This window comes from Aquila chrysaetos, chromosome 5, assembly GCF_900496995.4.
Source record: "Aquila chrysaetos chrysaetos chromosome 5, bAquChr1.4, whole genome shotgun sequence".
Classification (NCBI taxonomy): domain Eukaryota; kingdom Metazoa; phylum Chordata; class Aves; order Accipitriformes; family Accipitridae; genus Aquila; species Aquila chrysaetos.
In genome coordinates this window covers 18,714,822-19,291,537 of record NC_044008.1, presented here as the reverse complement: position 1 = coordinate 19,291,537, position 576,716 = coordinate 18,714,822, and the positions used below count along the sequence as shown (strand labels likewise).

The 576,716-nt window shown below is 37.6% G+C and overlaps 1 protein-coding gene across 7 annotated transcripts; it reads right to left on the bottom strand.

Annotated features, from left to right (window-relative positions):
- Positions 1–110,845: 110,845 nt before the first annotated feature.
- TAFA5 (TAFA chemokine like family member 5) lies at positions 110,846–547,311 on the bottom strand. Of its 7 annotated transcripts, none has more exons than XR_003923573.2 (7): positions 546,722–547,311; positions 440,357–440,443; positions 309,565–309,714; positions 191,453–191,580; positions 187,028–187,147; positions 114,426–114,518; positions 110,846–113,129 (listed from the first exon to the last, which is right to left on the bottom strand). XR_003923573.2 is itself a non-coding variant. In XM_030015550.2 (5 exons), the coding sequence occupies exons 1-5, from the start codon at positions 546,831–546,833 to the stop codon at positions 113,121–113,123; spliced, it is 486 nt and encodes a 161-aa protein (XP_029871410.1). In that variant the 5' UTR covers positions 546,834–547,311; the 3' UTR covers positions 110,846–113,120. The 7 variants fall into 7 exon arrangements, 1 of the variants encoding a protein (XP_029871410.1); XR_003923577.1 differs by lacking the exons at positions 440,357–440,443; positions 546,722–547,311 and adding exons at positions 382,176–382,196; positions 430,413–430,880; XR_003923574.2 differs by lacking the exon at positions 114,426–114,518.
- Between the last annotated feature and the right edge of the window lie 29,405 nt (positions 547,312–576,716).

Here is a 576,716-nt window from a genome sequence, read left to right as displayed (position 1 = left end):
GCCTTAGTTTAGCTACAAATGCAGGGAATGGCAAGTACCTGTGTGCCACTGCTCCAGCTGAGACACTTAACTTGAAACCACTGTGACTGACAAGAGGTGAAACTATCAGGGCAAAACCCTCCAAAAGATTCACCCAGCCCTGAAATCCGTCACTGCCACAAGCTAATGCATTGGCCAATGGCTTAATTTTGTTAAGTTCATGAGCAACAGAAGCCATTGCCTTGAATCTTTTCAGTGACTTTACTGGATGTTAGATTAGACTCTTTAGGAGCTGAAAGGTTGATAATTTCAGCTGTCATAAGTTTTAGTAATGCCTTAAGAAGAGTCAAAATGTTAATAGCAGCTGGAGTTTTTTAGGCATTTTTTGGTTTTCAAAACATTTTATTTTCTTGAAATGTCCACTAAAAGACCTAGGAGGCTATTTTTTTCTCTCTATTGCATCTGGTTGCACTTCAAATTAATTTCTCCTTTAAAGGAAAAGGTTTCTGAAAAATAAATCATATTTCATGAAATAAACCCTGATATCACTCATTTATATCACTTAGCAAAGTCATATGCAATTGGATGCACTGGACCTGAGAGGAAAAATCTAGTCAATGTCAATGATTTCCTTTTCATCATCAGGCTGCAATAATTTTCCAAGTTTCTGTAAATACAAAACTGTCTTGCACTTCCTCATGTAGTGTCCATGTATTATCTTCAAAGATTAAGAACAAAATGTCCTGAAACTGTCAGTAATCTACACAGAGTACTATCACCATCTACAGGTGTATTTCATATGATCACATGATGGGTCAGTGACCAGGTTGGACAGTTATAGCACAATTTACATAAATATTGTCACCTAATGTAACTTCTCTGAATTCCTTGAATATTTGAAAGTTCATTGAGGTTACATGTAAGCAATAAATTAACAAATCTACTTCGAATCTCTAAAATCTCAGGGATTAATTATTTTATTTTTTATTGTGATTTTTATTTTAATTTTTTTAATAACAAAGGAACAGTAAAGCAAGCTGCTGTTGCAAAACAGGTGAAAACACAAGGTAAAAAATAATGTGAAGCTTCTTTTGAGATTGGTGTGATAATAATTGCATTCACACAAGTTTAGTTTTGGGAATCCTTTCAGTCCTTACAATTCACTTTCCTTAATGAGTTAGTGCATTCAGTCTTCAAGGTTCCAGATCTCAATGCTCTGTCATTAGCGCTGCTTCCTTGCACATGTAAAGGGGCTGAACACACAAATCATTTGTAGCAGGCTACAAGACTATTGACATATGCATTAATTGTTACCCATGACAGAATGGGCCCTAGTGGGGGTGATCCACAGTAGGCAGAACACTACAGCACTGAATAACATAAACCTCACTAAATTGAAAATAGTGCTAGAATTCAAACCAATTTAATGCAATAAAATACAGCTGTGCTATAGACTGTGCATAGGCCATCTTTTGGAAAACTCATCTTCAACAAATGAAATTACAGTGATCATGCTTTTTATTTAACCTTTGATCTGTCAATATTCATACTATGGCTCAATGACATATGTCCAAAATAGATGTTAAGCTCTGACTTGCCGGGAACACCTGAAGGAAGTTGAAAACTGTATGTTGCTTTTTGCAATATATGTAACAGCTATTAAAGTGCTTTTTCAAACTGTGTGAATACTAAAACTGTATTTCAGGGTCGTTTCTTACAGGCTACAGAACCTAAAAAATGGGAATGCCTCACTGTGGAGAGAGAGAGAGGAAGGAACACACAATTTTTCTCTTCTCTATCAGAAATGTTCCTGTCTACCCGTGACAACTATATGCATTATGGAGAAATCCATAGCACATGACCTAGCCCCAAATGTTGCAGTTAAATAGAATTCAGTATTATATTCCCATGATTGACCTTAACAGAAGGTACATCCATGGGTATGCAGTATGACACTGATGGTAGTGCTAGGGAATGAGGAGTCTTAAAAAGATTTGTTAAGATGATTTGGTCATGCTTGTCAAATCTCAGGCATCTACGACTCATTTCATTCTTTTTATATTTTTACATTGAATACTAGGATGTTTTATATTGAATGCCAGGATGGAAGACTGAATACAAATTTACCCTTGTGGAAGATGGCACAGCCCTGTGGAGGTTGGCAATGTCTACTGAACAATGAATATGTATGTGTAATTGGTGCACACTTCGCCTCACCTTGCTGTCAGCTCTTCTCCAATGCTGGTCGAGTGTGACTACAAAACCTGTCCTAAAATTTTGCAGAACTAATATGTGTCCAGGCACAATATTACATGGAAACCCAAAAACTAAGAAGAATTGTAATCCTTTGGAACATTGTCATGAGGAACACATCTTTGGTAATTCATATGATGATAGGAACCTTTTGTTTTGGCGGTTAATTTGTGTGATAGTAGGCATTCAATATCTCCCAAGTTACTGGCTGTTGAAACAGAAATTCTTCCACACATCAATGTTTTTAGATGCTATCAGATATTAACAGTTTAATAAAACAAGGTAAAAAAAAAAAAAGTTGAATCTGCTTAGTATGAGCTTTAGTATAAGCTGTAGTATATTAATTCAACAGAAGTTTCATCCAACAGAAAAAAAATCCTGCCACATATAAGCAGTATAGGGGAAGATATGACTATGCTCATACAGAAATGATTTTCACATACTTATATTTAACATTCATTAGCTTTCCCCATGAGCCTGTCTTTATTACAGCAAGATAGATCATAAACAGACACTCTTTCAGCCTTACTCAAAAATCATAAAAATTTGTTTTAATCAAAATCAGCCTTCCATAACTACAGAAGGAATATGAATGAGTGTGGTGGGTTAAACTTGGCCGGCTGCCAGGTGCCCACCCAGCCGTTCTCTCACTCTCCCTCTGCAGCAGGACAGGAGAAGAAAAAAAGGTGAAAAAGCTCATGGGTTGAGATAAGGACAGGGAGATCACTCACAAATTACTGTCACAGACAAAACAGACTTAACTGGGGTAAATACATTAAATTTATTGTCAATTAAAAATAGAGTAGGATAGTGAGAAAAAAAGACAAAAATAAAAACATCTACTCCCAACCTGCTCTTCTGCCCCAACTCAACTTCATTCCTAACTCTTTTACTCCCTCCTCCCAAGTGGTGCAGGAAGGTGGGGAATGGGGGTTGTAATCACTTCATAACCCTTCATCTCTGCCACTTCTTCCTCCTCACACTCTTCACTTGCTCCAGTGTGTGGTCCCCACCCACAGGCTACTGTCCCTCATGAACTTCTTCAACGTGGATCTTTCCCATGGGCTGCAGTTCTTCACAAACTGCTCCAGCGTGGGGTCTTTCCACTGTGCAGTTCTTCAGAAACAGTGTAGGTACCCCATGGGGCCATGGCTCCTGCAAGAAAACCTGCTCCTGTGTGGGGTCCTCCATGGGCTGCAGGGGACAACCTGCTTCATCATGGTCTTCACCACGGTTGGAGGAGAATCTCTGCTCCAGCATCTGGAGCACCTTCTCCCCTCCTTCTTCACTGACCTTGGTGTCTGCAGGGCTGTTTCTCTCACTTTTTTTCTCACTCCTCCCTCTCACAGCTGCTGCACAGCATTTTTTACCCTTTCTTAAATGTTTTATCAGAAGGGCCACCAGCTTGGCTGATGGGCTCAGCTATCTCCATTTGTGGGTTCATTCTGGAACTGGGTGGAACCAGATGTGTCCAGCATGGGCAACCCCTGGCTTCCTCCCACAGAGACCACTCCTGCAGCACACCCTGTTACCAAAACCTTGCCATGACAACCCAATACAATGGGTTTAACAGTTAAAGACAATATGATGCATTTGACTGAAGCCTGTATGAACTTCTACAAGCTTTTCCATACTGCAAGTTTAGAACTTTGATGTAAAGCATCAGCAAAACTAGCAGTAGCAACAGCAGCAGCCAATTTTTCTGTGGAGAAGATCGTCTAAGATGTTATTAGTAAAATCAAAATTATTATTTGGAAAGTATTTCCTTTATTTATTTTCTTTAGAAAGAAGAAAAACATAAAGCAGGACACAACAAAATGATGTAAATTGCTTGTGTTGTATTAGCTAGGATCATGCACCACATCTTGTAGGCTTTTACTTCCCTTGAAGCAATAAAAAAAAAATACAGAAAACTCATTGTCAAAAAAAGCCACAACCAGAAATGTAAATAAAAATATCTAAGCTACAAATAAAGAACGAAAGCCTGTCTTACACACCATGCAATGAATATAAAAGAATCATCCACTTAATATAAATGCTTTTTTAATAATAGAGTGTTCAGCATCTTTGGGCACTCTTTGGAGTAGTTGTTTAAAGATAAAAGGTCGTAAAGAAGACGGATGTTTTGTCAGATTTCACAGGAACACAGATACACAACCGATATCTATCTGAATACTAAAGAAATACTCAAAACTGTTGCTTACATTTCTGCTTTCCTTCAGTAATTCAGACTCCTGGTGTTGCCCCTAGCAAACAATGACTTGCCTGAGGTAATTTCAATACAATCTATATGGATGTAAATGCACCATCCCTTACTACAAAAAAATACTCATATGACTTAAGATCATATCGTTGTAAAACAAATTATATATGAAGAATGACTTATTGAATTCACAACAAAGAGGCTATTGTTCAGTTTTCCAGTCACCCAGAGCAGCCATATGATTTTAATAAAAAATTTAGCAGATATTTACTTTAGATTAAGAAAAAGCCACAACAAAATTTCCATCAGAAACATGTATGTACTCTGGAACTGCCAGGTTCTGAGGTGCTTTGAGAGCAAAAAGGCCATTACTTGCTGAAGCAACAAATTCTGTGTTTGTTTTTGAGTCAGTGAGAATAAAGGCTGACTTCCATGCTGCAATTTTAGTTGCAAAATGACAGTACTCCATGAAATTTTACAAATACTCTGAAATTTTCCCCCTAAAAAATAAACCAGACATAGAAACCTGCCTTCTCTTTCTTGAAGAATTAAAATTCAAGGTAGAGGATCTGAAAGTGCTGTTGAACAAATATTTGGGTAATATTGGACAGTATGAAACCATACCTACAGATTTTTTTTTTTGGCTATGCAGATATAAGGCCACTTCTGTAAACCTAGTGAAACCTCCCTGGATTCTACCTGTGCAAATCTCATTAGCCAGGTGTCTGCCTTCAACAGATGGTAGGAGAGAATTTTACATACAGCCTCCAATGCTGTCCTTCTCATGCAAGCATCAAATGTAGTAAAGAATCACACTCAAAGGACGAGAGAAAAAAGTTACTGTCAAAGCTGTCATTCTCAAACTAAAGAAAATCACAAAGGGTATGAAGTGAAAAATCTGTGTAGCAGATATTGCATACAGCTGCCTCCAACAGAAAATTAGTGGTAGACATAGAAGCAAAGAGATTATAATTATGACATAAGTTTCACTGGTTTAGACTCAGTTGCAACTACATTTTTTTTCTCTTTCTGCTTTATAATTCTTCCTTGACAAAGAGATAATGGGAGACAGGATAAGACAGAGAGAGAGAAAAAATATATTCCTACTGTATTTCTTGCACTTCTTAATTTCTCTTCCTTCACTTCTGGCTATTTGGGGTAGGTATTCAGCTGGTGATATGCCCCAGTTTCATTAAGGTCAGAGATCAACGATACCTTATACCAGCTTTGAAACTGCCCTGTGATATAGTATGTCATGTAAAACATAGCAGCTTAACTTAGTCATTTCTTTCTCCATTTTAGCAATTGTATGGGCACTGAGTAATCCAAGCAATATTTAGCTGCTTACAGCCATGTATTGTATTCTTTCTCCAGCTGCTCATCTTCCAGATGAGAAATGTTTTTTTGAAATGTTTCATAAAGGTAAAATATTTTTAAGAAAAATGATCTGGTACTAGAGAGATCAAGGAGAAAATGGAGAAAAAATCCTACCTGAAAATATTTTCATTGATGAAATTAACAATAAATAAGCATCACTACATTTCTCACAACACACTTTAATGCTTGTTGGTTTTCAGAGGGATGAGAAAGTTTGTGTGTTTGATATGAATTTAAGTGTGATGCCTTTGTCAAAGAACTGCACAGGTGATAAGATCCCATGGCCAATAGTGTCTGGGAAAGGTCATGTGACACATAAAGTCAAGTATTGTTTCTAAAGCAGACATTATTTTAAAGGATTGTAGTATTCACTCAGCCATTCTCCCTAACGGCAGAATCTATTTCAATGGTAGGAGCTTCAGTTCAGGGAGCTAGGCCATATGAAAGCAAGCAACTCAAAGAATCCTGTCTTTTAAATCTGTGCAAGATATAATTCTTATATGTTACCATATAAAATGGTGGAAGATGCTACTATGAAAGCTAAGTGATTTATTACATTGATACAGAGCTCAGGTGAACATATTTCTTCCTTTTTCATTGATGCCATTAAGAAGTATTGCTTCATTTATCTTATATATTCTACCTTCATTTATCTTATATATTTTACCTTCAACACTGGTTAGCAGGCTGCAATACAAACTTTTAAAAGAAACTTTTGATACTCAAATAATGAGATTCCTTTGTACAAAATACAGTTCAGGAGACTTTGGAACATCCTTCTTTTCACTCCTTTGGTAGGGACAACATTAAAAATAAATTAGTGAACAATCTTGAAAGAACAGAAACATTAAGCCCCATTTTACTAACTGTCCTCCCTTTTTATATGTAAACAAACCTAAAACCTTTTTATATGTAAACAAACTTAAAATGTTCTTAGTTGTCAGGCATGTGATAGCAGATGAATATACTTCATACTTCAATGTCTATGCCATTGAATGATGAATTATGTTAGTTCTTGACTCATACAGTGAATAAATCAACCAGGGGATTAGTAATACAATTAAGCCATGGGGAAAAAAAATAATATCAAGAACATCAGAATGAGAGATAACAGGGTACATTGGAGAAAAGTATCACAAACACATTTTTAAATATGAGAAAATGAATCATTCTTCCCTTGCCTTTCCCAGAGGAGCTGCAGCCAAGCTCCTCGAGGTAAAACTTCAAAACTCAGCAGAGATTGGGTTACATAAAACAAGTGTTTACCAGGCTGGAAGACATTCTCTGTGCAAATTGCTATGAACGGCTTTCAATGAAGTTGCAATAGTAGCATACATGGGAGACCTATGGAGCTGAGAAATCCAAGGAAAAAAAAAAAAAAGAAAAATACATATTAGCTAATGTAAAGTCTAGTAACTGAAGCAAAATAAATTTTAAGATCTGCCTTCTTTTTCTAGTTTTCTCACTGGACTCACTATAAGCTATGCAAATTAATTAAAATCTAATTGTTTCTACCATTGAAGACAAAGTCCCAAAAGCCAAAAATGTCTTTTCAATCAAAAAAAGTTTCTCCAGCCATCCTTCTGTGTTGCTTCTGACATTTTAGCAATCCTAACTGTTACTGTGCTTCTAGGTACTCCTGACAGTTCCAACCAATAGCAGTCTGTATGTCTAATAAAATGTTTCTGCTTTATTACAGTTATCACACAATTAAGCCATAGCTCTTCTCTGTCATTTTTTTTAAATTGAGCTCAAGATGCCACCTCCAAAGAACACTTCCATTGTGACTTATAATAATGTGACATCTCTACCTAGACTGAGATCTGGAGATCACCTTGAGCTCATTTGTCTGGTCAGTCTAATCTCCTTTGTCTTTTAAAGATTACCATTCTAAAATATCAGAGCAACTCAAACACATGGAGGTTTCTTGTTTGCCTCTTTTCATAATCAGCTTGCCTGTATCATCCTTGTTGATCACTAAAACGTCTAAAATACAATCACTGTCTTTGGTTCATTTACTTGGTCCTGCACTGAAGCACTAGCTCTTACCTAGTATGACTGTTTTAAATACTGTGCCTAGCTCCTCAAGACTGGCTCAAATACATCTTTATTTTGACTGCTGCCTTTGACAGAGGCATCTAGTTGTCTGAGAGCCAGCTCTTAAGTCTTCCCACTCCAGAAAAGGTCCAAGAGTGCATCTAGATTCCTAGATGTGCCTGTTGCCTGACCGAGTGTTGTGGTTTAACCCCAGCCAGCAGCTAAGCACCACACAGCTGCTAAATCACTCCCCTCCTCAGCTGGACAGGGGAGAGAAAATGTAGCAAAAGACTCGTGGGTCAAGATAAGGACAGGGAGAGGTCACTCAACCAATTACCGTCACAGGCAAAACAGACTCGACTTGGGGAAAATTAACTTAATTTATTACCAATCAAACCAGAGTAGGGTAATGAGAAATAAAACCAAATCTTAAAACACCTTTCCCCCACCCCTCCCTTCTTCCTGGTCACAGCTTCACTCCCAAATTCTCTACCTGCCCCCCTCAGCGGCACAGAGGGACAGGGAATTGGGGTTATGATCAGTTCATCACATGTTGTCTCTGCCGCTCCTTCCTCCTCAGGGGCAGGGGCAGGACTTCTCACACTCTTCTGCTGCTCCAGCGTGGGGTCCCTCCATGAACTTCTCCAACATGGGCCCTTCCCATGGGCTGCAGTTCTTCACAAACTGTTCCAGTGTGGGTCCCTTCCCTGGGCTGCAGTGCTTCAGGCACAGACTGCTCCAGCATGGGTCCCCTGCAGGGTCACAAGTCCTGCCAGAAGACCTGCTCCAGCATGGGCTCCTCTCTCCACGGGGTCACAGGTCCTGCCAGGAGCCTGCTCTAGTGCGGGCTTCCCATGGGGTCACAGCCTCCTTCGGGCACCCACCTGCTCCGGCATGGGGTCCTCCATGGGCTGCAGGTGGATATCTGCTCCCCCGTGGACCTCCCTGGGCTGCAGGGGGACAGCCTGCCTCACCATGGTCTTCCCCACAGGCTGCAGGGGAGTCTCTGCTCTGGCACCTGGAACACCTTCTCCCCCTCCTTCTTCACTGACCTTGGCGTCTGCAGGGCTGTTTCTCTCACATGTTCTCACTCCTCTCTCCAGCTGCAGTTTCTGTGCAACTTTTTTTTTTCCTTCTTAAATCTGTTATCACAGAGGAGCTGCCACCGTTGCTGACTGGCTCGGCTTTGGCCAGCAGTGGGTCCATCTTGGAGCCGGCTGGCATTGGCTCTGTTGGACATGGGGGAAGCTTCTGGCAGCTTCTCACAGAATTCACCCCTGTAGTCCCCCAGCTACCAAAACCTTGCCACGCAGACCCAATAAAATCATGTTATGTATGTACTTTCTACAGAAGGAAACTAGCAGAGGAGGGACTTGCGTCACAGTGTAGCAAGGTGACACAATGGGCTGTGTCTAGGTACCTCTGAACATTTCTACAGGCAATCAGAGCCAGTGAATTTATTGCTTTGCATGAATTGTAGAGGGAGTACCTAAGAAATACTAGATACTTTCACCCATCTAGGACCAAAATTAGTTAACCTTTTTTTTCATGATAAGTAACTAGTTAAATAGGCCTGACTGGAATTTTGTTTCCTTCTACTAGCTAATGGTTAACATACTTGGTAAGGGAGCCCTACATTCTATATCTGCCTTACCTTGACTTGACTTAAACAAACGTTCAGTTTCTTTCTGAAGTTGGACTCTCCTTTATGAAAACTGTCTATATTTTATAAGATTGCCAATAAATAAAAACAATAAGAACTCTGGGAACAGGGACCAGCATCCCATTCTACATGCTGCAGCCTCATAGGGCTTACATGGCCAAGCTACAGCAGAAGTGTAGAATATTTCTACCCAGCACACACCATAGCACTGTGGTTTGTGTTCCTTGTTAGGATGTTAAAGCTATTTTTCAATATCACTTCAAGTTAAGGGAGGACCCAAAACAGCCTTTTCACTCCCTGAGTGGCTGTCATAGTTTCTCAGGAACCCATGACTCCTAGTAGCAATCCATGTGGGAGTTTAATATAAAAGGTAAGCACCAGCCCAATGACTAGTTGAAACATTAAAGAGCATTACTAATAGAATAGATTCAGAGACATAGGCAAAATATTGTCCCTGGGGGCTGGAGAGATGGGATTTGACAGGAATCCCAGTCTTGTTCCACTGTCCCTGAGCAAGGGAGCAGGGCAGGCTGGGGAGAGAGAAAGCCCAGACACCAGATCATCAGGCAAGTTTGTGGTGATGAGGTGGACCAGAGGTCAAGCCAGGAACATGGGTCAGGATCTGGCCTGGTGAGGGTACCCAGGGGTAGACTCAGCTCTGGGATGGCCAGGCAGGGCTGTGGGCATGGGGACAGGCCATTTCTGAAGTCCATCACTGTTTTTAATTGCAGGTTTCTGGTATCTTCTCCTCCTAGAATTGTATCAGGTGATTCTTCAGTTATAAATAACTTTCTTTACTGATGAAGTATCTAGATTGATGTACTACCCACAGCTTCTATATACAATTCACTTCAATATCTGCATAACACTCTACACTTAGCCTGTGTTACTACCATAGCTGTCCTCGCTGTATTCCCTTATAGAAAAGCAAGCAAAACTCCACAAAAATCAGCACTTCACCTTCAAACTGCTATCTGCTCATGTTTGCTTCCTTTGCTGATGGCTCTCCCTTGCTTGCTAGGGTCTGGGGATCACTGATCATGTGGCTTTTCCCCACCATTAGGCTCAGATTTTAGCCAGGAAGAGGAGCAGACCTGAAAGCGATCAGAAACATGTTCACAGGAACAAGTAAGCTCAATACATAGAAAAAAACCTACAGACTTCTTAGGTGTTGATATATATATTAAGAAGTGGAAGAAAAATAAGAGCTTATGGCTAAATGGGCTACAGTATCTTCATTTTACAGTCCCTTGTGCATATGTGTGCTCCTGGTTACACAGCCCATTTAGACTAATGCCGTTGGTCAAGGCCACTCTCAGTGGGGTTCAGTCTTGCCTTGCTGCAAACCAAGCAAAGCCACTGGACAGAAGAAATATAGTTTTATTGCTACCTCAGCCTGAGATACAGTCATGAAGAAGTCAAGGAGTTCTCATTGGCTTTCCATAAGTGTTAAATAGGATAAGGAACTCAGCTGAGCAGGAGCAGGGTTACAGAATCTGATCTTCTGTGTTCTCTGTACTTGCGAGAAAAAGAGGAAAATAAAATATTATAGAATTAGATTAGCACAGGAAAAAATTCTTGGCTTTCAAATTCTAGTTAAACAAGTGTTCCCCTTAACTGAGGAATGAGTTCTGTTCTATAGTGACTTCTAAATGTCATGCATCAAGAAGCTTTTATTTTATTAATGAAGCACAGCTTGGTTACCAGATTGATCTTTCATATACAATATATTTAAAAAATAGACATTGTCATACATTGGCAAAGAATTCAGGTGTTTGAAGTAGAAGTAACATTAATTTCCCAAATCCCAAAGACAAAATTTAGATTGAAGTGTAGGCCAAAGAATATCTATTGGAAAATTAATTAAAAGAAATCTGACATTTCATTATTACAGACAAAACTAAGGACAGCAGTTGTATAAAATATGGTAGAAATATCCCCCACATCATGAATTTAATGAAGATCTGGGACTACATAGATGAGTAACCTCTACACTGCCACTATTGAGGAACTGTGCCTGTGCTGCAGTTGACTGCAGGGTTGTCTAAAAGACTGCAGTCTGTCTAAAAGAGAGCTAGGAAAATAGTATTAAAAAACACATATCACCTATTAGGTTTTTAAATCTATATTACTAAAAATACATTTTAATTCCCCAGTTCAGAGCAATTGATTGTACTTATTACTTCTAAATCACTCAAAGTTTGCTAAGGGCTTTAATTCAGATGGTATTTAAGCCCATTTCTTTTCTGATGACTGTACAATAGTTTACCTGACCAATTAAAAGTCCTAAGTGCTCACAAAGTTACTCCCAAAGTTATTTCTAGTGACATTGTAGGAATTACATATGAATAAATAAAAAGTCACAGGAAATATTTTCAGAAATAGGTCAGGACAAAGACATGTATTTTTTGAAACTAGTTATTTTGTGTAAATGTACATTTTATATAATCTTACATAACTTAATTTTCTTGAGACATACATACAGTCTTCTTGTCTTCGTTACACATACCCTCATAGATAATATAAAGAAGAATCTTTCCTTTTTTATTATGATTTGCCTTTTCTAGAAATTATTTTCTTTTTTGGGTTCTTCAGGGAAACTTGAAAAAGTTTGAAAAAATGAGCATCAAGTGGGTGCACACTTTGCAAGGATCCTACTGAGCAAACACAGAGAGCAGAGTACATACAGGTACATCATACTTGCATTCATGCTCTAATACTTGGACATCCAGCTTTAAGGTTTGGGGGATTCTAAGGCTGTAGTCTCTATTCTGTTCATTATATAATGTAGGAAATTAATGTAGTAAAACTCTGTAAGGAAGGGAAAGCAGTATTGATTTTAAACAAAACTCATTTTAGTCACCTGGTACCATTTTTTCATAGAATTCATTCACTTATACTCTCCCACTCAGATATGCTAACAAGAATCAAGATGCATAGAATCATAGAATATCTCAAGTTGGAAAGGGCCCATAAGGATCATTGAGTCCAACTCTCTGCTCCTCACAGGACTACCTAAAAGTAAACTATATGAGTAAGAGTGTCATCCAGGCTCTCCTTGATCTCTGACAGGCTCGGTGCCATGACCACTTCCCAGGGGAGCCTGTTCCAGTGACTGACCACCCTTTCAGTTAAGAACCTTTTCCTGATGTCCAATCTGAACTTCCCTGACACAGCTTCATTCCATTTCCTCATGTCCTATTGCTGATCACCAGAGAGGAGATCAGCACCTCCCCCTCTGCTGCTCCCCGTGAGGAAGTTGTAGACTGCCATGAGGTCACCCCTCAGCCTTCTCTTCTCCAAGCTGAACAAACCAAGTGACCTCAGCTGCTCCTTGTAAGTCTTGCCCTTGAGATCCTTCACCCTCTTAGTCGCCCTCCTCTGGACACACTCTGATAGTTTGATGTCGTTCTTCTATTGAGGTGCCCACAACTGCACACAGCACTGAAGGTGGGGCTGCACCAGTGCAGTGTAGAGTGGGACAGTCACCTCCCTCGACCAGATAGCTATGCTGTGCCTGATGTACCCCAGGACCTGGTTGGCCCTTTTTGCTGCCAGGCACACTGTTGACTCGTACTCAACTTGTCATCAACCCAAACCCCCAGATCTCTTTCTCCAGGGCTGCTCTCCAGCCTCTCATCCCCCAGTGTGTACATATAATCAGGATTACCCCGTCCCAGGTGGAGAATCCTGCATTTACCCTTGTTAAATTTCATACAGTTGGTGATTGCCCAGCTCTCCAGTCTATCCAGATCTCTCTGTAAGGCCTCTCTACTGTCAAGGGAGTGCACAGCTTCTCCTAGTTTAGTATCATAGGTAAACTTACTTAATGTACTTTCAGTTCCTGTGTCCAGATCATTTATAAAAACATTGAAGAGCACTGGCACTAAAATTGAGCCCTAGGGAAACCCACTGGTGACTGGCTGCCAGCCTGATGTAACTCTATTTACTAGAACCCTTTGAGCTGGACCTGTCAGCCAGTTGCTCATCCAATGCATTATGGACTCATCTAGCTGTGTGCTGGACATTTTGTCCAGAAGGATACTGTGAGAGACAGTATCAAAACTTTGCTAAAATCCAAAACCACCACATCTACTGGCTTCCTCTGATGAACTGGATGGGTGACCTTGTCATAAAAGGAAATTAAGTTGGTTAAGCAGGACTTGCCCCTTGTGAACCCATGCTGGCTGTGACCAATGACTGCATTGCCTCTCAAGTGTTTTTCAATAACTCTCAGAACAACCTTCTCCATAATTTTTCCAGGCACTGAAGTGAGACTGACAGGCCTGTAATTACCAGGGTCTTCCTTCTTACTCTTCTTGAAAATTGCGACAACATTTGCCAGCTTCTAGTCATCTGGGACCTCTCCAGACTCCCAAGACCATTGAAAAATAACGGAGAAAGGTCCCACAATAACACCAGCCAACTCTTTCAGTACCCTGGACAAATCCCATGAGGCCCCCATAGATGTATGTGCATCCAGCTGCAGCAGCAAGTCTCAAACAAGTTCAGAGTTGGCTGGGAGTTTACCATCCTCCCAGTCACGGTCTTCCAACACAGGGCTCCAGGGGTCCCAGGGCCTGTCATCAATGTTGAAGACAGAGATGAAGAAGGTATTGCATGTCTCTGCTTTGTCTACATCCCTATTTGTGAGGTGACCAACCTCATCAAGTAACAAACCAATGTTATCTCTGATCCTCCTTTTGCTGTTAACATATTTTAAAAAGCTCTTTTTGTTGTCCTTCACAGTGCTGGCCAGCTTGAACTCTAATCGAGCTTTGGCCACATGAATTTTCTCCCTACAGTGGCAAACAGCATCTCTGTAGTCCTCCCATGTTTTCTGTCCTTGCTTCCAATGTCCATACATTTTATTTTTCTGCCTAAGTTCTAGAAGAAGATCCCTGCTCAGCCAAGCCAGCCTTCTGCCCTGCTTGCTTGACTTCAGACACTGGAATTGCCTGCTCCTGTGCTCTTAGATAGCTCTTAAAAAGTGACCAGCATTTATACACCCCAATACCTTCAAAGGCAGATTCCCAGGAGACCTTACTAACTAGCTCCTTCAGCAGCCTGAAGTCTGCTCTCCCCATATCCAGGGTTGAAGTCTTGCTGGCAGTTTTTCTCCTCTCACCAATGATTTGAAACTCAACTACTTCATGGTCACTGTGACCAAGACAGTCACCAATCACCACTTTACCCACAAGTCCTTCTCTGTTTACAAACAACAAATCTAGGAAGACGCCTTTCCTAGTAGGGTCCCTTAATACCTGCACCAAGAAGTTATCTTAAGCTTGAGAAATGGGCCCATGTGAACCTCATGAGGTCTTGCACCTGGGTCGGGGCAACCCCCAGTATAAATACAGCTGGGAGATGAAGGGATTGAGAACAGCCCTGTAGAGAAGTACTTAGGGGTACTGGTGGATGAAAAGCTGGTTATGAGCTGGCAATGTGCACTTGCAGCCCAGAAGGCCAACCATATGCTGGCCTGCATCAAAAGAAGCGTGACCAGCAGGTTGAGGGAGGTGATTCTGCCCCTCTACTCCGCTCTGGTGAGACCGCACCTGGAGTACTGTGTTCAGCTCTGGAGCTCTCAGCACAGGAAAGACATGGATCAGCACAGGAAAGACATGGACCTGTTGGAGCAGGCCCAGAGGAGAGCCACAAAAATAATCAGAGTGATGGAACACCTTTCCTATGAGGACAGGCTGAGAGAGTTGGGCTTATTCAGTCTGGAGAAGAGAAGGCTCTGGGTAGACTTTATTATGGCCTTTCAGTACTTAAAGGGGGCTTAAAAGAAAGATGGGGACAAACTTTTTAGCAGGGGCTGTTGCAATAGGACAAGGGGTAAGGTTTTAAACTAAAAGAGGGTAGATTTAGACTAGCTGTGAGGAAGAAAATTTTTACGATGAGAGCGGTGAAACACTGGAAGATGTTGCCCAGAGAGGTGGTAGATGCCCCATCCCTGGAAACATTCAAGGTCGGGTTGGATGGGGCACTGAGCAACCTGGTCTAGTTGCAGGGGAGTTGGACTAGATGATCTTTGAAGTTCCCTTCCAACCCAAACTATTCTATGCTTCTATGGTTCTACCTTCAATGTGCTTCAGGAATCTTCTGGACCTGTTTGTGTCCTGTTTGTGTCCACTGTCTGATATTACCAGCTGATGTCCAGGCAGTTAAAATCACCCATAAGGACAAGGACAGCTGATCTATAGGTATCCCTTAATTCCTTGTAGAATAATTCATCAGTGTTGTCATCCTGGCTGGGTGGTCAATAGTAGACTACCACAACAACATCTGCTTTACTTGCTTTCCCCTTTATCCTTACCCAGAGGCTCTCAACCATGTTGTCACCAACTGTCAGCACCATAGAATCCAAACTCTCCCCCCCCACCACCCCCTAGATGATCTGACTAGGATTACTTATGCGTGGCACAAAGGGAAAGGGGCACTAGCAATCAAGTTCTCAGTGTCTCTTGGGTTTCTCTTGATCAACAATGACTACTTGGGGTTTGGACAGTTCTTTTGCACCTTGCACATATAAAAATATTTAAAACATTCATATTTAACATTCATTTTGAAAATATTCTAGGTGTACGTTCATATTCTAGGTGGAGTCAAAATCTACAACATCTTCTAGGTCATACTCATGTAAGGACAAACCATAAGACTGGAATATTACCCTACAAGACCTCTAGTGCAAAATTCAGTACAAGTTGCTCCATTTGTTTTATCCACATAAAAGACAGTAATTTCAGTTATTATGCTTCTATTCCCACCACTCACCTTTCCCTTAATGTCTTCAGAAAATGCAGTAATAGTTCTGTTGACTACCTTAACTTTACCACATTTCTGACAGTTAAGAACAAGACAGACAGCTTTTATCAGTTCTGTAGAGGATCATGAGGTAAAATAGCCACATATGTGTTACCATGGCCAAATCAGAGCCTCTGACAGAGATTTCCAAAGGGAGTAAGTGGGGTGAGTATTAAGGCTGATCTTTTCTGAACTTTACACACTGGCATTTCCAGGTTGTTTCACCTCCTGTCCTAAAATCTTAAGGCACATTATTACTTTCACATTCTAACTGCACTGAGAACAATTCGTCAGTTTGCCTTTGATATGACTGTTTTCTGGGACAGAGAGCAGATTGGTCAAAGTTAATCATGTAACTGAGAGCTTTACTGAATCAGAGCTCTAGGCTTACTTTCCTTTTGCATCAGAAAATTCATGGATTTAAATTCATTTTCCACTGAGAAAACTTCTGTTTCCATTATGTGGGAATTCAAATAGTTAATTATTAATAAAACAATAAAGCTGCCACTGCCTGTTACAACTATTTGTTTCCAAGTTCTGTAGTACATGAACATGAGTAGCAGCTGGGTTTTTTTCAGCCAGAGGTGAGTGGAAAACAGAAAAAAAGATATTTCCACTCCTCTTTATGAAAAACAGCCTGAATGTTTATAGAGTTACATCTCTCACTGTGGAAATTTAAGATATTGGCTCACCGTAAATATGGAAAAGCTCCAGAAGTTAACATGCTCTTTGGAGGTGAACCCGTCAAGCCGAGCTCCTTGGTATTGATTGTGACATTATCTTGTCAGCACGAACATCCAATATCCAACTTAGGCAATATTTCTCATTAAGTTGCATAGGCTATGAACAGCATAAACTTAAACAAATGTGCAGTGTCAGAGGACAGGCAAAGTGCAGCACCTAGTTTTAATAAACTGAAAACAATCCATCTGCCAATCTCTTCTAATTTTACCTCTGACTCAGTTTATGCTTTATTCCATACAGCATCCCTCTTTTTAGCATTACCCTAGCTTCTGCTTTTGTAATCTTTTTTTTTTTTTTTCCCCAAGTGAGTGGCTTCATAGAGGGTTTGATACTGCTTCATTGATTTCAGCAGTAATATTCTCATTGACAGCAATGGTCCAGTATCAAGCTCATCTCTAGCAAAGTAAAATTTTTATTGCCACTGCTCTAAACTGTTAAGAGTTGAATACTCTTCTCTAGCTGTATATTTCATATATTAATTCTTCACTAAACTTGCAGATTTTAAAGCGAGAAGAAATCAGCATAATCAGCTAATCTAGTATTTTGCATAGTGTAGAGCATATAATTTCACCTCGTTCTTGTGATGCATTCATTACTTTCAACTATACCACCTCTTTCCAAAAGTCATGTTCTCTTGAATGAATGACATCATATAAGGCAGAAGCTGTCACAATCTTTGATAAGTTGTTCCAATGGCTCATTAAATCACTAAACAGTTACATTTCAATTTTCAGTATGTTTCGTTTATGATGAAGTCACCTCTTAAACTTCTCTCATATAAACCAAAAAGCATGTCTGTTAAGGCACACTGTCAAGCCTTGAATACTTTCATATCTCTTTTCTGAAGCTGTTCCAATATGTCATTTTTGCTCTAAGAGCTTCACACAGTCAGTATTCAGGTAATGACCTCACTAATGTAATGTACTGTGGTAATATAATCTCCCTCTTTCTACTCAATAGTCTCTTGCTTATTGAGACTCAATAGTATCAAGGTATTGCCTGCCATGGGAAGTTCAACGTGCTTTCTGATCACTCACTTTTCAAAAATATTTGCGTTTTCCTATGATTTTTGGTTGGTTTTACATTTAACTGTCTTAAAGGGCAAGTGAGTTTGGTTGCTGAGTAGAATAGAGTTGTCTGTATGACAGCCCATATTTGTGTCATTCATTCACTCCACCAGTAATGACTTTGTATTTTCTTCTACAGACCTTCCAGCTATTTGAGTGATGTCTCAGAAGTTTCTGAAACTATGTAAAACAGGTGTTTTTTTCAGTTTAGTGGATACAGAAAAAAACCAAACGTCCACTAACATGTCTTGTTACAGAACAATCTCCAATTTCCTTTAAGAGGACTCCACCTAGAAAACAAAGAAACAAACAAAGAAAAACAGAGATACTGTGGAAACAGTTAAGAGGTAAAAAGACCAAGTGCAGGAAGTTGTGATTACACTCTTTTTTTTTTAGTATCTTAGATTCAGAGTCTCTGTGGTCAAATGGAGTGTGTATGTTTCAAAAAATTATTGTCTCTTGAATTTTGTATCTAACTTTGGTAAAAAAGATACCAGATTATACCTTGCAGAAAGCAGGACCTGATCCATTTTACTTATTAGTTTTGAGGTATTAAACAGAACCAAATTTCAGGAACCCTGTGTATTCCTTGTACCAAGTTAAACTGCCTTTTCAAACACACAGTAGATTAGGCATTTAATCATGGTTTACCTAAGAAAGTCAGAGCCATAGGATTATTTTCAAAACCTTAGCTAAATTCCCCAAAGCCTAGAAGACTATATTCAGTATGTGTATATAAAGTGAGCACAGTGTCTCTGTGACTGTAAAAGATATGAAAGAAAAATGAAATTTAGAGAAATTCAGATAAATTAGAAGTTGGAAATAGGAAGAAAAAAAGATGAGTAGAAGCAAAATGATAGAAGGGAAAAACTCTAGAAAATAGAGAAGAAGCAGTTTTGAATTATAACATTAGGAATGAGGGAATATCTCTATGGTTTTGTGAAAAAGGTAGACATTGTAGCTGCATGAGATTTAAACTGTAAAAGGCTTTCCATTGTAATGGAAAATAACAAGGTTGCTAAATAACAGTATGATAGATGTTGTTAAATCAGCAGGTCCAGATAATTTTGCCTCCAAGTGTTGTAAAGCATCAGCTGAGGAGATCTCTTGATCATCAGTGATGATTTTCAATCAGTCTTGGAGCACTGGAGCATTTCCAAAGAGCTGGGATGAAGCTAATGTTATGCCAATATTTTAAAAGTATAAATGGGACATCTAATTATAGGCCTGTCATCCTGACATTGATCCCAGACAAATTATGGAACAAGAGATATGGGATTTGATGAATAACCTATTAAAAGAGGATAATATAATTAATGGCAATCAGCATGGGCTTATAGGAAAGACACACTTTTGAACTTGTTTATAAGCTGATCAGGAAAAGCTATCATTGGACTGATAAGGATGATGCTGATGGTTTTGTTTTACTTCTATAGGTCATTTAGTTTCATACTGAATATGCTGATTAACAAAGAAGAAATTGCAAACACTAACATTATACCTATTAAACTGAATAAAAGCTTCTAACATGTAGGTTTTAATATACAACTGTATATAAAGAACCATCAATGAACATGTGGGTTTTTTAATAAAATGCCGGAGGGAGTATTTTTGGCCTTATTTGCAGCCTCAGTAAAACACAGCATTATTACTGAAAAAATTGTGGATAACACAGCAACTGGAGGAGCGGTAAATGAGGAAAAAGATAGTTTGCTGACACGCAGTTGGCATCCACCAGACATCAGGGATACAACAATTTATTTTATTATAGACAAAGAAAATGATGTATCTAGGGGACAACAGTGTAAAGAACACTTAGGGAATGGGAACTCGATCCTGAGAATTAAAACTCTGAAACCTTGGGGATGATAAGCAGTAACATACTACAGCTGGAAAAGCCTAATGTAATCCTGACCTGTGCAGCATTCAGGCTATCTCTCTTGGCATATGAAGTCTATCTCTGTACTCTTCAATTAAAGAAGGACACCGATATATTGAAAAAAAAATATAAAGAAACGTTACAAAATCATTAAAACATAATAAATCTTACACCTAAACTTAAGGTACTGTTTTAAATTTTCTGATGCAGCAGTTTCTTTTACCTCTTTTAGCATAAAGAGCATAGCAACAATGCTGGTAGCAAGAAGTCAGCATTCGTGACTATCCCCAAGGAGTTCAATCTGCTTAAGAATTACAGAATTTGAAGGATTCATTTGACCATAAGCTGTTTGTACTTACATTCAGAACAGAAATATGGCTGTGGAAAAATGTGATAACCAGAATCCATTCACCAGAGAGTGAAGCTTCATTTATTCCTCCTCCCCCCCCAAAATCAGACACTAATTCTAACAGAAAGTGTAGTTAAATCATTAGCTGTGAGCCTGTTTGACTGCAGTCATTTCCCCTACTAATTGACTTTCACAAGTCAGCACTGATACATTATTCCCACAGACTTTGCTCTTGCTGTGTTCATGGGTACTATTGAATTCACCAGCATTTATGAGATTTATGGTTGATTCTCCATCCACAAAAGAGTTCTAATTGAGATTAAATTATTTTTCCAAAAATTAGTTCAAAGAAGAATTAATTCAGGAAAATGTTGTGCCTTATGTTACAGGAGAGATCAAATGAAATTATGACCTCCCATCACTTATGATTTAGCAGCCTCCTGAACCAACGACCTCTGATTGGACTGAGAGATCTCTAACTTTTCTTAGAGCATGCCAGTTCTGACAGAAGACAAAGAAATAGCTTTAAAGAAGGTAAGAAAGCAGGTAGAAAGTTCACAGATTTGCAAGATACCAACAGTCTAATCTTACTGATGTCCTCAAGTTAGGTAATTTGCCCCAAAATGCACAAGACAGCATTATGTGTCTGTTGGCTTGAACACTCAGGGGAGTAAGAGAATGCATACAGTTCTCTCATGTTTCTGCATGGTTAGAGACATACATTCAAATTCTCTGTTACACACCCATCCCATAAAGGTGTATAACAATAGACAGGAATAGATGGAATTCCATAAATTATTTCCCTGCCCTGGTTACCATCTTACTCACCAAAAATGGCAAAAAAACCCTTACCAAAAATCTACAGAATAATCTGTAGCCAGCAGCAAAAGAAGTAGCACAGATGATTTCTTTGGGCAACAGAAAGTAAGATTGCAATGTGTAAAGTCATAGTTTGCTTCTCAGTTTAGCTAGTTTTCATTCAGCTTGCAACAAATTTGCCTTTCTTTGGAACAGAACAGAGGAACAATTTACATTCCAAATGTTTGTTTTGATTTCTAGAGAATACTACATATTTTGGTATTTTGAGAAATAAAGAATATGTATTTTTTTTTTAAGACTAGAAAGTCATGCTTTGAAATGCTTCAGTTTCACCTGGCTGTTTATACAGCAACCTATTTTGAACTTCTACTGCTTCGCTAAGACTTCTAGCCTACACTAAAATACACAATAATTTGACAGCATTCCCACCCCATTCTAAGGAACTTCTGTGAATCAAAATTGAGATAACCATAGAATTTTACTTTACTGGATGTTGTCTGTATCAGTTTCCACTGAATCCAACATGATACTAACTAGAGCTCTCAAGCAGCAATGTCAAGGAGACATGATTCCATAATGCTGACTAATTCAGGACTCTTCTGCATAGCAAACAAAAGAGTAGTTGAAGAAATAGCTGCTTCTTTCAGTGCTCAGTGTTCAGCTGCTGTCGTTTGATTGTGAAAACAATAGCAATCTAACTTCTAAACTGAAGAAATCTTGAAAAATAAAGATATTTTGAAAATCAAGCTTAGTACAAAACTTTGAGTTGGCTTTGCAGCTCCAATGCTACTGTATGATATTAACAATTTAAAGCAAAGTGAAGCCCATACAAATATCTAGAGGCTTTCCAAGTAAGGAATGATATTTTTTAAACAGAGTAATTAATAAAATTATTATTTTATTAAATACTGCATAAAACTCCTTAATTACTGCTTTTGAAATCTGGTAGAGCAGTTTTTCCCCAAAGAGCAGAAACGCATATAAGGATACAAATTTCCAAAGATGCAATGCCAGAGTTAAATTTTCACTGGAGAGTGAATATATAACAAGCTAAAAATGTTTTATCCTGCTGTTAACTGATTGACAAAAAGCAGCAAAATCACTGTGAATGTAACAAATTACCTGGTTCCTAGGTATTTCACAGACATGCACTGCCAAGGTACTGGAGTGTGAAATTAGTGAAGCACTTATGCAATACACAGGCATTCCAAATACGATTATATCTAAAAGATGATCCTAGTAATGATAACTTGAAGCTCAGACTGAAACAATTACTTATTTGCATCAGGTGATAAAGGTAACAAATTTAATGCTAAAGGTCTCTATTCTGACCCCTCCAGGCTAACAGCAACTGTGTGGATATAGCCAATGTAGCCATTCACCGGTGTGGAAACAGCTCATTTTCTGTTGAGAAGGCTGAGGCTGGGATGGGATTTTTTTTCTTTTTTTTAATTTTAAGCCTTATCTCAGTTCTGTGTGGTGAATGTATGGCTAAAGGAATGTCAGTATGGCACACAGTCAGAACACTAAGCCATGGAATATTTTTGTAGAATAGAATAGAATAGAATAGAATAGAATAGAATAGTTCAATTGGAAGGGACCCACCATGATCATCTAGTCCAACTACAATATTTTGGTCACATATTTTACAGGCCTAAAGCCTGTTATTATGCTGATATGTTGACTGCAAAATTATGAGGTGGGTCAATATTATGCATGCTCTAAAATGACACAGTAAAAATTATGAGATGGGAAAAAAACATCTAAGGCTAAGGCTAGGTACTGATCAAAAAGTGTCTGGATACTTAGTCAGGGTCAGCTGCTCATGAATGTAGACAGATTGTGCTCATATTTCAACTCAATGAAATGTCAATGGTGATTAGTGGTAAACCAAAAACCAGTGGCATTTCTTACAGGAAGAACTTCAGTTAAGCTTATTTTTCTTTTTCTTTTTTAAGGGGATCATTCTGGAAGATGCAGGTTCTCCACCTTATCAGCAAGACCACAGTCAAAAATAACTTGATCTTTGCAGACTACCCAGTGAAATTATCTTCTCATCAGGCTAGGAAAATCAGTCTATCTATACCCATCCTAGGAGGCTTGCATCATGGGCCAAGCTTTTGGCTTAGATTGAATTCCCCTGTGTTCAGGAAACAATAGTAGTTACCTCCATCCCTTCAGCATGCCAGGGTTGCTAGGACAACCTTCTTCTTGCTATGTCCCCACTTACATGTGCCCAGAACCAGAAGGAATAAAGTCTGTGAGAAGGCTGAGATACCAGGTAGTAATGAGTAAGCTCTAGGTAGTTTAGATTGGGCAGCCTGGTTGTTCTAAATGAACTGAAGGAGTCCCATTGACCAGCAGTTGAAAACCTCTCTACCTATGGAAACAGCATCCATAATGCTGCCCACTTTATTGGCCAGTCCATCAGGACCTTAAATGAGAAGATAATAAGGTCCCAGATCTGTCACATGTAAAAATTCTTGATTTTTTTTTTCTTCTTACTGACGTTTGGAAAAGAGGTGAATTCTTTCTTTTTCCTATTTCACTAATGTTATACACAAAGAAGTACATGTAACAATGCCTTGAATAAAACTTATATGGAGAAGAGAATAGGATGAATTGAGACATAGATTAAAAAAACAAACAAACAAACAAACAGTTGAGGTGTGAAGATAGTGAAGATATATGTTGAATTGTGCAAAAGTGTTTGGACCTTTACTACAAGCTCTCGTATATCTCTAATCAGCTTTTACAAGAGTGTGTTTTCAGCATGAACTGACAGTTCCCTGTGTAGTTGAACACACCATCAACCATTCCTAGAGCTCCAGCAGACAAAGTCTGAGCTTTAAAAGCATCCCCTTCTCTTGAAAACTATAAATTATGACATGGCACAAGCCCAGTATTTAGACTTGTTTTTATACAGCCAGCTGAGTTGAAATCATCTCTTATTCTGTCACTGAAGCCAATTTGTACAGAGCTTCTCAACTGCTGATGTTTGAAAGAAAAAAACAAAAACATTTCTTTGAATGTGGGCCAGAAAATACCTTGTTCTTCAGGCAACTGCAATCACAAATACATGAAGGTGGTTGTCCTAGACATCTTTAACTTTCTACTGTTTTTCATTGATGTCCTCAAGCAAGAATTCTTAATTTCATTTTTGAACATATTACCTACTGAATTATAAATCTAGAAACACTGACAACTAGCCTGAAGTAAATTAATTTTAATATAATCTGAAACTTTTATTTGGATCTTATCTTCCTCCTATGGCAGTATAATCACCAAGATAATTTGCATGATTAGCTGGAAAACTCTTTCTTAATACTAAACATGCATGCATGAAAACCCATGCTGATTTATTTTCTTATGTATTTCAAAATGAAACTGAACACAGTGCTTTCTTGTTGAACCTAAGATTCAGGAGTCTACAGAATAAGTACATTTTAAAAAAATATTTGAGGGAGCAGATGGCTCAAGTATTCCTATTGAGACAATAGCTTTCATCTTTCCTCAAAATCTTAATATTAAACATCAGGGGAATCAGTCATGGTCTCATTCTAACAACTTCTTTTATCCTGAGCCACAGAATTAATATCTGAGAGGGTAAGAAATTATTTCATTTTAAGGTGACCATTAGCTAATACAGTTTTTGCCAGTGTTACATACCATTTTGTAGATAATCAGTCCTTTTCAGCTTCCAGTGTGATGGAGACAATATTCATGGACACTGATATTTTCTGTAAGAATTTGTTGTAGGAATAATACCAGCACCACTTATTATGCAACTTAGTCAAGCAATTTTTGTTTCTTTGTAATGGGTTATGCACCCTGTCTGAATTTCTCTCACACCACCTTAGCCATTTCTAAGGAGATTACTTTTTCCCTCAGATTGAAAAACATGCTGGTGAAATTTTCCTTTGAATGTCCTCATGTCTATAAATTCCACAGCAGCAAATTCAATTTTGCAAGGTATGATACATATGTCAAGAATCTGCCCTCTTCGTTAAAATTTTTCTTAAATTAATCTGAGCTTTGAAAAAGCTAGCTGTTCCCACAGACCCTCACTGAGCTTGCCCAAGCTCTTCTAGCACCTCAAGCTGACCAGAGTGATTATTCATAATGCTACTACATAAAATAAGAATATTAAACTTCTATCACAACATCTTTGTATAGTAGACTTGTTCTTCCCTTTCCCCACATCTCAGTTCCTCCTGGTTCAACCAGAGTTGTCATGGGAAAACCATTTTCCCTCTAATACTGCTTCTGTCTAGTCTGAGCTGAGTTCCACCTCTTTTGTGAAACTGAAATGAGAAAACCTGTGTTTTCTGGATTTGCAGTGACATATATCTCTGCTGCATCCAAATAGCACTGAAGAGGGAGCCACCCAAATCAGAGAGAGATGTGATTCTCATAGGATAGTAGAGGGGAGTAGCCCAGGAAGAAAATATGTAGCCCGAGACTATCAAGAAGCAAGGGAGGGGAGTCTGGCTGAGCAAAGCTATTAGATCTTGAGAAATGGATACTAAAGATGGGGACTGAGGAGTTAGGGGGCTTGCTTGGGAGCATGATGGAACTGAGTAAAGAGGTGGGAAAAGACTGGACCTAACCTTGCAAGATGACTGCAAGGAGGGTGGTGAAAGAGGACATAAGATGGAGACCAGGGACCACTCTTACAAGGAATAGTATGAGAAGGAACTGGAAGTGGCTGAATAAAAAACTGGGATGAAAAGAAAGAGAAATGGGATTAGGTGATAAACTTAAGTATAAGAGAGGACTTAAGAATAAGAGAGGAATCTAGTGGAGACAGAAAACATTAAAGTGGTGATTAGAGCTTGATCAGGAGGGATAGAGAAGGGACACTAAGAAGGAAAATTTAAAAAGTGCATGAATAAAGAGCAGAGCAAAAACTGATGGGAGAATCTTGAAAGAATATTTGTATCAGAAGCCCATTTTAGAACAGGAACAATACAGGAAAACAAACACACACAAAACAAACAAACAAACAAACAAAAAAAGAGCAGAATGGTCACATGGAGAAATGTCAGAAAAAAATTATCACCACTAGCAGAACATGCCTCTTCCCTATTTGTCTGCCAGTTGGAAATATATGTTCAATACCTGTACATAAGGGTAGTGAAGGGTGCAATAATTTTCATTTATAAAATATTATAGAGGAAAGGTAAATAAAGGGAAGTAGTATTAGTATGAGCAATTAATTCTTATCATTCAGTTTGCAAAATGGACAAAGATTCATGGCCTTCATGACATGTCACTGAAACCTTCTCTTTTCACCCATGTAATAGCTCAAACCAGGGATTTTGCTTTGCTCTATTATCCACACCAGAAGAGGTCCAGCTGATCGAACTGAAGGTCTTTCTCATCCAGTTGAAGACTTGGGTGGAAATGTATCATATATTGGAAATTTTTCATTTCTTCAGCTTGCTTTTACAAGAATTAGGAAGTTGTGTGCAAAAATCCACAATACATTTACAAAGGCAACATTCAGATTCCCAGATTTGCTCACTGATCTGACATAGGAGGTGTAATAATTTGTCACAAGGCATTAAACAAGGCAGAAGCAATGAAAGAAAATGTTCTCTGAAAAAAAAAGACTTGTAGGTCAGGTGCTGGACTTCCCCTCAGGAGATCAGTGTTCATTTCCTGATTCAATAACAGATTTGTTATATAACACTGAGCAGATCTGTGTTTCTGCCTTCCATTTACAGAGTAAAGATAATGGTATTTAACAGACTCTCTAACCACAACATCCCCAAACTGCTATGACTTGCTGAAGCTTTCTGAAAATCATATTTTCACAGCTTTGTCTGTACAACCTCTCTTAGGAAGATGCTGAAGCATAGGAATAAGCAGGCATTTCCTTTCCCACCAAAAATTTTCTACCCCTGTGATCAGCTAACCTGAAGCGTGTTTTTTTACTGTCCAACTACTGTCACTGTATTGTCCTTGCATTGGCCTGGTAGCCCATAGTCAAACGCTAAGCATGTTATCACTTTAAGAAGTCATTCAGCTTATGTATTGCCTTGTTTATTCTTGCATCTACCAAGAATCTCACCTTTTCTGTTTCGGTAAATTCTAACTTCATGGAAAAGCAGAGTTGTTAGCAAATCCCCGTAGATACAACCTTAGAAACAATTTGAAGCTGAACACATAGTTAAAAGCTTGATAGCAAAATGTGGACAAAATGCTATTGGGTGCTCAGCACCCAGTTCACCTTCCCTTTTGTGCCCCCCCTCTCCCAGTCATTCATAAGAAAACTGAGTTCTTGTTAATTATGTATTGTGTCATGTGACAGAATAACATGACATATGAGGCTATGACCAGAAAGAAGGAACTAACAGTAAGTGATATCTTAAAGCATAGAAGTAATTTTTGAAAAAAATTGCTTCTAAAGAAAATAATTTTTTTTTAAAGTTGCTAAAGCAATACTGTGGAAATACCATCTCTACACTAAATTGTCCCAGTTGGGTGTCTAATGTGTTAGTTTTGGAAAAGTGATGCTCAAGTGACACTATAAATTTCACACAAATCTTCTAGCTATTTACCAAGTGATTAAAACCAAATATATTATGGCTGTATTATGGATTTTTTTTTTTCTGGAATCTTAAAAATGCTGCTTCAGACATGCCCTTTTGCTGCTATCAATACTGATAATGTTTTATTCACATTTGGCAACTTATTTCTTAATTTTTCCTAAGATTCACATCATAATTTTGCTTATAAAAATGTTTTGAAGCTGTATTCACTTTAATAATTTAACAATAATACTGTTTATGTAATGTTTGAAATGCCAATTTCAAATAGATTTTAGACTTTTTGTATTGCAGATTTTGATTATGGAGTTTTCTGAGGTAGGGAGCTGAAACTTTTTCACTCAGGCTATTTTATATTCATAAATTAATTTATTTTGATAGAAAAATTTTCATTGAAGGCTGAACTCACAATGTCACATAATTATGTTGGATCCCTTCCTTCCTTTAGTTGGATAAGCTCTCCAAAATTAACAAAGAAAGTTTGAATGCAATTCTTTTCTCCTGTCTCAGACACATGGCTTTAGGTGAGAGGACTTTTCTTTGCTAAATACCTATCATCTTCCTCATTTGAGTTTAGGCCTTATGTGAGGTGAAGCAGACTCCATTCTGAATGTTTTGAGTCAGAAACTGCAGCCAGAAATTGTGAATCCGTAGTGATGGCTGCTTTTCTAAGTACTCTGTCTCTGAGGTACTCTTTCCCTTACTTGAGGACATGGATGGGGACATCTATTGTCAAATAATCTAAACAAATTAACAATTCATACAATGGGACTTTGTTTATATTTGTGTATGTCAAATGCCTTGAGGAATCTGCCTTCTGTTGCCTGTTCCAAATCTAATTCAGGGAAATGTGAGGCTTCCTATTTAATTCCAAAGCATAACCATCAAGCTGCTGTTTTCAGGTGGCACACAGCATCTCTCTTCTGAACTGACTATTAGCCTTAATATGCCACTCATGTATTTTACTCGGAAACATGGAAGACATTTTTTCCTGTTCCCAGAATGCTAATAATAATTTCCCAGTACTAAACCAACCCATTCAGTTTCTTCTCTAGTAATTTCCCTCTTTACTCACTCTTTTGGAATGTCGACATGAAAAAAAAATTAAAATCAGAGGATACATTGTTATAAGCATCTTAAGAAACAACACAACTACTGAGCTTGTTAGAAATGCATTGCCTTTAAGAGAGGTTTGTCTTGCTACACTGTTGTCATTTCTTTATGTCTGAATTAGTCATTCTTAAATCCTAATCTTAATTTAGGCCAATAATATACTCACAGGTATGACATTCTGTAAGTGTTTGCACTTGCTGCACATTGACATTGCATTGAATGGACAAGAAGAATAAATTATACATGCAGGATTAAGTGACAAACAATAGGGAGGAATATATAAGTTTCTGTGTATAACAATAGCTGCAAGGGATAGGCAGGATTTTCAAAGTTGTGTAGCACTTTCAGCAAATTTTACTGAAAGTCTCTAAAGCTGATCAGAGGTAAGGATGCCTTGAGGATTACAGTTCAAATAATCTGTGTTAAGAATTGATACAATTGAGAATTCTAGTTTGAACCTTCTTCTAATTAAAACTGCTAGGTAAACATCTGTGTGGATGGGGAGTGTCCTTGTTGTTCTGCTGAAGTGTCACAGGTACTCTGAACTTTTCTTCATGGATCGTTTTTTCTAATTTTCTCAGGCTTTCAAAAAGCTGCATATTGCATTGCAATATTGGTCTCTACTGCATTAGAAGAAAGGCATTAACAAAAACAATAAAATGCTTGTACACTGAAAGTCTAAGCTTCAAATAGAAGAATTTGTAAAAAGAATCTGGACCCAACCAAGTTAATTAAAGTTTTAAATGATCCCTCTTTTGGTGGCAAAAAAGTGTTAAAACCAGGCTACTCCACCCTAAACAGTGCATAAGTATTTTTTTCTTGTAGGAGCGCTGACACACTGCACTCCTTGTTAACCTGGTCCTTCCTAAGTCAGTGGGGTACAGCTTGATGTATAATCACAAGATGGAGTGTGGGGCAGAGAAGTCTACTATGCTGGAGGTCGCTGAGAAGCCATCGTTACTACTCACTACTGTCAGCAAAGGAAGTATGTGTTGAGGTGCCTGATCAGCAGTGAAGGGAGAATTTTACTTCTTTCCCCTCCCCTCCGAGTCAGGGTGATTTTATATTCTCAACATATCTGAATAAAGCCAGTATCCAGAAAAACACCCTTGGAATTCTTCCTGCTGAGTGCAAAGGATAAAGCTTAGCGCTTTACTCTGTGCCCAAGTGTGGCTTACAATCACACTTGAGCTAGAGTGCAAGCCTTGTGCACTGCACAAAGGCTTATAGTGTCAGGAAGTTTGCACAAAATCCGGAAATTAATCTGAAGGATCCACATGTCAGAGCTGAAAATGCTACTGCATGATAAACTACTATTTCTATTCCTTTCAAACAAATTAAAAAAGTATGTAATGTTATTAAAAAAAAATAGTTCCAAGTTGCAAGCCACAGAGATATTAAAAAAAATCTAGGTAGATATCAGGAAAAATGTTCCCCCTTTATGTCAATTTGTTGCAACAGAAAGTAAATACATACTTTCTTCCTTTTAAAAAAATGCCTTAGATATAACAGTATTTGGGTCAAATGATCTATGGATTTATTATTTCTCTTTGAAAAGTAATTTCAGGGCCACATTAACTGTCCATCTGTTATATTGTGTGCCAGAAACACCCAAGCAAAATTCACCTGTTGTGCTTTGCAATATTCCAGAACTTTCTTAATTAGAAGTGGATCAGAAATGAAATATTTTAAATTTATTAGGGCTGATCAGAGAATTAAAATCTGCTATAGAAAAATTATTGGTTTGCAATTTACTCAGTAACTGTACAAAATTGAGATCTTTCACTTTTTCATAAAGAAATTCATATAAAAATAGGTAGATTAATAAATGCACAGTCAAGCTTCTGCTCTGGCTGCTCTAACTGAAGCTATCAGATAGTTGAGGATTTAGGCTTTATCTGTAATTCTCATTTGTTTGACCAGAAAATACTTTCTTAATAAAAAAAACCAACCAAACCAAACCAAACCAAAACAAACCCTTAGATTTGATATGTTCCCACCAACTTTTTCAGTTTTGATTAATAGATGTATTTCGACAAAATTTGTTTCATTACAAATTCCAGCCTGTTCTTTCTCCAGCATTCTCAAATTTTAGTGGTTTGGATAAAACTGGACACAGATCTAAATAATTTCCATTTCAAAACCTAATCCACATAAACCAGTGTTGGCCAGAGTGGAAATAAAAGCAAGATACAGTCTCTCTAGTGCAGCTGTGATCATAATAGGCTTAATCACATCAGAAGGTTGAACTCAGGATTGTACTTCTTGATTTCTAGAATTGCTGCACAGTCTAGAAACTGAAACTGAAACTTAATTATAAACCACTGCCACACATTCATAGAGATAAGACAGATGAAACTAATAACAGCTATTGTTGCTTGATAGCCTGTTAAAGAAATTGCATCTGCCATCGTGATTTGGCCATTGCCTCTTCTCTGAGTGAGAGAACAGTAGATTTGTTTTATTTGTATTATATCCCACTTTTAAAATAGAGATTAAATCCCATTGATTTTAATAAAATAACACCTCTGAATGGAAATGTATTTTATATCACCCTGTATCATTTACATGATATTAAGAGGTAAAAAGAGATATAATTCAAATACGATATGATTTAAAAAAAAAAAAAAGAAATCACTTAGCAAGCAAAAATCACTTAGCAAGCAAAAATCACTTCTCACAGATGAGAATTTAATGAAGTAAATGTACAGGTCCATATCAGTTACGGTTAACTTTTCTTGGCAGAAAAAGATATAGAAGTATAGTTAGCCCTGAGCCTGAAACACATTTTCATTCAAACATGAGCACAGGAAGCTTGAAATAATGCACAAATCTCAGGGGGTCAGCCATAGACTGTTTGTTTCCAATTCTCCCACCCAAGTGATTCCAGGTTTTCTTTCAACATAGTGGCATGTGTGGCATGTTCTTTATTTTTAGTGGAGATTTTGTCAAGTCCTTGCAATAAATAGATTCATACAACTGTTTCTTTTAACGTAATGGAACACTGTGCTCAGAGAACAAGCTTTCATCCTTGAATACCTTACTTTAATGAACTCTTTCTTCACCATATGGTAACTAAGAGATAAAATCACTTAAATTTTGAAAAATATGGACTCTGGTACATATTCTAATACTTTCAACTGTATTTAAAACTAGGTCTGTCACTGCAATGCCTACTATGCTGGGTATTCGCTCACTTTAGTGAAGTATGAGAAAAATGGATATTTTATTGAATACTAATAGTTATTAAAGACTATTATAAACATATAAAACCCATCTTATAAGATTGAGAAAACTCAGAAAGATTTAAAATTAGCTTATGTGCTGTTTGTTATCCAGTTCTTCTGCAAAAGATGTATATTCTAAGAACATGTAGTTGAGCTGAAGTACATAAAAAATTATACTAGGCTCAAAGTTTCAGAACTCAGGGTATGTTCCTATAATAAACTGTTTGGAATGAGGAAAGCCTTGGTAAGATGTTTGATAACATTCATGGTTATGGTCAAGATTTTGATCAGCACAATGAACAGAAGAGTGACACAACATGGGGAAATTGTTTATAGAAGCTAATGCCAGCTTGTGTGCAGGGTTGGGGTAGTTACCAGTGAAAGCTGGTGTCTTAACTGCAGGGCATATGAAATAGTAGCATAAGCTTAGCCTTAAATTTCAGTGTCATTTATAGTTCTTCAAGGTTGTGGTAACACACAGTTTATGGATGAAATGGTGCAGAATTTGGATGTAGGCAGAAAGGACAATACATTCCATATAGTGAAGAATGACTCAGAGACAAAGGATATTGCTAGCAGGACAATGACAGGCATAAAGGAAAACAAACAAACAAACAAACAAACAACAAAAAAAACAGATTTGTAAAGTGAGATTATGTAGTGAACTTCTTTCTTTCTATGATCAGTGTCTGAATGTTCTACTCTAAAGATTTTGAATGTCCCATATGAAGCAAGGCTACCTCTGACTTCACCTATTGCGGTAGAAAAATACAATGGACTCTTGTTTTGGCAGTTGCAGATAAAAATACTTTCCAGAATAAATACCTCTTATGGGCATGATTGGAATTTCGGCTGCATACATTAATCTCCATCTGTTATGGTACGCCTGTGCACACACATTTGACGATGACTTCAGGAGGGCTAAGAGCCATCCAGGAATCATTTTAAAGGAGAATTTGCAGAATATAGCTAGTACTATTTCTTATCTAAGGAACTTCTAGTTAGTGACAACAATGACCAATAAACCTTTCACACCTGTTCACATTTATATTCCAAATCAGAGCGGGATCTGATTGCCTGGATTTGATGATACCACGGTTGTATACAAACTCCAAAGTCTACCCACCATGAATTTCAAAGCCAGTATAAAAAAAGAATACAAATTCATTTTTGGGTTTGAAAAATGTACAATTCCAGTTTAAATAGATTGCACTTCTGCTCATTTGCACATGCACTGAATCTTTCCTTTAGGTAAAAAATAATTACTATCAAGTATGAAAAATCTCAACATGGGAGAAAAAAAAAATCAATAAATACAAATTCTACAGACTTAAAACTGTTGAGAATATGTATCAAACACTTATTAATGTGTTTCTCAGAGATGTACACAAATAGGCAGTTGAATCTAATAATTCTGTGGCTCTTGAAAGCACACTGAAGGAGATGAAGATGTAAGAACAGATTCTGAAGGTGCATATTCCGGGTTAATATCAAGTCACTCCTAGTGAGCAGAGATAAAGCAATGTAAGTAAGATTCAAATAATGCAAACGTTGTTCAGCACCTTTTAAATTTTAACAATACCTCACAATAGTTCACAAGTAACAGTAGTCAGTTTGGTTTCCAAAGTGATGTTAAAAATTTCAACTTCAATTCCACAGTCAGAGTAAGAACGAAAAACTTAAATCTTAAAAACTGTGGTCCCATCTCTGAAACTACATGCTTATCACAGCTCTGAATGAAGCCAGGGGAAAAAAAATATGACTCTGTAAGAGATGATTGCTTGGGTTTTTTGTCAGTTAAGGACAGAAAAATAAGTTAGTCTTACAGACATTGATGTGTTAGAAACAGTATTGCAATACACAATTTGTCTTGATGAAACTGTAACTATTACAAAAGATCATGAAATCTTTCTTACTTGATATGACGGTTCTCAGTCATGTTCATGTGGGTCTCCAGTAGATGGTGTACATAATTTAATGTCAATTCAACATTTACTGCTGAAGCTGTGGTCGAACACTTGACACCTATCCAATTTAGCCCACTGCAATATCTGTATTAGGTCTACTTCCTACTATCATTAACAGGGTTAACCACACCAGTAACACTCATATAGTGTTCTTACAGTGCTTGGTGTTGACCTTATAAATTTAACTGTAATAGGTCAAGATCCTGAAGATAATATATACCTGCAAAAAAATGTATCTTTGCTACCTATCAGGTATTAATATATTAAATTATTACCATTATGATTTCCTATACCTTTTATTTGCAATTATGTATGAGATTTCAATTATTATTTAAGACCCTCTATGCCATTGGAATTTATAATGAAATTATGAGATTTAGAGGTAAAATATTATTCATATACATTCCATGAATAACTGTAAATGAACAAAATTGCTAGCATATAGGTAATATAATTTTTCTTATATTGTTCTACTTTAATTTTCCCCTTGATTAAATTTTGTGCAGGTTGTATTCTAAGCTCTGTGATGAGAAGGTATCAGTTCACATCTAAGTAGTTCATGGAGAATTATAAAACAGAGTGCCGAGATAATTAAATACGTATTAAGTGGATTAGTTGGTCACATCCCAAAGCTCTTATAGGGCTTTTCAGTGGGAAAGAATGCAAAATGACTACAAAACCTGATGGCACATTTTCAGTCATGGTTTTAGCTGTCTTTGTGAGAATGAGCTTTTACTTTCTGCCATGTTTTGTACTTGCCATCTTACAACAATTACCAAAGGGTAATGACCATATTCTAATTATTTGCTATTTTCAATATTAGTTTACATGGAGAAGAAAGGGTCTAGAATGCAAATTTGACTCCTTGTATTTCCCAGATGGATTTCATAAAATGTGTTAAATACAGAACCTTCCAATTTCTTTTTTTCTACACTTGTAGAAAATATGAGTGTCATAGGATGGGCATGTCTGCACTATTCTGTGGGGCACACCACAAAAACCCCCCAGATATAGCTGCTGATGGGCTGGTTGAGGCACATATTGTAGTTGCCGAAATGCAAGTTCAAGTCCTGAAGGTCAAATAGCTTCTTTTAACAACCCACATACCAAAAGAACATCAGTGAACAGTTGTGATTTTCATCCTTAAGTGAAATCCCCTGTCTGCCAGTAAACAAAAGGCAACATCACAATTGATTTCAATGGGAATGGGATTCCACCCAATGCCTTATTGTGGGGCTGCAAAATTTAATTTTAAATTTTGAAGCAATAGAGAATTTACTCTATGCATTGGAAACTTGTTCAACTAATTACTGGCTTACAGAGTGTAAAATTTGCAGTTTTTTCCATGTGATTTTATCTACATTGTCAATATATTCCCAAAGTTCATAATTCTGTGTCTTGTTATGATATGGTGAGAAGAACAAACTGAAGTATTCCAAATTCATTAATTTTAGATAGTGCATAAATTGAGATAAAAATTGGGATCAAATGTTGAGTTTCTGATTTTTTCTTTTCTTTTCATAATAGAGTAAAAGAGACTTCCAGGTTTTCAAAGAAGCAAAGACAGTGTTACAGAGATGTAGATCCCAAGAAGGTATCTGGGCATGTAATTTCATTTTTCATTCATCAAAAATATGGAACCTAAGCACCTTTAAATTCTGCATATTTGCTATTCGTAGGAATTCAGATAATGACCATTGTTCAGTGAAAAAAAAATTGTTCCTATTTCACACTAAACTGCTGTTTATTTTTTAACAGTTATTTAATTAGAATTAATATTTACAGCAGGATCAAAAGTTTTCAATTTAAGTGATGTCTCAGAACACAAAAAATACTTTTCAAGAAGTAAAAATACGGATGTGAGAAGACATTGGACAAATACAGGAATTGTTCTTTTAAAGACAGTGACCAGACTTCTTTAAGTGACAATCACAAGGACTACAGATAGAAAGGTTTCCTCCTTCCACTTTGGAAATTCGAATTATTCAGCATCCTGCCTACTGGCAGAGTTCCACTGCTAGCCATGTGATGCGACCCTGGCATGGCAGTCTGAAGTAGAAACTCGATTTCAAAGTCGAAAGCTATAAGCAGCTACAAGCTGCTCTAAAGTATCCCTTTAAAAAGGTTTGGCATCCTTTTTTTTGTAGCTGTGTTCCAATTTTCCCTTTTTTGTATTTGGCCTGAGGAAAGGTACTTAAGCAAACACATGGGAACTGTTTCATTGCAGAGATTTAAATGTGTGTTAATTAATCAAAAGTCTATATAATAATCCTTCACAGTGAATCTGTACAGAAAATTTTTGTCTTCTCTTGGAATTTCCAGTGTTAAAAATCTGATGAATTAGCTTTTAATTTAATCTCTAATTCCCTGGAAATCATATGTCTTTGGCTTATGAGCCTCATCCTTTCCTGAGTCCCCTCTCATGAATAACACTGTGACATTTTTCTTCTAAGTGTTGCGCATATTTTGCAATACCTTTTCATGTCAGACCACAACTTCCTGGCAAATGCTCCCATTTTGTTTCAGGTATTGATCTCTGCTGGATTTTGCTTAGGATCTCTGAAGAGAAATCTTCCTTTGTGACTGAATTTAAATTCTCAATAACGAAATGTTAAACTTCCCCAAGGTATTTCACTGGGGATTCTTTTCTTTAGTAACACCCCTGGCTGCAGCTTATGAATTACAGACACATCCTGAATTTTGAAAATATTATGAAAAGAATTTTACTTTAATAGGCCAAAGGCTTGTGGATATCTTAATGTTTTATGTTTTTCTTTAAAAATGTAAAAAGAGACAGGCCAGATCCATAATTAGCAGACAATAGATAGCAATGTAAATTCAGCAGATAATTATAATTAGTTATTTACTTCCATGCTTTCCAGGCTTTAGTCAGCAAAAATTACCTGCTAGTAACAAGCTTATGCTGCATTAACATAGCTCTGTGTAATACAACAAACTACATATCTTTGTGACCAATGTTGAATCAAGGAGATTCCAGTCCATTCTAATTTTATATGGTCATTACTTTAAAAGTGATTTTCTTAAAGTAAGTGTGCATTTATCTGAATAAGAAGTATAAAATGTTTTGTCAGAATAACCTTTTTTCAGAAAATATAAAAGATTGTATCAGAAAAACACTTGTTTAAAGTGGTACATATGTGCTACAAAATAATTTTGAACTTTGTCTTTAAATATGGGAGCATCTAGGTAGAAGGAAAGTCAAACAACAAAGAAAACATATCTGAGTTCATGACTGTCAAATCAGGAAATGCTGGAATGAACTGTTTGTACACACATACACATTGCCTTGCAAAAACTGTATCAGTTAGAAGGTCCTTAAAACTGGGAGGAAAACTGAGAGATAAGAGGATCTTTTGAAAGAGCAGGACCCTGTCTCCCTGTATTGAAAAGAAAGGAAAGCAAATGTTAGAAAAGTACTGGGACAGAGAATGGAGAAGATGCAGAAAAAACAAGAGTCATAGCAAAGGAAATGTTTATGTTACCCTACACAGTACAGCTCTTTTGTCACCAGTTCTCTGAGGTATCTTCTTTTCACTAGTGTTTTAAACAAACTCTCTTCAGGCTGAGAAAATTAGTAAGCTGAATATAAAGTTTTCCACTGAAGTGACTTTATGCAAATGTGTCATTAATGCGGTCTCCAGGATCTTGTCAGCCCAATCTGTTTCTATCTTAGCATTAACTTCATAACATATGTTTGCATCTATTTTATGATACTGGTAACACTTCTCTCATGTGAACCAGGAATTGGCCCCAAAACTTTTGAGTAGTAGCAGCTTGCTATACAATACAGGAAGCTGTTGTGCAGATCCTTTAAAAATGATTTAAAACATTCCCAAAACATCGCTTAAATAAATTGCTCTTTTAAAGGATTATAGAATAAATGGATAAATTGGTTCTAGCCATTACACATTCTGATGTATTGCTTCATGCTAGCCTATACTGCAATGTGTCACTTCTGGTGACTTTCCTACTTTGTTTCCTTAGCATTTCAGATATGACATGCTGTTACTGTGACTAATGCAATCTTACAGGACCTAAAGAAACTTGCATGCCAGGAATTAGCAAGAAGGAGTACCACTGCTTTGTTTTGCACACTTTTATTTCTTTAAAACAATGAAGAATGTCTTTTTCTTAATAACAGAGACAATACTTGTTACTTTCTACTAGCTACTTTTTAAAATAACCAAGGGCTACAAAAAACGAACAACTATTCTAAATATTATACACATGAAAATACTTTTCTGATTCTACAGTCTTTTGAAAAAAATCTCCTTCTTAAACTGATAAAAGCAGAGATCTGTACATAGTCAACAGCAAGTTGATATTCTCTCCTGCTCTGAATAAGCATGAAAATTCAAACCCCAAAAGCTTCCTTTTTGGCATTTTTAAACTTCCACAGCTGGCCTTACACTTCACAGTTTGAAACATTGTCTGAATGATTCCAAATTCATTTTTGAGAGTACCTGGTTGCAACTTAGGAATTCTCAACTGCTGTCCACTATAAAAGGCATTAACAGCCCACTGAGCAGGGACTGGAATTCTGGACTTACTCTTAAGCGGTTTCGTGAGTTTTTGAATGAAATGTAGTTTTGCTTCTGCAAAGATGAAGAACAGGGTTGGGCCAGTTATGCCATAGAAAGGATGTAGTGGCTCGTAGTCGCCTCATCACAGCTGGAGGGAGCAGAAGGAAAAAAGAGAGAACTGTGACAGCTTCAGATAGGAGCGTCTTCTCACTCGCTAGCAGTAGCTGTTGTCCCAGCTTCTCTCTTTGGAGCTGGCAGCAAAGGGAGCCCAGCTTTCCACAGCTCTGGCACAGTGGGGAATGCAATGGTGCAATGACTGGTTTTCTGAATCCAGCAAGAAGCTGGCTTGGAAAATTGTACAATTAGAACCTGCTCTGCCTTCTTGCTAAGTTATCATTCATAACAAATCCACTTTAGCTATGCTTCCACTTCCTTCTTTTTTCCCTAGTCTCATGAATCATATACTTTTATTTGTACAGTGATGCAGCTTTGTTATATAATTAGCCTATAGCAAGTGGTCATGGCGAGATATGGATCTGAAACCATTGGACTGAAATGGATATTTTACCTTGATCACCAATTTCTTGCATGATTCATAAAACATATAAAAAGTTGGCAGGACTTCCTCTTTTTCTGATTATGTTTTGAAAGAAGGTAGTGGCCCATGGGCAGTAATAGCTATAGATGCTTAAATACAGAGAAGTCTAGTCTCTTCTTTTTAATTAGATGAAGATATCTACCTGCAGGTAAGTCAGAGGCCTAAGCCTGAAAAGCAATGGGATTTCAGGTACCAACTTTGTGGTCCTCCTTATTTCCTAAATCCCTAATCAACACATGAGTATCTTGAAGTATCTAATTTCTCTAGAAATTCTCTGTGTACTCTGTGTACTGCAGAGGCTTTCCCACTCACATATTTGACTTTTACTCAAAAAAAAAAAAAAAAAAAAAGAGGACCTAATATACAATATTCAACCAAGAAGCAGCCCAAGATTAACTGAGGGAAAAATTCCATCTCTAATCCCATTGCAGGATGACAGTGCAAGCTAATGAGGAAGTTGTTCCACCTTATCCTCTTTCCACCTACAAATTTGCATCTGGATACTGAAACATTTGATATGTTGGGGCTAAAATTTCATCTTGAATTTTGCTTATTGACCTGTCTGCGGTGGATTTCATTCTTTTTCCCTACAGGTTTTCAATGTTGGTATTGTTGCTGCTGTGACTGATACTGTTTTTTCACTGCTGAAATATAAAACAGATATTCTCCAAGTCTAAACAAAATAGTCACGCGGGACATCACTATAAGGGGCATAACTAGACCCTTGGGAGAACGGGAAGAGAAAATCATTCTCCCAGAAGATTCTTCTTCTGAAGTTATAGCTGTGGGGAAAGAAGATAACAACCAATATAACAACCAAGTCCAAGAGTTCAAGAAGAAAGGAGAAGGAAATGAGGTAAAGAGACTCAGTAAAGGTACTCCTTAAGGAACAAATGAAAGACTATGTCAGAGATCAGAGAAGAAAAAGAAATTACTGTTACTCTTTTCTTTATCAACACCAGAAGCCTAAATACATTTTCATTCTCTATATTAAGATATTTAGTGTAGATCCTTGGATGAGCAGAGGTGCACAGGGTTACTTCAAGGTTTTCTGTTAAATTAATACTTTTAAAAGGTGGGGTTTTTTTTCCTAAACTTGAGTTTCAGTTAAAAACACTTATAGGAAATACATGTCAGAAACTGTTTCTGACAATTATTTTGTCATAAAAGATCATTGAAACAGAAGTGTGTTGGATACATGTTTATATTTAAAACTGTATTAGTTTAACAAACTGTATAAAGTGTACTCATTTAAGTGTTTTTATCTTTCATCTGTAAATGCTGGTAAGGCTTCTAGTGCTGTTCAAGCATTTGCACATATGAGAAAAAATGAGTTCATTTGAAAGATTTGTCAAAGGAGTTGCTTGAAAACCTTTCTAGAACCTCTTCCTCCTCTGTTTATGATAGTCCTCCTCCTACATCATTAACTGCAGGATGATTCTGCTTTATATAAGATAATACTAGTTCAAATTTGTTTCATAAAGAGACATCTTCAGTAGCACTCCCTCCTTATGTTTCTTCTGCTCTGTCTTCTTGTATTGTACGATTTACATGTGTGTTGTCCTCTGAAGTGGCTTTAGTCTGGTTGGAAATAACATGTGAGGCTATATGGAAAGGGTATCTGGTCAAAGGTGCCATAAACAAGAATGCACAGAGACAAATCTCGCCACACATGATAAGGGGGGGCGGTTGTGATAGGAGCAAACGTGGCCAGTCACACAAATCAGTAAGGGTATATGGAGAGAGAAAAGGTTTATTTTATTCAGTTGGAAGGATAAGGAATGGGAGGGAGACAACACACAGAGACATAAAACCTCACCAATTAACATTAACAAGGACAACAGGAAACAAACCTGGTCATTAAGACTAATTGATGGGCTATCAGGAAACTGCAGGCAAACCAGGACATTGCAACCAATAAAGATATGAACCTGAGGGCCCAGGGTGTTGGAGGAGGTCGGCGGGCCTATGTCAACTGGTGAGGCAATGTGCAGGGTAAGGGGAAGCAGGGAGGAACGAAGTGGGGGTAGACAGAAGAGGGTATAAAAGGGATGGGCTACGTGTAAAACGGGGCCAGTCAGTGCACTTGTCTGGCTGAGCCCTGTGTCTGATCACCACAGTCTATCCTATCTTCTCATATACTCTTCCTGAACCTTTTCTTAACTGTCTCTCTGTGTAATCTCACTCTCTATCTTGTGTGTATGTGTGCGGTGCAAGGACTATGTGTCAGCTGCTGCTGCAACCTGTATGTGTGTGAGTGGAATTTGGTGCCAACTACTGGAGTCAGACTGGGGGTGTGGGTGCCCTGACCTGTGGTGTCAGCTACAGCAGCGAGTGGAGTCTCAGCATTTTTGTGACTGGAGTGAGTGGGTGTCTTTAACCTCCAGCCATGCAGTGGGAACGGTGTGTGTCCCAAAAACCAGCTACTGGGAGGGCCAGCATGAGTGAGGGGCTCAGTGCTGGTGACTAAAGTGGGACCACAGGACACAGCCCATGTGCCATGTGCTGGCTGCTGGGGCTCTGACCATCTTTATCTTCCCCAGACCGGGTGTGCATGGGGTATGTGTGCATATTAGCTGGCAAACCTCAATCTGGACCAGCTGGCAAGCAGGGGGACCTTGGGTCGGGGCAGGAGTATTAGGTGGGTGGAGGGTCCGTGCTGGTATCTGGGGGACCCCCGATTGAGAGGTGCCTGTGGGATGCGTGTGTGAGTGCTGCATGCGTGCAGCCAGCACCGAGCTGGACCGGCCAGTGAAGAGGGGACCCGTGGGTGGGTAAGGGGGCCGGGAGGCGGGCAGGGGTGCCGGGTGGGCAGAGGGGCCTTGCCAGTACTCGAGGGAACCACGAATGTGTGTGTGCTTGTGAACCTGGAGAGTGTCGTGTGTGCTCCTGCGCTAGTGACCGGTCTCCGCCAGCCCAAGAGGAGGACGAGACATGGCTGGCTGTGCTTGTGTTTTACGTGAGCCCTCTGTGAAGGTGCTGCTGAAGGTAGAGCCTTGTCTGTAGCAGTCTCTGTGACCAACAGAGTCAGTGTCCTGCTTGTGTGTCCATGTGTGTCTGTGTCTGTCTCTAGGACACGTGCATAGCTTTGCTACTGGTTGTACCTGCAAACGGGAAAGCAGCAGGTGTGTCACTCAGCCTGGGCAGAGACCTCGGGTCCTCAGGGTGGGCTCCAGCAGCCGGGCAGGAGGCAGCTCTCTGGGTCAGAGCAGCTGAAGCAGGTGGACACACTCTTAACGTCACTTAACATAATATACACACTGTAATGCAGAATTTCTTTATTAAATTTTGAAACAAGAGAATTCCACACCCTTTAATTGAGTGCAGTTTTCAGTTGAAAAAACTGTATGTTGTTAATGCATATTTGTCAAGGATGCTAAAATACTTACCAATTAGTTTTTATTAAAAAGGTACTTATTAAGATAAAAAAAGGTCTTAACCTTATGTACAAAGCTAAAAATGTCATTTTAGCCTTTTCTCTTGGTTTGTCTCTCAGATAATGGTTAAAAGAGCACAGTATGGATGAGCTGTTTGGATGTGTCATAATGATCTATTTTTCTTCAAATTTCTGCCTCTGTTATGAAAATATAAAATGGTAGACCCTTTGTGGATAAAAGGTTATTAACATCTCCAGTCATGACAGTCAGTCTGTAGTAACTTGTAAGTCAATGACCTTGTTATTTGTAAAGCTTTCAGACCGAGAAGCCAAACTAATGTCCAGATTCTGATTCAAAATCACTAGTAAATCAAACGGTGCATATCCTTTTCATATTTGATTTCTTTCGCCATATGTAAATGAAAGGCAAATAAAATGAAGGCAAAAATATTTCTACATATTTAAATAGGTTCTGTACAATAATAGGTTTATGACTCTAATTTCAGTGCCAAGTTAAGATTGTCCTTTGTCTTTTTTGTTAGACTTAATTAAGACAGTATCTGTCAAATTTGATTTTGAAATCATGGAAATCCACTGGATAAATAATTTTCATGTAACTTCCAATACTTAGAGCAAAGACCACTTGTATAGTATTTTTGAAGACAGCTTAGCTTTGTGTAGGAACTGAAAGTTCACTTTATGGAATCAAGGAGAATTTCATTGGCAAGCTGCCATTTTTTCCCTAGCTACAATCTATGACAAAATTTCTTTCCAAAATTCCATTGGGCTATAACAAATGTGCATGATTTGGTGTCTCTTGTAGAGCATCTAGAGGAGCATTTCCAAATGCTGCAAAGGTAAGGACATAATGGAAATGCATACCACTAAGCCAATATAACATTCTCACACATTAGGAGCCAGAGCCCCTGTGATCAGTTGAAAGGCCTCAGGAGTGCAGAAAGGAGCAAAGATGTTTCTAAGTCACATTTCACCTTTCTGGATCTTGCAACTCATTACAGCTCCCCAGAAAGATTTTGCCAGAGACTGCAGTGTGATCCCCCTTTCTCTTCAGAGACTTCTCTGTAACAAATATCTAAATTAGAAGCTAGTTAGAAATCAGTATAAATGATGCTCACTAGGTGGATCTAGACTACCAGAAAACAAATTTCTTAGTTCTCCAATCACTTGTCAGCTCCTCCCCTGCATCAAAACAGAAGGTGGGTGTTCTGAAATTTCCAAGATCTTTAGAGACTCTCCAATGAAATATATACAGTGGATGTTGCACAAAGGGAGTCACAAGAAAGAAGCAGGACTCCCAAGAACTCTTCAACTCAGGCATGAATTCATAAGCTAATGCCAACTAATGACATGCGCTAGTTGGTGTGGAATCACATTTTAAAATCAGCACGGTGAACAGGGAGCTGAGCCAGTGCAAAAAAAGCATTTCAGGGATAATGTGATCAATAAATTTCAGTCTGTGTCAGGAGTCTCATTACCATATTCCAGATGTAGTGAAAAGGACATAAAGGGCACCAATAAAAAGGTCAGAGTACAGTGCATAGCTATAATTGAGTATACTACTTACAAAGAACAGCTACGGGATTGTGTACTGCCCTTAATGAAACAGTAAGGGAGACTAACTGTAGGCATTTTTAATTTAAAAAAATTAAAAGGACAATCTTTTGTCATATTTTTTCCTAGAAAATGAAAAGCAACAATTTACAGCAATACTTAACAAAACCAACCAACCAACCAACCAACCAAACAAGAAGCAACCCCCCCAATAAAATTCTAACTCACAGCAAGAGCTGATATCTGATCACGTGTCTAGATATGGGTTCAGATCTGAGATCTTCATCACCCAAGTATTATTTCTGTTAAGGTCTAATTCTAAGTATCAAAATAGAAGAGTCAATGAACTGTGTTAGATTGGTGTTAACATCTGCTTAAGTTCTGTAACAGCACCATTGTTTTTAACAAATTAGAAACAGTATAGTGCTCCTCATTCTAAGAATAATACAGTTTGGATTTATGTAGCAGTTTACAGGTTCTTTTGTCTTTACCACTCCTGAAATCAAAATGAAAGCTGCAGTTCAAGAGAAAAGTTATAGGGAAGAGAAAGAGACTGGTCATATAAGCATTCTCTGGCTACAGATTAGATGGACTTATTTGTGTTGAAAGGAAGTCATTCAGTGAGAGTTTCTGGCTCTTAATGCATCTCTATGTACTTAACATGAGAAGTCAGTATCACTCTTTGTAACAGCTAATTGAGGATACAGAAGGGAAGAGATATGTGTTTGCATGCATTCAGCATAGCTGGTAGACTCCCAGGCACTTGTGTCCATACCTGCTGCTCTAGAAGCATGCCAACATAAACACGATCTGCAAAATCTCATCCCAAAATGTATTACGACCTGTGTAACTGTAATCTTTTTCTAAACTAACCATAGAACTCAGAAGAAACTGACAGGAATTTAAGGAAAAAATTTAAAGCTTTCACTCTATGTAATACCTATGGATCAAACCCCAAGGCACTAAGCCATATTGTTCAGACATTGTATAGCATTGTGCCTTAACAAATAACTCAATTTTTTCCTATGATATTTCAATGGCTGAGGTAACAACATTCCAAAATCTACAATTAGGATGTCTAGTCGATCCCATGAATTCCAGGTGCTGACAGATGTTAGTGACTGAATGATTTCTGCTTGCCGTGGAAACATACTCCTATGAAATATTTATTTTAAATTGTTAATTAAGTTTTAAGGTATAATGGATCAAGAATGGCACCTATGTATTGAATATCTGCAGTGGAATTGTCTATATATTATTTTAAATTAATTCTCATTTATGTCTAAAGCAGCCATTTTGGTCTATTTCATTAGTATTAGGATAATAAGATCACAGGATAATTCATCTTGGAAGGGATATCAGGAGATCTGTAGTCCAACTTTCTGGTTGAAAGAGGGTCAACAATAAAGTAAGACCAGGTCCCTCAGGGATTTACCCAACCTATTCTTGAAAACCTCCAAGGATGGAGTCTGTACAATCTCCCTGAGCAACCTTTTCCAGTGCTCTCTCTTATCATAATTTTTTTTCCTTATACCAGGTATTTCCTTTCCAGGTATTACTGGATGGTGGCTGATTTTTGCATCAGAATATAACATTATTTCTGCTTCTTCAAGCAAATGCAAGAAAGCAAGATAAGAATCACAACTTCGACTTAAGAGTGAGCTAACACTTAGGGATACATCCAAAACCACCCATAAGGAATTTGAAGTTCAACTCTAATGAAATCCAAATAAGTAAATTCAAAATTACATTCCACAAAATCTCTGCCTAATAACACAGTCTATATGTTTTTTAGCTCTGGTCACTAAACTTATCCAGATGTCTACAGAACATTCTTAGAATTGCTGTCACCTTGGCTGATCAAAGCATCTTTATGCCTACCACACAACAAAGTCTCACCTGCTTTGGTCTCTGGTATGACTCTGTGATGAGAACACTACTTTTTGAGGGACACTTTAACTTCAGTTATTGGTTTAATGACTTCCTTTGCACTGGATCTTGTGTCTGTGTAAAGGAAAATGCACAGGAATCACATGGAGCAGGGAGAGGATCCCAACACTTCTTCCTCTCATAGGAATGCGTCACCACTAGGCTGCAAAATCCTGCTTTTCTTTTATTGTTTTTATTCATCCCATGAATTTTACAGTGTCAGAGTTCAAGGCACTCTCCAGAAAAATGCGATATGAGAGGTTAAGCTCAACTGAATCTCAGTTGAAGAGTTCATAAAAAACATATACATTCTAGGCACAAGATTATGGCACAAAAATTAGTGGCATCTCCACCCTGTCTGCTGGTTCTACAGGAGAGGGATCTAGTTGAACCTTTGCAACAGACTGACTGAAATACCTATATGCTAAAATAATTTTTCTGTTCTGAAACCAGGTCTTACCTGAATGCCTAACTTAATATTTCATCTTGGTACATAAGCAAAGAAAAAAGATGTATTTATGATACATATTTTAGCTATAGCCTTCTTTCTCTTTAGTGTTTTCTACAGTCAGACTCTCAGATTCCTCTCATTTGGGTCACTGGCTCTCGTGGTTCCCACTTTCCAGCATGTAGTAGAGGTAACACAAGAAATCAGTCAGGTTAGTGAATTCCTAACATAAAAATTTTGTATATCCAAGGTCTAATCTCTCAGTACTGGTTTGTAGGTTCCTTGTAGTTCCTGTAAATATTGATAATGAATTGGTTAATGCAAGCAGAGACAGGCTTAACAAAATATGTAGAATTTATTAATTATAGACCTTTAAATATACAGCTAAATTCAACCCTGATTACATCAATAGTGTAGATGAGCAATTTGCCTTCTTCATAGTGATTCTTCCAGGCAACGCATATTCAAGAACACAGCAGAGTTTCTTCTCTAAAACAGAAGCAGCATGCTCACATGTCCTATCTGGCTATACTTTCGTGCTGATAGTATATATGCTCACTGGTATGGGAGACTGGCTACAGCCCAATAGGCTGTTCTTCCCTGTTTAGGTATAATGTATACAAATAATGAAATATTTGTAAATTTGCCTAGCATGACTCTTAAAGCACTCCCCTTTGCTATAGGAAACCTTAATCCTGCTGAATGTGTCACAAGAGAAGAGACTTGCATAAGCATAAAAACACAGAAAAAAATCTACAAGAAGCTCTTCACTTTTCAGAGGACTTGTAGCCACTTGTAACCCTCTCACAAGTAGCAGGAATTCATATTCACCATTTGCCTCAGGGAGAGTCCTTTAACTGTGGTTCATGTTCAAGGAGATGTGGTTTCTACTGTATCCTCACATGCAAGCAGATTGAGTCCTTTCAATCTGATAGTAGAAAGGAAACATATTGTGCCTTCCTCTCCATCCTACTCAGACTATAACAAATTGTAATGGTATCCTCCTTGTGTTTCATGAGAGGAGATAGAGTAACCCATACCTAGCCAGCTACAGCTATTCCTATGTCCTATGGTATCTCATACGTTAACATGAAGCTGACAGACACAACTCAGGACTTACAGGAGACTAGCAGCCTTTTGAAGCAGCAGCTGGAAGCCAGGAGGGGGACTCTAGGCCATTCACCTGACTAACAAACAACAGTGTGGATGGGAGAGGGGACTCTGAACACTTAAAAGTTTATTGCTAGATCTGCAATTCATCTAGCAATATGAACGTAGCAACTGATCCTTATGTCCTTTTACAAATTAACTTTCATCTCCCACAGCAGAGTCAGGTAGCACTCCATGATCTCTGCATTTTCTCCCACCTTTCTTTACACTGGGAAGGAAGACTTGGAGGAAGGATTGAACAGGCAGGTCTCCATGCAGCCCACAACTTTCTTCAGACAGGAGTTATATGGCTGTAACTGCATAAAAAAGTGAGCTAAAGACTCTGATCACCTTTTTATCCTGGAGGATGGCACCATATCTGAAGACATAATCTCTTTCTTTCTATTTTTCTGAGTATGGCAGCGTATCCAACAAGGGAATGATGCAGTCTCTTTTAGGAAGGATCCAAATCAGTCAGAATTACGAGGGGCATATGATTTGCCCTCTCCTATCTTCACCAGAGTTTAATTCACTGCCATTGCATAAGCAAAGTGAGAGTCAGATGAATGAGGCTGGAAAGGTGGTTAAATTGTTTGAATTTCTGGCCTAAAATACTTCCTATCACACACATTTTCTTTTATCTTTCAGGATGTCTTTCTTTTTACACTCATTACTTTGGCATTCTGAAGGGCAATGCTCATTTTAAAATATGTATAGACCTCATTTAAAATAAATGAATCTAAAACCCTTTGGGGCAAAACCATGTTTGGTGTATCTCAGCTAACTTCAGTGGAGTTACACCAAGGTTGAATCCAGGCTTATGTCCTCTCGTTTGTTATGAGCTTAGAGAAAAACAGAGACTCCTTTAAAAATATGGGTTATTTTACATTCTCTCCCTCACTGTCTAGTTTTGTTTTACGGCCTTAATAAAAACTTATGTTACTGGGATTTCATGCATTTATCTTAATGTTTGATAACATTTTTGAGCAGTGTGATAAAATCAACTGAAATTAATGTAATTGTTTCCAGCCAGATTCAATAAATGATTACCAGCATCTCTAGTTCAGCTACATAATATGCTTTAAATATCCAGTGTACTGAAGGAAATTTAACTACCGCTGACTCAGTGTCCTTTTACATTTGTATAAGGAGAACAATCAAAAGAGTAAATAAAGAAAAAAAAGAATTTGCAAATTTCTGTTCATCATAGAATTATCATTAAGAATATTGCAGAGCTCTATAGAAATATATGAAAAATCTAATCTGGAATCTTTTGTCATGATGTATTTACAATTAGAGAAAATTTTATTAACACATTATATGAAACAATGTGGTATCACAGTAATTTTTTTTTAATTGAAAAACATCTCCGATATCCTAAAATAACTAGCCTTTCTGATATGATATGTTCATGACTGTCTTCATACTCTTCTACACCCTTATTTTTATATTCTGCTTGACTGAAAATGTATGCAATGGCTTCACGTGCTGAAAAGAACACAAAGAGAAAGACCTCGAGTCCTCATTATTTATCTGGATTTGATCAAGGAAAGCAAGGAGTAACCATAACCTACTTGTATCCAGAAGAATTTTAAATACATATCCATGTAAATCCTTCTGTTGTTAAATTTCAAAATAAAAAATTTGATTGGTATATCATTGAGTTATGGACATTTTGGCTTACACAGATATTTCTAGAAATTTTTGTCTAGAAAATATGCTATGAAACACAGGCACAAAGTATGAAAGATGCTAGCATTTTTTACATTATCACAGCTGACTCATGGGACTTTAAGTAGTATGTTCCACTATTTTTTAAGTTACCAAGCTATGGATAGGCATGGTATCTCTGATACCCTGAGAGGACAGACTGAGAAGAAAGACTGAGATCATAACATTCAACTGTATCATCACTAGGGATGGAGGAAGTCACTGCTATAACATATGGTAGAAAAGCAAAATACCTACCTTCTTCCCACTGAAAATATAACTGTTTATAGGCTCAGACACAGTCAAGATTTGGAAAATACTTTTGAATTTTCTCTGCAAACATAACTGTTTAAAGCTTGTTGGGGATATGGGATTATAATTAATTCTTCTCAAGGCTGCAAATAAAGTGATTCACTGAGTTTATTACATGTGGCTCAACAAACCATGAGTTTTAAATATATATAGATCACACTCTATCTACTTGAAAATAAACATTGCCATTACACAGTAAACATGAAGTGCAGAATTGTTTTTCTAACATTCTCATTTCCTAGAACAAAAGATATCTTTTTTGCTCAGTCTTTAACTTTAGAAAATGTTTCCTATCCAATATCAGAAAGACATACTTATTTAACTTTCTGACTTTATGTTCCAGCAGTAGATTTCAATGTGCATCTCTCTGATGTTCACTTTTACTTGTCCACAAACCCAGCTGAGGCATATCAAAGACATAGAAATCCACATCTCTTGTGTAACATGCGTGTCCAGAAGCTCAACTATCCCTTGCTGTTTAATCTGAAGTGATTATAAACAGGAAATTCACTGTTAGTCTGACATGCTCATCACATCCCTTTTTTTTTCCTGAATAGAAAAAATTCATTTCTCTGCAGAGTAGTGGCATAGCACCACTACACTGCTCACAGTGCTCTAAATTCCTGAGCTTTGTACCATTGCTCTTCAAAGAGATATATATCAAATTTAGTATTGCAGCATTGGTAAACAGTTAACAGTCTTGAGTGTCTGTCATTTCTAGAATGAGATACTAGGTCTTGTTTATGTTCTCAGCATGCTTTGTCTATTTTAATTCTTCTCCTACTCTGGCTATTTTTTGTTGACTTGTGCTTGTGCCAAGCATATTTTTTTTCTATTCATGTGAAGACCCGCGCTGTTACGGTTACTGTGACAATCCCAGTAAAATCCAGGACCTAAAGGAATCAGAACACTTGTTCTTGTTGAAAAATGCAGTAACCACTAAAGTATAGGGATATGACCAATATTTTTAAAATAATCGATTTAAAGAACAGTGACCAGATTCACTCAGGGGGATGCAGGGAACCTCAGTAACTCTGAACATCCAAGCTTAAATAAGTCCTCAGGCTGCACAGTGATTGAGTGCCCAATGGGAATTCAAAGCACCTGGGAAACCAGACTCTCTCCAGGAGATCTAAACTGTAGATCTTTATTTTTATATGCCCAGAACTCTAAGTGTTCCTTTAGTGATAATACAAATATTCCCTATACATATCGCCATAAAAATGACATTGTTTACTTCAGTAGAATTTTTTTTTCCAAAATAAATACTTCAGAAAGTGGTTTAATATAATTTGATTTTTTTTTTTAAATCTTTGTAGATATCTACCATTTAGTACCAGCTTTTTGTGAACTATGTTTGACTCTGGCCTTGATTTTTTTTATTCCTTATTAGAGTTTCACATCCTCATCTGAACTGTGTCAGACAGAAAGCTGAATTGTAGGTACCACACAAAATGGACACAATCTCAGCTGCTGCTCTGCAAAGCAGCTAACACAATTCAGATTGCTGAATATATAGAGTAATGGTCATTAATAATAACACACAATAATGTTCCAAATGCACAATGTATATATCTGAAGAAAATAATGTTGTTTCATTTACCTTTTGGACTCTGACCTTTTTTGCAACCAGGAGAAAAGATGAGGAGAGGAAAATAAGGTAACAAAATTGCTTCATGAGAAAATGTAAAAGTTACTGATGGTCCTAATGAATACAAATTTACTACCAGATCTAGAAACTAGTACAACCAGGAGGTTTAGAGGAATTATTTTTTTCTTTCAAGTAAATTAACATTTCATTCAGAGATTACATTCTCAGAGGCCTTACATATTTATTAAAACAGCTGAACATTTTCACTCAGGTGTAGAATACAAGAGCTTTAAAGCAACACAAATACTTTATTCTTTATTATTTTTCTTCACTGATTCCCCCCCCCCCCCCCCCCCCCCCCCCCCGCCCCCAGTATTCAAACACTCTAATGGTTATTTGCCCTCCTTCAAGGAAAAACTTCCAAAGTACCGCAGACCCAGTAGAGTTCTTTCTGCATCCATTCAAGACCTTGGCATGCTTCCCTGTGCTCTTCTAGCCTCAACCCTAAGGGCAGCCAAAGGCAAAAGTATTTTCAGCAGACTAAGAAACACTGTAAACTTCAGGGATTTCTGGATGACAGATTTTAAACTGTAACCAAAGTAGAGGTGTGATTAAAAATAACAAGAGCTAAAACCTGTCTCTGAATTATAAAGGAAAATGTGCAATTTAGGTTTCCTCAACATCATAACTGAGGACTGAATAATTTCTAAGTTATTCACAAAAGTTAAAAGCAGGATCAATCTATTATGCCATTTGTTCCATGTCCCTAATAATACAGTAAAACTCTCTACATTACATTTTGATATCAATTTTTGCAGTCAGGATTCAGATGTTTTGAAACTGTCCTTGCTGTGTATAAGGTGCTGATGTCAAATGCCTGTGCACCTCTTGGCTGTTAAGGATTTTAATTTCTTAAATTCTGAAGAGAGTTTCATCATTTCATCATTCCTAAAGAAGAGTCTATAATCACAACAATAAAAATAACAACTGCTTCTATAGCTAGCTCAGTCTAATTAACAAAGCTGCTTTTAGACAGATTATGGCATTAAAGTCATGTAAGGTAGTGAATAGTCTCAGCTGAAACTTGTGGAATTAGGAATTAATTTGGTGTAAAGGAATATTTATAGTTACAAAATTGGAATCTATTCTGCACAAAGACTTAAGAGCATCTGGGAAATTCTGCCACACATCTTGAGAGTAAGTGTGGTAACTGAACAAGTTACATGCAAATTTATAATAAATTTGCTTATTCCAGGCAAAATCACTGACAGATATTAAAAAATGAGGAACCTTATTGTGAATATAAATGAAAAACTGTTTGTATTTTATTCAGAGCTCTTTATTTCCTATCTTTGCACATGAGAACCTTAACCTTCTTCAGCAACTCTTCTACCCAGGATTAGACCTGGAGAGTCCTTGCTTTTCTTGGGTCAAAAGACTTTGCCACAGCAACTCACAAAATAGTTTTCATATCTCACTTCACCTCCAAAATCATCTGATTAGTTAAGGTTAAGATTAACAGGTCCTTCCAAACACTTACTTCTCATTCAAGCCAAAGAGGCTCCTTTTTTTTTTTTTTTACTTAGAGTATAATAGCTTTCTGTTACCAATTTCTTGCATCCAAGTTACGCAGAGTAGGTTACTTGAATTCCCACCAGTCTTTTCCATTCAAAACCATGTTATGGATTAAAGGAACATATTGGAAATTCAAAATCGAGAATATATCTTTAGTGTAATCAAAAGCTAACGGATGAACCAAAGAATTATTGCTACTCCAGTTACAATGATGTTAACAATTATAGTTCAAATTATATGCAGTTAAAATGATAAGTACATGAACTACCTTTTCTGGTGTAGTGCTTATCTATTCACTGCCCCTCTGAGTCCTAAGCAGGGACTTCAATTTGGGTACACAAAGTGGGGGTTTGTGGAGGGAATCCTCAGTCTGTTGAGACTATGACGCTGATCTTGGTGGTTTCCTCCTCTTTGCTCTAGGACTTGCTTGAGGACATTTTTCTGTTTGCTAATATACTTTATACCTTGCTCATTCTTCATTGGTCTGCAAGTCTACATAGACCTGAATTTGTTATCTGTGGTGTGTTTCACTTATGTTGGATACTTGCTCTTTGTTCCGTTACTCCCTAAAATTTTTTTTACCCATCTCTCACCACAGCATTCCTATGACAAGAGGTAGTTGTTCACTGATAAATTGTTTATAGTCCTGGGGCCTCCCATATTTTCCTGTGCCTGTATTTTCAAGGCAGTTAAACACAGGCATCATGTCACCAAGTAATCTCATCGGGTCTCCAGCAGCCACTGCAGAAGGGTACACACTCATGTACAACTTGTGTCATATCTGCCAGAGTTAAGAGTGTCTAAAATGGAACTGCAGGTTTAAGTTTAGGCAACTAAATCTCTTCTGAAATTCCTACAACTTTTGTGAAAATCTGTAGCTGAATCAAGCTGAAAAGAAAAATACAGTAACTCCCCAACTGACAAAAAGCTATAGGATGGACTCAATGCTTATATGTCCAGTTTGGCATGTTTGTCACAGTCTGGTCAATCACCACCCATGTGGGTCAGAATCAGCTATAAGAGGTGCAGACTTTTACTCAGCTGTTAATATTAGGTCACAGAAAGGAGATGAAGATACAGCAGAGGAGTTAAGGATGCTGAGAAGGAAGGGCAGAACAGGTATATAGACAGGAATTGAATGCATCACAGGAAGAAGAAGGGAGAAGAACTTGGGACTGTGGGGAGGTACTGCAGGAAATGCCTTATGGATGCTACAGACACAGGCAACAAAAAGTTATAGGAAATCAGGCTTCATTTGTTCTGCTACTAATTAAACACTTGTCATCATTTCTTTTAAGATGATGTTGTGTGGGGATTTCTTTTTCTGTCTTCTGCTTCTGAAATTCCTGGTTACTTATGTAATAATATAATTTGCCTTGCACATGTCAGAGGGATGACTCTGGTCCCTGCCTTATCCCTCTGACAGCCTTGCAGGATGTTTTGTTCCTACATCTATTCACGCCAATACTCTAGAATTAGACCTGTTCCTCCAAATCAGTCCTGTCCCCTCAGACCACCATTCCTTTTCCTTCCATCAGTTAAGCTGTCCAGTTCTCACATTTTCCCAGCTTTACTACCTACTTCACGGATTCCACTTTCATATGTAGGTCCTATGTCAATCACGTTTACATCAGCTGGATAGTAACAGATGCACTTCTGCTCCCCACCAAGTTTTTCATCTTATCTCCTACAATCAGGGGCAGAAGGAGTGACCATTTACAGCAGGACCTTCATCTCTGATCCAGGACCAAACAAGGAAGAAGCAATTTCGAAGCCTTGTGATCACCTTTTCCTCTTCCTAGGGAAGAGTTGCAAGGATGGAGAAGGAACAAACAGAAGGAGGAGATATCCTTGCAATAAAAGGACAAACAAAGGATTTGCCTGGATAATCTTGTTCTTTCTCTATCTCCTTTCCCATCTGATTTAGGAAACAAAACTTTCATTCTTTATACCGCCCAAGGAGACAGGCCTGTGATAAAAGTCTTTTTCTCCTTAAGAAAACTTACTGGACTGGAGGAACTTCCTATGTCACTGAAAAATTCTTTTCAGTCCTTGACAAAATCTTATTATTAAAATTTTCGTACTGTTGATTGGAAGCATTGTCATGATTAGGCATATATTATATTATAAGTAGCTTTCTTACACATTTCATTTTATGCACTAGGCAACAATAACTTGTAGATTCAGCTGTTCTTGTTATAATTACTCTAAGCCTCCAATCTCAACCAGATAATTTTAAAACATACCATGTTACCTTTCAAGACACTAAGGACTTTCTGACACACAAATAACTGCAGCAGTTGTAGTTCACACATTTTGGCTTTGGGTTTTGTTTTTGCTTTTTGAACAGGTTTCTGGACATATCTATTTCAAAGTAATAATAATTCCTATGCTAAGTTTGTGAGTATTTCAACTGAATATATTTGTTATAGATTAAGATTTTGGAGTTAGAAAGTTAGGGAGTTAGAAACTGTGATGACAGTGATGCTAAGACCAAAAGATCAGGTCCATGGAGCTGATGCGGTATTGTTTGCAACAATGGTTCACAAGGTGAGCAGGCTTGAAAGCTCTTTGACAAAGAAGTCAGGACTATGAAGTGGAATTGTCATCTTTCTCCATCTTCCTCAGTTATGTCAGATACATTTATACTACTCAACCGTCCACCCCAAAGGGGGCTCTCATTTGCTCCTGATGCTGCTGATGTTGTATGGTTTTTCTTCCAGTCATTGTGGATTTGGCAAGTCCTGCCTATTTGTAGTCCCTTATGCTTACCTTGTTCTTTGTTCTCTAACTTGAAAGACCCGTGATTTGGATGCCTCCTAGGAGCAACAACACAAGTCTTTGTTTGCCCCTTAGGCTGTCACATTGCATACATATTTGTGCAAAATGTCTATACATTTTATTTGGCTATGCCATCACAATATTACAAGGTACTTATATACTGTTGTTGGTCACATTATTGTAGTACACTTATAATTGAGTCTGAGGCAAAATAATATTAAATATATCCTGATCAATGCACTTTTATCCTATAGGTGTCACAGATGTCTGCTTCAGCTGTATAACTGTCATTACAGTATTTTTGTTAGGTAGTCATATTTATCAACTTTGAGACCTATGAATTTCCTGGAGTATAAATGATTTATATGACACCTTGGCCAGGTGAAAGAAGAAAATAATTATAAAACTGCAATGCAAGAACCAGAACAACTATAAGTACAAATATTGGAAAAGAGAAAGAAAGGAAAATAGCAAGCAATTAAATTCTGAGCAAATTTGGGAGAGGAAAACTATGCAATTTAAGTAAAGGGCAATGAAGAAATAATAACAAAGGAACTACCCACTATACATCTGCCAGAGATAACAAATATCAGGGTTTGTGCAACTTTCAAGCAATACCATCCTTGGAAGTCTGTTCTGACTTATGATCAACAGATTAATTTGAAAACCAAGGCTTTTTTTTTTTTTTTTTAATAATAGTCAACCATCTTCCATTTAATACACATTAAAAATTATCTGAATCTTCTTGTGTATGGAAGTTGGTCATTCTTACATATTAATGTATCAAAATGATGTAATCGAAGACCTGTGGTCAGCACAAACTGGCAGCCAAGTTGCCACATCTGTCTACAGTAGAGCACAAAGGAAATTCTCATCTCCCATGGGAGCTCCTGTGTGTTGCATTGTGCTTTATGCACAATGGCTGGGCTTCATCTTGACTAGTTGAAGATATCTACAATGTAGACTTCTGTGACTGAGCTAATTGCCTTAAAAATTTTTAAGTCAGTACTTTTTGTTCACAGAGGAAATGTTTTTACGGTGTCATTCAGCTAATGAGATGAGGCATACCCATGACATGCTATTTTCTTTCTATTGACTATGAAGGGAACTGGGGATAACTAGGTCAGATACCTGTATTCAGCAGGACACCCAACCTGGTGCCTAATTCACGAAAACAGCAGAAACTCCCCCAACTGAAAGGATGTAGTCTGCATCTCTATCCATTTGCCTGTGTAGCTGAGTAATAAGATTCCAACATCTCCATGTTTAACTTGCAAAATGTAACAATGCAGCAGGTAGTAAATGGCTGAAAATCCAGACCCATTAAAATCAGTCGGACATTTAGCATAGCACCAATTCTGGCCCTGCATTCCTTGTCTTCAGAACCAGAAAAAAAGGCAGATATGTTTCTTTCCTGGGGAAGTAACTGTGGTGGAGTTAGTTGACTCTTTTCTGCCTTTCTGATAAAGTCAAAGCCAAATGTAATCTTGCCTTCCTTTTTTCAGATCAGCTTGGTAAGCTACATTTGCTTACATTACTTACCTTGTCATTTAGAAACAGGTGTTACTAAAATAGCATCAGTCTATAATTTATGTCTATTTTAAAGTTTAACCTCTATCCTAAATTTATCTCATATTTGATCTTTCCTATGAAAATATATCTGAGTTTAATAGCGTGGGAGTATATTTCTTTTAAAATGCTGTCTTTGCATTTTTCCTAAATGCTACTTGGAAAGACTCCCATTAATTTCAGTAGATTTGGTTTAGGGCCTTTGTTAAGGAAAAACATTCTATTTTAAGAATTCTATGTTGCCAATTACAATATTTCCATATAGAAAATAATTTTCAATTTATTTTTGAATTCAGCATATCACACAAAGGTACTGCAAACATAACAAATACACAGAGATTTATAGAAATTGGAAAACCTTTTAAAGTCAATATGCCAAGAATAAGTAATAGGAGACGGTTATATAAATTACATCAATATGAAAGTTGATGTGATTTAAAGTAAGAAGTAAAAATAGATGTCTGAGATAAGAGTGATTGAAAAGCTGATGTAAAACTGATGTGAATTAAGCCTAGAAATTGCAGCAGACAGGGAAAATAAAGCAATTCAAAAAACTGATGCAGTTTTAAGTGAACAATGGAAATGCTGAGCTCAAATAAGATCGATGTAAAACTTGAAGAGATTTAAAATGTGAAGCAGAGAGGTAGAACAGGTCCAACTGAAACACCTATGTGATTTAAAGAGAAGACTGGAAGCAAGGACCTGGAGTAGAATTAACTGAAAAACTGATGTAGTTTGAAGAGAGAAATAGAAATAGACAGCTGAATTATGACTGATAAATTTCAAGAAGGAAGACACAGTATTAGGTCACTTGTTATGTCCTTGTCAATGTCCAGGATAAATCCTGCATTAAACCCATGCCAACTCCCAAATCTAAATGCCAAATGCTTTTATAAGAATTTTCTTGGATTTCATTATCTTTTAGATGGAATTTTTTTTTGGACCTGAAGTTTTCTGTGAAGACTTATATGTTTACGCCTTATTCTTCTGCAGTTTCAAATCCTAAGATTTTGACCTGAGCATCTGTCCCTTTTTATGACTTAAATATGGCTTTCATACCTACCTCCTGGTCCATGTTCACCTCTGTTTCTCAGCATCCAAAGATTTTAGAATATTATGAGACATTGCAGAAACATGCTGGTTTCTTTTTTTTTTTTTTCCATTCAGTGGTTTTCACAGACCTTGAGTGTTACCTTTTTGTGTTTAGTGAATGGGGATATGAATCACGAGTGAATCCAACCTTGGCACTAATAGTGACAGCTCCATGGTTCTGGACAAGACACTTCATGTTTCTTCATCAATTCTTTTTGTAAAACTATGATATAAACACTTCTCTGTCTGTGGGCTGTCTCAGTGAATAATCAAATTCATGGGTGTTCAGACCACTATTCATGCCAGCTTTTTGGCACAGAAAAACTCAAGAATGATGCTGGTGCCATGGGGAGAGTGTAAACTCAGGGAGTGAACAAGGACGATCTGGGAGTGATTACGCTGGGGCTGGGCAATAAGTAAATTTAAGTATAAGGCATGACTCCCATTATTGGATCAAACCCTAAAATACCTTAGCAAGGACAGTGGGAGTGATGTGATTTAAACATTAATTAAACCTATTATTGTTAGAAGTGTGTGTATTGACATTCTATTTGGTCTGCAGTAACATTAGAATTTTTGGACCAAAATATTACTCTATAGTTATATCTTTTTCTTCTCTGCTGTACTGTCAGGTGAAGATCTAGTGAATCTCTTTCTTAGGCTGTCCCATTCCCAGTTGCACTTCACAGCACAAGTTTCTATAGTTTTCCATGGAGAATGAAGCTGTAAAAGAAATTAGGAGGGAGGTAACACTGAAAAAGAATATTCACTCATTCCAGATATTTAACTGAAAAGCCTAGGGATGAAGTTTCATAATTAATTTTCCTTAGCCATGAAGCTGACTTAAATTTGGGGAAGAAAAAATATTTTCCACTCATCCATTTATTTGTTTGGTCCTATGAAACAGATTATGAAAACAAAGCTGTTGAGGAATTTAGATAAATTCTATAAATCAGTGTTGTCAAATGAGTAATTTACTAATGTAGCTGACAGTCCAAGTGATAACTGCTTATAAATTCAAACTTCTAGCTCTTCTCATGCAAATACTGCTGTATACCCTTAAGTGTGTGGGTTATCCCATTAACTTAGGGGGACAACAGCTATGTTTTAAATTCATGAATATATAGAACTGTTTGCAGCAATGGGGCCAGATAAGTAGAGAGCACACTAAAGCTGAAAGTAATAAAGTAGTAGTATATCACATTTTTGTCTGCCAGTGGGAAACATCTCTGTGAATATATAGATAAGTTATTACTAAATCAAAATTTAAATTCTATTTATCCTTGGTCCGATTTTGGTACTGCTTTGAAGATGTTGAAGTAGTAAAATGATGATTAGCCTTTGATATTCATCCAAGCATAAGTTAAGATTCATGACTAGGGCAGTGGAGAAAAGATTTAATCAGCATCCAATCTGCTTACTTGCAGATATATTTTTGTTGCTAGTACTTTTTGATGGCACTCTGCCTCTCACTTGGTTCTACTTAGAATCCAGATATTCAAGACAAACAAGTTATAAAGTTAGGCCTTACTTCTGAGCCCTACTGTTTGAGATCAGTTAAACTGTTCAATATCTACGCATATATATGTGTGTGTATGTGTGTATATGTGTATCTCTTTGGCAGAGAGTAGATTACCCAGCCACTGTCTTAGATTGCTGTTTCCAGATAGATCAAGTAAAGAAATTCAAATTGAGTGTACATGAGACTTCATTTCTCCATTTTCTTCAAGGTAGATAGGCACTGGATTGAAACGCAAAAGACCTCCATCCTAATCCCAGCTATACTACTAGGCTGCTCTGCTGCTCCTCCTAAAGTCACTAAAATATGCTAAAACTTTAAAGGAAAATACGACAAGTATGCAAGCCTTCCCTGAGACTATGGGTTCCTTTCTTCTCTACACCATCATGATTCAATAAGGGGAATGAGTGGATGGCATGTTTGCTTGATTCTTCTTTTGGAAGGGCTGGTTTTCACTTTCATGGTAAAGACTGGAGATTAGACACTGCATATTTAAGTAGTGCACAGAGGTCTAAATGGATTCACTGCTAGCAAAAGCAATACTGATGACTTCTATTAGCACATTAGTGTCCATGTTATTCATACTCTGGATCTCTCTGGTCCCATAAGCCTATCCTTGACTTTGGGATGCCAGGATAAAGCCAACAAGGTAGTGAGGGATCTTGCAGCACAGGTTCCAGTTGGTCTTTTTGATCTTGGATTGCTGGAACTCTTCTTATAACTGTTCTATGACACACCAAAACAAAAAAAGGGGGGAAAAAAACCCAAATCCACCAAAACCTTCTAGAGTTGATACAGTAAATCTTCTATATATCAGAGATGAAATAATTTTTCCTGAGATCAGCACCAACCACTCATGGCATACTCCAAGGGGAAGTTACTGTCATCAAATAGATTTCAGCTATCATATAAAGCCTTAATAATAGCTGAAGGTCCTTCCAAAGCTCACTGAACTCAAGGCCAATGTTGCCTTTGCCTGTACTGTAAAAGGGTAAGAATTAAACAGCAGGGAAGTGACATGACAGAAGACAATAAAGACAAATTCAAGATAAAACTGAATGAAAGGAAAGCGAAAGCAGATAATTGAATTAATAAGGAAAATAGCTCAATGAACAAGAAGATAATGCAAGGAATGAGAACTGAATTATGTGAGATACATAACCAATAGAATGTACAATACAAAAATTAGCTATAAGCAGTAAAGGGAAAATTGCCTTTTAAACAGAAATTTGAAAAGGGCAACAAAAGTAGAAGGTGAAGGATACAATTGACTAAACTCTGTTTAAAAATCTTCCATGTCTTCATTATCATTCCTGTTTCCCTCACCCCCCTAATTTTTTTGTCTCTTTCACAAATCTGGTGCTTAATTTTTTCCTGCAGTGATCACAGACAATGTCTAAAATTGTCTTAAAAGAACCATTTACTGTTTGTTTCAAAAGCCAGTCAAAGCTCTGTATGTCTACTTGTTACGGCTAGCAAAATTTGCAGATACCATATTTGCTATTATAATGGCCACAGTTCCCTCCTGATTTTGCCATCAGAAACAAGAACACAGCCATTACATACATTTGCTCTAAAAATAAAGCAATCCTTTACTCACTACCTGCCTCTCAGGGACTGCAGTCACATGGCATGCACAGCCGTTAGAGAAGAAAACACACTGTCAGAGAGGTGTCTTCTATCACACTATTGCAGAAAGTCTTCTAAGTCAGTTGAAAGATGTAGGAAAGGAGCCCCACCAATGATCTATACTGAGAGGTAGGCAAGTAGGAGGGGAGATAATGTCACTGACTAGACACTTATAAAATAGAATACCTTTCCCTAGTGTGTATTCATTTGCACTTTCAGAGGAAACACAAATGCTTTTGAGAGGAAAAAACATAGCATTTGTTATCATTTTTACTTTGACTAACACAGTGCCTTTGAGTTCCACTCAGAGCCAAGGACCTCACTGTGATAAATGCATTAGATGGATAACAATGTTCAGTGCTTCTCTATGGGTGTTTTGTATTGCTGGTAAATCTAAATAATAACTAAATAAAAAATTTGGATAGCTGACCTTGGGCAAATTACACTCTCCTTATGTTTTAGTGACACATCTGCAAAACATGGATAATAATACCCTTTTTCATCAACTTTATGTAATATGTAAGTACTTAGGAACACTGCTTGTCTCACTATCTAATACACTATACACTGATATCCTACTCTTGGTCACAGTGTGAAGATGCTTTTGTAATACAAATAAAAATAATGGTTCTCTGTTCCATTTATTTTTGCCAAAAGCTGAATAAAACTTATAAGATTCCGCAGAGATCAGATAAAGTAAATGTATCTCCTTAATATATTGTACAGTATCTGTATCCGAGGGCATGCTATATCAGCTGTTCTATAAGGACACCCAAGTCTTGTTCAGACAACCAAACTTTCATTGATTTCAAAGCGATTTAAGCACCCCAACACCTTGCAGGGTGCTTGCTATATTATAGGTCCATCTGACCCACAGTATCTATTTCTAGATGGTATGAGAGCTTGCTAGAGGCCCAATATGCTATCATAATAATGATAATTTAAAGGCAAATTGATTACTCCCAAACTTTTTCTTGTCACTTAGTGAGAAAAGAATAGTTAATTAGCATGAGCCCTTCCCCAAAAGCTGTCTGTAAAAATAACCTTACCATTTTTATACCAAGTCTATGAAAATACTTGAATTTGCTTTTAAATTAATTTTCCTGTACTGAATGATCACTGATACTGGAAGTCATCACTTAAAAAAGCAACTGCACTCAGCAAGACAGAATAGCACTTTATACAGAAAAAAAGTGAAGAGTCAAAGGCTCAGCTCTTGGACTTAGAGATGTTATCTGCTGAAACCGTTGGAGCTATACAGATTTATACTAATGAAAGAACCTTTCAACCTCACTGCCCCTGCAGCTCTAGGCTTTGTCAGTCTCTGAACCCTAACCCGAATCACAGAGGTGGGCTGATCCTGAGCTCACAGGTGCCATCGCTTATCCAGAGGAGAGAACTGTGAGCGGAGGAAATGTTGTGCAGCCCTGCTGTTATTTTTGCATGCTTTTTTCAGTCCCGCTGCTCTTTGCAGCGGGACTGAAAGGTTCTTTAGTTAGCCCCCAAAAGTTCTAGGCTTTTGGATTTTTCATTTTTCTTCGTAACAGACCATGTTGTTTCAGTGTGAGCGCATGAAGTCCCTGCAAGACACTCAGTCCTTGGACAAAAGTCAAATGGAAGCAGAGGTTCAAACATGGATTTTTCTGATCTATGACAAAAGATTCCATGAAACAGACAAGAGATTGTTTAATTCAAGATATGACTCATCTTTAAGCTTGATTACTTGGGTTTTTTCTTTTTTTTTCCCCCAGATTTTTTTGTCTCATTCTCTGTGCACATCTTATAATGTACTGGATCCATGGTATCCATGAGGTATCCATGACCTTCCTTAGAAGTAAAAAAAACCACTAGACTTCTGAAACATAAATATAAAGAAAACATTGGGACTCAGTTTAAATTTGGTAAACAATTTTCAAATCCAATTTACTTGCTTTGACTGGACATTATAAGTCATCAACTACTGGTGGATTGATAGCTTATGATTAGTTAAGACAACAGCCAAAAATCTGAAACCAAATTTTTAAGAATACAATTACATCATGTAGCTCAGAATAGATAGGTCCTAAGCCAGTTTAGATTGTGGTATCCTGCTTGTCTGACTCTTAGCTAAGAACTTACATTTTCCAGAGATTGAATACTAAGATACAGACAGGTTGCACACTTAATGATATTCAGCTGGCCTTTCACCAACTTCTTCCAAGAGATATTTATTATGTTATAAAACACCTTTTTATTTTATTCACCCGTTCTTGGTGAATAGCTAATTTCCTTATTGTGAAAGATTGGTTAATAATACATCTACGGCATTATGCTATTATGCATCTGTCTGTCTTTCTTGATTTAGAAGTAAGAGGGTGACCTCCCAATGTAGCTAATTTAATCTGCAAAAATAACCTTGCAAATTGACTTGCCAGAAACTAATATTAGATGAAATCTTTGTTCTATTGAACCTGACTGTCATTAGTGATTCCCCATAAAAGGCTTAATCTACAATTGTAAAAAATCTCTACTAATGTTGTCAGGTTTCATAAAATATCTATTTTATTAAAGAATTAGTGATGCTTATTCTGGTGGATTTGCAATATTTGGGTAGAAAGCCTGGATCTGATTCAAATTCAGATCACCTTTTGTATTAAAGTTTGGTAGAGCTGAAAAAGTGCTGCAGTAGCTACTGTGGGTATAAGTCAAGACTATATGGTTTTAAGAAAATGTTAATTCTTCTAGGAAGGTGAAACATTTTGTTTCCTATGAAAAGCAAGAGTTAGATGATTGAAACCTTTTTCAGCAGTCCCCATTAATGTGACTACAATTTTCTTTTTACCTAAATAACAGTACTAATTATTTTAGATGCCCTATATCACCATATACCAAGGGCAAATCTTTACAACAAAACAAGTATGTGATGGTACTGCACACTGTAGGTAGTTCTGAGAATTTCAGTATTAAAACAGCAAATCAATTTGAAATAGATTTAAAAGCCAAATATATTTAAGTTGGCTAAATACTCAGTTGAAAATTCTTTGTGCATATCTGGAAAAATCTCTAAAATCATACAAAGCTAACTGAGGACAAATAGGGAGAAGATTCTCTAATGCCTCGGCTGCACAACGTTTGAAGTGGTCTCCCACCAGAAAGAGTGAAATGCTAACACCTGATCATTTAAAACTAAAATGCATAGATCAAAGTTCTAGAGAAAAATCAAGCTTTGGCTGAGTGCAAAATAGATGTGATTCACTGCTTTCTATTGTGACTTCTCTATCATTCTTTTTATCTACAGATAATGTTATGAATTGCATGGGGACAAAGAATAGGTTTTAACAATTCAAATGTAATATAGTCTATTACACTAGTGAACAGAGCATTCTTTGAACTAACCAATGAACATAAGTCGTAATGTGTATAGTCAGTGAATAAGCACATATTTTTCACTAGGTCAAGAACAGAGCTGAAAGACAGGTTTAGGAAATAAGCAAAGTCTCTTTGAACACCACTTCACAAATTGGTGAACATGAATTCAGCTTAATGTCCAAAACTAGAGGTTAGAACTCTTCCTTCTAATGGTCCATTAAGATACACATATACATGAAGAATACAAAGGTTTATATTTATCTGAGTTATACGTGTGTATGTATATTGTTTTATACCACATCTACATTTGTAATGCTGTCAATATATGATTATACAGAAATATACAATCCATAAAATACATGTAGTTGGCTACTTGTGCAAATAGCTGTGTAAATACCAACTAATTGCATAGATGTATTTATTCATATCTGTGTACAAAATACAACCAGGTACTACTGCCTGTGATATAGCTGCTTAGAATTACAATAACTTTTTAAACATTTAAATCCTCAAAACCTATTCAGAAAAGCCCGATTTTGAACATTGTGCTTATAACAATGGATCAAATCATGCTATCTTTTTTTTTTCAAATTAAGTGAGTCAATTAAAGGTGATGCCTATTTTTAAATTAACTGCCAGCACGGTGTAGAATAAAGTAACTATTTTAATAGAGAAGAGGGCATGGGAGCAGGCTTCTGATGCAGTGTTGATATTAGAATGTGAATATTGTATAGACAGCAATTCCAAATAGGCAATAATAATTACCCATTTGAATTGCACTGTTTGCTTTGCAACATATTAAATAAATAAACATGTTAATGGGCCAAATAGCTTGTGTCTATATGAAAAAAGGTCAACTGTCACAGTGTGTACTAGCACTTCCATTGTTTCTTACACGCTTGGCTTGAGCTTGGGCTATAGTATTGTAAAACATCAGGGCAATATTTGATCAGCTTTTAGAAAACTCATGTTTTCCTAGTCAAAAAAGCCACTGCAGGAACATCAAAATTCCTCTTGACAGTACCATTTCACGACGTAGTACAATCAAAGGAAAGCAATTTGCATCCTTACAGCATGTCTGTCTGCATCAGGATAGTCAATACATTTCTCAGGTATTATGAAAATTTCCACTCTACAGTTAAAAATTACTGGTTAAGAAAAAAGCTTTCTCAGGGAATGATGTGAGTCTGAGCATGAAATGAACTACAAAAGGAACCTGGGAGCCCGCCATTTTGCTATTGCTGCTTGCATGGTCACTCATCCCAGCCGGCTTTGTTCCTCTAGCAGGCTGCAGCTAGGGCATTGGGAGAAAGGCACCCATTTGCTGTGTTTGAGCTGCTGCACTCTGAGTCACCGAAATCCTCCAGAAAGTAGAGGCAAGAGGGAAGCTGTTCACGTATGGAAAACAACAAGGTAGGGCAAGCAGATGAAAATGTAATGATGGAACCCGAGGCACACAAAGATGGAGCTTTCTGAGATGAACCAGAGGGCAGGCTTAGCAGTCAGGGGTTGAGATGTGATTATGTAGAGTTTGTTTCAAAGCAGACACAGCTGGAAATTGCTGGATCAAAGCAAGCCACAAGGCTTAGAAATGTTACATTCAAAATCTTGTTATGGGCAAAAGGGAACACACCAGATATACGGAACTAGGAATTTATTGTCAGTAGAATTAATGTTTTAACAGTCTAAACGTCCAAATTATCATATTGGAACAGAAAGACTTTATTATAATACAATTAGAATTGTATGTAAACAACCTAATATCTACTACTGTTCTTGGTTTATATTCACCTTTCCATTCTCCCTCTGGATCTTAAGTTTGAAAGCTTCTGTTTTCCTCAAATAGCACTGGGTGTATGTAAGCGGATGACACATGGTATGTCATTAATATCCTAAGAGCTTCACTGCGAGGGATATGATGTTCATGGTGGAGGTCCCCTCCACTGAGCCTTGGCAGTCCTGCTCAGGCAATTTTCGTATTCTTCCTTACCCCATGCTGCTGCCTTCTGGCTGCGCCCAGCGGAGCGTGAGCGTGTCCCCACAGCCTGCCCGGGCTCAGCCCCTCCAGGGGCTCTTGTCTGTTGGGCAGCGACCCCCTGGGTTTGGCGGCCCCTTCCCAGGGAGGCACTGGCAGAGCTCAGGCTCAGGCAGGGGAGGCAACAGGCACTTGGCCCCGAGGCAGGAGCTGGAACCAGCCCAGCCCAGCGCCGGCCACGGTGAGCCCAGGGGCCGGCCCTGAGACCTGCGCTCGCAGCTCTCGGCAGAGCCTGTGTTTTCTTACTAGGATTGCCAAACCCTATTGGTCAGGCTTTACAAAGTGCATTTCTTAAGCTTCAATTTCAAACTCTAGAAGTGTAAAAGGATATTCACTGTGTCTCTCTACAATCAAATATGCATATGCATATGTTTTATTTTGTAAATAGTTAACTGGAATTAGGAAAAAAAAAATGAAGTTACAGAAATGGACAGAAACAAAAGCCCAGCACAGATACAGTCTGAGTAATATGTAAAGTTGCAGGGGAATAAAGAAACATTGTGCCTTCCCATATACATACATACACATACAACAAGGAGAGGAGTGTAGGACCTCCCAATATCATGAGTTATATGAAGTGATGAAAGCAGAGGGTGCACACATGCTTATCTGATAATTTGTTGCCCTGATCTGAAAATAATAGAACTAAGTCATGCTTGATGATCTGGCTGGCTATATAATCACTTAGAGAAAAGTATGCAGAAAGAAAATATCTTGCACCCTCAAGAGGAAAGAAGAAAATTTTTCTCAACTTGCAAGCCCAGTGTAACTTCAAGAACTATGCCTTTCAAAGGTATAGACTAGTTTGCAGATTGATTTTAAGACAGGAGAAAGTAATTTCCATAACAAAGTACTGTCTACTTTCTGGCATTGCAGCTTGAGCTGTTGAACTCAAATTATAAGGATCAAATTACAGTTCATCCCACAGTTGTATTTACAGCATAGCTGGGAATCAGGGCTGTGTCAGTGCTCACACCCGGTGCACTCCGATCATTAATTCCCTGGGTTGTTCAGCATCCCCTCAGCTAGTCATTTGCATAGATGGGCTGACATGATATGGTGGACCAGTTTGAAAGACTGGAGTATTTTGAGACAAGGTAACTGACTGACTTAACCCCTCGCCACCTTCACATTACATATTTGACTAAATCATGTTACATCGCACCATCATGAACATTTTCCTGGGTGGCTCCTGCAATGTGTAGGCTGACAAATATTTCAATGTGTAGATTAAAATCCTGGGCAGAACTTGGCACTCCTGGAGACTCCACTAGGTGGTTCCTGCTACAGAATTGATCAAACTGTGCATAAAAGATACTTTTAAATAGGTAGTAGAAACTGTTCCTCAGGTGCAGATATGGCCAAATGGAACAGTCTTTTGTACATAATTAAGACAGGAGATGTTTTGTACCTAGTTTAAGACAATCTGCAGCAATGGATCATGAACGTGCTGGAATGGTCACACAGGGCTCCATGGACCCGCTGAATTGTTAGAACTGAGCAGAACAGCAGTGTGGGGGTTCTCACCAGATCCAGCTGAAAATGCTGCTGCAAGGACCCTTGCAACAGAAATTCCTGTCACCAAACAGTCTGTCATCAATCATCCTGACTAAGAGATTTGATGCCCCACACAAAGCATTATGCCAGGATTTCAATAATTTTTGATGGTTTTTTTGAGGAACATTTATGGGTTCATGAGTGTCTTTGCAGCAGCATGCTAAATATATATTCAAATGAAAGACAGGACCACATGGTTTGCAAATAAACACATACACACTATTCATTTGAATGAGGGTGTGGTGGATTCTCCTTGGCTGGCTGCCAGGTGCCACAAAGTTGCTCTCTCATTCCTCTCTCCTTAGCAGGGCTGGGAGAGAAAATAAGATGAAAAACTCATGGGTCAAGATAAAGGCAGTTAAATAAAAAAATAAAAAGCAAACAAAAATCCCAAACCCTATGTGCCTAAATAATGAATGCCCTCCCCTCTCCTTTCTCTTAGCTGTTGTTGCTGAGCATGGTGTCACATGGTCTGGAATATCCCTTGGGTCAGTTGGGGTCAGCTGTCCCAGCTGTGTCCCCTCCCAACCTCTTGTGCAGCCCCAGCCTACTGGCCTTTGGCGGGGGGGGGGATGGGAAAGGGATGTTGGAGATACAGTCCTGATGCTGTGTGAGCACTGCTTAGCAATAGTCAGAACACTGGTGTGTTATCAACACCTTTCTACCTATAGATAGCAGCACAGCACTGTATTGGCTGCTATGGGGAAATTGTTCTCCAGCCAAACACAATACAGAGGGTCATGAAGCCATATGACTTCACCTTTAATTGAATGAAATAAAAGCAACAGCTTTATGTTAAATGTCTATTTCCAAGTACTTAAATATTGAAGTTATGAAAAGCATGAACATGCAACCATTCTTTCCTGATGATTTTATATTATTGTCCCAATTTCACTTTTTAAAAATCTTCATGGTTTTATAAACATTGGAAAAGAACCAAACTTTTATATTCCATTGTTCTACTTATATTTCAGCCACAACTTGGCAGTCTACCTTGTGCTTCTTTTCTTGCCTTCATATGCATATTTAGCATTCCTATGTAAATAACTTTATATACACAAGAAGTTCCAATGTGTTCAGAAGACCTCTGTAGATGTACAAAGTCACTGAAGCATTTCTTTGCAGCCTTAAGAAAATACTTTTTTTTTCTTCTATAAATGACAGCAACACATCTGGAAATATATTTATTAAAGTAAGGGGCTTGGGGTGGAAAGTTTGAGGCGAGGTGACGTCTGAAGCAACCAGGTTCTAGATGGTTTTCAAGTTGATCACATCCTGTTAAATTTGATAGTTTTCCTTCTGGAAAATTGGATGGAAAAAAATCATGACCTGTTCTTCTAAAACTTTGAAGCTCCCTTGCACTCTATATGAATTACAGAGACCAGAGACAAAGACCAAGGACGTTCTTTAGAGATCAGGCATTGCCCATACAGAGTCATTGCCCTAGACTCCTTCCCTGCCCCAAGTTGCTCATATGCACAAACTTAAATAAGGTGGAAATTTTTAGGATCATTTACCCAGACACTTGGTAAGAAAGGTAGATGCAAAACCACACTTCACCACAGCATGGTTGATTCTGCAAGGGAAACTCATAATGATTTACTAAGTCTTCATGCTATACAGGCCTGAGCTTCAAAATGTACCCAGTGTTCATTTTTTTGAGAGATTAGTAACATAATACAGCTACACATCAACATAAAAATAGTCCTACCCACATCCCATTAAACTCAGAAGAAATGTGCACAAAAGGAAAAATAAAATTATAATTAGGGAAGACAATAAAGGAGGAAGAAGTTTGAGCAAGATCATCAAAACATCTTTAAGAGGCAGGAAGAAACCTAAAGCTTTTTCAGAAACCAGCAAACAAACTGTAACAACTGCCAGTCCTTTGGTCTATCAAGTAATGAACAAAGCAATCAAAGCAAGGCAAAATTAAATGTAGTTTTCTACACCCATATTTACTAGGAAGGGCAATGAGGAAATTTCCTGACTCAAAGATAATTTTTGTAAGAAATTAATGCATGGACTTAACAAAGGCTGATGCCTCTAAGAAAGATGTTATTGAGCAACTCAAAAAAACTCAAGGGCAGTAAATCACTGGGACCAGATGGTGCTGATGCAAGAATTCTGAAGGAATTGAAGTGTGAAATAGCAGAGGTAGCAATGAAGATATGCAATATATCCTTAATAAACCACACACTGTTCTCAAAGATTGGGAAGTTGTTACCTTAGCTTAAAAATAAAATAAAAAAGCCATATAAGATCCTCGGCATTACAGACCAGCGAGTCTTATATCTGCTCTAAGGAAACTGGTTACAGATTTAATTAAAAGAGTGATACAGCATTCATGCAATTATAGCCCAACAGGGTATGGCCTCTGTAAGGGCAAACCTTTCAAACCTCCTAGAATTTTTAAATGACAGTGGGGAAAAAAATGGTGCTCTTTAACTGACCAGACTAATAATGTTTTATAGGTTCTGCACATTACCAAACACATGGGGATCACAGTATACAATCTAATAGATACAAGTGCAGAAAAGGTACTTCATTTTACCTTCCCAGAGTCACGGTGTCATGAGAGGCAACTGGGTCCTTCTGAAGTGCTGAAAAGATAATTACCGTCTGAAATGAAGATAATCTCACTCACCTGCTCCTGAACACCCTAATCTCAGGAGAAAGTATTCTCTGATGACCTTTCCAAAGTCACACAAGTAAATTCTATTGACTTCCTACTGATATATTTCTGTACTTGCTTTTACAGCAACTGTAAGGAAGGTGGTCATGAAAATTTAACTTTGAATAAACAGACACCTACTTGGAAAGGCTGAAAAACATTGCTTATGGGGAACTACTATCATTTTTTTTATGGCCTCTTTTTTCATTGCTAGAATTCTCATTCTCTGCCTCACAGCTTGAAAGAAGGTAACTGCTAGAGGTCCTGAGGTAGGAAGCATTCATCATTAATCTTCCCATTACTTCATCTTTCTTCCCATCCTTCATACCTAATTAGAACTGTGCAGAGAGGGGTAATTCCATTTCATGAAAGATTTTATATTGTGAAAATTCTTTAATCCAGAATTGAAACAAAACCCCAAAATACCATATCTTCTTGGTGAATGAAAACAGAGGCCTATCTCAAACAGTGGAAGATCTGGGTCACCTAAAATTGTATATCCCAGAAACCCTAGAATCCATGCTTCTGGGTTCAATCCACATGGCTCAGGATTAGCCAACATGCAAAATTGCTTGGTGTTACAGTACTGGGGAGCTGTGGGCTCCTCAGCCCAATTCTAATCAAAGTGGCTGGCAACTGCATCAGCCAAGTTATCTCCCTCAGCCAACATATCTCTAAGAAAAAAGTCAACAGGGCACACCGTAACACTATGCAGATACATTAGCACAAATCCCAAAGCAATATATTCAAAGCTATATTGAATTCAGCTCAAGATCTTGCTCACTCAGCACCAGAGCATGGCTCTCGGCACCTTGCAGCACCACGCTTGCAGAACTGCACACCTAGGAAGCCAAAACTGCTGATGGATTGCGCAGGTAAATTACCAGGAGCCTAAGCAAGATTCCCAAAAGATGCAAGCCATATATTTAGGACTGATTTACAAAGCTTACAAGGTTCCGTCAGATTATTTTTTATAGATTTCCTAAATTCCAACAAAATAGTGTGCTTGGGCTAATATGCTGCCCAATTAGTATGTATCATGCCAATTACCTGAGGTTTTGGTTCAATCTATTTCTGTACGGCTGAGCCCTCATTGAGCTTCCACCTCGCTGCCCCTTTATCACATTCTTTTTAAAATAAATACTACATCATAGACTGTGGAGTTTTATTTTATACACCCTATAGTGCAATGAGTTGTTCTTCAGGCAATACTTCGATACAAATGTTAAATAACAGTAACAACGATTTCATGCAAAATACAATTATATCAGAAAAGACTTGGGTTCTTACTTGAAAGAGTATAATACATTTGCCTGTTGTATGACAGCCTCATTTTTTCACTCTTGTAAAATAGTTACCTAGTACAAATGGTCAATATGTTTTCACATTCTTATTAGCCTCTTTTGTAAATCAGTAGTACATTTATAAATGTTTATTCTTGACATACTGAATGTTTTAGCTTCAAAACAAATTATTTTTCAACATGGTATAAACAGAACAGAGAACTTAGTTATGAAGGCTGTTGAGTTTCGCAATAATAACACATCTGTCTTCATAACACTTTTCTGACTGTACAATACTTTTTTGTAATGCAAATATCAGAGTAATGCAAACATAATGCTAAGCTTAATTGCCTTATGAAATCTTTATTCATTTTTCAACATGCATTTTACTCATCTATTCATTAACAGATAGTTTGCTATGTGGAAATAATATTTTTAATATGTAATGCAATTTATAGAGTATAAAAGTGCTTACAGTACAGAGCTGTTATATAGGTCATTGACCTATATGGAAATTAATGAAGAAAGCTTCTTAACTTATGAGTGCCAGTGAAAAAATGAGACATGCCAACAATACAAATAGATCATGTTTACTATGTAAATCTCCTCTATATAAATCAAATCTCAGACAAAAATCAATAAATTTAACCTTTTTTTTTTTTTTTTTTTTTCCTAGCAAGCACTCTGTTACAGGTATCAAAACCAAAACCAAGCAAACAAGAAAACATTCTTTAGGTATTATCCACTATCACTTAAGCTAACATTCAAAAACTAAGATCTACTGATCACTAACCTTCTAAAACAATACTTGCATGTAAATTCAAATGTAATTAAAACCAATACCAGTTCTCAGCTCTAAGGCCAAATTAATTATGTCTTAATACTAAGACATATTAAGACATTTCTTTCTCCATTTAAATATAAATGTGAAAAACATGAAAGAAGTGATATAACATAGAATCATAGAATCATAGAATGGTTTGGGTTGGAAGGGACCTTTAAAGACCAGCTAGTTCCAACCTCCCTGCCATAAGCATGGATATCTTTTACTAGAACAGGTTGCTCAAAGCCCCTGACCTTGAACACTTCCAGGGATGGGGCATCCACAGCTTCTCTGGGCAACTGGTGCCAGTGTCTCACCACCCTCATCATAAAGAATTTCTTCCTGACATCTAATCTAAGCCTACCCTCCTGCAGTTTAAAACCATTGCCTCTTGTCCTGTCACTGCAGGCCCTGGTAAAAAGACTCTTTCCATCTTCCTTATAAACCCCCTTTTAGTACTGAAAGGCTGCAATAAGGTCCCGCCCTGGAGCCTTCTCTTCTCCAGGCTGAACAACCCCAACTGTCTCAGCCTTTCTTCATAGGACAGGTGTTGCATGCCTCTGATAACTTTTGTGACCCTCCTCCAGACCCACTCAAACAGGTCCATACCTCTCTTGTGCTGGGGACCCCAGAGCTGGACACAGTACTCCAGGTGGGGTCTCACCAGAGCAGAGTAGAGGGGCAGAATCACCTCCCTTGACCTGCTGGCCACACTTCTTTTTGTGCAGTACAGGATACAGTTGGTTTTCTGGGCTGCAAGTGCATATTGCCAGCTTATGTCCAATTTTTTGTCCACTAGTATCCCCAAGTCCTTCTCCATAGGGCTTCTCTCAATCCATTAACCCCCAGTCCCTATGGATATTTGGGATTGCCCCCACCCAGGTGCAGGACTTTGGCATTGCTGGAACTTTAAGAGGTTCACATGGGTCCACTCCTCAAGCCTGTCAAGGTCCTTCTGGATGGCATCCCTTCCCTCAAGCGAATCAACTGCACCACTCAGCTTGGTATCATCTGCAAACTTGCTGAGAGCGCACTCAATCCCACTGTCTATGTCATTAATAAAGATATTGAATAATACCGATCCCAGTATGGACCCCTGGGGGACACCACTCATTCCTAATTTTCATTTGGACATAGAGCTGTTGACTGCAACTCTGTTGCAGCTGTTGACTGATTCTTTGGATGCAGCCATCCAGCCAATTCCTTATCCATCGAATAGTCCATCCATCAAACCCATATCTCTCCCATTTAGAGACAAGAGTGTTGTGGGGGACTGTGTCAAAGGCCTTACAGAAGTCAAGGTAGAGGACATCCATAGCTCTTCGCTCACCCACTAATGTGGTCAGTCTACTATAGAAGGCCACCAGATTAGTCAGGCACAATTTGCCCTGTGTGAAGCTATGCTGGCTCGCTCTAATCACATCTCTGGTATCCATATGCCTTGACATAGCTTCCATGAGGATCTCTTCCATGATCTTACTGGGCACACAGGTGAGGCTGACTGGATGGTAGCTCCCAGGATCCTCCTTTTTAGCCTTTTTATATATACTATAAATTCTCTAAAATTTCTGAAATATGAATTGGTATAATTTTCAAGTTTTTGAAACATTAAACATACACATAAATACTACTAGTGTTTCATTATATACTTTTTGACATAGGTGTTGTGGAAAGTAATGTATACATTTTTACAAACATATTTAAGATTTCAAGTGATGAATAGTCCACTAACATCCACCAGCTATTCCACTGCTTGTTACTGTGTGTTGTTTGTTGAGCGTACATTATTATGCCTTCTGCTTTTAGTTATTGTTACTTTCATGCACTTGAAATAAGTAATCTGATTCCATAAGACATCTATAGTGTGTTGGGATTTTTATTTTTCTTTTCCAGCTTTCTCTAGTGCTTTAAATACTTGTAAGTCTGTGATCATGTAATTTCTTAAACTACTTTATGAAGGTTAGCTGGCTAAGCCCTTCTCCTCAAAGCTCTGAAATGGGGTTTCCAAGACTTGTGTCATTCTTATAGCTCTTTTCTAAATCCTGTCTTTTTTTTCTATATCCTATAGAAGAGTGGAAGTAAGGAGTAAGGAAGTAAGGATTATCAGGTGATACACTGTAAGCATTGCACGAGCTGAAAATCTACATCTGCAGCTGTATGAAGAATCCTTTAACATCTCCAAACATTCCCAGTCTTGTCACCTCTGTATTCACACTTGGTATCACCATAGAGTTGTACCACATCACTCTCAAAATGTATGTTTAATTTAGCTGTTTATTATGACTGCTTTTACAGCATCATTTGCTTTAAGGTAATCACCTTCTTTCAAGTGTAATGCAAATTTTAAGTTTCTACCTGTGTGATTCAACCATTTAGCATACTCTGGAACTGACTTGTACGTGTCAGGTACCATTCCAATAATGCTAGTATGTTCTTCAGAGCTGTCGTGGCTTAACCCCAGCCAGCAACTAAGCACCGCGCAGCTGCTCACTCGCTCCCCCCCCACCCAGTGGGATGGGGGAGAAAATCGGGAAAAAGAAGCAAAACCCACGGGTTGAGATAAGAACAGTTTAATAGAACAGAAAAGAAGAAACGAATAATGATAATGATAACACTAATAAAATGTCAACAGCAATAATGAAAGGATTGGAATGTACAAATGATGCGCAGTGCAATTGCTCACCACCCGCCGACCAATGCCCAGCTAGTCCCCCAGTGGCGATTCCCCGCCCCCACTTCCCAGTTCCTATACTGGATGGGACGTCCCATGGTATGGAATACCCCTTTGGCCACTTTGGGTCAGCTGCCCTGGCTGTGTCCTGTGCCAACTTCTTGTGCCCCTCCAGCTTTCTCACTGGCTGGGCATGAGAAGCTGAAAAATCCTTGACTTTAGTCTAAACACTACTTAGCAACAACTGAAAACATCAGTGTGTTATCAACATTCTTCACATACTGAACTCAAAACATAGCACTGTACCAGCTACTAGGAAGACAGATAACTCTATCCCAGCTGAAACTAGGACAAGAGCACCAGACTATAATGATCTTCTCAGCTTTATTAAAAACCAGCCGTATTAAAGATCTTATTTTCTTTTAGAATTGTTAGCAGTAAGCTATTTAATCCTAGAGATCTAAAAAAAAAAATCATTTTTTATTTAGCAGTTTTCCTAATCATTGCTGATATAGAAAATATGGCTGTTTCACTGAAACTATGAATTTTTCATCAAACTCTCCTGCAGGTACAGTAAGAAAACGTTTGTTGAACATCTTATGCCATCTTTCTATGTCACTGTTAATCTTCTACAACCTTTACTTAAAGAAAACTAAATTGAAAACAACAAAAATCTGCAACACCACAGCATTACATTTTCCCACGTTCAATAGTAGCATTACTTTTTCTGTATTCACTTATGCACTGTGTTCTATGGCCCTGGTTAAATTCCTAAATGCATTTCTTTTATTGGCACAGTCACCTCTACTTGTGGTCTATATAAGTATTTCCAAAGTCAGTGGAGAAACAGATAACACCTGAGTAATACAGACTCCTAGTCCACTATTGGCTCTGCCAGCAGAACTCATGAAAAGTTGTCAATATGATGAGGACCCAACTACATAAAAATTCAGGGCTGTGCCAAGGACAGGGAAAGAAGAATGGTGTGGTAAATTTCTGGTACAGGAGAGGTACCAAAAGAAGTAAAATACTTGTCATTGTGGTTGGTGCTGTCACAAACGAAGAACTACTGAAGGTCTACAGGTGCCTGGATGCAAAAAAAGGGCAAGAAAAAGAAAAGGGATAGAATAGCGTGTAGATGGCTCCAGGAACTTTAATCCCAAGCTTTAGGATTACATTGTTATCCTCTGTTCTCTTTGTTATACTGGGTATTGGTTCATTTGGTTATGTTAAATTCAAAATGTTAGGAGACAGTTGAAAGCAAGCAGATTATCACCCACTGTTTCCAGAAGGCATAACTACATAAAATCTTCTGGCAGCTTTGTAAGCAAGAAGAAACTGATCACGATTGGCCATTTCAGCACTGAATTCATGCATATTTCCCTCAATATTCGCAGTTCCCTTTCCTAATGGGAGCTGACAGAATGTAAATGAGCTTCTAAAGGAACCAGCAAAAGTGGCAATTTTTCTCATTTAATCTTCAGATGAGCTGTCTGTCTCCCAGCTGCTGAGCTTCATTAGAATTCTGAAACTAATTTCACCTATCAACACATGATTATTGGTTTGAGTGAGGTTTTTGGGATACTCTGAGTAAAAATCACTCTACAATGCAGAGTTGGCTCAATAAAAAAAGAAAAGAATAGAATAAAACTGGCAGGCTTCAGAACAGTCAGTTCTTACCCTGAAGAAAACTTATATCTATCTTTGGAGTCTGGTAAAAGTTCGTCCTATACAGATCAGCCATGTAACAAAAATGTGATATGTAGGAAAGCTAGAAAGAGATTACACTTTATTTATTAGCATAAAACAAGTTAGAAAAGATTAATATTTTTGCCCAATGACAAAAGCCAGTACCCAGAAACAACTGTTGTGAATCCCCAAACCAAAGAGTATATATAGGATTTAAATTATAAAAAAGTAGAATATACTGCAAAACAATAGAACCACTTATTGATTCTGCTATACAAAGTGAGCTAGTTTTAAATATTAACATTGGACAAATATCATCTTCCCCATATCTTTCCTTCAGTTATGTTATGCTCATCTCCAATATTTATTATTCTGTCACTTGTTCTTAATCAAGCAATCAGCTATGTCTCTTTCGAGATCTATGAAGACTACTGATGTCATCACAGCTTTGTCATCCAACTGTATGTATAGAAAGAAAAAAAAAATTAGTTTTGTACATTATAATTTGTCCAGGAAATTACATATGTCTGCAGGAGATGGCTTTAGTTGTTGCCATGACTGTGTCCTTGGCACTGGGCAATTGTGTTGTGCTGTGATTGCCTCCACATTTATTACCAACAAATCTGTTCTCTGTCATTCGTTTACCCCTGTATTTTGTCTTTATGAATCAGTGCATGTTCATAATGAGATGCACTTCATTTCTCTCACTGCTTTCATTTGGGAACTCAAGTTTTCACTAATCTTGCAAACTACCCCCTGCTCTCTTAAAGTGCAGTCCATTTCTCACAATAATTCAGCTTCAATCTAGTTATCAGTTGCATCACAAATAATTTGTCTCTGCTGGTCCATCTGTTATCTGTACAGCTTACATGATTTAGTTTTATTATGTAGGGCTAAAAGAATGGCTAATAGTCTCAACTGGAAGCTTGTTTCTGTTAAAGAAAATGCCATTCCCCTGTGATATTACTGAATGCATCACAGCAGTCTTGAAATTTCTAAGTGACTTTGCCTAGCATTTTACATTCCCTTTCTTTCTCCCAAAAGAGCATTGCTCTCAGCTTGCAACACAACATTTTGATTGTTTCCAACTCTGATTTCTCTACACTACTTCCCACTTTAACTTAATGCAATTTTACACCAGGAACCTCTGACATGGGCGTTAAGGGGCCGCAGAGGCACTGAGCAGAGAGAATGATGTTTACTTCCTATCCCTCAGTCTCATGGCATGGGGCGGTTTGCAAAAAAGTAAATGTATCACAACAGAGATTAGCATAACCTGATACAATGGCTACTGGACATATGGTACAAAAGAAAAGAAATAAGCTAACATTAAAAAAGAAAACCTGTTGTTGAAGGTCAGATGGCTATTTTCTTTCTACAAATCAAGATGTCCCAGGAAATAAACAGAACTTCTTGAATAGAGGAGGACTTGGTGCCAAAATAGCTTTCTAATTCCTTTTCACTTCTATGGCCAGTGGAGCACAAGGATTTCTCAAAAAAAAAAAAATTAAAAAATATTAAAGAATAAGGAATAATCATACAGATTCATACAAATGTCACTTGTGTTTACTAATTTAAACTCAACAGTCACTTTCTAATCAAGCACTTATATAGAATGAAAAGTAAACTTTCAGCTAGTTTTAATTCTGGTATATATATATCTCACAGAATGAAACGTGACAAACTGTATGCCATATCATATGTGTACATTCACATCATAGGTTTAAAAAGGACATTCACATTATACAGCTGCTAAATAGTCTGAAATATACTAGAAGTTATATAAATGCAATACCCTACAGTTTGTCTGAAGAACTTGTAACTGTATCAGAGATCCTTACCACTTCTCCAAGTTAAGAATTGTTTGTTACACAACTGTACTTTATGAATGTGTTACTACTTCACAGGATGTTCTGCAGGATAACCACAGAAAGTCATTATTATTCCATACATAGCAAGTGACTTTAACAGGACCGTTTTTCATTTCCCATATTCATGCATTTGGTGTAGCTAATAACCCATAAAGCACCTTTACAGTCAATTTAACCTGCATTAAAATTATATTTGTCAACCATACAACAAACTCCACTTGCTGCAGTTGTTTCAACAGGTTGTCACTATACTAATACATTACAGTAAAGTCAATGGTAAAAGGGTTGACATATCATAGAAGTAAGTGAATGTTAACAATGTATTATCTGTGCAACCATAGTCTCTTTCCTGAAGAATGGTCTAAACTCTGCCTTCTTTTTGTTATTGTTTGCTGTAATTAATTTTTGCAGTTACTAAACCCTGGTTTCCTACTTCTCCCAGGTTCTTACTTTATGGTGCTTGGTGTTTCCCCTAAAATTGTGCTGCATGCAGAGGAAGAGCAAAATACAGGTCTGAGGTAGATCATGAGGAGGGGTAATATATGGGAAATGGAAAAGGTAAATAAGGCTAAAGGAAATAATGCCAGTAATGATGCACCAAAAATCCAAAACAGTCTATGGAAGAGTAATTTATTGTGTCAAAACTGTTATAATTTGGTGGATTAACTGTTATAATTTGGTGGTACCTTTTTTAACTATGGTACTGTAGTACTATATTGTATTTGCATTATAATGAGATCCAGGAATGGCCAGCCTTCTGCTTGAATGTGACACAAAAACCAGCAGCCTTTTCCTTTCAAACTAGGTTTGTCAATGTTCCCTCACAAACTCAGACAAATCAATTCCTACCCTCAGGAGCACTCATTTTGATCACATGCTGTAGAAACAAGTGTGTTTAGAGCACTTTTCACAGTATCTGCCTGTACGCTCTATAAGGGTCTTGGTATCTCATTGCACATTTACTGGAATAAACACATTCTTAGAGTGATGAAACTGTTCTTTGCAAAAGATTTCATAACTAGCTAGAACATGTGGACATTTTGTGGGTTTTGTTTTGGTTTGGTTTTTTTTTCTTTTTCTTGCTTTCTTTTTAGGTCAATTTTCTATTTTGATGATAATTTTTCAACAGATTCAGTTCAGAGGCTCTCACTAACTGGATTTCTGTTCCTGGTTGATAACTCACTGATGATTCTTAATCTCATAATGAAGAAAACAGGTCCTGGGAACAGATACTGTCACACAAGTTATTAATATGGGTACTGTGTCTTGAATAAAAAAAATCCATAACAATTCACTAAAAGGTAACAATTAAAATAGGAAAATTAGCACTTCATTAAATATCGGTGAAATGAAACCCACCCTGAACTGCATAAGCAGCTGAAGATTAGACAGCCATGAGGAGTATATAGTATTTGTATCACAATGATACAAATTCCATTTTTCAGTTCCAAGAACAAACTCTTACCTTCTCATATGATTTCAGTTACCTGATTGATCATTCTTCTTGTCTGATATATAAAATATTTTAGAGAAATCCACAGTTTCAAGGGATCTGTATGGGAGAAGCAGCACTTTGACAAAAAGTCACACACCTTCAGGGACCACTGCTATTTGCCTGAAATCAGTGAGATGACTTCCATTGTTTCTAAAGCTGTCAGATCAATCCTAGAAAGGTCTAAACAGACAAAACAGGAAAAGTACAGCTGAGGTTATAAAGCTACATTTAAGTGAGTCTAAGTTGTTTTTCTTATTCTCCTTATCTTTCCTGTCTCATGCAAGCTATTTTGCTAGAGAGAATAAACATGGATTTGGGATATTCAAGGAAAGATGAGGAAACAGGTGTTGTGGCATTCCACTTGCTGTTACAAAAGGACGTTCAGAAAGAGCATGAGTCATTGATACATTCTGTACTCTGTGAAGTGGCTGGTATTAAAAAAAAGTCAGAAGTGGAATAACCTTATTTCAGACTTCTTTCCCCCTTGTCATCTTTACACACACAGCATACATTATACTAGACTGCTAGCCATGGTAAAACTCCGTTTACATAAATGTGCTTCATGAATTGAACTTGTATTTTTTCCACCCTTTTCTCTGGGTTTCTAGAACTCTTAATGTGGAGCTGAAGCTTTTTCATAGTTATAAATGTCATTCACAGTGGTAGGTTATACTTATTCATTTGCTTAATTAGTTCATTTATCAAATGGATGTGTTCCATTGTAGAGAAGCCTGATTAAAAGCCTGTCTTTTCTGCTGGTTGGTTGGACTCCAGCTCGGCTGTGAGCTGATTTCACGAAAAACAGCCAAAAAGTTTATAGAATGAAGACATGAGCCTGATCAGTCTCCAGTTCCTCCTGTTGTGTTCACAAGAACATTAATAACAAGTAATTTTTCTGAAATTACAGAAAATGAGGAATTTTCTTTCATTTGTCTGCTGAGGGCAGAGTTAAAATTGGTCTCATTATAATTATTATTTATATTGCAGTGGTTTCATTGTGCATGCTACAAATGTGTAATATAGACTCTTTCAAAGACCTTACATTCTGAAGACAGGAAACAAAGGGTGAAACAAGAAATGGAGACAGAGAAAGGTGAAGCGACTGCTTAGAGACCATGCAGCAAGTCAAAACAAAACCAAAATTAGAACAAGTCTGTGTCTTTCAGTTCACGTTGTCTCCAAAATCCCCAGTAAAAGTACATAAATTCTCTGAAATAAGTTCTCTAAATGTTGAATATCAGTTTTCTTGCTGTCAATTGAGTGAACATCTGCTGTTTTCTTGGCAACAGTTCCAGCCATTTTGAGGCGCATAATATGTTTTGTTCCTTTGCAGGATTCATCATCATACTTCACACAAATAAATATAATTTAAACCACGCTAACATAGAGCACATATTACAATATGTTGCATGTAAGGGTTGACTAGAATGGGCACAGGAACAGATCAAACTTTACATGTGTGTTTGTAATATTTTGTGTACAGTTCTGTTGAAAACAATGAACATTGAAGGAAGTCAAAGAACTATGTTTATGCTGTGAAACGCAAGAGTGAAACAGTACCCACAAGGTGAGGAGTTCTCTCATAATTGCTGCATTTAGTAGACTTTGAATAAATAAATTTTCGTCAAAGAGTCTGAGTGTTTTCAACAAGATAGGAAAGATTGCTCAGGGAACTTGTTTGTTGTTATAAGGCTGATGGTTGGATCTTGCTTATCGATGTGTCTTTTCCAAAGATACGCAGCAAATTATAGCCTAAAGCAGTGGCAGAGCAAAACCAGTACCAGCAGATCAGCTGCAATGCAAACAGAACATGGTTACTGGGAATGACTAGCAGCAAACAAGGTTATTGGAAGCAATTACTGGAGAACTATGTCATGGAGACTGGTGAGGTGTCTGGTTCCTCGGACCTAAGAGAATAGTTGACATAAGTGGCTAATGGTGAATGGCTATCAGGACTCAGTAATATTGGTGAGGCCACTCTACACAGCATTCTAGATTTGGCCTGTTATTGTAGGGCCCTGAGAACTCACCACACCCTTAAGTATAAAGAGCAAGTGGCATGAAACATGAGAAGAACGTAGTAAGAAACTTCTCCAGAACTTCATACAGCCATAATAATCTACTTTAGTTTAACAACTTTGTGCTTTATATGAAATTTACAGTGACATTTGAGCACCATTTTTCGAAAAATAACACACTAGACACCCAACTGAGGCTAAATAAAAGTCTCAGTCCTAAACACAGTCTTGGTGATTTAGAGCCCAAACATGGGGTTTACTGAAATTCATCACAGTATTTGAACTCATTGAGCAAAGAAACTTCAGAGGTTCTTGGCTTTAAGTCCCTGTTTTAGTTGTATATCAACCCCATATCAAGGTAAGATCGTAGTCTTCCCATGATATTTGCCATCCCAGATCTTCATTTTCATGGGAAAGAAATGTGGAAATATAGAACAGAAGGAGGGGGAGCAGGGTTGAGCTGGTTCCTGGTCAGGACCCAGAAGAGATCAGATACTGCATGGTATGTATGCAGGTGCAGAGAGCAGCAAGTCTTTATCCCACTGATTCTCTTGCCAAATTAGGGGCCCAATGAGCATGAATATCAAGGCTATAGCTAAGTGCTTTAAAGTTACCTTTCACTAAGTGTTAAAAATGTGAGTTTGGGTTTTGGTGGTTGGTTTGGTCATTTTTTGGTTTGTTTTTTCTTTTCATTGTGGTATACCTCCTAATAAATAGGCACAAGGTCCTATTTATATACATTTAATCAGGATGCTTTTGGCATAACCACACCACAAAATGCAGATATAACAGTAGAGGAAGGTGAAAGAGAGATGAGAAACAGCTTACGGTAAAAGCCTCTGAAATCACTTTAACTTTGATGATAATTTTAGCTAATTTTACCCATCTACAAATCAGTCATGTAATCTAAACTAATCTTCACAGTTCCAGCCACAGAGAAGGGAAGGTTAGACTTCTGATTCATTGTGCATTTCTTATACTTACCTTCAATATTTTAAGACAGAACGAAATATTTTCAAACACTTTTTCCCTGTCATTGACTAGATGCAATCTACATGTCTATGTGCCTATGGGAGAGCAAATACAGCTTTAGAAAGATACTTCCCTCAGGTTGATGTTCTCTGAAAATAGAAGAAGCATCCTGTTGTCCTTGTTGCTCAGTTAATGATTTATAATCAATCATCAGTATGTATTAAGGTAATGTATAGCTCAGCTTCCTTCTTGATTAGCCATAGAAGTTGTTAAACTTTGAAGTACTAGAAAGAGGAGTAAGATAACTAAAAGCAGAATAAATACTATAACCCTTGAAAATACCTTCGGTTTAGTAGAACACAGACTCTTAAACAAATACCACAGCACAGCACAAAGCATCACATGTACAGAATTTATGAACTCCAAATATCCTTGCATCTTTGCTAAGGCTGCTGAGACAGCTGTGCACAAGGATGACCCAAACAGGTGAATTCCTTTGTTATTCTAACCAGAGCAGAATATTTCTTCTCTTATCTTCCCATCTCTTCCAAATCACAGTGTAATTATTTCCCTTCATATTTTCAGTTATCGTCTTCATCAGGTTTCTTCAGCTTATCCTCCACTGCATTTGGCTAAATTCACAAATGTCTTGTTTTCATCAGTTTCCTTATAAGTCCTTAGTTTTATTACTCTTCAGTGTCAAATTCAGTTTTGTATTTCTCCTGTTGTGATTCTGCTAAAAACCCCTACATTGCTACGTTGTTCCCTGCTGTTCATCAATTTCAGTCAAGTGATTTCTTTTCAAAGCTAATCAAAAAATCATTTGGTATTAGCTAATTATAGAAATAAAATGTTTCTATATATATAAAGACAGAGAACAAGAGATGCATATACAGTTCTAATTATTTTAATTAATTCCTTAGTCTGCTAGGTCTTTAATTATACAAGCACATCTTCTTGTAAGCCTAAGGCCAAAATGCTTGTTTGCCTCTTACTTGCTTTCAGTAGCATAGCCAACAAGATGGACACCAATGTGAATCAGGTCATCCACTTAGATAAACATTTTTTTTAAAAAACACCTATAAATAACAAGCCAGGTAACATGAAGGTGGTCTGACTGTTAAGATACTCAGCATATGACAGAGGACTACTAAGAGCAAAAACATGCATCATCATCCCAAATGATTTCCATAAACATCATGTTATGAGCTAAACACCTTTAAAAAACCCTGTCTTTCTGAAGATATTTTACTTTCTGTAAGTGCATATTTATTAGACTGCAAAGAATGAACAACTAAGCACACAGTCCAGTGGCATGGGCTATTATCAACTGTTCATACAAATAGGACTTGCATGAAAGACTGAAGAAGAGCCACTACAGAATTGCCACTAGGCTGGTAATCAGCATAATTGAATGCAGATGCCCCTTCTGTTCAGTCTGGGAGACCCACACTCACCTACAAGACTGTTCATGGACAGTATGCACAGAACACTTGCAATGACAGTTTGATCAACAGTCACTAGTAAGTTTGAACTGACAGCCAAATAAATGTCTTTAATCTTCATAAGTCCTAAATCAAAATTAAAATTATTTATGAGACTGGTGGAATATATTGTTTCTAGTAATGTAGAGCAGCTCTGTAAACTTTGGTTAAAAAGATCAAACAACAGAGGTTGCACCAAGGACAAAGCAGGACAAAGCATCAGCAATAAAAGAGCAGTGGTTTGTACTAAGAATGGTGATGTGAAGGTGTGAGACACCGAATTCAATGAAAGTCTTTAAGTTGTGAAAGAAGAACAAGATTAAGTGCAAGGAGAAAAGGGAATGAGACAAAGCCCCATAGAACAAAAGTGATGAAACATGAAAACTCCATTGTAATGAGAGGTTACAATATAAAGGTTGTATAATATACTACTATCCTCAACTTTGTAGCAGACCTATTTAAATGAGAGAAACATGTATAATTGTTAGAAAATATTGTTTTCTTTATGACCATGTGTGATTCTTATTAATTTCAAATAGATCTAAGCCAGTGCTGTTAGATTTTATATATTATATTTACTTAACTATTGTTTATAAATGTTCATGTTGTTTATACTCATTAGGATTCAAACATAAAAGCTGTCAACAAATCAACATGAAGACCATACTCTATAAAATGTAGCAAGGTTGCAAAGTATCTCACAAACATCTCTTTATGTACCTTTAATGAAGAAAGAACGTGGAGAGTGTGCATATATCCATTTAGTTTGCACATATATACTGTTTTGAACAAATAACTACGTTTTCTGTATAAGCCTTCTAACTATACCGAGTACAAAGCATTTTCAATACTCTTCAGATCTCTGAATTCTATGATACACATAGACCATAATGACTGCATAACTGTAAATCAAGAACTGCCTTAATAGTAAAATAAGATTTTTTCCCAGACTACTGAAAAGACTGAGATACTTCTAATGGATTTGGATAACTTTTGTGTTGTATCGAGGTAGTATTTATAATGTTTCATGCATCTTTGGCATTTCTTCAAGGCAGTGTCTCCCTTTAACAACTCTGACATAGGTTTTTAAGGCACTTGGAAAAGGACATTTCATGATTTACTTCAAGAATCCTGGCTTTAAGATCAGTGTACTTGAAAGGTACTGCTTTGCGGTGCAAATTAGAATACCTCTGAAGCTCATCCAGCTTATGCCAAGCATTAACTTGAGCCCATCAGCTCTCAGAAAATGTGTAATAAGGCTAACTATGGTGTTAACTCCCTTATCCAGGCGAAACGAGCTATGTCTGTGCAAGAAAGCATGTTTGCACACCCCATTATGTAGTTTCACGTCATGTTCCAGACATATCTCAGTAGTTCACTGTTTAAGAATTCGCTTCTCATTGCTTCATACAGCTGATTACACATATACACACTATGCTGTTGAGTATACAGTGCAAGGGACTGTTTGTTAACAAATATTTTGTGCCACAGATGAGGTTGCATATAATTACAAAGACACAGATCTTCTTTTCTTTTTGTTATCTTTTGAATACCTGTTATAAAACACATAGTGAAACATTTTTACTCTCAAAAATATTTTCAGTAACAATTTGGGTTAACTTTATTTCTAGAGTCTAATATTTTTGGTCTCTACATTTGGCCCTTGTCAAATAATCATTTGAAGAATGTAGGCTCACACCCTTTGTTACACCAAGTCTTTCTTTTCATACCTCCATATCTGTGAGAATAGTTGAGGATGTATTCATCCTTTAATTTTTCTCAGTAGCAGCTTAATATGGGTATATAGCTTTCAAGACCAGAGCAGACACCTTTTCATGGAGCTATACTAACCCATGAGATAGCTTAGAGCTAAATCTGAGAGGCCTTAACATTGCACCACTCTGGTATGGCCTTCTTTTTCTTGGGGCTGCTCTCAAAGGGTGGAATGAAATTCATAGGAACAACTCTATCCTACAACAGCAAACATATCTTTCACAGAAATACCTAAAGGAGATTATGGTGGAGTAATCATGTATACATTAAATCACTTGTTGCATTACCATGTGATATTGAATTACTTAACTGCAGAAAGCAGTGTAGAACTGATACACCTGTTTGAACAGAGTGTGAGTTTCCCTAATGAAGTGCCATGTTCCAATCTAGCCTGTGGATTTGACTCCCTAAATAAAGATGGGAATGTGTGACCAAAGTCTGGACCAAATCTTAATTTTGCTCACAATCAGGCTGTCGGTCTACAAGTACACCTCAATGCATTGGGAGCATCAGAGAGGAACTGACCACAACCCCTCCACCCAGGTTGTGCTGCTTGATGGGTGAGCTGAGGAGGTAGAGGAGTCGGGAATGAAGGAGTGAAGTGAACCTTGGAAAAAGGAAGGTGTTGCTTTAATTTTGTCTTTGTTTCTCACCATCCAAATCTATTTTAAAAGGCAATGAATTAAATTCATTTTCCCCAAGTCAAGTCTGTTTTGCACATGACAGAAGTTGGTAAGTTATCTACCTGTCTTTATCTTGACCCATGAGCTTGTAATATTTTCTCCCCCTGTCCTGTTGAGGAAGGGGACTGAGAGAGCAGCTGGGTGGGCATCTGGCATCTGGCCAAGGTCAATCCACCACAGTCAATAACAGAAAAAAATCACAAACATAAGAATCCCATTCCCACTTTTCCAAAGAAATGCTTTTTGTACTTCCCAGGGAGAACATGTCCCAAAGGAGAACTGAAATCAGTTCAGAAAAAATGAGACAAATTATTTTCATGCCAAGTCCCACATCAGTGAACAGGAGCCTTCAGAGTTCTTCAGATCTTTTAGGTCAGCAGCTTTTAATATTACAAATTCTTATTAAACAAATTGATAAGATGTTACTATATTTCCCTGACTGCAGTTAAGAATTCAAGCTGACTATTTATAAAAGTTAATATTTGAAACCATATCACAGTAGAATTAGACAGGCTTGAAAGGCACCATCATACACACAGATTTTCAAGAAAATGTTTTAAAGATAAAGCTTCATCACTGGATGAATTATATTCACCTTTTCCCAATTTATTTCCATGGGGCTCAGCACAGATCTTCTAAATATGAATGAAGGTTAGAAAGATTTTACCTCTTTGCCTTTACATGGTGTAAGCTTACAATGAAAGAAAAAAAAAAAATCTCTGATTCTAGTCATACTCTAGTTATACTCGCTGTGGAAAAAAACCTTGAAGACCAGAAAACGTTTAACACTCCTGGGAACTGACTTCAGAAGTTAATCTAACTCCACCTAGTGCTAAACGAAGAAATCACTACTTTCTTAGTTCTGTTTTAAAATAACATGGGCACTGGAAAATGAGACAAGTGAAAGACTTATGAAGAACTAGAATTTTAATTTATTTTTAAAGTGACATTTTAAGATGTAGTCTGTTTACTGCCACAAAACAACATCACTGTGCTGTTAAATGGAAATTAAATAAGCTAATAAATAGAAGAGTAGATAAGAAATAGTGGGAAAAAATTAACATTCAGTTTTGAATTGTCAGTTGAATATCTATGTCATTTAGTGTTGATCTTCAGTTTAACAGTGACTTTTTAGTCTACTACTTTTCCAAAATTTTCCAAAACTTTTAGCCCACATAATGATTCAGAATGTTTTCTGTCTTTTGAACAATTGTAGCTCTTTAAAATTAATGAATATTAGTAGAGAGGCAAATTTGAAATATGGCATATCCTACAAAACCAGACATATATTCTTCAAAGACCATTTATATGATTTTAGATTTAAAGAAATGAAAAAAAAAACCAACCACACAACAAAACAACAAGGTGCTCTGCTAAACGACATAGTTGAAGAAAAAACTTCTGGAAAAATAATTAAACATCTCCATAAAATTCAGGAAGTATATGAGAAGAGTAATCAATACAGAGATATAAATGGCAAAAATTTTGAAATCATTTGTCAATGTACCTCATAAAACACCAGTGAAAACCAACAGAATCTTTGGGGGGTGGAGGGAGGGATTTTGCATTCAGACACTTGTATTTTGAATATTTGTGACTGATAACTCATTTGGATGTTGCTTCTTTTCCTGCTCCCAAACTGTTGGTCAGCAACTCATGATTGTTTCACTTCAGTTTATTTTTGCTTAATTTTTTTTGCAGAATGACTGCTGCTATTGCTTGATCTCTTGCTTGTTCACATGTTACTCTTGATTCTAAATTAAAAGCTGCTTTGATTGCCCACGCAACAAGTCAGCATGACAACAGATAGCCAAACCCAAACACTTTGCACATTGTGCAGTACTCAGTTACAGAAAATGAAATATCCAAGAAAATAGTGAAGTTTACTTGGTTGGTTTGGAGTATTTATATATATATAATTTTACCTGTTATTTTATACTATAAGAAAAAAAAGCGCCAATTCTCTCAACAATATGTAGCAGATTTTGGAACCATCATTCCGTATCCATCTACTCTAGTTTACGTATATGGAGAATGTAAGTTCTTTTTTAATGTTTTTGTCAACTGGTATATCAGCAAACAGTACAATGAGTAGTCTTCAGAAGGAAGTAAGTATTCAGAGGAAAAGTCAATCATCATGAGATAATGATGGGCCAACTCCTTACAGAAGTTCATAAGGTTATTTGAAATGTTTTCATTAGTTGAGAGTGATAGAAAACACCTTTATTTCAGTGGTATATGAATAATCCATTGTATGAGAACAATCTCTGCAATTATGTCACCACTTTGTAATAGAGCGTGTCGAATTCTTAATCCTGGTATTGTAAGTGAATATAGTGGGTACCTCACTGAAAGAGAATCAACAGGCTTGAATAGCTTAAAAAAATGCTGAACTTTCATTGAATTCAACAGCTCGAAAGGAAATTCATACTGTTTATAGAGCACATCAGAGGCTCAGAGGTCTATATTGTCATGGTACCAATGGTTACCCAAGAACACTGCACATTCTCCACAAGCCTATAAACGTGTAAGAGATGTTTAAGAGCCATTTTATTGTTCCTGATTTAGTCTTCAAGAAGTAGTGAAGCAAATTTCAGAGACACTATTGTTTTCCACTAAAGAGACTCAATATTTTCTAAAATACTGTAATTTCAGCATACAGTGGTATTTACACTTTCATTTACACAAACATATGCACTTTAGGTCAAGGTGGACCACAGATGCAGATGTGAAATAAGAACCAATTCGAAAGGCCTTCAAAATAGGCCCTGGGATTTGGTTTGGAGTTCAGCCTGCTTTATACACAGCACATTTTTCACATAAACCCATTTTATATATCAAAAAGAACAGACAAATATATTTTTTTCTTCCTACCACCATTTTCTATGCTAAAGAATGGATAACTGACAATTGTGACAGAGGCAATATGTTTTCATGGTTATTTTGTTATATTGCTATGAGCATAAAGCTTGGCTGTACTTCCCAGTTTAAAGGAATGTGAAAGAATGAATGACTGCTTTTATGCAGGGGTGTTTTGTTGTTTACTGTGTACCTCTTCCATAAAAAAGTCCTGTGTGGATCAAAGGAAAGCAGTGGTTCAACTATTATCAACACTAACAAGAAAGAAAAATATTGGGGTTGGGGGTGACAATGTATACACAGTTAATAAAGCTAATATTTTGAAATATGGATCTCCTTAATAGATTTCACCCTGACATGCTGGGAAAAAAACCACAAGTAATTAAACAACTTTATAGGGCAGAAATATTATAATTATTATTATAATAATATTAATAATAATAATAATGGATTAGTCATTATGTAAGCAAAATATTCTACAAAGCTTGTCATGTTCATATGCTATTTCAAATGCCATGTCTTTAGCAAGGAAATGCACTGCAGCATATTTGTTTTGAATTGTTTATTTGTAGAAATTGCTGTATTATTCCTTAACACAGTACCTCAGCTCGATATTTAATACATGGTATTTGTTTCCCTTTAAGAGTGGGACTGATAAAAACTTACATGATGGGGATTAGATACATTTCCTTCACCAAATTTTCCATTCCAGGAGAATGAATGCCATTACAGCTGGAGTGGGAATTAATCACATCAAAATAAACTGCTTAAACCATAATCACAAGCACTCTAGTATTTATATATGCAACCAGTGAAGAGATGCAGACACTATAAGGGAGAATTCAATTCACCAGTGATCTGAATCGTTCTCTGTAAGTGTCTGTCTTTTTCCATTTCCTACACAGGAACTGAGGATACCTCAATTCAGTGATGATGATGCCCAGTTTCAGCATGTGGGCAGTTAAGGGTTTCTGCAGTCTGAGCTCATTCTGAACAAACACAGGTGAAGGCAGGCAATGAAGAAAGAAAAAAGAAAAAAAAAGGAAAAAAGAAGGTATATAACAAGCAAAAGTCGGAATGCCGTTGGGCTTAAAAAAAAAATGAGATGAACGAGGTCTGGATTCATTCCACTTAACTTCGGATAGCCTGCTAGGTTAGGAGCATCAGTCACTCTAGGTTCCCTCTACAGAAAAACAAATTAGAGATATGAACCTTCAGAGGGCAATTTATCCCACCTAAGAACCAAGCCATCTCTGGTGGTATGTCTTACACTGTTAACTATAGGGAAAACCTATGCTGCCTTTGCTCCCAGCTAGGGTGTTTCAGTTTTATTCCTGTAGGTGTACTTGAGCTTAAATAAGAGAGGGGCAAAGTGGCAAGAAAGTAGTAAGACATGGAAACTGATAGCTGGGAAATGAGCAAAAGTTAAAGTGCATGAAGGAGAAATGATAAAGCACAAGTTAATCGCCATGGAAGAGAAAAATCACATAAAGAAAACAAGGACTGAAGAAATAGGAAGAAATCACAAGGAAGTCAGAACGAGAAAAAGGCTTTTCTTTTTATTTAGAAGTTTAAATGAACAGGGCTGGCACTAATAGCGTGAATTAAGAGGCCATACTGCATTTATTAATTTTTATATTATTTTTATGTTGTGGTAGGCTGGAATAGCTCTAGCCAATTGGCAAATATCTATGTCTATGCATCACAAGTGGTTTGATGAGATAAAAAGCTGATAATGGTTTGAAGTTTGCTGGCACTTACAATATTTCAAACATCCCAAATTATGTCCGAAAAAATTACATCCATACAGGCAGGCAAAAATTCTCTAAGCCCCTTTGGTAAATTCCCAGACCCTACTGAGAATCAATGTTAAGATTTTCATGGATAACCTTTGTGCAATATGTATATACACTCACTTTAAGAGATGGGGTGGAAAGTGTGCAGAAAATGAAAAAGCATCTTTAATTTTTAAGCCATCTACAAAAATTGGTTAACAACGTAATCCAGTGTTTATTATTTGTTGAGCAAGGTACATCTTGTTAACTAAAAGGCTAAAATACTCCAGTTCTCTTGTTGAACAGGATGCTATCTTTGACTTGGGAGTTGTGCAGCTACTAAACACACTTAATTTACACAGGCTATTTAAGATGTTAAATGAACCATAAAGGGCAGATGACAGAGACAAATAATCCTTTTCCCTGAAAGTGCAGAGTTTCAGGGCCTGGGTCTCCCCTTCACACTGATGCAGTGTGTGACACTGCAGGACCTGGCTATCACTTTCTATAAATGGCTTAACCTTCAGCTTTGTGTGGTCTGTCTAGTACTATACCCTGTCAATTAAAGAAAATCAATATCTGGCACTTCAATGCTGAAAACATGGAGCCCCCTTTGGAGGTAAATAATTAGTTCAGAAATGCTTCAGGCAATAATTAACCAAACTAGACTTATTAAGAACACTTCCCTACAGCATTTTTCCATTTCAGAGGTGTTTAATATCTATCACATAACTTTTAAATGATTTAGATTTAATCATTTTGGCTTTTAACAATGTTATAATTAACATTGTTTGACTGGTTACACAATAAATTATTCTCAAATCACAACACCTTATTGAACCTTTAGACCTCATGTTCATTTATTTCAGTCTACAAAGAGAGAAGCACATGAATTATTTGATTCAGAAGCCTCTGATTTACATTGCTATTCTATACTCATGGAGAGGCGTGATTGTTTTATATGTTTCTGTCTGAATCAGAGATTATGGATTTGATTCTACAACACATCTGCACAAAGAACTCCCATTTAAGCTACTGAGCATGAGAATGAAATGCTAACAGCCTTGGCTGTCCGTGGGTTTTTTTTTCCATTGCCTCTAGAAGGAATAGGAAGGTGTGGAAGGTTTGTATGATGAAGTCCAATTATGTGTCCAACATATTTCAAGTTTACCTTATCTGACTCAATGACAGTAGAAAAATGTCATTCGTATTGGCAAGCTACATTATGGCTAAACAGCTGGCTGGAAAGAGAGAGTGGAAAGAGGAAAAGGTAATTTTTGTCAGACTATATGTTCATATTTTTCATGACCAGCTGTGGAATTATTATCCAGCTGAGGTCTTAGCAATTGCTCAATTTTGAAAGCCTTAGTATTCCTGCTGAGGTCAGCAAAGCTTCTAAAGTTCTCAAACCCATGTAAATGCTTTGCAGGATCTGGGCCTTCACCTATGGTTCTGTTGCTGTTATGACACTGGAAAGTTAACATGATGAAGGCAAAAAAGATATTACATATTTCTGGGTTTGGTGGTCCTGTGATATCCTTATACTCAGTGGACTGAACTATGGTCCTGCCACCATTCTTATGCAAGTAATTTACAAGAGCAGAACAAGAGATTTTCACAGGGGCTTGTGTGTGTCTGTGCGCATGCATGCACATGTGTGCTTACTGCTGATTAGAAATCCATCCTTCATCTTTACAAATTTTATAGAAAATATTTTTTACTAGAACATTTACACTAACAAAAGGAAAGAACAATCCTATATCCCAGTTTTGTAACTAAACAAATTAGCCATCTTCAGCCCCTCTGAAATCAGTGGAAGGAACTACAGAAAATCTGTATAGAATATTATCCTTTTTTCTCCTTTAATTGAACTGCTTGATGGATAAAATTAGTATTGTAGGTAATCTATCTCTTCCAGTGCCTCATGAATTTCATGAGCATAAAAGTACACTTCATCTTACAAGCTTTAAAAAACCCCAACTCTATAGAAATTAACAGTCCTAGATTACTTTCTATATTTTATATAATCTATGTCATCCATTTAACAATGTAAATGTGGCTAGTCAGGAAAATCAAACATAAAATCATAATGATTTACCCTATCAAGCAAAGAGCATACTTACAGGAATTGAGACACCCTAAACTAAGGCAGAGAAGAATTGTCCTACTTTTATTCACCTACCAATCTTGAAATGCAGAAGTACAAATGATGCAAGTTAGATATCTGGCTTAATTTACACACTTAAGCTTCCTCTACAGTCTCTACAAAGGGAGTCAGTTCTCTGGCCACTGGCACATATCCTACACTAGAATATGTACCTTACCTTCTGGAGTTGATCTACTGGCTGTAAAAGGGTTATAAGCAGCTTATAGTAGGGGCAAATTGTGGCCTAATTTTAGTAGTATAGAATGTAAGCAGCTACATAGCTAGTTGTTTAAGCTCTCATTACACTCAACAGAGATCAAGCTAGTAATTTGTAGACAATTCACTGGGCCAAATGTTGGTGTCTCCCTTAGGATAAGGTAAATTGTTCTCAGGACACTATTAACTGCGCTTACAAGATCTCCACTAACTATATGGGAAGCCCTGAAAAACGCTCACCTGTGCTTGAGGCAGTTAAAGCTGAGGCAAGAAAAATCCTACTCAAGATGCCTAACTTATAAGTATATAAATTTAGATTAGATGAACTTTACCCATTATTTTTTTCACACTAGACCTTTCTCTACCCATTATCATGAAATTTCTATGACTGTGCCCTATCACATGGCTCCTATTTCCACTTAGTTCTTTCAGTCCTTTATCACTGACCTCACATACATCAACGCTCACATTATATTAAGTGTGAATGTATTATTTTCCTTACATGTATTTAAATTCTAAAGGTTAATTCAGTTATAATACTTTAGGCTACATCCATCAGAGGTCTAATGAAACACAATCTATTCCACACTAGTATTATTTGAGTGATGTTTATTTATTTGCAGCAGTTGAGGTCTAATAGGAGTAAAAATTCTAAAAATGCCAAAATTTATTTATTTATTATAAAAATTCTGCCAAGGAAGTAAAGTATTCATTTAGCCAGTATGTTTTATACATGTTTGGGAAAAAAACCATAATGTGAGTATATACTTGTCCTCTCTAAGATGATGGGTTTGAGTTCAGCATAAGAGTAGAAAATATTAAAGAGAAAACATGCAGTCTCCTAAAATTATTGTAAAAACACTGTATGGATGATAACGTAAGCTTCCAAACAAGTTGCTATAAGATTTTTGTTGAAGTCCAAGGTTACAAGAAAATAAAGTTGAATGGTGCATTTTATTATTTCACACCCGTTACAACCTCACGGGTAAATGGTACCCTTACTGTGAAAACAGATTGATTAATTTTCCATATACTCCCATATTTTTATATCCTTTCATTGATCTTCAACTTATTTGTGTTCTTTTGCCTTTCATGGATTGTTTACCACAGAAAGTCTGAAGCACCATTGCTAGTGCTATTCCTGTGTTCACCGTGGACCTGACTCGTTTACTATTACAAGCATTTAACTCCATTTTTAGCAAGTCAAGGCAAGTCTGAATAGAAGAATGAAATCCTAGCCCTTTTGAAATCACCGAAAGAAATATCATTTTTGTTTGTGTTAAAACAATATCCATCTGATGTCTTAGAAGGCTTAGGTGCAGTCAGCCATCTTCTACAATATTGGGTTGTTTTCCGTATGTTGTTTCAATTTCTTTGCAAAAATGCTGCCCTCCAGGGACATAGGGACACTCTTAGTTCTTAGTAAACATTGTACCTCATTCTAAAAATGCTGTGTTGTCTTGAAAAAAGTGAAGAGCCAAACACTGAGGGAAAAGAACCACTGACAGAGTCTAGAAGTAGGATGTCATGCAAACTGGAGGAACAACATGAAGAAAGGCAAATGGGGAACAATAACTTTAATGTAGATAATATTTCTTATATCTGTACGACCACAAGTCATCCTTAATAACAGCTTAGCATGAAATAATCATACAAGCCTCTGCACAATTGGGGAAAGAGCTCAGCCTAACAAAAGCAACCATTAGCATGAAGGAAAGGTTGATTACCACTGTCAAGACTGTCAACTGCAAGTTTTTGGAACAATAAAGATTACATTGCTGTGTTCTCAGTAAATTGCCTGCTGTATCACAGGAAGATTTCCACTAGAGTTTCCCCAGATTTACTGTGAAACTACATTCATGGAAATTTATTATAACACTGACAGCTTTTAGATACCTTCAACAGAAGAACATCCAACAAGTATTTAACCTCTGAACTGGCAAACATTTTTGCAGGTAATCAGGTGATGTTTCTATGCTTAAAATCAAAGATGTATTTTGTTCAAAGATATCACAGAGTTAGTATTTGAGATCCATTTATATTTTCTGTCACTTTTTGAATATGCTGTCTGGTAACCACATATTAATTGAGGGGCTTTCAGAGAATTTAGAGCGTCCTGTATCACAACTGACCTTGTCTATAACAGTGGAAAAGCAACAGAGCACATGTATGAGATCAAAGTATTGGCAGTTTCTCTGACACGTTAGCAGTGATGAGGAAAGCAGATGGAAAAAACGTATTAGGTATTGATCCCTTTCTCATTCCTGCATACCCTTTAATTAGATTTAGATTGTAAACAATGCTATTGTATCTTGTGGCTGTATGCATTAAATAGTGGCCTGAACAATGTCTATGTATATTTTGAAGTATGAGCCAAATTGAGTGCTTGGGATTTATATGTATTAGAAATATATGCCTGTAGTGATGTGGCAAAGTTTCTTAAAAATTACGGGTTTTTTTAGTAGAACGGACTTTTAAATGCATTAGCGGGAAATGTACTAATCTCTAAGAAAGGGAAGCAAAGAAAATCATATAAGGATGCATTGTTAAAGGTTATGTTCCAAGTATGCAGACAATGCAAACTAACAGGGGCAGCAATACGTCATGCTTTCTGTCCTTTTGTTACGCCATGGCTGTCACTGTAGCTACATCTGCACCTGCCAAGCTGGTACCAAGCAAATGAGTAAATATGTCTTTCCATTTTACACATACAATGGTACATCGCAAAATTATCCTTCATGTGGCCAATGTGAGTCCAACAGAGCTTATCAGCTTAGATCCATTGTCATACAGGGGTAGCTCTCTGATTTCAGAACCAGCTCCCTGCTACAGCAAAGCATATTGACATATTACTGATCCCAGGCTCCCATGTTTTGCCAGAACAGCAGCAGCCCCAAGCAGACAGCTGAGTAGTATGCATAATTCCCCTGCACACTTTGAATTCTGGAGGGGCTTATTAGCAAGGGCTCTGTGTTGTAAGAATTTAATTAAGCTAGTCAGGGTGCTATGCTAATTCCTGATATACAGGTGATCCTAGCTATCAGGTATTAAGATAGACTGGATTCAGGAGTTTGGTGCAGAAAGACACAAGAATTCCACAGAGACAAATCCTGTTTGAAAGTAGTAATACTATCTTTGTTTTTCCTTTCTATGGATCATTGAACTTCTTCCTGTTTATATTGCAGATTAATGTCTTTCAGAGAAAAGAAATCCCTTCACTAGTGGAGATCTGACTATATTACCAGGTAAGTCTTTGTCCTCAAGTTGGCTGTTGAGTACATTGCAGTCAAAAGCTAACACAACATTCTATCGCACAAGAGAGTGAAAGATGATGCCGTAAGCAGGCTCTGAAACACCACATAAACAAAAGTGAGTTGGATCAAGTCTCTGCTCTGTGAAAAACAGTAACCTAAGTTAAGTCAACTTGTTCCCTTGTCTGCACCTTTCTGTCTTATCTCCCATCACTGGATTAGTCAGCCTGACATGTTTTTGTTCTGTTAATCTAAAAAGACCAATGTTGTTTAAAACAAATACATAAAAATTTACCCTTGAAATGAAATTTAATGTTACGTGTAATTAAAGTTACTGATTTGGAATTTTCCAATCTGTTAGGTAGTGGTGTAGAGTAGTGAAGTATACTCTTCTCAGTGGTGCCCAGTAGAACAAAGAGGCAAATTGAAATACAGGAAATGCCACTTTAACACAAAAAAATATTTTTTAGTTGTTTTTTTTTTTTTTTACTGTGAGAGTGATCAAACACTGGAATAAATTGCTGATAGAGGTTGTGGAGTTTCCATCTTTGGAAACACTCAAAACCTGACTGATCAAGGTCCTGAGAAACCTGCTGTAGTTGACCTTGTGTGGTGCAGCGATATTGGACTAGACAACCTCCAGAGGTCCCTGCCAACCTCAGTTATTCTGTGAAAGGACATACATGTTAGTGAATAAGTCAGGCGATTTTTAAGATATACTAATATTTGCTTTCCCTTGGAAGAACATTGCATGAATATGCTGCTGCCACATTTTCCAGTATTTCCTACTAGAGCATAAAAACTGACTGTTCATTTTTTTTTAAAAGTGGGTTGCACTCCACCACAGTGGGCTGGATCAGAAAGCCCAGCATGCCACACATATGAGTTACAGAGATTCCTGCTCAAGGCCATCTAGTTAAAAAAAAACCCCAAGTTTCATGAGAAAGAAACAAAATCCAGATTTTTTTCCTTATAAAACACTATTCATTGCACTCACATCTAATCCACCCAATATGCAATCTACTTATCTGTTCCTTCCTCCCAAAGCAAGACCAAACCTGTTTTATGAAGGGACTGGGGGGGGGGGGGGGGGGTGGCGCAGGGAGAGAGGTGGAGAAGAAGGTAAGAGGTTCATCTCCCAGTGATTTTTGTTATGGACTACCTATTGCTATTGACTTCACATGGAATGTATACAGCAATGGGAAGCAGTATTAAACTTTAAAATAAACTCAATGAGATGGTCTGGATGGAATAGCTAAATGAAGTGACTAGCCTTCAGCAAATATGGGCAAACGAAAAGTCATGGATTACAGCTCTGTATCAGGAAGTGCAATACGGTTTTTCTATTGACTGCAATCTACAGTCAAAGAACTTCTAAATTCTATGTCTCAGATACCTGGAGTTGGCTGTATAAGGGGGAAAATACCTTTTCAAAGGCTCTTGCTTTTCCTTATTTAATCCAGTGAAAATACAATTATCCCCAGAGACAGGAGATGAAACAGACTTGGGAAAAGGGAATTTTGCTCAGTCCAAATAAGATTGTTAAGGAAATAAAACTAGACTCCATTGGCTTCACTAATTTAATTATTTCCTGATTTCCTTCAGGCCTCAGCACCTCTGTTAAGAAACTGTATCACAGTTTTGTACACTGATGTCTGCAGTATGGAAATTAATTTTTTATTTTTTTTTAAGTTGTTACTTAAGTGGCATTGAGGACCAGTGGAGTTTTCTTCTGAAGACAGTTGCTATTAAAATGTACTAGATTATAGGCTAAATCCCCTGTATTGCAGTTAATGAAGAAAGCTGTGAGGGGAAAAAAAAAGAAAAAACAATTAAAAGAAAAAAAGAAAACACCCAAACACAGTCACAGAAGGTAAGAGAGCATGTGGTTTTGAGCAGCTTTTTGGATGAAATTGTCCAGTGGAACCACTGGGAGGGAACCTCCAGATTGTCTGGAAATACCCAAATGAGAGAATTTCCCTGCTGGATGCACTCTGCTGGACATGCACGTTGTTGCTGCTATATCTGCAGAGCACACCACCAGGAGCATTAGATTGTTCCAGTTATGCAGTAAAGAAACACTAATTTCTCCCCATAGCTGTCCTTTTTTCTCCTCCAGGTGCATTCCTCTGCTTTTTCTTACTTCACACTCTCACAATGAAACACTTATAGCAAGACATACTGCATCGTGTGTCCCCGCCCAGGCGCTGGCAGCGGGGCTGCGGGGCGGGCGGCCTCTGTGAGGAGCGGCCGGGGCTGCCCCGTGCCGGACACAGCCGGTTCCAGCCGGATCCAACCCGCCCGCCCCAGAGCACTGCTCAGCCCCGCGGCCAAGGTGGCATTGCCTCTGGGAAAACATATTTAAGAAAGGGCAAAACGCTTCACGGCAGTGAGTGAGGAAAAAAATCGTGAGAAACAGCCCTGCAGACGTCAAGGTCAATGAAGAAGAAGGTGCTGCAGGCTCCAGAGCTGAGATTCCCCTGCAGCTTGTGGAGGAGACCATGGTGGAGCAGCTATTGCCCTGCAGCCCATGGAGAGACCATGCTCCATGCTGGAGCAGATATCCACACTGCAGTCTGTGGAAGATGACATGTTAGAGCAGGTCAATATCATCTGAAGGAACTGTGGCCTGTGGAAGACCCGCACAGGAGCAGGTTTCTCCTCAAGAAGCAGCCCATTGGGAGGACCCACACTGGAGCAAGGAAAAGTGTGAGGAGGAAGCAGCGGCAGAGAGGAACTGTTCTGGACCGACCGAACCCGCCCATTCCCCAGCACCCTTGCACCACTTGAGGATGGGAGGTAGAGGAGTTGGGAATGAAGGAGTGAAGTTGAACCTTGGGAAAAAGAGGAGAGGGAAGGTGTTCTTTTGTCTTTTTTCCTTACTATCCAAACCTATTTTAACTGCTGATACATTGAACTATTTCTCTCCAAGTTCAGTGTGTTTTGCCCATGACATTTATTGGTAAGTTACCTTCTTGTGTCTGTCTTATTTTCTCCCCCTGTCCTGTTGAGGAGCAGGAGTGAGAGACAGGGTGCATAGGCACCTGGCTGCAGGCCAACATCAGCCCACCACATAAATAAAATGCAAATAAGATTACTTTCAATACAAAGAGCAGCAATATTTTGGTAGACATTGACAACACAGACACAAAGACATTCTCTCTGTGAAGAGTGCAGCCTATGAGTGTATGTATAGTACAGGAAGAATCTTACTAAAATCTCACTAATTTTGTTAATAGTAGCACAGAAGATGTGAAGACGAAGTTTCTCTTGCAAAGACCAACATCCCCACAGGGCCAGAACAACCCCCACATATGGCAGGCTAAATATTTCTCCCTCTACCATCTAAGCTGTATGAACTACCTCTCTGGACTTGTTTACCCATATTGCTACTATAGCTCCTGATTGTGACAGAGGCATCATCTATGAGACCAAGACAGACAATAAGCTCAAACCAGACACAAAGCCCTTCACTATGTATATATAAATAATATATATTTAAGATAAAATTATTTAATTAATTAAATATTTAAGACAAAGTTATACCTTACCCACGCCCAGATTATCCCATAGTTTCTCCTTATTAATTATCCATTTCCACATAATTTTAACCCAAGAAAGAGGTCCTAATCAGAGACTTGAAATAGGAAATACTAATGGTCTTGCAGTGCATATGACACATACCTAATATCTTGTCACATTTTCAAGTAGCAGAGAGGTCAAGTTATCTCATTACGTAAGGGAATTTTGATGTTCTCAACTGCTGCTCTGAGGTGAGCATTTCATTACTTGCACACTTTTAACTCACACCCATTTAAGCCTTACTAATGGGATCAGAGAGATAGGATGATTCATGACAGTAGGTATATTCTCCTGTAGATTTTTGCAGAACTTCCATTAGTATTAAAGGGAGTTACACACCAGAGGACCAAAATCTATTAATACAAATAGTGTCTTCCACAAACAGTCTTCTAAACAGCAATTTGGGTGTCCTAAAGCTCTCTAGTCATTCAAGAGAAATGACTCTGATGTCAACACTTTAGCAGCAGAGAATCATCCATTCCCCTATAAGCACTCACAAGAGACTCTCAAGCAAGGCCTTTTTTTGTTTTAGCTAGTGGAAATGTTTTCCATTCTTGAGCCTATTAACTTGTAACAATAGAAATAACAGGAGCTGAGACAGGTGTAGAAAGTTTAATTCTCTTCTTGTGAGCTTCAAATTTAAAAAGGGAGTTCAAAAAAATCATGATAAAAAAGGGTATTAAAATTCATGAATGCCAGTATAATATAATTTTGATCTGCACAGTTTTTCAGGGATTGTTGTCAGTTTCTATTCCACTGTTAGCCATCATTAACAGCAAATATGACAGATACACTAATGAAATCGATTTGGTCATGTTACCAATTTAATTCAAAAATGTAACCCCATTTTATTACCATGTAAGTTATAAAGGCTTATAGGCTAATGTCATCTGTCACTGTAAGAGTTCTCTGCTGGACTTCTTAATAACTAAGTGTAGGTTTATTTTAATTTTATTTTTTACATTTTGAATTAATGAGTTTAGTACAGTACTAAGCATGCTGGTTTAGCTCATGGTAGGACTGAAATACTGGTCAATGCATTCTAGTAAGGGAAACCTTTCAGTGAAATGAATATAGCAATACAGTATGGCCTTGGAACCTGATACATGCTATAGCTAAGCAATAGATTACTATGCAGCATATATTCCCTGCAGCTGACTCACTGTCTAAGGAACTAACACATTCCTGATGCCCTCAGAACAGGTGCACCTTGTTGTAAGGAAATTTTGAAGGTAAAATGAAAGCAGGGTGGTCCTCAAACACATGCCTCTATCATTATTAATATTAGAAGGCTCTGCAATAATTCCTTCTTGTAGATGGCAATAGTTTTTAGGAGCACTGATCAGCTGATGAAGCCAGGGTATGGCTTTTATATTGTGTTTGGAAAAATAACAGACAAAGCTAAATATCATTATGACAGGTGTCACCAGATGGTATCATTAGACACAGACTTCTGAATTATTTCACTGAGTGAGTAAATGTTTAAACTTGGGAAAGCTCTCAAGTCTGAATTTAATCTTAGGCATGATCTTAAGAAATGGAATGAGAAGCAACAACCATTTTCTTTCTGTTTTTACCTCCAGTTCAAGTTTTTTCTTGAGGAACAGCTGTTCTCCGAGCATCAGAAAATACTGTTGGATGCAAATAATTGTCCTATAAGCTGATTGTCTTGTTTCCAATCCCAGGGCATCTTTACAAGTAAGTAGAAAGCCAACAAGCTTTATTGTGCATATATCTAGACTTCATATTCCTAATTCTTCTCCACAAGACAACCAATGAAAGAATGATACAAGACTTCTCAGAAAGCATAATTTTCTTTTTTAACGAGAGAGAGATGCTGAAGAAGTCCTCCATTCCTGTTCTCAGAAAGGCAGCCAAAATGCAGTAATTTCAGATTATGCAGCCTATCCTAAATCCCCTCAGAGTAGCGAACCTGGGGCCCGCCAGCCATCTGGCATAGAAGTACACAGCTAGAGGCAATATCACGAGCTGGACTTTTAGTTTGCACTGCATCCCCACTGTCAAAACCACACCAGTAGCCAAATCAGGCTGAATATCCTTAAAATAATTCCTTTAGAACTGTTCACAGTCCTTGCAGTGGGTGTGTCTGCACAGCACTACAGGCTGCAACCATTCCTGACCCATCGCCTGACCTGTTGATGTGGCTCCCAAGTCAGGGAGAAAAAGGAGAGGAGAGGAAGCTTGCTGAGTGCCTCAAACTGCCTAAGGAGACTACAGTCACCACCAAAATAATACAAACTGGCCTTGCCATGGAGCCACTTATGCACATTTCTTCAAGTAAGCAAGTAAGGTCTAGCAGGGCTTCCAGTCCCTAGTATTAGATTTTGTTAATCCGTGAAGAACAAAGCATTTCTGAATGGTTTGAAGAATCTCTACAGCAACCCATGTAGGTTCCTAGAAGAGTTTCCTTTTCAACATGTACAAGGTGTGGCCATTTGCTCTTCTCAGGAACTCCCTCTGTCCCTAAAGATCCACACTCTTTGTGTTCATCCATGACTCTTCATTGCATTTTGTGTTCCCAAACTTGCTCTTTTCCTCCATGATAACATTTGAAAGAGAGTGAAGCAGCCATGACAAAGGAAGGAAGCAGCCTTCTTCTCTTCCTTTTAATATACAAGAGGCATACTAAACATAACCTGAAATTAAATTGCTCAGTCATCTCATAAACAGTGATAAGTTCTACTCAGCAGTAAAGTGAATATTTTGGAAGAGAACTACCAAGAAGTAGTCAATTTACTAGCAATCACATTCCAAAAGAGAATACATTGGTGTTTGCAATGATCTAAAAAAGAGAGGGACTTAGACTATCCTTGGCTACTCCAATTCCACCTCATAGAACCTGTTACTAAGAGTTTCTCTTCTAGTGGCTTAGCTCAATGAAAATTCATTTTTTCACCAAAACACATATAGCTGATCACACTGATAAACAATTTAACTCATGTGGATTTCTGTATGGATCACTGCAGTTCTGGGCATACATAAGAGAACTAAAACTGTGCATCAGGAATGACTTTCTATTGTAAAGCAACTTTCTCCCAAGCCAGAGTTTTATGGGACAATATAATTCGAAGGAAATTTCACATCATCACAGTTGAAAGGCAACACTCAGTCACACTCAAGCATCAGTAGTCAGTATGTCCATAACAGCAGATGCTGCTGGCTGTTGCATTAGGAGAAGAATGGGAAACAAGTATCCATCTTCTGGTTCTGCTGTGCCAGAAACTTAAAGGTATGGTTGCAGTAATTTGCAATTCCTATAAACACTGGAACATCTTTACAGCTTAAAGAATTCAATTGTGATATTTCAGATTCTTGAAGGCTTTGGACTATGTGATATTAACTTAACTGAGAACTAAATGACAAGACTTGGCATCACTTTTGTACCAATGAATTTCCAAAAGATCTGATTGCCTTGTTAATATACTGGCAACAGGTATTTCCGATTTGCATCTGGTATCTCCAAAGATCCCAGCCTTACCTCCAGATAGCAGAATTGATGGGGATAACTTGGTTCTGCTCCTGTGATTAGGTGTCTGCACAGAAGCTTCTCCTGAGGAAGTTATGGAGACATTTACCATCATGAACAACAATCCCAGTATTAAACCTGTTAAATTAAACCGAGGCAACCCTATGTGTTTGCTACATTTTTTTTAATATCATTTTTAAAAATAATCATCGAAAAGTCCTTCCTTCAGAATTCCAGCAATCCTTCATACGTATTCCTTCTCTTGCTTTTCCAGTACCTGACAAGATACTGGACACTACTACATTCACCTTGGGTTACTGTTTTCTGTCTACAGATCAGCCAAATAAGAAAAACCATAATTTCTAAAGTAAGAATAATGCCCTTAAAAGCTGTACATATCCCCAGTCCTTTCATGTTTCTCTTGACTGGTTGGACAGTTAGTTGATTAATCCATCTGCAAAGCTTCTATCTTCAGGCCCTTAAATAGTTTTTTTTCCTGCCACAAGGTTCAATTGTTCTGAGGCAAAGCTTTCTACTCTTCCCACATTTGTCCTGCTGTCTCCATAGTCTCCATGTAGTGAGAAGTACCTGAAACATAGTAATGTGTGGTCTGTATTCTCTGCATTCCTCTTTCTTAGTAGAGTAAATGGACCCATGTCTTCTTTCTTATTTGGATATGGGGAGCCTGACATGTCCTATCAGCTTTTAAAAATTATTAAAATGAAAACAGGTACATGACTGCATGGAATTCTAAGTGCTATTGAGTATATTATATTGCAGATTCTCCTATGATTGTAATAGTTTGAGTAAGAATAAGATAACAAGGAGCTTGGGTGGCATTATGATTATTTGTGATTTTTCTCATATTTGTGGGTGTTGTTTTCCTGTGCATAGTGATGTCATTACTATGTACTCAGCTAGAATTCCTGCCCTTCCAGAGCTCACCCTCATTTGATTTGCATGGGCTCAAAGTTACTTTGTCACTGTTATGTCACTCTGTTCAAAATCCTGGGAAGAAACAAAATCTCTCTGTGGTGAAAACCAAGTGCTACATGGCTTCATTGAGGAAGAATTGTAACTTGTGCCAAATTAAAGATCATTTTCTTCAAGCCTCACTATACTTTTTTATTGTTTGCTAATAGCATATCAGTTAGGCTAATATGTAGTAAAGTTGTAGTCTGTGTTGAATTTCTGCTCTGGAGGCTGCTTAAATACATTTGTGTAGAAGTGACTGGAGAGTGTGGCCAGAAGTAGCTCACGTTTGTTTTCATCTATCCACATGGTTATGTTCTGTGTATACAGGAGTAAATATATTACCATACATATAGGAGTAAATATACTACCCTTGCATTTGCATTAGTCATTGTGATAGGAAGACCCTCTCTACTGCCACTGGGGCTCTGTGAGCTCCTGTTTTGTGCAATGTTTTTGTACATCAACAACTGGCTCAGGTTGTTGCTGCCAACCTTCTGTTAGTACCTTCACAACTCAGTAAGTAATTTCAGATGACAGCTGATGTCAACATTTCCTGTCATTATAGTCTCTGCCTTAGGTGGCTGACATGTATTGTTATGCCTGTGTAAGAACCCATACTAAACCACCTGTCTCTCTCTTTGAGTGTATAGCAATATACATAGGCTTCTTCCTATGCAGTGAAGGCAGACTGACACTTACTTGCTCATGGTGATTTAAACCACTGTTTGAAGTAGTGTTCAGGCTCCTTAGCTAATGTAAATGCTCTCTGCACATGCTTATATTGTTCCTTTGATTATATCAGACCCTATACTCCTACCACAGACACTTTCAAAGTTTCTACTACTAAACTTTTTCATTATTGTTCTGAAAGTTCTTTACAGAACTTTTCTTTTTTCCCTTTATTACATTTTTTTTGCCATTTTAGGTTTTTTTTACATTAACAGCCTTTATGTTTTTTTTTTACTTCAGCTGTTCTTTGCATGTTATTTAATATTTTTTTTAGAAAAATTGCTTTTTGATTACATGTTAATCAACTTTGTTCATTTGCACAGGTCATTTTGGATCAATGCAGCACAGTAGAGTGCTTTAACATCACTTTCACTAGCCTAATATTGGCAACATCAAACCTAGAAAATTATGGTCATGATCTGTCCAAGCCAGCTGTGGAGGACATCAGTGCCACTAGCACTTTGTGCCTTGTGACTATAGATATATATTCTACGGGTCCTCCAATGGCTTGCTTGAGCTTTGAAAAGGCATAGCTAACATAGGTTTATCATATGAAATCAGTGACTTGACCTAGGCACTGAAACTAACATTAATATCAGCATCAAGAGCAGAATGAAAGAAATCTTTCCCTTTTCCACATGTCCTGAAGTTTTACATAACTGAGGCCACAATAGCTTTGCTGGAATGAGAAATGATAAAATTGAAACTCCCGATTTTCAGTTTGCCGTTTTTTTGTAATATTTTTTGGCCCATGTTGTCTCTGCAGATCTTCATATGCCTCCCATATCTTCACTAATCTGTGTAATTTACTGATACTAACAAACCATGCAAACTCAGTGTTCATATTTCATTCATAGTCAAAAGCAGTACAGGAACTTGTGTTGATCCTCCCACAGAATGACTCATTATTAGTCACAGTCTATTCTGGCTTATTGTCATTTACTTCCATTTTCCTCCTATTTTTTAGTTTATTTTTAATTGTTGACAGAATTACCTTTTACATATTACCCATGGGTCTCAAATTTTAATAGGATTTATATCTCAAAAGAAGACAACCATATTATCAGTAAAATCCTCATCTCTGAAGTTAAAATAATATTTGCTTTCTTATTTCCCTGTTTCAAATTTTACTCCTTTTGGTTCTCCTAGCACTTATTAAATACTAACAAGCACTTACTAAATACTAAATACTCTGAAATGAAGAATTTTTATTTTTCTCTGGTCTTGTTTTCTTTTCAGTTTCCTTCTTGGTTTCCTTTCTTTAGTCAAGCTCCAACTTGAAATCAGATGTAGAATATCGTGTTTTGTGTCCATCCTTATTTGCCTAAGCCCAGTATGAGATTCATTGCTTCAAAGTAGCATCAATTCTGTGATGCCGGAAAAAAAAAAAAAAAAATTGAAAAAAAGAATAAAAAAAAAATTATTTAGTCGTAACTTCTGTAATTATGTAAGGCAAAAATATATATAAAGACTGCATTCTTCTAGGGTGTGAAGCATACACCAAACAGTAACTGGAAGATCAGAAGAAACTTCACTTCAGGGAGGGCTATGATATATTTTTCCATCTGGAGAACCCAGTATTTTTGAAAAGATTCCAGTTAAGACATGGCATCAGCTGAGAAGAAGCACTTGGCTCAACTGGTTTGACAGTTATCAATTCCATTGACATAAATTCTCTTTGAAGAGAGTGGGATAAATAAAAACCCATCATTTATAAAATATACCTGAAAAAAGAAAGAAAAAAAAAGCACAAGTTACTTCTTTTCTTTGCATTAAGTATATGCACCACCTTGTTCAGGTCTTTATGATTTTCACCACAAAGGTGGCAAATCACTTTCATTTGCATTTATCATTCTCCTCAGAGAATCATTACCCAATTCCAGCCACAAAATTACTGCCACTATTGGGATGTCTGGGAAGTGTTTTCTGCATATTTGGAGCCAGAGGAATAAAAGTACTTGGAAATCACTTTTACCCTTAGCCCATCTTGAAGTTGCTTGAAAAACAAACTGGTCTGCAGGCTAAACTAATTTATACTGATGGAGAGTGGCTTTTACAAGCCTTAGCAATGGTAACCCGCTGCCTGTGCTCCCTGGGAAGCAGTATGGTAGTTAGAGGGTTTTCTACCTTCCAAAGATTCTCGCCACTAGAGGAATTCTCCTCTGACCAAGCCTGTTCTGCTAAAGGTTGCCTTGGGAATCAGAAACTGGGGCTATTTTCTACTATTTCATGGTGGTTCTAACCCACTCTTCACTAGGTCCATTCCAAACCTCATAGACAATGCTACATCTTACTGATCCAATCTGTCATCTGAAACAGTTTTCAATCTTGGAAGTTTATGTGCCAAAAGCTTCCATTTTCCTGTCATTTCTCACTTTGTCCCTTTAATGGGAAGAGTGACTGCTTGTGTAGATGTATGCAACACCCCTAGTCAACCCATTCCTGGTCTTCGGTTGTTACTCATGTTTATGTTATTCTTAAGATAAATCATACGAAGAGGTTCAAAAGCAAATGCTGCCTTCTGTATTTTTTTTATTGGGAAAGATGCTGTATATATGTAGGTTTATGCGATGAAAGCTGGTTCTGCTTTTTTCCCCTTGAACAAATATTCCATTTTGGTATTTTGGCTTCTTGTGTTGGCTTGTGCTTTTTTCTTTCCACTAGTTCAGTGGCCCAGGCAGGCAGTGCTGTGATTTTCCTGTCAACCAATCAATTTACCACTTTCTAGTTCAGCTGTTCCTCATAGCCATATAGGCTCTTCAGACACAGTGTTGAATTCTTTATTTTCTTCTGGAAACTCTAATTAGTACTCACAGTTGTGATGAATAAGCTACATAAGATAGTAAGTGCCTGGGTTAAAGATTTATGCAACAGCATGTGGGTACAGTTTCAGTAAACAAGTGAATGATTGAGGATACCACATGCATAAAACCTGAGCTACTGCAGAGAAAAAATGAATGGGGGGGGGGGGAAGCGCTAAAAGCATAATTATGAAATTGGTGAATGATGTGTCATATCGATTGCTATAGTGTGTTAATATTTTGCTCCATTTGATATCCCAGATGTTTAAAGCAGTAGTTAAATCTGTCCTTGCCTGGGCTAACAGAAAGCTACAGAGAAGTTTTTGTCAAAAAATGTTTAAAGGTTTACTGCATTTCTAGAGGTTGTTTTTATTAGTCTATTATGTGTTTTTCTGTATTCTTCTGTTCCCTTTCAAGTGTGTTTTGAAAAAGTTACTTGTTTGCAAGCTGAGAAATGAAGGATATTTAATAGCATTCAAATAAGACATTTCCCTCTGTGTTTCAAATTTTGCTTTGGAAGAGGCATATAAAATACGTTCAGAAACAAACAATTTTTTATGTAACTTAGTTTTGTAAAATTAGACGTTCACAATATTCTGAAAACATATTGTTCCTGAGAGAGAAACATTTCACCACTGCTCTTAGAGTAGTAATTCACAGTGACAAAGGCAGCCAGTATATTTTGTTTGTTTAAAACTGTACATTTTGGGGGAGGAGAGAAAAGTACAAAACACATTGTAAGTGCCTTGAGGTGTCTTTTGTACACAGGAGACTCAGCAACTAGAATTCGTCTCTGATGAATAATCAGAATCTTTTGCCTTCGATACTTCTTATCCAGAGTAGACCTTATAAACAATGTACATGTACCTTTTGTTGAGCATTTAAAGTACTCAGAAAACAAAGACATAAGCTTGCATATTCAGAACTGATTGGAAGGTATGATTTTAGATGTAAAGATTTCAGATGGCCATTTTTAGATCCTCTAGTGGAATCTGGCTTCCAGAAAAGAAATGACCTTAATCTGATCTATAACTGAGCATACCAGAATGAAGGTACCCAAGACCTGAAAAGGGAAGGGTAAAACTTCAATTTCAAAACACAACCCATGTCCTCAATTTCCCATTCCATCGCTAAGTCTTCCTCTCTGTAGCCCCACCTTACTTATCATCTGGTGAAATTCCTTTGGTGACGTCATGCTCAGGGAACAAAAGTCTCACTTATAAAAGGATTTTCTTTATTTTTCATAATTTAGCTGAACCAACACAAAACTGAATACTGTAAAGCAACAAAAATGATGTAACATCTTTAATTTTTCTGTGTTTACTAAATAAGGCTACTACACTCCCTTTAAAATAAATCAAACCAGAGAGTTGGTAGAGTGAGGGATCTGGCTCTTGAGGTCTACATGTACAGTAAATGTATTTACCATCATTTATTGCATGACATTTTAAACCTGACATTGGTCATTTATAGTGCAGTCAGTCCATAACACTTTTCAAGTGGCTGGGCTTTAATTGCTACTTTGACACTGGTCAAAAACCTAAGATTAAATAAGAATTTTGTATATATTTATTTTACTTGAAGACAAAATGGTCTATAGTTCATGTTTCCTGCAACCTCTGCATTAAATAAGCCTCAGTATTAGAGCAGGCCTTAAAAAAATTTCTTTAATCAACTTTTCATTTTTGTACCTTTCGTCTATGGTCACTTGAACAATCTCTATATACTTTTCTTTAGTAGAATAGAGCTAGCATAACACTAAAAGTTAATTGGAGTATTAGGTAGTATACTTGAAACCATAATACATTTGCCAGGAAGAAATTAAGCTCCCTTTTTGATTGCATCATACCAATATGTACCAAACTTACATACTGAAAGGTACAGTAAATGGGAACAAGGTTTTGTTTGTTTCTGTTTTATCATAATTTCCCCCTCGTCTATGCTGTCTTTGCTAAATTTTTACTAACCAATAATGCCGAAAAAGTGGGCTTTCTAACAATGAGGTAAAACACTGAAAATGGGATCAAGGAACAGGCTTCAAACTGACCCTTACATAAAAACAGGGGGAGAGAAAGAGAGAGAGAGACGGAGAGAGAGAAAGAAAGAAAGAAAACCAAACCTTGCTATGAAGAGCAATGAGTAAAATATTTTACACTCTATTTTTATCAGTACATAAAGACAAAAAATAAAAATAAAATAAAAATAAAAAATGCCTTCCAACAGTGCAATGGTTGAATGCATTTATGTAATATAAACAACATTATTCTTTGCTTTTTCTACACAGTCCTCTCTGGTCATGCTTTACATCCAGAATGTCCCAATGGAAGAAAGCAAACGACACCAGTCACTTCAGAGACAACTGAAGTAATAAAACACAACTTAACTCTGAACCACTTGTCATGACTGTCAGAGTTATCACGTTAATTGTTAAATAGGATTTTCTACAAATATACAACATATAAAAACTGTTAAATATATAACTTTAGGCTTTTCAAAATACATTTAATGATCTCTTTCAAACAAGTGTTACTTTTGTTTTCTCTTTAATTTGATTTCTGGTGCTAAATGGTGTATCAGATGAGACATAGGCCACAGATGACCAAACATGCTCTTTGCAAATACTGTATTATCCAACTTTAACTATCAAAAATGGAACTGTAGAAGAGGCATGTTTAACTGGTTAAAACTGAAAATGATTTTAGTACGAGAAAGTCAATCTAAGTACAGAGGAATAAAGGTGCCATGTAGACAGTTTGTGTTCTTTTTGTCCAAGTTTTTCAAACATAGGTCGTTTTCTCTCAGTGCTCCATTATGTTCTCTCGAACGTGGCATTTCAAGAGCAGGTCTCTGAGTTAGATTTTACTGCAGCTTTCCATAAAGACTTCTGCTGGACAACAACATCTCAGCTTTGTGAAAGCTGGAATCATGTCTTTGTGGAGACCTCCTACAATTTAATGACATAACTCTGTTAACAGTAAGATTGTGTCCACTTTAAAATAGATTTTGCTCTTTGGTCTATTGTATATACTGAAAGTATAAGAAAATAAAAGCAATTCAGACAGTTTAGGGCACAAGAAGAGTTTCTCTTTTGCACCTCAGTGTCCTCCCATAGGCAAAACAGTCTTCTCTAAGGCTGATTGGGATGATACTCTTCATTGTAGCAGACTCTTCGGATTAAAACATGTAGGTAACAGCAAGTCCAGCAGTGGTGTGTAACGCAGATGAAACGTTAACCATGAACTTTTTTGTATTGCTAATGCCCAAGCATATCTCTTTTTCTATATTCCTTAGTCCAGTGATCCATAGTATGGTAGAACAAACTTTAGCTCATAATGTAGAGGAATTATGCTGTCATTCATGAGATACAGAGAAACAGACAGTTGAGTTGATGACATATAACGGATGATGATCAACAGCAGTGAAACTTGACTAAGTAGCTCACACAGAGCCTAAACCACTCCTACGAGGATTCTGTGTTGCTGCATTTGTCAGGAGACCTGTAAATCAATAAGAACAAATGAGTCAGTGTCTTAATTTACAGTCCTGGTTATCTTTGTTGTCCATTATTTTAAAATGTACTGTACTGAGATTTTTCAAGGAGACAGTTACTGAATTTTAAGATATTGTTTTTCACAGCAAACACTTTCCCTGAGAAACAACATATGGACAAACCTATATTTTTATTTATTATAAAAATTTAACACTTTAATAATTAATTCTAACGAAGTCATGGATATAAATGATAATTTACAATAACTTCAATGCCATCTACTTTCTACTAAGCTCCATGCACATTCTTTTTCATAAAAATATCATAGAAAGTTCTTTTACCTGCATTAAAGTTACATAAAATGGTATCTAATACACATGGCGACTATTACTTTTTACGTATAGGATATGACGAAAAACGGACATGAAAGCCATGGCCATTTATTAAAAATGCAAGGATGTTTTTACTGGAGGCTTTTCTGCCTTTACGTTTCCAATAAGCACCAGAGTGCGCCTAATTTAATCAATACTGCCCTCTAGTGATGCTATTACAAGTGCAAATTAATGTAAATAACGTTTATTAATAGTCAATTTAATCAGAAAATTGTTTTAGTTACACCTCAGGAAAAAAAACAAAAGAATGAAAATGGGCAAAGAACTGCCCGACGAGCCCATTTAAAAGAAAATGGAATGGAAGCAGTGGTTTGAAAGAGAAACAGAACCAAAGTTCACACTATTAAAGAAAACGAATACTGGAACACAGCACAAACACAAATGAGAAAGTAATGACTGATTTATACCACAAGGAACCAGCTACTCAGGCTCACCCAAAATATCAGTTTAGAAAGGTTTCAAAATTAGACAGATACTCTACAAGACAAAATGTTTTGAGGTGTATTAAGCAAGCATGATTGTTACAAAATGCCATTTGAATGTTCAAACACTATCTTCTGCTTTGTATTGTTCTGTCTCCAGATAGTCAGAACTGTTATTACTGATGGAAATACCATGCATAACTCCAGAAAATACTGAACAGTGAATATGAAAGAGCAAACCAAATAAGAAAATCCAATTCACTTGGTTCAAGACGTGTATCAAATTTAGAGTTTTTAACCTAACCCTCAGAGCAGTAAATAAAAGAAATACCTGCCTCCAAATCATTTTAGTGACAGCTTGATGGGTCTCTCTACATATGAATGAAAGATAGATAGATAGATAGATGACAGACAGACAGATAGATAGAAGAATACTTTCCTTATAAGGCATAAAGTGTATGTCATAGATTTCTGCTTTTGTCCTCTCACCTTTTCCAGGAAAAAACACCCCAGAAATCTTGCAAACAGCCTTTCCTTTTCGGACTAGTGATCAGATCTCCAAACCACATGGCCTCAGACAGGCTGAAGGCAAAAAACGTGGTTGATTATTGTGGTATATTCCCCTTTTTAAATATACATTCAGCAAGAGAAATTACTTTAAAGTTTTGCTTCTATTAATTATTCTGTTTCCCCTTTATACTCTTTCTTGGGGTTTCCGCTATGCCCCCTATTTTTCTTCCCATTAGAAAAGAACACAACTTTTAAGGTAGCAATACCGTTTAGGCAGCGAGACACAAAGCAAAAGTTTTATGGTTTATTAGGTCTGAAAGTAAACTACTATTGTGTTAAAAATTAGGCTGACTTAGCTCCATCGTTCCTGAATTACGCTTGGAATGGCCCAAAGCTAAAAGCAAGGGTGTAAAGTGCTGATGGACTGTGTGTTTGGTGTTTTCATAGTGTGCTTCTCTAGCATATTGGTCCCAGGATGGAGAGAGAATTCAGGTACAACCACATTCATTTGCAGATACCTGCTGCTTTGTCATTTTATGGACATAAAAGTTTCCTTCCTGACTTGCTATCCCTGTCTCCACTTTGCACAATCCTGCTGTGTGAATATGGTATCAACACTTTAAAAGAAGGAGAGAAGAGGGGAGACAATTATGCATTTTCAAAATGCTGAGGCAGGGCAGAGAGCAGACTTGAAATAAAGTGATGACAGGAGGAAGAACAGATTAGAAAACAGGAGGTGAATTTACAACTTTGGACAATGACATGAGAAAATGGAATGAGAGGGGGAAAAAGGCATAGGTTAGCCAGGGAAGTTTAATCATCATTTATTAATGAAGGCATGAAAAAGAAGAAAGACAGGTAATAGGAACAACAGATAAAAAGGAGAGAGAGGATAGGAGAGAGCATGAAGAGTCCAGAGAAGAGGAAGAGAATGCACACCTACCCTCCCACTTCCTGTTTTTTTTCTGTTTCATTCCTCATTACAAGTAAACTAATCACTCCCCAGAAAACCAGACAGATCAAGCAAGAGAAAAGAGGGATTCCCAAAATGACCATGCAAAGGACTTGTTTACTATTTATACTAATAGTTCAAACCATAGAATAGAATCATAAAATCATAAAATCATTCAGGTTGGAAAAGACCTTTAAGATTATCGAGCCCAACCGTTAACCTAACACTGCCAAGTCCACCACCAAACCATGTCCCTAAGCACCACATCTACACGTCTTTTAAATACCTCCAGGGACAGTGACTCAACCACCCCCCTGGGCAGCCTGTTCCAATGCTTGAAAACCCTTTAGGTGAAGAAATTTTTCCCAATACCCCATCTAATCCTCCCCTGGCACAACTTGAGGCCATTTCCTTTTGTCCTATCGCTGGTTACTTGGGAGAAAAGACCGACTCCCACCTCACTACAACCTCCTTTCAGGTAGTTGGGGAGAGCAATAAGGTCTCCCCTCAGCCTCCTTTTCTCCAGGCTAAACAACCCCAGTTCCCTCAGCCACTCCTCATAGGACTTGTGCTCTAGACCCTTCACCAGCTTTGTTGCTCTTCTTTGGACACGCTCCAGCACCTCAATGTCTTTCTTGTAGTGAGGGGCCCAAAACTGAACATAGTGCTCAAGGTGCGGCCTCACCAGTGCCGAGTACAGGGGGATGATCACTTCCCTTGTCCTCCTGGCCACGCTATTTCTGATACAAGCCAGGATGCTGTTGGCCTTCTTGGCCACCTGGGCACACTGCCGGCTCATATTCAGCCAGCTGTTAACCAACACCCCCAGGTCCTTTTCCGCTGGGCATCTTTCCAGCCACTCTTCCCCCAGCCTGTAGCATTGCATGGGTTTGTTGTGTCCCAAGTGCAGGACCTGGCACTCAGCCTTGTTGAACCTCATACAATTGGCCTTGGCCCATCAATACAGCCTGTCCAGATCCCTCTGTAGAGCCTTCCTACCCTTGAGCAGATCAACACTCCTGCCCAACTTGGTGTCATCCGCAAACTTACTGAGGGTACACTAGTTGGGCTTTGGCCCTTCTGATGTTCTCCCTGCAAACCTCATGACATCCTTGTAGTCCTCCTGAGTGGCCTGCCCTTCTTCCAAAGGTCATAAAGTCTCCTTTTTTTCTCCTGAGTTCCAGCCAAAGCTCTCTGTTCAGCCAGGCCTGTCTTCTTCCCCACTAGCTCATGTTTCAGCACATGGGGACAGCCTGCTCCTGCATCTTTAAGATTTCCTTCTTCAAGAATGTCCAGCCTTCCTGGACTCCTTTGCTCTTCAGGATGGCCTCCCAAGAGACTCTGTCAACCAGTCTCCTAAACAGGCAAAGTCTGCCCTCTGGAAGTCCAAGGTGGCAGTTCTGCTGACCCTCCTCCTTAGTTCTCTGAGAAATGAAAACTTGAATCGAAAACCATGAGAAGTACCACATCCCTGATAGGCAAGTTTAAAGGAAAATGGTGCTCTTGATGACTGTTTGGCAGCAATTTCTAGAATATTAATTAGGCCAGTAGATTGTGACAAAAACTGTAAATTAAATAACTACATACACAAAACTGCTTTAAAGCTTGGGAAAAGTGTATTGGCATTGTTTTGTTTCTTTTTTCCCTTCACTTAGGAAATTTGCAGCAGCATCAAATTAAAGACAGCCTGGGTACCAATCACATAGTACATGATTTTCTTTTCTGTCCATCTCTGCACATGACTCCTGTCAGTTCTAGGTACCATTGCACAAGTCTGTCTGTCACTGCCTCCAATGAAGTCAGAATTTCTCCCCAGTGCTTCAGACAGCAGGTTCTGCTTCCTCCTGAAGGAGCCAGATGTTCTGGCTCTAAGTTTGGAGAACTCTTGAGCTTGTTCAACTTAGAGATATTGAGCGGGCATCTAGTACCAGATATTAAAATGCTACTGTATCTTATCTTACTGTTTATGTGATGGAAGCCCAAGCTCCAGTGTGCTCCACAGAATTCTGCTCAAGAGGAAAACTCATTTTCCTGACTGCATATTAATAGACAATCCAAAGCATAAGAAACAATACATTTCATATGACCATATAAATCTTATTACAGTTTTTGGATGGCTTGAATATGTCCTGTGAGTGTTTGGCTTATTAGAGCAATTATAACACAGTCCACTTAATTTGTCTTACTCTGGAGGGAGTAGAATAAGGTACAGTCTATCCCCAACTGTGCCCTAATGGCACATAAAATAAAAAAAATTATTGGTTCATTCCTATGGTCAAAGACAAAGGAAAAAAGTTATGCAAGTCACCTTGAGAAGATGGGAATATGTGGTGCTTTGCTGACTTACATAGGCTTTCCACTAAAAGAAACCCACCCAAAACCCTTTGCCTTTCAGTGCAGTATCTAGGAATGAATTTAGTGACAAAATGTTTGAATTTCTCATCACAAACCAGAAAATTGAGCTAGGCTTACTGTAACTGGCATGTATTTTCTGAGTTAGGACTGAGTTTCAAGTATGTCTGGCCTGACATTTGATTTTAAATGGAATCCACATAAATACCAGCAATTCCATGTCAAGCCTGGTAAAGTTTTAGCAGTTTCATCTGGTTTCCACTCTGTATTTTTAGAATAAAAATGAAAGTCAGAGTGAACCAAAGTCATTATTTTTGCTATAGTAGCCAAGTGCTTTTACATGACTGCCTGTTGAAGTTATATTGGCCCTCTGTGATGACAACTCTGAACTATCTATAATGTTTCCAGCACTGGTTTCTGGAAATTTTCAATGCCTATGAAGTAATTGGTCATACTAAAGAGGTTTCAGTGTTGCCTAACAGCTGAACTACTTGTCTAAACTGTGGATTTTACACTTTCAACTACAGTCTTAAAAATGCCTCCGTGAGTCTTAGCATTCTGTATAGCACCCATCAGTGTAAATGGCTTTTGGTTTTGGTTTGGGGTTTTGGTGGTTTGCTTCCCCCCACCACCCCCCCCGCCAAAGATAATTCACAGAGATGGATGTAGGTTGGGTCAGTCTCTGTCTCACAAATCTACTCAAAATGGAAACCTTTTACCAAGTGCAAGTCAGATAAACAGCGTGTCTTTCCCCTCTGCTTCTGCAGCTGTCTGTTCTAGGTCCCTGAATAACTAAGCATGTAAAATGCAGAAAGAAAGACATAAAAGCACTAAAATGCCCAAGGAAAACCTTAGACTGCCTTGCAAGATACCTCATGTTTTACGGGAATAAAAATGTAAATTTCTGGTGATGATCCAAGCAGTAGCAATGACCTGTTGCATTTATGAGAACTCCCATAGTCCCTCCCGAAAATTTATTCTGTTTTCCTCCCTTCCTCTCCCTTTCTCCATGCTCTTCATATATGCAAATTGAACTGTTTAGTCTTCAGAAAAAGACAAGTTAATCTAACTTTAAAGTGTCTGCAGCTAATAGAAATAAGAAAAAGAACATGGAAGCTACTATACTTAGTAGTGCTGTATTCTGTCTCACTGAACTAGCTATGGGAAGGACATCTTCAGAGTTCAAACTGTAATACCTGCAGAACTAGGAATAATAAGACTGGTCAAATTTAGTGTCTGTGCTTATGGGTGAACGTTTATAAAAGCAGCCTAGTGTATTAGGTAGTGTATACACAGGTGTACTTTCTTGTGTTGCACTCCAACAAAGTAGCACTCAGGAGCTACAGATAGTAGAATCCAATTATTAACAACCTTCTAGAACACGCCTTTTCTTTAACACCCAGTTTGGGTTTTTTTCACTTCTACTATTCAAGTCAGACACAGAAAGAAGTATTTATTTCAACTCTGAGACTCTTTGCAAATGAGATTTTTTTTTTCTAATAACAATTACTTTAATATCAATAATCTGTCCAGAACCAAAAAGTGCCATTTCCCCTTAAATAACACTCCTAGCCGTATCTTCTCAACCTCCCCTGACCATCTGGCAGGACTATGATCTTAATTATTAATTACTTTTTCTGTTAAAATCCTATTTGTCTCATATTACCATTCTTGAACTTACAAGATCTTGGAATGTGCTGGGTCAGATCATACCCTCCTTCCTTTTACTGAATTGCCCATTACTTCATAAGCAATACTAGTGAAGGCAGTGTGACTGTTCTTATGATTGCATAATCTTTACAATGAATGAAAATGTTAGAACCAAGTGTTGTAACCCAGCTGAAACACATTTGACCCTGGGTCATGTAGGTGACCCATGTTTAAGAGCTCAGCCTTAGGCATATATAATAATGCAGGCTTGCTTTGCAGCATCTGAACGTATGCTAAGGAAAAGCAATGGAGGTAGCAGAAGAGATGGCAGCAAGAATATCTGTGCTCAGAACTTTCAAAGCCCTTGACCACAAAGGTGATCATGGGGGATTTTTGTCTGGAGCAGCATTTAGAGCTGTTGTGGATAACAAAAGAGCCAGGCAGGTCTCATTCTGCCCCTTGTGAAAGTCTACAGCCAGCTCCTTGAAGCAACATGGATAGAAAGAGGTAATGACGAAGAGGATTGCACATCTTGTAAGGCGTAACAATGCAAAACAGTGCGTTTTCACCTTTCATGTGCTGGGTAAAAAACAAACACACTTAAAATAACTCTAGCTAAAGGCCTTGAGCAAGTAACCCAATTGTATCTGATTTCCTTTTGCTCTTTTAAAATGGTTAGAGGCACGCAACAATATGAAGCTTAGTAGCAGGTAAAACTAAGAAAGATTTGTAACTGGCATGGAACTGTAAACCTGAAAAATGACTACTTCTCTGACTCTCTTTTACTCTTCAAATAAAAGCAGCTTCAATATTAGCACAATTGAATGTGTGTAAGAGTAGCCAGGGGCTTTCCTCAGGGTACTGAAAAAAATAACCTGGATTTACCTGAGACTTTTCTCTATGGTAGGACACAGGTTCAGATTAAATCACCAATGTATCTAAGAATCTATTTTTATTTAAATGCAGTAACTTAATGTATACTGAATTCTGAATATTCATACCTATATACCTATATTGAAAGCATACTCTTTATAGATTAACAAATCTAACAAAGACATAACCTTAATTACATTAAACCTTTTTGTGAAAAATGTGCCTTAAATATTTCTGTGTGCTAATAAAAATCTATTAAATATAATGATCTTCCATAAAATAATGTTTGTATTGCCACAACAGAAGAATATCTCATGAAGAGGGTGATGTGACTTTTAATTATAAAGTTTAAAAAACAGTCTTGCCTATAGTTAAAGTTTACTAGTCTACTTAATGGAAAAAAAAGAAAAAAACCCCAACAAGCCACATCAGCCAGCACTGAAGTCCACAGACAAATCTAAACTGTTACTTTTTCTTCTCTAATTAGAGGAGAAGATTGTTCAGGGGCATCTGTGAGTGACATCTGATTGACAGGCAGCTGGTCTGGAGCAAGGTTAGTCTCACACTCACAATAAAAATTGGAACAGTGATTTCCTAAGACTGATTGTGAAAATAGTTAAACTTGAATAACACATAGAAAAGGCAACATGCTCTTAGATGGAATATTTAGGATATTTCATCCATTAAAAGAAATAATTCTGACTTACAAAGCATGAGCTTTATATAGGAAGTTCAACTGCCAGTGAAGGGACTGAATCATCAGTGTTCACCAGCAAGATACTCTGCTTCATGTATTCCATCTGACAATATATTGCTTAAGAAAGCAGTCATGTTTTGCATCATTCGAGAAAGCAATGTAGCACAGTAGATGACTTTTAACAAGCAATCTTTATAAATATGTTGTGTATGGGAAATAAATCTCGGTATTTAAAATTACTCTGCTTAGCCTTTGTCTATGACTTGAGGAGCAAGTAGTAAATGGACAACTGTGGGGAGTGGGATTAGAGGAGGAATATATGTATGTAGGTCAGGTAAGAAGAATGCAGGAGGGTTTTTATTCTCTTATAGCCCTGCTTGAAAACAAAAGCAAGAACATACACAGCATTATTCAGGAGAAATAACATACAAGCATCCACTGCAAACAGAAGAGCAAGTGTGGTCTTCAACAAAGCTCAAATGTATGTGGACACATAAGTAGAAGAAAGCCCACCACTACTCTTAGTCCTTATGTCCACTGGTAAAAAGAGCATATTTTCTAAAGGTAAAATTTTCTAGAACAGAATTGTTCTTAGAGAGTCCTTTAATATGCACATGGAAAACAATACAGGCATGTATCAGCACAAATTAGTTCAGCTTTTTAAACCTTGATTCTGCTCACTTTCAGTGCAAAACCAAAAATTCCCAGCCTAACAGATTGTTACGTCCTTGTTAAAAGGTTTATGAGATTTAGTTCCTGGCCTCGAAGACACATTATAAAATGTGAAAAATCTCTCCCTGAAACACCTCACCACAGAAACAGTGAGGTTCTTCAGAGAAGTGAAATGTATATTCCTTAAGAAGTCAACATTCCTGTATCGTATCAAATTAAAACCAAGGTTTTTTAGAGTTCCTTCAATCCTTCATCCAACCATAAACATTCTGAAAGGAGACTGGAAAATGTAGTGACTTAACAAAGTATTTTCTTCAAGATTTGGGGAGGGGGCAGATGTTTCTCAACAGGGTGAGGAGAAAATTGACAGAAGTAGAGGATTTTACATACAGCAATATATGTTGATCCTCTGTTTAATGACAACATATCCATACACCTTACAGACTTTCAAGTCCTCTTGTACTTCCTTTCAGGAAATACTTTATGTTTGTTTTGTGATTTATTCTTATAATCCCAACTAAAATGTCCTTTTGTACACCTATGCTCATCCTCCAGTTTTAAGTTCTGCATGACTATGTCAAAGCTGGGAAGAAGGATGAGACAGGGAATTTAAGGATCATTATCCCAAACTAGCCAATTAAAACATTTTTAATCCCTTAGTGCCAAAGCAGACACCTAAATGCATTATATTGTGTAGCATTCTGACTAACAGTGCAAATATATTTAAACCTAACACAAACTAGGGATGTATACAATGCAGTAGTTAAAAAACCAACCAGTATGTCACTGTCTACTGGAGGCAGAGCACTCTGTACACTGTGCAGCATATTGGATCTAAATTCTTTGGCAAGATCACCATTACTCTCCCTACCCTGTTTCTGTGACATTTTGGCAAGCAGTGCTGTGGTGATCAGATTTCTGCAGTAGACTGAAAACAAACAACAAAAGTAGAAAAATAAACTGTAGCAAATGTCAAGGAATTTTCTATAATTTACAATAAATTTTACACAGACAAAAGACAGGACTATATAAAAGCAGCTGCAATACAACTTTTGGAGAGCAGGAGAGGAGGTGAATTTGATCTTCTCTGGACACACAAGATATCAGTCTCGGAGAATCTTATCGCCTTATCCAGTTTCATGTGCCTCTCTCAGAAGTGGGGTGAATCTCCTATCTTGTAGTAACCTTTCTCAATCACATTTTAGGGATTCTTAGCCCAGTGTCTCTTCTATGACAGCCCTTTCAACTCCCCATTATTACAATCTCCTTGAGTCAAATTCAGAGAATATGAGACCTAAATGTAGGTATTATATCTGATGATTAAGTGCGATCTCAGTCAGGGTCAACAAAATCTAGAGTTCACTTCTGCCTAAACAAAGATGCTTAGTGCCTGTCAGGCATCCTTGGGCATATTCCCTGATCTCCAGGTGCTGTTTCAAAAGGCCTTGTGTCATACATTTGCGCTCCTGAACGCATCTTAGACTCTTGGAGCATCTAGGCTGCCCTGGACACATGAGTTCAGGGAACTGAATTCTGCCCTTATTCTATTTTCTCAAGCTGAAGACTCCCAAGCAGCTCCTGCTTGTGACTCAGTGGGCCTCATTTGGTCATGAGTTTCCCACTAGACCCTAGTATAACTCCACATGCATCACTGCCCAAACCATATTCTTGTGACTGAGCTTTTCCTCTGGCTTGAGTCACAGAGATGATAGAGAAGAGGAATAAGATACCAATCTTGTGATTAGTCCCTGTGCCTAAGAAGCAACCAATCATGGTTCAGTTAGCTAAGGCTACAAGACAGACCATGAAACATTCGTCATTACAGTGATCACACAATCCTAGAAATTTAGGAGGATGGGATCACAGATAAGCATCTTATTACACTAAGCACATGTCATTACAAGTGTTATGAGAGCTGTCAATTTGTTTCTTAGAAACATTTATCTGACCTTTATTATCTCTAAAGCTTGTTTTCACCTTATAAGAATGACAAATAGTAACATTAGACCCTGAGAATACTTAAAAAATGACTGAGCTATTTAAGAGGTACTTCTGGGTTAAATCAGAGTAAAATGCAGTTTTTCATTCCTCACTTGTTCCAATCGTAGGTGTAGAATGGACCTTGCTGGTTCATAAAACAGTTACTCAGATGAAATTCAATGAACCTGAGAAACAAATAAGCTTCAGGTGAAGATGGATCAAGCTATAGTATTGACAATGTCATTAGTGAATGCAGTGTGGTGGATCCCACGGTACCTGTGCTGTTCTTTACAGTACCATTTCTGAGTTCATAATCTAATGCAACAAACCAACTCCAGGAACCACTAACAAGAAACTTATTTTTTAATATAATATTTTATACTTTAGGACTTTATTCTTTTAATTATGGTAAGATTTTTGCTGCTGAGAATTCACAGATTTCTTTTTCTCATCATCGATTTTCTCAGATTTGAAAAAATATACAGGAGATTTGAAAGACTTCAGCTGCTGGCAGTATCAAGCCCTTGGTTCCTCTGATATGTCTGGGTTTGTGAGGGGGAGGTTCTCCAGACAGAAGGAAGAGATATCACCATGTTTTAGCAGTTACAAGAAAGTACATCAAAGTTAAGGGGATAGGTCCTAAAATATTAACTATAGTCCAGATGGCCTGCGTGGGTGAAACTTGAGAATGTTTAATGAGAAATCACACAGAACTCAGATGCTATAGAAACAAAAGACAAAACAAAAAAAGAGGAAAATGTATTACTGACTCTGCCAGACATGCTAGGCAACATTTCATAAATATCAGATGGAAGAAGTCATGATCACTCTTTCATTTGAGGTCAGGAATTACATGCCATATAGAACAGGACTAATGCACAAATTACATCATACGGTTTGAGTTTCTGCTGTCAGAAAAAGAACCGTATATTCTCCTCAGAACAGGTCTTGGCTTAGGCTACAAGTTTCTTGGAGATGTCATTGTATCGGGGTTAATTGACTCGGAATATTTTGTGTTTCTTTGACATTGGCCCTTTTTTGCTAATTAAATAGAAATGGGAAAAAGGAGCCATTTTTTTTCTTTTTTTCTTCTTTTTTTTTTTTTTTTTTTTAAGTAGGAGAGGAAATCTGCTCTGTGTAGGAGACAATGTGGGTGTGTTCCACAGATTCTGTAAGATTCACAGGGACCACTGTGGGAATGACAACACAGGCAGGAAAGTGCTAGTGAAAGACAGCCTTGCAGGGTACAAGCACAAAATTTGCCCCAGCAGTCACATCTGTTCATAAGGCTTAGCTGCAATTCTCCTCTACACACAATGATTAACTCTGTTCATAAAGTGTTTTACCACTGCTAGACTCAATAGGTGCAAGAACATGTAAAAACTATTTTGAGTAATTTTGCTTAAGAAAAAAATGGTACTTCAAAAAGTTAAACTTGCATTTGAAAGTGAATCAATTAGTTTTTCATTTTGCATCCCAGGAGCAGTACTGTGTAATAAGATGTGCTATTATGAGTATATACTATTAATTCTGACATTTATTACTTAAATAATTAGCAACACTTGTTAGTAAGAATTGACTGGGATTTCTCATTTTCAGTGTCACAGTGTTATCTGTTTGTGCTGCAGTGAAACTATGTAATACTTCTACCAGAAAAATAAAAACCTGCACTCTAATAATTATGCCACTGACCTTTGGGCATCTAAATGCCTAACTTAGGGCTTTGTTAGTCAAGGACACTTTTTATGGAAAACCAGACATTTTGAGGTGGCAATACAATTTTTTTAGCACATACTGCAACTATGTGCACATATCTTGGTTATCTTATTTAGGTGCCTCCAGTTAGAATACATAAATCATATCAAATGCTCTAAAAATGTATAGCCTGATAGTCTTTGAGGAAAAAATACAATTTCATGTAAATTAAATCAAACCTTACCTTTTGGAAGGACCTATGTCTCTCCATTGATGATGGAGAAGACTACCAGCAACTAGTTTCTGAAGTCATATAACTGGTAAGTGCCTTATATAGAGGAATGAATCTGGATGTCACTAATTATTTTTCTGATATTTAAAAAAATATGTTCTTCGATTTGGGGGTTTGTTTTTGTTTTTAATAAACAACTGTATGCTATGCAACTTCTAAAGATAAGATGTGTTTTCATCTTCCTAGAAAAAATTATTTCAAGCTAAGATATTAACAGGAAAACAGCTGCTTTTCTAATTAGTACATTTGATGCTTAGCTTCTTTTCATTACAGCACAGACAGGGGACACTTTGATCTAGATGTTTTAATCAGAGTTAAGTAGCATTAGGCCCTAATAATTTAAAAATAAGACAATCACAAAATAGAATGTATACCTAAAAATTGATTTGATCAATACATCCTATTATAACACATCAGTAGGAATGAAACACATTATAATTGCTACTGATATGCCATAAAACAATGTCATAAAAGTAATGAAAATGAGAAATAATGTGATATAATTAAAAAGTTTCTTTTGGATTCCAAAATTAAAAGTATTGAAATACCCCAATGTCAAAAAGAAGTGAAAATTCCAAGTTTTAACAAATACAATTTGTCATTGCTCTGTTTTTTTGTTGATTTAACATTTGTCAGGAGAATTTGAAATTATTCCTGAATCTTCTCCCTTCCCTTTCAAAAACTCCACACTGGCACACTACCTGACTAAAAGGTAGGGGTGAGGAGTGTTCACTTTTTTACAATATATGCACTCTCAAATCTTTAAACTTACTCTGATGAAGTATGCTTAATTAACCTGTGGTCCTTGTTCTTCATACAGACTTTCAAAATGCAGAACAGGTATTATCACGGGGTAATAGAAGACCTTTTCACCATGATTTTCCATTTAAAGGCGTACTTATATTGATAGTTGATTACATTAGTGTTCTTCTATAAATAGTAGGGTATCTGCATATTCCACCAATCAGCTCTGCTTGTGGGAATTTTCATTCAATATCTGGCACTGCAGTAAGCCAGAGCTCTGACATCTGGAACGCTTTGGGCTGACTCCAGATGGAAACAAAAATTTAAAAAAATCAATATTTTCCAGAGGTCATCTTTCTCAAAGATGGACCAGGCACCCATAGTCAAGCACATATAAACTGCAATCGAGCACTTTTTGCCATCAAAATTAACAACCAGGGTAACTTGAAAATGAACCTATCATTCGTAGCAATGACGCTGCTCTGCTCACTTACGAGATACACAGTTGTCTGATAGGTCAAAACTACACAAACAGCATTAAAATTTGGAAAAAAGGGATATGGATTATAAGTAGACATAATTCAGAAGCTACAGATTCAGATCTGTATTAACATCAACAGAGACAAATACATTTTGATTTAAAACCTCATATATAGTTTGATCTGAAATTAGTGCCAAGATTCATCAAAAGCTGTCCATTGCCATTTGCTGTGCTAATTTGAGACATTAATGTACTTAAATATAAGTATACTTTTTTGTTTTTCTGCAGTCCTGCAGATTCTCCTGAGACCATTAGAACTGGCTTATTTCCCAGACATCTCTGTAAAGGATATTCTGCTCATAGAAAACATAACATATAGTGTCCTGAAGTGAAAAGTGTGGCAGAACACTTCTGTCTGGCAAGTTTGTGAGTCAGAGGAAAGAAGTGTTTCAATCTCAACATAAGAAAGATAAACTGAATTCTTGGCTAACAAAAGCCTTGAGGCTTACAAAATGACAAATAATTAAAATAAATGCTCCTTGGTCCTTTTGCCAAATAAATTCCATTATTTACTTGTTGATTAAATTTCTGCTGTTTAATATCTATAATAAAAAGCTTTTGATTTATGACTGATCAACTGTATGAACAAAGACTGTAGATCTCAATTCAATTCCTATCTCAAATAAGGCATATGGTCTGTTGTAATATCTAAAACATCAGCTAACAGCCATACTTTATCTTAAACATAGTTCACAGCTATCACCTATAAATTGAAAAGAAAGTTACTGGGATTCTGAAGAGGGAATAAGGCGTACACTTCTGTAACACTTTAAATCACAGAAAGAGATAAGGGGACTAAAGAGATATTTAGGTGCAGTATCTGGAAGCAGTATGACTGTTAGCATAGCAGAGCTAGTAAATTTTATTACATCAGAGAAGCACTTAGCTGAATTGTGTGAGTCTGCAGGTTCTGGTTAGTACTTCTTTGGTGCATGTGTCACAGCGCAATGTCAACCTGTTCACAGATTCAAGTCTATTTTTAATCAGATGATGTGTCAAGAAGTACTCAAGTAGTTTCTTCTTTTTTTCTCTTTAAGGATACCTTCAAAAGCTCTGTGCTAGGTTGCAGTATCCCCTTCTCCCTCCTCCTTGCAATGTTCCTGGCTGCACAATGGTACATCTAAAACAAGAAAGGTTTAGTGTTTGCTCTCCCTTACCTTAACTCTAGATTAGAGACAAAGTAGATTTCAATTCCTACACTGAAAAGAGAATAGAACCTGAGTTTCTTGCCTCATCGGTAACTATATTTAATTAGGTCTAACCACTAAGTCTAAGGGTTCAATTCATTAACCCCAGCATGCTATGTGCACATGCCTCAGTGTACTGAATGCTGGTGGACCTGAACAAGCTTTACAGATCATGGATGCCTGCCTACTTTTCTTCACCAAGAACTGCAGCTCCTAGTAGCAAAGCAGGGTGGCAGCTGTGGGAACTACCTCACACAGGAATAAATTGCAGCAGACCAGCCACTTCCTTGAAAAGAATCAATCTCCTACAAGCTTCTGCCTCACAGGTACTATGTGACAAAAGTCTGCACAGGGAGAGGTAGAGCAGAATACCTGACTTCTGATAAATTGACTCGGTAGAAGTTTGGACAGCCCCAAACCACGGAGGTTCTCGGAACTATTAGTCCCAGGCAGTTAACCTGCAAAATGACATTCAGGCTCCATGAAACCTCCTGAGGGATTGGATTCTGGCTTTGACTTTTGAATCCTCTGTGGTATTTTTACAAAAAGGGGCTGGTGCAGTCTTCTCCTGCTCTGTTTTTTGAGGAAATTACCTTTGGATTCAGTGCTTTGTGCAGAAGCCCAGAGTACCGATATGCACTGGATCAGCCTCAGTTCAGACTTAAGTGAAGGAATACACACTTAGTGGATATCAAACACACTTAGCTACAAAACAGGCACTAAATTGCTCAGTTTTGCCACAGTAGCCACACCTCTGGGTGTGTGCAGAAGCAAAATGATATGCCTGTAAGCAACTTTACTGAGAAAAATAGGTCGTTTATAAAATGACAAGGACCAAAGATACTAGGCAGGATATTTGTTGAAAACAGTCTTTGGATTTAAGCCTCATCAATAAAACATGAACTGTACATACACAAATATATTGCACTAGAGGATTCAAGTAAAGCATGGTTCCGTTTAAGAAAGCCTATTTCTCTGTGTACTCCCTCCAACAATCTGTTTCCATTAACATTTGTGCCTTAATCACCATACCAAGTCTATTGAAAACCGTTTTAAATACACATTTTTGAACTCTCTGCTAGAAAGCACTCACCTCTGTATCGACCATGGGCTATATTCCTCAGGCATTATGAAGAGGAAGTCAGAGTGAATGAAGCTGAACGGGTTTTAGCCCCTGTGGGCCTAAATTGCTTTTGAAAACAATCCTGAACATTTTGAATGCTGTAGCATAACAGAATATTCACTCAGTAAATATCACTCAGGTGTCTTCCAGTGTAAATATGATAAATACAGCATCACAAGATTCAAGAGGAATGTCTACCCTAGGAGCAAGGAGTGCTGACAGGTTTCATACATGATGAAGGAGCAGATATCCTACTGCACATCTTCATCCTCACCATTCACCAGTCTCACCCTCCACATTGTCTTTGAAGGATGTCACCACAAAAGATGTTTCTCTTCAAGAATGAATTCAGGAGACCTAGTTTTCTTTTCTTAATGAAGTTAACTTGATTTGGAATTGCTGAAGCACACAGAGAGTGAAAATCTGCAAAGCCATTTTGCAGATGTTTTTCATAGCAAGGCTACACTGTGGGCATGCAGGACTGACTGGAATGCCTAAGGTCAGACCTGCCTCAAAGAGCTCAACCAGATGCTCTTGACAAGCTCTATAAGATGTTCTGGAAACACTAAGATGGGACAAAAAAATGAGAGAAACTTTCATAAATGTATCATACCCTCTGAGGATTGTATTTATGACCCACTAATGCATAGTCTGTCTTACTGCTAGTATGATCCTGATATTTGTTAGATCTAAGATTAATACATTTTTGTAACATTTGTTCCGTATTACTTGTAACAAAAAATGTTACAAAAATGTAACATTTTCAATTATTTTCAATTACTCAATTGAAAATACAAGGGAAAGGGACTGTAAATAGAGGTGCTGGCAACTTCTCATGGTTATCTTGTTCTGTCTTTTAAAACAACTACATTTTAAAATTCCCTGAACATTTACTTCTTTCCCTTGGACTGGGTGTAGCATCTAAACCACCTTTTTTGCAATGCAATTTTTAAACTGCTCAAGATAGCACAGGTTATGTGCTACTCCTGTATGACACCCACAGGCTGTCTCACATCTCAGCTCCAAACACAAGGAGACATTAATGGATGTCTTTTATCATATCTTGCCTGTAACAAACACACAAAAATGGGTGGGAAGAGTGGAGTCTCAGCTCCACCCCCTTCGTCATCAACCAACAATGGGCTATACTGCACAAAAGGAAGCCAGTATTGCTCTGTCTCATACAGCTGCCTGAAGTAAAGTACTACCTGTCTGTGGTGCATCCCAGGGACACGAGAAGGTTCTTGTATGTGGCACAGTGCCTCTTATAGCACGTTCCAGCTTCATACAGCTTTCCCTGTCACCGAGGCCTATCTCATATTATGACACAGTCAATCCCCAATTTATTTCTAAAGTTAATTTGGGGCCCAGTACTGCCCACCAGTTTAATGCTCATGAAGTGAATGAAAGATTCCTACTCGATAGGACACATAGGTGAATGAGAGACAGCCTATGATCCTGAAAAGCACCCTCACTCCAGCCACTGCATCAGCATATAGCAACTTCATAGCCTTGTTTTGATCCCAGGGAACTAAATGGAAATCATGTAACTCCTTATGAAAAATTAAAGGTATAAAAGGTGCATGACTGACTGACCACTAGCTTAAAAAAATCTTAAAAAGGAAAAAAGCCCAAACCTAAAACCTGTTCTCCTGCTTTCAAACCCCTTCCTCCTAGTTTCAGAGTCACATCCATTAATTTATTTTCCTCTTGGAAAGAAGGAAGGTGAAATTTAAGGTGTTTCTGCTGTGGGTGAGTAGCTATCAAGGGCAGCAAATGTACCAAAAATTTCTCTGTGGTTTTGAACAGCACTTCCTCCACGGCAAGACTGTTTTTAACATTCATGTTGTATAAAAAAACCCCAAACCCCTCCAACTGAATCTGGTGAAATTTCATTTTGCTCACATATTTAATAAAAAATGAAAGTAAAAGCATTCCATATGCAGGTCTATGTTGCTAGTGGGAGCTGTGGTCATGCTAAAATCAGAAACAAAAGACAGTCCTATAAATTAAGATATATGTATAAAAAAAAATCTGCTGTACTGGCTTAGCTGCTTAATGCTAAAGGTTGCATACTACTTTGCAGACGATTATTTGTTTTCTCCTCTGTGACTTTCACCTGCAAGCAATGCAAATGTTTGACCAGGTCTTCTGAGGACAGGGAGATATCCAGTAGAACCCAAATATCTGTAAGCACATGTAGACTGCCTTTCAAGGGAATCCCTTTCCAACTTTCTCAAACACACTTCTCACGATTACCACCTGCTGACTGAAATTTAAGTGGAATAAATGAGGAACAAAATGGGAGGTGGAATGGCAGGCTGTCCTGTGTTTCATAAAAAGTTTAAAAAAAGATTTTGTTTGGAGGTGAAATCTTGCTACACACCTCAAATTAAAGCATGAGTCCCTAAACATATGGGATCCACAATTAGAATATTAAGATGTTTTAATATTCAATTCTAATAAGCTCAGGGATAGAGCAGTTTCTCCCAAATCTGGTACTCAGCAGAGTGATGAGTCTTCCACTCAGCTCATGACCTGAAATTTCTTCAGTCCTTTGCCTCACTGCAGTGTCTGGCTATTCACGCAATGGTACTGGAGGGGAAGGATGCAGGTCATCTTGAGTGCCACCACGCGGCACATACAGGACAACCAGGTGATCAGGCCCAGTCAGCATGGCTTCATGAAAGGCAGGTCCTGCTTAACAAGGTGACCCACTTAGTGGATGAGGGAAAGGCTGTGGATGTTGCCTACCTAGACTTTAGTAAAGTCTTTGAGACCATTTCCCACAGCATTCTCCTGGAGAAACTGGCTGCTCATGGCTTGGATGGGTGTACTCCTTGCTGGGTAAAAAACTGTCTGGATGGCTGGGACCAAAGAGTCGTGGTGAGTGGAGTTAAATCCACTTGGCGTCCGGTCACTATTGGTGTTCCCCAGGGCTCAGTACTGGGACCAGTTCTGTTTAATATCTTTATCAATGATCTGGACAAGGGGATCGAGTGCACCCTTAGTAAGTTTGCGGATGACACCAAGTTGGGCAGGAGCGTTGATCTGCTCAAGGGTAGGAAGGCTCTACAGAGGGATCTGGACAGGCTGTATTGATGGGCCAAGGCCAATTGTATGAGGTTCAACAAGGCTGAGTGCCAGGTCCTGCACTTGGGACACAACAAACCCATGCAATGCTACAGGCTGGGGGAAGAGTGGCTGGAAAGATGCCCAGCGGAAAAGGACCTGGGGGTGTTGGTTAACAGCCGGCTGAAGATGAGCCGGCAGTGTGCCCAGGTGGCCAAGAAGGCCAACAGCATCCTGGCTTGTATCAGAAATAGCGTGGCCAGGAGGACAAGGGAAGTGATCATCCCCCTGTACTCGGCACTGGTGAGGCCGCACCTTGAGCACTGTGTTCAGTTGTGGGCCCCTCACTACAGGAAAGACATTGAGGTGCTGGAGCGTGTCCAGAGAAGGGCAACAAAGCTGGTGAAGGGTCTAGAGCACAAGTCCTATGAGGAGTGGCTGAGGGAACTGGGGTTGTTTAGCCTGGAGAAAAGGAGGCTGAGGGGAGACCTTACCACTCTCTACAACTACCTGAAAGGAGGTTGTAGTGAGGTGGGAGTCGGTCTCTTCTCCGAAGTAACCAGCGATAGGACAAAAGGAAATGGCCTCAAGTTGTACCAGGGGAGGTTTAGATGGGGTATTGGGAAAAATTTCTTCACCGAAAGGGTTGTCAAGCATTGAAACAGGCTGCTCCCTGGAGGTATTTAAAAGACGTGTAGATGTGGTGCTTAGGGACATGGATTAGTGGTGGACTTGGCAGTGTTAGGTAACAGTTGGACTCGATGATCTTAAAGGTCTTTTCCAACGTAAATGGTTCTGTGATTCTATGAACCTTGCCGATCATTGGAATAACTAGGGCTGAACTTACACCTAATGAAAAAATGCAGCCACACCTTCTGTTGCAGGCAGAAGTAAACGAGATGCCGAGACAGCATCCAGGGAAGACGTGGCTGTCCACGAATTCTTGTATCAGTGCACACTGCATTCTGTGCTTACTATAGTGTCTGAAGGTTTGTTGATCCTGACTTTGGCTGTATGTGTGGGTGGGGAAGGTTCTGAACAAGTCTTCTTACATTCTGTACAGTGCAGGATCCAGGCCCACAATACCTTCTACTGACAGAGGAGTATATACAATTTTGACATCACTAAAAATTTTGAGAGTGACCTAAGGAAATGGCTGTATAAAAAGTTTTTTAGCAGCCACCAACAATGACTACAGTGCCTTTTATCACTAAAGTTGATTGAAAACTCAGGAAAAGTATCACAAAGATTCCATTTTAACCTCAGTTTTTTTGACAAAACCCATTCATTTTATAAAATAAGTTTTCTAAATGTTTTCCTTACATTGTCTTTTCCAGAATTTCCACATTACAGTGTGTTTTCCAAATGTATATGTTATCTGGACTTAATTTTGGCTTCTGTCTTAGCAAGTATCATCCCTGCTCATTCTTATTTTTTCTGGCAGAATAAAAAAACTATTGTGAGTAACATATCTAAAGAAAGTAGATGACTCTGTCATTCCTAGAAATGGTATCAGCAGGACAATTTTCAGGTATTTTGGACAACACTTAGGAAGCTTATAGCGTTTCTCCATCGCACTATGTGCTCTTGACCTAAACAGATAACTTCAGTTTCCATACAAAAGGCAGAATTTTTAAACTTTCTAAAATATTGGGACTACATATAAACACATGATGTTCAAGTTTGAATGGAAAAATAATTATTTTAATTGAAGCATTTATTTGGTGTTCCTGATATGTTAAGAAAACATTCAAAATGATAAAAAAGGTCCAAAATAACTATCTTCACAAATCTAAACAACTTTAGCATACAATCAATTCTTTTCTGTACATCAGTTGATTTCATCTCTCTTCATCCTTTCTGTCCTATGCTTTGTCACACAAGTGGAGCAGTGAGATAAATCATCCATTTATTTGCTTTATTGCATAAATCTCACAGCAATAAAATGGAATTGATCACATAAAGAAGTTTAAGATGGGTTTCAGTGAATCCTTGAGATGCTGTAAATTAACCATGTAAGCTGATATTATATTTCCTCAAGGGAAATATATTTTAATAGATCTTTTCTGAACATTTTCCTCCTTTAATATATTTATAAATGTTGCTACTATTCTTATTTTTTTCTAAGATGATTAAACCATTATTTTTCCCTAGTGTCGTGTGTTGCAAAACAAATCAAGAAAATCTCTTCATTACTTAGAAAAATATACAGCAAAATCACCGGGTAATTTCAAATAAAGGTATGAATATATCTTCAGCAACAATTAATGTATTCTATTTTGTTTAAATCAAAATAGATGACACTGCAAGAGGATCCATGAAAATGGAAAGCCATACTGTATGTAGCATGTAATGCTATCCTAAGATAAGTTTTAAAGGAATGAAAATTGAGCTAGTCAACTCATCCTTTGCATCTAATTGATAACGTCCATAATATAGTATTGTAAATCATTAAAAAATGTATTTCATTAATTTCAAATCTGCTTGGTTTATAATACTGGAGAGTATAGTCTAAATTCCCATTGGGAAAGTACACATTAATGATTGTATGTGCACAGATGTAATTTAAAACAGGATTGCTACTAACTCACAAATAGCTACTGTATGAATATTGTTAGTACAAGTTCCTCTTCACTGTCATGTCTCTCTTTTGCAGAGGCCTGAACCACGAAAGTGCAGTCTCTGCTTGCTCTTGAGATCCTCCACTAAATCTGTCCAATATGTACTGATTTGTGCAAATCATGACAATCTGTTTTAAGATAGTTATCACTCTCCGAGAAATTTGAAGCAAAGCATGAATATTTTTGTACTGGTCCGCACAGTGGAAATGAACATTAACAAAAGTAGAGATCTAGGTTAAACTATGACCATGAAGATGAAAGCACCTTCCCTATCCCCAGTCTTAAACAACTTATCAAACCTGAGTAGTTTATTATGGAAATACAGGATTAAAACATCTGAAACCAGTGACAGACAAGGTAATATCGATTCCTTTAATAATCCAATAATATGTGATGAGTTTAGTTTGCTCTAAGACCATTACTTCTAGAGTGACAACTGTCACATCTGTGTGGTTCCTAACCATCAACCCTTAAATAAAAACTGGTGTACTTTTACTGTTATTACTTTCCTTTCTGGTGAACAGCTGGCTGGTGAATCTGGGTTGAAACACTCCATTGTCAGATAATAAACATCATCATGAGGCTGATTCATCATTAAGTGGTTTATGTGAATGGAAAACATGCATTTTTTTGGCATGGAACAAGGCCGGCAAACTTTGATTCTGACTTTGAGTATAAACTCAGGGTTACTTGTGTACAGTGATATGGATAGGGTGAAACCTGAAATATTTTCATGAGACAAACTGGTAACAGCATGGAAAATAACATTGAACTTTGCTACAAAGTGTAAATGTTGACCAGAAATAGTAGGATTTGTATGGGATCCTGTAAAAAAACCATCATCTTTATGTTTCCATAATATAATTTGGTTCACTGAAAGGAAATCCAATCAGATTAAGGGCATGGTAAATGTTTTTGGCAGTATTTTGCCTTGTTACCGTAATTTGAAGGGGCTGACTCTTCACCATCTTTAGACAAAAGAGGGCATATGTAAAATAAAACAAAAGGATGAAACAGGATAATTGATTGCAATAGTAAAGCCAGTGCCAATCTGCTAGCTCTTTTATTTTGATTACTAGACTTTCCAGATATAGAAGTAAAGGTGTGGTTTCATTATACTCTATGCTAGCACAGCTATATAGTTCACTCCTAGTCTATTCTATTCTTCCCCTTCTTTCTTGCACCATACACAGTTGCTTATTCATTTGTTTCAAATCTAATTATGGTGCAAAGAAGGAAGTGGAACAGCTCACTGATCTGTTAGAAAACGAACTCATTAAAAAAAGGGAAAAAAGACTTTCTGTCAGATCAGTGAGCTCAACTGATTTATACACACAATTGCTAGTTGCAAGAGACGGACATGAATTTCCTAGAGGAACCTCCTTTTCAGAGGCAATGTAGAGGTGTACTGAATTAGGTGCAATCTTACAGTATGTCCTGAGAAAGATAAATACAAGCGTAATGACTAGGAAATGTAATATGCTAGAAAAGCTTCGTGATCAAAAGTTGTTTATCTTGCAGCTTTTACATAAGCAAAATAACAATTGCTTTCTACAGAGACTTTGTACATATAGGACTCAAAGTAGACCATTTCATCAGATCTGTAGGCTTCCCATATTGGACTTGGCCTTTGTAAGAGCCATAAGCTTCAGCAGAAAGTTACTATATTTGAAACAATTATCACACAATTTCAAACAATGCCATTTTCATGAGGACTGGATTTCCCATCTTCCCAGGAACAAGCCAACTATTTGCAGGCTACCATCTATTTCACAATATAATCATTCATTACCTAAAATTAACTTAACTTTACAAATGCTACATACCAGGAGTTAAGTTATCTTCTTAACTTTTACTTATCTCCTTTCCTCTTCTTTTTATCTGACATATCGCTTCCCGCACATTTGGAATGCTTCCCACACATTTGGAATGGAAAGTTTTGGGGCAAGTAATATCTCATGTCATATGACATGAGCTGACATAATGGCTGCTGATCATTTTAGATGACTTCTATATTAATCTGTATTGATTTTCTATATTAATAGGAAAAGTAACAGCTGATATCAAAGTTCAAGAAGGTAATTTGTAATTTTAAAGAGGATTCATGAGAGTCATCCAGCATCCATGAAACATGTTCCAAATAAAGTTTAATGATGAAGAGAAGTATTGGCCTTCAGTCCTTTTCATTTAACAAGCTAACAATGCTTCCTTTTCTTTGCCAGCACTGAGAACATTTTGATTTACAGTGGATAAAACAGGATAAAATGTTTACAACTCAAGCTGGACAATCTTTTTTCAGAGACAGACTAAGCATATCCAGCTCCTGGCTAAAGAACTTTGAATTTATTGTCTTATCAGAGGTCAAGCTTGTAAGCTATTGTTGCAATGGCTCAACCTGTACTGCACTGTCCATAGCACCTGGGATGAAAGGATTAGTGAATCACCTCTTTCCACTATGTGGATCAATAGATAAAACACTCTCACAGATGCCTCTGAAGTTCCCTCAGATTATGATTAATGAGTTCATTATGTTTTCCTGTTGGCTTTTCAGTTCCCTCACTTTAGTTTGAGCTAAGAAAAACCCATCGTTTCTTTGCACGCAAGAAGCCTAATTTCCAAGTTGTTTGATGGTTGCTACAGTTTTGTTGTTCATGAACAGCATACCCCCATTCCAGAGAATTTGTTCAGTTTACATGACCAAGATACCTAGGTAAACACACCAGATGAATACAGGCAGCAAAAAGCAAGGGAACGTGGCTGATCAAGCATGAAAATGAACATTTTTGCTCTTAATTCAAAAAGCCACCATGTTACCTTTCAGTCCAAAAGAGGCATTTCTGTTGGAAAGAACTCTTGTCATGACAAAGCAATACAGTTAAGAATATATCACATAGCCTTAAATGAAGTTCATTACTACTCAAGGAATTAATATTGTTAACTAGGAATATGAATGACCATTTTAATGCTTCTTTTGATTTGCTTAGCAAGAAGAAGTTGGCAATATCAAACATAAGGTACTGGAAGGGATGCTTTTGAATACATGTAATGACGTTACTATTCATACGTGTTACCATTTGGGTGGTAGTATGTGTATAGAAGGATGTACTGCCTTATCACCTAAGGGTAGCAATTTTTGCCTGTTTATTGAAATGTTTTACTTGCACCTTCTTCCAAAAATGCAAACTGTTTTCAAAAGAAACTTCAAACTAGAAGTTTTGCTGTAAAAGTTGACTTACTGAGTTGAATTACTATGTAGCTAGTTTTCCTGCATTCAAGATCAACTATATCTTCCTTCTATGACACAAAGCGTTGTTCTTTGACAAAGACATTGTTTTCAATTCAACAGCTGCTTCAGGCTGTATAAATTTAGAAACCATTCTACGGTGCAAGATAGGATAAAATTCTGGAATGGCACATACCTTACACTAATGCAATACATAGAAACACCAGAGAAAATACCTGAAGGGCATTTGTGTTGACAGTGCTAGTTTAAGTAATCAAATCTTGTTGATCCACCAAGGCTGAAAAATCTTGAGGTTTTTTTTGTTCACTGTCATATGTCTTGGTTTTAAATACTGTTACAATACTGAAATCTCCATTCTTTCAGAAGCTGGCAGTTCTGAGCATGCCACATACTGTAGTACTGAAGTGACTGAAGCAAAGCCAAACATTATATTTGTCATCATATTTCTGCATTTCCATTTTCTCCCCTGGCCCGTCATTGGAACAATTTGTCCTTGTCCTTTTCAAAAAACGCTCCCTTTCCAAATCACCCCTCAAACAGAACAAGCTGCCAAGAAGACTGAAAGGCACATACAACATGGTCATGATAGGTTGTAATGAGTGCTGTGGGTGTTAGCAATTACAATGTGTGCATTTGGTGTTCCAACTCAATAGTACTTTTCAAGATGATATTTGTACACATGGCTACTTGCAGTCTATATTGTACATCATAAATAAGGATTTTCTGTAAGGTGTACTAGGCATACTGACCAAGAAGGTATAATATTTTTTTATTAGCAGGCCTCTGGTATCATTCATTTCTGCATCATTTCACTACTGGTTTTTTTCATGCATTACATTCTGATGGCATTTGCAGGCTGAGGTGATATACTGATTTCTATGGGTTACATATATCTACCATATACAGCATGCTACATCCCAACAGGGGCACTCAGGTTTCTTTATGGCAATTTTAGAAGGATGTATATAGGATTTAATGTGCGTATCTGGATTTAGCATTTTAAATGTTATCAAAGTAGTGTTTTTACCCCAGTGACAAGCATTTTCAATACCCCAGCATCCGTCTAGTTTGAGGGAGACATTTTGTTAAGCTATGTGCACACACACAGTGTGTGCTTTAATCATGTTAGGAATTACAGAAGTGCTGCCTTCCACATTTCCCGTATCTAATACAAAAAGACCTTCCACTGTTCTGATGGTATAAGAGACTGTCACTTGTGGCCCCCCATGCAGGCACCCTCGGGAGGAGGTGCTCTCTGGGAGCACCTATGCCTGATCAGATTCTGAATCAGCAGGCCTCGAGGAGCACCTCAAGAACAATCGGGTATATGGCTTCATCTACCCCTCCGACTCCCCTGGGAGGGCTTTCATGTTTTTTCTCATACGGAAGCATGGGAGTCTCTGCCCCTGCATGGATTACAGAGGCAGAAAGACATCAGAGGGAAGAACCAGCACCTCCTGCCTCTTATCCTGGAGTGCCCTGAACATCTGCAGTGGGCTCCCTAATTCACCATGGTGGATCTACAAGGGGCCACTATGAGCATTGTGTGATGCCATTCAGTCTCTGCAATGCTCAAGCCAAATTCCAGTATCCTGTAAATGCCGTCCTGAGGGACTTGCTTCATAGCTATGCCATAGTATACCTAGATAACATCCTGGTATTCTGCACCTCTTGAGAGGCATGCATTGATGGCATCCAGGACGTTTTTGATCACATGCAGCAGTGCTGACTCTGTGTCGAATTGAAGAAATGCTCCTTTCACCAACAGGGGCTGGAGTTCCTGGGGTAACTATGGGCAACATTGACTTGCACATAGACTCCAAGGAGACTGATGACATCACAAGTTAGCAGCCCCCTTCTAGCACAGGTGTAATGGTTTTCAGGATTTACCAGCCTCTGAGGAAAGTTCATGAAGGGTATTTTGGGTATTGTGGCTGCCATAATGGCACTCACCCAAGAGAGGGCTTGATTTTCATGGATGCCTGAAGCACAAGCAGCTTTTGAGAAAGTACAATGGGTATTTACTGCAGTTTTTATCCTAACCCTGGTCTTCTACTGTAGAAACAGATGCTCTAACCTGTACCTTTTTCTCTGGGTAGCTCATCCCACTGAGAGGAATCATGCCTGATATAATGAGCTCCTGGCAATCAAAGGTGCCTTTGAGGAGTGGCAGCGCACCTGTGAGGGGGCCAAAGGACTGAAAATGGTGATGACCAACCACCACAACCTGGAATAGTACTGAGGGATGAAGTGCCTCTCTCTTCACTTTGCCCACTGGGCCTCCTTCTTTTTGTGCTTCTCCTTACTTTCCTTTGACATTGAGGAAGCAGAATCTCAAGGCAGATGCCTTGTCATGGAAGAAGGACCCAGACTTGGATGCATACCTCACACTTGCACCTTGTCCACTCTTTCTCTGAGTTGCTTCACTGCAGCCATGGCAGAGGATGAACTCATGGCAGAAATTTACCAGGCCACTGCAAATAACCTGTTTCTGGCCCAGCATTGTGATGGCACAGCTTCCACCAGCCTGTAAGCAGGTGGGCAGGTAACATCCCACAGGGACTGCTGCAAACATGGCTCCTCCACTGACGCCACAGTGAATCTGAAGCTGGAAATGAGCTTCAGCACTTGAGTACCCAGCCCTGCAGGTAATGCATGGTATGGACATGTGTGGCTGATGATGTTTGGGTCTGTAACATCTGTACTTGTACCAAAAGGCCTCTGCAAAGACTGCAAGGTGTCTTACAGCCACGGTAAGAAAGGGCTGCAGTGCCTTGGTGGTATCTTAAGATCTCTCCCTCTCTAATCAAGCTATAGATGTAAACACCTGTATTGCTCTTACAGCTCTCATTGGAGCAAGTGGGTAGGAAAGATGGATCAACATTTCCGTATCTTTCTCTTTCCCCACCCCGGATCATGTATGCAAAGGAGAAGGAAAGACCTTTCATTTTCATGTTCCAGGTCTTGTGTTAGAAAATGGAGGCCCTGCCATTTGCATTAGCCCTTTGAGTAAAGTGCTGTTACACTGAGAAAGGAGAGCTGCCATGGAGTCTTTTACAGATTTCCTCCAGCTGTGCCGGTTCCTAGCTACAGATCTCCTTCTTACTTTTTCACTGCAGGCTTAATTTTTGAAATTTTATTATCTCTCACCACTGTTTCAGTGCACATGAGGTAAGCATAAAGGAAGAGTTGTCAAAATGTCTGTTGCTTAAGTGCCTGGCACTCATGCTCTGATGGACAGTTTCTTCTCTGCCTTACATGTAAGATACCCTGTTCAAAACAAAATTTTAAACAGTATTTTATTTGCATAATCAATGTATCTCTACTAAATTATTACTTTGAGATTATTCAGTATCAAATTTCTCATTTTGTCCAACAATTAAACAGACAAAGTGTTTCCCATGGGATATTCTTTACTTTTTCTTGATCACATGACATAATGTAAGAGAAAAATCTATGTGCAACACAGTTTTAATCAAAGCTTTGTCATTAGCAATACAAGTATCTTAACAATCTTTGTTCTCCATAGTGAGCCTATACCTTCTAACTCTTTTCTTGGCTTGCTTACACCCTTCATTCAGTGTTGTTCTTTCTGACTTGGTCAGACTATTTTTCTCACTGGAAAATGCAAGCTGTCTAGCACATCCTCCATTTATTACTAGTTTTAGTCCACAACTTGCAAAAAGTCTTGGTAAACTGTTAATACAGAAAAAGTGTTAATTGTAAAAGAATTTTTCTGGTGAATTTTCTTTGGATCAGTCTGTGTTGTTTGGGAGCTTTGCACCCAAACATCTCTTAAGAAAACCGTAACCATTTTGATTGGAATATAATTTCTCTGAAAAGGTTGTATACACTTAAAGTAACAGCAAAATCCTCACAGTTGCACACAGAAGGTGTAAAGATACAATGTGAAAACAACAGGGTGGAAGAAATAAACTGGAAGTGAATATGTAAAATAATGCAAATTTTAATAACACCAGCTTTCTGTAATACAAACTGTGAGGTGCTATTAGCAAAACAAGCAAAGATAAAAAGAACAGTAATCTCATAAACACAGAGAAAAAAGTAGGAGATGATGTAAACAGAGTACTAAGAAAAGAGCACAGCCTTTTTTTGGAAGCTCAGGTCATGATTTGTCTTAGGACCATTGGTACAGAATACTGGACAATGCTGTGATTGTGCCTAGTCATGTGGAAATTTGATTACTGCAATGACCATTTATGATTTCTGCCTTGCTAGCTTGACAGTGTCAGCTGTTAAGTGTACAGATCCCTATATACAGCACTGAGATTTTGACCACACAGCTTTGTTGCTGTTGTTCTTGCACTGCTCAACGGCAACCTCCTGAGCTTTGGCTCTGTAGCATTTTGTACTGTAACATTTCAGGCTGACATTTGTTGTAAGGCACCTGATTCACTGCTCCCGCAGCCAGTACACCTGAGCTTCCTCCTCCATGGGCAGAGTCTTTCATGGTGCTCTTTCCCTGAATCAGCCCTTGCTGTTTTACCAATTGCTTCTCATTATGCCCTTCCGACAACTGGTAGGATGCTAGGGATACCAGTCACTGTCAGCTGAATCACCAACAGACCTTATTCCCAACTCACAGGATATCAGGTGAAATTGGAAAAAAGCTTTATACTTCCCTGAATGCAAGAACTGTAATTTTGCTCAGTCCTTAAAAGGTCCTCACGGGCTCGGAAAACTCTGTAAGCCCTTCATTTCCCATATGTATCCACATAATACCAAGATACATTCTGGCATGTAAGAATAATTTTCAACTTTTATAGAAGTGGATTTATTAGATATGCATAAGAAAGATACTTGGCATGCATTGTCTGTAGTAATTTTTCATATAGAGCTCTCCTGGATCCTAATGTATAAATACATACCATCTTGCAAGTTACACAGCCCTGTTAGGCTGAACAGAAAATATTTAGGTCTGGGGGTCTGTTTCAATACAGACTTTGAGCTCTGGGTCAGAGAGCTTGCTTTAACTACCATCTGTATCTCAGCTATCTCCAGACACAGCATAGGACATTTTTCCTTCTTTCTCCAAGGATTGAATGACCTTCCACCTGACAGTCATTCAAGTGATTCTCTTAACGTTTTAAAGTTAAACGCAAAATATTTCTCAGAGTTATTTCCCACTTGATACTATACACATGGCTACATCTGTTATTCTTTCTTTGTATTGCCCCCTGGTACTTGAAGGACAGATGATAAATCTGGGCTAGATTGTATCTGGCTTTGCATGGGCTTGCAGTGAATCAGACAAAAGGGTACAAGGAGCGCTCCCTGCTTCCTTAAGCATCCAGGCAAGGGGGAGCCACAAGAGACACTCTCAGCCCTGATTTAGTAGAGCTCTGAATGTGCACAATTGGTGTAATTAATATTTATAGAAGCACTGAGTGCCAAAAAAGGAACTAAGGCCATGGTCTTCCGATTGGGTCAGCAGTGGAGTTAGGTGCCATTTTTTTTGAACTTCACTCAGAAATACAATCCAGAAGAGACAAAAATACTAGCAAATGTAGTTTGGATTTCTTGACTAGATTTACCCTGCACTTCAAAAACAAAACAAAACCACACCAAAACCCCAAGTAAAACATTTCCCCGCCCCCTCAAAAAAAGGATACAATGACAATAAAATTAAATATTCTGTTTCAGTTGACTGTCTGTTTTGATTTTTTTCAATTGGATCAGCAAATCAGAAAAAAATCCTGGTTTTTACACAGTATAGGCAACGAGAAAGGCCAATACTCAAGGAACACAAATTGTACCCTTTAAAACCAGAAAAGGAATACAAGACTGTACGGGTCCATCAGACCCCTGAATATATGAATTTCGTCCCTTTCATACAGCAGTCACACCAATCACACCATACATTAAAATTGGTTACACTGTCTTAGTTTGCTTCTCCTATTAAAAGGCTATTCCAAAGCCTACTTCCACTGACAATCAGAAACCTTTTAATTTTAAGATCACAGTTGTCCATGGCTACTATTATCATCCAATTGCTCTTGTACCAGTATTGCCCTTAAAACAGTTCATTTTCTGTAGTGTTCACTTGCTTGCCTTTGTGCAATCATATACCCTCACAGGCTTCAGTTCTCTAGACTGAGCCATAAAGCCTATTTTTTTTTTTTTTCAAAAAAGAAAAAAAAAAAGAGCTTATTTTACAATAAGGCTTTCTTCTGATTATTATGGTAACTGTTTTCTTTACCCTTTCCAGTTTGAAATAACCTTGAATGGTGAGTACAACTAACCATAGCATTCTAGATGAAGTTTCATTTGTGTCTTGTGCAATGGCTTTAGTGCTTCTTTTTAATTCCAGGATGTGGTTCTCCTGGTGCTTCCAAGCGTAAGTAACATTTACCTTATCACAGCAACTCAAATTTTTTGGCAAGCCTGATGCAGAAGTGATGGAGTTAATAACAAAAAAAGCATATGAACAGAGTATACTCCTGAGGAGTTTGAGGAAATTGTTCTAAGATGACTATTAACTTTGGGTTAAAGGAGAAAACAAATAAAAGACAAGTGTTGTTGCTAAGGCTTTGGGTCAGATAAGCTAGATTAAAATAATATTTGTTTTAGCCTTGGGAAAAGAAAAGTAGCAAATTGGGAAATAAGAGTTATTATTACAGTTAGAAATAGATAAATATAAATAAGATTAGCTAAGTAGTTTAAACCAAATAAGTAAGGATGGAAACAGTCCTGCATTGTGACTATGAGGTTATAATTGAAGGCAGGGGTGAGGCATTTTTAAGTTCTTTGCTTAGTGTCTCCCAATATACTGTTGGATTGATTAGCCACCGGTGTTTCTAATAAGGATGTAGTGTCCACTACCCAATTTAACTTCACTTCTCAAATAGAACACTTTGAACACATAAAGCTTTCTATTTGGGACACTGAAACTTAGAGCTATACTACCATTACTATTCAGCATTACTTGTACTGAAAACAAAAACAAATTAATTCAATTTGAAGGCAATGGTTGTACTACTTTTAATGTCCTTAGCAATCTTTTTTTTCTCTTTTCCTTCTTTAACTTTATATTTGCATGGTCAATAAGCACATTGTCAAGTCTAATGCCCCATAAAAGTTTCATTTCAGTTTGACTTCTGGAACTTCTCATTTTATTCTACAAGATCTAAGGTTTTACATCCTTTGCAGTTCCCCTGTTCAATCCTATGTCTTATTTGTATTGGTTATTTGTCCAGTTTTGAGCTTTTCTGCAATGTCTTCTAGCTCTCTGCTTGGGATACACATTCAAGAACATTTTTGGACATGCAAGACAAAGGACTTCCAGGCCTTTTTCACATTCAAGTGAATTTTTAATCTGAGCTCTGTTGCCTATATGAGTAACTAATTACTTTTGTCTACCTTAGCTTGCCTACTCAAAACTGATACCCTTCATTACAGGCCTCTATTTACCCTTCCATTTAATTAAAATTCTATTACCTTATGATCATGCAATCCAATTCTATTTTCCACAACTGACATTTTGTATAATGTCCTCACTACTTAAAAAAGGCAAGTTTAAAAGCAAATCAGCTTTGTTGGTTCACTGGTGAAGGAACCTGATCACATTCTGAGGGAACTCATTCTTTATGAGTAGCTTTTGTCAGAAGCTCTAGCCAGGAAATTAAACAACTCTCCTGTACATGATTTTCCTAGGGTATACACTGACGAGATGTTGCATATTCAGTCTTAAGAGTGTGGTGGCATAATACTCTTTCATGACAGGTAAGCTTCTCTGAGGCATTCACTTCACTGACTGAGAGCCAAGGCTCTTGAATGCTCCAGGGCAATTACCCTGGAGCTTCCTGGGATGCTCGGAGCATTATAGGTGGGGCTCTACTTACAGTATACCCTCACAACCAGGTGCAGTTTCATTTCTGTTATACTTTGCTTCCTTAGTTTTCCACACTGCAAAGAAAGAATGTTCTCCCCATTGCTTTTATTTTTTCTTTTTCTCTCTCTGACAATGAAAACCCATATTCTCAAATAAACTATATAATATAAGCCTGAGTTTTAAATAATAGAGACTATTGACATAATCAACTAACATATATGCTTTATCAGCTTTTTACTAGCCATGCTGTTACAAAGTAATTTCAAAGCTGTTTGCAATTCCCTCATATGCAAGATGAAGCAGGGTACTGAATAAAAGAGAGGTATCTGTGAGGTGCAGAAGGAGTGGCAGTAATACATTTGTCTTATTTAATTTCATACAAGGCTTACAGAAAGGAGGCCCTCTAGAATTAATTTAACAATCGTTATGCTCTTTTGCATCACTCTGTAATCTAAAAGGAAAATTTCTGTGTGATGCTCTTTCTCTAAGGGCTTTCAGTTTTCAGCTACATAATTTTTCTTTTGAAACCATGACTTTCTTTTCAAAACATTCAGTCAGACTCAGGGAAGATCCCATTATTATTCCATGGACTGTGTGGCTTCATATATTGGTACTGAATGAAAGACTCAATGCATTTCACCAGTATGAGTGCACTCCAGTACTTTTTAGGACAACATTGGGAGGTTACACTGCAACCTTTGTAGGGGATACTAGCAGAACACTATTAATGTTAAGAAGTACTCAAAATAGATTAAGATCACATAGCCAAGGACTACCTTTTGCACAGAGAGCGCTACCCCTTTCTCTATCATGGATGCCTCCATCCTGACTGAAAAAAAGCAGTTAAGCATATACTTAGTTTTCTGTCAACATGCATGTGCTAGTCTGAAAGCAGGACAGTGAATCACATTTCCAAAAATTAATTGAAGGCGACTGTTCTTTGGGGCATTGCTTCAATGTTACTCCATTTCTTTTCACCCCTCATGTGGGGTCCTGATTTACACTTGTGTAATTCCAGTGTAGTACTCAGCCTCTGTAATGAGACTGCAGCATGAGTAAAAACACTTCTAAGCAGATTTTTATCTTCCTCTAAATTAGCAATTCTGCAAGAATGTCAAATGGTCCTGCTCAACACATTGAGCTGGCCATGTCTGAAAATTAACTTTCTAGTCATTGCTCCAGCCCACGTGGCACTTGACAAGTGCTACAATACTCAGGAAAGACCATGTTAATTATCACATGACTATTATTTATATCTCTATTTCTTGAAACAATATTCAGTCATTAAAGATAGTGAAAAATGGCACTATCCAGAATGAATATGAAATGAATATTCATAACACAGCTAATTGTCACTGACATCTCAAATTTCATTATAATTTCTGTTTTGCTTAGCACTTTCTCATACTTGCAATAAACCCATCACTATGCTATTTAATTACTGACTATAACAGAAGTCCAGACAAAATTACATATGCACAATAGAAGTCTACATTTCATAATCAGCTATATAGTTAGGATGTTTGGAGAAATGTTTCTTGTATAGGTATAGATGTATTTATGTAGCATAACAAATCTTAACATGCTTAACAGAATCTCCCACTTTTTTTAATAGGCATTGCATGTTTTAATTCACAGCAAATCTAATAATTAAGGAGTTTCTAAACTTATTATTGGAACTAAAATAAACTTTTCCCTTCTACTGGGATATTATAATAGGCTTTATTTATTTACTCTGTGCATTTCATCATTCCTTTGAAAGTGCACGTAGGAAAACGCAACTAAATAAAAAGGCTTTCAAGTGAGCCATTCTAATGTTTATCAAGACCATTATTTTTCTTGCAAGCTTGTTAAGCTCTTAAATACGTATTTGTATCAAGCTAATTTAGGCCCATAGTTTTTGTGTAATATCACCTACTTCACATAAGCACAGACAATAAGGGAGCTTAATTTAAAAATGGCTACAATTATAATGCTGGCTCTATAAAGCTAAAGGGAGATTATTTTAGCTTTAAAAATTGACTTGGGGAAAATTAACACAGTGAACAAGCATATTAAATACTAACTGCTTCAAACCATACTGATTCTTGCTGCTGCTAAAAAAAGGGCTATCTAATTTAAAATATGTCTCAGCCTTTAAAGAGTACTTCTCTTACAAATACTTAACTTTACAAACACTATCGTTTGAAGTGCATTAAAAAAGGAGCTGTTTATTGCCAACAGTTTGGAACAGGACACTGTGATGGGGGAGTCTGTCACAGATAGAAAAGCAGTTATTTGGGGAGGAGAAATTATGATGGTTTGATCATGATGTATTTACCGGAGTTCCTGGGACTGGGGGTCAATGGATCCTCCTTTCTGTAAATGGGAAGAAGTCGACCCCTAACTAGAGGGTGGTCAAGCCACACTGAACCGCAGGCCTAGCTGCAGAATGCCCACTGATTTCTGCTTGTAATAAATGTCAGCCTCTGAAGCTGTTATTTACAAGCTCTCTCTGTGGTAGCCCTGAGATTCCCAAGGCATCGTTGGTTGCAGCATTATGCACAACAAGTTCTTTCAATCAGAGCAACCAAGGCGACAGAGACTGAAGCTGACAGGTCACAACCCCATTACACTTTATAGTGACTGACATTCTTTTTGTTTAATGGGCACTTAAAAAAATCTAAGTCATTTTAGTTTTCCTAAGAAAATGTTTGTGTATCTATAAAAAAAAGCTTCTATCCACTTCTCTTAGGTGTGCTATCATTCTCTCCTTTTCTGCTGCAGAAGATTCACAGATGTATATAAGCAGGAATGACAAAAGAGCTGAATGTATGAGAAAGTTGTAACCTGATTGTACATTTTCATTCTTTATAAAGGGTAACAGGCAATATTTGAAAAATTCTGTAAAGGGAAAAATCAGTGCAGACACTGAGTTTAAAACTGATGCTGTCTGTATGGCTCCTGAAGAAGCCATCCATGATTATTCCAACTTAGATAAAGAGTGAATGGGAAAAACTCCAACAACTATAAGAAGCACATTGTACAAAGACTCTTTCTTGACAAAGAATTGTCTGGTGACACTCACAGGCCTAATTAGCTGCCCCTCTCCTAAGAGTGACTAACAGCTAATGACAGTCTGCCAAAGAAGTTCTGCTGAAGGTCATATTTGATACCTGCGACATTTAAAACAGGAATGTAGGAAAAAAGATGTTAATACTGGGAAAAGAATGAGTGAAATGGAAAACCACAAGAACTTCAGCACAATTAATTTGTTAATCTTCATCTCTACCTACAATCACCAGTATTTTCTTTACTCCAGGAAGCGGCTAGCTGTCTGATGCATCCTTATGTAGGAAGTCTGTTTAAACATGTTAAATATAAAGACATATTTTAAGTGAATTGAAGAATAAATCTGTGAGCATGTGTTTAAATGACATTTTAAACAAGATTTTAAACAAGTGTTTCCGTGAACTCAGTCCATCATCAGTTAATCAGCTGGGACAGAACAGCTACACTGTAGTAGTGCAGAAGTGTGTGAAACAGGGCATAAGATTCAATTCCTGGCTAAAGCACTCCCAAAGATGCTGGAGTCACTGTTAATGGCCTGGATTCTCCAGGTAGATCAAAGGCAAAAAAAGCAGACAAGATACCTTGAACATTCAACTGAACCATGGAAATTAGAAAATGTTCTCAAGTGAGAACAATCAGGTTCTGTAGCACCACACATCCACTGCATTTTTTTCTAATCTTTGTGATTTGGAGATAACTTTTCAAACGTGATCTAGTAGTAAACTAGTGTTGTGTTTTCTTCTTCGGTTTGCAGTCAGAGAGGTCCAGGAGGAATGCAAAGATATGTTTTGGAGCTTTTAAAAAACACATGAATTTTAATGAGAATCCCTAAATTTCCCTTTGGTCTGGTTGATACTGCTTTTCTGATTATAGCAAATGTTGAATGAAGCTGCTATTAAGTTATTTAGGGCTTCAAACTGACAGTACTGAACTCACTATGGGAAAAAGAAATCAGTTGTCAGAAACGAGATGGACAAATAAATAAATTTACTGGTGGAAGTCAGAGAAAATTATTTTGCAATAGTGTTATTGGAATTGCTGCGAAAAGCATGGCTTTAATCTATTAGAGAAACCCATTCAATGTGAAGACAAGATTTTGACAAGAACAAAGAGGGGACAATGTGAAAGCAATTACATACCAGTTTATGAGCGATTATACTATTAAACTGGTACAGGTGTTATATTTGACCTCACCTGCAGAGTAGGTTTTTTTACAAAATAAGCAACGAAGAGAACAAAATGTAGTAACTGTAATAAACACAATGTAGCAAAAGACTATTTAATTGCAAATTGTGATCACAGAAAAGAAAGACAACAAAAAGTAAGCCAGGTGGTGAACCCTTCTCCTCTAAATGTCCCTTGTTCTACTCAATACCTACTGGGTATTTTAGTTCAGATAGCAAAATATCACCTCATCTGGTGATGAGATTCCTCTCATTCGGCTGTAGGCATTGAGGTGAATAAGATTTGACTCACAGATTGAGACACCAAATTTAGGTATCTACATGGGAAGTAGATCTCCAAGACCCCAGTCTAATCAGTAAAATACTGGAGTTTCAGTCAGCTGTCTAAACACAGATGTCTATTGCCTTTCCATTTAAAATGCCTTCTTAGGGTATCTGGGACAACCTCGTGGGACTGGCAGATATGACAGAGGACATCAGGGACACTCTTCTGAAGAAGAGGCTGGAGGCTAGGCAGGTATACCTGAGGCATCTCTAATAGCATTAGATATCTATGCATGGACCACTGCAGCGAAGCCTTAGTCCATTTGATCAACGGATCCAGAGAGCTATTCAACCCACTCCAAAGTGGACATCTACAGCAGATCAACTTAACTGTTCCCTACATGTCCTTGCAGAGGGCCAGGATAAAATCAGCATTATGAATTCAATGGTGTGCATCTTCTTTCTTCTATGCATACAGATTAAGTGGTTGGTTAAAGGTTCTTCCACAGTGCACATATTCTACAAATGAGCCAAGTCTTGGATTCATTGTTAACCAAGTGAACTTCCACGGCAGTAAATTTTACAATCTAGCAGGTAAGGCATGGGAGAGAAAGAGGATTATCATCTTGTTTTATGAAGCCACTTTATCTGGAATACTGTGTTCAAATAAAGGAACTGCATTCTTAGAAATAGATTGGCAAAATGGAAGGAGTTCTTCAGAGAGCAAAAGAGATTAGGAATAAATGCTTAGTTCTTTACTTCTTAAATCACTTAAATATTCCAAAGAACTCAGTGCTCTGTACCATGGACGAGTGACAAAAAGGAAGAATAGTATCAGCTTGTAATAGTAGAACTCCCAAGAAAAGAAGGGAATTACAGCCAGAGTGTGAAAACAAAGGCAAGAAATATAAACTACCCAGTCAGTGACACTTTTCTAGTTATTCAGGAACCTCTGAAATGTAGAAATCCCGCTCCATGGGATACGGAAATCCAAGCTTGATTTAGTAATGGAAAATGTACTTTAGAAGAGTGTCCTATATCAACAGGGAGACGGATGGGATAACCTGAAAAGTTCATCTATTAGCAACACCTATGAATTTTTCCACACACTATTAGTTGTCAGATATTTTTTTCAGAAAAGCAACTATCCTGATAAAGAAACAAGATTTGTCAGGAGAATACCAAATAACTCTTACCCAGAACTCATACTTGTAGGCCCTTAGCAGCACTGCCTTAAATCATATCTATTCCCCAATATTTCTGTTTAGCAGATGCTCATTGGCTAGTACTCATTCTGGACTGGCTTTAAAGTAAAAGATTAAAGGCATTGAGTATTGATAACTGAATTAAAAGGGCTGTTTGCCAATAGCTATAACAGTAAGTAATGAATAAAGAGCATTGCCTGCTCTGTGTCCTCTTGACCATGCAGAACAATCATTAAGAATTAAATGCTGTGATTCAGTCCCCCTCCTCCCCTTTCCCCAAGAGGCAATGCCTCACACACCACCAAGTATGCAGTACTCTGGGAACAAAGCCAAAAGTAGCAACTTGTTCTCTGAATGAGAACAGCTCAAAAATAGGTCTTACCCAAGAAGGAGTGGTGGGGGGAGGGGAATGACAATGTTTCCTACTATTGCTTATAATGCACTTTTTTTTTTCTGTCTGTCTTAAATGAAGTTCAGGATTTTGGCTGAGAGGCTACATTAAAAATATGTAATAAAATTATGCTGTTTCCTTTACTTTTAACTTATTCTTTCACTTTTGCAATCATATACATAATGTAGCTAGACTTTTTTTACAGGCAGCAAAGGTAAGTCACAGAAATTGATGATGTGTGAAGTTTTGAAGGAAATACCTTCCACCATTCCACACCCCTCCGTCTCTTTCCCCCACCAATCTCTGCTCCTGGCACATACAAAAAACCAGTTGCATGATACATATACATCATACATATATATCAGCTTTATACACATAGGGTGGCAAATATGTGTGTATATACACATAGATTTGCATTAACCCTTGTGGTTAACCTGAAGAGCTATGGTGATGATTTAAAGAAACTGTTCTACAGAAAACTAAAATGCAACTAAAAATATAGCTGAGAAACAGAGACCCCGCTGTTGGCCTAAGTTTGCTGTCTTAGACTGGTTATACTAAAATAAGAGCACTGAATTCATTGTACTTGAAAGTAGGAACAAACTACAACAAAAATAATGTAATGTTTGCATCTCTTTTTAAGTTACTTGATTTATTCTTGGTAGAATGCAATACAACTTTTGAATGACTCTCTCAGTTACATTTTCAAATGGTTTCTCTCTCTTTTGCTTACAATCCCCTGCTGAATGCTTTAAAAGACATGCTATTTTCCATTTGGAAAACATGTTGTGTTTTTTTTTTTTTTTTTTAATATGCTTTCATTTCTAATGATGCTTAACATTAATGTCACTTCCCTATTTACTCTGTTTGCGTATCGACCTTGATGTCAGCACAACACTGGTGCTGGATGTGGTTAGTTAAAATTAGTCCCCTCTGTTTGCTGTGTAGCAACAGAGCATAAAATGGGGATGATATCTGAATGCTCCAAAAACAGTGGCTATTGTTTAGTTGTTTTTACATGTTACATCTCCATGGATGACTACAAGGTAGAATGGGCTAAACACAAGTGGTATTGAATTCAGTGGATTATACTGATGATTCATTTAATCAGGTATGTTCAGCATAAAGAAAACATTAAATACTCTCCAGGCTGTGGCTGGCCACACATGGGTGTGCAGATGACAGAAAAAGCTACTTTTGCAGGTGAGAGCCACAGGAATACTGGGGAGGGCAGTCGAGGTTAGCAGAATTGAGCTGAGCAGTGATAAACAAGCTCTGAATCGTTTCAATCTGTGGCTGAGCTCCTCCTCCAGCATCCCCTCTCCAGAGGTCTGGCACCCTCTGAAAAGGCTTCAGTATGTGACGAATGAATCAGAGAGTATTCCTTGAGGGAATTCCACTGTTGCACGGCTCCTCTTTGTCTCCTGTTCCCTCTAGTGTAACACAGTGCATGCAGTTACCACGTTCATATATTCAAACCCTGGATTTGCACACAAATACAGATGTTTGCGTCTGCATAATGAATACAGATCCATTTTTTAGGGTATGCTCACAATGACTCTAGCCTTTAATGTCTGACTAAATTAGGTGGATGTGCATTACGACTTTATATAAACTTCATGGAACAATTCTCAGATCAACAGTCTGTGTATTTTAACCATTAAAATACCAATGTCTTTCAGTTGTTCCAAGCTGGTGGGTTTTTTAAATACTCTATATACTGGAATAGGGCATATATTACATATCTGTTAGCATGAAAAAAGTATTACAGTAGGTATATGATGGTTAATATAATACAGTGAAGATCTGAATGTTTTTTCTTGACTGAATACAGTTTTCTTGATATCTGACTTTTAAATACCTTGGAACAAACTGGACAGTGAGCTCACATTGCAGTCACTGGAGGAAAAAAACCACCTCCAGAGAGCAATCTATCTTATTTTCAGATAAGTATCTGAGATAGGTCAGCACATTGCTAAGTGCTCATTTCTCTGTGTAAATTACAGGTAGAGGCTAGGGTGGATATCTCAGACTTGTACATCTGTATTTTTGATGTCTGCAGTTAGAGAAATCAGCACAAACCCAAATGTCCAATGCCAGTTAAAAAATGTACCCCTGTGCTTGTCCTCCTCCCTTCTTACACAGATTTCATCACAGAATCAGGATTGTAGACTGGTTGAGGTTAGTGTGGACATCTGGAAATCCTTTCATCCAACACCTCTGCTCAGAACAGGATCAGCTAGAGCAGGTTGCCCAGGGCTGTGTTCAGTTGTGAATCTCTTGAAGGATGGAGACTCCATAACCCCACTGTGCTTGATCATTCTCAAAGTAAAAAATGGTTTTCTTATGTGTAAGTGAAATTTCCTGTATTTGCATTTGTGCCTATTGTCTCTTCTCCCTTCGCTGGGCACCACTGAGGAGAGTCTGACTCCCTCTTCTTTATAACCCTCCCATCAAGTACTTACAGACATGGATAGGATCTACCTGAGCTTTCTCATCTCCCAGCTAAATATCCCAAGCTCTTTCAGCCTCTCCTCATATGACAGATGCTCCAAGCCCTTAAAAATTTTTTGTGGTCCTTTGCTCAACTTGCAAAGTAAGTCCACGTCTCTTCCATACTGGGGACACCAGCACTGGACACGGCACTCCTGATGTGTCCTACCAGTGCTTAGCAGAGAGGAAGGCACCTTCTTCTTACCTGCTGGTGATGCTCTGCCTAATGCAGCCCAGGAGACTGTTCGTCTTCGCCACAAGGGAGTTCTGCTGGCTCATGCACAACTTGCTGTCCATCAAGACTCCCAGGCCTAATTCTGCAAAGCTGTTCTGTAGCCAGTCAGCCCCCAGCCTGTACTGGGGTATGGGGCTATTTCTCCTTGGCTGCAAAACTCTGCATTTTCCTTTGTTGAACTTCACAAGATGAATACTTCAACTCATTATAGCCATCAAGAAGTCAATTAATCCAGTCCTTTAAGTCATCCCTACAATAAATTGTAAGAGTGTAACTGCTTCAAAGGGCAGTTCATCCCCTATTCCACCAAGTAATGTCTGAGAGAAGGGGACACATCTCTCTCCACTTCTGTGGCCAGTCACAGACAGGAGAGTATTTGATGTTTTCTTTACTCTGAATATGTTTGCTTGCTTCACAAAAATTCACTCTTAAAGCCTTATGCTTTCTCATCTCAAGAGAATGTGGTTACTAAATCTCTGCTGTATGTGGTTGTGATGGTGCTCAGCTCTTCTTTGATCTCTGGTGTCCAAAACACAAATGCTCCTCCAAGTGGCAACCTTCTACCTTTCTAAGGCATGTCTTTCATTTGCTGTCTTATTTTAGTCTTTAGTTAGCTTATCCACTGTCTCAAAAAGTTTTACTGTTAGTCACAATATTTTAAAGTTATTTCTGAAATATTTCATAAATCCTATGTGGTAAATATTCACTATTCATACATCCAGTCAAACCCACTACTTTTAATCTGCCTTGATTTTTTCACCCACACCACATATATTAGGCTTGATTTTAAAGTTTGCTTCGTATAAACTACTTTTTCCATGAACCTTTCAGCAGTTTTAAGAGTTCATGTAATGACAGCTTTCAGCAAAGACAGAACAGAACTGAAGTCAGTAAATTTAGATTTTTTTTTCTGGAGTAAATGCAGAAAAAATGGTTGTTCTTATCATATGCACAAGTCATTGAACAATGTGTTGCCATTGGCAGTTTCAAGTCCAATGACAGATTGTACATTAAAATCATAACATGAAACTCACTTGTAATTAAAGTATAGATTCTGTTACAAAACTGTATGAATTCTGGGGTCTTTTCCAAAAATTGAAGAATAAAGATATAGCTGTGTTTGTTAGTTAAAGGAACAACCGGGCTAAGTGGAAATTTATATGCAAAAGAAAAAAAAGAAGAAAGAACTGTTCTTGCACCCAATAGTTCCTGTAAATACTTATATCTAAAGTGAGAAATCCTGCACTACTTGTGAAAAGAAGTACTGTTTCAAGGTGGGATTTTATGATGGAATCCTATTACGTTAGACTCCTTCTGGAGCTCTTGTTCCCAAAAACTTTGTCATAAGAATAATTGTTACACAGATCGTTCCATTAGGCCGGGTTCTGAAATTCTCATTCATTTTTCCATCTACTCAGCCAGTGGCCTTCAATAACCCTTTCAAAAAATGACAGAGTTCCCCCTCTGGCATGCCCTCTCCAGAGCTGTGACTCTCTTTGAAAAGAGGTCAGCTTGTGCAATATACACTATATAATGCCAAAACCAGACTGTTGAGATAGACTAATCATTGTAAGTCATACATGCTTTCCTCCACCTTTTTGTCACCTTCTCTTCTTAAATTTTTAAGGCTGTTGGGAACCAAAATGGCCCCTGGCATTGTAAGGCATTCTTAGAAGTCACTTTGCTGGGCTTAATTATCACAGTGATGCAGAAGGGCTGTGCATTTGTTTTTGTATTTTTACTGTCCTTGGTAGAATATTATTGAAGGACAAAGTAGACAATGCAATAAATGTCACAGCGTATTACAGAATTTGAATGAGGCCTTAAATTTTTTTGGAAGCAACTTGAAAAAGGACTTTACATTTAAAAATTTAAATCTCTAAGGAAAAAAACCCAAACCCACCAAACTCTAATTAAAAGAAAAGAACAGGGTTTGAGGATCTTACTGGATATTCAACAATATTCCTGCTAAACCATATCCGCATTCTCCTATTTAAAATAACCAAAACCACCACCACCACCCCCCAAAAACCAAACCAAAACAACAAAAAAAACCTCCAAACCAAAACCCAAAACCAAAACCAAACACAAAAATCCCTGTTTTACATTCCAACTTAAAAAGAGTTTAGGCACATAAGACCTGGGTTGTACAGGTGTTTCCAAAAGCCCCTCAACTTCCTCCTTGATTTCAAGACACAGCAATTCTTTTTAAAAATTACCATTAAGATTTTCACTAAATGACTTTCTCCTATGATACATCCTTGCTTCCTTCATAGGTGTGAACTCTACAATATTTTCCTTACAAGCCTGTCATCAAGCAATCCATGTAAGCACTTGCCTGTCATTGTTTCCACCTGAACAGCACTGATCAGTTAAGTGTATTTTTACATTACCTGCTTCCTTTTTATTTTTTAAATCATAAGAACATAATTTGGTGCCACAGAGAAAGACTATTGATATCGACTATTGCTATGCTCCTTTGATGAGAGAGCATAGGACAGTACATCATTTTACTTGGGCCAAAACAGAGTGGTAGGACCAATCTAGAGTCAGATTAGGGTTTGCACTTTCATTGCTGATTAGTAAGCATACTGCAACATGAGGGCCAGTTGCATCGTGAGGCTGCCCATCTAGCACCCATGCCCACAGTAGTCGCAGTGCCATGGGTAGTAAATGCTGCTGTTACTTCAAAATAGCAACTCTTTTTCCAACATCCCTTTCTCTTTGGACTAGATATTGAAGCATCAATAACAAAACACCTTTGACTTGTAACTGGAAACCTACAGCTTTCTACAAGGGCTGTCTTTCCCCCTGATTACACAGCTTTTCTTCATTCAGCACTTTATCTCAGAACAATTTCTCTGCTGTAAGCTTCTCTGTAAACCAAAGCTGCCACTGAAAAATGCAAAAATTGTAAGAACATGAGCAGGAAGGTTTGATTAACTTTTATTTCTAACCTTCTAATTGGTGTCTGTAATAATCATATATATAGTTTACCCACATCTACCTAATTCCAATGTAGCTTTCCATCAGACTGCCTGTTAACAAGTAATCATTTAAAGGGATAACTCCAGTGTAAAATTCACACTTCTGTATGAACTGTTTTTAGCTATTATTCTTGAAAAGAACATTTGAGATTATCATCTCAGAGAGAGAAAAAAAAATTGTTCTCAGTTTTCAGTCTTTATTTTCTGCATCCGACAGCCACCTTCTGCATCATTGTTCTGTTCCCCCAGTGCCTTCAGTTTAAATGAGACTGTGATTTGGTTTATTTAAGTCCATAAGAAATGACAATATAATAATACATATGAAAGTCTAAGTGAATTAACAGTATTTTTTTCTTGGCACTACTACTGTTAAGGCTTCACCAAATTCCTCTTTGTTACTCTACCAGAAAAGCAGAAAGCCTGCCTTGCAATCAGCACAGTTTATTCTTAGTGAGGGCCAAAGAATCATGTCCTGTTTTAATCACAAAGTCAAGAAAATGTTTCAACTTATTTGAAAATATATCGTAAGTGAGAAACTGAAGGAGGTTTTGTTTTTCTTTAAAGTTATTGACTTTTTATCTCTGATTCTTCACAAAGTGCGATCATCAGCATTAGAATCATTAAAGACAGTGAAATGCAGTTAAACTTTCTAAGACCTGGATATTGATCTAATTAAAAATACCTCTTTTCAGATTTATTTTTATTAGATTTCTTGCTAAGAAATAAAAAAAAATGCAGGAACTACACAACAGTCATGACATTCTTTACTAAGGCTGTCACTTCTGGGGACATGTTCTCCTTCTCCATCAAGCCATGTCATTCAGGGATGTCATATATATACTGTGCACTGTTTGCCTATGCAGACTCTGTGCATTGTAGACTAAATATATGTACTGGGTTAGTGTGGCGGGGTTTTGGTAGCGGGGAGGGGCCGCAGGGCCGGCTCCTGTGAGAAGCTGCTCGAAGCTTCCCCGGCTCCGAGTGGGACCCGCCTCTGGCCCAGGCCGAGCCCGTCAGCGACGGCGGTATCGCCTCTGGGAGAACAGAGTGTATTGGTTTTGTTGGCAAGGTTTTGGTAGCGGGGGGGGGTTGCAGGGGTGGCTTCTGTAAGAAGCTGCTGGAAGCTTCCCCTGTGTTCGAGAGAGAGAGCCAATACCAGCCGGCTCTAAGACGGACCCGCCGCCGGCCAAGGCCGAGCCAGTCAGCGATAGTGGTAACGCCTCTGTGATAACATTTTTAAGAAGGAAAAGAAGTTGGGACAGGCAGATTCGGCAGCCGGAGAGAGGAGTGAGAACATGTAAGAGAAACAACTCTGCGGACACCAAGGTCAGTGAAGAAGGAGGGGGAGGAGATGCTCCAGGCGCCGGAGCAGAGATTCCCCTGCGGCCCGTGGGGAAGACCATGGTGAGGCAGGCTGTCCCCCTGCAGTCCATGGAGGTCCACGGTGGAGCAGATCTCCACCTGTAGCCCGTGGAGGACCCCACGCCGGAGCAGGTGGGTTCCCGAAGAAGGCTGTGACCCCGTGGGAACCCTGCGCTGGAGCAGGTTCCTGGCAGGACCTGCGGATCTGTGGAGAGAGGAGCCCACGGAGCAGGTTTTCTGGCAGGACTTGTGACCCCGTGGGGGACCCACGCTGGAGCAGTGTGCTCCTGAAGGACTGCAGCCCGTGGAAAGGACCCATGCTGGAGCAGTTCGTGAAGAACTGCAGCCTGTGGGAAGGGCCCACGTTGGAGAAGTTCGTGGAGGACTGTCTCCTGTGGGTGGGACCCCACGTTGGAGCAGGGAAGAGTGTGATGAGTCCTCCCCCTGAGGAGGATGAAGCGGCAGAAAACAACGTGTGATGAACTGACCGTAAACCCCATCCCCGTCCCCCTGTGCCGCTGGGGGGGGGGTTGGTAGAGAAGCTGGGAGTGAAGTTGTGCCCGGGAAGAAGGGAGGGGTGGAGGGAAGGTGTTCTGAGATTCGTTTTTTTTTCTCATTACCCTACTCTGGTTGATTTGTAATAAAGCGAGTTAATTTTCCCCAAGTTGAGTCTGTTTTGCCCGTGACAGTAAGTGGTGAGTGATCTCTCCTGTCCTTATCTCGACCCACAAGCTCTTTGTTATATTTTCTCTCCCCTGTCCAGTTGAGGAGGGGGAGTGATAGAACGGCTTTGGTGGGCACCTGGCAACCAGCCAGGGTCAACCCATCACACAGAGTTAAGAGGGGGAACCTGCAGCAGAGAGGGGATTGGGATGGGAGAGGAACCCCTCTGCAGACACCAGGTCAGTGAGGAAGGAGGGCAGGAGGAGCGGGGGAGGAGGCTGATGCCCCCGCAGCCCGCGGTGAGGCGGCAGGCTGTCCCCCCCAGCCCACGGAGGGGAGCGGGGGAGCAGATGCCCACCTGCAGCCCGCGGGAAGGACTCACGTTGGAGAAGTTCGTGAAGGACTGTCTCCTGCAGGAGGGACCCCACGGTGGAGCAGGGGAGGAGTGAGGAGTCCTCCCCCTGAGGAGGAAGGAGCGGCAGAGACAAGGTGTGAGGAACTGACCCCAACCCCCATTCCCCGTCCCCCTGCACTGCTGGTGGGCGGAGGTAGAGAAAATAAGCATTAAAGTTAAGCCTAGGAAGAAGGGAGGGGTGGGGGAAGTTGTTTTTAAGATTTCGTTTTACTTCTCATTATCCTTCTCTGATTTGATCGGTAACAAATTAAATTGATTTTAGTTTTTTTTACCCAAGTCGAGTCTGGTTTTTGCCCGTGACCATAGTTGGTGAGTGATCCCTCCCTGCCCTTGTCTCGACCCGTGAGCTTTTCTTTGTATTTTCTCCTCCCCATCCCACCGGGGGAAGGAGTGAGCAAGCAGCCGTGTGGTGCTTTGTTGCTGGCTAGGCCTAAGCTATGAAAATATACTTGTGCTGCACTTTCTATATACTCCTTTTTTCATCTAAGATTTTTTGGAAGGAATATGGGTGCCTTCTACATGATATATTCTATTATATTTTAACTAAAGTTAGACTTCACCTTACCTATACTATATTTTTATCCTCACGTAGTCATATTCAGGCTCTCCTTACAGCCAAAAACTTGTAGAAAACTATCAGTTTACCCATATATACTAGATACTTGAAGGATGAGAGAAATCACTCCCTGCTAGGGTCTGCTTCTCTCCGCAGAATCTAAATGGGAGTCTTGATATCTACACTCCAATGAGTCCTGTTCCATGTCTGTGTTTTTCATCCACAACTCGCCTAATGTGCAATTAAACCGTGCCTTTATCACTCTACAGGAGTCTAGTCAACAACTGAAAACTAAAACCTCTTATCATATTTAATTAGGCAATTTAACCATGCTGATTTCAGAATTGCACTTCTTCCTGATTCACATTTGAAAACAAAACCCAGAATGTTTAGAAAGAAACTGTCACGTTGAACGGCAGCTCAAGGAGCTTTCCAAATCATAGTATCAGTCTTTCCTGATGTATCAGCTCTTGAGGAGCCTTCTCCATGACTCCAGTTAAGCTGGGGACCAAGCAGAGAAATTCTGCCATTGAAGTCCAGGAATGTGTGGAACTGGAATTGTACTGTAAGCCAATAGCACTGAGAATTCAAAATGCTAATCTACTTCTTTTGCCTTTCCCACGATAAAGGTGTTTGGGCCTGGTTTGGGTTCAACGTAAACAGGGATTTCTTAAGAATCAGTACTGAGACATTGTAATTTCAAGAAATAAGAAGCATCTTACATATGAGGTTTGTTCTGCTTGCAGTTTACATAGTTGAATGACGATCTAAGTCAGTATGTAGCCCTGCATTGCATATGGATGACTGCATGGCTCGGCAATCTTACCAGAAAACAAAAAGCCTGAAATTCTATGACTGAACACTCATTTAATAATGTTCTCAAAAAGAATTTTCAAAGTGAAAAATACTGAAAATGTATGGCACCTTCTAACCTCTCAAGTCTGCTCTATTCAGGAAGAAGAACAAATGCAAAAGCAAAAATTCAGTGGAGCCAGGATAGGTTTCTTGGAAACAATTTACATCAGTCTGTAGCTGAGAGAAGATATTGCTGGATTAATATTGATAAAGCAAATCTAGATTTAATTCTAGGCATTTTTAAATAAGAAATGGATTTGATTATCTAACACCAAACCTTGTCTTTCTCATGAGTCAAACTGTGAAGTTACAAAGAGTTATTAATTGTATGTAGTTAGATTAAAAAAAAAAATACATGTAATTAGGACAAATGTAGGAAGTTCAGTTTTTTTCCACCTTGCATATGAAAACCATAATTTGGACATTTGGAGAGCCATCTAAGTATATGCAGCCACCAAATAATTTCCTTTTGTTTAGGAGCTGTATGACTGACTGATTCTTAATAAGTGCAAAAATAGCTGTAGGCAAACAACAATACAAGCTTGCAGTGCACAGAAGTGAGCTGAAAAACAGATGCCAGCCCTCAGCTCTTCCTGTATAATTTGTACATGTTAACAATAGTAAAGTGATTCCTTAAGCATATTTTCTAGCTTATTATTCACCACTATCGTATTTCATGTGGCACTTCAAAATGTTCTTTTATACCTGGGTTGCTAGAACAGGATATCAGCAGCTTTTTGCTAGTGCATATAATTGAAAGGCTGTTACTTAAAGCAGGCACCATTAAAAAATCTGAATTTGCCAACGGTTACAGCCCAATTCTACACCTAGAATAGAAAAGTAATTATGGTATGCTGCTGTGTTTAGAAGTGTTGGCAAATCTGATCTTTTAATGGTGACTCCTGTTCACATAAGAAGCATAGACCTTGAGGCTCTTTCTGTAGTCTATGTATACATATTATAACACAGTGTAAGTAGGTAGATAGAAAGAACTATTTTATCAGGAATTAAACTTTAAACAATAAATTCCATTAACTATCAAAGGTCCTTTCAAAATTTTTAAAATTTTGCCGGTTCTGTTAATTTCAGTGGTGATGACTGAATTCACTTTCTAGAAGCGAGACTGGAATCACATCTCTTGTTTCTCCTTTGTGAAAGCACTCCCACTGTTAAACATGAAGTACTCAGAACCACTCTTCAGCTTTAAAATGAACACCATTAACAATTCCTGATGACACATTGCTCAAAGGGGATGAAAATCAAGTGACTTTGCATTCTAATTTTGTCGGAATAAAATCCTGCTGCCTCAGGTGAAATCAAAATAAATTCTCAGTACTGCAAAGAATATGTGTGTTCTACTATACAGATGTGTCCTACTGGCACTTCATACAGTGCAGCACGTTAAGTACATTTACTGTCTGACAGCTTGCGCATTTTGTTAAAATGGGAACATATTTGTCATTTCTGAGGTAGACTCAAAAGATTAGGAGGTTAAAATTAAGTGCAGTGCCTTTTGTCGCTGAAAATGGTCTGGAATATGAAGGCACCAGTGAGCTGACTCGATTCCTATATTGTTGTACATAAGCTGGATTTGCACTAACAGTACAGTACTGATTATACCTTCAAGCAAGATTTACTTTCCTGTAGAAGATCATCCCTCTTTATTTACTGAGCTAAGCACTTCATGTGCATTGCCTCGTCTAGCATAAAATAAAAGGGCTTGTATTTAAAAAGTCTGCTTGTGAATGAAGAGTTATGTATGTCTTCATTTATCTCAATTATTTACCATTTATGCATTTTAAATGATTGTAAGAAATACTGTTTTATGGAAAATTGGTACTAATGTTGCATAATTACTGTAAATAGCCTTTGGGAATGTAGTGGCAATGTTTTCTATTCCTGTGTTATCCCAAATTGGAGCATGGATGAATGTCAGCTTGATTAATCCCATTCAGGTGTTTTTTTTCATGCTGAAAGTTAAAATCCTTGTGGTTTTTTTTTTTTAATACAATTCTCAAAACTTATATTTTTATCTAAATAAAGAATGCAATTAACAAATTCATATAATCTTTGTCAATTCAAGGAATATGAATACAAAACATTAAAAAAGAGCCACAAAACCAACTTGGAAACGAAAAGTAAAAAAACTATTCTTTATTCCATTTGCTAGAAGTGAGAAAACTAACTCGATGCCATAACAGAGTGTAAGGTCACTGGAGATTGACCCATTTGTATAATCCAGGGTTTTTTTAATGTTTTTTTTCTTTTATTGCTACAGCAGCCTCTCTGGTTTGGGAACACTAATGTATTACTTCTTAAATGATCTGTTATTAAATGACAAGAATGATATTTCTTTTACTTTGTCAATACTAGGTTTGTATTTGAAATGCAGTTGAGACCAGTTAAGGAGAAATAACTAAGATAAGACAGGAAATTTTTGAGAATTCAGGAAAAGTGTCTCCACATTATCCTGAACAGAGCTCATTCTGTTCCCTTTTTAATGTAATTTTTGTTCTAGGAATTTAAGATACTGTGGAGTGACCAAGCTGGCACACAGAAATCCCACTAGCAGCATAACTCTGAAGAGTACAACTCAGGTACCTTAAAAATGACACAAATAATTAGAAAAAGAATCCAGGCTCATTCATTTGATTTTAACAGATGAACAAGGACCAGATTCCTAGGAATTTACTTCATTTTTACTTAGCCCTCATTCAGGCCAGTTCCCATGGGCATTAGCATGAATTAAAACAAGACAAGACCTCACATTTGGCTTAGTAGGATTTGTAATGCTGTGTGCCATGGTCTGAGATGTCTGTTGCTTTGAAATCTAACAATCTTTCTGCATGCTTTTGAATGTCTGTTTCTCTTCAGTATGACACATTTACAAATTTGTAGTAACATTCTAAATATTACTCACTCTGCAAGAAAGAGGAAAAATCCAATGTACTTTGTACTAAAATGATGGCAGGAGTGGTTGTTATTCTGGATATTTTGGGTCGAGGAACAGAATGATGAATTTCCGTTTCATGAGTGTAGAAATCCAATACAGCACGTAAGTGGATAGAAATAATGGTAACATTGTTTGTGACTCTGTCCTTCACTGGCATAAATATGAGAGTCTACAGAGACAGGCTAACCTTGCAAATGTCATAATTTGATGGTAAATGCTTTTAGTAGGGTGAACAAAATATTTCCTGCTGTTCATACCTCTTCGCGAAAGTGAGACTGATCCCCATGAAATGTTGAGCCCCATTGATGAGGTCTTCTAATTCCTTGTATCTTAACTGCAAGTTGAATACTTCACACAGTCTAACTTTTGATTTGGTGGATTAACTTATGTCTCTTATTGCCTTTCTTATAGTACTGGGTAGCTATCTAAAGGAATAGACTTTCCTATAATAAAACCAGGATGGACATGTGTAGGACTGTCAAGATTCTCTAAGCAGTCCTCAAGGATTTTGCATAGTTTTTTTCCTACTTTTACTGCAACATTTTAAGCATGTAGAAAATCTCTCTTTACAGACTAACACTCTGAGTTTTTCTATTCCTTTCCACAACAGAAAGCAGTGTTTGTTAAGTTGTACAAATATGCTGAAAGCATGAGATACTCCAACAGCAAAACTAAATCTTAAACTACCTTACCAGTTTTAATGTACAGGTCTAAAATCTGTTCTTTAAATAAAAAATAAGAAAATCTAAACCTAGAATTTTAGTGAAGAATCCATTTGTAGAACTAGAATCTTCTTACTAGTCATATGAAGCAATGCCGAGCTTTTATACAAATCAATGATATCTGAAAACCTCATGGAGAAATTACTAGCAGCCAGCATTCAATCATGATTATTCTCTCACATTCTTAGTTACTAAAAGTCATACTATGATTTTTAATTTTGCAAAGGAAGAAATTTCTCCCAACAGCTTCTAAAAAGTAGAAGACATGAGATTTTTAATGTAGTATAAATAGAAAGCCCCACTTAACTGTGTTTCTACCCAGCCTACTGTTAAACCAGAAGATCATAAAGGAAGATACATTATACACGAACTTTTATTTCATAGCATTTACGTTTTCTCTGTGCATGCAAAGGAATCCCCAATTCAATCAAAATGCTGATAACCTTCAGTTTGGAAATTGTGCTTACTTGAAAGACATTTGGATTTTAAAAAGTAATAAAGGTTAAAAAAACCAAACCACCTTATTAAAACTAGCTAGCTGGCTGCCTATCAAATTGCAAATATAAATGAAGCACCTTCACCAACTATGCTTCCAGAAACCTTAACTTTTTTCTCTTGCAAATAGGTCACTTCTTGGCCCTATGATTTTTAACGTATACATAAGTGACTTGCAACACAATGAACACCCCACATCATCTCCACTAAAAGATACAGTAACACTAATGATGTGAGCAGGTAAATGAGCAGGTCTGATTCCTGCTACAGAACAATTGTGATTGCTTGGTAAAGTGTGAATAGGAAAAAAAATAGAAAAAAAAAGAATATTAGTATGGCCCAAAATAAGATTATATCTACATGAATAAAGAATGAATGGCATTCTTACAGGATCTTATACTGGATTCTGGGCTAAAATAACTGCAAAGTACTGTGGGACTATTACTGGGCTGAACATAAACTTCCTTTAAGAGACTTATCTAATGTGCCTATAAAGGGAGGACTTTCACTACTGAGTCAGTAGAGCACTGCTGTCCAAGATATAACCAATTTTGGAACAGTCTGTTCAGTTCTGTTAAAACTGTCATCTAAGAGATCTCTGATAAAATGGAGGGGTTTCAGAGGACATTTGAGAAAATAATTAAAGGAATGAAAACAGACCTTCTGAGCAATTCAGAGTCCAACATATCTTATCAAAGGAAAAGATTAATGGAGAAGTGACTCAGTCACAGCCAGTAAAGATCTATACAGTTTTTATCATGCATTTTCTCATCCAGCAAACAAAGGTAAAATAAGATCCCATTACTGGCAGTTGACAATAGACAAGTTTGCCCTAAGAGTGAAGTGAAACCTTCTAACCGAAGACTATTAGAAGCATTTATCTAGTATTACTGCTGAGTGTCACCACTTGATGTTTTAAAATCAGTTTTGTAAGTTTTTCCTAAAATGTGCTTTTGAGAGCATTGTTTAATAACATGATGGTCTTTTCCAAACTAATAATCTTAGACAACTTAACTGATAACTAGTGCTTCTAATATTAGAGGGTAAATTAATTCAGTGAATGATTCAGAGAAAATACAAGGCTAATTCACCAATATCTTAAGTGAAAAGGATCAGCTTTATAAACCTCTATTTCATGAACAGATCTGCAATTTAAACACATTTTTGCAAAACCTCCTCAATGAAGATTCATTTCTGGTTTTGCAAGAAGTCTATTTCTTTATTCATGAGTCCATAGTTCTTTAAAAAATAGCATCCATTGTAATTTCATCATTTGGGAAGGCAATATTTTGAGTTAAATCCTGTCTATTCAGGCTTCTCTTTTGTTTAAGTGCAGTAGGATGTGGACTACAGATAATTTGAACAACAAAATCTTCTATCCTTTGGCAGGCACTCATTCACTTTTAAACTCTAGGTGTCTGTGATTGTGCACTAAAGCACCATAATTAAAACATGGAATGCTGGATATATTTAACAGGTTCAATTTTGTTTGCTGGTTAAAGATTGAGAGCCTAAAAGATGGAGCCTATTAACACTACTGTATGAAGAAAGAGAAATCACTGCAGACTGAAGTAAGTCCCACTGGGGGCCTAACAAGCACCTGCCATTTCCACGCGGTGAGAGATCAATCAGTCTCTGTATGCAGCCAGCCGACCTGCCAAAAGCTGAACCACAAGGGGGAGAGAAGAAAAATGATCAATTTCCCAAATTCTGTGCTCTGCAGTAATAAAACGCTGTGCTCTAAACACTTACACTGTCTTTGCAATTGTGATATCTTAGTCAAGTTCAAAACCTGCAGTGAAACTCCAGTATGATATACAGAAAGAAAGGTATCCAAAGTGTATAAGAAAATGAATTCTCTCTATTGTTACTGTGTAAATTCAGTCGCATTACAAGGAGAGTAAGTTTTGGGGGTTTCAAACTTTTGTGAAGTACAAACACCCAGGTTTTTGTTCTCATGTACAAGACTGCAGTTTAAATTTTGCAGACTTCAGTTCATTGCTTATTTGATATTTCTGCTTGCAGTGGAGGACCGAGTTGGCCAATGGAATAGTAAAACATACTAAATATGTACCAAACACAATAATGGCAACTGGAAATGAAAATAAGAGAATTGGAAGTTAGTATTTGTCTATTTGCTAGAAAGTGTAGTTATCAACACCCCTATAAAGTTCACTTATTATCAAGCAGAAGAATAATCAAAGAATCAAAGAATATTGCACATAATTCTAGGTCCTACCGAAACTCCAGGCTGTTACTAGCTTGGGTCGGTGCCTGGGCACATGCATACAGTTACATGTTAAGGTAAGGAATGCCAGCCTCAATTTGCGAAAATCAGAAACCATGAATGAAATCTCTAGACGTTACTATTCTTTCCTAGGTAATCAAGTACTCAAATACATCTTAAAAGGTGACATGATCAAACAAAATTGTCTGGAATTCTAGGGAAAGCACTGAGATCATGCAGTTCTTGTGCGATTAGCCTGGATCTTTTAATATTTTCATGTTCTCTCTCAAGTATTCTTAAAGCCACTTTCCCACAATATGAAGTGTGATTTTTCATTTCCTGTTATACAGAAGACAGCTGTGGAGCAGTAGTACAGTAGTAAATAATACAGGATGGGAATCTGTTTAGTACACAGAAAAAAAACAGAGCGCCTTATTAGAGGTATTTGTTTGCATTTACCCTTCACTACTGTTAAGAAGAATAATGATTATAATGAAAACTCTCAATTAAAAAAGTCCAAAGCTGTCTTTTGATGTAACAAAAGAAGTCCAGACTAGCAGAAATGAAAATTAAAGAGGACAGCCAAAAAGTTCAAAATAATATCGTATTCTTCATTAGCTGATTAGAAAAATAATTTTGTTTGAAACAAAACAGTGGAAATAAATGGTCTGATCATCAGAGAAAATTGTTTGTCTCTCATTGACTTGAGAAATTGTTCCAGAACAGTTCATCCTTGGACAAATACTACCTTTGAAATATTATCAAAGTCACTGTCTGCAGAGGTTATCTGCTGAGCAAGTGACTGTAGTGTTAGCTCAAGAGAGATCCAAAGATGGCTATGACTTTTCCATCAAAATTGCAGAAGAAAAAACATGATGTTTATCATATACAGTCAGGCTTTTCAATAGCTTGTTCAGTTCTGCCAGTTCCTGCTTTAGTCTGTTCTCTGGGACTGCATTTAGGTTTCAGCAAATGCATCTTCCCATTAGTTTTGCTCCTCAAATACCCTTGTTGATATATTTAATTTTAATATCACACATTCAGTTGCCTCTCAGAGAAAAATGCCACATGACACCATGTGGATTGTGCTGCTCTTCAAACTGAGGTGAAGTTCTGACTTCATGGAAGTGAACAGGAAGACTTCCATTGATTTCAGTGGGATCATGATTTAACACACAGACTCCATAAAACACATCTCTAGGGTCTGCACCATAAGTCCTGTTATCACTCAGTGACCTGAACAAGTTCAGTACATTAACATTCAGTAAATTAATTTGTACATTAAAAAAAAATAAATCAATGACAGTTATGTAGACAATCTTTAAGCAAACAATTAAAACAAGCACTTGATAAAGATTAAAAAGAAAGAAAAAACAAAACAAAACTGACAAAAAACCCCAATAGAACAGCATATGTGAAGGGGCAAACTGAAAATAATTTCTTTCACACAAAACAGAATACAATTCAAGCTGTTCTGTAATGTGTAGCATACTTGCCTATTAAATAAAAAGCAAGAGATTCTGTCTTTTCGGCTTTCAAATATATCAAAAATATATCCTGTACTTCTGCGTGAGACCTAAGTACACAAATGCTGAACAGTGTTGCAGTCTTTAGTGATTGCTTCTTTTTCAAAAAAACAATTTCAGGATGACATAAACAACTTACTAGCAAGTTCAGTATATGAATTCTGTGTCACTTGGGCTTAGTGTGATGCAATGCCTATGGAAGAGATTCAAAAGTATAGCTGTGCAATAATACTCAGAATACAGACTGAATTATTTCTCTTTCAAACAATCACTATAATCACATTAATACTAGGCTAAATTAAATTATGCCTAAAGTAATATTTAGATACTTTACATCAAGACAGCATTTTTACATCATTTAATATCCATCTTTACCTAGTTCTGAAAGCACTTATACTCTCTACCCATTTTTCAGTTTGATCTCAACTCTTCCTGTGTTGTTATATTAAATATCGATGTGTGTGCATTGATACTGATACACAGGGAAGCATGTGTTCTGCAGAGAATCCTGTCTGTCTTCTGCCTAAGCTTCTCTATGATCTATGGTGCCTAACCTGAATTCCACCTAACTCCCCAGAAAACCTGCAAAAATTTTTATGGTCAGCCACAATCTGGAAAGCAATGGAAAATGCAGTGTTTAACTCCTAGGTAGCAACCTAATGGCTATCATCCATATTCCTTGCAACACATCTATAAAACTGTATGTTCACAGCCTGAAACATATTGAAAAGTTTCCAAGAGCTCAGCTTAGAAGTTTGAATAAAAAATTGTAAATATTAATTCTCAGGTATTTTTAAAGCATGTGAATGCATTTTTTCCTGGATCATCAGCAAGCACACTGTCCAGTTTATGCTGAAAAGGACTTCTGTTATAATCACAGAAGAAATATCTTAAAACACTACTTTGCTAAACAAATTAGGAGTCCTCTGAGTATTCATAATACATGTTTACCAACTATTTTAATTAAAATACATATCTCTGTAGTTAACTTGAAACCTGTATTTCAATCTGGCTGCTTTATTATGATTTTCAAGTTTCCTGTATCACACACACATACATTTTGAAAAACAAATATAAATAAAATATGACAGAATAAACACTGATTAGAACATTTTGGAACATCATTAACATACCCAATTTACATGGCGTAAATCTGCCAACATCTGCAGTGATATAAAATCCCCCAACATCTTTCACATCACGAAGATGAAAGCAGCCTTTTTTTTTTTTTCTTCATTTGGTACAATAAATAAAAGAGTGTATTTCTTCCATTTCACATTTAATGAGAAGACAATGAGTGTCATTACAGCGTGTTAGCAAAAAACATTAAAAGGGAGAAGATGGAAATATGATGCTGAGCAGTTCAAGTAACCTGTTAGTCCAGGACCTAGAATAAGAAATTACAGTTTATCTAATATTATCTAATAGTAACAGATTTGTGTTTTGAAATTACAGTATGTCCATCTGAAGTTTTTAAAAACAGACAATTCAGATCCACTTCAGGTCCATAGAGGTTCATCCAACAAAATGTTAAGTTTTTAAAAACCACCCTGTTCTGCAAAGTCCTACAGACAAATAACTGTTGACAAGCTCTTTCATTTGCCGTTCTTCATCTACATAGACCTACTGTGGCAGCAACATATCACCCACAAGTTTTTTGCCTCTTTGCTTTTTTCCCATGTCCACATCCTTTGCCCCAGGCATCCCTCTGCTTCACAAAGAGCTAGGGAAATTCCTGTTTGTATTTCAGAAAACCTGAATGCAAAAAGTTATGCATTTGCAACCTTCCAAAACCAACAACTTTCCCCTGGGCCACTGCAGCTGTCAGCATTGCAGTGGCAGCCACTGGACTGGGTGTTGAGCGGATACTGATTTTTCTCTCTGTTGCACTGTCTGCCCGCCTTCCTCTTCCACTCAGCTGAAACCATCTCAGCATGCTCCCTCCCCTGCCATCATCTCTGTCCCAGCCATCTCCTCCCCTTTCCATGCACATATTCCACATCCTACCCGGTGTGGGATCCCAAACTCTATCACACACACTTCTCAGGTGAAGAACTATTACTATATATTATAGTTACCTACAAAGTAAATATCTAATCCTCAGATCAGTCTGAAAACCATCTTATTACTGACCAAAAATAAGTTCTTTTTCACTACTTATCCTATGTAACTCAGGTCTTCCTCTTTAGAAGACAAGTTTTAAAATTGTGTTTCAGATACATCAGATACTTTTCCAAGGACAAAAATGAAATGTATGCAAAAACTAATTTTAATGTGAATGTATCATTACTCACATAAATTAACGTGCGACCTAGTCCTAGGCTCTTCAAACTCTTGCATATTTGCCTTTATTACAGTGTATTACCGATGACATATAAGATACATCCTTCTCTCCTATTTTAACATGCACTTTTACTAGGATGATGGTAATGATGGGTCCTTTATCTCTATTATGTGTTACTTTGAAATTTTTACACCCCAAAATGTTAACAGCAGTACAATCTCCATTGCTAACAGCAGGCCACTCTCCACCACTAGGCAAGAGAAGGATAGCTTCACCAGAGCCAAGAAAGTAGCAAAAATACCTTTTTTATGAAAGGAACTATAGCTGCTGGACTTCTCATATTGGTTATGTATTTCTTGTGTGTTCTCCATTCTTCTTGTTCATCCTAATTTGAGAGGGTTTGTTTCCACAGGACTGTAAAAGACAAATCGTTCCCCCTAGAAAGATCAAACTGCTCCTGTGACCAAGTCAAATAAGTCAGCTTCCTCAGGCTCTAGGGGAGACAGAGCACTGGAAAAGCAGCAGCTCCTTAGACTGGGGTCACTGCCCTGTATGAGCATCTGACTCAAATGACCCAAGTGACTAGCTGCCACACACTGTAGATAAAAATTCTCTGATTAACCCTTATGGGGCTGTGCTATCTTCGGAGGACTCAAGACCGTTAATGAGAATACTAATGTTTAAGATGCTGTTCATGATAAAGCAGCAAGGGGGATCTACAGCAAGACCTTAACTGAAGCAATGCTAGATGTCTGTCTGTGGGCCAATAACCATCTCACCTGAAACCTGTCTGAAATGATGATACTGCAGGGTGTATGTTGCTTTAAGGCAGCAATAAGGCAAATAAAATTTTCCAGGAAACTTTCACAAAGATTTTTGCATAAAACTTTTAGGAGGGCATTGGCATGTATGTAGTTGTATTAATAATTTTTGTATTAATGTATTAATACTTTTTGCTCCTTTCCAAACCCTCAGTTCAGTTTCTACTCCTGTCAGCTGCACCATGGAGTCCCCTCTAGGGATCAGGTGCAGGAAAGTATATCATTTCATGGTGGCAATTATATCATAAGAGCTATGGGAAGATTCCTGGCACAGTTGGATCAAAATATTCTACTGAAACATATATTATAGACACTAGAAACACAGACATAAGCCCTATTTTAGGGGGTTAATAATCTTTGCTGCAGTTATCTTACTCTTTCATCTTTTTCTCTTTATTGGCTCCTCATGGAATACCATTTTTAAAGGAGATTGTTTGAGAATTCATAGTACACAAAGACAGTATCAGAGAATTAAGAAATATAACCTATTAGTTTCTTTCTGCACTGATATTAGGCCAGTTAAGAATAATCCACTTGGAAATAACTGGTGAGCAACATTATCTGTATCTTATGGGCTTTTACGGAACTCAGTTTTATTTTTATGGATGTTGTTCATTTACTGAAAAAGGTTAAAGATCTTCTAAAGTGTTTGATTATTCATTGACGGACCTTTTTTATACATAATATGGAGAAAAAAAATACCCCAAACCCAACACCTGGAAATCATAACCAGAACATAAAGACGTAACAGAATGAAGAGAACATCAGAGATCATCAAATCCCTTGCTGCAATTCAGTTACTGCTGCCATTATATACTAGCAATGAAAACCCTCGATTTTTCTTACATTATACAGTACAGTTAGTATAAAACAGTGCAATATGATGAAATATACATACTTAGTGCTGGTCAACAGAATATTACTGAACCAAGCTCAATAAATTCTGCTTTTCCATGTCTAGTAAGACTCAGGAAACACCATCACCACCAGCAAATAAGGTAAGAGAATGGGGTTTCAGTCCTGCTCTCATGGAAAAGGAAAAAACAAAGGGGAAAAAATTCTCAGTAATTGCTACATTATTGTCTCAATCCCACATGACATGCTTGGAAACTGCTCCCACACTGCTGAGAAAAAGTCATGCAAAGTCCATGATCACTTCTGCTTCACTTGCTGGCTGCCCTGGAAGCACTGGCCATGTGGAAGGGTCAAGTCTTCTAAGGCTGGACCACAGCATAGACCAGACCCAGCTGTGGAGGGAGCAGAGGCTGGCTAACTCCTGAGACTGTCAGGTCTACAGAAGATGCCTTCATGCACATAAGTATGTGGTTACAGACAAAGGTCTACATTCCTGACATAATAATTGTCTACCTCTGCATTTGTAATTAGGCATGAAACTATCATTGAAAAGAAAACCTCATCTTAAGAGAAGGTTTATTTGGGAACATTCTCCTCTCTGAATATGGAATTAGGGGGCTATGCTTGAACTAATGTACAGAGAATTTAATGCAATTTTATTAATGCAGCATGCTGACAACTTAGAAATTTTACCAAGAATTCATAGTTGATGTTGTAGTCAATACAGTACAGTATGTCTTCAGTCTTGTTGATGCTAGCAAAAATTTCACAACCTGTACATGATTTGTGAGTAGGGCTGTGCCTGGTCCAAGGCCTCATTAAAAATGAAAAAAAGAAAAAGAAAAAAAAAGGAAAAAAAAGTAGGAATTATTTATAATACTCTTGGGAGCTTCATTATATCTTTCCAGTGCATCATTTTGTCAGCAAAGCTGTGACAACTTTGGACTAAAAACATGTGATACGTAAAAAATCGATCAATAAAAATCAGTCTGAAAACATCAACAATAACACACTAACTTTATTACTTAACACTGCTAACCTGGTTTCTCATCATGAGGTTTAATAGTCCCTTCTCAAACTTAACTTTTGAGTCTGCAGACCACTTTCAACTAAATTTGATAGAGATTTCAAAAACACTAAGTCCCTGAGTGTTTAAAAGGTTGACAATAGGTGTGCTGGTTTTGGCTGGGATAGTTAATTTTCTTCACAGTAGCAGTATGGGGCTATGTTTTGGATTTATGCTGAAAACAGTGTTGATAACACAGGGATGTTTTGGTTACTGCTGAGCAGCGCTTACCCAGAGCCAAGGGCTTTTCTGCTCCTCAGCCCACCCCACCAGCGAGGAGGCTGGGGGGGCACAAGGAGCTGGGAGGGGGCACAGCCGGGACAGCTGACCCCAACTGACCCAAGGGATATTCCAGACCATAGGTCATCATGCTCAGCATATAAAGCTGGGGGAAGAAGAAGGAAGGGGGGACATTCGGAGTGATGGCATTTGTCTTCCCAAGTCACCGTTAGGCGTGATGGAGCCCTGCTTTCCTGGAGATGGCTGAACACCTGCCTGCCCATGGGAAGTGGGGAATGGATTCCTTGGTTTGCTTTGCTTGTGTGCGCAGCTTTTGCTTTACCTATTAAACTGTCTTTACCTCAAGCCATGAATTTTCTCACTTTTATTCTCCCGATTCTCTCCCCCATCGCACCGCGGGGGGAGTGAGCGAGCGGCTGCGTGGTACTTAGTTGCCAGCTGGGCAATAAACCACGACAATAGGGCAGAGTAAAAAAATTACTAATGACAAATTAATGCTTATTGATGCTCTTAATGTGGGAATGACTGCAGCTGGATGGTCAGTCAGCACAAACAGCCTGCTCTTACTGCCAGCAGGCCAAAGATGACAGATAGGGTATCAGTGGGATTTTGTAGGAGGGAGGGAGCACAGGATATAGTAGGGAGGGGAGGCAGGGGACACAGAAGAGAACTAGAGGCATTTGCAGGTTCTGAGAAGGGCTGAGGGTCTTGGAGTATTGTGTGACATGAAGGAAAACTAGTTACGATTGCAGGGAATAAAGACCACTGCTTCATTAGTCCCACAGTTCACAGGACAACCTTACAACTAAACCACACACTTGAATTTGTACATAACATATATTAAAAAAATAGTTTTTACATCTGGTAACTGCAAATAAGTGTGGGTTTGGTTTTTTGCTTTTTTTTTTCATTCAGATTATGTGATTTTGGTTAAGCTTTATAACACTGTAATGAAGATTTCTTTGAAAAGTCATATAAACCCTGCTGTGCAGATATTTCACTTTTTACAACCTAGCTACAGTACTTTTCTAAGCTATGGTGCCAAAGTTTTATGCAATGCTTGGTTTCATGGCAGAATTGTTTGTATGAATACAAACATTTATATGGCAGATGTTTTGTGTGTGTCTATTTTTTTGTTTTCCTTTCAAAAATTGTGTTATGTCTATGCAAATTCCCTGTACTTCAGTAATTTTGTTAAGAGCTGACAAATATGCTCAGTATTGTATCTTCCAATAGGAACAACACTCAAATATAGACTGCCTTGTCAGCAACTTCTGCAACACTTTGGGAGATGCTCCAATATTTTTTGTTTCATTTTAAAGTTCATTAATTTGGCACATTTAAAATATGTGCCTCCTTCCTCATTTCTTATAAAAGCATTATAAAATCCTGCATTTCTAACTTTCATTAAAATGTCTATATTGCAAAGAATGTGATTTTGTCAGTTCCCTTTATTTCCTTCAAGTTCACCATTAAAGAGACAACATATCTATTCTTTTGTTAGCGTTAGAGTTTTATTTTATATGTTGAATCAAAAACAAATAAAAGCTTGGCACAAAACATACAGTAAGAGGATGGTTTTGGCCCAGTTTTCTTTTGATTTTCCTAAATGAAAAATAAAATATTACTTCTCGGGGTTGAATGGGAGTGGATTTCTGCATTACTAAGTATATATATTGATCTCATAATACTCACATGACAAGCCATCAGGACAGTGTGACTATTTCAGTAATGCAGGTAGGGACATTTTCACACTCCCTTGAGCAGAACAGCTGCATAGTATGCTACTAAAGTACTCTTGGCTTGACTTACTAATACAATTTTAAACATCTGCCAGTGGTCTTATATTTTTTTATCAGTTATTAAGAAGGATGAAGAGATTACTGATGAAAAACAGCCATTTGACAAAGCATTCATATTGTAATTAGAGGACCTACTATCTAGCGTTATTATATAAACACACACATTTATTCTCAATGTATTAGCATTTATTTCAGTAGAGTTAGTTACATCAGGAATGAGAAGAAAGAGAAGACAGCAGTTGCAAAGGAAAAAAACACAGCCTACTGAAAAATGGGATGATTCTCATACCTAAACAGTGCAAGTACGCACTTAATCTCCCTTCACAAACAACAAATGAAATGGAGGTGAAAGCAAAGCTGTCCTCCTCCAGGTCAAATTGTTTCCGGGAATGAGAGCACCAGGGGATGATTTGACTTAAAATAAGGACATAAAATGTGACTATAAAAATAAAGCTAGACATCAAACCTAAATGTTTGGAATCTGCCTCCCTCAAATGCATTTTGCATCACTCCCCCAGCCTCCACTGAACACGCTTACTCCAGTGTTATATGGGTAAATCTGATCCTCTGGATTGCCTGCAATAGCCAAGATATGCCACAGCCTGGGTTCAAATTCCCTAACGGCTCCAAGTTCTTCTTCCACAAATAGTAACTTACTATGGAAAAATTTCAAGTGTCTTGGAAAAAATCTCTGCAATGATCACTTGACAAGTAATATGAAAGGATGAGGCAAGCCGTTAAAACCTTAAGTTAGGTCATACACATCTAAACCTGTCAAATCCAATCTTTTAATTTGCATGTCTTTTAGAATTTATATTTATTAGATATCTCTGAAGTTAGTATGAAATTCGCATTTTAATGAAATTAAAAATTTTCATTGGTAATGCATGCTTAGAAGTGTGTATTCTGAGGAGATGGATATCTGCCTTTCTAGACTAAGGCCCCTCTGCTATCCTCCAGATTTAGGTGGACAAGAATATGAAGTCTGGCTAAACCACCAGGAGGAGTCAGGAAACACATGGCTGTACCTCAACCAAGAATGATGACAACAGGGCCATCCATCTTTTGCATATCAGTCTGGTAGTTAGACCATTCATCTAGGATGCATCTAGGCCTATTTATGGCAAAGGGGATTGAATCCCCAGTTCCAGCATTCCAGGAAAATGCGCTGACCACCAGGCAAATATCTCAAATCAGGCTATTTTTCACTCCTCTTCCAAAAGCTAAACCACTGTGCAGCAAATCTTGAAGTCCCATGGAGAAGAGACAGGATAGTCTGTCCAAGCCCAGTAGTTCACACTCATCAGGGAACAGAACAGAGGATACAGACCTCTCTCCATGAAAAATATATGCATTTTTATATTGACACTGGATAAAAACCAGCCTGAAGATATTTAATTGTCTTCTGGAGATACCTAACCTGTCTATGTAGCCACTGGGGACAGAAAATTCAATGTCCTGGTGGAGATCTATATAGGCACCTACTCCTCTAGCTGGATAGTAAAGCTGGGCACATTTGCTCATGTCCTTGGCTCAGACACTTAGGCTGTGCCTAGTTATGAATTCAATTAAAAATTCGCATTTCTCAGAAGGAAATATCATCATATAATTGATGTCCTTGTCCAAGCCCCAGGTGTGTCAAGTCTCACAGACAAAGTGAAAAACTCATATAATTGGCTTGCACCTGATCTTTCCCATGCTAGATCTGTGTGTCAAACATCTAGAGGATGTTACAGAAGGAGGATGTTCCCTCTTCACCTAAAGCAGCCCTGCACACCTCTCAGCTACAGTAATCCCTATACCTGAGTTAGTACCATTCCTTAAGACATCACCTAGGCCACTAAATGCATCTTCAGTTGTATGACTCACTTCATATGGAAGACAATAATTTACCTCAGAAGTCTGCAAAATACTATCCTTCATTAAAATATATCAGTGATTAAGCATGATAAACACCACCATTCAACCTCACCCCATCTAGCCTAAAGTGTCTTTCAAATCAGTGACAAAAATCCTGTAAGGGCTATCTAGAGGGAAAAGGATTCAGAAGGCTACCTCTACTGTTATAAGAACTAAGTATCAGTCTTCCCATAACCCTGACAACTTTTTTTTTTCTTTTTACATATTTGATATTGCCACACCACAGATTGTATAATTCCTTTGTGGCTGGAACAATTATAAGAATTGTTCTGTAAGGGAAAAAACCACTCTCAAAAGAGATTCTCAGGACTTTATGAGGAAAAAAGGAAAAGACGCAGGAAGAAAAAGAACAAGAAGATGAAGCCCTCAGGGATACTGGCCCATGTGGAGATTTACTGATTCTCACTTTATTTCAAAGTAATCAGTTGGTCATTTTATTATTGTTAATGATTTCAAGGATATAGGAAGTGAGTTCATTCTGCCTTAAGGGAACATCTCCCACATCAGTGTGTATTCTGTTTCCTGCAATTTAGTGGAGACACCCTCAACTTTCTATTTAGAGACTTGACTCTGCACGTTTCTTACTGCTAAGTCCAAACTTGCTGTGATCATAGACTTATTCTACTGAAGGCCTAATTCTGGCTACAGGATGCATAAGACTGATGTAATACTGAAATGAACCCTGCCATCCATCTAGCCATACCCTTTCAGTCACATAAAAGAAGATGAAATATTACTCCACAGCACAATTCAATGACAGTTTCTGTGACCAGTGTACGTCTGGCTGAACAGACAACTAATCTCTGTGAGAAAAATTGAGTCTGCCTTATGACTAAAAGCAATCTCAGAGTATCACAACTCTTCCCCTCATATGGCTTATGAGTTATTCCAATATGGCTTTTTTAAAGATGGTTAAAAAATAATCAGAACATTAGAGCTGGTAAAGACCAAACAGTTAATCTATTTCATATCCTTCCACTACAAGATTGATCCCCACAGTATTCTTTCTAGGTCTTTGTCCAAGCCAGCTTTGAACTGAACAATTGTTGGAGTTTCCAGCTCTGAGAAACTATTCCACAGCCTAATAGACTGAACTGCTAATTCTTTTTCTCCTAAATTTTACTCTATCCATACTTTCGTCTCTGCAGGCCACCTTATATGCTTCCTCTTCCTCTATGATTTTACAATGTTGAGTTAGTCATGGATTGTTACTGGCTTCATCTCTGTCTCGCCTATTAGCCACCATTTCGGTTAGTTCAACAAATGCTTTATGTAACTCTACACAGACAATTCTACATGTGTTTGGTTGTTCTTTGATCTGTCTTGGGATTAGGATGTGTTTTACCTACATTTTCACAGGAGCTATCATCAGTTACATTTTAGCTCCTTCAGGGATTTTTACATTATCTTTCAACCTTTATGGGTATCCTTCTTTCAAATTCCATTTAAGCCTTAACTTAGTCAGACTTTAGTTGCCAAGCTTCCACCCAAGGCAAATTGAAGTAAAATAATTTGGGGGGCAGACAGAAGAGGACACAAAGATTCATAAATGCCTGAAAAGTTCCAGAGTTATTCAGAAATACGTTGGTTTGAGAAGCAAAATGAATAAGCTCTAATACTATGTGAAATGAGTGTTTCAGCACCTAAAATATGCCTGAGTCCCCAGAGGACTCCTAGTCTGCTACTAATGCTCAAACCATGCTTAAGTCACCTGTACAGCTGTGAATCCAGCACATGACCAAGGGAGAGGAGTACATCTTTCAGTTCTTACACATATTCAATGAAAAAAAAAAAAAAGTGCAGCAATGGGATCAGTACCCAGTGCTTCCTTCTTGCTCAGAGGAGTCCCCTTCTTACTAGGCCACAAACGTAGGTTCCTTTTTACTTATTTTTGCCATCTGGACCCATCAGTCTAGAATGCTTTCTGCACAAGAGTTTCCAAAAGGACTACAAAGGGGCCTCACCTGGGATATGCCCCAGTCTGGCAGGTAGTGTGATTTGTGGAGTAGTGTGGCAACTTACTCTAGATGCTGTGTGGATCCTCTGTGAATGTCTTTATCTTGTTTCCTTGATCTCTACTGGGTTGATATGGATCTCAGGTACTAAAGAAAAAACCATACTGGGCCTACATGCTTCCCTCCCTAAGTGCATTACCTTCCTAAGTTTGGCCCCTATCATAAGATTTAGGGTCTTAATTATTATTTGCATTTGGCCTCCAAAATTTACAACACACTCAAGCCCTGCAGATCTCGGCCAACTTCTTTTTAGCTACTCACAGAGGTTAAATACTTAATTTTCACTGATACCATGCTTCCACCCCTGCATCCCCCTTTTATTTTTATGACTCACTGGTCAGAACTGGCTTCTTGCAAGCTGGTTTTGGCTGTATTATCACATGTCCAGCTAGGTCTCAGGAATGTTCCTCCAAAAGAGTTTCCCCACAGCAATATCCTGCTTCCTTTCCAACCATCAAAATTGTTTCCTTAAGGGAATATCTTTCAGTCTTAGGTGAAGTCCAGATTTCTTTACTGTACCTAGAGATGTCCAATATCTAGGAATAAATATTTCTCCAGAAATCAGACTGTCACCATGTTATTCACAGAGGGACATCATACAAATTTAGAACTGTGATGTATGCCCTTATAAATGCTTTAATGTAAATGGGGAAGTGTATTAGAGAGTAGAGAGGTTACCTTTAAAATCCTCACTCCAGAAAAGTACACCACCTTTCACAGTTTAGGACATGGGCTTTCAAATATCTTATCCCCTTCGTGTAGAGTACACCAGTGTATTTCATATGAGGGTTGTATTTCATACGCTTTGTCTGCACCTCAGAGGCAACTTTTAGAATTCTTTGATAAGTGCAAATGGGGAAGAGTAGCAATGGTAGTTGAAAAAACTAACTAGGTATCCAGCAGCAGTCGTTTATGGCCCAACAGGCATTGGAACTACATAATAAAGGCAGACATTCCCCATAGGTTTTGGCCGAGAATAATTTAAACCCCTCTGTATCTGCATTATTCTGGGTTAATCCACAGTATTGTAATCAGAAGCTGATGCAGCTGAAAACAACCTGGCAAAAAGTGATGCCTTTTTGGCACTTAGTGCCTGCCCAAAACAGAAGTCAGGCATATACAGATGGAGTGGAGTGGGAGAATGGGACTGGGGCAGTCTGGATTTAGATTGGCTTAGGCAACCGTGAAACTGCACTGCCAGTTGAAAGAAAAGTTCCTATTCTTCTATATTTTGCTGTTTGATTTTACTGCCCCACCCTTGCCTGGTTTTATTTGGATCAAAGACCAGCCAGTTTTGTTCACTTTCAACCTCCTGTCTCAGCCACGTAATGAGACTGCTAATCTCTAATGAAACACAGGAATAGCCCAAGCTTTGCCCTATCACTTTACCATGACTCTGTAAACTGAACTGTATATCTGCATAGCCTAGTATGCTGATATGGAAGTGAAGAGGAGGAGTAGGTGAGAACAAAGTCTCACAGGCAGGAGTTAACTAGATTGAAAAACAGGCAACCTTATCCTTTAGGTCTGCTCCCAGGGTGAAGAAACTTTTGTGCAGACATAATGCTACTAAGTATCAGAGCTCTATTCCAGATGCTTAATGAAAATATAGCAGGGGAATATTGGAAAACAGAAATGTCTGTTATGTGCCTGCCTTCCACAGATTTTCAATAACACTTAAGAGCTTAACATCTTTTATGCTTTTGAAACCATTCTTAATAAAATAACATTAGACCTTTCACAAATCTGCCACTTCCTGGGCCACCTTGACCTAGATCAATACACTCTTGTTAACTGTTATTATGCGCTGTTCACAGATCCTCCATCAGTACCTTGTTGAAATGGCAGTTTTCAATGTGACAGGCCTTTCTGAATTAATTTTCAAGTATGATTTTAAGAAACAATGTCTCAAAAGTATTATAAAAATCCCTGTACTATAACGCCTCTTTAATTTTCTTTATTCACTGCTTGTTTTATTCAGTCCAAGAATTCTAGCTTGCTCTGCAGGATTTAAAAGAAATCTTTGGGGGTATTCTTAAAAAATAAATGTTCCAAAATGGATATACGTGTGCAACACCTTCATCTTCTAACACTTGTACCATGAACATTCTCATTGTGCGAAATGGGTGTGTAATAATTTTAGCATCATTTTAAATTCTTGAAGTTGATGTGACATACTGGTTTCCAACCTTCATAGTTTTCCATTACATGCCCACAAAAAACATGATTCAAACAATATACTCAACTTCTGTCTTGTCTTTTCCAGCTTTCTTCCTTGTTTGCATTATCAAATCTATTTTTTCTTCCACATGTACAATGTACCCTGTAGTGCCCTTCAGTTCAACTACATAGCATATAGCACCTATTGAATCACTCCTTACGAACAGTGTGTTGTGCTACTTACAGCGAATCAAGAAATCGCACAAGTAATCTTCAGGATTGTTTCCTCAGTCTCTCTTTGCAATGACTTATTAAATGAAAACTGATTTTCTCATATTCATGCAAGAAATCAGAACCTTCAGACAATGTCAATCTATCATGAAGCATACACAGTAGGATTGGGCAGCACTGTACCAAATTGTCTGGTTTAGCAGATGAGGAATAAGATTTAGGTGCTTAACACAGGCAGCTACTGAACTAGCATCTCCTGCATGGCTTTCAGCTGCCACCCTACAACAGCACTGGTCTATAGGTTCTGTGTCACTTATGCTCACCCTATGCAAGATGCCTTCAGTAGCCTTAAGTATCTGCATATATTAAAATGATAAGTTGAGGAAACTAAATCCCATTTAGGATGTTTATCTGTTATGCTAAGAATTGTCAAAATGCAAAAAGACCCAGTACTACCATTACTAATATGAATGTGGTTTAACTCTTCTTGTTCCCTTTTTGTCAATCTCAGTTTACTAATGTACTAATTCTTAACATGTTGATTTCTTAGACCAGTTACAATGCTATTTCAGTATTTGGAAAGGCCTACGTAAATGTAAATGATGACTAAGGTGTTAAACAATAGTAAGAAAATCTAGTATCAGCCTCTTCACATCAGCTCTTTGATGGGCCTGTAATTTTCCCACTCAGAGACCTGAATCATCCATTATAGATCTTAATTGTCTATGCCCTGGGCCTTCCATTTTTAAAACTCAGGTTCTTTTTTTGGTTTTGAGGACATTGATGAGAATCTTACCCCATATAAAAAATATAATTTTTACTGATGTACTGGAAAATTATGGAATTTTGAAAGAATTTCAATTTTTTTTTTTTTTTTTTATCAGGACCAACTTAACAATTTAGGCATTCCTTAAAATGCAGCTTTTCAAGTTTTGTATACACTTGAAGATTTTTAGTGTCTACAATTTGTCGGGTGGGTTCACACTATGACATAGTAGTCAATGAACTCCCCAAGTTACAGATGCAGTTTTATTTGCATTTCAGAGCTCTGGTTCCGAAGTATAGAAAAATAAAAACAACCCATGCAGTTCTTGGTGTTTTTTTTACTGAAAACAGGATTTATTCCACAAAACCATGAAATAGATGATTGGAAGCTTATTGCCTGGGGTAGAATCTGCTTTTGTTTACTTACTCAAAGTGACAGTTCGGACCTCAAATAGATCAGAATGTAGCTCATTTTACAGTGAACTAACTGGTTTTAAATATAGATTAACCATATCACAAAGAAAAATTCTCCCTAAGCATTAATCAGTAAACCAGTTTTACCTCACTGGATCTAAATCTGTTCTGTTCCTAAGTTAGCATAGTAAGACAGGACTGAATGCTAGAAGCAACCTCCCAATATGAATATGAGTTAAGAAAAAGGATTCCTGAAAGAAAAGATATCTTTAGAAATCTTATCTGTCTGAAAATGGAGTTTGTTTATTTATTTGTACAGGGATTGCAATATATTTAAAATAGTCTCTGCAGAAATGGGTATTCATATTTTCTGTAACGTTATAAAGCACAAGGAAACATAAGGCTATTATAATTCCCCATTAAAATCTGAAAATATGTGTTCTGAAAGAGACGAACAAAACCTATGTTTCCCTATTTTCTTCCATGGAATTATTTGAGATGTTAACAAAATATGATTTCAACTTAGACATTTTACTCCAAGTTATTCTTGGAGTAAACTGCGGTCTCTTTTCATGCAGTGCGAATCACTGAACATCAGTAGAACCAGTATTCAGTGTTGAGGACAGAAGAAGGCACCTAACCTCTTTAAGGTGGTTCTTCAAGTTTCTGCCAGCTCCTTTCAACATGAAGTCTACAAAAACTGCAAAACCTTTGCTAGCATTTTGGATTTAGGACTTGAAGATCAGTTATTTGCCACAAAGAAGTGTATTTTGATAAGGATGATGGAGAATAGGATGGGTGGGTTTCAGTACATTGGTATGACAAAGGAGTATCCAGCTTTGAAGAGACTGTACTAGTTGAAGCAGTATTAATATGCAAGAGAGCTTGCATATTATGAACCAATAGCATGGCCCCACTCTAGGTTCTTCAGCTTCATGAGGATTTTATTTCTTTTTAGCTTCCTCAGTGCAGGAAGGACTTAACACATGGGGCCACAAAGACCATCCCACCACTCTACTTGTGTGCTTGTCTTGAGCTACTATTCATTTCTAACAGAAGAAGTAGAAACATGACTTTTAACCTCTCTGAGACTTAAGACATCCAACTAACATGCTAACTTGCTTGGAAATTAACAGAAAGGAATCTAGTTCTGGTACTACAATGATGACCCATTTGTCAATTATGACACCTTTTGTAAACAATTACAGCAGTGGAGCACAAAAATCTCTGGAAAGCCATGGCAATAAATAAGAGGGTGAATCTAGGTCTTGGGGTACAAATCTATAGAGTATACACTGAAGCACATGGCTATGACACGTCAAGAATTGGTATTTTCTCTCATAATTAATGGTAGCACTACTGAGAAGAATATCAATTTAACAAAAAAATATTAGAACGGTTAGTTAAAGCACTAGACCATGACTAGGACTGATCCTGTAGATATCCAGTTACAGCAGAATGAGATGTTAATTACGAGTAACCTAGTTCTGGTAGTTCATATGTACAGTAACACATCCAAATATCATGACTTTTTGACCTTAACAATATCTGCAGAACATATTCTGCAGAAAGAGTTCATGTTCTACCCTTTCTCAACTTGGTAGATAAATATAAAAGTAGAACATAAAAATGTTTTAACAGATAAAAGGTATTTCAGGCTAGCTTCCAATTACATGGTAGTGGTCTCAGAAAACTTTATTAAAATAGCAATTTCAGGATCACCCTACTGAGACCTAAGTTAGTTTTAGAGGACTTTGCAATGCATAAAGCTTGATGAAGCAATGGTCTCAGAGCTCATGAAGCTCTAACTGGCTGACAGCAGGAGTTAAGAATACAGGTGTTTCTTAGTGACAATAAGGATAGTGATTTTCTTAAACCAGATTTCTAGAACTCCAACAAGAAATTCAGAGTGAGCATGGCTGAGGATGATCTGCAAGAGAATCAGGCTGAGTTAATGATCTATTTCACCACATAAGTGTATTTTTGAGAGCCCTTTCTGCTGCTGCTAAGATCTCTCACAAGGCAGTGGCAGGCATGCCATCATGAAGAGGGCCACACAGAAAAAGAGAAGACAGAGAAGACATTGGGTCTCACAATTGTGCATATATATGGACTTTGAAGCAAGGATGTAATCCAGGCACCGTGACTTAAATATAGACAAAGATTCTGATTCCCCAACAGTCTTGGCTATGAATGATGGAAAATTCAGGATCATAACTTCCTGCTTGTTTCTAAAAGCTATTCTTTGGATTGGGATGACGGGATACACCAGCCTCCTGAAAAATGACCTCTGTAATCTTGGTCTGTATGTAGTGTTCCTGTTACAGTTTGGACAGTGAGGGAACTAGGTAGATGAACTGCTGAAAAGTGGATTTAATGTATCTGTTTCATCAGTGGACCACTTCTGACCAAGGGGAAGAGGGAAAATTAATTTGGCATGGTATGCATGCCTGCATCATTCCACTGTTATAATTTGGTGCTGCCTGAAAGCTTATTTTGGTGGGCATTGTGTCCTGGAATGACATGGAACTAGAACTGGTGGGATGTCAAAAAACTTCCAAAACCAGCTTAACCAAATAAAATCAGCTGACCTGTGGAGATGTGAAATGCACATTTAGAAACATTCAGAGCTGGAATGTAGGTGAGGCTAGGTACAGGAATGCCAGGGTTATGTGAATATCTAGCAACAACATGAATATCACCAATAAGGAAGGACATTTATAAATAACAGTATTTTTATTTTTAAGTTACTCTGAATTTCTAAACCTCTTAAAATATTAACTCAGGACTCCCAAATTCACTAAGGTAGGTAGCTAAGGATTGTTAATCTTATTTTTACTGCTGGGGAAACTGAGGCAGAGAGGTTCAGTGACTTACCCAAGGCCACAGAGGGAGTCACTGTCAGAGCCGGGATTAGAGCTCAGGAGTTTCTGGCTCCCAGTCCCAAGCTCAGACCACTAGACCATGGCCTCAGGACATTTCCAGCTGGTCTTCAGTCTAAAAAAAAGTAAATTCTCAAGTATGTTACAAATATGTAACATATATATATTTCTTTTTACTTTGAATGTAATGGTATGAATGAGAACACATTGTTTGTAAGTCAGTGATGAAAAGCAAACCAGTACATTTTGTCTGAGTTACCTTTATCATACATATGTGTATGATAAAGCTCTGCAGAAAAATCTTGATTTAAATTGCAGCCAATACAAACAGCTATTGTATTTTTCAGAGTAAAGAACAAATTGCCTTTCCAACCCAGCCAGCATGTCATTTATATTAATGGTGAGGAATGCTAAGTTGCTCTGTGTGTAAGTAAACTCTATTAAGAAAGTCACGTCCCTTGGTGAAGCTAGATCCTTAGTAAATTTTACTAGCTAAGCACTGAGCTCCATGTCAGAGTAATTACACCTTTTATCCACTGTGAGCTCTCTCTTAGCTTCTTCATACTCCTTAATTTCCCACTTCAGCTAATTTAGCAGTAAAATTGCAAAGGTTTTAAAAGGTTAGCTACTGAGGAACTGGCGCATGAATGTTCTGTTAAGCTCCATGCATTGAAATCACATCATGTAGAAGAAGGAATTAATTAAGTAACAATTAGGGAGTGATGGATCATTGACAACATATATACACTTTGGTGCTAAAATTAATCTTCCCTGTAAATCCAATACATTGTGTATCTTCTCATCTATACACTGGCAAGTTTTATACTTGAAATATGAAATGGACAGGCCCTTCAGCAATATCTTAAAAAAAAAAAGGGATATCTTCTGGAACTATTGAAACTACATACTATTTTAAAAAATCATATAGCTTCTTTTTTTTTTTTTTAAAAAGAATTGAAAGAGTAATGAGAATAGCAAAAGGAGAAGAAATTTTTAAGGCAGGTGATTTTAAAGTGACCATAAAGACATTCGTTACATGAAAATACTTAGTATGTTGAAAGTGCTAACAATTGTGTAGTATTCTCTTGCCATCTTCTTTTACAAGTTGCCATATTATTTCCTTGTATTGACAGTCAGCTGCTTAATACATAGATTGGCAGTTAGCCCAGTCAATCCTCAATTCTAAAAGCCTCTTAGCAGATGAAAAATCTTTGGTTCATTCACACCTTGTAGAAAGGATGACAGGGCAGAAGTGACATCCAGATCCATTTAGAGTATACTTTGAGTCTGATTTTCCTTTGCCTTGCACCTTGTGTAGTCATTTACAGCTGTGCAAAGTGAGCACAAAATGGATATAAAACACTGCTACTCATGTGAGGAGAGAATTCTGATTTGGTTGCATTATTTCCAGGGGTGATCACAAAAAGTGCCAGGCAGTGAAAAAATCTGGCTCTGCATAGGAAGTCTAAACAATTTTGACACAAAGCATAAAGCAGCAGCAGCGCTTTCCAAACAATTTACAGAAATTGCACTTTTGCTTTGGAGCAATGGGTATTTTCCTTTGCTGTTTGCTTGGTATTTTCATAGAAAAAATACTAAATGTTAAACCCATCTACAGAAAACAAATCCTATTTCTTCCTTTTTTTGGTAGAAACATATTTAACTGTGAGTCCTAAAGTATATTCTCACATAAAAAGGAACTCCTGTCCTACATAAGATCTCCACTAGTTCTACCTTTCCACGTGCTACTTCTAAGCCCAGTACTTAAAGTTACACGACCTCCTGGAACCAGTGTGAAAGCTGGTATTTATCACAACAGCTAGTCTCAGTCCATCAGAGTTCAATACTGTTCTGGCTTTAGTATGGGTGGCAAATTATTGTCTAGGCATTTACCAAATAGTGATTTCTCTGCTACATGATCTACCACCGCTATGATAATGCAAGACCTACTGCCAAGTATCTTCAAAATACAAACTAATATTAGCAGGAAAGGCCTGCAAATATTAGATTAACAAATGTGTGTTAACAAAACTGATAGCTAACAAATTAAGGACCTAATCTGGCTGTTGCTGGAGATGTAGTCAGGAATTATTTCTACTTAATAGCAGAAATTTAGAGTATAAAAATTGATTCGATATGTTTGGACATTTATTTCCCCATATTACCTGGTGGCCATTTTTCTGGCCCTTCCCAGCCAGAATTCCTTCCTGTTACACTTACATGCCGTGATGGGCCTGGCAACTCAGGTGCATTCATTAGGAGCAGAAATAGAAATTACTTGACTGCATCAGCAGCTGTTGACCTAAGAGTACTGCTACAGTAAATAATGTATCTTGGTGTTTCTGTTAGAAAATTTCTTTTCTTTTAATCACAGTCATGCACTTCATAGAGTCATCCTAAAACATAGTTCCTGAAACTATTACCCTTCAACAAAGTGGCTAAAGAACAAATGAACATTTTTTTTATTATTATTAATATTTTAGTAATACTGTATTACAGATTGGGGTTTCTTGGGCTCTTTTTTTTTTTTTTTTTTTTCCTTTTCTTTTTTCCCCTTTCCCCTTCTGGATTCAGTGCTGCTTTAAGTATTCTGAGTCGCTAGTCTGGCTTGACTGAAAAGTACTGTGTGTTTGTTGTGTGTCTGCATGTGTGATACCAACTGTTTGACACTGCTTGATGTTAGATGAGGGCTTATGCTCAGAGCTGTTCTACAGTTGGCTCTCTGGCAGAATCTCTCCTCACCAATGACAATGATGTCTCTGTGTGGGGGAGAGTCTGTTTTATTACAGTAAACTTGTCATGGCCTTAATTTTTCTGATGGTGCATGATTATGATTTCATTTACGCTAATCAAAATCATGAGTCATTCCATTCATGTCAATAGCATTGAAGAGCTACACAGAGAAGTAAGAGTTCAGAATCAGGCTTCTGGTGTTTAATCTGAAAGGATATCTGAATCACTTCATTAAAGATAGATACTGAATGCTTACTTTGCATTACTCAGTCATGCCATTAGCATAAAACTTCAAATAAAGTACTATGACAACTGGCAATGTGTCACAGTACATGGGTTTTCTGTTTACCTCAGGGACAGAAAATACCCCTGAATTAACGAGATTTAAGATAATATTTCAAGTATGACAAAGTTACTGTATTAGGTTGCCTTGCCCTTGGAAGTTGGCATTAATGTTTCAAAAACTTATTTCCTTCCTTTGTTTTTTTATGTCACTCTTACATAACTTGAATGCAAAGGACCTAAAGGCAAACAGTATTTAAGTAAGACCTCAGAGGCTGAGTTAAGTTTTACAGCCCTGTCCATAGTGAATATTATGCCTGGTAAACACAGGAGCATCAAAAGAGTGATCACAATTCATAAAGTTTGTTTTGTAAGTTTCTCATAAAGCACTATCAAATCTTCATTCTTTTTTAAAAAGTGAAAAACATGTTAATTTTCAAAAACATGGGTATTCTAAAACAATAAAAGGTTTTGTACTGGTGTCTGTCTCCTGCTTAGACAGAGAAATTGTGCAGGGGATGATGGGCCTTAATTTAGTCCTCACTGATAAGTACTTTTAAGACTAAATATTCTTGAAATTGCACTTATTTAAATTATACTCAAGATCCATGTAAATCTAAAAAAAGATTATAGGGGGGAAAAATCATTTCAAGAGGTCTAGCAAGCTATCAGAATAGTGCTCTATTATATCTCTTCAGATTTTTTTCCATTTTTTAAGTCAAAGAATTATTGGCATTTGAGAACATTTTCTAGAAATCTGTTTGATATATTACAGGCCTTAGAAAGTATTACCATCGTATATACTCTCAGCTTCACTACAAGCACGTGCCCCAAAACACGAAATCAGAGAATTGAGGGTTTTACCAACAAAACAGGACCAAAGGAAGCTGAAAGAAGGGTTCTTTTACTATGTTTTCTGTAGGTCTCACTGATTGTCTCACTGAAAATTAAAGATCTATTTGTGCATCTTGCTTTTCCAGTACGGTGGGAATAGCAAAAATATTTTCTCCCCAATTCCCAGTGAAAGTTTTCTTTTACCCTGCTAGACCATGTGTTCACTTTTATACCCTACACTTCCTCAGCATAAGAAAACTCTTGTACAGTGAAGCAATAAGATACTATCTTCAGGCTGAATACACATTTTAGTTAAACCAGTGGTGCCTTTTAAGAAAACCTTGATATAATTTCCACTCTTAGTAACTGTGGGAATTACACATTTTTCTTGTCTTTGTGATAACATTGCTGTGTATTTCAGGAAGCACACTTGGACACATATCCTAATTATAAGGCAACAGACTTTACATATCTGTGCTGAAATACAATCAGAAATCTCACTCTTTTTTTTTTTCCAATAAACTAAAGTGAATGACAAACTGAAGAAATATAGAACAAAGAAGTGACCTACCGTGGTTGTCTTTATCCGTCCTCCTGGTTGTGTACAGGTCCAGCCTGATTTATTGATTAGCAAATCACAGCCTTCTCCTTCTAAACATGGAAGCATTTCACACCACTGTTTTGTTTTGATAATTCGTGCTATGGAACAGAAAAGAAAAAAAAAAACAACCAAAAACAATTGGCAGGAGAATTCACATTTCACTTATCTCTAAACACTTTCTCATTTGAGTTGTCTATTTTCATCATCTGATAATGCAGCCATAGGTTATGATGTAGACAGCTGTAGGCAATTTACAAAATTATTTACAACACCTGCTTGCCAACAAATTTCATAATAAAAACAGAACTTAAAAAACAACAATAAAACAAAAGACAGCTCTGTTGTAAATCGAAAAAACATAAAAGTCAGCTAATTTTCTAATTCCATGCTTCTTACAGTCAAGGAAATACTGTTGGAAGGGCTAACAACTGAATACTTACTGTCCTAACTAATCATTATGGTAGCCTAAAAATTACCTACGACTGGGATCCATTGTGTTAGACTTGTTATAAACCTAGGAAGACACTCCTTATCCTGAAGTGCTTGCAGTGTAAATAGACGTGAGGCACAGAGTGGAGAGAGAAAAGCTATAATAAACAGGCAGAGGGGTCAACATAATGACCACAATTGTGAAACTCTGTGATACTTGCAATGGTAGGGGCATAGTTAGGGGCAGAAATGAGAAACATAAGAAGGACAGGTGTTGAATGAAGTAAAGGTTGGGAAATCATCGGAAGGAGACAATAAGCAGAGGGAAAAGACTGGAAAAAACACCCCATTACCCTATTACTACAAGGGAAAGGAAGTCTACTCATGAAGGTCCCTAACTGTCTGAAAGGTGGTGTGTTGTGTGTTTTGTGGCTCCTCTTAATGCCTGTGTCTCTAGTAAGCTGGTTCTGCAAAATTTCCTCAAGGTCATACACAGCAATTAGTCTTGGAACAACACAGCTCTGACTGCATTGAAGTAGATGCAGAGGAGCTGTAGGGAGAAACTTTTCTTCAAGGCAGGGAGAAAAGGGTGTTTAATTCCTGTAGACTTCTTTCTGGATTATAATACCACTTCTTTTGAGTTCACCTCTGTAGTAGAATATTAAGCAATATGACTAATATCTAATATTTTCTTACCCTTTCACTCTCCCCTGTAGGCAAAATTGGAGGGGGGAGTGTTAGTTTGGGATACTTTTTGTAAAATACATATACAGAGATGTACTCACTTGCATGGTGCCATATACTCATGCTAAACAAGGTAAGCCCCCCCAAACAATCTATCTTTTGCTTATACTGTAAGGCTTGAAATCCACAGAAAATGGTGCTCAATTCCTTCAGAGATCACCTCAGCAATCCTGGGCTAGACTATAAGAAAGCTTCACCACCTCAATTTGTATGTAAGCGTCCTAGGATTCAAGGGCAGAGCAAGTTCCATATCCAGGGACACAGACAATGTCTTCCTCTATGTTGATGTGTGACACCAATACAGGCAATGTATCTTCAACAGTCATGAGCCCAACAAAAAGAGAACTACAGGAGAAATACTTGGCAAGATAAGCGTACAAGAAGCTTCTGATGCTCCAAATTAATTTTGGGTCCAAGGAGCTTAAAAGCAGACATTTATACCCAGTGGCAGTTGCAGCTCTGTATGCTCACCTGAATGTGTGATTCAGCCTCCCTACGCCCCTGACTTCCTCTGTCTGGAAGGACTTAAGAATACAATTCCCAGTGCCACTGGATCATGGCAAGAAATAGAAGTGTAATTTAAAGTCTTTTAATAAAATCCTTTCCAATACTTTGACATGAAACAACTTGCGTCCTCAGTCCCGGTACAATTGTTGGTAAGCTCTAGCAATATAATGAACACTGATTTCTTTCAGTGGAAGCTCAATCTGAAATTCATATTAAGATTTTCTTTACGAAAAACACCTTAGCTCCCAAACGTCTACATAGGAATTTGCACTGTTCCTTAGGCAATATATGTACCGCTGGAGGAATGATTCCCAAACAATTTTCATAACTACAATTTTTTGAAGCAAATCCACTAAGTTTTTATAGCACATAAAATACAGAAATCTGGATTGTGCTTGGGGTCCATAGGTACTGCTCTACCGAGAACTGGATCATATCAGTTTTCAAGGCTAACGTCTCCTGTGTAACAGATAATAGCCTCATCCTTTCTAAGTGAAGGCATGCATCCAGTTGCAGGCTTTACAGAAAAAGCTCAGTAAAATGTTAACACCAAACCTCACCCATTTGCATGCATATATTTTGCAATTCACATATCAAAATGGCTGTTTCTATCAATGTTTCAACAATATGAAGGATCACTGAAAGACTGAATAGTCGTTTAAACTCAAAAATATGTACCAGATTGCCTCTATGTTCTCAGGTGGGAGGCTTTCCTGGAAACATAATTTGAACTAATCTTTAAAAAAAAATTTCTCTCCTCTGTGAATGACTCTGAGTGTTTGCTTGGTTGCTATCTCAGAATGCAGCTATCGGTAATATCACAAGTATATGGAATCCTTGCTCTGGGTATTGGCTATATCCACACAAATTTAGAATACACCAAGAGTATTTTACAGAACTTAAAGTCTAAAATATTTCTGTGCTAAGTGTATAGACTAGCTCATGCATTTAGGCCTTGAGAATCGGAACAATTTCTTTTGCAGGGAAAAGGTACTCCCCTCACATGGTTTAAAGCAAATCAGTATCAAAATGGTTTATTAATTTATTAGTGACACATAACCAGCAGCAGTGCAGGATCAATGCCAGGAATACAAAAAAGTACACCATAGCACTAGACACAAAATGTTCATAAACACTTGGGAATTCTTAAACACCCCCTCAGAACTAATCCCAGACACTTCCAGCACACAGTCACGGGCACCCGGCTCTCCCCATGTCCTCCCCAGCCGTGCGGGTGCCCCCCACAGCCCCGCCGTCCCCCCCTGAGCGGGCAGCACCCACCCGCCTGCCCACCCCCCTGGGTCTCTCCCCCGTCGGAGATCTTCCTAGCTGTTTTACCCAGCTTTTCAAGCTGACCCTCGCTTTGTTTCCAAAGCCTGGCAAACACACACGCTCTCACGTTCCCCTCGGAATAGGCCTCGTTTCCTGGGCCATTTGCCAAAGAAGGCCGCGGGCACCCTCACCCTTAGGTCTAAACTGAAGCCTGTACAGACGCCTTGTTCTGTTACACACATGCAGTCACCGTTGCAAAAAAGAGGCCATATTCGTGACTGTGGGATCGCATCTGTTTTTGCATTTTCACTTTTCAGTTTGTCCATTATAGCAGAGTATCACAGTGAAGCTAAATATATAATATAGGGAGGGAGCGATGTACACAATGATTTTATCAGCATAATATGAAGAATTTCTATCAGTAATTGAAACTGAGTTACACTAGTCAAAGCAAAGGAATACAATGTATTTCCCGAGGCAGTATAGTTGCCTTTTTACTGTGTATATTCACTAGGGGTGAAATTCAGCCCTCTGCAGACAAGACAGCAAAAAGCCTATCAGATTCTTCAAATCCACTCCAAGCTCCATTATAAAGAATTAAGTGGCACTTAAATGATACATAGGCTTTGTGCAGACCTTCTGCAAAGAACTGAATTTCATCTTAAGAATCTGAGCTGACACTACTTTGCATCTCCTCGGAAGGGCTGTGCCCCTTCACTTAAACTGAAGATAATAGGAACTGACGGTGCTTAGCACATGGTAGAATTGCTTTCCTGGGTAATACCATTTGAACTGGAGACCAAAAGGAGTCTATCCAAGGGTTTTTCATACAAACAGTTCTGAGGTGTTGCAGGCAGGCAGAGGTTATATCAACACGATGCCAAGCCACCCACCAAAGTGTTCTGAACTGTTTTGTAAGATAAAGCAATTTGCAATTGATTTCCAGTTATTAGTAAAAATAAATAAATAAAAGCCTCTATTCATGATCAGTATAGTCCAATTTAAGACTCTTCAACTGAGTAGTGTTTCAGAACACCACAGATTATTTTCTGCTAAATACTGCAACTAGATACTTTTTGTCACTAAACTTTTCACCTGGTTTAACATTATATGTATACTTTCCTACAGAAAACCAGCTTTATTTACTAAACTTTCTTTTCACACATTCACTCTACATTCAGGCAGTTATCAATTGCTGCATCTCTAGTCAATCTCATAACTGCAAATCATGAACTTTTTGTGATAGCAAAAAAGTGATCTAAATCTTGTTCATCAGCAGCAGTAAATGCAAAATCTTACAGCCATCTAAAATACGTTAGATTAAAACACTCAGAATGTTACGGTTTCTTTTCTCATATCTTTTTTTAAATGTTGGAGAATGAGCTCGGAAATAAAAGTAAAAATGTATAATTTTTTTTTCATTGAATAAGAATATTGATTAAAACAGCATTTGGATACTGAGACTTATAATTTCAGAATACATTGTGCTCCTATGCATAAAAGGTGGTGTGTGAAATGAATATTTACAAATCATAATGAAAACCATGGTACAGGAACCTAAATAAAATAATAAATAAAAAAAAAGATGTCTTAGTTGATGTTTAGCAGTCAATTCCAGATGCCTGAAGTAGCAAATGGAAGATTCTAGTGGGGAGCAGGGAAAATTTCTCCTAAGCCCATGAAGAATGTACCATTTTGAAACATGCTTCTTAAATGAGAGCTTAGCTCAAGTATCCTTCTTATAGAATGATGTTCTCCTTCATGTTATTTTTTTCAATGCTAGCTTGTAGCACTTAATACAAGATGTAAAGTATGCATTGGAGAAAATACTTCCTTTTTGATTTTCATACATCATTTCACTGTTGTTTTCCTTGAAATCTGAAGAAAGCTGGTCAGCATAGCTGATTCCCAAAGTTCAGAAATGGCTTTGGATTCATCAGTTTAGATGTAGTTAGACAAACACATTTATCTTAGTGTTACTCTCTTGCCCTATTAACTCTGAACAGGGCCCACATCTTCTATTATTAATCACCTCCAATTGATCCCAACTGTTTCTATCATTCCACTCCTCCCAACCTCTCTGTTCTCTTTACCTCATATTTTTCCTTTTTCCTTCTTGCATTTTTTTCAGCTGTAGCCTTTTGCTCCAACCATTTCTCTCTTCTGCCTCATTCAGTACATACACACTATCTACCTATCAAAGATCCCAAAATACTTTGCAGAACTTGTTATGTTTAGCTAGTTTTACCTATGACTGGTAAATGCTGTTCATTGTCCCCATTTTGCACAGAGGTTAATCAACTTGACCACAGTCACACAAGAAATTTGTTGCAGAGCTGGAAACAAAACCACTGAATTCTTAGTGGTTGCTAGCCTGGACACCTTTCTCCATCCCATTTTCCTTCAGAGAGATAGCATGCTTTTTATATATATTTATATTTATATTTATATAAAAGAAATTAAACAACAACAAAAATATGCAAAGTAATAGTCTTTTAAAAACATGTATCAGTTAAATTGCAGCAGCAGGAAAGAGGCCAGCAGAAGTACAAACTGAATCACAGTACTGTAATAAGACATTGCAATCATGAACTGTCTTTAAAGCAGCAATTTGACTGTAATAGTGTATAAGCCCCAAACGTTAATCTATTTTACTATACAACAAGGAAACATCACAAACCTTGGATACCTTTTACAGCAGTCATTCTGGTCCACTTAAAAAATTGGAAGCAGTGCTAATTCACAAAGAGTTAGCTCGTCTCAATTATTTATAGGGCATCTAGACAAAAGACTATTTAGTTCTAAGAACAGCAATATAGCAATGTCTAGACAGTCATTTTATCATTCAGCTCTTGCTGTCAAGATTGGGAGGGATACTTGAGCTGAAGTTGAGAAATATATGGAAAAAAGTGATCTCCTGCAGGCTACAGAGAGGCTACAAATTGTGACCAGGTAACTGGATGAAGAGTAAAAGACTGAATGACAGGGCAGAAGCTTTTCCTGCAGCTCACCCCAATCATAGTTCCAGTAAGGGAGAAATGTTATTGCAACCCCAGGGTTGAGAAGAGACCTTCAGTATTGACCTGTTTCCTGAAAAGGAATAAAAACCTTGGTTTACCATAAACAGTGCAGATTGCACCATGCGCAACATATATTTGGGAGGAGCAGGATAATATACAGGAGATAATCTCCAAATAATGCAGTCATCCATGTCATCCCAAACTAGGACTGCCTAAGAGGCACAACTGCCACTTACATGAATTGTACCTAGGAATTCAGCTGTGGCATAAGAGGTTGCTGGATTAAGCTGTGTGAATATAGGAACTTAATAAGTAAACAACAGCGGCATAGGTTTAACTTTAAAACTACTGCATTTAGCAAGGCATCCAGGCATCTGTTTAATTTTAAGAAGGTACCTAATGTTTTGCTGAATCTTCATAAGACCCTGTAAAATAAATATATACTGACAGCTTAGGAGGGAGAAAGTCCAAAGGTATTCCACAAATCAGAAATTATTAATACGTAATAAATTCCCAGAACACAAGACGGAGGATACAAAACCCCAAAAACCAAACCCCAATTAAACAAAAAAAAGCTGAAGTAGAATCCAGATTCTAGGAGCACTCTCATGAAACTCAACAGCTCTTACCTTCTTTCCTGTTTGTCTCTCCAAATAGCAGAACTTCCTCATTATAATGCCCCAAACAATAAATGAATAAATAAACAATGAAAATAAGCATATGAGAGTAAATGCACAGGAACACAAGGTATCTGACCTTTTTGTAGTGTAGAAACGAGCATGTATTTACCTGGCCTCTCTCTTTCCAGTTCTTTGAAAACCTTAATACTATGTGACTCAGTGATCTAGTGATAGGTATCTCAGATTTGTCTACATCCAGATGTTCAAATATTTGTATGAGAGAAGCACTATCCTAAAATGGAAAGTGTCCTACAAATGGGCTTCATAGTCAACTTAGGTCTGGTTCCATTTTCATTTTCAGGGCCAGTTTTCTTCTATTTATAATTGTTCTCATTTGAGATTGTAATATATCTCCATATTTGTTCTCAACCCCTTAGCCTTTTGCTGGCAATTACTACAATTGTTTACGCGGAGAAGTAATACAGCAAATATGACACATTTTTCAACTGCTTATAAAGCAATCTAACAGCAACAGAAAAAAAAAATCCGGTATCACTTACCAAATCTCACAGGATCACAACAAGCACCCTGACAGTCATAATAAATAATAAATATAGATAAAATCTACATGTTGAATTTTATTTAGGTACAATACATGTGCTCCTAGCCTCTTCTAAGTTGATGGTTTCTAACTCTATATTAAAATGCAAATGTTTTAAATAGGCAGCCTGGCCCACAACTTTGCCCAGGATTTCAGCACTTGCTTGAATATCCACAGATGTACATATTCACTGGTTTTCAATCTGTGAATGATCTACTGCTTCATTGTCTGTGGGTAGTTAGCGTTTGCCGTCTAATAAGAGATGTTAATTGAACACCTACCCCTAGAGAAAGCCTTTGTCAGGACTCAGTGTCTTCTGTTTCTGTCCCCTGCTGTTCTGCTCTGCTGTATTCAATTAGTGTGCTGGAAGCAAAGTAAAAATTACTAAAAATCTGATTTGTGCTATGCCAGCAAAGAACCCTTCAGAGATCAGGTTTTCATCACATTTCACTTTGCTGCCAGCACACTGAGAAGAGCAAATTTAACTGGAGAGGGACAGCAATTTCAGACCCAAAGAAGAGAATCTGAAGACAACAGTAAAGGATAGAGACAAGGGGGGGATATAATGGAAAGTAACAAGAAAACAGATAATAGGAAAAAAAAAGAATAAGGCAAGAAAGAAAGGAAAAAGAGGACAAAGCCCAGCTAAATGTAGTAGCTACTGAAGCAGACGGGTAAGGTCAAAAACTTGCACAACTTGTTCAGTGGAGTCAGTAGGACAATGTTGGTAAGTGAAGGCTAAAGACCAGAGCTGTTTGGGTTTTTTTTCTCTTAAGTACACCAATTTCAGTCCTCTTGATATGAGCAGAGTACTGCAGTGGAAGACCAGATTTACTGTGGTTAAAAGAAGAATGTGAAAGAACTGGGCAGATATTCATGACCATTCCTGTGTTATAGAGGGAAGGTTAGGAGGCTGTGGAAGAGGGAGAAGGACCTCAAGGACTCCTAGCTATGAAGCATGTGAACATATCAAGGTAACTACTAAGTAGGCAGCAAAGCAGGACTTTAAAGGAGGAAGCCACAGTAGGAATAAAATATGCACTAGGTTACATGGTAGAGAGTGATTAGTGCCATGGAAAGAAGCTGAGAATAAAAGATTATGAGGCTGATGGTAGAAAGGGAGTGAAGGAAGGGTGGCAGGAAGGTTATAAATCAACCTTACAAATGTCTAGAAACAGACTGAGCCTCAGAGTGTAGATACCCATGGATACGTGTGACAAAGGATTCCTGGACTCTTCACCCTATCTGCAGCTTTGCACTTGACTGCACAATATCTGATTCTGTACTCATGGAACACATAGTAAAACGATGGCCAAGGATCCAGGTCCTTCTTGGGACTCTAGCTATGTAGCGCTCACGTACCCAGGCTTACTAGATATGTTTAATGAACTCTGCACATGCTTAGTAAGGGGGAAAAAAAACCAAAAAAAACCCACTCTTCATTTGACAACTGTTTTTGCATGGACAAAGCAGTGAGAATCAGAATGTGAGACTCCATGCACATGAGTAATAAAATCTGTTAGTCTTTAATCTTTTTAAAGCTATTTCTGGGAATTTTAGTTAATGTTCTCCAAGTGCATTCAAAGGACAAGCATTTAGCTGAGTGTTTCTGCTCTGGCCCTCATCGCTTTTGGTACTTTCCAAGTCCAGTGTCAGCAAGTACGCTGCTGCTGTGACATGGTGGTGACATTTTATGGTGCACTGAAAGAGATAATAATTCAGCTGTTCTCAAGTACAGTGGGCTTCCTTTGTCAACAACCACAGCAGTGGGAAACTTTGCCCTCCTTTTGTCACGTATGTAAGAACAGAACATGCAAGCAAATTGAGTTGAAATGAGCTTGACGACTAGCACAGAAGGAGATGAACAGCTGCCGCTATGAGAACAATTAAAAGTATTAGAAAAGGAAACTCGGCAACGAGGCTGTACTTATCCCATACCCCCTGTGATTTCCCCCTATTCCACATGACTAGATGCTGTGTTACAGTAAACTGTTATGTTCTTTGGGGTAAGCCTGTGACTTTTTGGTTTGATCAAATAGTAAAAATAGGCTATGGTTATGCTGGGGATTTTAACACAAATCAATGCTATGTGAAAGAGAATTAAGAAGAATTTTAATAAAATGAGTGAAACAGGTGAAAACAAAGAGAAAGGAAGACAACTATATGGTATCACTTTTCACAGTGAGAATACAATTAATCTAACCACTTGTGATTCTTTTGAAACATGTGTTCATAAATATTACTTTTTCAGTGCCCCAGAAAACTTGCCACAGTGAACTGTAATGTTGACCTTTAGATAGCTTGGAAACCGGCCTTTTCTCATGACTTCTGCTTTCATTAGCCAGTGTTTGACCAATAGAGGAACAAATGTGTTTAAATACAGCAAAGATGTTAGTTTATACAAAGTGCACTGAACTGGTATGCTGTCCATGGGAAACCCTGTTACAGGTGGATGTGTTATACCTCGCCTGCACAGTCAATCACACATCTTGTCAGAGAGCAGTTTGACACCATGACTATGCAGAACATGATTTCTGACTGACAGATGAAGCCATGTGAGTTTTTTTAATGTAGCTTTTCATATATACATAAAATATTACTGTTTCTTACCTAAAACTTACATGATCTGAAACATCTTTCCTCCTTTTTGTACTTAATTTGGGCAATTACTGGTCTCAAAACTTAGTAAAGCTTTCTCTGTATATACCTCAGTATTTGGTAAAAATTAAAAAAATATAAATGACTGCCTTATCTTTATATAAGGTTTCTCTTTCTAATTTATTTTTATAATATTGCACATAATATCAGGAGACAGATATCTTAAAAAGACAAATAATGCAATTTGTCTCCAAAACTCAGCTAATGCATGGGTGTTTTTACCTTCTGCATGTAAAGCACAGAGGAATTGATTTTCAAAGATTCATCAGACTCTACTTCATAAAAATTCTTCAGATGTTTTATGTAGCAAATACACTACAGTTCAGAAGGAGCTCTATAACAGAAATAGTCCCTGATTAGAAGGATTAGTCTTTCTTCACCTAACAGCCAGTATTTTATTTATTGGAATACATCCAGCAAATCTATGCACAGCCACAGAAGGTATTTTAAAGGCCAACAGTCTCCCTGTCTCCTTCACCACCAGAAAATATAATTTGAAATTTTCAGAATTGTTTCTGTGAAATCAGACTAGAGGGACTGGTCATAGGGTGAAAAAGGGGGAAATGCTGCCTCTTTCCTAGGGCAGGCAATGCATGCGCTCATACGCTACGGCCATTGTGTTTGCAAGCAGGAGTCCTGTCCCCTGCCAAAAGCAGCACAGTGGAGGTTGGCTGGGCCAAAGGACACAGTAATAGCACAAACAATATACTCTGACTTACCTTTTTAAACTATGAACTCTGAAAATAAGGTGCCATAAGCACTTGTGGTTCTGCAGCAACTGCTCACATTGTTAAAAATCAGACCACCAGACACAAAGCAGTTGACCAGGACGGGTCACTGAGAGTTAAAACTACTTTTTTGTATTGCACTCCTTTATGGGAAACATGATGGAGTCATAGATTTTAGGGACAGAAACAACCAGTTATACTAATCTAATCTGATCTTCACGTTTATGAAGGCCACAAATTTGAATTCAGCAATTTCTGTAACAATCTCAACAATTTCCGGTTGAGATACAATATATCATTTAGAAAGACATCCAAAACTGATTATCAGAGAATAGTCACATTTCTACAAACTCTTAAGGCAGCTTATACAATTCAATAGCAAAGGCAAAACTCCTCAGTTCTAAAGATTTTGGTATTATTTCTATGGGACTCCTATTTAACTCTTGTAGGAGTACACTCGTCTTCCCTTACTAAACACTAAACGATTGAGCAGTCTGCTGTCAGCTATAACAAGGCCAGGTCCCTGACAAAGCACTCGGTGTTCCTAAAGGTTAATCACATGAATTTTAAATCTCTTGCTATTGCTTTTTTTTTTTACATTGAAAAGGATCTTAAGCAAAATAAAACAAACTACACTTTAACAGTTGACACAAATGAGTTTAAAACCCCACAAACTTATCTTGGTTTGGTGTCTGTAATCTTAGCTTTTAAAGATGCTGATGGAAGCAAGTTAGAATACTCCACCTGCAGGAATTTCATTGTTTTCTTTCAACAGTAACTGTCTGCAAAAAAGCTTTCTCAACCAGCTCTTGCTTTATAGAAGTAATGGGGAAGCCTTATTGGAAATATTTATATTGTATAACAATACAAACAGTACAAGTTCACAGTCCTGACTCAGACAAAACTTGCAATGGGTTTCTTGAGGGTTCCTCTCAACAACGCGCTGCTTGACTGAGTCCGCGGCTTGGAAATAGCTCCTTGCAGATTAAGAAGCCACAACTGCTAGTTCTCTATGCCACTCTTACTGAACTACTTAAGTGTTCATATAGTCTCAACATTTTAAACATACCAAAATAAAATAATCTTCAAGAGGTCTTGCCAGGGAAACCACAAATTTTCTATACTTTCACATAGCAGATCTAAAAATGGCCCTTTAAATTTTCCCTGTATGCATAATTATATAAGCATGCATGTATGCATGTATCTATGCATCTACTGTATCAGGAATAAGAGTTGCTGTCACCACTTCTCTCCAATGTTTTACGTCTGGTAAGCAGGATATCCCATCTAACCACTGGGAATAACAGAAATAATTTTTCTTAAATCATAGAATAAAGTGCACACTTTCTACTGTTGGACTGAAACTTTCATAATCTCATCTGTGTTCAAAAGTTTAGAGCCTATTTACATGGCCTAGTTGCTGGAAAGTTAAATAGTGAATTTATAACACACTACCCACTCTTCACTAACTCTGCTTTTTACAGCTTGAGGTGCACTTTTGTTAGCGCATTTCTCATCAATATACATTACCTGCTGCTTTTATAGACAGCTTTCCATGCCTGAGCAAGTTTGTTTAAAGATAGATCAGGTATCCCTATCTGTAAAATTTGCTGCATGTAGATTAAATCCATGGAGAGGGCTAGTAAGTGCATTGGCTTTCTGGTAGTAGGGAGGAAAATGGTCACAGATTTTTTTTAATTCCTCTTTGTTCAAGAGCAGAATTATGTATATTTTTGTTAGTAAACAGAAGATTATTCAGATTCCTTATGCCATTATCAGCATATTCTGTATCCTAGAATAATTGCAAATTCCTAAATTTTGGCTAGCCAAGTGAAAAGGTAGCTATTTTTAACTGTATCTTACAAAGATTTTGTCAGATTTTTAAGTTCACCAACTGTAAAATACTTAGGGTAAGGGAGAATCATTGCATGAAAACAGACATAACAGTCTGATAATATGGAGATTAGCGATTTCTACCAGGTGGACTAGCAGACACTCCAGCCTGCTGAAAATGTATGCCTCACCTTCATTTCACTTGTGACAGAGGCATGTATAACACACACACACATACAAATTTGCCAGCAAATTCTTCAGCAGTTTTACCGTGATATGAATGCCTTTTTTTTTTTTTTAACACAAATTTGTAGTGGATGCTACAGCTTCAGTACTATGTTTATTATATGTATGGTCTTGACTACTTAAATCTGTGCAACCCATTCAAAACCAGACTGCAAAATGCCAAAGACTTTCTTTCACTTCCAGTCCTGCTTAAGTTTTCGTTGTGGCACTGCTCATCTGAATCATTGACTGTTTCTTGCTTACAAAACATTCATATTCAAAGCACCATTAGCACAATAGCAATTAACAAAGAGCCTTTTATGCCAACGTGCTACAACTTCATCTCGCACACCCTTTACAGGAAAAAGGTCTTTTCTCTTCTTTCCAGTATCAGTGAAGCACTCATGCCATGTGAAAAGAATGCTCCCTTTCAGTGCAGAGGGGACATGACTGTGCCTTATGTGAATCTACTGTATGTACAACTGAGGGGAGGACTAGGTGACCTAAAAGATCTTTCTCATCTCTAACCTCTATGGAAGTTCACGGTATCGGGAATTGCATATTAACAACCAGATGCAGGATTTTGTGTGGAAACGGCAGAGGGCTTCCACAGGATGTTTTTCTTAATTTTTCTCTGCTGTAAAGGATAGGAAAAACACTTTTAGGTTTGTCACAAGTATAACTGACAAAACACAGAAAGGACAGCAGTTACCCTGAAGTAATTTACAGCAGTCATTCCTAAAAATATTGCTAACACGGAACAGTCAGTGAGAAGGAGGGAGAACATGCAGCTACATCACACTAGAAATTGGTGGATTTTGTTGCCAGTACTACATCAAGTTGCCACATTGACACTAAAACGAACACTGAGGTTCCCCATGAGGTAAGACTGTTCCTTTATAGTATGCTGTAGATATCACGATCATATTAATTAGAGAAGAACAAGAGAAAATGGAAATCCTTTCTACTTCCTCCTAACAATAATTTATAGGCAATTCCACAAGGCAAAAAAGTGAGTAGCACAGAGTTGGTCAGAAAAACACAGAACACAAACCCATTTGCAATAATGGCATATAAGCAATATCAAGGCATTTTACAGTAATATAAAGATGTAGGATAGATATGAGAATCGAACTGCCCCAAAAACATCTTCAATATCGAATAGTCACAATACTTCCAAATACCTGAACTACACAACCCTGTGACATGTTTCTCAACTTGATCATTCGGTAACAGCTGTAAGATTGTCTAGAATGTTTTACCCCGAGTTCCCACTAGCACAACACACACTGGTAAAACAAGAAACAAAAAAAAATGACCCCTCAAAGGCTCTTGTGTGCCTTTATTTCACACTGAATAATCAGGCATAGTACAGCCTGCTGCTAAGCTTTTCCTTACCAGTTGGTCAAAACATGGATAGACTCTTGGTTACAGCTCCTAATGTGTTGATCAACTGACCCAGAATAACAAAGGCCAAGGGTAAGCAATACAGAAATTACTATAGTGGATCAGACCTTAATCAGTCTAGTCTAAGATTCTGTCTCTGCAAGTAGCCAGAGGGATGTGTAAGAACTCCACACCAGCCAGCCGCCTCTATTTCTGTACATTCTAGCAAGAACTGTTCCAAGAAGAAATAACTTAATATGCTTAGATTTGTTTTTCCACATTTTCTCAGTTACTGCTTTGCAAGCTGTTGATTGAGGGGCAAAGGGTGGAAATTCTACATCTCTGAGGAACAATTAACTTCTTTGTTGATCCCCTGAGGTGTACCGTAAGCCATAATACCATAAATTATCCCAAGGAGAGTTTGTCATAATAGATCTAAATTGATAGCATTAAAAACTGTTCAAGCATTTGTATTTAAAAATGCCTCCTTTGTTTTTAAAGGATTTTGCATTGCCAATTTGAGGAAAAAAAAAAAGAGTAGAATTTTTTTCCATCATAATACAGAAAGCATTGCATTTGCATCACACATTAATCACAGAAAAATTAAGGACATAGAAAAACAAATATGATAAATCACATATCCTTTTGCCTGAGATATAATTCAGCATCAGGCCTGTATACTTCATTAAGTACTGCGTTTGCCATTAACACTTCACAAAAATGTGTGAACATATAGCTGCATCACGAAGCTGTTAAAAAACAAAACTGTCTTTAATTTTTCCTGCTTCACCTTCCTCTATATATTATATGAAAATCATGCATAACATATACCTTTCCTTGCCTAAAATACATACAAAAATTTGCTATATGATAGAATCTGCAAGGTTTTCTATTCACAGACAGTACTGCCTGTCTGAGAAGAAGTATGTCATACCTACATTACATTATTCTCCCCACCCCCCCAATAGGAAATCTTTCATGAATAAGCCTGACTTGCTAATACACTATTCTGTTCTATGCAGCTTCTTACACAGCACTCAGGCATGCTGGACCCAAGTGCCTCTTGGTACGTAGATGTATGAGCAACGTGACTCTCATTTATCACGTGTTTTCTCACTCCCTAGGGCAAAAAGTATATGCAGTGAATGTTTTGTTCAACATTTTGTTGTTGTTGTTTTTCTTAATGCACATATATATAAGTTAGGGAAAACAAGTCCATGAAGCAAATCCTGTACTTAGAGTGGAAGGTGGTGAGTCTTTGTCGTGGTTTAACCCCAGCCAGCAACTAAGCACCACGCAGCCGCTCGCTCACCTCTCCCCCACCCAGTGGGATGGGGGAGAAAATCGGGAAAAAGAAGCAAAACCCACGGGTTGAGATAAGAACAGTTTAATAGAACAGAAAAGAAGAAACGAATAATGATAATGATAACACTAATAAAATGACAACAGCAATAATGAAAGCATTGGAATGTACAAATGATGCGCAGTGCAATTGCTCACCACCCGCCGACTGGCACCCAGCTAGTCCCCGAGGGGCGATTCCCCGCCCCCACTTCCCAGTTCCTATACTGGATGGGACGTCCCATGGTATGGAATACCCTGTTGGCCAGTTTGGGTCAGCTGCCCTGGCTGTGTCCTGTGCCAACTTCTTGTGCCCCTCCAGCCTTCTTGCTGGCTGGGCATGAGAAGCTGAAAAATCCTTGCCTTTAGTCTAAACACTACTTAGCAACAACTGAAAACACCAGTGTTATCAACATTCTTCACATACTGAACTCAAAACATAGCACTGTACCAGCTACTAGGAAGACAATTAACTCTATCCCAGCTGAAACTAGGACAGTCTTGTCCTTAGTTCTTTGGAAAATTTATTTCAGTCTAAGTTAGGCCATTGACTGCTTTCCTTAGCACAGCCACATGCCAAATGAGGCTGCCGAATGCACTCTCATTCCTGCCCACTCTTGTAAATAAATACATGCTTATTTATATTAACTTCAAGACACTTCTCCAAACATCTATCCTCTCAACCACAGCAGCTCTCAAAATAACTCAAATTTTGAAAGAAATCACATTCATCTCCTGAAATTCCTAAATATACCCCACATTTCAGGCATTTGAAAGCTCTGTCTGCACAGACTGTTCTATCTGGATTCATTGCTTCAGGAGAAAGAGCATGACTGCTTTCATCAGGCTCTCTGGCACCCACCCTTAATACTGGGTGGTATTTTAAAATTTTAAAGACAAAACCACATGTATTCTAATAAAGCAAAGTGTTAACACTGGGAACATTAAAAAAAAAAAAATTTCTGGACCTTAAAATCCAGCTTTGTATTGGGTTATGCCAGTATTTTATCCCACTTGGGTCGCTTATGGTCTACCACATTATTTAACAGCGAGGAACTGTCTTAAGGAACTCTCTCTTTTTTTTTTTTTTCCTGATTCTGTTAAAAAAAACCCTATAAAATGAGGAATTGTATCTCCTCGGCAGACTCTCTGGGAACACACTCATCTCCTTTAGTATGTTCTTTTACTTTCAATCCTATAATTTCATATATTTTTGATGCAGTTCATGCATAGATCATGACAAATATTCATGCATGCAAGTGCATGTCTGGTATATTTATCCTAGAAAATGTGTAGTCTCTACCTTGTCTCAATAGCTTTATAGGAACCATACACATTAGATGAATGACAAGATAGCAGTTCTGGCATTTAGAACGTCTCCTAAGCCTGCACCCCTTCCTTCCTCTTTTGTGAACATGAGAAGCTCGTGCTTTCACAGCTGTTTGTGAAGCTGGGGCCTGGAACTGAGAATGTCCCCTAGGTACTCTGACTATACTGGATATATCACTCAGTTTCTTGAAGATACAGTGTAAAATGTAAATATGACTTAACATTTTCTGCTAAGGTGATGTAGGCACTGGAAGACAAGTCTGCCTGTTTGTCTTGCAGTGAAGTATGTTGCCAAAGATACATATCAGTGGAAGACTTTTTCAAGCACTTCAGGATTTATGCTTCAGTCAAAGATAGTAAAACTAGCTATGGCCTTAACTCAGACAGTCAACTAAATAAGTAATCTGTCATTATAAAACTGACTCATTAAAACAGTGGGCCAGGACTAACCTTGAAGAAGGATTTTGAAAGATGATTTTTAAGATAATGTAAAGAGAAATGTCTGAATATAACAGTGGATAAAAATAAGTCCTGGTTAGGAAAAATCTCTTCACATTTTTACTGAGTTTGATTTAACGTCAAAGGCTTAGGAGAAAGGCAATTCTCAATGACTATCACACAGTAAGAATCGCTGAAGTATAATTCCAAACTTCCCACAACAGTTTTTAAGATCTCTGCTTTTATATCCCTTGTGATTTCTTTTAGCAAGCTACTAGAGCAAGATGCAACTTTAATGGCTATTATTACCAATATAAAGAGTATTTGTGCCTTTTTTTCAGCTAGTATAAACCAGAATCATTCCACTGAACAAAAGAAATCCATTTTATATCAGTGCTAAATCCAGAACTGCTTGAGTTTATTAAGTATTGAGATTTTCCATTCACTAAGATTTTATGTTTACACATACACATGAACATATCTTACAATTACCAAAATTATAGTTATTCTCAGAAACTAGAAAATTCAAAATCTGTGTTACTTGAGAGAAAATGCAAGCCTGCAGTTCATGTCTTAACCACAACAGTTGATCCTAATACAGCAAATAAAATCAGAAATCAATTGCATGCAAAACTGTGTAAACAATCACATTATTAAAATGTGTGAACTTAACTAGGTAAAAAAAGAAAAAAAAGTAAATACTTTTACATACGGAAATATAAAACCAATACAAGTTGAGTAAAAAAATATGAAAATGGCAAACACAGGAGCTGTTAATTTATTTTATTTTACGGATGACAGACTGCAAGACCAGCAAGATCCATTGTCATTCTGTATTCTGACCTCCTGTATAATATTACCCATAGGAATTCCCTGCATTCACCACAGCTAGCAGTAGCTGTAGTAGAACTAGAGGACTGTTTTGGAAAACAAACAGAAAATCTTGAGTTTAAAATTTTCAAACCACAACTTCAGTGACTTGTCCTAAAGGGTAATGGCAACTGCTGTTAGAAAAATCTTGGCTTGGTCTGCATTTTTTAAAGTCAAAGTCACAACATTAGTTCCTTTAACTCTATTGCAGAGTTAGGGCTGGAAGAGGCCTCGGGAGATTTCTAGTTCCCTTAACTCTTAATCAATGTCTTGGTTAGTACAAACTGAGGTCCTGGAGCCTCATACAGCAAAGCATGTGTCTTTCATCATCACCAAGACTGTTCTCTGAACTCTTTCCAATTTTTCAGTATCTTTCTTGAATTGTGAACATCAGAACTGGGCATACCAGTCTATTAAAATCTTCCCCGTGTCCCAGATGTGTAACAATAGGTTGTCTCATGTTCACCCAAGGCGGCATTAGCTTTTTCAGGCTGTTTGTAAGATGTTCACCTTTACGAGCATTGTCCATCTTCCAGATCTTTCATTTCAGCATATGTACTGGATCTGGCTGGGCTGGAATTAGTTTTCTTCATAGCAGCTGGCATGTTGCTGTACTTTAGAGTTGTTATTAAAACAGTGTTGGTAACACACTAGTGCTTTAGCTATTGCTAAGGAGTGCTTGCACAGCATCAAGGCTTCCTCTGTTTTCCCAGCGAGTAGGCTGGGAATGGGCAAGAGGCGGGAGGGGACACGGCCAGGACAGCTGATCCAAACTGGGCAAAGGGATATTGCGTGCCGTGTAACATCATGCTCATCAATACAAAACAGGGGGTAGTTTTTCAAAGGTAGATATGCTGGCTGGGCATCGGTCTGCTTGTGGAAGGTGGTGAGTGACTGCCTTTGCATTGCTTCCTCCCCCTCCTTCCTTCACTTAAACTGTCGTTATATTGACCCACAAGTTTCTCCTGCTTTTGCTCTTCTCTCCCCTACCCCGTTGCAGGGACCGGGGGTGGGGGTCAGTGAGCAAGCAGCTGGTGGGTGCTTAAGTTACTGGCCAGGGTCAACCCACCACAACATATTAAAAGATACAGTTCACACGGCTACATACACTGTACCTTCTGACAATGCCCCCACAGCATTCATGGATAAATTTCCTTATCATTCCCAGACTTGGCCTTTGAAACATTTTGGAGGAAATTGATCTGGGTAGTCTTGACAGCAATCTCCACTGCATACTTTCTGGACCATCCCATGCTCAGAAGTGACTTCCTAGAGCTGCTTGAGTTCATGAAGGAATAATCATGCAATGCAGCAGATCTCACATAACCATCTTTCCATACCATTCTTCCATGTCCTCATGACTTCACATATGGTTTATCTTTTCACAGGCAGGATGTGGTAAAACGCTTACTTGTAAGAGCCCAACACGGCATGGCACACCACATGAGACTGCACAGGAAAAGCACTACATGTGCAGCCACAATTAGAGCCACAGCTATAAGAAGCGCCCATAATGATCACTAAGAATAGAGCAACCTCACACCTTCCAGCGCTTGGCTTCTACAAATGCTTAGCTTAGCTTCTATAAATGCTAGTCTTTACTTGGGCTCTTGCCCTGACATTGTAGGTTGAGAGCTGAAATGGGGGTTTCCCAGGCAACTCAAATCTGTCTAGCAACCACCCATGTCAGCATGCATAACAAGGTCATCACAACTTGTTTGCTATTTCCCATGGCATCATCTTGTTCCTTGGCAGCTACAGAAAACAGATGCACATGGTGCCTGCTCAACCTTGGCTGCTGGTGCCAGCAACCAGAAGCCAGCTGGACCTGCAATCCAACCTTTGACAGTCAGCAGCACTGACCAACGCCGAGGCAACACGCAGCAGAGAAAAGCTAACAGAAATGGTCCTTGTTTGGTCCATACATTAAATGCCCTGCGGACCCACTGCCTGGTGCTAACTGGTCCTACCCATTGAGGTCTGCCAGCAGGCACTGGTAAACAATAGCACAAATCAGGTATTCACAGAAGCATGACAGGGAGAGCTTGAAGCATGCAGGGGAGCTAGTGGAGGGGTAAGTTCTGGAAAGGCTGTGTTGAAATCACAGCAATGGCATCGTGGGGTATCTGTCACTCTTGAAAGCTTTCCTTTGCAGTATGCAGTGACTGGGGTCATCTAAAGGGCTCGCAATAGGAATGTAAATAAGTGCTTTAGCATGTAGTGCCATCACAGGGGTCACATGAAGTTATCTAGCACAGCAGGACAGGTGAAGCCACTATAACTACTGTAGCCACTGGGGCTTTTTAAACCTCCTTTTAGTTTGTGAATCATCCACAAACACCATGAGTGGCTTTACATTTTCTTCCAAGTTAAAAACCAAAGAATATTAGGCAGTACAGATTAAAAGATAATTTTCCATCAAAAATACAGCTGTTTGATGGGATCCTTCATTTACATTTACTTACCAGGACCTACTAATTAACCACTTTTTTCACTTCTTATATGGCATGATTATTTTTAATTTCACATTGCTCTTGATTGTCTCAAATTTTTGTGTCTATAGAGGACTTTATATCAATACTAGCACCTTTATTACACAAAAATGTAACAGATTTTGGAAAAAATTAGGTGGGGAACAGTATACTAGCTGAAAAACAGCAATCTCATCTGCAAACTGAACTCAACTCATAATCTTAATTTATTTTTGATATACAGATTGAAGCAAATATGCTACCCCACACCTTTTCAGAATACTTTTCATGTTTCTTTCCAGTGCAATGAATATTTAGTAATATAAAGAAGGTGGAAGAATTTCAACAGGACTGATTACGAGAGCCCCCTCAGAATAATGACTCGACACAAGTGGTCTTTGACATGTTGAAGATAAAGGCATTGCATCACCTGGAATTAGCTTTTCACCTCTTGAAATTACTTATCTAAATGTGTACCAAACATTCCACTGTTTTTCCCAAGCTGCCATTAGATTGTCAGGCAAAAATAACCAAGCTCAGCCTCCAGTCCCATGAATTCTTTCTACCTGTCCCTGGTCTTCTTCCATAATTCTTAGACTTGCTAAGCACCATATTGACAGAGAAGCCAGAGAAGACAGTCTTCTACCTGGGTATTCTAAAATTATAAGAAAGAAGTTATTTGCTACTACTACTTCCAAAATAAACAACTCCATTTGCTGTTGTAACAAAGTATTTCATTGTTATCATCTTCACCTAATATGGGGTTATATTCTTCTGTAATTGTAGACACAAAAAATAAAAAGTTTTTGAATGTAAGGGCTGTTATAATTAGAACTATTAGGTAAACTATGAGAAATATGTTGAGTTCATTCAGTAGTTGAGATAGCATTTATGGTGAAAGTCTAATTTGTTAAGGAAAAAAATAAGATAAAACCAAAGTAAAGGCTGCTTGATAAAATTAAGTAGCCAAATACCATTGTTTACATACCCACAAAGGAAACTATTTTATCTGTCATTCATTGCTGTGATACATGCAAGCAATATAATTCAAAGCAACGAAGACAAACAGAAACACATAAGAATGCCTTCCATCTCACTTAACAGGTGCTTTTAAATAGAAGACTGTATAAACAAAAATAATTTTGCTTTACATAGACACAAACAGTCTGTGCAATTTTTCTCAAGCAGTCTCTGAAAATAAACCTTTGAGAAAATCTCCAATTACCAAAAGGATTTGATTTTATTATTGTTTAATATAATTTTACTTTCAAATTAGGCAACACAGTCCTTTTTAAAACTAGTGAAGTAATAATTTATCTCATCATCTGACATCAAAACAAAGCTCTGGGGAATTTGTTTAAGAAGGGATACATAATCTTTAGCATAGCAGGCTCATACAAGTTTGGAAAACAAAACAGAAAGAAGAAAACAAAGAAAAAAGGCCAAAACCCAGGTTCCCATGTAGAAAAATCTACTTTCTATTATATATTTTTTTTATATTGTTTAAAAAATGAATAAAAAGTTTAAAATAGTGTTAATAATTTGGAATACATAAAAATATCATTGACCTACTGCATCACTGAGAGACTGGAATATTGATTAAATATTGATGCCCATTTAGATAAAACAGAGAATATGCTTCTACGCTTGAGGCAGCTAAGTTGTTATCAGGATTCTTTCCCCATTGACTGTTGAAGACTCTTTACCAGTTATGAATTATACTGGCAGTCCAACAGTTTTACTCCATTCACAGCTCCTTTCAGAGGATTGAACAGTAGAGTAATATTCTAGAATGCATTTTATCATTTGTCTTTACTGTACTAGGACTTCATATCCACATAGCCACTCAAATCAATGCTTTAACTTTTGATCAATTTAGTAAGTAAATCAGAGCAAAAAGTGCCATTTGGCTTGGGTAATAGTGTTGTACAGTCACAGCGTGGCTCCAGGATTTCATGACATGCACAGCTTCCACTTTGGTTTTAACTTAAAGGGAACTTTGATCCAAAAAAGCTCCAAATGTGCTGCATTCCACCTACTTGAAATGATACCACAGCTAGTATCAACAGAGAGGCTTAACCTAAATTCCTTCCAGTTTAAAGAAATCTGAGTGTCAATACATTGCTTTTTATGGGAACTTTCTGCTCTATGGGACCCAAATCAACCAGACCTTTGAAGTAGAATTACCTTCGTCTCCCTTGTCTTCTAGAAGTGAGCACATCAAATGATACTTGGCTTTCATTCCCTTAAGGTATGTTTTACTAGAATAATAAAAACCCCAGAACAAAATAACTCTTAAAACACAGAAAAGTCTGAACTGCTGGGTGAAACTTGAGATGCTTGTAAATAAATCTATCCCTGCTCACTGTTCTTAGAGTGAACTGACCTTTATTCCAGCTCTCCTTTTCAGTGCAATAACTTCAGTGAGTTTTTACCTTGACAGGCTGGAGAATTGGGCTGACAGGAACCTCATGAAGCTCAAAAAAGGGAAGTGCAAAGTCCTGCACCTGGGGAGGAACAACCCCATCCACCAGTACATGCTGGGGGCCACCCAGCTGAAGAGCAACTGGACAGCAAAGGATCTGGAGGTCCTGGCAGACAGCAATCTTACCATGAGCCATGTCGTGGTTTAACCCCAGCCAGCAACTAAGCACCACGCAGCCGCTCACTCACCTCCCCCCCACCCAGTGGGATGGGGGAGAAAATCGGGAAAAAGAAGCAAAACCCACGGGTTGAGATAAGAACAGTTTAATAGAACAGAAAAGAAGAAACGAATAATGATAATGGTAACACTAATAAAATGACAACAGCAATAATGAAAGCATTGGAATGTACAAATGATGCGCAGTGTAATTGCTCACCACCCGCCAACTGGCACCCAGCTAGTCCCCGAGGGGCGATTCCCCGCCCCCACTCCCCAGTTCCTATACTAGATGGGACGTCCCATGGTATGGAATACCCTGTTGGCCAGTTTGGATCAGGTGCCCTGGCTGTGTCCTGTGCCAACTTCTTGTGCCCCTCCAGCTTTCTTGCTGGCTGGGCATGAGAAGCTGAAAAATCCTTGACATTAGTCTAAACACTACTAGCAGCAACTGAAAACATCAGTGTGTTACCAACATTCTTCTCATACTGAACTCAAAACATAGCACTGTACCAGCTACTAGGAAGACAGTTAACTCTATCCCAGCTGAAACTAGGACAGCCAGCAATGTGCTGTTGCAGCCAAGAGGGCTAATGGTATTCTGGGCTGCCTTAGGAGGGGTGTTGCCAGCATGTTGAAGGACATGATCCTTTCCCTCTAGTCAGCGCTGGTGAGGCCACACCTGGAGTACTGTGTCCAGTTCTGTGCTCCCCAGTACAAGACATGGACATACTGGAGAGAGTCCAGCAAAGAGAACTAAGATGACTTAGGGACTGGAGCATATCTTACATGAGGAAAGCTGAGAGAGCTGGGACTGTCCAGCTTAGAGAAGAGAAGGCTCAGGGTGATCTCATCAATGTATATGAATAACTGAGGGAAGGGTGCAAAGAGGATGGAGCCAGGCTCTTTTCAGTGGTGCCCAGTAACAGACCCAGAGGCAATGGGCACAAACGGAAACACAGGAGGTTCCCTCTGAACATCAGGAAACACTTTTTCACTGCGAGGGTGGCCGAGCACTGGCACAGGTTGCCCAGGGACATTGTGGAGTCTCCATCCTTGGAGATATTCAAAAGCCGTCCAGACATGGTCCCGGACAACCTGCTCTAGGTGGCCCTGCTTGAGCACTGGGGTTGGACCATATGGCCCCCAGAGATTAGTTCCAACCTCAACCATTCTGTGATTCTTCAGTTTCCACAAAATCTGCCTACTGCCCCAAAGCAAGGGAGAGATCAGTACTGCTCCCTTTTAACCAGCACTTCTCCTTTTAATGAAATACATGATGTATGTGAACACATACTATAAAATAAATGTCAAACGGTTCTATTATTAGTCATAAACATGCTCTCTTGTACCTTCTAATCTTTAGTTCATACAGCAAGATAACATTTATTTTTGCATGCTGCTATAGAAAAAATCACTGGCTGGGAGATCTATACTGTGGAGTGAAGTGCGGTGCTTATGAATATTGACTTTGGTGGACTATTTGCTTAAGTGGCTATTTTGGCTTGCTAGTTTTTCTTGCAGATCTTGTTTGGGGTCTGGAACAGGTGCTTCTTTTTATCAGTATCACAGATACCCAGACACAGATTTTCTAGAGAAACTTAACAGTCTGCATGCAGTTTGTATATTGGTACCAACTGGCGTGGCATACGTTCCTCCTCACGATGGGTCCCAGGACTCCTGGGCAGGCAGAGGGTGTATTTGTGTAGAGTAGTCATAATTTTATTTTCTGCTTTCTAATCTCATTTAAATTACATGACAGATTCCACGGACAGAGGATGGGTACAGCTCTTTTCTACCTACTGTAGAACTTGCTACATTGTTTGCTTAGTTCATCATGTAAAGCACACATCTACTACCCTGTTAATTTACAACCTTATTTAATTTCATTTTCACTTCCACAGTCCTTTTCTACCTAGCAGGTTTGAAATGGGTATATTCTGCCAATGATGCCTTAACCTAGGAGTGGAAACAGCAGATCCTCTTCTCTCCATGTTTACACATCAGTAACACAGATAAAATCATAATATAATTTCTCTGAAAATTATGTTATTACGTAGCAATAGCATAATTATCATCACTTCATAGCAATAGTGTAAATTACATTACTACTACTACAATAAACCAACATGTACAGAATTTCAGTGCTGTATGAGCCAAAGGAAGCCTCACTTCCAGCAGTGGGAGATACAGATTTAGTATTTAGCCTTCTGCTCCTGAGGGAAACGTCAACTTTCCTGCCTTAATTCTCTTTGGCATGAAACATTCCCTGGAAATACACCTGGTTCAACAGAGAATGCTACAATTAAATACTGAATTCTGTTCTAAAATAAGCAGTTCAATTTAAATACCGAATGTCTCTTCATATTTTTTCTATCATTTTTAATTATAATAATACATGCAATTACCAGTATGTAGTACTTTTCAGCTTCAGAATCCCATAGCCAAAATTAGATCATAATAAAATATTTCTTTGGAACTTTTTTTAATTTCAATAAAAGGTTCTCTTTCACTCCTTTTTTATGTGACTGTTCATTTTAAATGCATCCAATCTGAACACTATAGCACTATGACAGTGCATTACAATAAAACATAAAACTGACAGAATTAATTAATGAACAGTAATTACTGTAATTTACAGTAATTCTGTCTGACAGCATCTAATTACCAACAGAGAATCCCTATGACTATAAAGGTAAGCATTTTATTGCTTCTCATTTTTTAATGGGGAAATTGAGGCAGAAATGTTAATTAAGCCCAGAACACTGAAAAATTAGATGTCCAGAATTTAGTATGGTATGTATCTGTGCTTAGATTTAAAGCTTCTCTCTTCTTATGGGAATGGCTCATTACTCTCTAGATCCCCCTATTGCTTTAGCATGTTTTCAGAGATCAAACAGTCTGATTGGGAGGGGCAAGAAAATTTTGCAGATTATATATTTTGCTAGGGTTTTAATTTCTCATAAGGGGCCAAATCCCAAATATGTAAGTAGAGCTATTAGATTTTAGATTAGCTTGGAGGGATTAATTATCAGTAACAGCTTTCAGGCTGGTTTTAAGGATTATGCCTCCTACAAAAAAAACTCACAGTGCTCTTTGGATACTGTTTCCTGAAAAAGTTATCACAGGAAACAAGCATGAGGATTTGCAGCATATTAAACTACCTGTGCCATTATTATGGAGTAGCCTAACACCATGCAAATCTACTCCCTTGTTTCCCCATGATAAATAGAAGACATTTTACCTTCAATGAAAGCAGGTTGAGCAGACAGAAAGCCAATTACCTTATAGAGTTAATACAGTCTCAAACTAAATCTATCTCATGCCATAAGTTCCTTATGACTCCTACCTTAAATCTCATATTTTGTGTTGTAATCATATGTCAACAAATGAAACAATCTAGACATAATCCAGGATGCTTAACTGGATACAGAGGAGGGTATGCAGAAGACGCTTCCTGATCCCATCTACCCAGACATGGGTGTTGCCATCATATTCAGGAACAAAATATGCAAGCATGTGAGTGCAAGTGAGAACTAAGATCAGGTAGTTTCTGATCATGTGCCCTTTGTCTACACATTTATTATAATGGGGAAAAAAAACACAACAGGATGAGACGCTTAGGCTGATGTACTACTCGTATAATCACCCCACTCCTATTGTGCTCCTCTCCCTTAGATTATTACCTTATCCACAGTCTATCCTTTCCTGTCCCAGCTTCATCTTTCTGTCCCAGACACGTTTCCCACTACAGTTCCCGTATAATACCATGTTATACCATACTTTTATTAACACTATCCTTCCAAATGCCACTAAGTCTCTTAATTACTGACAATATGAAGTACATTACATTGATAGAAGGATGAATTAGTACATGTCCATAGAGTTCTATATATGTATTTGAACACATGGCAAAATATGCTTCTCACAGATATATTCCTTGGCACAGACATGCCAGGGATGGAAGGAATTCTAAGGTTTATATTTCCCCACCCCACTGCTTTTACTGTCCACAATGGTACACATTCCTGCATTACAGGCCAGGGCTGTAACTGTGTTTCTCTTCAGTTCTCTGTTTACGTTAAGTCATACCTTTCCCTGCTCCTTAGCATTACCAGAATGCAATGTAACAGGAAAACAAGCATATTAAACAAACTTGTTGAAAACATAGTATAGACATAAATACTCCTGAACTGGAAAATTTATGCCTTTCAAAGCAACGTCATATTTCATCATGCTATGTAAATTGAACCTATCCCCTTGGAGTTCATTGTTTCTTGGTTTCTGTTAACACATGAATCTGCTTACTTTAACCAACAGCTGGAAAAGATGCATCATCTAGAACAAGACCTGTGAGACTGCACTGAAGTTCTGCACATACCATTGCACAGTCCTAAATTCACACATGCCATAAACGGCAAAATTGCCAGTATTTTTCTGAAAGGCATGGGAAATTTGCACACATTGTTAAAACATTCAAAAGTACAAATACTTCCTCTAACTTTGCCAAACAGTACAGCCTATGAAGTTACCCTTGCTATTTTTTTTTTCTCCTTTTCCTCAGAAAAGGCTAGGAAGTCAATACAGAAAGCTCACTTTCCATTTTCCAGGACATGGGTAGTGCAGCATAGCCCCTGATTTCTCTCTGACAAAGAAGAGAGAAAACTGAGACAGCATAAACAAGATAGCAGTTTCAATGGTCTCTGGGTTTGGGTATAAAAGACATTTGACAGGCTTTCTCAGTGGCTTTGTTACACAATCCATTTACAGTTATAATCAGGGGTAATTAATAGATTACCTGTAGTCTCTCCTGCATCTTCTTCCCGCTTTTGGTTCACTAGCGGACGTGTTACATACACATGCTGATATTCAAACATGCCTGTAAGTCTAGGGAACTGCTGAAATTCTTACAATTCATACTGTTTGTGCTATGATACTGTATCTGAACACGTAAACAAAACGATGGCACAGAATGGCATCGGGATTTGGCATGAATTACCCGCTCACCTGCATGCACCTTTAGTGCAATCTCTTTCTTAGACAAGTGCAAATTCTGCAGGATCTCCTTTTCATTTGAAAAAAACAAGTGTTCTGTGCCTCTTTTGTAGCATCAGCCACCCAAACGTGAACTGAGTGTAAATGGATATATCTGGGACTCTGTAATCCTCCCAACAGCCAGCTCTAGTGCCTCTGCCACTATTCCTAGCTTCACTAAGCCGCAGAAGAATAAAACCTGACTTGAATTTTATCACGTTTACTTGCAGATGCTGTGAACATTGTGGACAATACAGTCACCTAAGAAAAGCATGATAAATGCACCTGAAAGCCATGATTTGGCTGCTTACATGCCACAGGTATAGTATTTTGTGAAGTAGGGACTTGGTTGTCAGCAGCCTAACTACTTAACTGTGCATGTTTGATGGGGAACCCCATCAGCCTCTGCATAAATAAACTGGCAATAAAAGGAGACACCTTTGAAAAGTCTAACAGCTGCTGCAAATTACAGTGATTCTCTTGTATTACAAGATTATTCCCCATCTTATCTATGCAGAAGAAGGTCACTTCATTTCATGGGGGAATTTAATATTCCAAAATCTAATTTCAATCTGATTAAGAGCAACAACAACAAAATTCAAATACTGAAATGCTCAGTTAAAAGGGGCACATTTATTGGACATTAAAGCCCTGGAGCAGTTTATATAAAAGTTCCCAGTTACAAGGTCAGCTCCTGAAAGGCTGCAGCCTCAGAAAGCCCAGATTTCCTGCAGCTAAGAAGCTGTGTTGGCAATTTGCCAGTATAATTTGTTCTTGATATTTTGGCCAAATTGGACCATTTCTGCCTGTTTAACTATTCACTACATTCCAATGAAATACACTGAATTTTTTTCTTCTGACTTTTTCTCTACATTGCTGAGCTCTTCAGTTTCACTGAACTATGTTTCCACCACTCAGGAACTACTTCACTGCTTAAGAACAAAGCAGGCTGCCTGAAATGCCATATAACACTTAAACAAAGCAAGCTTGGTAGTGAGAAGCAATATATTCTATCAGCCCTACGATCAAACATATCTAGATAAGCTAGCAGACTCAAAACCTCTTCTTTGGGACAATATGGGACCATAAAAAAATTGCTAATTTGAATTCAACTTGCATTTACAGTAGAGCTTCACTGTATCAATCTGCTAAGAGGTAGCAGCCTTGGAATGCAGTTCATGCAGTCTTGCAGTAGCTTCATACTGTGGCAGCTGCAAAAGAGCTGCAGTGCAAATAAAAATCAGGATTTTCTTTTTCTCACCATTGCAAGGATCGATTTCAAATCAAGACTACCTGTGAAATCAAGAACCTGAAAGCAAAACAGCAAGTACAGTGAATTCTAAGGCCTTCTGAAGCCACCACTTTTCCTTTTACCTGCTCTTATAGGTTTTATAAAATAATACAGCATAAAGCCTCAAAGAATTTTGAGAAAATATATTCCTCAGTGATACAAAAGAGCTGCATAATAAAATACAACACATTCATTGCTCAGCAATAACAGACATTTCTTCCAGGGAGGGGTGGATATAACATGGGTCAGGCCATGGATTTCATCTGGTAGCTGTCAATTTAAGCAAAAACATAAGGAATAAAGGGGAAAAAAATCTTGGTTTACAAGCAACTTGCTAAAGCACAGAGTTTCAAACCTGAATCTTAGATGTCATTTCACTGGCTTTTTTATCCCCTGTAATCCATCAATATAATATGGCACATCAAAGCTAGACTCTAATCTTTTAAATTAATATTTTAAAAAGATTGCAAGTGTTTTGGTTTAGCTCCTTGGAAATGCTTTCTATTTGAATGAATGGAAGGCAGACCTCAAGATGCATGTTTATAATTTTATTGGTGCACTGCTGACATTGCTTTCTTGACTTAACAAAAACCAAGATACTACAACTGCTGTTAGGAGTTTATTTCTCTTATCACTTACTGGCTATCAGTAAATCTCAGATAAGGTTCCTCTGGATTAAAAACTGTCACCAGTGAAGTCCCCATAGCAGTATTCATAGGAAATTATTTTACTAAATTTTTATTCAGTTTGGGGCATTCTTAACAACATTCTCAGCTTACAGGATAGAAACACAACATATACTACAACAGTGTTCACAAAACAGGCTACAGAAATTTTGCTGTTTTCAGATATGTGACTATTACATAAAATATTTTGAAATGAGGAGGAAATATATATTTGTTAGAAAACAATGAATGCGGAGCATTACAAATCCCTGATTTTGTGACAAGAAGATTTGTACCTAGGGGAATTTTGCCAAGACTAAAAGTTCAAACTCCCCTGATAGAGGAGAGAGGTAGTTCAATACAGCTAAGGCAGGGTCCTTGGGAGCACATAGATGCTGTATCTGTATAAAAAAGTCAGTAAGACTCAAGGGATCAAGGTTGCAGAGGAAGAAAGTCGGTGCCAAGAACCCAGTGTTAACCATACATGGATTTTAGGAGTTTACTCCAGACTAGATCTATCCTGGCTCAACACACTGAACATCCACTCATAACTGGACCACATTAGATGCAATCATGGAACACATCTTCCAGCTGAGTTCCGTCCAAAAAGAATTTAGCTTGTAGGCTCTTAGACTGGCCTGCAACGTAAAGTAAATCATGGTAAATGGGGATGACTGGGAGATTTGCACTGAAAATGCTTTAGTCCACTATGCATCTCATCTGTACTTGTTCTGGATGCAAATACCCAAAGAGTATCTTGATCCTATGACCCCTGCTTGTATCCAGTGATAGCAGGAATGATCCACGGGAGATGTAAGGTTTCTAGATCCACTGAAAGTCTTAAAAATGCCCTTCTATTCCAGTGGGTGAGAGTTACACATCCTACCTGTCTCTGTCTGCTTGCCTTCCAGCATTTATGACAGCACAGCAGCTGAGTTTCATAGGGTACAAATAGTAAATGTTTTTACCATACCACAATGCCCTAGAAACTAGCGAATAGTACCTTCTCTTCTGCCACCGATTCAAAACTTATCAGGCTGAAGAAGACTCCGACTCTGTCCCACTTCTTAGATTAGTGCTCCAACTACTATTAAGTGAAAGGCGGGTAAGCGCTGCTGCTGCCTTATTTTGTAAAAGATCCGATCCTGATATTTTGGGCCTCTATTCAGTATAGAGATGAGATTGCAAGAGGACAGAAATTTCTGGCACTGGTTTCTCATACTGTACAGTGTCTAACTTAGCTAGACAGGATCACTGTCTGAAGACCTTCAATGTCTCTCCCTCTATTGGCCTTAAAGAGGATATACAACATTTATTTTAAAAGAACTGAATACAGTCATGACTTACATACCCTGGTTCCCACCTCTGATGGTTAGTAATTCAAATATAGTGTGCATTCCTAGATTTATACTAGAAAGAATTGTCTGGTGCTATTCTTTTCATTAAATAGAAAATATTTTTTCTTTCTTTGGCAAAAATCAAAGACGTTTTTGGAGAATAAAAACAAGACAGGTATGTGACAGAAAAGGCATGGTCTTAGTAAGTATCAATTTTGATACCTTATAAATTCAGTCTTCACTTAATTTTTCTTGAGTTCTTCATGATAGAATTTTCTTTGTTTTGTTGTATAATAACCCAACTTCATCCTTGATTTGTATCATAATGTAGTTTTAGATCTATGCATATTTTGAAGACATTGGATCCTGTTCTACAAGGTGCAGCCTCTTTTTATTCAGAGAAAGAGTCCTGAAAAAGACAGGTTGAAGAAGAATCACCAGTTCTTATTCTGTAGCTGGCGAATGTTATAGCTCTAAATCACCAATCATGATTTATTTCTTTTCTACTCTTGGCTCATTAGTTGCATCCATATCTTTTCCCACTAAAAGTCCCCTAAAATGGTTTCTAATTTGTTGGTACAGTTTCACCACTAACTGTGAGGGAAAGAGGAAATCTTTTCCTACCTGCAATTGAGTGCTACATCAGTTTGTCTTAGCAAATGGCCAAAAATAAATCAATCGTAGTTTGCACTACCTAAAGAGAAAAATCATTCTAATCAAAGTGGTGATTTACCAGACTACAAGCTAGTGAGTTGGGTTTTTTTCTTTCATTAGACTGACTAAAAAAGATTTTGTTCTTTTAATCTTCATTCATTATGTGATAGAATCCTATGCGGCACTAGAATAAATAACAACTTACATTGTTTAACAAAACTAGAATACTGTCCATTGGTCTTATAAGCCTTCTAATCAAAGGAATAACTTAGGTTAAAAAAAACCCCAAACCTATCAGGTTCTTTTCTGTTGAAATAGGAAAAGATAGAACAGATAGGATTGCTCCAAAGAAGTGACGTTTAGTGATGCTTCACAGCAGTTCTAAGAAACCCCCAAACACATTAATCTGTTTTTCTATCAACACTTAGATAAAAGAAATAGGAAGCAGAATTTTTTTGCAAAGCAAAATATTCTGAATAATTTTCATTCATCAAAGTCACAACGTTTCAATGTTTATGTTAGCATTTAAGTTAAAGCAGTGAGAAATTTTCAGTACAAGTTTATATGACAGTAAGGTCATTGTGAAGGAGATTTCTTATTGGAAATGAGTTTATGTATATGCTGGCTATTGCATTGACTTACATTGTTTGATTAGGATTTGATTATGCTTGATTAAACTACTTAGAACTTCCTTACCAACAGTTGTTTTTTTGCAATTTTGCAATGTGTTTATTTGCATCTTGATTCTATTTGCAACACCTTAAAGAATAACTAAGATTATATCATATCAAAGGTAAATAGATGATACAGCCTCAATATTTTTTCAAAGATAATTTACTTGAAAGTTGGAAGAATGCTTCTGCACACAGCTAAGGTCACTGGATAATTTACGATCTTTTGTGAAAAGCAGGCACACTTTTATCTGCAAATGAAGTTATTCTGGTGTGGATAATACACAAATCTACAAAGACATTTACTATTCACCTTTAGTCTTTTGTGATGGTTATTTATGACAAAAGTTCATAATTATCAATTTTTTTAATTAAATGATAGTAGAATCATAACAGGATGCCAATCTTACTATTAATGCTATAAGGATCTATCACAAAGATACTTTTAACTGTTGTTTCCTAGAATTTATGAACATTTTCAAAGGCAGCAAGCAAAAGTAGTTGTCTTAAATTTTTTTTGCCTGTTTTTGGTAGAGTCTAATCCCTTTGAAGGCAATGCCAAAACACCTGTTTACTTAAACAGGTAGAGGATTTTACCCAGAAAGTAAATAACAAACAACTCCACACTGTCTAAAAATTTCACATTTAAAAGGAGAGTAACTGCTCTCTGATCCCAATCTTCAATATTAAAGTATGCTATTGTTACTGGATACAACAAACTCCAAGTTCAAGCTATTGCCCATTACATCATTTGGACAATGTATCCTTAAAAATAAAGGCAAAAAACAATTCAAGCCTCTGAAACCACAAACATTAAAGGAAAGAAGTTCAAAGAAACTGTAATAATGTGAAAACTTAATGGGCCACATTCCCTCGAAACACCGCTCTAGGGCAGTTTTACAGAAGTGAATTCGGCCCATTTCTTTGTGTTTCATGACTTCTATTGAAACACAATAAGAATGACAAAGAAGTGAAAAAAAAATGTCTCTAGTATCAGGCAGACAACAATAACATGGAGATTTTAAACTGTATTTACTTACAAGTAACAAACATTTCCACTTGGGCTTCCATCCTATGAAAGCTTATCTTTATATATCCTGGTAGTTTCACTAATGTCAATGAGATCACAAATATTGTCAAAACCAGAGACTTGAACCTTGCCTATACCAGAAGACATTTTTGCTTATAAATATATTGGTATATTTAAGTAAATCAATCCTTTAAACAGTGGTGCTATTATAGCATGTTTTTACCCATCTAGCACACACACTGGAGGTCTGTACAAGCTAGAGGATCCTCTGACTGGCATAAAGTATATCAGTAAAAACCAGACATGTACATACAACTTTGTCTGCAGTGTCAGTTGAAAAATAGAAAGTGCATCCCTAACTAACTCAATTATGCTGGAAAATCACAAGTACACTTGGATTTACTTCTACTTGTTAAGCATTACACAAATATTTACAAATGAGAATATATGCTCCCAGAGAAAAAAAAAAAGAGAGAAAAAATCCATTTTAATTTTGAATGCAAATTGAAAACCAGAGAGTCAGCTGAATAATTCTGGCATCTCACTGTGTCTAACTATAATACTGAAGAAACTACTAATAGTTCAAGAACAGACAACTGAGGAAGTAAAGAGCTAGCAGCAGGAGGTGTCTGCAGTAGAGGCAGCATTAGTTGCAGTGATAATCTAGACTTTCCTTCCCCACAATATATCCTAAGCCTTTTATCTGATTATAGAATTCAGAAAGATAAGAAAAATGAAGAGTTCTTCAAACAGCAAGGTAAAATTCCTCTGTAAGCAAGTGGTAATTCCACCTAGTGTTGAACTGATATATATACATAGGATGTATTTCAAATTTCCCTCTATATCTTTACTTTAAAAAGCCTGTGCTAGCCTCCTCCCCAAGCTTTCTTCCCTCAGTGTGGAATTCTGTCTGAGATGCTATCTGAGAATATCTGAGCTATCTGAGAATGCGAAATCATTCTACCTGAACAACTAATTTCATCGCCTTTCAAAAAAGCCCTGCTTATGTTCTATTGGTTGTGGTGGTATTAATAAACAGATAGTCAAAGTGGTCGAGAAAAAAATACTCTGCAATTCAAAGCAAATTTAAATATCTCAAATTATGATGACTCAAAGTAAGAGCTCTGGATATTTATGAAGTATTCCATAATCTACTATTTTGATAAAATACTTTATTATAACACCTAAACAAAAAAAATTCAACCTGAAGATTTCCTTAATGCATAATTGCCTATGGCTGATGGGTCTGGAAAGTTTTAAAAGATTTTTTCAACTGTATCTGAGAAGGAAATTAGGAAAAGAAAAAAACTATGTCCTCTGTATTAAGAAAGAAAAATGTCCTCCGCTTGTTTCCTTGGGGATTTCTAATAGTTCTGTGCTCCTCAACAGGCAATTGATAGTGGGTTCAGATGTTATAACTATGTCTGAGATGTTCTGTGGGGAAAAACAAACAAACAAACAAACAAACAAGCAAACAAAAACCAACCCACCCTTGTACTTGAAAAAAATCTTTGTTTTTATTTAGGAAATTAAGGAGTTTGGCTGCTAAATTCTCTAAAGATATACTCTTTGCTGAAAATGTTCCCTTTCTTCATGATTTGCCTACATATTAATGATCTCTGAGCAGAACTCTTTCATGGCCCAGAATAGCAGCCCCATTCCAAAGAAGGATTTTCCTCAGAATTTACTGTTCTTATTATTGAAATCTCAAAGAGAGAAAACTGGCACAAGGTAGTGCAAGAACTCAGCACAGGAAGGATTCAGATGGGCAACAAAGACCAGGTGGATCTGTAACCACAGCAGGATATTGCCTTATAAAACTCAAGAATCCTTCCAGTGGTAGATAACCTGAAACACCTGAAAAAAGTGTCATGTACTTCTTGAGGCTGGTACAAATAACCTAAGACTGTCACCAGTCACTTTGTGGGAAAGCTTGATTAAATGATTTGCAATATCTAGGAACCTTGTAGCACTAGCAGGAAGATCATCCAGTATCTTTTTTCACTGCCTTTGCCTCGAGGCTACTCTTCCCCCACCCTACCCCCCTGAAATCCCTTGCTTTTTATCAAATGCCTCCTAACATAGAAAAACTCTGGAATAGACCCTATGGGTTTTTCCATCATTTTTAACTTGTGCAGAGACCATGTTCTGCTTTTTATAGTGAGCAGGGAAGAGGTATTGCGGAAAAGGTAATGTGCAACGGCCGCCATCACTTAAAGGATGTAGTTGTTACCTTTCCTGACATTAGAATGTTTGATTCATAATCCTGGCATTTGATGTTGTTTTGGGGGCTTGCTAAATCATTAATGAAAACAAGCTTTGGGCATTTTTAGTAGTTTACCTTGATTCAGAATAGAAGGGCCTCAGTTGACTTGTGTAGTTCATGCATCCTGAAATGAACTAATACATACGGTGGGTTTTGCATGCCTCCACAGAGCTGGTGTCAAATCACAGTGGTTATGTCATTTATTTTAAAACTTTGCTTTTGGTCTCCTAAAGAATCTTAATCAAGTAAACAGAATTACTAACTACTTAAAATACTTTTATATTTTTTCAAAAAATATTAATATACATATTAGTAATTTAAAAAAATCACCTATTGTTTTTCTCCAGTTTTTGCAAGTATCCCCAAATGCTATTGTCATCTTAATTAAACTGATTTACCTGTGGCTTTCACTCGAAGTATAAACTATAACCTACTTTTGTTCTGATTTGCAAATACAGACATTCCTCTAAGAATAAGACATGTTTTACATCTCAATAGCTAAACAGCAATTGTAGACAACAATGCTTAGAAATGATGGAACGATCTGCCTGAGTGAGTGTGCACGCCAACAGACTCACCAGGCCATTCCCAGTACCTTGGGAAGACATATCAACATCTTCCTCAAAGAGCCTTCTCTTAGACCATTACAAAATAAATGCAACTTTGGTGGGACAGGCTTTTTCTCTCCCCATGCCCTTCACAAATCAGAGTAGTGTGAATTAAAAATAGAGGCAAGCTTTGGATCAGATGCAGAAGACTTGGGGAGAGCCACTGAAGAAGAAGGTGGAGAGAAGCAAGAAGTGCTAAGGAAATAAGAAAGGAGTAAGAGCTGTGGCTGCTGCGGAGTGATGGACTGGATATCCTTACCTTCGAATTCATGTATGGGTGACTCAAGGGAAGGAGAACAACACTTCTCACTGATCTGTCCTAGGTGAGATGCCATCAAATTAAATTGCTTCTTTTGCATACAAAACTAAAGAGCAATTCAAGGATTTGACTTATGTTAAGTAAATAATTTCAGTAACAGGAAGACTACTTTTTATAACCCTAGCAAATTCTCTGCAGAAAAAGAAGTGTTTTGCTTTCACACACCAGAAAGTGTGTGATTAAAATTATTGGCTATTGGGTGAATTGACAATCCAGTCTCTGAACAGATTATGAGTATACAAATTTATCCATTAAACATGGTAAAATTCACACATTGTGAGGAACATCCAATAAGACAAAGTACCTACATATCTACATGTAAATATGGAGGGATCCTAACTTCTGCCCTAGTTTCTGAATCTTAATACACACCAAATTTGAGCCAGAATCATTGCAACTAATGGAAAAATATGCTTAACTTTGTCGACTCTCATTGGGTGATTAATCCTTCCTTATATTTATCTGAGTTGGAAGTTTTTGTCCATGATCTCAGGGAAGCAATGAGATATTTCAATGGATGAAATGAGATGATGTAGCTAATGTGAACCATGACTATCGCTATACAATTTCAGAGGGAGAGAGAGAAAACTAGGGCATGTACTGTGAATCCTAACACTGTGTCACAATGTGGTAATGAAACAGCACAGTAAGACTCTGCTGCTGTGAATAAAGAAGGGAAGACTGTCCTCACACTGAGGTGAGTATGGAATCTTTTTCCAAAATGCACTTTGTTTCATAATGAACACAACAATCACTTCTCATTATATCTTGTTATCACTTCAGGCCTTCATCAAAGCCAGCCAGAAATCTGGTGTGGGTAATGGGAATACTTTCAGGTATTGAACACTCATCAGTGAGGAGGATACAATTCACCCCTCAGTCAGCTGAGGGGAAATAGGAAATGTCCATTCTGTCACAAGGCTTGGGACAACCGCTCAGCTCCCAGGAACCGAGTGGCACTCCACAAAGCAGTTTTCTTCTGATGACTAATTTCTCCATGGACATTCTGCAAACCCCTTCTTAGCTGATGAAGTAAATTCTTTTTTCAAACCGTGTTAGCTTTCCCGATCTCTAGATTAAAGTGGTCATTTACAGTCAGTATCACTTTGCCTGAAACCAGCTACAGTGGTGGTCTACTAAATAGGCTGTGCTTTCCAGAAACAATTTAATGAAAAAGTAGATTCAGTTAGATAGGCCTAATGTTGAGTCTTTTGCCATAAAATACCATGTGCTAGAGTCATGGTGCATCCAAAACTGAAATAATTACGTGTGGTTTTGAACAAGAATGTTTTTAAACAGTAAGGAAAAGGAAATGCATTGTGCACAGCTTTAGATATATCAATTTTTAACTTTTTTTAATGCAAATTGAAGTATTTTTATATAACCTGACATAAATTGTTAGTACAATTAATTAATCTCTACAATCTCCTTATAAGAGATAAGAATGTTCTGTAATTCTTCTGCCATCTGATATGAGTATGCATGAATACATACTTAAGCTAGAGCAGCTTCTCAGGCAATTGTTTTTCACTAAGGTTTTGTATGTAGCAAAGTTCCTTTGTTTCATATTATAAAAGTACATTATAATTCCAAGCTAGACTTTATCAACTCCTCTTTACACTGATATGAGAGAAAATTTGACACCTAATACTTGTCCAGATTAGAAATATTTTAAAATAAATCAGTCTATAATTAACCGATGGAAGTCATTTAAACAGGCACCTGTAATTCAATTTTTTGTTTTTACCAAACTGTTTATTCATTATTTTTTAAAATCACATATATACAAATATTGCTACTTTTAATTTTATTTTATTTTTACTGGTACTTTATAGCATATTATGGAAAAAAATCATTTGAGAATGTTTCCACTGGTAACCTTTACAATAAGAATTGCATACGCAGATGACTAATTTTGAACGTGAACTGGTTGACTGTACAAGCAAATTCCTACTTTCTCATGGTAAATATACTACTTAGTCAGGAAAATCAGTCCAGTAAACATACAAATTTTCACACTACATATTTTAAAACAGCCAAATACTGAGCCAAAGCATGTTGTTGAACAGAATGAAGTAAACATCATTGATGATTCAGATTCTCAGTGAAGAGGTATTTAAAAGACGTGTAGATGCAGCACTTAGGGACATGGTTTAATGGTGGACTTGGCAGTGTTAGGTTAATGGTTGGACTCGATGAACTTAAAAGTCTTTTCCAACCTGAATGATTCTATGATTCTATAGACTATTCCTATGTGAATTAGATTCTTTACCTAACAAAAGAGATGAGACTGCTGACAAAGTCCTTTATAACCCTTACTAAGGTATCTGAACATTTACCTGGGTACAGACACCCTTCTTAGAGGGAAGTTTTGTTTCCAGTGTCATCTTTTGTCTCTATGCTAAAATCCTATAGCCAGCCTTTGTTTCTCTGCTGAAACAGTCACCGGAAGTACAAATTTGCATTAACAGAAATGGTGTCCTGTGATGTCTTGCAGTGTGGGATCCAGTGTCTACTTGTGGTTTTTAGATGCAAAATGGTGTTGAAGTCCCCAGTATAATCAGTGGAAATGTAATCAATACAGCCAAGTAGTTCAAGGCAGTTCAGCTCACCTTAAAGTAGACACCTAATATTAGATAAAGGCAGCTTCTCCTTGTGCTCCATTGGCTAGAGTAGGGTTTGCTTCATTTTTCACACACAGACATCCTGTGCCTTCTGAAATGGCATAGGGAGTTCTGCCTACCCTCCCTCTGACCCTCTTGAAGGGCACAAGTCTTGCACATTTTGTCTCATACCTGCCAGACGAACCCCATTGTTTTGAACATTCAGGTATCCTGGCAAGAAATGCCCATGAGCGAACAACTAAATCAAATGCTAGAGCTCTATCAACTATAATGGGAGGTTAGACACCTGTTGACATGTAGATACTTGAATTTAAATGCCTCAATACAGATGTTTTCAACTGAGAGCTGAGACCCACCCTTGTTTTCTCTTAGCCATTGAACTACCTCTCATTTTTTCATATCAGTTCAGATGGGTGCGTTTTGAGGCTTACACATGATAACTTGGATTTGAACAGAAGCTGATGACTTACAAAAAGCCCTGTGAAAGGCAATAATCTTTTAAAGTCAGAGACTTCAGGCATTATGTTTCTTTTAACAAGCATCAAAGGATCTTTTTCAAGAGCAAAAATATACAGAAATGCATGGAATCTGCAAGCATAAAACCACAAAACAAAACCAACCAAACAAAACACATAGAAGGACAATATAATTTTAAATATTCTGAACCCATCAACAGAAATATAATTCAATGTCATATGAACGATTTGAGGCTCATATTTACCCAAAACCAAATCTGCTGGTCAAATGAGATGGTGATAACATACTTTCTGATAAGAAAGAAAGTAGAAGCCACCTTCCTAGGAGGTTTTTCTAACTGCATGTTAGGGCTATGAAATAAGGCAAGGATATAAAAGAAACTCATGCCTTGAAATAATGCAAAAAAAATTGGGGAAGAGGGGGTAGAAGGGATGTGTTTGTTACAAATATTCCTAAATGGTATTTGGGAAGCTAGAAAGCACTGGTATTTTCTTCTTTTTTTTTGTTAAATCTGCAGCACGGCATGCTGAAAGTGACCTACATCACTCTCCATACAGTACATCAAATAACCCATTATTTAACAAATCAGTGAAGCACCTCTACTAAATGAAAGGAACCTATAGCTTTAACCCCACTTCGATTAACTTCGTTCTTCTCAGAAAGCAGACCTTAATTTATATCAATTTGCAGTAATCTTTACAAGAAAATGCTACTTCACTTACACATGCTGTTTGACAGCAAAATGAATTTCTCAGGCATGTGGATACCCTATGATGGTTCCAATAAAAATTGCCCCTAGTAACAATGAAGAAGCTGAACACTTTCTGTCTGCTTAAATGATTTCTTTAGTTAGACAGATGATGAGGTTTAATGATGTATGTTGTGAATTCTCTCCACTAACAAATACAAGTAACACTTTGATCAGTGGAAAGACCTCAAGGACATTTGGTACAGCCATTTAAAGTTTCCTGTACATCTCCGCAGACAGGTGTTTTGTCACTTTATTCAGATATACAATTATACAGCTCTATAAAGGACCAACTGAGTTAAATATTTCTGAAGGACAGCAAAACAGCATGTTATTCTTACCAATGGGGAAACCAAGGAAAGGAGTCTTTCAGGATAATGTTTCAGAGGTGGGGCAATCTCAATTTAATCAGTTAATTACATAATTAGGCACTATGCTTAATTTAGGTGGCCCAATTTTGTTGAGTACCTACACTTCTCAAGTTAATTGATTATTTTTCAGACGTCTATATCTGTGTGCAATTTATCAGGGTCTACAGACCAGGTCTTCAAAGACAGTCAAACATGTATCTCTTATTTATTTGCTTAAGTATCGTGGGACTTACTTAGAAGCCGAAGCAGAAATAGAAGCTTCAGTATAATTCGTGCATGTACGTACTTTTGCAGAATTAAGCCTAAATCCATAACAAGATCGGCTTAGATGCCAGTGAGATGCTCAAAAGTCCTGTTAAATTATTCTCTAATCCCATAATCATCTCAAGCCCCAGAGAGGCCAACATTTTTGCCGAGTAACTTGCATACAACTAAGTCTTGATACACCAAAGATGTCTGGGGACCAAACCCCAGCAGATCAGCCAGTTCATTTCTTTTGTACCTCAGATGTTATCACACTCAAGCAAGTGTATGTAAAACATACACACTGGAACAGGTTTGGCAGCAGAAACAGACCACCTGTGAACTTGTTTGTTAGCACATACACAATAGCCAAGGGCTCTGTGGGAGGGAGAGTCAAAAAAGAAGTAGGATCCCTGTTTTCAAGTTCCCGCGCTAATATGAAGCAGAGCCTGGATCTGCACTGTAAGAGCCTTAGCCTTCAAGCTGTAAGACGCACATGTGCCTCTTCTCTGTAGCCTTCTTTATTTGAATGACTATTTGAAAAAAAAAAAAAAATTACCAAGTGGAAGATCTGCAGCAGAAAGGACTGGGACAACCTTAGTCCAAAACAATCCCTGTCCAAAGACTGAGGAATTCCCTGCAACCTCAGAGATGTAGGTTCAAAATGTTGCTTCACCTCAGGCAGAACAATATTACAAAACATTTGTTTAACTATCAATGGGAGACTAAAGTAACCACAGGGCTTTACTATATTACGCAGGTGAGGGAATGGTTGCTTATTTTCAAACTGTCAGGACTACTACTGGACTGTCTTAAGAAACAAACATCAAGGATCCCAACAATAACCATGAGCAGAACTAGACACCTCACTACCATCCATATTTAGGCAGATTTAAAGTTGACTTAAACTTCAGGCCAAATGTAGGTATCTGAGTCCAGACTTCTATTCAGTTGCTCACACACAGGTATCTAGTGCTTTCTGAAGTACTCTTAGGCTGCCTGGCCTCCAGCTGGTGACTCAAAAAGGCACAGATCTCCTGCAAGTCTGCTGCCAAAACTGCCAGCCTCAGGTTGATGCTTTTGACATTATAGAGCATCTCAGGTGTATTAGGTGCCTATCAAGAGGTAACTGAGCAGAGCCCTTTGTCCATGCCGTTCAAAGAGTCTAGAGAGTTATTCACCTGATCAAATGAAGGCATTTATTTTACGCTGAATGGCTCTCTAGACTTTGTTGAGTACAGACTAGGCATTAAGATACCAAAATTTAGGTAGGTTTATCACAATACTGAACATTGCAAGATCTAGGTTCCATGGCAGATTTATCTATGAAATTATCTGCCTCACCACAAAATGGTTGCCAAAAAATCAAATAAATGAACTTGTTTCACAAAGCTGAAAAATCTCACTTCTGGTTTGTAATTCTGTGGTTGACATACAGTCTTAGAGCTAGTGGTGAAACTAATACTAGGGAAATGTTTTCTTAATGGTATTTCTCACAGACTGTTAAGCAAAAGATAGTCTCAGAAAAGTCATCTTAGGATTTGGGATTTCTAACTAAAGAAGATGCCAGTACTGAAATTCCTTTTTTATATCATCTTAGATTATTTCGCATTGTGTTACATTGTGAGCGCATGTATAATTAATATGGCAGCAACAAATCCAAATGTATGGATTTGTATGTTTTGTGTTGGTCTTTGTTAAAAGGATAACAATCTGTACAAACACAAACAAACCCTACTGCCCTTCACACTTCCCTCCCTTTGGGGTTAGCATTGTACTAAGAGTAAAGGCAGATAGTTTACAAAGCTTTTTGATGTTTAAATACATAGACATCTAAGCAAATGTTATAATTTTGCAGTAAAGTTTTATTTATACATAACCTTTTACTGATATGCAGTCAATTAATTAAGAAGTGGGTGTCTGACAAGTTTTAATAAAATGTTACTAAAGCAAAAATGGATATTGAGGGTTTTTTTAAAAAAATTCCCTCTATTTCATATATAGCTCAAGAAAAGACATCTAATTGGGTCTCTATCAGCTTGAGAAATAACAATTCATTGCATTTTTAATTTGTTGTTTAGACATTGATTAGTTCAACTTTAATATAAATTTGTAAGAAAGATATTTATCATCATAACCATACTAAAGTGATGATGATTTATCAAGGTCATTAATGACAACATCCATCTGGCTTGGATGATACTCTAGATCTAGGTAAAAGTCATTTTTAAAAAAGAAGAAAAAAGGGGGAAAAAAAAAAGCAATAGCAAAAAACCAGAAAGACAAGAAGGTAACAGTTTTTGGCAGCACAGTTTTCATGTGCGAAGCCCACTGTGGGGCTCAAGTGTGTTGATAGTTAAAGTAGAGATGCACCCAAGCAAATTATAGCTTTCCTGAGGACAAAAGGAGGGGGTGGGGGGAGCACCATGTGTTTAAAATTAGAAGCTCTTCTCAAAGCTGATGATTACAGTTAAATATAAATGAGGGAATCCAGCCCATGACTGTCAAACAGAAACAGCTCCATAGCCCTAAGGGCCCTTCTTAAAACCATCTGAGTTCTAGCTTCCTATAAGAAAGGTGATCAGTCACGCATCCCACAATCATACAGGGGAAAAAATACTTAATAAGAGTCTTAAGATATTTGACCCAAAAGATTTGATCTAATATTCTTTATATAATATAAAATTATCTTGCTTGACTTCATCAGAAATCCCTGAGGAGCTATTGCATAGTCACTGCTACTGTGTTTTGTTAACTGCCCATTTTTTCCTCAGATGAACCTTGCTGAAGATGCCTACTCATTTCAGCTTTTGGAAAGGTCACTCCTGATTTTGAAAGCATGGATGAAATACAAAAAATACTGATATTCTCTGGCTTTTATGATTTACTAATTTCCCTGCTCGCTTGTTCCTTTTCTTCCCTTCACTCCCTCTCTTTTCCCTTTTGGCTCATACTCATTTTGTGCATGGATGCCTGAGGAGAAAAAAAAAGCTTCATAGATGCTTTTTCTCTTTTAACAAGTTAATGAAGAAATAATAGTCCAGGATGAAGCTATATTGGAAACACAGAGGCTTTTTCTTTATCTGACAGATACAAGCAGCCTGTCTCCTAACCAACAGCAAGGTATCTAGCTAGAAATTCTGCCAACGATACTTTTATTCAATGGATAGTCATTCAATCAATATGAAATGCATCTCAGCCAAGAAGGGAGCTAAAATTTATCAATCTTAAGTGATCTGAAAAAAACCAAGCAAACAATAGAACAAAAGTCAGGAAGTGTATAGGCTTGTTTCCCTGCTTATTTGCATTTTTTTCCTGTGGTAATACATTATGCCAGTATAAATGAGTGCATGACCAATGTCTGAGATTCACATTTATTCTTCTAAAAACCTACAGGAAATCACTCAAGCTATTGCTCTTGCAACTAAAACATCTGCACTGCCATGGATTTATTTCATATTACACTCTTAATTAGCTCATATGTGCATAAAATTTGAAGATGAAAAATGTCTTTCCTAATACAAGCAGGCAGGGTTTTCAATGTCTCAAATCCCATTTATTTTCCTTTGAGATATTTTACAGCATATAAAAAATCTTGGGGCTGCCTGAAAGACTACGTATATTAGAACTGAGAATTCCTACAAGTAAGATTTAATGTCACGAGGTAATAGTAAAATCTCCATTGTGCACTTATTTACTTACAAGAATTCTTACTTGAAGTGAAAAACTAAACAATGGCTTAAAAATACAGTGGACACTTTCATTGCTTCTACCAACTCTGCAAGCTCATGATGTTATATTTTGGGTTATATTTAATTTTTGTCTTTTTTTTTTTTTCCCCTGAAGATTGGACCCCTAAAGAAGCATGGAAAGCATTTTATATCATATACCACCAGGTTCCAAAAGACAAGAAACTGAAAAGGGCTTTTTTTTTTTTTCCTCAGATCTTTTGCAGTTACTATAATCTTAGCTGATATCTAGTTATTTATTTTTCAGGAAGAAGTGATTTTTTTTTTTAAGCCATCACTGACCCTTTAAAATTGCTAAAAGGTTTTCATTTGTTTCCAGATTTTAATGACTTCAAAAAATTCAGCTTCAGTTTAAACTGTCAAAGCTCATTCTCAGCCCAAAAGTAATTTAAACAAAACCCAGAAATGTCCTCCTGACAGTCACTAATTTGACATGATGAGACACAGTGATTGGGAGGGGTGGAAACACATGATTAGTGGAGCTTTATAGTGAAGCAACCATAGCACGTTATGTGCAGATTGCTCTATACCATAGCTACATCTCCCTCAGGACCTCAGTATCAGCCTGGCTGATAGGAGACACTGTCCTGATTTAAAAACACACACACAATGCATCTACCCTATTTTCTTTCCAGAAAAAAAAAAAAAAAAATTGCCAAAATCAACAAGAGACTGCAACTTGATACTTTGCTTGGCTGACGGGGAAGAACTGATTTCACCCATCAGTAGATATGGGAATGCAGGAAATGAAAAATACAATACAAAAATAAAACAGACAGTGACTGAAATTTTACATCTGGACATGCTCAGTGATGATCTGCTAAGATTTTGGCAGAGCATAATGAAGAACCATCTTCTCTGTGACCTCGCTGCACATTTTCTCTGCCCAGCTTGGTAGGCACATCTGCTCCTGGAACAATTTGCATGAGGCAAATTTTAATTGAGTCACTGAAACACATAGCCATAGTCTGCAAAAAAAAAGAAATAGACCAACCCTGCTTTTGCATCAGACACAGGAAGAAATGCAAGCCTGAGAAAATAATAATTGGTCTAGTAATATTAAAGTATTTCCAATCTTTGTTGTTTTACATATTTCAAAACTTAATCTCTTCCTCTTTCATTTTCTAAATAAATCCTTTTCTTTCCTCCTGCAACAATATTTTTATTACAACATACACTGATATGCTTATTGCCCTATTAACCTGCTCTTCCAAAGTGAATGAATCTTAGAAATCAAGTCACCCAGCAAAACAACAGCATTAGTAAAAAAGCTGGAATTTCACCTCAACTCCAACCAGTTGTCTCAGTAAAATGGTAATTTCACCCCAAATTAAGGATGGTTAAATTCTAAAATAAGCAAAACAATTTCCATGTCTTTCTTATTGGAAAATAACAAAGAAAATAACAATGTAAGAACAATTACATTAAAATAAATGTTCAGCTGACATTTTATTTAAATCTAAATGCTGACATGAAGTTTCCTGCCCAAGTGGCCACACTGTATATCCTACATCAAAGTTGAAGTTTTTGACCCTTAACTAAAGTCCCAGTCCTGTAAGCTATTTTTAGGAGTATATATGTATGTTTGTGTGTATATGCACACACAGAGATCACACTGCCCATTAGGTACATAATCACAGAGTTTTCACAGCACTGTCAGTGATCAGCCCTATCTCAAGATGACAGACAGGTAGCCACATACAGTTCACGAGGAATTCACATCTGGTTCCCATGCTGCGACTGCAGTATGTGGCCAGTCTGTTGACATGAAGGTTTTGGGGTAATCCAAATTCTCTGTCAGAGAAAGTGAAGCAGCCAGGTTGTGACGGCAACACTGCAGTCTGCCCCAGTACTGAGCTGGACACCTACCTCACAGCAGAGCAGACTTTAGGAACATTTTAACAGCCCCCTTAAGAGCTGCTTTCAGCGTAACCCCTCAAAGCAGCCTCACTAAGCACACAGCACATAGTTCTGGATCTTGTCCAGACGGAGATGTCGAAATGTGGCTCATGCAGCCATGAAGGCTGGCCAGCCTAATCCACCCCACAGCTGAGCTGGTTGACATCAAACAGTGGTCTGAAGCTTGGGGAGCATCCTGGCCGGCTCTGCCTATCCATGCTGACTCACAGAGATGCTCAGGCGACCTACAAATGCTCTTTGCCTTAGCAACAAGAGACACCAGTACCTTCTAGGAAGGAAGTGAGACAAGCTTTCTGGTCACATACCAATACCTCAAAAGCAAATATAATACACAAAAGTGGAGACACCAGACATGACCTATTGTTCTCATACAAGTTTCAAGGAGAGATATACTCAGCCTTGAGGTAGATGCAGCATAGAAGCCAGTCATCTTTGTCTCTCTCACAAGTGTCCGTCCACCCGATGTCATACAATGTACGTATGCAGCATGAGGGTATGCATTTCTCTCAAGGAACCACCTGCCAGAAGTCCCTTACTGAGGACAGGGAACACCCACTATAGCCGGAATAGACTGTTACTCCTTTTAAAGAGGAAAAAGGAAGTTAGCTTCCATAACCAATGCTTTTAGAAAGCGTCAACATTCTGTTAGCGGTAGAACAATCTCTTTAATAATGGAAATATTTTTCAGTGGATGTACACAGAGATTGTTTAACAAGAAAATCTAAGCAGAAAAGCAAAATTCAGCAATACATTTAAGAAAAGGGGTAGGAAAAAAACCCATAATTGTGAAGTGGGGCTGAATTAATACTGCCATGGGAGTTCTAGTTCTTGCTGTTTCTAATTCCATTCATAGTTGTTCAGTTTTATTAGAGTACTGAAGTGCTTAAAAAATGTTTTTACGTTTTGTGTACTATATCCTTTCCAGGCATATCTATAAAGGTCTCCCTAAAATGTGGTTATACACCTAGAAAAGAAGCCACCTATTTTTCATTTTGCTTTATTTAAGTATCCTGACAATTCATTGAAAATATTGCAATATGCACTATGGTTCTCATGCAGTACTGGCTGTAGACCCATTAGGAATAGGAAATTGAGTCAAGAAAGCATGCAGGTATACACAGTGTTTTCTAAATACAGAGATCAGGCCAAAAGCCAGCACACTGTAAAATGGGAAAGCATCCAAAAGAGAGCTTTATGCTGTTCTCAGGCATAAATATTTATCAACCAGTGCAAGAGAATGTGACATTCCTCTGCAAGCAAAGAATTTGCTCAGAAAGCATTCCAGAAGAGACAGAGGGGAGAGAGAAAGAAGAAGAAGGGGAAAAAAAACCCACAAAAAACTGTTGCCTTTATGATGTCAAGCTGGGTCACAGCATAGAGCCCCAACTAAGAAGCTGAACTAATCACTGTTACTTTTGTTGTCAGGGAGAATGAAGCCTCTTCCAGAACACCAGCCATCTCCATGACTTGCCAACCACTGAGTGCAGCACAACCAAAATGGCAAAAGATCATTATACCACATGAAAGCTGAAGATAATTTACAAGTTGATGCATGTGCTAAATAAAAACAAGCAGGCTGTGAGCATGCACCACACTCATCTCGTTAAAGCATTACACACCTTTTCTAGCTTTCATTTACTTTCCTCTCAGAGAAACACAATCATCTTGCTTAGTTTCCTAATGAGTATAATAGACAATCATGTAAAGTAGACTATTGCTTGGCAAAAATGTAGTGGAGAACTGCAGGCAGTCTATTAGATGTAAACTTGCTTAATTCTTTAATTATGTGTCTTTGATCAAAAGCAGCTCACTTGGAAAGATTTTTTAAAAAGCAAAGTAATAAGCACTCACCTTTCATGTACAGCATTGACTGTTAGGCCAACCTGATATAACTGTGATATCACTGATTGTATGTCAAGCACACTACTAAAAATTGAGATAATAAATGTTACATACAGCTATTAAAGCTTTTCTTTTTTGGAGACATAGGCCTGTAAGAGCTGTTCTGCACTTTTAGCTTTTCTTTCCATCTCTGTCAAGAATCTCAGGGAATTTTTAAAAGAGATAATTGAGGCTTTTTTTTTTTTTTTTTTTTTTTGGTTTGTCCTCAACACCTTTCCTTTCCTCATTAACCTCAAAATCTCTATTGAAGATCTCTTTCCTATTACTTCCAACACCTTATACTGTTCCTTGGACTTCGTCTTCTGAAAGCCTTTAATCTAGACACAATCTCTTCAAGCCTCTCCTACCTGGTACCTATTTATCACATATGGCTATTTCCTTCTCATCTCCTTCCTACCTGGTCCCTCAGATAATTTTCTCTGTTCAGGCTTGGTAGCATTTTGTGAAAGGCACAAAAGAGTTGCAAACAAAGTTAATGTTATTTGCTATTTAGTTTTTACATTCACACTAAATTATTGGCCTGGAAGTGGTATGACAGCTGGATAAGTTTCAGAAACCCTGGCTCCAACTTTTTGCCTACTGAGCATAAACTAGTTTCTATCATCTTTGACTGGCCAAGGCTCCAGCCCACGTTGTCAGAGACTGGCAATGAAATCAGCGGCCACGTAACAAAAACAGAGAATTGACCATCAAATGGCTTTGATCCCAGCCTGAAACATGTCATGGCAAGTAGGGTCTAGAATGGAGTAAAAAACCCTTTCAAAGCAGTAAAACTGGGAATTAAATTACCTAGATCTTTCAAATAAAGAATTGGAACTATTTATCAATCTATCTTAAGTAAATTTCTACAGACATATGTAGCCATGAGAGAGTAAACTTACTCAGTGTTTGTTATTATTTCTCCTTTGTACTGAAGTATTAGCAAACTTACGACTGATATCAAAGCCAAGTCTAATTCATGCTGCCTACTTAAATCTAACTTCCTTGTTGCGGGGCGGGGGGGAAGGCAGCTAAGAGGCTGAAATTAGGGGGAAACTAACACACAGGAATACATAGGAACAGTCTGTGCAGCATTCCTGCAGCTTACTGCACATCAGGAAAATCTGTAGCTACTGATGCATGGTCCTTTACAGAAACTGCTGTTCCTCTCCTGCAAGTGTATCTTATACACAGAAGCTTGTGAGAATATTAAGCACTGCAACTTGAATTCCTTTTAATTAATCATTAATGTAATTTTGCTTTTCTATAAATGAAAAAAGATATTTCTCATAAAAAATTTCTGCTGTATTCAGTTTCATGCCAAGACACATCTAAATACTCCTCATGCCCTACACAACTGCATGATTTGCCTCCACAGTTCGGGTCTGCATTATAAAGTTTCTGTAAGAAAAAGAACCTACACGTTGGACAGAAAGTTCCTGATCTGTCTTACTTCTCAATACAGCCAGAGTTTGTGCAGATTGTTTCATAAAAATAAAAAAATAAGTGCTTAACAGTGTTGCAGGAGGGCTTACCAAAACCAAAAATGTCAAAACAGAAAAAAAACCCAGAAGATATATACAATTCTGAAAACCTGTTTTAACTCCATGTGTTCACTTATTGAAATTCTACAGTCCAGAATCTATTCTAGCTCCCAGAAATAACAGCCTATATTGTTATACTGTTTCTATTTGCAGTTTCTTCTCTATGTCAAACATAGTGACCTAATTATCTGATACTCTTGTTAGGACACATGTAAATCAATAGCATGTTTTGCCACACACTGCCTCAAAGTTTCTTTTTGGGGTAAACACATACATACAATTACTAGAAGATCATCAAGATATACTTGGATTTTAGAGTCAAGGAAATTTTCCTTGACTTGCATGAAATGTTGATCTTGTTCTTTTTTAAGATACATTTTTGGACAGTTTTCAGCAACATTTCCAAGACATTAGTGGTTTCTGACTATGATGACTGTTCATCATACAATTTACATTAATGCTAACTTTCATAAAAACAAACAGAGGTTTTTATAAAAGATGAGAATGTTTCAAATATTCTTCTAGTTCAAATTCCACTTGCTTCTCAGAATCATAAATTGCATCATTAAAAAACAGCCCAAGTGCAAATACTGATATTATGTTAAAGAATAAGATTAACAAGAGTAAGAATTGCAATTATGACATGCACTAAGCAACTGTGTTCCAATGTAAATGAAAAAAATAATTAAATTTTTTATCACTGCAAAGTGATACTATTCAAAAAGTAAAAGACATCAGTTTCATGTAATTTCTACTTGCCTTTAACTAGGATCTTTAGGAAATGGATCCTGGTTTATCTATTTTAAAATCATAAAATTAGCACAGCTCTCCTGCCCCATATCTGTTTAGTCTCATATTTCTTCTTCTGACTAAGCTGAGTTTCACCAGTTGTTAGCTGTCTGTAGCGAAGTGAAGCAAATAGTTTTCACTAAATGAACAAGCACATTCCATTCCAGCTTGTTCTGTACCGAAATACCTGTGGTGTTTCAATCAATGACACACGTGCAAATCTACCGAAGGCAGTAGGAAGAGCAAAGAGCTACTAATATAAATTAAAGGCCTGGGTACAGCACCGAAGGGAAGGTATACTCTGTATTTTTTTAACTTTTCTTCATTTTTTTAATAAGATGCAAAATACAGAATTTGTTTCTTGAGGGTCCAGACTAAGTTTCCAGGGATGATGGGTAATAGAAAATGGTTCTAACAGTAATCTAAGCACTTTTGATTACACAGCACTCAGAGATAATATGCAATTTAAGTTTAGAGTAAAATATAACATGGGAAAACAGTGCTTTTTTCTATTCTGAAAAGCAACTAAAAATACTAATATGTGAGACTGCAGAGTCACTGCTCAGAATGTAGGTAAACAACAGTGTTTCTGCATTTTCTTTGAGTCACTAATGTAACCCAGAAATCTAATTTACCGGTGTCTTAGCAGTTTTACAGAAGCAGTGCTACCCCGTGATTTTTCTCACTTCGTGATTTACTGATCTGTTGATTTCTGCACATCTTCCTGCTCTTCCGCAATGCTGTTTTCACTTCATCCTATGCATCAGAGTTAAAAAAGAAAACTTAAGAGCCTGATGTAATTCAGCTAGTCATTTCCTCCCACAAAGTTAACCGCATATGTAGGAAAAACTTCTATCACTTTATACATGCGCTCATGAAATACAGGGTTTTATAGCAGGAAAGTGCTACATACCCGCACTGACATACTGGCAGATTTGTTTTCATTGTGGAAAGATCAGCTCAGACTTTGTCTTCATTGCAGGTACTAGAAAGTTTTGCTTGCACATTCATTCAGTTCTCTGCACTAAACCCCTGCTGCAGTCTCTCTGATCTTACACATTTCACTGATTACCCTAAATGAGGAGCATAGTCAAACAAGTTTCCTTTGTTATGCATGAAGAGAGACCCTTTTCTCCATAGAAAGTAACAGCACAACTCAGAACTTCTCTTTGGAGGTTCTTATGTCTCTCTATTGATGATAAAGGGTGTTTAAAGAGACTAAGATCCTAACAGTGAGGCCTTTGAAAAACACCTGAAGTTAGGCGGGATCAACCTTGGCCCTAAGCACTGCTGACATACTGAAAGGCCTGCATGCAGCCATGGCATGGATGTCATCTCATGAAATTTCATACAGATTGTCCAATCAGTCTGAAAGAGTTCATAGCACACTATAAGTATCTTAAGTCTTCCAGTTCTAAAAGGCTGCTTGTTCAACCTATTCTTTTAAGTAGGTTTTAGAAGAATGCAAGCTTGAAGAAAGAAAAAGAGAGAGAGAAAGAAAGAAAGAAAGAAAGAAAGAAAGAAAGAAAGAAAGAAAAGACGGGGGGGGGGTAGGGAGAAAGGGAGGCATTTATTTTATGGGATTTCAGCACCAAAGATTTTTTAAGTCTTGCCCTCACCCCCTTCTTTTTCCCCTGACCTTTTCCTTAACCAGTTGAGTAGGGACAGGAACATAGGTTACTGGAGAAGGATAAACCTTCACTTAATAATGGAAGGAGAAGGGTATGGGAAAACATTGCTTGCCTAAGCCAGAACAGCAGAGAAAAGGGGTTAAGCTTCCTCTCTTTGAGCAAAAGTCATGACCTAGTGCTCAAAACGAAAGACTAAGACTATGGGGTTTGTTCCCTTTCTTGCTCCAAATAAGCTGTCTGAACTTATTTATCTTTTATCTTCTCTATGCCACTGTTTCCATGTCTGTATAATAAAGATAATAACACTTCTTCATAAGGTTACTGGAAAGTTTAATTCATTAATGTGTGTAAAGTACTGAGCAATTCTTAGAATGGTACTGTAGAAATGTGAAATATTATTAGTGTCAGTTATTTTCCTATAAAATTAGACCCTTTTGTCTAAGTAAAAATAATTGGTATGACAAGAAGATTGAAAACTTTTAAGTATAACATAAAAGCTTGCTTATAATGATGAGGTTGTCAATTGACACCATGTAGTGAAGAAATTGTGGTTCAAAGACTGTAGCATGACAACAAAGAATTATTTTGGGCTAGCTTAGTTCACATTTATATGTATTCCAGTATTATTATCACACTAAAAAAAAGAAAGGACAAGGGACAAAGAAACAAATGCACCTCTGAGAAATCTTTACCAGCCTGACAGTTAAAAATATACAGCTCCACTGCTAGAGTTTTTGATGGATATTACAAGAGTTAAACTTTGGAGTTACAGACATTCAAAACTATTAAAGCACGAGTTTCAAGGAACTGCACCCAGAGAGACGAACTATCAGAATTACAGAAGATTATTAAAGAGATATTTGATACCTGTAAAAGAAGGCTAAGGTTTTATCACATGGGAATTCTGGCAAGCAGTGTGCCTATGTGTTATAATAAGGAATGACTATGAGAAAAGCAGCATGCTGGGAATAAGCAGAAAGTCGGCAAAGATGATGAAGGGCAGATTTTGACAAGGACTTTCTCAGTCAGGCTGAGTTCCTTATAACAGAAAGTGTGTTTGAAGAAGGCAGGTTATGAGCCAAAGAGTGGTAACATTAATGAATAATCCAGACAGGCAGGAAAAGTACCATGAGTTCTTTTAACCACCTCACTTTAGATAGGAGCCATGGCAGAAACTCAGTCTGCCTCCTACCTATCTAATCCTTAAATGTGATCACAGAAGTTTGGCAACACCACTTCTTCCCTAGCAGTGAATTGTACTCTGTACTGAGGGACAAGCTAGTGTGTGAATGAGTCGTTAAAATTCCTCTCACCACATCTCTTACCTTCAAGGGAGCAAAGACCAGATGTTACCTTTAACATAGATGTATTGCCACTGAGCCTCAGCCACTGTTTGGTTCTGCAGCTCCCATACCAACTACTATTAAGTGCTAATAATATGATTAAGAGAAAAGAAAGAACTGCTTGAATGACTAAAAAGTAGTAGAAACATTTTACACCAACCCTGATAAGGGTGCATATCTTTACACCTGATGTTCTAGGAAATGCAACTGAAAACAGTGTTGATGACACAAAGAAAAAAGGAAAAAAAGTACATCAAATAATGCATGGTGGAATAAATACTGCTATCTCATATTTGCTGCGAGGTAGCACTGTGCTAGATAGCAGAGTGACGAGTGTGCCTTAAAAAGTATAGATCGACTGATAGATAAGAGAACTGAATGACTTGCAAACCAAGTGATCCTATCTACAAGCAAAATAAATGGAATTCCTGTATAAAACATTCAAGCTGGGATATTTTATGATCATACTAAAAAGGAAGAAACAGTGACAGCACAAGGAAAATAATAAATGGTTGCAAAACAAAATTCAAGACTGTAATTCAGCTGAGGTCTGCTGATCCCACAAAGCACAAAAGCACAACTCAAACAACTCCTGAATGACAATGAATGACTGAATTCCAGCCTCAGTATTTCAGCTAAAATCAGGATGCAACATAAAACAGCAGAACAAGACTTTTAAATCTGTTTCTTACAGTCTGCAGGTGAAAAATGTCAAAAAGCCAAAATGGCAGCAGCTACCATTTGTGAATTTTAAACAGATAATTAAACGAAAGAAAGGCTTCTGTACACAGACAGGAGATTTAAAAGGTTAATGAAGGTATAATAAAGATGGAGATCTGACTATGACTGCAATAGTAACTTGAAAAAACAAATGTTAATGATGGTCAGAAAAGAAAGCTGATTAAAATAATTTCTGTTGAACTCTCTCCTTCCCTTGTCCTGCACTTTTTCTGGTCATTTATTATACATCCGTACATACATAAAATATAAATACATATAAAATTGATGTCTAAATACAGAGAGACATATCTAAAGATAATTTTTCACCACAAAAGATTGCTTAGCTGAAAAGCCAGTCAGAATGTACATATTTTTCAAAGAGAGAGTAATGTGGGATCTCAAACTATGACCACCTCCCATGACCCATTCTGAATCAGTAAGGCCACTAAGAAAGCATATGCATGTTTATCAAAAAACTAACAAATAGGTTTTATTTCAGCTCTTCTACTTCATCTTGCCAAGCATCCATAACAAGCTGAAAGTTTGTGTAGCTTTCAGTAGCTATTTTATCTTTTCTCAGTATTTCGAAACTATCTAAATATATGGATGGCAGAAACAACTTCCACATTATTATGATGTTTTACTTTTCCAGCCAGGTAACTTGGGTGGTAAGACTGGAGGTAAATACAAACTTCCTCTTGCTGACTTTCAATTTGCTCAAGGTGGATGGAGCAAAGTTATTTGTTTCTCCACAGTAAGATTTACAAAAGGTATGACACAGTGTTTGGGTTAACATGATAGGTATTAGGAACAGTATCTTTGGGTAAACACCATCTAAAGCAATACTTTTCATTCTTCAGAGCTCTTGAATAAATAAATGCAACATATTTTGACAGTGTCACGTTATCCCTGAGTTTCTCATATTCCATAAAATTATTTCTGTGATAAAGCATACCCTGTCTCCTATTCATGGAATATCTCAAAAGATCCATAAAGTCTTTAAACTTCTCTCTTAATCTCTGAAAACGTCCATTGGACTTAATGCCTATAAGAAATTATTTAAAACAATTTAAACTGCAATCTGGACTCATTACAAACATGTAAAATGAGGACAAAAATGCCTATCTATTTGGTTGTATAAAACTTTTTTATGGTACTACTGTTCTCCCTCAGGCCATATCTTACAAAGTAAGCTTTGAAAGAATGAAAGCTCTTCTGAATCTAAGTACCATGGTGTCTTCATGTAGACCCTAATGTAACAAATATTTATCTTGCATACTATATACAGCTGTAATACTGTTCTTAACCAATGTAAATAATAGTTGCTTAAATCTACCTTCTTTCAGCAGAAAATAACCTCAGGCATATTCCTGGAAAAAAAAAAGAGAAGTAAGGACCTTCATAAAATATTTTTACTGACAGAATAGCCAAAGTACAGGGTTTATCTTAAAGATCCTCTAGCTCCAAATTCAAGTGGCACTATCTCAGGGGACCTGAAAGTCCTAAAATGTGTGTTTAATTTTATAAAGCTTTTCATCAACACAGAGAGATATAATTCAAAAGAAAAATGCCTGGAATTAATGCATTGGGCCCAGAAGCTGCAATGTGTGCACTTGCTGAAAAGTGAATTTAAGTCTTTTTTGCATATCCATCTCCAATACTCCTAATTTTGTTTACCTAGTTGGACTCCAAAATACGTTAGAAAGGACACAAGGTGTTAACATTTATGTCTCCTTGCCAAAGCACAAGACTGACTAAAACCACCACTAGCAATGGCTCCTCTTCCTAACCATGCCCCTTTACCAGAGAATAGGAAAGCAGTAGTGTAGAAAATGTACGAGTGGTCCTAATCCTCTGAATATTTTCTCTGTAGGAGGAATTTGGGATGGTGGTAGGTTAACATATATCGCAGGAGGAGTGCAGAGCGTCCCCTATAAATTCCAGCTTTGGCAAGCATATTCTCACTGATTTCATAATTGCTGACAGTTGTCAGTTGGCTGGGACCAAGCTAGAAGCTGACTGGAGTTAAGAGTGAGCAAAGTAAAGAAATGGCTTAAAAAGGAAAAAGGAAAGGAAAGGAATGCTCTGGCACCAAACCTGAAATGAATCAGTAAAAAAACAAGATCCCAATACTGGTGATAGAAATAACAGTGGAATAACGTGTAATAAATACATCACTCTGCAACGTCTGGGTGTGGAAGAAAAGGGGCAGTCCCAAGGCAGCATCCAAATCAATCAAGCAACATACAGAATGCTTACGTGCTCTATACACTAACACACAGAGTGAGCTTGTTATGACATGCAGACAGATGTCCTGGCCTGAGATTTAGCTAACTCAGTAGGCCACGAGAAACTAATGAACACAACATGAGAAACTGTTGGAGGTGGTGAAGAACAGTGTGAAAAGGTGTCAACAGGGACACAGAGCAGTGGTGAAGGGGAGTCCTGTGAGAAAGAGCAAACTGTATTGGTACTTGAAGGGGAGGACTGGGGACATTTTGTGGAGGGAAGAGCCTTGCAAGGCAATATCAAGTAATGCCATAAAAGGCCAAGATTACCTAGGTGATGGTATCAGAAATACCAAGTTTGGCTACAGATGTAGGACAGAAGCACCGAGGCCAGCAACTGGGGAGACAGGGATCCGGCTCTGGCCCCTGGATAGACCACATGTGTGGGGCCAGCTCCTATTCTGTTTGCGTGCATGTGTGTGTGTGTCACAGCAAGCTCTTATTCTCATCAGCTGGACAAGAGAGTGCTGTGGGTGTTCATGGGGGTTCCACTTCAGGCACAGCTTGCTTTGTTGGTCTGTGTGGCTGGTTGTGCCTCACAGTGTGTGGCGTGTGTGTACACATGCACCTCTGTGTGTGGATGTATGTACACCTCTGGAATGCATGCTGTCCTTGCCACAGGCTGGGCCAGCAAATGGGAACAGCAGCAAACAGGCTGAGAGGAGAAATCACCTGGGCTGGAAAGTCCACTCGATCGGGGTTGCCATAACAGAGCTTATGTCTGGAATTCCTCTGCTCCCGCTTAACAACCGTGTGTTTTACACTTGGAGATGGAGAACCTGTGTTGATATAATAAAACTAAAAATCAAACTGGAAGTTTAAAGCAATTGCAGAAGTGAAATATATGTGCCCTGTCTAGCTAAGAAAATAAAATCCTTTCTTTCTTTCTCTCACCTGCCCCATCTACCATATATGCATACTTAGGTATGTTCATGTGTGTGTGTATAAACAGGTAGATAAATGAATATATAGGCAGATAGATGTAAAAGAGTCAATACATTTTTGTTCAAACATTTTTGTTCAGCTTGAACTTCTTGCTTAAACTTTACAGAGGGGCAGGATATATTTCTTTGGGAGAGGGCAAAAGCTTCCTGCTCCAGGTGTCACTGAACGTATCACACTTACGTGTAAAGTTTGTTTTTCCCAGACAGATAAAAGATTAATTTTTATTTCTTTGAGGGTTCATTTGTTGGTGATTTGGGGGGGGGATGTTGGTTGTTCGTTTGCTTTTGCTTTGTGGGTGGGGTTTTTTTCATGAATCTTGCTTACTAATGTAGGCAGGAAGGACATGAACAATCTGAATAGATCCGCAGCCATGCCTCTTCCTAGTTTTGACACTGATTTCAGATATGTCACTCAAAACAAGAGTAATTTAATGGTGATAATGTATTTCTAATGAATCCAAATACTTTGTGATGAACACCAGCTTTCATCTCAAAGATGGTTTATCACCAGTACAACCTTGTGAAGAGAATATCCAGGGAAATTTACTGATATCAGCATACCAAAAATAATTAGGCCATTATTAGTTACTACTTGCATCTGTGCTCTTATTTCTGCTTTTGCCTATATGATTACACAGAAATAGCACTGTAATGCCCAATAACACCATTCAGTTAGGAGCTATATTTGTACAGTTCATACTATGTAGTTTTACATGAGAATCAAGTAAGTAAATGCCCTTAGACAGACACCCTGAGTGTCATCCTGCCTACTATAAAAGAAATCAGAGGACTCAATCCATTGAAACAACTTCCTTCAGAGCATATATATCTCAGCACACAGTGGCTACTCAGTGGGCAAAGCTGTCACAGCTGGATGCCCAAATAGAGATCTCCAAGGCTGGCCTCCTCAAACTAATTTTTAACTGTTTCAAATGCCTGTGGGATGTTTGCTTTGCTTCCTTTGCTATCTATATATTGCAGCCTTTTAATGGAAATTCACATTACACTGTACAAACAATTAAAGGAGATAAATAAATGGCACACTTGTAGATGCACTGAAGCAATCTTGATGATTGTTTTTTCATAGTATAAATTTCAGATGTGCCCTTTATTTAAAACAGTAAAAAATTATTTTATAAACATTCTACCTTAAATTTAAAACTAACATATCTTTATGGTAATTATAATGGAATAAAATAGAGGCAGTGGACTCTAATATTAAATGCATATACTTCAAACCTATGTTTTCCATTTTGCAGATGCTTACAGATGGAAGTCTATCTGAGCATGGAACTGCATTTGTGGGGGTGGTAGTAACCATATCTGTCAGTCATGATGCCGCTGCTGTACTGCTGCTATAGTCAACATTAAATCCTAGTGCTGGATGCTTCATGGTGCACTAAGCAATAAAGCACAAAAGAAGTCAAGAAAAAGAGTTTGCTTGTTATCCCTATTGGCCAGAATCGCAGCTGGCATAAATCAGTACATCTTCACTAACCTTAGCATAGCTATGCTGAGTTATATTACCCATTTCTTTAGAGACGTCATTCATGATGTCTTTCTACTCAGGAATACATGATCAGGTATACAGGTATTTCCTAAAGCTGCATGAACTATAAAAATACACATACACACACATATCAGAAGTATCTTCTCTTCAGCATACAATTACTAATGCTAAAGGAAGTGTAGAGACAGACAAGATGATAGTATTAAGACTATAGAATCTGAAACGAAAACTCTGACTGTGAAATTGGTTTGATCTGCAGACAAATGTCAGCTCTGTGCCCTATTAAAGTTGCAGTTGTTTTAAAAGGACATACCAGTGAGCCCTGAAATGTTGAATAAATGTTAATTGGAAGTCAGAGAAAATATCATGAGTAAAATAAAATATACAAAGAAAAAGCACTTTCAATCATCTACGACACAGTAACAGATGGATCCAAGAGAGAAAAACATTGCCAAATAGTCAGGTTCCATCTTAACACAAGACAAGACATATACTGGAAGACAGTTTAATTATAATGAGCATAATCCTGATTATTTTTTTTTTTAAGTAGCTGCCATGCAAATATATTACTTTTGAAGATTTAATTGCATGATTACATTGATTGTTGAGCTTCTTATTAGCTATCCTACATACGTTTAGCAGTGTAAAACTGTATGGAATTTACGATTCCTATACCATATTATACCCATGTAAAGCATTAAGGATTCATATAATCTAATTAGAATGAGGAAATAACAATTTGTAATGTTCTACCTTTTTATTATTCGTCCAAGACTAAGTATTATGAATGATTTTTTTTTAAGTACTTCAATCATTTTTCTTTGGTACATTTGTACAGTTTGACAGCAGCAATTTAAAAATGAAGACAGAAGAGGGATTTGATTTTTATTTTTAATTATGGAAATGCAATCTTCTTCACATCTACTTTGAAAATGATGACTAGAGGCTATTTGCTTAAGTGAATGGTGAACACTATGAGGAGTGAATAATCACACTTACTGCAGGTACTGTGTAACTTATGAAATTATACTAAAAGGCTACTAGATATAATACTAAAGGGAAAAATGATCAGAACATTGTATTGTATATCCTACTTATGAGTAAAAATAACATTTTGTTGGAATGCAGTAATCATATCTTGTTGTGGGATAGGAGTCATTAATTTTATGGATATACTCTTCTAAATCCTCTTAAGAATTTTTTATCTTGGCAACATATTTTAAAATATTTTAACCCTAATAATGAAATAAAACCTGATTATATAAATGCACATAGTATTACCAATGTCACCACTCTAACACAATCCTAAAAATACTCAAATGCAGTAATTTTTATAACATTGCTGGATGGGGGAAAAAAAAAAAATCTAAGGTCAAATTATACTTAGCTCAAAACAAATTCTGGTAGAATATGCCAACAAATGAAATAAACTGACATTGCTTATTCTGTGAGAAAACAAGACATAAAAGCTTGGTTTCATATGAGTCAGTGAGAAATTTCCCATTGGCACCGGCTGAGCAGCTATTTGATTTTAGGCTTTTGTCTTTTTTTGTTAAAAAGGGTATTCACATTTCCAGTTCTGCTAATCTGACACTTTGATTGTATGTTAGTGAATTTTGCCCCTCTCACACTCTTGGAGAAGAAAAGGCCTGATAAACCACTTCTGAATTTGTTAACAACAAAAAAGGCCCTCTTACAATTCATTTATCTTCAATATACAAGCGCATCTGGAGAATCATCCATGGGAAAGAATATAATATCTATTAAATTGTAATCCTTGGCTCACTACCTATACAGACCTAATTCCCATACCCTCCAGAGAAGCTTCAGTTTTAGCCTTGAAATATAACCAACCAACTACAACAGAGTCAGTCAATCAATGTCATGAAGGCAGCTTCAGCAACCTTAACTAAGCATTCCATTTATTTTTCACTGGTAGAGAAAAAAGAAAAAAAATTCCACCTTTCCATATTCTTTCCATTCTTCTCACTTTGTTAGGCCTGACTTGAGTGATGAAAAGTTTTGCTGTCCTAATGTTTTACTATAGCAGAAGTTTTGTGGTCTAGTTTGTTTAAGTATTGATACCAACAATAAGCCTATACATATTTCATGGAGTATATGCATATGAAAAAAACAAAACAAAGGAAAAAAATACAAAAAAATCCCCAAACAAAAAAAAACCACAAACAAAAAAAGTCCTGATAGTGACTGCTTAACTTTAAAAAGCAAAGGCTTATCAGGAGTTACAAAAAAGTTTTCTTCTCTTTAGACAGTAATAATAGGATCCCCTGACAGATATCTGTGTATTTGTTGAGGAGTACAATTCACTAGCTGACTAATCCTCTCTAAAAACTGAGTAAAAACAGAGGGAAGAAGAAGAAAGGAAATCAGATTCTCTTATTGGGGGGCTAATCTCCCTTCCCACCCAAAAGAGAGAAGCCCCTTCCAGAGTATGAACTTGGTTTTCCGAACTATTCTCTGAAGAAGCCTATCAGCTACACAGGAACTTTTCACATGAACTCTCAGGAGGCCTCACACTTCTTGTAGCATAGAATAACATCCATTAGGGCTATGCATGAAAAGGAGAGTAATTTAGTAGTGGCGTTTCACATGAACATAGAAATATGAGAAAGATCTTGTTAATCTAGTTAATTAGTACAGGTTGTGGCTTTACATGCAAATGACGTGCCATGCAAGTAGTTTTCACACTATGCCCAAAGTTAACTTTTTATTATATTTCAATTTATGTGTTGTACTTTTACATACAGGACAGCAGAGATAATTTGAGATTATATATATTGACATGAAGATTCCAGGCTAGAGACCTTGAAGGCCTAGTTTTTCATTAGTTCCCCAGGTTATTCTGTTTTCTCTTTTTGAGAAACTAATACAAAACACCTGTGCATATAGTCAGAAGAACAGCGTCTTCTAACTTATTATATGATAATAATCTCCAGAAGCTAGTGTTTAAAATTATAGATTTGGTTGAGTGCTACACAGCGGATTTCTGTAACGAGAAGCAGTGTAGCCAGGAGAAAAGTTTCTTAACAGAACGTCTTCAAATTGAGAGTGCAAGCTCTTCCAGAGAGTGAGGAACAAGCTTTACTATGTAACACAGGATTTTACATTGTCCTTCACCTGTTCAGTATAAGTGATCACTCATAGAACCAGTTATCCTTAGCAGTACAAGTTTTAAAAAAATCATTATAAAATTACTTCTTACTAAATATATCAATAAATTGCAGTAATTAAGAAAAAAATGTCATCTCTGCATACACTTATTTATGGCATTCTATACCACCTTCTTTTCTGTCATCATTTCAATGTCTTCTATCACTATTCTTACTCCAAAATAATCCTTATTTGGTGGGATGATCCTGCCACATTTTAGTTTTCAGCTGTCCGATCCTGCTATGCTTCATGGAGTGCATCAGCACTTTAGATCAATCTCCTAGTCTACAGCTATGTATTACTCGTCCCATTTCTGTACCTTCCCTCTTGTTTGACTCATTGTCCATACTGCTGCACATTTATGGGGACAGATAAATCAGAATCTTTCGGGGTTGATGGACTATCAAGGTTCAGTCACCTCTTACTATTATTTATCCCTTCTTATATGTTGATTTGGCAGTTACGGAACAGCACCATTTTCTTCATTTCCCAGAAGGGCAATGCAACAAAGGGGATGGAATATATCCTGTGCAACTTCAGACATTCATCTCATCCAAAAGTGGCTGTCTAAAACAGTTCAGATGAACCAAGTCCAGTAGTGCCCATTTCTCTCCAATGAATAGAGGGAGTTTAGGATGATTAGCTGAGATGTAATCATCTGAAGTTAAGGGAGATGAATCCAAGTCCACCTGTCCAAGGTCATCCGAGAAGTCTGAAAAGACATTTTAACTCAAATCTCAGATTTATATTTTATATGCTGGAACACCTGAGAAGCACAGTGATAGAATAAATTTGTCAGACTAAGGAGAAAGGGTTAATGGTGTAGTATTTTCCTACGAACTGAAAGCAAGCTTTTAGTTTATGGATGTCACAATTCAGGAGACAAAACCCCACTGTCTTCAGAATCCCACTTCATATAAATTACTTTCATCCTCTTCAAAATTTTAGAAACTATAGTTATGGTTTATGTTATTAATTAAAGTTCTTTAAAATAACCAGCTCCTTAAGAAGGAAGTGCATTTAAAAAATAAGTTTGCAGTTTTTAAAATCAAATGCAGAGATTTGAGATCTCCTGCATCTAGGCCTGTTTATTATTTTAAACATAAACAAAATGAAGAGTCAAATAATGAATATGTGAATACTTGTATTGTGTTGTACAAGAAGGGATCTAAATGCTATTGAAATAATTGAGCTATTGAAGGCTGAGATCTGACTTGCACAGCAATAAAGAATGTCTCTGTTACATTGAACAACACATTCTGTTGACTCAGGTAATGATATTTTATGCAAAAAAGTGTATTAGTGGATCCATGTTAAAGCCCGATACTGGTTTTACTGATAATTTTTATGTCTCTGTGACATTCCATGACCTAGTCCTTTGAAAATGAGTTGAACGGTGCATATGAAAGCGCCAAACAATGGATGAAGAAAAGATATGGCTAGAAGTGAATAAAAGAAAGTTGTTTCTCCTTTCATTCACTTAGATGTCCTGCTCTCACACTATTTTTTATAGTAAATACTGTCATTCTCAGCTGAAAATGTGACTCCTATTAGCATAAGGTTGAATTATTAGCCAACACAGAATGACTTCAAATTCCAGTTCTTACTGGGCAAAGACAATGACAACATCAAAAACTAATTGCTTTTTAAAGAAATTATTTTTTTCAAATTAGCCACTTTCTTAGTACATCTTGGTCAGGTTCTGGCCTGACTGGAGACTGTAAGAGAGTGACTGACTGAAAATGAAAATCTCCTATGTTGTTCACATCCATTCTTAAGGACTGAAATTATTTACACAAATTTTTGAATGGTGTATTGTTTGCTTTGTTACATCTTATGGATGGTTCTAATGTCCTTTTGCCTGTGTTTGCTATAGAAGACAAAGGGTTGCATTTTATTTGTAAACATTAGGACTGTTTAGCCACGAACAAATTCTAAGCACCTCTTTCCTGCACAGCTGCTTTCTGTGCAGCTTTCATTGCAGGGGTGCAACTTTAACAGTTACGATTGCTATATTTTGCAAATGAGAATTTACACATGTGCAGTGAAAGCTGAGCATAGACAATTATGAGAAACCCTATCCTGACTTGCGCAAGGCATAAATTGGCCAGGACCCCTACAAAGATCAAGTGTCTTGTGTCAGTCATTTAGTTATTTAAACAGTGTTTTTCCTTTAACAATAAATAGCATGTTATGACAATCCTCATAGGGGCTGACTGATATGGAATTACACTGATAGAGCCCTTGCAGCTGTTCTAGCATCAGATTCTCCAGAATTTCTTAATGGCCATTGCATGACTAACTGTTCCTCTCAACAAAAGTTGGTACATGCTGGGGAAACAAAGATATGACAACACTTTTTTCCTGGCACTTCTGAAATGGTTTTTACTTTAAATATTACTAAAAAGACCGGGAAGGATGCAACTATGCCCTCTAATAGAACTAAAAAGGATGAAAGCTTTTTTAAATCTTACATAGGAACAATTTAGCTCATAGAAAAGCAACTTAAGGAGGTTGCTCCTACCATCTACCGTATTTTCTCATGAAGCCCACCTGTACTACAAGCTGGGAATAGATTTCTGTCCCAATTAAATACATGTCTTCTCTAAACTACACTTATCAAAAGAATACTTGCCTACAAAAGGTAATGGAACTAAAAGCTGTAGGTGTATTGTTTCTCATAAAATCTCCAATTTCCTCAAAAAGAAAAAAATGTGCAGCATTTCTGTATACTAAAACACTGGAACCGTTCTGGAATGAATAACATTTTCAGTCCTCATAATTATTTCTAGCAACTCAAAACAGCGTGTTCTGCTTGTATAATGAGTATTTAATTTAGACTCATATGCACGCTCACTCCTATACAAGCTGAATTCCATCATAAGCATCCTCTTCATTTCACTTACCTTGATTTACCTTCAGAATCACTTTGAAGACTGCAATATACAGAAGTGATTAGAAGGGATTAAAAGCAAAAAGGGACCAGGTCAAGAAGTACGTGTAGAAACAGTAAATAGAACCATCAGGTAGTTTTTTAAAAACCACTTTTTTCTAGAATGGAATGGACATATCACGGTATCACATGTCGTGTTACAAGATGTGATGGGTGGTCTATAATTTGCTAGATGGTCTGTAATTTCAGACTTTACTTTTCCTTGTTGTCTTGACAAAAAAAATACACCACCCCCACCCTGCAAACCCCTAACACTTCAAAATACTCGAAAGATTCACAAGTGTCACTTTCAGTATTACAGGATGATTGGTAATCAACAAGGTCCATAAATCTTAGGCTAGAAATTTCCTTTCTGTAAAATGGCTTTTTTTTTCTCTCTCCCTTCTAGGTTACAATTCCTAAGCCTCTTTTTCCCCCGAAAGAAAAAGTAAAACAAGAGAGAAAGAAAGAGAGAGAAGAGAGAACAAGCATCATTTAACTCTTGTAATTCAGGTAGGAGCATATCAAATTCCCCAGTGCTTATCAGTTCCTATTGCAATTGAAGTCACCCCTAGAATCATAGCATATATGCTAGCAAACAAAAAGATTTTTCTAAGTATGTCTTTGCATTGACAGTACAGTACAGTTTTTCTCATGTATGTCATTGCAATGCAGTTATCACTGTTTGGGAATATACTACCAAACTGGGAAACATCTGAATGTGTACTACAATGAAATACATCCTCAAATGCAAATAGGGTATTAGGCATTATAAATATTAATTCTTGACTTCATATAATGACTTACTATGTTGAAGACAAGTAGTAGAAGAATTTGACCTCTGTGACCACAGGTGGGATTTGAACCAGTTTTTTTCAGTGCTAAAGGAACAAGCAGTTTGCTACCTCTGCCATTCTTCAAAGGTGTGTTTGGAAGGACCCAAGGATGTGCTCCGTAGTTCTAACTACTTTTACTCTCAATTTCTGACTTCCTAATACTGAAAATTGTAAAGGCAAAGAAAAAATAAGAGGGTTATGTTTTTGAACACACACAAAAAGGGTTTCATTCTTTCATTAACTATGTATCATTGACTTCCTTTCAAACTTCTTCCCAGTGTAAAGTAAAAAGCAGTACATACTTAGAACCATGTGAACGATAGGAGGGAGGGCTTGTTTTTTGCTGGTTTTGCCAATCACTACTAATACAATGGTGAGTAGATTAACAGATGCTGCCAATAGTCTCTGGGGACGTGCAAGTACATTAAGATGACTTTGCAATGCATCACTCCTGCTTACCATGTAATTAAGTTACAGTTTTCGGTATATAATTTCATTAATATGGATTAGTCAAAATATCAATGCACAAATAAATGCAGACTTGCAAAATGTGTATGTCGATAAAATAAACATAGCGTTCTAGTAACAAGGTAGGAGTCTAACTTCCATAAGAAGCCTATTCAATACTGCTACTCAATTGTCATTCACATGGGTAACTGAGGTTATCTATCTGAACTGTGCATTTATGGCCACCTCCTTTTGACAATTTCTCACTATTCTAATATGCTGTGAGAAATGCTTTTTTCAGTTCTCTGAAGGTGGACTCTTCTGCTTACTTGAACCAATTCTCTGGGATAACACTATATAAAAGCAAAGGTGAAAAAGAGCTCTATGCAGGATGAATTAACTGAGGTAAGGTAACTCAAAAGTGAGCCAGCAGCCCATCACAGCAGACCACAGAGTCAGTAAAGAATCTGTCACATTTATAGTCAAGAGGAAAATGAGATTTGAAGGAAACATAAAAGAAATCATGAGTGTCTACCTGATGAGAAACAATGTGTCCAAAATTAATATGGCTTTCATACAGTACTCTGATGTGTACCTTTCTGATACACAAATATTGTGATGTTTAGAAACTTACTGTTCTTCCTTAAATGAACATCTTACAAATGGGAACTAAATAGTAACTAAGAACCAAAGCATCTAGCCACAGACCTTTAGAGGGGCAGGCACTGTCTTATGTTGAAAAAGAAATGAGGGACTCTAGGTTTATTTTTTCCGTTCCTTCTCTCCTCTCTCCTTCATTTTTTCTTTCTTTTGTTCCTCCATCCTACTTTCCTTTTCCTTTGAAAATTAATTACAATTATAAGTGTGTACAGTTCTATTTGTCACTTGTCCATAGTCAGCTTTATAGAACATTATTCAGAAAACAAAAATTGCATACAAATTGATGTTTCCATTCCCGGTATACTGTCAAAGCCTTTGAGAGGGCAGAATTGTCATAAACTAATCAAGAAAAGGTAAGAGATTTTGATTTACTGACCTTTAGTTTATTATTACAGTTAATGTCATGGCAATAAATAAAAAACAAAACCATAAATGCTGTATAATATAACATGCTTTTAGATCCCTCAGAGAGTTAGGAAAAAAAAAAAAAGAAAATATATGGGCTCCTAGTTAAGTATTTTTATCTTGAAATATTAATATCTGTATCTTTCAGCCTGAGTTTATACAGAGGAATGACAAATAACATCTACTGGTTCGGTTGTCTTTGCAGATTAGTACTGTTTGAGTCAGAGAGAATTAAGCTGTTTCACCTCCCACAGCAAAGGTAAAGGTGATGAGTTTCTATTAATAAAGCTAATAAAAACCTACACCGCAGTAGACTACCACAAATAAATCATGCATTTCCAGCACCACGCATTAAGAAGCTGTACATTAAAAATAAGACTGATGCAAGAAAAAATTACTCAAACCTAAGTACAAAGACATAGAGATTTACAGCATTGTTCTACAGAGAACAAAATGGCTTACAATCCTGTACAGCTGTTTAGGAAAAAACAAACAGACAAAATGAAAGCAAGCCGACTGCTGTTTTCTGAAAAGATAGGAGGGTAACACAGTCTTCAAGCATAAAATAAATTAATAATTATGATAATTCATTCATCTGAGCTTATTTTCCAGCAAGTTCCCTGTTGGTTTCTTAATGAGGCTAATAATGTATAATCTTTACAACTGAAAGTCTCAGAGGAAAGTTTACACTTCAGGAAAAAAAAGAAAAAGAAGTAGACAAAGTGCCTTAAGAGTAACCTAGACTCTCACTGGGCTACATCCACACAAGTGGTATTGTAAACCTTAGGAGAAAATTCTATTCAAATTGTGCAGCCCTGTGCAGTTGTGGCATAACTGCATCAACTCACTATAGATCCTGATGCCCAGAAACATCTCTTTTTAGATACCTAAACCAGATTAGGATCAAAGACTAGGTAGTATACCTCAGTACTCTGCCTCACATGATACAGCAGGTATTTCCAAAGCAAATCTAAGTATTACACACAAACACACATGCAAAAACCAAATACATATGTATAATCTTACAATATCACGTAAAATGCAATGTTGATAGAAGTTTTCCTTTAAAGGGGGGATAGTGGGAGACACCACTTTTCACATGGCCTTGCAACCAGCCAGGCATACATTCAACACTTGTCTTGCCCATGATGCTTCACACACACCTCACTTGCTCTTTAGTAGCACCTTTTAAAACAGCCTCTGTATGTTCTCCACTCCTGTTGTTGATTATCTGTCATCATGCTGAAAATAATGCAACCTACATCAAACACCAGAAAAAGTGACCTAATATCCTAAACTTTCCAGTGCTACAGATGTTCTAAAATATACTGGATTACTGGAAAATGGAAACTAAAGCCCTATTGTGAGACTAGGTAAACCAACAAAATGATTTTATTTAAAATATCCTGACTATTCCTGGCCTAACTCTGACATTTGTGATAATGACTGTGACCATGACTGTGATTCTGACACTGCTGAGTATCTTGTTCTGAAATGACAATTTGTGACATGGAGAGACAACAGGGAGGCAAGAAGAGGGAAAAATGTATCTTTAAATGCATAATTAATAACAATAACCATGAAAGACACTGCATCATAAACATGAAAGCTACTAGGTAGGTATTGTTTTGACTAGTGTTACTGCAATATATAGTGTACAGATCCAACAGATGAATTAAATATGCTCTAATGGAAGTTGTTTTTTCCACTTCCACACAAAAACTACCCTCACACAGTTCAGGTAGTATTACTAGGACTGCGAGAGACTATACAGTAACTCAGAACCAGCACTCCACATCCAAATGAGGTAGCAAAATTGTGGAGCTGCAAAATATTAGAAAATTTTCTTGCTGTTACAAAAGAGCTACAACCTGGCACCTAACTCTCTTTTTTCCTTCTTTTAACAATAAAAGGAACTTTGGCTGCTCCAGAAACTCAAATACTTGATTTGATCACTCCTCAATTCTTAGATTTTTCAGCCTATCTTTTAGTTCTCTCAACACTGCTAACAAACAATAGTTTGCAGCAAAGCAAAAGACTTTTCTTTGAACCATCAAATGGTGTGTGGATCAGGACTCAGTGTTCTGACTTATGGCTGTTGAGAATGTAATAACTACATAAAAAAACCCCTCTCAAACAGAGACAGAACAAGCCTAAAGCTGGAAAAAGGATGTAACTATGATATACCAACAGCGTTCTTTTCCAAGAGCACCAGCGTGTTGCCAGTAATTTATTAACATTTTAATGATACACTTAAGTGTAATATTTGTCCCTCTTGTTAAAGAGTTTGGAGCTTCCACCTTCTTATAAAATCAATTCTTACAAATGTAAAAGAGTAGTTCTCACTGAAAGCTATTTGTCCAGTCTATAAAAAAAGTAAAAGATTTGTAATCTATATGTTTCGCAAAGGAAAGTTGCTGATCTAAAGATACAGCAGCCACAAAGCTATTTCTGACCATGCCTCATTCCAAAAGCTATGAAACAGTCTCTTCTCCTTCTGCCAGTCCTATCCCTTGGACAACTATGCAAGATTTTATCACAAAAAGATGTATCTTCCTAATACTGGCTGATGATCAACTTGTGTTTGAAGAAAGGGACTGACAGGCAGTGAAAGGTAGCCACCTGCCTGTAGAAAAGCAAAACTGGACATTCAAAAGTAAGTGCAATCACAGATAATATAATTTTGGATTAGAGAAAAGACATATAAAACAAAGACAAGAACACTGATGTTAAAATTAAAATAAAAATACAATCTAACAAGCCTAGAGCACTTTCTGTTCTTTATGTCTGGAATTTTAATTAAAATTTTTAACAAAAATAAGCATGACATCAGACTTGTAGCTATTACAGTAGGGCAAAGGAGAGCAATGCTTGTTTGATACGGTATTAGTAAGTTAATAATGTGATAAATCTACTTATGAGTTAGCATTAATCCCAGAAACTATTGAGAAGCACTTGATAAAATCTGCCCTTAGAGAAATGACTTTCTCCTTGTTTGAGGAACACATCTAATTGGGTCTGAAAATGGCGTCTGATCTGCTAATCTGACAATTCAGAATGAATTGGTCTCTCTGGTTTTATATACTGATAAATCTACAACTGCTGGGCTTTTGGTAGCATTCTCATTTTTAAGTGTTTTTGAGATGAATCAATGCACATTTGGACAGATCACTCTCTCTCTTTCATCTTGATTAATCCATTAAAGTTAATGCTTTAGACCTCGTCTGCAGCAGAATCTCCTTGAAAACCTGGGGAGGTAAGTTAATCATAGAAACAAGGTGATGCCACATCACAGTCCTTAATATCCCCATTCTGATAACCTGATTAGTAGATCTAAAATGTTAGGGAATTATTTTTAAGACCCGAGGATCTAAGTTTCCAATTTAAACTTTGCATTACTGACTGCAAGAAGTAGATTACTTTTGTCAGCTGTGTGAGAATATAAAAGGAATTCAAGTAAATGGGTAGTAGACTTCAGTACAGTGTACAAGCAGTGAAGAACATTTTTATTCAACTAACGTTTGTAATACAAATATACATCAGTGACATACAGCAAGTATAAAAATTGAGAGTAGTATCAATATTGAAGACATTTACTGATACACAACAAACACATCAAAATAAAGAGTGCAAATACAGGACTATCACAGTTTTTGTCTGCCTTGCCACATAAGAACCTAATTTTCCTTCTCCTTTTGAGTATGCTCAACTAAAAAGTTTTCAGTACTGCACAGTAGTAGCAGTTATTGAATATATGACAAAATGACTGATAAAGCAATAATAAAATGTGATTAATAATTAAAATAATGTATTTATAACACAGAACCCTCTTGCAAAATATAAACCACAGATATCAAAGAAGCCCAGAGCAGCCACTTTCTGCATGAAGCAGTGTTTTAAAATTTAGGACGCTTCAAGGTACATTTTTAGTCTCCACAAAATACTCTTGAAAAAAGACAACACATTATTATAAGGAGCTATTCAGGCTTACGGAAGACGCTGCCCATCTTTATGAAACCAGTGATATACTCAAGTGATTATTGCCTAAGGTGAAATTTTTATTTCTTCAGATACTCTTTTTAGGTGAAATCAGTGTTTTCGATAAAGCATAAGCATATATAAATGCATGTAACTTGCTAAAAAGTTATAATTAGAAGAAGCAAGAATACAGGAAAGTTCTTTCAAATTCTAAGTCAGTAGTTGTTTTAAGAAACTTTATTCCTTACCAGTAGCTGGAACAGATGAAAGACATATCACACTCAAAGGAATTTCAGAAGTCTCAATTATAAATATACCCAGTATTCTTAACATTGCTTTGTTTTTCTATTAATAATAGAACTCTCCATATGCGCACAGGAACAGTGGACTGCCGCATCAGTAATACATGAATGGATGAATTCCACTATTTTGAGATGTTTTGGTGGATGAAGGAATGAAAACCATTGTATGCCACAAAATTTGGAGCGTTAAATTGTAGTCAATAAAAAATCCAAAATTTTAAGTCATTTCAGTTGGACCAGATTTAATCCCTAAACTTAGAAAAGTTCAGAGCCACTCTTGTTCCTTAAAAAAAAAAAAAAAAAAAAAAAAAAAATCTCTACAGAGATTCTCATTTACTTCACTAGAACCAGACTGGGGTCTTTAGTCATCTGAATAGCAGCTGGCCTCTAAGGCATTTTGTTTACAGCATTTTGAAGCACAAGGGCACAGAGGTTGCTGAGGTGTTTCAGTGGAAAGAGGCACACTATGATCAGCACCTGAGTTACAATTGCAACAATTATGAGAAGCACTGAGAGGCCTGGTAAAGAGAGAAGACAAACTGTTAAGAAAACCGTTCCTCTGAACAGAAGTCAGCAGGAGGAAAGAACCCTCAGAGAACTGTAGTAACTTCTCAGTTGTTGGGATTTACTATTTTGTAGCACTTCTGTTGGAGTTCACCACCTTTTCCATTGGTTAAGCAAATTCAGGTCAGACAATCCCTGACACAGGGTAACCCTCAGTGAAGTTAGGCTGACACACCAAGAAGTAGCACAACCTCAGATCTTAGGTTCCTCCAGAAAATGAGGAATACCTAAATGAATGATTTGTGAAAAGTTTAGTGTGACTTGTCTAGAATTACCTAGAAATTCGTGGCACCAGTAGGAATAAAATTCAATTTTCCAGGATATCATTCAAGGAACAAACCTTTCTGCAGATCTTCTGCTTGTTTAATTCACCACTGAAGGTTTAACATCACAGCGAATGAGCTCTGACAACATCGCCTGCTCTGACCACATGATAGTGTCTGCTCATATAAGTATAGCCTTGCTTTGCCAATGGTACAGACAGCCCTGCCTTAATTTTCCAGCTCACCTTTGCCACCTTAATAATATTATTCTAACACCTTTTTTTCAGTCTGACTTCCTAAAGACACAATACTGTAGAATAATGGTGACTGAGCATCCCTGCTGTTAACATTTGAACCCAAAAGTTATTTGGCTGATTTCAAATCAGCAAAGACCAACACATATTTCTATAAATGCTGCAAAAAGAGATATCTGGGTGGTTGAAAGAAATGCTGTGTGCCCTTATAGAAGGAAAGGTGGCAGCCTGAGCCCATCATGAGACATGACTTAGTTGGAAACCATGCTCCACAGGTCCATGGCTTGCTTAGTGATTTTATTTTTTTTGGGGGGAGCAGGAAAGCTAGCAATTAGAAGAATGAGAAATCCCACTATATGACATCAAACCAACATGAACACAGAAGAATGATAAGCAGAATTTGCATCTTTATCACAAAGATCTCTGCCTTTTGAATTAAGTAACAGCACTGGTAATGTGCACTGTCTACATCAACATTGAAATAAAATAGGCCCAGGGAAGATTTCTTAGTCCTGAAGTCAGATGGCATCAGCTTAGATCTCCTCTGAGCCTTGTGTAGTAAGCAGGGGGCTCCAAGGCAAAGTTACTTGGTTCTGTTCTTTTTGTTTGTTTGTTTCATTTTATGATTTGAAGTGTCTGAAATAATAGGAGGGTGGACTGTAGCCACTCACAATGGTATTTTCTTTAGCATGCAAGTGCTTTTGTGCCAAGCCCTGGGGTAAGACATGACAGCACATGGGAGTACTTGATGGTGAAAAGCATGCTGAGATAGTGCTGGAACATTGTGGAGGGAGTCAAACTTGGTTTTATATTGTTCACACTGCTTCTTCAGGAATGGCCCCTGGGATTTACTCCCTCAGGTACTGTCTCAAAGAGCACTAGCTGGCCCAGACCACTGATGTGTCAGGGACCATGCTAATAAGCGGGATGGATGAGTGCAGGCCAGGGCTCAAGATGGTGCTCTGGCACTGTTTTACTTACTATAAAGTTCCCTGCCATAGAGCCAGCAGGACACAGAGCTGCGAGATGGACAGACGAACTGGATATAGATGAGAAATTGTCCAATGGGTTTCACTGGTGTCAACTAATAGAGAAAGAACAGTAAAGTTTGGAAATCATAAATATATTTATATGGGAATATCATTCTACCCATTTTCTACAAATTAAGCCCATATGTCTAATTCTCTTGAATCTGACATCATACCAAACTGTTTTAATAATCTCTAGCTCTTCACTGTTGACCCTTTCTGCTCATTTAGTTCCCATCTTCTCTCCACCGGCTTCTCCCAGTTTCCTCCCTTTCCTACCCACTCCTAGTCTCATGCTTAACAAAGCAGAACATATTATTTCCCTAGTCTCTTTCTTGGAAACAGATGAACCATATTTAGCCTCAGGCAAGCAGCTGGAATGAAAAATTTCAGTCCAAAAGGATACAGTTTAGTAAAGTTTTAAACAATCAAAACCAAAGACCCACCTTTGTATTAGACAACTTGAATAATATGCTAAAAGATGTATGTATAATACACATAGCCTAATGTACATTCAAAATAAATAAATAAAAAAACAAACCCCAACTATGCCTGACATCCTTTTGGCAGTATAGTCTGGATGAAAAGATTTATACTTTTGAGACTAAAATTCACTTAGAAAAACAGTTGCAAACACAGCAATGGGGAGTATATTCTGATCACTTACCAAAAAAAAAAAAAAAAAAAAAAAAAAAAAGGCAGAATGAGATAACCTAATCAAAAGGAAAAAAAAACATTTCCTGCTTCACAGGTCACCTAACACTCAACCTTGCCCTGCAATTCTTCCGATGCCAAGGGACCTTTGGACACTGGAGAATAAATAACACTCATTTCCTCTCCAGCATGTTGCTGGATGTACCACTAAATAGGAGAGAGATGTGGCAGCATTGACATAAGAATTAAGATAACTTACTTAAAAAAACAAAAGAGGGGAAAAAGAAGGGAAAAAAAAAGAAAAGGATCTTTTCAGAAGCAAAAATCAATGATTCTTTCCTTTTTGACACACTCAAGTTATACAAACCAGGGAAAATGGAAGAATATTTTTTTTCTGAACACATAAGACCACTCTTCCTAAAATAGCGTGAAATCTGCTGGTACAATCACATGCTAAATTCAGTCTCATAAGGCAGTGAAACAAAGATTTGTGGGAAGATTTTTATAATGACTGGAAAATCTTAGAAAAAAAATATGAGTTTTTACATCTATGCAATGTAAGACAACAATTTAAGCTCCCATTAAAGAATGCAAGAAGGTTATTACAGAAGTAAGGAATTTACAGTCATCACTGACCTGCACAAAGTAATAATCTGAGATCTAATGAACTGAGTTTTGGTTTTAATCCTTTAAATTACCAGCTTTTTGTCACTAGCTAAGGTAAAAACTAGTGGTGAGCAGCGGCCTGATTACATATGATAAATACTAAGTTGCTGTACATGACAAAATTAAAAAAGGTCAAGAAAAAAAGTGTCAAAATTAAACAGTTCATATATAAAGCTATCAAATTAATGGAGCATCTGAAAGCTAAAGCCCTCCAGTGAATGTGATAAATCTGTGTAAGTTAGTGTGAATGCTACATTCGTTATCTAAGATTCAACCAAAAGAACTTCACAGCTGCATCAGTGTGCACAAATGGGTGACAGAAGTGAGAAGAATTAGGGATGTGTTATTCATTGGACGTTATGAGACAGTGGTTATACTTACACTACTAAAACAATTCTTTAACTCTGCTATATCTTAAAAAAAGTATCTCTTACTTTTCACAGCATGCCAATGAGACGTAGGATGGAAATGGTCTACATGCTCTGTTTTCATTGTCTCTTTGGCAATCTGCATTTTCATGAATGCAGTAAGACTACCTCATAAACCAGATGGCGTTGCACAATGAAATCATTTTAAGTTGACTAAAAGATAGGAAAGATGATCTGTAATATTAGAGAAATTCTGTAATAGTGCATAAATGCTAATAATTGGGCAACTGCAAATATTTTATCTTGAAATACTGCCAACTTTGTAATTGTGGCAGGATATGAAAGTACATATAAGAAGCTCAAGGATGAGCAGAGGCATTTATGCAGAGAAAAAAATACTACCTACCATCTCTAAGTTGTATTCTTATACTTTTGAGTATCAGAATTCATTTAAAAACCAAAATCAACACCAACAAAATCCCCTTTAAAAACTATAATGCAATAAAAACTTTCAAAATATAAACCAAATGTGTTTCCTGTAACCTAAGTCTGAAAATAAAGTGATGCCATTTGTTATGAGAGGTATGAACTACCCCATTCACCTCCATATGGCATTATTTCCAATAAACCCAATAAACCATTATTATATTTTAATAGCTTGATTCTGAAAATTTTTCCTGCTTGTCAAAGGAAAAAAAGCAAACATACAGTACAAATGTTTATACAATTCATTGTTTTAAATACACTCCTATAATGCCTTGTCCTGATCCACAATTGCTTCACAGATGCTGTTGACTACCTTATTATGTGTGTGAAGACAAAGGCACACAGCAAGTTCCATTTCACACAGTATACTGTTGTGAATTTTGCTTTACTTGTTCCTTTACTATTACATTGATTATTGCTATTTATTAAGAATTGCTAAAATCTATTTTGAGTAAGCTCAAGACAAGCACTAGAAAGCTCAAATAAGGAACCTGAAAAATAGTGAAGAGGGCTCCAGAAAAATCTCAGAAATATACTTGAGATTTCAAAAAGATGAGTGAATTCATGCCTTCCTGCTTTTTTGAAAACATGGAGAAACAAGCTATTATATTAAAGAAATTAAATACTGAGAGAAATTGTTTTATTAAAAGACAACCTAATTAGAAAATGTTCTATTTGGTCTGTTGCAGAAAAGTGTTTTTCAATCATAAAAAATCCAAATGTTCCTAAAGAGCATTTCTAAGAATCTGTGCATTTTTTTCCCATCATAAACTTATGGTAATTTTAAAAAGCCAGTGCTTTATATACTGACTGACTGAAAATAATAACTAAAACCTTCATATGCATTTGCTCACATGGCAGAGATGGTTCGACATGAAACAATGTTTGTGAACTCACATCTGCCTTCTCTGAATATAGACAACCTTTATCTTTCACACTTCCACTTCATAAATTCAAGGGGCAAGGGAGTTAGTAGTTTTGAAAGATAAATTCTAAAAAGTCAGAATACTTTGAATTACTTTGAATACATTTTCTATACAGGGAATATTCTCTTGAAAAACCCAAATCAAAATAATACCCCCAAAAAAGCTCTGAGACTGTTTCTTACCAAATCCCTCATAAAACAAAATTATAAACATTTGTCACAGTCACATTTTTTGTAGCACTAGATAATTTTCCTTTGTTTGTGACAGACTTTTGACATAAAAATGCAGTAGAAGAGAACTAAGTTAAACAGGTCAAGCTTGTTGCATTTCAGTATCTTTTAAACAGAACTCTCATGTTTAAGACAAATTTGTTTCTCTCTCCGTTTTGAAAGCTTATTTATTGCAATGAGTGGGAGAAAAAAAGAAGATTTAAACAGGAAAACCAACTGGCAAAGACACATTATCAGTAATCATGTTTTGTTAGTAAATATTCAATCTGAGCCCTAGACTCTCAAGCCATTTTACAAACATTTCCTGTTAAAACATTTTTATCTGCTGTACAGATTTACTTGCCAACATGTGCTAACACATATGGCTATTATCAGCCAATGGTGCACATTTGTTTAGTGGCTCCATCAGCTTTTGTAGACCTATATAATGATACTGTCAACTCTCCCCCTCACTCGCATTTTTGGATTATCTTTTCTTGCTGTTCACAGCTCAGGACCCAATCCTGTCAACAGGAGAAATTTAATTTGTTTAAAGATTTTTAAAATTAGAAAGAAAGACCACTCCCCGTTAGCAGAACTATGAAAATGAGTCTTTGCTCATGTGAACTTGTTTCATTTCTGAGAACAGACCATGACCAGCCCTGGCGAGTCACCTGAGAACTAGAAAGAGTGTTGTTTCTGATCCTCCTAATTAATGAAGACCCAAAAAACCAAACCAAAAACGAAGCGAACGAAAACTGAGGTGTGCACCGGATCTGTCAAGGGCAAGACAGTCATGTGTGTGAGACAGATCCAAAACAAGGCTTAAAAATATTAAGCATGGATGATCCCAAAACTGAAGCTTAGGGGATCACCTCCTTGTTGTATGCAGTATTCATCTGTTTCATAGCACTTTTGGGCAAAATGATTTTGAATAGTAAAAGGGAAAAAGCAGCAAATTTGCACAGATCTAAAACAGTTGAGTTTCCTTAGTGGGGAGGACACTTCAGAGCATCAGGCTCTGTTTAGCTGAAAATGTGCCTTTTGCTATTACCTGTTGTGAAACTTGCTGTGTCCTCTAATGCACTATACAGATAGTTAACTATTAAGTTGGTATGTCCTTAAAAATAAGGCAAGAGACTATAATATCTTTTGAAACTAAGATGCCTTAAAAGTGAAGTCCTAGACACCATGAAGTATGTTTTTGCTTCATGCTAATCCCAGGTTACAACAGCATACCTGAGCGTTGGTGCACTTTAACAGAAAGACATACATACTGCGATTCATCTAAGGACTTCTACCAGGTGTATTCCTCATCATGTAGGGGGAAAAGGTTAAAAATGAAATACATTTCTTGATTTAGAACTCATGTGCTTTTAGCTAATGAATTTTTAAAGATATATATTTATAATTCTTGTGTATTTTGCAGTCCCTGAATCAGTGTTACCAGGGTAGTGCAAGCCATTATTATCATGTAGATACAAAAATAAAACTACATGATTTCAGAACGTGAATCTCATTCTAGTCAACAGCCAGATCCTTCAGCTCTGGCACTGGTTATACAGTTCAGACAGTAAATAATCAAGACATATTGGAAGTTACATTTCCTTCAGAGTTCCTCAAATTGGACATAGAAAATCACAAGCAACTATCAGACTAGGGGAATTATTTCAAGGGCCGTGCTGTGGGATACGGTATTCCACCCTGGCTGTGCAGGATGGTCATACTTGGGGTATTTCCACACAACCCTAAGAACAAAGATCCTCAGGATGATAACTTAGATAAACTAGCCACACTGACATGGCTATATGGCTTCCAGTACCTGAACTTACTGCTGAGAGCTACTGTGGGTGTCTCAGAAAGAGTAAGGGTCACACAATTAGATATAGCCTGTGACTTTTTCTGGATGAGCATCACACTTCTTGTTAGTTATGTGTGGAAGATAGGGCACTTTTACACTGAATTCTTGTTTTTTTGGGTGTAATAAAAGTTGGTAAAGTTGCAACCAGTGCAAAACTTTGTGAAGAAACAAAGAGTGGGGGAAAACATGAAACTCTTCTCCCACTTGATTGGACACAATCTGCTACATGTGTTGCTTTAGGATAATTTAAACTCTGAATTTATACACTGTATATATCTACAGTTCAAGATGTTATTAATAACTACATTTCACAAAATGTCCTCTCTCTGGGCACATAGTATGTTGTACCTATCTGATAGGTCTAAAGTTGGCAGACAGATGTTGCAAGTCATCCACATTATGGCCCACCTCTCTAGAGCCTGTGTGCACAACAGCCAGCCATCTGTTTTCTGGACTCTCTGATCTCCCCATTCTTTTAAGGCCAGCCCTATGGAGAATGGTGGCAGCAGTGGCTTGCCATCCAGTGAACAAATATCACACCAGCTCCTTTACTTTTTTATACCACCCGGAGAATGTGGAATGGATTATTTTAATTATAAGTCACCTTGTTACTTACATTCTGTTTGTTGAGTTAAATCTGTTTAACCTAGAAGTTCTCTAAAGAGTTCTAACAAATTTGGATTATGCAAGTATTCATCAGTTTTCCAATTACGGATAACATCTGAAAGGGAAAAAAAAAAAAAAAAAAGAAGGAAAAAAACCCCAAACCCCCCAAAAAGCCCTTTTCAAGTGATAGGATGGCCTGAGCCATTTCATTCTACACTGGGATTCTGTCAAATGTCGCATGCTCAGCAGGTAAGCCCTGATCTGTGAAACAGCTGGGTCGTAATTGTTCATTAAGAATTTCACTGAGCACCACACAGCTCAGCATTCAAAAGTGTTTCCAGACAGCCCACTGCGGTGTAGTATGGATATAACCAAGCTAGCTCAGAGTAAGATCCAGGTGTCGGAAACATAATAACCATGAGCTCTGCACAAGCAAATATTACCCTCTATTTTTCAACTTTGCTAATCTGATGTGAGAAAAAACGTTAAGAGATTATTTTTTTTCCGATCCTGACATTTCATTGGACCATGATTTCTTCTCTGTTTCATCCCCCCCTACCACAATATACTCAAATGTATGTAGCATCTTCTGTCTGCAAAAGGAAATACTGCTATGCAGATAAATGAATTATTCTTTCTATGGAGAGTCTTTCATACTCTGGCTTCTAAATATGATCCACACTTACAATGAGAAAGTAGAAATCAAGGACAACACTGCTTGTATTAAACAAACTGTTATCATTATTTTGCATTCAACAAGGTAATAAATAAGGACCTGTAAGCAATACAATGATTTCTCTTCTTCTTCTGAACACTGTTTTTCAGTCTCACAGTTATGTTGGAATAGAAATGCCGTGGGAACAAAGTTTTTCCTTTGCTAGCAAAAATCAAATTGCCTACTTCCATCTTTTTTTTCTTTTAAACTTGCAATTTTTCATGACAAAAAGGGAAAATAAAAAGTGAAAAAAACCTCCAAGGTAAATGATCAAAAATAGTATTTTACTAAAATATTAATCCAAACTTTGGAAATTTGCTTTCATATATTTCTGTTCGCTAAAGCTGGCAGTTACAGAAAAATGCAAATGTCATATTCTTGGATGGGAAGTCTAACTTGTTTCAGAAAGACAAAGAAAATATAACTTGATTCTTTGTGCTACACTTATTCTTTCAAATGATGGTACTGGAGTAGCACATACCGTAGAATATTCTTCTTATTGTACCAGGATAAGGATAAGATGACCACAATCCTACATGCAGTGCTGGAATTAATCTCAAACTAACCTTTTTTTGTTTGTTTGTTTGTTTCCCCCCAATGAAAGTCCTTAAAATACTTCTTAGTTATCTCTTTGTTTATAGCAAAGAGTTTATGAGAGTTACCTGGTCAAAAAAAATTGGATTACACTGGAACTGAAGATATGCAAAAGTGAAATTTAGTTTTGGCTTTAACAGTCTCTGTTTTGACATTGTCTCTTAAACCAAGACCACAATTCTCATGCAATCTGTATCTATACAGCAACTGACTGTGTTACAGTCCATGGTGATTCTGGGCAATCCTATGCTACACCTAAATGCTGCACATACTCAACTCCATTTTGTGCTTTGATGGCAATTCTATATGAATGACTGCAGATGGTGCCTGCTCAGCCACATCCATCCCGTCCACTCCCACCGACTGCCACAATATATTTTAAAAGGAGGTTGTGCTGCCCTATGGCCACTTTTCTGGAGTGCATAGGCAGATAATTAGTCCCCACAGCAGCCAGGCTTCTCCCGTCAACCTATACCATGCAGTCCTGCTGCTCACCCAGACTGGCTCAACCTCCCTCTTCCCATCGCAGCCCTGTGTTACAAGAGCAACACAATGCCGAAGGGCGAGCCAACGTGAAGCTCCAAGCAAGCTACGCCGCCTCAACTCCTGGCATCAGGGTAAGGCACAGGAGGGCTGTGCAAATGTCACAACCAGGTCTGGAAGGGGTGTCATGCCTGAGCTGGACCCACTCTGAATGGGGTACCTTGAGCATGGTGTGGTTGCTCTTGTGGGGCTGCAAGGGCCTGCAATGTGGATATAGACAGACTGGTCTTATGGAGGGATCTAATGGAAGTGCAGACATAGCTATCGACATCAACAGCTACTACAGCTAAAAACTTGGAAAACACTTCTTTACTGCAAGTTGATCAATGTTATGATATGTACACATTTCTCAGGAATTGTTTCTAAGAGTAATGGGATAACATTGTATCTCAATGTATATAAACTAGTAAATAATTCCTTTAATTAACTTAATTCAGTAAATGAGTAGTGAATTTTTGCATTTAGATTGCAGCCTTAGAAAACAGCTGCAGCATGTCAGCTATACCCTCACACTAGGGGAGAATCAAGGGTTACCTTCTGCCTAGTTAGGCTGGTTTAAAATTAAAAATATATAGACTTTCTCTTACATAGCAGTTTCTCCTATGTTGGCCAGCACAGAATGGGGCTGAGCCATTACTCCTCTCAGATCACTTTTCCCTGAGTAGAAGTGTCCTGAGTGTGGCCAAGAGAAAGATATTCTGTGAAGTCTAATGGGGAGAAAAGGGAGAAAGAAAGGCAGAAAGTCCTGATTACTATGCCCCACACAATATCTGAATACAGGTTCAAGATACAAACTAGACCTTGGTACACAAAAAGAAACTTTGCATTTGCACATTTAATCAACATGTTTCCATACAGACATATACATGTCAATCTCTTTTGACCTGGTTTTACATAAAATTTTTGGAAAATCAAAAACGTTGCCAGGTTGTTGTGAATGGACTCTTGCACTTTCATTGATCCTTGTTTAAATTTTAATAGGTGTTACACGGGTACTTTGTGCAGATGGCAAAACGAGACTTTTTTAAAGAGAGAGGAAGAAAAACAAAGGATACTTACTAAAGAACAGAGAAAAAAGAATACAGATGTGGTTCCCATTACAACATCATTCTCATTAGACCCGATCTCCTGTGTTAGAAACTTCAAATTGCCAATATCAGTTAGCAGCAGAAAATAATCTGAGGTGCTGTAATATATATAATTTTCTGGGAATGACTGTCTCCCAATGTATTAAATAAACACCAATGTTTTCTGACAACACAGTTCCTGGCCACAAAGTAGTTAGCAAGTACTGAGAATAGCAATGGGAAACAGACCAGTACATCATATGGAAGGTCTTATGGGGGGGGAAATAAAAAAATAAATAACCAAACAACTAAATAAATCCTACTGAATAGGGAAAAAAAAATGGGAGGAATTTAATATCTTGTTATGCACGTAACAGTATTATGTACACCTACAGAGTTAAACAGAAAGTGTGCTTCTTAAAGACAGTTAATCTCTATATAGTATTCTGTATTAAATGTGATTAGAATTCCACTTCTTTCACTACTTAGGTAAAGGGTTAAAAGAGTGTGACAGTACTTCTCAGGACCATTGTGTTAGCACATAAAAACAAGGATGCAAATACTCTAGGCTGGGTTACTGGAAAGAGAAAATGTGTTAAGCCAGTAGTTACTTGATCTGCTTGAACAGTTTTCAAATGCTACGCACCTCAGACAATCTTTTTTTTTTTTTTTTTTTTTTTTTTGCTATTTTCCATTTAGAATCATAGAAATTTCAGTTGAAAAGGATGTCTTAAGGTCATATGGTTCAATCTCCTGTTTCAAGGAGGACTACATTCAATCCTGGATCAGATCAGCAGTAGCTTTATCTTAAAATCTTGAAAACATCTAAGGATGGTTAACCTGTTCCAGCTTCAATCTAGCACTACTGAGGTAAGTTTCATTATGTCATCTCTGTAACTCTCCTTTAAGTTCTCATACTCTCCTTTCCATGAGATCTATCACATCGCTCCTTAGCCTCCTCAAACTCTCTTCATAATTCATGGTCTATGTCTCTAATCATCTTGGTAGCAAGTTTTCTGCAAGTTTGCTAGACAAATAATTAATATGATATTATTAAATGCAGTGGTTAACATAAATATAATAGAAATGGTTCTGAACACTTAAAAAATGTCACCCATAGAACTCTAGCTTGTTCAGCATCAACCTGCTCTGGCAAGCCTACTTTATAGGGTGTACTTGTTTTGACTGGGACAGAGTTAATTTTTTGCTACTAGCTGGTACACTGCTGTATTTTGTATTTAGTATGAGAATAATGTTGATGACACACTGATGTTTTAGTTGTTGCTAAGTAGTGCTTAACCTAAGTCAAGGATTTTTCAGTTTCCCATGCTCTGCAGGCGAGCAGGTGCACAAGAATCTGGGAAGGAGCATGGCCAGGACAGCTGACCCGAACTAGCCCAAGGGATATTCCATACCATTGGACGTCATACTCAGTATATAAACTGGGAGGAGTTGGCCAGGAGGGGCAGATCGCTGCTCGGGAACTGGCTGATCGTTGGTCAGTGGGTGGTGAGCAATTGCATTGTGCATCACCTGTTTTTCTTGGGTTTTATTTTTCTCTCTTTTTGTTATCTTCCTTTTCATTATTATTATTATTATTGTTATATTTTATTTCCATTATTAGACTGTTCTTATCTCTACCCATGAGTTTTACTTTTTTTTTTTTTTCTGATTCTCCTCCCCATCCCACCGGGATGGGGGGGAAGTGAGCGAGTGGCTGAGTGGTGCTTAGTTGCTGGCTGGGGTTAAACCACAACATAAGGATAGCTCTGTCTTGGGTAAAATCTACATCATCAGTAAGACCTCGCTCTGATTTACTTTTCATTTCTTCATTCTGCCTTACTTCCAAACTTTGGAATAGACCATAGAAATATGAATACTATAAACTTTTCATAAATTATAAATACTATTCTAAGATTTAAATGTGACATCTTAAAATAGCAAAGTTGTTTGGGATTTACACAGAAACGTTCTTGTGTCGAAATGATTGCTTTAATGCTTTTATGGACTTAAGTGTTTTCTTTCATCTCTTCTAAACTGTAGCACGTACAGTGGTGATTTGATCAAAATCTTACAACTTGATTGCTTATAAAGACAGATGAAGGCAATGTCTTTGAGAAAGAGTGAAGACAAATTGAAGGCAGGGAAAACAAACAAACAAGAAGTTAACTGCTTTACTAATAAGAAAAACCTGAATTCTCCTTTTAGGCATGCTTAAGACTTTTATGTTCTTTTAGTCGATAATCTGTAGAACTACTTCATTACAGACAACAATTAAAAAAGGAAACCTCACACAGGTTTCAAATAAACCTTGTTGCTTTATGTTTTGTAAGTAGAAAGTGATCAGCAACCTGCCAGGAGCTTAGGAATTTACTTTTAATGAAGGTTAAAAAACTATGAATGTTGGAAACAGAACCTTTTATTTATCTGTATTCTATTCTGCATATAAGAAAGGATAAGCTTTTTCAGTACGCTTAATATCATAACTCCACAGGTGTCCCAAATGCACCTATGAAGTAAATCAGCCTGTCTGCCGGCTGGGATTTAGGCTATCTTGCCAAAAGTTTGCCAGTTTAACTGAATAATTCATGATGCTTTATGATGTGGACTACTGTCCGCAAGAGAGACAAGCAGACTCATTTTTCTTATGTCCTGAAATTGGACTCAAAATGTGAGCCAAAGGAAAGAGGAAAATATTATATTACTCCCCCATTTAAATTAGCTTCTCACCTTGTGAGAAATGCATTATACTGCTACTAGTGAGTAATTGTGTCCCATGGTAAAATTGCTCTGATGAAGATGGTGAGGAGCTTGTAAGAATGAGAGTTTGCTGAGGAAGATTTAGGTAAAACCCAGAAGGTAAACTGTAAAGGTAAAAGTGACAGAAAGCAGACCAACTTTTGTAAACCACTATATTTGGAATACTGCTATTCTACTTAATTCATATAACGGAATGGTTATAATGGTTTTGTATGAAGCATTACTTGTGTACCTAAAACCTTTCTGCAGGATTGAACCAAGTGCAAAGATCGATTACAGGCCAAAAGGATGTAGCAATGACATTTCTTGGGTGACAATCTGATTCCTAGTAATTATTACTTTTAAATTCTATGGCAATTTGTTTTATCAAATGACATATTTTTTGTGTCAGGTATCTGTAACCTTTTACACAAGACTGCGCTTGGTATGGAATTATTTTGATAAGAGAATGTTAGTATAATGTCAGCACCATCAATGTTTTCATCTCTGAAGTGCTCCCGTCAGAGATGTGGGGTGACTGGTATAATCTCATTAATAGAAAATAATTTGAAAGATGTCTATAGCACTAATCCACTGAATTCACAGTGAATTTCACTGGGCTAAACCATCAAAAACTCAAATATGGAATTGCATGTAGATGAAAAGTAAGATGAGAAATAACATTTATATTTCTAAATATCTTATATTTGACACTTATTACCTATTTTACTTTTTTTTAATAACTACCACAGAAGATATATATTTATATATTTCAGTGTTTGTGAGTTTTAATGCCTTATTGGTATATGCACAAAGGATCCAGAGTTATGAAGTCAAATTGTACTTTTTCTATTGACTTTGCCAAATTAAGACAGTTATTTTGTCCACATTTGGGCAATGTTTTCCTCAGATCTATAGGCTATTTAAAAGGGAAATAAAAGTAATAATCATAAAACCTGAAAAGTATGTTGCTTAAATGCCTTCAAAATAAAAATCTTTATATTATTCCTTTCATTTTCTGAACTCCGGCGTTTAGATGAAAAAGCAAAAGATGATTTGTCACTTAGCTATACAATAATCAGACTAAAAATCTGTCTTCATACTTCTGCATTACAAATACTTTATGCTGTATTAATAGGTAAAAGGAAAATATCTTAAAATGCTCTAAATTGCTTACCCCAGCCTTTTATGTTTCCTTTCATCATAAGATAAAATGGTATAGGATAGGAAAGTTCTTATTCAGAATGTACCTTAAAAATTTTAATTCAACTTTACTTTTTAGCACTGTTCAAACTCATATGAATAACATGTATTTTCTACAGCCATTCTGATACTAGCATTACCATTACTAATTTACCTATGAAGTCTATGAAAAAAGATCACTATTTTTTGTAGGGGTGCGTTCTCTTTCCAAATTAGATTTCTTCATAGATTCTTGTTTTGGGTTTGTGTGGTAGGGTCTTGGTAGCCGGGGAGAGGGCTACAGGGCCGGCTCCTGTGAGAAGCTGCTGGAAGCTTCCCCGGCTCCGAGTGGGACCCGCCTCTGGCCCAGGCCGAGCCCGTCAGCGACGGCGGTATCGCCTCTGGGAGAGCAGAGTTAAGAGGGGGAACCTGCAGCAGAGAGGGGATTGGGATGGGAGAGGAACCCCTCTGCAGACACCAGGTCAGTGAGGAAGGAGGGCAGGAGGAGCGGGGGAGGAGGCTGATGCCCCCGCAGCCCGCGGTGAGGCGGCAGGCTGTCCCCCCCCAGCCCACGGAGGGGAGCGGGGGAGCAGATGCCCACCTGCAGCCCGGGGAGAGAGGAGCCCACGCCGGAGCAGGGGGATGGATGCCCCCCAAGATGGCCGCGACTCTGAGGGAAAGTCCGCGCTGGGGCAGTCTGTGACTGAAGGACTGCAGCCCATGGAAAGGACACACGCTGGAGCAGCTTGTAAAGAACTGCAGCCCATGGGAAGGACTCACGTTGGAGAAGTTCACGGAGAACTGTGTCCCATGGGAGGGACCCCATGCTGGAGCAGGGGAAGAGTGTAAGGAGTCCTGCCCCTGAGGAGGAAGGAGCAGCAGAGACAACGTATGATGAACTGAACCCCCATTCCCTGTCCCCCTGCACCACTGCTAGCGGGGAGGAGGGAGAGAATTTGGAAGTGAAGTTAAGCCTGGGAAGAAGGGAGGGGTGGGGGAAGGTGTTTTAAGACTTAGTTTTTACTTCTCATTCTCCTACTCTGATTTGATTGGTAACAAATTAAATTGATTTTGTTTTTTTCCCCCAAGTCAAGTCTGTTTTGCCCATGACCATAACTGGTGAGTGATCCCTCCATGTCCTTGTGTCAACCCACGAGACTTTTGTTGTATTTTCTCCTCCCCATCCCACCGGGGGGGGGGAGGAGTGAGCGAGCAGCCACGTGGTGCCTTGTTGCCATCTGTGCTTAAACCATGAAAACTCTATCGAGTGGGGTGGGATAGCGGGAAGAGGAAGTGGGGCTAAAGAAAAGCAGGCTGAAAGAAGGGCTCATCAAACTTTGAATCTATCCAGAATTTGACACCTAGTCTGAAATACCTTTATCAACTTTTTTTATAAGAGGAGCTGAGCTTCTCCAAGGGCAATGTATTACACTCTAAAATACCTTTCTGAGGCAGGTGAGACCAAATGCCTTCTGGAGGTACTTGATTCTTTCCAGTAAATACTAACAAAGCCTAGATGATGAGCTCAGATTAAGTGCTAAACTTTCTAAAACTTAAATCAGACTAATTCTGCTTTATATAGCCCTAATTGCAGACCAGTGATTGTTGCCTTCAGAAAGTGAGAATGGGATTCATCACATGTAATAATAGATTTATACAAGTTAACATGCTTAAATCTGAGCTTATCATTCTGGGCTTTCTTAATAATCAGAAAAGACATATAGATAAATGGGTAGCATTTCATAGGATCATAGGCTAATTCAGACAGGAAGAGACCACAGGGAGTCTCTAGTCCATCCACCTTCTCGAAGCAGGGGCAGCTCTGTAGTCAGACCAGGCAGATCTGAGCTTTATCCACTCAGATCCTGAAAACCTCCTAGGATGGAGAGAGGTGGAGAGACTGCACAACCTCTCTGGGCAACCTGTTCCACTGTCTGACTAGCCTCTTGGGGAAAAAAGTTTCTTGTTATCTCTTGTCCTAACTACTGCCATTTTAACTTATGTCCATTTTACCTTGTCTTCCTGCATTGCTCTGTTGTGAAGAGCCTGGCTCCATTCTCTTGATAACCTCCTTGTAGGCTGCTGTTAGCCCCCTCCGTCTCTCCCTGAGCCATCTCTTCTCCAGGCTGAATAAGACCAGCTCCCTCAGACTCTCCTCAGAGGGCAAGTACTCCAGCCCCCAATCACCATGGTAGTCCTCTACTGAACTCCTGTTTATTGTTGCCTGCTTATATTGTGAAGCCAAAGCTGGATGCAGTAGTTTACATATGGTCTAATGAGTACTAAATAGATTGGGAATTATCACTTCCCTCAACCCAGTGTCTCTACTCCTGTTAATATAGCTGAGGAGGCTGATGGCTGCCTTTGCTGCCAGGGAGCTGCTGATGCCGGTTCACCTTGCTGTTTGCCAAGACCACCAGTACCTTTTCTTCAGACCCATCTGTCACCAGCCTGTATCACTGCAAAGGGTCCTTCCTTCTCAGGTGCAGGACTTTGCACTTGTCCTTGTTGAATTTCATAAGGTTCCTTTTGGCCCATTGCTCCAGCCCATCTAGGTCCCTTTGGATGGCAGCCCTGCCTCCAAGCATATGGACTGATATGGAAATCAGGGGAGACCTTATCGGTCTCTACAACTACCTGAAAGGAGGTTGTAGCTAGGTGGATGCTCGTCTATTCTCCCAAGTAACAAGTGATAGGACAAGAGGAAATGGCCTCAAGTTGCACTAGGGGAGGCTTAGATTGGACATTAGGAAAAATTTCTTCACCAGAAGGGTTGCCAAGCATTGGAACAGGCTGCCCAGGGAAGTGGTTGAGTCACCATCCCTGGAGGTATTTAAAAGACGTGTAGATGTGGTGCTTAGGGACATGGATTAGTGGTGGATTTGGCAGTGTTAGGTTAACGGTTGGACTTGATGATCTTAAAGGTCTTTTCCAACCTAAACGATTCTATGATTCTATGAATGATCCTCTTAATTTGGTGGCATCTGCAAACTTGACTGTGCACCATCAGCTCCTACAGAACATTAATAAAGGTGTTAACAAGACTACAGATATCTGCATTTTGTGACCACACCTGATGCTCTGGTTCCTTCTGCCTGTTTTACAGGTTGCATGTGTTTCTGCATATACACCTGAGGCAGATATCCCTTTTCTATTTTTTGCCATTTCTGAGGTCACTGTTCTTCCCATAACTCAGAAACTTTTGCTTTCTACCCTCAATTACCACTTGCTCACTTGTGTCACAAATTCCTAGTTTAAAGCTCTCCTTACCAGGTTAGCCAGACTGTTGGCAAGGGTGTTCTTGCCCCACTTTGACAGGTGGTTCCTGTCTCTACCCAGGAGTCCTCAATCCTCAAAGTGAATCCCATGGTCATAACAGGCTGTTGAACTAGGTGTTATCCAGCAAGATTTGTCTGCTCCCACATAAGCTTTCCCCTTTTACCAGCAGGATTGAAGAGAGAACATCTGGGCCCCATGTCGTTCAGCCCTAGAGCCCTGTAGTCACTCTTGGTATGCTCCAGCCCTTCCCTGGCAGGGAATTTTAGACTGTTAAATTTAGACAGTTTCCATACTAGCTATTTTTACCTCAGATATTGCAGAAAGGCTTTTAATGGGCAGTGATATCTGAGACATTCATTAGAAAGTGGATTTACTATGTGGGGTTTTTCCCTTGTCTTCTCCATTTTCTTTCTAGCTTTACTTCTTTGAAATTACTCAAACTGATCATAAATTATGAGGCTGTTCAGAAAATACTGCTCCCACATACACGAAGTCATAAAACAAAAAGCTGATTAAGGTCAGCCTGATTTGCTGAAGCTAACATTACTTAAATGCATACTTTCCCCAAGAACCTTGGTCTGAGTTTACCACCCAGCTATGAGGATATTGCAATGATTTAATCCAACAGTGAATTTCTGTTCACATCATGGAGTGTGATTCCATGGAGAACATATTAATACAATTATGCTAAGAGGCTATTTCATTCCTTTTTGGAAGTATGAAATTCAAGATAAATTACTGTAATAAAATCTGGCTCTCTGCAACTTGTCTGTAATAATCTAGTTAAGAAACCAGTGGTATTATGGTATATGTAGTTGTTTCACTGGACAATATGTGAAAAGAACCCGAGTAATAAATATTTCATTGTAGGTTGAGACATAAACGGTAAAGAAAGAAAAAAAAAAAAAAAAAGCTCATCTGTTTTCCCATCAACATAGTGAATGAAAATTACCTGTTTCACTTACATTGCATTGGACATGGAAGGAAATATTTTTTGATTCCTATAACAGGAATTCCTACTTTAACTGAATGCTGTATCTGACAATGACTCTGTATAACCATAATATTATCAATATCATATTATGTTGGAAAATTGTTCAGATATTTTAGTTTTCAATGAGAAGCTGCAGATTTTAGGCATCAGCATTAAACTAAATAGATTCAATATTAAAATGAGTAAAGATAGTGCTGCATCAAGTCCAATGAAATCGCTATTTTCTCATGTAATCTATAGTAATCCTACTCTCATTTAGAAGCACAGTAATTTTTACATTCATGCCTTGTAGCTAATGCTGTCAGTGCTGTGTAAAAATAATAACATTTCTGTAGACTTCAGAAATAAATTGTTTAAACAGGATTTTGCCATTCCTTTTATTCTTCCCAATTCTGTTCTGTTTATGGGACACCTCTGGCAAAGGCTAGATGAGATGCATGTTTGATTAAACGGCTCCAGCTGCCTTGCTGACTTTGTGTTATGGTCCATGGCAGTAGAAGAAGCAGGGTGCACTCTGTATTGCATTCAAACAGTGTAAGAGGTGAGGTGCGTGCTAGGTCTGGACAACGCCAGGAGGGGCAACAGCATGTTGTACAAAGGGACTTCCTTATGCTGCATTTACTGCAACTTCACTTGCCCCTTTCCCCAAACTCCCTTGACTCCTTCTTAAACAACCTGAGCAACATTTCTGAAAGTCAATGAAGTTTCAGAGTGACATTTCAATCTAACCGACAATTCAGTTGACTAACAGAATTCTCCCTATGCCACCTAACAAAGTACAGTTCTATTGGTAAATACATTAAACTTAAGGAGACATTTTTAATCACTCATGACTAACTGTGACAATTAAAAAAAAATTATTGGCCTTGGCGCCACCTGTTTTCAAACATACACTAAGTGTTGATATTCCATTTAGACATTAAAGATCTGAATCAGTATGGCAGGACATGAAACAGACCTATTTTTGGGTAACAAAAACAAATTGTGCAGGCAGAGCACGTGCTATGGCAGTGTTGAGCACCAGTGCTGCAGACATTACTACTACAGATAGGTGTTCATGTCTTTCATCTGCACTGACACTGAGATTTGCTAGACATAGTTTTTATTCCCTCACTCTTGTTTGTAATAACTCTTTAGAGAAATGAAAATAGAATATAAGACTTCTGCCAAGTGTTTTGAGTTTCTGTTCATTCTAACTCCTGCTCCGGAAGTGAGGTATCTGCTGTTGACAAGTATTTTGTCCCAGCATTGTTAATACCAGTACTAGTAATCCCAGAAGAACAATGGCTGCTACAAGACACCCAGATTCAACTCAACTACTGTCATCTCAACTGTTTTAAGCAACTAACAGCAAAAGAAATTATCATATTCTGTACTCTCATGTCCTCTAAATTGTCAAATTCTAAAAAGTTGAATTGGAAATCAAAATGTAGCAGCATGAATAAAGGCTGTAAGTGCTGCATATGTACAGATCAAATTTATATGTGAAGGATTTGAGAACAAAGTTCGCAAATATAGTTACTGTATCCACAGAAACAAATGTTAGATGTGATTGTCCTCTGTAAGGGTGATAAGCTTGGTTCTCTGTTACAGAGCGTTACACTTCAGTATGCACTGTGGAGTGAACCATAATTCATCTGTTACACAAACAATCACAAATGTTAAAAGTCTCTTAAAGAAGGATAAAATATGAAAAACATTAAAGTAATGGTAGCTTTTAAAATTAAGCTAGTATTACCTTATCCACAAAAAGCTCTGGTTCATTTTGACTGACGAATCCTCATACTCATTGACAGATTGTTATGATCTCCCAAACAGTGAAACATGGTAACGGGAATGCAGTAATCAGTATTATCGGCAAATCACAACCTCAGATAGTTACTCTGTGTTGAGATTGACGGGAATATGATAACATTCCTGCAGCTGACACCCATACAGATCTTTCCATTTTTCAAAGGACACATCTTACATATAAAACAAAGGACACGTCATCTTACATATAAAAACATTACAGCTGCCTCTTCAATCAGGAAAGTCCTACAAACTGAGCAAAATTTGGAGAAGCCTCAAATATTTAAGTGCTATTTTTTTGCATTATACAGGATATCTGATAGCTTTTTTAAGAGCCTATTTTTCATAAAATGGAAAGGAGCAATCTTGTAGAATACAGTCAACAATCACCAGTCTGATATTAGAACCACAGCCCAACAATTTCAGGAATTACTTTAAAAAGAAGAAAATAAGTGGGGATCAGAAAACAAGTCCCCACTATTCCCACATATGAATTTTAGATCCCACAGGTATAAGAAAAGACTGAGGTATTCTACTGCACAGGAAATAAGATTTGCACATAGAAGATCTCTTCATTACATATATACCTAAAGGAGAAGCTTTTCTGGAGTGTAGGACCTGCCCTGTCTTTGAAATCTTTGGTAATAAAGTCCATAAGTAAAGCTTATCATATACTTAGGCAGACACTGCACAGTAATTTTGTCATTTATTATTTTCAAAGATGAAAGATTATTATCTTATAGAAACAGACTAATATTTCCAAGCCACCATGACAGCTGTAAGTCTTCTGCAAGTGACAGAACTGATAGAAGCATAACTGAAAAAAATGTTTTCATTTAATGAACAAATGCCATGAGCTTCCTCAGACAAAGGTTTCCTGTAACAAAGACTCTGGCAGAACTGGACTTCTACTGATAAAGAGATTTGTTATCCAATTTTCTGGTTCTGAAGTAGTTACAGGGTTTTTTAAGGAAATGAAACTAGAGAAATCTTTAAAATCTGAATTTTTTAAAAATAACATGAAGAAAGGACTTTGTTTTTCCTCTGTGAACTAGAAATATATTAAAAAGTCTCCTCCCCACTTCACTGGAAAGCTCAAAAGTAATAATTTAGATTGAGAACATCTTCCAGGTGGTAAATCATGTAAAAAATAAAGAATTAATTGGGAGGAAACTCTGCTGTACCAATGCCTGAAGCTGGGGGTACTGACTGTTGATCTTCAGGTGAGATTTTGCCAAAAAGCAGACATGAACGTATCACGAAAATTCAAATGCTACAACACAGAAGAAACTGCAGCGTCTTGGTCAATAATCCAGAAAATTACAAGATAGTTCTGATTGACCTTCAGTGGCACACATTCAGGAGTTCAAGCTGCGTTTGACTGGATTATCTGCACACTCAGAGGAGACCGTGCAGAACATGGGTCTTGGGTCTGGGATGCAGGCTTGGAACAGAAGCCAGAGAAACAGGCCTGCACCAACTCTTCAAAGAAGACTAACTACACTGGGGACTTTTATGTAGCAAGGATGATCTTTGGAAAATCTATATTAAGTCTAGTTGCAGAACAAGAAATACTAAGAGGTATACAATGAAATACTGAAGGAAAAGATGAAAATAACTGCACTACCACTCTTTCGGGTCACTCCTGTAAATCCATATGTTTTGCAGTTCACAGCAACAGAATACTGGTGTTCACGTTATGCTTTTAGCTCTAATACATCATCAATCCATGTCTCATCTGCACACTCATTGAGTTCATATGCATCTAAGGGATACTAACAGAAATACTCTAGAAAGAACAGGCCCAGCATATGTATGTGACTTACTACATCTTATTTTTTTGAACACCATCATTTATCTTTATTGACTTAACTATATTTAAAACAGATCACTGCATTTTTCCTGTTTTTTTTTCATGCTGTATTTCCTCTTCTTTCTGCTTCTAACTTACATCCTCTAAACATAGCATTCTCTTACATTATGCCGTTTACCTCTTCCCCTGCTAGTCTCTTTCCTTCTCACTCTAAAATTTACTCCAAATCTCTATTCCTCCCTACTACCTTTTGTAAAAGCTACTTCTTCCACCTTTACTACTTTTCTTGTGCCTCCCTCAAAAAACATTCATCATTTATTAATAATCTTATAAATAGGACCTAGAAATACCACTAGTCACCTAAAAGACAAATATATCTGCTAACCAAAGAGTTGCTTGAAATCCACACTAAAGTTCAGGCAGAAACCTGACTGCGTCCTGTCCAAATCATCCCCATGGCTGGAAAATGGGATTGTGAAGGGATTTCTACCAGGACACAATAGCTGGAAGGAAATTCAGGGGACTAATATTTCTTATCAGCTATAAAAAGTAAGCTATTTTAGTAATGCTTTAAGAGACTCATATTTTTTAACATCACATGTAAAATTAAGATAAGCTTATAGGGATGTGTGACTATGTTACTTTGTTAATATGGATAGCAAACGTAAAGCTAACCGTTGAGAAATGAAATCCCTTGGAAATACTTTATAGATCTACTTCTCTAAATTTCTTTCAAGAGCAGCTTAAACAGAACCAAAAGAAAGTATTTGCATGTGCTGATTGACATAGGGATGGTCCTGGAGGATTTTGTACTTGAGCATACAAATGTGAAATAAAATCAAATTAGCATGCTAAGGAAATTAACACTAATATAAATACATTCCTGAATAGTCCCAGATAGCTAATCCCTAGGAAGAGTAACTTAAATTCTGTTTTTATTTATGAAAATGGATTCTATTAAAGTTCCACTTGCTAAAAATGCTCTAAGCCTTAGGCTATGCCTAAAGGCAGAGACATTATATGTGCTGTAAATGCCAACTATTTCAAGTATTTCTTCTTAAAGTTACCCTAAATGTGGCAAAATTATAATACCATATAATGAGTTTGACATTCGATTACATTAACAGTATACATACATATGAACTAATTTCCTGTTTGAATTATTTGATAGATCTAATTATAATTTAAAATACTATTAATCTTTGTTAATCAGTGGCAGTGAATGAAGATGCCTCAAAAGTAATAGGTTTTATATTGTCTTTCACAGCTTCAAAGCTAAAACAACTTGTTACAGCACTAATTCAGTAATGAACATAAAAGCACTTAGCATCTAAAAATCTGAAAAAGGAGTGAAAAAAATCCATTAATAATGAAGAATGAAACACCCGTAACATCTATTAAACTTTCCTTTTTAAGCTAATAGAATTAAAATAATATTCTTCTACAATACAGATGTAAAAAAGTATAATCTAGATTGAAAAAAATAAAAAAAATAAAGTAACAATAAAACCAAAAAGTTTTAGGATGCCAAGGACAGAAGATTTTTTAAGAATATCAATTCCCAATCTTAACCTTTCTTTTACCTCTTATCCCAGAATATGTTTTAATGTCTTACTAATCCAAAAATTTTATTTATTTTCTCTACAGGTGATCTCTATAGAGTTGTTTTAAACTCTCATGCACAAAAAACAAAGTAAATAAACTGACAAAATAACTCTTTATTCTCATCAGCTTGTTTCAAAAAGGACAACATGCCATATTAGAGATGTGAGGTCAGAAGTCATTTTGGCTAGCTCAGATTTACAGAGTGAATTATTTTACATGAGTGCTTATAGATTGTAAGACCACTTATAACTTTCCTGATGATAAAAAATCCTACTGTTTCAGTGTATTTAGATTTAACAGAAAAGAAACAATCTTGACTTGTAAGGTTTTGAACTAGGACTCATGCTATAACTAAGGAATTGCCAGGTACAGAATTTTTATTAAGGGTTAAGGATTCTTGTAAACAAGCAGTGCGTATTTTTTGTGTGTGAATTTGCATGAACTAGTATTTTATGTTATAGGCAGCCTCAGCTACATTTACAACCACTTGATAATCATAATAACCTTTCAGCTTGCAATAAATTAAAGCTTTCATTACAGGAAAAAGACAAGAAAAAAAGGGAAAGGGAAAGGAAGAGGAAGAGGAAAAGACAGAAGAGAATAAGAAAAAAATAATAATGTGGAAAGCAATCAGGTTAAATGCTGGTTAGCATAATCAACTGATTATTCTACAGTAAAGAGAAATTTTCCAACAGCAATTAACTACTGACACCAGACTGGAAAAAAGACCTGATTCTGGAGCTGCAAGGCTGATATACTGACAACAATTCCCAACCCATCTCAGAAATCCCCTTTTTTAAACAACAGGGGGTGATATTATTTCTTTATGTTAAATGAACTGATTTATCACAGGTATGTTCTCTCTACTTTTAGCATCCTTGCCCTACAAAGGAACACGGAGATCAGAAAAAGTAAATTTAAAAAAGCCAAGGATAACCTGAAGTCTAATAATCTTTCTTACACTGAGAAAACAGCACAACTGTAAAACTTGTTTAGTATTAAGTTTACTAACAAACACGACAAAATACAGATGAACAAGAATCAGAATGTCCATCAACCAGGAAGCTGTGATGCTGCAGCTTTTACTGAGCGGGAACTGTGCAGTGCATATGCTGATGGAAACACATTATTCTGAGTGGTAGAAAGAAAATTGTGAAAGCTACAAAGAGATCTTATACTGCTGTGAAACCAGATGATAAAACGGCAGCTGAAATCCAATGTCAATAAAAACAAAGTAATGCATATAGGAAAAAAACCAGCTCTAACTACAGATATACAACAAGGTATTCTAGATTAGCTATTATCATCTCAGAGAGAGATGTGGGAATCAAACTAGAAATGTTTCAAAAGACACATCAACGCAGTTCTCAGTAGCTGTCAGAGTTGGAAGCAGAATGATACAAGTTACTAAGAAAAGAACAGAGAACAAAACAGAAGAAAAAGCCCACCAATACAAAGCTGCATAAGCCATAATACCTAAGCAGTTTTAAAACTGAAAAGATACAGTTGAACTAGAAAGGTTTAAAGAAAGGAACAAAGAGGGTCAAATCACTGGAACAGCTGACGAGGACAAATTAAACAGGCTGTTCCACTGGAAGACTACATATATATATGTATGTGCACATACACAATTATGAGTGCCATAGGAAAAGCAAACCATTGCTTACAACGATACATAATAAAAGAACCAAGGGTATAATATAAAACCTGACACAACCAACTTTGAACTAATTGGCTGAAGATATTGTGAAGGCCCAACTGTATTGGTTCAAACAGCAAATATTAGAAAAAACACTCAGGGACTACCAAGGAAGGAAGGAAGGAAGGAAGGAGGAAAGAACATGCAGTCTTTTCACCAGTGTTTGAGACTACCAGCGCTAAGAGGGTACTGCTAAATGCTTGCTGCCCTCTTAGGCTTCTCTGCCTCCAGCATAACAGGATAACAGACTACACAGAGCTGCCATCTTCTTACTTTGTCTTGTAAGCCAATGTAATATGACCCTTACTGGACACATCACCCTTCACTCCTCACTGGTAAGTTATTTGTGAATTTAGTTGACAACTCCTGACAAGATCACTAGTCAGTATTATGACAGGGGCAGAAGGATGAGTAATAATGGATTTCAGCATTTGATTAACTATTCTAGAGTTATCTGCAAGCAAATAGTTACTCTGAAGCAGATGTGAGATGTTACTCCTCTCTCATTATGGCAAGACTGCAATTTACTTTCTATTAAATTACCTGTCTCTCCACATGAGAAACCTAATGTCACATCTTCTGTTTTCCCTATCCTTACATAGAACATAACTCAGTCTCTTCAACCCTAACCACTCCATCCACTCTCCTTGTCCCATGAAGCTCAGGACCAATACATATTTTTTTTAAAACAAAAAATATATAAAAAATATTTATATATAAAGCATACACACAGGATAAAAAAGAAGGTGAGAAGATGTATGCCTATGGAAACATTATCTACAATGCCCTTGTCCTACTGCCCAAGCAATGAGAAACAGATTTATTCATATTTTAATTCAGATTATTTTTAGAAATATTATAATCTATTAAGTACTTTGCAACAAAAGAAGGACACCCTGGTCTGAACAGTCTAACCAAGATAAATGGGAGAAGGAAGTATCTGAAGAAACTTCTGAACAACAGTTACTTGCAAGAGAAAGATTTTCCTCACCAAAACTGAAAACTCTTTGTCCCTCAACACAAGATGAAAAGAAATGAAGATAAAAGTCCTGCACCAATTTGGATTTCAAGTAATTCTTTGGTTAGCAGGCATATTTATCTAGTGTTTTAGATGACTGGTGGTATTTCCAGGTTCTCTTCATAAGCTGATGAATAATTGATGAATATCTGTGTGAGACAAGTGCTTAAGGTTGAAGAAGTGACTTTTACAAAAGATGGCCAGAAATGAGGAAACTCTGGAGCGGCACCAACATGACTAACTTAACTAGTTCACTAATGTCTTCCTTTAGAAGATTAATTAGTCCAGCTGACTGAAGCATGAATTGTGGGTAAAAAGAAACACTATTCTTCTTATACAAATAAATTAAACAGCAGCTCAGTGGAAGGCAAATGTAAGGATATTTTCACAGAGTTATAGCAATATTGACTTCCCCTGTTTCACCTTCCTGGTTGAGGTTCTCCCATCCATCACAAATATGGGAACAAAATGGGCTTCTCTTTCTATCTACAGCTGAATCTATACCTGTTCTTTTTATTTCAGATGGATTCAAAGCTAATTACAGCTTTTACTCTCTTGGAAATGTGTGCTATTACCACTGCAATTATTCAGTTCCTCTGTATTGCCTTTTGATTCACCTCATTAGCCAACCTCTAATTTTACTTAACCAGGCCACAATGTTTAGCTTCTTGTCCTTGTCTCCACCCTCTCCTCATCCTCTATGTCCCTCTATGTCTACCTTCTTTCTTCTACACTCCTGCTTCTTTTTATAAAAGTACAGTAGTCCAGCATCCAATAACACTACTAAAAAAACCCCACCAAACTCAAAAACCTCCAAAAAGTAAACATTGTGAAAACACCACAGTCTAGGATAATATCCTAAAACTAACTGAAGTAAATATAGATACAGCAAAAGAAAAGATCTTTGGACACTCAAAAAGTTATTAAAACATTGCTAGGACTTCCTCTGCTCTGTGTTGACTGGCTCTGAAGTAATTCACTCTTCCTTCTCTTATGTGTTAGCTTCAGTTCACTGCATACCCACACTTCTAAGTGTCTTTTCTATGGTTGTATCCCCTTCACACTTTTTCCCTTCAGAATTTCTTTTCATCACAAATTCTTGTCATCTAGCTCTACCATCTTTCAGCAGAACTTAATTCCTCTACAGCCCTACAGAAATGAACAAAATTGGAACAAGATTATTTGGTCTCATAATTTGTCTAGTAAGTTCTGGTCCTTTCCCCATCTTCTTTCTATTTAACTATTCAGGACAGGGACTAACTACTATTTTGAGTTTCTACACTGTTCAGTATAATAAATGACTGCGAATGTTCGTACTTGTGCACTACCAAGGCAGCCATCAGCAACAATAACAACAAGTATCTTGCCAATCATTATGTATAAATGCACCCATTTTCTTTCTAACCTTACTCATTTTAACTCACCTAAAAAGTCAAAGCCTTTGCCCGGTCTCACTTTGCTCTATGGGATGTGACACACTTTTGGTGAAGGGAGAGCAAAGCAATGGTAGACTAATTATGAACACATCATTATTCTTCCTAAAATGCATTTATGAAAACTAATGTAAATAGGCTACTGAACACTCTCCCAGCCCAAAGATTTTTTTGAGTAAGGGTATGCAAAATGTTACTTTCTTGTTACAATGATGGAGCACTGATACAGATGTACCCAGCAGCAACACTCCCTTTTTCAGAAAAGATCTGTATTCATGATTATATCTGCAACTGTACTATTGAATGACTACCAGAAAATGGTAGCTATGCAGTCTACACTTGAAACGGAAATCAGTACTGCTCTACTGAAAGGAATGATAAAAAACTTTAGTAGATAAAGAATCCTTATAGAACATATAAAAAACATAAATATTTGGTTTCAGTAGCTACTGAACATTTTACAGAAAACAGGAAAGGCCTTCAAACATAGTTATGCCTTATTTTTCTCAAAACGTCTACGACTGTTCTTAATGGAACTCTTATAAGCTACTAGTTATCTCTACTTACTCAGCCACTGTGCCTCTGCAGCATAATGAAATTCTTGTATGAGGATAGTACATCCTACTAATGGAAGTATTATAAACACAGATGGTTATCAAGGCTACAGATTGCCGAACACCAGGGCCCATTTTCTAGCTGGTATCATACAGTATTTAGACCCAACAAAACTGGGAAACAAATAGCTTTGTAGGAAGCATACTCCAGTGCTCTGCAGAAGCCTTTACTATTTAAATCGTAGCAAGTGAGGGATAGGGAAAAGAGAGGGAAACGAGCGTCTACCCCATTCTCATGAATAACTGATTTTTTTTTTTTTTAATTAATTGGTAAAATCTTTTAAAGAACATTCAAGTGGTTTCGGCTTTACATAGTAAGGGTACAGTCTCGGAGGAAAAAAAAAAGTCTTAATTCCAGTGATAAAAAGTGTGCTAATATCAATCCATTTTTATATATTACTGTACATGTTTACTAATTTTCTCATAAGTTTCTTAAACCTCACTTTCACAGACATCACAAGCGTTTTATACTACTGTAATTTCAATCTGTTTACCTTAATATTTTCTTTATGCTTATCATGTGTATATATCTACCCTGATGTATTTTAATAATAGATATCCTGTGCTTATAATACTATTATACACAACTTTTTTTGTAATTTATCATTTAGGCTCAAATATCTTCTTCAAATGTTTGTCAGTACAGCAAATCAGGACATTTTATGCTATGGGAAAATAAAAATAAAAAAGCTACACCTTCTCTACGGTAAATACAATCTGTAGGTGTAGTATTCTTAATATTGAAAATTGAAATCTTCAATATAGCACAAATTTACATTTCAGTAAATCTACATAATTTTGAAAAAGACTCAAAAATTAGGTTGAAAATGGAAACTAACAGGAGCGCACTAGCAGAATGTCACACTCCTAAATCTCATCATAATATGATATGAAAGGTCAAAGGCCCAGCAATGCTATTTTTCATTATTTTAATAAGCAAACTCAAGAAAAAACCCAAAACACCTTATGTTACTATTGCACGGTAAAACCAAAAAATTCCAGAGTAGGGAAATAATCCAACCCAAGCTGAAAAGCAGTCTGAACTATTATTTTTCTCTTCAACCAAAACTGAATAAGAAGATTTTAGAATATTGTGCAATCTTTGTCAAACCTGACAGCAAATAAATTAAATTAAAAATATGGTTTTTTTATTATACATTTTCTTCTTTTTTTTTTTCCTAAAACATGAGCTGAATCATAAATATTATTTCAAGTTTTCCTTAGCATTAGAACTGGAAGATAATATTTTCAGCTACAACTTCATCTGAGCCAGAATTAAAAGCTTTCTCGCCTGACACCCCATGCAAAGGTAAGGATTTAACAGAAGCTACACCCCAAATGTTTCATCTGACCTACAGACATGCTCTGAGAAAACTTCATCCAGACTTCAATAGGACGACTCAAAATTACAGTGTAAGCAAGACTATCAACTTTTTTCAAACCAGGAGGTTCAAGGTGTAATTTTTTCAAGTTAAAAGTGAAGTTAGAAATGCAGCTTTTTAAGATGATAAACATTCAGTTTGCATAATGAAATTAAATTATCATTGCTCCTCCAGTATTCACCTTTGTAGACTGCATCTTAAAAAACAAGCTACCTTTAGGTTTTTTATGTGCTTATTTTTATTTATATGCTTATTTTATGCAACCTCTTTTTACATGAACCAACAGATTACTAACTGCCATTTTCAGCATCTGCCATGTGCAGTCCATTTCTCCTGTATGCCAAAAGCTACTCCATGTAGTTCATTCATAGCATTTCATAGCCTAAATTACTCCATGAAAGGCGTATCTATATGAAAAGCTAGAAAAAGTGAGAATTTCATAAATTAACTGTGGTGTTTCACCAGAACAGACAAAAACACACACAACAAAGGAGAAAGAAATAACTGTCTGAATGAAATATGACTTCAGAAACAAACTATTGTGAATGTGGAAGAGTAAGAAGTGTGGGTAGGGATCTAGCATTACTGTGGCAGGGATACAGAGGTGAAGGTCACATCCCTAGAGAAAACAGTTTCATGAACCCCACAGTTGAAAGAGCATTTTTTTCTGATTTTGCTTTCTGGTTTTCAACCAAATTCATCCAGAACATTAGATCCAGAAGTGATCCAAGGTTTCATAGGTGTGCATACATATTAATGTTTTTTGTATAAAACTCTCTATTCCAAATAAAAGCCTGCAGTAGATTATTTCTTTACAGTGAAAAGTACACTATTTAAAGTAATCATCAAAAAGTTAATAAATGGAAATCATCAATACAAAGAACTTCAGTATTCAAATTATTTTATACATGAATCCAAACCTCTTCTCGAAATTTCTTTCTTACAGGAAGCTTGTCACTGCATTGATTCCATATTTTTTTTATTATATCTATCTATCCAAAAGAGTACTGATCCAGTAAATTCAAATTCAAGGAAACAGGTTCATTAGCTTCAATAGCATTCTTAATTTGACTAAGAGGTTGAAGTATGTGAACCTTAAATTATAAGAATCTCAAGATAGGAATCATGTCTCTCTGTCTGAGTAGGCTTTTTTATTAATTCTATAATAGGATCTAAACTTATGTTCATGTTCCAGATATAGTCATCAATATCTGAAAGAGAAGCAAAAACTACTTCAAGTACAGAAACCTTTCCATAATCTTTGTTTGCACACTGGACACAATGTCATTTTAGAATTTCCTACACAAAGAACTGGCACCACTTAATTCATAATAAATTAGTTTAGCCATTGTAATAGATGGATGGCCTCTTACACTGGTTTAAACCCGACTTGAGTCCTCTGGCTTGTCCTGGAAACTACACTCATGGGTATAATTAACAGCTTAGGACAATTACAACTGATAGGTTACTTAGTACAGTAGTGCCCAGTTTCTCTCGTTTTTACTTGCAAAGTCATCTTCAACCAGGCAAGTAATTTTGTAGCACAAGCACTAATTGTTGGGGAAGTTTTGTGTTTGGGCCTTTCAGCTTCTAATTTATTCACTCTAATGCCACATAATAATAGTAATATAAAATTATTTTATATTTACCATATATTTATAAGTAAAATTATTTTTATATATGTATAATTTAATATAGAGGTAAATCTGAAAAACACCATACAATTACCACAAAATAAATCTCATGCTGTGTAAAGTACCTACAGAACTGAAGGCAGCATGATACCCAGCATATCATACCCAGCATACACATTTTGTTTCTAAACACATAAAATAAAGGGTTCTATAACGTGCAAAGAGGTTCAAAACTAGCCAGACTCTATGCTACCCATAGGAATACAACAAAATGTGCTAGATCAGTACCTGATGCTGCCAACTAATGCAGATAATGCAGTTCATATCACTGGTAAAGGAAGCCAGCAACAACACAGCACTTTTTAGTATATGATGGTGAAAAATAATTAAAGCCTGATTTGAATCAAAATGAACAAAGGTTAGGTACTTAAAATTTTCATACAGACTGAGACTTCCATTTCTGAGGTCTGACAAATGCAAAATTGCAAAATGCAGTTCTTTTGCATAAAGAGTCTAAGAATTGCTCTTCAGGAAATCTGGTACTAAGAGTCTAGTGGCATTTTCCTAACAGTGAAGACCTACTCCGCTATTCTAAACCCAGATCTCCTCCTGCCCCAAAATTGTGAGGCTAGTACACTTCGGCAGTTTATCTGCCTGCTGCCCACCACTTCAATAGAGAGCTGCCAACATTCAAACTGAAATTACTAACCAAGCTGTCTGCATTTGAAAACCTGAACTTCAGATAGACTGTACAAAAATACAGATTAAAAGAGACAAACATCTGTGGGAGTTTTTGAGCTCCTCTGAGATGAAAGGCACAGAGAAAACCTTGATATTATCATCTAAAACATGGTACACCCCTGATCCAGTTTCACAGAGTCATATCACATTAAAATTTGGTTCCAGCCGCTTTGTGGGAAGCATTATTAGTCTTACCAAGGAAGCTTAAACTCCAGCTGGGCACAAATTACTGATGCTCTTCAGGCAGGCAACAGGCCCTTCTAGAGGAACCCCATCAGGTATCATCCCATGTGACCACACAGTAAAACAGGGAGGACATGTCAGTGCATGTAAACAGTTGACTCTGAGTCTGGCTCATATACAGTACAGGCAGGGCTACGCTGGGATTTACACTCAGTGCTCCAGCCTTCTTTTCCACACTCCAAAGTTGGCATTGCCCTTTGCTTTATACCTGTATATAATGATTAGACTTCCAAAACTTATGTCAAAATTGAAGTATTTTGACCTAAGGCTGTTAAAGAAAGAATGTAAATACTGAGCCTAGGGTAACTACATACTTTAAAAAAGCTCATCAGAATTGGTCAATATTCTTAGCAAACACTCAGTGTTTCATGCTTAGCAAAATTAAAAATTCAGTAATGCATGCAAAGCTGAAGCCTGAAGTTTAAAATATGCTTGCTGCTCTATGCAGAAGACATCTATGTTACCAAAGAGAGCCTGTTCTTAAAATCTTAATTTGTATTACATATACCCCCGATAGTAAGCTTCAAAAATGTATAAAAAAAAAGCTGATTATTCTCAAGGTCAGGAGGACTGAGTCTTCCCGCTCTGTAGGACTGTTAAAGGAGATGTGTAAAATCTAAACAGGAAAACAGTAATAAAGGAAAACATTAAAAATTATAATTGAATAGAAAACAGGTGATTTTTTTCCATTGGCTTTTGTTATTGTAATGCCAGTACTAGTTGGTGCATCAAAACATCCTATTACAACTGAAGAAAAAAAAATTCATGGACTTTTCCTTCTTTTTTTTTGAAAATTCAAACTCCAAATCAGTTCTATTCTTTATCGGAAACACTCTAAAAAATTTAATTTTTTTTACCCCAGATAAGAATTTTTTTCTCCATTGTGATTCTCAGTCTAGACTGCTACACGTTCTCTTTGTTGAGGTGAGGAACTTCTAGCCTTCAGGCTGACATCATTCCATACTGCTCTGGCCCATTCTCTCCAACCTCTTTGTTTTTTGCTCTTCCCTCTTCCAGCTCTTTCCAAACACTCTATATCAAGTAGCTGTGGGTCGCTATGTCTCTTCTTGCCTCCGCTGTGCTCCATACTAGCAGTGTCTTCCCTGAAACCCCACCTTTTCATTTTGAGAATGCACTAGTTCAGCAATACTGCCCCACAGCTCTTTGACTGCTTCCCTTCTGTTCATTCTGTGGTCCACATCTTCCCCTCCACAAGTCACTGAATCAGCGAACATTAGTGGGGAGCTATGTGGGAACGCTGTGTGTGGGTTGGAGGAGTTTTACATTGTGCAGGGCAATGGAGAGAGTCTGGACATGGGTCTGTGCTGAGTGCCCTGGTGATGTATGCAATAGCTGCTTAGTGCAGTGTCAGAGAGGCAGAGGAACACCACTGCTGTAGCATAAAGGTACTGAACAAAGAGGACTATGATGTGCAGTAAAGGCACTTGGCACAAAGGTTGGAAAGTCAGTGTGTAACATATGATACAGGGAAATAACGAATACCTTTGGAGTATAATATGGAGTATAGGGGAGAAGACTGGATGCCTCCTAGTTAACATGTAGCCCATCAAAGGCATTGTCCAATTCTGCTTAACCATCAGTGTTAAAAAAATTCTTTATTGATTGCTGCAGATGGAAGAGGTTTGGGGAAGGAAGTTGGAATTAATTGGCTGGAAGGTGTGCCTGACTCAGGGAGGTTGGTAACTGCCAGCTTAATTTATTTCTTTACGTAAGATGAATTTACCATGGGAGCTCACAGAATTAACAATAAACAGAAGGTACTTTTTGTAGCTTTAGAAAATATGGAAAGGACAAGAAAATTCTTACCACCTTCAGGCTTACCTGAGTTTTGTATTGCATCTCTTTATTTCGTGTATTCTGCTCCCTTCTTGTATGTGCCACTCTCCCTCCAAAGGAGAGTCTGTTTCACAGTAAATCACGGTTTCGCATCAAGTCAAATTCATGTCTGCTTTCACAATATGACCTTTTTTTTTTGCTGATTACAGCCTGGTTCTTATATCCTCTCACTCCTCCCCTTTAAGGAGAGGCAATTCTTTCCTTCATCCCTTTTTATTTCTCTCCTACCTAATCCTTGGGGTCCCACCTTGACTAGTTGTATGTCCTCTTCCTTCACATTCAGTTGAGGATTAACCTTGCACTCTCAAAAGGGATGGACAAGGGTAGAGGTCCTCTGTGTATGCCCTCCTAGGAAGGATGCTAGACGAAAGACTGAAACTCTGAAAGAAAGACTCTGGAACAAGTGGATGGAAATTTCACTTTCCCACTTCCACCTCATCTAAGAGTACAAAGAAGTTTGGAGGGTTTTCCTCCTTATCCTGCTCCCCGCAATCTGGATAATTAACAAAAGGAAGCATCTACATATCCTTATTTCCTTGTATAGCTGTACAAACGAGGACTCAGTCTGTCATTAGACTGCAAGTGCTTTCAGTCTAGGACTGTATGAAACTTGCTTATGAAGCACCTTGTATGTCTATGATATCGCAGAAATAATACAACAGTAAGACATAAGCAAACCAAGTTATGCAAATAAAGAGTACAGTCAAACCTAAAGTTTATTTATGATATGAAAACACCAGCTTTAATGCCACAAACTTTTTTTCCTCCTGCAGTATGACCTCAACCCTTAACAGCAAGGGAAACTCAACTCCTCTGCATCCCCTTAAATAGGTAGCTTTCTAAGGTTCTATATTCAAAGAGGGTATTTTCTCTGAATCAGCCCTGTGCAGAGTATTCTGAAAGAGGCACACAAAAATGCATGCCATTAACTACTCTGTTCCAGGTGCTGGATGTAGTAGTGCTGTTAATGTTGTCACTAGCTATCAACTTTAACATTGTTTATGACTCTTCTGACACATCATCTATCATCACAGATATTAAATCTAAGGTAAGTTAAAAATAAAGTGGTATATAGCTTTAAAATGGTATTTCTAACCATATTATAGTCACTCTTGATTCACTTCTATGAAACATATTGTTTCTCTGTTCATAGTTCTCTGTGCTTAATGATTATTTAGGGTGGGCGGTCAGGGGGAAAGTACTCCTTGACCATCCTGCTTTCACACAGTTCCAGAAGAGTCATTTAGCTATAGTTTTATCTCACCCATTGATGGTAGGGGCATTTACAAAGGCTTATCTCTCTATATTCTCTCGCACTCACTGGAGACAAACATGTTGTCCTGACAGAAGCCCACCTTCACATAGGAACAGCTTTGAATGTTTCTCTTTCCCCCCCTCTTCTGGGGATAACTGGAACATAGGATGACAAGCAGGGGGGTAATATAAACATGTTACATTTTTTCCTTAAACTGCCTCTAATCAGTGAAGACAGTGGCTTTTCCAGAAGGCAATCTGAGCAGCTGATGGCATGAAGTGTTTACACACATTACATTCAAGCAGAAAACCTACACTGCTAGTCATCCTATGTTCTCTTTAATTCCATGAGAGAAAAAGAGCGAAGCTTTCAGAAGGCGATTCCATTATTGACACTGTGTGACCTCTGACATGCCCATCTCCTATCACTGTCTGCAGACGGAGCTTACAGCGACCAAACTCCTGAATTAAGGAACGTCACATTGACCTATTGCCTGAAGTTAGCTAATGAATCAGACTGCAATCAGACTGCTGTGGCTGTTGGTAGTGCTCTGCCGCAAGATATTAAGCACAGAAAACTCTATCCAGTGATGCAGTGCATACTTATGCTAATGCATAATATGTTCCCTAGTATTTTGTTCAGTTCAATTTAAAATGTCTGTAGTAATTAGACTTCTAGCCACTCCCTCAGAAAAATGTTCCACAATCTAATGTCACATAAACTCCAACCATTTTTCTCTGCTGAAATGACCATCAGAGCACGTAGATGAAAGAGGATTAGACTGCATGGGTGACTGCTTAGGAGCGTCAAGGAACTAAAGGAAACAAAGCTGTTAGCATTGATGAACTAATGCGTCCAATGAAACACCGGGAGGCTGAAGGTGGTGTCTTTCAGATGAAATGTGAAAGCAAGGCACGAAGCATTACAGGCAATTAAAGTTCTCTCAGCACTCTTTGCAACAGTACCAGTGTTAACCCCTGGTTCCTGGCCACCTTCCAAATCACATAATTAAATTCTGCTTTCCTAAATATTTCCCTGCCCTATCATTTAGAAAGACAGCCATCTCTTAAACTGAAATGGTGTATTGATGCCAGGTTTAACCACAAAGGAGGATGCTTATGAGTGAAAAGTAATTCCAGTTTGGTCACTTTGTTACAGGTACAAGGCTTAGAAAAGTATTTTAACTTCAATTACATTTTATTCACACTCATCCCAGATCTATTTCCCTTTTATGTCCAAAGTGTTTCCTCTCAATCTGTGGTGTATAATCCTTCAGAATCTTGCGGAAAATAATCTGCCAATAAGTTACATAATTATTTAAACTTAATTCCTCTACATCCCTGATTTGTTACTCCATAAACATGCTTAGACTATGGAAGGAGATTTATAGATCTACTTGCCATTAGGAAGCAGTTGATCTCTACCAAAAAAATAAAAAAAAAAGGTACTTGGCCTGAGACGCCATAAACCCATACTGGGCCTGACTTTCAAGCTGTGATCAGTACTCACTCTCTGCTACCTCACTTATGCAAAATCCTGGTCTACATCTATATCCCACATCTAGTCATAGAATCATAGAATCATAGAATATCTCAAGTTGGAAGGGACCCATAAGGATGATGAAGTCCAACTCCCTGCTCCTCTCAGGACTACCTAAAAGTAAACCACATAACTAAGAGTATTGTCCAGACTCTCCTTAAACTCTGACAGGCTTGGTGGCACGACCAATGGGAACCTGTTCCAGTGACTGACCACCCTCCCTTTTCTAATGTCCAACCTGAACTTCTCTGATGCAGCTTCATTCCATTTCCTCATGTCCTATCACTGGTCACCAGAGAGGAGATCAGCACCTCCCCCTCCGCTGCCCCCCGTGAGGAGGTTGTAGACTGCCATGAGGTGACCCCTCAGCCTTCTCTAAGCTGAACAAGCCAAGTGACCTCAGCTGCTCCTAGCAAGTCTTGCCCTCGAGACCTTTCACCCTCTCGGTCGCCCTCCTCTGGACACACTCTGATAGTTTGATGTCCTTCTTACATTGAGGCGCCCAAAACTGCACACAGTACTCGAGGTGGGGCCGCAATCATTTGAGTTTAGGTACCAAACATCTCCTAACATAGTAAAGCCCTTAACTATTGGTCTTGATGAAAATATTCCTTTAGGGTAGTTATTGATCTGCTTGTTACCTTCCTAAGCAGGGTTTGTTTCTTTTTCATTGGTTGGTTGCTTTTTTGTCATGTTTTTGGTTATTCCTGTTGGGGATTCCCAGCCAGAAGGGGAAACCCAATTTATCTCCCTGTATTTCTTAGAGACACATCAGTGTTGCCATTGATGCTGCAGCTACTGATATGTTTGTTTGCTCACTTTCTGTCTTGGGGTTGAACAGTGGCACTTCCTCCCCAGCAACACTTCAATCTCCAACTGACACTTGACATTCATGACCAAAGAGAACAAACGTATTTTATGTGAGTGTGTTTATAAGATTTTACCAAGTTTGTGATATTATTTAGGTAAGAACTATTACTCAGCTTGATTTGGAATGTCAGATGTTGTCCTTAACAGCTTGGAGCAGGAAGCAAAGCAACTGGTGTGAAACTCAACTTCCTGTGCATTTCTAAATGAAAACTGACACACAAGGTGGAAATTGTCATAACGTCCCAGTACCATGCATTGAAAGGGGAAGCTCATGAGTCACAGAAACAATTTCACTTCCATTGTCAGTAACTGGGAAAATCTACAGTTCTGATGGAGTTGTCTAGAGACAGCTAAATGAAAATAAAGTGTTGTACATGCTTTGGTGCATCTGTAAGTACAGATGCAATTGTGACTGCATATATGGGAGTTGGGGTGAGGAAAGGGAGAAAGGAATTACTATTTCTTCAAGTCATGTTGAAAATTAAGTTTTATGCATATGGTGCTAGCAGAAGCATAGTTGCTATCCTTCCCCCACTGCCTATGCAAAGAAATATAGTTAAGGGTACATTTTTTTCTTTTAAAATTATTTCTAGGTAAGAGTAAATAGAAATTATTAATATTCTAAGGTACAGCATAAGTTGACTACCCAATGGTTATTTCATAAATGAACATATACAGTGTTTAGAACACCTCAGATACATCATAACAAAAAAACCACTAAAAGACTGTGAAGGCTCCAGAGGGTATACTAAAACTTAAAGTAAGGATATATAGGCAACAACCAAAATATTATTTATTCTGCTCCTTGAAAGCTATTCCAATATTGCAGTGCATTACTACATCCTACCAGCAACATATGCAGCATTAAATATGACCACTGGTTAACAAGGTCTAGGATTGTTTAAGAGCCCTGATTATAAACAAAACTGCTTTATTCTTTGGAAATTAAACTCATGACCACAGTCAGAATATTCCTAGGCAAATATTAAACCATCACATATACATTTCTTTACTATTCCATGTGGCCTCTCACTCAGTAGTAATATTAACTACTTACAAATTAGGGATTTAATTTTCAGGAGTGCTAGACATCTCCTAGACAGAAGGTCTTCTGTACACACTGGCCACTCAATGAGTTTAACTGTTTAGTGTACTTGAATCTTCAAAAATGTAAGAAAGCTCTAAGCTTTTCTGTGATTCAGCAACTGAAATGTTAGTATTGACAGTGGGTTTTGATACCCAGGCTCTCTATGCAAATAGAGAAAGGAAAAGCAGAAAATGGATTATATTGTCTTTCAGACCCCAGGGAACCAGCAGAATTTTATTAGGATAATTTTTCCAAAATGTTCATTAGAGGCAAAATATGCTCCAGTTCAAAGTAATTGTCACTCTTTCCAATCTCTCAAGAAGAATAGGAAGGCAAACTAGATACATGTTCTAACCTGTTTAACTTCATAACTACCTAGCAGAATAGCTAACTGTTTTGCTACCACCATAATGTAATTAATACCATTTGCCCAGGGTCAAATAGAATCATAAAATCATAGGATGGTTTCGATTGGAAAGGACCTTTAGAGATCATCTAGTCCAACCCCCCTGCCATGGGCAGGGACATCTTTCACTAGATCAGGTGGCTCAGAGCCCTGTCCAGCTTGAACGCTTCCAGGGATGGAGCATCCACAACTTCTCCATTGCTCATGGAACAACCTGTTCCACCACACTTGTCTCAGCACCCTCATCATAAAAGATTTCTTCCTTATGTCCAATCTAAATCTGCCCCCTTTTAGTTTAAAAACATTGCCCATTCTCCTGTCACTACAGGCCTTGGTAAAATTTTTTCTCTCTTTCTTATAAGCCCCCTTTATATATTGAAAGGCTGTAATAAGGTCTTGCAGGAGCCTTCTCCAGGATGAACAACCCCAACTCTCCCAGTCTTTCTTCACAGAAGAGGTGTTCCAGCTCTCTAATCACTTTTATGGCCAAATAGTCCCACTCTCCTCCTAGACTTCAATCTTCCACACTATACAGTACACCGCTTCTGGTCCAGCAAAATGTCTACATAGTATTATTCAGTCTCCTTTTAATTTCATATCCATCCTGCTTTGTGTTTTGGTTTTACTTGTTTTAAATTGACATAACTTAAATGCAACAAAGTGAAATGTATAACATTTACAGGGAGGAAACATTTGTAAAAATTAGAATAAAACCAGGATAAAATAATATAAATAGCACATTAATAAAATAAATGTAAAACCTAAAATTCCCATTTCTGAAAACCATTATAGTCCTCTTTTTTTCTTTCTTTTATTTTTTTTTCTTTTCTTTTTTTCTTTCCCCCCTCCTCACCCCCAAGTATGGATAAGGTACTTTAGAATGATGAAGCTCTCCAGGTATTAGGCAGTTTTGTTTCAAGTGCATGACCTAGGATTCTATTAATGATCAGTTCTGACCTCTACACCTCCCCATAGACTCCTAGAGATAATGAGATGAACAGGGAATTATTGATTGAAACTAAAGTGCCTTCCTTGTGGATCCTGATTTTGTGTTAAACAAAATCAATCAATGCCAGCTGAAAAGCATGTTCATCATAATGTATGAGCAAATTATATCAACTAGGCTTCTATAGAAAATAATATTGTTACAATGCTTGCAAAAGAATTAAAAATTTATTAAAACTTTAAAAAGTAAAAAAAAAGAAAGAATACTTTGATTTACAACATAAATTGTCTGAACACTTTGAATTCAGTTACTCGAGCTTCAGCTATTACGAATACTGGATATCAGGGTCAATGTCCTGGGATTTCTCATAGCATTTTGTGGACATAAAAGTAACCACAACTCAAATCCAGAGCATGAGAATCTTGTAATCACACAGTTCAGGTAAGCAAATTAAAGATTGCCATCCTAATTTTCTCAAGCAATTAAACCACTTCTCTCATACCACTTTTCCTCTCATCAACTGTTTCTATTTTCTGGAGAAAATTGCTCTTTATTTTTGAGCTATAAATATATATTGGACAGAATTACTGGAATCTATTGAACATTTAAATGTTCATCACACTCTTCTCAGGTTAATATACTTGTATTCTATGAAACGCTTTGGCATAACAAATTTTATTTTCAGATAGATACAATTCTTGTGAAATAATGCAACCCATGGGTGCACATGTACACACACTGTTATCAAAGACTTTTTGTCACTTGCTTTAAAACAAGTTTAAAATAGCAAAGGTACTGGACAAATATAGAAAATAATTGCTATCTTCCAATCTCTCACAGGCTCCAGCTTAAAAAACTGATGAAGCTTGACTGACACACAGGGAAATTACTCTGGTGATAAACCAGTTGCTATGTTGAAATATAATCTCTTATCTAAGTAATGCAACTGAGGTCATTGTTATGGAATTTGATCTCAAAAAAGAGACCAGGGAATGCTAGTTGTAAATAATAATATAGCTAAAAGTGCAGGCAAACTACTGTCATAGTATCACAAAACCTCCATTCATGAATAAAAAATCATATCACAACCAAAGATACCAAAAACATATTATGACTCTGTGGGTCTAGGAATGAAGCAATCAGCACTAAATCAAGCTTGAAATCAGGGTGAATATTGATGCCATTTTTTCAGATTACATTAGCAATCTGCCATACTTAAAGACTGCTAGAGAAAAATAAAGAGTAAATCAGCATTCTCCATCACAGGGAAACATTTCAAGAAATTCTCTGTTCTTCATGCTCTGCTCAGACCAAGCCCTAAACACTGCATTTTCATTTTTAAGAATTCCAGTTTTATCTATCTGACATGTACTGTCTTTCATATCTTAGGAAAAGACATTAGCTGATGTAGCAGTGGAAAGCGGAGTGGATTTTGGTAATCAACTCAGGGCTTACTCTAAGAGCTATGTTGACAAGTGCAATTTCAGACAATGCTTGTGAGGTTTAAGAGCCCTTAAATTACTTACTCTTTTTGCTGCAATAATTGACACTTGCATTTCAGAGCTCCAGGAAACAGACGGCATAACTGAATATATTCTAAGGCACTTCTCTCCATTAAACAATGAACAAATGGTAGCCAGGTACATGATGCATTTTAAGGTTGTAAAAATTACCAGCTTTGGTACTGAATCTTCAAAACACTCTCATGCCAGAAGCTGTAACACAATTGTCAGCTAATGTTTTCTTGTTAGTAGGTTAGCAGGTCACACTTACTATGCCTGCTTCCTTCTCAAATGACTTTGCATTAATTATTAAAGGTCTAAGGGCTAATTCTGCTACCTTTATTTCAGAAATAATCTCATTAAAATCAAGACTATATAAAGAATAAAACTAAAAGAACCAAATCTTTGGAAGAAGACTGGCATGAAAAAATCCCACTGCCCAATGAGATTTTTTTCTTTCTGATAGCAGAAATGAAATCTCAAATAGCAATTACATTCTTAACATCAGCTATAATGTAAATAAAGAAAATTTGCAAAAGTACACTGTATGTCCTATTTAAGAAAGCTCAGAGAAGTATTTGTTTGTTCAGAAAATGGGATTCTTTATTGTAAAAAAAACCCCAAACCAAAACAATTATGTTTGGTTGTTGCATACCTAAACCAGCAGTATTTGACTTATTATCAGAGACAAAACTAGTTTTTCTCAGACATAATTTTATGTAGAGTTCATGTTCTGTCCAGAAGAAAGCATTTAGTAGCTGTGTTTGAAACACTTTATTCTAGAAATGAATATAAACAGTACAGAAAAATTCAGTGCTTATTCTTTAAACTATGAACCTGGTAGATCCGCAGATGGATACTTGTTTAGTCCAATTTATCTGCTAACTTTATTTGCAAGCAGAAGATTAGAGACAAGATAAAGTGCTTGTTTATTTTTCCTATATAATTGTGTTTATGGTATGTAAAACTATTTTTTTTAGCTTCATTCATGAATAAAACCTACAGATCAAAGATTTGGCTTGTGCCTTGTTTTTCATTTGGGAACTTGATATACAGTTCTAGGTATCATTAACCTTTTTGAGCTTTGATTAGAAAACATCCCTAACAGTGTCCAGGAAAGCAAAGTAGCATGTTCTACACATCTTGCAGTTCTCATTCTTAGCGAAGGGCTCAACATTCTAACTATAAGAAAATGCTAAATATTTAGTATTTCACAAATATACTAAAGAACTGTGTTATTAGATGTTATTAGAACTATGTAGAAAAGCTTTAAAAAATGAATTATAATACTTGGACACATAAGTTAATGGGAAGCTCTGTTTTTCAGCTGATGAACTTCCCACTTATTTTTCAAATGTGGAGTATTACATAAAGAACCTTCCCTGATTACACAATATCTAACCATAGATCCTGTCATCCAGTTCTCTATTTTCATAAAATGATGATCAAGCACATAGAAAGCAAAAGCAGAACTTGAAATAGACTTTCTTTTTGAGTTCCCAATAAAATAAATAAATAAATACATACATAATATTTTCCAATATCAAATTACCTCAAACCTTCCATATTGGAAACTAAGCTAATGCAGCAATTGGAGGATTCACATATAGTCATGTCTTCTTACTGACACATACATTCTAGCTACAAGTCTCATCCCTACAGGTGTCTTAAGGCAAGGCAGAGAAACAGTGACTACCAGAGAGTTCTACATCTGATTTATCTTAGGCACTTAGGATGAGATAAATTACACTGAGAAGGTGCCTTTTGCTCTCCATTGGGTATAAAGGAAAACCAGAGTTACTGGGTTAGACCACTAACTTCGGATACCCAACTTACAGCAAATGAATCTCACCATAGGCCATAACTGACTGAGGAAAAATGGTGTTTAGTTCCCATCAGGTGATGCAAAATTCGTATTTTCCCTTAGAACTTTGTTGGTTTAAAATGGGAAACATATGTTGAAATTTTTAATTGCTAACAAGTATTTTTGCTAAAGTTACAACTATAAATGACACAATAAAATCATTCCCTTCTTAAGCAATTAAGTCTTATGATCTTACAATAAAACAGGAAAGAAGAGAATTACTGGATATAGTATCACATTATGAAAGAGACAACTAAGAAACTGTCTTACAGCGTACCAAAAACAGTGAAAGGAAAATGCAAAAATAGAATGTGCATGATGTTCTATATTTAGTTTTGTGGGTAGGCTCTGAAATCTCCTTTGAGCTGTAGTCTTTGATAATCACTGGTAAGACCAAATTCTGAGACAACTTTAGGGTGTTCTTAGCAATATTTTTATCTGAGGACTCAAACCAGCCAGTATTCAAAGCCAATCTGTGAATTTATTATAGTTCTATACATAAACATCTTCTTTTTACATTTGTTAACTGAGCCTACATCAAAACATACAATTTTGTAGCAACTATTTTCAATGTGTCTCTAATTTTATTTTTAATATGAATGCTTGCTAATAGCCTTGCACTGGCAGACCTGTCTTGAAGACTGTCCCACTGTTAATGTCTTATTTAGCTGTAACACAGAAATTCATTTGTCTCAAAAAATCATTTCAAAGTGAAGTATTTTCATACCTCCATATATGTCAGCAGTTTTCCAGCTGCATGCTATCACTGCATCTGCAGTGAATCATACAGAATCAACATTTTAAGGAGAGCAGGAATGCTGGACATGTGAGGTATATTCAGATATTATATTCCAACTACAGTATCGGTGTTTTCAACATCACCATCACACAGGAGCAGTCACATAAGCTTCCCAGGGTTAAACCTTGAGGCTCTTCTGCAGTGTTTTTTTAATGTTATAAAGCATAAAAAAGTAGGGGGAAAAAGAATGCCATTTCACTGCTGATCCTATCATCACATGCAAAATACAACAGAGCACCATGCTCTTAACATTCAACTGCATATCAAGCTAAAGCAAAAGTGAAAATTCAAATTAAAAAATTGTAACTGAAATATCTGTACTATTAGTCAGTAATACCCTTTTGGGGAATTTCAATGGTATTGCCGTTGCTACTTGGGACACATGAAAATTTCTTCTATAGAGCTTTTATTTTTTTATGAGACACTACCAGTATACACCACTCTTGCATTGGCAGAAACCGATTGAATAGATCTTTGCTTCTTACCATCAACACAGGCTGGCCTTGCTCTTGTTGTACCGGCAATCTGTCCTTTTTTACATGCACAGCGAGCTGTTTGTCGGGCTATAGTCCTTCGGGGCTGACTGCTATCTCTGTCCAAAGTAACAATCTCACATGTACCTGCAGCCAGTTGACCTGGAAAAAGAACCAGCAACAGGTACCAGAGTCACTGAATGCACTACAGGCAATCTATTACAGCCGAATAGAGTCACGGCCCTATGCCACAGCAGACACCCCACAACAAATGGGCAGTCAGCTGATGGATATAATAAAACCGAGATGACATACAATTTTTCTTTGTGGTGGACATAAGAAAACCCTGCAAACTGGTTCTGTCAGAGAATGATTATTGTTCCATAAAAGCCAGAGAGCTGAGGTCACACAGGTTACTTATGTCATCTAAGTAAAGGAACAATTTGCTTTTACAGCGATGAAATTTAAATGGTGTGCTCTCTACATACTTTCAGAAAAGAAATTATAAAGTATATGGAAACCAAAAAACTTCCCCACATGTCCATCAATATAATGAAGTCTTAACTGCTTTGCATGTTGTTTTTGAAAGAAAGTCTTTCTAAGTATGCCCATGTTTGACCAGATTGTCAGTCCTTTGGCTCTTGCTTCATCTAAACTGAACAGTAATTCATTCTCTACCTGACTCATATTTGAAGTAGCTGGTCTTTTTTCTCTTACTAAATTTACTATGTAGCCATCCTGCAAATGACAGTAAAATGACACTGCTCCATTAGCTCAGTAACATTGTTTGCTTTTTATTGACTTCTCCAATATATGTAGCTTTTCCTGAATGCTAAGGAAATCTACCCCACCTAATTCTGAATTTGGACCATGCTATGAAAGGTAAAACAAAAAGCTGCAAAAAATTCTATGAAAAATATTAGTCTGAAGTAAATGTTATACATTTAAAATCATGCACTTCCTCTGGTACAACTAATAGTAGGCTACTAGTATACCAAAATACTACCTTTTGCAAGCAACAAAGATACATTATTGAATTTCAATGCATAGTAAAACTGAAAAAAATCCCAGCTATCAGTTTGTATTACATATGATTTCTGGATTTTATGGTACAGTAGTAAATATAATTTCTATTCAATTTTGTCTTTGTAGGCAATCGATTATAAACCTTCAAATGAATATGTGCAAAAACATATCTGCAAATCACAAGCTTACTATATTTTGTTTTCATAAAAAATAAGATTGGAATAAATGCAATATTGTATTTATTTAAAAGTTATGCAGTTTAAATACTATTCACAGTAAATTATTTTTATGCTGTTGAAATATTGAAAGAGCAATGAGACAAAAAGCAGAAATTTTAAATCTATATGAACATCAAAATTAAAAAACCCAAACCACAAAAACCTGAAACATATATGAATAGCATTTAATTTAAGTCTAAAAGCATAATGATATGTCTGTATACTGCATTTTGTCCATTCAGAATACAAGTTTACCCAGTATATTCTTCTCAGAACCACCTTATAATGCTTCCTATTGAGTGGATACTGCTTTGAAACTGTCAGAATAGCAAAATATTGTAGGCTGTCAACAGCATTGTGACTGATTCACTGCTAAGCCACCTAAATTTTATGTTGCTGTGACTCCTACACTGCAGTGAATTACAACATGGTAAAACTGAGGATCTCAAAGATGAATATGGAACAAGGTACTCTACAAATTCATGCAAATATATGACATATGTAAGTAATATACATTAGGCATTTATAAATACAGATATGTTATTCACGATAGTGAACACTATCACCATAGTGTTTAATGGCTGCTGGCAACTAGACTTATGACTTATGGTCAGTCCTGGGTTTCTACTCTTTTTCACCCACTGTTAATAAAAACACCTTAGGATAAACATACTGATGACAGGATTTTTACTCTATTATATGCTTGTTTTTTATTTTGTTTCCTCCAAAATCTTGGATTAGAAAGCAAAGGTTTAGCAAGAAAGATAGTGGCACATGATTTTCCAAATAAGGACAAGGGAAATCCAGCTACACTGAAGCATCTTGAATTGAAAAAAAAAAAAACCATTCTTTTTTCCCCCGTCACTAATATATTTCATCTGGGTTGCAGGAGATGTATTGCTCCCAAGGAATACAGCTGTCTTAGCAGATCACATAAAAAAGACATAATCAGAGGTGTATTTAGATCTTGACCCCTTAGGCATTTGAATATCATGATTACAGTCCTGCATGGAGAATAGAAATTGAATGGAAACCAAAGAAAAAGTAGAAGTATAAATATGGTATGTGTAAGTGTTCCTGAGAGTATGGGTTGCCATATTCTCCACTATCTGTAAGTCTTTATACTATTGTTGCTTTCATTAAAAGATATGGTAAATCATATAATCTAGGTGACTCATTATATAAAACCCTATTTCAGAGGAGAGGAACCAGCTTTACAGCACAGTGAAGGTGAATAAGGACTATACTCAGAGAAAAAGAACAAGAAAGCTTTATGTCAAGATAATTTATGAAAGCAAAAAGCTTTCCAGGGAATGCAAGCAGTGACTATCAATAAGAACACCTATAGATAATCTTTTCTGCTTTTGGACCTCTCCAGTTTTAGTTCTGCATAGGTTCATTTTGAGCCAGCTGGGCTATTTTTTTTTAATGATTGTTTTCCTCTGTTTATTTTGTTCAGAGATGATAATTTCTTCAGGCATAGTGACCTTATTTTTTTTGATGAACTTTGAAAACTGGGATACCTAAATGAGAGCACTTGCTATACAAAGATAATGTCACACTGCCTTTCAAGGAATTTTGTACAGCTATTAAAATTAAGGGAAAATTAGAAAGATTTTTAAAACATTTCATAGAATTTTTTTTTTTTTTTTTTAAAGATCATTTCTCTGTTGCCATTCTGGTTTCTATAGCAGAAGAAAATTAAAAGTTATTGTAGAGCTGCACCAGCTCTTCCCATATATACAACATAAATACTTACTGGTAACTGTGTCACAGGGTGAAAAGATTGCAAGTATATTGAGCACTGCAACATAGTGTACATCCACTGTTACTTGACTTTACATGGCTGTAAAGCACGAAAAGTATTAGTTAAGGTTATGGAGGCCCATCTCCAGAGAGAGAGTCACCCTGTTGTAAAGCATGTCCTCTCTGTCTCTCATTAAGGAGAGGGTAAGTCTACAGAGTACCTTACTTAGATGACATGTATGCTACTTTTGCTTTTTAACAATTTAATCTAGAAATGTAGGGTACAAAATGATGGAACAAAAGGAATATACTTCTTGTAAGTACTGAGTTTCAAGAATTAGGATACCTTTCATTTTCAGGGAAGTTAACATAGTGACCTCTTTCAAAGGTATTAATGAAAAAAGGCCATTCATCTGTGAGCCTCTGAACACTCTCCACTCCTAAGCACAGAGAAAAAATCTCAGGGCAGCAGCGGGTAGACTTTCACTGGAGTTTTTCACTTGAAAGATTAAGAGCCACAGTCTCTGGAATAGTCATAAAGACTCCATATTTTCAGTAAATTGTATTTATGTACTTGCAGTACACAAAGCAATTCACCACCTTTCAAACTGAATGAAATAATCTTGGGGGAAAAAAAAGGCAAGCATCATCAGAGAACTCCGATTCATTCTAGCCTTGCCTGAAACTTTTTCTTCCAAGAAAAAAGATGTCATTTTTTATTATTTTATGGACCAAGCACAAAGATTATTTCAGAGTTACCATCATCCAGTTTTCCAAGTAAATGAGTATTTCTTTGTTGTTGTTATTGTTTTAATATTATTTGATATATAAAAATTTTTATATTTATAAATATTTTCTATTTTATAAATATTTATTTTACAAGTTTATTTTAGTAATGAAGACCTCACTGGAAGTTATTTGATTGTGTGTTGCCGCCATCTGGTTACTAAACAGAGAAAAGGTTCAGGTTCTTTAATGCTCTTCTATAATGTTGTACTACATTCTTAAAATGCCAATTGATAGATCCCCTCTCTCTCCCACCACAAACAAACATGCTTCTACATGGAATTCTTTCAGGAAAAAGGAAAACTACAGGATTCTGAATTAAAAATATAAGTCAAACTAAACCAAAACCAAAAAAACCCACAACCGTTAAAATTCCAAATACAACAGGATTAAGCTTTTGGCTTCTAGCTTGCACTGATGGACTTCTTTACAGTAATTGCTGTACTCAGCACCTATTTTGCTTTTTTCTGAATGAAGTCCCATTGTGATCAGTTCTGAAACTGCTCTCTGTGAGACTTTCATGGAAGTCTGTAGGAATCAGTGAGTTTAGGTACATATATTTAGCAAATGGTGCAGGAAATATCTCAAGGTAATACTATTATATTTTTACAAGTTCTTTAGTACTTACATTCTTGAAAGAAAAGAGTTTGTTATTGAAAAGTTTAAAAGTAAATGGCATTTTTTATGTGTACTACTAAAAGCCCTCTGTCAACTATATGCCACTGCTGAAAGAACAAAGCTTTTGAAAGATCTGTATTGTGTGTTATAGGTAAAACCCTCAAGTAGTAAATATTTTCATATTACATGCAGGGTACCTGGGATAATATTTTAAATTTCTGTGTGGAGAAAAATATTTCTGTTCTCTAAAAGAAAATAAAATCTGTCTAATGCACATTGATTATAGCAAGCAAGTTAAAGATATTACGAATTTTTAATTCATGCACGCTGACAAGCTGAAGACTTTCCCTCAAATTCATTTAAGGAAATAAAATCAGATTATGAACTCACGGTATCTGTGGGTACAATGAAAATAAAACTTGATCTAAATATACAGGTCTTTCCAGGGTTTTAGATTTCATTCTCGTCCAGAAAATCTACTTCTGAATTGTACATGCAGGCTTATATTATATTTTCAGTGAACAATTTTTCCACGCATCACCAATTTGATGCCTAGCAACACAAGCTCTTTTAGTTCAAAATGCATCAAGTTAGATGTTATTAAAATTCTTGGCTAGATTCAGATATTCTTTTGTCACTGAACACAATGCAGGAGTTGTTTCAAAATCAGATCATAGGAATATATTCAGTAGTTTTCTATTACAATATTGAAGTCTTTCTGACAACAGAGCCATGCCAATTCCTGAGCAGAGCTGAATATCAATTCCTACTGAAATAAGGGGGAACTTAAGTACTTAGTGTCGCTCATGATTTGCAGTTTGACGTCAACTTCTGTAACAAATATTTAAACATATTTCAATTAAAAAAAATAAAAAGCATATATTTAAATGGAATTTGAATCTTTTTGTTATATATCCTTCCTCAAAGAAAATGTCCTGAAAGAAGTTGTCTTACACTTAACATAATCCTATTTCAGACAGTCCTATCACCTTTTCTTTTTCAATTCTAGTTCAGAATGAGAGAGATTATGACAAGGAATAGGTTTGCCCCAAAGAATCATGGTCACTTTTAAGATACAATAGCAAAGTCTGTGGAAATCCAACCCGTATAAAATAAGAAAGAGCAACTCCCACAAAGTTTCTGAAAAAACATATTTAATCTAAAGTAACAGATCAGAATTGGCTCAGTGTCCGTAACTTAGTATGGGAAAAACCTGTTCAAATGAATCAGCACAATTTCAGAATTACTATGAAATAAGAACATTGTTTCAACCTTAATTTATGCGATACAAGGGCATTTCAATTTTTGAATAGAATATATTCATGGAAATACACTATTTCCCTTTTGTGTTACTAAAGTCACTGACATTGAAAGCATTTTTCCAAGATGCTTCATATATTATTTAGGACCTTGTACCCTTCTATTGAAACAAATGTTGTGGCTGTTTAAGTAACAGACTACAAAAAGCAATCCTTCATGCTAGTACAGTCAGACAACTTGTTTAAAACAGTCTTTACCAGTTTTTCCTGAGGGTATGATTATGCTGTCAGTAGAATAAGACAGGACCAATGTCACTGTCTGAAACAAAAAGTAACTAATTTGGATAATCTTAATTTATTGGTGCAACCCACAGGTGCCCAGTAAACTAAAAAGCAGCAGACAAAATTTTTCAAAACATTCCATAGATTTACTTCATTACAGGTTCAGAGCTCTATTTGGCTGGAATCAATCTTACCATGTGACTTCTGTATCTTCCCAATCTTAATAGGAGTGATTCTGGATTTTAGTGGTATAAAAGAAGAGAATTTGTCTCAAAAGATGTGTTTTTAGTGCTCATTTTATGAAGGAAAACTCACTGTAGAACCCAGTTAAGTAAAACTTATGGATAACAAGAGAAAAATACGATGAATACCTTCTCCTTTTAAGAGTCAGTTTTAGTATTTTCAGAGTTCCACTGCAACAAAACAGTACATTATGTCCCCTTAGTAATAACTAATCTTACTGCAATTTTCAGACTACCACTTAGCCATCTCAAGCACATAAACAGCAAAGACATTAGGAGGATAGGAAAATAGCTTTCAGCCCTTCCATTCTGAAATAAGCAGTAAATTTTAATTAAGGTAGATCCTACTCTTCTAAATAGTTGCACAGGAAAGAAAATAAGAGTCTGTGGAGATTCAAGATACATTCAGGACCCATTTTGAGATGTCTTTTTTTCCCAGATAAGATTAATGCCCTAACTTATTGCACCTGATACTGCTATTGTACGTAATTGCTTAATATTTTGTTGCATAATTACGAATCATTTCCCCTATATCTTATTATTAAAAACAGAACAGAAAGAAAAATAAATGTAAAACCAAAGTTCAGTAAAACCAGACATCAAGATTTAAGTTTCTGAAGGCAATTCTCAAACAGAATTGGTACAAAGGGGAATTCCAGTCCAGAAAAGGCTTGAAAAATCAAGCCAAGGATGTATAAATAAATGCGGAAGCAAGGCATTTATATATATGAACCTAATTCTAAGTAACTTTCCCCATTATTTGGTACACTACTTTTTAAAAAGTAATTCATGCTGATCCCATGGCTTTAGGACATGGCAATGTCATTTTTCGAATTCCTGTACAGTCTCAGGTCAAAACGGACACATTTGATGTGCTGCATTTTACAAAAAAAAGAAAGAAAAAGCAAACCACGGCTGAAGTACAGTATTGAGAGAGAAATCCGCGTCAGGGCTGTGAGGGCTACAACAGGCCTCGCCGTCCCTGCCCGGCACACCCTGCCCACAGCCCAGGACCCCACGCCGGCCCCGCAGGGCCACCAGCCCCTGCCCCAGCAGGGCCGGTCTCCAGGTCCCCACAGCCCTGCCCTGCCCTGCCCGGCCGTGGGCCCTGCTGCGCCAGGCCCACCTGCGGCCCGCAGCCTGGCCTGGCCTTGGCCCATCCCCAGGGAGGTGCCTGGTGCTGGGGCTGCCCTGGTGCCTCCCTGGCTGCCCAGCCCTGCCCTGCCCTGCCAGGTCTCCTGGGGAGGACCTCACCGATTCCAGCATGGAGACTGGAAATCCATCGAGCTGCAGCACCAGGAGAGCCAGTGACCCTTGCACCCCTCATTTCAGCGACAGAGATCACAACTTCCATCCTTGAGAAATGCCTTTAATGCATATTCACAAAAAAATCCTCCAAATGAATCCCACTACTGTTGATTTCAGGAATATTATAGAACTATCCCCCCTACCCTAGTAATTTCTGGGGTTTTGTATTGAGTTTCCATGTCTCTTTTTGGATAGTGACCTAAGAGCAGGCCTTATGAATAAGGAAATCACACAACCGATGCTACCAAAAATAAGTAGAAATGACAAGGCATTTCAGTCCATTCTCTCTAAGTAAGTTCTGCCTCTGTGTAACTCAGTGTGAACTACAAATCTCCACTACACAGAGCTCCTCCAAGGAGGACCTGCAGCTCCCAGGGCCTCCTGTTCACTCCTTTTCATGCAGGTTTAGTTAATTGCTTCTGGAGGCCTCTATTGGTTACAAAAAGGAAATAACTGCATGAATTCAGGATGAAACAAAGCTAGGCTTATTTGCATAAGCTGGGAAGTGGCTGTCACTCTATTACTTTCCTAAAAATATTTAAAACTGTTAAAAACAGAAAAAGAAAGAAGAAAAACACACTTCCATATCTTTACCAGACTCCACATGTAAAATAAACCTAGTCTGTTTATAAAACAAACAGAATAGCCGTAGGGGGGAAAATGTTATTGGAGGGATGCTGATATTTCTCTTGAGAAAGACAGGAATAAAAAGCACAGGTTTGTCTAAAAAGCTACTGACATTTGTTGGAGCCAGAAGCTGTATGTCAGGAAGGAACAAGTCTGTTGTGTTAGCAAAATATGTCACTGCAGGGAGCATGAAATCAGTTTGAAGGAACATGCAGATAAAGCCATATATCAGAAGTAGACATAACGTAGCAGCACAGGTAAACAGTGTTTTTAACTTCTTGGGTTTTCCTTTTTACAATCAAAATATTTGTTATTCTAGAATGACTTGAAAACTATTTACATATTTAACACAGACTTTAAAAAGTCATCATTACAAGTGCCCTTCCTACCCGCATCAAGATCTGCACTGCAAGATTCTCGGTTCAACAGCAGATTTGGGGTAAAAATTGGTGCAGCAGGTGTCATGTGGGAAAGGAGAATCAATATGCTGAAATTTTGTTTTGTTAGATCCTGTCAATATGTCTTAGTCCTTAAACTGCAGAAATAATAACCCCAAACTTCTAATTACCATCCACCAGGAAGTAAGTTGTATCCTATGCAATAAGAACTATGTCATTAGTCCATGCTTGTGGCAGGTTTGAAAACCTGGAGGCCAAAGTATGCAGCTGAAAACAACTGCTACCTAACAATATCCAGCCTTGTTAACGTGCCATATGCTAACTTGTACTTGCGTGAGTAAAAATTTCAAATGATGGAAATTTTCTGTCATTTTTGTAAGACAAATGTGATCACATTAAATCATCCACTGTACTCTTAGCAGATCTAAATAATTTCTTTAAAATAAGCCTGCTTATTTTGACTACTGCCTGTAACACTACTTTTCCCTTTTTGCAAAAGCCTATGACACAAAAATCCATTTTCTTTCTAGTGTTGGCACTGTGATGCAGTTGGTTTTTTGGTAGTCTAGATGGTAGGTTTAACCTGAAATCACTAGGTAACAGAGAAAGTGTTCTAGTAGCTAGTATCATTCTTTTGCCATTTTTTTCATGGAAACAGTCCATAAACATTCTCCATACAAAATATTGTCTCTCAAAACTTTGTACTCTGTGGTACTGCACTTACTGAGAACATATAGGGACAACAGCTCACACATAACCACAGGGAAATATAAACTTACCTTAGTAACACTGCAAAAGTAAACACTGAAAAATGGAGGCACTGAAGTATCATGGTACCCATATCCAAGAAGGAAACAAATTTTAACAGTTTTGAATGTCTTACTACACCTGAGAAGAAATAATGTCACTGAATAAAATATGACAATAATTAGAAGCATTATGGACAAACCCAGATCAGAGCTTCACGCTGAGAATCTTGAGCACGCAAAGGTTCCTCAGGCCCAAAGCTTCAACAGGCAGAATTTGCACCTCTTGAAGTGCCCCTCTCTGCAGTGACTGTACAGGAAGTTTATGGTGCATAGGTTCAATTAATCTTGGTGCTAGCATGAATTCTCAAATCAAGCACATCATAAGGACCAGAACAGAATAGCATGTGTCTGCTGCATCTGCTGTTTCTTCTTGCTTAGCTCTCAGAGTTTCATTACTGAGCACACAAGAACAGTGTAATGTTCCTCAGCAGTACCTGCCTCTCTGTGTTTGCTGCATGGAGCAATGAAGTCCCTCATTTAGGTGCTATGCTGAGCACATGGCTAGATTTAACACACAAGCCCCACTATTGCAGGTACATCACCAGGGTTTTAGACAATCACATTGTCTTAAAAGTTAAGAAATACAGAAGTAGCATGCTAAATAAATGTATCTTTTCTGTTAGACTAATAACCAAACTTCAGCACCAACTAGAGGAAGTGAACTTGACAGGCTTCTTAACTGATGGATTTGAGTGATGGCTTTCATTTTAAAGGTTCGTCTGGGAACAGTGCTTTACGCAAGTGTGACAGAGAAGCATGAGTATGCTGGCTATTATTCTCAGCTGTTCTACAGACTTGGAGGAGTGATTTTCTATCTGGGCCAGCTTCACTGCTGCATTTTCCATTTTTATCCATTTTGCTCAAAATGACTTATGAAACAGGTGCATGCTGAAACTAAAATTTTTCATGGATGAAATCCATGATTTTTATATCCTCATTTGTAGTCCTGCAAGAAGATAACCATTTATGGGATAAGATTCTCTTCTGCACAACTCAGAGGAGGGTGACAGCAAAAGAAGTTTTAAGTTGCTCATATATATCCAAGGCTGCCCAAAGACAGTGCAATGAACAAGGACTACAGTCATCCCACCCACCTTTACAAATCAGTAAAGGGCTCAAGATTATAGACATACACAATACGTCTTCCTGTGTCCCGTTTATCAGGAACAATGTCTTCCATTTACACAACTAAGTGTTCAATCATTGCATACTCACAACATCCATTATTTCACCTCTACACCATATAGAGGGGCTTATGCTCAAAGAAGATATATGTCATGTGTGTTCTCACCAGACATAGAATTCATCTCAAGATACTGAAAAGCTGAAAACATTTTAAGTGTACAAACCCATTCTGTACTAGACTTAGCAGCTGCAAAATAGACACAAATAAAACTATCGACAGAAGCAAAACTTCAAGGTATGTGCTCATACCATAGAAGGCAATGTTAAAAAGTCTTTACACTGATGACCTTTTAAAAAACTTTAAATTAACCTTTTTTATTATTATTATTCCCTCTATAACAAGGTCCATCTTTTTATGTACTGCTTATCAGTTTTACTAGCTAATAAAAAGTTAAATTATGCTATCAATTTCTCAATGAATGCATAATAAATAATACTTCCTCAGATCAAGGTCCTTAATAAAAAGGAACAAAAATGCGGCCTGTCACTGTTTTACTCAGCATTTTGATGAACTAAGCTTACTCTTACTCATGGTGTACCATCCTGGAATATGCTTCCTAAGTCATAGAATAGACCTTAGTTAACCGTTTTCTAAATACAAAAAAATGTGTACTTAGACAAACACACACACATATATGCATACACATATACTTCACTGAAGGATGTGTTGTACTATATGACTTTGAAGTTGAAGATTATTTGTAATGTACTGCTTCTCATATTGATCATAAGATAAAAGCAATTTGCCAAATTCCTTCCCAATATCTATTATACTAATACCACAGAGTGAATGAGTAACTCTGTTCTTTATGATACTGTACTCAATGGATGAAATATTTTTACTTTACAATATATAACTTTTAGTCCAACACAGAGAAAAATTTCAAAGATGAAACTATCTGTGTAAGAAGAATTCCCACTGAGTTTTAAGGGAATGCCATACGCAAAAATAATGTCACGTCCAGATCTGGCATTGGGTATGTTTTGCATTGTTTGTTCTCACCTACTTGCTAGAACTTTACCACCACAATATTGACTGTAGTAAATATTTCAGTGTTCTGACTTTGTCTGGTGGATGACACTAAATTATCCTCCCAAATTTGGGATTAAGTTTGTCATAAAGCATCATAAATTATATTCCCACTTTCATCAGCTAAGTGTCTAAGAAGAAAAGCTAAAAGGATGTGAGAATTGATCAGCTCCATGGGTTGCACTGAAGCAGCACTGACCAGAAGTTCTCTGGTGCAGAGGACAACATGAAAGCTGTCAAGTTAAAGAGCACTGAGAGTAACTAAGTGCTGTTCCTCAGCCAGAGGAAATGCTGAAGGAGAACCATTAACATTATGGAAAAGCATTAACATTTTCTGCCTTCCTTGTGGTGAATATACTTTAGTTGTTTAGGTCAGTGATACTGTATTTCTGTGCTAATGGTATGTAGGCAGGAGAAAGTATAAAATTCATGGACAGGAGAATGATCCCACAGGGATGAGTAAGAAAGCAGCAAAGAGAGATTTATTGAATGAATGTTTGCACTCACTAGATACAATAAAACTTGAATGATATCAAGCAATTCACGTACATATATGAGATATACATGGTCATGTTGACCACTTATGGTCTGCCCTTCTTATTTTAATTTTCCCAATGGCAATATAACAGCTTGAATGAAAACTGAGGATAAGCTGATAGGAATCAGAACAGAAAAGCTGGCAATAAATATTTCATTAAAAAAGGGTTTCTGAAAGGCCATATAACCTTTATATCTAAATGCTTCAAATCCAAAATGTATTAGGTTCAAACAAAATAAAGTTATTTTAATTAGGTATAGGTAATCTGAATTTATACAGAAACCGTTAAAGGGAGAGTCATTATGACACTAAGACAAATCCAATCATTCAGACCAAAGATTGTGTAGGGTATCTCTAGAGAAAATAGGCCAACGCAAGCATGTGTGACCTAAGGGGCAACTAAGGGTAGTGAATGGAATGATTAATCACAGCTGTAACTACACATCACATTATTTGTCTGTATGTCAATGCACACACATGTATTTTGGTCTCATGCTGGCAAGGATAACAGCAGAGGGAGACAGTCATTTTGCAATAAAGAGAACATCACTTAACCTCATTGCAAGAGAAACATGAGCCTGGTTATATACAGAAAGCAGTGATTGTGTTATTATCATTAAGAGAAAGGACTGTGTTAAATAACAATCACATGGTCTTGGTTTAAAACAGGAATGGCAATCAAAAGACTAGGATTCAGTTTCTGATGTTGCCATATATCTTCTGTACTGGCTAACCATTTTGCTCTTAACAGGAGGATACAGCACTATCTTCAGTGAAACTACACCACCATCAAACTCACAGTAGCCCAGAGCTGAAGCCATGAGAATTGTAGCATTAATCAAAATTCAGTTCTTCTAATTTGCTGAAACCTAATGAATTAAAGAACTACAATCCTTCTCTAGTCTTAAGTGAAAACAGTTGTACATCTTCTGTACAACATGAATCTTTGCACAATGACTAATCCTGCTCCCAATAAAATCAATGGAAGTTTTACCACTAACTTCACAGACAGCAAATTCAACAGAATAATGAGAAAGTCTCCACACTCCCAGCACCAGCCCTTTAGGAAATTTGTGTTGCATCTTAAATAACTGTGATTCTGACCAAGGACATTTGTCAAATTAATTTTTATCCAAGTGAAAGCTCTGTTTGAAGAACCATTCACTTTGCATGACTTTGTATGTACCATATAATTTTGTATGAACAAAGGTGCTCTGGGATCAGGAAGCAGAGATAGATGCAAAGCCAAAGGCACGCTCCTTCAGGGTTGTACTCCGCTATGCACTGTATGACAACTCTACGGTCTGTCTGTCTCTTTTGGACTAGAACACCTCGAGGCACCCCTTCCAACCTAAATCATTCCATGATTAAATGATTCAAATAATGTACCAGCATACACTAGTGTACACTGTCTGTATACACTAGTACACACTGTGTTTATCCTCTCATATACATAGCTGCTTGCTTATGGCTGTTGATGCTTTAGTCTTTAAAATATGTGAATTTGGTTCGCCACTTCTATTCTAGCAATTTCAAGCAGACAATTTTTCTTTGCTACTGCTTCCTGATTTCATATATTAATATCAATTTGCCATAACAGAACTGCTCTGTTGATATGAGATAAGCTTATTCTGATACCATTCCATTTAATACCTGAATTCTGATATCTTCAATCCAACGAAACTGGAAACTTTGTCACTGCTGGAAAAGCAAATTCAGTAAAAGATCCAAAGACATTAATAAGAGGAAAGCGTATACATAAACTATTTCTGACTATGCAAAACTCCTTAAGAGTATATAAAACTGTATTATAGAATAGTGTATATATAGTATCTGTATGTATAATGTGTAATATAAATTGTGTATACTTTAAAATTGTTACGCTATATTCCATACTCAAAAACTTCAGAGATGATAGAATATATTTTGACAACATAACTGAAATCTGCAGTAGTATCCAACCAGAACACACAAGTAAAATTATTGCCTAAATACCAAATATATACATATATGTGTACTTGTGTGTATATATATACGTATGCATATGTATGTGTATGTTTATATATGTTTTATGGATGGATTATAGATGACATTCACTAGGAAAGAAGAGTAAATTATGGATGAAATATATAGATTGTGAAAGGATGTTTTGATGTACACATTGCATCAAGTTGACATGTATGCATGGCTTATATAAACCTTATGCACAAAAATGTATATATTGCTAGTAACTCACATTTTCCTATTGAGATCAGTAATACTATTTCCCATGCAATGTGCCCAGTTGTAAATGGCTATACAAACAGAAAGCAGTGAAGAACCAGGCCGTTGAACTGCAAGGAAGGGGAAATTTGGCTCCATTCTCAACAATGAATATTTAATGGTTCCCTGTTCCACTTACATCTGGCAATCCTTCCTACCAATTATCCTTTTCACCAACCCTAGCAGTGAAGACAGGAGTAAAAGATCAAGACTGGACTTGTTGCTTAACCCTTCACATAAACCTCTCCACAGTCAGGCAAATGTTATAAAGTCAGAACACTTCTTCTCCTCTTTTTTTAATATGATTACATAACTGATATGTTGCATCCTCTCCTACACAGTAAGAGTTTCATACTGAACGCTGAGATTGTAGATACAATCTTACACACATAAATGCATGCCCATATGCACAAACACAGATGCATATCATATCCTATCATATCCTGGGATAAGAAAAGTCTCAAGTTTTTTGCCTTCCTCTTATTAGAAAAAGTCATTGATGGTAGTTACTGTGTGATCAGTACGCAACTGGGAAAAAAAAAAAAAAAACAGTAAAAAAGAGAAAACCCTCAGGATATCTAGGCAACTAATCCTTTCCACATTGTAACAGCTCTCTTGAGTTAGGAGACTTCCTTGGAGCTGGTGAAAAATTAGCATCTTTGCCAAAGTCCCTTGGTGACAAGGGACACAGATTTTGATGTTTCAGCCCTAAACACAAAAAAGTAGAACCACCAAAACATAAGAGAAAATAAACCGATTTAATAATCTGATTAGTTTTTACCTTCCATTTTGCCAGTGATGGAGTTGTATCCAGTGACAGTGTAAACATTTTACTTTGCACAATATAAGAACCACAATAGAAGAGTGTAATTAGCACTGGAAAGACATTCTCAAGGAAGTACTTTGATTTCAAAAGACTATTGGAGTGATTGTCACCCCTGCTGCGCTTGGATTCTCTCTTGATGTGCATAAAGTGTGAATGCAAAACACATTATTATGAAACTCACTCGTCCTTGCATTTGTGTGCTCATTGCTTTTGCCATCTTGTGGTGACCAAAAATAGAAACCTACAGACCAGCATATAATTCACACTAGAATAATGTTGCTGCACCTTTTAATAAATTCTTCAGTGCACATGCTGAAGATCCACAACTCAAACCATGCTCTGCATTTTGTCATTTAACAAATGTGCATTCATTTTCCTTTTAAGATTGAGCTCACTGAAAAATACAAACCATAGCCTAAACACTTAAAATAAGCACAAACATGAAATGATTTAATACTGCAGAAATGTCTTCCAAAGGATTTTATCAAAATATACTAGGAGATCTTTTTTTAAAGGAAGTAAAGTGCTTCTATTCTCTCAGCACATATAAAGGCAATACCTTTATAAAAATTGCCATGTAGCCCAACTATAGCACAGTTTAATGTGTGATAAAAGAAATTGGATTTGGACTTCATAAACCAGTAAATAATTATTTATGGAACAGAGTCATTTGCAGGCTTTAGTTTGTAGTTTCTTCTTTAAATTATCAAGGAAAGCAATGAATATAAAGTATCTACCCCTCCTAACTTTAACTTTTGAAAGAAGTAGCACATTTTTGAGTTGGTCCCAAGGGAGAGAAGATGAGGCCTTCTGTTGCTAAGCAAGAGTTTGCCAGTTATTTCAAGCTTTAGCTGAGTACAAGCAATAATCACTACTGCCTGAAATATATTGGAATGAAAGTACATGGGACCATTCATGACACTTCATCAGCATGCAGAAGGCAAACAGAGTGACTGCAGTGATTGAATACAGGCTCAGACTACTGGCTTTAATCTCCATCTCATTCATTCAGCCTTTACTTTTGGCACAGCTGTATGATAAACACTCTGACATTCTTCCTTGCCCACCCTCCTTTGGAATCCCATGATTGCTGTGTGCATGTTTGTTACGTATTTAAGGTAGTCAGTCTTTCCCCCCCCCCCCCCCCCCCCCCCCCCCAAAAATGCAATAAATATTTAAATATGGGTAACCTACAAGTTTACTACTGTTACTATCAAAGCACTAACATACTGTACTGAAGGGGAAGTAAGTCATGCTCACTTTGCCTCTGCAGACATCTTAAAACAAAACATGGTAAATTTATAATTAATACTAATTCTTTCTACTATCTTCTGTGCAAAACTGCATATATACAGTGAATGTATATGTTTATAACAAAGTATAACTGGCTTACAACGGTATTACAGAGAATTTTAACACTATTGCTGATGTTAACAAAATTCTGATGTTAAAGAAATTACAGTTCATTACTCAGTATTGGGGTTTTTGTTTGTTTTGTTTTGTTCTTAATTTTTGTTGTATATCACTCACCTTCTCGTCAAGAAGAGCTCATATGCAGTTCCATACCACCAGTTCCCTGAATTTGCCTTGGCTTTACACCCAGCAGGTACTAAGGGTCCTGAATAGCTTAGGGCCTAATTGGTAGCTTAAACATATTATGGTAAAGTTAATGGAATTACATATGTAAAGGCAGTAAGCAGTAGCAACTTCTGCAGCTCCGCAACTGGGTAGGAATTGTTTTGTTGATGCAACACTTGTGTCAAAAAAAAAACAACTTCAATTTTATATTACTCCTTCCTCACATTAAAATACCTAATAATTTGGGGGAAATCTGCCTCATCTGCTTCAAGAAGTTAGGCTGAATTCTCCTGCTCAGTATGCCAGACTCCCTGAAATCACAAGCCTACTACACAAAACTATCACAGCTTTTCACTCCCTTTTTGTATTGAAATTGATGCTGTTTGATCACTACAACAGTTGTACTTTAATAAAAAAGGTAATCTTAAGCCAAACAAAATACTATAAAGAACCTATTTAATACTCTCTGCTCTTGCGGAGCGTTTAGCTGTTTAGCTGACTGAAGGCGTGTGGCCATCCTTAATGTTCTAGGTGGGACAGAGCCCTGCGGAGGGCTGGTTCTAGAGCGCCTGTTACTGATGTGAAGATGCCATTTCTCTTACATTAAGTTTTATCTGCTGCCAAAGAGTTACTGAGCAGCCAACATAACAAAATTAAGAGAGAAAAAAAAAAATCCCACACCCTGTTCAACAACACCAACATTCAACACCATCTCTTTCAACTAACTAAAGAGCAATTGATAGGCTGCATTGAAATCGGGAGACAGCAAACAGATCACTGAGTGAAGGAGATAGATAGAAAAGATGAACTTTGCAGGTTCCCAGGGAGATGCAGAAATATCCTTGGGATAGCTAAAATAAAGCTTTTAAAGAAAAAAACACTCAGTTAACTACAATGCCACCTAAATGAAGGGATCTAAAATCTGTCTCCAGAAAACAAAGCAAATTCTGCATTTTCTACTCTGTCCTTATATGCAGGTTGAACTTGCAATAAAGTCTACTAGATTTCTAAAGCATATGAAATATTTGCTGATTCAAATGTTACCAAAGACAGCAACAGTGAAGTGGAAAACTAAGTATTTGTAAAGACCCTCTTGAGCTTTTCTGTACTTAAGTAGCAGCAAACAATCCAGCACCTTCCACTCCCAAGTATGCTTATCATATTATGCACCCTTAAGGAACCAGTTTCATTACCTATTTACTTCAAACGGAAGAAACCCCCTTGAATCTGAAAAAAATCAGCCCATCAATTGTGAGAGATGAAAATCTTCTAAGCGGCAACAACAAAGGAATACAACACACATAGTAAGACAGACTAATCTTGTGACCTGTATATCCTTACGAAAAAATGGAGCTAGGATGACTCCATCTTCACTGCAGTGCAAGTACATTGAGTTGTCAGCTAAAGACTGATACCACTATATTGATTCAACACTTTTCTACTGTGACAGTTCTATCTTTCCTGAAAACAACCATTCACTAGTAGTAACTGGTCAGTAATATTGAACGATATGACTATAGCAGCTCACATTATGATTTTTTTATTCTTCATTTAAACACAGAGAATGTCACCACCACAAAAACACCACAAGTTTCAGAGCCCACTCCAAAATGTTCGTACTGGCTGCCTAATTCAAATAATTTCTCCATAATTAAAAACAACAGGTTTCCTTGCCAAGAAGTTAAATGTATTACCAAAAAACAACAACAAAAAAGCACAACTGTTCAACAGGGTGTATAATCTGATTTATTTATGATGGATATGAAAAAAACATTCTGTTTGTGAGACATCTATCTCTTAAACTAACTGTTCTATCAACTATTCTTATTTTTAATGTAGAAGCTATTTAAGATGTATTTTAACTGGTGGGCTAACAGACTAACTGATCATAGAAAAGGCAAATTGACAAGTGATTGCAGGTAACATACCAGCTTACTGGAAATATAAATGATGAATATCACAGGAGACATCATCAGTGCATTGTGACCTGCTTAAAAAAAGAAAAAGTCTTTATTTTTTTTTATTCCAGCAAAGTTAGATCTTCCTTTTAACACCATCAGGCAAAGCAGCTTGCGCTCTTTCTTTCTTCCATCTTACTTCTTTTCCTTATTAAATGTAGGGCAAGAGGAACCTTGCTTTCCAATGTCAGGATTTATGAATTCCCATTCACAGTGTCCAAAGATTCGCAAGTCAGCCATCCTGACCTTGGTTAAAAAGAAAATCGCTCTGAATGAGTTTAATGAGGATTTGAAGAAACGGCCTTGGAGGTGTAGTTTGAATGAAAATGTAACAGTGTCTACATTTTGCCTTGTACCTTATGAGGAGGCATGAAACAAATTATATTCGGCATTTTGTATTTGCTACTTTCAATCCCCACGCAAGTTGCTTACACAAAGAAGCTAATAAAAACTGCCCGAATGAGTCATTATTCCTTTCATCCACAGTATTTCATTCAATTTTTTTCTGTTGACTCCAGAAATAATATATTAAGGCAACAGAACAGTAAGTCAGTATCACTGTAGGTTAACTTAAAATTTAAGTTATCAGACTTCAGAGGCAGCTGATGATTGTTGATATCTGAAATGTTTCTTTTGATTTTAGCTGGAAAGTTTTTTTACTGCTTTACTAACAAACAACAAATCCTGGTGGGTTTTTTTAATATTTTAGGGAGATTGTGTTTTTGTTTTAAAACACACATCACTGCTCCACTGAAATTCAGATACCTACTCTGCCTTTAAAATAAACTAACTCATCAACAAAAAGTAGCTAGTGTATTTTAGTATTTTTCCCCCCTTTAAATACACTTCAGACATGTGGTCGTATTTGTCATGTCCTCTTTTTGGATGTCATGGGCCATAAATGCCATCAGTCTGAATTTCAATTGATATTGCACAGACATCTCAATGTTAATGACAGAAGAGATGTTTAGTTTCATGAATAGACTTGTGTAGCTAACTGCTAGACATAAAGCTAAGTAATTAATTGTGTAAGATACAGCACAACAAAGCCACATGCTTATCAGAGGACAATCAAATCAGATGACATATAATGAGATTTGGTGAGTAAGACTTCAGAGCCCAGAATGCTCTGCAGTATTGCTCAGGAAGACAGCAGGATTTTTCCACTGACTTCAGTAAGAACTGTGTAAAATCTTGTATGATACTATTTTCTGCTTACATAAACTAGTCCAAATTCAGTGTTGAGAGATTCATACTGCTGACACAAATGGTTAAATGTAATTTTTAGCATGTCCTTCTATTGTACTAACGTACACGCCCTCACAATCAGAGTTTGAAAAGTCACCAAAATGGTGCAATTTGAATGTAATCTTGTTCTCCAAGAACACTGTTAGGAGTGCTCTCAACTGCTTCAGCATCTGACCAGAAGAGGATGAGTGAAAATAAAAGTAGTATTTCCACCTCTGTGTAATAAAACTAGAAAATAAAAATCTGTATCAGAAGAATGCTAACCTATATTCTGCAGGTACAAGTTTAAAAACTACATGCTGGGAGAAAAACTTTTAAGCAGAAGTTGGTGCCAACTTTAGCTGGAATAACCTGTGTTCTTTAGACTTCACAGCTTGTCTCTTGAAAGTTCTCTGGCAACATGTGCTTTTTCACATTTGTCAGCTAAATCAGAGATCCAAATGCAAAATATAACATTAAGGAACAGTGAGTGCATTTGCGACACTCCTTGGAGAAATCAGGTACACAGAAGGCAATGACTATATTACATGGAAGTATAAGCACACTCTAATGTAACTCTGTTAAACTAATTTAATTAAGGAAGATCAGTATTCTTTCCTAACATCAGTGCATACTACTGATATTCTGCTTTTCAGAAAACTTAGCTATCCCTAGGTATCAATGAAACAAGATACATGACAACTTGGCACAGTATTTCAAACCACATACTGTTACCCTAATTATTCACAATGCTGTACAAGTACAGACACAGAAGTATAGAAAACTGTCTATTCAAATTGTGTGTTCCCTTGATTATGAAATGGAAAGCAAGCAACTTACCTACATTTCAAGTATGACACATTGAAACAATTCTACTGAAGAATTTAAACCAGTAGTTTCCAGGCTCTTTGGACTAATTTCTCATTGCACTCTGCAAAATTCTCTGCAACAAACAGTACAGCTGCAGATTGTGGACCAGTGATAGTCTTCAGACAAATTTTGGGTATCATTGGCTTATGTCACCTGCCACAAAAAGTTTATTTAGAATATAGGTCAGGTTTTGTGGAATTTGCCATAATGCTAGGCAATCTCTTTGTCAATGAAAAATAATCCAGTACATCATATTGCTGAGTTATTAAATTTGATGTTCAGTTTCAGAAATTAGCTGATGTTGAAGAAAATTTCTGAGGCAAAGGACTGATGATGCAGCAACATTTATACATGCATTATACAGAAAAAAAATTATGCAAAATACATGTTATGATGCCTTAAGCAATCACTTTCCCATCATAGTGAGATAGCCCATATGATAATGATTAGTTTTGCGTTTGCTAAATGCTGCCAAGCATCACTGAATCGTAGGGAGCAAAACTACTTTTTAGAAAAAACTCTGCCGTGGAGTGATAGCCTTTATAACTGTGAATGTCATCAATGAACAGTACTTTCATCAACAAAAACTACTGGCTATCCCAACTAATTAAGTCAGAAACAACAAGCACGAAAATGAAGTAAAATTTTACAAAATGCTTGAAGTGCATTGCAGCTGCAAGTGCAGCTACATGCTTGCCATTCAAACCACAAAGTACTGTTATCGACCTCACTGAGTACTCCTCTCCAAATCTCTTCAAAAGCCACATACAGAGTACAAAAAGACATAAGGTATATAAAATTCTGCTTCAGTCACCTTTTTTTCTTTTTTGTCTTTCCCCTAACAACAATTTAGTAACATATATACATTTGCCATGCTTACAAAAAAGCTTGTATTTCAAACCTAGATTAAACATGTCTAAGCCCATTGCTATTATCCTTCAAAGCCTTTTATAAAATGAAGCTTTAAATCACAGGCTTCAGAAGCAATCTTGATCTTTTCTTTATTACGCTATGACAAAATCAATTATTATTATTATGAGGAGAAAACCACTTCTTTCATGAAAGCTTTAGCTGAATATACATTATATATGTCCTAAAAACATAAATTAAGAAGATTCTCAACAATGAGAATGTCTTTCAGCAGCAGGTACACCACTGTGGTCTTCTCTTCTGGGCAATACATTAGACAAGAATATTTTGAAAACTTCTCCATGTTACTTAAAGATTTGCAGCAGATTTTGAAGATTACTACAGGAAATTATGACAGATTCCATCTGCTGTAAGTCAGTGGCATTCCACTAAAATAAAATAAATTACAAAACTAAAAATCTGATCCTTTGAGGGAAAGCTTTAAATTGTCTGAAAATATATTAATGTGCTTCAGTATTAATCCTACCTTTGTAAAGATATGGTTTGTATCTTCTTCTCCATTAAATACTTGTCACATTTACATGTCAATTATTTTTGACTAGCAGAAATAGTACTTTAAAAATTCTGGTGAACTAAAAATAATTTTTTTTTTTCCAACAGCATCAAATGGTTATTTTTTTTTTATAATGATTCTGTTTAAAAAATACATAACTAGAGTCTTTGGACAGAATGCAAATATCACTTTTGGCCATTTTTTTTACTACTTGTTATTTACTTTTCCTTGGTAAATCGGCTTCTGAAGGCCTCTAGTGCATTTATTTTTGAGCTCCTACTCTCTAATTTGTCTTGAACAAATTTCCTTTTCTTATTTTTCTATCACATAAGTGCATTCCCTAGGATGATTATGCTCAGATTAATTTTGTAGCTTTTTTGTCCCTCTCATTCATCTTGAACATTTTCAAATGATGGAATCATATCTTCTTAAACATGTATCATTTCATTACATTTTAAATATTACTTTGGGCTTTAACTATTATTATGTATAGTCTAGGCAAGCAAAACAGTGAAATGAAACATTTTGACTATGAATTTACAATGCCTTCATTAACCACAGGTTTGAGAAGTAAGACAATCTGCACATCTACACAGTTACTTATATAGGATTGTACAGCAAGTCAGTGAGGGAATGCTCAGGCAAAGATGTTGTGAACAATATCAAGTAGAACAATAAGTAAATAGACAATTTATACATAAGTGTCTGAACTTTGCGAGCTTTGCTTTAAGACATTTGAAATTTAAGGCTATTGCTGAACATGAGCTTATTTCAGTAGGAAACATGCCTTCAGGTCAGTAAGTGTTCTGAGGTCTCCCATTTGAATCTGTCCCTGTCTTACTCAAGCTAAAAATAAAGAGGGGGGGGAGAGAAAAACAGCCTTCAGTCCAGAAATGTTATAAATCTCAGACTCTGAATCCCAGACTCCTCTCCAAGTTACATCAGGTAAAAGAAAGGCATTACACTTTCCATAACTCAATTAAGATCTACTCTACATTATATTTTATACAGTTCTGGGGTTTTTGTTACTTGCACAAGAGAAACTGCTATGGTGAAACACAAACTTTTCTTCCTCAAACTGAAGATTAAATCATTGTATCTACACATAATTGTTTACAAAACAAACAGATAATGTTTGTAGATATTAATGTTATAAGTATACCCATAACATGGTAAGTTCCTTTATTTTAAGTAAAGATTCAGATGTATTCTGTTTGCTATTTAATACAAAATTCAATACATGCTTTTTACGTTATGGAAGCAATTAAAGGGATTTATGAGGAGGAGAACAATCTTGCCCTTGTCACTTGCCTTTAAATAGTCTATTTTGAAAGAAATAAATTATTTAGGACACAACATTAAACTGTGAACCAAAGCATAATTAATCTGAATCCTGATTTTGCTTAGCTGTAGGAAGGAACAGGAATTGTTTAAACACATACTCTGAACTGTGTCAGAGCCTACATGGCCTACAGAGAAACTCAGAGAGTGTATCTTTGAGATATCAAAGTATCTTATAATAGCATTATAAGAGCTCTACTGACAACCGTGATTAGCCGGAGCATATGCTGACCTCTTTCAGTTAATATCACTCCATTCTGCTAGTACACATGAGACGAGACAAACTAAATAGCCCAGAGGATCTCTTCTAACTTTGGAGGAATATGCGTATTCCCTTTCTTTCTCATTTATCGTCCTGCAGCAAAGTAAAAGAAAGGTTACTCACTCTGTAATTCCTGCTTCAAAATCTTTTGTCTATATGTGTATTCACAGTGCAGGGTCCATATGCCCATGTTGCTTCAGAAGTACACATGGCAAATGAGTACCAGTCCCCCACCTCTCCACAGTACTGGTAATGAATCAGAACTCCACCCAGGTCTTAGGTTTAAAATGTCCAAGGGGAAAGAGGAAAAGCTGTGAATTTACAATCAGATAAATCACCTGAGGACGGACTGCTAGAGGCATGTGATCTTTCCTTCTCTCATGATGTTCTGTTACACAGTGGTGGCTCTAAGCAGTAGTCCCCACAAACATCATATATTTGAAGAACACTCTCAGGATCCAAAGCTGAACAAGGACTGAAAAAGGTCTCCTCAAAAGCAGTGTCACATCAGCAGGTCTGTAAGGTTTGGTGGATTTCAGAATGAAGCTCTAGGTGGCAGCTAGATGTGCAGCCTCCATATGCTAGGGATGGAGGCATTCTGAAGAAAGTAAGACAGCTATGTTAATCTAAGGTGGCTCCAGTTCAGCAGACAAACTGCTTCCCACACAGTTAGCTATCCAGTAAGACAATCTGTTGAAACAGCTGATTTCTAGCTCACTTTGTTGTCATACGGACAAACAAGGATTCTTCCTGAAAGGCCTCATCCTGGCAATGTAAAAAAAGACAGCTTGCCTGGGAAAAGTGTAAGAAGAACTAGCACATACACTGGGGCAAAGATAGGCAGCCTTGGCTTAAATAAAATCCAGTGCCTTAGTTAGAAAATAAAGGGTGTTTTCTGAGGATAACATATCACAGAAAAATGTGTGGGAGGAGGGTGTAAATATGTATATACACCATACTCATATATAAAGAATCAGCCACAAGGATCCAGATTTCTCCCATCTCTTGGTTGGAAAGGAATAAACTTAAGGAAAGATGACAGAGGCTAAAATTGTCTGAAGGCTCAAGGGGCTGGCCCACCACTAATCTAACAATTAGGTTAAGATATGGACTATGTTAACATACTGGAGGAATTAATATTAGTTTCTCTGACTGCAGATTCACAAGTATGTTTTGCAGGACCCCTGAAGCTGGTCTGGCTCTGTCGTTTCCTTTTGATGCTCCAGCCAAAAACACTGTCTTCAGGATGCACTTCCTCCTTCTTCACCTTCAATTTATGTTCCTGTTTGCAGTGGCTCACACAGTTTACAATTACTTAACAGTCATTACAAGGGTAAACCCCTGATTAAGCTATTCAGTGACTGAAATCTGCTAGTGGTTTGTAGTGAGCCACACAACCAGAAAGAATTTCATATTATTTTCCTTCCTCTAGTACAAGTTGCAAAATATGCATTTGTACATTATTTGTAGCTGAGGTCCTTTATACACATGGACAGAAAACCTGGCACACCTCATTAGTGTGAGCTCCAAGACAGTGATGTATACATGAACTTCAAGGTCAGCTACAAACTCTGATCTCTGAGATCACTGAAGTGAAATACCCATCCAAGAAAAGAGGAATTAATCACTAATAACTTAAATAAAGTAAGTGGAACTGAGGACTGATCCCTATATCCACTGTGTGCGACCCACAGAGACATCTTGCAGAGCTCTTCGCTACCCCATGAGGGAAGGATGATTAGGCAAATAAACCATTAGGAGCTATATAGACACATACTATATAAACAGATAACAGTCCACTGTTGTAGAAGACAAGCCCTATAAACAAAAACAGACAAAAAAACCCAGTTAATTTGGTAATAAGTTCAGTTGTTTCAGCATTCAAACAGTATATGCAACTAAACAGAAAGGAGGTTCTGGCAAAAGAAAGCAGAGGAAAGACCATGTTCATTCAAAGTTTAGAATCAAAAGTAGAAGGACATTCAGTCTATTCACCCTGAACCCCAGGGAACTGAAGAAAGGCTGAGAGAGTTGGGGTTGTTCAGCCTGGAGAAGAGAAGGCTCAGGGGAGACCTTATTGCAGCCTTTCAATATTAAAAGGGGCTTAAAAGAAAGATGGGGACAGAATTTTTAGTAGGGCCTGTTGCAATAGGACAAAGGGTAATGGTTTTAAACTAAAAGAGGGTAGATTTAGACTAGACATAAGGAAGAAATTTTTTACAGTGAGGGTGGTGAAACACTGGAACAGGTTGCCCAGAGAGGTGGTAGATGCCCCATCCCTGGAAACATTCAAGGTCAGGTTGGACGGGGCTCTGAGCAACTTGATCTAGGTGAAGATGTCCCTGCTCATTGCGGGGGGGGGGGGGGGGTTGGACTAGATGACCTTTAAAGGTCCCTTGCAACCCAAACTATTCTGTGATTCTATGATTCTACAAAATGTACATCAAGACACTTGACATCTTTGCCTGAGTCCATTGTTCAGGAAAGAGCATCACTCCATTTCTACTGGTGGGGAAAGACTGGTATCAGGACTCTTTTTTCTTTTTCTTTAAAAGACATTTGCCAGAGAGAATCCAGTGTTAGATCTTGTACTGACATGGTAGAGTCTTCACAGAGGTAATTAATCTCTGCATAAACAAAGATGCCTTCAGTCAAAAAATGTGATCAAGACCTTGAAATAAGCAACTAGCTGGTCAAGATACACAGAGCAATGATCCCTTTTAAAGCTACAGACTATCAATGTCACTGTTCTGAACTTGAATTTCTGAGTTTCAGAATAGGTCTTCAGCCTCTTCAATACCAGGAATACCTTACAGTAAAAAAAACCCCAAACTTAGACCAGTTCTATTATTCCCTATTCCACTAAGTACCTTGTCAGAGCAGGCCCTCACGGATAAGGTCTCCAAAACAAGTTAAAAGGGTCAGGTGTAGAAAAGATGAAAAATGAGTCAAATACTCATGGGATGAAATACGAAGCCTGCACAACCCCAGAGTTTAAGACTCCCATGACAGGTAAAGCGTAAAAAGGGTGGAAGTAAAGAAAAAAAAGAGGTTAAGTACCTCCATCTCTTTCAACATCTGCATATATATTGGAAAGTGTAGGACTGAAGAACATCCATGACTAGATCACTGATACATCTCTAGGGTTCCTGGCATTTGAAATACTTTGAAGCAGGGTCTAGAGACAATCCTTTTTCTAGATTTTTAGATTTAATGTCATAGGGAAAGGCGTATCACAATCTGCCAAAGCTGGGTTACAAAAATGACAAATGCGGTTTACTGCATTCAGGACAACTATTCCCAGTGGAAGTGCTGAGGTGCCAAGTATTTGAATGTGTTTTCACTTCAGTTGGAATGAGCCTAATGGCAGGATCCTAATAACACTCTCACAAAACTGTACCAGGAACCTGTGGGGAGCAGGATGCCCATCCATTTGACCAGTGATTTGGGGAGCATTTTCCCCTAATAGCATGCTCTTGGACAGACTGCTTACCTGAAGGCTTCTTGTAAGATCTAGGGACTGAAGCAGAACTTCACTAATTACTAAATTCCATCACATTTGGTTGCATGTTTTCTCAGTAGATATTCTTGGTATCTGTACTGTCCAAAATTCAAATCCAGGATAAATGGTGTGATTCATTCAAATATGATTTCCTCTAAGGCAGAATAAGCAATTACTCTTGAGTACAACATTTTGAGGAGCCGCGGAAGAAGTGGTAGATTAAGTCTGTATTACTAATACTCTACATCCTACTCAATCTTAATAAGGTAGTTGAAAAGAACTGAGGATGTGGTATGCACCATTCATTTCCACTAATGGGTACAAAACACTGGTGTATAGGACTTAAAATGCAGGCTCTCTGGGTATTTCTGAGGCAAAAAAAGTCTTGAATGCTCACTAGAAAAAACTTTTAAGCTATGTTTCCCATGATGATTCCATCTACCATTGGAAACTGCTTATAGTGCCTATCGCTAATGACCAATTATCCAAATAAAATCATTGTCAAATCTCATTGTCATTACGCAACTATTTATTACTAATAAATACATTTTTGCAACATTTTTCCTCCACATATCAGCATAACCCCCCCCGTTATTAAACAAATAACCCAAACAACTCTCATGATTACATTTCTGTTCAATTCTTGTCACCATAGATTGATGTCTTCTCACTAATAATGCTAAAAATGTCTCTTTTCTATAGCAAGATGAAATTATGTTTGTGTTTAAAATTTCCTGTCACCATAATTTATTTTTCAATTATAATTAATTGAGAATTCAGGATATTTTCTGGCTAGGAATTAGTCACATTAAAGACTGGCAAACTATGTATACTGATGGCAGCTGAATAGCTTTTGGGCCATTTATACCACTATTTGCCATGGGTTAATGATCTATAAAAATGTAATCTATAAAAAAAGTGCCCATCTTACTTTAAAACAAGATTTGAAAAATAACACAGCGGTTTACTATATCTGTGCTCCTTTGTCTTATGACAGAGTACGGATTTGGGTACAATGGTCATTGCAATGGGATAAACCGAGAGCATTTAAGCCAAAGGTTGAAAGTATGAAGATCTACAGTAATGCAGAAAAACATTAATAATAATATGGTGTCTTAAAAACAGTATGCTGCTATAAAAACTCATTGTTAAAGAGCTCTAATAAAGTTTATAGTATAATTTCATGACACAGGCAGTGGAGGCATCTTCCCTGGGGATATTTAAAAGTAGAAAATAGGTGGTGGGAAGTGCAGGGAAAGATGTAGTAACTTTCATCTTTAATGTCTACAGGGTATGATCTACTTTCAGTTACCCTGCTGTAAATGCCAAAAAAAGAAAACAGAATTTCAAATTTAGATCTTTCTTTAGTTCTTCAGTACACCTCTTAACAATAATAAAAGACAGGATATTCCTAATTTGGGACACTTTTTGCCCTGCTAGCTGCTCTACAGAAAGCAGATACTTTAAAGATCAGTAAATATATTTACCACACTGTAACCAAAGCAGTATAAAGGCCTATGATTCAAATAGGAAGAGTTTTCTAAAATGTGGACTCAGTGATGGAAAGGTATGTTCAGATTTTATTTTCCTGCACTATCTTCAATCTGAGGAGTATCATTCCCTAAAAGTGATCTGGAAACTCATTAAATGGGTTACTAAAAATAAACAGTTATTGAAAAATCTTCCAGCAGTAAGTAGGAGGCTGGAAACTTCTAACCCAACAGGAAAGCCAAGAAGTAATGGAACATACACACACAGGTTTGGAGGAATCTGCAATTCATAGTTGGAAAAAAAAAAAAAAAAAAATTTACAATAGATTCTAAAAAAACCCCACCAAAACAAAACAAAACAAGAAAAAAAGAAAATAGATTGTGAAAACACATACAGAATCTTTAAGTCATACATTTGCAGTTCAATTCCATTCCCCTGTTCCCATACTCACATCTTCAGTCATAATAATATCTATCATGCATGTGCACATGATGGCATTGTTGACAACATTTCATATCTTGTCCAGCATGACACCACCATTCGTAAGAGAACTGCACCATCACTACCATCTTTTAAATGCTAAGAAAATGTGTTATTTAAAGAATCTTGGACAGCCTGAAAATCTCTGCAGCAGAGATCTAGAGGCACTACAGACACTGAGTCTGATTTTGTCACTGTGGGATTCTGTCTTTAAAATGGTGGGGTAGAAACTCCTTACGCTCTGACTGGTACTGCATAATCACAGAAAATGTAGTGATTCCATCTTGCAATCAAGAAGAGCAGTAAGACCAATAGGCAAAGGGAAAAAAATGTAAAACTGACAGATAGGATAACTTGTGAACACTTGCTTCAGCCCTTCATGTACTGTTAAGTACCTGCGTTTCAGCACTCCTCTCAAGAGGTTGTGTGTGTCTGTGCATGTAATTATGGTATAAAACTGATAATATGAAGACCAGATAGAATTAATAACCTTTACTAATTTTACAGTACAAATAGCAATGTAAATATCATTCTTCAAAATTTATGTCCGATGGTGTCCTGCAAGCCCATCCATTAATTCAAGGAGTGAGTTTATTAATTTTTCTAATAGCTTGGAAAGCACAGGCACGTGACTGCTAAGGCTGGCAAATGAATCCAATTCACTTTGCATCATTCTCCCTTCAACATGGCACAATACTGTTGCATCTCTGAAACATATAAAACTATATTCGAAATAGCGCACTGAACTTAAATGGTTGAGAACTTCAGCCCTGTTATTAAAAACCTTGCAGTGAAACTGAGACTCGAAACAGTTTTACAATGCCTACTGAAGCATCACTGAAGATCAAACTCCACAGAATTCTGCTCAGGGCACTCCCACTGGATGTCCAAGGACTGCAGACATAAGGCATCTACTAAATCACACACTTACACTTGGCAACAGACTAATTCAATCTGGAATTTCCCAGGTGATCGCTAATACAATGCTATCACCTGCCATTTAAATATTCTCATGCACTTAATAGACATTCCTTCAATGAATCTTTCAAGCAGTTAAAGACTCTTCAACTTACACTGAGGCATTTAGGTGGAAGTACTGAAGAAAATCCAATGATAACCAACTGAAATACACATAATCACAAAAGGAGAGTTGAAAAGGGATTGCAGGATTTCTGCACTAATTCTTTCAATTATTTCTGCACCACGTGCTTGCACATTGCAGCAAGATGTGTGCATGCCACCCATAGTAACCAAGCCCGTTCCCTAAGTTTAAAGGCATGTCCCTCCATTTGACCCAGCACACTAGTATTAAATAAATATTGCTGATACTCAGTGATTCTGCTCCAATAAGACAGTATTTAATAATTTTGCAATGGAGTAAATTACTGAGTTTAGTTCTACTGACAAAGTTATTGCCTCTTTCCAAACAGTTGCTTCTCCAAGACTTAATTAAGTAAAAACCAATAAATAAAAAGTTCGTCATTGAGACCTGATGTGACCGAGTAGATAACAACATAGTATCTCCCAAACAAGGTATAATATGAATGGGAATATGCCATGAAATAATAATACTCTACCAACTTGAAATTGTACCATGTTGCAATAAAGTTCCTGATGTGATGATTCAACAAATGCAAGTTAGATAAAATATTCCTTCTGATTTTACATTATAAAACTAAAGAATGATTCGATCCGCTATCCCAACCACCTGCTTTAAAATTTCATCTAGTTAACAATGTACTGAGACCATTAATTTGTTCTTGGCAAGAGTCAAATAATTTCCTGAGAGTTATTTAGTACTAATTTGACAACCTCATGTGATGGAAAAATCACTTGTTTCTCTTGGCAATTTGTCCCAGCGGTTAATCACCTCCCTACTGAAAAGTATTTGCCACATACTTAATTTGAATTTCTGGCTTCAGCTTCTACTAACTTGCTTTGCTAAATTAAAAAGCCTTTTATTACTAAGTGTTTTAGACACAGTTAGCAAACCACCTCTCAGTCACACCTGTGATAAGCTAAACATATTCTGATGCATATGAAACTGTATGTCATTTTCTCCTACCAAAAGCTTAGATACAGTAATCTTTTCTTCACCTTTTTTATTTCCAATATTAAAAAGAACAGCCACAATTGAGTATTAGTTCTGCCACTGCCTTATACTGAGGTAAAATAACCCCACGATCATTACTTATTACTTTCCTTTAGTCCTTCAAATAGCTCATTTACTCTGTTGTCACTGTTGATGTTCATGCTGAACTAATTTGAAGTTCAAAAGAAGTAGCCTCATTTAAAGACTTACTACTGATACATTTTCTCGTTTGTTTCAAATTCCCCTCCCAAAGATGTTTAGTGTCCTATTCAGCAATTGATTATGCAATTTAAAAACTACATATGATCAGCAATTGAGTATGGGCTGGCGTGAAATGAAACATCTTACAAAGGCTAAAATATACTATACTTGCGTTGCCATTTATTAACCAAACTTGTCATCTCATCAAGAAAACCAAATTCATTGGTGAAATGTTAACTCCCTAGAAAAGTCTGCTACTCTTTCTTAACTACATCCTTTTCCATTAACTCTCTATTAATTAAGTCTCTTATTACACATACTGTTGTTCTGCCCATAACCGATACCAAATTAAACAATCATGAAGCTACCTCTCATTTGAAACATTAAGAGTCTTCTGTCTTCTGGCATCCCACTGGTGCTCTGAGATCTATTAAACAGGAAAACCTTGAGGCTGGAGATACCCTTACCAAAATCATTGAAGAACCACAGCTGCATACTATCCTTTATAAATTTTAAGACAGGTATTCCTCAGATTTCATCATCTTCAAGACAAGGAGAAGATAAGATAAAAACAATTGGATAGATATACCAGGTATTTCTATACTGTTAAACATAATGGCCAGGGAATGACCCATGGCCTTAAAGTCAAAAGGAACAGTTTTCTACCAGTATTTATGGATTTGGTTACCTCTTTCCAGAGCAAACTCGCTGGTTCACATTACCCATTATTTGGGCCCAAGTTGCCTCTGGACACATATGCTGCCCCTGTGACCCTAAGACAGAATTTGTATTTCCATTGGGGGTGCAGAGGGACAGTCAGTTCAAAACATCCAAATCAAATGTTTTCTTCTAAGTGTCACACTGAAAGAAAAATGCATATTTCCTAGCTGTGATCAGAAAATCTCTTTTTCAGAGGGCAAAATTTGCCTGGTAAGGGCTAAATGATGTGGGCAGAAATAACTGAAACTGGCACAATTTTGTTTCTGTTGCCTGTCTGGAGTGATCTCTGAAGCAGACTATGTTATTTCCCACCCCCACCTCCCAACCATAGATATGTATTAGAAATATCTCTTTCAAATGTGGGTAAAAAGACATAAGGAAGAGCTGGACAAGGGATTATGCACAGCTCTGAGATTCCTCAGAGGATATTACATATATCCTCCTAAATAACACATGTAAAGACTCACCCAGGTGATCCAAGGAGAAAGAATACTTAAGAAAACTAGGAAAACTAGGGATCTTTCTCTTCCTTTAGATAAACACCAGACCAAATGATTAATAAAGCACATGTAACTCCAAACACTTCAAAAATACTACACATACATATACAAGATTTACTTTGGACCATCTTATTTAAATGTTCAAAGTTGTACTAATGAAAACACCCTATATATATAAACATATTTGGTGCATGCCTAATATTCTATACTGAAACCTTGTTTGTGCTGAAAAAAAAAAAAAAAAAGAATTTCTGCACCGCTGTGCAAAAAATTACCAGCTGAGTGATCTTCTATAGAGTTAAAATTTGATGTTGGTTAGAATAAACACAGCCAAGGGATAAAAAACCCTATATATATGATTATTTTTGTTTATTATTTTTGACTTAAAATACTTCAAAATGAATCTCCAGTAAAAGATTAGTTTATTTTCTTTTAAACTCAGATGGAGGAGGAACTGTTCAGACAAACATTAACTAGATGAACACTTTTGTTTATAATCTGAAAAGGGATTATGCAGGCTACATGGCAATTTTTATCATCATATCACAGAAGTGCTTCATGATTATAGTATTTCCTGGATGTGAAATTATATCATAAACCAACATTGCCTTCCTGTAAACTATATAATATTATGTATAGAAACCATGTAAAGAAAGAAAATAAAACGTTACTTTAATGTTCATGATTATATGCCAGACATCATTAATCTGGCTGCTTGACCTAGATTTGTTATATTGTATACACAGCAGCTGTGTTCATCTTCACATGGAAAATGATGGAAAAGAAACTATACAATATAAAATCTGGGTCCAGCAATAATTGTTGACTGTTCATTGAGCTCATTCATAGACACTCTCTCTGAAAAGATAAAAAAGTTTCCTCTTACAAATCTATCTTTGCCAGAATTAAAAAAAAAAAAAAAAAATTCAGGCATAGATGAAATTAATTTTCCATGGAAGGAAAAAAATAATTTATTTTCCTTGAACAACAGTTTCTCTGAAAGAGTAGGCTACTAAGAATTCTATTTTATTGATTCTGGTTTGTTGATTTATTTATAATATAAATGAATTAGTAGTTGCCTATTAAGCATAGAAAGGTGATAAAAAATGTGCCCATGAGAGAAGTTTTATATTTTTAATAAACAACCATTAGATATATTCAGTGCTGTGCATGGAACTATGCAAAAGTAACTGTAGTGATGGCATAAGTACTTAAAATGTACGCAGAAACACAGGTTGAGAAGAGAATTCTCTATATAATCATATAATGTCTTAACACTAACCAGTGCTTATGCGTTTGCCTGTATTGTTTATTGTGGGAAGAGCTGTATTTCGCTTTATAAGTAATTCACATCAGAAATATTCATAGCCTATGAACCAGCTTGACAGAAAAATGCAAGAGTTTCTCAATAAATTCTGCCACAATTAACAAAAGCATATTTTTCTCCCAAGAGCTACTGCCCTATAGCTTTAGACAAAGCAACTTTTAATACAATCTTTATCTACATTGCCCGATAAATTTAATAGCAATAAGTACTACCTTCCACACTCCATTCCAACAGAATAGAAGAATGTCATATTAAATCACCTATTGACACAAGAGGTTTTGCTGTCTAAACCCCATTTCAAGATACTAACATAAAACTATGCAAATACGTGTTCATATGAAACACATTATTAAAATACGTAAATGTAATGCAAACACAAAAATACTGATAGACTACTTTCACAAATTCTTAAAAGTGTTCCACAATCGAGATAATAACAAAAAAAAAAAACCAAACCCCAGCATTTAAATTGCATTTATTATAATTCTTCATTGTCTTATTTTTTTATTTATTTGGGGATGAAATCACAGACTTGGAAAATAAGTCAGTAACAGTTAAATTGTCAATTGACAATTTGAAAAATTGTCCTTTTCCACCCACCCCTTTACTTCTTCTTAAAATGATGTTATTCTTTCCAGAACAAAAGCATAACTACCCTATTTGTCACAGGAAAAGAAGAAAGCAAAATCCAAGAATAAGAACTCAAAAATTAAGAGCAATCCTGAATCTCAATAAAAATATACAAGGGAGCATTTACAAGAGACAGACAGATATACATACACAAACACAAACATCCTCACCCGACACAGTTGCAGAACACATTTTCTTAACCAGATTTTCTTCAGTATGAGCAATAAATGCTCAGCAGTTTAAAAATTAGGTCATTCAGAATGAACTGTTTAAAGAGATTATCATAATATTGGTACAGTAAAAATATTATCAGAAAAATGAATAATAGTGAACAAACCGTAGAAATACTGGGCAATTGACAGACACAAGACTGCAAGAGCATTAATGTTATGATATAAGCTATATTTGGAAATTCCAGTTGTTTTCTGGGGTGGGTGTTTTGTTTGTGTTCTGGGTTTTTTTATTCATTCATATAGAGAGAATATAAGTCTATCTGAAGAAAAGGCCAATCTTTCAAGCACTGAATCAGGACAGCTACTCATGGGATGAGTAGGAGATAGCAGATGAAAAGCCCACTTTTTCCTCCATGGTACAGATAATCAGGGTCTTTTCTCTCTCCTTTTGTTATTCAAACAAAGTGAGTAGAAATTAAATTGCTTCTTTAAAACAAACACTAATATTTAGGTTCTCTCTTTAAAGCAATGTCATACAGTGTTTTGAAGGGTAACACTCACAAGAGCACAAGGAAATAACATATTTTAAGAAGCTATTTGTCTGGGAGCTATGGAAAAGAAAGTGCTAGGGTAACACCTACTATATTCTTTCTTTCTCAAGTGCTGCAACTCCTTTTTGATTTCTATTATTCAGCTTTCACTGATGGTTTAGAGGGATACAACATGGCTTGAATAATCCTACCACTGAAGTTAGTGCTGTCTGTGCTTCCTGTGAAGAGTTCTTGTGTTGAAAGAGTGATGGGAAATGTACCATACCAGGTCTTCACATGGATGAAGTGATGGAAACAGAGGAAGAAGAGCTTTACATAATCCTTCCAAAGCTTCCTTGGGGATAGGAGAAGTCAGCTCCTCTGCCTTCCATGCAAACAGTCAGGACTTGCACCATAATAACTGACAAGAAATATAGCTTTTTCCATTCCTACAAAGTTCTCTCAGGTAACTGCTGACTGAGGATGGTCTAATGCAAGCCAGAGAATGTTATAACAGTAATATACAGCCAGGATAAAAAGTCACTACATTAAAAAACTAGAAATTTGTTATGAAAAGAAGATTTTCTAAGAATTCTTAACACCTAAATGTCAGGACATCTTATTTTAAAGAAAATATTTATACGACATAGTATATGACAGTACAGAATCTAATATATATATATAAATCATTGTTTATACATTTATTTGCACAAAAATGTGCTGTGCACACTATACATTGTGACTTCTTCTTAATCCATTCTACACATATTCAGCATGCAGATTAAAAGTTACTTTGCTATTCTTCCAGACCTGACTATTTATGTTGATGACATAGTAACAGTAATAATGTGCAATCATATCACAACACATTTCTGAAAGACAGGAGAGCTAAGCATGAAGGTTCTTTCAGAGTGTTGCTGCATACTTCAAAATAAGAAAGTCTGTTTGTACTGATTATCAGCAAAAGGAAAAAACAAACAAACAAACAATATAAAATGAGTATTTGGGATTATTATGCTGCTAACTCTGGGGCAAATCTGCTTTTTTTGTGAAAATAAACCAAATCAGAAAATATAAAGGGTTAAAGGAAAATCTAACTTTAAAAAAAAAAAAAAGTGGAGAATACCAAACAGATGGTACATCTGAGCTGAAGCTTCTGAGCTGAAGGTATCACAAAAGCGGGAGGAAAACTACCTTTTGGTTTGTTTTCATACTATCTGTACTAAATAGAACTATTTACATGAAGCTGCATGAAATATCAGGGCAAATCTTTTTCAGGAGATTGTTCTATTTATCTGTTCTCAAAAATCTGAATTAAAGGAAGTAACATGTCTTTTCTGAAGCCGTAGAACACCACTCAAAGAATAAAAAATAAATTACCGATGACAGTTGGCTGTGTCTGAAGGAATAAATTTTGCCCATCAAGTTTTAAAATACAGCAAAGTCCAACAACAGCCACTCAAAACTCACAGTGCAAAATTGGATTATCTGTTCTGAAATCACTCTGGTGAAGTCCACTTGTTCTGTATTTAACACAGGAATATTACAGGCTTATGTGAAGCAAAGGCCTTGATAGATCCATGTAATGAGAACTAGAGGGGCAATAACACCAAATACTTTAGGTGACTATGGCCATTCTTTTGCTCTAGTATATTATGCTGATAACACTTTATAATGAAAGTGCATAAGGGAGATTACAGTGGAAATTGGTGATAATAAACACAACACTGTTACATTGTTTCTCATTTGTTGCAACAGACTTTTTATGTGCAATTATGTAATTATGATTCCTAAAGAAAATTGAGATCTTCATTCCCTTGCTGTTGAGAGGTTTAATTCTTACATAATCCAAAAAGCCAATAATCATAAATTTGTTGCCTCTAGTCCATTATATTCTACAGATATGATGTGATGAAAAGTTCATACAAATTTAGATTTCAAAAATACATTATTCCAAAGACAACTCTGAAACAACTACTAGATGATGCACTATAAACTTGAGGTGGTATTGTTGATATATTTTTAAGTACCTCACCACTAAAAGGTAGATTCGTACATTTGGTATGAAAAAATGAAACCAATTTGATGGCTAGACACCATCAAATATCTCTGAAACATTCGTGTGAGATCACTTACGTTTGAAATACTTACAAAAATATGAAAAACAACACTGTATGAGATACTTTCCCTGATTCTATATAATTTTTTAAAAAAGATGCTGACCAAATAAATCTTCTCTTTAGATGGATAGCAGTTATTTCCTAAAAGGATGCACTGTTACTTGTAACAAATTTAAAATTGCTGTCGGAGTCCAACTTTTAATGGAATAGAATCAGCTATTATTTTTGTTTGCTCTTAAAATTTTGATTATAAGAGAAACAGGCACAAGAGACCTTGGCTACAATGAACTCTTTGCTCTATTTCCTTCATAAATTTTCAGTCTTGGTATTAATAGCCCTAGAAAACTGGAGAAGCAGAAACTATGAAGCCCTCATGTGATCATATCATTTTGCTTGCTAATATGGCAGCATTTACTAAAGGGTATTAAAAGAAAATATGGACACTTTTATTGTTCTCCTTCAGGCAGAAAATACCACAGTGAAGAGGTTCATTACTAAATATTTTACCACTGTTCAGCTGCCTTACAGTCAATTATGTTCAGTTAATGTGCATCTTAATGAAGTTCTTGACATACAGTTATAATCACAAACTGTCCACTCCAATGTCAGTCTTCAGTGCATGATTGGTACTTTGTTGGCATAATATAACAAACACTTTCTAATTATGTTTCAGTTCATTAAAATTAAAACAGAGTTCAATAAAAGCGACTTGCAACATGTTATTTATTTTAGCAAAGAGATAATCCTCTTCTAGAGAAGAATATTCAGGAAGTAATAAATAAAAAATGCACAGACTAAAACTATCAATATTGTGCCTGGTCAGTATTGAGGATCACTTTCAGTTGGTTATTAAAGTTATTATGCAAATATTCCCCATAGCAAATCAACACACTCCAGCAATGTTTTGGAAGAGAAGATATATGAAAAAAAGAATACCCCCAAAACACAAAGGTACTTCCGCAACAGATTTCTCTTTGAGTCAAAGGCCATGGAGGTTGCTATGCATGAAAAACAGACAATCACAGATCTATGAAGATCAATCTATTTGGGAAATGAGAATACTGGGAAATGAGAGAAAATAAGATATTTAGCAAAATATGCTCCATTGTTTCTTATGCAGATTTCCAAACAGAATATACCCTCTAAGTTACCACTCATTCATGAAACCACGAGTACATCCGTGTTGCAGGTTGTGGGCAGAGTATTAACTAGTGTCAACGCATCTGTATCTCAGTCACCAGGGATGAAGGGGATGGCAGCCTAAGCCGCAGGTGGGGAAACACTTCTCAGGCAGTATCACTGACTACCACAGCTTGAATACAGATTGTACACCATGCAACTAGCTTGACTTTTATGCCCCTTTTTAGATGAAGGTCATTCCATTAGCTTCACACTAGCAGAGAAGAAAAGAATATATTTTTCAAGGTGTTAGGAATAGTAGGTATGCTTTGGGGACAGAAATGGGGCAAGAGGCCGGTCCTTAGCTTCATTGCTTTATGAGGGTACAACTGACACTTCAGCAGATCGTTACTTCACAATGATACTGATGGGAGGAAAAAAAAAAAACGGCCTGTAATCAGGAAATTACTGTGGTATGAGGAAATAATATTTCAAAATATCCTTCCAATGAAAGACATGTCTAGTTACAGCACTAGGAATAAAAATATTGTTGCTCTGAGAAGACTCTGTGAATTTTACATGAGCATTTTTACAGCAGAAAACTGCTATTTATTACATGCATTATGCAGTTCTCTAATTTTATCTATTACTATGGACCTCTTGTATTAAATCTTTCCTCGTTTCCTCATAAATATGTTTCTAATACAGTAGACTGTAATTTTTACAGAAGTGCAGGGAATAATACCCCGAGAGAAACAGTTCCAATATTCATAAGAAGACATCGTCAAAGTGCCAGAATTAACAGGTAACCTATCTAATTTTAACTATCTAATATCCAGGGGAAAAAACCCAAGAAACTATTCTCTCTCTCAAAATACTAAGCAAAACAATGGTGAAATTCTTCCCACCCCATCCTCGCCTGATCCTAGGTGATGAGATGAAGTCAGAGCTTGCTTAGACTCTTTGCAGCCTGGATATATGCATGACAATTGTATTATCGCTGTAGACTTCCAGCCAGTTAAGATTGATTTGAGTAGGCAAAACATAAAAATGCACAAGAATTCAGGTTGCTGGGGAATTTAGAAAAGCTGGGTCTTATACATTCAGCACCTTCCCTGCTACGAAGAACAAAGCAATGGCAAGATGTGGTCACAGACTGGAAAATCCATTCTCCAAATGACTGTGACTCAGGTTGTGAAAGAGTTAAAGTTTAATCACTTGAAACACAAAGAAAGCATCAACAAGAAAAATTTATTTTTTAAAACTACACAAAAGGTTGCAAATGTATCACTCTAATAGCATTTTCTGATTGTATATTTTTTATTGTATTCATCGGAAAAAAAAGGTTGTTTTACGTATGTATCCAAAAAATATCATTCTTGCTTTAGACTTATCTCCTGATGTGCTTCAAGGTTCTTAAATTAATAGGAAATTGATTTTTTTTTAACCTTTGTATTACCTCTATGTTGATTTCCTCCCCCCCCCCTTTCTTCTAAAAGAAGAGATGGGATAAATTCCCTTCACCTAATGATAGCAGCATTAAAATGGGTTTGATTCACCTTCCAATTCCAAGTCTTGTCATGGTAAATGAAAGAAAAACTGAAGAAAGGAGATTTCTCCTTTCTGCTGATACTTTGGTTTGTACTGTGTTCTCCAAATCTGGCCTACCCAAGCAAGCAGCAGATGCCACTTCCCCTTGGAAGTTGCATGGGGAATAGTTATTTTTGTTTTCTCGTTGCAAGTTCAGAATGTAGCCAGTACCGTAGAATGAAACAAGTCTCAAACACGTGCTAACGTTTCAATGATTCAACATGTTGTATGCTTCATTCTTCTATTGTTCTGCAGGAAGGATTAGTAAAAAATGTCATAGTGCTCTCATCCAGAAACTAAAAATGGTTCACACAAAGCTTTCCTGGCATGAACAGAATACCAAGAAAGAAATACTGATAGTGGTTAGGCCCTCTCTGCAAATTAAAGCTGTCTTCACACTTAAAAATCTCAATGTGAAGTTCTACTAGGGACCAGCATACCACCTAACACAGAAAACCTGAAATTTATGAGGCATGTGAGTGGTTGAGTTGACCTCAACTAAGAAGAGAGTAAAAATTACCTATGCCCTGCCTCTACTACAGAATTTTCAAATCAAGATAGGAAATTCATGAAGGAAACAGTGATTTTATTGGGAAGCTACAGCCTGAAGTATTGTAAGCATTTACCGAGAATCCTCAGGAGTGACTCTTAACTGCTTGAAACATTTTTTAAATCCAGCAATGCAGTATCCAATTTCAGTTTGTAATAGACATCAAACATTTTTGCTCCTCTTTTTAGCACACAAACTTGCAGGCACACACACGTACACACAAACACACACCTCCTTTCATTAGCAAAGGAAGGAAAAAATATTTTTAAACAATTCAAGAATAAGCTAAAGGTTCACTCAGAAAACCTTGTGAAGAGAAGAAAAAATCAATTAATATTTTCAATAATAAAGACAAAAATTTTAAAAGGTAACAAGCTTGTGAAAACAATAAGGGCACCTGCTTTATAAGGTACTACATAAAACGAATGAGATAACAAAAATCACGTAGTGACATAAAATCTTTTGGCCTCTGTAAGCTGCCTTCATGTATTGCACGTACAGGCTGTGGGCCTGAAGCCTACAGCAGAACCACTGAGCCTCAGGAACCTTCTGCAAACCAAGGCTCAGCAGGGCCAGGAAATCATTCAATGATGTTACTGAATAATCAAAGCCAAGGTTACACATGTTGTTAAGTCCTGCAGTGAACAGCAGTGATGTAGCATTTTTGGACCATAATTAGGAAAAAGACCAAAACCATGCAAAATTTGTCAACAAACAGCTAAATTGATGAAAATCCAAACCCATGCAGAGAAATAATTTGTTTCCCAACCATGTGATGCACACCAAACACCTGAGGAAAGCCCATCTTTCTTAATGTTCTTCTGGTCTTCCACATAATACCTGGTGGCGAACAATTACCTCCTTACTCCCAGACAGCTCTGCTGGCCAAACACATCTGGAATTGTAGCACTGTTTCCTATTGTACAGGGGCAGATGTATCTAAAAATTGAGTGACCTTAGTCTATGCCATGCTGCAGAGAAATTGTGTGAATCAGTTGGCCACTGAAAGCTTTTTTATAGTAGGATAGAAAGTGTAAATTTTAAAAACATTTAACCAGCATATTTTAAAACTGAAACTTGAATTATATAAAAAGCTCTTGTGAAGCAACTTTCATGCTTAGCTGAATCTCTAGTTTACCACTTAAAGACTCTAATGAGCAAGGCAACTCCATAGCATCACTTTATCAACCTGTATTGAAGTATACCTCAATTCATACAGTTCCCGACAAAGCAGCATTATCTACCTTAGTAATTCCAAGATTTTAGATTTTACCTTCTGATTTGAAGACAGAAGTTCTAATAAAAAATTATTTTTTTACCATTTAATGTGCGTATTACAAAAATACATGTGTTAGGCGTTTTCTGCATTGCTACATGGTAACCAGTTGTGTTACTAGCAGTAGGCACCCAGAACACAGTATGTTAAAAACTGTCTTGAAGAAGGCAATTCTAGGCTTCTGAGGTTACTTAAGAAAGGGGCTTATTCAAAATCAAATGCAATGTGGTTTTCAATTACTTCAGTTTACTAAGCAATAGACAAAAACAAATCTGTCATATAAGTCAATAAACAGCCAAAATAAAATTTTTTTGATCACAGTTGGATCTAAACTGCATTCCTTTAGAAAGCCTGTAGTGAAAAACGTCTATCTTCTTTGTAAGTCTAAGATAATAAAATGGTTTTTTTTTTCTTTTTTCTTTCTCAAACAAAACAAGCAGTTAGTTAGGGAACATAGATATTTGAGGACTCTCCTAATTCTGTCAACCAAACGTTTGTAAAGTTTGCAAGTGATTTCGATTCCAAGGTTGTTTTCTGAGCTCAAAAGCATTACCTTCTCTGGAAAACTACTGCCACTGAAAGCAGAAAACTATCACGATGAACCTGTCCTCAAAATAAGACTCTGATAGGGCACTACTAATTTGCTAACTATACAATATTGTGGGCATCCTGCAAGCTTTAATGAGTGCAATAAACATAGCAGCACAAACAGGCAATTAACCTCATTTTCTTTGCAAACAATGTCCAGAAGAGTCTTTGTGCTACCATTTACAGATGAAAAACAAGAACCTGCTGCTGGGTTTTTAAGGTACAAACAAGAGGTTTAGCTGTCAGCAACATTACTTTTAAATATCACATGCTGCTCTACAAGCTTCAAAGTGGGCCCATGTGAACCTCATGAGGTTCAACAAGGCCAAGTGCAAGGTCCTGCACCTGGGTGGGGGCAATCCCTGGGATCAATACAGGCTGGGGGATGAAGGGATTGAGAAAAGCCCTGCCGAGAAGGACTTGGGGGTACTGCTGGATGCAAACTGGAAATGAGCCAGCAACGTGCACCTGCAGCCCAGAAAGCCAACTGTATCCTGGGCTGCATCAAAAGAAGAGTGACCAGCAGGTCAAGGGAGACAAATCTGCCCCTCTACTCTGCTCTTATGAGACTCCACCTGGAGTACTGTGTCCAGCTCTGGAGTCCTCAGTACAAGACAGACATGGACCTGTTGGAGCGGGTCCAGAGGAGGGCCACAAAAATGATCAGAGGGATGGAACACCTCTCCTGTGAAGACAGGCTGAGAGAGTTGGGGTTGTTCAGCCTGGAGAAGAGAGGGCTCTGGGAAGACCTTATTGCAGCCTTTCAATACTTAAAAGGGGCTTAAAAGAAAGATAGGGACAGAATTTTTAATAGGGCCTGTTGCAATAGGACAAGGGGTAATGGTTTTAAACTAAAAGAGGGTAGATTTAGACTAGATATAAGGAAGAAATTTTTTACAGTGAGGGTGGTGAAACACTGGAACAGGTTGCCCAGAGAGGTGGTAGATGCCCCATCCCTGGAAACATTCAAGGCTAGGTTGGACGGGGCTCTGAGCAGCTTGATCTAGGTGAAGATGTCCCTGCTCATTGCAGGGGGGGGTTGGACTAGATGACCTTTAAAGGTCCCTTGCAACCCAAACTATTGTATGATTCTACGATATAGATAAGTCCTAGACAAATGTCCTTTACCTGGGCAGAAATAACTCCATGCAATATTACAGATGAGGGGCTGATTGCCTAGAAAGCAACTCTGTAGAAAATGATGTGGGGTCTTGGTGGACAACAAAATGAATGTGAGTCAGCAGTGTGTGTCCTTGGAGCAAAGGTGGCCAACAGCCTCTTGAGCTGTATCAGTTAGACTAGCCAGCAGGTATAAGGAAATGATCCTTCCACTCTATTTACCCCCCGTGACACTACATTTGGAGTGCCAAGCCCAGTTTTGGGCTCCCCAGTACAACAAAGACATGGATGTACTGGAATAAGTCCATTGGGTGTCACCAAGCTGGTCAGGGAGATGGAACACAGGACCTTCCAGGGGAGGCTGAGAGAGCTGCATCTGTTCAGCCTGGCAAAGAGAAGGCTCAGGAGACCTTTTTGCTGTCTACAACTACCAAATTGGAAGATACAGAAAAGACAGAGCCAGACTCTTCTTGAAGGTGCACAACAATGGCATGAGAGCCAACGGACTTGGGAAGTTCCAATCAGGTACAAGGGGGAAAAAATTATCCTGCAAGTGGTCAAAGAGTGGAACAGGGACCCAGAGATGCTGTGGGATCTCCATGCTTGGAGACATTCAAATCCTGGACATGGCCCCCAGTAACCTGCTCAAACTGCACCTGCTTTATACAAGTAGATGGACCAGATGGCATATGAAGTTTCCTTCCAACCTACACAGTTCTATGATTCTAAGACCATTTTTGGTTTTACAGTGCTCAACATTACCTCTCAGTAGTCAGGATTAGCTTCCTTGCAGTATATTAACTAAAAGTATTTTTGCATACAATTTTTCTAAATAAATCCTGTCCCAGATGATAAGAGCAGTCCAAAAAAGACACAATGCTTTAAAAAAACCCTAGGTGCCTCTCATGACACAGTAATGAAAATATTTAATTGAATCTTAATTTTAAGCCAAAATAGATTTTTTTTTAATGCCTAAAGTCAGCACCGTAGGTAGTTATCCAAAATATAATACTGCTCATAATCTTAAACAACTATAAAAAAGGCAAAATATAACAAAATTCTAAGTCAGATAAAGATGGAAAGTTGCCTAGTTTCCAAATAAATGTTATATTTGTAGATGTTAAAACCACCTTATGAACTCCCAGATATTACTGCTGTTTCATAGCTGAGTTGTGCAACTATACAAACTCATTCTTCATAACAGAATTTTTTCTTTCTCTGATTGTTAATTGTGCTTTTAAAAGTATTCTTTTTTCTCTTAAAATTAATGTCAGTCTCCATGTAGTTTATCAGATTGGCTGCAATAAACTCAAAAGAACAAAACCTTTGTCTTTAGTATAATCATATATCATATAGAAGAAGTGAAAACTTCTTCACAGAAATCTCTTACAGTGACTCAGCAGAGAGGTTAAGGAACAATAGGTGGATTTGTTTTCATTTATTTGTAATATCTGGTCTTTCTGATAAAAACTTGGAAGACAGACAGGAATTAGTTACAAAAGCCCAGAACTTTCAGAAGCATCACTAAATCAAATAATTCTGAGTGACCAAAGAAAGGGTTTAGATTAATTTGACAGAACTAACTAGTCATTAAGCAAAGTTTTGATACATATTTATATAATTAAAGAAAAAAAAAGGGTTGATACAAGGATACATTTGAACTAGGTACATTTTAGTCAAGAATTTGGTGCCCAAACGTACATGTCAAAAGGCTCTATATGCCTCAGCGTCTTATTTTTCAATGTAATGATCTCTGGGCACCTAGGGTTTTACCTCTATCATGCCTACCATTACCCCATCATCTGTGGACACCTAGAGTTTTCTCTCCCTCGTTTCTACTGCTGCTTCAGTCAGAATGTTTCTATCCTTACACTAATTCCTCCAGAGACTATACCTAAACTGTCACTGGAACAGGAACTGAAGCCAGATCTCCCACAGCCCAGGTAAAAACCTTAATCAGCAGACACTGATTCATGCTGCTTCTCACCCTTCTTTGCTCCACAAATTGGCAGTTCTTGGCTGCGCAAAGGAACAACTGATTTCACATAGCTGCACAGGTTCTGGGACTTCCCACCATATTATACATGACAGCTAGGTACCAGTCTCTGTCCCGAGAGCTGCAACTGAAGTCCCTCAAGGTGAAAAAGAAGCTGAGCCCAGTAAAAGCTGTAAACTCTAAGATCTAGAAAATGTAGGTATCATCCCCCTCTCACATTAATATACACACATACTTCCTCTCCTCCCAGTTCTTTAAGACCAACAATAAGAATTGATCAGGACTCCAGAAGAAGTGCTGTGGTACCTACCAGGTTGCGGATGGCAAATAGAGGGAGGTGCCATCCTGAACATCCTGTGACAATCTGAACAAGGAGCTTAAGGAGAAGAGGGGTTTCAGACAAACCAGCCATGCTTATTGTTTCCTACAGGCTACTCACAGGCAGTCCCAGGCAGTCTAGGCAGGTGGTTGTCCCATTTCCTTTAGACCTCTTTCCAAAGCACCTATTTTTCCCCAGGAACATACAAGGAGTCAAGAAATCATAATGTAGTTTCTGGATTTAGCTACCAAAACCTTTTCCTGTACCTTAAAATTATTATTCACAATGTGTGAGGAACTGACTGCAACCCCCATTCCCTGTACCCCTGTGCTGCTGGGGGGGGAGAAGGGAGAGAAAATCGGGAGTAGAGTTGAGCCAGTGTCATGGTTTAACCCCAGCCAGCAACTAAGCATCATGCAGCTGCTCACTCACTCCCCCCCCACCCAGTGGGATGGGGGAGAAAATCGGGAAAAGAAGCAAAACCCACGGGTTGAGATAAGAACGGTTTAATAGAAGAGAAAAGAAGCAGCTAATAATGATAATGATAACACTAATAAAATGACAACAGTAATAATAAAAAGATTGGAATGTACAAAAGATGCGCAGTGCAATTGCTCACCACCTGCTGATTGACACCCAGCTAGTCCCCAAGCAGTGATCCCCCACCCTCACTCCCCCCAGTTCCTATACTAGATGTGACATCACATGGTATGGAATACCCCGTTGGCCAGTTTGGGGGCAGTCAGCTGCCCTGGCTGTGTCTCCTCCCAGTTTCTTGTGCCCCTCCAGCTTTCTTGCTGGCTGGGCATGAGAAGCTGAAAAATCCTTGACTTTAGTCTAAACACTACTTAGCAACAACTGAAAACATCAGTGTTATCAACATTCTTCACATACTGAACTCAAAACATAGCACTGTACCAGCTACTAGGAAGACAATTAACTCTATCCCAGCTTAAACCAGGACAGCCAGGAAGGAGGGAGGAGTGGGGGGAAGGTGTTTTAAGATTTGTTTTTACTTCTCATGATCCTTGTTTTGATTTGATTGGTAGTAAATTAAATTGATTTTGGTTTTTCCCCAAGTTGAGTCTGTCTTTTGCCCGTGATCATAAGTGGTGAGTGATCCCTCCCTGTCCTTGTCTCGACCCATGAGCTTTTCTTTATATTTTCTCCTCCTCATCCCACTGGGGCTGGGAGGGGAGGAGTGAGCGAGCAGCTTCATGGTACTTTGTTGCCAGCTGGGCTTAAACCACGACACCTGGCAACTGCCATGTCCAAAATCTGTAGAAAGGTCTTCTACATGCACTAGCTACAGATTTCACAAGTATATTTTTTTTCCTAAAATCTACAACATCTGTTCAGTCCTGAAGAGCCACAAAATAGGATTGAAACCCAGCTTTCAAAAAGGAAATGTGCAAATGACTTCAATTTTACTCCCAATAATAACAAAGATACTAGAAAAAAGAAAGTGTTCTTTGCCTATGTCAAACAGTGAAAATATAGAACACGTATTACTATAAGCACAATACAACAGTAGGTCAGTAATTTATTTTTCAGAAACTGCAACTTATTCCCTCAGTAGATGTCTCAGTAGGATACTATAAAATCATAACAACAGATATCGCATAATGATCTTTAACATCACAGTGCAAATGTAGAAAACATCACCACATAATTCCTCAAGAAGAGGCTTTTAGTGGAGAGAACTGGCTACACAAGCAGGAGTCAGATGACCCAGATTCAACCCAGCTCCTCTACTGACTCAGGGCTTATCTACCCAGGGAAAACAACCTGCAATAGCTTCTACTGACATTCTTATTCCATTAGTCCTAAAATTTCCGTGTTCAGGTAATTTAGTTCACTTTAGAATTTAACTGAAGACAGCACAGAATACTTAGCATGTTTAAATTTCATATGCCAGCTTGTTTTGCAACAGGTTCAGTGTGTAAACAAGATTTGATGATAATGCACAAAATAATCAGTATATTGCTTGGTACTTTAACTAATTCAAAGGATAAGTGGCAGTAGTTTATGTTACATAAATCAGAATAGTATTTTGAAACTGCAAATATTCAAGAACTGTGTCTAGATCCTCAAATAATGTCATACATATCTAATACAGACATGTAATTGCCAATTTTTTTCTTAATTGTTTAATGATTATGTAAAACACTGTTCTCTGACTTCTATTCCTCAGCAACTCAAAGAAACACTACCTAGTTCCAGATACAGAAGAATTTAAACAGATATTTCTTGAACAAGAAGGCAGAAAATTGGCTTCCCTTATGGAGAAAGTAAAGAGGCTTCCATTATCTATGTACAAAATTAATTGTTAAATTTTGTGTTAGGGCACAGTAAATTGATACACTGCATTTAGAAATTCTTCTACTTCAGATTGCACTTATGTATTTTTATTAAGCATCTTTGAACTATAAATTAAATTAAAAACTATTCATAAGTGAATATAAAAAAATTGTGCTACATCTATATAATACAGGGAAATAAAAATAGGCAACTGTGTCTTATTCTTGATCAAAACATAATTTTAACTTATAAAGGTGCTTAATCTCCATCTGAATTAAACATCTTAAAGCTGCAGGTAGTCTTACTCCTTATTTATGTTTGTTATGCAACTTACATGCAGTAACTATATGTTTCCTGGCATCCCTGGCATTTCAGTAATCAAAATGCATACTTGCGTGTTTGTGCAGACTAAAGCTAAGACTACTTAGTGTGAAGAGTTTGTTTTCAATGGAAGCTACACCAGGAAAAGACAAGGTAGCCTTGTCTGATGGAATTAAAACAAAATTTATCTACAACTGAATACCAGAAACAAAATAGCACTAATGGAATTATTAAAGACACATATTTCTGTTGAAGACTTGTAACATTCCTGCACAGAAGTTTGAATCTGTAAGTATTACACATTAAATAAAAGCCTACTGGTTTTGGCTGGGATAGACTTAAATTTCTTCATAGTAGCTTGTATGGGGCTATGTTTTACATTTGTGATGAACACTGCTGATAACACAGGGATGATTTAGTTATTTCTGAGCAGTGCTGACACAGCATCAAGGCCTTTTCTGCTTCTCAGCCTGTCTTGACAGCAAGTGGGCTGGGGGTGCACAAGAAGTTGGGAGGGGACACAGCTGGGACAGCTGACGCCAACTGACGAAAAGGATATTCCAGACCATGTGACATCATGATCGGCAATAAAAGCTGGGAGAAGAAGAAGGAAAGGGGGATGGATGTTTGGAGTTATGGTGCTTGTCTTCCCAAGTAACCATAACACATGATGAAGCCCTGCCTCTTTGTCAGATGCCTCTGACAAACATGATATGATAAAGCATTGCAATTTGCTAGCTACATTATTTTAAAAATTCTTCATATATTGTCTTGTAACAGTGAGAGTTTCTCATACTTTTTGCTTTTTTCAACAATAGTTATTTTTTACATAAAACAAAAAGTCTAGGTCTGCCTCACAGAATGGTAAATTAGATTTGCCTTTACATCACATAAAGTTTCAATGAGGGATACTAAAAGGAAGAGGAATCAGGATACTTTTAGGAAAATGACTCTTTATCTCCTGTAAGGATTTCAAACATTTGACAATTAATACCCACTCAATTTCCATTCTGTCTAAAATACATTCAAAATGTAGTCTTGCAAGTGAGTGAACAATCTGTTTACATTTGTGGACTGCTTCCAGGAAGCTACGTCCTCCCTCTTCCCTTAACACTATCCTACAGACATTTTAAAAATTAAGTTGTCACAACAGTCTTTCCCTTCTCCACCAAAATTAGACTGATCACTGTTACCACTTACTGAGAAAAAAACACAGCTGATTTAGCAATAGTAATATTCACATGTTAAAGTCTGCCCTCATTGAAATAAAATTTGTGGCCATCCCCTCTTGCATTCAAAGTTTGTTTTTTAATATCCCAAACATATATGCAGATTCAGATTCAATGTCTATTTATTGTTAGGGTAAGGCTAATAGCATCTGTATGGCTTTTCCTGACCACAATCTTAGTTATTCCTTCAAAAGAAAAGGAGGAGGATAAGCAGGAGCAAGAAAAAGCTGTAATTATGTAGCAGCCTAATGCTCTTGGTTCCAACATTATTTCACTTTTTTTTCATGCTACCAGATCTTCATTTCATTCACTGATTATTTTACTGGCACATTGTTAGACCAGGCTATCAAGCCTTTAGACAGTCCCTTCAAACAGTGATGAATGTTCCTGGTATTCCATATGTTTTGTGACATTTGAGAGTCCCAAGTACTACATTTAATCAGTGCAATATGCTTCAGTGGTTCTCATCGTCACACAATCTCAATGTCAAAAAGCAACAAAACAACCTCCTCCCAAATCCTTTTAAATGTGATACTTCATCACACTTGCCAGCATAAATTTTCCGTTAGTGACAGCTTAGTTTTTCTTCCAAATCCACATATGTACCACTTTAAAATATTCATTCTATTTATGGAACACAGAGAATTATGCAGTGAGTTATAGTATGTGAATACTCATAGCCAGATTTAAAACATGTGAATGGATTTCATTGAGATGTGTGGAACACTCCTAAGAGATATTTTTTTCATGATCCAAAGACAGTACCTCTTGAGTAGTTTAATAAAATTTCATTTGGTTAGCTGATCAGAAGATATCGTTGAGTCTTACTAGGTGTATTTTACTCTTCATGTCAAAAGACTACTTGCTTAACTCTCTTCATTAATAATTCATATAAATTTCAGCTCCAAAGATAGATTAGTTAGGCACATTTGTTTCCAAATCACTGATTACTGATTAATCGTTACCTCTTCAATATTACAGGTTTTCCTATCTTATTTCTGTTCTTTATATATATTGTACAAAAATATCCGAAATAATAGTCCTGCTAACATGAAGTCTTATTTATTTGAATCACCATGTCAGATAAAAGTTAGGTGTTGCTCTTCAGAAAATATTTATTGCTGAGGTTTTTTAACTTTCAAAAGCTCAACATAAAAGCACAAGAAAAATAATAAAATAATTTAGTGTGAACATGAAATAATGAGAAATGGTTGCACAAAAAAACCCAAAACATAAATATCAAATCCTTATTAATTTCCTCTCCAAATGCATCATTGGACTATTGGAAGTTGTCCTCCACATTCTAAAGAGAGAAGGGAATTACTGTGATTGCTTATTCTAACTGGAAATATCCATTAATCTTTTGTGTGAGCCTTTTCCAGCAAAGAATGGTGGTCCAATATAAGCAAAATTTTCTAAAGAAATCTATTTATATCTCAAAGTTTAAGGCCAGTATCAGGACTATTTCCATCAGCATTGCTGGCACCTGTGGTCTGTCTGTCCAGGGTTTCCTTTCTCTGCACAAGGCTGCCAAGAGTATTGATGTGAAGCAGAGCTCCTAAGGTTTCTGGGCTACTAAGGAAGAAGAGCAGCCAGACCCCCAACAAACCTGTTTGCCTGCTCAGCAAATACATGTTGAACTGAGTCACCACTGACTCTTTTTCTGAATCACCTAGCTGCATATCTGGCCATCTCTTCATTTACGCAACCAGCCCTTGGCCAACAACACAGACACATTACTTCTCCAAGGCACCAAGACTCTAGGCAGCCTAGGAAGCAGCTCTGGCAGCCATTCAGCTTGGCAAAAAGATTTGTCTTTTCTACTTCTACTGCAATCTGAGATGGTAAAACACAGAAGCTAAACATGGCCATGAAACTACATCTGGTATTCCAGCAAAACTCAATAGAATAATTTACTACAAAAAAAAAAAAAAGAAAAACAAAACAAAACAAAAAACCAAAACCCACAGCTAAAATAGGTAATAGAAATGAGAAATTAAGCGATAGAAAATTATATACATAATCAAACCATATAATTTTTTGTGCACGTTCCTCCCTTGTATCTCTGTAACCCAACCTCAGTCTATATAGGAAGAAACAGAATTCTGCTGGCTTCAGGAAGCACAGAGAAGGCCACATATCATCTCCTTTGGAACAAAATATCTCTTAAATATCCCATAAAATCCCTCCTAAAGATTGAATAATACTTACTGTAACTATTCACATACTATTTTGTAAATATCAGGCACTCTCAAACTGAAAAGAAGACCAAATTTTCAAATCAAAATAGAAACCACGGCTGTTTTATGCCTCTGGGACAAGCCTAAGATTCAAACATACACCTTTGTGACTGTCACACCAACTGGCAGGAACTCTCCTTCCAAAACTTCATTATACTCTTTGAAATGTAGGTTTAAAACTTTCTTGTTAGGATGTCCTCTCGCTCCCTTTTGCTAACATAAAACTGTGCTCAACAGAAATACCTACTGTTGCCTCTCAAATCATCTGACTAATTAGTCAACTTCAGAGCAAATTAATTTAGCATGTATTTAGCTTCTGTTTCAGACCTGCCATACATCTGAAATTCTGGGTTTTTTTCCAAGTGTATCAGTTACTCTTTCCCTTCTTTCAACAAAGCACCCAACAAGAGTCAATAGGCTGCCAGTGTGCTGTAACTGCAGCATGTTGCACAGAGCACCACTATCCTGCCTCCTTCAACTCTTCTCTTCTCCTCTTCTCTCTTACCTTAGACTGTAAGCAATTTTGGAGTAGGAATTCTTTCTTTTTTTCATTTTTTGCACAGCACAAAGAGATTTAGGTGTAAGCCTGGGCACTATGGTATTACAAACCCTCAGGAACAATATTTAATACATGAGTTTGAGCTGAAGTAAAATTTTATAGAAATATTTATTAATATACATACATTCCTTACTATGGATGCAAGAATTTTACTGTTCAGAAGAAAACATCCAGTAAAGTTTGTTTTATTACACTTGATTTATTAGGATTTATTAGATTACCATTATATTATCTATGCAATAAACATGTCCATGTACATAGCAACACAATCTATACTTGGCAGACTTGAAAATAGTAAACAGTTGTCTTTAAATGAAACTTTTAAAGGACTTGTTCCAGCAGAAATATACTGTCTGAATGAGTAAAAACAAAAGAATAAAAACTATGATTATTTTCGGATGATACCACAAAAATAATTGAAGAACTTTGTCTTGAGCAGTAAACAAACCTGGGCAACATATGGAAATTAAAACTAGAAAACTAAGATTGAATACAGCTGGAAGGCTGATTTACAAGTGATTTTGTCTTACAAAGTAACTGCAATACTGCAATAAAAAGCTAGAGGTGCTAGTAAACAGTTAGTCCAATACAACCGTGTAACAGACTATAGCAATGAAAGAGCTAACCACTCCTAAGGGTATCCCATCATACGCCTCCAATGTGATAGCCTGTCTGTGGTATAATAACCAGTGTAATTTACTTTAAACTATGGCAGTCAGTTTGGGTACCTGAACTCCATTAAAAAAAAAAAAAAAAAAAAGATGGAGAGAAATTGGAAGCAATTCAGAGAACAGCTACTAAAATAATGAAAGAGTTGAAGGGACTGAGTTTTGTGTAAAGGTCAGGAGAGTTAAAAGGCAGTAGAAGGCAATGTGGCATCACTGAGAAAGGACTAAACTAACACAATAGCTTCACCAGTAATCCAGTGTGTAACCTTAGGCGTATTCCCCTCCTCCTTCTTCTTCACCTCCCTTTTCTTTTTCGGCAATTTGAGTATCTGCACTGATGTGGACAGACACTGAACTCATTCCAACTGTGCTGCACAACAACTGAATGGGAATCATCTCCAACCAGAAAGAGTTTTAATGACATTGTGGTGGGGTGTCCAAGCTAACAAAGCGTGCCGACATCTTCTCTCTATATTTACAGTCTCTCTGGCCCAACTGGATCATAATGTTTGGTTTTGTAACGTAAATAAAAATATTTCAGACATCAGCAAAATGACAGCAAAAATAAATTTATCAAAATACCGATATACAGTGATCTTCATCTGTCTATATAGAGGGAGTGTAGCCAAAGAAGCATAACATGTGACAATGTTATCATATCAATAGACATCTTTGGGACAGGCCTAAAACACAACCCAAATTTGCAATTTAGAAAATGACACATTTGGGAGTATATTTTCAGATTAGTACCGTCTGTGCTTTCATTTATTTTGGACACTCCAGCATCCAGCTATAATAGTCCCTGAGACAGTACAAGTCCTGTAGACAGCATCAGGCATTGCTAATATTACCTAACTCAAAACCATAGTGTGACAGTTAAGGCAAAGGGGATTCCAGTTCAGGCTTCAAAGCTTTCAGGTTCAGGTAAATATTTTTGTGACTAGTGAAAGCCAAGCTCCCTGCCGTTGTGGCTATACTTTTACCAGTACTCACACCAGCTGGTTTAAATTAGTTTGAGCATAAGATTTGAGAGGCCTTACTATCTTGTCTGTATCAAGAACATCGTCTTTCCAGTTGTCTCTTTCTGTATCTCTCAAATCAATTTGTTATCTTTCATTAATGACTACTTTCACTCATGTTCTCAAATAACAGAAAATTCAAGGAGTTTCAGTTTCCTTTCATGAGCTGGAGAACCTCTGGACTTCTTGCTGCAAAGATGGGTTTTGAAATGCAGCACTTCTCTAATAAATCATGTAGAAATTGCTCCTTTGCTAATTAGCACAAGTCAGACGGCTAGGAAAATACTAATAGACTGCATGCAAAGCCTTTGCATTACAACAATTATGCTAATGTTCTAAGATGCATTTTTCTTATTTTCTTTGTAATTTTAGAGACACAGAACATAATCCTGTGAACATCCGAAATTGATGGCACTTATTATCAAACTGAACACTAGGCAATCTCTTTTCTGACTTCTAACATTTTATGCTGCCAGTATTTTTTGTTTTGTTTTGTTTTTTAAACAGCTGTCTCTAGAGACTCACAGGCATGAGCAGCTCTAGAAAAGATCCTCTCTTCCAATACTTGGCTCCGTATTTTAAAAGATGCAGCCAGCATCCTCTCCCTACAGACATTCACTGAGGCAAATGGGAAGACTCCTGTGAGTCATGGTGCAGTGCAGGCTAAGTTAGCCTGTCTTCCTTCACTTATTTCATAAATTTTGCGATCAGAAATGTAGTGTCATCTGCACGGCATGCGGATTACATCAAATTTACATCATGTATACCTACAAAGGGCAGAAGCACAAACTCAGCACAACTGTCTATGTATGAAATTCGTAAAAAATTTTAATGTTTATGCACGCTATATATAAACACAATGCCTAAAAATTCATTCTCAGAATGGAAACTTACAGAAGAGTGATGATCACATAACTGCAGATTAATCTACCACTGAAGCTGTTAATTGTTAAGCAATGCATTCCTATTTTCATTCTATGAATCAGCATTTCAAGGCTGGCTGTTTCCCCATTCCCCTGTTTCTCCATTTGTATATTTTTTCAAATCTGTAATTCTTAGGGTTTATTTCCATTGCAGAGGTAAATCTGGCTGCTGCTCGGCTGCATTGCCAGTGTCATCTGTACTCATCCAATAGCACCTGGGCAAAGATAGCAAAATATCCAGTCCCAGTGGCCCATTCTGGGGTATAGGCAAACTTCTGCAGAAGGTTGGCTGAACAACGTATTAGTCCTATTTTTTTCCCTGCAATTCCCTGTCCATGCCCAGAGAGGCTGCCTAATTCCAACAAGATTTTTGTGGGTAAGAACTAGTGGTTACAATTCCCAAAATGCTACAGCCTAACATGAGTGCAGCACTAGTGTGGATGTCATACTTAAGCTTGTCTTTAAAATGTGCTTAGCCTTGATATTTAAATTGCATGTGGCAGTGCAGACAGGTAACTGCCTCACTTGCCCTTAAATCAGTTTTTACAGTTTTCACATTAAAACAATTGGAAATTTTGCTGTGCTAGTACAGGATTGCATCCAGCCTGCTCTGCCAGCAGGTACATTGGCCACAGCAGACTCAGCAGGACAGAATGTGTAGGGACATGCCCACCCTTCCAGATCATAACATGCCTTAATGCAAACCTGCCTTCAGTTTGACGTTTTAAGCTAAAACGCTGGGGAAATTGCTGGCATAGTTGAAATACAGCACTGGTGTGATTGGTGTATGTTCTGCGCTGCCAGTTCTGCTGCAATGAACAGTAACTTCCAAAAGAAGCCTGTTAATACCTGACAGCTATAACATTTTACAAGGCTGCAGCCGCATTTACTTTAGCTTGTCTATCAAAGCACATATTACCATGAAGGCTTAAGTGCAAACCCATCTTTCCTCCAGGTGGCCATGACATAGACAAATAGCCTTTTTAAAACCAGTCAGCAAGTGAATCTAGAAGCCTTTTTTTGGCAAATCGAACAAAGCATTATGGAAAATTAGTTTAAAATAACAAGAAGCCTACAGGCTTACCTAAGCTTATTAATCTTATACTTCAATACAGCCTATGTTATATAGGCTTTCCTTTGAGTTACGGCAATATAAATGATTCAGTCTGAATTTCTGTAGAAAATCTGTCACTGGAGATTGTTTGCTTACTCCAAGGGACACTCCTTTTCCAGAAAGACCAGTCCTGCCCAGGTAAAGCAGAGCTCACTTTTTATATGCGGTGATGGCTACTATTACTGGGCTTAGATGTGAAGTCCTTCTTTTGTCTCAAAGTGGTTTTCCATTAGGAAGTTCAACAAGGCCCAAGTGGGTCGTTCCCTTTGACTGACAGCTGAACTGCTGTAGCATTTACAACTTGCAGTGGTAGCCCTTGTCCTTGCAGCAGAGCATACAGCAACTACCTTTTCTCTCTTCCCATCCTTCATTTCCAGACATGCTGCCAGCAACACATCTACACACCTACTCTCAGAACTGATAAACATTTTCAAATGTTCATACAGAAAGCTATTACAGGACCAACCATATTTGTATATTGTCTTTCTCCTATTAACATTATAGTGACTTCTACTATTTTAAAAGCATCATCCTTCCGCCATTTAGCCAGAACGTCCTTTCCATTTATTATGACTAGAAGGGCAAATAAACACAACTTCCAGTGTTCCTCAGACTGAAGGTTCCTAACCCATGAATAAAAGATCTTCTGCAACAGATTATAGCTACATCTTGAAATCATTAATTAGTAATTTCAATTTTTGTATAGATCTTTAGGCTGGGATTGCTTTTATTTTTGCTGTATTGAAATATGTGTAAAAGCTAATGTTTACTATTATCAAAAAAGATTATGTTCTTTCAGAAGATGAGAAAGCTTAAACCACTCCTGTTACTAAACTCCTGGGATAATCACTATGCACTAGTACTTTCAATAAGAACTAAACTTAATTTAAAGACTTCACACCTATGAATCTAAGGTCTAATTTTAAAAAATGGAAAGAATGACCTCAGTGCACAAGTCTCACTGAAACCGAAGAGCTAATCAGGAACCCAAACCTCCTCTCATGTGCCTAACTTTAAAACAATCCTCCACCTTAGCAGACTCATCATCAAAACTGCCATCAACATACACTGCAGCAAACAAATCTTCACTAGAATGAAAAATGTAAAATGTGCCTCTTCACATCTGGGATAAACACCTGACATAACAAAGCCATCAAACTCATGAATCCTACACATGCACACACATGCAGGGCACCAAATACTGTTATAAAACTATGTACATCAAAGTGAACAGACCTTCCAATACCAGAATGAACTCATATATGAAAGCAATAAAAGACAGGACATGCAGTTAATGGAAGAACAGTTTCCACAAAACATTTATTCCATTTCTGATCACTCAACCTCTTTCTCAGCTGAGACTTACCAAATAGCTCCAAAAGATAAGCTTGGGAACTAAAACTTATAGCTTTGCCAGATACTAAAAATCATGGACCTAACAGCGACACATTATTATTTCTCTCACATCCTCTCCCCAGATAACTCCTCCATGTTCCACAGGTAGTAATTATCTGTCTCTTTTCATCCCACAGAGCTAACAACTTGAATACCTCCAGCCTTGCTAGCAGCTTCTACTGTCCCACAGGTAAAAAAAAACCCTACCATTGTTTCTCAACCTGTATATTAAATGAACATAATTAAACTAAACAGAGCAACTATTTTCAACATGTAGTGTTTTATTTCATCTTTAAAGAAATGGTTTTGTACCCAGGAACTGGTTTATTTTTCCAACATCACTTGCTTATAAAACTCGCACACACATGCAAACATATCTATCCAACCATATATAATGAAGACTTACAAATATATGTTTGCACATTATAATGTATGTATGTACATGCATATTTATGTATTTACATATATCTATGTTCTGGTTTCGGCTGGGATAGAGTTAATTTGCTTTCTAGTAGCTGGTACAGTGTTATATTTTGGATTCAGTATGAGAAGAACGTTTATGACACACTGATGTTTTCAGTTGTTGCTAAGTAGTGTTTATACTAAGCCAAGGATTTTTCAGCTTCTCATGCCCAGCCAGCAAGAAGACTGGAGGGGCACAAGAAGTTGGGAGGGGACACAGCCAGGACAGCTGACCCAAACTGGCCAAAGGGGTATTCCATACCATGTGATGTCATGCCCAGTATATAAAATGGGGGGAGTTGGCCTAGGGGGGCAGGAATCACTGCTTGGGAACTAACTGGGCATTGGTTGGCAGGTGGTGAGCAGTTGCATTGTGCTTCACTCATTTTGTATATTCCAATTCTATTATTATTATTATTATTATTATTATTATTATTATTATTATTATCATCATCATCATCATCATCTTTATTATTTTCTTCCTTTCTGTCCTATTAAACTGTCTTTATCTCAACCCACGAGTTTTACTTTTCTTCCTGATTCTCTCCCCCATCCCACTGGGTGGGGGGGAAGTGAACGAGCAGCTGCGTGGTGCCTAGTTGCTGGCTGGGGTTAAACTGTGACAATATATGTATGTAAAACGTCTTAATACATCTTCATAAAAACCTTGCCTTACAAAATCATTACAATATTTTCAAAGCTTACATTATGACACCTCACAAACATGTACTGGTTTAATTAGCCAAGAAGAGATAAAAATCATAAAAAATTAGGACTGTGAAAAATAAAGGCCTCGTACCATCCCCCTTACTCTGGGCGAGGACACCATACCCTTAGACTATTCTTGATACAGATTTGCCTCGCATATTTTAAAACCTCCAGAGACCCAGATGCCCTACAGTTTTTTCAAGTACTTAGCTGTGTCATATATAAAGAGTTTTCTTGTCCCAAATCCTCAGTGTTATAAAGTATGCTGATTATTTTTGTTCTATTTGTTATGATTTGGGAAACAGAACCATCATTGCTCACAGTAATCTTTCACACATTAGGAGGCAATTTTTTTGCAATATTATTGACATATATACCTCTCAACCTTTCGATTCAGTACTGACAAACTTTCTTTTGTCCTTATAATATCTGGTGCTTGTTACCAGAGCACCAGTTACACTCTCAGAGGAGAGTTTGTCTCCTCTGGATGCCGTCCAATTCATCTATTTCTTTCTTTAAGCCTAATGCCCAAGACCAGGCAAAATACTTCTGTGACATCACACCCACTGAAGGAAACTCAGTAGCAACTCCCATGTGTTTCAGATGACATTCCTGTCTGCATGCCCCAGGGCTATTTGGCCTTTTTTATGCAAAAGAATCACATCATTAATTAATTTCAATTTGTGGTCTTTTCTAACATCAAGATATATTTACACACTACTACTGCCTACAGATTGATTTCCCATTTTGTACAAAAACATTTGTTTCCTCATTTCTAAGTTGTAATAGTTAGTGTTTGTCTTTATTGAACTTCATGTTACTGATTTCAAAGCATTCCTCCAATTTATCAATCTCATTTTGAATCTGACACTAAGAAGTGCTTAGTACTGTTCCCATCTCCACACTATCCACAAAACTATAAAAATGCTTTCTATTCCAAACAAAGGATCTTTTTACCATTCTTTAGTGGCATCTAATTATACTATTGGATCAAATGGAATATACAGTCCTCTAAATATAATGAATTTTGTGATCACAGATGAGTTCATGGAACATACAGTTTCTAAACATGGTACAATTCTTGTAATATACATATACAATCTCTTATCAAAAGTGCTTATATAGCTCTGGAAAGAGAACTGATATTAAATACTTTAAGAAACAAAGATAATTCAGTATAGAAAGGAAAAATAACATTGGTAAAGGAGAAGAAAGTAAACTAATACAGAAAGCACAGATTATGGCAAAGAAAAGAAACAGCTATGACTTTCTACATGGAAACACACTGCAAAACAAAAACCGACAAATAATCCCCGATAAAGACAAAATGCCACAGTAATGAAAAAAAAAAAAAAAACAAACAACAAAAAAAACCCAAACCAAACACCCCCCCCCCAAAACACACAACCCCCCCCCCCAAAACACAAAATGTTTTCTTCACTGTATAGTTCCTTGAACATGAAGAAATACACACTGTCTACAGGAAATTCTACAAAACTATTGCCAAATCAACAATTAGATGTCAGAACAACTTCCAAAGTAGATTTTTAAAGAACTTTGTATTTACCTTCAGGTTTTCAAATAAATAATTAAAAATACATAGATGTGAACTGTTTAGCACAAAATTTCCAAAAAAAACATCTATTGAGCAAAATAAGCTTTTCCTAATAAGGAAAAACAACTTTTTTTTTTTAAAGTACATTATAATTTTGCACAGCCTTGAGTTTCTTTCATAACTGTACAGCTCCAGGGAGTGGAGGGATAGAAGAGGAGATAGGGACAGAAGGAGATAATTCATGAGGGACAACTGTCAACCACATCATCTCTAAGAAGGGAAAGTTGATCCAAGAATATCAGCAGGAAAAAGTGGAAGTGTAACATTGGAGAAAGAAATTTAGCTGAATAAAAGGTTTTGGTAAAAGATTTTTGAACTGCACAGGGCAAGGACAGAGAACAGATAAGTAGATCAAATACCAAAAGAATGCATATAAATACCCCCAAAACGCTGTCTTCCCAGTGAATGCAGTATACTACAATAAATATTCCTCCACCCTAAATCCTATTCAACACTTACAGTAAATGATAGTATCTTTGGTTCAAATCTCCCCAAACACCATTCAAATATGTTTCATTTATCTTTACGAAATCACTACAAGGTAAATACAGTTTGTACCGCTTTACAAATGAATTGACAGAGACAGTGTGACTTGTTTACAGTCTCACACAATGAATGTGGCAGGATGAAACTATTTCAAATCCCAACCCTCTTCATCATCTATAATGCCATTCTTCCTCTCCACTTTTACAAGTATTTTCTGAAGATTGGCATTAACACCACCACCTACAGCAGAAAATTCTGTTTTCATGATGTGCCCTCAACTGTGCTGCTAGCTATGTAAACAGAGTAATACAATCCACTTCTTTTGGAATAAAAGACCTGCTGAGAAAATTCATTTATAGGTGGATAACTGACGCTTGGCAGTATCGAAAATAGATGCATATACATTCTTCTAGTTTTACTATGCATAAGCCAATGGATTCCAAACACCCCAGCTCATATTCATGGCAAAACATAAGTTAACCAACAGTAGAATTAATTGCTTAAGAACAGTTCATCGACACTGATCTTTGGCAGTCACCTTCAAACCCTTCCCCCAATATCAAATTTGTTTACTTGCTAAATTGAAGAAGAGGAAGAAGGTTCAAAGGTTTCTATGTTAAGCATTTCAAAATTACTATAAATGATGCATTCTGTAACCACTCTAGAATTAACAGCTCGAGCATTTCACATGTTAAGAAGCAAAAAATTTGTTCCACCATGGGGAGCCATAAAGCAGTTAATACACAGAAATATATCAATACAGAAAAACCTATCAGTATGAAGAAGCAGTAAGTAAACTAACAAACAGTTTTCTATGAAACTCAGGTCCTACATTTGATGGATCATTGATTCTTAATACTTCTCCATAAATCAGCATATACTAACAAATGAGCAGTAAAGCCCCATCTATTACCTTTAGAACTGGGAACTGGCACAATAGGCTGACACATGTTTACACCTATATAAACACATGGATTTTTCCACTGCCACCACACACTGAGCAGGTTGCAGTGATCAGCTGTTGCTGGGAAAGGAGCTGGTACTGCAGTGCAGTTCAGCAAATGAAAGCTACCACTTTCACGTTTTGAAGCTGTTGCTTCTGAGAGTAAGGATGGATTGAGATATGCTACACTTCTCTCTCAAACCCAGTCTGGGATTCTGGTAAGTTCTCCTAGCTCTCTTGATTGAAATAAATAAATAAATAAATAAATGTGTACAGAGTCTAACTGGTAAAATACCATTTCTGTCTGTCTGCAGAGAACACAGCAGAGTACTTCCAGAAGAATGTTTCTCCATATTAATTTACCCTTGGAAATGCAGACTGAAGGAAGCACTGCTATTGCCTAGTGCAGAACTGAAGCTAACTTAGGGAGAGATTTCCCAGTTTTGAAAATTTCTGAGATCTCAGTATTATTCCCATTTTGAAACAAAACTTCAAACCAAAGCTACCTCTTTACAAACAAGATGTAGGAGCTACATAAGCATTGGAAAATGGGAAAACAGCATGGTTCAAAGAAGATACGCACTTTGGCTTGAAAATCAGCTTCAAGCCATCAGTTAGTGCATTAAGGATACATTTTTTTTACATACCAGTTTCTTCTTTGCACAATGCTACAATCAAATATTTTTTTTAAAATAGTATATCCTGTTCTACTTGTCTCTTGAGATACAATAATAACACAAGTCACACCAACAGTCTTAAGGGTTGAGGAGAATCATTTTTCCTGAACCTAGAAAAGTATTTCAGAATACTATACTTAAGGAAAATAATATTGCTATTTCAAGAGCGCCCCAAGAAGACATATATTGCCCCCTACTCCCCCAAAAGGCTGACCCCCAACTCAAGACACTTTTCCTTTACAGAAGATAAAATTATTCTAAGAGAAGGGTTAGTCTATCTCCTGACTTTTTAGCTCTGCTCATCTTCTCTACCACTATGTATGTACAATAACTTAAGGTTGAAAAATCAAATTTTAAGGCACTCCAATATGCACATATCTCTGGCTGCTCCACAGGAGACTGCACTGACCCACCATTCACCCTTAAGTTCAGAGAAATGCCATTCATCTCCTATTGCTGTCCTGACTCTCTGCCATCCTGTATTAGGGCTATTAAACAGAGCTATCATATGATTAAGCAATAAAGAAAAAAACTGTGGATCTTACATAGAGAAGGAAGCTCATGGGGCATCAAGAGGCAGCCAAGCTGTGCTGCTGCATCTGAAGCTACAGCTTTTACCCAGCGCTCTTTCCGTTTCCACACATCTGGAAACAGCATGAGAACTTCTGCTAGTCAGCTCTATTGCAGATTCCCTACACACACGCACACGCATCAAATCCCGATTCAGTAAGAACAGCCTGCACCTCACCCATCCCCAAATACTCATTCCCTTCATTGCTTCAGCAGCGCTGAATTGCTATCCACTCTCTTTCATCCTGTACCTCTAGCACTGACCTCGGTTCCTCCCTTTCACATACCTAAATCCATGTCCTGTCAGCGACCCACACATCGCTGTTCTCACTTGCCATGCACCTTTCAGAAGGATTTTAGTATTCCTTGCAGTTCCCATTTTCTATTTCATGTTTCTTATGCTGCAGGTAGTGCTTATAGGCAGCTCTTACACCCAGGTTCTGCAGGAAATAAGCTGCTGCCATAAATTGAAACTACTCAGCTAATTCTAGGGTAAAGAGCTCATATTTGGAGGGACTGGTGAGGCAGACCATGACACAAAATGGAACAAAAAATCCAAAATGTCTTGGAAGTATAAACCTGGCTCTCTGAACCACTGGGGCAGATGTTTTGCTTGAAGATGTAGTTCCATTCTCACCAAAATCAATGTGGCTGACTCTATCCAAAACCACTTTTGAAAATAAATTGTAGCCCAGCAACAACAACCTCTGCGATTCCTAGTAAAGGGCCACAAGCTGTGCCCTGAGCTGAGAGCAGCCGGAAGGCAGCAGCCCGGGACAAGGAAAGATATAAAAATAAACCCAGGCAGGTCCCAGGACTGAGGAGGTGGGGACTCCCACCATGAATGTCACACCCCACCCAGCAAAGACCTCAGGATGGTGATTGTGAAACTGTACCCCCTGAGGGCTGGGAGAAGACAGCGACCATCAACCTGAGAACCCAAAAGGAGCCTAGACAGGTAAGAACAGCACCAGAGAAAAGACACTAGAGTGGGCTTTTTCTAAAACCATTTCTATAACCATTTTTAGGGTGTTATTAATGAGATAATGCATGTTTGTATTTTTGTAACTGGACTAATAACTATTTCTTGCATTTTGTTCAGATATAAACATGCTTGTGAAGATCTCAATCAGACTAAGAATAAGGTCTTATATCTCTATATGTGCTACGTTCTCTTTTGATCGTAACAGGATTGTAGTTTGAACAAACTCCATTACGACAGAAAGCTAGAATGGTTTTCATCTCATTGACTTTAGCAGGTAGTGTGAAGTAGTGGTTAATGTAAGTATAATAAAAACTATATGATGGCATCTTTTCATTACATTTCCAGAAGGCACATTTAAAAAAGAGGGAAAGTGGAAAAACCACAATAGCACACAATATTTTCCCAAACTATGAGTCACAGTAGTTGTAAGATGGTAATATAGAGGGGAAAAAAAAAAATCTTAAAATGTAAGTAACAGAGGTTTTAAAAACGGAACACAAATAATTAAAATTTAGAAAATACTAATGTTTACAAAGCTACAGAAATTAACAGAGATTCAATTCTTGGGTGTTTCTGTCTTGACAACTGCTTGGAAGGAAGAACACATTTGGGTAAATTAGTTTGGCTGAAGAAAAAAAAGACAGGAAAGAAAAATTCCTAGACCGGGCTAAGAAAAAACATGAAGATAACTAAATTAGTGTCTTCTTTAATATATCTAGGTCTAAGTTCAAGCTCCATATAGCTAAGGTGACTTAAAGACGTCTTATTTCTAGAGTTGTAACGATGAAGCAATTTATTCCTTGGTGTAATGATTCCAGTAGGAAGCGTCCTGGTGCCTTCAGGAGACAAAATGATCCTCCAGGTTAAACCTTTATTTCAGGATAGTATGAGTGCTTTTTGGTCTTCACCTCTGCAAGCTCATTAGAAGACAAAAACAAAATAAGCTAGCTCCTTCTAATGTTTGACATTCATCAATTTTAACTTTGGATTTCCTGCAACACTGAAGGTCTGAAATCACAAATATCAATTGCTTGATACTCCATTGCCTCATATTTTTTGTAGTCTTTTCATAAACATAAGCATGCTAGGGGTGAAATGACTTTAAATCATGGCAATACCTTCTCACATAGCTATAAATGACCATGAGAGGTGGCAGGTGGCAGGCAACGGATAATCAGGTCCATAGTGACTACCAAGTCCAGATGAGGACATTTAACTTGTTTTAAGCCAGCAGGCAGGTTAGATCTAGACTTTGTCAGCATATATGCCTCCCCTGTATACTATAAAGCACATGAGCCAGCTTACAAACGATAGGCAAAGAGCTACTGAGTCTGTTGACTCTGGGTTGCAGAACTTCAGAATACTGCAAGGATACGAGACATCTGATGGACTTCATCCTTCAGTGAGATGAAGGTGGTGGCAAGTATAAGTGTACAAACCCTTATGATGAAAATTATGGGAAACTAAGACAGTACCTGTGCTTTTGTATTGCCATACCACAGACTGTTCTACCGAAAATGAGGTGTCTCCCCTACCAAACAAACTTCAGGGAAGGAAGAAGTGATTTCACCTTCTACAGTGCAAATTATTTGTATGTCTACTTAACTCTTTTTTTTTCTTTTTCTTTTTTTCTTACTTAAAGTTCTGAATATATTCTTTCCATTGGAAAGCTTTGTCACCAACATTCATTCAGAATACACAGAAAATTACTTACGGAGCCAGATGAAATAAAGTGTTCCTTTAGGTAAATCTTAAAAATAAAGGGGCTTCATAAGACCATTTTATGGACACACACAAACTGTCAAAGTTCAGAGTTCTTGACACATGGGATTCTGGCCTGAACTCTTCTTTGATATTAAAATGAAAGTTAACCAACAGAAATTACTTCCCCATACTGAGTGGGGTTTTCCTGGCTGTCACAGACTATTGTTGAAGGCAGCAGTTACTGCCAGGGACAGCAGCTGTACTGTGCCAGCACTGTGCTCAATTTTATCATTTTTACTTCATTGTGTTGCTTGTTTTCACACTTCTAAAGGTGTCTTTCTATGCCAGCTACTTTCATAATAAAAGCCTGACTGTGATCAAAATGTTGAGGCAATTTCTTCATGAATTGCTCACAGTGGGCATAGCTTGACATTTGATGCATTTTAGAGGTTGCACCAGAACCAAGAGAATACATTTTGGGACTCGGCTTCCTATTTCGTTTCTACTACGTGACAGGAGAAGACAAGTACGAGAAATGTAGGCAAAAAAAAGTGATGCAGGAAGAAAGACCTCCTTCCCAACAAAAGCTGAATTTAGACAGAAAGACAAACACCCTTATCCCAAAGAGAGTCACAAATTTCAAAAGTTTAAAGTACAGAAGCTCAAAATCTTCTCCTTGCCCTTATTGCTCAACATATTTGATGTTTTTTAGATAGTGAGAGAAAGCAAGAATAATTTAAAAAATTGCTGCTATTAACCCCACAGAACTCAACACATTTTCTGTCATACAGGGAGGTATATCCTCATGTGGATTAAAAACGTGAAGATAGCAGGTTGAGGTTCACAATGATACACAGAAGAGAAAACGTTACCCAGCAGGTCATTATATGAAAAGCATAGTCCAGAAATACGCGGGGCATACTTTTCTAAAAAAGCAAATACATATTTTCAGTCCACAATCACAAGCAATATAAAAGACAGACACTGGAATATGTGCCAAGTACTACGCAAACCCCTACGAGTTCTGCAATTTATCACATTAAAAACAACATATGCTTTATACAGTAACAAGAAACTGACTTTACCTTACATTTGTAACATTTTTATTACACTTTTGCCCAATAATCCATCTGTGATCCTCCTAATGCTCTGACTACTAGAGTATTCTATCACATAATGCTTTACGAATTTGCCTTTTAAAATTAATTTATAACGCAGGAAGAGTTCTCAAACTCTCATTTAGAAAAAAAAGTTCTATGAAACAAAAACGAAGGGGGAGAAGCTGGTAAGTTTTCTGGCTAGAATATAGTGAATTAAAAAAAATCAGAAAAAAAGGCTGTTAAAAGCAAGTAAAACATTTATTGCAACTAAGTATGTTTCATATATATGTATTATATGTGTATGCATAAATATAATATACCTGCACACACTTAAACTGGTAAGAGATTAGTTAAAAAACTGAGCTCAATTATACTGTAAAAAGAGAATCCACATAATAACTTTTGATTAAAATACTAACTGTAAATTTACCCCTGCACTTTCTTCCTTATGTTACCCAGTTGTGTTTCCATGGTTACTCAATTTTAGAAATCGCTGAGTCTTACTGGAACATGAATAATGAAAATACTTCTTTACTAATAAATTTTATGCAAAGATCAACCAGGCTAGATTTCTGAGTAGTACAAAGTAATTTTCCCTTTTTTTATTTTTTAATTGTTATTTAAATACTATATTAGGCATACATATAAACAAAGCAAACAAGTGGAATAAAATGTCAAAGAAATAATTATAATTGAGTATGAACTTTAATTCTAATTCCAAATTTGAGTAATAAAATTCACAATTTCTTTTTAATGCATGGGTATATTTATTAAAGTAAAGGTGGTTTTGTTGGCTTCTAGCACTGACATTAGACAGGTAAAGGAGAGGGAGAAAGAAGTGTTTTAAGTTTGATAGAAGCATGGCTTTGCAGTTTACAGAAAGTAATCCAAGTAACTATTCTTGATTGAAACTTCATTCTAGAGGCAAGTTACTATTTTTATTCCGTTGCTAGACAGATCACAACAAAAGTAAATTTGTTCAACTTCTGATCTGAAGTCTATACGTTGTAGGACACGCACAGCTACCAAGCTACCTATAAATTTGGGTTGTCATGATACAGATGCGTGGAGAGAATCCTTTTTTTCTGAGCCACCATTTTCAAAGCTTTACTCATTAAAAAAATTCCTTTCATGCTGAAGGGTAGTAGGGATAAAGAAAGAGGGAGAGACTACAGAATCACTGCTTTAAGTAGCTAAAATACCAGGGTTAATTGCTTCCTCCTTTTCTTTCCCAACGGTATCACTTACATGAGTGCACTGATTTATACATTATTTTGCAGGCACAAAAAATACCTTTTAAGTGCAGCCTTTCAATGTAAGCCATCTATGTTTTCCTTTTAAAGAGACAGGCTTATTTACAGCTCCAGTGATTGCAATTCATGTATTATTCCCTCACCATGGTTACCAAAAAAGATAAATAAGAAGAAAATTATTGATAACTGACTAGAGAAAAATAAATGAAGAAAAATGTATTTTCTTCAGTATTATGCCAGCAACTGAAATACTGGAAAAAATATACCAAATGGCATACCACTATTAAAAAATAATATATATATTATATATAGTTTACTGAGTCTTCTAATTTACACTCTCTCTCAAAGGTACTCTATTACCATATCTTTCATATCTACCATGGTAACATTTAAGTACTAAAATAACTTGTCAGTAGCTCAGCTATAGTTATAAAAAAAAGTGGTGGTTAAATCATACAAACATGGAATCATAGAATGGTTTGGGTTGGAAGGGACCTTTAAAGATCATCTAGTTCCAACCCCCCTGCCATGGGCAGGGACACCTTCCACTACACCAGGTTGCTCAAAGCCCCATCCAACCTGGCCTTGGACACTTCCAGGGATGGGGCATCCACAACTTCTCTGGGCAACCTGTTCCAGTGCCTCACCACCCTCATCACAAAGAATTTCTTACTTATGTCCAATTTAAACCTACACTCTTTCAATTTAAAACTATTGCCCTACACTCTTTCAATTTAAAACTATTGCCCCTTGTCCTGCCACTACAGGCCTTGGTAAAAAGTCTCTCTGCATCTTTCTTTTAAGCCCATTTTAAGTATTGAAAGACTGCAATAAGGTCTTCTGAAAGCCGCCTTTTTTCCAGGCTGAACAACCCCAACTCTCTCAGCCTGTCTTCACAGGAGAGGTGTTCCATCCCTCTGATCATTTTTGTGGCCCTCCTCTGGACCCGCTCCAACAGGTCCATGTCTGTCTTGTGCTGAGGACTCCAGAGCTGAACGCAGTACTCCAGGTGCGGTCTCACCAGAGCAGAGTAGAGGGGCAGAATCACCTCCCTCAACCTGCTGGCCACACTTCTTTTGAGGCAGCCCAGGATAAAACTGGTTCTGGGCTGAAAGCACACATTGCTGGCTCATTTTCAGTTTTGCATCCAGCAGTACCCCCAATTCCTGCTCCGTAAGGCTGCTCTCAATCCATTATCCCCCAGTTTGTATGGATATTGGGGATTGCCCCCCCACCTAGGTGCAGGACGTTGCACTTGGCCTCATTGAACTTCATGAGATTCACATGGGCCTACTCCTCAAGCCCGTCAAGATCCCTCTGGATGGCATCCTTTCCCTCAAGCAAATCAAATGCAACACTCAGCTTGGTATCATCTGCAAACTTGCTGTGGGTGCTCTCCATCCCATTGTCTATGTCATTGATAAAGATACTAATTAGTATTGGTCCCAGCACAGACTCTCAAGGGACACCACTCGCTACTAGTTGCCACTTGGACATTGAGCCATTGATTTTAACTCTTTGGACATGGCCATTCAGCCAGTTCCTTATCCATCTAACAGTCCAACTGTCAAACCCAAATCTCTCCAATTTAGCAGGAAGAATGTTGTGGGGGACTGTATCAAAGGTCTTACAGAAGTCTAGGTAGATGACATCCATAGCTCTTCCCTTGTCCACTGATACAGTCACCACATTGTAAGTAGAAGACTGCTAGGTTAGTCAAGCATGATTTGCCCTTTGTGAAGCCATGTTGACTGTCTCTGATCACCTCCCTGTCTTCCATAGGTTTCAACACGTCTTCTAGGAGGATCTGCTCCATGATCTTACCGGGCACGGAGAGTGAGGCTGACTGGTCACTAGTTCCCAGGGTCCTCCTTTTTTTTACTCTTTTTAAAAATGGGTGTGATTTATAAATCTCCTTTTTCCAGTTACTGAGGACTTTGCCTGACAACCACAACTTTTGAAATGTGATTAAGAGTGGGTTGGCAACTACATCAGCCAGTTCCCTCAGGACCCTGAGATGCATCTCATTGGATCCCATGGACTTACATATGTTCAAGGTGGTCTCAAACCTGATCTTATTCTACAGTCGGAGGGACTTCATTTCCCCAGTCCCTGCCCTGAGGTTCAGGGACTTGAGAGATGTGGAAAATGAGATTACCATTGAAAACTGATGCAAAAAAAAAAAATTAATACACATGCTCCTCAGTTCCATCAACTGCCTACAAAAAACCAGTGCATATTACTCACTCTGTTAAGAAAATCAGAATTAGTTATCTTTTCAGCTACAGGAGACTTAGATACCAACTTCTGAATAAAATTACCAAGAATGTACACAAAATCTCAGTCCCAAGCATCCCAAATAGCCCAATAAATAAAGGTCCAGTCTGCTAACTCAATTCCAGATATACTTTTATCACCTCCCTATCACCAGACTGAATTTGCAGTGGTTAATCACTCTCATTCTAGTCCCCAAAACTTTTCATATGTTTGCATAAAAATGTAACATAGCCATACAGGCTCAAAATAGCACTGAATGAAATGTGTTAGAATTTTATCAACCTGAATCTGCCTCAAGGGTCAAGCTTATGTCCTTCTACGTAAGACAGAAATCAATTCATACAGAAAGCAGAAAGAGCTGACTGGATCAAAAGTCAATTGATACTTCAAGGACTGAAGAGGGGTTTTTGTTTGGTTGGTTTGGGGTTTTTTTCTGGTTTTTTTTCCCCTCTCTTGCCAATGCTTGGTTTGCATTTCAATAAACAAGCAACTTGAAATTTTATTTCATTAGTTCTCTTCAGAGATGCCAGGGCTGGAAACTGTTTATAAATCAGGATACTCAGTGTTCAGCAGTGTTACTTCAGTGTGACAAGAAAAGAGACTCAGCAGCTTTCACGGCAGCACTACACTTTAGAGGGACGTATCTCCCAGGCCTTTTTGGATAACCTCTTTCAGCGCTAACAGCTGACAAATTGTAGAATGAAATTGAGACTCTACTCTATGTAGGTTCAGATGTAGCATGAGGTTCCCATCACAGCACCACTGTCATCTCCAGTGGCACAGGAACTAACAACCATCACATGCAATGCACCATCCCACCTCTCACTTAGATAACTGCCTAAAAACATGTATCTGGAAGAAAGGAAAGAAGAGAAGGAAAGATGATGAATCACTTACCACACCTATTGGACAAAATCAGTTCTGGTCCACTGAACAGGGCATCCGTACCCAGGCGCTGGCAGTGGGGGCTGCGGGGCGGGCGGCCTCTGTGAGGAGCGGCCGGGGCTGCCCCGTGCCGGACACAGCTGGTTCCAGCCGGATCCAACCCGCCCGCCCCGGGGCACCGCTCAGCCCCGCGGCCAAGGTGGCGGCGCCTCAGGGGAAATATATTTAAGAAAGGGCAAAACCACCAGAGACCAGTGACGAGGGAGGAGGAAAAAGGCGTGAGAAACAGCCCTGCAGACACCAAGGTCAATGAAGAAGGAGGGGGAGGAGGTGCTGCAGGTGCCGGAGCAGAGATTCCCCTGCAGCCCCTGGAAAGGACCATGGTGAAGCAGGTTGCACCTCTGCAGCCCAGGGAGAGGATCATGGTGGAGCAGATATCCACACTGCAGCCTGTGGAGGACCCCCATGCCAGAGCAGGTGGATATTTCCTGAAGAAACGGTGGTCCATGGAAAGCCCATGTTGGAACAGGTTTATCCTGAAGGACTGCAGACTATGGGAAGGACCCATGCTGGAGCAGGGGAAAAGTGTGAGGAAGGAACTTGAATTTTAGCTTTCAGCTTCTGATTAAAAAAAGTTATATATTTTTCTTTAAAAAACACCATGCTGCATGTGACTTCAAAACTTTCAGGAAAAGTACATTAGACAACGAAAAAACAGTACAGAAAGAAAAACACATGAGATCTCTAACTAACTTATTGGACCAGCTGTCCTGTATTGGCTTTTTACAAGAAGGGAAAGCAGAAGGGAATTAGAGGCTTTTGTAAAATGAACTTGGTGGAAGGAGCTCATAGCACAGGAAGGGAAGAAATTAAGAGCGATCAGCAAGTTCAACATATTGGGATGGGAAAAAGAATTTTGCTTCCACACTTATGATTGACTAGACAAGGGAAAGTACATTAAAACTAATTAAAGGAAGATGAAATAAGGTCAGCTACAATTCCAACAGGGTACAAAAAGGAGTAAATGCCAAGAAACCAGTAGCTTACCACAGACTTCAAGTGGTCCCTCTAGGAAAATCACATCAAGTATTTCAAGTTAACAAAGAAAAAAAAAGGAAAAAAAGAAATAATTCAGTTCCATGTAATAAATACTCTTATGGGAAGGATAAGGCTAAAATCACGAGGCTGGGCCTCCGGGCTTTTTTCAAAATGGTTTTGATATTTTAGAAGGTCCGAGGGCCAAGATGCGCTGATGACAGCTTCATTTTTCCATTAATTCATTCTTTGGTTTACTTTGCTTAAAATAATTTCTATTTTAAATCACTTAAAGGGAGCTAATGACATATTTTATTCATCAGAAGGAGCGTTTTTTGAGGGAGATATTTTTAGAGCATAGCTATTGAAGTATTAAGCCAGGATGACTATTAAACCAAACAACTAAGTACACAAATTCAGAAGAAAAATACTTTGGTTTCTGCACAGACTCATATTTAAATGTCAGTGACACCATGACTTTCCAGGTCCCATTAGAAGTCTATCCTTCTTAAAAATGCTTTGCAAGCATCACTCTTCTGCATCTGGACCTCTGTTCCGGTCTTCTTCCCATATGTCTAAGATATCTGCAAGTACCTGTTTGGACGTTTTGCTTCTTCCATTATATCCAGAGAATGAGTCTCTCGATAACAAGCCCTGACTATAAAACAGTGGGCAACCAAAATGTCCATCCTTTTGGGAAAGCTCTTTTGTTTGGTTTGTTTTTTTAAAGTAAAAAGGAGGAAAAAAAAAAAGAGCATATAATAATTAGATGTGAAAAGATGGGAGAAGTTCCAAAACCACGCATTTAAAAAATATCTCAGTATAGTTCAATAATAAGCAGAAAATTACATATAACAAATAAGGGAAAGCATTGGCTTTAACATTGTTGATTTCAGAGTAGAAGCATTTTAAAGGTTATTTGAGCCCAGGTATTAATACAGCCTCATCTACAAGAGAGGAACAAAAGAGTATCACAGCAAGGACATTGGTGCAATTGCAGTCCTTGGTGCTTATTCTCCTTGGTCTGTAACTCAGCTGGAGGCTAGTAGAAATAAATGATGCTTTAAAAAGAAATAGTAAATTGAGAATCACTCATTTTTAAAAGATAAGTTTCTCTCCATGTTATTACTCTTCTGAATTATTGAAACCACCATAACCCTCACTTTTATCACATTATTGATTACTATAGTTTTCTGCATTATACATTCATCTTGAATAGTAAGACCTATCTAGCCATTTTCTTTCTATTTTATATCAGTTTTTATTTTGTCCATCACATCCTAGCCAACTTTTGCAGGTGAAATTTTAAGACAAACTAAAAGAAATTCCTCAATTATAACTGACATTTTCTAATCCTTTGGTACACAGAAACTCCTTACTGACATCTGACTCAAGGTGACGGTGTCCCTTCACAGCTTCACTAACCATTGTGATTCCAAACAGCTTTTGGTCTGCTCTACAAGGAAACAGACCTAGGTGTGACTGTAGACTAAAAGTTTCTGTATTCTCACTGGTATTTGCTGTACTTATTAACAAGATACATGACAGGTTACTCGTCATGGGTTGACAGGTGGAACTTAGTCAATAAAAACAATGTGTAAGAGAGCCAAGAATAGCTCTGTTTTCAGTAATAATTAAAGTTATTGATATTTCACCCTGAGATCATTTTATGCAAAGATAACACCTTTTCTTGCAGAGAAATCCCAGTATTTCATGACAAGTATGATAGGTACATACATAATCCATCTAAAAGCAAAGCATGTTTGTAACAGTCTATTTTAAACATCAGAGCTTGTGCTTTGTTTATTATAACATGCATGTTTGAAACATTGTTACCAGAAGAAGGTAACTCCTAATTCAACCAAGCAAGGTTACTGACACAAAATGGTTTTGAAACATACGAATTTGTTTTGTTTACTCAAAATGAGCAGCATTAGTATTTACAAATAAATATAAAATCTTATTATTTTCACTTGCTTCAACATCTGCTTGGGCCCCAAGAAAAATACTCAACCATGTTAAATAGCTCTGTAATAGTAGCAGGTTTTCTCATTAATACTCAATTTCTTCTCACTGACTTTGAGACAGAGCAAAGTTCTAAGTAAAATGTCCTAATTATTAGAATTATGCAAAGATAACTTCCATTTATGAAAATTAAATCATTTAACAACTTGTATATAGTTAATGAAGCATAATAAATATTAAACTAATGACATTGTAAGTCCACAGAAGATAATATGCCAAAGCAATTCACAGCCATCATTTACTACAAAGACAAGTCTAAATTTTCACAAGTGTAGTCAACTCCCCAACCAGATATGAGGGATTTATTCTTATTATTATTGTTATTGCTAGTGGGGGTTACTTTTTTCACAAAGTTTTAATTTTATTACACAGCAATGTTTTAGACACCCTATGAATAGCTAGCAGTATGAAAGGAAAACTGGAAGACTAATAAAATTTATGATAAAAATTTATGATAAAATCACATCAAAAGATCTGTTTACAGAAGATGAGGAACTAAATGAGTATTTTGCAGAAAACATGTATTAGACAGCCCTTAATTTTCCTTTCAGTCTCATGGAGGAGCTAAGCCATTTTCAACTGAAATTAATAATGTTTTATCAGTGTTGGGCATTATTTTATACACTGCAGGAACCATCACCTGTCTACCTACAAATTAAGTACTTCACTGCGAACCCAAACACTAAAAGCTTCCCTTCCCCTTCTCCCCCCTCCTCAAAGCCAGTGAGAATCAAGTCTTGACTGTCAGCCGGGAGACACAGTGATGTTCTGCCACTTAGGGAAGCAGGTCTCTCGCCTTTGCAATCTGCCAAAGGACACAGAAATGCTGCACCAGGTAGGAAACCAAATACCCACCCCGACTCTAAGACACTGTGTTCCTGCCAGTGCAGAAACTGGATCTTTCTTCCATGTGAGCAGGCAGAGGCCATGTCCTCCAAGAACCTACACCCTTCCTACTGGCAAGAGGACACCACGCAGCTCTAGCAGTGTCACAGCATCCCTCGCTGCCTCCAAAACGATCAGCTGCAGCCAGGTCCCAGCAGCTGAGGAGACACAGCTGCCAGCCTGCAAGCAACAGGTCTGGAGTGGCCCAAGAGCAGGAGCCAGAGCCCTCATGGCTCAGAGGAAACAGCCCCCAGCAGTGCTCGGAGTAATCAAATCAGGCAATTCCTCGTCAGTGAAATGTTAGTGTTCTTGAGGCCAAATTCATGAAAGCCTCACAATTTTAATAAAGTTGGCACATGCTTAAAGTCCTGATCTGGGAAACGTCACTTCTCTTCTGACTCGGGTTATGAGACGAATAATCTAGTTCACATTAGTATACTAATGTTCCTCTATGTGCACGGTATCCATTTAGTCATACAATAATAGAATGAATCAAATAACCTTCTTTTGCCATAGGTCATTACACATCAAGCAAAATTAATATTTAAGAGGTTTCCTTACAAAGGAAGGTTTTCAGACTGCACAAAACTTAGAAAACAAAATGCAGAAAAACTTTCTAGTATGAAGATGACAACTAAAGAAAGACTTATGAATATGCCTAATGTTTATATATGTATAAAAATATGTATATATATGTAATATTTTAGACATGGTTGTATATAATTTTTATAAATTATATATATTGTGTGATTGATTTATGGTTATATAATTTATCATAATTATAAATTGTAAGTATGTAATATATATAACATATATATATATATGTTATTTTTCAATGAATGTGTATCTATTCCAAAAACACCAACCCCTTTCCGGAATTCTAACATCTTATTAAAAGTTTATGTTGCATAGATTTTTTTTTTAAAAAAGAGTTGATGATGTTTCCTTGTCTTCCCAAATATTCTGTTTGTATAGTATTATACTGCAAGATATCTTGTGAGACAAAATCTTCCTTTGAATCACCCAGTGGCAGAATAAGCATCACTCCTTTGGTAATCACTTCCACGAATCTAGAAAGGAACCTTACTACAGCATCCAGATACTAAAATAACAAAATCCATAACAAATTAGTTATGCCCAGATTGTGAAAGATACACAACTACATGCACACATACACATATATTCATACAGACTACATTACGTGCACTCCCTTCTAACACAGAGTCAGGACTACATCTCTAAATACTCACAGAGAACTTTGCCTTAAATTGTACTCACTGTTTTTCAAACCAGCCAGAAAAGCAGAACATTCAGGAAGTTTCTTGGTGTTTTCTGAAATTAGTACAAGCTCTAGAATCCCCCTGATAAATCCAAGGGGACTTTGGTTCAACAAATGTATTCTACTATTGCTTATGAGTACCAAAATTGTGCTTTAAATATATTCCACTGATGTCTGTGACTCAAAAAGCCACTGCTGCGTCCGAGGGATGAGTTTTGTAATCAGAACCCAAAGAATCTACTGAATTCAAGGAAGATTTTGAGCAGAATATTTGTGTTCTTGTTTGTTTCCTTTTCTTTTCGGGGTGGGGCGGGGGGGGGAGGTGTGGAAAGAAATGGCTGATACTGTTAAAATAAGTAACTCCTGGACAAATGGTTTCCTCAATATTATGGCTTCCTTTGTGCATGGTAGTCTTTGGCTCTTAGGAGCAGATTGTGAAATCTGTGAATCTACACAGACTGCCAGATTTTCTGCAGCATCAAAAATCTGCTGGATGCAGCAGATCCATGAGGGGATGCAGCCAGGAAGTGTTTTCTGTCCCAGGCTCAGAGAATACAAGGCCTACACAAGGAAATGCTTTTACTTGTCACATTCAGGAACGACACCCAGTCATAACACAACTAGGGAGACAGCCAGAGTATGCTGTGCTCCAGCTATTTCCCTAGCATCTCCTTTACAGGAGTAGTAGCGAAGAAGGAAGACTAGCATTGACCTACTATATCTCTACAGCTCCTAGAGAACTTAAAATAGGAGACCACCCCATGCTTATCATCTCCCTTGCATGGGAGATGCTCAAATGGGGACTTTCGCTCTCACTGCTAATCTTGGGATGAACTCACTGAAACAGCTTCCCCAAATGTCTTATATGATACGCTCCAGTTTTCTTCAGCAGTGCAAATACGAGCACTTCAGAATGGAAGATGAGAGCTGTCTTATGCAGATTCACAGTGGCAACCTCCTGAGCTAAAAAATATGAATGCCACATTCCTGGCATCAGACATAAAGTCAGGCCAACTCTGCCAGAAAGGAAGAAAAGAAGTCAAATAGCTAAAAAAATGTCCGGTTTCAAAATCATATGAGCCTGAAAATGACTTGTTTAGTTCCTGCAGTCACTGGACCATGTCCAGAAGAAAATAGATAGCTGTTTACAGTATTGCAACAACTCTTGAAAGCCTTTCTAAGACTGTCTTCTTTCCTCTTGATCAGAACTCTTGTTACGGTCTGCCCCTTTCCATGAGGATACTTATTCTTTTAGTAATGCTGCCAACAGTTACAAGATGTTCCATTCTTGGCTCTACAGCAAATATATTCACTTATTAATCAAAGGGAATGGTCTCCTTAGCAGTCTGCTTTTTAGATCTACTGAGTCTTGAACCAAAAAGATAAGGAGGGGAAAAAACTTCCTAGGAAGCTGTCAGAAGCCAGACAGTAAGGGGCCACAAAAATATCCAATAAGTTGCACTAATATTCTGAAAGTTTCCTGTTTGATGCATGTGGATATGGTTTCCTCAGACTGAATTCCCTTTGATCTCTAAAAAAAATGAGTCAGAGAATATTACTCCTTCTCATGCAGAAATGTCAGGAGGAGTAGGAGGGGGAGGAGGAGTAAAACTGACTCATCTTGAGAGTCAGATTCAACAAACCCTAGATATATTATCCATCAAGAAGACTCTAATCAAAAATATGAACAATAGATTGTGCCACATGGATGATGAACAAGGAATCTGAACTAGGCTGGATGCAAGGTCACTAAAAGCACCAGTCTATCATACTAAAAGAGGTCATTTTGATGTGATTAGAGATGATATGGTTAATATAGCTTTCTATCTCCTATAATTAGATGAGAGGGTAGGATTACAGTACAGTTTCAATACAGGAAAAGCAAAAAGGGAAGCTATTGAAAATGATGATTTATATTCCTAAAGAAAGGAGAGAAAGAATTGGTGGAAGGAAGCAGAACATGTACTAGTCAGGAAAAAAAAAAAAAAAGAAAAAAAAAAAAAAAGAAATACTCTATTCTGCCCACCTGCTGCTTAGACTGAGACAAAAGATCAGTCAACAGCAATACCCATGAAAATTTTAATGTCTGTTGGCCATACCACACCACAACAGGTCTCTGTTTCCTTTAACACTGCTACAGAGAGAATCAGAAGGATAATGATTACATTTAAAGTAATTAAAAAACTCTGAAGGTCTTGGAGATCCCTAATGACCAAACATTTGCTCAAGATCAGGGCACAGTCTATTTGCAAATTATATGATGCCCAGTAGCTTTATGTTCAGCCAGAGCAGACTAGCATAACAGAAACACAAAAGAGCTTTGAAAACCCACTGTGTCCTCTGACCAAGAACATCTTCCAAGAATACTTTGCTTTTCAGGACCCAGGAGACATTTGCACATAAATTGAGTGTAAAAGCAGCTAAACCAGGAAGAGGCGTTATTCCCTACTTGTCTCTGACTCCAAATCCTTTACACCTGTCCTTATGAAGAAATAAAGCAAAGATAGTACATATATAAAAAAAGAAACAGAACAGGAAAAAACATTTAATGAATAAACAAAGAGAAGCATCTGATAACAGCAGGAAAAAAAGTTTGTCTTTGAATGTTTGAAACACATCTGTATTGCATCTCACAAACAAGTATCTTTTTCTTATAATCTTCACACTAAGTTTGCCTCCTAAAACTAGGTATGCTTGTCACCAAATTCAAATAAAGTAGTTTAATTACTTCTGCTGGCACTAATTTATAGCCTGTAGATTCTTGCTAATTAAGAACCCTAATCACTGTTTCAATCTTCTCCATCATACCTCTACCACCTGTTGTGATTCATACCTGCTGATTCCTTTCAGGCACTAAAGCCATATATCAGAAAGACATTTCCTAGGATAAAAGTAAACTTTTTAACTATGTAAGTGTTAAATGGAGGAGATTTATATGCCAAAATTTTATCCTTGCAAGTTTTAAACAAAGCATCACAATTCCTATATTCTACAGAAAGTCAATGCTCTGAAAAATTCAACTTGAAAACATTTTCGACTTCTAAAACAAAATGACTTAAAACAACTGTTTTTCATTGATTTGCTAGTTCTTCATTGAAACCAAAAAGTCAAGAATAGCAAAAATCATGAATACCAAGAACACCTATACCAAAACTCAAGAATACTAACTCTTAACTTGCCAATGAAGCAAAGGAGAAAGCTTAGCAATGAAAAAAACCCAAACAAATTTCAAAACTGAACTTTTTTTTTCTCTACTTATTCATTCAGTTTGTTAGTTTCCAGAAATTTCTAAATGTGCATAGTCCTGTTCAGAGAATTTAGGGGTTTTTAAATACTGCCGTGATAAGACTTTGATAGTTTCTGCAGTAGTTCCCCAAAGTTTTGCCTATGTTGAAGCTTAAATGCACATTCATTTAAGCTTTGTATGTATCTTACTGTACTCCTGGAATAGCACGTACTGTAATTCATCCTTTGTAGCTAAGTTTCCATTTTTTCACAAGCATATCTGCTATTAAAAAAAAAAAGTAATAATAAAAAGAGAGTATAATCAATATAGATTTTTCAATAAAAGTAAAGGATGTCCTAAAAGAGACGAACACTATCTTCTTTTGCCGAAATCCTTACAACGTTATTCTCAGTTTTTTTGGGAAATGAAGCATTTTTAACACTTCTATGCCTTTTTTGATAAGGTAATGCTTTCAGTTCAAAGTAATATACAGTCCTTCTTATCAATAAGGAGTTTGAAACAAATGGAGGGGTGGTTTAAAAGAGCTGGGATATGTTTAATGTACGTAGTGTGAATTGCTATTTTTATCAAGCAAAAGCATAGAAACTTCACCTAAACAACATATGCTGCAATAGGCCAAACTTAACACAAAATCCTTCTTACTTTTGCCAGTCTTGATTTGATAAATTCTGTAAGTCTAAGTATTTTTATATAAGCATAGCAATTAAAATGTAAAATTAAAAGCTTTAAATGGTAATAAACACAGTAAATCTAAATTTGATAAATAGATGTAAGACTGGGTTTGTTTAATTAGAACCAAAAGGTGTTCTACTGGTGATATTCTTCTGTGTAACAATTTCTTCTAGGACAATATTTTTAAGGATCAAATATAAAAACCTAGATCTTCACATGTGCTGCAACAGGACTTCCATAACAATCATTCAAAACAAGCTGAAATAAGAGATATCCATGTTTAAATAAACATTATTACACTTGGTAGAACTTTACTTTTCTCATTTACAAAATCTACATAATTCTACACTACTACATGTGGGTGGAGTAGGAGTTCAAAACAAATGAGTCAATATTTTTCTTCAGGAAAAATACCATTAGCAGAGCATTCATGAGCAATCATATAATCACAGGCAACTGTCCCAGACCCATAATATATGACGACAAACACGCTTTAAAGAACTAGCTCAGACAGAGAAAAAGCTCTCAGTATGAAAAAGCCAAGATGTTATTCCAAAACCAATGAATTAAAGTAAAGCTTGACAACTTCCCTGCAACCAATTATAACACAGTCCCCTCAGCTGTAAAGTGAGATTATTAACATTCCTATTCTGCCAATCTTTAAATCTTTTGCCTAGTCATACTTGAAGCTGTTCAGTGCAAGAACTTTCTCTTATCCTTTTATCTACCTCATGGGTTCTATTATACTCTGCTAAAGAACAGGAAAGGCACACTAAAACCACAAATTCCTATTGTAATATGTTGTAAGAATTAATACTTTAGAACTGATTAAGTTAAATGATCAAAACTACTGTTTATTTTTTACCATCTCTTGCATTTATGCAAGACACCCATAAAAGGATAGAAAAGACTAGTTTAAATAGATTATTTTATTCTGTAAAAAGTTACAGAACTCCAATCCACTATAAAATTTCCAGCTTACTTTTTGCGTCATAAATTTGGAGAACACCTTTCTGTCAAAATTATTTAGAACATTTTTCAGTAGACTGCCCCGATGTCTGACAGAAAGCATGCATAACTGCAGCCAGAATGATCACTGAACTGAGTTCAATAGAGATTCAGAAGTGACTGTGTTTGTTTCAGTGAAGATACTTTACTACCACCTTTTAAACAACAAATTCTTCGTGCCATGGTGTGGCAAACAGGAAACACTCTAAAATGGCAAAACAGTCTGGATATGAGCAGGCAAGTAACAGCTTATTCCTACAATAGAAACAGTGGACCCTTCTCCAAGTCTTACTTCTCTTTGTCTTCCATTCCTTTACAGACTTGTCCCTCCCTTTAGACCTCTGCAGCCCTGTAGCCCACTAAAACACCATATTGCTGCTGCTAGTAACAAGCCACACTGTCTTTGCAACTACCTTTGCATGGCCTTGGGACTGACACCTGTCAGACTTGCTTTGTCTGAACTTGTCTTGGTCTGCCTGGGGCTTTCCTTTAACTTTTTTTGGTGGAAACAGAAATTTTCTAAGGCTTGGGTGACTACTGTTTTGTTTGTCTTTGAATAATTGTGTGGTATAATTATAATTTTTACAGACAGAAGTAACAAGTAGTTATTTTCTGAAGAAGGAAACATTTGTCACTCTAACATAATGGTGTAACGTAGAGGAATACAGGCATGATATGATAACAGAGGCCTCAGTAGTGGGGACATAGGACACAGTATAGGGGGGTAAAACCACAAGACAATAAGAAAGTGAATCCTTGAAGACCTCAGGACTGTAAAAAAACCCATCAACAGTCAGTTAAAGGAATGCAGACCTGGGAACTGAGCAAAACTAGATGCTGGTGTAACAAAGAGCATAAAGAACAGCACCCAACTTGTTAGACACTCTGTATGTAATAGATTTGATTGTAACGTGGATTTGCAAACTGAAGAGTAAAAACAAGGTGTAATGTATGGTAGGGAACATGTAATAGTAGTCTCAAGTGGACACTAGAGTGAGGAGGAAGAAACCATCAACGTCAACATCACAGTTCTCCTGGCAGAGGACAAAGGAAGCCCCACCACAGACATCATACTCTCCCAGCAAAGCAAAAGCACTCGTGATGGTGGTGGCTCACCACAACTGAAGTCAAAAGCCTCAGGATGCAGAAGAGCATGGGAAGAATGAATGTAACACCATTGAAAGGTGGGACAGTGGGAGGTGTGCATATAATAATAGCTGCATTATTTATTATCAAGATTTTCCCTTTACTAGTATTCTTGCCTTTATTTTCTTTTCTCTTTTTCTGTAATAATTAGATGGGGACTAAAAAGAATTCTTTTATTAGACTGTTAAGATTTCAAATACACTAAATTATTTATTTTTCACATAATGTGTGTCCTCTGGGGCAATAACAAGACTAGGAGTACAACACCTTCCCCAACTTATTTTCTCACGTGGTTCACATGCCTGCAAGTCTTCCCCTTTTTTTCCTACGCCTTCTCTTGTGCTTCTCAGTGTTCAAGTTCCTGACCTCCAAATTAATCCAAATATAACTAACACAGATTTGAAAGCCAGATGTCACCAAACAACTGACCAGAGTATCCAACTAGTGAAATTCAGGTTACTCTGGCTTCCTTTATTCCTGCTACAGTGCAGTACTAGTCCTACTGAACTCTAAGCAAATTTCTCACTGACCCTTTCAGTGTAGCCTAAGTTCTACCTTGTCAAACCTAGTGTTGATGAACATATATTTGCTGTAATTTTTTAGACAACACATAATCTCTCTCTCTCAAAACAACCCAGTTCCTTGTTCTGTACGTTAGTCTCATCACTAATTGGGAGCCAAAAAATCTGACATGGAACATGTCACTCAAACAGAGTCAGAGTCCCTCAGGAACAGACATGTGCCATGCCACTTTGCCACCCACTGGTGTGAATCATAACGTCATGATTACAAAGAAGCACTGAAGACATGTGGGATGCCTCTTAACAGTAGGAAAAGTAGAATCTTTTCAATAGCCTCTCTGATTACTTTTATTAGAAATTAGTTTTGAGAAATCTCCACACAAAAGGATGTCATGAGTTCCTGTAAATTACAATTTTAACTTGTGACATCTTTGCTTAAATGTCACCTTCTGGCCTACCCTTCACATCACTATCCTTTTTGCTAGACTCATGTCAAAAGAGCTAACTAACCTGAGAGGACAGTACACACTATTAAAGGAAAAAAAGGAGACTTGTTAAAAAGTAAAAATTAAACATGATCACAAGACAGGACCATCAGGGAGAGGTAAGATTAATTATTATGAACCAAATTACCTATGAACTTTGGCCTATATTTGCATATTGCTTTAAGGAAAGATGCTGAAAGATAGTAGCTTGATTTTCAGGGATGCTCTCAAAACTCAAAGAGAAACCAGACAAGTCAGAATTATGAGTCTCCACAACCTTCAAAGAATTGACTATTGACTTCAATGTCTCTGGATACAAGTAATCAGATACAAGTACTTACTTGTAGCTGTTGCCTACTGCAGCCCACTGAATATGTTTTTTGCTATTCCTAGTAGTGTCACAAGCTCTGCCGAGAGCTGCGAGCGCAGGTCTCAGGGCCGGCCCCTGGGCTCACCGTGGCCGGCGCTGGGCTGGGCTGGTTCCAGCTCCTGCCTCGGGGCCAAGTGCCTGTTGCCTCCCCTGCCTGAGCCTGAGCTCTGCCAGTGCCTCCCTGGGAAGGGGCCGCCAAACCCAGGGGGTCGCTGCCCAACAGACAAGAGCCCCTGGAGGGGCTGAGCCCGGGCAGGCTGTGGGGACACGCTCACGCTCCGCTGGGCGCAGCCAGAAGGCAGCAGCATGGGAAGCATGCTGAAATAACCAGGAGCAGACTCCACTGCTGAGGAGGAAGGAGTGCAACCAATATTGAAATCCCCCCAGCAAACACGAGTCCTGCAGTCTCCTCGTGATCCCTCCTCCCAACCCTCTGCCTGGGAAAAGCTGACACCATTAACCCAGAGGCATGCCAGAAAGGTGAGCATAGCTCCTGAGAAAAAGGCAGAAATTAGCAACTTTTCCTGTATAATAATTTTAAGAGCATTTTTATTAAAAAGATTTTTTGTATTAATTTAGACTCACATTTTTGAACCTGCTTGTTGTCTTTTGATTAGATTGCTAAGATTTTAAGTAGATCAGTAGTAAATTCTTGGGTCCATGTATGGTATGTTCCCTTTTGCCCACAATAATATTTTGAGTGTAACATGTCATGCACTTATTTTTGATACAACAGAAAAAAATCTCAGATGAAATAATTAACATTTATAATTAACATAGGAAATATTTATTAAAAAAAAACCCTCTGGGTTAAGCTTTATCACAAGATACTGCCTAGATGAAAACAAAAAGGAAACCCTAAGTTAGAATTACATCAACAGTAGTAACAAATTTCTACAAGACTATGCAAGCAGTACAAAATGTAACAAAATTAGTTTAGGAAAGCTTTTAATGAATCTATGCTCTCAGCAAAGCATTAACTTACCATAAGCACAGAAGAACTTTTCATCTAACCTTCAGGGAGTAATGTTCTGTATTTGACAGTGAAAGAGAAGGAATGGCCAAAAATCCTCAGATTTCTGGTGAAATTACCCAGACCATACATCCATAAGAAAGTACTAGATACAGTAATGTCCTTAACACCAGGATCTATTATGCAGAATTTACTGTAACACATTGACCACATCTGTACAGAACTACCATATGTAACTAATTCTAATTTAGAACGTATAAATGAAAAGTGACAGAAAAAAACCTGTGTGTGTTTTATTGGCCTGTATATGCTAAAGATATGAGTACACATAAATAATGAAAAACTAGCTTTGCTGTTAGACACTTGGTACTTGAAGCATATTAAAAATTAAAGGAATGCTATGGATGAAAGAGGGAAATTACATGTTTGCATATGAGCAATGTGCAGTATGACACTAACGGGAAAATAACTGAGTTGTCAATTCCAGTAGGTCGTACTTAGTTTAGCCAAAAGGTGGTTTTGTAATTCAGTGGAGTATACTAACTTTTCCTCTGTGCTACTTTTTAATAACTTTAAATATTAATCCTCTGGACTAGCTAATTTAATTACTTGTCTCTCATTGAAGTAGTTATAAAAGTGTCTATCACAATAGTTTTATTTTCATGTTATGTAAGGTATGTACTGTGTTTGTTTTAACAAAGATATTACTATTTAATATGTATAAACTTTGGAATGTAAATATTAAGATTTCTATTAACTGAAACTATCACCTGAAAGCACTAATCAATAGGAAAATACACAATGATGCATAGTCTATATGTGTCCCATCTACCCATAGATAGGAATTCTCTCATCAGAACTAATCCCTGGACAATGTGTGTATTTTATGCAATGATTGATATGTTGTACATGAACACTAAAGGATCCGGGACCAATATTGATTTCAGTTTCTTCAAAAGACTCCTTGAATCACTAGGCTGAGACCTAGTGACCCTTATACAGGCTTTTTCTGTTTCAAAAATGCCTGAATCCCTGGTTCCACCGGGGTTCAGCTTTGACAGGTGCGAGAGGTGCCTTTAAGGGTTTAGTCGCTCCTTCACAGGCTGAGAAGTGTGAATAGCAAGTTGCTCTAAGCTAGTGTGCAGAGAGACAGAAATCCATCCTCCAGAAGCTACCCAAAGGTCTGCTCATATACCGCAGATAAGTACTCCAGTGCAGGCATTTAAAAAAAGAGAGATGCCTGATATACAGCCTATGCCTAGTATTCTCTTTTGGTCACCTCTGCTGAGGCTTGATGAATTTACACATTCACTTAGTCACTTTTACCACTGACTGTATAGATATCCTGGTAAATCTAGCTTGCATAAACTAGCTGACACCTTCTCTGTAGATACTAAAGTACCTAAAAGGGGGTCTTGTTCTTTCTCTTTCTGATTCGCTTTCTTGCTGTTCCCAGGTTTTCTTCAATTTGCCAGCACTGAAAACATAGCTGATATTCAGGGTAGGATTAACTTTATGGATTAAACTGACCAAATTCAGGTTTGTATTTTAAAACTGTTCCATAGACATACAGCTACATGTCAAAACTTAAGATATCTTACTCTGTGAGCAGAATGGCAATCCCTACAGAAGAATAGTAAAACAGTAAAGCTAAGAGCAAAGTTTCCATAAATGAGAACCCCAAACATTATGACTGAAAACTTTATTCCCTTTCCAGCTGTGAATGAGGAGGAGTACCGGGAGTTCAGCTGAGGTACTGTTCCCCAGATCCTGACTTGCTATCAGACTCCCCCTTACACGTAAAGCACCTAACTCTGCATGTTCTACGATCTAAATCTTTTCATTTCCACAGAAATAAGAGAACATTTCACTTCTACAGACATTAATCGTTGCTAGAAGAGAAGGATGGAAGAGGTCCCCAAAAAAACAAAAGTTTGTTTCAACATAACTTCTACCACTGTTTTTTACCCTCTTGAATCTTCTTGCTCTGTAAGTAACTCCAGTTACTACACAGAAATGCCAGTAGCAGATGTCCAAAACCTGCAGGTTTCAGTTTTGGAGAGATTTCAAAATAGCAAAGAAAACGGAAGAATGAAACAAAGGCAATAATTTCACTCCTGTGAACATTGACAAAGATAGGAGGTGTAGCATCAGCACTGGATCTGCATGTCTTCAAACTTGAGAAGATACACCGGTAAAGGTTCATATACATTTCCTATCTGATAACTATAACAGAAGCTCTAGGATATTTCTTTATTGAACCTAAATGTTCAAGCCCATAGAAACTGCAATTCTCATTTAAAAAATAGGACCTAATACCAATCTCAAATGAAGCCTATGTTAGAGGCTTTTATCCAAAGTAAAAATTCTCAAATTTCTAAAAAAAATAAATCTGCTACTTCTTGTGTCCTTTGTAAAATGTATTTTGCCAAAATACAGCTAAAACAGTAGAAAAAACATCCCTGGGAAATCCTTCTAGACTTTTTCAGATCCTTGGCATAAGCAGCAGACAAAGTTTGCAGTCAGGAAACTTCAGTGGTATCTGATTATCGCCTCCCACTGCCACATGTATTGTTACTTGTCTATTTTTGCTGAGCAAGGTGGGAAATGCAAACATTTATTTTCATGTGAAAAAAAACATGATATGCAATTTTTCTTTTTATTTCTATCCAATGAACTAATGACTTCTAAAAGGGAAATTTAACACGGAGAGAGATAATGCCTTCTAATAAAAAAAAATATTGCAATAGCTTTGTTTTAAAACACCAAAGAAAGCCTCCAAGAAGTTTTCTGTGATGGTCCAGTGAATTTCTGTAGTTCTTACTAACCAAAGAAATTAATGTAAAGGGTTTTCTATTTTTTGTAGCATCTTTCCATCCAGTCTTGCTTGCTTTACTAAATTCAATTTCTTTCAATAAAATTTCAAGACATAACAAATTTTCCAGCCTCAAATTGGGAACAGAATCTTCTAGCTATATCAGCTTCTTCTGAAATAGCTATTATGCTGCATAAAAACACCAGTGAAAATTAAAAATCAAATCATATCTTTAGAGGGATGTTTAGAGAAGGAACCCTGAACTTCTTATGGAGATCTTCCTAAGAGTTTCAGTATTGTCTCTACTTTCTATGATTTCTTAGGATTTCCTTTCGTAATATGAACCGCCCTCATACCAGCAATACAAAAAATAACTATATTATGTGCACGTCATAAACTCTGTGTTAGTCAAGTACAGATATAATAAGTTATTGAATTATTCTGAGAAGCCCTCAGGAATGTATTCTGACTTTAAAAATGCATGTTTTATTTTGGCAATGTAATGCCTATGCAATTAAGATAAATGAGATAATCATGCGCTTATAACATATCACACTGAAACTTTAATTGTAGATATCACACAGCCCAATAACAAGTTCCTATTCCAAATGGAGCATACTAATAGATATATAAGAAGGCTCCCAAAAACTCAGTAGTAGTGCAGTCATGTGAACAGAAATATTGCAGCTCTTTATTGGTTTCACACTGTGAAAGCCACTAACTTTCAATTTTGTGATGTTATTCAACGCAATTTGATCAGCTATCTTATGCCACTGTGCATAACAACAACAAAAGATATAAGACAAGTAATAAAATAAGAATTTGTTAAAGTCAACTGCCTTGTCCCATTATAGAGATGATAGGCTGAGAAAAAGAGGCAGTAAGTTAGATTCAGAATTGTCAGGCTCTATTAAGAGAAAGTCATTTTGCTCTGATTATGCCAATGAGAGCAAAAGAAAGAAAGAATTAAACAAGACAGCATGTTTTTCAGCAGTTTAAGAAATACGTAGTTACATAAAGGAAAAAAGTCAAAGAATAACTGTTACATCTAAATGATAGTCTCTACAGAAACCTTATTCTTTTATCAAGTGAAAATTCACTATATGTATTTTCCATGTTTTGCTATTGACTAATATTTTTTGAATATTTTAAATATAATTAAAAATTTGCAATTCTGTATTGGCTTTAGATATGCACTACAAGCAAATATATATGAAATATAATTTCCAACTCTTTTGACTGCATTTTTGCAAATCTTTAAAACATCTGGAAAACACACAGGGTAATGCATTTTTATTTTGTTTTTCAGCAAGTTAAAAAAAAGCACAACAGGCAATCCAAGATCAGTAAAATGCTGAAATGTCTCTGTATATAGATATTACTGTTAAAACTACAATATTTAATTCCTGCAGTAGTGGTCTAACATTATTCACTAAGCAATCTATGAATGAAAAATATCAGAGAAGCAACTCTCTTTCCATAAACTACCTTAACATTCAACTGGCAAAAAATGATTAGCAAGAGTCTAGCATTTTATTTAAAACAGTTTAATACCAATCTTCACCACCAAAACCCCCTAGAGATATATTGAGTACCTCATGCTTTAAAATGCCTCTGAGAGTCCCCTCAGACATTTACAGAAAGTAGCTCTCATAAAACAGCTTTACAGCTGAAGAGTTCATTTTTTCACAAAGAGAAACATTCATTATAACATCATATGACACATATAACCAAAAGAAAATTTCAAATACCTAGGCTAAACTAAAATTATTGATGTTCCACTACTAGTCACCTCAGAGTTAGTCAGAAAATTTGTATTAAAAACATGTAACTTTACAAAAGTCAATTTATATTCATCAAATCTACCCACAAATGCACTCAAACTAGCAAAATAATATCAAAATGAAGTTCCTGTATTTGGATTTCATGTGAAAATATCTTACATAAATATATTGGTAAAGGTAATGTTTTATTGAGCAGTTTAAAAAAACCAACAAACTTAACCCCTACTGTAGGCAAATTACCCCCAAAATTCAAAAGTAAGCAGAAAAAAACCCAAACAATCTTGTCAAACCTAAAACAGATCACATAAATCACAGATCAGATACAAAAACCTTATGAAGAATCTAGTCCATTTCCCTGTCATCCTAAAGTTCAAATCAAAACAATATATCAACCATCTTTTCAGGTTTTTAAGGAGCTTATTTAATAACAACTCAGGATCCTGCTCATTGTTTTAATGTTAGATGAGGTTTTGTATAACTGCAACTTCTTTCAATTTGTCCAGGCACATATGACACTTAAGATTATTTCAAATTTCTGTAACAGAAGTCATACATCTCATTCAATAACATCCATTGATTGCTGTGTGTTCATAAGCCATGCTGTATTTTTGTCTCAGCAGAATCTAATAATTTTCAGTAATGCATTATCAGCAAAAAAAATGGGTATGTCCCCAGGTGCCTTACAAGGAAAATCATGAAAAATGAGCCTCAAAAAAAAATTCAATATTTCTAAACCATACAGACAAACTGATAGAAGCTAAGTTTGCCAATGTTAATTTGACCTTCTGTTTCCCTTAGGAATTTATACTCCTTTCAGAGAGAAGCAAACATAGCCACTTGGGCTACCCAAAAGGGTCATATATTTATGTTATGACAGGCATTGATTACACTATTTTGATAAGTCAGCTAATGAACAGCAGTAAAAACTAGCTTGCAGTGGAGGTCTGCCAAGATTCTATTTAGAAAACCACATCCAGATATATCAAAAACTCTTTACAGATTAATGAAAAGCAAAAAAAAAAAAAAATTGGCAATGTATTAATTATGCTTCAAACCCAAATTTTCCAATTAAGTGGAAACAAATGCACTTTTCCTCACCACATATTCTCATTTTAGTTTTAAAAATAACTCCCTGTTTGAAATGGAAATGGGAGCTAGTAAAATGTCTTTGAGGAAAAAAAATAGCATTTTTGAATCATATTCAGAAGCTTGACTGATTATTCAAAACTTCTACATGGTATTACAATAGTGCAAACATACCAAGTACATGCCATCTAACACAGAGATGTTCCTGTGTTTATGATCCATATTATCCTAGTGATACCATGCCATCCCAAAATAAATGGAAATACACTGTGAGAAGACAATTACATATTAACACTAATCCAAGAAGAAATAAAGGTGGCATTCACTGGGGCTAAAGTCTAATCCAAATTAGGTGCCATGAAAAATTACTTCTCTGATTTTCTTCTAGAAACAAAGGTCCCAAGCACAATATGTCACTTCAAGCTCCAGAACCTTTTATGCTTTCTTCCGGTATAGACTCTACTTCCAGTCTCTAAACCACAAAAAAAAGCGCCCCAAATCCTGCATGGATGCAGTTTCTTGGCAGATATACAGTGCACCAACTAATTTTACATCATTACTCTAGAGACCAAGGTACTTCCTGGGACAGATTCAAAAGTGTGAACATCTACAGATGTAGCCATCACATGCACCCTGATACACACTTACTAATTTAATAAAGGAATTTTTAGTGATTCCTCTGTAATCCCATGTAACTCTGAAAATGTAACACAGTTTGAAAGTGCTGGCTGCCTCATAGAAATATTAAGTATTCAGTTGCAAAGCAGACTGTATCGTACATGAATTACAGTATCCTTTAACTCTTGAGAGCCACAGAACTAAAAGACTGATTTGGCAGAGCTTTTTATATTAATCTCAAACAATAGCATAATCTTCCTCTTGTTCTTCGTTACCTCCATCCTTATGCATTAATAGCCACTTCACTTCTTTCTTTGTTCAGCCCTCCACTTAATACATACTTAGCTCTATGGCCTGCATATGCACTACTCTCTAGGAGCATCTTCAGAGGCAACCACAAGAGCAAATCTCCAGCTGTGCATACTGCCTAGCTGCAGAGCATCTGCAAGAGATTGCCTACCTCCAAGATTCAGCTTTGTCTCCAGCTAACACACCCTTAAAGCCTTGGCGAGAACACCATCCGTTCACCCAACATGCTCTCCACCACAGCATGTGCAACTAACATAGTTTATTTATCCAGCAAAAACTTGAATGTAAGCATGGCAGAACCTCGCAGCCAATCAAAGCACACGAGCAAACACAGCAAGGAAAGCCAACCCTGCACCACATTTCCTACATGGAATTTTTTCAGATGCAGGACCAGGATTAGCCCAGACAATGCTGCCCTTGCTGCCTATGCACTGGAAGACTACCCAGGATGTGCTGCCACCAAAACATGCAGAACCTGACTGATATGAAGAGGACTAGGAGTACTTATACCAGGCCACAGAAAACATTACTATAGGGAGAACAGAGGTAGATCACAGAGTAACGGCAGTGTCCATCTAACGAGCAGCTGGGAATACTCCAGCACTTGCAGTGATCCAACACACGCAGCCGAGCACTGAAGGGAGCTTCACAGTCTCCATGTCCACATCCTCCCTGGGCCATGGTGATTTTTATTTCTCCTCTTACCGCTGACAGTACATCTTCACAAGCTGGCCTATCCAGAGCCTATGGGACAGGGAAAGCACCCAAACAGGGACCAAGGAAGCTCTTCATATTGGCAGTAGCTAAAATAGTCAAAGCAGCAGCAGTGGGAAAGGATTGGAAGCATTTGCTTGGAAGGTCCTTGGAAAAAGTCACTTTTGTTAACTGTAATAAAAGGGTAGGTATTTTCTCAGGGCAGGATGGGCTGAACAGTTTCTTTTCAAAGCAAACCTTCAGTGATCAGAGGCTCCATCTCTGGGCACCCAGTAAGAGCTGAGGATATGGCTCAAGGCCTTGTGAACGCTGTAATTCATCAGAATTTTCTCAGGTAAACATCAGCAAAGCAGGTAGGTATCCTCACATGATATATGTTCATTTCATCTATGTCCCTGGAGAAAAAAATACCAGAATTCTGGGACATACAAACCTCAGACAGGTAGTAGACACTGTCAGTGATCAGTAAGGTCGTGGAGTGGACATGGGATTGTCAAGGCTGTCTCTGGAATGCCTCCAGCAAGGCTGTCATGATTCCTGAGACACCAACCAGAGGAAAAGTATTATGTAGAGGATGAGCTGTAATGACAACGATAACCATGCAGACTCACTGCAGAACTGCTGTGCTACAGACTGGCACGAGCCTGGTTATGGCTAGTTTCCAGAGCACAATTCCTTTCTGCTTCTGGGCTCCGATTCAGAACTAGAAACAAATGTGCAACCTCCCTCATGTCAAGGGCAATTCATTACAAAGAGCCACAAAGGTTATCTTGCACATTTGAAAATTATCAGTCAATGGGTGGTTATCTCATGTCTGATCCCACAGGGTTTACTGGCAATATGGACAGCCCATAATACAAAGTTTTACAGTTCTGTGCCAGCCTCCTGAGAGATCAGCATGACCCATGATATAAATTGGGCAGGTAGCAACACAGACAGCTAGCTGGTGGGCCTGATTCATGCTCCAGCTCTTGCCCTTTTCTTTCATTGTTAATACCAGTTTGGTTTATACTAAGGTTGTTAATAGTCAAGAGGATGCCAAGCTGCAGCAGTAATCAGATCTCCTGAGAGCTGTATGAGGTCTCAAGGGTTGTACAGAGTACAGGTGGATCAAGAACAGCACACCTGAGAAAGGCTTATACTAAGTCTTGTAGGACTGGTGGCATCTCTGAAAGCATCAGTCTGACTTCCAGTAAAGACATACCTGAATCATTCTACAGAACCTATGAATCTGAATGATGAACAAACACTCCAGCAGGAGACACTATCATCACTAGCATCATAGACTTTTAGGCTATAATTCTAAGTAAACAAAACAAGCACAGCCACAAATTCTAGGTGAACCTCTAACTGCACATGCATTCCCCATGCTCCAGTGCTCCTTACACTTTCTTTGCTAGAAGTGCATCCGATATCATTAATTTCTCTCTTCACAGGTCAAAGCAAAAGAGTAAAATCAGGGGGCGACAGTTTCAAGAGGCCTGTGTTCTATTATTAGCTCTGCATAAACCTCCCATGGACAACTCACTTGCATATATTGCTCTCAAAGTGTTATAATAAAAAAAAAAAACATACACCAACCTCAAAAGTTATTGTGAAAATTAGTTCATTCATTATAAAGTATTCTGAATTCTTCAAAAGAGAAGTGCTACAGAAATATACTGTATTGCTATAAAACCGTAATAGTCTACACAGGACAAATGTTGACAAAGGACAGAGAGGATTATGGCCTTCAAGTAAATCATTTTTATTTTATATCTTGGCATTTTTATGGACCTTATCACTGTAAGGTCTGAACAACTCACAAATACTAATTAACTGAGCCTGTTTAATTATTCTCCCTGCTTACACAAGGGAAACCCTAGACCCAGTCCAATCTAAGTTCTCCTTTAACAATAGATGAGTCAGAAGGAAGGAAGGACAAAGCACAGTATGTAATGTTGATACTCACTGACCTAAAACATTCTTCCAAGAAGACTGTGCAAAACAGAGCAACCTCTAAGTTATCTGAACTCATACACAAGGTCTCATGGTGCCATACATGAAACATTTATAAGCCTCTCAGCGGTGGGTCCAAATGCTCTATACTGTGTGCATAACCAATAAGGCTTAAACTTGTAAAACAAGCAACGTTAATATATTCAAAGGCCATTCCATTAAACTCAAGACTGTTTCTTGAAACATTTGTAATAAAGAATCATGGATTTTAAAAAAAACACGACATAGTATTATAGTTATAAACCCATCTATCAGCTAAAGCCATTTCTTGCTAACAGCAAGACTGTACCAATCTGCCTGATTCTTCTTGTACATGCTTCACTGAAACTACAAAGTAAGCACTGGTGCAATCATTCTGTTTCATTAAGCTGCTGAAAAAAATCTGTAAGTGCATATAATATGAAAATTATCAGGTGGACTACAACAATGCCTAAAGTCCTCAACCCTTTTGTTCTAGTCTTTGGGGAAAGAAAACCAAACAGAGATTAAGCTATTTGAAAAATGGAGATTTTCTATCTATAGAGGGAGTTACATTACTTAGGAAAAAATTATATGGTATTTACTCAGCCAGTCAACATGCATCTTCAGTGAAAGAGATCTCAGATTATTTAAAGAATGTATCAGGTCTCATCTATTTTTGGTTCTGGTTTCGTTTGGTTTTGCAACATTTCAAAGCCTAAGTCTCTTTCCCCTTTTCAACAGTGAGGGACTGATCCTACAAACAAATAACTTCAGTGTAGTGTCAAACTGCAGCTAACATTTCAACTAGGAGTAGGAATCAGTGATGAAATACCAGATACACTCTTTTTCTTTGTAAACACAGAATATATGCACTGGTCTCACCTGTCTCTCTGAACACAGATGCTTCCTTTTCTCTGCTCTTTCTGACCTCCTTATTCAGATATTGAAGGCAATAACAGTTTAACTGATCTGCCCGTGCCTTGCCTTTGTCTTCCTTTTAGCATGACATGTCCGCCTATTTTTAAGGCAGAGCCTTTGGTGACAGTAACGTTGATCCTATCAATGCGCAGACCATAACTAATGTAAAACATCATAATCATATGAAATAACATCAGGGCAAGATAGCTATGACAAGCTTGGAATTCAGTACTTACTAGGCCAAAAAAAGAAATATAAGGTTACTGATTGGATTTTTCTAGATATATTTTCAGTTTCAATGCAACACAGAAGTTAAACACAAGCAGAGTTTCTAGGTGCCAGATACAGCTCAACTAAGCCCAGATGCAGGAACTGAGGGATTTATGCACGTCCTTGCAATACAGGAAGAGCTTTGAAGTGTTTTTTGTATGTAATGACACAACAGTGAGAATTCAACACTACCTTTGCCAAAGCTCTGAGAAGCAGAGGACCTCTTCCTCTTCCCCATCTTCCTTACAAGCCTATGTCCTTTCATAGAAAGTGGTAATTCCTCATGAAACAAAAATACCAGCATGCTGGATGCTACTGTGCAGTCTTCTCATATACAAATCCCTACTCTGAGCAACACAAACTGGCACCCATCTCTTAACAAAATTAAAAGCAGTTTTTTACCAAGTTGCATACTCTGGCTTTGGGGTTGGACTGTGTGCAGTCCTGAAAATACACTCTCAAAGCAGGGCTACATCTGAGGTAAAGTTACTGGAGTGCTGCAGGGCAGAATATGCAGCCCACACAAGAAGCTTCCCCATGCAGACACATAACCATGGCAAATGGTAAACCGATAATTTTGCTGCATTATTCTGGCTATTTTGAGCTGAAAGCTGGACAGGACACTGCCCCTACACCAAACTTTCTGTAGTGCAGAAAGGTGGCTATTGTCCCCATATATCCACCAGAGACTGTTTCATGCAATGGCTTCCCAGGACAAGAGAAGGATGAGCAATTACTAAGCTTTGGACAAAAGACTGTTCCTGCTCCTTGGTAATGACAATATTGCAGTTGTTTGTGATATTACTCCCCTCCTTTTTTTCCAGTTCATAAAATATTCCATTCCAAATTACAAAACCCTTTTCTCCAAATGGGCCATTTACCTAAAAATCTACGTCTTTACCTTCCATTAAAATCAAACAGGCTCAAACCAAGTTATCTGCTGGTTTAATTTGGTTAGTGAGCATTTTCATCTGGAATTTTTTACTGGAACTTAGGTTTTTAAACAATTTTAAACCAACAGGGCTCCCTCAGTTCTTAGATTGAATACCAATGGTAAAATAAGAAGGTGAAAACTTTGGCAATGCTCCATTCCAACAACATCTAATCTTATTTCCATCTAATGAAAAGATATCTACCATTTCATGTGTATACAGTGAAATTGTCTGTGAGGTCTAGTTTAAAAAGATGATGACAAACTCTGCCTCACTCTCTCCAATTGGTTGCATTATATGCAATTAGTATTCCAATCCAACACAAACCAATTAGATCTTGCTGACGGATAGTATCAGTATCTTCTATGTACTGCGTGACATTGAATATCCTTGTTTACAGTATCTGACAAGGCAAAAGTAACGAAAAGAAGGCTGACAAGCTCCGTATTTTCATGACAGCACACAAGGACGGATCCTGTTATACTTCATGTGCATGTTCACAGCTGGCACACTGTCAAGGGGCACTGTAATATGAATTAAGGTCAGCATATGAATCACAGTGTCAGTGTGTGCCCAGCTGGACTCTTAAAAACAGATGCAAAGACTCATGCCTCCCTACCATTATATTCACAGATAACCGAATCTACTAGTTCATACTTTCCAAAAACAACCATCAAAACAGCAAAAATAACAACAAAGTACCTTTCTTTGCCTGATATTGGCCTCTGTGAATACATTTTTTTTGAAACAAAGAGTAAATAGGCATCATTCTCAGATTATTCAATTTCAGATCTCTATATAGAAAGATCCTTCCCCATGTGCATCATCCTTCCCGTGCAGTGTGGAAGAACCTGGGCTGCCAGCAATGCTTTCAGATTTTCCAGGCAATTGATGGTTTCTTTGCTTACATTTCAGCAGCTGCCCTGCCAGCCTGAGTCCCTGGCAGAAGGAGCAGAGGCCATGGGAAGTGCATCTCTGTGGTCTAGAGCAGTAATCAAGGCCCTTGTCCCCTGCGTGGAAGACCCTGGATACTTGGGTTCACTGGGCCTGAAGTCAGTTTTTCTATGACAGTTAAATGAAGAGGGAGGATAATCTCAGTTTAATATCCTGGAGTCAGTTTTTACTGTTTACCATCAAACAAACGGAACCCTCCAGGGGAGGCGAATCTCTAACCCTATTGATTTCATAGCAACGAAGCAGATTTACATGGGTTTTTTTCCGCCTGCTGATGTTTTGCTGCAGACTATTGGCACAACAGCACAGGTGCGGCAGAGACCCTCAGCAGCCCTTCGCTTTGGCTGCCTGCTTCGCTGGGAGCGGTGCGGCAGCGTGAGCCAGCCCACCCTGAACCCATCTGTGCTGGGGCAGGGACAGGGCAGGGACAGCGCGGGGACAGGTACCGGACAGGGTGATGGCTCACCTCTGCTCTTCCATCAGGCAAAATGGAGCTGCCGAACTGAAGAGCATCAGGCAGTTTAGATTAAATTAACCCTCATCTCTGAAGGGCAGCCTTTCCCTCTTTCTGCTCAATGAGCAGTGTTAATATGCCAGCTATATTCCAGACTTATTCAAAGCCTAGTCCTGTGCAGACTAAATACATTGAGTATTTGGTAATATTTCTTATTTAAAAACATGTCATTTGTGTTAATATTACTTTCTTCTGGCTGGAATTAGTTTACACTACATTGAAAACCCTATTCTATTCACCCAGAAGCAGAGTAAATTGAGAAAATTAATGACATGTTGAAATAAATGACTTTTTTCCCTCTATTAAGCACGTTGAATTTAGAAAAAAAAATCCAGATGTATGACACAAACTGTGGAGCATGCTCTTCTTAACAGTAACAGATGAAATAATTGAACAAAACCATGCTAATTCTAAGTGGAAATGGACTTAAATGTTCAAAAAAAAGGGAAGATAACAGCACTGTAATGATTATATGGAAACATCTATTTTCATACTTTTCTGTTTTTGCATAATCACACCACTTAATAAAGCTCCAGAAAGATACTGTGCACTGCAAATTTTAATTTATGCAGCATGTAATTCAGCTGTAGTTTGAGACAGCCTTACTTCTTAGAGGATTAGAGCCCAGTATTATTTTAATGTTGCTCCACAAAGACATTAATTAAACAGTTTATAGATAAGTTCAAAGCTGGTTGAATTTCAGGCCAAGAAAGCTTTCTAGCTATCTTTTAAAATGTCTTTTGTAGACATTTATCAAATTCTGCAGGTTTGCTTGCTGAAACTGATAAATCTTATTTACATTTGAGGAATTTTAACCCAGCCTGTTCAGTGACTCAGATGAGCAGTGTTTAGATCAGTTGCACAGCTCTCCAACCTGCACAGAACTTCTCCCTTTGTGAGCTCTTACCACTCCTGCCAGAATTAGTCTATGTATCCATTTTCTATGAGCCATGTTTGTGTTAGAGAAACACAAGCCAGAATCTTGTCAACCGAACTCGCTACTTGCTGTCTAAGCGCTGCTACTGCTGCAGCCACTGAACAGAATATTTTGACTCCAAGGATAAGATTTATAGCATCTCAAGTTAGTAAATAACAAAAAAGTCATAGCACATACAAATCACACAGGGTTTAAATTCTGTAACAGTTTTACTTTTTTTTTCCCTTCAAAGGTTTCAACAGAAAAATCTCTAGTTGAAAGGCATAAAGATATCTCCAGCTTTTGCTGCAGCATTTGAGAAACACACATTACAGTAAAAAATCACAGCCTAAAATAGAAATCCTTAATCAGCGATTACTGTGAAGCAATGTAAATACTGATGTATTTACAGATGAAAGAAGGTCACACAACTCAGCCAAAATACTCCACTTTCAGAAAATCACAATTCTAGTTTAGTTTGTAGTATTAAAAAAAACCTGTAAATTTACAGTCAGATTATAGGCAGCTAGGGTACACTGCCTTCTCCAGTAAAATATGTACTTCCATATAAATCAAGTTTATAGTTTGCACTGTGCTGTAAATGTGTTAAGTCTGTTCCTCTTAAAAGTGTATTACCAATTTTCAAAAGAAGATAGAAGATGCCATTTATAAAGCACATGCCTCCAAAATCCTCCTGAGGGCAAATGATACAACGAAAGGGCCAGCAGGAGGTAACACTTTCATCACTCTCTCTGAGACAAGGGACCAGGACAGAATTTTGAGATCTGTCCATAGGATAAAGGACATACTGCATGAAAGAATTAGAGATGGAAAACAGCTTACAAGAAAACAATGTTTTTTCTTTGCTCAGTGTAGTTCATATGAGTTCATAGCCCTAAATTCTGCAGTGAATTTCAGGATTAGACATCTCTGGATCTCAGACCATCCAATTTATGCTGGCACTGAATAAAATCAGAAACCTCTCCTTGATATATGGTTTGGTTCAAAGCTGAGCCATTGTTCACCTAAAAGAATCATGAACTTCTGTTAACCTGTCAGTAATATTAGGTCAGACAAGTGGTTCCCATAAAAAATGGACACTAGAGTTTCACACCATGCAACTGCACTAATCTTCCACTCCAAAGCCAGTAAAATGTTACTATTTCCAGCCACTTATGCAGGTCTGAAAGAGAAAGTTGAGTTGTTCCTTCACAAATGAAAGAGGTGAGCAATGTGAAACAATCCTCCGTAGGAAACAATATGTATTTGGGAATCTAATTTCACCTATTCAATTGCTAAAAATGTTTTTGGTTTTGGTTTTTTTTTAAGTCAAGACAGATATTTCATGACCAAAACCCAAAGCTCTTCTGTCGCAATTTATGTTTAATAATTTCCACTTTATTCACTAGTGTCTTTTGGGGCTCCTAAATTTAAAGGGGTTCTTAAATTTAAAAAAAGAAACATGAGAAACTCTGAAATTACTCCTCTCCTACATCCTGATTATCTATTTACAGTAAAAATACAAAACCAACTTGAAAAGCCCGCATCCCTAATACACTGGAAAATATGCAGTCAAATTTGCAAGACACAAAGCTTTTCTTTGTAGACGTAAAAGCCATAGCAATTCCAAACCACATTTCTCAAACAGCTGGTATCAAAAAAAGAAGAAAAAAAATTGTTGTGCAACTGTCAGAGAACAAATAACCCCACTAATTCTTCTGCTGATACTTTTCCTAAACCAACTAAGTGAAAAACATTGCACATTTTGACTGGTTTTATAGCTACAAACAGGAAGACAAAATATAGAGTATAAAATTAGAGGTGATTCCTTAAACATTAATTGCCATAGCTAAACCAATCACTATGAGTTCAGTTCTGTTAAAAAAAAAAAAAAAAGGAAAGAAAGAACATATTTTTCTAATTTAATTATGAAAGCCTGGAATATTATTTTATAAGATACAAAGTCCTAAAAAAATGAGCTAGCTATCCAAGTTTATATTACTTTTGATCAAGTCTTCAGAGACGTAGGCATCAGTTTTAATTTGGAAATCTAACCTCCAAATGCCAGCTTAAACCCATATCAGATCTTAAATCTTGCTTTTTGTCCCAGTGCTTTTTTATGTGCAAAATAAAATGTTACTGCAAATGTGGTTACTGAACTCTTTTTATTGTACATCTAAATTAGAAGCTCAAAAGAATTCTGAGACACAAATTTCAGAGGCATTGTTAATACAGAAAAAGCTCAAAATACAACATAGGAGGAAACTGAATGCCTTTCTGATGATGGGTTTAACAGAAGTGGGATGAGAACAATGAAGTGGAAAGCAAAGTAGGCAGGAACTAAAAATAATTTTTATGAAAATTTTTGGAATTTACTAGTTGGAAATGACAGAGGAGAAAAAGGACTAAAACTATGAACTGATGACAGATTAACTGTACACTATCACCATTATGAGGCTGTGAAAGGACAACTGCTTTCCTAACAAATGGGAACAGGAGAGGTACTGCTAAAAAGAGGGAGGCAAATATAAATGTTAGTGCTCAACACCACTGCAAGACAGTTAAAATTCAGTTTATCCTTTTCAAGCTGCTATTTGTGGGGGAAAGAAGTAATGACAAGTGTACTGCAAGTACACATTCTGAAGTAATGCTGGAAAATTAACTTTTCTCTTTAGTGTGGCAAAATAAAGGCTAAGATGGAATATGAGTATATTCATAATTTCAGCAGGGATAAACACTGGAAGGAGGGAAAGTGCAAAATAACAAATGGATACATGCTACAAATAAATTAAGGCTGAAAAAAAAACAGATTTCCAGTAACAAAAGCAATGAAAATTTGAAACAGCCCATGATAGGAGTAAGGGGGAAAAAACCTCCCACAAACTCAGTTTATAGACAGAATATAATGTAGTTGACTATTATGGCCTATGACTGAAGTTCAGGTGCTTAACTTGAAAAATGTAATTAGATGAATAAAAGTTGGGAAGGGGAAAAAGAGAGAGCAAAAGGACTTGAGCAACAGAACAGTTGCAGAGCTGATTGAAAGACAGAGGGGACCTACAGTGTTTAAGACTATTAACTTTTCATTTATAAGGAAACATGTAATACATATAGTTAGGGCTGAAACAGCTTTTTGCCAACAAATGCTCCAGTCTGCAAGCTCAGAATTTACCGTTACTAACTGATAGGCAGCAATTGTCTTTGACTAGCTGACAGGGGTATAATTATTCTCCACCTTCCACCTCTTGTTACAAACCTTTGAAAAACAAAGTTCCTTACAACTAATGACATATACTAAATAAGCATTTAGTCAGAATATTCAAGTCCTTTGCATACTGCATTTATGACGCGTTCTTCACCCTCATATTCACGGTATATGTACACCTAGTACCACAGAACACAAACATGCACTTTAAACATCTTTACACAATTTTCATGATGCTGAGCATTAAGGATATGTAACTCGGAATGTTTTTGCCTGTGCAGAATATGAAAAGCATGGGTTCCAAAATATAAGTAAACCTTTCACCACTTGTTTGAACTAAAGATTCAATAAGTATGCCATTTATGTGGTTACAACATTTCCTATTTTCATCCAAAATCTGAATTGCAGTCATTATAAACAACCAAAAATCAAAAGCACATTCCATATACTGAGATGCAAATGAACATGTATGCAAGCTCTCTTACAAGTACAGCACATCCACACTGCTGCAAACAGTCACTCTTGCAGCTAAAACAAAATTTGGTCAGACTACCATCCATGAATGTGCATTTAAGCCTATCAAGCCTCAGAACTGTACACAAACTTCACAGAGCTTCAGGACAGCTGGGATTGTGATACAACTGAAATACAAAGTAAAGCCTTCGTAGCAGAGGGGTGAGGGAAAGACAACTACTGTTTCACCAGCAAAGATTCATTGCACATATCTGTACACAGAGACCTTCTGAGATACTTGCAGAATTTAAAAAGAGTACACACTGTTCTAGCTGAATGGGTTAGAAAAGAGTTCTCGTTACTGATTTACCAGCAGCACATCATAGCGCTATCAAATGCCATTTGAGAAGAGAAATTATAATTGCAAACTATGGAAATTATCCCACAGAAGGACAATGCGGGTTTCATTGACATAGCAGCCTGTCTTTTGCATAAAGGAGTACAAAGGGCACTTTTTATTGCTGCAGTTTAAATGAATCAATATGTTTATATATGATTTAAGCATGACAATATCTAAAATATGAGCTACTTATCACATTCACAGCTACAGTAAAGTATTACTTTACTAGTGGCGATGCAAGTCATATTGTAACAACATAATAAGCAATATAGAGAGAGGAAAAAGCAATTTAACCATGAAGTTTGCTCCTGATTTCTGCAACTTATTTTAAGATTACTGTGTATAACTACATCTTTGCACTACTTCTGAGCATCTCCTGTGTGATACTGCAGCGATTCCTAAACTCTATGGCATGGCAACACAGTCCATTGCTGTAGATCAACTATGATGTCCCATATTCAATGTTATTCAATGGCTGGAGCATCAGGTGGAAGAAAGCTAACTGGGAAGGAGATGAAAGTACTAGTTTAAAAGTATCCTGCAGTGGTATAACACTGCCTTTTGAGAAGCATCCCAAGACACTTCACAAGCTCACATCCATGGAAGACAACTTTGTGCCTTTCTAAAACTTTCAGGTACTGCTAAAACGCAACAAACTTCTTATTGTACACAGCTTAGAGAAGGAGGACGTAACTGATACGTCAGTGATGACTTAGAGAAAGTCCAATACAGTTCAATCCAGTATTACCCCTCCTCTTCTGCATTCCTTTTCTATCTTTCTGAAGAAGTGGCATTTTCAGAAGCGCAGATCCTACTTCCCCAGAGTACTGACATCAAGCAGCACCATATCAATCATTCTAAGCACAGGACTCAAGTTCTCTTCAGCTGCCAGTCCAGATCGAGCTTGTTCAGGACCCACTACCACATCCATAAAGTAATGCACATGGTCTTTAAAACACAGGTATATGTCTGCCACATAATATGCAAAATAAATCAGTGTGTCAGTGCATGCTGGTATTCTTGTGCTGCATTTATAATACTTTTCAGTCACTTTCTTACGGGATCAGCTACAAAAGCACATACAACATCAGGGCCCTGCAGGCACTAATGTCCCCGCCCGGCACACCCTGCCCACAGCCCAGGACCCCATTCCAGCCTGTTATAGAGCCTCACACAATCAAATTCAACAGTCAGATTTATTCTTCAGTAAGAAGTTAGTTAGAACTCCGATAACATTAGCGAACCACAGGATCAATGATGTAAGGGGAATGAGTACTACACAGCTGACTTAAGAATTCTTAAGGTGTAGAAATGATGACTCAAAATGCACATATCACTCACCTAAAAGATGAGGGCTCTCAACCTCGAGGAGTTACCTCGGGCGACGTCCTGACCCAAGGGGAGAGGCCCCGACTGCAGACCCGCTGCTCTGAGGAGGACTGACTCAAAATGTCCTCCGGTGGGGCCCCATTTATACCCTCGTTGAATCTGACCTGTGGTCGTTTTAATCCTCATTGGCCAAAAGGCCAACACTTCGGTGCACCTGGTGCGTGTTAGATTGGTCAGCTCGGCTTCCAACCTGCGGCCTCAAGGGTTTGTTTTCTTTTCCCCTCTCCTCCCTGCCCGCAGAAGTTTGGTTTCCTGCCGGGGCGGGTGTACCTACCACACAGCCCCCCAGGGCCATCAGCCCCCATCCCAGCAACGCCCCAGCAGGGCCGGTCTCCAGGTCCCCACAGCCCTGCCCGGCCCGGCCGTCGGCCCTGCCGAGCCAGGCCCACCCGTGAGCCCACGGCCCTGCCTGGCCTCGGCCCGTCCCCGTCCCCAGGCAGGTGCGCGATGCCCGGGGCTGGGGCTGCCCCTGTGGCCCCAGCTGCCCCGCTCCTGGCTGGCGCGGGACGGGCCCTGGCTGCCAGGCCCTGCCCGGCCGGTCTCCGGGGGAGCCCCCAGTGCCCCCCGCACCCCAGCCCCAGCGGGACGCCGGCCCTTATGGCTCCCCGACACACAAAAATGCAGAAGATGGACGTTAGTTAAGTGCATGCAAGGAGTCCTTCCTAATGGATTTTGCGCTCTAACATACAATTTAAGTACCGTCTTATCGTAAAGAAATAAGCTATGTATTTGCCAAGACTTTTGACAACACAAAGTTAGACTTTACAGAGCAGCAATTAGAGATGGATGATTTTCAAAAATATTCAAGATTGACAACAGCAGCGACTGTGTGTCCTAAATGCTTCCAAGAACCAAATGTTTACATAAAAATGGATTTAAAACCTGACTTTTTATACCACTATTTTGCAGTTTTCTCCCATTGGACAGACGTTTGCCAGTGACCTCATTCAAAACTGTGAGAAATCGTACTGCTGGAGAGCAAGGAGTGCTTCTTTGGGTGCCTTCTCTACCTCAAACGAAGAGGAACTTGTGTATTTTTAAAACAGGAAAAAAAAATCAATAAAAATTCTCCCTTACATATTTACCCTTCTGTACAAAGCAAAGCAACACAAGAAAGACACTAGTCGCAATATCAAATGCTTTGTTACAAGCTGTGTTTGCAAGACATATAGCAAGTCTTGGGCAATCACCGTAGATGGTCAAGAGCTTCATGGATGCTACTCCTAAACAGTGACATGCATGGACTCTGCATTTAAAAACTCTGAAATATCATTAAATATCAAACTTTGGCAAACTCTAAAACCACTAGTGGTCTGTTGACCTGGGATAGTTTGGAAAAGCAGAGGAAGAGCATTCAGCACAGTACCAGAAGCCATTTTGATGCTGCAGTAATATGGAGTAGGGGCCCCCCAGGGTGTAAGCACAGGATGATGGCAGAGGCAGGTGGTATAAACACAAATCACAGTCAGTTACTGGTTACTGAAGGAATGCAGCCTTGGGAGTTCAGTAAAACGAGCACAACAAGGAAAATAAGAAACATGCATCTCACATACGTAAAACATCCTTGTATGAGGTGTAAACACAAAGGTGGCAACAAGCAGGTATAAAAAAATGGCTGCAGCCCCCCCAAGGGCAGGAGCCAAGGAAGAACAGTGAGGGAAAAGAATTGTCCCAGCACTGCCTCCCCAGTTAGGGATGCCACACCTCACCGCTGATCCTCAGTGTCCTCAGCAGGTCCTCCCTCCTCTCTGGCAGGGAGTGAACACTGCTTTTTGAGTTGCCATTCACCACATTCTGCAACTGCAACCCAGCAATCATACATAAAGTACTATCTTTACGATTTAATTGGGTTAAGTATGTTAGGATTTCAAAGAGCTCTGTGTGTGTGTGCTTTCTGCTCCAGCCTTCCCACATGACAAAATGATTGATACCACAGCAACCACTCAGAGTAAATGCAGACATAATAGATGAGTGCAGCACAAAAATCCAGGAAAGCCATAGAATCTCCATCATCAGAGATCTTAAAGTAGAGCAATGGTTTAGGTGCACTCAGTTCTGCTGTGGGCTTTTGACTTATTTTTTATGATTGTATAGAAAAGAACTTAAATGTTACTTTAAAAAAAGATATTAATAATTTATAACGGAAAAGGAGACTTTGCAATAGAACTGCAGCCGAAAAATGGTGGAATACCTTAGTGCTGTCTAGCGGTAAGTAGTTTCTGTTATTACCTTTAACATATTCAAAAATGAGATCTATTTTTAAAGGTAACATACCAGTGTGGAAGAATTATTCAAGCTATAACACTCAACTGGATCAGGCATCAGCAAAAACTTCACCTTAAAAAGTTAAATAGCTCAGGCATCCCATGAGTCAAAAAGTCACTGGCCATCATCAGTAGAGCTAGATCCAACACAACAATGTTTAGAAAGCATTAGATGATGATTGGGGGCAAATGTTATTATTTCTTACATAATTCTTAAACAGTATAAAATATAAGTAGCACTGAAAATAAAAACTGGCTGTTTGCTGAGACTTGAGATATGAGGTAAAATAACTAGTTAAACAACTGACCCTGCAAATTGCTCCATAAAAGTAATTTGCTTAGTTTGGCTTCACATGGCGTTAGAAAGCTTAACAGAGCAGTCTGTGGCACTCAGAACTACAGTTTACAATACTCATAGTGCACAGTACTAAAACTGGCCTTTTAAAATAGCAAAAATGGATCTCACTATTAACTCTTATCTTTTGGTCTGTTTACCAAAGCTTTGTTTCATACAGAAAGGATTATTGGTAAGTTTGTTCCAGAAAAAAGGATTAGTGAATTAAGTAGAGTTAAAAAGAAATTTATGAGAAAAGACGGCATATACTGCCCCACATATTTAAAAATAATCACTATTAAATGCACAATTCTGAACAACAGAGCTGCAACAAATTCTTACACTGAAAAACACTTACATTTTTTACTTTTTTTTTTTTTTAAGGAAAAACCCAAACAACAATTATCTTAGGAAAAACATAATTAGAAAGCTGATTGGAAAAGGCTCAGTTTGCATAACTTGCCAACGCCTTCATATTTTGTTTTGCACAAATGTAAACTATTTGAGGCCAACCCCACAAATGCACAGATTTATGCTTTTTCTTATTCACAAAACCTGAGAAACACATCAGACAAGTTAAGAGTTTGTTCAGTCTAATACATCAGATTCAGAAAATGTTTGCAACCTACATGTTACTATGGCAACTTTCTGTTTTTTCAAAATGTAAATTAACAGTGAGGCTTCATTACAAACTCCTTATTTCCTTTGTGTTTGTACATAATCTTTTCTCATATATGGATTCAGAATAGCTCTTTTTACTTTAAATGGCTACAGTTTATATTCAAAGATGAAGCTACACTGAGAAGTCAGGATTAAATCACAGTTAGTAAGCACATCTCTGTTAACCTTGACCACTTTTAAACCATAACATAAATAAGTGCAGGAGAAAGCAATCAAACAAATGAGTAGTTCTATGGCAAAGGTTTCTCTGTTTGGCTTTTATAATTATAAACCATTAGAAAATGAAAATACTCTGCAAATTGAGGTCCTTTTCTTGCTCTTTTTACTGCTAATTCCATTGAAATTTTACTGTTCTTTTTTCTTTTTCTAAAAAAGAAAAAAAAATCTGGAGAAGAAAATATGATTGCTCAGTTTTCTTACAAAGAAAATTGTGTTTTGACATGCCACTCTAGTACTGGACAGCTTTACTGAATTCAGGAACCTGCCTGCCTAAAAATGCACAGGTGTCTGCAGTTCCCGTTACAGTGAACGGGAATTATACAAGCCTAGAGATAGATCTGACATCTTCAACATGATGTCAGAAAGTCACAGCATTAGAATGTACCTGAGACAAGCTACTCCTTTTAATTTCATTTCCATCATTTGTCTGCCGAAAAAGGGAGATTTGCAAATCTCATCTTGTGAACTGAAAATAATTTTCAAACCACTCATTAAAATACCTGTAACAAATAGACACTTTACATTCATTTTACACCATAATACAAATTACTAAACATACATAATTTCTATGAACTGGGTTTAATATTAAGAATTATTAACAATCTAATGTATTTTAGCTCTCTCTATGATAGACCTCTCAAAACTGAGGAAGAAAACTTAAAAGGGTAACACTACAATAAAATGCATGTAAAAATATATAAGCCTAACTACATATAGACTTGGTCTCCCCAGCGTGGGCATCTAAGCAACCTGGTCCAGTGGAAGGTGTCCCTGCCCATGGCAGGGGGGTTGGAACTAGATGATCTTTATGGTCCCTTCCAACCCAAACCATTCCATGATTCTATGATTATGTGATCTATACTGGCTTCCTAAGGGACCAGTTGCCTGCAAGTTTGCAACTGAGTCATCTAGTGAAAAATTCCCATCTAACAAAGAGGAAGTAATTATAAAAAGGGGAGAAATTCCTTGTTCATCTTAGATCTCTGTCAGTACTAGAAAAGAAAATTTTCAGACTGTATTCTCACAAACCTAAATCAAAATACTGGTAATTCATTAGCTAATACACAATGCCCTAATGCCCAGTGAACTAGATCATATGGCCAGCCACATTGTAACGTAAAAATCAGACTGGAAGAATTTTATAATGGGTAGAGGGACAGTCAAGGCTATACATACAGTTACACAAGCATACAGGCAAAGCTAACACGGGATTTATTTCTAAGAGAGCCTAGAAACTAGGGAAAAAAAGCACAATGTTCAGAATCGTAACAGATCCCTTGACCATCTCCTTTTTTGCCCATGTTCCCACAGGTGCGTGCAGAATGAAGCTGCATTCACCTGGGAGAGCATGCAAGACAGAAGGCAGGAGGAGTGTGTTGGAAGTGGACAAGGACCACTGAAGAAATTAGTCAATTCTAGCTGGAGAGAAGCATTAAGCCTGTGAAGAGACACTGAGGAGAAATGATAGTTCATAACTTCTGTTATTTTAACTACTTGCTCATGTATAATTTAACAATCTTTTTCTTGTACTTCTTCTGTGAACTGCGAGCGTCTCTGGGTTTGTTAAGTGACTGCAAGGGTATGGTTCTGGCTCTAGGTAAGGCCTCAGTGCATAACTAAACAGAAGCACATACTACTAACACTAATAATTCACTTCATTGGAGTATGCAGTTACACAACAGCCATAGTTTCTAGCATCTGTGGAACAAGGAAAATAACCTCATTTTGCCAGTAGCAAGACAGTGTCACGAGGAGCTGGAGTGCCCGAGTATGGGACAAGGAACCGTACGTAGTATGAAGCAGAACCTGCCCAGTGAAGTACATGCTTTAATCAGCTGATTTGAAAAGAGCTTCAGTATGAGTTATCTTTCAAAGTCATTTACCTCACACATCTTACAGATAGGAAAGGATGCTTTGCCAAGTCAATAAACCAAAGCAAAAGTATACCCAAGTAGAACCTTATGCTGCCCAACACAGCTAAAACTGGGGCCTCAGTGAAAACAGCAAGGAGTTCACCATCAACTCGAATGGAGACAAGATTTCATTCCTAACATCAAATAGTGTACTCATTTTGTCTAATCACGTTGCTTCCTTCAACTTTCATACCTTACAGATTACTTTCTGAAGGCTCTTACCAGAGACAGTTTACTTACAAGTGAAAAGCCATGTGTGGCTTGCAAAATGATTTTGGGCTCAGGAAAGTGCAACAAAAAGGAAAAACTGCTGCTAATTTATACACCTATCTTACAATGCATTTTTTATAAATAACTAACACTATAAGTGATGTATATATATCACAACAAGTGGATATTTGTCTAGTTATGAATTAACCAGTAATAACAATAAACCTGTTGGGCCTTGGCATGAAATTAGTAAGTGGACATGGCCAAGAAAATGCTCAACCCTCATGTTTTATTACACAATCTCTAATTGCAGGCAATGGGAGTTCTCAGGTCTTCAGCCCACTTGAAAATCATGCCACTCACTACCTCAGTAATAGGTAAAATACATCTTTAAAGTTGTTATAGTCTTTAAGAACGGCATAAAACTTCTTCTAATATTAAAATACAAAAAGTTTTATTAAAATGCTAATCAAAAGAATGGAAAGTGAAAAGATTCAATAAAAGGGGGCTGTTACTATATACTACCAAAAAAAAAAAAAACCCCACACAGCAAAGGGATTTTTATCTTTAAAGGCTTGACTCTAAGACTCATCAGCATCCATTATAATTCTATAAAATAAGTTAAGGCAGCATCTGGTACAATTTATATAGTTTTATAGCCAAGCATACTAAAATGCTTACAACAGTTACGAGATCTTCTCACAATAAATGAAGCTGAAGACTCTTTACTTCATCTACCAGCATGTATTTAGAAAAACAAAGGCAAAAGCTAGAACAAAAGAAGAACCCAGAAGCACATCCATTTTTTTAATGACTAAATAATACTTTTAAAGCATTAACAGATAGCGGGAACTGCCGATGCACAGGAAAAGGAAGCATCTCACAATCATTTTAGTTTAATCTCAATTAGTTCATAGCTGTAAGCAAGGTGATACTCAAGCAGTGACCGTTTCAAACAATTGTTTGATTCTCTTGAGGCTAAATCTATTCCCAGATCCACAATGCACATCTCCAAAACATGTACAACTCTGAAAAATGGAGCAGTGGTTTGTTTATTTCTTCCTTAAAGCCATAAATTTGTATTGAAAGAATCATGAAGAAAACCATGTAATTTAATTCAATAAAAACTGTTGCAAAGTACAAAAGATATCACATAACATAATTGTCATGATTAATTAGCAGTCACCACAGAGCCACATAAAATGTGAGTACTTTTTGACAAACTAGTATAAAGGGGTAAAGAAATTTTAACTTGCAATACAGTAACTTCTAAAAACATTTTATTTCCTGCCTTTAAAGAAATGTTAGTGCCACTCAAGGAAACAAAGAGTAACCAGCTCTTCTACACCTCTACGCAGAACAACTTTGTAGCATGTAACTGTTCCACAGACATGAACGAATTCCAGACAGGACTTGGTCCAAGCTCAAGCTGTGGAGTACGACTGCATTGGGTCTGTGTGGCAAGGTTTTGGTAGCGGGGGGGGGGGGGGGGGGGCTACAGGGGTGGCTTCTGTGAGAAGCTGCTAGAAGCTTCCACCATGTCCGACAGAGCCAATGCCAGCCGGCTCCAAGATGGACCCGCCACTGGCCAAGGCCGAGCCAATCAGCGACGGTGGTAGCGCCTCTGGGGTAACAGATTTAAGAAGGAGGGAAAAAACTGCTGCAAAACAGCAGCCAGAGGAGTAAGAATATGTGAAAAAACCCTGCAGACCCCCAGGTCAGTGCAGAAGGAGGGGGAGGAGATGCTCCAGGCGCCGGAGCAGAGATTCCCCTGCAGCCCGTGGGGAAGACCATGGTGAGGCAGGCTGTCCCCCTGCAGCCCAGGGAGGTCCACGGTGGAGCAGATCTCCACCTGCAGCCCGGGGAGGACCCCACGCCGGAGCAGGTGGGTGCCCGAAGGAGGCTGTGACCCCGTGGGAAGCCCGCGCTGGAGCAGGGTCCTCGCAGGACCTGCAGACCCGTGAAGAGAGGAGCCCATGCTCAAGCAGGCTTTCTGGCAGGACTTGTGACCCCGCGGGGGACCCACGCTGGAGCAGTCTGTGCCTGAAGGACTGCAGCCCAGGGAAGGGACCCATGCTGGGTAAGTTCATGGAGGACTGTCTCCTGTGGGAGGGACCCCACACTGGAGCAGGGGAAGAGTGTGAGGAGGAAGGAGCGGCAGAGGCAATGTGTGATGAACTGACCACAACCCCCATTCCCTGTCCCCCTGCATTGCTCCGAGTCGCAGGAGGTAGAGAAATCAGGAGTTAAGTTGAGCCCAGGAAGAAGGGAGCAGTAGGGGGAAGGTGTTTTAAGATTTAGGTTTTTTCTCATGACCCTACTCTGATTTTGATTTGCAAAAAATTAAATCAATTTCCCCAAGTCGAGTCTGTTTTGCCTGTGACAGTAATTGGTGAGTGATCTCTCCCTGTCCTTATCGCAATCCACAAGCCTTTCTGTCAGCATAATTTGCTAATTTTCCTTTTGCTACTGGATTTGAAACCATACAGATATCATAAAAATTGGAAAGTATTGCATCAAGGTACACACCATTACAGACAGCAACAAACACAAAGCTCTTAATCTCCCGTAGCACCAAACAGGCACAGGTTGACAGAGAACCTCTCTGAAGCCATTTGTAACTCACCCTACCGTGGAGCTAGTTCTGTGCTTCCCATACCAGAGGTGAGAGCAGCCATAGGGCCACCTGCAGATAAGTCCTCCGGGTGCTGAGGTAACAAGAACAGACTGGCAGAGCTCAACAATCCTTAACCCAAATCCTCATCCCATAAGAAATACCAGAAAGTGAATGATATAAATATTCTAATTTCACTGCTCTTTGTATATGAAGAAGAATGAACAGAGCAAGGCCCTGCTTCAGGACACCTTCAATTCCTAAAGAGCTTGCAACGTAAACAGCACTTAAAAGAGTGATCTTTAACTACATAAATCATAGGATTTTCTGTTCCTTTATTTTTTTGTAAATTACAACTGCAACTCAAAAAGTGGCATGATCTGAATACTTTCAGATCCCAGTGTGTCTTCTCATGAGCCTGTTCACTTCAGCTCTCAACAGAAAACTGCCCTAAAGTCAGACATTTAAATATCTTTCACCTTTCTAAGTAAGTTTCAGGTAAGCGCACATTTTGGAGTATAAGACTTGAAGGGACTTCAAGAAGTCATCTAGTCTGCCTGTCTGCTTCAATTTGATGATACTATTCCCAACGGATAATATTTTAAACTGGAAATAAAACTCTCCTGTTTCACAACTTCGCAAGAAAATCTATTCCAGTGCTTAACTGTTCTTGCCATTGGTGAGTGTTCCCTGATGCACAGCACAAATTTGCCTTGCTGCAGCCTTTCCTAATGTCTAACCTAAATCTCCCTGAAATCAGTTTGCACTCATTGCTTCTTGTAATCTTCCCACTTTACAGAAAGAACAGTTTGTTACTCTTAAGGCACAATTTTGCCCACTGAAAACTCCTATCATGCTAGTAATCTCTTCTCTAAACTCAATAACTCTAGTCTCTTCAGTAATTCTTTCTAGGTCATATCTTCTAAGGTTGCAGTTATTCCCTTTGTTCTCCTGTGGATCCACTTAATTTGGCCTACATCTTTCCTCATGTTTGACTGCAATTAAACATCTAGACTTTGGAATACCATATAGCCTCATGGCATGTTAGAAAGAAGCTGGGATCTAGAATATACTGGTCTATTATAAACACAATTTTTCACCCGACGAATTAACACAATCTTCTACTTCCCTCCATACAGTCAAAAATAATAAATCACTCACATGAAAACACACATTAGCACAGCATCTGCTTTTAGAAAATATTTCAATAGGTATTGATCCATTACATTATTTTTTTTCTGGTTATTTATATGTTAATTTGCTGTTTGGATATATTTCAAGCACGTTACTCATTGCTTTTCACAAGACTAACAACAATTAGTAGGAAGATCTATTGTTCTGACTAGCATTTACTTGTGAACTGATGTAGTGCCAAAGGTAAAATATAATGAATAGGCAGATTTATTATATTGTATTGGACTTCTAGAACAAGCATAAAAAGCACATTTAGGCAAATAATCGGATTTTGTTATTAAACAGAACCTTCTATCACTATGGGTTATAAATAGGAAGAGGATATAATTTCTGAGCAAAATAAATCTTTGCTAAAATCCAGATACTGTATGGAATAGATCCCTGGCTTGGACTTGTATGAACAGACACTACAGTTGGCCAGTCATACTCGGCAGAGCCACCACTTCCAAATGGGACATCTAAATACTACCAGAAAACAAATACTATTGTTATCATTAGTGCAAAAAGTTGTGTTGCCTCTTTTCCTCATACTATTATAAAAAGTTGTTTTTAAATATAAATGAGAAGAGAATAATTTTACCTATATTTTGACTAGTGAACTAAAGATGTTTATGGCTTTTTTTACCAATACAATATTGAACTCTTGACCTCTAAATACATGCTTTTTTTTCAATGTCCCCTTTTAAATTCAGTTTAAAAAAATCTCAATTGTGTGTGTCTTGGTTTTATTACAGTTTTATATTTGATACAGTGTATGCCTGCTAAGAAACAAGAAAAATAAATATTAGTAAACAGATCTAAAAAGCATGCACTTTTGTATGATGTGACTCACATCAGTCTATAGTACTGCCTTTAAGGACAGGTAGTGCTGATAAATGCTGAGAAAGGTCAATAATTCCTCACTTGTGCTCTTGAGGCATGAAAACAGGCAGTCGTAAAAAGGCTACTGAAAATCTGTTACTAATTCCTTTTTTTCAAGTTGCTCAGTCAGGAGAAGTAGGGGGTTTGTACCATCTATGGTGCACTTCCCTGTGAAGACATACGCATCTTTCATTTTCATCATCCAAAACCAGACTATTTCAAAGCTACCTTCTACGGGTAGAAAAACTGTTAAGACTCCCCCTCTTGGTATACGCCGGCACAGCAGATGCCAGACAGAGAACATCTTTCTCCCCTCCCTGAAAAGAAAATTATTGAAAACTTTTGTCTGGATAGCTTCCTTTCACTGCTATACTTCTCTAACCTTATCTTTAAAAAACCCTCTGAAAATATCAAAAATTTTCAAATACAAAGCTACTTTATCTCAAAGCAGGACCTTCTCTCATTTTTCTGCAGTCCTGATGTGCACTATCAAATGGCCACTGAACTGTCTTCTTAATTTTATTTATTTGCCATAACACTATAAAAAAAATGCAAACAAAACCTCCAGATTGGTTACCTTTCACATCTTCTTTGTGCAGCATTTATTCAAGCTTAGGGCTTTTTAACTGCCAAATCTGTTTCCTGGATGGGAAAATAAACCTTCCACTTCTGCATTCTGTGCCTCTCTCTAGCCTGATGTGCTGCTCTAATAATCTCATTCATATCTGCCTCTCCACCCCCCTCACCCCCCCCCCCCAAAATATATAGAAGACAAACACGAGAAAAGAATTATACTACAGTATGTTAAAAGTAACAAACCCTTTAAAAGCAGGCAAATTTACAGCTGGGACACACTGTCCTCAACTCAGTTTTACTATATATAGGTAACATATGCAGCGCATCTGGTATGCAAGGTATCTTACTGTTTTGAGACACAGGTTAAGCATAAAAGGGCAAACTGAAAAAAACAACTCTAACATAAACCCAACCTTTTTTCCCCACATTCTTAAAAGCAATTCTGTTTCTAACTTAGTGGAATTGTTTCAAGTCTTTCTCTTTTTTTTAATGTTTAAAAGATAAAAAAAAATAAATTTTAAAGGAATGAAAGGCTGGCAATATTATCTGTCGTAGTAAGTCACATTCAAATACTTTCCAGGAAAATTTTGAGGGCCAAAGTCTCAAAAAGTTTTGGAAGATAACAACTCCTTTCCTCAAAATGTTTTACACAGCAGCAAACCAACTTTATAAAGCCATCAGATTATATGAACAGAAAGCTCTGAAAAAAATTATCTTGGGTATACTGTCAGTAGACTTTTTCAAGCATATAGCAGAGGAGTAGCAGAGTTGTTTGGAGTTACACAGCTAAATAGAATAATGTTCCTTATTATTTTCATGTCAAAATGTACACCCTAAAACCACAAAAATGTGCATAGAACTTTTTCCATACTTTTAGAGCAGGGTAAAATATTTAAATCTGTAAAAAGTGACAAAATAAAGCTATTAAGTATAAAACTTAACCAAGTTATTATGTGTAATAAATGCATTCTTTTAAAGAAAGTGCTGCAGTATTTTTTGCTATTTTGACACTAATTCCTCTAACTGTGTTTGACAGAGAAGTGCCAACAAGAGTGTAACCAATAATTGCTAACTTTTGCCTAAGGCAGAAAAAAATTCTAATTATGAAAAATGTGCTAAACAGAGACCTTATTCATATATATAAGTATATACTAAATCTGCACAAATGATACTAAAATTCTGGTTTATAGCCATAATCATCTGCTTATAACAGAAGTATTGGAATCCTCTTGTCTCTACTTAACTGCTGCAGCGTATCATCAGAAAATCACCCAGTTTTACACAGCTTACTACTGAACATCTACCCCACAGATTTAAGAATGTGGTTTTGAGATCTGAATACTCCAATCCTCTATACTTTAAGTAAGATTCTTGAGACTGAATCCATGTTTCTGTGTAGTCCCTCTCCAAACAAGGCTCACACCACCCTAATCTCATAAACCATTCAAAATATTAAATCGCCCTTGATAGGTTAAGACATTTCAGTCTCTTAATGAGCAATCACAGGATAAGCAAAGCTCTAAAGTATATCCAGGGCTGTAACAGGCGGTGGCTGCGATGTATACATACCTTTCTGAAGTTACTCCCTAACTGCACTACTTTCCATGGGGTTCAAAGACACATTTAGAAACTGTATCCTTTACCTTTCACCATCACTATACTGTGTCTGAACGGTTAAAATGTTCTACTAGGTGAAAAGGGTACTTGCCTGGCGGCAAAGGAGTTCCCACAATTAATGTGTGTAACATCAACTCAATGCTTTTCAGTTCTCTTTCAATAAAAGTGTTAAACAATAATAGATTACAAATTATTTAAAATCAGGCATGAGTAGTGAATGTAATTCCTTACTTTGAATTTTCAATGGTGTATGCAAAAACTTTTGGATATTTCAATTTTTAACACCCCTTCATACTGACTGCAGCTGACTAGACTATGTTAAATTGCTTTGCAGGAAAATCAGACAGGCATGGGACTGCAATTATATATCACAATACCCTTTTCTGGGTTCACAGCTCTATTCATCTTTTAGAAACACTGAAGGACAGATTGGACATAGGGGAAAGGATTAGCCACAGGACGACCTGTATTTCCACACAAAAGCCTAAGTGTGGAAAAATGGCACCCTGTGTCACCCCTTCTTCACTTCCTGAAAAAAACATATTCATGAAAATAGACATTTAAGCAGCTCTTTCCCACTCATCTCAGAACAAGCATTCATTGTTTCTCAACACCATTTAAATGACAGTAATGTAATGATACTACTAAACTGCCTTAATTTAAGAATGTATATAAAAATATTTAAGAATTAAGACAGGGCTACTTAGAGAAAAATCTAAGTTCAGAATAGGAACTAAAATGAAAAATTAACAGTGTGAAAACTCAGTTGACTGTTGCAACACACAATCTCATATTTATGAACGTGACTGAAGGAGGATTTGTTTCTGGTAATAAGTTTCAGCTGGATGTAATGAAAGTTCTACACACTACAGCCATGCAGTACCACTGAAACGATAAAAATACTTGTGTTAATAGGTGATAAGAGTTTAAAATAACGGGTAACAGCTCTAATTCCAAGTGAGTAAAAGGAAAATGAATACAGAAAAAGACATGTGGTAATTATATCATTTTGAGATGTTTTAAGAAATGAAGATTATGTCAGTTTTCTGTTAAGACCTGCTTCTGGAAAAATAATAAGCAGTAAATATTACAAAACATGCAACAATTGAAAGAGTGTGCATTAATAAATTAAGTCAGACCTTTAATTAATAGTACATGTCATTCTTCTTAAATCAATTGTCTTGCATACAAAAGAGATGCTTGGTGTATGAGCTTGTACTGTCAAATTGTCTCAGGAGATAACATGCTATCAGCTAATCTGATCAAGCTAGGCAAACTGGTGGTTTACTTGTTTGTTCTTTGGGACTACAGGAAAGTATCCTTCTGCACAAGAAATAATCAAATGAAAATGTCCAAGCATTTAGCTTAGGAATTCGACCACACAGCTGAGTTACAAACAATGAGCCCATGTAGTTCACTAGGCTCCGATGGGAAATTAATCTTTTTGCCAGGAAATCAACAGTCTAACAACATTATGTGCAATGAGACATGCCATTCTTCACTTTTTATAAAATTTTAATGTAAAGGGCTAACTCTGATATCAGAATTTCAAATCTTCTGAAGGTAAGGTAACAGCCATCTCACATGTATTCTTCTTTATACATATTTACTTAGTAAACTAATGTGGTAGGCATATGGTTAAATGATTTGCTAGTCCTTTCCTCACACTTCTTTCCCTTGTTTTCTTACTGAAAATAACAACACCAACCCCCACCCCACCCCCTGTTTTAAAATAAAAAGAAAAGAAATCTAAATCTTGCTTTTGCAAACTGTTTACAACATACAGCTTAAATCTTCTGTTATCCATTTCTCCTTCTTAGACGCCAGCATTTGAATATATAATGCTTAAACCAATCATTTTTATTGGATATTTTAAAAGTTCTTCTTAAAGAAAAAACTCAGTTATACCATGTAGACTTTCAATCAATTCCACTAAACTATTCAGTGTCATTATTGAAACTACAGGGAGGCATACATACACTGCTGAAGTAATTATACAAAAGGGGTCAAAATGCTATTGTGGAGATTAGCACCCGTCAAGAAAAGGCTGACAACTAGCCCAATATATGCAATCTGTATTTACAGTAAGTTCTCAGTGATAAACAAAGCAGAAATATTTTGTTCACAAATATAAACAAGCTGATGCAATTAAGTTATCCGGCAAGCCAAAGAGCTTCAGTTTTCTCTCTGCAGTCCACACTAAGAGTGGCTATAATTGCTGGAGGAGAAGCAATGCAAAATATGTTGAAGTCCTTAGTGTATGGCCGTGGTTTCTGGTTTTATACATTAATTTGCTAGCTTTCTACTCCTACAATGCAAGAAGAAATATTTTAAGTGAAACAAAATGCTTCTTCCTTTATGGATTATTTACAGTAACACAGGTCTCAAAATCAAGCAGTGAAAGACTGAAGAAAAAAAAAAAAAGCATAACGGCAAATGCTAACAAAAAATAGCCTGAAATGACTGGCAATATTTCCTTCTGCAAAATCTCCTCAAAACGAGTCATCTCATTAGACAGAGATATATAAATACACTAGTCCGAGCATTTTAAAAGAATGTTAAATAAGTGACTATGTGGGAGGCACAATGCAATTAAAGCATGGGTAGGTTTTTTAAAGGAGAAATCTCTGGCACTGGAGATATCTGGATAACGCTTCTTAATTAACCAAATCAGGCAAATTGGTGTTTATTCATTTCAGAAAAGATCTGTGAAAATGTACAGACTCGTGCTTTTTTTTGAACTGACACTAAATTAGAACCAGTAGCTATACTTCAGTGGTTGCAAGGTTGTCGCTTTGCCCAGTCTTGAGTGAAACTTTGTCCCAGTCACATGAAAGTTTTTTTCCATGCTTTGCGCAGCCAGCACTCCAAGCTAAGCTGGGCTCCTTCTTCCGGCAGCTATAATCTCAACTATATTACAATGCCAAAAGAGAATAAAGAGGTTCACTAAAACCCCCATATTGTTGTTATATTTATTAACACTGCTTAAAGAACAGCACGGGGCTTTCCCACACACCACCAAATATATATACATCTCTTAGGATTCACACTTGAATCTCAGACTACAGTTTGCTTTACAAATAAGCAGTGGAATCATTATTTTAGAAGAGGGAGGAAAAAAAAAAAAAAAGAGTAATTTCCCGAGGAAAGAAAACAAAAAACGAAACCCCCCAAAAAGAGCAATAAGAGGGTTACTCCCCAAGAAAATTCCTCTATCCACTTAATCAAACATATTTTTTTCCACCTAACTCACACAGGAAGAAAAAGAAGCAAGCCTGCCCCACAATCCAAACTATTTTCTCTAGTAAATTGTCATCACAATTTTCTGCCCACAAGGTGGAAAAAACAGGAGCCTTGAAACCATGCAAAGGCCTCTTCCAGTTTTGGGGCAGCAAGGAGGAGAAGGAAGATGCTGAATGCCCAGGATTTGCTCTGCCCTGCCCTTTCCATAGAACTTTAGTGCCATCTATTGAAAACATACTGAACAAGGAAGAGGGAAAGGATGCCTATTGATTTGGTATAAAAATAAGACGTTTACTTGTTAAGGGTTTTTTGGGTTATTAATACTCCCATGATGACTACTGTTCTGTGGTCATCTGATAGCAACAAATATTTTCTATACACGATACATGCCCCATAAAGAAATGAGACATTGGCTAAAACACTGAATACAAACATCATACGGATTTTTTTATATATATATATATATGCACATACAGATACACATTTACCAAGAATGTAAGTCTAAAGCTACCTATTATCTAAAGGAAAAAAAATGAGCAGGCTTTAGCGGAAAGGAAAAATAGCGTGGAAGCACTGCTGTAAATAGAACATACTGGAAACAGTAAAAATAATTAAGGCACCTCGTAAAGCCCTTAGTATTAAAGAAGAGGGTATGTAGACATGCAGAGATAATTACCTTCTTTAAGAAACTGTGAGTGGATGACAAAGATAAGAAAACAGCAGATCGCTGCTCCTGCTAGTGCCCATAAAGCTTTCAAGAGCTGCATCTCGGTCTGAAACTCAGTAAATACCCAGAAAGTCACACAATGAATTTCCACAGCGATGCATCAACGCTTCCCTCTGTGCGCCAGGCGCGGCGGCTCCCGGCAGGGACCACACTCCCGAGCAGGGCGGGCGAGCCCGGGGCTGCGGAGGAGGGGCCGGGGCTTCACACCCCGCGCGGGGGCAGGGGCAGCGGCACCGGCAGCGGCAGCGCCGCGCTCTCCTGGCCGAGGCAGCCGGCGCGGGGCCCCATGAATCAGCGCTCCGTCTCCGCGGGAGCCGAGCCGCGCCGAGCCGCGCCGCGCCGCGCCGAGCCGGCGGCGGGGGCAGGGAGGCCAGCAGCGCCGGGCAGGGTTGCGCAACAGCGCCCGCTGCGCCGCGGGGGCGCGGGGCCGCCGCCGCCCGCTCAGGGCGCGCCGCCGCCGGGCGGCGCGGGGCGCGCGGGGGCCGGGCCCACCCCGCCGGGGCTCCGCGGGAGCCGCTGCAGCATCGCCGGGCTGCGGGCGCCGCTCGCTCGCTGCTGCGCTCGCTCCTTCGCTCGCTCGTCGGGCCGCCGCTCCGCCGCTCGCTGCCACGGCTCGGGGAGGAGAGAGGGAGCGGGGAGGGGAGGGAGCGGGGGGGAGGGAAGGGAGGGATCTCTCTTTACTGCAACTTCGCCCGGCTGGCGGCAATTTGTTGCACCCCCCTTCCTCCTCCCCCGGCTCGGAGATCCTCTCCGGTGCGGGGTGGGGGGGGGGGGGGGGTGTCAGTTCGTCCCGCCCTCCCCGCCGGACGCGGGGCCGCTCTCGCGAACACCGCCGGCCTCCCCTCGGGCTCGCACCTCCGCCGCCGGGGCTCCTCGTCGCCCGGCTCCGGGAGCTTCCCCCGGGCGCCGCGGCCGGCCCCGCTCCCTCGCCCGCCCGCGGGGTCGACCCCGTCCCGGCGCCGCGCCCCGGCGGCGGCACCGCAGAGCGCCCTGCGAGCAGCCGCGCCGGGCTACGGCGAGAGCCCGCTCAGCCTACAGGTTGATGCCTCCGTTGCAGCCATCCCCGCGGAAAACAAGAGCGCAAATGAAAGAATGCCATAAATAAAGACCAAGGCTGTGATTCCGCTGCCGCCCTCCCAGTCCAGGGGAAGGACCCAGCCGCGGCGGCCGGCTGCCGCGGAGAAGCCGGGCGGGTGCGGGGGGGGGGTGGTGGGGGGGGGGAAGGCCGGGGAGGTGCTGCGATGCGGAGCCGCTCCGCGGGGGCTGCGCGCTCGGCCCCGCCGCTGTGGGACGCGCCGCAGCCCTGGCCGGGGGCAGGGGCGCCGCGGCGCTCCGCGCCCGGGAGCCGCGGGGGCCGCCCCGACGGACGGCGGCTGCCCGGTGAGGGCACCGAGCTCCGCGCCGCACACGCGGCTGGCGGCGGCCCGGCGGGGCGGTGCGGGGGCGGGGGGAACGGCTGCGCGCGGAAGCGGGGCCGGCCGGCTGCGCGTTCTTCGGGCGGCAGAGGGGGTTGCCTGGGCCGGGCTGCCGCCCGGGTGCCCTTCTGCCCGCGGAGGCGGTGCGGCTCCGCGCCTCTCGCCTCCAGACGCCGCCGGCTGCCCCGCGCAACTTCCGCGACGCCTGCCTGCCCGGCGCCGCGGCCTGCGCCGGCTCGCGGGGCGAAGCCCCGAGTGCCGCGGAGCGGGGAAGGAGGAGCGCGGCCCCAGGCCGGTGGCGGGCGAGCGGGTGTCGGCGGGGTGCGACCGACGGGCGCCTAAGGCGGGCAGAGGAGGGTGAAGCCGCGGAGGACCGGGCAGGGGCAGCTGCGGTTCGCAGCGCTGCGGGAAGCTGCGGGCAGGAGGCGGCCGGAGCGCCGGGCGGCCTCGGCGGGGCGGGCGGCGCCACCTGGCCCGGCCCGGCCCGGAACAGAACGGAACAGCACGGAACGGAACGGCCCGGCCCGGCCCGGCCCGTTGGGTCCTCCCCGCCGTGCAGCTCCGCGCCAAGCTGAAAGTTGCTGCGCTCCTCAGGGTGGCTGCAGATTTACTGCTCTACGTTAGCAATGAGAGTAACGCACCGATGGCCGATGCCTTACCCCGCTTTATCCGGGATAGAGATGAAAGCGCATCCATAGTTTGGAGGGTATAAAGCAAGTAAGGGAATACTTGCATGCCGAAAGCTTTGTTTTCATAGCTCTTGGGTTACGTGTTTGCATTTATGTTATTTTTTGTAATACTTAATATTTAAATATTTTCTTCATTTAAAAGAAAAAAAACAAAAACAAAACCCCAACAAAACCCAAAAACTGGGAGGGTTTCCAGATGCTTGGAAGGACAGATTAATAAAAGACCAGTATTTTCGTCAGGTAAACGTCTCCCTTGCTGTTGATGTGTGTTAAGTTCATCCCCGTGCTTTTTGGTTTTTCACTGATAGTGCATTACAAACAACTATCTTCTGAATTTTAAACTTCACACAAATCCCTATAAACCCATTTATTGCATTTACTATATTTGAAGATTACAGCAATGCAATGTTAAAGCAATGTCACAGCTACACTAGAGATATTCCACTGTAAATCCTTCATTCTGAAATGCACACTTTACTGAGAAATTGGCCATGCTTGGGCACAGTTCAAGTTGGGTTTTGTTTGTTTGTCTTTTGGGTGAAAGAAAAAAGTGCCAAGTAACTAAAGAAAATTCACACATTTTATACGCAAACATTCCCCCCCCCCCCGACATAGCAGCTTTTAAGTCCACAGGTAAGTGGATTTTAAAAATGTCTCAAACTTAAGGGTTCATCTAGTCCAGCAAAAGCAATATGTATCTTTCAGTTTGAACATGCTAAGTTTGGAGAGAAAACCTATGAAAAATTTTACACGTTGCTTCCCTTTTTAACTAAAAGCACATGAAGACCCACTGTCAATGGGTCAAAATCCCCAAATTGCTTGCTCCTTTTGAGGTGCAAGATGATAGCCCTTCTCCCATTTTAAACTAGTCTTACTTCTTTGAGCTTCTGAATTAGACGAATACTCCTGGGCTTCTGCGGGCTTTGGATCAGACCCTTTCATAAGCAAGACATCAGAATGCAGCACTGTGCTTCCCGGCCACAGGGGAGTCACTCTACATGCACACTAGTGTAAGTGGGAGCAAAATCTGGTTCAGCGCTCACACTGTACAGAGATATTTAGTCTCATAGCAACAAGGGATTCCAGAAGACTTCCCATCTGAGAGGACAGTGGTACCTGGCAACGCCGCTTGCTGTACTAAATATGGTTCACTGTGTTTTTTGTGTTTTCTAAATAGCTTTGGACCTTTCAAATTGGGTGAGTCCTATTCAGAAATATCCGTCTTCAATTTCTTTACTTGTCACCTGCATAAAGATTTATAAAATATTAAAGATATCTCAAGTTACCAGTGTAGACTTCTCTGGAAGACTTTTCTGAGTAAATGCCACTGACAAAAACTCCCCCCTTATCTTTCAGCCTATTAAGATTTGCATCCCCACCTAATGGAATAGCACCTGTCAAACAACTTCTAAGCTGCTTAGGCCAAGAGGGCTTTACAGAACTATCTCGCTGTGAATTTTCAGGTTTTTGCCAGAGCTCTGACCCCATACATCTCCAGCAATATAGAGGCAAAAGGCTGTGGTCCCAGCAGTAGCTCCTGCCAGGGAACCACTCCACAGGAACTCTCCCAGTTGCGTTTTAATGTTAAAGGAAGGATGCTCAGCACCTGAAAGCTGGTAAAGGATGGTGATGGCGTTGGAAGACATTTCCAATACAGAAGACAGTTGCAGCTGGGAAAAGTAGTGAGGAAGTAAGGAATGCATTTTCCTGATGATCAACGAGCAAGAGCAAATGTGCATGAGATACGAGTTCTTCTGAGTCCTTACGGGAAAGCAGCACAAAAATGAAGCACATAGTTTCCAAATGTGTGTTCCCTTTTGGAAATACAGCTCATTTGTTCTTTTACCAAAACTTCAATATAGTTCTACAGAACTACTAAAACTGGAACTCTGTAGCGAAGTCAGCAGCCTTTGCTCAATTCTAGAGGTTTAAAAATATTATCTATACTCTGCATTTAATTGTGTGAAAAGATTCTACCAAACTTTAGAAGATTTATTCTTCACTACTGAGATATTTTATAAATAAAAACATGCTAAAATTCCTGGAACACAAACATGTTCAGATTGTATTCCATATACCTATAGCTAAGCCCCTAGTATTTTCAGTTGTGTCAAACACTTTTCGCATAGTTATTTTATTCCTGTTCATGTAATAAACCCCAAAATTATGCATGGCCAATGCAGATCTAAATGCAGTAGCACAAGAGATGACGTTAGCCCATTTTCACTAATAAATTTGGAAATTACTGCCGGCTTTGAATGACAAAAAACAGAGCAGACAATATCTATTATTAGGTTATCTAGACCAAACCTTTGCCAATGCCCACTGGATTTCATTTTTGTTACTTTTGAGTTACTCAGGCAATAGTCTGTCACCAGTCACTTGAGGCGATTATTCCAGCCCAGTGGTTCTCTCAGCTGGAATGTTTCTCCTGATGCTATGTTTAACATTTTATTTTGTTGAAATTCACCCAGTTCATCCTTCACATATGCCTGAAGTGGCATTATAAATCTTTTTCCATTTTTAATCTAACCAAAATAGATGATATATTGAATATTTAGTAATGAATACAGATGGATATATTTCCACCAATTAGTTTTTGCAGCCTTTAAGTATTTTTTTTCCCTCTGTTCTCTGCATGCCAATGGCTGCTTCACATTTCTTTGCTACTGGGCTAGTCACAACTACGGCACTCCTCAAAATTTTATCACTGATCTTCAGCTGATGCTGGGCAAGTGCCACTACAGTAGAAATTAATCTCTAAAGAGATTCTGTTAATCTCTGGTTTATGACATGACGCAGCTGCAATACGAACCACAAACACACATCCATTTGACCATCTCCTTCCATGAACACCTAAAATTTTCACTTGTTTTTCTTTCACTTACCTAATTAGGTGATATATTATTATGTCTTCAATGATTTTTTGACAGACCAAACCCTGCTTCCTGTTCTTTCTCCTACTGGCAGATTCATAAAAGGGATAGCACAGCCTAGATAATTTAGAATAACCAATATGCAATTTCCTTGCTACAGTGCATCATGTCTACTTAGAACTTTTGATGGTTTAGGTTTTTTTTAAAATCATTTTTTTTTGCTTTTGCTTTTCAGTTGTATTATTTTGCTGTTCTTGTCTTCTTCCTACCGCCTTAATGACTTTCTATTCAGGTATGATTTTATTCCTCTTTTCTATTTATAAAGAACTGAGCCAGCAGTGCATGTCATGTGGACAGTTGCCCATTGGGAACTCATTGCGCTTTCTCCCACATAGCAGTCACCAGTTGGTAACAGCTTTTGGCCACTACTGACAAAGGCTGTATAGGAGCTGCCTAAGAAGAAGTGAAAGGCTCTGTGTAAGACCACTTTGATCCCTTGAACCACTGGTAAATTCCCCCAAAACACAAACCTGAAATGACACAATACGCCAGCCACAGGTACTATGGGTAGTATAGTCAAACTGTGTTACCATGCTCCTCCATCCATGTTGTGCTCATGGATCATCTTCCTCATATCTGCTCATCAAGCAATCTCCCCTTATATAATTCAAACCTTTAAACAGGTCACTTCTGAAATGTTGCTTTTGTCCTCTTTCGTTTTACCTTATACACTCAACCTGTTACAGGGAGCACCTAGCTTTGCAGTAGCTGCTCTGACACATTTAACAGCACAATTATAGATGATTTGGTAACCACCCATTGACTAAAAATAACCTAGCAACTGAAGACACACTTAGGTATTTATACTTAGATATCCCAGAGGAACCCTTCACAGCTCCTGTAGCTGGGGAAAACATATGTATCTCACCAAATGCAGTAGCCTAGGAATCCTCAGGGGCGGGGGCGGGGGGACGTAGCGGAAGCGATAACATTGCACAGCTGAAAGATTTTCCAGACAACACTGCCAGCTAATCCAACTCTTATCCAACTAGCTCTGCAATTAAGGTTTCCTACTGAGAACAATGACAACATTATGACCTGGGGAATTTTCTACATAAAGAAACCCCAACGCATCTGGGATTACACAATTTAGAGCCTTAAAAAATCCAGTTCCTACACTGATGGTACTCGCAACCAGTACAGATCCAAAGGAACTAGTGCCAGTATGCGTATGAGAAAATACATGAGCTGTAATGAATGAGCTGCCAATGAGGAGGGAGCCAGGGCAGCATATCCTGTGTGAGGAACCTGCAGTGCCGAAACTCATTCTTGCCTTCCAGAGTATGGGGTTTTTTTTATACGAGATGTACCAAGTTTTCACTTAACCTGTTCAAGAAGAAATATTCTCATGTCTGAAGAAAGAGACTTCTAAATGATGTGATTTAATTTCTATGATACGTGATTACATACGCTATGGCTGCCTATGTATAGTTTTACATATTTGAGGGGAAAAAGAAACTCAGTATTGAATTGACGGAACCACACATGTTTTAATGGAGAACTTGTAATACTACAGTGTCTGTCTGCCCATCCTTTCTTACCTCCAATTTTTTCTGGTTTGTTTATGGCCTTCATCTATTCTTGTTTTCAAAATACGCCTTCACTCAGCTAGAAAGACCTGAATAGGTAGCCATTTACATCCAGGGGGACAACTACTAATCTCAAAGAGAGAGGCTAGAAAGTCTCAAGGGCCTTTCTACCTGCCTCCAGTGGTAAGATTATTGCCTTGAAATGATAATGAAGTGTTCAAAGTCAGGTTGGATGGGGCTCTGAGCAACCTGATCTAGTGAAAGATGTCCCTGCCCATGGCAGAGGGCTTGGAATAGATGACCTTTGAAGGTCCCTTCCAACCCAAACCATTCTGTGATTCTATGATTCTATGATAATTCAGAGAGAGCATGCAACTATTGAAACTCACAGTTAAGATTGGTGGGCAAGGCATAGGCTTGCATGTTCCAACAGTTATAGGGCTCTTCACAAAAATCACAATGAAATTGAGAGGGCTTATCCTCATATTTTTACTTTTTATATATTTTAAGATCATCTGGATTTTTTAACACTTCTCAAAATAGAATTGTTTACTCCTTTTTTAGAAAAAGGATTTGTGTTATAACCAGGATGATTAAACACATGAAATTAACAGAATTTAGTTACGATCCAGCATCAATTCCTGAGGGTCTAGCCTAAATGCACACAACTAAAATGCTGTAACATTCGGTGAATAAGTTCTTAATTGCAAATGAGATCCATGGAGAAAGCCATGCTGAATAAGCAGTGACTCTCTGAGTCAAGGCACAGCAAACCTTTATAGAATGGCCAATAGCAGTGTTGTATGGAAAAGTTAATAAGCTAATATAATGGGGGGTTTTGTTGCTTCCTCCACCTTAGTGGAAGGGGAAAAAAAAAAAAAAATCCAAACTCTACAGGAGTGAATTTTACTATACAAACTCATACACGCTGGCAACTTAGCCAATAAGCTCTTTGACCTATAGCTTGAACTTTAACCAGAGAACTTTCTTTACATTTATTTAGCTGTTGACTTTCCACCTCAAAACCTGGATGTCGCAAAAAATGATCAGGAGATGAAGTCAGGCCACAGTGGACATTTTTAATTCTTTCCATTAGCGATTCTTACTGCATTAAGTAGGAAAGGGAGCTGCAGCAAAAATGGAGCATATCTAGAACAAACCAGGCACCTCCACAGTTAGTTAGAACAGGTTCTGAACATATGAGGAGGAGATGACGATACCCTCTGTAATGTTTTAGCACGTTGGGTGATATTACTGAGGGAAGAGGTAATCTTTGGTTGCTAATAAGCTAGTGGAGGGGAAACAAATATTTTTCAGACAAATGTTAAGTGCAGATGCTTTAAAAATTATTGAAAGCCTCAAATAAACAGTTGAAAATTGTTACATGCACAAAATGAACAATTATTACATTTTAAGTATAAATTAAAATGGGTTTACCACTATGGCACTCTTTTTTTTTTTAACCTGAAAACTCTCATGTTTTCAAGAAATCTACACCTGCATCAGACTGTGATGTTACAGGAGGCCCAGAATTTTATATATTAAGTTTCTTCTGGGTCTGTGTTCAGGACTTCATTCCAAAATTTTGACTAAGTAAAGGAGAAAATGGTTTTTAAATTTTTAATCTTAAATCTTAGAACACAGACTCATTTGTCATTCTGAAATATAAACCAATAATTTTACAAGCCATTCATGTATAATATAGTTCACTTGATAGTAAAGAGAAAAAAAAAAAACTATTAGCCAGTCTCTAGCTTTTATTAGATATGGCCTGTTAATACTAAATGGTATAAGAAATATTTTGTTCAGTAGGATGAAAATGGATTACTGCAAGCTAATCTGAGATTTATTACTGGACTCTGTGGAATTAACACACTGGAGGCCCATCTGTGTACACCTGGGGTGGGATAATGGCAAGAACTGCAGACTAATATAACCTTCCCTTGCATGCACAGCCTATTTATTATTTGCTTGTCTATTTGTTTTTGTGGCAAGTTTATTTCTTCCATTTACCAGATACATCAGGCAGCTTATAGTTTACTACAGTTAATGAAGTAGCCACTGTATAGCAGCTTCCCACAAAACTTTTTGTGAAAAGCATATTTTTAAAGGGAAACATCTCTTTGGTTTTGTTTTGAATCGTGCTGTTCTAATAGGAACCATTTTTCTGTGTGCTTGCATTGTTTTAAAGTAGAAAGCTTTAATTACAATATCAAATTAAGCATCTACGATTTTGGCATTTAACAAAACGCTAGCTATTAAAATAACACCCTTGGCACATAGGGCAGTATTATCTTTAAGATGCAACTTAAGCTAGTGAGAGTGCACAGCCTGAACTAACTTCCGTAAAAATCCTGGAGACATTGTAGCTGATTCGGCTGGATTTCAGCTGGATAAAACATTACAAAGAGCATTATAAAAACTTTGTAAGAGAGAGAACATCCTTCTCTACAGCAGAATATTAACTCTCCCTGGACATTGCTTAACCTTAAATAGAGAAGGAGTGAAGTGGATCATGGAATGCTCTTTGTGCCAGCTCCTGGGAGGTTTTTAGCATCACACCTGTACTGGACTGTCCTGATCATCATACTCATCAGCAGGCTTTTGAACAAGAGACAGAAAGCTTTCTCTGATTTTTTCACTTAATGCACACTCAGTGAAAGCCCCACACCAACACCCCATGTCTACACTGTCCTTCATGCACTGTTCAAGTTCACTAGTCCGTTTGTTTTTAGTTGCCTGTGTCCATATCCGAAAGGGCAAATGAGTCATGATAGCTAATTTCTCCTAACTGAACAAGAGTGTGTAAGGTAATATGTAGATAGAAGGGGTGATCCAGGAATTACAGCTTGAATGTGAGTTTAAGTCTTAAACTAGCATATTGGTTAAGCCATGCCCACAGAAACAGTTAGGTTTGACCCTAAAGTCACAGTAAAAATCTGAGTATGGTTTACCTCACCAGTATACTAATATAATGGTAATATTATGACATTACATTAGTATAATATTATACATTGAATGGCTACTATAGAAAAAGTAGACACATCAGAAGTGGGTAATGATGAATTAAAGTTTTATGTAGGTATGAATTACCACATACAAATTAGATATTGTACTTAATTGTTTACAATACTGGTTACCTTTTTTTTTTTTACAAAAAAAAAATGTTTACTTGGTTTTGTTTACCATTTCAGAGGAAACTGGTAGAGTCTATTCTGTCAATAATACACAGAATAGTAGGTAGTAACACAGTTTATAAACTATATGCTTTCAATCCATGCCATAGTGCTTTGAGAATGTGTCAACACTCAGTGATTTCCTTACCCAGCTCAAAAGCATCTTGGAAGCACCCCGGGCAATGTCTCATATACAGCCATTGAGGGTTATCCGCTCCAAAATAGCTGTTATAATCTGAATGGAAGAACCATAAATGATTCAATTGAAATCACTTCTGAAAATGCAACAGGAAATGAACACAGAATAAACTACAACATTAGGGGGTCTAACAGCCCGCACACCTGAAGGTTTAGAATTGAAGACTTGGGCGTTTCCCCTTACAACCATCCTACTGTATGCGTAACAGCTACTTTAAGATGCTGAGAACAGTATTCATAAAATTGACCTTCACTGATTTTAGAAGAGTTTTTTGCATCATTTCAGGTATAAGGTAACCAAACACATCCAACTGCATCTGACATAACTGAAACTTGGTAAAAGAGTCTCTCTCCCCCCCACTCTCCTTCTCTGAAAGAGGTTAAGTATTCATATCTTCCCTATAAAAGAGATATAGTATAGTACATAGCACTTATCTAGTTATAGCCTTCCTAGTAAAACTGAATATCTAATGCCACCAAATGTTGGATCCACAGCTTGCTTTGTGTTTTTTTTCCCTTTATGAAGAAACAATGCCAGAGAAAAAAAAAATCTTTTTCTTTCACAGAAAACTAATGGAATTCTATAAAACCAGAACAAATCAAACTCCCCAAACACATGACAATTACTTCTAGAAACAAGGGACTAGCAAAAGACAGTGTACTAACTAGAATAATTGCTGTGGCTAAATAGGATATTTTAGGTTTATGTGGAATGCCAACCACATTTTGTATTGTTTTTTTCTCTTTGCCTACATATAACAGATTTTTTTTCTTCCATTAGGTACCATTAGGTTTTAATTTTTTTTTTTCATAATCACTTCAGAACAATATAGAGGAGATATGAGAAGCAGGTGTGTACTTTATGTAGTAAACTGAAATATCAGATACTATGAGCAAGATAGCATCTAATTATATATTAAGTATTGCCTGAGGGATCTGCAAGGAAGAAGTTATTCTGTTGATGTAAACATGTGCAACTGGCATCAATCCTGAAGACATGCCATAGGTATGAAGGTGTTTATCAATAATGTTGTCCCATCAATGTGGATAGAATCAGTGTATGACCAATGACCTCCTACTGTGAGAAACAGCTGCAATTTACTTACTTTGCCATAAGGAAAAGGCCTTACCCTTTCCAGATAACGTACCCTGCTGCTTCTCATACAGAAAAACATCCTCAAGAAGCCAGTCATTAAAACATAGTAATGCAACTGTAATAGCTTGAGTAGGTTTAACTGTTTTCTTTTCCTTTCCCAGATATACTGCTGAAGATGTGTATCTTCCTTTTGACAGACACAACATAGGACAAAAAAATTTTAACAGAAATTTGACTTTTCCACTGGTCGTGGTGCTCATCTTTTTTAATTGGCTGACTATCAGAACTGAGTTTTGCAAACAAACAGGCACCTTTTGTTTTTTTAAACTGTTTTTTTCAAACTATATTAATCTTTATCATCCCAATTATTTTTTGTGTGATGCATACAGTGTATCAAAGAGGATTAGTTTGACACAAAATGTAAAATATTTCCCATTTTTTAAGAAGATAAAAGTAATCCTTCAAGTTACATTTTTTCCTGAATATTTCAGTAGAGAATTTATTGTCACTGCAGTAGCCTACTATGAATTTATATTTGTACAGGAAACTTTTGGTAATGAAGGATTTTACTCAAATAATGCCTAATAAACAGAAACATGAATAAACTAAAAGTTGAAAAGACATGTTATTGTATAAAACAACTGAGAGAAAATAATATTTCATGAACAATTGTTAATGACGTTTCCTCTCCTTGACTTTATTGATACTTTTTTATTCAAACCTGCATTGAGTTAGTTATATTACAAAATCTGGAAATCTGATTAAGAATCCCCTAATACAGGTCTTGCATTTACTGACAAACAGAAAGAAAAGATGGCTGTACTGAGTCCTTAGCTAAACCCAGACAACAGGATACAATACATGAGGTTGGGAACAGCCTGATGGTTGTGAATCCAAGTTAAGACTAGGAGTTGATGGTTGTGGCTCCTTTTGTAATAAGTTTGTACAATGCTGCAATAGTGTACTTTCTTTCTTTCTTTCATTTTTAGTTCTTCTGTTCAGAGTAGTATATGATATATGTGTGTATAATAGAGGATAATATCAACCTCGTTCAATCCCCAATACTTGTAGAGAGAAAAAAAAAATAATGACAAAGGTCTCTTCTCCTGCATTGTGGGGAAAGTCTAACCAGAAATAACAATATTGTTTAAAAACAATATTCATCTTGAGAAGCCATCATCTTGATAAGCATTTCCACTATCACTCATATGGGGTACTTTATTAAAAGCAATCCTATTCAGTACCTATTCAAACAACAATAGTGGAGGGATGGATTTCACAGCAAATGGCAAATTAGTAACAAGCAATCCTATGAACCCCGGAACAAATGAGGCCTATTTTCCTGTATGTTTACAACCTGTAATTGACTGCAGGCTCTGATTTCCTACAGTTGCATACTTTTTAAGACCATGTTGATCCTCTACATTTAATATGGTAGGAGAGGACATGGTATCTGTTCCCACCATTGGGACATTTATAGGGTCTCTGTCTTCTAATGATCACCTATATTCATAAACCTTTTGAAACTTATGTTAGATGCTCCTGTCTCTCTGAGAAATTTGGTTGACCTCAGCCCCCAAATTAAAAAGTTATACATGGATGAACAACAGATATCTTGTTTCCTGAGCCTCAAAAACTGCAGAGCCCTCTTCACTGCCCTCAGGGACTGCTCACACTCTTTCAAATCCCTTACTTCCATAATTTGTCTGCTGCCACTAGTTTCTGCAAATAAAACCAAAACAAGCTATAACAAAACAAAACCCTTTATGAAGTCTTTGCAGCACCTATTCCCCCTATTCTCACCAACAAGTCCTCACAAAGGCCTTGGGAATATTGGATATTCTTCTCCTTCTCCTTGGTGCTGAGCCCCATATTCAGATTTCAATACCGTACAGCACTCAGCCAGGCAAATTATCAAATCAAATTACAGTGGCTTACCAATTTACCTCCCATCAGCTCTAAAGCAATACCTTGTTAACCTGCTATAACTGTGTTGTGTGTCTGAACTGAACACGTATGAGTGAAGGTTATTTCAGAAAGAAAGGACAGACTGAAAGAGCAGCTTATATCCACAAGGAAAAAAACAGGGTAGACATTTGAGCAAACTGTTTAACTTTAAAGGCAATTAGGCAATGGAATGACTTGCCTGAGGAGGTAGTTTAGACAATGTAATGAGAAGTGCTTAAAATAGAATAAACTATTTGCGAGACAGATACAGATGTAAATAATCCTCCATGTTTTGAACTAGATGAATCAGGAGAGGTCTCTTTTCTATTCAAATGTCTGACTATAAAAATTCTATTCTCTTTCCTTGGGAACAGCTTTCAAACTTATGACTGTTTACACCTGTTCTGAATACTAAAGTGAAACTGCACTCCAAAAGGCAGTTTAACCTCACTGTATCATTATAAAGTAGATTTATTCATAACAAGCATCTATGAAAAACTTCCAGCAAAAAAGGCCTTAGTCAGGGAGATGCACATTGTTGCAAAAATGGATTGTTTCTCTAAGTGCTTATATGGCCCCATCGCTATAGTATCCAAGCGCCTTACAAACATTAATGAATGTATTCTCACAACACTCCTGGGAGATAGAGATAGTATTATTAGCTAATGCACAAAGAGTAGCTTGTCCAAAGTCACACAGAAAGTCTGTGGCACAGCCAAGACTCAAAACTGTGATTTCCTGCCCACTGCTGTAACCATGACTATATTCTCCTGTCCATATACAGCATTTCAAAATATGTTACATATAACCTCAGATCTTCACACAATAAGCCTTTCTGTTCAGCTGTAGATCCAACCGCTGACTTAATAAATAAAAATAACTTTGTTTATCGGGAAGCTTCATTACGGCAACAAATTTGCAGGTTACTGAAACAATGACAGTTATATGGGCCATAACTGGTTCTGATATATGAGCGCAGTGAAAAAGAATTCCCTGATCATCACATTCAGAACAGGAGGCATCATATCCAGAACATGATTTTGATACCAAAATATTTTCCTTCAGATAATGTAAAGTGTTACATTACACAGAGAAGTCTGGTTTTGAGAAAAAAAAAAAAAAAAAAAAAAAAAAAAAAAAACCAAAACCAACGGCTAGCTGTATTCCCTACATAGTTCCTTTTGGATAAACTATTTCTGTAATAAGACATATACAGTATTTTCAATTTTAATGAGGTCAAATCTGGAGGGACAACTGCAGTAAGTGTATTTACCCCTGAATATCAGAGAACAGAATCTGGCTTATAAAGTTAATATTATAAAAATGCAAATATATGATATTTATAAATATATATGGGTTTGCCATTGTTCAGATTCATTTTAATGAATTCAGAGATCTGATCAAATGATAACAGGATTCTTCTGAATCAGGAACACAGCAACTTGTCTTTCATTTTGCCAGGGTGAAGCATAGGCGTTACATTTTTCCTCAAATGCTAAACAATTAAAAAAGAGAAAACAGAGGACAACTGCATAAATAATGGAAAAGGATATGAACGGGTAGTAGGTCACAAAGTGACTAATGATTCAAAAAATACAATATTGTTGCAAGGAAGTGACATATAATTTTGGAATTCATTGGCAGAAACAAAAGACAAGGTAAATTGTGTCTCCTGAACTTCACTCCTGAAGTTCCAATAACAGCACTTTTCTCAGTTTGTGGCTTCATGTTTTAAGAAAGAAGTAGATAAATTAGACCTGGTTTTAATTAGAGCTACCAGTATAGAAAAGGGGATTTACATTAGATGCTAACTGAAAAGAGTCGAGCTATCAGGATAGTTAAATGATGGAGCAGATTATCTTTGATAGGGAATCCACATCTCAACACGTGTTTAAGAACAAGTTAAATAAATATCCATTAGGGGCGATCCTAATTCACATAAGAGGATAGACTAGATTGTGTCCTCAGATCTATTTGTCTAACACATATATTTAATCACTGTACAAATGGTACAAAGTTATTCAGATCACTTATTCTCCAAGAACCCCTATTCTAGAATCCCTTATTCCCTCCTCTTTCTCTCCCACTCTCCCCACCTCTCTTTCTCTTACTCTTACTCTTTCCCTTTTTCTTTCTTCCTCCCTCCTTCCCCCATCAGCTCTCTCTCTCCCTTTATGTCTTTCTCTTTCTTCTCTCATCCTTTCATCCATTCCTCTGTTCTTTCTATATGCTTTTAAAGTGACATAACCCTAGTGGGACTGGAAATTCCTGAGGTGTCTACCTTTAGCAACCTTACCATGTTAAGGAACATCCTATTCTGAGGGACCAGATACCTGTTACCTATAAGACTACATAAAGATCCCAATTTAGATAAGATGTGATTTAAGTTCCTATCATACCTTCACTACAGGACCAGAAAACTGCAATGCCTTGGTACTTCTGGTTAATTTTTATTATCATTTTTATTACCATTGCATAATAGAAAAATCATGAAGGTAGACTGTACATTAGCAAAGTTATCAGATTACAGAAACAGAGACTCTTGCTGTTAAAGAGCTTAGGTGCTCAGTTAGGTTGCAGAAATAGCTTTTAATTTTCTCTGATTCTCCCAAGTCCAGGGAAAGGTTTTTTTGCCTGCTACTGTAAGCTATGTGCTTACGTTTGCACATGCAAAAAATCATACTCTGATTCAATATGGTAAGTATAGATCATTCTGTTTCATAAAAGCCAAATGAATGTCACATAAAAGACAGCAAACTGGTGTCCTGTACCATCAGTTTGTCTCCTTTCATTTCTTTTGAGACCGTTGAAACAGGGACTGGATAGAGATAACTGGAACTGCACTCAAAAGAATAATAGGATTAAATAGTTCCTAGTTCCAGGTGGGATGCAGCGTTTAAACAGTCAAACAGGAGTGGAGGAAATGTTTGTAATGAAGGACTAAAGGAAGACTTTAAACTTGGAGCACCCTCTTGGAGATATAATACCCTCTGGAACGGCTTTGTAAAAATGAGATCAGACCATGCGATCTGGTTAGAACAGGTTACTGTATTCTTCATCCTACTTTGGCCCCAGAGATATACAGCTGATTGGGAGAAACTATTCAGTTATCTGAAATTGTACAAAAGCCATAATAGTACCAACAACTGTATTTTCACTATGTGAAATGGCACCCTACATACCTGCCACTAGGAAGGAGTATGGTCCCTTATACAACCAATTCCTATTCACTGGAGTACAGTTTATTAGAATGGCTATATTTGTGTGCAGTTTAGAAGTTACTGTATAAAGGATTCATTAAAAAAAATGCACTGTTGGGCAACTCCAGAAGTGCACACATGGAGCAAAGTCCTCACTCAAGGAGAAAATGAACCTTTGCCTAGAATGTGGAGGAACCTGCAGGATGCTTTTCAAAAAATCTGGAAAGAAAGACTACTGAAGATAAAAGTGGGTACCAGAGAGCCCACTTACAAGATGTTAGCAAGGGCCCTCTGCTGTGAAGTTTGTGGAGTGCCTGGCCAAACACTAATGAAGAAAGCCACAGGAATCCCATACTGGAAACTGAAAGTTAAGCTGCTAAATATGAACATATGGAGCTAGGCAAGCTGTAGGACTCCCAGCTAGTTGTGATAGTTTAGACAATAGCACTTGTCATTCCTCATAGGAAGATGATATCAAAAAAAAGGAGTCTTAGAACTGTATCAGTTAAAATGGATGGCTTCACTTAAAATGGACAACAACCATTGACATAACCAGCAAAGGGGATGATGATGACTCAGTGAACAAAAAAATCATAAAGTGTTACTTGACATTCGGTCATGAGCAGCATTGTGCTAATTTTACCAAGAGCTAACACATAGTCAACAACATATAGAGGTAAGATGTTAGAGAATGGCACAAGCAAAGCAAATTCATTCTCTCCTGTGAAAGGTCTTATTTTCATTGACTGCATTAATAATCTCCAGTCTGGCAAATGAATTCTAAAAGACAGTCAGAAATCTAGTTGTGGGGTGTTTTTTTGTTGGAGTTGTGGGGGTTTGGGGGGTTTGGTTTTTCTTTTTGGATGGTTGGTTTGGTTTTTTCTGTGTCTGTGCTTGACTATGGGAAAGCACACAGTTTTTCTGACTTCCACTCCGAAAACGAGAGCCCAATGAATGGGAAAAATCTGGGGAATTACTGGTAATTATCACACAGAAGCTCAGTGAAAACATGAGACTGCCTCATGTAGCCTCATTTCACTAGGAAACACAGATAATTTCCTCTAATTTCACAGAATCACAGAATAGTTGAGGTTAGAAGGAACTTCTGGAGATCATCTAGTCAAATGTCCCTGCTCAGAGCAGGGTCAACTGGTGATGCAGGTCACTCAGGACTGTTTCTCTGTCAGGATGTGGATGGCCACAACTTTGGTGAATAATCTGTTCCAATGTTCAATCAACCTTACAGTTAAAAAAAAAAAAAATTTCCTATGTTTAAATGGAATTTCTTGTATTTCAATTTATGCCCATTGTCTCTTGTCCTGTCATAATAATTTAGCCAAAACTTAACTAAAGCTTCAGCAAAATGGAAGAAATCAAAGTTGATGATAGCAAAACTTTATGTGAGTCAAATTGTTGAGTCAGTCTTGAAAGGAAGGATAATTCATATCACATCTAGTATTAATTTCAGTGAATTTAAAAAAAAATTAATTGCACTGTCAGTGATTAAAGAGTCATAATTATGTTCATGTGCAGTAATATATATTTAATGACATAGTTTAGTCTACAGGAAGAAGTACAATAACAAAATAACTGGTGATATTCTCAGGAAAATAATGTCTATCCAGCTGTTTCCATGAAGATGGTGCTACTACGTCTTGTCAGATACACCCTAAGGAAATTAGTAAGTAATTCAGTCACAATATGGGAACACAACTGGAACCCAACGGACATTGAACTATGCATCTTATATTCATGTGCTAAGCATACAGACTAAACTATTATGATCCAGTTTTCCACCTGCACCACAGTGGATGTGGAACGGCAAATAATTCAAATTGAAGCAAAGAAGTAGGACAAAGAAATAATGCAGTAACATGACCCTCCAGTTGCAATACAAGCTACACCATAACAGTAAGTAAGTAAATCCAAAGAAATCATATTAAACCTGCACATAACATATATTTAGATGAAGTTTTATTGTAGTCCACCCTTTTTTTCCATTATAAACTGATGGGCTTTGATAAATTAAAACAAATGCTGAAGAAAATAAAATATATTCAAAAGAAGAAACTGAGCCCATAGTTCAGTCTGAGAACAAAGAAAAAGTTAGAAATAACCAGAATATTGAAAAAATACATTATTGGGCTGGTCACCTACTTTCTCAGTTAATTTTGCATTCCTTGTATTTCAGTTATCTTTGATATATAGGTCCAGTTATATGATCTTGCCTTTTGTGATTGTATGAAAAGGTTCAGTATGCACAGAAAAGAATTTTCATAGAAAGGCAAGTGACATGCAATGGTAGGGAGCTCCTGGGAATAGCTAAACTGGAATAAAATCTTCTGAAAGATAAAGACAACTTAGAAAAGTCTGGTGCCTATCTGCTCCCAAACCTACTGTGAGACCACTTGAGAAACAAGGTGAAGATTGTGAGGCTTTTCTGTCCTACTTACACTAGAAAAATAAACATTTTTAAGCCTGGAATATGCAACAGCTACATTGTTACAGAATATAGCATATTTAGTTACAGTGAGTATGTATAGTTATAGTATACTACTTGTATTAAAACACGAGTTGCAGGACCATCTTTAGTTTACCTGTTTCTGATCCTGCCACTATTAAAGTAAGATTTTTTTTTTTCTCTTTGACAAAAGTTAATGGTTTGTGTTTAGAAATTTAATAAATATGTTGCATTCAATATGGTGAGAATGAATGAATGAGATTCATAACATTGAAAGTCTCAAATCACATGACAGACAACAGTTCGCATACATTTCTTACAGTCAGGTAATCGAACTAACTGAAACAGGACCCTTGATCTATATTATTAAGTATTTGCAGTTGATTCTGGCTCAACCATCATGGTTTAAGCCCAGCTGGTAACAAAGCACCACGCAGCCGCTTGCTCACTCCTCCCCCCCGGCCCCAGTAGGATGAGGAGGAGAAAATACAAAGAAAAGCTCGTGGGCTGAGACAAGGACAGTGAGGGATCACTCACCGATCATGGTCATGGGCAAAAGACAGGCCCAACTTTGGGGAATAAACAAAATCAATTTAATTCACTACAAATCAAAACAAAACAAGGATATTAGGAAGTAAAACTAAACCTTAAAACATCTTCGCCCACCCCTCCCTTCTTTCTAGGCTTAACTTTAATCCTTATTTTCTCTACCTCCTCCCTCCAGTGGCGCAGGGGGACGGGGAATGGGGGTTGGGGTCAGTTCCTCACACCTTGTCTCTGCCGCTCCTTCCTCCTCAGGGGGAGGACTCCTCACTCCTCCCCTGCTCCACCGTGGGGTCCCTCCCGTGGGAGACAGTCCTTCACGAACTTCTCCAATGTGAGTCCTTCCTATGGGCTGCAGTTCCTCACAAACTTCCCTGGCGTGGGTCCTTTCCGCAGGCTGATCTTCAGTCACAGACTGCTCCAGCGCGGGCCTTCCCATGGAGTCACGGCCATCTTGGGGGGCCTCCGCTCCCCTCCATGGGCTGGGGGGGGACAGCCTGCCATCTCACCACGGGCTGCAGGGGCAGCCCCTCCTCTGGCGAACCTCCTCCCCCTCCTTCCTCCCTGACCTCGGTACCCGCAGAGGGGTTCCTCTCCCATCCCAATCCCCTCTCTGCTGCAGGTTCCCCCTCTTAACTCTGTTCTCCCAGAGGCGATACCGCCGTCGCTGACGGGCTCGGCCTGGGCCAGAGGCGGGTCCCACTCGGAGCCGGGGAAGCTTCGAGCAGCTTCTCACAGGAGCTGGCCCTGCGGCCTCTCCCCTGCTACCAAAACCCCGCCGCACAAACCCAAAACACTCAACATCAAACTAGAGAAGAAGCATAAAATACCATTCCTGTTCAACTGTGACTGGGATCTGTATTGTCCTTGATTTGCATCTTGGTAAAAAGAGAAAGTGATGGCTATAGCTGTCCGCAAATTAGGAAAGGGTTGCTTCCTTGGAGTTAGTGATGCAGTCACAAATTTCTGGCAAAGTTACTTCAGCAATTAACCATGGCTATATAATGGCAAGCTTTGAATGACAGCCAGAAGGACTTGGTTCTAACAAATAATAATTTTAAGTGGGGTCTTGCTCTTATTTCTGACATAGGAAATGGTTTCCAACAGAAGAGGGTGACAGAAGCGGTGTTGTTCAGCATAACAGTAGCATGCAATACTAGCCAACACATGCATCTACAGGCCAGCATGGCAAAGGTATTTCTTCCATGGGTTTCCATGTCCACAGAAACGATACTGCAGTCAACTCCACATGAATCCTGGCAATAAGCTAAGTAGATAATATATTCTTGCTCCAAAACCTTATATAGTATTTATCTTACATGTGCAGTATGAACATGACAAGTACCTGACTCTAAGAAACAGAGATTTTCAAAACACTGACAAAAGCCTGAACTAAGACCATTAACAGTAAATATTGCTAAAACTGGAGGTTTAAGGCAACATTTTAATGCCAGTGGCATCATGGTCCTGTCTCAAACATAACAATTTGACATCTTGTTCATACGTCAGTTCCTGAAGGGCTTATATATTTAAGAGTAACTCTAGAGTACATTCTAACCAACAGGGCTATTTCACCATGGTAATTAGGAAGAATTTGTAAAGTAAATGCTCAGTTTATGGGAACAGTAACTAAACAATGCAAGGATCAGCACTGCTGATTTGTCAGAGAGTTGGATTGTAGGATTATTCTTTTTTCTGCTTCTTCTCATTCTCTTATTTAATAAACACCTTCTTCCTTATAAAGTGCATCTGACTTAGAACTGTACCTGCAATTGCTAGCAAAACATAAGCAGTTTCAGCTTTAAAAGCCACAGCTTTCCAGTGGCTGGATAGCCACAGCTATCCAGGAGTGGTCCAACAACATACATAGCTGAAAATGTTAGATTTCTTCTAAATGTACATCCATTTTATGTTGCTTTTAAAGATGATTTCTTAGATCTCTCTCTGCTTAGCCCAAGGATTTTAAGTGGCTAGAAGATGAATAAAATAGAATTCTGTGAAATCTAATTGAGATCTCAGAGTTCTGTAAGTATATTGCATCAATAAGATTTCTTAAACATACAGCTGGCATTTTGCATAAATGCAAGTTTAGCTCTGTAATGAGTGAATGGCTTTGTTTATTTTTAAATATCAGACAATTGACTGAGTCTGAATTTAGGTAATATATTACTTTATGGAATGGTTAGGAATTGCAGCATTATTTAAAATTTGGAAAGACAAAGACATGAATGAAACTTTCATTTAGAAGGTTATAGTTATGGCACATGGAAAACAACACACTATTAGAAATATTTCAATAACTAATCCTTTATAAATAGTGATATCAACAGAACTGCAACTTTCATTCAGGAATTGCAAATATACAAGGCCAAATTTTGTTCTAAAATCTGTTTTTGAATTAGCTCCTGCTGAAGCTTAAGAGAAGGTGGGCCCATGTACTAAGCAGAGAACCTGGTCACACAAGGTGTGATAGCTATTTATTTTAAACATCTTCAGGACAATTTGAGCTCAGACACTGAGCACACTGTAAGCCATTTAAGGCCACAGAGGGAGCTAGTAGCATAGTTAGATTAAAATTCTTTCTGTCCCTGCCCATCAAGACATCATTCCTGGTCATTATTAGATCATTTTCTCTAATTATAATAAAAAAGCCTTCCTTGTCCTTAATAAGCATATCCTCACATTTATATGTGTTAAACTACTGAATTTAGCATTTATTTGCAAGAGTATTTCTCATGTTTATCTCCAGAGAAAAGTTTGTTTGTTTGACAGGTTTGTTTGCTTGTCTTCTAAACTGAGAAACATACGTATAGCATATGAAAAGTGAAAAGATCAATAGCATTTTCAATGTTCGCTCAAAATATCAGAGATTAAATTCCTAACGAGTCAACAGGTTAAGGAAAATTAGAGCAAAGTGTTAATTGCATCTTTGTAATTCTTCTGGTTTTGTTTTTTTTTTTTTCAATTAAAGCTTAATAGTTTGAACTTTTCATCACTGCAGAGTAACATAACAGATTAAAATCATATTGCATGACATCCCAAAACAAGGGATTTGCAGGGAAGCTGAGGGACAATATCACATCATGCTATAAATTAATGCAACAAATTAAAGACAAAAAAGAGAGAGAGAAACAAAGCAAAACAATACCTAATATCTTAGTTTGCTTCCTCTCCTAAGCATTGAAGCAGAAACCTTTATAGAGAGGACTTCATCACAGCCTTCCTAAAGGACAGGTTTGCATGACCTCAGAGGATGTAGTGTATTCCATAAAGAAGAAGAACACTACAAATAATTGTTTATAATCAATAAGATATATTATAAATGCACTTTTTGAAACTTTTAACTGATCATTTCTCTATAATGATTATATACCCCTTGCACATACGTTATTATTGAAGCAATCCATGCTTCCTAGTGCTGCCATGAGCTGTCCTTTCAGCACCACAACCTACCACAGCGCTAGCAATGGTTGTACTACTTAAACTCCTCGAATTAACTCCAGCAGTTAATTACCTTATGAAACAAGAAGAGTGCTGCACTCGTTTTCAGACTCTAAAGCTTATAAGTTTAAAGACACAAGTTAAACTATTCAAAATGAGATCTGAGTTATACATATGTAAAAGTAGTCATTTACAATGAGCTAGAAACACTGATAATTTTATAAACCCCTGTTTTTATAGGAGACAACAAAGAAATTCCTTTAAGACTATCTATTTGTTAAATCTATATGTGTTTGAAAATCCTGTCAGAGTTGCAAAGCAAGAACTCATTTCAGCTCAACAACTGAGCATGCATAATAAAATACCTTTAAACAGCCAAGTAATTACACCAAATCCCACATTATAAAAATTCATTGTTTATATAAGTGAAAAGTGTAGATGGTGTTTTCCTTCCAAAACTTTAAGTGTCTATGGGACAGTAAATTCCTTTTCTGTAAGCACTAATAAGACCATCTGCAACAACATCTTTGACATGCTGCAGGACTGTGGTTCTTAGTGAATAGAAGAAAATGGAAAAAAAACTCTTAGACAGTAAATATACTACCTTTTTTTTCTTCTTTTTTTTTTTTGGGGGGGGGGGGGGGCTGTCAACTATGCACATACATGACAAGAAGAGATTAAAAAGTCCAGGTTTAAAACCAGTGCTAACTATGCATTAAGACTCTATCTTGACCATAGAAATAGTTCCAAAGTTATTGCCTTCTTCTGTTGAAAGTTTGTACCTATAAACACTCCTGCAAATTTCAGATAAAATTGAAGTATAGTAGTTAGGAAGAAATTATGTTTACTCCCTGTTGATATAACAAAGAGATTCTTCATGCCGGAAAGTTCAGAACTCCACCTTGTGGTGATAATTTTAACTATAAGTTGAAAACAACTGGGGAGACTAAAAGGAACACTGAGATGCAATCAGGGAAAGCAAGAGAAATTCAGGTCTGAACTACGGTGAATAAATTCTGTGGAAATTCATTTGGAAAAGCATGCAAATTCACTTAAGAAATCTGAGGTAAACCAAAACCATAGAATGTTTTATTTATTTTGGGAATGAATTTGCAGAACAATGTAATGCATAATATTCACTGTGAAGATAAGATAGGCTTCCATCACTGCTCAAAGTTAGCACATACCTATATTTACTGTGACCACTCTATGGGTTCCTTTAGCTTTCTTCTAGCAACAAATGCTAAACATTCTGCTGGACTTGAATTGTTTAAGGAAATGCAGACTGACCATCTCCCACCACAGACTGCAATAAATAGCAGATAATCAACAACACAAATTCCATCATTCAGTGTTCCTCTATGAAAAGCAAATACTCTGCTAGTAAATATCCATCCCCTTTTATTACTAAAACAATATGAAGGGAACAGAGGATCTAAGGCCCTGGAAATTTACTCCAACTTAAAATGATCATAAAATCAGGCTGATGCACAGAAGCTGAAAAATGCATATACGTATATAAAAGAAGTCTCAGACACCGCCATTTTCTTTCCATGGTTATGAAAAAAAGGCAAAAAAAAAGATATTTTCACTTATGATGTGGTATTTTAATTTTTAATTAGACTATAGAATAGGAGGTTTAAGGGTGACAAGTTGGCTGAGCAAGTTAATGTGCCCAATTCCTACAATTCTATAGATGCATTGATTTATTTGTTTGCTTATTTTGGGGCAAGCACAACAGATTTTGGGGCTCCCTTCCTTTCACTATACTGCCAAGTTGTACTTGAGCATCATATGCTCCACTGCTGATGGGTCTTTGTAGAAAACATAAATTGAATTAGCTCAGTTATTAAAAAATAAACCAAAATACTACAAATTTGTCTACTAATACTGTTTTGTTTGATTGTTTACAGTATTAGTTTAATGAGTTACTTTACATGGAAGAATCATTATCTTGCCACCAAAAGTCTTTTTCTGAAGAAAAGGCCACTATTTGAACCTCTCCAGTCACAGAAATGCTCAAGGTAAAAAACAATGAATCTAGCCCGCCAGGGATCCTCAGCTTTTCAGTGTAAGTAGCAAACCCCCATTCCTGGTCAGACATGCCTTCGTTACTGGAAGTACCAGTGTGTTGCAAGAGATATGAATAGCTTTACATATCATCACATACAAATGGAAGGAAGAGACATCATTAACTATTCCTTTGTGTGCATGTCTAAGCCCTCATACACCATAAGGAGTCTCCTGCAGAAGGAGGATACAGATAGCAAAGGAAAGACACTCTGCCAATCTTCTTACAGAAGACATTAGAAATAGAGTCTTAAAAAAAGTCTTCCTGTGTTTACTGTACATCAATTCATTGCCCCCTAACAGCTCACACTAAAAACAATGTCTGCACGCAAGTGCTGTGCACCCCTGGAGTAGCTATTATTTCAGAAGACCACTGTGTAAAGCTTAAAAAACAAGGACCAAATCTTTTCCACTAATAAATTAGTTCATACCTGTCCCTGAAATATATCCTCATGGAACACCATGTGAATAGATTCTTTAAAATGAATCCATTACTATAAATAAATGTACAGAAATCAAACATACAACCCACATATACAGCGGTACATATCTATTCTGACATGAAACTAGTAGCAAAAGCAATAAATAGCTTGCTTACAAGGGTTGCATACAATTATAAACAGTCAGGTCATGATAGAAAGAAAGTTATATCCACCAAAGGAGAGTCAAATGTATAGAACAGCTATAAAGAATAGTAAGCTTTTATTAGTTTTTAGCATGGCTGCCTCTTAATGAAATGTTGCTACCATTATTCTGTGCTGCACAAACAAAGCAACAAGAATGAAGGCCTGCCAAACAAATGCACGCAATTGCAGCAGAACTCTGCAAGACAATAAAGGTTTTAGTAGAAGGAATTAAATACTTTTCTTATCTTCCTTTTGTTCCTATAATGACCAATGCACCCTACCTTGAAGCAGCTGATTTAAAATTGAGCTCAGTGTTATTGAATTATTCAGAATTACTGAAACATAATAGACGTTAGGCAAAATTGGCAGGCACAAAAGCACATCATACCAACACTTCTCCAAACCCCAATCATGTAAATTTTCACTTTTATGTACATCAGCTACCAGGGTCATAAAAGGTTTCTTAGACCCCCTCTCCTTTCAGTCTCATCTTTTCCCCACCAAGAAGCCTCCCTCTCTCTGTTGCCCTCAGATTCCTACCGCTAACCTGCCCACAGAGCTCTCCTCACAACAGCAAAGTAGGCAGAAGTTTCCTTTGGGACTTCCACATGTCTGTACCTTATTTTCTGAATTTCCAAGTTCAAAAATCACCAGATACCCATGTACCTTTTCCACATTTTATGCGGCATTCTCTCTGGTGGTAGAGAATAGCAAGTAAAGCCCTATACTGGGTTATTACCTTCTTGGCTGTGATGGCTTTACATAGCTTGTAAACGTATTATTTTTGTTTCAGTATTTCAAATGCCACTCTTAAGGATGGTTTATGTATGCACTGTGTCTGTGACAGTACTTACTTTTTATTACAATTTTTATGATACAATGAGTTCTAGAGAGGGAATCAATCCACTGGCAATAATTTAGGGCCAATTTCTAGGTGAGAAATTCTTTTCTCAACAAACTTAGCTTACATGCCTTTATCACTGCCAAATTCCTACATGATACAATAATCAGAGTTCATATAAGTGGTTGCTTTCATTGGTGTAATTGGGTATGGATTGTCTGTAATTATAGATTTTTCTTCAGCCCAGCAGGACTTTTTTCAGTTTCTCAGGGATTCCACTCACCTGCTAAGGACCAAGGAGCTCAGCTGAGCAGTGTCTAGGCACCTTCTACTGTGCTGGCCCCAAGTATCGCACCTGCTCTGGTACCATCACTTGCTGACTGCGAGATGCTACCTTTGCTCACTCTCTTTTTGCAAAGCCACCATTTATGCTGTACGCAGCACCATTAGCCAATGTTACTGACAATCCCTTGCATTAGGAAAAAATACAAAAGTAGTTAAAGAAAATATACTTTACAGTAGAAATTCCACTGAAAACTGAAAACAAACCGTTACAAAACTAAACAAAATAAAGTCCTGTAGGCAGAACTTTTGTTTCCTGAACAAAAGAAATTAAGCAATTCTAAAAAGCAGATATATAAGGAAAGGATCTTAATAAGGCTTGTGCAATAAATTCCAAACAGTGTTTCTGGTGAAATACATACTGCTTTTACTTTTACATTTTTAGAGAAACTATATGGCTTTCTCAATGATCTTAAGTTGCATTGCCTACTAAAGTTCTTCAGTATTATCCTTGTTAGAATCTGTATATTCTGTTGTGAACTACAGTGAACCACAAAGCAAGCCCACAACTTAGGACAATTAGCTCTGTCAACACATAGGTTATTTGCACATGGTTCTTCACCGTTCTCAGGTAGTCAGGATAACTGTTCACACTGATGAGATTTTTTTTAAGTAAGTCCAACACTTTCAATTTAATATTTGTAAGCATATACATGGAAAATTTATTAGAACATATGTGGCAATTCAAATATTATGTTCGTTTTCCAAAGACCAGATGTTTCCATTTTATCAAATATTTCTGATATTTACGGCTACAATCATAAGTACCTTTCCTTTCTGTGAAAAAATACAGGCAACAAAGCACAGAAACACATTAGACTGCTATTCCTAAAGCAGCTTCATTCAAAACCTCGAAACTTAGATGCTTTTCCTTTTAAAAGACGGTATCTCATCAGACCAACTTCTCACTTGGGTATGATCTCATTTCCAAGAAGCAGTAAGTATTCCTGCTTATGGATGACAACTTTAAAATGACTGATAATGTAGAATGGCTTTATTTAGAATTAAAAGAGCAATCACAGAAACCAAAACACAGGTTAGCTATGACCGCACTTTTTAAGTATTTCAGAATTTTATATATATATATATATACACACATACACAAACTATATATGAATATACAGTGTTCTTTACAGAAATTTCAAGTATGTTTAAAACCAAGCCAAATTAAGTACTAACTGAATCCAAATACGATAATCAGATAATTTACTTCTTAATTTAGTAGCTTAATGTTGAAATGAACTAAGAAAATAATAACTTGTTTTAAAGATCATATTTTGATTGCAAATAATATAATTTATGACCAAAAGCATTATCATTCACCTGACTCAAAATTCGATTTAATCTTATTATCTCTGGTTTCAAATATGTTACAGATACATGAACTGTATAATATATTTTTAAAATAAAAGTAAATATGTCCCAGCTGAATTTCAATTTCCAAGAAAAACTAATTGCTCTTTTTCTTACTGGTTTGGTTAAGCTAATAGAATTTATGGGGGAAAAATGTGCCAATACTAAGTATAATGCTTTTTTTTTGGTAGAAAATTACTGTACATAGTACCACAAAGCCACATGTAATGCATAGTAAACCTTATTACTTCCAGGAAAGGAGGAGGAGGTACCAGAAAGTCATTTGAAAATGTCATGGGAAAGTGTAGTACTGATTGCTGCATTTATAGTAATTACAAAGGAAATGAAAATAAAAATCAGCTACAGACCTCAAACATTCAAAATATTCAAGGTGAAGGGATGAATCTACTTCTGAAAAGTTGTTTTCTGGCTTCAGACAAATTCCTATCATCTTCTCAATTCTTCTCACTACCGTATTATTCCTAACTTTAAGTTATCCAAGATTTGCTCACAGGATTTTCACAAGTTCCCAGCTCTGCAGTAAAAATAATTAGGCATAAAAAAACCCATAGACTCTGAAGGGTAGTTGTCATCAGTCAATTGTGCAGGCACAATATAAGCATGACAACTGTTTACAATTTGGTGCATGGCTCAAAGCAGATGCAAACATTCCGATTGTGGTTGTTGGCAGAGGCAGGGTAATAGACAGTATCTAACATCTACTGCGGTTAGCAACGTGCCAAAACAGAATTCTGCACAAGAAAATGTTACAATTCTCTTTGGAAATACAGAATCCAAGGGAAATCAGGCTAGTAGGAAACAGCACTTATAAAATACATGTACTCATAAAAAATCTTCTGATTGTTGGGCTTATATTTATAAAAGGGTCATAAACAATGTTTTATTCACATTTCAATCATTTTAAAAAAAATCAATTTTCCACACTGCTTTAATAGCAGTGATACTGTGTTGATGTCCAATAGCCACTATCTAAAATACCCACTACAAAAGCACAGCATTAAAGCGTAACACAGAGGGAAATGTGGAATTTTGTACGTCAGTGAGCTAACTAACAATAGAAGACAACTTGGGAAATAATGGGACATAACTTCCCAGCTTTTATATGCCTTTTATGTATTCCTATTATTTAGAAGAGTACTTTAATGTAAAAAAGCCCAAACTTTAGACAGACAATCCTAATTCATATTTTCAGATGAGAAGCTACAGGAAACTCAAATTTGTCCCAATATGGCACACAGCTCTTAACCATTCAGCTGAATTACAGGAAGACAGTTGAGGTTTCATATCTTAAAATGGGAAGTGGCAGGCTAACTGAAACAGTGCTAAAGATAGAAAGCTTACTGAGCCCTGAACTATAGAGCTCAGTATATAAGGTCTTCTCAGGAAGGTTGTACAAATAGGGTGATGGGAGAATAGAAGTGTACCCACATGCTAGGTCAGTACCAGATTATCTCTAGCATAGGTTACAACACTACAAATAGAGTACTCTGTTAATTGAGACCTTTTTGATACGCATTTCTTGCCATTAGCCTACAGGCTCAAACACTGGCTGCTGGTTTATTTTCAAGGCAGAGTAGTCAGTAGTCCCTAGCAATACTGAGACATAGAGTATCATTTATCATGCAAACTGCAACTAGGCAAATATCAGTAGTTTTTAAAAGCAATTTCTGCTTACACCATCAATTTTCTTACCCCATCAATTTATAGAGAACCTGGAAAGGAAGAAAAAAGAAAAGAAAATATCATGACAAATTATATAACGGATTATAAAAGCAAAGTCCACTTACTTTGTGGTTATTAGCCTGGATAACTTTGCCTAATGTTTTGGGGCAGACGTTTTAACTTGTAGGAATTAAAAAACATATCAATATAACCACTAAACCAGGGATCATTGTTAAGTCATGAAAGACAACATTTCTGAGTGGTAGGGATTTTCAGCCTAGAAGGGGGAAAATTTGGGGGTATGATAGCGGTTGACAAAATCATGGTGACTTGGGGGAAGTAGATAGGGACCAGTTTTTCCCTGTTTCTTCCAGTACAAGAACTTGGAAGTATCAAATGAAGCTAGCAGCAGTCATGCTCTAGGGAAACAAAAGTATGTGGTTCTCAACACAAGTAGACCTGTGGAACACCTTGTGATGTTGTGGATGGATTCAAGAGCAGACAGGGCAAGTATGCAGAAGAAAGTTTCATTGAGAGTTACTGATGTGACAAATCACATCACACTCAGGAAAACTCCTAATCTAAGAAAAGCCGGAAGAGTTGTACTGGGAAATACTACATATGCTTGTCCTGTTTTCACTCCTCCTGAGCACCGACCTGTGAGTGCTGTCGGAGACAGGATAGATGAGGAGATGGACCATTGTGCTGAACCCATATGGTCATTCTTAGGTTCTTAAATTCTTGCTTAAAAGCATCTATTTTCTTTCCAATAAATAAGGGAATGAAATAAAAAAGCCCACAACATTTTCCTTAACACTTTACACTTGCATGTTATCATTTCAGTGGTGTCTATTCAACAGACTACATTTAAAGTACTCCTGCTTATTCGTATTGGGTTAGGATGACCATGACATTTTGTCAGTGCATTTTCACTTTTATCAGAAACACAACTGCTGTCATAATGGTCCATGTTGCAAGTCATTGACGTGCTTCCATGCATTACTTCTCACTATATATTTTCAATAGGTCTCTGATGTCCCTATAGGGAAAGCCTGATTGCCATCAAGGTTCAGCAGCATGGAAGACAATGGTGACTTCATCCTGAAGTACAACACTCATATCCTTTTGTGGCCTTTTGCAGTAAGCATCACACTAAAAAGAATTCTTGGCATTTAAAATCCAAGCCAATTTTTTACTGCCACTTTCACTCACCTTTGATAAATTAAAAACAGAGAGACCTTAAAGTAGTTGTAGTCCAAGAACAGATGTTGGCTTATGGTATATATCATAAATTATGTTTAGCTGACTCTTGTCATTATAAATGCAATGGAAGTTCCAGGGTGGTGCACAAAGGGTGTAAATCAGTTCAGTAAACAGATAAATCATTTTCTGCAATTTGAGGCATGCAATTTTGTATTATTGGAAATAACTAACATTGCTGGTATCTCTTCTCTGATTTAACTCTTTGCTGGTTTTGATTTGAATGCAGAAGTCCCTTTTGTGGAAAGCAGCTTTCAAAACACGCTGTTTTTGCATTTAGCCTGTCAGATAATCTACTTTCCAAGTTTTTAGCTATTGCTGAATTGAGGTTGCGACGTTACCAAGACAGAAATTTATTTTTTCACCACTGTGTAAGATGCAGCTTTTATTATTACTATAACATTCACATCCTAGATTCCAAGAAATTTTACTTTTTAATAATCCTGAGAAATACAGAATGGGTTTATGATTAGTCAAAGGTCTGTTAAGCAGTTTTAGTTCACTTATGTGTCCTCAAATTCAACAGATCATTTCCATGACTGAATTGTTTACAGTACTTCAAAGAGGATTTGTGAAATTTATACTTCACTTGCAAAGCATTAACCATACCTATAGATTGTTGTTAAAGAGGAAATACATTTCTGATTTCAACAAAAGTGATGTTTTAATATAATGGTACCAGCATTTAATATGTTATGCTGTTAACATTTCTTTGAAACATAATGTAAATGCTTTAAAAATGCTGTAAGAATAATATAAACAGCATTTATGGAAATTAGAACAAAGTTATGTTTTATGTCATACATTTAGAGTAAACACACATTGTAAAGATAAATGCATAAAGAATTTTCTTTCACAAAATGTCAAGCTTTTGTTATTAAAAAGGTCATTTGGTATTTAAAATGTTGCTATGCATGGATTCTGTACTTTGGATGGACTGAATAAATTCGAATAGAGGTTTTCTAAAAGTTAACAAGAATATAAATAAATGTAAATAAATAAACTGGCCCATATTTTGCATTTTCCCCAGAGATACAACCCCCAAATACAGCAGAAAGGTGGCAATCTGAAAATACATTGTTATATATGCCAAACAGTGCTAATCGTGAATGTTAAGTGCTTCAAAAATTGCTATGATTGGAAGTTTGTTGAAGACATTTGGGCATCCTTCTTCTTTGGTAAAATTAATTAAATTAGGAACATTAGACTTCCATAGTATAATAGAGGGAAATCTTATTATGAGGAAGGTCTCTGCAACAAGTTTATTTGGGAGTACCATGTGTCAGATGGTACCTATTCAAATCATTTTATTCTTTAAACAGATCACATACATCCTTCCTCTATGGGTCATAATGAATAAGTAATAAATCATTTAAATATGCTTAATTTTTTATGGGTTTATTTGATTCATTTACACAGAGTGACTCAGAAGAAGAATCCAGAAGAATTCTCCCTACAACAAGATTTAAACAACTAAAATTTCATTAAATCAATTTATTTTTTGGTAAGCCATACTGTAATCTAACCTCATTAGGATATCTGCCCATACCCATATTTCTAAGGCGATAGATTCCTTTACATCCATTGCTATCCTGGCTTAGGTCCACACTGCCTGTGTGTCTCTGAAGAAGATGAAAATATTAGACTTAGTAGAAATTGTATTTGTTGTCATATAACCCATCTTCGTGTTTACAGCGTTCATACTGGAATTGTGAGATGGGTTTCCATCTCTACTCTACTCAGAAATATTGAATCCCTGTCTCACAAGACATCCGTAGTAATCACCTTGTATGAAATACTTCCTATCTGTTTTCTTGAAACTAGGCTACTGTGTAACCAGGATAGCAAGCAATACTGATTCTAAAATAGTAGTAGCTAAAAGCAGAAATGGGTTCATTTGTTTAATGTCTAATGTTAAATGGATATGCATTCAAGGAACTGTATTTCGGACTGAATCTATAGCTTATGCAAACTTATTGCTCATACCATTAGACTAAAATGAGATCTCTTCTACTTTCTGTCCTAGTACCATGACTACTGCATCCTTTGTTAGCATACAGGTTCAACTTCAAGAAGAATCAGTTTAAGTACTCTTATCTGTGACACCTGCAGCCTGGTTATTAGACCACTTGTCAGAAATGCAGAAGATGAAATTTAATCTCCTTTCACCTACCAGACTATCTTAATCATTACCTATTGTGCAAAAGACTAGTGTTGTATGTACTACTACTCCCAGAGAAAAGTAGGCAGATAGGATCTTCATTGTATGGGAAGATATTTCTGATAGTTTCCTATGGACTTCATGAAGAATGAACTAAATTGCCTTCTGGATACATAGTCAAAAGGGAGCTGTCTGACTGAGAAAAACACAAACTCTGCCTACAAATCTTGAAAGTATAGTTAATGTATGTGGTTTATGTTATGCCATCTTCTAGAACTATTGATGGCAATGGATTCAGGTTGTTCAATAAGGACAGTTGTAGATATGTACATGGAAAGTGGAAAGGGATTTTTTTAAGTTCAATTTAATTTATTTAAAGAAGGAAAACATCATGAAAGAAAAAGAAAAGAAGAAATAAACCCATAGCTGATTTTAAATATAACCTACAAGTCAAGAATTGCAAATACACTGGTGTTATATGAGCATAATAGGTTGTCTTTCTAAGAAGTGCTACTTTTCAAACACTTAACAAGTTAAAAACAACACAAGAAAGAAATTAAATTGTCAAAATTAATTACTTCTCCCAGCTATCCATTAGATAAAATCAATATCTATTTTCCATATGATCAGCTCAGAGAAAAAACAGCAAAACACAACAAATGTATTTGCAATTATTTGTGAATTTCTCAGGGTCCCGAGTACAATCTTCCCTCCTGGGGTTCAACCACCTGCGCTGAAGCTGAGTGCCAGTATAGCACAGCTGCATAGCCTCGGTTCAGACTGCTGCGAGAAGCGGTGGCCTCCCCGCTCCTTTGCTGAGAAGCTCAGGCTCTTGCCCTTGGTTGCTGGCTGAGCTACAGTACTACCATGCTTGTGCCTGGTCATGTACCCTGCTGATCCAGACCCTGACCCTGACCCTGACCTAGGGACTTGCCTTCCCGGCTTGCATTTGCAAGGCTTGACCTGCCTTCTCACCCCAGGCTTTGCTGGGGATCACTGCAGTGGGGCTGATCCTGGTTACTGCCACCAGACCTGATTCTGACTTGCTGACCTGTCTTCCCAGCTTGACCTGGGACATCCCTCATCACTTCAGTTTTGCCTGGTGCTCTAGACTCTCCTCTGACTCTGGTTAATGCAAGCAGACCTGCTCTGCTCACCTTGTTTGGGTATTGTAGGACTGGGCATTTGCTGGTGAGGTCACTGCTGCCCACCTCGCTGTCACACTCGGCTCCCAGCTTGCCTTTCCTCATGGAGCAGCCCATTCTTGCTGCTCCCTGATGTTACTGATAATCACTGGTTTTATAAACTAAATTAGGGAATGAACCCATATTCAGTCGTTTTCTTTTCCTACAAAGTCAATTTACTTTCCTACCTGTTAGAAGACACCGTAAAAACTAACAAGGTGATTTGGTTTCCAAGTAAGGCAATCACTTATTAAAATTATTTGAAATAATGAATGGATTAATAACTAAAAGATCAAGTAAATAAATTACATTAAATTAGAATCAAATGAATGATACAGTGAAAGGATAGTTTAGAAATAATACTCAAATCACATGTGAAATTCTAGAATTCAAGGTTTTTTGGGGGGAAATAGAGTATTTCACTCAACTGAGCATTTTCAATGGGAAATGTAGCTCGATAAAAGCAGTATTGATTCAGTTACTAATAGCACCAAGAGGTGTGTTTCTAGTCAGCTAAAGTAGACTAACTGCCAATCCAGTAGCTACATTTAAACACACCAAATAAAAATTCACTGGAAGTAAAGTATGGATACTATCCTATAATACAATTCAATACTAAAGTTCTGTTAAAGAAAAAAAAAAGAAAATGCAAACTCCTAAGACAGGTAGGATAATATAATTAAAAGCAGTGTTACTATATAAGGTGTAAAGCTCACAACTCCTCTCAGCATTGTCTTAAATGTGAAGTATTTCTATTATTTCTAAAATAAGCACAGGATTTAAGAGAAGTTCATGGTTATCTAAACACTCGGCCTTGAATTTATGCATGGTTGACATACATAACCCTGGCTAACGACTGTTAAAATGACAGACTGAAGGAACTAGTTTTATCCATACAGTATGATGGTTCTAACAGCAATGTAGGGTGTTTCAGGTATTACTGATTTGATGAGGGGTTAGTAAGAGAGAATCAAATGGTTTAGGTATATCACAACTCAATCATATATGATGTAAAATAAGAAATTATAATGAGATAAAGTGAAAAAAGTTATAAACAGAGAGTTAGATGCAATTAGGGACCCTGTCATAAAATTCATTTTTTATAGTCAGAGCATTTCTGTAAATAAAATTCATAAACTTCAGAAGAGCTAATGTACAAAAGAGATATAATGCAAAGCATCATGTTTTTACTATTCAACAAAGTAAACTGGTACAAACAGGATTAATGTCACCAAACCTTCAGCTTTGCAAAGCTTAGATGCTTAGCCTCAGCTGCTCATCTAGACTCCCGCTAAGCTTAGAGGGAAGGCGGGCACCCTAGATGGTTTCACCCTCTGTTTGACTCCTACGTGAAGACACTTACCTCTCTCCTCCAAGTTTAAGTGCAGTCTAGATGTTTAGCTGTGCTTCTGTATGCGCAGTGGTCTAAGAACATAGATGAGGCAAAACTTGTAGGTAGAGATATAAGATCGCCATCTTTAGAGGACTAGTATTCTAATGCATTGGTCATTGGTTTAGAATGTTAGTATTACACAGTTAGTATTGCAGTTCGCTGGTGTTATCATGCCTCTGCTTTCATACATTCTCCACCTTAAGCTAGATCCCTGTTGGAAGCAGCTGAAGATGAGGTGAGTCACACTGAGTGAACGCACTGGTATGGAACTTAAAAGCACCAGTGCACATACTTGCAAAGGAAGACAACAACAACAACAACAGCAAAGTCCTTAATTCAATCTTCTTTGTAAACACCCAGCAGTAATGTGTTCCATATTTTCTGGATTTTTCATGAATTTCATAGTTTGAAGTCTCCCTTCTGCATAAATTTAATTTTTAGCATTATTTAACCTCACCTATAAGGAGGTTTCATGCATTACGAAGTTAATATACTAACTTTAGATTCTAGATCTTGATATAAGAAGGAAAAGAGGTTGGGTTTTTTTGGCCTCCGACACATTCACAGTATTATTAATTTGATTTCACTTATTCTCAGTTTCTAAGATAGCAAGAGATGCTTGAGTATGATTGTCTGATACTGGAACCTTTCTCAAGAAAAATTAAATGTTTTCTTAATTCGGTTGTTTGCACATGTTTTTTGGGCTTGTCTAAACAGTTAGGTGTAGAAAATAACTCATAAGTACAGCCCAAACTGTAAGCTGACAGGGTGGGACCTGTCATTCAGCAAATGCTGAACACATTCAGCAGCTGCTAAGTCCTGTTTGCAGAGAACTCTGCCTGTGTTAATGAATCCTTCCTCTTACCTGATTCTCTAGATACTCGAAAGAGTACAAACTATGGGAACTGTGACATGATTAGCTTATTTTAAGATGAGGAAGCTTTCCTTAAAGTTGAAATGTCTGCTTACAGCAAGAACTGGCCATATTCTTAGTGGCTAAATATTTACACATTGTGGTGCGTTGACCCTGGCTGGACACCAGGTGTCCATCAAAGCTGATCTATCACTCCCCTCCTCAACTGGACAGGGGAGAGAAAATACAACAAAAGACTCGTGGGTCAAGATAAGGACAGGGAGAGATCACTCACCAATTACTGTCACAGGCAAAAAAAGACTCAACTTGGGGAAAGTAACTTAATTTATTGCCAATCCAGTCAGAGTAGGGTAATGAGAAATAAAACCCAAATCTTAAAACACCTTCTCTCCCACCCCTCCCTTCTTCCCAGGCTCAACTTCCCTCCTGGTTTCTCTACCTCCTCTCCCCAAGTGGTGCAGGGGGATGAGGAATAGGGGTTGCGGTCAGTTCATCACACATTGTCTCTGATGCTCCTTCCTCCTCACACTCTTCCCCTGCTCCAGCGTGGGGTCCCTCCCAGAGGAGACAGTACTCCATGAACTTCTCCAGCATGGGTCCTTCCCACAGGCTGCAGTTCTTCATGAACTTACCCAGCATGGGTCCCTTCCCCAGGCTGCAGTCCTTCAGGCACAGACTGCTCCAGCGTGGGTCCCCCGCGGGGGTCACAAGTCCTGCCAGAAAACCTGCTCGAGCATGGGCTCCTCTCTTCACGGGTCTGCAGGTCCTACCAGGAGCCTGCTCCAGCACGGGCTTCCCACAGGGTCACAGCCTCCTTCGGGCAACCCCCTGCTCCGGCGTGGGGTCCTCCCTGGGCTGCAGGTGGAGATCTGCTCCACCGTGGACCTCCCTGGGCTGCAGGGGGACAGCCTGCCTCACCATGGTCTTCTCCACGGGCTGCAGGGGAATCTCTGCTCTGGCGCCTGGAGCACCTCCTCCCCCTCCTTCTGCACTGACCTGGGGGTCTGCAGGGCTGTTTCTTTTACAAGTTCTCACCCCTCTTTACCGACTGCTCCTGGTGCTGCACAGGGTTTTGTTCTCCCTTCTTAAATACATTATCCCAGAGGCACTACCACCATCACTGACTGGCTTGGCCTTGGCCAGTGGCGGGTCCATCTTGGAGCCGGCTGGCATTGGCTCTGTCGGACATGGCGGAAGCTTCTAGCAGCTTCTCACAGAAGCCACCCCTGTAGCGCCCCCGCTACCAAAATCTTGCCACAAAAACCCAATACATGCATTTATCTACAATTGTATTAAATAAAATTAATCTTTCCTAATTATAATATTTTAAGCTTATATATTATTTCCATCAAAGGAATATTATTAGTTGAACAGTAAATATATTTAAACTGTCAAAATAGACATTTAAGCAAAGAAAAAAGAGCTAAAACAAAGTTTGCTTTTTTGGGTTCTTCTGTTTAGGTTTCATGAATGTTTCAGATACAAGGAAGATCATTTTTCTATTTTCCCTCTCAACATTTCATTGTGTTCTTGAAAACTATATAGTTGTAGGGATGTAAGTTACAAGGTAGAAAGAGATTCAAATTAAATTTCAGTGAAGTGATTTTGCCCTAGGAAATTCAGGATTTTTATTCAACTTAGAAGCATATCCATGCAACCTATCTATTTTTAATTGAAACAAATAGTTTACAGTTTCAGCTGAGAATGATCAAAATTGTTTTTTTCAGGAAAAAAAAATGATTCCTTAGGCACAACCAAAGCATGCTTTTAAAACTTCTTTTAGAAGACCATACAAAGTCATTTAAAATGTTGATTAAAAACATAGATATATAAAAACAATCCCTACATAGATCATTCTTTAATCTGCAGATAAAAAAGCCAACTTAAACACATACAACTGCATGTGTATAAGGACAGCTGGTCAAATTCTAGAGCAATCATAATTTTATGGTTTAATCTGTTAAGACAACAGTTTTTATTAATACTCATTTGTTACTTGTGAGAAGTTGCTGACATAAATTGATGATTAAGCTGCTATGACCTTCACTGAACCTTAGTAATTCTCATTTGCATTCTCATTAAAGCTGGGTTTCAGTCTCATTTTTTCAAATCTGTAATATCATCCTACTCAAGTCTTTATAAGTTCTTCCTCAAGAGCAATTAACTGGTCTGATAAAAAATGTTTAATTTATATATATATTAATAATACGAAAGTGTTTAAATGGATACAGAAACCAGGTCAAAATATATACAATTACATAGCCTTATGTTGAAGCTTACGGATAAATATATTTTTTTCTAAATCAAGAGAAATTAAGAGGAAAATACTGGAATAGCATTGGAAATGGCCATAGGGTAGTTGTTATCTGGCATAATATAAACTAGTTTGGTATTCTTCTGTAAATTAAGTACTCCTATTTTATACATGCCTTTAAATATATTTGTTTAAGTATTTGATATGATTTTGTGGTGGACAGTTAAGCTGAGCAGTTTGCCAGAATTAATTTACTGAGCCTTTCTTCATAAAGGAATGGATCTGTTCTCAAAAACAGGCCAAAGAAGACACAAGTTTAGTAATAAAGCCCTCGACTCGATACTCTTCTGTGTTTCAGTAAGAGTCAGCAGTGGTGAGGCTGGTGCAAGTACTGTGCATTTCCTTCTCAAACACGAAGAATAAGAGAATTATTTTAAAATGGTCTTTGATACCAGTGAGTAATAATTCTTTACAAAGGATGTGACATCATATATCCATCTGAATAATTTTGGAATCTAAACAGGATTATGGCTCCATATATCTGCAATGTGCTAAATTCATCCTCAGAAAAAGTGTTTTCAAAAAGGAACAGATAATTTTGTCTTCAGTCTTAGCCTCTTCCATATACTAAAACAATCTACATTTTATTTCTAGTAGCATGCTGGTAAGTGAACTATATGACAAAATATATTCAGAGAGTCTCTGGTGTTGTAAAGAATGCCACTATTTTAAATTTTGATTTTATGTTACTTTCAAAGACAGAAATCTGCAAGAACTTATATGGATAATCAGTATATAAACAGAGACAAATGTAATAGCTGTTTGCCAGGCCTACTTTGACATTCATCTTTAAAATTAACTTAAAATCATTTTTAAGAAGTATTTCTAATATCTCTATTAGTTTGAAGGACCTAGAGAAGTCAAATATTTTCCAAAAAAAGATTCTCTCTTTAAGGACTATAAAAATAGGCAAGTGACTGAAATTTTCTTAAGCCTCTTTCTTTTATGGCAGTTCCCATAACAAAACTGAACCTTGACAAAAATCATAATTAAAAAAAAAACCAAAACAGCACAACCCCCAAATAGGTTCGTTAATACATATTAGAACATCCTGAAACTATTTTAAGCATCACGTGCTTAGCAAAAATGCTGATAGGGTATTTGAAATGATTGACCTAATTAAGCACATGTTAAATGTACTCAACAAATTCTAACTAATTCAATATCCATGACTGAGCAGAGAGGAAAGTAAAGAGCTAGATGAGTAAGGCAACAGAAATGTGTATGCCAATGATGCCTAAACTGGAATACACTGAAAAGTACTATTTTCCAGCCCCACAAACTTACACAAAACCCCAAATTACTAGATATTATGACTTCACATTGCAACTTTAATTCATACATACTTTCAGAAGAATCAATGAAGCAACAGAAATCCATGTTCAATGTCTGTGTAAATACAATGCAATTTAATTGGGGTAAACTATCATGAAGCTGGCTATGTTTCTATGCCTAGGATGTATTAATATTTTTTTTTCTGTCCAACACTGACAGCTTCAGGTTGACATTGAGCATTGGCCTCATCTGGATGGAGCCATTTGGGTTATAATACCTCCATTTAGACATCAGTTTTCTGTCTGCAACACAGCTATCCATACTGTGCATCCTGACTCTTTACCACAGACATTCCAGTAACCAGTTTTATCTTTCCTTTCACATTTGTCCCTTCATTCTGGACAGCAGAAAGAAGAAATGTGCTATGGTAACATCATTAGTAGATATTGTAAAAATTTTCACGCTATCCAACTTTTTCCCAGTAGGCACTCAAGAATAAGCTTTTACAGTGAACAAAGAATGCATTTATTTATTTCCTGTTTCAAACATTTCAGGAATAACCTTTCATTCTTTACCTTACTAAACTCCTTTCCTTGCTTTGAGTAGAGGAAGAATTTCTCTGACATCATTAAAGACCCCAGCAGACATGTCGAGTTGAGCAGATCCTATTTTGAAAATCCCTTCTGGAAAAAATATTTTTAAAAATAACATGAAAATTTCTCATAAAAACTTACACACTATCTACTGTTTAGCACTGAGAGATTTGGATGGTCACCTCTTAGAGGTCTTTTATGTCTTCTCCTTGTATCAAATAACTAAATCAAACTTCTTTCTTAAAAAAATTCTAACACTTGATTATATTGGAAAACAGGCATATATATGGCAAATATTTTAATACCTGTGGTATCGCCAGATTTTTTTTATCATGTTGCATCTTCTTTAACTCATATTCTTTTGCCTATACAGCGAGGCAAATTAAGAACGTGCTAGCTAGTAAGAATTCTCAGCAGTTCTAAGTAACACTAGGACACAAAGGATGGAAAAAATTTTACCTCACATCTCTTCTTAGGATGAATGAGATATCGTTTCATGTATTACTACAAATATCTTTGTGAAGACTTACTTTCACACATTTATTGACATTGTCCCTTAAGGAATTCCCCATGATACTGTTATTGATGGGTGACTATTACCTAATGAATTATAGTAGTTAATATCATGCTTACATCTTCAACCTATAGATCATATTTTGAGATCAAGACCTTTATAGTCTTAAATGGTTTATCTTTTATAAATAAAGATTATGGTAATAAAAAAAATAATTTATAAATAAGTTAAAAAATAATTAAAAAGCTATAAGCATGGCCTTAATAATATATCAACTATGGGAGATGCAAGAATGTTACTTCTATATTTATAGGACTCGCTCCAGACCTGTTCAGGAGCTTTCTAGAATACTTGTACAGCCTATAAACAAGTTATTGAGCAATTATTTTGCTGTTGCAGGTTTATATTTGAGGTGATATGAAGGTCAATTCCTCATTTTGATCGACTTAAAAAAGAGAGAACAAGCTAGTCTGAGAAAGCACTCAGAAACTGCCTTGTCTAATTAGTTCTTCATCCCATACTCTGACAAACTTTCCTGTAAGTATAAATACAGTGATCATATTCAAGAAGAATTTCAGAAAGGTGAGCTGATAATCTAACTTTAGGCAGATTCCAAACAGAATACAGTACTGAATGGAAGAACGTATAGACCAGTAAGAAGTTTGGTTTATTTCATTAACCTTCCTACAAATCTAGCTTATGTTTGGTCACCTTCATCACAATGGGATACTAATCCTTTAGCTAATAAAACATCAACTATTTACAAGATAATCTGTTCCACAAATACTGGACCAAATATTCATAGGCATTTCTTTTCACACAAGCTATAAAAAAAAAAAAAAAAAAAAAAAAAATTCCTAATTGCGCTTCTGTCATCTAAAAGAAGTCTCAAAAACAGTAAAAGTGATTTCATGAAATGCTGTGGCACTTCCAGGCTACAATCCAGTCTCCTGCCAGATGAGAATGATTTCTGAGCAGAATAGAAGAAAATTATTCACCTAGTTTCAACAGAACTCTGGTATTACTTTTCATAGAAATTTGACCCATGCTGTACCAGCCATTAGGGTTTGTGTTGCATCTTTTCATTCATTAGTACAACTATCCAAGAAATGGCTCTTTCATCTAACAGGACAATGCCATGGTAAAAATCTCTTCCTCATTACTCTGTAGAAAATTAGACCCTCCTCTGCCACAGGCCTGATCACCTGGATAACTATCAATATTATCAAAGTTCTTAAATTCAGGTTAAAGGATAGATTCACCTCCCTAATATGAAGATTTGGATAAAAATCCACAGGAATAGATGTCTTTCTGACAGTATAAATCTTCCTATATGTTGAGAAAGCATATAATATGTCCGTATATTGATTAATTGACTATGACATTTTAAATTGTGATATGTGTTTAAAGACTTCTTCACTGTGAGGGTGGTGAGGCACTGGCACAGGTTGCCCAGAGAGGCTGTGGATGCCCCATCCCTGGAAGTGTTCAAGGCCAGGTTGGATGGGGCTTTGAGCAACCTGGTCTAGTGGAAGGTGTCCCTGCCCATGGCAGGGGGCTTGGAACTAGATGATCTTTAAGGTCCCTTCCAACCCAAACCATTCTATGATTCTATGACTACGTTCCTGCATTTCTGTGTTTTGTACTTTGCATTCAGCTAACCCTGGACAGCAAGTCTTCTGAACTTGCTGTGCTTGAATACCCTCATGCTAGATGAAATTCAGTTACCTTCTTCTGGCTTGGTAAACCACCTTGTGATTTTGTACAAGACTGGCCATATAGTCTCAGTGCATATATATTTCAGGTACTTTATAGCACCTGTTAAAAATGTAGCTTCTGTTACAAATTTCTGGGTATTTTTTCTTCATTCAAAAGCTGCTAACAACCATTTATAATGTAGTATCCCAAACAAAAGAACGCTGTAGGTCTCGGTATTTCACATTTTGACTTTAGCTTCCTTGAAACTCTTGACAACCAGGGTTTGTTTGGCTTTTAATAATAGAAAAGAAAAAAATAAGAAGTCTCTGTGTCACCTGTTTGTCAGTTCTGACACACTTATATGTTATTTTCACTATCATAATATCATTATTTCCTTAAAAAAAAAGACTTCCAAGCCTTCTATCAGCCAGAAAGTGCACTGAACCACTGGTAAACTACGTGGATAACAATTTATGAAAAAAATTGTACGTTTTGCTTCTTGTAGTCATCAGGATACAGGATACTGACAAGAAGGATAAACCATCCTTCTGTCATTAAAACCAGGAAGAAGAAATACGATGTGTCTTCTAACTGCAGTTATTTAGAACATAGTAGTTTTCATGACGGTTAAACAACACTTCAACCCCCTCACCCTCATGCTTTTCAGAGGTGAGAAACTGGGTCTACGTGAGTGTCTACTTAGGATTTACCCAGGTATCACACTGAGTAGAACTGCATTCTTATTTAAGTCATAAAGAATTTACCTTGCCTGAGGTTAACAGTACTAATTAGTATTAGTACTAACAGGAGAAAGAAATGAACACTTAAAGACTGATATTATATCACTATTCTATAACTGTTATAAAGGTGTATGGGATGTGAAGCTATTTAGTTTAGGCTGCAGTATTCCTAAATGCTTTGCGTCACTTCCATTCTAAATTATTTCCCTATTATAATTAAATCTATCAGGTTAAGAGATGCACCTATGGGAGTTTGCACATTATAACAAATATGTAATTTCTAAGTTTTGCATATCCCAATATTTGTTTTGTAGAAAGTCTTCATTTAAAAATAATTTGATTATGCAAATTACAATATACCGATATTCAGTAGTAATACATTTTCATAGATTACGCTGAATAGTTCAATATGACTTCTTTCTCAGATATGAATATGATGCTTTAACAGTACAGAAAAGTGTATGCATACATAGAAAAGTTAGGCATAACTGTGCAGCACTAAATTAACACTTTGTTGAGATCTTTGCATTCTATATTTTTGTTAAGTTTTATAGCTATAGATTATATTTACATGATTAAAAGCTGCTAATGGCAAAAATGTCATATGAAAGGTGCTTTTCTGAACAATAGAATGAGGGCTAAAGCAAAGACTACTTCCTAAATACAGGCTTGCAGGCAATTATTCTTCAATAAAAGCTAAAAAAATAATTTCACTTAAATATTCAGATGGAATCTGGTCACAATACTTGCAGAGGATATCTATGCATCATTAGAAAGTGAATGGGGTGTATTTATTGTAGAACATTTTTAGTCAGGCAGTTCATCTTCAAGAACTCATTTCCTTTCATATTTTAAAGTTAAAAGCATGAGATAGATAGATTGCACACTTACTGATATCCAGTCAATCTTGGTGAGTCAATGAGTTTGAAAACTTACATTGCTAAGAGCTTTGCAGTTGAATATACCCTATGGTCCAAACATTTTAATGAGAGTTCAGTGTAGTCTGCACTCTGAGGGATCTGGTCTTGCCAGATCAGTGACTGAGACAGAGCAAGTTTTTAAGCTTGGGTCCAATTACCTCTCTTCTATATCGAGTTTTACTTAAGTCAAAGCCAACAGGAGTAGGAGTAGTAGTGCACTGAGGAAACTGGGCAAATTGATCCCATGTCAGCATTTTTTTAGAGGCAAAGATTATTAGGGAGAAGGCTAACAATAATCTCTAAGTAATAAATATAGAGTGATAAATCCCTTTTAATAATAGAAAGTGATGACTATATGAATAAACTAGCCCTCATGTTGTGAAAACAAAAAAATCTAAAACCTTATAAAGTACTACTTTTACAGAATACATCTGTATTGCCAATAAATAGATTTGTCCAACTGGATTTAATGATTACCCAACATGCTGCAATAATTTCTTGATTTTATGTATTTTCATGTTGGTGCCAAGTTTTTAATAGTTTAGAAGACAGTTCAGTAATGAAAGACAAAAAATACTACAGGCTTCTTTTTTTTTCTGCATATAGAATGTTTGTGCACACTTCATATATTATGAAACTTCAAAAAACAAAACACAGGAAATACAGTTTTAAAAATATCAGTTCTGATTTATTCCTAAACTTCATATACTCTAGCCATGACTGTACTAGTTTATCATTTGGAAACTGCCCTTCTTGTTTATTTAATAGCAAACCAAGACGCAAGATACATTAACTGAATAGGCATTAAAATAATGCCTGTACATGATATACAAAGCTTACAGGATAAGATAGTCATTGGAATCTTAAAACAAATAGGGGAAAGGAGAAATAATTTAGAACAGGAAATTCTTGAAACAACTTCATCCCTTCAGTTTTGATTCTCCTCCAGTTCTGTACATACTTATTTTCAAGCCAAGTTGGTAGAATTCTTACAAAAACAACCCAGAATTTTCCAGTAGTAACTGGTCAGAATACAAATTTTAGACATGATTCAGCATTGATCTCTCATCTAATCTCAAAGTGAATATCCTAATCTAATTTTTATGCAAGACTTAATTGTACAAGAATATTATGAAAGCCCATTTTGCCTTTGTAGTTTAAATGAAAATTTTATTTTCATTAGTGGCATTGTAGTTATGTTTGTTATTTTTTAAATTATAAAGAGTAGGACAGGTAAAAATACTAAGGTCTTCTTTAAAGGAACAGAACGCCAAAAATACTCAAAATACCATTTTTAGAAGGTTGTTCCAAAAGCAGAAAGGAAAACTGTCTGCAGCAGTAAAAAAAGAATATTACTGCAACCCATGGCTATAAACCCCAATATATCTCATGACATGTCTTTCTACAGAAGGATAGAAAGGAATTAACGTGGTGTTAAATATAATTAACAATGGTTTCTCTTTCTTGCTTTAGTGTTCATTGTAATTAAACTGGAATCTTTCTTTGCAGCAGTTTGTGTACTGAAACCAAGCATGCTTCTTTGTGGGATATTAATGACCGCATAATTAACTACCATAATTTTATGTAGGTTATTAATTAGCTACAAAGTACAACACTAGTAAGTGAACCACTGCTTTCTGCAGAAAAGAATCCTAACTGCTCAAATCTTGTAACTTCTCCCTATTTTTTTTAATTTTTGCAAAAACTACCATCTAATAGTTATCAGTTTCTTACTGACCTTGATGCCTCAAGTCCTTAACATACTCACTGATCGCTCCTCTTTTAATCACGTTAAAATGCTGGTAAGTAAAATAATTTTCTAGATTATCACTTACTACGATATATTTTTTTTTATTTTATTTACCGTCACTGGATCTCACTTCTACCTTTCGAACCCAGAACTTCTTGCACTAAATTGCAAAGCTCTTTTACAAAATTAATTATACCTTCCCTATCATATTATCTTCCTGCAAGGCCAGCCTGTATGTTTTGGCTGCCAGTCACACTAAAGTGAAAAATCAGATTGTTCCATGTGTAAAGAATTCCCAGTCAGAATCTATGAAGCCAGCATCTCCTCCACTCTTAAGTTTCTCCCACTGTCATACACACCGGCAGCAAACAAGTAATAAAAGGCTTAACAACCAAGTATTTCACACTACTTGTTGGTGCTAAAACCTCTAATTATCTTTGTTATCCACTCTCCTTTCTTTTAGCTTATCTGTTATTTGTCACCTTCTAATCTTTGAAGTTATTAGCTGTTTGAATGGTGTCCTAACAAATAGAGTCTGAACTAATTGAGTTATCCATTACCAGCCATTAATGCAATAAATACTGAATATATTATTATTACCACAACTGCAAAAAGTTATGTGCATTCCTTTACTGCCGTGCCTCTATTTTAGAACCCTCCAGCAGCAATTAGGGGATATTTGAGGTAAATGAGGCACAAAATAACTACTGTGCCTTTCTGGCCTTAGCATAGAAATGTTGCAAAGCTGCTTAAAATGAACTCACTCAAAGAGGACAAATTCCTGACAGCAACGTCATTTCCCCATCCCACCTCAGAAAATGGCCCCTCTTTGTTGGTCCAAGCAGCAGTGATTCACCATTTCTAAAACTTGAGGAAGGATGCTTTCTGGAAGCTGTAGGAGCAGAAAGGCAACCACTACCTTCCTACTTAACATAGGGAGAGAGCAGCTTCAGAGGAGGCAAGCCATTCCCTTTAAAGAGCTCCCTGCTGCGTTGACTCAGTTCTAAAAACCACAAACATGAATCAAAACATTAATATCTTGCTGAGAAATTAAGATAACGAAGAAGGTTGGTAAACTGTTTAGCATTAAACTCAGTATTTAATAAATACTGTATCTCGTAAATGTAAACACACACAAACCCTTGTCTCCTTCTGATCTTAATGAAAATATTTCCCCTCCCAGTTTCTTGTCTTTTCATCATTAGTTTAGAAACATCTGTAAGGGGCTTCTCAACTCAACACATTATTATATTATTGTTGAATTTTGCTTTTTGCATTTTGTTTTCTATGATTAATATTTTTGCTGTTTATGGACATTAATAAAGGAAATTAGCACTTGTAAGCATAATTCCTATTGATGAAGTTTTTCATCTTATAGATAAAGCAGCATTATAAAATGAAATGTCACCAGCTATTTAAGAATTGCCATACAAGATACAGTACAACTATGGCTAATTTAACTCAAAGCTAAATGTGTATTAACTCGGGATCAGTCCAAAGTTTAAGAAGAAAAGCTGAGTGTTAAGTTAACTGGATATAGGAAGATATTAGATGAATAACTTGAGAGAAACTCTATTTGGCAGTACCAAAATGACACAGGATAAATCTCATTTTCAGAATTGATGTAGGATACTTCCTGCATTTTAATTACTGAACTCACACAGCTCACGAAGACATACCCTAGGTAACTTCAAACATGGTACAATTAACACAGCCTCAGAAGCCAGACCTCAGCATAGACTACATAGCAGGTAAGTATTTATCCATCTTTTCAGACTCCCTAGTCTGCTCCAAGTCACATAACGGCCATAGCAAAAACAGTAAAAGCTCTTCTCTTAGCCAGGTTAGAACTAGTTTATACCTAGATGTAACCACAGGAAAATATGCAGGACCTCATCTGTTAGGAGATTCAGTGATACAGTTATAATTCCTACATGACGCAGTCCCTTGACAGACACTACTCGGGGCAAGGATGGAACCTGGCTTTCAGCTGCTTCTCTGGCCCAAAGACTGCAACTCTGCTTTGCACAGGGACACCGTTAGCCCAGAAGAGATGAACAGTTCATCCTTCTTCTCTTCCATGAAGCGTACTTTACAGGGCCACTGTTTGGAGTGGGTTTAGGTGGGCTTAAAAGCTCTCTTCAAGGCAAAGGAAATGAATGCAACTGGCAGTTATGTATTTCACATGAAATATTTAAGAAATAAAGTATATGTTATTTGGATCAAGGACCATCATGCAAGTATACAAATTCCTATACTAATTCCCAAATTTACATTTAAAGGAATTATTACCATCCATACAACTGTGAGCCCCGCGTAGCTGAAAAGACAGGACACAGGCTGGGGTGAAGGTTTAGAGCAGGGCATACGAGTGCGGAGTGGCACCACTGTGCAATGCTCACCTCTGCCCCAGCATTTTTCATCTCTGTGCACTGCCTGTTGGCCGTTAAAAACCTCATTCTCACCCATTTACCAGGAGCATTTGTAGTCCTGATACTAGTAGATGTGTGAGTATAGTTACACCATAGGACATAAGAACTTTTCCTCCACCTCCTTATGGAGTAACCTGATATTCGAACTGTAGCATTTCTTATCATGAGACACTACATTTTGAAGTGTAAAGATCTAGCAATCTAACAAAGGTTTTCTCCCAGATTAATAGCCTTTCTTCATGACAGCTACATTCTTTTGTTTACCTGACCAGCCCAAGTAGCCTGCCGGCCCAATGCCAACTGCCCCAAGGAATCTAGCTATTTCTGTTTTAAAGAGTTGACTGACTTTTGTGCAAAAGTGTAGCAGCAGGCTATAAAGAGCACTTCACATGACTGATTTTTTAAATTTCTAGGTGAGATAGTGCTACGGATTTCATGTAAAGGAAGCTGAGATGGGAATTACTGGAATAGGAAGAGAAATAACAACTCCATTTAAATAAATCAGTTCTTTACAATAATGGAACCAGAAGGATCCTTTTCATTTTAAATGAACATCTTAATCATTGGGAAATTTTGCTGCTAGGGCAATGGGCAGGGAGAGCAGTTTATGTTTTTCAGATCTGTCACTAAGTTATACCCATACACTCTTGAAGGCTACTTTCACTCAGCCTCTGAGCAAAAATCATTGTGAACAGCATTAACACAGTCACTACTGCGACTTACACACTTAGAACTCCTCTGTTTCTGTTAGTGAAAGAGGAAATGCCATGCACTCTCAATTCAAAATATTGTAGTTCAGAAATCAACTGTTCAAAGAAACATTTACACATCACGTACTCCTGTATTTTCACCTAGTAAAAACCTTTTTAATATAATATTTAATAGCTGGAGAGATTTAAGAAAGAAGTAGAAAACCAAGACCTGAGAAATTTAACATACAGAAAAGAATGAAAAATCAAATCCTAGTAAAGTCCTAATCCAATAGTTCAACTTAAAAATCTAGTCCTAATCCAGTACTGCAAACATATTAATTTTGTTGCAAATTGCAAGTATATAAATAAAAATCAACTCAACAGATTCATATTTTTTCAAATTGTTTTATGCAGACACATACATCTGTGTTGTTTACCATGCTTTTCACAAGTAAAACATACACAGCATAAAGAAGGATCAGATAGGACATCGTGTGAATATGCTTCAGAAATAAGCATAACCCTGAAGTTTGAGGGTTCTCAACTGGCAGGTGGTTTAGACTTCCCTGATTTTCAGGAGAACATGTGCTACCATTTGCAAATTTGATGCTTTTCTTAGTCCACAAGTAAATATTTTACACACCATCAATTCATGCCTTATTTCTATTGTGGTTTTATTTCATCTTTTCATATCATCACACTAATAAAATACACTCTGTGTTCCCCAGTGATCAAGTAAGTACAGCAAACGGGTCCAGACTGCATCCTGCTGGCTATGAACCCTTGTCAGGCCTTCCATCCTGCCCATGGCTCCAGTATGAAATTACCAGTTACGGACACAGGATTTATTTAGTGCATTCTTAGCATTCCCTATCATTATATACAGCTGAATCACTGGTATCCTGAGGCAGTGAAAAACCTCAGTCACCAACTCTTCATACTGTTGTTGCACCATGTTCTGAAATACACAATGAACTTCTGATTCTCCTTAGCCCCAGGCTAGGCTCGTTACAAAGGTTGTTCTTTCTCTGCCCTACTTTCAGTTCATTTTATCATGCAGAGCTTAAAGCCCTTCTTCTAATTTATTTATTGGTCTGAACACCAAAGAGGCTTTCTATTATGATCTGCAACCATAGCTGCTTTTGAAATAGATTTTAAACTTAATATCCTGCTGAAACTAGTAGGCACAATACTTGAGAGTGTGTGAAAAATACTGACCAAGCCAAGGAGTGATATAAAATATGTATACTCAACAACAGAAGGTAAAATTAATAGAAAAGATAGCAGCATAGTTGACTTATCTATTGAATTCAGAATTCCATTTGCTTACTAGCACAGCTAGTAAGTAAACTAATGCAGATGTTAATTATATATTTTCTCACACCACTGGCCCTGCAAGGTAGTTGGAGATTGCAATTAGCAGACTTTCTCCCTGTAATCCTGTTGACTGTTCCCAACAAAACAAAAAATGGAGAGAATTAGTTTGAATGCATCACTGAATCCACACAAGAATCTGAAAATAATCATTCTACAACAGGGACAGTGAAAAGTTTGGCAGTTTTGTGAATGCGAGTAAATGCCTACAACCACCCAAATACAAGAAAAGCCGCCGCCTTTGCCTCTTAGGAAACAGATTTACCTATACGCAGTACTTAGTGCTGTCCAATAGAATGGTTAAACAAAACAAGTCACTTCAGAGGAATTAAAAAGGACATATTTTCAACAAAATTACAGAGAACATTTGTTTGGGGACGAAAGTGTATTAAACCTTGCAACTTTAAAAGCCCAACCTGCAGCACTACTGCCACTGATACTGAAAACATGAAATGTGAGACTTAAAACCTGTTCCAATTTTAAATAACTAAGCAAAATCACTAGAAGTTATTAAAAAAACTCATGTGTACTATGTTAAGAGAACACATGTATGCATAGATATATATACCTAAAAAGCTATAAAAGCTCAATGCTAATTCCAGTCTTTATGACAGATGTTTAAAAATGGCAAAAAGCCCCTCCAAATGGTAAGTGTCTTAATAACAAGTTCAGATTAAAACCAGTATGAATATTCTCTTTGCCAAATACTATCTTACCCTCACTCTTAGAGGCATTACTTGATGGTCTATGTCTTGAAATTTATGAATAGTATATTCTAAACATACAGAATGTTTTGGTATAGAAAAAAACAAGTCTTCTAAGAACTATGTACTGCATTTGGCTGTTTTTCCTATTTCTTAAGTGACAACAAAGATACAGTAATTCTACTTTTTTTAAAGATAATCAAAATGAAAGTCTTTCACGTTCCAATCTCCTAGTTCTTGCTAAAAATGCATATTTAATTTTAAGTTGTTCCAGCACCACAGCACTTTGCTAAAACATTAATGAAAAATTGAGGTCAAATTTGCAAAACCCATTAGTGAAAAAATTCCAACTCAAAACATTTAAAAATAACCAATTAGCAAATTTTCAGGCTTCTAGAAGTACCGTATTAGGGAAGATATGAAAAAAAGAAAATATTCAGGAATCTGAATTAAGTCACCATTATGAATTTCATATTCTAGTAAGATAACTTTTGTCCTTACTAAGTGATCTTAGGCAGAAAACTGACCTCTTTTAGGCATGTGCTCCCTCTGTCTGAAGTCTAACACAACTGATTTTTGACTGCTGAAAGGTTTTGATTGCACACCAACTGGAGAATCAGATTTCACTTTCAGTTGCAATGGCACAAAAGCAGTCATGACTGCGAATTTTTCACAGTGGTTTGTGGAATGATGCTGATAGATACTAAGATTGTTTACAATTCACATATTAAATATACATTTTAGCCTGTGTTCTTCATATCCTTCCTTAAGCAACTGAAGACAGCTGCCACAAACTCGACTCAAAATGTTGAGGACTACTGGAGATGGGGGCTAGAAGAGTTGGAAATTTCTAGGTAGTGTTTACAACATGACCGGGGAATAAAGACGGGATAGGTGTAACCATGTCCACAGCTGAAACTGTTCCCTTTGAGAAGCAGGATCTGGGGGTGGGTGGGATGGGATAATTTTGTCTGGGATAATCTCAGAGACTGTGTTTTTAGCAGAAGAGTGACCTAAGTGTTCGATACTAAACCAACAGCAAGATCAACTGAGCTCTTGCCTCTCTACTCTTCTCATCCAGGAATAGAGGCAAAATGAAGAGCGTGACCATAATGTCTAAAGTCAAATCCCAAATGACACCACTTTTTAATTTTTTACCCCTGAAAAATGGTACTGTCCCAATCATCACAATGAGGTAACAGTTTTTCCATTTGCATAGTACATAGAAAATAATGACCTAAAGTATAAAGCAACAGAGGATCACTGCCAAGAAATAAATTAATTATGTGGCAAGGTAAGTAGATAGATACTCCACAGTACTGCTGGATGCTGATAAGTGAAAAGAGGATTGGGTTATTCAGGCAGCAAAACAGAACAGAACCTGACCCCTTTTGCTGTTCATGAAAATTAGTGACATTTGCTTTTTCTGTATTCCAGGGTAAGTTGAACTTTAAAGGAAAGTAACTCCATCTCTTTACCTCACACTCAAACATGAGTTCAGGTTCAAATAGTTTCTCTTTGTGAGTAATAAAACATTTATACTCAGAGAAGTACACATCAAAGAAATTAAGAACTGAAGTCTTCTAAAGGAGCACATCAGTGCAAGTCTTTGTTAAAAAGCAATTAAAAAATAGAAACAGGACACATTTATATACTGCTTGTCATTAACAAAAATGTGGGTTTAATTTGATTCATCTATTCAGGGTGGTATAGCCCTTAAAAAAGGATAATAGCAGTTACACAGCACATCTGGGACATTATTCTCAACAGCACTTAATACTGGTATAATTCTGCTGCCATTAATATTTACTGGGACAAAATCGCAGGTGCTTTTGAAACCACAGTTTTATCTCTGGTCCTTTCTGCTTTGGACTTCGTATCACTTCCTAACAGGTAACATGCACATGGTATACCTTAATATAACATTTTCTGCTCCTAGATACATCAGTCTTTTCACCTTTGAGATCTCACTTACCCCTTAAGATACCTGAACACCACAGTAAAAACTGAACTTTCTCATGTTAGATTCTGTGGTAGAAACAACAAAAAAAAAAATCAGGCATATGAAAGAAGTAATACTGATTGCTATTTTCTTGTGCTTGTTTACTCTGTTTATATTGTATGAACCACGTTTCAGTGTTTCTGCTACTTGCAAGGGTTGAAAATGGTAATTTTTCTTGGTACATTATACGGCTGCTAGAGACGGCTTTCCCTTGAACCAGTGGGTGCTGATTACCATGAAATAGAAGTTAAGGTAGGTTATGCTGGTACTTTTGCAGGTATCATATTCTCTGAAGTAATTGGGGTTTGTGGCTTATGTGTTCAGGTCTTAATCAGACACAAGAGTCTCAATAAGGAAAAGGTTTTCCTCTTGTCAGATGGGCAGAAAACACTGGCTCGTCTGTTGTCCAGGACACAGTCCACTTTGGCTTCTTATTTGGGCAGTTCACCTAGTAAAACTCTGTTTTACATGCCAGGATAAAACTTTACTTTTTCAGACTGACAGCCTTTGCAGTACTCAAATTCCTCTTGCTGTATTCTTAAAGTACATTGTTGTTGTCCTGCTTGATCATTTACCAGGTCTAAATTTCATTACAAGGAGTTGAGAAATGTTCTAAACTCTGCATGTGGTTTCACTGACCCTCCTGAGCTAAATTTTTATGGCATTACTGGCTGAAATTACAGGGGAGTGAACCTGCAAACTGGGGTGGTTCTGTTCCTTTAATTTCTGTATTCTTACAACAACACAACCTAAATTATTACAGTAAATTCAATGTTTAATTTCATTCTTGTTTCCAAAATATAACATTCCCTTGTCTCAACATCAGTTTGTACTGAAATAGATGTGAATGAACCTACATGCACTGAAGATCGGAAGAAAAGCTGTCAAGCCTACAGAAGCCTTACAAAGAGACTGAAAAAGAATCTTTAATGTTGGCCACTTAGAACAAACTGCATTGCTATTATTGATCAGGAGTGAAACTAAAAATACTACAATTTAATACTAGCCAAAGAGGACCAAAAAGGGAGGGGGGGGGGGGGGGGGGGGGGGGGGGAGCTAAAAGTAAAAAATAAAGCCATGCCAAGAAACTGAATTATTTTCCTGGAAACAATTTAAAACTAATGACTGAAATGAATATGGCATGGTCCATGACAGGATTTTATTACTTTAACAATATCCTTTTAAAATGCAGTTTCACGATAATGTTAAAGGATCTTTTCAAGACCATATAATTTATGACCCAATGAGACAACATGATCCTAGAGTGGCTCCAGATATTTTGTTTTTGAAAAATATGAATTGTAGATTGCCATACAAATTTGCATAGCAGAAATTGAAATTGAATTGTGGAAATCCTAAAAGAAAAAAGATAGATAAAAGGAATAGTGATAGCATATACTCAGCTTTTTCCCAATACTTTTTCCCAATATGGAGAATTAGGCTACATTTTGGTAATGATAATCCATGGAGAGGTTAGTAAAACAAAAATCCAAACAGCTTGTTGAAACTAATGTTACATTTATGTGTTACGTATGCCACAGCTATATTCTCTCTCCACCATTCTGATCCACCAGTAATGAAACTGTAAAATATAAGAAGCCAGGCTCAAAAATTATTCAATATTCCATCAAATTTTTGTTGTACCTTTATAGCAAGTACTTCAATAACTTGGAGATGGTGGAATTTTACTTTTCTGGAATTTGAAAGAATAGTCACATTTCCATTTGATCTATGTTGGTTAAGGCACCCTTGTCAGCAAGCTTTCTCTACATTAGATAATTCACAATACAGTGAATTTGCAAAACTAGTGAATTATTAACAAATACAGTGACTCTACAGTCACAATTTCTATTCATTTGTCTTGCTTTCTCTGTTTACTGTGAATGAAAAAATCTTGAATCAAGCACTAAAATCAACAATCAAATACACTTAGGGCTATATCTCCAGGCTATCAAGATAATTGGGGTTTTGGTTCAGGAAGAGTAACCACAAACACCAAAATCAAGACGATGTTACAAAAATAAAGGGCAAACTTTATTTAGTGTAAACTTTATTTCTTTTGGCAGAACATACATATATAATAAAATGGTAATATCACACTCTAGCCCTTACATCACTTACCTTTTTAGTATATCTCATTTATACAACAGTAATGGAATGAGTTCCCTTAGAAACTATCACAAACCAAATGAAGCAGATGATTGGGAAAAGCCAGCATGGATTTACCAAGGCAAATCAAGCCATTCTAACCTGATCACCTGTCCTGGTTTCGGCTGGGATGGAGTTAATTTTCTTTCTAATAGCTGGTACAGTATTACGTCTTGGATTCAGTATGAGAATGTTGATAACACACTGATGTTTTCAGTTGTCGCTAAGTAATGTTTAGACTAATGTCAAGGATTTTTCAGCTTCTCATGCCCAGCCAGCAAGAAGGCTGGAGGGGCACAAGGAGTTGGGAGGGGACACAGCCAGGGCAGCTGACCCAAACTAGCCAAAGGGGTATTCCATACCATATGACATCATGCCCAGGATATAAAGTGGGGGGAGTTGGCCAGGGGAAGGATCACTGCTCAGGAACTAACTGGGCATTGGTCAGCGGGTCGTGAGCAACTGCATTGTGCATAACTTGTTTTGTATATTCCAATTCTTTGATTATTATTATTGCCATTTTATTATTGTTATTATTATCTTTATTATTTTCTTCCTTTCTGTCCTATTAAACTGCCTTTATCTCAACCCATGAGTTTTACTTTTTCCCAATTCTCTCCCCCATCCCACTGGGTGGGGGGGAAGTGCGTGAGCGGCTGCGTGGTGCTTAGTTGCTGGCTGGGGTTAAACCATGACATCACCTTGTACAACAAAGTCACATCTTCTGTCAACATGGGGAGAGCAGTGGATGTTGTTTACCTGGACTTCAGTAGTGTTTGACACTGTTTCCCACAGCCTCCTCCCAGAAAAACTGGCATGATACAGACTGGATGGGTGGCCTGCGAGATGGCTAGGAAACTGGCTAGCAGATCAGTAGTTTTTACTCAGGCTGGCAGCCTGTCATAAGTAGGGTCCCCCAGGGATTGACACTGGGCCCCACACTGTTAAACATCTTCATAAATGGTCTGGATGATGGGATTGGAAGCACCTTCACCAAGTTCACTGATGACAGCAAACTGTGAGGAGGTGGACGTGTCAGAAGGGAGCAGCCTCCTACAGAGAGACTTGGACAGGGCTAGCAAGAACAGTGTGAAGTTTAACACAGACAAGTGCAAGGTCCTGCACCTGGGACAGAATAACCGAAGAGCCCAGAAGAGGCTAGGATCTGTGTGGCTGGGGAGCAGCCTTGCTGAAAGGGACCTGGGGGTCAGGTGGACAAGCAGCTCAACATGAGTCAGCAGTGTGCCAATACAGCAACAAAGGCAAATTAGTCCTGAGCTGCATCCGCAGGGTCGTTACTGGCAGAGACAGAGACGTGATCATCCCACTCTACTCAGCACGTGTCAGGCCTCACCTGGAGTACAGTACCGGTCCCCAGTTCATCAGTCCAAGAAAGATGCAGACAGACTGGAGAGGGTTCAAAGGTGGGCCGTGAAGATCATCAAAGGGCTGGAGAACCTGTCCTGTGAACAGAGGCTGAAGGAGTTGGGTCTTTTCTCCCTGGAGAAGAGAAGGCTCAGAGGGGGATGTCATCACAGTAAAGGGTGGCTACAAAGAGGACAGAGGATCTCCTTTCTCTTCACAAGGAGACACATGGAGAGGACAAGGGGCAACAGGTACAAGTTGCACCAGGATAGGTTTCATCTCAATATAAGAAATAAATTTTTCACAATGAGAACAATCATTCAATGGAACAACTTCCCCAGGGACGTGGTAGAATCCCCATTGCTGGAGGTTTTCAAGGTGTGATTGGACTGAGTGCGAGGTAATCTCATCTAGACTCCCTTTTCCTTGAAAGGCTGGACCAGAGGACCTTTTGAGGTCCCTTCCAACCTGGGTTATTATATGACTCTATGATTCTGTATCTCTAGATCTCACCCTCTAATATGGAAGGCAATAGCAATACCTCCATTTTCAGATGGAAAGCCTGAGGAAGAGAAGTGACTTGACTATCTTGCTGTAGGTCACCAGCAGAGCTGGGACTAGAATTTCCCAACTAAAGAGTGTTCAGTAATCTTTTCAGGTAAATTTTGAAATGAAAGGGATGATTTCCACTGATTTATTTTCACTTCTTTCCAAATTCACTGATTTGGCCAGACCAATGCAGAAAGTCTGAAAAAATCTTTTAGGTTTCCAGTTCCCTGGGGAATCTGTTTACTAAATAATTTTCTCTGTAGAGGATTCAGCTAAATAAGATCTAAATTAGTCCAGAGCCAATATTTACATGAACAAGTGACAGACTTAAAAATATTTAAAATGGGAAGAGGAAACAATTTGGTGGGGGTAGCAAGGTTTTCAAAATGAGGCAAATAATCAATCCAATACCCTTACATGGGTAAGATGCTGTTTCAGACAGATGTGGAGAAGAACTTAATATCAAACACAATGAATGCAAGACATAAACATGTCTGCAAGTAAAGATAGATTTAAGACTACTGGGCATGATTTTTTTAATACATTTAACCTCAAAAAATGATAGGAAAATGAATTTAGAAAAAAAATGTCCTTGATGCCTCCCCACTTAATTAGAGGTTACTGTACAGGTGACCATCATTTATGATAAATATTTTTTATGAATTTGTCTATATACAGAAGTACCACACACAACTATTCCCAGTACAGCAAAGTCATTTAAACTCTCTGGAATCTTCAAAGTTTGATTGGAATCATAAGGATGTTTACACAAGGCTGGGGGAACAGCCGAGCTGATGTCAGCAAAAATGTATCCCCTCTAAGGGTCTGTAGCCATTTAACTATTTTCAAAGAAAAATAGTAAATGAAAAGTTAATAACAAATGTTTATAATGGATCCTATAAATTATTCAGTATAAAAAATAAGGCAATCTCATCTTTTAAAATAATTGATATGAACTGTACAATTTATGAATAGTATACTTACGGTTCTACTGAAAGCTATTTTTATTGGAAAACGATTTACAATTTTATTCACTTAACAAACCTTACTCACTCATCATTCAAAAATCCCCAAAACAGATGCTTTCCGTTATGTCCAGAAGAACTGAGAATTACTTTACTATATTATTTCAGTTATTTTTTGCGATGCCACGTGTCCCATCTTCTTAGCATCTTTCTTTTAAGGAGTAATTCCACAAATATCTATTACTGAAGGTATTATTTCTTCTATTACTGCTATCATTTAAGCCAATAAAATAATTATTAAGCACTAGGTCAAGTAGAAAGTGTTTGCAAAAGCAAGAATTCCCTAGTATGAAGAATGCCAGGGATTTACTGTTTTGGATATGTTGCAGGGCTAAAGAATAGTGACAGCACATGAAATATTTAAAGAGTAAATATATTACCTCTCATGTCAACTAACTGTATGAATTCACAGACTATTTAGACTTTGTAGCTACATATAGGTCACTTAACTGAAAGAAGAGTTTGAAATGAATTCATAAATATTTTAACACTTATGAAAACTTCCATGTCCCTGATTTTTTTTTTACTTTTTCAGTCAGTTTTTAATAATAATTAATCAGTACAGTCTATATGATGATCTATGGGATAAACAAATACTTTAGTTTCTCCTGTTATTCTGAAAGATACAGGGAATGGATGTTACAGAAGTGGACAAAGCCTAAACGAGAGAATGTCTTTTCTGCTGGCTCAGAGCCCTGTTAGTGCCAGACGGGAGTTTTGCTACTCCTGTCACCAATGGCATTAAAGACTAGAAGACTATCTCAACTTATGCACAGCCCAGCACGGGGAAGCCAAAGGGGTAGCTACGTTAGCTTGGCCCACAGAGGAGTCTCCTCTCTCCAGGGCTGGTGTTATCTGAACATTGTGCTCAAGCAGTGCTTAGCAGAGCAACAGCACTAAAGAACAGCAATAACTATATTAACAAAGATTCACAATCTTCTTTGCAATGTATAGGCTTCACTCACTGCAAGGATAATGGACTATAATTCAAACACATTGGAACTTTAAACCTGTATTTAAACAGTAATTATACTGATTAAACTATTGCACATTGTTTTTAACATCTGCCTTTTTTTTCTTCAGAGCAGCTGAGTATCTTGCGTGCTTAAATACTAAACTCTGCGAAGAAGTCCATTGTCTCTAACAACAAATAATATTTTATAATTGCGGTTATTTTAATTTTGAGACATCATGTAATCTGTTAAACACAAAAGTTGAATAAGCCCTTTTGACTTTCAATATGCTGTAGCAAGTCATCTGCACATTAAATTTTGTGAAAACTCTGTAAAGCCACCATAAAAAATGAAAATTGCCTTTTTAAAATCACATTTCTATGGAGATGTGTTCCTGTGGCTTCCTCATAGCGGCTGCCAATGACAGAATGCACACCAGAGGTAAAGGGAACTGAACTGCCCATCTGCGTGCTTTAAACACAATTGTGTGCCAACAGCTAAGAAGTATACATACAGAGATACACATATAGATGTACATAATATCAAGCTTCTTCATCCTGGAAAATACAGTTTGAAAAGTAAAGCCATGGTAGTAGTCCATGACAGTCATTTAAGTTAAAAATGCATCAATTGCAGCCTCATTTGCAACTTTGGGACAGAAAGCATTACTGTCACATTGCCTTCGAAGCGCTGCCAAGATGAACATGTGTTGTCAGGGCAGAGACATCAGTGGAGAACAGAGCTTGACAAGCAAGCACTGATTCCACCCTTTTGGTGAGACTCACTTGCCAATTATGTGGTATCAAAGGAATTTCTGAATTACATAAATTAATAGCTAAATGTTAAAAAAAAAAATTAAATTTCACGCTTTTACCTTCTATTGCTTCATTCTAGCCTCAAGAGGAAGTCCTTTTCCACAAATTACATTCATACCCAAGGAAGTATGGCCCAGATTAACACAGATTTGGACCGAGTTTAGATAGACAATGAAAGCAGTTTTTGATTGTATTCTTCTACAGTAGTGTTCTAATTATACCTGTAACATGAATAGGTCTGAAATATTTGCAATTAAAACATTGAAAATACCGAAAAACCCAACTAAGATTTAATCTGATTATTTTCAGTACTTAATCTATACTTGATATATTTATTTTTCTTCCACGCCAAGTCTAGTTGACATGTATCTATAAAAGTACATTTCCTAAATATCAATATAGTCAAGCTCTAAATGAGTTCATTATGCACTGGCCTACTTCCACAGTTTTTCATGAGATCTTTCATTGTGTATTGGTTAGAGCAAAGGTTTTAAAGTGAAATACACTTCCATTTTACATACGTACAATTACCTTTACCACTAAATTTAAAGCTATCTTTTGCAAGGCATAAAACATTCTTAGCAAGTCACACTGACTTCCTAAAGTGAACAGATCAACACTGCCAAATCTCAGCTCCCCAGCAAGAGAGGGTCTGATGTCTAAACTTCCCCCCTTCACAGCTTTAGATTTGCTAGTTTCTCCTAGAAGCTGTTTCACTCTATTTCAAGCTAATTTGCTGATGTCCAAAGAAATCTTAAAACCCATCAAACAAATGACTTCGCAGTAACTGTAGCACTTTTTTTTACAGTCTATGTATCATCCCGTTGGCCTGCTCAGTATCAGTTCCCCCCAGAAAAGTTGTTTGACTGTCTTCAGGAAAGGCAGTGTTTCAACTCAACTCAGATTGATCCTTCTTCTATGAATTACAAAATACATTTTAAGATCAGGGTACTAGACAGAATATAGTGTACAAGATTTGTGTGAAAGGAAGTATCCTCGTCCCATCAGACATCTAAAATGCAGTAGATAACATGGTCAAATACTGAAATACTCTTGCATGCAGGTTGTAGGGCTAATTTTGCAAGTATCATTTACTTAATGATGCTAAGTCAGTAGCAAACTGACCAGGTGTAAAGTCCAGAGAGGTCCGGGTCTTAAATTACGCAGATAAAGGAAGGCAGAAGACAAACACTGGCAGTTAGCTGATAATGAGGAGCAATTTCATTCTGTGTAGCCAGGTCTATGCAAAGCACACTAACAACTGTAGAGTTACTAAATAAATTGATGCATGCCCACAAGCAGGCTAATCAATGGCAACAGCAGCAGAATTTGGTACTGAATGCACAAGGACAGTACCTGACAGGATAGAGGCATCCTTCCTGTCTACACACAACCTGCTGGTTTCACCAGTGCTGCTGTGCATGAACAGCCTTCAGCTTGGCTGCAAGCACGTCACACGCGCCTGACTGCTCTTCTGCCTGTTCTGTCTTACACCTTCGCTTCTGGCTGTCTCTTAAGTCATTAGCCCACCTACCAGGCAAGTGAGGGTGATCTTAAGGGTGAAATTGTGACACGCAAATTAAGTTTTCTCACTGAAATTGAGACTTTCACAACATAGATATTAAAATATCTTTACCTGTCTAGATTCAACTGAATGCCAATGGAGAGAAATGGATCCTTCTGGAAACGCCACTTACCACTTCTCACAAGGGGTGTCTGGGAACGGCTATGTGAATTGCCCTCAGAACTGCCTGTTTCCTTTCATTAATTACAGAGGAAACCTAGAGAATCAGCTCGGAGGTAAACATCTGCACTGTGATTGATATGTGAGGTGAGATGAAGCTCATCTGTCCCTACATTTTGTCATTACAGTATAGATCATGTGTCTAGCTAGAATTGTCTTAAGAGGCAAAAGAGCCTCACCACCATACTGAGGATTGTTTTGCCAGTGCAGGTACTACAAACGAGAGTCTTAATAATGCCTGCTAAGGAGTCAAATTAAGGCTTGGCATATAGAGAGAGTGCCATATAGAGACAAGCTGACAAGATTCTCGAAACCTGCCAGTCCCTAAAGCAGTGTGAGAGACTCCCATAATTTGACAAACGATACTGACAGCTCAAAGTTTTAACAGTTCATAAGAAGAAAGGGATGAAAACAGCTTTCTTACAGCTTTTTTTCTCTCTGGGCAGTAAATTTTGTCTCTCACAGGATATGTCTCTATTAAAAATTTTTTTTTTAACTATGTGTTTGACCCCCTGTTCATAAAATAGCAAAAAAAAAAAATGACATGGCTTTGCTTCTATCAAGATTTTACATACATAATATCTGTGATTAATTATACTCCAGCAAATATCTATCTTTTTTCATTGATGAAGAACAAGCCCAGTTTTTATTATTCTACCACAACAGCCAAGCAGCACACTAAATACGAAGAGTGTCTGAGATAAAGGATACTGTGCTGGATTGAGACTACCAATTGAGTCAATATTAAGCTCCTAATTACCAGAATATAATTTTAGACTTAAATCAGTAACTTGATATCCAAACCTCTGTGTCATACTGCTAACATTTAAACCACTTAATCTCCTCAGATTAAAAAAATTCTTATGTTAGGGCATTAGGCCTGGTTTACCTGAAAAAAATTACTAGAATTATTCTTAATACAGTAACATTTTTTCCAGAACAGAAGGTCCATATGGGAATTATTTGGAAATAATTACAGTAGAATAACTTATTCTGGTCCATTTATTTCTATAGACAAAACTTTGCTCTAATGTAATTCTACTGATTTCAGATGAATTACTCTCATTTTTCCCCAGGTGAAAGATGAGACTCAAGCTCATTGTGTTCTGATCACCTTCATATGTTACACCTACAAAATGGTCTTCAGTTACTAATCTTTGTTGTCTCTAGACTTAGAGGTTCCATTCATCAAACTATAATCATCCAGCAGACAAATTTTCAAAAAACTCTCTGGGTCTAAGGACAAGACATGACTTTATCCTTTATACCTTTCATTTTTTTCCTAAATATGAAATCATCTCTGCACAGAATATATATGCACTACATTCTTCAGTGTCAATTTGGAACATAAATGTGATCATCCCTCTTATCTAAAGGAAAAATAGGACAAGGAATGGATGAATGTTATTTCAGAAAGATGCACATTTTTAAGGAAGCAAAAGAAACCATATTTGCTTCAAGGAGCTATTTTTTTGACATACATTAGTAGGATGCAGATTGTCAATCATTGTCTGCATCCATCCTGAAGACCTCCTTGATATGCCTAACATTACACCTATCAGGTGCCAAAATCAACCAGATTACATGATGGAGGGCTCAGAAGATGAGGCATGTAAGAAATGTATTTCCCTCTCAGGCAAGTAGATCAGCTAAATTAGAAGCAATGGCTTAGATGTCATGGTACAAATCTGAAATGCTATACTTGATTTAAACAGTCTAATATGTGTCTGTGAAAATCTTTACTCCAAAACTCCATTTAATATAGAGAAGGCATCTGAAACATTTACAATTAATAGTTATTTACTTAAAATTGAACAATGGCAAATGATAAATTTTACCCCCAAGAAAGGGGGGGGGGGGGGGGGGGGGGGGGGGGGGGAAATAGCTGAAGTGGCATGTAAAAATGGCCTGCCTATACGCAAAGACAGTTAGCTGCCACTAACACCATTTTTGTCTCACAACCACCTTAGCCACATCAGAACTAATCTTCAGATTTGCAAACCTTTTATTCCAACTGCCTATATCCACTTACTATTGTGAAACAATATTGCCATTCACATGAAAATTATGAAAAAAATCAGCATTCTGTGTTTACATTCTATGTAAATCAAACTTAACGTAGGTCAGTGCTCCCTATTGATTTCAGTTAGAGTAACCCCTGTTTATGTCAATTAAATGAGAGCAGAAACAAGCCCAATCAATAGCTACTAATCTTAAATATCTCTGCAAGAAGTACTGGTACTTTAAAACAAAACACTGCCAAGATTTTGTGTGTGCATATGTGTGTGTGTGTGCACATATAACTGCAAGAACCTGAATTTGGGACTTTGTGTATGAAATCTCAGAGAAATATGTAAAATATTTCAGCAAGTTGCAGTTCTCATAATTACATAAATTCCAGATGATGATGGAAAATACAGTATGTTATCAAATGGTTAGTGCTTTAAAAAATACAGCATATTCACAAAGTCGTTAAAATCACATTCCCGAGAAAATCTTAATTATTACATCTCTAATTTCTGAGTACTTGACATTGAGACATGAGTAACATTGATGTAGTATAATTTTAGCTTATTTCTTACAGGAACAAAATGTAGATCATTGTTCTGAATGTCTGTTTTTCCATCTGGCACTCCTTAACTTTTTAATCCTTTGGACAATTTCTGTCTATCTGAAAAACATAGTCCATTGCTTTCCTAGAAGTTTCATAAAAATGGGTCGTTAGGTAGAGAGTCTTACTAAAAGTGAGATCCAGGGAGAACAGAGCTCATAACACACTGTTTGACAGCAACCAGCTGGCTAGTCAGATATGCGTATTGGCCAGCTGATCAATATATGAACAGCTCTAAATGAGCCACAGTATGTGTTGTCTCTTGCCTAGAGGTTTTCCCATAAGGAGAGAGCTATGCTTATTGCAGCAGGAGGGAAGGAAAGATTAGGGATAAAGAATACAAATCCCTAAGAAACCAAGCGTCGTTAGTTCTGCGTCTCATGGAATGAACCGTTTCCTATGTACTTTTTATTAACCTCCGTCAGAGAAACCAAATAGTAAAGCACTGGTGAAAGAGTAAACAGGTATTTTCAATCTTTTATATTTACATACAAAGCGTACACAATGCACAAAGGAAAAATATTTCTTACTCTAATACCATCAAAGCAGGTTCTGAACACATGGGAAATGGTGCTTCGTCTTCATGCAGGGGCAATACGGAGTGCCTGCGCATGTGTCTGTATCACCTGCTCAAGCCATTCAGAGCCTGGTGGTAATGTATCCAGTTCTACAGACACATCTGATTCTTCTCTCGTCTTGCAGGGGGGAGAGCGTAGCAAGCTTGGTGCAGCCCTAAGGCAACAACAGTGACTATGGAGTGACAACAAATGACACTTTCTCGCTCCCAATTTTCTTTTTTTTGTGAGTTGGAAGGAGATAGATTGATTACTTCACTGTGATTTTCTCTGGTTATGATAGTGGTAAGAAGTTGATTTATTTATTTATTTATTAGGAAAGACAGATAGTGTGTGTTTGTACTTTCAGATTCTTTTAAATGAGACCTGAAGCTACTCAGCACCATGAAAATTGTTCAGTACCTGAAACTAAACATCCAACATCAGAGGCACTCAAAAGAACGCAACGCTTTTGCTTACAGTTACTCACATCTGCACAGTGAAGAACAGAAAATTGACATCTGTGCTCCTAATCTTGTTCTTATATCACCTACTTTAAAACTTTACTTATCTGATTGTTGACATGAAGTATCACTGAAGCCTGATCATCACTTAATCAGGCTGATTACATAAAAAATAAGCTGCCCCTAGCAATATAAGAGTTTATGTACTATACAATTTACACAGAGCAGTAATTGCAGGTGTGTGAATTTTCTGCAGTGAAGATAAGGCAACTAAGTCTCGCAATGGTTAAACATAAAATAGCCAGCTTCTTAGTTTCATGAACGGCAAAGATAAATCATGAAGACAACAAGAAATAAGAAAAGCTGTTGGCATGGAAACATAACAGTAAAAAATTTCTCATGCTCTCTCAAAACATCAAATTTTGATAACCAGGTTGGATTCCCTGCTCCTCATAGTAAACTATTCGGCGAAACAAGTGCTGGCATGAATCTTTGACAACACATCATCTTCAGTGGCTGAGCAAAGCCATATGTCTACGCTGCACTGTAGTACAAAAGCAGAAGTTTCTCAAATTCCTTGGACAGCATAGCACGGGAAAAACATCAACATTATCATATAAAACTCAGATTTTGGACATCCTGACATTTTTGACAAAGGTATCACTTGGGTTTTACAGAAGCTTATCTAGCCTTTCAGTGCTCAAACATAAGTTAAATTCAGGACCTTGTTTACATATGGAATAATGACCATTTAAAATACTCTTCACTCTGAAGTTCCCAGCAGTGCAAATTTTTGCTAGTCACACTTTTTCCTAAAAGGCTGTTATTGTATGAATTGTGGCCCTGACTATGTGGGAAGAAACAAAGTATTCCAACACCTGCACATCTGAATGTACCAGCACTTAGTTATTTCAAGAGGAAAAAGGATCATAGAATCATAGAATGGTTTGGGTTGGAAGGGACCTTAAAGATCATCCAGTTCCAACCCCCCTGCCATGGGCAGGGACACCTTCCACTAGACCAGGTTGCTCAAAGCCCCATCCAACCTGGCCTTGAACACTGCCAGGGATGGGGCATCCACAGCCTCTCTGGGCAACCTGTTCCAGTGCCTCACCACCCTCACAGTGAAGAACTTCTCCCTTATATCTAATCTAAATCTACTCTCTTTCAGTTTAAAACCGTTACCCCTCATCCTATCACTACACTCCCTGTTCAAGAGTCCCTCCCCATCTTTCCTGTAGGCCCCCTTTAAGTACTGTAAGGCCGCTATAAGGAAATGGGAAGACATTCCAAATAGCCTGCCAGCACTGTTACAAATTGACTTCTGCTTAGCTCAGCTATTTCATCTGCTCTCAGTGCTCTCTAGGGTTGACTCAAACGAATGGAGAGTTCTCTGTGAAATCGGCCAGAGAAGCGTGCTTGCAAGAAGCACAATATTCTCCCACAAAATCTTTTATGAATGGCTGCCGTAGCAAAATGGAGAATAGTACAATACTTCAGATGAGGTCTGGTAATGAACGTATCTATAACATACATGCACATTTTCTCCAGCATAATTTTAATCATCTCCAGAATCATCTGTAGGATGAAGCAGCTTGAACTGGAGATCAGTTAACTTTAAAATATGAGATAACCATTTCATTGTCTCCTCTCCCTCTCACAAGAAAGCAGATGGAGAAGAGGAGAGGGTTCTGCCACTATAGACTTGGCAGAACTACTAAGGAATTACACATTATTTTAATTCTTAGAGATGGGAAGAAAGAATCAGAATTTTCACTAGTAGGTAGTTTCTGTTTGGGTACCGCTGGGTTTGAAGAGGTAGAAATATCTCCAGGACCTCAACATTTTATGATAATTCACAACAAGGAAAAAACAGTCTACTAAAGTACAAATATACTAAAAACCCTCCAAGTCTATTGCTGAATAGTGAGTCTTAAAATCCCTTGCACCTTCAGAGTCAAGGATGTCTCTTTTTTTTCCTTCTTTTTTCTTTTGCCAAGCCAAACGTATGCCATGCAGGAGTATTTTATTTTAAAACAGCTGATTTTCATATGAGGAAAAGATTGTGTCTAGCCCCGAGCCTGCCTGCTATATTTAAAATTGGGGAAACAGATTTCAAGTATACTCCAAAACCAGGGGGTCCTTTTGCTATGCAGTAGATCTCTGTGTGAAGGGCCTACATGTAGAAGGCAACATTTCTCATTGCTATCTTTCCCCAAGGCTAGTGTCATGAACAGTACCATGATACTGTAATTGAACAGTAGAAATGATACTATCCGAATCCCTAAGAGAGGAGCTGCAACCAATCATTGTCTTTGGAGGAGACAGAAAAACTACTGCTGCACTTAAACGTGAATGACACTAGAACAATACTTTTCTTTCCAACCCAAGGTCCATATATTGTCACATTTACAAGTAATGATAATAGAAATCTATGGACAAACTGCTTAGTAGTTACAAATCTGTAATCACATCAGAAAGCTAGCTCAGAAAAAATATCTTCAGGCTTCCTTAGAATTTTATTCTCTTCCTCAAATGCACTTGTAACTCAATCAACAGAAGTAATATATGCATCATATTATTAAGAGAAAATAGACTCTTCAGTAGTTTCAGCAGATGTTTTACTCCAGGAAGGAAGAATCATTTTTGCTAGCTTGGCTGCTTAACATTTAAATGTAATGTTCCTGAAATGTATCTTGTCTTTATGAAGAAATAAAATACCAGTAGAGCAACATAAAATTGTCCTAAACAACATGAGAATAAGATTAAAATGACATCAAAATATCTTTTTTTAAAAGTTTATTCTACATAGCCATCTAGATTAACTCTTTAGAAACTGAAAAATAAGAATCTAGGATGTTGGAATTTATCATCCATATTTGGAAAGATTGACAGATTGGAGCATTTTTCTTTCTCTCAGAAGAAAGCTGATTTGATTAGATGCTTAGTTGGGTGAACCATCAGCTGAAGTTTTGACCTGTAATATAATTAAAGAACACTGCAAAAGATGGATATTACCTAATCCTGCTGCATGAATAAAATGTAAGTTGACATACAGGACATTTAGCTGGTACTTGCATTAGCCTCCACTTCACAGTTTTCTAGGTATAAATGGTTAAGCCATAGCAATCACTGGACTAAACATGTGCATGCCTAGGAAAAAAAAATCAAAATAGATAAAACTTAGGAAAAACTGAATACAATTATGTCCTTTAAAAATTTTTACGCTAAAAGACTGTCTTGGTACATAATAGAAGACAACTCACCAAAAACGTGTCTGTAATCAAAGCTTAAAAGTAAGTAAGTAACCAGAGAGAGGTCCAGGTTTACTATTGGCAGAAGAATGCAGAACCTTACTGCAATATGTGATGTTGCATCCATCTTTCCATAGCAGTAATGAATTTGGCTCACCCAGTTAGTACTGCTGAGTACTGAGTATCAGTATGAAAACTAATACGAAAAAACTGTTTTGGGAAGGGAAAGCATCAAGAAGCTCAATTCATGTTCCAACAGAAAAATTAGGGAAACAGCCAGATTGGGGCAAGTTATATAGAATGTACACCTTGTAGCTGAAGAGTATCCCTTTATTACAAAGCTTTTCAAAAGGAATACCATTCTAACATGGCTTTACTGAAAACTTCACTATTACTATGCTTTCTTCTTGCCATGATGATAAAATTTAGTGCCTGTTTAAATTGTACTTTACCAAGCTAATACAGCAACAATGATAACTGCTTAGAAATTGGATTGCATGTGACTCTGAAAGTGGGACAGATGAGTGAAAGCTTATGCTTCTCATATGTTTGCAAAACAAGCTTTAGGGCCTAAATATAGAAAAGTAAGGTAGGAAGGTCTGAAAATATGTGCTCTGGGAATGTTTAGAAAAAGGATATGCCACATCAATGAACTGCAAGGTGGTTTATCCCAAGAGAAAGTAGGGAAGCTCACACAACTCTCTCCGTCATTTAATTCTCTTGGTTGCTGGCTATCACATTCCTTTAACTTCATTTTCACCAAAACTCTTTATTCACTTCTTTCTTCAAAATAAGAGTTTCAAAAAAAGCAAAAAAATATGAATAGATGTCTGCAAGGAAACAACTAATTTTTTTCAGAACTAGGGGAAGACTTTCCAGTAACAACAATAACAAAAAAAAAAAAAAAGGGGGATTGTTCTTTTAAATGGCATTTCAAGATCTAGCCTAATCCAAAAGAGACCACAAGCAATCTGTTTCCAGAATCTTTATTGTGTTCTGTGAAAATCTTTCTGTAAATAAACCTGCCTGCCTAAATTATTTAGATTAGCTTGACAGATTAAAATTCTATTTTCATGGGATCTCATATAAATCTTTTACCAGCAAGTGATCACTTCTGGGAAAACATTTCAGAAAATCTCCACATAAAAACCTTTAGTACTAAATACATAATCTTCCTGACAAAAATATCCTCTATCCGCCTTCGGCCTCCATTCTTCTTAGAAAAAAATGTTTAATGAAGCTCTTCTTATATGGTAAGATTATAGTCACTATTACTAATCTTTCCTTAAAATTTTTATTTTTTAACAATAATTAATTTACTAGCAAAAGATGAAAGACATGAAAATTTGCACATGGTTGCATTGAAGTGTTTAGAAGGTGTAACAAAATCCATAAGAAATCTATATAAAGTACATATCTTAAAATAGAAGAAAAACTGGATAAGTCCTGAATTACCGACTCTATTTTTCCCCCAAGTCTTTTTGAGGCAGAGTTCTCACTGGGGTATGTTGAGACGTGCACCAGAATCAGAACAAGATGACCTAATTTTATGTTACACTGAATAATGTGTGATTTCAGAAAAAGTAACTTAATTTCTTACAACTTCAGTTTTCACCTTTGAATAACAGGGGCTATGTCTTTTACATTATCAAAAGATGCTTCAGAGAAGTGAAGTATATATTATTTCTCTTCTCAGTTTTATGTTTTATACTTCAACTACCTCATCATGGAAAAGGAAAGCCACAATGAATTCCTCGATGAAATATGTGCTGTATTTTGCTACACATTGGCAACTGAATAGAACACTTCTATTGCACTCCCCTGCTTCTTCTACTCTCCCTTTCCCCGAAGGATTAGTTGGATGTCAGGGAAATTCACATTTATCTGACATCTTTGAAGTTAGGAGCATGGTGAGAAAATGGGAAATAGCCTATCCCAAAGGGAAGGAAAAAGTCGTTAGGATATGTCTAATAGTGAAGCATGAGGACAAAGTGTTGTTAAAGCTACATCGGTAGCAGTAGAAACAGAGGTATCATAAAGAAGATGAGTTATTGAATAATTTTATCTACACTATTTACATCTTCTATATCTTTGTATCTTCATAGTAGTGATGGTGGTTTAGGGATCCCTTCCTTCCCAAGCCTCTTCAAAGACAAGTAGTGTTCCATCTTTAAGTACTCACACTGGAGGTGGAAGTAAGTCAATTACTTGTGAGGAACCACCTAGAAAATTAAGACAGGAAACAAAGAAACTCCTTGTTCTAGTTTCCATGAAAGCAGCACGGAAGCAGCACTTATATAAACTGCAGTTTAGGAAAGCCCTATTAGAGATGTGTAGTGATTAATTCAGCCCCCCCTGGACCAAACCACAGTTTTTAAAATTTTCTTCTGAACCAGACCAGTACATCTGATAAGGATGGTAGAGAGTAGTCATTATTATGTACTGAGATGGATAGTCAGAGTGGAGAAAATATATGACATGCCAAAGTATCTTTCCATATGATTCATACACATTTGTGCATCAAACATTTATCATGGAAAATCCTGTTAAGGGCTCAAGAAGTAGCCACGTAGCTACTGCTTTTCTGTGACTTAGAAGCTGAAATATATGATGACGAATACAATAATAAGAAATATTCTGGACTATCTAAATATTTTCCTAAAGTTTTAAAATCATACCTGTGGGGGAAAAAAAAATTCTCACGCATACCTGTATGTCTTGCACACATGCATACACAATAAAAACAAAGTTTAAGGATCGTGCTGCTCTAAAGATATGTTTGATTCTGCCAACTGACTAGAAAAGTCCTTAAGATCAGTGCTCCCTTAAGAAGTCTCCCGTTACTACATCTTGGAAATATTTATATATGCTTAATTTAGTTGTTTTGTAGTTTGTTTTGGTTTTTTTTATAGAAATATCTTTTCAATCAAAAGGCTTTGATATTAGTTATTTTTTAAACACCTTCTATGCAAAGTTTGTCAAACTTGATTTGAAAAAACTTCTTGACTAATGTGTCCTCCTTTTTCTTTCAATAAGAAAACCATTTCATTAAAAAACAGTATTTAAATTCATCTTTTCCACTTACATAAAAATACCCTATTTTTATAAGTATTAGTCTGATGCTTCATTTCATAGAGATATTGTATATATTACACATAGGATAGATTGTTTTGTCCTATAAAAATTAAACCGTAGCCATTTTATTGTTTCACATGACAGCATGGTCAGATAGCTGTTGAAGAGATGCTTACTCATAGAATTACACAGGAGTGTTGGAGGAAGAAAAGAGCTTTTTGGTGATGCTAATCTGTAAGTAGCTAATTGCAATTGGAAACCTGCATTCTGGATGTACAGAAAAGTGTTTGCTATACGAAAACATTAAACAACAATATGTTGTTCTGGCAGGGCCCTGGAGCCATTCAAAATCGGCCAGCAGAACATTTGAAGAGAACCAGAATGGGAAATAAAAATTCTAAATAAAAGAAAAAATCATTTTTGACAAAGGCCTGAATGTTTTGTCTTCCTAATTTCTATCTATGGCTTGTCCAGTGTTGCCTGCCAATTGAACCTAAAGGAGCACTAGATTTTCTGTGTAGCCAAACTAACACATTTCCCCTCCGAACAGATGATAAAACTACTGGGCTTCAAGAAGACATCAAAACATAAACGGAGCACTTCGGTCTGATTGCTCATTGCTTTCAGTCTCATTTCTGCTTGCCCAAGATGGCTGCAAACTGCTAGCAAAATTGAATTGTGGTTTTCTTATCACCTCTCTGCATGGTGCAAACGATATGTTCAAATGTGGGTATTCAAAAAGCTTTCATAGTAAAAAGTTCTGATTGTGTTGGAAAGCTTTTAAGTTTTTTCTAACCTATGTATTTCATACTACACCAATAGCACCTTGAAATACTGTCCAGAAAGGGTGATTCAATGTTCTTCTTTGCTTTTCCCAGCTGCCAAGGCTTCAGCAATGCAGAAGGCTACAAATTAGTTAGGAGAAACAGGCTCCATTATAGTCAGAGGCAGATGGCAGGTAGTTTTTAAACATCTCCGTTACTTTATTCTCCACCCTGTTCCCCCCCGAAGTCATCCTAAGTGGAGAAGTACTTCTCTTTAGCTTTTGTATCTGAATATGGGGTTAGTGGATTTACTGTACCTCAGCACCTTCTCCTCCTGCTTGCCTACTAGTATTGTCTGCATCAAAAAGGTAGTATTAGTAAAACTCCCACAAAAAACAACTTCATCAAAAGACTGACCAAATTGGCTGCAACATTGCAGGAAACTATGAATCTGATTGATTAATTTATTTCATAACATTCATTGTATTGTAACATTCAAAGGTAGTTTTTAAAGAACTTATTCTCTGCTGATTACTTGCTTTCTGTCCAGCCTCCCCACTAATCCTTCAATCCAGTTTTGGTTTGGTTTTTTTTATCATATCATTGTAAATTCTTGACATCATGATCAGAATTCAAGAGCTTATTACAGAAAGCTTGTTATATATAAAGTGTTCTTATTTTTGTTTAAGGGAAAAAGAGATCTTTTAAAAATTACAATCACATTCAAATAGAACTTTATATGAGGAAGTTTAAAAATTTTGGATCATTTAGAGTACATCTCTAGGGTAATATATATTATTGTAATATTTAAAATAATTTCTCTTTTAAACCAAATCAGAAATATTTTCCAAAATTTTTGACCAGAAGGCCATGCATCCTCAACTGCTGATGTATTTGTATTATTGCCCAATAAGTGATTGAAACTAAGATAATGTGCTTTAAAAAGCATCTGCTGTTACGCTTGCTTATCTTATTTCTTTAAACAAGCAAATAAGTTAGCCATCAAGGTTAATAAAATTTCTCACTTAGAGATGTGCTAGACAGATTACTGATATCAGATTTGAGCAAAATGCTTTTAGGGAAAACCCAGCAAACAAGCACTATGTTCAGTACACAGACAAATTGGTGTCATTCTGTGGCCTGCTTAACAAGGGAAGTGATTAGATACTGTAATAATCCCTTCTGGTCTTCCCTCTATGGATAAGGAGTGTGTTTTCTAAAGAAAAAAAAAAGGAAAAATACAAAATTTCACACTTGATAAATGTTCTCTACAAACTACATTTGGGTCAACTTTTTCCTCTTCTGCTTCTCTTGGCCCTTCTGCAGTTGCAGCAGTACTAGTCTGAAATGATTAAGCCAGACTGCCAGTCTCTGATTTGCTCGCTATGCCAAATATACCACCTAGTCCTAAGTATTCAAGATGAGAAGCACTGCATTAGTAGTAATGCACTCCTAGCCATGTATGTAGCAGGCCTGAAAGAGCCTCTGCTATCACGAAGTACTGATTACAGCTGAAAATAGTGACTACTGAGACCCACTGCAGCTAACTTTATGGCTCAAACTAGCATACGGGTTCTGATCAACAACAGAATATGGATACAGTGGGAGGAACATGTAACTGTTTAATGACAGATAATCCTGTGTGCGATGGAAAAGATACCAAAAAGTTAGTCCAAACTTTCAATCAGGAGAAAAAAATATTATTTAGAAAAGTATGACTGAGTACATCTCCCCTAATTTTGGACATTTAATTGGAATTTAAATTAGGTCTACTGATTTTTCCAAAAATCAGTGGAGATAGGTTCTTTTTGGTGGAGTTTTGCATGACTGCACTACCTCATGTAACTGAGTTAGGAGTCTATTGGATGAACCTCGACTTTCCAGATCTTTAGAGCAGATAATGAAGATTAATGGAGAGCTTCATATTTTATCCTGGAGAACATTTCAGTTCTTAGGAAGTTTCCAATAACATAAATTTATTCGGCCTTCTAATTGCATGTCAAACAAACCACACTATATGCCAATGAAAGGAGATGCATTCTAAAAAAAATATTTTATATCAGGATATTTTTGTATTATTAGTGCTATTATATACACCGATGAGAAAAGAACAAACTAAAATTTGTTACCCTCACCATTGCGTTAGGTTTTTGTTAAGTTTGCTTCTAATATGAATGTTTTCCCTTCCAAGCTTTAGAAGCTGGGCCTGTGTAGAAAGACCTGTGGAAGCTGCACAGTGCAGAGCAGAAAACTAATAATCTTAACTGAAAAGAGCAGTCTAACCAAAAAATATCAGGACAATTATATGCAAACTAAATTGGACATTCTGGGGATCACCAGAGGACTGACCAAATTAAAGTACTAAAGTGAATCCTCTGCAAACAAAGGTGAGACAATACTAACATCAATAGTTACTTATTTTTTCCTCCTTTTTAAGGAATGATTCAACTGTTTCGTTTAGACACAAAGATGATTTTGCTGTCTCCCTGAAAGATCTATTGGTCAGATTAATATTCTAGTGCTTGAGTACTTCTGCACAGTACAAGCATGTTCTTTTCTATACATTTACAGAATAAATCCAACAATTAGTCACAAATTCCTTGCACATGTCCTGCTCTCTGCTTCCTTTTGCAAAAAGTATTTAATTATTCTTTGGTATGCACATTCATGGTAGGGTTTTTCCAGCATTCAAACAATATTCTTTAAGTGATTAGTCTTCTTCTGATGAAAGGTCATGGCTGAGAAGTTCTCAGTATATAAAAGAAACTAACAGAATGTGAAGTGAACATACAGATAACATAATCCATATCATATACTGAAATCCAATTATATGAAAAGGAGTAAGATGGTTGGCTAAACACCCAATTAAAAAATTGTTTTCCAAACTAGCAGTAAAATGGTTAAGAGTGCAGACTGTCAATCCCTTCTTTGCCGTAGGGTTTTTTAATTTCCTCCAGCAAAACATTTAGCTGAGCCTTAACTGCAGCTACTTTAGCAGTCTAAAAGACATTTAGCTGGCATTAGTCTTCTTGGTTCCATCAGGGGCCACCACAGAAACATCTCCAAAAAACTATTCATCCTGTCATAAGATATATGCCCAAAATAACAGGATGAATCATAGCTGGTTGTGCCTCTTCTTTTCCATTAACTTTGGAGAAAGTCTAGGGAAATGGCTTAAATTGGACACTTACATTTTTAGATGACTACGAATTGCCCAAATCCAATAAAATTAGTGACAGTTTAATATTTTGGTTGTTTTCAGAATCAAAAACTGTGAGGCCTTCCAGAACAGAAACCAAAAGAGCAAATAAAGCAAAGCCACCTGAGGTACCTACATAAAGCTAAACACTAGGACAGTGGTGAAAATGATGAAAAAAAGATGTCTCGTTCACAGGTGGAATCTCCTGAGGTCATGATCTTTCTCTCAAAGAACAAAGGATGTGGTAATTTTTCAAGAAAAGCCTAAGGGGATATCCATAGCAGCAATCATTGTTCATGCCATGGCTTAGCGCCTGGCAGCAGGAAACAATCCAATTTCTGGTAGGTGAACACTCTAACAAGAAGGCTGCATTGGCTAGGGGTACTCCCTGTCTCCGACCTAAGGCAGGTAGGAATTCATCTGGTAAGATTCTGGAAACGCGGACAGTGTACATGGCTGCATAAATAATCAGGTAAGGCACTTAAAAGGGAGGAACTTCAGGTCCAGTACCTGCTTCAAGGCCTAGGAAGGAATTGAATGCTTGTGCCTCCAAGTGCCCATGAGAGGTGTGACACCACTCCAGCTTCCCCCTAACAGCCTGTAGGTTTAGGTACTGCATAATGCTATGGCTCACTGACCTAAGCAAGTTCTAGCACCTTTTCAAAAGAGAAACAAGAGCAAACACAACTACTGTGTTTAAATTACACTTAGTCTGAGATGTGCAAGGCCACTGCTCTCAAATTAGAAGTTACCAGCTTATAAAATAGCAAGTGTGAGCTCCGATCTTTTGCAAACCATCAGATGAATTCCAAGGTACAGTTTTTGGTCCTCAAGTCACCGAAGAAACAGTAAAAAGAAATCAAATAAACTAAAAGAAGACTATTGGAGATTGTTGTATGTCATGCTCACATTTATTTCCATCACTAAGAATGAACGGATCAAAAAGTCAGCCTCTGACAGAACAGGAGTTAAGCAGGTATCAGAGTCCAGACCTTAACAGAAACATTGAAACTGAATCTCAAACTAAGCATAAAAAATAGTATTAACTACTTCTACAACATAACGTAATAATTCTTTATGTTATGACCACACCAAGTAAGCCTTCTAAAATTCCAGAACCGCAGCTGTAGTGATCGTAACCAGAAGACCCCTGTACATTGGGGAGCGAGCAGTCCACACAACAGTTAAGCGGAGCAGGTGCCTGCCCGTGCTGCTCTGTGCTACGCGCAGAGCTGTGCCATTAGGTCTGCGCTGTGCTGTGCTGTGCGTGTCCCTCGGCTGCAGGGTAAGCTTCGCCCACCCACGGTTACAGAGGAGCCTGCCGGCAGCTCCCGCTCAGTGCTAGTGATTACACCACCTGTGTGTCCTTGCCTTTGTCTAAAAATGCAGCAAGTTCTCATGGGAACATCTCTTTTTTTTTTTTGACAGTACAAATTATTAATAGAACTGTTTTCTTTTAAGAAAGTCCTGTAAGAGCTCAAAAGACCTTCTTCTTTACAGTGTTAGCTCCAATAAATGCCATTTTAAGTGGTGTTTTTCAGAGTGTGAGTGCCCTTATTACGATCATAACGAACCAACACTTCCAGATGCAACACATTAACCGAGATACCTTAAGCTCCAGTTGAAATACCGGTCTTTAGACCTTGAAATAACAAACTTACTTCTACTCACATCTTCAGTGTTAATAATACTTTATCCAGAACACACCATTGTAAAGCCATCATTTTGTTTTTTGAAAAACACTTAAGATATGTCCTAAAATGAAATGGTGAAAGTAGCAATTTTTTAATAAGCTTCAGGTGAAGTCCACGCTTCTAACATTCAAGCAGCTTAAAAATCTGCTTACAAGGGAACTACCTGCCTGGCTTTTTAAAAGTACACAATTCCTAATATTTCCTTATTTCTGGCACTATTTTTAAGATCTTCATACCTAACATACCAAACTCTTTAACAATGTCACCATTTCTTACTCACATGACCAGGAATTACAATCTTCCCCTGCTTTTTACATATAGTTATCAGAAGCATCTGCCTACGAGGACTACAGACCCTCATCTAAATCATTCCAAGTTTATTTCGAGAGCTCATTTAAAGTGAGGTCCAGGTCAGGGTGAAAATCCCAGAGACCACAGTGCAACCTACTCTCCTTTCAGCCATTCCAAACTTAGCTACTTAATTGGATAATAAAAAATATATATGTATTACATTCTTACACACTAACCTCCTTTACTCAAGGAGTTCACAAGTCCTGGCAGCTGAAAATACATGCATATTTGGGAGGAGCAGCAAAGTGTAAGAGAGTTAAGAAGGTTTGAACATAAAAATTCTGAAGTCAAATTCGGTTCTTACATCTCTGTAAATTCTGACGAAGCCACAGACTCCAGGGAAATACTCCAGATGTCTAGTAAACACAGATCAGGCACTAACACATAAAACTCTCTCCTAATAATTCCAGCAACTTCTATCCTCTCTAAAATATGCAATGACTTAGGAGTTGCGAGAAGACTCGGGCACGTGGTTTTTTTTCCTTGAGCTGTGACTCCCACTGATCCATCTTCTTTTTTTTTTTTTTTCTACTTTGCTCTATAAACAGGTAGAACAAATAATTAGTATGCTTTACCTTAGCTTCTTAAAGATATATGTCCCTATCTTAAGGGAAACATATGGTCTATGAAAAGGCTCTTCCCTCATCTGCATGGTAATTAAGCTCTACTGGAAGGTGCTTCAGAGAGCTTTCCTTGCCCTACAACAACATGGCTAAAAGGCAACATGTTGCAATTGCGACTAGGGAACAACTGCAAGAGAAAAGACCATTATTTAGCTATCCGTGCTGGCCTAGAGATTTAATGCTAAGTTTTTTTCATGAGTACTTTTCCATCCAGTTCAAATTGCTTTTACAGATTGTGATACTGAATTCCTAGTTTGTTTTCATAAAAATGATGTTTTTTAAAAGTTGGACAGTCAAAATACGGAAGTATCAAAGATGGAAGAAAAACTCACAGAATATAAAAATCACTACAACGCCTTGCGTGCTCACTGTCAGACAAACCACTGTTCCAGCGAACAGTAGATCTCTGTTAATTTTCCTAAATGACACATTCAAGAAACAAAAGCAAAATAAAAGGAATCATCAGTTCAGCATTTAAGAAAAACACATTTGATAGTATATTTTAAAATGAAATCTCCTCCTCCAATAAAAGTGCCATGTTGCAATCTTGTTAAGTCTATTCACAGTATACCAACTTGATCATCTCATTCTTCTCCTGCAAAAAACCCAGAGCACACATAATGACAGTGTAATCAACATTTAAATGAATTCACAAGACATTGTCTAATCTTCTAAAAGACCAGGAAAGATGTAACAATAAGCAGCATAGAAACTCTCTTCACTATCCTGTATGGATGAGCTTCCTAAAAGTGACGATCTCAAAGTCTGAAATGAAATTAATGAATAGAGAGAAAATGGAAATAAACAGCACTGACAGTCTCACCCAGACTGAGGCTGAGTCTCCTCATCTTCCATATCATTCATTATAAGGTGAAGGCACTTAGCAGGATTGCTATGCAAGATGAATATTCACTTTAATGTTTCAACCAAATCCTGCTATGTTTATTCTATCTCATCACATAAGAGAACCTAGAATACACCTGATTTTAATTTTGAATATGAACTGCATTTATTTTTTTTAAATGCATTCATTCAAAACAATGAAATTACAGATTTTGTAGCCTCATATTTTTCTATGAAAAATGGATATTTCAAAACTACTGATATAATTCATCCATCAAGATCCATGTAACTAAACTATCCTCTAAGCACACGAATAAAAATCCTTTAAGAAAAGGATTACACTTTGCATCAAAGCCCTGAAAACCCAGAGAGTCTATCTGGTTGCACCAGAGAAAAGGATGCTAATCTAGCATTCAGGATCTTTAGTCTATATCATCCCTCAATAAATATACACAGAGCTACTAGTTCCATTTAGAGAGCTGCTAACTGCATTGCCTTGGAGGAGCAGTTTCTAGGAAGCCAAGTTTCAAGCTCTGTAGGACTCATAAATCAGTATCAACTCCTTGTATTATAGCCTGACATAAATGGGAAAAGCCCCTACACTGTCATTCCCCCTCCCTACATTAAAAGTCTGTATAAAGAAAATATTCCACTTTAGCAATGTGCATAGTATGCTGTGACTGTCATTCTTCATGCTAACTAACATCATTTACCTCTAGTCCTCTCAGAATTTATTTTCTTATCTGTAGTCTTACAGCTGAATTATAAATCCTCCAGAAGGAAATGTCTTTACTAACAACTTGTTCAGTAGCTAAAATGAAATCAAGTTCCTATCCCATGACTGTCCCCAGCCCACAACAGATCTGGTCAAGGCACACTTTTAAATCTTTACCTTCAAGTGACATATTTGTCACTTTAGCAACACAAAATAGACAAACATTTTTTTTCTTTCATTATGAAGAGAACTAAAGCTTAGGCTGTATGTGGTGGCATAACACAAAGGCAATGGACTAGCTTATTCTAGAGTGTTTAGAATGTGAAGTGTTTCTCTCATTTTGCCTGTTGAAAACACATGGTGGTTACGGACCCAAGTGAGATGGTTACCACATCACATACAGAATATTTGTAGACTATCTGGAGTGAAGTCTTGTCCTAGGCAACAGCAATTCCCTGTTGAACTTATCTTTCTGAGCCTTCATCAGTTTTACATAACCGTATGAAATTTAACAAGGGCAAGTGCAGGATTCTCCACCTGGGACGGGGTAATCCTGGTTATATGTACACACTGGGGGACGAGAGGCTGGAGAGCAGCCCTGCAGAAAGAGATCTGGGGGTTTGGGTTGATGACAAGTTGAGTACGAGTCAACAGTGTGCCTGGCAGCAAAAAGGGCCAACCAGGTCCTGGGGTACATCAGGCACAGCATAGCTATCTGGTCGAGGGAGGTGACTGTCCCACTCTACACTGCACTGGTGCGGCCCCACCTCGAGTACTGAGTGCAGTTGTGGGCACCTCAATAGAAGAATGACATCAAACTTTCAGAGTGTGTCCAGAGGAGGGCGACCAAGATGGTGAAAGATCTCGAGGGCAAGACTTGCTAGGAGCAGCTGACGTCACTTGGCTTGTTCAGCCTGGAGAAGAGAAGGCTGAGGGGTGACCTCATGGCAGCCTACAACCTCCTCACGGGGCGCAGCGGAGGGGGAGGTGCTGATTTCCTCTCTGGTGACCGGTGATAGGACACGAGGAAATGGAACGAAGCTGCATCAGAGAAGTTCAGGTTGGATATTAGGAAAAGGTTCTTCACTGAGAGAGTGGATGGTCACCGCAACAGGCTCCCCTGAGAAGCGGTCATGGCACCAAGCCTGTCAGCGTTTAAGGAGTGTCTGGACAACACTCTTAGTCATATGGTTTACTTTTAGGTAGTCCTGCGAGGAGCAAGGAGTTGGACTTGATGATCCTTATGAGGCCCCTCCAACTTGACATATTCTATGACTCAATTTCTACAGCTTTTTTTTTTATTTACACTGCTATTACCAACTTCATGCTTTTTCTCCATAAAATGAAAAGCCAATATCTGTAACAAATTCTATTATTAAACCAGGAGAGCTATTTGGATAATATATGTAGTATATGCTTAAGATCCATACTGAAAACATAAATAACAAGCTGTATATTATCATTGTGTAATCTATTGGGTTTATTAAATTCTGCACAGACATTGAGAAAGAAGAGACTAAACTAGCCAAAGAGGATTAACACAATAAGAAGGAAGAAAAAGGAATAATTTAAAAATTCTGGGGAAAAAAAAGAAATTGTTTAAGAAAAGGATACGACTCCATAGTTTGGTGAGCTGATAGCCTGAATCACTGAAAAAGGAGAAGTAATGGGCTCCTTGGCTTGGAGTGCTACATCTGGTTTAATTGACTATCCTCTGTCCTTTGTCCTTGTAAAAATTCTAAACGCAGAATTAAATAGTTTCTAGCAGACAGCCAAGCTTATATATTCCTCAGAAGATCTCAGGTAGCTTCATGCGTTTTTACAGCTTGTGCAGACAAAAAGTGGCTATGTAAAGCCACTGGTGGCTTGGTAAAAGATAACTGCACCAAATAATAGGTGCTCTCCATCAGTGAATAGACAGGCTCATGGTTAAGGAGAATTCTGCTGTACATCAATCAGTTCAGGTGGGATCAGCTTCCCCTTTTCTTTGCCTGATTACTGTCTCCCATGAGCTGAGGTACTCCTACCTAAAATGTTCTTAGAAAGAATCACTGAACCACGTAGCTTCTTCTGTGAAGTCCACGCACTACAGCAGTCAGCTGACAGCTTGGTGAAGTTATAAATATATGCTATGCAAGAGCATCAGTGCTGGCTTATACAGGCTGAGTTCTTATAACATTTGTGCCTAATACTGATTTAATACACAATATTTGTGGTTCTCGTATAGTACAGTGATGGCTGGATAAATAATCTCAGATCAGCAGCTACAAAGATTTTTGACACTAACTCTCCACTTAGTTGAGATTGGCCTCATTAACATCTCTATGACTTTCTTATCAAATCATATTGCAAGAGTAATTTATAGTAACAAGTTTATCATGGTATTTATTTTCTCTATTTCACTGTTTCTCCCACTTGATCTGTTTCTGCTAAATGGGTATGATAAGAAAAGTACTTAGTCCTATGCAGGGCTTTTATCAATACTCACAAAATGGTTTACAAAGAAGGTTTAATATTGTGGTCTCCATCAACGGAGAAACTTAGGCACAGAAAGGTCAAGAGCCTTTTAAAGTATACTCGGCACAGCAATCACAGAGCTAAGCTAACAGGACTCTTGCGTCTCAGTCCGGTACTATATTAATACAGCTACATACTCTCCCCTAGAGACAAAAAAAGCCAAAATCAGGTGGCTAATTACAAGTAACCACAGACAACCAATAATCCTTGAATAATCCAGTTTCAAAAACCCTGAATTATTAGATTCATAGATCCCTTGTAAGCCTCTGAAGTAATTAAAGCCTGGCTGAGGAGCTAAGAGATCCTTAGCTCAAATCCTATGAATAGATTAGCTTGTGAACATAATGTATGCTGACTATTAATGTGCTATTTTGCTGTATAAGCAGCAAGTGTAATTCAGCAAAACCCAACCCAAATTGTACATGTAATAGACTCGCATCATCTTTACAAAGCTAAAGCTAATGTGAGGAGAAAGCATCAAGAAATGTGATTTTATCTCTTATTATACCAATGACAACATGAGACACAGTAATTGACAGAACACAGCCAGATACTTCAAGGCTCCAAGGGATGCAGATCTGTGAATCTTTCCATAAATGAAGAAATGAAGCATTGTCTGATAAGGGCAGTCTAGTAACAGGAGTATGAACAGTAACTCTTCCACCATTTTTAAACAGAGATCCTCCATCATTTGGAAAGAAATCTTACAATTTAAGGTTTTCTAGAATTCTTAAACTACTGTTAATTTTGTATGTTTTCAGTGTTTTAACACAAAATAGCCTGAATTCTCCTCTTGGAAATGTACTATAGTGTCTAGAGTAAGTTAAATGACCTTGAAGTTACCTGGAATCTCTCCATTGACCATGCAGGGAGCAGAGATCATTCATTAAATAGACTTGTATTTAAACTGCATGCATTAAGCAACAAAATATTTATATCACAACCACTGGACACTATTTGAAAGGAATGTTCATTAACTCATCCGTATGTCTGAGCTCATTAAAACCCTCAGCACTTCATCAGAGAAAAAGAGATTGTTTGTCTTCAGTGAAATTGGACTGAACCTAAGAACTCATTTTTAATAGTCACAGTCACTGGATTTCTGTCAGTCACCACGACTAGAGCCTCCCTTTGAGCCATTAAGTACAACCCTGCTTAAGTGTGAATTTGACGTAATGCGAAAAGAACAACATCCATCTCTGCACAAATTCTTGGTCTTTTTTCTGTTTTCTGCATCCCTTTTCTGTAGGTTTTTAGTGCACATTTGGAAAGAAATTACAACTATCAGCATGTCTGTCCATTTTTAACAAGACTATGAGGCTAGAGCCAATTTGGACCACAGCATAAACAGACCAGTGTTTGGGTTTGTCACATTGCTTCCTCATGAGAAATCCTCTTTGCTGTGGATCTGTTACAGAGCTGTCACAGTACAGAACCCAGGATCTGAGACATGAACGAGCAGCAGCATCAGCTTACATTACCAACTGCAGTATACATAATGAGTGCCTTAGGAAAGGTGGGAATATGTACTGCTCTCTTAGGCTTATCTTCCCACCTGCCCAGATCTGCAACTTCGTACTCCATGCAGCCACTTCTTCCATATTCCTTCCTCCCCTCCCAAGAGAATCTGATGCCAAACAGGAACAACAGGGTCCATCTGTCCAAGAAGGGGGGAAGAAAAATAAAAAAGCTAAGCCTCACAAAAGTGTAGCAGGTGGCCATCATGGCTACAGATTCTGTTATGAGCACTTTTTCCACATCTGTGTTATGATGCCTCTTCAGTGAAATAAACCAGTTACACAAGAAGTTCACTTTACATCCTGGCCTCGATGACCGACTCCAAATGGCATCCTCGCTTTTCTGTTCAGTCACAAATGCTATATCCTCTCATGCCTTCTCTTTGCTATTCTAAATACCTCCAAACTTTTGGTTCCATCTCCATTTGGAGGTCCTGAGGGTATTTCCTAACTCTTGGTAGCATTAAGACTAGTCAGGCTTACTTTCGTATTAAGAAAGTTTCTTCAAGCAACCTGTCTCCTTTTCTAGAGAGCACAAGGTGGGGGAAATCTCATTTCCAAACATATAATGCAAACATTATGTAGTTCAAATTTTAAAATTCAGAACCCTATTTCAATTATCATAATTGTTCAAAGAGTTCTTCATGCCTATGTAAGAAACTAACACTTGTGGCCTAATAGATATGGCCCTGAAAATATGCTGGTGATGAAATATTTCTAAATTTCCATTAGAAACTTAGATCACAATGGCAGTTTAATGAAAGACTAGAATTAACCTCACTGAAATGCAAAATTATACTAGAAGACTCTTTCTATTACACTAACAATGAGGTGAGATTATATAAGCTTTTGAGATGGCATACTGTTGGGTCCAATTTTTCAGCTGTGCCTTGCAAAGATGAGAAGAAAAACGTAACTATTATATCTCTGGTGCACTGCTAAGAAGCGCAGCATACATATAGTTAAAGTGAATAGGAACAATAGGTCAGCATGATGGAACTTGTGGGGAAAAAAAACAGTAAAATATATATATATCATCCCTGAAATGATCTTTGGACTCATGCCTTATATTTAAAAAAAAAATAAAAAAAAAAAAATAAAAAAGAGAGAAAGAAAAAAAAAAAGGAAACCAGTTCTTTGGCAAAATAACAGAGAGCAACATGAAAGTGCAGATAGAATTTGCAACTGGGCTAATTTGAATCAAACCCCGGAAAGCTTCAAAAGGTTCCAAGAACTAAACTTTATAGAACTTTAGTGTAGAAATTCAACAATAATCTGACATCTGCTTCTTTCTTCTGACACTTACTGTTATACTTTCAGATGTACATCCCATATATTCAGTTAACACCAAGAGATGAGAGAAAATTTAAGCCAACTGACCTCTATCACCTCTAAAGATTTCTCACTAAGTCATCCTATTATCTCCCAATAATCCTATAAAGCATCTCATGAAAATTGGAAACATCACTCACTTATTTGCAATACAAGAAGCAAGTTACTACGCAAGGTAAGGCTGGTGATTCATCTAGTGTAGCACCATGCTGCTGACAATGGTCAGGTTCACCTTCCTCTGAGAGGAAATTCTGCTTCTAACACGTACAGAATATAACGTCTATGTGGAGGCCTCTCCATAGCCATTATAAGCTATGGATAGGCTTATCTTGAAAATCATAAGGTTTTATAAGTGTAATTTTATTTTTATTTTACCTAGAATTAACTATGTTTACATTTTCCATATAAAGAAATAATCATACTTTCAATTTCATCCAGCTTTCAACCTCCTTGATTCCTTGTTGCACTAAGTTGAATGGATTTATCATGTGCTATCTAAGAAAAGGATCATTTCATCAATTTTGAGTTTGTTTTTTTAATTGTTGCTAAACATTCATTTGTTTTTCAATTATTAGCAGGGAAAGTGGAAGCTACAATACATCTTCTATACAAAAATTGTTATCTTTATACCACTGTTGTGCTTTCCACCATCTAAACTCTCCACAGTATAAGTCTGTCCATCTTTGGTCAACATGCTGCCCACATTTTCTCTCTATTTATCTGTACTACATGACGAGCCCAGATCCACAAAAACATACATGCAACTATTGTCCTATTTGGATGCTAGATTCTCATTTATCTAATAGGAAATAGGAACCAAAACATTTAAAGATTTGATTCTTTGTATTTTACAAGCTCAAGAAAAATAAATAATAATAATTACAGTGAATGCAATTTGAAACAGATATCTGAGTTACAAACTGTAAATTCAAAGAAATAAAAAGAAAGCAACTGCTAATAACAATGAACAGCCTGGAGCAATTAATGATTTTTTTTAATGACAAATAGAGTGAGTCTGACTATAATTTTAATCCCTCTGTCATATTTTTCTTTCGTACTTAATAGATTAGAGCCATTTGCTGCTGTTTTTTAGTTACAACTCTAAAGATGTATTAGGATATGACAGATCCAAGAAGCCATACTTTTAAATAAAACTTCTTCATCTTGTAAATAGTCCTTTAGAATTTCTGGCTTTAATCATCAGTTTAATGACGTCTAATGGATCTGTTATTATCCTTTCCCTTCAATGTGGTGATGAGAATAAAATATAATTAAGGGTGTTTGACATAAAGGAACAAAAGCTGAAGACAAGGGAGAAAAAGAGATAGATACAGCAATACTACATCAATGAGAGGTCAAAAAAGCTGCAAATAGCTTTTCTATAGGCAACCACTCTAAAACATACTCATTCTATGATTCCAAAGCTTATTCATAAACCTGCAGCCTTCTAAACTTGTTAGAGAAACACCTTATGCCCCACTGTGTTACAAACAAAACAAAACAAGTCTGAGTGAACTTGGTGCATCAAAATTCATTTAAAAAATAAATCAAGCCATATTTTACTAAAAGCAAGTTGTCTGTATAAAGCAATAACTGTGAAGGAGATGATGTGCACTTTTGCATTTTGTGATTGTGTTTTATCCAAATTAAGGTGATTCTACAGGAAAAATAAAGTCTGATTAGTTTCCAGTAAGATGAAGAGAACACTAAATATATATTAAATATCTACTTTCAAGAAGCTTCTTGTCTGAATTTTGTTACTTTTTTATAGTTTTGCTATGTTAAAGATCTATTGGGTAGAGGACAAAATCTTAATTTGAAGAAAAATGATTAATAGGATGAGGACACATATGCAACACATGCTTTTTAAGCAACAAAATAAATTATTTGTAGTGTCAGTATTTTCCTTAGAAGTAATCCTAAACTCAGAAGTTTCCACATTGTACATTTCAAGGCATTATATCAAAACACTTTTCCTCTTCTCCTAAAAAAAGCATTTAGTTTTAAATTCAGTTTGGATTTTTATGGCAAATGGAAAATCAAATTTCTTGGATCTCTAGCACAAATAGATAAACAAAATCTTCCATTTTCTTTTTCATGTTCTTGGATAAGGAAAAAGCATATCAGCTATTTAATAAATAGCATGACCTTTCTTTCCCTTTCTTATCTACCACTAGAAAACACATATCTGGTATTATACATTTCTCATTAATAAAAGAAATAATCAGTTTTATCACAAGCCTATGACTTCCCATCATAGTAGTATAGCTTAAAAAAAACCCTCAAAATTTGTACTATGCCTTCTTTGTTTCTCAATTTAAATATGATAATCAATGGTTTTACAACTTAACATCCTACAGTAAAGTTACTTGGTATTCTTCCAGCACACTCAGAAATGAGTATGGGTTTAGAAAATAGCGACAGGAAAAAACCATGGGTTTTGTATATGAAGCAACAAGGGGGACAAGATTAAGTCATTTTCCTTTGATAGATGATATGAACCTGTTCAGGAGCTGCGTAGGAAAGCTTATCTTACTTGTTTTCTCATTGGACACTTTTAGCTGCACTGCTTGTTAAAGAGAAGACAATATCTGGAGGTAGATCAGGAGGTAGATTCATCTTGGCTATTGTGTTATTTCAGCTCATCGATGAGATCAATGAAATGCACAGAAGAGAGATTTATTTAGTCTTTTTATACTACAAAAAAGCAAAAGCTACCCAACTCCCCACACTATTTCCTCCCTACATCACCCCTTGAATCTCTTCCTAGATTTTTGCAATGCATGCTACTCCTTTAGTTATTAATTCCTTTGGCTTATCATTTCCACTACAGAGGATCTACACTCTTCCTTGAAGCCTAAGGGAATTTTCCCAATGGAGTATAACTTAAAGTGCTGAGCAAAATGAGCAATGAACCTAAAGTAATCTTTGCATACAACTAAGTCACCTCATTTTTTTCTAAAATGTGTGAGTTTGAAATAAGATAATGCCATTTAGATTTCTACTCCATGCTTTATAAGCAGTTGAAAATAGCGTATTTTTTGTCAGAAACAGAAAATGAGTCTGTAATGAATGCTATTTTTCAGGAAAACATTGCTAAAAATTTTCAACTTGTTTTCCCTTCTAATACACAGAGAACTGACTTTCATCCAATTTTTTTCCATTGTCATATATACCTAAGCTCAATACAGTACCAAAATAATTTTTTCTATGCCTTTTGCCTGTTTCTTCTTTTGATGGAATAGTGGCATAAAGGAGAGCATCCAGGTGGACAATTTTGAATAATTTATTCGTGACTTCTTGGTTCCTATGAGTTGACTACATGGCATCACAGCATGACTTCTGGGTTGTCCTATATATGCAAGATTAATGGGAATTAGACATTTTGTAAAGAATAAAAAGTCAAGCAACTTCTCCTTCCCTCCCTTTCACACAACAGTTGGAGCCAAACGGTTGTTCAAGCTTGTTACACACAATCCTGTTGTTATAGGGAGAACTATTCCATAAGAAGATTAGATATTAGCTTAAGCTGCCTTGGTACAACTGAATAAGCATGAGCCTGCAGATATACAAATGCTAAATCCACTGGCATTATAATTTCTTAAGCATTCAGAAACCTCCGAGCTTTTCTAGATGGTAAAGCATCCTACTACACAGAAGTCTATTTCACAGACATATTAAATCTGTTTATTTTGAATAGAAGCAGCATTGTTCAAGTTAAGTTATAGTGTAATAAACAGATTAGGGCATTAGGCAACACAATTATTAAAAGTGAAAGATCCTCAAAGTGAAGGGAAAGAAATGAATGCCAAATCCGCTATTTCAAACAAAAATGCAATGAAATTTATATTAAATCTAGCTCAAAATAATTTACCTTTTGGCATCATACATCAGTATTTTAAGTACCAGTTCAGAAAGTAAATAACACTTAAGGTTGAATGAAAAATTACTCTGCCTCTTTTGATTCAGTGTGAGTTTTCAAATTTAAAGTAACCTGTAGTCACTTATTTAGCTTACCTTGTTAAAGTATTGTTTGTAACACCAAGGTAGAGACAGGAACTTCCAAGATTTTAACTTGCTCCTGGAAATCTGACTGCATATCATCTTTTTTCTATTGTTCTCAATGGCTTATGGCAATTTGACAATAATGCAAATGGACTGTATGTAACACTTTCTTTCACCTGCAAAGGTACAATTCACACAGAAAAGGTTCATCCACTACCTCTCTCTATCAGAGTTTAACTAATACGAGGATAGGTCCAATGCTGGATCTTGACACAGAACTCTCTTACTGTTAGTACACCAATTGCTATTATAAAGCAAAACCTTGCGCCAAAAGTAAAAAAAAGTCAGTGACCCTTCCTGAGTAAAAGGCTTCTTTATTATAATATAAAGCTGAGTATAGCTGTGTTTCTGGCAGTACATAATCAGTATTTCCATACCAAAGTACAAAGCCTGAAGACTAAGCACTTCTAAACTGTCTTTGAAGTGGTTCAGTTTTTCATAGGAACAGATTTTTCAGATACTACCAGAAACTGCAGAAACAAGGTTGGGGGTGGGAATGTGGGCTGCTTTCAAAAAGTTATTAAAATCTAGTTATTTATAGTCTCTTTAAATCAAAGGGACTTTATAGCTGCCCTGCTTAGCTTCAGAATATTATGCCAAATAAAAAATAAACAGTAAATTTTCTTACATTTAAACACCCTTGACCTAAGTTTCTATCACTTTCTAAACTTGACCAATATTAAAAATTGAGTTAAATGTTGAGAAACCATAAAATATTCAGCTTACAATAAAAGACCTAAACACAAGAATCTCAGGCATCCTGTTTAAGCTCTTTTAAGAGAATACCACTTGCTGGTAGGTGTATGTCTCAAGAATACATATATCCCCATCTCTGGTCAAGAAAGAGCTGAAGAAAAAGCTACCTTTGTGTCAATGGTAGAAGTATCAGACCTTAAGATATTGAACAAAACAAACTGGTGAATATTCATGGGAAATAAGAACAGGTCATCTTCTCCTAGTTGCACTATTATGCAAATGTCTTAGATATGTGTTCAAACAGTTTTACTCAAAATAACTCTTTGTTATATTTAGGCTGTGTGCTTGTCCTAACAGAAATGGGGGAATATCACAATGTGCTCTTCAGATAGCATGCAAGTCAGAAAACCCAAATACACATGAAAAGTGGTTGCTTTGGGTTATCTACTGTGGACACAGATGCTTGGGATAAATAAACCATGCTAACAGACTCCAGACTGTAGAAAATGGCCAGGCTTGCATGTTCTCCTGCCACTATCAGAGACAGAATACTAGACTAGTTGGACCCTTGGCCTCCATCAGGGGCATTTCTTATATTGTTACCTCTGAGTTCAATTTTCAAGTGTTAGATCAAATGGAACATGATCTTCTCGGTTTGAATACTCTATGGCATTCTATACCACTCAAGTATTTCCAGCACCTTTGAAGGAATACAATGAATTGATTGATGGTGTTTTAGACATTTCAGACAAATCTGGGGTATTTGGAGATAACTATAGCAGGATTTTCATTTCTTTTCGGTTCTTTCATTTTTTTAAATTTTTATTTTTAGTGAGTTCTTTTCTGGAAGACTTCTATGTGGAGTTTTCAGTGAACTACTTCTATGACAGAAAGTCAGGAAGCATGCTTGTCATTCAAGGATTTGCTGTCCCCAACCTTTCTAATCCAGAGCACTAACACACACACTTAGTATTCAATTTGCCACCTCTACCTTATCTTGTACATAAGACAGAATACCTGGAACTGAAGAATGAAATATCTCTCTAGTAAGTTGTACTAATTCCTCCTCTTCTTCTGATGGTAGCCCTGTGGTTTCACTGCATTTATTCTTCTCTCTACCTCATTGTTCTGCGAGGTGGGAAACTTCTGTCTACTGTCGACAGTACTAGTTGCTCAGAAACACACTGCAGCAAACAATTATCCACTCACTACTTCAGTTTTCAAAAATGGAGTTTGAGAAGAAAATTAGACATCCAAACACAATAATATTACTTTAGTTAGACCCAAATTCCAAAGAGAAGACATTTTTATACTAACAAACAGCTGCAGTTGTTCTCTTAAGATTTGAGAATTTGCTTGTTTGGTTTTTGTAACATCAGCAGTGTTCTACCATGCTGTTTAAGGAAACACAACTAGCAATGTAAAGACCCCTTCAGTGGGAAAGCAGGCTTGCCATAGATATAACTTCTTAATTTAGCTGTCTATGCAATTTGCTGATATGCTATGAGATTCAGTCTGCTACTGTGCACTACTCTTTTCCCCCTTGCTTACGTGTCTGTCATATCATCTTTCAAAAACAACCTCGTTTTTCGTAAATCAGTCTGGGTCTACTTGAAATCAGCATTGACTTGTTTGTAAAGAACTAGCTTGCATTGACTTTATTGGTTCACATTTGAATTACCTTGAGACAGTATAAAGGGCAGAATTATGCAGTGTTTAATGCTATACAAAATGTTGTGTTGTATCTTTCATGTGAGTGTTTTATCCCAAATCCTTTACAGGGAAAATCAAGTAGAAAGACTAACATAAGTGAACAGAACTGATAAAAGAAGCTAAAAGGTTAAGGCAAGGGAGAAAAACTAGCTTGAAAAAAAAGGTATCTATTTCAGTGTACAAGTGTGAAAAAATTTCGGAATATACCCTCTTCCTTTCAGACTGCTGAGTGCTTTCCTTATTCACAGCAGCAACACATTTTAGCAATAGGACCCACTGGTTTTTGCTAATAACTAAAGATAGAAAGGGGCATGATTTCTTGCCAACCAGTACAACAAGGTCAAGCTTTTCTGAGAAGGTCTTGCTGAATTTAATATACAATCATATTCATGTAGAATTCCAGGAGGCTTACATGGAATTATGAAAGAATTTGAATACTGTTTTAGCATAATTTCTGAAGGCTTTAATTAGTTTTATCTCTATTAACATTTATAGGGCACCTCAACAAAACGTGGTGACGGATTTCAAGCATATAGTTAGAAATGCAAACTTTGTACTTTGGTGTAATCTTATTTTTTGTGCAATAATTTTTTATTCTGCGTAGCTCTTTTACAAGTTTTGCATTTCTTTACCACACTGGCTTGAAAACTCACTAAAGGTAAATGATTCTGTGACATGGCTAGAGATATCTCTGGTGGAAAAAGAAAAGACTTGTGCTTTAGGACACCAGCTGAAAGGGAAAGCTTTTGAGTAGAACACTCCCTAAAAACTGCTTCATTTCATAGGTCTCTATAACAAATGTTATCTTCAGCTTTTTCAAAGCAGTCATCATTGCCAATTTTAATGGGGACTTGGGCAAAGATTTTCCATATATTCCTTTACAAGTCCTATGAATCTCTGTGTAGGCTAAACCCATAAATTTCTTCAAATTCCATTAACAGAACATTTCTTCTTGATGTTATTTTGTAGTGATTTCTAGGCAAGCAGAATTTGGCATTGTCTACTTTTATAGCTTACTCTGCATCCCTCTCTAGTAAGGTTTCACCTCCAAGTCTTACTCATCACATTAATCCATGATCGAGGAAAAAAAAAAAAAACAGGTCTCTTTTCTAACCAAAAATGACTGGCTTGGTAGACAAGGGGAGAACAATGGATATCATCTACTTTAATTTCAGTAAGGCTTTTAACACTGTTTCTCTCAAGATCGTCACGTTGACGTATGGGCCGGATGAGCAGACAGTGAGGTGGACTGAAAAACAGCTGAATGGCCAGGCCCAGAGTCACGATCAGTGGTACAAAGCCTAGCTGGATGCCAGTAACTAGCAGTGTACCCCAGGGGTCAATAGTGGGTCCAGTCCTATTTAACATCTTCACTAATGATCTGTATGATGGGGCAGAGCGTTCCCTCAGCAAGTTTGCAGATGACACAAAACTGGGAGGAGCGGTTGATATGCCAAAGGGTCCTGCTGCCATCCAGAGGGACCTCACCAGCCTGCAGTATATGCTGCGCACCAATCAGCTGGAAAGCAGTTTGGCAGAAAAGGACCCAGGAGTCCCGGTAGGCAACAACTTGCCCATAAGCCAGCAATGCACCCTTGCAGCAGAAGGCTAATGGCATCCTGGGCTGCATTAGGAGGAGTGTTGCCAGCAGGTTGAGGGAGGTGATCCTTCCCCTCTACCCAGCACTGGTGAGGCCACACCTGCAGTACTGTGTCCAGTTCTGGGCGCCTCAGTATAAGGCATGGACATACTGGAGAGTGTACAACAAAGGGACACAAAGATGATGGACTGAAGCATCTCTCCTATGAGGAAAGGCTTAGAGAGCTGGGACCATTCAGCCTAGGGAAGAGAAGGCTCAGGGGGATCTGATCAATGTATATTAATACCTGAAGGGAGGCTGTAAAGAAGACAGGGTCAGGCTCCTTTCAGTGGTGCCCAGTGACAGACCCAGAGGCAATGGGCACAAACAAACACAGGAGGTTCCCTCTGAACATCAGGAAACACTTTTTTACTGTGAGGGTGACTGAGCAACCGGAGAGGTTGCGGAGTCTCCATCCTTGGAGATAGATACTAAAAAAACCATCTAGACATCATCATGGGCAACCAGCACTGGGTGACCCTGCTTGAGCAGGGGTGTTGGACCAGATGAGCCCAGAGGTCCCTTCCAACATCAACCATTCTGTGATTCTATGAGTCTGTAACAGAGACTTGTGTCATATATGACTGAAGCCCAGTGGAGGTACAGAATGCAACAATAGTGTTCAAAGCAGAATAAACAGTAAGGCGGCAGCATGCTACACAGAATCAAATTGAAACGTTAATTGCATCAGGCTTAACTTTAGCTGATACTATTAATCCTCCACTTAAATGAACATTAAATCCAATAAAATAAAGTTCTTTGCCATGTACCAATACCAACACACTTACTTGTTGGGTAATGCGTTATTTATGTGCAAGCTTCGCTGATACAAATGCCTTGATACAAACACTAATATAAATGTCCTGCTTGGCATATTCATAGGAAATTGCTAAACCCGTGAATTATATTGATTTATCTCTTATCACATTGTTTCTCCATTTAGACACAAACAAGGGATCAAGGGTCTTTTCTGTTTAAATTAGTCTCTGTACTTTATAACATTAACATTATTAGATTGGTTGACAACTCATACTACTGCTATGGACTTCATTATAACTAGAAGAAATTTAGGGCTGAGGAAAATAATAGACAATTATAGATAATAGGTAAAGATAATTTTTCTTTCCCACTTCAACCATCTGAAGCTCTCCCAGCAAAAAATCCTAAGCAAGGCTCATGCAGTCACAAGAGATACTCACTGTTAACTCTACGTTCTGCTAGTCGATTGAACAAGTAGTTGTGACTAAGGAGTAATTTACACTAGGAAGACAGAAGCATATAAAATGATCTAGCTAATGATAGCCCATTATTCAGAATCCTCCACAAAATCAAGATACAGTTAGCTTCATTTTATGAATCTTTTGCAGTGCTTTTAACAGCACCTGGATAAGGAGCAGATGTGAAGATAAAACATTATTCCATAATGCTTTATGATCATAAATCTCATTTGGGTGTTTCCACTCTCATTTAATTTTATATCAGTTCAGGCAACAGGACTACATATTTCCATGAGCTGCATTCCATTCACCAGACAATCTTCATGATGAAAATACTGTCCATGTTTGAAAAGAGTTATTGGTATGACAAGGGTAATTATAATAGTGTTTTATGCTTTGGGGAACAATGTAACATAGCTCTGGTTCATGGGCAGCAGAGAGACTTTAGTTATAATGTATGTGGTGGGGAGTGTTATTCTGTATTATTAGCCCTGCGTGGCATTGCTAAACAGAAATGGTGGCAAGTCAGGACTAATATAACAGGAACTAGAGTATTTGTAATTCCCTCCTCAACATCTGTTGCATAAAATGTAATTTGCTCATTTGTGCAAGCTGTGCTTCTTTAGAGGCAATCTCCAAATCCTTTTTTGGATGTACCTGCCCCAATTTGTACAATCTGAATGGGGCTCAAAATAGCCTGCATTTCAATTTCACATAATTTGAGAATGCTGCAGTGAGCAACCTGTTTATTTAAAATACATAAAAAACAAAGCAACACAGGGGTATGAGTGACCGGAAAGTCAGAAAGGAAGAATTCAAAGAGGGATTGTTTTTTTCTTTTTTCAAGAGGCAGAGCTCTCAGATCACCAGGAAGAATATTAAGGAAAGCAGTTAATATGTAGTTAAAGGAATCGTAATGCACATGAACATATGTTGTTTTACCTAATTTTGATCAACTTAAAAGTAAAAATGTCTTTATTCTTTCAGTTGGGTTTAACGCACCATCTGGTTTAATTATTCCTTAGGTAGCACACTATAAAGTTAATAGTAACAGCATTGTTAAGCCAATCAGAAAGAACGTTTCTGATGTGATTTTTCACCAAGGATGTTTCTCTTAAACCCATTGACTATGAGGTCAATGTAATAAGCTTTTGCATAAGTATTACGTTACTGCCAGTACTTGACAGATGTTAGCTCAGAATTGTCACCTCTACATTGACTCAAATCTGCTTACTCAGTGAAAGAATTTAGTCATAATCTAAAGAGCTCCTTTAATTTAGACTTTCAGGCAAATTTTTAATTTTAAAATTATTTAAGTAGTTTTAAAACTTATTAGAAGATATGATGACATTAAAAATGCAAGATCTTACAGGATTGTCTGTTTAAAGAAAATAAACTGCAGTTTATAAAAGTCATGTTGATTAAAGAGTCAAAATACTAAAGTAAATCTCAGTCCTCGTTTCGGCAAGGAAAGATATGCCCAGTGAGACTTCTGAAATCCACTGCTTTGATCAACTAGGCAGGTGAAATATGGAGTGTTCATTATTCATTGTAATACCAGAAGGAAGGCAGGGATTTAGGGATTCACTTAAACATCCTTGAGTTGAAAAGTGATTTCAAGCAGTTTTGCATAATCCCAATTTTAGAGAGTCCTGGTGAAGTTCACCATTCCACTCCTGCTGACTTTAAACAGGACCTAATTATTGTTTAAAATCCTAGCCAAAAAAATACTTTATCTTCAAAACTATAATTAAAAAAAAATGAATGGTGTAACAAATTCTTACAGAACTGAACATTTTACTATGACCCTAAAAAATTCTCTTTCCCCTGAAGGTGTTTCTGTTCTGAGGGGGGAAAGAAAAGAAAAGGGAAAAAAAAAAAAAAAAAAAAAAAAAAGGACCCTAGAACAGAATTTCATCTCAACAGATGCATAAGAAATACTTTATGAAACACACAAACACACAACATACTATTCTGAATTTAGCAAAAGAAAGGGAGATTTAGAATACATTATTGGTAGGGGAACATACATACTTCCATTCTCAAATGTAGTATTACGTGTTCTTATTCCCTATTCCAGATTTCAGCTATGTATGTGATAAAGAATATTACATGATGATCATGAATTAACAGACCAGATATCAGTCATACTGAAAAAAAAATAATACTAAAACACTTGAAGCAAACAGGTGTTTTCCCGATTCTGAGGCTTTGCTGCCCATTGCAGCTGGATACAATTTATGGCATAATACTGCTATTCTAAATTACACCAGTAACAGTGGTATCTGGTGTCCTCATGAAATACAAGAGGCAAACATTAACTTCATTTCTCAACACCCATACTAAATGGAGTTAATGGAAATCATTTGTTGTTTACTAACTGCCTCCAAATCTCATCCAACCCAGGACCCCCTAAGCAGAAAACAGCTGGGGGACAGGAGGGCTTTAAGGACAAGTATTATATAACCTTGTGCTGTCCTTCGATTTCCGTAGGTATCCACTTACAGCTACTGCTGTGATTATTAGGCTAAATGGTTTGTTGATATAACCAAGTACATTTGTTCCTATGTTTCAGTATAAATAAAGAACCAAATTACATAGACCTGTGTTGTGGTTTAACCCCAGTCAGCAACTAAGCACCACGCATCCGCTCACTCACTTCCCCCCCACCCAGTGGGATGGGGGAGAAAATCGGGAAAAAGAAGCAAAACCCACGGGTTGAGATAAGAACGGTTTAATAGAACAGAAAAGAAGAAACGAATAATGATAATGATAACACTAATAAAATGACAACAGCAATAATGAAACGATTGGAATGTACAAATGATGCGCAGTGCAATTGCTCACCACCCGCCGACCGACACCCAGCCAGTCCCTGAGCGGCGATTCCCCGCCCCCACTCCCCAGTTCCTATACTAGATGGGACGTCCCATGGTATGGAATACCCTGTTGGCCAGTTTGGGTCAGGTGCCCTGGCTGTGTCCTGTGCCAACTTCTTGTGCCCCTCCAGCCTTCTTGCTGGCTGGGCATGAGAAGCTGAAAAATCCTTGACTTTAGTCTAAACACTACGTAGCAACAACTGAAAACATCAGCGTTATCAACATTCTTCACATACTGAACTCAAAACATAGCACTGTACCAGCTACTAGGAAGACAATTAACTCTATCCCAGCTGAAACCAGGACAACCTGTAACCCATAAAATGATAAATAAACGATATCAGACAACTTTGGGTACTTGAATGTGTTTTATCAACAAAACAAATGTTACCCAAAAGATGGGGACCTCTCCCAGGACTCATTTGGGGAAGTCCTAAGGACAAGGACATAAAAGATTCAAGAATAGAAGAGATTCCAGCTGTAACTCTAAACTTGAACTTAAGAAGCCTTATCAACCAGTCCAAAGGAGCTAATCAACACGGAAGAGATATCAGGAGACAAAGACAGTAATCCATAGCCAATGCCATGATTTTAGTGCAGGCTGTTATCAGAAGGGGTAGCCTCTCCCTTATCCCAGCCACATGTTGCTACACGGCCTTCTACCAGCCATAGCACTCAAGGAAGCTATCTGTCTGAAAACCAATTTGACCAAAAGAGGAAGACAGAGGAAAAAAAGAAAAAAAATGAACAGAAAAATGTGTTGGATGGTGATCATTTCCATGCTCTGACTTTCAGTGTGGTAGGAGCTCAAAGTCACAGTGACTTGAAGTGATTGAGAACCACGAGCTCAAGGGCTGTAAAATACTCTTATTTGGATACTGCAGATTGTTCTAATTTGTACCGAGTAAACAAAAGTACCCAGGTATAAGAACATTTAATAAATGTTGCTGGCTGTCTTTTCTACTGTATATGATCACTTACACCATGAATCACTGGCAACCAGCACTGGCAGTGGTTTAGAAGCTATTACAGCATCTGTCTTCTGCTTCAAGGGAATGGCAGCTTGTTCACGTTCCACCCTTCTCAAATACAAATAATACGTGCCCTAAAAGTAACTTATTCATAATCCTTCTCCCTCACTGGCTTGTCCGCAAGGGGCATAACCCACAGTCTGGGAAACACAGTGTTAAGGGAATCTTCAAGGCCATAGTTCTGATGAGATACTGCACAGCTTTGGCACATAAGAGCTTAAATTAAAAGTGAACAGTTGAGTGATAAAATGGACTGGTTGTTGGAAAGGAAAAAATAAAAGGCAACACAGAAATAAGTTAACAGCTATATACTACCATCAAACAAAAGTCTGGAAGAGGTCTCTTCCAAGTCTTCAAATCCAGCGCTTTGCTATCAGACCCCTATGTATTAAAATCCTTTTTCTAAATCAATTAAATCCCACTTCCACTTAATCCTGAGCTAAGAATGTCCTTGTTTTTTTCTTTTCTGTTGTTTATTCTCCTGTTGTACCTTATTATATCTCTCAGTTGTTGTTTGACTAAACAAGTCAAGCAAGTTTAAATTTCATTTCTGGAGTGGACACTGCATTCTTCTGAACATCCAACCACTTTTCCAGCTAGTACAGTATGGGTTTCTGAATAGAGGGAATTATACATAGCTTTGCTGATGAAGTCTCAACAATGCTGTCTATGGTGACATTAATACTTCTCTATTTTCTAATTCACCTTGGGGTCACACATCTTTTTCACAATGCCAGTAATGATTCATAGCTATCCTGCAACTAACCAACATGCCAAAGATCTCTATTCCTGGTCAATGATAGATGAGCTCTCATTTTACTGCAGAGATTCATGCTGATAATTAATAAACACATGATGCACTTCATCTAACTGTAGTTCGCCACCTTTCCATTACTTAAGTCTTCAATATCATCCACTGGTGTTACACTTTTTCTTATACTTCGACATATCAGTAGGATTTTAAAATGCAAGCTAAATGAGATACGTACACCCTAAATATATTTGCTTCTTGAAGCATTAGATACAAGGCATTCTTTGATATTATTTAGACCCTTGACTGCAATACAAAATATCCCAGACTCATAAAGTATCGAAATGATGCCATGGTCAAATCATTTCTTCTAAAACAGCGAAACCAGCCAAACAGCAAATTCTACATACAGAGACTACTGCAACAGCTATTTGATTTTATATATAAAAGAAAATGATTAATGCTTTTCATTTAGTAGGAAACAGCTGCACTCCTAACTTTACTATCTGGAAAGCAGGAGGAGAGTTAGCTGTTTAAAAAATCATATCATTTTTAGTGAAAAATGGCTTCAACTTTGGGAATAATTGCTGTTGCCAGGAGGTTGTTAGAAAATTACCAGCAAAGCATTGAAATAAAATGTATTAAGATTCAGAAGACTTCTAAATAATTATCAATGTGAAAATTAATTACAAATATCAATTGTTGGCCTGTTCACATGTATCAGCAGTCAAGAATACACAACTCCAGCTTAAAATAAATTCTCCAGTCACTCACACACTACAGTAGCTACCTAAATGTATCAGGAAGCTGTTGCAAAGGGGAGCCTTGTAGTATAAATAGGAAGTAACCACTTAGTCCCTTTCTGTCATTCTCCCTCTTTTATTGCAAGTTCCAAGAACTCGATCAATGAAACAAGAGATCCCAAAATATTATGCTTTTTGCCATAATTTTTCTAAGTGAAGAATTACATACTTGAGGAACAGAAGATGCACGGGGATTCAGTGAAGATTAAGCCCTACCTTATTCTTTCTGCTCCCATGTCGATCAAGTGCAAGAAAATATTGATAGCTTTTCTACCATTTTAATAAGTGTACTGTTGTTTCGAAAAGGGGTCAGAATCAATGATTTTCTGGTAGGGAATCTGAAACAATATTTTCTAACTAGTGAAGTAATTGTTTTTCTGTAAATGCAGTTACAAGACCTTGATCTTGAGTTTTAATGTTAATGTACAGAAATGTACACCACATTTATTTAGCTCAGAAAGACTGTTTGTTTGATTATGACTGCTGACCAGGTGTTAAAAGTACTAAACCATCCAACAGTCTGACACACCAGTGCTGGACATGTTCCCAGCTGCTGGCCAGAATCTGATCACCTTTTTCTAAGCAAGATGTTCAATAAAGTACCAAAAACCCTCCTGTCTAACACCACCTGTCAGCTGGGCTTCAGACCAGGCCACCAGTCTGAGACAGCACCTGTGGCTCTGCTGGATGACCTCCGCATTATAGGGAAAAGGAAGACAGTTACATCAATTCTAACAGACTTGGCAGCTTTGGTATAGCTGAGCTCCAAATACTCCTACTTTCATCCCAAAGACAGCTGCACAGGGCAAACAGTAATAGCCTGAAATGACTTGGGTCATTTTTCTCAGACCGCAAACACAGGATAGTACAGGCATTTCTTTTCTCTCCCATCTTCGGACTCTCACAATGATCACATTCCTCCTGTTTACTCCTCATCGGGATCTAGATGTAGAGCGCAAGCTGCAGAATGCACACACAGCATTCAACTCTACCCTGTGCCAAGTGTGAACATAACAAACTCTGCAAAAAGCTCCTGTTTAAAGAGGAGGCGGTTAAGAACTGAATCCAGGAAGGCCAAAATAACGCTGGAAGCTTGCTCCAAAAAACAAACTTTCTCTAGAATTGCTCCCATTTACAAAACTGTTTGTCTTCGTGCTACTAAATCAGGTCACAGCTTCAAAGACGTCTTTTCTTCCTCCATCTTTGGCTCAGACAGCCATGGCAGCAAAAATATCCCCCTGGCTTTCATCTAAGACTTACTGGAACTTACCTGCTCTTCAGGCACGGGTTGGTCCTGGGGAAGCAGTCACTCATATCTCCAGATTTGCACTGCATGTATGGAAGGAAGAGGGAACTGTGATTTTATGTGGAAATGAAGCTCCAAATGAGACAAAATTCAAAAGTCCACGCTCAACAACAGAAAACACCCACTAAGCAATAAAAATGTGTATGAAGTCCAGTTCAAACTTTCAAAGGTCTACACTGGTCCATGAAAGTAACTTCTAATGGCATCACCATTCCAAGAAAACAATTATGTTTGTCATTCTTGATAATGAAGTGTAAGAAACAAAAATTTTATGACAGTATTAGCATCACTGTTATACTAATTCCCACAAGATTAACGGAATAAAATACAAACCCAATTTATTCAGATTAATTTACCCTCGTTTTCTTCTTATACACACAAAATGGAAAGACTTCTATAAATTAATTGAGCTATTTATTCTACAAAAGAGAGAGACATATGCTTGTTGGCAGTGTTTTATGAACCTGAAAGGTAATAGGGCCCATAAAACTCCTTGACACTTGTTTTTGAGCGTCACAAAATTAGAGTCTGTACCTCATAGCTGAAGTGTCAAATAGACTAGTTTCTTTTGCCTGATTCATCTACCAGCCAAATTTACCACTCTCAAGAATTTGTTTCATAGATTTGTACTCCCTTCTCTTAAAAAATAATATTTAAGTTCCTTGAGATAATAAGTCTTTTATCAAAGGCAAAAATAACAGATGCATTATGCCTATCCTGCAAAAAACCATGCCACAATGACTCTTTTCCAATGTTATTGAAAACATACAAAGAAGATGCATTTATGTTTAGAAACATGTTGTTAGTGTAAGCTCAATATTCTTCACGAAAAATTGAGATTCATCTTACATAAATCTGTTTTTCATATGTACAGAAACTAGTCAGGCAATGGACAGAAAAAATCTACTATAAAATGAGGCTTATGTTGTATATACATGTACTCTAATCAGTACAGACAGAATCACTGTCTGAAAAAGACAGTGATGGAACAAAAGGTACTAATTTCCTTTGTAAAAGTTCCACATATGGATGAAAAAGTTTTCAAATGTTATAGCACACTGAATTGAACAGGAAACTGAAGGACATTTTAAGTGATACCTCAAAACTACCTTTAGAATCCAGCTGGTTTCAAAAAAAGCTGTATACTTAATTTCAACAGAAGTAAGAAATATAAAGTTTGGTAGGCATTTTGATAGCATTTGCATGAATTTCACATGTGGAAGCTCTTCTTCCTTTATTAGCTTCACTGGCTCAGACAGTCATGCAAATTTCCAATGTGTTGTTTCAACATTAGTCATCTTAAATCCAAGCTCAGGGGAAAAAAAGAAAGAATGTCTTCTCTTTTCACCACTAATTCTCTTTCATTATCTGCAATTGATTTAAAAGGAGTCTTTTCAACTGTTTACAGACAATAAATCATTCTTCATCTTGTGTGTTTAAACCTGCTCAAATTCCTTGTTCTCAGGAAATAAACATGGTCATTTTCCTGGAATAATATCAACTGTTAATATATGTAGGTTTTAAATGTATGAAGCAACATTCTTTCTGCCTGAATATAGTCCCAATAACAGCTATTTTCAATGTGAAATAAAATACATTTTTATGGTTATCACTATTGTATTTTATAGAGCTAAGCATTGAAACAGTGGATGAGTCTCCTGGCCAACAGTCATGTTAGTATGCACAGCAGCTGAATGAGTTAGCCAATACACACTCTATAAGATCTTGATTTTCCTGCATCTCAACTAAAATATTACCAATGTTGGGAACTAACATTTTGACAGATTGTAACAGCTTTAATTCCTCTACTATGGCAGTTCTTGCATTAGGCAGAGACAGAAGCGGACGCTCTCACTTTCAGCAGGTACAGCTTCCTGACTAGCAGTAATGTTTCAGACTCAGGTGCCTGTGGAAAAGATGGAGAGACAAGGCTGGACACAATCCACTACCTGAAAGCAAGCACTCAACCCAACTCAGCTTTCTTTAAATGATTTGCAGCTGTAGACGTATCTCATACCCTATAAACCAAAAAAGGTATCTTACAGTCCTAGAAAGAACTGCTGTTATCAATATTTAAATATTTAAGTCCTTTTTATATAATTTTGGAAGAAAGACCCAAAGAAGAAAAAAATATTACATTTATTTACTGATCAAATAACTCCTATATAAACAAAATTACTCCTCAAAAAATCCAGACAAGATATAAATTAACCAATATGATACATTTGTTTCCAATGAAGCAAAACTCAAATGGATGATCCAGAGTATCATATGGTCTTCTCATACGTGTATCCCCATGTTTATACATCAATCAACCCTGGGATGTAGGTAAGCGGAAAAGCAACCAACACACAAACAAGCCACAGTGTGAATTCACAAGCTTTCATTTTTTAAAGACAGAATTTTCTCCAACAGTTGTCTGTCACATAGTTGTAACTGATTGAAAGGTTCTCTGTTGACTTTTAAAGAAATGCTGTCAAAGTCTGCAAATCAAAATTAAAATCCAACTTCCAATTCTTTTCAACATGTCAGCAAGAAAAATTCAAAATTTTACTTCCGCTATTATTTCTTTAAATGTATACTTTTTTTTTCTTCTGAGGTTGCTATATTACCTTCCAATTTAAAAAAAAAAAAAAAACAAAAACAAAAACAAAAACAAAAACAAAGTCATGGCACTATCTCTGCTCTTCAGGGGAAAAAAAAAATCAGCAAATTTAGAGATTTGGGAAAAAAATGTTACATTTTGATCAGTTAAGTTCAGCTACAGTGCTACATCCTGAGAATAAATTTATAGAAATACACACTGAGTAAACCAGAAAGCAAAATAAGAACATGAAATTAGTTGAAATGGTACTTTAGAAACGCTGCTCTTTGACTTTACATAAGAGCTCTGAAATTTTCATTCCTTATGCTTTACATGACCATCCCTTTCAAAGACCAAAACCAGCTAGCTCTGGTTTAAGTTCTAGCTTCCTGCCACCCACTTTTGAGAGAGCTGTTCCTGTTCCACAACTGGAAAAATATATCTTATCTAGCCAAACATAAGTGTCCTTTGTCACACAAAACATACATGACCTGAGTAATAGTAACATGCACCTGAAATTTGGACACCCTTGTCATGACAAATGACGTATACCCATCATATCTACCAGGGCTCTCCCACATTTTGGTAACTTAAAATCTTTGTTCAAATCACATGCGCTGAAACTGAAAGTATATTTTTTCTCAACAGTTCAGTTCTAACCCTTTGTGCATAGTCATGTCTGTTGCTTTAATATACTTTTAAAATAATTTAGAATGACAGAAGAAAAATTAAACTCTAATTTTAGATGTATTATATTCTCTGTGCACTGCCAGTTTACTAAGTTCTAATAAGGTACACACATGCAAGCCTAGAGTATGCCATATCACGGAGTTTATAATTGGGCTCAGAGAACCTGATGCATGTGGAAGAAAAACATCCAAGCCCAATTCTCAAATCTCTGCAGATCTAGCAGTTGGGAGAAAAAGTCTCTACACATATATCAAGTTAATTTGTCTGAGAAGTCACTGGCAAACCGTGATTCACATAGCTGTACTTGTCAGACCTAGTAACAGAAAAGCACTTCAGAAAGTGGCAAGACAAACAGTAGGGCCAATTCGCCTGACCTTGGATAAGAAAAATAAGAAAGAAAAACTGAAAAAAAACCCAGAAAACTAATATTGGGACTCTATGCCAACACAGAGCACTAAATTCTAAAAGAAGCTCTTAGGAAGGAAATGGACATCCGTTATTACAAGCAGTGAAAGGAAAGGCAGTGAAATATATTGGGAATGTGCTCTAATAAGGTAATATAGGAAATGTTTTCTTGAGTTCTACAAATTTGGTCTTTGATGGAGGGAAAAAAAAACCACTATAAATTTCAGGGAATTAACTAAAAAAATGAGATAGGTAGGTGCTTCACTTTATTTTGCATCTGTGCTTATATTAAAATATCAAGAGGAAAAGATTACTTTCACTCTGTGAAATTGAAGATTCTAAAGGACATCCCTTTCCTCTATATAGAGATGAATTATCTGAGAAAACATTAGGCAATGGTTCTTAGTATTACATATGCTCAATACAATGTCAGTCTTATTAAGTCAATGTAACATTTATACCAAAGAATATACTGGTTTACCTATATTGCCATCAAATGTCAAAACAGAAAAACATAAATGTTAAGCTGTTTCATAGGAAATGCTTTTGAAATGCCACCAACTCAAGTATTATAAATTGTTTTTAAACTAATTCCTTGGAATTGTATCTGAAATACCTCAAATCCATTTATCGTAATTAAAAGTCGCAGTTCATGTGACTAATCATCCTAAGAGTTCACAGCAGCACTTTACAGAACTCTGCAAAAGCATGGAAAAGGGAGCCCATATAGCACCATAAACTGTTCAAGAGTCTCTTCAGTAAGGCATTCTAAAGACGATTCTATTAGAAAATAATTACATTTATAGACAGGATTAAGGTAGAGTTCTCTAGTTATACAGGCAGCACAACCAGATTTGGCCAGCTGTTAGACAAAGAATGTCCATGAAGATATATACCATGGAAAAGGTGAAAAGCAGCAATATATTCCTTGAACAAAAACATATTGATAAAAGAATGAGGTATAGAAGGCAACAAATCTCTCCAGATGAAAAGGACTATAAAAATAACACTTACACTGAAGCACGTAGAATTGGAGGAACGTCTCACATCATAAAGCCCAATATCCTACCAAAAATAGCCGCATAACATAAACTTTTTTTCATACATAGCTTTTATCTTCCAGGTGAGGGAGAAGAAAGGGCAGGAGGAGTTGAGGGGATGGCACTTTAATGCTCAGCGCAATTCATATCTGCTCTTATATTCAAGGCAAGCATTTCTAGTCATCTTTGCCCCTGCAGCTTCATATATATGTACACACTGTTTACCTTTAAACCTTTTCTTACCTAAATCAGTAGTAGATGAAGGTGATTCAAATGTTTTAATCACACTATAAAAGCTTGCACAGTGCAAATGTGTTTAATATTGTTTTGTATGGAAGAGGCTTAAAAAATGAGAAAAAGAATGGTAAAGCTGATAACCTTTGGTACACTCATCTAAAATTCACCTAGTTTCCAACTTTTGGGGGAAAGACAGTATTTTTAGAGTGCCCAGAGTGTGAAAATACTGGCAATGAAACTGGAGAATTTACAGTAAGACAAAACATATTGCAAAAAATGTTCAGGATACAAGCTGTTTGCAAAGATGTCTTCAGAAGATCCCAGTAATTTATGCCAACTACATCCCTCAATTTGTACAAATCTTTTGCTGCATAGTTCAATATCTTGACCTACAGCCTTAATGAATCTGTATCACAAGACTATTTTTCTGCGGTTTTTCTTCCCTACAAAAATACTGAACCAGTGACTTGGCATTAAACATTTAAATATTAAGCGTGGGCCCTGAAAATAAAATAAGCAACATTCTACAGATGCTGTAATGAAGGACTGGATTAATGTGATAATATATATGTTAAAAATCTTAGCAAGTTGTCTAATCTGCTTTATAGTCAAAAAAGACAAGCACTTCTGCAGCACAATTTACCTCAAACTTCATCATGTATCTAAAACATGTCACATGAACTGCACTATAAAAATGTCTGTATTTCCATTGACTTTAAAAGGAGGTTATGGTAAATATAAATGACTATACTGCAGAAATCTAAAGTAAGGAAAGACCAGATGGAATTGAAACTATTTGTCAGCCATTTCTTTTAACCCATCAGGATCTGAGTTCCAGAACATATATGTTTGGCTTTTTTCTAGCTGGAAGTGGTAACTTAAAAGGAAAACATCTGTGAAAATTCTTTAAAACAATATCTTAAAAGAATCATTATTCCAGGTATTAGGATATACAAAGATATGTTAGGTCAAAAGCCTTATAGAAGGTAATTTCAGGGATAGTACTACCTTTAAGTAACATTCAGTGAGAACAACTTTTGAAGCCTCTCAGTTTTATTTTAAATATTGATGTGGTTTTTACTGAGCACATATATACACAAACACATATATACTCTCATCTTAAAATGAATGTTCAATAAAGCACTACTGACAGTATGTACTGAAAAAGCTCTGGAACGCATTTCTGATATTTTTCAATAAAATGTTCTTGATGATTAACTCAGATTATTATATTAGTTCAATTCAGAAAAGAATTTTATATTTTTATGATTCAAGGCTAAATACAGAACTACTTTGGAATTCATTCACTATACAAAAAAATAGAAAAAACTCACATTTCTTTTAGGTTGCACAGAAGAAAAGTGTCTATCCAAGGTATAACTAAATAAAAAGTCCACTTTGGTTCATAAAAATGAGAAACTGGTGAACCCTTTCAGTAACACCAGAGAATGCTATCAGTAACAGGTAACGTCTCACAATATCTGTTACACTCATATTTAGTTTAATTTAAAGCAAGAGAACAAAAGTCATGGAATGGTTTGGGTTGGAAGGGACCTTAAAGATCATCTAGTTCCAACCCCCCTGCCATGGGCAGGGACACCTTCCACTGGACCAGGTTGATCAAATCCCCATCCAACCTGGCCTTGAACACTGCCAGGGATGGGGCATCCACAGCTTCTCTGGGCAACCTGTTCCAGTGCCTCACCACCCTCACAGTGAAGAACTTCTCCCTTTTGTCCAACCTGAATCTACCCTCTTTCAGTTTAAAACCATTGCCCCTTGTCCTGTCACTGCAGGCCCTGGTAAAACGCCTCTCCATCTTTCTTATAAGCCCCCTTTAGCATTGAAAGGCCGCAATAAGGTCTCCCCAGAGCCTTCTCTTCTTGAGGTTGAACAACCCCAACTCTTTCAGCCTGTCTTCATAGGAGAGGTGTTCCAGCCCCCTGATCAGTTTTGTGGGCCTCCTCCAGATCTGCCAGAAGAAGTGCCAGAAGTCACTGTTCCCACAGCATTTCAACATTTCTGCTTGCAATTGAACCATTTAATGAAATGTGCAAGAGCTTAGCTTAAATCCACTTTTATCTATCATCTGGCTAAGCTGTTCTGCCAAACTTTGCACTGGTGTAGTTCAATGGAAAAATTAAATATTCTGCTAAAAGGGATACTGACATCTGAGAGTATCAAAAGTGATATAGGCATTTGGGGTTAACAGTATCTCATATTGTCAGTGTATCATCTCTCAGAACACATTTGTCAACATCAGAGTTCTAAGATCATCGGGAAAAAAAAAAAGAGTTCTAAGAGCAAAGGTAAAAGCCATCATAAATTAAACTATGACTAACAAGAACACAATAATACTTTTTGATAGACTTCAGAAAGCAAAATTTCTTTTTCATATGTAGCAATTTCTCATTTCTGTAAGAATTAAGGACCTTTCCCTCAGATTATGCAGCTTTGTCAGCTAACGGAACCAGCAGGTTCTACCGCTGTGCTTGAGTACAGTCAGCCACTACAATCCTTCTCTACAACGGATGAAAAATCAGGAATCAGTCCAACCAACATAACTTGCAATTTGAAACGTTACCAATCTCCTAGGCATTGTGCTCTGGGTTTTTATTCATTTTTTTGTACAGAAAATAAAAACAGAGCACATCTGTTAACAATGCTCTAGAATTAACCTCCACAGAAAACAAGACCAGAGACAGTCCCAGTTCTGAACCTTCAAAACACCAAACCAAACAATGGGGTCATACCTCAAATTGCCACTTTCAGTCACAGGCAAAGACAGAAGGAAGCTTTATTTTGCCAGGTATGTGATCCTAAAAACATCATAAGATCCTGCCCTGTTAAAACACTCTCCTGTTGGAAGAGCAGGAGATGCCAGTGGTGGAGGGCTCTTAAAGCCAACGGTCAGCTGAAAGCATGTGTTAACTCAGGCTGCAAGAGAATAAGGAAGAGAACATGAAAACTAAAAATAAGTCATACCAACCTACAGCCTTGAATGGAATTGCAACCACAGGAAATGTAGTAGCTAGAGGTCTCGCTAGATGTGGTTCATTTTTTCTCCCACAGCAGCATATTGTTTGGCAAAATAAATAACATTTTGTTCTAGAGAAGTAACTTTCTTATTGCTGTACTGGGCCACAGGCACTTAAAAGCACTAGAGATGCAAAAGCAGGGATGATATTGAGTAACTAGCTGTTACTCAGGAAAGAACCAAAGGGGCTGTTGCACAGAGACTCCTTTGAAAAACAGTCAGTTATACTCCTCATTCCAGAGTTAGACGAGATACTTTCCTGTCATCCAAGAGCAATCAAGTGTTTGAAGAAAGGTGTCCAAAGAAGCAGTCCATCCAGAGATCGAAATAAGATACAGGCCACAAAGTCTTTAGGAGATTAATAGATCATCACATGAATGCAAAACCCTCTACCATTATACTTGTGATTCCTGTACTGTAGCCAAAGTCCATTTATTGAAAAACATGCACAAAATCTTTGAAATAAACCTCTACACCAAAAATATTGGAAAACATAGTCTAAATACGGTTCATATATTTTCAAATAGTCACCGCATAACATTTTCCTATTTGCAGGGCTGACATAAAAGCATATCCATGAAGAGATGACTTCCAAAAACATCTACAATAAGCAATTTTGCCAGCCATCTGTGCAAAAAGCAGTGTAACTTCCCTTTAAACAGAGAAAAAAAAAACTAAACAAATCCCCAGCCCAACAGCGGAGCAACACACCTGGTCAAATGTGAGCCTAAGCATGAAAACCTCCTGGTTTGAATTTAGCAACAAAGAATATGCAGAGAAGGAAGACTGTGTTTAATCAATGCTATCTAGATTTGCCTATGTCTTTGACACTTCTGCACATAGTTCAGTATCCAAGTGCATTTTTGAGTTATTGATAACATTCAAGGCATACCTCTAATAAACATTATTTGGCATGCCAGATGCTGGACTAGCTGTCGATGGGCAGGGGGGGAGGTTCACATAATAGCCTTACGGTTAGAGCACTCACTAAGAAAGCACTAAATTACATCTAAAACCAGATTTCATACCCCCAGTTTCTAGCAGAGAAAAATGAGTGGGAAAATACCCACTCATAAAGCTAATCTCAGTGAAGGATTTACTACTACTTCTTCAATGGAGTCACTAAGCAGAGTGAGAGATTAATGAGACCCCAGTAAAAGAAGATACAATCTAGCCCATATTTACACACTGAGCCAGAGCAGTGGGGCTCTACGCCATGCTCCCAATACTGTTTTCATAGTACATGGTAAGAACAATACAATACACTGCATAAACGGGGCTCCCAATACTGTTTTCATAGTACATGGTAAGAACAATACAATACACTGCATAAACGGGGCGGGGGGGGGGGGGGGGGGGGGAGTCAAAAAGGTCTCAATCTCTCTCCTATCAGCCCTGCTGAAAGACATGGAATACTCCTCTGCCATGTATTTAATTGAAAAGATCCATTTCTTTCTAGTTCCCCCTCCCTACCCGGTTCCCATTATATCCATCTATATCAGTGTTTGCACTTGCAATGGAAGTAAGAGTTACCAGACTTCAAATACATTTGAGAAATTGTAAATGATGCTTACTTAGCCTTAAAGGGTTGAATTCAACATTAAAAGCAGTAAGAAGACATTTCTTATGTTGATGCCAACAACTTCTATGTAACACATCATGTGAACAGACTACAACACAACTGGTGAGACAATCTCAATGTCAGTTTGGTACTCATATTGACAGGTAGTATGTTGTAGAGGCCATTAAGTTCAAATCACTGGTTTCAATTAAAAAATGGACCTTCTTAAAAAGGAGCAGCTGGGATGTTATATAAAGAAACAAAATTTTAATACCTTGCTTTTCTTATTTAATGTCATAAAAGCATTAATTTTCATTTCTATACACAAACTAGGCTGAAAAAAAGTTTGAATAATGACAGTTGCGCTGTATGTCACATTTATTCTGTGTGCAGAGTTTGGGAAAAAAAAAAAACAGTAATTCTTGCAGAAAAGATAATAAAATTACAGATCAGTTGGACAGATGAAAAAAATCTTTCTTCATTTTTAGAAAACAGAGAAAGTGATCTGAATTATACAGGATCATTAACAGAAGCTGTAGACCTTCATTCAGAGGCGACTTGTTTGCATCCAACATAAATCAGCAGTGACCATTTATCATCTAACATCCATGCTGATATGGTAGCTCCTGTTGGAGAGGTGTCCAGATGACAGTCACAGCTAATTGCCATCCCTGCTGGCAGCCTCAAACAGTGTAAGGGAACAATAATACCTGGAGACCATAGTAGCCTGTGTCTTCTAGAAAAAAAGCGATTCCAGAACAGGACAATGAACAGGTATTTCTCAAATGAGCAGTGTCCACTGAAGGTATAACAACAGGATCTCAACTTAAGGTCAGGTAAATATAATATTTTTCATGGGAATTATCTGCATTTTGCATGGTACCATGCAAAATCTTTTAAGACAGTTTTTTATTTATGCTAAGGGCTTGATTTTTCTTCTCAACAAGTTCCACAGATTTAAATGGTATACTGCAGAATCAGTCATTTAATATAACCTACTAGTATTTCATCATTACAATTCTCTTATTTTGTATTCTGCAAGCAAAAAATATAATGAATTAGGAGAATATTTCCTCTTTCCACTTTTTATTACTGTGAAAGAACTTGGACTTACAATGCAGAACTGTAGAGTTATAGGAAATATTTTGCATTTCGGAGCTTTGGATTCCTTTTTCCTAGAACTATCACCATTTAGTCAGCACAAATACTGGGCTTCATATTGCTCTTCCATACACAATATTTAAAACAAGAAGGTGAACTTTGCAGGTACCATTCAGTTTTGGTGGTTCCTTTCAAAAAACCCATTTGCTTGCCCTTAGAAGTATTACCTTAACAGAACACCAAAACCTATAACACCAGGGGGTCTAACGTTCTATTCCATATGCTTACAAAACAGTATAAAATAAGGAAAGCCAAAAGCTCGTAACATCCACAACTTTGCTAAAGCTGAATTATATCTTGTTTAAAAAGTCACGATTTACATCTAAAAAGCACCTCAGTATTTACAGCAAGGCCAACAGTATAAATGCACTAAAAAGTTATTCTGAATCAAAACCATGTCATTTAGATTCCTGATGTAGCATGCAGCTGGATACCACAGAAAATTTCCTTAATTTGAACAAACTTTCTAGCATGGAAAAACGCAAATCCCGGTTACGAAGGAGAAAAAGACAATTCAATGTACCTTTACAACATAAAAACAGTAATATGAAGAATTCACTGTAGGTACTTCTCTCTGGTCTACTACTGTTCATTAAACAAGTATGCAGAAAGCATGTCTGGGATCCAAAAATGTCACAACTCCTCTAATTCTGAATTGCCATTGAAGGTGGTCACCCTCTACCAGGATAGCCTTCTGAGACTGTTCTTACATTTACTGATGCTTCTGTTAAATAAACTAACTCCTTGGTGGTCACACCAAGGACCATAAACAGCCTATTTCTACTACTTCATTTTTGCCTTCTCCTGTTGAGAACCTACCAAATCAGACGATCTTTCTTCAGTTGGAGAATATTACATTATATTTATCACTATAGCAACTAACCTAATTGATTTGATGCAGGTTTCTCTTCCACCATAGGATGGAGCCACTATCCCTAAGTATAATCTAAACATTTATGAAAGAAAAAATGATCAGTTTATCATTTTGCCACATCAAAGAAAACGTAATGGGCTTCAGAAATTAAAGTATAAATGAAAGTCTAATGGTCTGTACATATACATCCAGAACACGCTTTATAAATATGCTTATCTGTCAAGTGGAACTCAGAGTATGGTGTTTAGTGGTTGCTCCCAGTAATAGGGCTGATTATTGTACAACAAATACATTCCCAGAAACAAAGATTCACGAAGTAATTAGGGGAAAAGGAAGCAACATTCATATAACTGGTTCAGGAATATGCTTTGTCAGACTAACAGATTAAAAATGAATATAAGCAAGGTAGATCAAAAGTTTTATTTATAGTGCTATAAAAAATGGAAAAATGGATAAATTTCTGATTTTTCTTTTTTGGAGCTGCAGAGTTTGATGTAAATGTAGTAAAATGATACACTGAGAGATAATTACATATGAGGTTCCTGTAATTAGTTTAATAATACAGTCACCTTTGTTGTTTTTTTTTTTACAGAAGTCTGCCTGATATCAGAGATTTAAGTTGTTATACTTCCATATACCTGAATATAAGGTATCTGGAAAAATACAGAACATGTTACATTGTCAAGTTCTTTTACTTCCTAAGAAATATGGCAAGGCTGTTATTCTTAAAACATAACTAAGTTGTATGTCCCCCCTACCCCCAGTTATGCTATTCTTCAAAAAATAAGGAATCAGTCGAAAAAAAGACTGAATAAATGTTAGATGATTTTTAAAAGAATTCATAAAATTTGCAGTAGTACTACTTTACCTAGAAATAGCTTCACATTTTTTTCCTCGATTTTTAAACATCTTCACCCTTTCCACAGAGCAAAAACATTTTTTGCAATTTTTCAAATACTACCGCTAGAGAAAATGTTCATGGTGCTTCATTAACATTTGGAATTGCAGTTGTCAAATCAGTGAAACATTACATAAATGGTGGAGTGTTTTGACACTGCATATTTTAAGCTGCATGGTGCTTTTCAGTGCTACATAGAATGAAGAGCGTACTACATGTTTGAGGAACACCATCTACACTGGCTGACAGAACTAATTAGAAACTGGTAATTTAAGCACACCAGAAATTGCCTTCATATTATCAGCTAACATTTGCATTGTTCAGCATCATTAAACAATGCAAAATATAAATAACGAACAATATATAACAATTAAAATGGACAACTTCATTCCTTAGAACAGAACATTGTCAAACCTCCCACTGTTCAATATAAATAATTTTTAAGGTGTCAGAGTTTACAGTTAACCCTTTCTGATGCTATGCTGATAGAAGATACCTGCACAGAAGAACTCCTATCTTCTCATAAAAAGCCTGGGACCCTCCAGATGTTTCTAGCACAAACTTAACAGAATATTTCCTATTACAAATATCTAGCTGAATTCCCTTTACACTTGAACTATTCATCGTGTAATATGCATTTACCGAGTCACTTGTCTCCCAGCATGCACATAAATTCTTTTAAATCTCAGTATGTTGTTTAGTATACCCTCTATATTAGCACACTGAATATGGCATTATGTACAAACTGAAATTATTTGTGTTGCTTGTTTGATATCAGAATTTTTATGAGACGTGTAATGCAAAATGTGCTTACTTAGAAAAAATAATTACGAAATATGTTATTCTTTTTGGAATAAACCTCTTTCAGTGTTGTCAGTACAAAGAGCCCCTGCAACATGCAAAAAAAAGTGATTTAAAGGTTCTCTTAGCCAATTACAATCCTGTTTCAGAAAAAAAACCTCACAGAAAAATGGAGACTATAATACAGTTGGAGGGAATGGAATAGAGGATTAAGAAATGCAGCAGGCATGCTCCTGAAAACCAGAATCTTTTTCCTATTCATCATAACCTACACCTATTACAGCTCAACAAGACAAGCCCAGTGCAAAGTCTTTCACACTACAGCTAATGAAAGGAATACGCACCATGGGTAAATTACAGACCACATTCAGCTGAGGTTGGGAAAATACAGTGTAGATTCATTCTGGCAAAGTTGCGCAGGTCCCTCCTGATAAATTACATATTTTTTTTTATTATTATTGCATAGAAACTGCTTTTTCTGTTCTCTTTCAAAGAGTCCCACTCTGGTACTATGGACTAACTTGCATTCCCCACAAGTATGGGCATTAACTGTATTTGTATTACATAACTGCTTGAAAATTGCTCTTGCCGAGAGCAAAAAAACTAACAAGAAAAAATAAAGACTTTTAAAAGTATTAATAGTCCAGGCACTTGATTCTTACAGATACCTTATCTGCAACTCAGTGTGATTAATGGACAATCTATCAAGCCTGAAAAAGAATGTTCAAAATTCTACCCATAACCTGTGATGCAGCTCTAAAAGTGATAGCATGGGCTCACTAAATTCCTGAGGATACGCTAAGGAAGTGCCAGGGTTTGTTCCAATGCAATTTCACAGCCAGAGAACCCCATATGATCCCGGTGATGTTAAGACATCTGTCATTTGACTAAGTATGTGCTTCCTAAAGGAACGAACATAAGCAAAACAGCTCCTGTTCATGGAAGGGGGACGGGGGTGGGAGACTGGGTACGTGGAGAGAACAGCCTGGGAGAAAGCTGGTAACATCCGATAATGGAACAGTGAGCAGTGGATCATGGTTACTACCACTAAAAAGTTTGTTCCTAAAATCCAAGGGATGTTTCTGTTTGGACTGGAAATGCCACATCTCCAACCTTCAGACCTCTCACGCTCCCAAGAAGCAGCAGTATTAAAGCATTAGTCTACCTGCTTTACCATGGGGGAGCAGAGGGAGACACGTCGAGGTGGCAAGTCTAAGGCACAGTACCTACGCCTGACAGCTTCAGAGCTTAGCCTTTGCCAGAAGCGTTACCTCAGATGGGAAGGGCGTGGATTTACGCCCAGCAAAAGCACCAGGACAAACATGTACTTACTGCAGTAAGCGATTAGGAGACTAGCCAGGATCATGATAGCCCAGAAAGTTGAGGACATGCTTGGCAAGGCGTTGGCATCTTTCCTACTGCTTCTCCTGGGAGATGGAGCCATTGAAGCCACTTCCCCGGTGGGGGGGGGGAAAGTCAGACAGTTTCACCAGTCAGCTCTCCCCTTGACTGATGGCCTTTCTCCACCTGTAATCCTCAAGGAAGGCATCTTCTAACGCGGTTCGTCAGCAGCAACATGGTCCTGTTGCAGGAATCATCTTCCAGCCAGAAAGCCAAGGCGACTCTAAAACGCGCAGGACTTCGGCGCAGTGGCCGCAGCCAGCTTCCCTCCCGTTACTGTGGTGAGACTCGCTAGCGTGGCGGGGTTTACTGGGACTCGGATGCCCGGCGTGGTGCCGAGCTTTGAAGACGTCCCACGAACGAGCCTCTCCTCACGGTTTTGCCTTTTTTTTTTTCTTTCCTTTTTTAATTTGCAGAAGTTGTTTCGCTTGTTGTCCTTTCCCCCGCCTCGTCCCCCTCCCCGGGAGGCAGACCTCCGCAGGCTGGGGCCCGGGCCCGGGCCCGGGCTGAGGCGGTGCTACCGCGGGGAGGCCTCCCCCGCCCGCCCGCCGCTCTAGGGCGATCCCCGCTCAGGCCGCCGCCGCCCGCCAGCCCAGGGCAGCATGGCCGCGGGGGCAGCGGGCACGGAGGGGCGAGGGCACCCCGGCGGCCACCGCCGCCCGCCGGCGGGGGAGGGCTCCGCCAGGCGGGAGGGAGGGCTCCGCGCCCGAGGCCGGCACCCGCCGAGGAGCGGGGGGCGGCGGTGCCCGCCAAGGGCCGAGGACGGCGGCGGAGACGGGCAGCCCGGCCCCCGCGGCGAGTCCAGCCCGATCTTCCCTGCCGGCCGCTCCTGCGGGCTCGACGGGGCGGAGGCGCGACGGGCGGCCGGATCCGCGGCGGGCGGGACACTTTACGAGGACGGTCGGCGGCGGCAGCGGGTCTCCTCCTCTCCGCGCGCCGCCAGCTCCGCTCTTAGGCTCTGCAGCTAGAGCAGCGCCGGCCCTTCAAGTAAAAAGAGAAGGAGGAGGAGGAGGGGGACGGCGGTCACGCCCACAGGTGAAGAGCGCACGGAGCGGTCCTTCCCCCGGCGCCGCGCCACCTGCGCGTCCCCGCCGGAGCAGCGCTCCCGCCCCCCGGGCGAACAGCGGCCCCGCACCTGCCCAGCGCCGGCGGCGCCTCCCCCGGTCCGACTCTGCGACCGGCGGGTCTAGCCCTTGGCGGTGGGGAGGGAGGAAGGGAGGACGCCCCCCCGCAGCGGCCGCCCCCTGCCTTGCCGGCGGTGGGGGCCGGAGCGGGCCGTGCGGCGGGCCGTGCGGCGGGCCGGGGCCGGGGCCGAGGCCGGGGCCGGGGCGCGGCGGGACGAGCCGTGTAGCGCTGTGGGGGTAGAGCCAGCTCCGGCCCCCTGCGTCTCCCCGCGGCCTTCAGCAGAGAGGCGGCGCGGCAGAGCCGCCGGGCGGGGAGGGGAAGGGGAAGAAGGGGAAGGGGAAGGAGGCGGCGGCCGCCCGGAGCCCCCTCGGGCGGGCTTCGGTCTCGGCTGAGACGGTGCGTGGCGGAAGGAGAGGGGGCCCAGGGGCCTCTGCCCGTCCCCTCACCTGCACGGCGCGGCTGGAAGTCTCCGCGGTGTATTCTGCCTAGACACGGCCATAGGTGTTAATGGCAACATTCCTCCTCCGGTATTTATTCATCTGCCGTCCTGACAGGGACTGTTGGCGCGCGGTTTCTGTCGCTGCTGTGGCAGGGACACATCGATGTGAAACCCGATTCAGAGCGCTCCAGTTCACGAGTGTGCCAGTAGCCTTTATGGTCATAATAAAAACCAAGTGGTTTAAGAGGGACCGGGTAGTTGAGCTTTTCCACTCGGAGTCTCCATAGCAATGTCCTCAAATTAATATTTTAAGTTCTGCAGAAGGTAGTCACATTCCGAGTACAGGTGGGATTGGCAGACCAGAATTGGAGCTTGGTCACAAAATGTCCCCGTCATCTCCTCCCGTGTTTTCCTTGCATAGTGAAAATACCATGAAAAAGTAGATGCGTATTCCTTCAGCAGCCCCAGGTTTGTCCGATTGTTTGCCACTTAAACATTTGGACTTAAAATTGTATATGAATGATCCATTATTTACAAGACAGGACTATAGGGCCTTTTTTAGTACAGCTGCACTTGGCTAGATACTTGGAACTAAGTTCAGTTTTGCACCGTGAGGGCATCGTCAGTGTAATCTCTTTGATTTCAGATCTGATTTTCTACCCGAGTAGTTTGCATCCTGAACTGGCAGGGCAGTAGGCTGATGTGCTCCAGTATGCTTCACAGAGGTGAAGCTTTAGCTATCATTTGGGTACATGCACGACATCCCCTTCCAAGATGTGACTTTCCTTTCCCTTATTTTCAGTGGGAATTTCTTTTCTATTATGTTTAAAAACTGGAATAGAGCACAACTCAAGCATTAAGGCAACATGCCAAGTTTTATTCTTTTCCCCCACATCATTTGAAAGAGCATTTTAATATTATTTTGTATTTAGAGACTAAATCTTTGTAACACCTTCTATCCCTGACTTAGACACTAGATTTTCTTTGTAAGTCAATATAAATTCCATAGCTCCTTTTGTATCCTGAAGTATTAGTTCAGTTTGATGTTGTAAAGTACTACTGCATAATGAGTTTTTTTTAAACAATAGGACTTTCAAATTTCCTATTCTCAGAACAAATGTAAATAAGTATTAAGCAACAAAAATGCCTCAGCATGATGTGCTGCTGTTCATTGCAATTCCAGGACTAACATGTAAATTAAGCAGTTTTATGTATGTATGAAAAGAAATTTGATTTCTATTACAGCTGCAAGTATTGAATGTACAGTTGAATAACATATTTTAACTATTACTAAAAAGAAAAAGTACAAGTATGTTGACAAGAGATTTATAGTATGATGTATAGATTAAGAGACTTTAAAGCCACAAGGGATAGCTACAACAGTATATAGGCTACTGTACCTTTCAGTATAGTCCATAGTAAATCTTATAGTTTACCCATTAAGTTGTGGTTATACCAGAGAATTTCCCTTGGAAATACATCCAGCTTTCAGTCTGAGGAGTGGGAGTCATGATTACTGTTCACCTAAATAAAGCCCGAAGCTTGATGCAGAAACTAAAGCATTGCTTTGCTAGTTCTGAAAACTCACATTGTTCACTTGAGACCAGGCTAATTCTTGTGTTGGAGAACTGCTCAGTTACTCAGAAAGTAACCTACCACGCACTGAGAACAAGAACCACCAAGCTGGGGCCTTTGTGTTTCTATCTACATCTACCTGTAATAGTTTTACATAAGGCTTTTTATGTGAAGAAATATTTTCAAACATTACATTCTGATTTGATTGTCAAAGACAAGATAAGACTTTAAATCACTCTTTAAAAATGTAATTTTAGATCACTGCTGATTTATTCTGTAGGTGTATGTTGATCCCCAGTCATGGTCTGGCTGTGCTGCACTGTCTTGTATTGAAAAGTACCTCACCCTAGAGTGACACTACTCACGGAGTAAAACCCTACTCAGTGAAAAGGTGGCAGAATGTGATCTTAAATTAATTTGCTTGCCTCTTTCTTGACATGTCCCCTTTACATTGATTTTCAAGGAAAATGTCTGAAGACTCCGTCTTTAATGTCTCCCTCATCTCCCAAGAAATTCCCAGTATTCAGACCTTTGTGAGTGCAGAGATGTAGAAACAATGATTAAATTCATGGACAGTTGTCTGAAAGCAGACAAGAAAATAGAAACCCAAGTTAAAGGCTGTATATCAAAGTGAAATAAGCTTGTCAGAAATCAGATTTATTCCCATACAATCAAAGACGCAGATCTCTTGTTCTGCCATTGCTGTTGGAAGAGTCAATATCTACAAGGAAATTAAAACAATATTTAAGCTATTTATTAAGATAGGTTGTGCCATTGCTCCAGCTGAAATTGCAAGCAAAATGTTTCTGTTGGCTAGAAACAGGCATAGTTTGAAGCCTGTTGTATGCTGTATCTATGTGTCAAACAGTTTGTCCATGATGTTTATACGCACTGCTGCTTTCTGCTAGGATGTCAGACCTGTAAAGCCTGTGCAGTGATGTTGACCTCTATTACAGGTGCAGCTTACAGAGGATAAACCCTAATGTTTATTTAGCATCAAGCGTATACATGGTAGAAGGGAGGTAACATTCTTTAGATTTTTACAGAGACCTTCCGTTCCTTTTGAGTTTGCTTATTTACTTTGAAAAGAGAACATTTAAGTAAGAACTGGGTAAATTCTATGGCAGTACACTGATTCAGTGTACTTCATAAAGAATTATAAACCAATAATATTCAAGCCAGCAATTGAGTTTTGGCTTTAGATAAAGTAAAATGCTTCAGTTGATTCTAAATGTTGATTTTAAAGAAAGAATGATTTCTGAATGGACATTGTTGTTTAGATCTCTTAATTTTGAGATAAATATGAGTAAACTAGATGTAAAAGAATAGCATCATTAAAAACTTTTTTTTTTACAATGTTAAAAGCATGGATTACATACAAAAGCTATGTAACATCAGCTTGTTTAATCTCAACAGAATTTTCAGAGGAAGAGCAGTGGAGATTAATACTAAGAAAGTAAGCTCTTCAACTTTATTTAATCATTTACATTTTTAACAAAGTAGTTAAAAGACTGTATGTCTTTTTATAACAATCCATAGCACCTCTTTAACAACCACAGCAAGTATCAGAAAAAATGCAAGGGAATTGCAATTTTCATCCATCTTCCTTGAGAAGAAGGGATCAGTGGAGACCAGTCAGGTGATACAGATTCATGGTTAAAGAAAAACAACATTTTTAGTTAGATTTTGTGAGAAGATTTGCTATCTTTGCATTTACTAATCTTAGGCGGTGTTTGAAAAAAAAGGTTTAAACTAGACACATAGCTCAGTGATTTTTTTAATACCTTCTTTAGTGCCCATAATACTGACCATCTATTTAATAGGGAAGGTTTTGCTATTGGTTTGCATTAAGCAGAAAATTATTGTATTTGTGACAAAGAAAGAGGAAGGAAGAAAGAGAGACAGAGTGTGTAGATGCATGCTGATTTCATTGTCAAATTACAATTTAGAGAGTAGTGAGTTCAGTCCTTCAATAACAGAAATCATATTTGAGTCTAAATGGCAGAGAACTGCATATATCTGAAACTATGGGATCAGGAACTTAGTTCTCACCCAGTATTTCAGTAAAAGTGTTTATTTACAGAGTACTTAAAAAAATCATAGAGATAGATTTTGATACATGTTCATGCAACAGGTTTTTTTCAAGGTCAGTAACAATAAGGTCCTTAAGGAACTGTCCACAGTTCTCTTAATGCATGGTCAAAATGGATTTACAGGGAAGCTGTTGATCATTCAGTGACCAAAGCTAAGCCATGTTGCTTTATTGCATTGTATTGTCTATGTGCCAGGTGCTCTCACCAATGACTGCTTTTGTTGGTTATTACAAACCCATAGCTATGATGTGTTACTCATAGACTGTGCCTTTTCACTGATCTTCTTTCTGTAACAGATTCGAGCTACCAGTTAGTGGTTTTTTTCTAGGCGTTATTAATTTAGATGGGATTTTTTTCTAACTTTAATTGCCTGCTAATGACATTACAAATATAGTTTGATATAGATATAGTTTGAAAAGCTGTATGTGTTTTCGATTTAAGGCTTTTGTAAGTTATGGGAAATCCTCACCCCATAAAACAAAATGTGTAAAGTTGTTCACTAACAACTACGTTAACCTATCCAATTATTTGCAAAGCCAAACATAAAAAAGCGAGTGAGTGACAGTGGAAATGCACTGCCAATACAAAACATTTTTATACCTGTCTGTAAAACTGATGTGTTGTCACAACATCCCCATTATCATTCTGACCAAATATTATTTATAGACTTTACACTAAAATGCAGAAAAAGCATGAAGGAGAAACACTTAAAGGTGCATTTTAATTCCACTCTGTGTCAAAGGCAAGTCTGCAGTTTTTCTCAAAAATTGGCACCAATATAATATCCTATCAAAATGTTTCTGCCTTCTTTTTCAAGAAATCCTAGCTATAGATGACCAAGAGATTAAACGAACTTTTATAAAATTACTACATTCTCACTTAGATCCTTAAAATACTGAGAATAAAAAAACCACTTTACTGTTGATATGCAAGAAGCCCAAATATCAAAACTAAGGTTGGGTTATAATAAACTACAGCTCTTTATAGCACGTACTAATAAAATGTTTATTTTTATGATGTGGGTGTGTAAGATTGTTTCTTTGCACTGAAATGCCTACAACTGATGTGATAGATAAGTATGTTTCTGTCACTTAGCAACCTTCACTGGTTTGGAAAAAAAAAAGTTTGGGGTATCTGGAATGCTATTATTGAAAGTGTCTGGAGTTTAGCAAATTACCAAATCATTCAGAAGTGAGTCATTACCTGAGCTACAGTGATGCAATATACCGGATTTGACAGCAAGAACAGAAATAACTAACTTCCCTACATGGATAATTTAGGAAGGTGAGTTATTTTAAAAAATTAGGAGAGAAATCAGAACATGAAACAGAAAACAAACCTGAAATAAATCCAAATATGGCACATTACTTTCATTACAGTAACCAGATAAAGAATAAGAGGGATATGAAATCATAACTATGAGAAAATTTCTGTCTTGGAGATTACACAAATTATTAATTAGATCTGTTGTGGGTTAGGTCTAGTTTCATTTTGTGTATTCAAGTGAAAGGGACGCTGAACTCAGTACCTGTTCCAAAGTGTCCAGAAAAAACCTGCTTTTGATACATAACCAATAACATATGCAATTCTTTTACGATAGATTTAAAGCAAAGAAAGAATGAACAACTTGTTTGGGAATTTATTCTATTTTGTCTTTTTTTGCTCTGATTTTCTTTTATTAGTTTTCTTTCAATGACATATCACAATTTGATAACTTACACATCATACAGGTGTTAAGAAGTGTACAGTCACAAAGACCTCATTTTTTTTTCACTCCCGGTCTTTTTCAGTCCTGTATCAGTTAGTTTCCCTGCACTGAGTTCTCTAGGAGAGAGAAATCAAGGTATCCTATACATGTCTGTATATATGCTCAGCAACTACCCATTTGAGAGAAAAAGCACCACTGCAGGTCTGACAACTGTATAATCCTGTCTTTCAGGGAGTGTGCTCCAAAGCCACCTATGGATTTACTATGTAAATCATTATTTCCTTTGATGTTTTAACACACACCAGAGAGGTAAGGGCATATGTGGCTAACTGTCTTGGTGCTTTCTGGAAATCTCACCACTTCTTCACAAACCTTGCTGTAGGAGAAGAAAGAGGTGGTATGTTCTGGAGGTCGAGCACAGGATTACGTTCTGAGAGCTGACTTCTGTTGCTAACGAAGGCAATAAATTTTCTGAGCAGCTCTTTGACAATTGTTTCAATGTCTTTTGTTGCCTTAGTTTCTGCTGGAACCATGAATGGTAAATGGTTTTTCTGTAAATATCTAGAGCTTTTTGATGAAACGTTCTGTTTGAAGGTGAGGCAAGGCACAAACATTTTACAAACGTATAGTTAAGAACTTACCCCAGTGATAGGGCAGTGAGTGCAGTTATGCTCTGCCTTGAGCTCTGGTACTTGAGTTGTTAAATTCACCATTCAGCAATATGGTTGATCAGTGAATAGTAGAGAATTTCCCCAGGGGAAAAAAAAAAAAACAAACAAACAACAAACCACCTTGACAAACTAAGCAAAGCTGCAGATTTAAAAGCTAAAATTTTCATCTAGAGCTGATAAGACTTACAGACATCGTGGTCTGTTTGCATTCTCCCATTCGCCAGTTCAGCTGTTGGCTCTTTAGAGTAGAAGGAAATGCTAATTCTGGTACCATTATGCTGTCTTTCAGAAAGCAGCTAACTTTGTGTAACCAGGAAATCCCTCAAACAAATCATCACCTTCCTGAGTGGAAAGTAGAAACTATTGGTTTACTGTAAATCATAGTGTACAAACTGCAGCCTATGAACCTGGTGGACTTTTTTTTGAGAAGCAGACAAGCTGTCTCTTGAATGATACGCTGAGGAGCAGACAAGGGTTGAAATTTCCAGTGGCTTTTCTGGTCAGCTGAAATGCATGGTTCATCATCAAACAGACTCTGTTTCCATCTTCTAAAACAGGATTTTAGATGTAGGGTAGGAGAAGAAAGGGTACTAGAAGATAGAATGGGCAACAGTAAATTACAAAAAGGACCAATTACATTTTCTTTGGAAGGCTCCTAAGGTGGGTGAGTGATTTACTAGAGTTCTTCCTGGTAAAATCATTTTTACTTTGGGATTTTTGGCTTTGGGTGGGTTTTTTGGGGAGGCAGTGGGAGGGAGTGCAAGAGGTTGCGGGGTGGCAGGAAATCCTGAATTATGGAAAGGCTATTTTTTCATAAGGCAGTGGACCTATTTGATTCTGAAGGTGTCACCTCCATGTGCATGCTGCAAAATTATGTCCATGCTGAAGGATGGCTTTGGATAAAATGTTTGTCTCTCACAGAACATTAAGCTCATGAAGTACAAAAAAGGGAAGTGTGAAGTCCTGCACCTGCAGAGGAACAACCCCATGCATCAGTATGGACTGGGGGCCAACTGTCTGGAAAGCAGCTTTGCAGGAAAGGACCTGGGAGTCCTGGCAGACATCAAGGTGACCAAGAGCCAGCAATGTGCTCTTGCAGCAAAGCAAGCCAGCAGCTTTCCGGGCTGCATTAGGCAGAGTGCTGCCAGCAGGATGAGGGAGGTGATCCTTCCCTTCTGCTCAGCGCTGGTGAGACACATCTGGAGTGCTGTGTCCCATGCTGGACTGCCACAAGAGGTAGTACAAAGAGTACAAGAGAGACATGTCCATCTCTCTCTCCAGTACAAGACAGAGAGAGACATACTGGGCACAGTGCAGCAAGGGGCCAAGAGGGTGATTAAGTAATTAGAGCATCTGTTGTACAAGGGCAGGCTGAGAGAGCTGGGGCTGTTTATCTTCAAAAAGAGAAAGGGGAGGGGGGGATGTCTTATCAATGGGTCCTGATGGGGGGAGACAGACTCTTCGCAGTAATATACAGTGAAAGGAAAAGGTGCACAATTTGAAATACAGGAAATTCCACTTACACATAAGAAAAAATATTCTGCTGTGAGGGTGATCATACACTGGAACAGGTTGTGCAGTGACATTGTGCAGTCTCCATCCTTGGGGATACTCAAAACCTGTCTGGACAAGGTCCTGAGCAGTCTGGTGTAATTGAGCCTGCTTTGAGCAGGGAGGTTGGACTAGACAATTTCCAGAGGTCTTTACCAACTCCAACTATTCTTTAAAAAGTAATTGAATAATGCCAAATAAAAAAAAAATTAAAAAAATTGAGCAATAAGAGTTAGATGCCATCTTGCCTCTTTTTAAGGTAATTGACTATTATCTGAGACTTTGAGTAACATTTGTGCTTTCAGACAGCATGATGAGGGCTAGGTACCTCAGCACGGGATCTGACCATAAAGTCAGCAAATGGGTGCAGCTTAAGAAATAACTAGTAGATAGCCACTTGAAAAAGCTGAGGACAAGGGTAACTCCTGTCCTCTCGTTAGGACTCTAAATGGTTTTCTATCCACCCAGGTCTTTATCCCAGATACTACTCCTGAAAGTTGTAACCTATAATCCTTTCTTCTAACCAAGTATTCTGTTTACAGGAGAATGAAGTGGTGGCAATAGGACAGATGCCACACCATGTCCTCAAGGCATCCTAGTCATTACAACATTTGTTCAGGATGTATGGGAGCTCAGTTCAGTTCTCTTCTCTGCCATGGGCAAATCTGCATCAATCAGTGGTTCTATAATGGGGCACTTTTTCAATCCCCTTGTTGAAACAGTGTCACTGTACATATAATAAATCAAGACTTACAGGGCAGAAGAAGAAAGTATAAAAGTGAAACTGATCTGTAGATAACTATTTATGTGGGTACTCACCTTGAGAGGAGACCAATCTTTTCTTGCCTGATCCCAGGACGGTTTCTGCAATTTTAACAATGACTGTATAATGTGCTTAATTATGAAAAAGACAGGCCATTGAAGAAGATTGATATCAGAAAACTTTGATTTACTTGGCCTTAGCTTCCACGCTTTGTCTGAGGATTGGATAATACCTAGTGTAAGTATGTAAATTTCATGGCAAATTTGGTATCACATTGCGTATAATGAGATAACCCATGGCATTGACTTTCTGATATTGAATCAGTTTCCAGCCAACGCATAGCTATTTTTTTTTCTGAATAGTTACTTCTAGGACAGGTTTCATTAAATGAACCAAAAATAACATTGTTACATTAGTATTCACAACAATGTTTTCTGACAAGATCAAAGAAATGTTACAATTAATACGCTGTTATTCACTCCTCTGAACTCTCTCTTTCTTTAGACTCACATTCTTCTTCATCCTACCCAGACCAAATTTGTTTCTCTTTTATTAATACAGACACTTAATGAGGCAAGTGAGGTTACTGGAAAGAATAATTTTATTACAAAAAATAATTTTCAGCTGTCCAAAATTGGTTTGTCTTCTCCCCTACACCTTCATTTTTTACCCGTAAAAACCTGCAAGTTTCAGAATGAGAAGTCAGATGCTTCTTCACTGCATTTGGAACTACTGCAATCCAAATTAAGTGGTATTGTGTAGCGTTCATGCCTAGTACTTCTGCATATAAACTGTACTTGCATATAAACTATGCTTGCTCTTTACACAGCACCCATACCTAGTGTTGGAGCCTCCATGGGGAGCAGGGACATGGACAGGCTGTGCTCTGCCACACCTGTGGCCCTGCACCACTGGTGCCAGCCCTAATGGGGACCCTCCCATCTCTGTCTCACCTTGGTGGGGTCCTGGGTTTTCAGAGCAGGACTTGGTGGGGATGAGGGGTGGGAACATGGCATGGTGGCAGAAAGGGATGGCAGAGTCAACGGCCTGTGGGACCTGTGGGTGTTGTGGTGGCAGCTGGCTGGCTGATGTAGGAAGCTGCGGAAGACTATGCTTTGTGAATCTTGCCCAGAGGGGTTATGGAGTTCTCCGTCTGTGGAGATGATACCCAAAACTCAATTGGACATGGCCCTGGGCAACCTGCTGTAGCTTACCCTGCTTGAGCAGAGGGGTTGGACTAGATGCTCTGGAGAGGTCCCTTCCAGCCTAAACCTGTGATTCTGTGATTCCATAAATAAACAGTGTTACCTTTCTTCATTATAGAAATGTATGTTGTATCATATTGAAACCTGTTGAATATACAGGAGTATAAGTAGGAAGACAGGATGGCTCAGCTGTGCATGTTAACATTTGATTCACAAGGCTTTAATAAGTGATAATTCCCCAAGTGTACAGCTCATTAGAACTGGTTCATCGGTACCCTAGAAAGGCCTCTATGCCTAGGGCAACTTGGTTCTGTCTCCTGTTGGGCACACTAATAAAAGGCTGGGAATATTGATTTTGCGGGTCTCTGAGACATCACTTTGTTGCTCCCCTATGGAGCTTCATTGACTCCATCATGCCAATATCCTGCAATATTATCTCCAGTTGAATAGAACTGCTTTGTGTTTGGAATAGGGTGAGCCACACAGTCTGTTAATCCAATTTTAGGTACTGGACTAAAAAAATGGTCTGCAAAATTTTAAAAATAATTGAGCTTAAAATGAGGAAACAATATACTTGTTTACAAGACCACTAATGAATATTTTAATTCATTTTTATTGTTGCGCTGAGGTTAGCAGTACAATAAAAATGGAAGCCAAACACATTTGCATGTCATCATGAATTAAGGCAATCAGCAGAATTCCTTGATAAGTTGCCAGCCCTCATCATTAGGGGCTTCTCTGATGCTCATTCCACAATAGATTTTTAAATCTCATCAGCTGTGTAAGCCATCTTTGTCAGGCAGGATGGACCTTAACAATGTCTTTATTTATTATCTGGACATAGCGTGAAACTAACATGACACTTCAAGTCTGCTGTGAATGTCTGTATGTCCTTAGACTCTTTTCCAAACATGCTAAGTATTGGCATCTGGTATGACACAAACTTTCAGTTATCTGTGTTGCTTAAAATTGTGCAGAACGGTTCCCCCATCCACCCCAAAAATCACCTGCTGTAACCATAATGCCCTCTCACACACAAAAATCTCTGTGCTTTATGTCTGATCTACACAATATTTTAAGCAAGTCATAAGAAGCATTGGTTTTGAGAACAGACTGAGTAAAAATCTTCCATATTTTAAAATGCTGTTCTGAGAAGTTTTGAGGTATGAGAACTGTAGAGGTTTTGACTGATCTGGATGTTCTTCAAACTTCAGAAGTGATACAAATTGGAGGAAAAGGAATTTTTTTGGACAGGACATTTCAATGATGTCTTCATAGGTGATTTCTCCTGCCTTATGATTAACTGTGGTGCTGGATGAAGCCTTTCTACACAGTATTCTCTCCTTTCTGTCTTGTCAGTTTTAGTTCCAATATAATTTTAAGAGATAGCTTTTGAATCATTAGACTTTCCACCTAATTGCAAAGCCATTATGGGCTTAATATGGCAAGAGCTGAGCCTGTCAATGCATACATTTCTTTTAGTTTAATTGCAGTCCATCCACCTTAGCTTCTTTCTAAGCTACTTTTAAACTCAGATAACATTCTTTATGAGATTTCCCATAAACTAAAATGTCATTCTCGGAAACTGTGATACTTTCCAAATGTTGTAGAATCATACACATTTTTCTAAGGTGATTCTGATAACAAATGGGAAGCAAAAGAGTAGGTATCTTTTAAATAATATCATAATAAGTTGTCATCTTGTCTCTTTCAGGAAGATCTGGTGAGAATAATTTTGACATAACATTTTTCATCAGAAAATGTTGACTTGTTGAAACCAAAGATTTTCACAGAAATGTATATCTTTTCAATAAAAGTTTCGTAATCGAGATTTTTTTTTTTCAGGTCCAGGATAGAATTTCTAATCAAATCCTGACAAATGGAGATACACCTGCCTCTGTGGTCAGTGCAAGTTTTAAGACCTAAAGACCTAGGTTTAAATCTCTTTCTCTGAGCTGCAGCAGGTAGCTAAGCCTAGGCATAGCACTTTAAAAGTGACTGTCTTCAGTGCTTGAATGCTGGGTTTTGGGGTAAATCTCTCTCAGTCTGCCTTAATATCTCTTGAGAACTTTCTAAATATCTTAGTTTTTCCCCTACATGGAGGTAAAACAAATTAAAAATTGACAACTATGTTTACTAAAATAAAATTATATTGTTTTCAGGTCAGTCTACTTGTCAGAGTGCAGAAGAAGGTGCTGTTTGGATGTATTTAGATAGGAAGAATCATATCGTATCTTTGAAGCTCTACTTAAAGCTTCAGGTCACAACTCTGTGTTGAATTGTAACACATAATTCTCCTTGATTTAAGTGGAATTATCTCTGTGGGTACAGGTAGAAAGCTTGAGCATTTCTGTTCATAAGCATTCACAAAGAAAAAGACCTTTAGTCTTAATACTAAAAAATTATTTGTGTGTGTCATTTAAGTAGACAATTTTATGCACATTTTATATAGCAATACAAATTCTCTGCTTACAATACTATGCTAGTTCCTTCTAGGGTAGATTTTAGTTTCTAACATTCCATGTCACAATAATATAAAATAATTTAGATCAGTCAAGCAATTAACCAAATAATTGGGTAAGTCCTCAAGTAGGTTCTAAATAATATAGAGTGTTAACATTGCTGTTAGCTACTGTTACAACAGTGGACTAAGGACACAAGCTACAAAATATCATTTCTTCTAAATTAATCTGAGGCACTCAAAATCATGTGAAATGACTAGAGCTGTCAAGTGGGCAATTGTACACATAAAAATATCAGGAGATACATGACTTGAACATAACGTTTGTGAAACACCTTGGTTGTTGGGAATGAATTACTAAAAATTAGCTATTTACAATGAAATTAACTTTAAGAACATACTATGTGAAAGCCAAATTATTTATTTTTTTTTACAATTAAAATAAGCTATGATATGATAATAATAGATAGTGCTGTTTTTCATATATGAAAATAAGTAGAGCTTCTTGACAACTAGCTTTTTTTAATGCATTATGGCTGAATGAGAATTGACTAGCAGTAATTGAGGTCTGTACATTCTGAAGCCTGGGTTACTGAAATAAGGAAAAAGGTGGTTTAGTGTAAAACTGTAACCTTACTAATTACTACTTAGCAGCCATCCATCCCAGGATCACCAAATTGCAGTACGCAAATTCTTGTTTAGCCTACTCCCAATTTTCACTAAGGCTTTACAGTTCTGCATCTGCATGTGACCTGAATTGCCTTACTTTGGACAAGCACCTATCTTCTGCCTGTACCCTTCTGGAATCCATGATCTGACAGAGTAACATCAGGGTTCAGATCTGCTAAGTACTCTCACAGCATATCTAATACACATTATCAGAAGAACTATTACAAAGTGTAATCATGTCCACATTCTTTCTAAAACCCATTATCATGATGTAGAAGGGTAAGGTGTTAGTTCTCACCTTTGGATAATAAACAAAGGATCATGGCCATTCATTCATGAAGCCTGAATTAACTTATTTATGATTTAAATCTTTCTCTGGAAGAGCATCTTCAAATTCACCTTTCTTGCTTCCCTAGAAAATGCGTGAGTTTTACTGCACAGAAAACATTTTAAACTGAAGAGTAAATCTGTGACCAAACAAGGTATTCTGCAGCAAAGAGTAGGTTTAGGTCACTTCCCTTCACCGTCAGAGTTTTTTGTTTGTTTGTTTCTTTCTTTCTTTCTTTCTTTCTTTCTTCTTTTTTTTTTCTTTTTTTCCTTTCTTTTTTTTTAATAATGGTTGTTTAAGAGAAATTTTATACGCAGCCTGAGATGCAAGTACTGTGACACTTAATTCCATTAGTGACTCCATCTCATCAAATGGCTAAAATAATTACACCCCTACCCAAACACTTTGATAATTGTTGATGAAAGACACAATTTAAAAGTGCATACATCAAAAGTGCAAGCATCACAGTACTTGATGGCATCTCATTCCAAAATATATTGATTATGAACATTTTTTGTAACAGTGTTGACCATATTGCCATATAAAGAATTAATTTTTTCACTTTTCTCCAAGTGAAGCAAAAGGTGACACGCTGATTGTTTGATTCTTGCTAGATATACTGGTTTTGGCTGAGGTAGAGTTAAATTTCTTCATAGTAGCTAGTATGGGGCTATGTTTTGAATTTGTGCTGAAAACACAGGGATGTTTTGGGTTTTGCTGAGCAGTGCTTGCACAGAGTCAAGATCTTTTCTGCTTGTCACCCCACCCCACTAGTGAGTAGGCTGGGGGGGGCACAAGGAGTTGAGAGGGGACACAGCTGGGACACCTGACCCCAGGTCACCAAAGGGATATTCCAGACCATATGACATCATGCTCAGCAATAAAACTGGGGGGGAGGTGGGCAGGGACTGCTGTTTTTCTGGGACTGGCTGAGGATTGGTTGGTTGGTGGTAAATTATTGTTTTATTTTGCATCATTTGTTCTTCTTATGTTTTATTTTCCTCCCTCTTTGTTGTTTTCTTTTTTCTTTTTTTTTTTTCCTTAACATTATTAAACTGTCTTTACCTCAACCCATGAATTTTCTCACATTTACCCTTCCAATTCTCCCCCGTCCCACTGTGGGGGAGTGAGTGAGTGGCTGTGTGGTTCTTAGGTGTCAGCCGGAGTTAAACCGTGATACTGGACTAGACACGGCCTCTCAGTCCACTCACTACATTCATGACTGCATGGGAAGGAGGGAGGCAAGAAAGAAGGTGAAAAAGAGGAAAGAAGAATGAACCAAGTGAAAAACATTTTCTTCTAAGACACTGGCATCTGTGTGTTAGGTTCTGCTGAGACTCTAAGGTGAATTTACATGAAGTCATGAATTCAACTTTATTTTTTTGAACACTTAGTAGGATTACAACTTTCACTACAGATTGCAGCATCCGTTTGAATGTAAGTGTTCAATGGCCCTTGATTATGTTGTTTGTGCCTGTGCTTCTGTGAAAGAACACAATGCCATAGTGGCCGTACTGTATTTCTTTCTTGCTTTCCACCGGTATAAATGGCAGCAGGTGAGTTTGCTCATAAAATTGACTAGGCAGTGACTGAACAATTGGCTTATTTCAGCTTGGTGCTAACTAGTTTTGTGCATGCTTGGCACAGCAAAATCTGTATGTTCTAGAGAGAGTATTTTTTGCACTTGTGACTCTACTTTTAGGTTCACAATTCACATTGTAGGTAGGCCAGGTAATGAAGATGGCCTTTGGATATCCATACCTACTCTGCCTAAGAAACTACAACAGTTGTCAGTACTGAACAAATCTTCAATGTGTTTTCTAGTCAACCATTTCTTGACTTTGAATGTTTCCATGTAGAAGCTGTCAGATCCTCTCTAGTTCTTGTAGTATGTGATAAAAAAAATTTGGAGGATGTTTCCCTAAGGAGAAGAGAACGTTCTTCTACAAACATGTCAGTCAAGCCAAATTTAGAGGGGGTTCCTGGCCTAAAGACTGAGACCCAGTTCAAGACTCACATGGTAGAGAGCAGGTTTTTGCATTTAGGATTCCTTTAGTTTATTTTGTGACTAACTTGCTTGTAATGCGTAACTGTAAAGAGTTCATTGATAAGAAAAATTATTGGTAAACCTGTACTTGTAACCAAGGAGCTAGAGCTGCCTATAGCCCAGTGTTGTATGGTGGACAGAAACTAGGAATATGTCTAAGGAACTGGGAAGGACTGGTATGAGTGGGCAGCATACGGGCTGTACTGTGCTATTAGGTCAGAAACAAGGTCCATACAACTGTGGCTGTTTAATAGACTCAGAACACTGGGAGGTTATTATTCAGATCAAGAGGTTATTAAAACAAGTGGAAATACATGGTTGGCTTCAGTCAAAACAGGTGTTTATTCAGTAAGTGGAACTGGAACACCTTCTGAAAGAAAGTGATGTTTGCTTTCAAAAAGTTTGCTTTGATTTTCTGTAGAGTCACATAAATCCATCTCTGCAGGGATTTCACTTTTCAGTAGTTTTTGCTGTTCTAATATGATGCTTACTTCACGCTTCCAACTCAAATGTTAGAAAGAGAGTGTTTGACTTTGACTTTTTCTATGATACCAAGGGTGGCAGGAAATGGCCCACTGCTATTATACAATCAATTGAATGGGTAGCTGCAGGGTGTTGGCATGCCACAGCTTGTGGCAATGCTGACAAATAAACAACACACACAGTGGCTGTCTTGGAAAATGTACAAATGAGAGAGAAAGAAATGACCCAGAAGGGCATATAACATTTAATTTGTAAATAGGATCTTACAGCACAGGCTGTATTGTAAGACACTTGTTTTCTTGTACAACATAATCTGAAGCGCCGTTAAAACCTGCCCTGATATTCTTGTTCTGAACTGTTCCCTTCTAGATGCTAACTCTTTTTAGGCCGAAGGTCCAAAAAGTATGTTCTACATGTTATTCACACAAGTCTGCACTTGCTAGTAAACACACAGGCATAACAACTGGCTGGCTTTCTGCCAGAGCCCAAGCAAAGAATATCTAATGCACTAGCTGTCAAACAGCACACCATGGGGGATATGCAAAGTGATGATCTGCTGCTGGCTTCTGGCTCCTCCCTTGTCATGCCAAACACCTTTTACAGGTGTCCAGATTCTTCCTTGTAGAAAGGGAGCCTGGGTGACTATAATTGCAGGCACATATGAGAAATGAGACATGAAACAGCAACCATCTGTGGCACAGTTGTACATATAACTTTTTTGATTGTATTTTGTTTGCTTAAACCCAGTACTGAAGTTGCTATGAAAAGGCTCAAGAACCTTCATCTTCTGGTTAATAGTCATATTACAAGGTAATAGGCAAGAAAGAAGGAAAATGGAAAGAAAAATATCATGTAATTGAATAGACTGGGTTAACCTGGGAAGGTTGAAAGATATGATAAAAAGAAGGAAGAAATGGAATGCAAGAGTATAGCTCTTCGGATAACAAATATAATTTCTTCAAACTCCATTATGTTTTGTTTCCCCTAGAGGGGAACTCTGGGTGAAATGTTGCTCCCATCAACAGCAATAACTCTTTGAGAAAAAAGATCAGATTACAATTTAAATCCTATTAATATAACATTTCTATATTATCACTTACAATAGTTGAGTAGCTGTAGCTCAATAGCAAAGAAAATCACCAGGATGCATATATACTCTCAGAGCATGTAGACTGAACAGTTCAGTGGAAGGCAGTATTTTTTCTTTGTTGTTATTTACTGAATACTGGTTTATATTCTCAGACCTAAGTACAGGTAACTTCTTGAGAATGAAACTAACCAATCAAGAGAGGTGACTGAGAACATATTTCTTTGCCTCCTTCTCCCAAATGTTCTTCAGAAGAACGTAATGCACTCTATTGATTCTGAAGACTAGCAAAGGTAAAGTTAGTTTTGTAAGAACCCCTCTAACAGAAGGCAATTTCCTTTCTTGACACTCTGAGGTCTGCTATTCCATTGAGATTCGTGCCCAGGAAACTATCATATTGTTACTCATTTTTCTGGTCACTGTGTGGCTACTTTGGCACAAATCAGAGCAGCTACATTATGAGCAGAATTTCGTTCTATAGTCAACAGAGAGCACTAGACACTTCTCGGGGCCAGTTCAGAATGCTTAAAATTAATTAAATTGGTATTCAACTAGTCACTATAATCAATGGAGACTAGGGCACAGGTTTTATCATGCCTCCTTTAACACTGGTGAGTTCAATAGGGAACTAAATATTCTTTCTATTGATTGCAAAGGTAGCCCACCTGTGACTAGATCAGGCATTATAGGCATTTAAACTTAGATGAGGTGGACTTCTAAACCTATGTCTTTCCTCAGCTCAGACAAGCCATAGTCAATCCATTAGCTCCTGAATTTGCAGCCAGGGGAGCTCATGTTAATATACCCAGGCCTGACTACATGGATCAGTGTAGGTGACAGCTTTGATCTGTCTGCAGCTGTTCCCCTGCTAAGGAGTTTTAATTTCTCCTTTAGCAAAGGCTTTGATTGCTATCACGTCCCACAACACCCATCCATTTTGGTAGTCATTTAGCATAGAAGCACAGTGAGAGTTACAAAATCCAGGTCCAGGAAGAGCAGAAATAATAATTGCACTGGGGAAGTGGTATTTGTGGGGACATGATAACCCTGTTCTGCAGATCTGTTTGAGAATTTCAGTCTGTTTTATCTCTAAATTCTCAGAGACTTACTCTTTTTCTTGTGCAGTTTGCAGAATTCAGGTTTGGTCCATACCAGTAGTTGAACAACCACATGGACTTTGGATGTAATTAAAACTTTTTAATGAATTTAAGTGCTTTATTGGGAGTGAAAATTGGAGTTAATATTCACATATCAGTAGAATTGATAAGAAATGATTGTCCTTAAAACCTTAGTTCATCTGTTGTCTCTTCTGGGGGGCTGTGAGAGACTAAAAGAGTTCATATCCCAAACATTGTGGTGGGGCAAGTTCTGCCTAACTACTAAGGCTGCCTAGCAAGGTACCTCAGGTGAAAAGAAGCTGATCAGCACCCATCAGCAACAGGAGGGGGAGGTCAGGCCGGAGGGTGCGCAGCTCCCGGTTCTGATAACGCTGTTCTGATGTGCTGAGCAGGGCAGCTCACCATGCATGGCCAAAGATCAAGTCTGCAGGGAAGGAGAAGTTACTCCGCAAACGACCCCCAAGCCCAAGGACCTATTTCTCAAAGGCTCACAAACTGCTCATGACACCTAATTAGCCCAATGAGTTTGAGAGCCTGCCCGAAGGAGGGGTAAGGATGATAAAGGGACACAAACTGAAGCCCCACGTGCGCAAGCCCACCAGAACTGGACCCCTCGGCTGACTGGACCAACGCTGGACCCAGAGCTGGTGAAATCTTTCTCTTCTCTCTCTCTCTTTTTTTTTTTTCTGTAATCCCTACACCTCATCCCTTTAGACATAAACCATTGACCAAGTCTGGGACAAGAAGTGGATCCAGCCACCCCCAGGCTCCTCTCTGAGAAGGAGTCTAGAAAGCAAGGGGGTCTGCTCTGAACCTCATGACTCAACAGGAGGGATCTCCTTATTGTCTTCCCTGACCTGATCCCCAAATAAGCAAGGCCTGTAGTATATGTTTGGTGACGTATGGTTAGCACATTACACAGTTTACTGACATAGTTTCATGTCAGTTTTTGCGGTAAGCATACCAATTGTTGTGGTGAGCATGCCAATACTTGTTATGAGCAAATAAAAGTTGAGTTTTGTGAGTTAAAGGATCCCTGGTGTTGTTTCACCTTAATCCTGACCTGGGAATCAGCAAACCTGAGTCGTCGTCCAGAGAAATTGGGACATGACTGGGCATATAAAGTCCAAACACCATATGTAGTTCCTAGTGAAGTACCAACAGTAGCTGCTGGTCCTACTTGGAACTACTAACCATGGAAAGAAAATTAAAAAGCTTCTATCCTGTTGTCCTGTTTTCCTGAGGTGATTTAAAAAATAGTTCCATGAACATTTTGACCACATTGTTCTCATTGGAAAACTGTTCCAGAATCTTGTCTGAATTGAATTTGCAATCTCAATATATTAATGGCAAGTCTATATTTAATGAGTTATACCTAAGCAGTTTAAAAGAAGTTGGTTTTCCTCATTGTTTACCTCTACCTCATATTTACAAAGGGTAAGACTATCTCATCTCAGCCTTAAATGAGCCACGTTTATATATAATGCTATTTTAAGTGTCTCTCCATTTAGGAGTCTTTGCTAGTTGAGATCACAGTGGTGTGAAATATTGTAAAAGTTTTTACTTCCATTAATGATGATCCTATTTATAGGCCTGCGGTATGTTTAGAGCATGATGATAGGGCATGTGAATCATTTGCCAATGAAAAGCCACTTTTGACTGTAGTGTACTTTAGATCCTGAACTTCATTATTAGCAGGAAGTAAAAATGTTGGAAGTGATGTTCAGAACTGAGGTACCCCAGTTTGGAATACAAGAGAAATTATCTAATGGCGAAAGGCACATATGAACTAGAATAAATCTGAAAAAGGAATAACTCTGACTTGCTGGAAGTCCAATCAAGTCATTACAGGCATCTTCCTGTTCTAGCATGAGTTTCACAAGGCTGTTATCCAGTTTCCCTACAAAGTCAATGTTGATTTAAGTGCCACTTAAGAAGGTTTACTTTTCTACACACACACTTATCATGCTTCTGCCTACTCTGCTGATACATGCAAGAATCTGTGTGAATGTAACATGCAGGTGTCACTACCCAGACTGGACAGACCAGGGAGTTGTGCTTAATTCGAAATTCCCTCGGGCTAAATTAAGGTGAAACGACACCAAACGATCAGTTAAAGATTTTATTTATGACAGAAGCAAACAGAACTGGGGAGGTGTGGTAGTAGGTGGCAGGGTTTCTCACAACAGCAATTGGCATAAGACTACTTCTGTAAACTGTGTAACCATATACATCAATTCAGGGAATAAGGAGATCCCTCCCATTGAGTCACGAGGTTCAGAGCAGACCCCCTTGCTTTCCAGACTCCTCCTCAGAGAAGGGCCCAGGGGCGGCTGGATCTACTCTTAGTCTCAGACTTGGTCAACAGTTTATATCTTGAAACGGATGAGGTGTAGGGATTGTGGAAAAGGAAAGAGAGAAGAAGACAGAGAGAGAAAGGAAGAAAGAAAGATTTCAGCCCTGGCTCCAGCGTTGGTTCAGTCAGCCGAGGTGTCCAGTCAGCCAACAGGTCCGGTTCCGGTGGGCTTGTGCACCCGGGGCTTCAGTTGGTGTCCTTTTATCATCCTTGCCCCTCCTTCGGGCAGGCACCCAAACTCGTCAGTTTAATGAGCAGTTTGTGAGCCTTTGGGCTTGGGGGTCGTTTGTGGAGTAACTTCTCCTTCCCTGCAGACACTGCCATTGTTTGATCTTTGTATCAGAACAGCTTATCAGAATAGGCAGCTGCGCACCCTCCAGCACGCCCTCCCCCTCCTGTTGCTAGTGTCTGAGCTGATGAGCTTTTCACCTTGGTTCCTTGCTGTGCAGGGTTTGTCTTTAAGCAGAACTTGCCCCACCACAATGTTTGAGACATTAACTCTTTCAGTCTCTCACAGCAGGCCAACGAGACATGAGGTTTGAGTTAAGTACAGGGGAACCTAGATAGCACACTTACACTCCAATTTGTAAAAAAACATGCGTTGTTGGATCTGACCTGCCTTTTAAAGCACCTTGAAACGTAAGTGATGTTAGCTCTTCATATCTCCTAAAGATTAGACAATGACATAGCTTTATTGGGGTCTGTTTTAAGGTGGCAAACTAATATGCACATTTCCTCCTCATTCACTGATTTTGTTCTGTTATTGCATGAAATGAAAATAATCGGGGTTGAGAACACCGTTGTAGATGAGTTGTTTGAAATCTTTGCTTTGAGAACTTTGCCTCTGTGGAGAAAGGCAGCACACGAACCCTCATGAAATTTGAGATTGCACGCGTGAGTTACTTTAGAGTGCTGCGAGGAGCGGCAGCTGCCTGGGGCCAGGTACCAGGAGATACAGAGGACCCCCGTGGGCCTCACCAGCCAGGGCCTGTTCCACGGCCCCCAGCCAGGGAGCAGGGCAGGCCAGGAGGGCAGCTGGGGGCAGCCCCAGACACCATCAGGCACGGCCGTGGGAACGGGGGCATCAGCCTGCGGGGTGGGCCGGGCTCAGCGGGACCAGGGCCCGGGCCAGGGCCCCGCTGCGGTGGAGCTGGAGAGCCGAACTCCTACAGCGTCACTGGGACAGAGACTGGCAGCTCTGGGCCGAGCTGAAATGGCGCCCTGGGCCGTGGGGCAGGGGCGGGGGAGGCCCCGGGGGAGGCTGGATTGGGCCGTTGAGGGCCGTTATTGCCCTCAGTGCCCTGACATTTAATGACCCATATGTAAAACGTAAAAGGTCGGTTTGTCTTTATCAGAAAGAATGGTTACATGCTTCTTGGTCTTCTAGGCTGATGACCTTTCTTTTCACATCGTTTCTACAAAGATAAAAGAAACTGGCAAGGAAAAATCACGGAACATTAATCTGAGGAGCCATTTTTTGATGTTTCCTACCTACGCTAGGGGAAAAAAAAAGGATGAAAATACACTCTGTCATCAATTTTTAAAAATAAACAAGTTAATTTCAGAATAAAGCACTAGAGATTCTAGTAACTTTAAAAGTCAGAATATTGCACTTCTTATTTATGTCTTGGCATTCAGAAATCAAATAACCGCCCCTGTTTTATTTAACATGGAGATCTGTTGCTCACGGATTGTATTGCAGATTGCTTAAAACAATGAGGAATCATCTGTTTCTTACCACTGCATTATCTGTTTCTTACCTTTTCTTTCAGAAGTTCCCTGCTATACAAAACCACCTTTCTCTTATCAGCAATAGTATATCAGAGTGTCAAGGGTGATCTATATATACTTGACATGACTATTATTAGAACATATCTTTAAAATCTCAGTAATAAAAACCATCTCTTAAGTTACTCCTGGCATTAGTTCACAAATAAAATAAATCAGTATTTTTCGTTTACTTATCTACAGGGCTTTTTCATTTATGATTTAATTTCACAGCTGCATAAACATAACATCAAAAATCAACACATTTAAAACACTCAGGTAAAATAAGGGACAACTTACTGCCACGAAAAGGCAAAGCGTATAAGAACAGATAAATTTGAATTGTGAGCTGAGCAGTAAAAGAATCTGTCTTAATAAGGAATTACATATCTTTGGAGTTTAATTACAATAAGGCCTGTCACTATAAGATTAATGATGTGCAGTTTTTCACTTCAAACAATTGCAATTGAATTAAGATAGTACCATTATTCTTAGAGAGATAAGGTCAAGCAAATGAAGCAAAAGTGGGGAAAAAAATGGAAAACCAAACTGTACTGAAATGAGAGAACATTCTATAATAAGTTAGGACCTTAAAATGCATTACAAGGCTTACATTTACAAATTTTAAAAAATACTGTGTAAAATATTGAAGTAAGATTCTAAAATACTAAGAATGTTTATATGCTTTTTTGTTAACCATGCAACACCGTGGGATCTAGTACAATTTTCAGAACTGTGAATCAGAAGTAATTTGTACATTTGCATCTCTCCCTCTCTTCTAGAAATGGGAAGTACTTTTCTAGAACACATTTTACTTTCTCGGTTAGATATCATATAGCAGCACTCATGTGCAGGGAGGAGATTTGACTGTACAGTAGTGATAAACTCTGAATTGTTGATTGTGAGGTTATTTTTTAATGCACAGGGTAATGTGGCCTGGGGAGTCACTGTAGTTTGTCCTTATTCCTTGCTATACAAAGGCAGGAGCCCTTTCCCTTAGGGAAGAGATATTTAAAGAAAGAAAAGATCAAAAGATTGTTGTTACCTCTCCTCTTATCTCAGAACCTGAGAAGAGGAAGTAGGTCCTTTAGTCTTCATTTGCAATCTCTTTTCTGGAGTCTTTTCATTTGAGTGAGCAGATTCTCAAAATTATCATAACCTTTATTTGAATCAGGAACATAGTTTTCACATGCAAAAACTCTTGGCCATAAAAGTAAACCACCTGAGGACACATATAGAGGAAGTGGAAATGAAATGCTCTATCCACTAACCCCACTAGTGGAAAACCTTCCATTAGACGAAGACTGGTTTACTTTAGATATGTTTCCAAATTCTTTATTAAGTGTTAAAATACAATTTAACAAGGCCATAATAAAAGTGTTTAAGGGACCCTGATTTTCAATCACATTTCTTTTTAATATAACATATGTTTCAGTTTTCTGTGTTTGATATCATCAGAGTTCATCCTCTTCTACTCTTATTTTCCTTTCTTTTTCTTTTTTATTTCTTGGTATTACCATATCTAAAAATTGCATATTTCTATTTGCTTTGTGTGGACTTTATGTCAACTTTTGGCCATTATTGCCCTGACCTCTTTTGATACCTTTGAAGGTCTCTGTTCTGTTTATTAATGTAAATATGCATTCAAAACTTTGTAAAATATGTGGCAAAATATGCCACGATTCTTCTTTTAGAAATCACATCAAAGGTTAGATACTTTGAGAAGGAATCAGGTTCTTCAGCTCATGAGGATAACTAGAAGAATAATAGTGTAAAGACTGTGATAAATATGTAGAAATATGCTTTCTGTCTTTATTCATATCTTTGTCTAAGAGGAAATCTCCAGGGAGAGAGCAGAATCTGGCTTATATTTAGCTCTAGCTGTATTCAGAAGCAAGAACAGGTAATGTATTAGCGATTTACCTTGTTACCTCTCTTAATTCACCACATAATCTCATATTGCTTTCAGCCTATGAACGAAAGAAGCTACTCAATCTTCCTGATTGCTGACAGAATAAATTAATTAATAAACATGATTTTAGCTTTTAATTAAATTAGTGTAATTTGGTGTAATCTGCAAGAGAACAATAGGGCTAGTTTTTCAGCCCACTGTTAATAAATTAGTTTGTCTAAGAGCTGGTGCTTATTTTGAGCTCTTCTGAATGTGTATCATTATATAGACATTTAAAACAGAATCATCTTTCAAATTCTCATTACTTGCGAATACCTGTTTCACACTCTTGTTGAAAATAATGCATACCCCTTTTTACATGATACTGCATATCAGGAAAACACAAACAAACCCTTGTTTGTTAATGCAATCTCCAAGAATAAACTGTATCTCTCAACAGGCATTATGTAAAGTGTAATATGTTTCCTTTTACATAAGAAAATGAAAGAACACCTAAACCTTGAGTGATAGAGCCGAACACTGAATCCCAGAGGTTACTTAGATCTGAAGATGTTATAGACTCAATGAACAGTGCCAGGATAGCACAGAGAACATAGCTCAAAGATCCAGCTAATGGGCTAATGATTATGTAAAAGATCAATGCTTATTTATATATCCATAAGCATTTCCAGCAGGATCCAGCAATGTAAGAATCCGGATATAAATTTTGTAATATAAATCCCTGCAGAGTTAAATTTGGGATTGTTGCTTTTGAAACTAATCCGTTATGTGGTAACATAAATGGGATTCCTCTATAAATTGCTGTAGTTTGGGTTTGCTGAAAATATTTCCAATTTATATCCTTTCTTGTGATTGTGGTGGGGTACAACAGGTTCTGAAAGGCAATTTCAAAAAGTCTTCTAATTAACGATTATAATAAGTAGTAAATAATAATTACTATTACTAGCAAAAATATCAGTAATAATAATCTGTTTGACAGTATCAAATGTGATGTCAAATACGTCAAAGATAGCTTCTGTAGAAAGCTGATAATGTGAGAAGAACCGTAACGTTCTCAGCATGCACATGCAATTGCTATATTGTATGCTATATGACGCGACATGTTGCAAATCCCTGTAGAGTCTTAAGAGTTTAAATTAAACTAAGAAAATGAACTTGGAAGAGATGTTCAGGAAGATTCGTTAGTCTTTGGTTAGTTCAGAATATATTAAATAAGGAAAATACCTTCCACAGGAGCCTGTCCAGAATGCTGTGGTCCCATCATGGGGAAAGAGAAAGGGAGAACTGGGGTTGCCAGATATAAAGCAGTTTTTGTGTAGACACAACAGAAACTTAGGAAAGAGTTTCAACGTTAAAATCTTTCAAATCAAATACACTACTTCACAGAAAGAATGCATATAGGACCTAAGGAACCGTGGGGGCAAAAACAGAAAGCCAAAGATATGGCAGCAGTTTCTGTGTTCCTTGTTTATAAGGACATGCATACTTTGCTGCTTCTGTTTATTGATACCTTTTCTTATCAGCACTCCAGGCAATTGTTTAGGGGCTTTTTCAATCAATTGGCCAGCTTTTCCTGTCTCCTCTGACTGTTTGCTTTAGACATTAACCTGTGATGTGGAACGTGGTCAGGTGTTTCCAAAAATCTAACTTGTACGCACTGCTCTTCAGAGGGCTGATCTCCTCCCTTACCATTTGCTAATAGTATGATGTCCTATCTTTTTATCTTTTTTTATTTTTTGACTCATATAGGCGTATTTGTTACTTTTTTTCCTTATTTTCCCCAAATACACATGAAAAATCTTTCATTAACATTTAGATATATTTACACTTAAGTTATTTGGCATCTGGGTCAGATTTGGTTTTGGCCATATAAAGTTTACCTGAATTGTTATACTGTAGAATCCCTCATATTTCTTAAGTTTCTTTCATATTTGCTGAATCTCCACACACACAGTTTTCAAACATTATTAGAATTGTCGTATAACATCAGTTTGAGCATTTTTCTGGGGAACAGTTAAGATTTACATTGCTGATAACTACAGTTTTTACTAGCAACCTCATAATATGGCATATTTATTTTCTGGGGTAAGATAGGTCATAATTTTTACTTAATAAACTATGTAAAAATATGTGTACATTTTAATTTTAGTGATGCCACATCCCTTTGTTTTTGTAGTGTGCTGATCTGAATTGCTCATTCAGGGCCTCCTTCTGTGTTGGGTAAGGGATCTTCAGTGGCTGAAGACAGCAATTATTTCAGGATCAGATTCCCAGCTTTTTATTTGCTTTAGGGTTTCGGTAGCATTAGATCACAAATAGCAAAGAATTGAATCAGAGGGGTGATAAATAAAAACTAGAGTGACCCTACTATGGCCCTGTATGTTCTTGGAGATCATAAGGTGTACATGGGTTGCTCCCATCGTGCCTAGGGAATGAAGAGACCAGCATCACCATGGGGCTGGCATACTTTCTCTCACACTAGTGCATGGAGGGTAGATAAACAGCATCAGCAGCAAAGACACTAGTGAAACCACCTATTTCCAGTGCATAGAAGCAGCTAAGGCAATGCAAAGAGCCACAAGATACTCTTGGTACAGAGCTAACACAAATTAAATCCACTCAAGAAAACTGTGAAACAATGACTCTGTTTTTCTCTCCTACACCATAGCTTCTAGTCAACTCTCATAGTATACCTAGTTTAGTGCAAATGTATTATTTTAGTTTTATATTTAGAAATATGCACACTTTGCCTCTTGAACATTATCTTGAATCCAAATCTTTTCTATTGTAAAATGAACAGTAAATAATAAACTAATTAAAGGCCATGAGAATAGCTTATGTTCTCATGGAGATCGCTTGAAACACATAAACCCCACAATTCTCTGCAGAAACAGTGTTTGAAGAGAGAATTGGCCTATAAGTAAATGGGTAAATTATAATGTTCATAATTAAATAGAATGCTGTATATAAATTTTCTTTAAAAAGATATAATGCTATTTTGTGAGTAATATTCAATTCAAACTGTTATTTACCATGAAATGACAAAATAAATGACAAAATTATTCTACCCTGGACATAGGGTAGAATAAAGAAACTTGGATTCTCATCTCAGTATCTCAACTTTGTACCCTGCAAGAAAAATATTTTGTCAGTTCAAAAGCCTAGCAGAGATCCTTGGCACAAGACACCCTCCAACTCTTTTGGCTGATGAAGTTACATTATATGTTTCTGTGGAGGTAGTAAAGGAGAATAGCTTGTGAGACAGCTAGCATGGCCAAGCATGTACATACCCATGCACAGTGTAGAGGCAACTGGTGTGCATCAGAGAAGCTCTGAGGCCTACGGAGGGGAATCAGCTCGCCTGTGAACTCAGACTTCAAAGTCTAGGCAGCACCCAGACACTACTTCTGAGGACACCACAGTTGTAACCTGCGTGGTCACAGATCATCTGGGTAAAACAGGTGGTATTCTTGTCTTCCTCAATAAGGCTGAGGTATGTTTATGTTTAGATGATATTTGAACCAGATATTTTTTGTGCATATTGCTGCCTTTCTAAAAATGGCCTTACACCCTCATTTTACTTGTATTATTTTGAGGGTGAAAAAACCCAACAACAAAAACCCAGTACCCCTATCCTTTCTATACAATTAACAATAACAAGTAATACTAGTGCATGATAGGTGACCAATACCTGTTGTGAAGATAGCGTTAATCACTGTGTCTTGAAAGGAAATGGGAAAAAAAGTGCAGCAGCATGTTGTCTATAAATCAGCAAGCTTCATTTACTAATTTATATTGAAATATTTTTACTACATACATTGCATTGCTAATGCATAGAAACCATATATTTTCTTTGCCTGGGGTGGTCTAAAGCTCTGATGACAATAAATCTGGATATACAGGTAGTACTACTCTCTTTAGCCCATAAATTTAGTAAAAAGCAGAGTTTCCGAAAATATGTATCGCACATATACAACTCCCTCCAGACAGAAAAGCAATATAGTAAAAATGAAGTTCTCCTTTTGCACAGTCCTTTTATGGGAAGGTAGATAGCTCCTCTCATTCAATATATTCAAAACTGTGCCTTTCACTCTAAATCATCTGACAAGGTATGACCAATATGAATTATATTATTTTGAGATTATATTAAATGAAATGCAAACCATAAGATTATCATTACTTTAATATCACTTAGTTTTTGAGCGTCAAAGTAATTCAGAAATTGAATCCCCAGTTTGAGCATCTATATTGTGTAAACTGTAATTTGTAAGTTTATAAAAAATGAAGTGAAAAGTTCGGATTTAAACAAGGTTGTTTTAAAACACCCTGAAAGAAGAATACCCACATACATAGCAAATTTTCAGTATTTTTTTACTTTCCATATGATATAAATGATGCAGAATATCCTTTGAATTCAAGCTTCCCAAATATCACACTTATCCCCATCTTGTCCCAAGTCAAAACCATTAAACAATCCAAACACAAAATACGGAGAATTTTGATGAATTATGCTTTTTTTGCTCTATAAAATAAGATCTGTGTTAGACTATGTTAGATGGCCTTTTTTT

Excerpts from the sequence above, each read along its gene's own strand:
- TAFA5 (XM_030015550.2), bottom strand. The coding sequence starts at position 546,833 with ATGGCTCCATCTCCCAGGAGAAGCAGTAGGAAAGATGCCAACGCCTTG. Across the intron at positions 309,715-440,356 it reads CCAAGATGCTTTTGAGCTGG|GTCAACTGGCTGCAGGTACA; the intron begins GTAAGGAAATCA and ends TTCTTTTTCCAG. Across the intron at positions 191,581-309,564 it reads AAGGCCAGCCTGTGTTGATG|CACGAATTATCAAAACAAAA; the intron begins GTAAGAAGCAAA and ends TCTGTTCCATAG.